Source organism: Pelophylax lessonae (genome assembly GCF_965119305.1).
Source record: "Pelophylax lessonae genome assembly, chromosome: 2".
NCBI lineage: Eukaryota > Metazoa > Chordata > Amphibia > Anura > Ranidae > Pelophylax > Pelophylax lessonae.
In genome coordinates, this window is record NC_138769.1 from 210,483,934 (window position 1) to 211,060,649 (window position 576,716).

Sequence of the window (576,716 nt, forward strand, 5' to 3'; positions counted from 1 at the left end):
GGAAGTGCTTATGCCGCTGTACAGAACACTGGTGAGACCTCACTTGGAGTATTGTGCGCAGTACTGGAGGCCATATCTCCAGAAGGATATAGATACTCTGGAGAGAGTTCAGAGAAGAGCTACTAAACTAGTACATGGATTACAGGAAAAAACTTACCAGGAAAGGTTAAAGGACCTTAACATGTATAGCTTGGAAGAAAGAAGAGACAGAGGGGATATGATAGAAACCTTTAAATACATAAAGGGAATCAACTCGGTAAAGGAGGAGAGCATATTTAAAAGAAGAAATACTACCACAAGAGGACACCGTTTTAAACTAGAGGGGCAAAGGTTTAAAAGTAATATGAGGAAGTATTACTTTACTGAGAGAGTAGTGGATGCATGGAATAACCTTCCTGCAGAAGTGGTAGCTGCAAATACAGTGAAGGAGTTTAAGCATGCATGGGATAGGCATAAGGCTATCCTTCATATAAGATAGGGCCAAGGACTATTCATAGGATTCAGATATATTGGGCAGACTAGATGGGCCAAATGGTTCTTATCTGCCGACACATTCTATGTTTCTATGTTTCTATGACTCCTGGGATGTATTACATCATTTACCTAGGCAGGAAACCAGGAAGTAACTGAAGAAATGTAAAAAAAAAAAGTTTAAAACAAGTAAATATGATATACTTTACAATTAATTTACTAACGCTAGCAGCATGAGGATTAAAAATAACCACTGTTGATTGGGAGAGTGAAGTTCCACTTTAAGGAAAATTCGGTATAAATGATCACTTACTGGAGACATAGCTTACACAGGGCTATAGATTCCTAGCAACTAAACTTTCAATTCTCTCATCAGCTCATCGCTCACATGTATTACATTTGTACCACTTGCCCTTCCCTGTTAGATTGTAAGCTCTCGGGAGCAGGACCCTCCTAACCCTCCCATATTGTAACTGTATTGTCCCATTTATAATGTAAAGGGATGCGTAACCTGTTGGCGCTGTATAAATCCTATATGATAATAATAACAATTTAGTGACGGTTTACATTGTCTCTGTGTTCTCACATACAGTGAGTCCATACCTAGCAGTACCTGTCATTTTCTTCAGATGCTGACACTGAACAGGGCTGTGAGGGAATAACTGAAATATAAGAATTTGCTGGGGATTGAAAAAAAGCCAAAGCAGATTTGCTTGTTTCTGAGGTTGTTCTTCATCTATAACATGAAAAAGTGACTTCACATGAGACAGAATTTGCAGAATTTGCAAGTTGTTAGTCCAACATTTTAAAATAGAGCTCACAATGTCCTCTTCGAATTTTGTATGGATACAATATCTGCCGCAACAAACCATACAACCTAAAATTAAGCAAAAGCAGAAAGCATTAAAACAATCAGCAACTAAATATCATCTTACCACTAAGAAAACCTGAATTATTTAATCTTTATAGTTTTCCAATCTATGCTGAGAACTGTACAGGCATTTTTTTGTCTATCTAAAATTCTGTAATAGTGCCTCAGAATGGAAATTATAATATAAAACATCAACTATTCAAAGTTAAACTGTTAGAGCTGCTATCTCTAATTCTTTCTTACAATTATAGATACAATTACAATTATAGATACAATTATAGTTAAACTGAAGAAATTCTCTGCATGGCCATTTTTTTTTAGGTTTCTCTACAACCTGAGAAGACTTCCCTACTATACTGTGTTAGTGGTCTCTCCCTGCTCATGAAATGCTGCCATTTATATGGGAGACCACCTACCACCCAGACAAACATATGAAAAACCAAACAAATGCAAACAGCAGTGCTGTATGGAGCAAACATCTTTAGCTGGGCACTAGTGATGGACGAACATCTGATGGGACAGTTCGCGAACGCGCAAACTCGCTCAAATGTTTGTGAACCGCAGGTTCACGGCGGGTCCCATTCATTTTAATGGCAGGCGACCATGAAAAACCTCCAGGTCATATTTGCAGCCACAAAATACTTACTAGCTGTGTACACATAGTCCCACAACATGGACACTGACATACCAGAAGTATTAAGTGAATCTGCGATCGACAAGCATTCTTTTTTTATCTGCGAAATTTAGTCAATTCAGGAGCGCATGAAGGCCATGGAGGAGAGGCAACGCCAGGCTATGAAGGGGGTGCAGGAGATGATCCTGCTATTGGAAAAGCCATAATTTTTTTTTTTTTGATAAGTTATATAAATCGTTTTATACAGTTATAATGTGTATTTTGTTTTTTGTAATATTGCTCGGTTTTAGTGTAATAGCTCGGACTAAATCAGCCAGAACTGACAGCAGCCTGTAAATACATATCAAATACATATAGGGTCCATTCACACGTCTGTAAAATGGGTCCACAACCATTCCACAATTTAGCGGAACGTTTACAGACCCATTGATTTTCAATTTCAGTCTGAAAAATGAGGCATTCACAGGATAAAGAAGTAAGTGTCGGCCAGTACAGGCCCCAAAAATTAGCCAACAGGCGTTCACTTGACAGCAAAGAACTTTGTATTCTGTGGCTGGAGGTACATTAGGCATTCACAGGATAAAAAAGTGTCGGCCATTACAGGCTCCAAAAATTAGGCATTCAAAGGACACTGGACGTGGGGCAAGCCAACAGTTCCATTGCAAATTGTGCAAGTTCTGGCCAGAGGTCAAGCCTGCCTACCCAGTAGTCCAGGGGTTCATCACTTCTCAGAGCGTCCACATCGGCCGTTAACCCGTTGTAGTCGGACACCTGTTGGTCTAGGCGTTCCCTGATGCTGGATCCGGAGGACAGCTGTTGTTGGGTCAGCTGAAAGAATGATCTCATATCAGAAGTGATCAACACATCTTCAAACCACCCTCTTCTTGCAGGCGCTGTTGGATTGGTACCCGCACCTGTTTCTCTGTGAGTGGAAATTCCTCTGCCAGCGCACGCAAAAGCAGAATGCAGCATTTCTCAAAGCAAGGCCTGGAAGTGCTGCATTCTGACAGCCCTCTGAGATGTTGGTAACATTTCTGCCATTTTTTGTTTGTACCTGGGGTCTAAGTACGTTGCCATCCAGTACTGGTCCTTGCCCTTTATGCTTTTTATACGGGGGTCCCTCTTAAAACACTGGAGCATGAAAGCCCCCATTTGCTCTAAACTGGAAGTGGTGCAGTGGCCTGGCTCCTGCTCATCATCCAGGAGCAGCCACTGGCACGGTAAAAAAAACCAAGCTCCCCAGAACCTGTCCTGCCGCAGAGTTCGTACAGGTAGTCATTAACTGCATGTTTCTGCTGGAGCAGCCTATCAATCATATACAAGGTTGAGTTCCATTGCGTTGGGGAGTCACAAATAAGACGTCTGATGGGCAGGTTGTGTCGCCGCTGAATGTCAGCAAGGCGAGCCATGGCTGTGTAAGATCTTCTGAAATGGCCCGAGATTTTCCTGGCCTGCCGCAAGACATCCTGGACCCCAGGGTATTTGACAACGAATCGCTGCACGGCCAAGTTCAGGACGTGTGCCATGCATGGCACGTGTGTAATTTTGACTTGTTTCAGCGTGCTCAGCAGATTGGCACCATTGTCGCACACCACTTTACCAACTGTGAAATTGAGTGGTGTTAGCAACTGATCTGCCTGTGAACACAAAGCTGAAAGGAGTGCAGTACCAGTGTGGCTCTTGGCTTCCAGGCACAACAGACACAGCACAGCATGGCAGCGTCTCACCTGGCACGTGGAATAGGTTCTGGGGATCTTGGGTGGCGCAGCGGAAGAGACGGTAGCAGCGAAAAATGGAGAAGTCAGCCGAGGAGGAGAGGGAGGATGGAGTAGGAAGAGGAGAAGAAGAGGCGGGCCTGCATGCAATCCGTGGCGGTAAAACCAAATCTACACGGGTGCCACGGGTTACATGCTTGACGGCCGTCAGAAGGTTCACCCAGAGGGCAGTAAAAGTTATATACCTTCCCTGCCAGACCACGTGTTTGCCAGACCACGTGTCTGTGGTCAGATGTATCTTGGCATCGACACTGTGTGCCAGAGGTACATTCATTTGCCGCTGAACATGGCCATATAGCTCTGGGATGCCCTTCTGCGAGAAATATTTCTTTCCTGGGACCTTCCATTGTGGTGTTCCAATGGGCACAAATTTTCGAAAGGCCTCCGAGTCCACCAGTTTATATGGCAGTAGTTGGCAGGCTATCAGTTCCAACAAGCCAGCAGTCAACCGTTGGGCAAGAGGGTTATCCGGCGTCATAATTTTTTTACAATCGAACATTTGGGCCACGGAAGCCTGCCTTTTTCCAGAAAAACGTGAGGACGGCATGATGGGAGGTGGAGGGGAGGACAATTGTGAGGAGAGAGGAGAAGGAGAAGAGGCTGGACGGTGAGAGCCGGGAGTGTGGCTTAGTGGGTTCTGATGGCGTTGCTCCCACTGGGCTAGGTGATGGGAGTCCAGGTGCCTTCTTAAGGTGGTCATTCCTAGGTGAGATGGCAACACTATTGTCAGCAGTGGACACGTTAAAAAAAGCCCACACTGCGGAGCCATGTGCCGGCATCCTGGGAGCGACAGATGTGACCGTACATGGTTGATGGCTCACTCGTGATACATTAGCAGTCTGGTTTGTCCCTCCTGTGCAATGTAAATTCGGCCTGCTTCTCCTCCCTATCTGCTGGTCCATCTCTCCCTCTGAACTCCCCTCCTCTTCCTCTCTTGTGGGCACCCACGTGACGTCCATAGACACGTCTTCATCAACGTCACCTTCCCCACCACTAACATAAGAGATCTCGGAGTAGGCAACAACAGCGGTGACCAACCTCCTTGAGCTGATCTGGGTACTGTCATCAGACTGCTGAGTGGCGGCTGTTGCTACCTCCTCTTCCTGATCCGATGCCAAGAATGGCTGTGCATCGCAAATGTCTTGTGATGGATCGGAAAATAATTCCTGTGACTCAAGCGGAGGGTATATGGTGGTGGTGGTGTCTTTGGGGGTGCACACAGCAGAGAGTGAAGAGGGTGCAGATAGAGATGATGAGGAGGGTGCAGAAGAGGAAGGCTGAGTGAGCCACTCAACCAAGTCTGGTGCGTCCTTTGACGTAATCAAATGCACCTTCTGCAACTTCCCACTTTTGCTTAACGCAGTTAACGCAGCGAAGAGGCAAAGTTTATGCGGTACCCAAATACACTATATTGTTATATAACACCCCGCTTCAATTTGTTATTTTGGGGGGCCACTGGTCTATCACACCAGTTATAAAAAAATGTTTCCAGTAACTTTTGTCACTGTGTGTAGCAGAGTTAACGCAGCGAAAGAGGCAACATTTCTGCAGTACCCAAATACACTATTATGAAAGTATATTGTTATATAACACCCCGCTTCAATCTGTCGTTTTGGGGGGCCACTGGTCTATCACACCAGTTATAAAAGAACATTTCCAGTAACTTTTGTCACTGTGTGTAGCAGAGGTAACGCAGCGAAAGAGGCAAAATTTCTGCAGTACCCAAATACACTATTATGAAAGTATATTGTTATATAACACCTTGCTTCAATCTGTTGTTTTTTTCGGGGGCCACTGGTCTATCACACCAGTTATAAAAAAAAATTTCCAGTAACTTTTGTCACTGTGTGCAGCAGAGGTAACGCAGCGAAAGAGGCAACATTTATGCAGTACCCAAATACACTATTTTGAAAGTATATTGTTATATAACACTCAGCTTGAATCTGTAATCTTGGGGGGCCACTGGTCTATGACACCAGTTATTAAAAAAAAATTCCAGTAACTTTTGTCACTGTGTGTAGCAGAGTTAACGCAGCGAAAGAGGCAACATTTCTGCAGTACCCAAATACACTATTATGAAAGTATATTGTTATATAACACCCTGCTTCAATCTGTCATTTTGGGGGGCCACTGGTCTATCACACCAGTTATAAAAGAACATTTCCAGTAACTTTTGTCACTGTGTGTAGCAGAGTTAATAACACTCAGCTTGAATCTGTAATCTTGGGGGGCCACTGGTCTATGACACCAGTTATTAAAAAAAAATTCCAGTAACTTTTGTCACTGTGTGTAGCAGAGTTAACGCAGCGAAAGAGGCAACATTTCTGCAGTACCCAAATACACTATTATGAAAGTATATTGTTATATAACACCCTGCTTCAATCTGTCATTTTGGGGGGCCACTGGTCTATCACACCAGTTATAAAAGAACATTTCCAGTAACTTTTGTCACTGTGTGTAGCAGAGTTAACGCAGCGAAAGAGATAAAATTTCTGCAGTACCCAAATACACTATTATGAAAGTATATTGTTATATAACAACTTGCTTCAATCTGTTGTTTTGGGGGGCCACTGGTCTATCACACCAGTTATAAAAAATATTTTCCAGTAACTTTTGTCACTGTGTGTAGCAGAGTTAATGCAGCGAAAGAGGCAAAATTGCTGCAATACCCAAATACACTATTATGAAAGTATATATAACACCCCGCTTCAATCTGTCATTTTTGGGGGGCAACTGCCTATCACACCAGTTATAATACTTTTTTCTAATTGCGTTTGTCACTCTTTGTAGTTGTAGTATCGCTGCAGAACCGCGCACCAGTCACAATGCTGCACAATACAAATCCACTATAATATGCTTTCTATATTAGAAAGTATATTATAAGTGTATTACACCCCTATATACTGCCCAGCAAACTATAGTACACCTATACCAGTCCTTAAAAGGACTTTTGTGGATCTAATAGCAATAGCGATTTCTGTCACAAACAGTCTGTCCCTTCTCCACACAGCAACCTCTCCCTACACTGACAAAAGACAAAATGTAAAATGGCAGCCAGATTAGGTCTATTTATAAGGTAGAGGGTATGTCCATGTGCTGAAATGTTTCAATTGGCTGTCCTGTACCACCTGATGGATGTGTCATGGGTCAAAGTTGTTCACAATGTAAAATAATATGGCGATCGCGAATATCGCCATATGTTCGTATGTTCGGTGAACAACGAACGAGCAAAGTCCGCTGCGAACCGACCGCTGGGTGAACCGCAAGGCCATCTCTACTGGGCACCCTCTTTAACCACTTAAATACCAGACATTTTCACCCCCTTCCTGCCCAGACCAATTTTCAGCTGTCCGTGCTGTCACACTTTGAATGGCAGTTAGTCATGCAACACTATGCTAATAAAAAAATAATTAAAAACTGTGCTCCATGCTCCAAATAATAATACCAACAGCTGCACCCAAAAACACTACATACAAATGTGCAGCAAACCAAAATTACTAAATATTGTTGTGCTGTGTATAGAAATATAGTGCTATCCCTTTAAACAAACAACATGACTTGTACTATATATGTGAGGTACCTATTCATAATATTAGGAACTGTCATTTATCTATACTATTCCAAAAAAATGACATGATTTTTTTAAACATATGCCCTCAATAAATGTGCTATACTTTTAGATAATCATCAAACTATAATCATCTTCAAGGTTTGCATTAATACACAATGTGCATGTATTAGACATAACAGTGCTCCACTATAAAGTGAAAATAAACCAAAAATGTCTGTAGTTGATAAGTAGTATCCAACTTTTTTTGGTGAATTCTACTACCATACATAGCCTCGCTAACTTTCATGAAAAAATTAGCTGGTGATAAAAATATACTGTATATGTCCTTGTTTGGGCACTTAGGTGTTATCGGATAATAACGCTATGCCCCTGCCTCTCAAAGTCATCTGCCTGTCACATGCCTTCTAAAGAAAACTTAAAGCTTCTGATGCACATTTCCCAGGCATATTCTACTGTTGTCACCATTTAAAAAAAGGCCTGTTAAAAAAAAAAAACAAAACATTGCAGTCAGCAACAATTAGGAAATATGCCCTATAGAAAAACAAAAAACACATACAGCCCATCATCATTATAGTGCAGGTTGACAGTAACAGACTGTAAATAGGTCACCGGACATCAGTAGCTTTAAAGCATTCTTTTACTTAAAAATGTAAAAAATGTCAGCAGCTACAAATCCTATAGCTGCTGACTTTTAATAAAAGGACACTTACCTGTCCAGAGATCCAGCGCTGTCCTCACCTGGGCTAGTTCTTCACTTGCCTTCGGGTTCCCGATGCTGGCATCCTAACTTTGGGTTGCCAGCTATGCTGCTTTCGGCTTCAAAGACGGCTGCCCACTGTGCATGCGCGAGTCATGCTGAGCTTTGTGAATGGTCATGCAATCTTCTGGGACCTATGGAACATTCCAGAAGACAGAGGAGGGAGAGGGGGAGAAGAACTGGGAAGTGGGTACCTGCCAAACTCGGTACACACTCCTCACCCAAAAAATGATATGCCAAACATGGTGGGGGTACTTAAAGTGGAACTTCCACTTTTGGGTGAAATTCTGTTTTAAGGTGTAGCAAAATATGAAAAAGTTACAAAAACCTTTCCCTCCTCCTACCCTCCTAATTCTCCAAGATACACAGGGGTTGATTTACTAAAACTGAAGAGCGCAAAATCTGGTGGAGCTCTGCATAGAAACCAATCAGCTTCCAGTTTTTTTTTTTGTCAAATCTTAATTGAACAAGCTGAAGTTAGAAGCTCATCTCATTGGCTAGCTTGCACAGCTGCACCAGATTTTGCACTCTCTAGTTTTAGTAAATCAACCCCACAGTATTGTTCCACCTACAATATATTCAGTAAGGGTCTACATCTACTGTAAAAGACCAGCCAGTGACACAAGCCCTACTTTATTTCTCCCTATGCACTTTATCATTATAAACAACACTTTCTATCCTTTCACAGCTAAAGCACATTGTCAATATGACTGCTTGGAATCCACCCTTTTATAACGAGTTGGCTGTCTTATCCAAAAGCCAAAATATAATATTGTGAGGTGTTAAAGCACAAATGATAAATCCCCCAAAAATAAAACAAAATGGATACAAACTCCAGATTTTTTCCGTTTACTGTTACTGGTTGTTTATACTCCTAAATTTACTGATATATAGTCTATTTATCTCCATCAGTAGGAAGTTGCATCTTTAACAAAGATACTATAGTGTTGTTGCCTGCCTGTTCAGTATTTGAATTACCAGCTTTTTTCCACTTAATCTACAAATTTTCTACATTTTCCATATGTTTCATTTGTCTCTGCTAAGCTGACTTCTTAAAGCAATATAGTAGTGCTAATAGAACTAGGTTCATTGTTTGGAGTTTAGAAAACACAAGAATATTGAGAATCATTGTAACAGCTGCACGGTTCCAAGTGTGGGTACTCTCAAAAAACCTTCCAAAATATAGAGAAAAACAATGGCAGTGTGAAACAGCTCTTGCCAAAAACGGTTTTCTATTTTTTGCATACACCCATACTTTGTACTCATGTTTAAGATAGCACCACCTAAAACATAAGTACCGTCGTACGCAACCATTCATGTCAGTGGCAGACTGTACTCTGCACCTGGACTACCTTGGCGGAGATAATATGCCAGCAGCTATGTTAAATGGGTTGAGCTCAGTGCTGTATCCTGGCCTAGGCCAACAAGGCCCAGGCCTAGGGCAGCACTTTGCAGGGGGGCAGCAAAAAAATATTTCATTATTTGTATAATGACTATGGACTTCCTATTTATTATACAAATAAGTGAAATAATCCTATAATTACAATTAGTGGCAGCAAACACAAATCCAAATATCTTAAAAGAGTAATCTTACTAAACCGGTGACATAAGGCTGTACTAATGGGCACTGATAAGGCTGCACTGGTGGCCACTGATGAGGCCACACTGATATGCTGCACTGATGGCAGTAAAGAGGCGGCACTGATAAGGCTGCACAGATGAGGCTGAACGTATGGGAACTGATGAAGCTATGCTGATGGGCACTGATAGACTGTGGTTATGGTCTGTGGTTTACAGATGACAGAGTGGGTCATAAACAGGAAGGGGTGGGTCATATTTAAATTAGGGGGTGCACAAGTTTAGTCAGGCCTAGGGCAGCACAAAACCTAAATACACCACTGGTTGAGCTGCCAATGTTAAAGAAACTTTAGGGAGAGCTGAAAATCTGGTGTAAGGAAAGGGATAGTCGGCACAAAGGATGACATCCAAAATAGCATTTATTTATTAGGTAAACAAGTACAAAGCTGTACATGTTTACCTAATAATGTGAAGCCATGACTAAGGACTAACCTTCAAAACGCATAGGCTGTTTTACAGCTTTGTACATGTTTACCTAATAAAAAAATACTATTTTGAATGTCATCCTGGGTGCCGACCATCCCTTTACTTACTCTGGCACTTTGGAAGTGTCAGCAGCCTCAAGGTCTGAGCACAGGGCAGAGCTTTTATGTGGGAAGGTTGTAGCACCTATACACCTGTTTTTCTTAGAGCTGACAATCAGTACAGGGAGCATTTAGGCAGTTTATACATAAGTATAAATAATCTCTTTAGGGAGGATTTCTGATTTAGGTGATATTCTAGAGAAAATGATAACTTTACTAACCTTCATTTATCAGAAGACATATCTACTTTGCAAGACTTTGAACATTTTGTCCTATCAAATACCTGGTTGTGAAACCCTTCATATGCCACTGAAAACTGAACCATCCTGAAACAAGAAAAAATACCAGGTAGTTTTTCCTCAGGAACACCTTAATCTGCTTTAAAAACTGACAATATTCCGATGTCATCAATCAGAATTTTTTTATCATTGACTGTGGGACTAAATAAAAGGAGTCTTACCTTTGGTGTTGAATGTATTTCTGTTTTGGAAACATGCTTTGAGAATGAACCCTTCTGCGCTTGTTATATGAAAGACTTTTTGTGTTGTCAGTATTTGTTAACTTTTTTTCAGGTGATATTTAGTAGGCTCTTGTTATTACAGTTACTTAGAGAAAAAAAAATTAAATCTTGCCTTCTTTCCTTGCTTTTCATTTATTATAGGTCTCCCATTGCCCATTACCATAGATAATTAAATGTGTAGTGCATACTCTATTTCCCTTGGAATTTTAGAATGTTTTTTTTTTAAATTAGGAAAATGTTTATTGTATAAAACAGGTAACATAGTAGTCTAACACAATACAGTAAAAGAAAAAGTGCTTCTGTTTACACATTTAAAGGTGTTGATAACAACTCTATATATCCATGCCCTCACAATTATTTGAAAGAATATACTAGCACAGTTCAACTATGCCACCGACCCACCAGAAATACAGTTATTTATGAACAGCTGGTTGAAGTAACCCTTAAATTTTTATGGTCTATTTGGGCTCATAAACAATCTTTGGTATACACATTCCCAGGGGCTGAGTTCAACCACAAGCTCCACAATTTACCAGGGCAGGGAAACCAGGTCTTGTAAAGATAGGGTGTTCCAGGAGTAACACATTTCCCACGGCTGACACCCAGGACTTAAGTATGTTTTTTAATAGTTAAACTTATTATTAAGATATTGCAGTGCTCAAGCTTATGAACTAATCTGTTACCTTGTCATACTATGGAAATGCTACATGCATGCTAGTAAACCAGGGACATATTGGGTGGCAGGTCTGGGAGAGGAGACAGCTGCATGGAAAATACACATTAGGTACTCATTATATTATCATACATCGGCAGTTCACTGATTAGTAATACAATCAAATGTATGCAAGCACCTTGTGTGTTTCAGAAACTCATGTGACTAGGAATTATCAGGGTGCTTGCTTTCACTTGTATTAGATTACTGTAGTATGAGGTCTGAGTGAAGAAGCATATTAGAAGACCTCACAAATACAGCAAATGGTTCAAACACCCATCATTGTTCAGGAAAGGATACCTACTCGTAAGTATAGGGACCATCAGGCCACAGAAGTGTCTGAGTTCTCAGAAGAGGAGCAAATTAGAAGATTTCAGAAGCCTTGAACCACTTACAGATAAAGTGCACATGTTCTTATACCTAACATATATAATTATTGCCCTCTCTTCTGGTATTATGTTTTCAGCTTTCATCCGTGAGCAACATAGCTGTTATCTATTTGCATGATTGCAATTTTTGTCAAGTATGTTAAAATTATTTTTAATTGCATTAGCAAGAAGTATTTGTCATAATAATTGTAGAGCACATATGCAGATAATTTATTTCAGAACACTTGTACAATAAATCAATTGTAAAATGTTTTTGCAATGCGCGTTCATAAATAGTATCGATGAGCAGACTGAATCATCTCTAAATGGCTCTGTATTTGAAACTAAAATAATACAATTTAAAAATGCCCTATTTATAACTATAAAATAAACTGTTAGACAGGCACAAAGATGTTCTACATGCCAAGGGAACACAGTTACAAGAAATATTTGTCTCCAGGATCCTACTGCCATAAAAACAATGCAATGTTAGGAAATATGGTAAATTCAGGCAAAGTACAGTAAGAAAGGGAATGTCTTTTATCAACAAATCTAGATAGATAATGGCAAAAAGGCTACACCGATTGCCGTGCACCACCAGAAAGACCTCTTTATTTTCCATTTTCAAGCTGCGCTTGTCTGTGATAACGCCCCCAGCCGTGCTAAATACATGTTCAGATAATACACTGGCTGCAGGGCAGACCAGAACCTCCAAGGCGTAAAGGGCAAGCTCAGGTCATGTGCCCAATTTGGAGACCCAGAAGTTGAAGGGGGCAGACCCATCATTCAGTACGCGTATAGTACGCAAGGAACACCTGCCTCTAGGGCCGGGCCTTTTGGTTAGTAGTTGTGTTTTTTATTGTGGCGGTACACTTTATTTTGCACAGCGGGATTAGTAGGGTGTAGGTCCTTGGGCCTGTCCCTGAAAGTCTTCGGAGGGGGTGGATATGGTCTTCTGGCTTGGTTCGCCCTCTCTCATGGTGTCTCTTTTCGGGAGAGCCCCACCTAGTACTTAGGGTGGTCTGTTTCAGCAGACCTCCTAAAGAACTGGGCTGCCTGGTTTCGGCCAGGTTAGCCAGTGTAAGTACACCAGTCTCTGTCAGGAGCCTTGCGCCCCAGAGGATCAGGGTCAGGGACCATGTGTACACCCTGTGCACTTTTTTATGCACCCACCGGGTGATAGTCTGAGTATGTTCACACACCACGGGCTTAAAAAAAAAAACTGCTGGTAGTCCTGGTTGTTGTGAAGTGCCGACAAAGCTTTTCCACATTTCATACATGCTAACCCTGCCTTCTGAGGTGCTGGCGGTGCCCTGGCTGCGTTGGCGACCTCCTCCTCCTGTGCCTTCGCCTTGTGCTTCCACTGTGCCCCCGCTGTCAGGTGGGAATGCAACCAGCATCGCTTCTCGACCTTTTGGCTAAGATCAAGTGTAGTATCTTTTGCTATTAGTTAAATCAGTAATCAGTAAAACTGCCTGCTGTCGTTTACCCCTGGCTGTGCTGAAGTTGGTGGTGAAGGTCAGGTGTTACGCTGACTGGATGCGGAGGCGGTAGAGGATGAGGAAGCGGAGTAGGAGGAGTTAGCAACAGGAGGCAAACTGAAGCACCCAGCAATCCTCGATGGTGGAAGGAGATGCGCCAAACAAATTTAAAGGGTGTATCTCACAGTAACATAATCAGCAAATGCTACAAAATTATTAATTTTCCCCTAAATGTGTGTTTATTGAATAGCAGAATAGAAAAACAGTATGTAAAGGGTGTATCTCATACGTACACATAAAGACTAGGCCGCAATTTAATATTTTTTCCCTAAATGGGTGTTTATTGAATAGCGGAATAGAACAACAGTATACAAAGGATGTATCTCACAGTAACATATGCAGACTAGGCCGCAATTTCATTTTTTTTCCCTAAATGGGTGTTTATTGAATAGCGGAATAGAACAACAGTATCCAAATGGTGTATCTCACAGTAATGTATGAATGAAAATTTCTTATTTTTCCCTTTAATTGGTGATTTTTGAAGAGCAGATTAGAACACAGCAGTGTCTAAAGGCTTTATCTCACAGTAACATATAAAGGAAAAAAAAAAATGTTCCCTTTAAATTGGTGATTTTTGAATAGCAGATTAGAACACAGCAGTGTCTAACGGCTTTATCTCACAGTAACATATTAAGGAAAAGCTAAAAAAAATCCCTTTAAATTGGTGATTTTTGAATAGCAGATTAGAACAGCACTGTGTGTAAAGACTGCATGTCACAGTAACGTATGAATGAAAAACTGAAAAATAATTATTTTTCCCTTAAATTGATGATTTTTGAATAGCAGATTAGAACACAGCAGTGTCTAAACACTGTATGTCACAGTAAAGTATGAATAAAAAACTGAAAAATAATTATTTTTCCCTTAAATTGGTGATTTTTGAATAGCACATTAGAACAGCACTGTGTGTAAACACTGTATGTCACAGTAAAGTATGAATAAAAAACTGAAAAATAATAATTTTTCCCTTAAATTGGTGATTTTTGAATAGCAGATTAGAACAGCAGTATCTAAATGCTGTATGTCACAGTAAAATAGGAAGGAAAAAAACTTTTTTTTTTAAATCCAGATTAAGCAGACACATATGCACTGAGCTTGCATTATATGGCCGCTGCAAGCTGCACGCTGCCCACCTAACAAACTGATAAAAGTTTTTTTTTTCTCCCTCTCCCTCCTCCTCACTGGGCTCAGGTCAGGGCAAAAAGATTGTGCACTGCACCACCACACAATAAAATCAATGTAGATCGCTGTCTGATTAAAGAAGATTCTTCTGTCCTGTGTCCTATTCTTTCCCTGAAAGCAATCTCCAGCCTGTCTCTAAAAAAATCTCCTATCTATCCCTCAAATCAGTAGCAGCAGGAACTTGTCCCTACAGTAGTTAGAGCAGAGTGACGTGTGGCGCTACATGACTCCAGCTTATATAGAGGCTGGGTCACATGCTGCACTGACCAATCACAGCCATGCCATTAGTAGGCATGGCTGTGATGGCTTCTAAGGGCACACTAGTTAAACGCTTGTTGATTGGCTGCCCTGCAGCTGTTGAAACCGCGCCATTAAAGCCGTGCCAAAACTACCGAACAACGGACTGTATCCCGAATATACAGTAAAATGTTCGGGTCCATGTCCGGGTACCGAAAACCCAAAAGTCCGGTACGATCCCGAACAATACAGTCTGTGTTCGCTCAACCCTAGTAGGGACAGGTTCCTGCTGCTGCTGATTTGAGGGAGAGATAGGAGATTATTGTAGGGACAGGCTGGAAATTGCTTTCAGGGAAAGAATAGGACACAGGACAGAAGAATCTTCTTTAATGGGGTTTGGCATGGGGTTTGCCTTGCGGCCAATCAGAAAGCGGGTATCAGACCCGCTTCCTGATTGGCCAGGAGGAGGATCCGTGTGACAATAGCGAATTTTCATTTGCTATTGTCACACAATGGGTGGGCTCGGGGCGTCCACCCTTTGCTAAAGCCTAGGACCAGCCGCCACTGTAAATGAATCAATTAGCTAGCGCTCTGCGGGCAAAAAAATGAAATTGTGGCCTAGTCTGCATATGTTACTGTGAGATACACCCTTTGTATACTGTTGTTCTATTCTGTTATTCAATAAACACCCATTTGGGGGAAAAAAGATATTAAACTGCGGCCTAGTCTGTATCTGTACGCGTGAGATACACCCTTTGGATACTGTTGTTCTATTCTGCTATTCAATGAACACCTATTTAGGGGAAAAAAATTAATTTGCTTCCTAGTCTGCATATGTTACTGTGAGATACACCCTTTGTATACTGTTGTTCTATTCCGCTATTCAATAATCACCCATTTAGGGAAAAAATATTAAATTGCAGCCTAGTCTGCATGTGTACGTGTGAGATACACCCTTTACATACTGTTGTTCTATTCTGCTATTCAATAAACACCCATTTAGGGGAAAATTAATAATTTTTCAGCATTTGCTGATTATGTTACTGTGAGATACACCCTTTAAATTTGTTTGGCGCATCTCCTTTAACCACAGAGGATTACAGAGCGCTTCAGTTTGTCTCCTGTTGCTAACTCCTCCTACTCCGCTTCCCCATCCTCATCCTCTACCGCCTCCACATCCGGTCAGCGTAACACCTTCACCACCAACTTCAGCACAGCCAGGGGTAAATGACAGCAGGCAGCTTTACTGATTACTGATTTAACTGATAACAACAGATACTACACTTGATCTTAGACAAAAGGTTGAGAAGAGATGCTGGTTGCATTCCCACCTGACAGCGGGGGCACAGTGGAAGCACAAGGCGAAGGCAGAGGAGGAGGAGGTCGCCAACGCAGCCAGGGCACCCCCAGCACCTCAGAAGGCAGGGTTAGCATGTATGAAATGTGGAAAAGCTTTGTCGGTACGCCAAAACAACCAGGACAACCAGCTTTTTTTTTTTTTATGTCCGTGTTGTGTGAACACACTCAGACTATCATCCGGTGGGTGCATTAAAAAGCGCACACCAAAAAAGTGAAACACAAAAAGTGCACAGGGTGTACACATGGTCCTTGACCCTGATCCCCCGGGGCACAAGGCTCCTGACAGGGACTGGGGTACTTACACTGGCTAACCTGACCGAAACCAGGCAGCCCTGTTCTTTAGGAGGTCTGCTGAAACAGACCACCCCAAGTACTAGGGGGGGCTCTCCCGAAGAGAGACCCCATGAGAGAGGGTGAACAAAGCCAGAAGGCCATATCCACCCCCTCCCAAGACTTTCAGGGACAGGCCCAAGGACCTACACCCTACTAATCACACTTTGCAAAATAAAGTGTACCGCCACAATAAAAAACACAAAACGTGAGACACAACACATAAGAGTGGAGAAAGGGATAGTGGAGAAGTGTAAGGTTAGTGCCACGTTGCAATACTATGGGAGGCCCTTCGGCCAGGAATAAAAAATTCCTCTGGTCCTGACTCCTGACCAAAAGGCCTGGCCCTAGAGAAAAACGTGTGTAGGAAGTGCAGTGTCCTTGGTGCCATACTCATAGTGTTGCCATCCACCGTGAATTATGGCACCCCTGGACTGCCACTCCAGGGGAACATACACCACAGGCTTTTCAAAATCCCGGTCCCTGACAAGACCAGTGCAGCCTCGTCCCTACCAGAAGGCCTCAGAACTTAGACAGCTTTGGGAGAGCCCGGCCCACAACCAGGGGCACATACCTTTTCCAAGGCCAGACTCAACCCAGAAGCCCCCCCCCCAATGCCATTACCGTTCCTTACCATTAGGGATGATCAAACTTTTGAAAAGTTCGGTTCAACCAGAACACCCGAACTTCCCGAAAGTTTGGCCCGGATTTCAGAACCCCATTGAAATCAATGGGACCCGAACTTCGGTAATCAAAAAACACCATTTTGAAGCCCTAAAACCCAATAAATGCCCCTAAAAGGTGCCTAGGGTTCTGGGTCATGCCCCAGTTCTTAAAAATTGTAATTTTTGATAGAGAGCCAATTTTTGAAAAAATTATTGGATTTAGTGTCTGGGGGGTCTAAAATGTGTACCTGTGTACCTGTGAAGTTTCAGCTCTGTAGCATGTCCAGAACCAGAAAAAAAAAGATTGTTTATATTAGAATTGCAGTAGAGCAGGATAGTGGCTCCGCTATTTTCACACCCGGCCGTTTTTGTTGCAGGCGTTTATTGGGCCTTTTTGTGGATGTCTTTGGAGGCAGGCATGACATCTGAACTTCTGTGTAGGGGTATATATATAAACACACATGTATGTATATATACACATACACATATATAGGTGTGAAAGTAGCAGAACCCTGTGCCTGCGCTAATGAAATTATTTGCAGGCATAGGGCTTCGCTCCTATCACACCTATATGTGTGTATGTGTATAAATACATATATGTGTGTGTGTATATATACTCCTATACAGAAGTTCAGATGTTATGCCTGCCTCCAAAGACACCCAAAAAATCCCCAAAAAAACGCCTGCAACAAAAACGCCCAGGTGTGTTGTTGCAGGTGTTTTTTTTGGGCATTGTTTGGGTGTCTTTGGAGGCAGGCATAACATCTGAACTTCTGTATAGGGGTATATATACACACACACATATATGTATTTATACACATACACACATATAGGTGTGATAGGAGCGAAGCCCTATGCCTGCAAATAATTTCATTAGCGCAGGCATAGGGTTCTGCTACTTTCACACCTATATACTCTATGTGTATGTGTATATATACATACATGTGTGTGTGCATATATACCCCTACACAGAAGTTCAGATGTCATGCCTGCCTCCAAAGACGTCGACAAAAAAGCCCAATAAACGCCTGCAACAAAAACGCCCAAGTGTGAAAGTAGCAAAGCCACTATCCTGCTCTACTGCAATTCTAATACAAACAATCTTTTTTCTATGGCGGTCACCCTGAAATGGAAGGGTTTGGTCACCCTGCCATAGCAGTCAGAGTCAGTTAACCCTACACTACACTACAGTCACCCTGACACTTAACACTTTCCCTACAGAAACTAGATTATTAAATCTAACTATAGTGTAAAATAGTACCCTAACTACACTAGATATCCCTTTCCTCACACTAATAATTGCTAAATGACACTTTTGAAGCAGGAGTAACAGAACTGCTTCCACTCTCTTCCACATCCCTGTATTACAATGCTAGAGATTTGGCGGGGCTATCTTATATACTGGGGGGGCGTATTCACTACTGATTGGCCTCTGGACCCCCTAGTCACTGCAATCACATTCCTAGCATCCTTCTGCCCCCTCAATTGGCTTTTACTGATGGTTCTGGTCCAATCACAGGCTTTTAAAGCCCAGTTCCTGTCCCATTGCATTTTGGTCGGTTCTGGTTGCCGAATTCCGAACTTTTTCATCAAAAAGTTCGGAATTCGGCCGAATTTCAAACAGTCAATGTTCGGGACGAACCGATGGTCGACCCGAACCATTCGATCATCCCTACTTACCATACACCATATACAGTTCCTTACCATTCCTTACGTACTATACATGTACTGAATGACGGGTCTGCCCCCTTCTGGGTCTCCAAATTGGGCACATGGCCTGAGCTTGCCCTTTACGCCTTGGAGGTACTGGCCTGCCCTGCAGCCAGTGTATTATCTAAACGTGTATTTAGCACGGCTGGGGGCGTTATCACAGACAAGTGCAGCCGCCTGTCCGGAGCCAATGTTGACAAGCTCACGTTCATTAAAATGAACCAGGCATGGATCCCACAGGACTTGTCTGTACCTTGTGCAGAATAGACATGTATACCGGCCTTAACCAGCCATTGTTGTATTTCTGATCTTTCTCACTCTTTTGGGGTGTACCCTAATTTAAATAGAAATAAAATTAAAAACAAAAACCAGTGTTGGCTACCTCGTCCTCCTCCACCGCCGCTTCCACCTACACCGCCACCTCAACCTCCTACTCCATATGGGCCTCGTCCTAGATCAAGATGATTATTTTTTATGTTTATGTTTTTTATGTTATTTTAAGTTATTTCCCTATCCACATTTGTTTGCAGAGCACTTGCCATGCTCTTAACAAGATTTTGCTGCCATTTGCAGCCCTCTAGCCCTTTCCATGTTTTTTTAGAGCCATTTTATTGCTCAAAAGTTCGGGTCACCATTGACTTTAATGGGGTTCGGGATCGGGATCAAGTTCGGGGTTAAGTCCGGGTCACGAACCCGGATTTTTTTTTTCAAGTTCGGCAGGACCCGCCGAACCCGGACATCCAGGTGTCCGCTCAACTCTATCCAGTACTATAATGAATGTGCTCAGGTTGGATGGAAGTATTGAATTCCCTGGAAACAGAATGGTGTGTAGTAAGGTGTCATTGATTGAACACCAGTGAAAATGACACTACCTCCCCCCCTTGCAGGGGAGGGACCGCCTCCTTACCTTAGGAGGCAGATGTCCTGCCCATGATTACTCCCTGTGATCTCCCCTCCTCCTCCCTCCCCTGTGTGAGCCTGCTAGTGCTGGATGGCTGAGCTGCTGCAGGGGAGCTGTCCCTGGAGACAGTGGTGGCTGGTGGGCCGGTCTGTGCTTCCAGTGCTTCTCCTCTGTCCGTGCATCCCCTCCCTCCTCCTCTTTGGCCAATAAGATCGCTTCCCCTTTCAGCTAAATGGGAAAGGGGTCTCACGACCCGCTCTTGACAGCGCCCTGAGTCCACCCTTTTTTCAAGCCTATTAGAGCCTCTGGCTCTGAGCACGTGCTTTAAAAAAAAATCCTTTGGAATCCATGCATCCGGCATCCTGCATGTAGGTTAGGGGGCTGGACGCATGGATGGGGGGCTGCCACTGGATGTCAATATACAGTGGGTACGGAAAGTATTCAGACCCCCTTAAATTTTCCACTCTTTGTTATATTGCAGCCATTTGCTAAAATCATTTAGGTTCATTCTTCTTCCTCATGAATGTACACATAGCACCCCATACTGACAGAAAAACACAGAATTGTTGACGTTGTTGCAGATTTATTAAAAAAGAAAAACTGAAATATCACATGGTCCTAAGTATTCAGACCCTTTGCTGTGACACTCATATATTTAACTCAGGTGCTTTCCATTTCTTCTGATCATCCTTGAGATGGTTCTACACCTTCATTTGAGTCCAGCTGTGTTTGATTATACTGATTGGACTTGATTAGGAAAGCCACACACCTGTCTATATAAGACCTTCCAGATCACAATGCATGTCAGAGCAAATGAGAATCATGAGGTCAAAGGAACTGCCTGAATAGCTCAGAGACAGAATTGTGGGAAGGCACAGATCTGGCCAAGGTTACAAAAAGATTTCTGCTGCACTTAAGGTTCCTAAGAGCACAGTGGCCTCCATAATCCTCAAATGGAAGACGTTTGGGACGACCAGAACCCTTCCTAGAGCTGGCCGTCCGGCCAAACTGAGCTATCGGGGGAGAAGAGCCTTGGTGAGAGAGGTAAAGAAGAACCCAAAGATCACTGTGGCTGAGCTCCAGAGATGCATTCAGGAGATGGGAGAAAGTTGTAGAAAGTCAACTATCACTGCAGCCCTCCACCAGTCGGGGCTTTATGGCAGAGTGGCCCGACGGAAGCTTCTCCTCAGTGTAAGACACATGAAAGCCCGCATGGAGTTTGCTAAAAAAACACCTGAAGGACTCCAAGATGGTGATAAATAAGATTCTCTGGTCTGATGAGACCAAAATAGAACTTTTTGGCCTTAATTCCAAGCGGTATGTGTGGAGAAAACCAGGCACTGCTCATCACCTGTCCAATACAGTCCCAACAGTGAAGCATGGTGGTGGCAGCATCATGCTGTGGGGGTGTTTTTTAGCTGCAGGGACAGGACGACTGGTTGCAATCGAGGGAAAGATGAATGCGGCCAAGTACAGGGGTATCCTGGACAAAAACCTTCTCCAGAGTGCTCTGGACCTCAGACTGGGCCGAAGGTTTACCTTCCAACAAGACAATGACCCTAAGCACACAGCTAAAATAACGAAGGAGTGGCTTCACAACAACTCCGTGACTGTTCTTGAATGGCCCAGCCAGAGCCCTGACTTAAACCCAATTGAGCATCTCTGGAGAGACCTAAAAATGGCTGTCCACCAACGTTTACCATCCAACCTGACAGAACTGGAGAGGATCTGCAAGGAGGAATGGCAGAGGATCCCCAAATCCAGGTGTGAAAGACTTGTTGCATCTTTCCCAAAAAGACTCCTGGCTGTATTAGATCAAAAGGGGGCTTCTACTAAATACTGAGCAAAGGGTCTGAATACTTAGGACCATGTGATATTTCAGTTTTTCTTTTTTAATAAATCTGCAACAATGTCAACAATTCTGTGTTTTTCTGTCAGTATGGGGTGCTATGTGTACATTCATGAGGAAGAAGAATGAACTTAAATGATTTTAGCAAATGGCTGCAATATAACAAAGAGTGAAAAATTTAAGGGGGTCTGAATACTTTCCGTACCCACTGTAGTTTAATAGGTCTCTCTACTTCCCTCCCATGCCCATAACTGGCCGCCAAAAAATCCATGACTGACGGGAAAGACATCTCCCATATAAAGTGAAAATGTCCCAGGAGCATAGAGCATCAAATTATTAAAGTAATTATTAGATGCAGCAGGGAGATATTCCCATGGGAGTCATGTATTAAATATCATGGAGTCATTGATTCCTTTGAAAGAAATTTCAAAATAGCCAGTATACTTATCGCTAGCAAAGGATCATCTAGGCTGAGAATGGTGGAGGAAAAAATGCCATCCTGACCAGTTTCACCAGCTCTCCTGGCTGCCTTGAATCACAGCTGTACCTCTGAGGCAGCCGGGAGATCCAGCAAAACTGGTCAGGATGGCGTTTTTTTCTCCACCATTCTCAGTCTAGAATGATCCTTTGGGCGGATGCTTGGCAGCAATAAGAATACTGGCTATTTTGACATTTCCCTCAATGGAACCAATGACTTATGCGTAGTGTTGAGCGAACACGGACTGTATTATTCGGGTTCGTACCGGATAATTGGATTTTTGTTACCCGGACACGGACCCAAAAACTTTACTGTATGTTCGGGTTTAAAATCCGTGTTCGGTAATTTTATTTCCTGTTTTGTATGTAATGGCGCGCTTTTAATGGCGGGCTTTCAACAGCCAATCAACAAGCGTTTAACTGGTGTGCCATAGAAGCCATCACAGCCATGCCTACTAATGGCATGGCTGTGATTGGCCAGCTGAAGCATGTGACCCAGGTCTTTATAAGCTTGAGACAAAGCGCGCTGGGCGTCAGTCTGCTGTAGTGTAGGGAGAGAGCACACATAACAGTGCTGGCTGCTGCTGATTAGGGACAGACAGGGAAAAATAACATTGTGCCCGAAAAGAATGCAGGGACAGGTCGGAGTGTAGGCAGGGAAAGATATTTGAGCATTTTAGGGACAGGCTGGAGAGAGTAGGCAGGGAGAGATTAGGAAACACAGGACAGAACAATCGTCCATTAGCGATCTACATCGATTTTGCTGTGTGGGGGGTGGTGCACTGAATGATCTTTTTGCCCTCACTTGAGCCCACTGAGGAGGAGGAGGAGGAGGGAGAAAAAAAATATTTTTATTTGTGTGCAGCGTTCAGCTATATTTTACTACAGAGTGCTGTTCTAATCTGCTATTAAAAAATTACAAAGTTAAAGGGGAATTTTTTTTTTTCCCTTCATAGCCTGCTGCTGACCATGACATAAAACATAAGACACTGCTGTGTTCACATGTGCTATTGAAAAATCACCAATTTTATATACTTTTTTCTATTCCGCGATTCAATATACACCCTTTTGGGGTAAAAAAAAATAAATTGCGGCATAGTCTGTATCGGTACGTGTGAGATACACCTTTCAAATTTTTTTGGCGCATCTTCCACCGCCGGGGATTGCAGGGCGCTTCAGTTTGCCTCATGTTCCGAACTCCTCCTACTCCTCTTCCTCATCCTCATCCTGCCTTTAGGGTACAAAAATTTGTAATCGGGGCCTAGTCTGTGTTTGTACGTGTGAGATACACCATTTTATAAAAAATGTTCTATTCCGCTATTCAATATACACCCTTTTGGGGTAAAAAAAATTAAATTGTGGCATAGTCTGTATCGGTACGTGTGAGATACACCTTTCACATTTTTTTGGCGCATCTTACACCGCCGAGGATTGCAGGGCGCTTCCGTTTGCCTCCTGTTCCGAACTCCTCCTACTCCTCTTCCTCATCCTCATCCTGCCTTTAGGGTACAAAAAATTGTAATCGGGGCCTAGTCTGTGTTTGTGCGTGTGAGATACACAGTTTTATAAAAAATTTTCTATTCCGCTATTCAATATACACCATTTTGGGGTAAAAAAAATTAAAATGCGTCATAGTCTGTATCGGTACGTGTGAGATACACCTTTCAAAATTTTGGCGCATCTTCCACTGCCGAGGATTGCAGGGCGCTTCAGTTTGCCTCCTGTTCCAAACTCCTCCTACTCCTCTTCCTCATCCTGCCTTTAGGGTAAAAAAATTGTAATCGGGGCCTAGTCTGTAATTGTACGCGTGAGATACACCATTTTATAAAATGTTTTCTATTCCGCTATTCAATATACACCCTTTTGGGGTAAAAAAAATTAAATTGCGGCATAGTCTGTATCGGTACGTGTGAGATACACCTTTCAAATTTTTTTGGCGCATCTTCCACCGCTGAGGATTGCAGGGTGCTTCAGATTGCCTCCTGTTCCGAACTCCTCCTACTCCTCATCCTCATCCTGCCTTTAGGGTACAAAAAATTGTAATCGGGGCCTAGTCTGTGTTTGTACGTGTGAGATACACCGTTTTATAAAAAATTTTCTATTCCGTTATTCAATATACACCCTTTTGGGGTAAAAAAAATAAAATTGCGGCATAGTCTGTATCGGTACGTGTGAGATACACCTTTCAAATTTTTTTGGCGCATCTTCCACCGCCGAGGATTGCAGGGCGCTTCAGTTTGCCTCCTGTTCCGAACTCCTCCTAATCCTGCCTTTAGGGTACAAAAAATTGTAATCGGGGCCTAGTCTGTGTTTGTATGTGTGAGATACACCGTTTTATAAAAAAAATTATTTTCCGCTATTCAATATACACCCTTTTGGGGTAAAAAAAATTAAATTGCGGCATAGTCTGTAACGGTAAGTGTGAGATACACCTTTCAAATTATTTTGGCGCATCTTCCACCGCCGAGGATTGAAGGGCGCTTCAGTTTGCCTCCTGTTCCGAACTCCTCCTACTCCTCTTCCTCATCCTCATCCTACCTTTAGGGTACAAAAAATTGTAATCGGGGCCTAGTCTATGTGTGAGATACACCTTTTTTATATACTTTTTTCTATTCCGCCATTCAATATACACCCTTCTGGGGTGCAAAAAATTAAATTACGGCATAGTCTGTGTTTGTACGTGTGAGATACACAGTTTTATATACTTTTTTCTATTCCGCTATTCAATATACACCCTTTTGGGGTAAAAAAAATAAAATTGCGGCATAGTCTGTATCGGTACGTGTGAGATACACCGTTTTATATACTTTTTTCTATTCCACTATTCAATATACACCCTTTTGGGGTGCAAAAAATTAAATTACGGCATAGTCTGTATCGGTACGTGTGAGATACACCTTTTAAATTTGTTTGGCGCATCTCCTTCCACCGCCGAGGATTGCAGGTCGCTTCAGTTTGCCTCCTGTTCCGAACTCCTCCTACTCCTCTTCCTCATCCTCCCTTTAGGGTACAAAAAATTGTAATCGGGGCCTAGTCTGTGTTTGTACATGTGAGATACACCCTTTTATATACTTTTTTCTATTCCGCTATTCAATATACACCCTTTTGGGGTGAAAAAAATTAAATTGCGGCATACTTTGCATATTTGACTGTGAGATACACACGTTGTACTTGTATACTGTTTTTCTATTCCGCTATTTAATAAACACCCTTTTGGGGTAAACAAAATTAAATTGCAGCATAGTTTGCATATTTGACTGTGAGATACACCCGTGCGATATTGTTGTTGTTTTGTTCAATAAACACCTTTCTAGGGCAAGATCATAAATTACAGAAATATGAGGAGAACGTCAAATAAGGGCCGTGGCCTGTGTCGTGGTGCTGCTGGTAGAGCTCCTGTTGCAAGGAGAGGACGTGATCGATCTGTGCCAGCTACACGCACAAGTGAAACACCTTCCTCAAGTGTGAGTAGGCGACAGAGCAGTATTTGGTAGGGCATCATGTGCCTCTACAAGTGTTGAGGCAAGAACAAGTACAGGCGATAGTAGATTGGGTTGCTGACAGTGCCTCCAGTTTCTTCACATTGTCTCCAACCCAGTCTACTGCAGAATGGTCAGAGTTGGCACCTGCAGCTGATGTCCAACCGTCTTTCACCTCACCCCCTTGCAAATCAGGCAAGCAGTCTGAGCCCCAAGTCATGCAGCAGTCTCTTCTTCTTTTTGATGACTCTGTCAGCAGGGTTTCCCAGGGCCATCCACCTAGCCCTGCCCCAGAAGTGGAAGAGATTGAGTGCAGCGATGCCCAACCACTTATTTCTCAAGATGAGTACATGGAAGGACCATCGCAGCACGTCTCCGATGATGACGAAACGCAGGTGCCAACTGCTGCGGCACTCAGAATTGTGGAGACCGACAAGGAGGGCAGGGGTGAAGACTGGGTGGAAGATGATGTGGAGGACGATGAGGTCCTCGACCCCACATGGAATGAAGGTCATGCAGGTGACCTGAGTAGTTTGGAGGAAGAGGCGGTGGTCGCACAGAGCCACCAGCATAGCAGAAGAGGGAGCAGGGTGCAGAAGCGGAGCGCCCGTGCCCTAGAGACTACGCCTGCTACTGCCCAACGCAGCAAGGGACCGAGCGCACCAAAGCCAGCTCAAAGGAGTTCTCTAGCGTGGAAGTTCTTCAGACAATGTGCTGATGACAGGACACGAGTGGTTTGCAACCTGTGCAATCAGAGCCTGAAGCGAGGCATAAACCTTCTCAACCTGAGCACAACCTGCATGATCAGGCATCTAAGTGCAAAGCACAAGCTGCAGTGGAGTAGACACCTTCAAAACCAAGAAAGGTCTCTGGCTCCTCCTGCTTCCTCTTCTGCTGCAGTCTCGGCCTCTTCATCCAGCTCTGTAGTGATACCGGCACCTGCCACCCCGCAAACAGACGATCTGTCAGCAACACCACCACCTGGGTCACCAACCATCTCCACAATGTCCCATGGAAGCGTTCAGCTTTCCATCTCCCAAACACTTGAGAGGAAGAGGAAGTACCCCCCTACCCACCCGCGATCCCTGGCCCTGAATGCCAGCATTTCAAAATTCTTGGCCTTTGAAATGCTATCATTCCGTCTGGTGGAGAAGCACAGTTTTAAAAGCCTTATGTCGGTGGCTGTCCCACAGTACGTCGTGCCCAGCCGCCACTACTTTTCCAGGCAAGCCACCCCTTCCCTGCACAACCAAGTGGGGGAAAAAATCAGGTGTGCGCTGCGCAACACCATCTGTGGCAAGGTCCACCTAACTACCGATACGTGGACCAGTAAGCACGGTCAGGGGCGTTATATCTCCCTAACAGGACACTGGGTAAATGCAGTGGCGGCTGGGCCTGAGGCAGATAGCAATTTGGCGCATGTCCTTCCACCACCGAGGATTGCAGGGCGCTTCAGTTTGCCTCCTGTTCCTAACTCCTCCTACTCCGCTTCCTCATCCTCTACCGCCTCCTCATCCGGTCAGCGTAACACCTTCACCACCAACTTCAGCACAGCCAGGGGTAAACGACAACAGGCAGTTTTAAAACTTGCATGTTTGGGAGAAAAACCACACACCGCGCAGGAGTTGTGGAGGAGCATGGAACAGCAGACAAATGAGTGGTTGCTGCCAGCGAGCCTCAAGCCCGGCCTGGTGGTGTGCGATAACGGGTGAAATCTCATAGCAGCTCTGGGCCTAGCCGGTTTGACGCACATCCCTTGCCTGGCGCATGTGCTGAATTTGGTAGTGCAGAGGTTCCTTAAAATTTACCCCTATATGTCAGAGCTGCTGCAGAAAGTGCGGGCCGTCTGTGCGCACTTTCGGCGTTCTCACCCTGCTGCTGCTCGCCTGTCAGCGCTGCAGCGTAACTTCGGCCTTCCCACTCACCGCCTCATATGTGACGTGCCCACAAGGTGGAACTCCACTTTGCACATGCTGGAAAGACTGGAGTTTCAGCTGCAGCACGCACGCGTGAGTCGCTCTGCGGAACAGAACCACTTCACCACCAATAACTGGGCCTCCATGCGAGACCTGTGTGCCTTGTTGCGCTGTTTTGAGTATTCCACCAACATGGCCAGTGGCGATGACGCCATTGTCAGCTTAACTATCCCACTTCTATGCCTCCTTCAAAAAACGATTTGGGCGATGATGGAAGAGGATGTGGCACAGGAGGAGGAGGAGGAGGAAGAGGGATCATTTCCAAGGCTTTCATGGCAGTCATTCACAAGTGGCTCCGAGGGTGGGTTCCTGCACCCACAAACGCCAGGTACACAATTGTCTATCAGGGGCACAGTTCTGGAGGATGAGGAGGATGAGGAGGAGGAGATGGAGGAGGAGATGGAACCATGTTCACAACAGGGTGGCACCCAGGCCAGCTCATGGCCATCACTGGTGCGTGGCTGGGGGGATACAGAGGACACAGACGATACACCTCCCACAGAGGACAGCCTTTCGTTGCCTCTGGGCAGCCTGGCACACATGAGCGATTACATGCTGCAGTGTCTCCACAACGACCGCCGAGTTGCCCACATTCTAACTTGTGCTGATTACTGAGTGGCCACGCTGCTGGATCCCCGTTACAAGGACAACGTACCGTCCTTAATTCACTCACTGGATCGTGATCGTAAGATGCGCGAGTACAAGCGCACGCTGGTAGACGCGATGTTGCTGGCATTCCCACCTGACAGCGGGGCCACAGTGGAAGCACAAGGCCAAGGCAGGGGAGGAGGAGGAAGAGGTCGCCAACGCAACCAGGGCACCGCCAGCACCTCAGAAGGCAGGGTTAGCATGGTCGAAATTTGGAAAAGCTTTGTCAGCACGCCACTCATATGGAACGTCTTAGCAGGAGGCAGCATTTCACCAACATGGTGGAGTAGTATGTGTGCACACGCCTACATGTAGTGAATGACGGGTCTGCCCCCTTCAACTTCTGGGTCTCCAAATTGGGCACATGGCCTGAGCTTGCCCTTTACGCCTTGGAGGTGCTGGCGTGCCCTGCAGCCAGTGTATTATCTGAACGTGTATTTAGCACGGCTGGGGGCGTTATCACAGACAAGCGCAGCCGTCTGTCCAGAGACAATGTGGACAAGCTCACATTCATTAAAATGAACCAGGCATGGATCCCTCAAGACTTTTCTGTACCTTGTGCAGAATAGAGATGGATACTGATCTTCCCAGCCATTGTTATATTTTTGATCTTTTTCACTCTTTTGGGGTGTACCCTAATTTAAAATGACTAAAAAAAAGCAGTGTTGGCTACCTCATCCCTCTCCACCGCCGCTTCCACCTAAACTGCCACATCAAACCGCCACCTCAACCTCCCTCCTACTCCATATGGGCCTTCACAGATGAAGAAAATAGTTTTATTTTTATTTATTTTTTTGTTGTTTTAAGTAATTTCCCTATCCACATTTGTTTGCAGAGCACTTGCCATGCTCTTAATTACATTTTGCTGCCATTTGCAGCACTCTAGCCCTTTCCATTGGTTTTTTAGAGCCATTTTAGTGCCTGAAAGTTCGGGTCCCCATTGACTTCAATGGGGTTCGGTGTCCGGGTAAAATTCGGAAAAAGTCCGGGTCACGGACCCGGACTTTTTTTTCAAGTTCGGCCGAACCCGCCGAACACGGACATCCAGGTGTCCGCTCAACTCTACTTATGACGACTGTATATCAGAGGTCTATATTGTGAGATAACAGCCAATACACCCTACTTTTATAATATAGAAAGTAAAATAAAATAAAAACATATATATAATTTTTTTTTATTTCAATTTTTTCTTTATTGAGTTTTATTACAGAGAAAAATGGAAAGAAACAAACCAGATGTAACTTAACAGAGGTTCATTCATGTAGTATTAATAATTACAAGTCTTAGAGTGATCAAAGGCACATATATATATTTTCTGTACTCTTAAGATATTACTCCAGGCGGGAGGGGGAAGGGTGAGGGGAATTGGAAACGGAGGAATAAGGAGAGTGAGGAGAGGGACACCAGTGCAACCAATGTAGTAATGTCATACAAGATGCATATCAAATAAAAAAATATTTTAAACAACATGAACCTTGGCTGACAGTTCAGCAAATATTCACAGATGTGAAGACCAGAGTGTTATTTGGGTCTGATCTGGGTCAATTGGATCAGTAATGTCAACTCTACATGGAACACAAATGGTTTAGGACTGAAAATAAAATGAATAAAAAAAAGAGATATTCTATATATACCAATATCTTACCATGAATATTAAACATGGGGCCAACCTTCATCTAAGGAACCATTATATCAATAAAGGTATTTTATGATATGCATACGTTTTTTTTAGGCTGCATAAAAATTGTGCACTATGCAAAAAGCAGTATGTTGTAATCTGCTAATCAGTCTTTGCGTGAATAAGCCTATCAAAGCAATCTTACTGCTCCAAAAGCTTACATTCTAGTCTTTCTAGGTAATCATTAAAGTGGTGTGAAAATGTTTACTGATAAATATTTGTTAAACTTTTGTGAGATCCGTTTATAAATAATATGTCCATTCATAAATCTTTTAATCGAGCCCAGATCTTGTAGAAAGATAACATTTCAGAATGTAGAGCCTGCTGTTTGTTTTGTTATTGTATGACATTTATTTCTTATGTAACCTGCAAGCATGCAACTATGATGAATCAACCACTAACTGTAATTACAGAAAAGTTGGCCTGAGCTCAGGCAATTAGTTAAAGGGTAATTTAAATCAGCAGATTTTTGAAACCCCAGTATACTGTATCCATTAACTACAATTATTCACTTTAAAAGTATAAATCTCTGTAAATTAATTGCAGTGAACGGACTGCAAGTAACTGTTGTGTAGCTTAGGCTACAACTGGTAACTATATGAACTAACATGTAGAACAATCCTGATAAAAGCATAGAGAGAGAAATTACTGATTGGGTTATTCTGGTGTTCCGGTAGCTAAATCGTATAGTATAGTCACAAAAAAGTGCATTTAAATTATAATGCATAAATATATATCTGACAGTGTAAAAATGAGTCCATCTTTTCTTTTAAATATATATATATATATACAGTAAATCAATAAATGATTCAATGTCTGTGAAAAAAGGTTGCAGTCCCATACACCAGTAATTGCCTCTGATCACCACAGTGCCCTTCACCCCACCTATGGGTGTCTTCTCACCTGCTTGAATGGACCTCGCTAATTAAAGGAGGCCTATATGCACTTTCCAGTGTTATAAGTGGCACCACTCCCACTGGATGTACGCTCCAAATCTGTGGCTCTCAGCGTGGTGTCAATCATATAGGAGACAAGAGGAAAGAACCATAGTGCAAATCGCTAATAAAAATTATTTATTTCCATATAAAAAAACACTCACATTTTGGAAGTAAAAAATTTGCATTTTACAATGCAATCCTCTGCATACACAGCTCCACCTAGTCCAAGCATGATTATGTCACCGCCCACCTCATGCGTAGTGCTTCAAAGGAACCGTTGAGAAAGCCCATTGGGCACTATGCATGAGGTGGGCGGTGACGTAATCACGCTGGGACTAGGTGGAGCTGTGTATGCAGAGGAGCTTCTATGATCCAAACAAAAATAAAAAAAAGCTGCTCAACACCTATCACACTCCCCTAGTGCTTATTATTAACAGTAATGTCCCCTATAAATATGTGCAGCAATATAAAATAACAAATTAAAACACAAAAAATGCTATATAAAATTTAATTAAAATAAAATAAAGTCTCTAATTCAAATCCATCCATCTTGCTTGGTTTTAATTTTCACTTGTGATAAGTTCAATAGATTTTCTTTACAGCAGAAGTGCTTACACCATCTTATCATTGAGTTTCATGAACACAGGGGCACCTGAGGAAATGACGGAATGCGTAGGGTGGGCCTAACTGGATGACATTATTACATCTGGGAAATGCAGGAAATGCCAGTATCTGTGTATTGAAACTGATGACCCATACTTTTGATTGTTTCTTGAATACACAGGCAATCAGAGATGTATAGTATCTAAGTAGAACTACTTCACTACTGTACTTAAGTACCGAAAGGCGGTATCTTTACTTTCCTAGAGTAGAATTTTTTTCTCCTACTTCCACTTTTACTTCACTACATTTTTTCAATGATTTCAATACTTCTACTCCAATATTTTTTTTTTGTGCTGCATAGTTACTCGTTACTATTATAAAAATTACCACTGCCAGAACAGTAGATGGCAAGTTTCATAAAGCTCAAAACATGTGTATTATCAGCGCATACGAAAATAAAAGCTACTGTATGTATAAATAACAGCTGCATTTGAAATAATAAAAAACAATATGATGTTCAAACTTTTTACTTCTTTCGACTTCTTTCTTTAATAACTACATAACACAGTACTTGTACTTTTACTTTCAGTACTTGAGTAGCAATTTTTTTTTCTAAATTACTGGTACTTTTACTTTCAGTACTTGAGTAGCAACATTTTTTATAAAACTACTTGCAATACTTAAGTACAAAAAATGTTGAATACTTTAGTACTTCTACTCAAGTCACTTTTTAATCGAGCACTTCCACTTCTACTTAAGTCACTTTTTGATCGAGCACTTGTACTTTTACTCAAGTATGGGTTTCGAGTACTTTATACAACTCTGCAGGCAATGAAACCTGATGCTTATAAGGCACCTTAACAATGTGAGTGCAATTTCTATGTGGATAGGATTGAATAAAGCATATTCAAGGATAAAGCACTATTTAGTCTGTTTCCTTTATATGTGGCTGAGTAGAGGAGAAGAGGAGACAGAGAGCTCGAGGAATTGTCTTAAAGGAGAAGTTTCTAAATTAAAAAAATAAGGAAGACTCTTGTTTGTAGCTGGGTGTGGAAGGAGGTATAAAACCCATGAAGACCACCAGAGGAACACTGAAGTGCAAGAGGCAAGAGCCTATTTTGTCCCTACATAACATGTAAGATCAATGATCCTAGGTGAGAGCATAGCTGGTGATGGTGTGAGCGCTTTTACTGTAAAGGACTTTTTTAAAGTTATTACGGGGGAAAATTAAAAGCAAGCAAGACAGATGAATTTGAATTAGAGACCTTATTTCATTTTAAATGAATGTTATATATATATATATATATATATATATATATATATATATATATTTATTTTTGTGTATTTTTTGTTTTATATTGATACACATATTTAAAGAGGAAGTAAACCCTCCTCTACAACTTGTACCTATAGGTAAGCCTATGATAAGGCTTACCTATAGGTACTGTAAATATCTCCTAAACATGTACCGTTTAGGAGATATTTACCTTAGATGCATCCAGTGACGTCACTGGCGCATGCGCTATGAAGGAACGGCCGCTCGTGCCGTTCCTTCAGAGCCCCGTGCCGTGACTGTCGGCTCTCGCGCGCGTGCGCGGGAGTGACGTCACCGCGGCTCCGGCCAATCAGATGGCCGGATGCCGCAATCCCGGAAGACGGGCGACTGAACATGTCGCCCGTCATACAGGTAAGCGGACGGCACGGCGGGGGCTCGTTCTAAGGTAAGTATTGCATAATGAGCTAGTATGCGATGCATACTAGCTCATTATGTCTTTCTCTTGCAGGGTGACAGAAAAAAAAAAAAAGGGGGGTTTACAACCTCTTTAACCACTTAAGCCCTGGAAGATTTTACCCCCTTCCTGACCAGGGCCTATTTTGCGATTCGGCACTGCATGACTTTAACGGACAATTGCGCGGTCGTGCGACTCTGTACCTAAACAAATTTGACGTCCTTTTTTCCCCACAAACAGAGCTTTCTTTTGGTGGTATTTGATCACCTGTGCGATTTTTTGATCATGCGCTATAAACAAAAAAAAGCGTCAATTTTGCAAAAATAACAATATTTTTCACATTTTTTTATATGAAATTCCCCAAGAAAAATGTAAAAATCAAAATTTTTTAACATTTTAGGTCAATTTGTTTTATGCTACACATATTTTAAAAAAGAATAGCGCACACATGCAAAAGAAATGACTATCAAATATGGAGACAAACATATGCTACATATGTTTGGTAAAAAAAAAATTGCAAAAAGCGTATTTTGATTGGTTTGCGCAAAAGTTATTGCGTTTACTAACTAAGGGAAAGATTTTTGTCATTTTTGTTGTTTTTTTTTTAACGAGTAATGGCGGCGATCTGCGATTTTTTTTGCGGGACTGCGACATTGCGACGGACAGATCGGACCCTTGACTGACATTTTTGACACTTTTGGGGTTACCAGTGACATTACTGCAGTAATCAGTGCTATACATATGCACTGTTACTGTAAAAATGACACTGGCAGTGAAGGAGTTAACTTTATTGGAGAGGGAGGGGTTAAGTGTGTCCCTAGGGGCGTGTTTCTAACTGTGATTGGCTGTGGCTACTAGTGTAAGAACAGAGATCAATTGTCCTACATAGCAGAACCGTTTGATCTCCATTCTTACACAGGGAAGAATAACAGTCGGCTTTGTTTACATTAGCCGCCTGCCTTTCTTCCGGTGTAACGGAGGATCGCGAGTGCCCGGCACACGCGCGGGGGGTCCGTGACCACGCGGAAGCGGGAGCGTGCCTCCGGCGGCGCGCGCTCGCTCCCTAGAGCCTCACAGGCTAGCGATGTAGACCTATGTCGCTTTGCCTGTGAGGGGCTGACTGCCGACGTAAATTGACGTGCGGCGGTCGGCAAGCGGTTAAAAGGGACATTAGAGTTAGAGTCCCTTTAGAATTAACACTATACGCCATACTGTGAATAATGTTTATGCATGGTGTGGAACACTGAACATTGTGATGGAAAATTTTACAATTAAATATTGCTTACTTGAAAAGATTTTCTCTCTGAGTGGACTAAATAGTACTGTTGTCAGGACCTGGTTTATCTGTTGGTGGTGCTGTGGTTCTCAGGGCTGATAGCTTCAGTTCCATTGTCCACCAGCAGGTGTCTCCTAAAAGCCAGCAGGTTTCAGCTGCTAGGTGGCTATATAAGGCTGCTCCCACTAGCACACGGTACGTCAGTGTTTTGGTTGTTCCTGCCTTGTAACCTGTTTGTCGTGCTGCTGCCTGATTATGTTGCCATCTTGATCTTGCTCCTTCCCTGTACCCAGTATCCTGCTGCCTTGTTGTTCCTTTCCCCATTTTGTTTCCCCCTTCCCATCCGCTGCTCCAGTTTTTTCCCCTGCCTTGCACATTTCACTTTATATATATTTGTACTGTATATTTAGTTGTGTAGGTTGTTGCATTTTGTCTTTCAGTTAGATTTTTTTGCACTCTCATGTTTATTGCTTGCTGGTGTGTAATTATTTTTCTTTCACTGTAAATAAATCTCACCTAAAAGATATATACGGTACATATGGTATGGCCCCATTTTCATTGTGTAGCTACATACAGTATATGGTCATCTCCTGTCCTGCCTGCTGACAACTGTTATCATTTAGTTATTGTATGTATTGATGTATATATAAAAAATCTAATTTATGATTTTTGATTGTGATTCACATTAATCATATATTTACATTTAGCTTTTTAGGTGGCAGTGCAGGGGTATATCTCTAGTTTATACAAAGAATTAAAAAAAATTACATGGTATCCAATAAAACAAAATTAGCTCATTTTCACAAAACATGAAATCCATTGCTTCAATAAGAAAAACACCCCTATTATTTGACAATTACAGTATACTTCTCTGTTTCCTCTCACTTTGTCACATCTTCTTTTATACCAAAAAAACTATTTTGATGTGAACACGATTATATACTGTATGCCATTCTATAATTGTTATCAATCTGTTTTACCCACAGGTACCACTTCCCTTTGACCCTTCACCTCCTAGGACTTTGCTGCAGTGAAAAAATGCATGGTAATTTATGGCAGTGTAGAGAGCTGTGGCACATTGCCATGAATAAAGTGTACATTCTGTACACTTAAAATAAAGTTTGCACAAAAAAACAAAACAAAAAAACAGGGAGCCATGTAATGCATTCAAATGCGCACCACACTGCTTCCTAACGCAGCCGGCAACGAAGAGCTCCCGAAGTTTTATTCATTCTATTTTAGTGTGAATTCACCCTTGAACTTATATCCAGAATTACTGAGATTATTTTATTTGTTATGCTATTTTGAAATATGTAATATATTTTATAATCCTTTAATCATATGCAGATGTCTACCGAATTTAGGAAAAACAAAATTGACATTAAAAAAAAAAAAAAAGTACATAATATAATAGCTATACTTTTAGAAAAACAGTAATCCTTTTTGCCTAAACCCCCCTGCAAAATAATCCTCCCTTCTCAGACACATACTTAACTGAATCCCATCACATCTTTGAAAAGTATATACTTTTTAAAGATGTCACTTAATAGTGCCCAGTGCAATCAATTGCACAGAATGGCCAATGATTACAGGTTGATATTGTCTGATATTCTCCCATCTCTATCTAATCTTCTCCATATTGTTCCATTGCACATGATGATATCACTTTAGGTTATAATGGCATGCTTGTAATTTGCTTATTTCCCCACACCCTTAATTGGGAAAGGAGCATTGTTTTAAATGTTATTATGTACCTTTTCACTTATTTTATACATGTTTTTGTTTTACTAAATATGTAAAACAGATACTATTTAACTACCTCAATACTGGGCACTTTTATTCCCTTCCTGCCCTGACCAATTTTGAGTTTTCAGCGCTCTCACATTTTGAAAGACAATTACTCAGTCATGCTACACTGCACCCAAACAACATTTTTATCATCCCCCCCCCCACACACACACAGAGCTTTCTTCTGGTAGTATTTAATCATCAATGGGTTCTTTTATTTTTTGTGATAAAAGCGAAAAAAGAGCAAATATTTTGAAAAAAATACTTTTTTCATATATTTAGGCAAAAATTTATACTGCTAAATATCTTGGGTAAAAAGAACCCAAATCAGTGTGCATGATATAGTCTATGTGAAAGTTATACAGGTCCACAAGCTATGCTATGTTTCATTAAAAATTGATCAATCCTAATGTGCTGACTGCCTTTCTCATTTCTCGAGGCCCTAAAACATCAGGACAGTACAAATTACCCCTTTTTTTGGAAAGTAGACAGTACAAGGTATTTAGTAAGAGCCATGGTGAGTTTTTTTTTAAGTTGTAATTTTTACCTATCACATTTTTGAAGGCCTTGGAGCACCAGGGCAATGGAATTACCCGCAAAATGACCACATTTTGGAAAGCAAATACCCCAACACAAAAAGGTGTATGTTATCACGCTACCTATTTGAATACTTAAGTGTATATTCTGAAAAATAGGGGAGTTGGTTGAAAGCAATTATAATTGTGTTCCCACAATCACAAAAGTGAATAATGCAGATAAGTATTGCTGTGCCTCCCCCCTAGAAGTACGTACATATACAAAGTCAATTCTTCCGGTGAAAAATGAATATCAATATAAAATTCATATTACTGAGGACATACAGTGATAAACTCATATATAAAGTGCTTTAAGTACATTCACAGTTCAACTGTGCTTTTTTTTTTTGACATATAAAATCATATGAATGTGTCTAATAAAAGTGATCAATAATATAGTGAAACACCAAAGGACAAATGTTGATTAAAGATATCGCAGATATAACATATAAATGAATCTTAAAGTGATCAATAATGTAGTAAACATCAAAGGACAAATGTGAAAAGAGGTATCACAGATATTGCAGGCAATTAAATCGCAAATGATGTGAAAGATAATAATTAGTGGGATCCCCAGTAGAAGTCATCTGTGACGAGCGCGTAGGGTCCGTCGTGCTGACGTCGCCACGCCGCTACCTATAAGGACAGGCTTACTTTGAGCCGGCAGGCTGTTTGTTTCATGCGTATTTTCTCCTTTTCATGTGAGTGGAACTTTTAATTTTTTAAATAAATATATATTGTGATTTTACACTATGGAGCACATTGTTTCCTTTTATGACATCATCGGAGGCAACCTCAGGAAATAACAGTGTAATACACCACCGCCCGTGTACTACTTACTGTTGGTGGACGTGCCGAGGACACATTCACTAAGAGGAGTGGGGACATGAGCATTGGTTGTGTATAGGCTCCATTATTATGCAGTTCTGGTAAGCGCATATGCATGCTTATCTATTGAGCACCGTGGTGGAAGTTATCAGTGACAATCAACTTTACTTTTACTAATCACCATCTCGGGACTCATTTTTTGTGGCTCTTACTATTATTATTTTTTTGGGACTTTCTTAATTTCAAGAGAGGCACTAATTATTATCTTTCACATCATTTGCGATTTAATTGCCTGCAATATCTGTGATACCTCTTTTCACATTTGTCCTTTGATGTTTACTACATTATTGATCTATTTATGATTCATTTATCTGTTATATCTGCGATATCTTTAATCGACATTTGTTCTTTGGTGTTTCACTATATTATTGATCACTTTTATTAGACATTCATAATTTAGATATTTAATGTCTTTTTTAGCGCAGCTTTTTTCTCTTTTATATTTATGTTTGGCGTATCTCACTTTAAAGCTGCAGCTGTTGACTATTTGGATCCAATAGCGCGGTTATACACTGGTTACAAATATAAAATCATATATCTTAAGTGCAAAACATACAAAGAGCCAAAAAAAGTTTTTTCAGATGTTCTTTTTGAAAATGCAGTGTCACAGTTCATGTATTAATCCACTCCATGTGCCACAATAAGGGTGATCAGTGTCTACCACCATCATTTAAGATTGCGCTCACCTCCAGGTTAGACCTGTATCTCCCAGGTCAAACCGCACTTTCCCCACCCTGGGGCATATAAATCAGACTCCACTTTACTCCACCTCCATTCAGATTTATGGGGTCCACTGGTCACTCCTTAGCCGCAATGCCTGGCTCTTTAAGACCCTGATCCCGCCACTGCAGGTAAGCTCATACAAGACAAGGGGACGTCATAGTGTAGTAGGTTAAAACCCCGAAAGTTTATTAAAACAATTTCCATTAAACAGGATACTGACTTCAGAGAAACTAGCTTCGCCACTGCCAGCATTTTTGGCTGCAGGCGTTGCTAGTGCTTTTTTGAGCACATGTTTGGAGTCAGAAATGACATCTGAACATGTGTATAGGGGGTATATATACACACCAATGTATGTATATATACACCTGCACATATACAGGTGTGAAAGGGGCAGAAAAAACTACTTGCGCTAATGAAATAATTAACACCAATATATTTCTGCTCCTATCACACCTATATATGTCTAGGTGTGTATATACATATAAGTATGTGTGTATGTACACCACTATACACAAGTTCAGATGTTTTGCCTGCCTCCAAAGAACCCAAAAAAATGCCCAAAAAACGCTAGCGTTAAAAAAAAAACGCCCAGGTGTGTTGTTGCAGGCATTTTTTGGGGGTTTTTGGAGGCAGGCAAAACATCTGAACTTGTGTATAGTGTACCTGTGAAGTTTCAGCTCTGTAGCATGAAAAGAAATTTGTGTATAATCGCGCCTAGGTGCTAAAAAATATAATATAATACGGTGTCTGTGGGAAGCAGCAAAGTATCAAGTGCACTAAAATTAGTGATCTGGGAAAAAGTGAAAGGGAAAAATACTGCGCTACCCTGTGTAAGTAGGATGAACAGCTCAAAACAACGGATGATTGAACAATGTAAATATGTAAAACAATATAGGTAAGTAAAAATAAGTGAGTGTGGATCACTCCAATACCTCAAATATAAAATGGCACTGTGAACTTATAAATATAGTGCAGAAATAATAATAATAAACATTATGATGATAAATAATATATAACACTGGTGATGATGGTGACAGTCCATAAAAAACGTGACTAAAGTGCAAAAAAGTGCTGCATTGAAAGTCTCTTTAGTGCAATAACATTCAGTGGTGACTCCTGTGGCCCTCTGCTTCACCCTTCAGTGCTCAAAGGTAAGGTAGCCCACTTACCAGATGTAGTTGATTCTTATGGCGTACGCCAAAAAGAATCAAAAATCGCTTGTGTGTTATTCCTGGTGTCAGATGACCCGGTTCCGTGTTGAGCCCATATGCACTCGGGATAAACAAGAAAAGAAAGAGCTCCTCATAGTGTGAAAAAGTAACGTCCTTTATTTTTCACTCGAACACATGGTATACACACTCTTCATCTTAAAAGTCATCCAATAAAAAGTCCATAAAACACTGTGGTAAACTCCAAACGTGATAATAAAAACTAGTGCAAACTCGCAAGTATAAAACGGTGAGGGGTCACAGCAAAAATGGTGGGTACCCGCTGAGGGGTCTCCTAGTAGATAGGTTACCGCTGCTGAGCTCCTGTGGTGCCTCGCGGCACGATACAACAGGACGCTGGTGAAGCTCCGCTGTTGGCGCCTTACCCGGAAGTGGTGTAATCGGCGTGCGGTCCAGCAATGGCTCAGAACGAGGCAGCGTGCGTACCAACTTGACGCGTTTCGTCAGAGATGTGACGTCTTCGGAAGTGGTACGTGCGCTGCGTGTCAACTTGGTTTTATGCGGAAGGATTCTATTGAGCCCGCCTTTCCTCCCGCCTTGGTATTGTCATTGATTAATACAAACCGGAAGTAATAGATGATGTCCGTGATCGTATCTCTATATGCATAAATAATTCCCATGTTTTAATACTATTACTAAGGGCTTTATGCAAATACCCCATTTTTTTGAACCAACCATTATGTATGATCTCCTGAAAACCATTGTTTTGACAGTACTCTTTCCCATTAATGATAAACTATGGTATAGATAGGATGTGGAACTCAATCAATTACTTCCGTGCGGAACATAACCGATTTTTTTTCTTATGATAAATAAATATTTTCCCTTTATACACGTCGATGTTGACAAATAAATATTCATCATTATTGTACATACATACTATATACCGAGACCCTTATAAATAACCGTTAATAATAATGCTTATATTTATCGGTACTTAGTTCATTCAGTCAAATGTGATAACAGATATCTGAATTATATTAAAAAAATATATTAAAATATTATATAAATATAAATATGAAATCCCCTTTTATAATAATTAGTTAAACATTACATACCCCTAATCATATTTTAAAAATTGGTTAAAAAACAATTTATATCTAAATCTTTATTCATTCCACCGGGTTGTAAAGTGCCTAATTCACATATCCAAAAGGTTTCGTTCTTAGATATGGCAATTTTTCTGTCTCCTCCTCTCCAATGTGGATCCACCATATCTATACCACAAAACTGTAGTAGTGAAGGGTCCCTGTTGTGGTGGGTCCTAAAATGCATGGAGAGGCTATGTTTTTTGTATCCTCTCCTAATGTTGCCAAGGTGCTCCCCTATCCTTATACTCAATTTTCTGGTGGTGCGGCCTACATATTGTAGGCCGCATGGACATGTAGCCAGGTATGTGACGTGGGTACTTGCACATGTAATTAATTTTTTGATTTCATATTCTTTAGAAGTAACATGGGATACAAAGGAAGTTTGTTTTCTAGCTTTTGTTCTCACTGTGTTACATGCCTTGCATTTTCTGCATGCATAAAAACCTTTAAAATCCAAAAAAGTGGATACCATCCGCTTTGGTGGGTCAGGAATGTTATGAGCTAATTTATCTTTCAAATTAGGCACTCTACGATATATAAATTGTGGCTTGGGTGGTAATATACTTTTTAAGGTATTATCTCTCATGAGTATGTGCCAATGTTGTTTGAACACTTTTTCTACCTGTTTGTAATTTCTGTGGTATTGCGTAATGAAGGCTACGTTAAAGTGGCTGGTGCTTAGATCATTATTCTTGTGTTTATCTTGCAATAAGATTTTTCTATCCTTATTTTTTACTTGATCTCGCAATGAAATTAGTTTTTGTGTGTTATATCCCTTATCTGAAAATCTTGCTATAAGGATACTAGTCTGCTCTATGTAATCCCTATCGTCTCTACAGTTTCTTCTCATTCGCAACATCTGACCCTTAGGAATTCCCTCAATCCATCTGGGGTGATGGCAACTGTGGGTTGGTATATATCCATTGCGGTCCGTACTCTTAAAAAAAGTTTTAGTGTAAAATTTACCCTCTCTTATATAAATAGTCAAGTCTAAAAAATTAATTTCCTTTTTGTCGTATGTTCCAGTAAAACTTATCTTATAGTTGTTAATATTCATATTTTCCATAAAAACTTTCAAAGACTCCTCGGTTCCAGACCACACAATAAAAATATCGTCAATATATCTTTTATAGATTAAAAGGTTCTGGTTAGTTGTGTGGAATACTTCTTCATGTTCCCACTTACTTAAGAATATATTGGCAACACTAGGGGCATACTTTGCCCCCATTGCAACGCCTCTGTGTTGTCTATAGTATTGCCCTTCATGCCAAAAATAGTTACCTCCCATGGCTAAGTCTAACATTTCTCCCATTAAGGATTGTTGTTCCGTTTTTAAGTCTGTTTTTTCTTTTAAGGCCCACATTATTGCTCGTAATGCATCTGTCTGATCTATATTTGTGTACAGTGACTCGACGTCAACTGTGGCCATAATTAAATTGGGAGTGCACTGTGTTTGGTCTAATATATTGATCAGCTGTTTACTATCCCTAAGGTAGGCCGGATAGGACTGTACCAAAGGCTGTAAATAAAAATCTAAATATTCTCCTATTCTGGAGAAGATGGAATTTATTCCGCTAATAATGGGCCTTCCCGGTGGGGCTGTTGTGCTTTTGTGTATTTTGGGAACTTGATATATGACTGGTAGTCTTGGGTGGTCCGGAATTAGGTATCTATATTCTTTTTTATTTAAGATGCCTCTTTTGTGTGCTTTTTTCAGTAGAAGTTTCACTTTGCTGTGTTTCACTCTGTTGTCATTGTGGATAGAAGAAAGAATTTATATGTCTCATTTGTCCCTCCACTTCATAGCCAATACTTCTTCATTCTGCAAGTTCACTGACTCCCCTCTTTTTAGTTTTGTATTTACCAGTCTTTGAGGGAAACCCTTCCTATTAGCTTTCACTGTGCCACACGCTAATATTTTCTTCTGCTAAAGATCGCAGAAAAGGGGTAATCTGGTATAATATTTATCAAAGTAGAGATGATAACCCTTGACAAAGAGTGGGAATACAAGGCCCCAAATGATTTTTCCACTTGTTCCAATATAATCTGGGCAGTTAGGGGGATAAGAAGGAGAGAGGGAAGAGCAGCGCCATCTAAGTGCAGTAACAAAACAACTTTATTTCAAAATATGAGTGTCGCAAATTACAATGTGTCAGATTCAACAGTGCATGTAGCTATTAGTGATTCATCCGCTCCAGAGGGAAAGACATGGGGCAGGGGGACCGATGTGCAGCTGCTGCTCTCGGCCACACTGGCGTCCTGCTCTTCCTGGATCTTTGGCACGCTCCGGGGAAGCCGCTGATGTAACATTCAAGTTCTAGCTGGAGCGGGGGGGGGGGGGGGGGGCGACGGGCATGTGTTTGGAGCATCCGCATGCTCCTTCATCAGACGATCAGTGGAGCAATCTTGAAGGTAGTATAAATATCGGGCTGGGGCCAATGGGAGTGTCAGGACAGCACCATGGCAACAGCTCAGCAAGATGAGAACTCCTACTAAATGTTTCAAAAAGGGCTGGAGTACTGAACAAGTGGATACTATACTGGACAATGACAAACTAGTGGTAATGATAAAAATCATGACCAATGTCGCACATACTGTAGGTAATGGAAATGACCATACATAAAACACCAGTATGACAATAAAATAACAAGCAGAATAAGATACAATAAAATGATACATGATAATGATGGGCACCTCTGTACTTGATCTAGTTGTAACATTAGGGGTAAAAGGTGTACTTAATATTGATGAGTATCAATAGATAGAGACCATAAGGGTCCTTTACCTGAAGCAATGAATGAACAGGGTATTAAACAATAATAAATGATAAGCATACATGAACTATATTTCTTTTCAATAAAAGATGACTAATATTAACCAGATGCCGCCCGCCCGCCGTCATATGATGGCGGAGCGGTGCGACCATTGTTCTGGGCCGCCGTCATATGACGGCGGCACTTTAAGCAGGGCAGGCGCGCGATCGCGTGCGCGCCGCCCTGTATTGCCGGTGTCGGGGTGTCCCCGGGACACCCCCCGTCGCCGGCAGGGGGGAAACAGCCAATGGGCGTGGCTGTTTCCCACGTGATCGGCTGTGTTCCAATGACACAGCCGATCACAATGGAGGCACCCACAAGATGACCGCACATGCGTGATCGGGAGCGCGCAGCGCGGTCATGTCGGTGGCACTGTGTTCCGTAGGAACACAGCTGTCACCGGCGGTAGTAAACAGTCACTGACAGTGACTGTTTACTATGTGATCGGCTGTGAATCCATTCACAGCCGATCACAAAATGTAAACAAAGAGCAGTAACTAACTGTTACTAGCTCTTCTCCCCTCATACAGTTTCCAGTGTGAGGAGAGCAGAGCAGAGCCAGAAACAGTGAGTTACTGCTCTGTACACCTGTCAAAAGTAAAATCACACTAAAATCACACTAATAAAGGTCCCCACACAGTCCTCAGCCCCCCCAAATGCACCTGTCACCCAACAGTCACCTCATCAGTGCCCAGAAATTGACACCCATAAGGCTACGTTCACATGTGAGCGTAGCGATCGCAGGCAGAATCACAGCGATTCTGCCCACGATCTGGAAATCATTGCAAATCGCGGGACGCCTGTGCGTTGCCCGTGATTTGCAATAGCACCCCAAACGCTTTGTGATGTTGCCGCCATTTCCGCCTGCCGAATCGCAGGTAACATCGCGCAAACATCGCATGACGCCCAAAAAAGGTACAAGAGTTTCTTTGGGGCGTCATGCGTTGTTTGCGTGATGTTACCGCGATTCGGCAGGCGGAAATCGCAGCAACATCGCACAGCGTTTGGGGTGCTATTGCAAATCACAGGCAACACACAGGCGTCCCGCGATTTGCAATGATTTCTGGATCGCGGGCAGAATCGCAGTGATTCTGCCCGCGATCGCTACGCTCACATGTGAACGTAGCCTAAAGTTCACCGGTCACCAGAGCCTGCCATCAGTACCGCCGTGCACCAGCGCCCGTCACCTGTCACCCATCGGTGACCATCGCCCGTCACCTGTCACCCCATCAATCACCGTCACCTAAAAGAAGTATGATAGGGTAATTGGCACTGCCAATAGTATTAAAAAATGTGTATATATGTATATATGTACAAGGGAGTGGTATATCTGACAAATGCAAAAACGATGTAAAAAAATGTGATAACAATGGTGTAACTAAAGGTCCTTATATATACCCAATGGTTTCAATGTAATCTCACAGTATGTATTCTAATCAGCAAAGGATATAATTATATCATTAATAAATATTAATCATAAACCAGTAAAATGAAACAACATAAATAAATAAAATATGTGCAGTGCCAACAAGCAATAAATATATTTCAACCAGTGGAAAATAAGTGAATCTAAAGGTAAATAAATAATTGTCGTGACTGGTGTAATAAATAATTTAAACACTAGGTGGCAGTATTGATAAAAAATGTAAAGTGTGGATATCCAAGTAAAAAACAGTTGTAAGGTGATAAAATGTTCCAAGTGGTATGTTAATATCAGAAGAAAAAGTCAATACTAAAAAAGTGAAATAATGGATATCCAGGTGAAAAATTAATAAATAAAATAAATACTAAAAATTAAATATCGTGCCAAGTAGGGTTGAGCGGACACCTAGATGTCCGTGTTCGACGGGTTCGGCCGAACTTTAAAAAAAAGTCCGGGTCCGTGTCCCGGACTTTTACCGAACTTTTCCCGGACACCGAACCCCATTGAAGTCAATGGGGACCCGAACTTTAAGGCACTAAAATGGCTCTAAAACACCAAAGGAAAGGGCTAGAGTGCTGCAAATGGCAGCAAAACGTAATTAAGAGCATGGCAAGTGCTCTGCAAACAAATGTGGATAGGGAAATAACTTAAAACAACAAAAAAAAAACAGAAAATTAAAACAATGTTCTTCTTCATCTCTGAAGGACGAGGCCCATATGGAGTAGGAGGGAGGTTGAGGTGGTGGTGGATGTGGCGGTGACATAGGCGTGCGCACAGGGTGTGCTGGGTGTGCCTGGGCACACCCTAATCACCTAGGGCACATAGCATTGCCAGTGAGGAGATGGGAAAGATCTCCCTGGGACCTGCTCTGCTCTATTTCTCCTTGCCTACAGGTACATGGCCCCGATACATTACTCTCCCTGCTGGCAAACACATGCATGTGTATTTCAACTTTGGGGTGCACACCTTAATGCAATAGGCTGCGCACACCTATGGGCGGTGTAGGTGGAAGCGGCGGTGGAGGAGGACCAGGGCCGGATTAACAGCATCATGGGCTTGGTGCTGAGGATTTTGAAGGGCCTTAAGGGCCGTGCCTTGCCATGCACCCAGAGGAGGAAGGGTGCAGCCATGCATGCCTAATTCAACATGGGATGCTGTCTCTGAAGCCCATAAACACATCCATGCATCGCCAACTGTCCCTCCTTGTCCGGCCTTCACGCTGTGTGGGGAGGTTCTGAGGGTGCTGCCTGGGGAAGCGAGCATAGAAGCCAGACTTCTGTGTTTACAAGTGACAGAAGAGCGGTAACAGTGAATATGGCCAACCCGGGGCCTATATAAAAGGTAGGGGCCTGGAGCTGCAGCTCCAATAGCCCCTACATTAATCTGGCCCTGAGGAGGAGGACGAGGTAGCCAACACTGCTTCTTTTCAAAAATTTTAAATGAGGGTACACCCCAAAAGAGTGAGAAAGAGCAAAAATGGAACAATGGGTGGGTAAGGTCGGTATCCATTGCTATTCTGCATAAGGTACGGAAAAGTCCCGTGGGATCCATGCCTGGTTCATTTTAATGAACGTGAGCTTGTCCACATTGTCTCTGGACAGGCGGCTGCGCTTGTCTGTTATAACGCCCCCAGCCGTGCTAAATACCCGTTCAGATAATACACTGGCTGCAGGGCACGCCAGCACCTCCAAGGCGTAAAGGGCAAGCTCAGGCCATGTGCCCAATTTGGAGACCCAGAAGTTGAAGGGGGCAGACCCGTCATTCACTACATGTAGGCGTGTGCACACATACTGCTCCACCATGTTGGTAAAATGCTGCCTCCTGCTAAGACGTTCCATCTGAGCTGCTGGTGCTGCTGTTTGTTGTGGCGTGCTGACAAAGCTTTTCCACATTTCGGCCATGCTAACCCTGCCTTCTGAGGTGCTGGCGGTGCCCTGGTTGCGTTGGCGACCTCCTCCTCCTCCTCCTCTGCCTTGTGCTTCCACTGTGGCCCCGCTGTCAGATGGGAATGCCAGCAGCATGGCGTCTACCAGCGTGCGCTTGTACTCGCGCATCTTGCGATCGCGCTCCAGTGAGTGAATTAAGGACGGTACGTTGTCCTTGTAACGGGGATCCAGCAGCGTGGCCACCCAGTAATCAGCACAAGTTAGAATGTGGGCAACTCGGCGGTCGTTGTGGAGACACTGCAGCATGTAATCGCTCATGTGTGCCAGGCTGCCCAGAGGCAACGAAAGGCTGTCCTCTGTGGGAGGTGTATCGTCCGTGTCCTCTGTATCCCCCCAGCCACGCACCAGTGATGGCCATGAGCTGGCCTGGGTGCCACCCTGCTGTGAACATGGTTCCATCTCCTCCTCCAGCTCCTCCTCCTCCTCATCCTCCTCATCCTCCAGAACTGTGCCCCTGCTGGACAATTGCGTCCCTGGCGTTTGCGTGTGCAGGAACCCACCCTCGGAGCCCCTTGCGAATGACTGCCCTGAAAGCCTTGGAAATGTTACCTCTTCATCCTCCTCCTCCTCCTCATCCTGTGCCACATCCTCTTCCATCATCGCCCGAATTGTTTTTTCAAGGAGGCATAGAAGTGGGATAGTTAAGCTGAGAACGGCGTCATTGCCACTGGCCATGTTGGTGGAGTACTCAAAACAGCGCAACAAGGCACACAGGTCTCGCATGGAGGCCCAGTTATTGGTGGTGAAGTGGTGCTGTTCCGCAGAGCGACTCACGCGTGCGTGCTGCAGCTGAAACTCCACTATGGCCTGCTGCTGCTCGCACAGTCTTTCCAGCATGTGCAAGGTGGAGTTCCACCTTGTGGGCACGTCACATATGAGGCGGTGAGCGGGAAGGCCGAAGTTACGCTGCAGCGCTGCCAGGCGAGCAGCAGCAGGGTGAGAACGCCGAAAGTGCGCACAAACGGCCCGCACTTTCTGCAGCAGCTCTGACATATCGGGGTAGTTTTTAAGGAACCTCTGCACCACCAAATTCAGCACATGCGCCAGGCAAGGGATGTGCGTCAAACCGGCTAGGCCCAGAGCTGCTATGAGATTTCGCCCGTTATCGCACACCACCAGGCCGGGCTTGAGGCTCGCTGGCAGCAACCACTCATTTGTCTGCTGTTCCATGCTCCTCCACAACTCCTGCGCGGTGTGTGGTTTGTCCCCCAAACAGGCAAGTTGTAAAACTGCCTGCTGTCGTTTACCCCTGGCCGTGCTGAAGTTGGTGGTGAAGGTGTTACGCTGTCCGGATGAGGAGGCGGTAGAGGATGAGGAAGCGGAGTAGGAGGAGTTAGGAACAGGAGGCAAACTGAAGCGCCCTGCAATCCTCGGTGGTGGAAGGACATGCGCCAAATTGCTATCCGCCTCAGGCCCATCCGCCACTGCATTTACCCAGTGTGCCGTTAGGGAGATATAACGCCCCTGACCGTGCTTACTGGTCCACGTATCCGTAGTTAGGTGGACCTTGGCACAGATGGCGTTGCGCAGTGCACACCTGATATTTTCCCCCACTTGGTTGTGCAGGGAAGGGATGGCTTGCCTGGAAAAGTAGTGGCGGCTGGGCACGACGTACTGTGGGACAGCCACCGACATAAGGTTTTTAAAACTGTGCGTCTCCACCAGACGGAATGACAGCATTTCAAAGGCCAATAATTTTGAAATGCTGGCATTCAGGGCCAGGGATCGCGGGTGGGTAGGGGGGTACTTCCTCTTCCTCTCAAGTGTTTGGGAGATGGAAAGCTGAACGCTTCCACGGGACATTGTGGAGATGGTTGTTGGTGACCCAGGTGGTGGTGTTGCTGACAGATCGTCTGTTTGCGGGGTGGCAGGTGCCGGTATCACTACAGATGTGGCTGGAGCGGCCGAGACTGCAGCAGAAGAGGAAGCAGGATGAGCCAGAGACGTTTCTTGGTTTTGAAGGTGTGTACTCCACTGCAGCTCGTGCTTTGCACTTAGATGCCTGATCATGCAGGTTGTGCTCAGGTTGAGAAGCTTTATGCCTCGCTTCAAGCTCTGATTGCACAGGGTGCAAACCACTCGTGTCCTGTCATCAGCACATTTTCTAAAGAACTTCCACGCTAGAGAACTCCTTTGAGCTGACTTTGGTGCGCTCGTTCCCTTGCTGCGTTGGGCAGTAGCGGGCGTAGTGTCTAGGGCACGGCCGCTCCGCTTCTGCACCCTGCTCCCTCTTCTGCTGTGCTGGTGGCTCTGTGCGACCACCGCCTCTTCCTCCAAACTACTCAGGTCACCTGCATGACGTTCATTCCATGTGGGGTCGAGGACCTCATCGTCCTCCACATCATCTTCCACCCAGTCTTCACCCCTGCCCTCCTTGTCGGTCTCCACAATGCTGAACGCCGCAGCAGTTGGCACCTGCGTTTCGTCATCATCGGAGACGTGCTGCGATGATCCTTGCATGTACTCATCTTGAGAAATAAGTGGTTGGGCATCGCTGCACTCAATCTCTTCCACTTCTGGGGCAGGGCTAGGTGGATGGCCCTGGGAAACCCTGCTGACAGAGTCCTCAAAAAGAATAAGAGACTGCTGTATGGCTTGGGGCTCAGACTGCTGGCCTGATTTGCAAGGGGGTGAGGTGAAAGACGGTTGGACATTGGCTGCAGGTGCCAACTCTGACCTTTCTGCAGTAGACTGGGTGGGAGACAATGTGAAGGAACTGGAGGCACTGTCAGCAGCAAACCAATCTACTATCGCCTCAACTTGTTCTGGCCTCATCACTTCTAGGGGCGTTTGATGCCCTACCAAATACTGATGCAGGTTCTGTCGCCTACTCACACTTGAGGAAGGTGTTTCACTTGTGCGTGTAGCTGGCACAGATCGACCACGTCCTCTCCTTGCAACAGGAGCTCTACCAGCAGCACCACGACCCAGGCCACGGCCCTTATTTGACGGTCTCCTCATATTTCTGTAATTTAAGATCTTGCCCTAGAAAGGTTTTTATTGAATAGCGGAATAGGAAATATGATCCAAAAAAGTGTATGTATCTCGCACGTACAAAACCACACTAGGCCCCAATTACTATTGTTTCTACCCCTAAAAGGATGGATGAGGAGTAGGAGGAGTATGGAACAGACAGCACCCTCAAATCTTCAGAAGTATGAGATGAACCCCAAAAACTTGGAAAGGTGGATCTCACACGTACCGACACAGACTATCCCGCAATTCAATTGATCCTCAAAGGTTTTTATTGAATAGCGGAATAGGAAATATGATCAAAAAAAGTGTATGTATCTCGCACGTACACAACCACACTAGGCCCCAATTACTATTGTTTGTACCCCTAAAAGGATGGATGAGGAGTAGGAGGAGGAGTATGGAACAGGCAGCACCCTCAAATCTTCAGAAGTATGAGATGAACCCCAAAAACTTGGAAAGGTGGATCTCACGCGTACCGACACAGACTATCCCGCAATTCAATTGATCCTCAAAGGTTTTTATTGAATAGCGGAATAGGAAATATGATCAAAAAAAGTGTATGTATCTCGCACGTACACAACCACACTAGGCCCCAATTACTATTGTTTGTACCCCTAAAAGGATGGATGAGGAGTAGGAGGAGGAGTATGGAACAGGCAGCACCCTCAAATCTTCAGAAGTATGAGATGAACCCCAAAAACTTGGAAAGGTGGATCTCACACGTACCGACACAGACTATCCCGCAATTCAATTGATCCTCAAAGGTTTTTATTGAATAGCGGAATAGGAAATATGATCAAAAAAAGTGTATGTATCTCGCACGTACACAACCACACTAGGCCCCAATTACTATTGTTTGTACCCCTAAAAGGATGGTTGAGCAGTAGGAGCAGGAGTATGGAACAGGCAGCACCCTCAAATCTTCAGAAGTATGAGATGAACCCCAACAACTTGGAAAGGTGGATCTCACACGTACCGACACAGACTATCTCGCAATTGAATTGATCCCCAAAGGTTTTAATTGAATAGCGGAATAGAAAATATGATCAAAAAGAAAGTGTATGTATCTCGCACGTACACCACCACACTAGGCCCCAACTACTATTGTTTGTACCCCTAAAAGGATGGTTGAGCAGTAGGAGGAGGAGTATGGAACAGGCAGCACCCTCAAATCTTCAGTAGTATGAGATGAACCCCAAAAACTTGGAAAGGTGGATCTCTCTCACACGTACCAACACAGACTATCCCCCAATTTAACTGATCCCCAAAGGTTTTTGATTAAATAGCGGAATAGAAAATATGATCCAAAAAAAGTGTATGTATATCACACGTACACAACCACACTAGGCCCCAATTACTATTGTTTGTACCCCTAAAAGGCTAGATGAGGAGTAGGGGGAGTATGGAACAGGCAGCACCCTCAAACCTTCAGAAGTATGAGATGAACCCCAACAACTTGGAAAGGTGGATCTCTCTCACACGTACCAACACAGACTATCCCCCAATTTAACTGATCCCCAAAGGTTTTTGATTAAATAGCGGAATAGAAAATATGATCCAAAAAAAGTGTATGTATATCACACGTACACAACCACACTAGGCCCCAATTACTATTGTTTGTACCCCTAAAAGGCTAGATGAGGAGTAGGGGGGGTATGGAACAGGCAGCACCCTCAAACCTTCAGAAGTATGAGATGAACCCCAACAACTTGGAAAGGTGGATCTCTCTCACACGTACCAACACAGACTATCCCCCAATTTAACTGATCCCCAAAGGTTTTTGATTAAATAGCGGAATAGAAAATATGATCCAAAAAAAGTGTATGTATATCACACGTACACAACCACACTAGGCCCCAATGACTATTGTTTGTACCCCTAAAAGGCTAGATGAGGAGTAGGGGGGGTATGGAACAGGCAGCACCCTCAAACCTTCAGAAGTATGAGATGAACCCCAACAACTTGGAAAGGTGGATCTCTCTCACACGTACCAACACAGACTATCCCCCAATTTAACTGATCCCCAAAGGTTTTTGATTAAATAGCGGAATAGAAAATATGATCCAAAAAAAGTGTATGTATATCACACGTACACAACCACACTAGGCCCCAATTACTATTGTTTGTACCCCTAAAAGGCTAGATGAGGAGTAGGGGGGGTATGGAACAGGCAGCACCCTCAAACCTTCAGAAGTATGAGATGAACCCCAACAACTTGGAAAGGTGGATCTCTCTCACACGTACCAACACAGACTATCCCCCAATTTAACTGATCCCCAAAGGTTTTTGATTAAATAGCGGAATAGAAAATATGATCCAAAAAAAGTGTATGTATATCACACGTACACAACCACACTAGGCCCCAATTACTATTGTTTGTACCCCTAAAAGGCTAGATGAGGAGTAGGGGGGGTATGGAACAGGCAGCACCCTCAAACCTTCAGAAGTATGAGATGAACCCCAACAACTTGGAAAGGTGGATCTCTCTCACACGTACCAACACAGACTATCCCCCAATTTAACTGATCCCCAAAGGTTTTTGATTAAATAGCGGAATAGAAAATATGATCCAAAAAAAGTGTATGTATATCACACGTACACAACCACACTAGGCCCCAATTACTATTGTTTGTACCCCTAAAAGGCTAGATGAGGAGTAGGGGGAGTATGGAACAGGCAGCACCCTCAAACCTTCAGAAGTATGAGATGAACCCCAACAACTTGGAAAGGTGGATCTCTCTCACACGTACCAACACAGACTATCCCCCAATTTAACTGATCCCCAAAGGTTTTTGATTAAATAGCGGAATAGAAAATATGATCCAAAAAAAGTGTATGTATATCACACGTACACAACCACACTAGGCCCCAATTACTATTGTTTGTACCCCTAAAAGGCTAGATGAGGAGTAGGGGGAGTATGGAACAGGCAGCACCCTCAAACCTTCAGAAGTATGAGATGAACCCCAACAACTTGGAAAGGTGGATCTCTCTCACACGTACCAACACAGACTATCCCCCAATTTAACTGATCCCCAAAGGTTTTTGATTAAATAGCGGAATAGAAAATATGATCCAAAAAAAGTGTATGTATATCACACGTACACAACCACACTAGGCCCCAATTACTATTGTTTGTACCCCTAAAAGGCTAGATGAGGAGTAGGGGGGGTATGGAACAGGCAGCACCCTCAAACCTTCAGAAGTATGAGATGAACCCCAACAACTTGGAAAGGTGGATCTCTCTCACACGTACCAACACAGACTATCCCCCAATTTAACTGATCCCCAAAGGTTTTTGATTAAATAGCGGAATAGAAAATATGATCCAAAAAAAGTGTATGTATATCACACGTACACAACCACACTAGGCCCCAATTACTATTGTTTGTACCCCTAAAAGGCTAGATGAGGAGTAGGGGGGGTATGGAACAGGCAGCACCCTCAAACCTTCAGAAGTATGAGATGAACCCCAACAACTTGGAAAGGTGGATCTCTCTCACACGTACCAACACAGACTATCCCCCAATTTAACTGATCCCCAAAGGTTTTTGATTAAATAGCGGAATAGAAAATATGATCCAAAAAAAGTGTATGTATATCACACGTACACAACCACACTAGGCCCCAATGACTATTGTTTGTACCCCTAAAAGGCTAGATGAGGAGTAGGGGGGGTATGGAACAGGCAGCACCCTCAAACCTTCAGAAGTATGAGATGAACCCCAACAACTTGGAAAGGTGGATCTCTCTCACACGTACCAACACAGACTATCCCCCAATTTAACTGATCCCCAAAGGTTTTTGATTAAATAGCGGAATAGAAAATATGATCCAAAAAAAGTGTATGTATATCACACGTACACAACCACACTAGGCCCCAATTACTATTGTTTGTACCCCTAAAAGGCTAGATGAGGAGTAGGGGGGGTATGGAACAGGCAGCACCCTCAAACCTTCAGAAGTATGAGATGAACCCCAACAACTTGGAAAGGTGGATCTCTCTCACACGTACCAACACAGACTATCCCCCAATTTAACTGATCCCCAAAGGTTTTTGATTAAATAGCGGAATAGAAAATATGATCCAAAAAAAGTGTATGTATATCACACGTACACAACCACACTAGGCCCCAATGACTATTGTTTGTACCCCTAAAAGGCTAGATGAGGAGTAGGGGGGGTATGGAACAGGCAGCACCCTCAAACCTTCAGAAGTATGAGATGAACCCCAACAACTTGGAAAGGTGGATCTCTCTCACACGTACCAACACAGACTATCCCCCAATTTAACTGATCCCCAAAGGTTTTTGATTAAATAGCGGAATAGAAAATATGATCCAAAAAAAGTGTATGTATATCACACGTACACAACCACACTAGGCCCCAATTACTATTGTTTGTACCCCTAAAAGGCTAGATGAGGAGTAGGGGGGGTATGGAACAGGCAGCACCCTCAAACCTTCAGAAGTATGAGATGAACCCCAACAACTTGGAAAGGTGGATCTCTCTCACACGTACCAACACAGATTATCCCCCAATTTAACTGATCCCCAAAGGTTTTTGATTAAATAGCGGAATAGAAAATATGATCCAAAAAAAGTGTATGTATATCACACGTACACAACCACACTAGGCCCCAATTACTATTGTTTGTACCCCTAAAAGGCTAGATGAGGAGTAGGGGGGGTATGGAACAGGCAGCACCCTCAAACCTTCAGAAGTATGAGATGAACCCCAACAACTTGGAAAGGTGGATCTCTCTCACACGTACCAACACAGACTATCCCCCAATTTAACTGATCCCCAAAGGTTTTTGATTAAATAGCGGAATAGAAAATATGATCCAAAAAAAGTGTATGTATATCACACGTACACAACCACACTAGGCCCCAATTACTATTGTTTGTACCCCTAAAAGGCTAGATGAGGAGTAGGGGGAGTATGGAACAGGCAGCACCCTCAAACCTTCAGAAGTATGAGATGAACCCCAACAACTTGGAAAGGTGGATCTCTCTCACACGTACCAACACAGACTATCCCCCAATTTAACTGATCCCCAAAGGTTTTTGATTAAATAGCGGAATAGAAAATATGATCCAAAAAAAGTGTATGTATATCACACGTACACAACCACACTAGGCCCCAATGACTATTGTTTGTACCCCTAAAAGGCTAGATGAGGAGTAGGGGGAGTATGGAACAGGCAGCACCCTCAAACCTTCAGAAGTATGAGATGAACCCCAACAACTTGGAAAGGTGGATCTCTCTCACACGTACCAACACAGACTATCCCCCAATTTAACTGATCCCCAAAGGTTTTTGATTAAATAGCGGAATAGAAAATATGATCCAAAAAAAGTGTATGTATATCACACGTACACAACCACACTAGGCCCCAATTACTATTGTTTGTACCCCTAAAAGGCTAGATGAGGAGTAGGGGGGGTATGGAACAGGCAGCACCCTCAAACCTTCAGAAGTATGAGATGAACCCCAACAACTTGGAAAGGTGGATCTCTCTCACACGTACCAACACAGACTATCCCCCAATTTAACTGATCCCCAAAGGTTTTTGATTAAATAGCGGAATAGAAAATATGATCCAAAAAAAGTGTATGTATATCACACGTACACAACCACACTAGGCCCCAATGACTATTGTTTGTACCCCTAAAAGGCTAGATGAGGAGTAGGGGGGGTATGGAACAGGCAGCACCCTCAAACCTTCAGAAGTATGAGATGAACCCCAACAACTTGGAAAGGTGGATCTCTCTCACACGTACCAACACAGACTATCCCCCAATTTAACTGATCCCCAAAGGTTTTTGATTAAATAGCGGAATAGAAAATATGATCCAAAAAAAGTGTATGTATATCACACGTACACAACCACACTAGGCCCCAATTACTATTGTTTGTACCCCTAAAAGGCTAGATGAGGAGTAGGGGGGGTATGGAACAGGCAGCACCCTCAAACCTTCAGAAGTATGAGATGAACCCCAACAACTTGGAAAGGTGGATCTCTCTCACACGTACCAACACAGACTATCCCCCAATTTAACTGATCCCCAAAGGTTTTTGATTAAATAGCGGAATAGAAAATATGATCCAAAAAAAGTGTATGTATATCACACGTACACAACCACACTAGGCCCCAATTACTATTGTTTGTACCCCTAAAAGGCTAGATGAGGAGTAGGGGGAGTATGGAACAGGCAGCACCCTCAAACCTTCAGAAGTATGAGATGAACCCCAACAACTTGGAAAGGTGGATCTCTCTCACACGTACCAACACAGACTATCCCCCAATTTAACTGATCCCCAAAGGTTTTTGATTAAATAGCGGAATAGAAAATATGATCCAAAAAAAGTGTATGTATATCACACGTACACAACCACACTGGGCCCCAATTACTATTGTTTGTACCCCTAAAAGGCTAGATGAGGAGTAGGGGGAGTATGGAACAGGCAGCACCCTCAAACCTTCAGAAGTATGAGATGAACCCCAACAACTTGGAAAGGTGGATCTCTCTCACACGTACCAACACAGACTATCCCCCAATTTAACTGATCCCCAAAGGTTTTTGATTAAATAGCGGAATAGAAAATATGATCCAAAAAAAGTGTATGTATATCACACGTACACAACCACACTGGGCCCCAATTACTATTGTTTGTACCCCTAAAAGGCTAGATGAGGAGTAGGGGGAGTATGGAACAGGCAGCACCCTCAAACCTTCAGAAGTATGAGATGAACCCCAACAACTTGGAAAGGTGGATCTCTCTCACACGTACCAACACAGACTATCCCCCAATTTAACTGATCCCCAAAGGTTTTTGATTAAATAGCGGAATAGAAAATATGATCCAAAAAAAGTGTATGTATATCACACGTACACAACCACACTAGGCCCCAATGACTATTGTTTGTACCCCTAAAAGGCTAGATGAGGAGTAGGGGGGGTATGGAACAGGCAGCACCCTCAAACCTTCAGAAGTATGAGATGAACCCCAACAACTTGGAAAGGTGGATCTCTCTCACACGTACCAACACAGACTATCCCCCAATTTAACTGATCCCCAAAGGTTTTTGATTAAATAGCGGAATAGAAAATATGATCCAAAAAAAGTGTATGTATATCACACGTACACAACCACACTAGGCCCCAATTACTATTGTTTGTACCCCTAAAAGGCTAGATGAGGAGTAGGGGGGGTATGGAACAGGCAGCACCCTCAAACCTTCAGAAGTATGAGATGAACCCCAACAACTTGGAAAGGTGGATCTCTCTCACACGTACCAACACAGACTATCCCCCAATTTAACTGATCCCCAAAGGTTTTTGATTAAATAGCGGAATAGAAAATATGATCCAAAAAAAGTGTATGTATATCACACGTACACAACCACACTAGGCCCCAATTACTATTGTTTGTACCCCTAAAAGGCTAGATGAGGAGTAGGGGGAGTATGGAACAGGCAGCACCCTCAAACCTTCAGAAGTATGAGATGAACCCCAACAACTTGGAAAGGTGGATCTCTCTCACACGTACCAACACAGACTATCCCCCAATTTAACTGATCCCCAAAGGTTTTTGATTAAATAGCGGAATAGAAAATATGATCCAAAAAAAGTGTATGTATATCACACGTACACAACCACACTGGGCCCCAATTACTATTGTTTGTACCCCTAAAAGGCTAGATGAGGAGTAGGGGGAGTATGGAACAGGCAGCACCCTCAAACCTTCAGAAGTATGAGATGAACCCCAACAACTTGGAAAGGTGGATCTCTCTCACACGTACCAACACAGACTATCCCCCAATTTAACTGATCCCCAAAGGTTTTTGATTAAATAGCGGAATAGAAAATATGATCCAAAAAAAGTGTATGTATATCACACGTACACAACCACACTAGGCCCCAATGACTATTGTTTGTACCCCTAAAAGGCTAGATGAGGAGTAGGGGGGGTATGGAACAGGCAGCACCCTCAAACCTTCAGAAGTATGAGATGAACCCCAACAACTTGGAAAGGTGGATCTCTCTCACACGTACCAACACAGACTATCCCCCAATTTAACTGATCCCCAAAGGTTTTTGATTAAATAGCGGAATAGAAAATATGATCCAAAAAAAGTGTATGTATATCACACGTACACAACCACACTAGGCCCCAATTACTATTGTTTGTACCCCTAAAAGGCTAGATGAGGAGTAGGGGGAGTATGGAACAGGCAGCACCCTCAAACCTTCAGAAGTATGAGATGAACCCCAACAACTTGGAAAGGTGGATCTCTCTCACACGTACCAACACAGACTATCCCCCAATTTAACTGATCCCCAAAGGTTTTTGATTAAATAGCGGAATAGAAAATATGATCCAAAAAAAGTGTATGTATATCACACGTACACAACCACACTGGGCCCCAATTACTATTGTTTGTACCCCTAAAAGGCTAGATGAGGAGTAGGGGGAGTATGGAACAGGCAGCACCCTCAAACCTTCAGAAGTATGAGATGAACCCCAACAACTTGGAAAGGTGGATCTCTCTCACACGTACCAACACAGACTATCCCCCAATTTAACTGATCCCCAAAGGTTTTTGATTAAATAGCGGAATAGAAAATATGATCCAAAAAAAGTGTATGTATATCACACGTACACAACCACACTGGGCCCCAATTACTATTGTTTGTACCCCTAAAAGGCTAGATGAGGAGTAGGGGGAGTATGGAACAGGCAGCACCCTCAAACCTTCAGAAGTATGAGATGAACCCCAACAACTTGGAAAGGTGGATCTCTCTCACACGTACCAACACAGACTATCCCCCAATTTAACTGATCCCCAAAGGTTTTTGATTAAATAGCGGAATAGAAAATATGATCCAAAAAAAGTGTATGTATATCACACGTACACAACCACACTAGGCCCCAATTACTATTGTTTGTACCCCTAAAAGGCTAGATGAGGAGTAGGGGGAGTATGGAACAGGCAGCACCCTCAAACCTTCAGAAGTATGAGATGAACCCCAACAACTTGGAAAGGTGGATCTCTCTCACACGTACCAACACAGACTATCCCCCAATTTAACTGATCCCCAAAGGTTTTTGATTAAATAGCGGAATAGAAAATATGATCCAAAAAAAGTGTATGTATATCACACGTACACAACCACACTAGGCCCCAATTACTATTGTTTGTACCCCTAAAAGGCTAGATGAGGAGTAGGGGGGGTATGGAACAGGCAGCACCCTCAAACCTTCAGAAGTATGAGATGAACCCCAACAACTTGGAAAGGTGGATCTCTCTCACACGTACCAACACAGACTATCCCCCAATTTAACTGATCCCCAAAGGTTTTTGATTAAATAGCGGAATAGAAAATATGATCCAAAAAAGTGTATGTATATCACACGTACACAACCACACTAGGCCCCAATGACTATTGTTTGTACCCCTAAAAGGCTAGATGAGGAGTAGGGGGGGTATGGAACAGGCAGCACCCTCAAACCTTCAGAAGTATGAGATGAACCCCAACAACTTGGAAAGGTGGATCTCTCTCACACGTACCAACACAGACTATCCCCCAATTTAACTGATCCCCAAAGGTTTTTGATTAAATAGCGGAATAGAAAATATGATCCAAAAAAAGTGTATGTATATCACACGTACACAACCACACTAGGCCCCAATGACTATTGTTTGTACCCCTAAAAGGCTAGATGAGGAGTAGGGGGGGTATGGAACAGGCAGCACCCTCAAACCTTCAGAAGTATGAGATGAACCCCAACAACTTGGAAAGGTGGATCTCTCTCACACGTACCAACACAGACTATCCCCCAATTTAACTGATCCCCAAAGGTTTTTGATTAAATAGCGGAATAGAAAATATGATCCAAAAAAAGTGTATGTATATCACACGTACACAACCACACTAGGCCCCAATTACTATTGTTTGTACCCCTAAAAGGCTAGATGAGGAGTAGGGGGGGTATGGAACAGGCAGCACCCTCAAACCTTCAGAAGTATGAGATGAACCCCAACAACTTGGAAAGGTGGATCTCTCTCACACGTACCAACACAGACTATCCCCCAATTTAACTGATCCCCAAAGGTTTTTGATTAAATAGCGGAATAGAAAATATGATCCAAAAAAAGTGTATGTATATCACACGTACACAACCACACTAGGCCCCAATTACTATTGTTTGTACCCCTAAAAGGCTAGATGAGGAGTAGGGGGGGTATGGAACAGGCAGCACCCTCAAACCTTCAGAAGTATGAGATGAACCCCAACAACTTGGAAAGGTGGATCTCTCTCACACGTACCAACACAGACTATCCCCCAATTTAACTGATCCCCAAAGGTTTTTGATTAAATAGCGGAATAGAAAATATGATCCAAAAAAAGTGTATGTATATCACACGTACACAACCACACTAGGCCCCAATTACTATTGTTTGTACCCCTAAAAGGCTAGATGAGGAGTAGGGGGAGTATGGAACAGGCAGCACCCTCAAATCTTCAGAAGTATGAGATTGTGTTCACTGTACCCCACAAAGATTGAGTTCACTGCACCCCACAATGATTGTGTTCACTGCACCCCACAAAGATTGTGTTCACTGCACCTCACAAAGATTGTGTTCACTGTACCCCCCAAAGATTGTGTTCACTGCACCCCACAAAGATTCTGTTCACTGTACCCCACAAAGATTGTGTTCACTGCACCCTAAAAGGATGTTGTTCACTGCACCCCACAAAGATTGTGTTCACTGCACCCTAAAAGGATGTTGTTCACTGCACCCCAAAAAGATTGTGTTCACTGTACCCCCCCAAAGATTGTGTTCACTGCACCCCACAAAGATTGTGTTCACTGCACCCCAAAAAGATTGTGTTCACTGTACCCCCCAAAGATTGTGTTCACTGCACCCCAAAAAGATTGTGTTCACTGTACCCCCCAAAGATTGTGTTCACTGCACCCCACAAAGATTCTGTTCACTGTACCCCACAAAGATTGTGTTCACTGCACCCCAAAAAGATTGTGTTCACTGTACCCCCCCAAAGATTGTGTTCACTGCACCCCACAAAGATTCTGTTCACTGCACCCCACAAAGGATTTTGTTCACTGCACCCCAAAAAGATTGTGTTCACTGCACCCCAAAAAGGATTTTGATCACTGCACCCCAAAAAGGATGTTGTTCACTGCACCCCAAAAATGATTTTGTTCTTTCCACCCCAAAAAGATTGTGTTCACTGCACCCCACAAAGATTGTGTTCACTGCACCCCAAAAAGATTGTGTTCACTGTACCCCCCAAAGATTGTGTTCACTGCACCCCACAAAGATTCTGTTCACTGTACCCCACAAAGATTGTGTTCACTGCACCCCAAAAAGATTGTGTTCACTGCACCCCAAAAAGGATGTTGTTCACTCCACCCCAAAAAGATTGTGTTCACTGCACCCCACAAAGATTGTGTTCACTGCACCCCAAAAAGATTGTGTTCACTGCACCCCAAAAATGATTTTGTTCACTGCACCCCAAAAAGGATTTTGTTCACTGCACCCCAAAAAGGATGTTGTTCACTCCACCCCAAAAAGATTGTGTTCACTGCACCCCAAAAAGATTGTGTTCACTGCACCCCACAAAGGATTTTGTTCACTGCACCCCAAAAAGATTGTGTTCACTGCACCCCAAAAAGGATGTTGTTCACTGCACCCCAAAAAGGATGTTGTTCACTGCACCCCAAAAAGGATTTTGTTCACTGCACCCCAAAAAGATTGTGTTCACTGCACCCCACAAAGGATTTTGTTCACTGCACCCCACAAAGATTGTGTTCACTGCACACCAAAAAGGATTGTGTTCACTGCACCCCAAAAAGATTTTGTTCACTGCACCCCAAAAAGATTGTGTTCACTGCAGCCCAAAAAGATTGTGTTCACTGCAGCCCAAAAAGATTGTGTTCACTGCAGCCCAAAAAGATTGTGTTCACTGCAGCTCACACACAGAAAAATGGATGTGGATCACTGACACCTGCCTATCTCCAATCCCACACCACACAGCAATATCGATTGTAGTTTGTAGAACACAGTTTCCCTAAAATTCAGCAGACTCTGTCCCTAACAGGATTGAGAAGAGATCGTAGATCAGGATTGAGTGCAGATTCACCCCACCCCCCACACAGCAATATCGATTGTAGTTTGTAGAAGACACTGACCCTATAATTCAGCAGACTCTATCCCTAAAATGCCTACAACTCGCCCTGCCTAAACACTCCGACCTGTCCCTCAATTCTATCCGGACACAAATGGTTTTTTCCTGCCTATCTTTCCCTAATCAGCAGCCAGCACATTGATGTGTGCTCTGTCCCTTAGCTAAGCAGCAGAATGACGCTGCTGCGGCGGCTGCCTCGAACTTATAAAGACTTGGTCACATGCTTCAGACGGCCAATCACAGCTACTAAGACATTTGCAGGCATGGCTGGGATGGCTTAAGGCACACCAGTTAAACGATTGTTGATTGGCTGTTGAAAGCCCGCCATGAAAAGAGCGCCAAAGCATGCAAAACCCGGAAATAAAACGACCGAACACGGATTTTTACCCGAACATACAGTAAAGTGTCCGTGTCCGTGTTCGGGTAAAAAAAATCCAATTATTCGGTACGAACACGAATAATACAGTCCGTGTTCGCTCAACACTAGTGCCAAGTTAAATAGTTTGAAATTTATAAAAACACTTATAGAAATTCCGAGAATAAATATACACAAATAATTAGATAGTCAAAAAAAGTGAAAGAAGTCCACAAATATTGATCAATATAATGATCTTCCAAAATGGTGCAATGATAATGTGCTATAAAGTGCCAGCGAAGGTTTTCATGGATGGAGGGGGTGCTTCCCAGTGATGGATCAGGTTGTGGGTGTCGGGTGAGGGAATTTCCGTGCTCCCCTTCCTATATAGCCCACACTCACCAGAGAGCGGCACCCCTACAGGGGTAACCAGCGTTGGATTAATGGGGTGTTCCCCGAAAAACTGCGGTGAGCCTCTCCACTCCTTCTAGGATCAAATGCACTTCCTCCTTCCAGTAATAAGGTAATTAGGCAAGCGATGTAGTATGGGATCTTGGGCAGCACTCCAGAGTATTATCAATGATGTCCGAGATTATATGGATAGAAAACACTAATATAGTGATGTACTGCAAAATGTGTCTGTTTATTAAGCATATAACATGAAGTACTCACATTTAAAATAACGATACAGTGTCCGTAAGCAGGTAGGGACCGCGAACCCCTCGTATAGCGGTACTTCCGGACGCCGTGCGTATCAGCAACCGGATATGCGTTTCAAAGGGCGGAACTGACGTGCCTACGCTCTACGAGCTCAATGAGAAATGTAGAGAGTCGCGAAGAAGGAACACCAAGAGCCAGAGATAACTATGAACCTCCCAGGACACCCCGTGGAAATCAACCAAGGGGACCATTCACTCAGAGATATGAATCACCAAGATACCAACATTCACAGAGGTATGAATCTCCAAGATAACAATACCCCCAGAATTATGAATCTCCTAGATATCAGATTCCCACTTCAAATAGGTTCTCCCCATTTATGGAAAGGGGACCCTATCCGTCTCGAGGTTTCAGGAGAAATGAAGGACCTTACGACCAAGGAAATTTTTTTCAAGGTGGCAACAGGGGGAGACCCCCCAGACAAGGAGGATGGTACAACCAGGCACGAGGACAAAATTGGAGAGGACCCCCAAGACCCACAGATCACAACAGACCAACAGGGAATACGTACCACCAAGGAACATCGTACCAGAGGGGGTGGAGGAGCCCCAACTTCTTTCAACAGAATATTGGGAGGCCGAATACCTGGAACAACCGTTGGGACGGAGGAAACGGACCAGAGGGAAACGTGGGGGGAGAAAGAAAACGAAGAAGAGAATATTAGGAGAAGGAATTTTTAATCTTAGCAAAACTGTTTTTACCACGGAGGAATTAGAAATTTTAGACTTAGGATTGAAATACGCCCCCAATAAGAATTTAGACAAATTTGAAGCATACATAGACGTACAGAGATTTTTAAGAAAATTAAATATAAAGAAATTTTTTAAAATTAACGGAACCCAGAGGACTACAGATACTAACTTTTTAATCCCAAAAGTCCCAAATAATGAATGCATGCAGGCATTCAAGAAAATGGTAGAATACGACATTAAGAACCTTAAGACATACAACAACAAGGAAAATAAAATTTGGGATACCATAGCAGAAATTGAAAAAAATAAAGATGTAATAATACGCCCAGCCGATAAAGGAGGTGGTCTTGTGATTATCAACAAACAAGATTACGAACATGAAATGAAAAATCTCCTGAGTATCCCTGGCACATACAAACAATTATCCAAAAATCCAAAGAAGGAATACAAGAAAAAATTAGAGGCTTACATCAAGAAAGGAACTAAATTGGGAATACTAACAGAAAAGGAAGCCAAGTACCTACTTCCAAAAGCAGCAAAAACACCAGTCATCTACTATCTCCCAAAGCTGCACAAAAGGCTGGATAAACCGCCAGGGAGACCAATAGTTAGTGGGATAGAATCACTCTTCTCCAGACTTGGTGAATATTTGGACACTTTCCTTCAGCCGCTAGTCAGCAATGGAACATCATATTTAAAGGACAGCACCCAACTGATCAAAGAACTACAACAATTTACAACAAAGGAAACACAGTTCCTGGTAACAATTGATGCAAATTCACTCTACACCAGCATTGAACAGAAGGATGGGATAGAAAGCGTCAGAAAAGCTTTATCGGAGGAAACTGACCGAAAACAAGCACAGATTAACTACATTGTAGAAGGGTTACAACTCGCAATGGAAAAGAACTATTTCTGGTATAACAAAGTATTTTACCTACAAACAAAAGGCGTGGCCATGGGGGCACGATATGCCCCCAGTGTAGCCAACATCTTTATGAACATGCTTGAGGAGAAAATGATCTACGAGAAAAATATACCACAACTACAGTTTTACCGTCGTTACATTGACGATATATTTTTAGTATGGGAAGGAGCACAAGACACTTTAACTAATTTTATTCAGCAACTCAATAATAACCCTTATGGTATAAAATTTACAGCTAATTATGATAAACAACAAATTGACTTCTTGGACCTACAGATTTTCAAGAATATTGATAGAATAGAGACCAAAACCTTTTTTAAGCCTACAGATAAGAACGGGTATATCCCGACATCCAGCTGCCACCATCCAAAATGGAAGCAAAACATACCTAAAGGACAATATATGAGGGTCAGAAGAAACTGTACCAATATTGAAGATTTTGAAATACAAGCTGCAAAACTAACTCAACGATTCGAGGAGAAAGGATATGATAAGGCGATTTTAGAGAGAACAAAAGACAGTATCAAAAATATATCAAGAGAGGAACTACTAAAAACGAAGACTCGAAACAATGATAATAATTTTGAATATGCTTTTATAACGGGATTCAACAAACAATACAAGTCAGTAGAAAACATTTTTAAAAAGTACTGGCCTATTTTAAAATCAGATAAGACCTTTTCTAAAATTTTACCAAGTAGACCAAGATTTATTTATCGGAAGGCACCTACACTGAGGAATAGACTTGTTCACAATGTAGTAAACCCTCCAAAAGAAGTGAAACTTTTTCCAGATATGAAAGGCTTCATCCGATGTCGTAATTGCCTAGCCTGCAGGAACAATCCAGCACAGAAAAAGAAAACAACACAATTTAAATCCAATGTGAATAAAAAGATTTTCAAAATAAAAAACCTGATTACCTGCCACAGTACCCACGTGACATACATTGTGGAATGTCCTTGCAAACTACAGTACATAGGCAGAACTACCAGACCTCTAATGGTACGTATCAGGGAACACATTGGAAACATTAAGAGAGGATTTCATAAACACAGTCTATCCAGACATTTTAGAGATGTACATAATCGGAACCCCAAAGGGTTAATATTTTATGGAATAGACAGTGTTAAGGAACACTGGAGAGGTGAAAACAAAACCAGAAAAGTCTCACAAAACGAAACTAAGTGGATATATCTGTTAGAATCCTTACAACCTGGAGGACTCAATCTTGACATAGATTTGAATTGTTTTATATCTGATTTTTAAATATATTTTTTAACCTTTTAATAAATAGCTTGACATTACTGACAATTATTAACAATCTGACACCAAGTTCCCATGGATGCAATATATCAACTCTGAATAAGCCAGGTTATTTCTATGTACAGTTTCTTCTACATCCAAATATGGAAAGTTACCCATACATTCTCCTCTGACTAGAATATTTATTATGACTATCATATAATTACATGGCCTTCTCTTTATTTATAGACATACTATGGCTGGTCACTCGATGCAGATACCTATATATACTAGGAATGATTACTTTGAATTTGACACACGCTTCCAATTTATTTGGTGATTATTTATGTTTTGGTCCTTATAGTATACCATATGGATTTACAAGGTTATATATAGGATTACATATGGGATGCTTATTGATATATGTTTTTTATTAGAGATTTGCTAAATAATATATATCCTGTATATGTATATACCAACCAGTGGGTTGCCCGTCCACAGGAAATTAATGCCTTTCCTTTCCCATAAGTACAAAATAATGAGGAAGATATAATATTATCTATACATATAAATCCTCACATTTCTATATATACATCATTTAATAGACATTTTTTATTTCAAATAATATATAGATAATTTTTTACAATTTTTTACAATAATTTAATCTACATATCAGTCCCATAAATATAATATAGACTTGACTGGAATTATTTTTAATAATTTGTTCCGGGCTGTTTTGCCAGAATCCTCTTATACTCGTAACAGGTTTTCTAATAATAATTTTAAAAATATATTTTTTATTTTTTGAGAGTGCACATGTTTTTTATATTAATTTTATCTAAATACATTTTTATTTAATCTACTCTTGAGGAATATGGTCTATGATGCTAATTTAAATATTTTTACATATGATTATATTTAATTATTTAATCATATTCGTCGTGTATTTAATTATTTTTACATTTGGGATTACAGAATCTTCAAAATATAGAATAATTAGCTTGGGCGCTCTTTTATATCCCTTTGTTACTAATTTAAATTTAGTTTATCATCCGTGATTATAGTATTAACTAATCCATTTTAAACATAGTTTTATCATCCGTGGTTATAGTACTAACTAATCCATTTAAACACATTTCCCTAGCAACTGCTGACTCTGGCTCCCGAATAAAATTCATTGGCCATCACTAATCCTTCGGGGAGTTCCACACTTCTTTTAAGTTTAGACTATTAAATACTGCCCAACAACTTATGACGCGCCAGTATGAATTCTCCGATTGGGTGCTCGTTCCGGTTGCTGGGCAACCTACTAGGATTTATACAAGCGGGACTCACGTAGCCTCACGCTGCTCCTGATGACGTCAGCTTGATGACGAAACGCGTAGAGCGTAGGCACGTCAGTTCCGCCCTTTGAAACGCATATCCGGTTGCTGATACGCACGGCGTCCGGAAGTACCGCTATACGAGGGGTTCGCGGTCCCTACCTGCTTACGGACACTGTATCGTTATTTTAAATGTGAGTACTTCATGTTATATGCTTAATAAACAGACACATTTTGCAGTACATCACTATATTAGTGTTTTCTATCCATATAATCTCGGACATCATTGATAATACTCTGGAGTGCTGCCCAAGATCCCATACTACATTGCTTGCCTAATTACCTTATTACTGGAAGGAGGAAGTGCATTTGATCCCAGAAGGAGTGGAGAGGCTCACCGCAGTTTTTCGGGGAACACCCCATTAATCCAACGCTGGTTACCCCTGTGGGGGTGCCGCTCTCTGGTGAGTGTGGGCTATATAGGAAGGGGAGCACGGAAATTCCCTCACCCGACACCCACAACCTGATCCATCACTGGGAAGCACCCCCTCCATCCATGAAAACCTTCGCTGGCACTTTATAGCACATTATCATTGCACCATTTTGGAAGATCATTATATTGATCAATATTTGTGGACTTCTTTCACTTTTTTTGACTATCTAATTATTTGTGTATATTTATTCTCGGAATTTCTATAAGTGTTTTTATAAATTTCAAACTATTTCACTTGGCACGATATTTAATTTTTAGTATTTATTTTATTTATTAATTTTTCACCTGGATATCCATTATTTCACTTTTTTAGTATTGACTTTTTCTTCTGATATTAACATACCACTTGGCACATTTTATCACTTTACAACTGTTTTTTACTTGGATATCCACACTTTACATTTTTATCAATACTGCCACCTAGTGTTTAAATTATTTATTACACCAGTCACAACAATTATTTATTTACCTTTAGATTCACTTATTTTCCACTGGTTGAAATATATTTATTGCTTGTTGGCACTGCACATATTTTATTTATTTATGTTGTTTCATTTTACTGGTTTATGATTAATATTTATTAATGATATAATTATATCCTTTGCTGATTAGAATACATACTATGAGATTACATTGAAACCATTGGGTATATATAAGGACCTTTAGTTACACCATTGTTATCACATTTTTTTACATCGTTTTTGCATTTGTCAGATATACCACTCCCTTGTATATATATACATATATACACATTTTTTAATACTATTGGCAGCGCCAATTACCCTATCATACTTCTTTTATTTTTTGATATAGTTTTGTACTATATTTTTGGGGTAGGCTGCAGCCATTCCAATAATCAGATCCATTTGCGCGGAATTTTTTCTTTCAATCACCGTCACCTGTCACCCCATCAGTTATCGTCACCTGTCACCCCATCAGTCATCGTCATCTGTCACCCTATCAATCATCGTCACTTGTCACCCCATCAGTGATCGTCACTTGTCACCCCATCAATCATCGTCACTTGTCACCTCATCAATCATCGTCATCTGTCACCTTATCAATCATCGTCACCTGTCACCCCATCAGTCATTGTCACCTGTCACCCCATCAGTCATCGTCACCTGTCACCCCATCAGTCATCGTCACCTGTCACCCCATCAGTCACCTGTCACCCCATCAGTCATCGTCACCTGTTTGCCATATACATGCAACCACTTACCGACCGCCTAACGACTATATGCGTCGGCCATTAAAAGCTAAATACTGGGGTTATGGCAGCAGATAGCTGCCATAACCCCGGTATTTTTTTAAACGGCGGGCGGTCGGCTTTCAGATAAGGGTGGTCCCAGTGGCGGATTCGCCACGGAATTACCCTTACGGTGCAGGGGAAGAGGTGCCCCCCCCTCCCGCTGCGTCCCAGACGTTTTCCCAGCTTACCGGACCCGCCGGCAGCGGGGAAAACTATCCGGTCCCGGACCCTCAGAGACAGGAAGTCGAGTGAGGGCAAGATGGCCCTCACTTGACTCTATGGTCTTGGAGGACCGGAGCTACGTCAAAAGTCGTTGCCTAGCAACCGGTTTAAAGGGCCGTTTTTTTTTTCTTTCCTTTTTCAACAATTTTTTTTTTCTTTTTTAGTGAAGTTGTGAGGTGTGAGGTCTTTTTGACCCCAGATCTCACAATAAAGAGGACCTGTCATGCCTATTTCTATTACAAGGGATGTTTACATTCCTTGTAATAGGAATAAAAATGATCAAAACATTTTTTTTTAAACTGTGTAAAAATAAAAAAATAATAAATAAAATAAATAGGAAAAAAAATAAAAAATTAAAGCGCCCTGTCCCCGTTAGCTCTCGCGCAGAAGCAAATGCATAAGCAAGTCCCGCTCACATATGTAAACGGTGTTCAAACCATACATGTGAGGTATCTCCGCGATCGTTAGAGCGAGAGCAATAATTTGAGCCCTAGACCTCCTCTGTAACTCTAAGCTGGTAACCTGCAGAAATTTTTAAAATGTTGCCTATGGGGATTTTTAAGTACCAATGTTTGGCGCCATTCTGTGAGCATGCGCAATTTTGAAGCATGACATGTTGGGTATCTAATTACTTGGCGTAACATTATCTTTCACATTATGGAAAAAAATTGGGCTAAATTTACTGTTTTCTTATATTTTAGTTAAAAAAAGTGAATTTGTTTAAAAAAAATTGCATTTGGAAGACTGCTGCGCAAATATGGTGTGATAAAAAATATTGCAACGATCTCCATTTTATTCTCTAGGGTCTCTGCTAAAAAAAAAAATATAATGTTTGGGGGTTCTAAGTAGTTTTCTAGCAAAAAAAAATTATTTTAGCTTGTAAACACCAAGTGTCAAAAATAGGCCCAGTCTTAAAGTGGATAAATGGACAACTTTGTGAAAAGCGCTACTTGGATGTTAGGCGTCTGTATGTGGCTAGGCTGTGTAAAAGTCTTACACATGTGGTATCGCCATACTCAGGAGGAATAGCAGAATGTATTTTGGGGTGCAATTTTTGCTATGTACATGCTATGTGTTAGAAATATTGCATAAATGGACAGCTTTGTGTAAAACAAATGTGTTTTCATTTTCTTTCCACAGTTTCCAAAAGCTTGTGGAAAAAAATGACAAGTTCAAAAGACTCATTATGTCTCAAAAATTATACGTTGGGCTGTTTGCTTTCCAAAATGTGGTCATTTTATGGGGGTTTCCATTGTCCTGGTGCTCCAGGGCTTTCAAAAGTGCGATAGGTTGTCAGGAAATTATATGTGTAATTTGTGCTCCTAGAATGCCGGACGGTGCTACTTGGATGTTAGGCCTCTGTATGTGGCCAGGCTGTGAAAAAGTCTCACACATGTGGTATCGCCATACTCAGGAGGAGTAGTAGAATGTGTTTTGGGGTGTAGTTGCAAGTATACATATGCTGTGTGAGAGAAATAACCTGTTAATACGTCAATTTGTAAAAAAAAAAAAAAAATCTTCATTTTGCAAAGAGTTGTGGGAAAAAATTACAACTTCAAAAAACTCACCATGCCCCTTATTAAATACCTTGGAATGTCTACTTTCCAAAAAGGGGTCATTTGGGGGGGTATTGACTTTTTAGTGTCTCAAGAAATGAGATAGGCCTTCAGTACATCAGGTGTGATCAAGTGTGATCAATTTTCAATGAATAGCACCATAGCTTGTGGACTCTATAACTTTAACAAAGACCAAATAATATACACTTATTTGGGTTATTTTTACCAAAGATAAGTAGCAGTATAAATTTTGGCCAAAATTTGTGAAGAAAAATTACTCATTTGCTAAATTTTATGACAGAAACAAAGAAAAATGCGTTTTTTCACAATATTTTCAGTCTTTTTTTATTTATAGCACAAAAAATAAAAAACCCAGTAGTGATTAAATACCATCAAAAGAAAGCTCTATTTGTGTGAAAAAAAGGACACAAATTTTTTATGGGTACAGTGTTGCATGACTGAGTAATTGTCATTCAAAGTGTGAGAGCGCTGAAAGCTGAAAATCAGTCTGGGCAGGAAGGGGGTGAAAGTGCACTGTAGGCAAGTGGCTAAATAAATCAAACACTCTAATAGGACATAAAGTGCAATAATTACTGTGATACAGCTATTTATAAATGGGTATCCGGAATAATATACTCATATTAATACAGTAATTGGAGGGAAAGCAAGATAATGGAAAAAGAGACAAGTGGGATAGGAGTGCACTGCAGGTGTGGAATCAAATGGCATGGGGGTGATTAAAGCAGGGGGCGAACCTCTAAGTCTTCGTTCAAACCCCCAGGAGCCAGGTTATCGAGTTGATAGATTCAGTAGGATTCTCAAGAACCAAGGCGTTTAAACCTTTCGGCTGCATGAACATTTTTGGGGATAGCTTCAGTCACCCAAACCCTGAGTTGCTGGAAAGACTGGTGTCGGCAAAGCTATGCTTGTCAGACTCGACTTCTACAAAGCGCCTATGTTCGCCAAACCTTTATTTACAGCGTGTGAATAGTGTCACCTACATACAGTAGGCCACAAGGGCAGGACATGCAGTAGACAACAAACTCATATAAACATGTGTAGAAGTCGGTGTAGCTTTTGCCTTGGCACCAAAATTTATTTTGCCCATGGGAAACATGCTTACAAGTGAGGGATAATGGCTTTTGGCATTGGTACGTGCCTTTAATATTGAAGAAGGTAAAGGGAGCACTGGCTGTGGTGGAATGAGGCTTGATTTTGCTAGGTGCAATCTGGCTTTTTAGGTTTCGTGCTCATCTGTAGGAGACGAGAGATCGATCATTGATGGTGGGTTTAAGGTGCGGGTCCTCCTGTAAAATAGACCAATGTTTTTGAAAAATATGCTCCATTTTTTTGACTTGGGTTTGAAAGATGGTGGTGAACCTTAATGGTTGTGGATTCTGAGTGGTCTGGTGGTTTCTCTGAACTGTAGCATAAAGTGTTTGTAAAAGGTGAAAGCCTCATCTACAAGGGTAGAGGGGTGGTCTTTATTGGGAAATTTTGTTTAGAAGCTGGCCATGGGTGACAAAGTCTTCATCTCTTGTGAAATTGTGTTTGAGACAACAGTATTGACTCTTGGGGATGTTGCCAACCCAACAGGGATGGTGGCAACTCTTGTAGTAAGTAGGAGTCGCCTGCCATAGGTTTATTATAGTTATGTGCATGAATGATCTGATTCTCATGGCAGAGTAGCAAGTCGAGGAAAGCCAATGTATTCTCGTCGCAAACAGATGTGAATTCAAGGCCCATATCATTGGCATTACAGTGTTCCACAAATTGCCGAACCAGGGAAGCAGGACCATCCCAAATTATAACCACATCATCAATATATCACCCATAAAATACTAGATGCGAGGAGAATAAGTTGTTGTTCCAGATATAGTGGTTTTCCTATAGACCCATAGTGAGGTTGGCATAGCTATGCCGTGGGTTTATATATATATATATATATATATATATATATAGAAACCTCCATTAAACTCAAAGTAGTTGAGTGTTAAACAGTATGTTGTGGCTTCTAAAATTAAGTGGGCTTGGCGTGAATTCAAGTTTACATCTTCATCAAGGAATTCTTGGATAGCTTTCAAACCGACATTGTGGGGTATGGATGTATATAATGAGGATACAACAAGGGAGAGCCATAATGATTCCCTAGATTATTCCTTAAGCATTTGTAGCAGGTGTATGCTGTCTTTACCATAAGAGGGGAGGTTTTGAGCTAACGGCTGCAAAAAATAGTCAATGTAAATAGAGAAGCAGCTGGTGATACTCTCTGTGGCCGCTACAATTGGTCTCCCCGGTGGGTGTGAGGGATCCTTGTGAATTTTTGGTAAATGGTAGAAGTATGGCCTATGATAGAAATCGTGCTTAAGAAATGATGTTTCCATTTTATCTATAATGCCCTCTGATTAGGCCCTATCTATCATGTCATGTGCTTCTTTAAGGAAGAGGGTCATGGGTACATTTGGTATATGTGCTGGTGTCAGATAGTAAGTGGAGGGACTCTTGGAGATAATCAGACTTATTCTGGACAACAATACTGCCGCCCTTGTTGGTGGACCTGATGAGATCTGAATTGTTGGTAAGATTACGGAGAGCTGTGTGTTATGGGATAGGGAGGTTGGAGGAGGATGAGATGAGTTTGAGGGTATACTAATAAAGGCGAAAGAATGTCTGCATATACTACTTGATAAAAGGTGTGATGGAAGCGACCCAGATTTTGCTTGAGTGCTTCTGTCAGTATACCACTACCTCCAGTCTTGAACATAGATATCAGATATTATAGCCACATAACATACAAGACTAGCTGGCAAATAGCTTGTATGAGATCTGGAACTATTTATTGAACAAACTCACACAGAATATATACCCCACAGGAGGACATCCCCCTCGTGATCATATTACCCTAACAACACAAACTGTAACAAGAAACATAATTAACGTGCTAATTAACTACTCACTTAACCCAGCCTGGATGACTAGGCTATTCGGCCCCTACAACAGTGAATACAAAGGACACGTTATTATAGGTATAAACACATCCCACAAAGGTTTGCTAGCAGAGACAATAGGTGTTCCAATTAACAACTAACCATGGCATCCACATCTAAGCAATGCTTTGATTAATCAGGAATTGCAGACGGCATGGCAACGGTCTACAACTGGGTCAATGGCAGAGCTCATACAATGTCCCATTTGAAGTAATCCAAACCACATTCTCAGTGTCCATTAAATAGCGGTTCATCATTTTCTCAGTCACCCTGTGCTCCTAATAGACACAGGGTGACTTAAACATAAGAGGGGCATGTGGAACTGAAACAAGGGTTTCCCAACCTCTCCAAGGGAAGCTGGGTTCCACCGACCCCCACCTAAAGTGACCCCCTCACATCTCTCCCCTTTAAGCAGGAGACTAACACAGGAGGAGACCCCAGATGGGTTGACTTTGAAGTTAGCCTGTAGTTTCATTCCCCCAAAGCCCATACCCACACAGTACCCCAAACAAATTGTCTCAAACAGATCATTACTCACCCAGCCAACCTCTGCATCTTTCATAGAACATACCCGCCACTGGGGTGATGTGCGGATGGGCCCTTCTCCCTGGAGTCCTGCCAGCCTCTAGAAAGAAGACAGGGTGGCTGAGCTCACTCTGTCATGCTGTTGGGGATCTAGGATGACTGCCCATCATCCTTTGGATATACAGGTGGGGACTGTAGTCCGATCCACTCCCTCAGGAATCCATCCTTTGTTATTTGAGGGCAGCACTCTGCTCTGTCGCCAGCTCTACTGCTCCGGTTAACTGTTGGGGGGAGGGGGGGGAAGGGGTCAGTCTCCTATCCCTTCTTCCCCTGGATCCTGATCTGCTGCTGGGGAGTGACCACCACCTTCTCACCCAGGGCCTCTGGAACTGCCGCAGCTGTAGGGCAGAGGTCTTGGACCCTCTGTCCAGTTGTCAGAGCTTCAGCTGGAGAAGTTTCTTGTAACTGGCAGGAAATCCCATGTCCCTTTCAGTGGTGTAGGAGAAAGGTTGTCTGCCTCTTCTCTCAGAAGGGCTGAACCTGCTGTTGGTGTTGGGCAGAGCTCAGTGATGTTTGGTTCTGATGCCACCTCTTCTGCTGTATGCTCACCAGGTTGTTGTTCCCCTTCAGAAAAGTCTAATAAATCCCCAGTTTTTGCAATTGCTGAAAGACCAGGGCACGGGCTGGTGGCACTTGGGCCCAATGCCAACCCTTTGGTGGTTCATTCATCATCCATAACACCCTCTGATGAAAAATCAATTAAATCCCTGTTTTCTGTAATCTGTGGCTGGGGAATGAGGACGGCTTCCTCTTCTCCCGAGCCCTTGAACTGCAGCGGGGAAGATGAGCCGGCTGATCTATCCATAAGAGCTCTACTTCCATAGCTGTGGGTGCAGGTGAGCAAAGCACACTGTTACTGTGCCACATTGCTGACTCTTTAGCCAGAATATCCAGACTGTCGGCTGGTACTTCTGAATAGTCCCAGGCAAAGGGAGTCCAGCCCTGGCTCTGAGCAGAGACAAGCAGCTGTCTGTAGGCGATCTCTAGCTCCCATTCCTGAATGGCCAGAAACTCCATATCTTCCAGTGCCCAGAGCACTTCCAAGATGTTCAGGATCTCTTCTCTGTAATCCATAATTTCCTCCAACTGCCACTCCAGATTGCTCCCAAAGTTAGGGTCCTCTGACAGCTTCCCATACAACGTCCCATTTGAAGTAATCCAAACCACATTCTCAGTATCCATTAGGTAGCTGTCCATCATTTTCACTGTCACCCTGTGCCCCTAATAGACACATGGTGACATACACAAAAGAGGGGCATGGGGAGCTGAAAAAAGGGTTTCCCAATCTCTCCAAGAGAAGCTGGATTCCACAGGCCCCCCACCCAAAGTGGCTCCTGTCACAAAAGGTTTGTATATATGATCCTTTGGCAAAAGTAGGGTTAAACACTGTTTTTGGATGAAAGGAGGTGTGTTGTATGGAAGGAGAGGTTGGCATGTGTTGGGCAAGAAGGTCAAAGTATAGATCCTCATCTTCAGTATATAGTTGTTCCAGATGAGCTAGAGCTGTCAAGTCTGAGGGGGTGTAATCCGGAACTATATCACCAGTGAGATCTAATTCGGTTTCATCCTCTGTGTGTTTGTCAGATTTGGGGGTTTTCATGTTAAAATAATGTTTGACTGTAAAGTTTCTGATGAGCCTATTTAGATCCACAAATAGTTAGAAGGGATTGGGGGTGGAAGACTGAGCGAAGGTAACACCTCAATTAAGTTGGGAGATCTCTGACGATGAAAGGTTTAACCCCCTGATCACCTCCAGTTAATCCCTTCATTGCCCTGTCACAGTGGCACCATTACAGTGTACATATCTTTTTTCTGATAACTGTATTAGTGTCACAGGTGACATCAGTTAGTTAGCATCAATTCAGGCAGCGTTAGATTGCCTGCCATATATTTAGTAATAAATTGTAACCCTTTGATTGCGAGTGACACACACACATACACACACACACTAAACACCTCCATTACTAGTATAGTGTCTGAACGGTTCAATATCTCTGATCTGATCAGAACTATACTAGCGTCCCTAATAGTTTAGCAGGATCAGCCCCGACACCTGCCAGCACCTGCATTTAGCCCCTCCGCCCCCCCCCCCTCCAAGAAGTGCAGAATCAACAGATTACTGTCACTTCCAATACACAGCACACTAAATCGCAGCGTAAGCAGAGTTAGGCCTGATCTCTGCTAGCACTAGCAGTTACATTTTTTGGTAGTGGTTCAAACAGTCCTTGACAACCAGGTGCTTTTTTACCTGTAAGTCACACTAGGTACCTATAAATGTATTGGCCAAAATATCCAAACAGAGGTACACTAGTGAAGAGGCCTACACGATGCTGATCATGATAGATGAGAGTGATGGGGAAGCCTCACTGTCAGAATCAGGCTCAGTATTCAAATTTGTAGACAGCAGTGGCACCCTGACAGATAGCTCTGATGACGGAGTAGTGGTCCCTGCTAAGGTCAGATGTACTCTACCTCGTTCTTCTGTTGCTCTGGTGCAATAACCACAGGGCTCTCTATTGTAAGATTCTGGTACCTTTGGTACCCTTATTGCCCATTTTCCTTTTCATATTGCGTCCCACCTTTTTAGTTAGGTGGAACGCATATACCTTTAAGCCGTATGACATCATCACTGAGCGCCGCTCTGAGCGGCTATTTCAATCGCCGGCTTTCTCTCTCAGGTTGTTCGTTCAAGCCGCCAGTATACAGCTATGCCTGACGCTACCTGGACTTGTATCTCACTACCTGTCCTTGTGCTTCACTTCCTGATCTTGTATCTCGCTACCTGATCTCACCGCATGCTTACAAGCCTTGTCTTATGCTGCCGGAGCCTCCAGCTATTCTCTTTACCTGGAACAGACCGGAACCTCGATACTGATCCCGCATCTCGTTACTGGATCACTCCCTCACTACCGGACCCCTCTACTTACTAGCCTTACTAGTGATAAGTACCCCACAGGGGATTCCTCCATAACAAACTTACACTATCTTCTTCTGCACATTAAGGACTGTTACTATCTATGCATTACTAATTCTATCATCTGCACTGTTACATAGATTGCTAGCTCTTGAGTCTACTACCATCTATCCTTGCACTGGGTTAGTCTCTCCTGTATATCATCTGCTGTCCTTCCCACCTGTTACTATACATGATTACTAACCTATCTGCATCCTACCTATTACCGTCTACTACTCTCCTGAACATTACTATCAAGTGCTTATCTTTGCTATCACTGCTCACCCCTGTCCCTTCAGCACATCACCTCTATACTGTCATATACATCCTATCACTCCAGGAACATCTTATTGAGTGTGTGTATATCCGGAACTATATCACCAGTGAGATCTAATTCGGTTTCATCCTCTGTGTGTTTGTCAGATTTGGGGGTTTTCATGTTAAAATAATGTTTGACTGTAAAGTTTCTGATGAGCCTATTTAGATCCACAAATAGTTAGAAGGGATTGGGGGTGGAAGACGGAGCGAAGGTAAGACCTCAATTAAGTTGGGAGATCTCTGACGATGAAAGGTTGTGGTCAGAAAAATGTATGATTTTTATAATTTGCAAATGTTTATTTTTGTGTCTATTGTGTCGTCCTCTGCTGCCTCATCTGTGAGTTTTCTTTTTGGGGAAGACGGCAGGGTTGACATAAAGAAAAAAAATTGTCAGATATAGTGAAGACAAGTGCATTAAGCATGACCTGTGCACCAGAATTGTGAGATAGTGTCACCATGGGACAGTGGGGAGACTTGTCAAGCAAAATGGGAGAGGAGATTGGTATGTGGGAAGAAGTTTCTAAGCCAGGCTGTGGTTCTAACCCAATTGGGGCATGCTGAGAACTGTGAGAGAGAGATGTAACCCTATTTTTTGATACTGATGGGCTGTAGGTATAAACTGGGTCCATGTTACGGGAAGGTTGAGGTTTGGCTGCAATTACTGAGCATATGTTGTGGTGTGGGACCTTCGGAGGCAGAGGGGTGGAGGGCCCTGGTTTTCTAAGATGCTGATTTTGTTTGTTGTCATTGGAGACCTGAAATTTTTCATAAACAAGTGTGTGGGATCTTTGAGGAAGAGAATGACCTTGTGGGGAAACAGGGGTAATTTGAGAAATAGGGGCAGTCATGAGAGGTGGGGGCGGGGAGGTGTTCTTTTCCAATTGAAAATGCGATTGGTGTCATAATCATCAAAGTTCCAGACTATTCCATTTACACCAACCTTATTTATTGACTGTGCCCTGCTTCCATCCTGCTCCCTGTGCACTGGTAATTGTTTTTATGTTTGCAGCTAGGGGGATGCAGCTGGGTGTTCTTTTCTTTGTACATGTGGAAGGCATACATGTACCCTGTGGCTCTGTTGTATAACTTGTAAAGTTTCATCCCATTCTGGGCCCTTTTATTGGGGATGAACTGCTTGATGCCCAACCTGGCAGTGAAGTAGATAAGTGACTCATCCACACAGATATTTTTGTCCAGGATATATAATTGGGAGAATTTCCCTGAGAAAAAAATTAAGAAATGGCCAAATTTTATAAAGTTTATCAAATGCAGGGTCATTTCAAGGAGGGCACTGGGTGTTATCATTGAAATGGAGGAACCGCATGATCATAAAATAAAGTGTCCTTGGCATAACTGATGAATAAATGGGCATGTGATGAATGGGGTACATGGACCAGTAAGAGCGTAACTCATTTTTTCTGTAAGTCCCATATTAAATATGAGGCCCAAAAAGATCTTGAACTCCTCCACTGTTAACTGTTCCATTTAGAGGGATGGGCAAAATATGAAGTTGTGTTGTTGGCTATAAATTGTTGGGTGTAAGTGTTGCAGTGGTCCACAATTGAATGTAATAAATCATTGGTGAAAACTAAATTTAAAAAATCAATAAGTGCAAAATTTCTGTGTTGATCTGGAAACCGGGCTGTGCAGTAAAATGGGGGATATTAGCTGCTCCCGAGGAAAGCCATACATGGTTTTCAGAGGCATATGGAAGACTGGCACAGGCTCTAACCCTTTGGGGTTGATGTGACACCCCACAGGTACCTAGCCTTTTTATGCAGAGGTACTCCATTTCTGGCTGGTGGTTGCCACTGCGCTACTAGTAATTGCCTGCTTTTCGCCGACCTGACTGAGCAGTCCCATAAAAGAATATACTTTTTGTTAAAGAGACTATAGTCTCTTTACAAGTTTAAAGTTTAAATTCAGGGTACCCACTCAGGTATGAACAATTCTACAAGATTGTGCATGCATCATTTAGCAAATATCTTAAGTCTGTTTCTGTTTGATTAGTTTGTTTTACAATGAACAAATGTTAAAATAATTATTGAACAGAAAATGCAGATGCTTTTTGCTATTGTTTAGGAAAACAGATCAAACGTTTATTCACTAGCACTTTTAGGCATTACACAAACAGCATATATACGGCATGTATATATATATATACATGCTGCTCCAAAAAATTAAAGGAACACTTTTTTTCAGAGTATAGCATCAACTCCTGGCATATTGATCTGGTCAGAAAAATGCGAGGTGCGCTTGATAGGTATTAAAAGATCACTATGTGAGTTATACAAAGTCTAAGTGAAAATGTGGTTAGTGTCTACAAAGGTATACACAAATATGACACAGCAAAATACAACATAACTGATGACATAAGAGATGATGAAACAATCTCTAAACAAAAGAGTGACAAATGTAAAAGTCCCAATAAAAATCCAAAAACTTGTGCAGATGAATGTTCTTGATGCAAATGAACAAAGGTGCAGATAATAAGTACACAAATCCCTCACAGCACCACGCGTGGAAGAGAAAAAGGTACCCTTACCAACTGGCAATTATAGCATGCACATATGATGATGTAAAAAACCCATTAGGTACAGCAAAGAATCTTCCCACTGACCAGTCCTTCACCCCGTGTAGAAGTATGGATGGACTCTTACCGGATGACAAATGGTCAAAGATCAGATAAAGGATTAGGGATGGGTATCTGGATTCCCCCGCTGTCCAAGAGTAGATGTTCCTTAGATTATCCTGCCCTGTCTCCTTTGTGGTAGTAATAAGCACTTCCTCCCTAGGGTTGCTTACACAGGATATCAGCAGTATAGCTCCCCAATGTATCTTATGCCTGGGTCTCTCCAGGGATTGTCTGCTGACTTAGCCATCCGCTGCTTGAACCGCTGATAGTCACTCACATCTCCACTCAAGGCTTTAGATGCTGCTATTGGAACTTCACCATAGGTCCACCATCCGTGAGGGGTTCTTAGTGGATCAACACTGGCGTTTGGGGATGTCAACGCGTTTCGCTATCTGAATAGCATAGCTTTGCCTGGACGATGGTAAGCTGGCAGCTGATCCCTTTTATGCAAGTCTCCTCAGCTGAACGGGCAACAGGTATATCTTTTTAGTTGGCCTAGGTCATCATATGTGCATGCTGTGAGGGATTTGTGTACTTATTATCTGCACCTTGGTTCCTTTGCATCAAGAACATTCATCTGCACAAGTTTTTGGATTTTTATTGGGACTTTTGCATTTGTCACTCTTTTGTTTAGAGATTGTTTCATCATCTCTTATGTCATCAGTTATATTGCATTTTGCTGTGTCATATTTGTAGACAATAACCACATTTTCACTTAGAGTTTGAATAACTCACATAGTGATCTTTTAATACCTATCAAGCGCACCTCACATTTTTCTTTCCATTCACATCACTCCATCCAGGTTGGAGTTTCGGTAGCAGCCGATAGCTCCATCATTTGTTTGTGCACCTCTTTTTCTCTTTATCATCTATATTGATCTGGTCAGTTAGGTAACAGAGGAGGTTGTTAATCAGTTTCAGCTGCTTCAGTGTTAATGAAATTAACCACTTGCTGACCGCCCGCTGCAGATATAGTGTGGCTGGCAGGCTCGGCTGTGTGAATCGCCGTACATGTATGGCGATCGCGCACAGGGCTGGGGGGGGGAGGGGGGCACACGCGCTGTCCCCACAATGTTCTGATTCAGTTTAACCCCCTGATCACCCCCTAATTAACCCTTTCACTCCCTGTCACAATGCACACTATATACAGTATAGATAAAATTTACTGATCACTGTATTAATGTCACTTGTGACTTCAGATAGTGTGAGAGGCAGTTAGTGGTACTCCCAAATTGTTTCAGGGTCTCCGCCATATATGCTTCAATAAAGATTTAACCCCCTGATCACCCCCATTAACCCTTTCACTCCCTGTCACAGTGTACACTAATTACAGCATACAGAAAATGTACTGATCACTGTATTAGTGTCACTTGTGACTTCAGTTAGTTTGAGAGGCAGTTAGTGGTAGTTAGAGGCAGTCCCAGATAGGTTTAGGGTCCCCGCCATATATCCCCTAATAAAGATTTAACCCCCTGATCACCTCCAGTTAATCCCTTCATTGCCCTGTCACAGTGGCACCATTACAGTGTACATATCTTTATTCTGATAACTGTATTAGTGTCACAGGTGACATCAGTTAGTTAGCATCAATTCAGGCAGCGTTAGATTGCCTACCATATATTTAGTAATAAATTGTAACCCTTTGATTGCGAGTGACACACACACATACACACACACACTAAACACCTCCATTACTAGTATAGTGTCTGAACGGTTCAATATCTCTGATCTGATCAGAACTATACTAGCGTCCCTAATAGTTTAGTGTTCTCAAAATGCAGTGTTGGCAGGATCAGCCCCGACACCTGCCAGCACCTGCATTTAGCCCCTCCGCCCCCCCCCCCTCCAAGAAGTGCAGAATCAACAGATTACTGTCACTTCCAATACACAGCACACTAAATCGCAGCGTAAGCAGAGTTAGGCCTGATCTCTGCTAGCACTAGCAGTTACATTTTTTGGTAGTGGTTCAAACAGTCCTTGACAACCAGGTGCTTTTTTACCTGTAAGTCACACTAGGTACCTATAAATGTATTGGCCAAAATATCCAAACAGAGGTACACTAGTGAAGAGGCCTACACGATGCTGATCATGATAGATGAGAGTGATGGGGAAGCCTCACTGTCAGAATCAGGCTCAGTATTCAAATTTGTAGACAGCAGTGGCACCCTGACAGATAGCTCTGATGACGGAGTAGTGGTCCCTGCTAAGGTCAGATGTACTCTACCTCGTTCTTCTGTTGCTCTGGTGCAATAACCACAGGGCTCTCTATTGTAAGATTCTGGTACCTTTGGTACCCTTATTGCCCATTTTCCTTTTCATATTGCGTCCCACCTTTTTAGTTAGGTGGAACGCATATACCTTTAAGCCGTATGACATCATCACTGAGCGCCGCTCTGAGCGGCTATTTCAATCGCCGGCTTTCTCTCTCAGGTTGTTCGTTCAAGCCGCCAGTATACAGCTATGCCTGACGCTACCTGGACTTGTATCTCGCTACCTGTCCTTGTGCTTCACTTCCTGATCTTGTATCTCGCTACCTGATCTCACCGCATGCTTACAAGCCTTGTCTTATGCTGCCGGAGCCTCCAGCTATTCTCTTTACCTGGAACAGACCGGAACCTCGATACTGATCCCGTATCTCGCTACTGGATCACTCCCTCACTACCGGACCCCTCTACTTACTAACCTTACTAGTGATAAGTACCCCACAGGGGATTCCTCCATAACAAACTTACACTATCTTCTTCTGCACATTAAGGACTGTTACTATCTATGCATTACTAATTCTATCATCTGCACTGTTACATAGATTGCTAGCTCTTGAGTCTACTACCATCTATCCTTGCACTGGGTTAGTCTCTCCTGTATATCATCTGCTGTCCTTACCACCTGTTACTATACATGATTACTAACCTATCTGCATCCTACCTATTACCGTCTACTACTCTCCTGAACATTACTATCAAGTGCTTATCTTTGCTATCACTGCTCACCCCTGTCCCTTCAGCACATCACCTCTATACTGTCATATACATCCTATCACTCCAGGAACATCTTATTGAGTGTGTGTATATCTGTATGCTGAAGCAGGCGGGTCCACAGTGATGAGTCTGGAGAGTTGGATCTGGTAATTCAACACATCTCTACATGACTACTGAGTGGAGATTCTGCAGCTGTAAATCCAGCTTACTATAAAAATGCAGGAGCGTTACATCTATGCAGCAGAGTGTCGGTACTAGTGGCAATCAACCTTCTGGTGAACTGGCTGGCACCAGCAGCCTAGTACATCCTGGTCATAGTCAAACCAGCACTGCAGTAACACTTGGTGATGTGGCGTGTGCAGTTCAAGTTGGTGCAGTGGCTAGCACAAGTAGTGTCCCGCAGCCACCAATAATTCGAAGACAGTTCCATAGATCCCATAGTGTCTTTCCTGATGCGCTTGCAAATCCTGAATGGGAGTCCACCACTTCTACTTCCCCCATTCACTGGCCAACCCACAATTCCGGTGGAAACAGCCAATTTTACTTCCCTTGATTTCTATGAGCTGTTTTTCACAGAAGATCTTTACAGATATAGTGTGGACCAAAGCACTTTATATGCTGATAAAATCATTGACGCAAAGAGAATTTGCATCTAAACGTATCACGGTTTTAAAACAATGAGTTACAGTCATATTGGTCCACTGACCCAATTCACCATACGCCCGTGTTCTCTGCTGCCATGGCCAGGACTAGATACGAGCCAACCTTGTGGTTCAAGCACTTCAGTGACAATGAACTCTGTCATCCTTGGAGTGACCCTGGATTTTACCAGCTCCACAAAATTCGGCCCCTGGTAAACCACTTTAACCAGAAGTTTGCAAACTTTTATACGCCACAACAAGCTGTCTGTACAGGCTATACATGTAGTTTCCGGGTTTAAGAGGGAAAAGATAGCAATGTGGAGCCCCCCAACTGCCCAGACTACATGGAGAGCAGTGGTAAGATTGTTTGGGACTTGGTATCGCCCTTATTCAGAAAGGGGTACCATTTATACGTGGACAACTTCTATACAAGCGTGCCACTTTTTAGATACCTTTTTGATTTTGGAATTGGCACATGTGGCACTGTGCGACCTAATCACTGGGGTTTCCCCCAATGGCTTGTAGATTCCGAGGGGAGAGACAGGGGGAGAGAGCCTGCTTGAAGTCCGATAAATTGCTTGCAGTGAAGTGGAGGAACACAGAAAATGTTTTTGTTTGTTCTGTCCTCTATTCATGCAGATACGACAGTCCAAATTGCAACAGAGACTGGTGTTGTTGAGAAGCCCCTCTGTTTCAATGAATACAACCTTAACATGGGAGGGGTGGATTTAATTCAACAACCAGATGATGGCTCCTTACTTAGTTGGCCGTAAGGCCAGACTCTGGTACAAAAAAGTGTCTGTATACTTTTTTCAATTGGCTCTGCTGAACGCTTATGTGCTATACAAAGCATCAGGAAGAAGTGGATCCTTCCTAAAATTCCAGGAAGAGATCATCACAGTCCTCTATGCAGAAGGTGCTGTGGCCCAAATTCACTATCCAGATGCAGTGAGTCGGCTGCATGAGAGGCATTTTCTGGATGTCCTCCCTCGTACCCCTACCCAAAGAACACACCAAAGAAGATGTTGTGTCTGTAGGAAACACGGATTTGGGCGTGACACCCATTATTTTTGTCCCTCCTGTCCTGGCCAACCTGGTCTCTGCATCGGGGACTGTTTCCATCGCTACCACACACTAGTAGAGTATTAGTATAGGGTTCAGCACAGCACACTTTTTAACACAGGGTCTCGAAAGATGTTGACTATCGCACTTTCAGAGACCCTAGTCTGGAAGGTTTTTTTTACAGCTACAAAAAAGTGTAAAAAAAAAGTTACAAAAAAAAAAACATTTAAAAAAATTAAAAATATAAAAAGTATATTTATAAGTACAGACACTGAAAAAGCTTTTGATAGAGTAAGTTGGAGGTTCATGATGGCAGTAATGAGACATGTGGGCATGGGTGAGACTGTGTTGAACTGGATAATGCAGATCTATTCGGCACCTTCGGCAAAGGTGAGGGTGAACAGCATGTTGTCGGAAGATATTACGATTCAGAATGGGACTAGACAGGGGTGCCCTCTTTCACCCCTGCTCTTTATCCTGATGTTAGAACCTTTTCTATGTAAAATAAGATTAAATCCAGACATTACAGGCATTAAAATTGGCCAAACACAACACAAGATATCGGCCTTTGCGGACGACATGCTGTTCACTCTCACCAACCCGATTATCTCACTACCGAATCTTTTAAGGGAATTTGCAGAGTATGGAGAATTGTTCAATCTCAAAATAAACCTAGAAAAATCAGAAGCTATGGGGGTAGGTCTAGGACAGGAATTACAGCAACAGCTAAGCTTAAATTTTAGATTAAAGTGGACAAGTCGTGCACTGAAATACTTGGGTATACAAATAACACCGAAATTTTCCCAGTTATATGAGGAAAACTATCCGACACTGTTGAAATCTATACGAAGCCTCCTGGATAAATGGAGTAAGGGACTGTTATCATGGTGGGCCAGATGTAACATTGTAAAAATGTCCATTCTACCAAAATTTTTATATTTTTTCCAAACCTTACCAATAGCTATACCACAGAATTATTTTAAACAAATAGACAGTATACTGAAGGAATTGATGAGAGTGATGTCACTACGAAAAGAGTAAGGAGGATTGTCAGTACCAGATATGAGGAGGTATTACCAGACCGTACATCTGAGTAGATTTGTGGACTGGTGTCGACATAGAAATACGAAATTATGGCCAAATATGGAACAGGCACAATTTGAAATTTCACTGGAAAGAGCTCCGTTCTGTAGTCGCTCCCTGCCAGTTTCCATGAAAATGCATCCACTTATAGGCCATACAATTAAGACTTGTGCAAAAATTATTAAACAATATAAATTGACAAGAAAATACTCTGCCATATTTCCGGTCTTGAGTAACCCTAGATTTACCCCGGGTCTCCAGGATAAAAAGTTTAGGGAATTAAGGGAAAAAGGATTATATCAGGTAGATCACTTCATGAAACAGGCGAGATGGATAACGGAGAAGGAAATGATAGACCCCCTAGGAGAGTTCCGGCTGGATCGCTGGAGAGCGATGCAGCTTAGACACTTCCTGGGGACTCTACCAATACTTAAAGAGGAGGACCTACAATATACAAAATTTGAAGAGATGTGTGCACAAAAAGGGACATTATTACACCCCATATCTAATCTGTATTCACTGCTATGTGATAGCGGGGACAATAATCAATTAACATATATAAAGGAATGGGAGAAAGAATTAGACAAGCCCTTTTCAGAGGAAGAGGCAGATATATCAGATGACACATTCAACATCTATTAATACTAAAATACAAGAAACAAATATTAAAATATTGTCGAGATGGTATCAAACCCCAGTAAAAATACATAAAATATCATCAGTAAATACGGATAGATGTTGGAGGTGTGGAGAAGGTGAGGGAACACTACTTCATATTTTTTGGTCGTGTCCCAAAATGGAAACATTTTGGAAACAGATCTATGAAATTACACAAAATTTGACAGAACATCATTTGACAATGGACCCGGCACTCTTCCTTCTCCATAAAACTAATATACCAAGAAATCAATATAAAAACTCACTTAATGCAGCTAAAATGTGCATTCCCTTAAGGTGGAAAAAGGAGGAACCACCAGATTTGAATATGTGGATCAATAAGGTGGAAGAGGTTAACAAATTAGAAAATTTAGTATTAAATGCCAATCATAAACTAGACAAATATAAATTAATATGGAATAGATGGAATGAATATGCCGTCTCGAGAAGGTAGAATCCTGTAGGAAAGACTAGGGGATGAAGGAAATTCTATGCCCAGAAGAAGTCCCCAAGCCAGTCAGACCCCCTCCCCTTTTTTTTCCCCGTTTTTTTTTTTTTTTCTCCCCCCCTTTCTCTCTTTTATCTGTTTTTCCCATCTTCCTATGATGGGGTGTTTTTTGTTTAATGTCATATTATGGGTTGCGATATCACAGAGGTCAGAGAAAAAAGGGCCTATGTAAACCTGATACTTGGGGAATATTTAGGCTATGAATATAGTACAATGATGATGTAACCAATCCCCAATAGGGGGAAAGAGATTGAAGTCAACAAAATGTAACCTCTGCTACATTGTAAATAATAACTGATAACATGAATGTATGTAAAAGTTTAATGGAAAAATTTAAAAATAAATACAATTTAGTAAAAAAAAAAAAAAGCCAAAAACAGTTGTCATTTTAAGTTAATTTTCTGTTCTTACTCTACTTATCTACTCATTCTACTTTTACGGTACTTCATAAAGTACTGTTATACTGTAATGGTTATTGTTACTGTGTTTTATTGTTGACCATTGTTTGCTTTGCAGGTGTGCCCATCAGCTGCAGCACTGCTTTTGTTTATTCTGACAGCAACAGCGCTTGCTCTCACCATATACGTAATCAGTGATTATAGCGCTGTAGGAGGTGATTTCACCACCGCAGTTAAAAAGAGCATATATGGCGAAGCATAGGGTATGGGGTGGACACAGAGGGAAGATCTCCCCTATGCTTAGCCATATTTTTTTTAACACTTTTCTTGGCAGAGATTTCTTCATCCACATCGATCAATGCTATTGGAGGAATCTGCTATGTTCTTTTCCTTTAGCCCATGGGCTGAACGAAAAAAAGTACATTGCCTGTATGCCCATCATTAGAAGTGGGTGGATGCTGGGAGGTCCAATGGTGGCTTTAACACATCTTCTGGTATAGTTTTTTACAGCTAGCGGTCAGCTTTCATGTAAAAGCAATCCTAGCAGATAATTAGCCGCTAGACTGCTTTTACAAGCAGTGGAAAGGGACTCCCTCCCTCCTGCCACCTTCTACGGTTTTCTCAGGTTCTCCTGTTCCACCGGGTAACCCGAGACTGCAGACGGTTGTTCCGTCAGCTGACCATAGAGCTGGTTTGAGACCAGAATGGCTCAAATCATCTCTATGGCCTAAGATACTGGAAGTTACGAGCATTTCATGACCTCGGTTTTGCCAGATATAAACAGCGCCATTGGGAAATTGAGAAAGCATCTTATCACACCAATCTGGGTGAAGTCAGATGTTTCAAGGGCAAAGGAGAGATCTAGAGTCCAAAAGACCCCAATCATAGGGGATATTTAAATTCCCTGTGTTAACAATAAAAATGATATAAAAAAAATGAAAAGGACAGTGTCAAAATAAAGTAAAAAAGCAAAATATATACAGTTTCTCACAAAAGTGAGTACACCCCTCACATTTTTGTAAATATTTTATTATACCTTTTCATGTGACAACACTGAAGAAATGACATTTTGCTACAATGTAAAGTAGTGAGTGTACAGCTGGTATAACAGTGTCAATTTGCTGTCCCCTCAAAATAACTCAACTCACAGCCATTAATGTCTAAACCGCAGGGAACAAAAGTGAGTACACCCCTAAGTTATGGGTTAATGTCTAAATTGAGCCCAAAGTGTCAATATTTTGTGTGACCATGATTATTTTTCAGCACTGCCTCAACCCTCTTGGGCATGGAGTTCACAGGTTGTCACTGGAGTCCTTTTCCACTCCTCCATTACGACATCACAGAGCTGGTGGATGTTAAAGACCTTGCGCTCCTCCACCTTCCATTTGAGGATGCCCCACAGATGCTCAATAGCTTTTAGGTCTAGAGATATGCTTCGCCAGTTCATCACCGTTACCCTCAGCTTCCTTAGCAAGGCAGTGGTCGTCTTGGAGGTGTGTTTGGGGTTGTTATCATGTTGGAATACTGCCCTGCAGCTCAGTCTCCATAGGGAGGGGATCATGCTCTGCTTCAGTATGTCACAGTACATGTTGGCATTCTTGGTTCCCTCAATGAACTGTAGCTCCCCAGTGCCAGCAGCACTCATGCAGCCCCAGGCCATGGCACTCCAACCACCATGCTTGACTGTAGGCAAGGCACACTTGTCTTTGTACTCCTCACCTGGTTGCCACCACACACGCTTGACACCATCTGAACCAAATACATTTATCTTGCTCTCATTAGACCACAGGACATGGTTCCAGTAATTCATGCCCTTAGTCTGCTTGTCTTCAGAAAACTGTTTGCGGCTTTCTTGTGCATCATCTTTGGAAGAGGCTTCTTTCTGGGATAAAAGCCATGCAGACAAATTTGATGCAGTGTGCGGCATATGGTCTGAGCACTGACAGACTGACCCACCACCCCTTTAACCTCTACAGCAATGCTGGCAGTACTCATAGTTTTTTTCCCCTGGATATTATGCTGAGCACGGGCACTCAACGTCTTTGGTCGACCATGGCGAGGCCTGTTCTGAGTGGAACCTGTCCTGTTAAACTGCTGTATGGTCTTGGCCACCATGCTGCAGCTCAGTTTCAGGGTCCTGGTAATCTTCTGATAGCCTAGGCCATCTTTAAGTAGAGCAACAATTTGTTATTTCAGATCCTCAGAGAGTTCTTTGCCATGAGGTGCCATGTTGAACTTCCAGTAAATAGTATGAGAGAGTGAGAGTGATAACACCAAATTTAACACACCTGCTCCCCATTGACACCTGAGACCTTGTAACACTAACGAGTCACATGACACCAGGGAGGGAAAATGGCTAACTGGGCCCTTTTTGGACATTTTCACTTAGGGGTGTACTCACTTTTGTTGCCAGCGGTTTAGACATTAATGGCTGTGTGTTGAGTTATTTTGAGGGGACAGCAAATTGACACTGTTATACCAGCTGTACACTCACTACTTAACTTTGTGACAAAGAGTAATTTATTCAGTTTTGTCACATTAAAAGATATAATAAAAACATTTTTAAAAAAATATGAGGGGTGTACTCACTTTTGTGAGATACTGTAATAATAATAAAGAAAAAAAAATTCAAGCACCCCTGTCCCCCTGCGAACGCAAGCATCGGTCTTGTGTCATATGTAAACAGCATTTGCACCATGCATGTGAGGTATCACTGCGAACTTCAGATCAAGGGCAGTAATTCTTGCAGTCGACCACCTTTGTAAATCTAAATTGGTAACATGTAAAGGCTTTTAAAGGCTTTCTAAAACGTATGTAATTTGTTGCTGCTGCACGGGCGTGCGCAATTTTAAAGCATCTCATGTTTGGTATCTACAGTATGTACTTGGTTTAAGATTATCTTTTTATATGTCATGTTGGAATACTGCCCTGTGGCCCAGTCTCGGAAGGGAGGGGCTCATGCTCTGCTTCAGTATGTCACAGGACATGTTGGCATTCATGGTTCCCTCAATGAACTGTAGCTCCCCAGTGTTGGCAGCATTCATGCAGTCCCAGACCATGGTACTCCCACCACCATGATTTGAGCAACCCTCCCCACCCCCCCACACACACCTGTACTCAATCAGTGTCCACCATCAAGTGGATAAAGGAGGAGTCCCCTGTAGTGCATTTGCACATCCTTCCCAGCAAGGAGTATTATCTCCAAGGGTTAGAAAGGCTGGATTCATCTCTTTTTCATGGATAGTGTAGGACCCACTGATAATGGGGTACTTTGACGCAGTAGTGGGCTTGAGCACGATATGGCCATATGGTGGGACCAAACCCCCATTTTTATTTATGGATTGTCTTCAGATTTGGTAGTTATTTCCTTTGCATTTGCGCGCTATTCTTTTTTAATATACATGTCTTTTGGTTCATAGCTGCAGCAGCTTTAGAAATACATGGGTATGCTCCCCCAAATTTTTTGCCTGTTTATTATTTATTCGGTCTGACCAGACTATCGAGGTTGAGCAACCCTCCCCACCCCCCCACACACACCTGTACTCAATCAGTGTCCACCATCAAGTGGATAAAGGAGGAGTCCCCTGTAGTGCATTTGCACATCCTTCCCAGCAAGGAGTATTATCTCCAAGGGTTAGAAAGGCTGGATTCATCTCTTTTTCATGGATAGTGTAGGACCCACTGATAATGGGGTACTTTGACGCAGTAGTGGGCTTGAGCACGATATGGCCATATGGTGGGACCAAACCCCCATTTTTATTTATGGATTGTCTTCAGATTTGGTAGTTATTTCCTTTGCATTTGCGCGCTATTCTTTTTTAATATACATGTCTTTTGGTTCATAGCTGCAGCAGCTTTAGAAATACATGGGTATGCTCCCCCAAATTTTTTGCCTGTTTATTATGTATTCGGTCTGACCAGACTATCGAGGTTGAGCAACCCTCCCCACCCCCCCACACACACCTGTACTCAATCAGTGTCCACCATCAAGTGGATAAAGGAGGAGTCCCCTGTAGTGCATTTGCACATCCTTCCCAGCAAGGAGTATTATCTCCAAGGGTTAGAAAGGCTGGATTCATCTCTTTTTCATGGATAGTGTAGGACCCACTGATAATGGGGTACTTTGACGCAGTAGTGGGCTTGAGCACGATATGGCCATATGGTGGGACCAAACCCCCATTTTTATTTATGGATTGTCTTCAGATTTGGTAGTTATTTCCTTTGCATTTGCGCGCTATTCTTTTTTAATATACATGTTGGAATACTGCCCTGTGGCCCAGTCTCGGAAGGGAGGGGCTCATGCTCTGCTTCAGTATGTCACAGGACATGTTGGCATTCATGGTTCCCTCAATGAACTGTAGCTCCCCAGTGTTGGCAGCATTCATGCAGTCCCAGACCATGGTACTCCCACCACCATGATTGACTGTAGGCAAGACACACTTGTTTTTATACTCCTCACCTGGTTGCTGCCACACACGCTTGACACCATCTGAACCAAATAAGTTTATCTTGGTCTCACCAGACCACAGGACATGGTTCCAGTTATCCATGTCCTTAGTCTGCTTGTCTTCAGCAAACTGTTTGCTGGCTTTCTTGTGCATCATCTTTGGAAGAGGCTTCATTCTGGGATGACAGCCATGCTCACCAATTTGATGCAGTGTTCGGCATATGGTCTGAGCACTGACAGGCTGATCCCCCACCCCTTCAACCTTTGCAGCAATGCTGGCAGCACTTATACCTCTATTTCCCAAAGACAACCTCTGGATATGATGCTGAGCACGTGCACTCAGCTTCTTTGGTCGACCTTGGCGAGGCCTGTTCTGAGTGGAACCTGTCCTGTTAAACTGTTGTATGGGCGTCGTACCAATTCGGGCAGTGCAATTGCCAGCAATTGGCTACAATTTACATGTGATTTGACCTGCCAATGTGGGCTAAGAGATTGCTCCTAATCTCTGCTCATTACCTGTATAGAAGACACATGGGAGCCAGAAATCCTGCTGATTGATAGGGGATCAACTACTTATTTCACTCATTAAAAGGCAAATCAATGTATAACTTTTTTGAAATGTGTTTTTCTGGATTTTTTTGTTGTTATTCTGACTCTCACTGGTAAAATAAGTCTACCATTAAAATTATAGACTGATCACTTCTTTGTCAAACATACAAAATCAACAGGGGATCAAATTATTTTCCTCACTGTATATATATATATATATATATATATATATATATATATGCTGTACATACACATATACACACAGTATATATGCTGTATTTGCAATACTTAAATGTGCTAGCGAATAAACAATTGATCTGTTTTCCTAAACAATGGCAAAAAAGCATCTGCATTTTCTGTTGAATAATTATTTTACATTTATTCATTGTAAAACAAACTAAGCAAACAGAACCAGACTTAAGATATTTGCTAAATGATGCGTGCACAATCTTGTAGAATCGTTCATACCTGAGTAACTTTATTATATTTTGCTACATTAATATTGCAATGGCAAATGCTTAATAGTGAAAATGTAATTCTATATTCTTTTCATCATTGTAAAAAAAAGGTGGCAGAGTGTTTGTATTTAAAATAAAAAATTAATTGAAAGACTGTTTCTGCATTTTTAAAAAGGGTATAACTTTTCCATTTTAGAAATGTGCGGTCCTGACCCAACCAAATACATATCCATTCCTCCCTGGGAACCTCTTCTTTTATAATGGTAAATCAGATGTGAGAATTTTCAGTGCCCCAGTATCAGTGGCTTTTACAGATGTCAGACTTAGAGGAAACTGACTTTTTTTTACTTTTTTTAGATACTGACCTAAATGTGATTTTGTTTAATGTAAATATTCTTTTCAACAAATGCAAATGTTTTAACAGCCTTGTTTCTGTGTATGGTTTTTCAATACCTAAGAACATTGGGACAGCCCTCTCTGGTCACTTTCATTTGCTTCTTTACTCTTCAAAGCTTAATGGTTTTCAATTTTGTTTTATAGGGACTGTATAGTGGTGGCGAAAATATTTTATGTATTATGATCAGGACTAAAAAGAAAATTGTCCTAGTTAGGTAATAGATGGAGTTTTAAGCTTCCCATACATTAATAGAGTTTCAATTAAAAATGTTTTTGATTCAAAATATTTGTTTGATTTTCTAATCTTTACAGTAGATTAGATCAACATTCTAATCAACATTCGTGTTGTTTGGAAATTTAAAGGATCGGGATCTGGAATTAATGAATTTTTAACATTGAATATGGTTTTAATTCAGTGAAGTTAATTCACTCCAAATTTGAATGTTAAAAGCAAAACAGATTTTGAAATACTTTCAAATGACATTCATCAAGTGATTGAATGTAATGACAATAATTTTCTTATAAATGTTCTTACCAACATTCGTTCAAAAATCTACTAATTTAAGGCCAGCTTTAGACTCCTATTTATGTGTTTTCCAGTTACTTCTTGCTAGACAAAGTTGAGTTTGAAGTTTCAGTTAGAGATTAGGGGGGAATTAACAAAGAGTGGTGCAGGCAGAAAACCTGCAGTACTCTTCTAAACTTAGACATGTGCAATTTGTTTCAGTCTGAATCAAAATTTGAAAAATGTGGGGGGCGTGGCTTCTGCATGGTGGTGGGCAGACGTGCTTGAACTGAGCTCCGGCGGCATCTCGGCAACATAACCCCTAGCAATGCCTTCTAAGGCCCCCACCTTACGCTCCATGTCGGGCAAACGGTCCGGGAAGGGATCGTTATCCAAACCTTCCAATTCCGGATCCATTAAACGGTTCCTATCAGCGGGGAGCTCGGGCTCCCATGCACGAGGGAGCAGGGCCGAAGCCTCGGGGTCGGGTAAGGCATCCTACGCCCACTCCGCATCGCCGCGCGCACACTCCCCGGCTTCCTCCTATTTTTCGGACCACCTGGATGAGCCGCACTCACCTGCTGCCTCCAACATGTCTTCCCTTCTCCACGGCTTGAAGCAAGAAATTGGCGGTATGTTTCGCAACTTGGAGCGCTCGCTAAAAAAAGAGATTACAGCAGTTCGCGCTGACATGTCTTACTTACTTACCAGAGTGGAGGACACGGAGCGGCGGCAGGATGCACAGGAGGTTCCATCAGGGAACTACAGGACAAAGTCATGCAACTGGCGGTCTCCCACCATGCTGCACTGTATAAGATGGAAGACCTTGAAAACCACAACCGGCGGAATAACATACGTATCCGTGGTCTTCCGGAGGCTACCAGAGATGAGGACCTTGAGGCTACGATGAGGGGCATCTTTAACTCTTTGCTGGGTAAGGCCCCTACTGATCCCCTGCGCTTTCACCGCACGCATAGAGCCCTCAGGCCCCGCAATTTATCCACTGACCTGCCTAGGGATGTTCTCTGCCGCCTGCATTACTATGAAGACAAGAATGCCATCATGTCTAAACTACGTGGCACTCAGGCCATAGACTTTGATGGAGCCTTTCTCAACCTCTTCCCTGATCTCTCCAAGGAAACTCTGGAGCACCGGTGGGCACTGAAACCCCTCTTGGAACAACTCAAGGCAGATGGCTTTACCTATAGTTGGGGGTTCCCAGTCTGCCTCATCGCCACTAAAAATGGGCGCTCCACTACTCTACGCTTCCCCGAGGATCTTCCGGTCTTCCTTCAGGACACAGGACCCCCCCCCCTAGACCTACCGGGATGGCATGATTGCATCCCCATCTTCACCTTTAACCCGGAGGCTTCATGGCGCAGAACACCCTCCAAGAAGATGCGCACTTCTGGGCCATCCTCTGCCCGCAAATCTGGCACCACTTCTTTGTAAATTCAACCGCTTGCCTAATTGCGGTCCACACCTCTGCATATCTCCTTTAATATAGTGCCTCCTTGTCATCACATGCCCCCTATGTTTCTGCGGGGGCCCACATTCATTCACTCAGTTGCCTGTTTATTTACCTGCATACAACCTTCTTCATCTGTGGTCAGGTAATCTCCCCTTTGCCAGGGGGAGGGTTTACATAGTTTCCTTTAAGTTATATTTTGTTTACTGTTTTTGATGCCTCAGTTTGCCGTGATGCCGCCACTGGCTCCCCTTTTGAGCGATTTGCGGGATGTTACTCCATCCGCTTGCCATGCTCCCCTTTCTCCTTCAGGGTATGGGGGTCTCGGGGGGCGTGGCTCTGCCGCGCGGGGGGCTCTCCCTTGTGCGGCGCCCTATCTCTCGCTTCCCCTTTCCCCTCTAGGACCACTGCAGTTTGCTGCGTGACTTTGAAGTAAGTCTCCTTGGACATTTTCTTTGTGTCTCTTCTTTGTCTTTTATCTTTTCTCTGTTGTCTCTCTCTGCCTCCCCTTTCTCTCTCTCTCTCCTGTCCCCTTTTCTTCTCCTTCCGTTCCCTCTCCATGTAGGCCCGGGCATGTGTTTTTTGGGTGCAGGCGTTCTCTGATATCCAATGGTGACCATAAAAGTCTTGTCTTATAATGTTCGGGGTCTGAACACACTTATAAGTGACACCAATTGTATCGGGAGCTCCAGCGTGAGTCATGCTCAGTTGCCTTTTTACAGGAAACGTATCTTTCTCATTCTTCACATATCAAATTATTCTCCCCGCATCACCCCACTTGGTTTTATGGTCTCTCCCCCTCTAACAAGACGAAAGGAGTCGCCATTGGGTTCCACAAGAACACCCCTTTCCAACTTGATAAGATGCATACTGATGCTAATGGTCGTTATCTTTTCCTAAAGGGGTCCATAGGTAATACCCGCTGCACATTGGCTAACATTTATGCACCAAATCAGGCTCAGTCTACTTTTTTACGCAACACATTTAGAGCTGGCGGAGTTTGCCGAAGGCTTGCTTATTGTGGCAGGTGATTTTAATATGGTCTTGGACCCGATCTTTGACACCTCTAGAGGAAGATCTAATATCCCCTTCAAACAAATAGCGCGGCTTAAAAAACAATTACATGCCCTTCAATTGGTTGTTGTATGGCACATTCTACATCCTAAGGTCGCTGAATTTTCCCATTTTTCTTAAACCCACGGCTGTTATTCTAGGATTGACAATATATTTCTAGATCATTTTCACCTGCCACTTTTGGAATCTGCGTCCATCGACTGCTCCACTATATTGGTTCATGCACCAGTCATGGCTACTCTGCTCCTTCCTTCTCTGCCCACCCGCTCTACCAAATGGAAGATGAACGACTCTCTTCTTGCGAACCCTTCAGATGCAGCTCTCCTATCATCTGCCCTTACGCAATACTTTGTTGATAATAATACTGCAGAAGCGCATAAAGCTACCATGCTGGGCAAACTAATGGAGCTGGGGGCTCGGAAGAAGAGGGAGCAGAGTCAACTGATCACGGAGCAGCTTTCACTGGTCGCATTTCTGGAAAGGTCCCTCAAACTATCCCTACATATCTCCCACCTGCAGGCTTTGACTGAGGCTAGGGAGACTTTGCGTTCTTTGCTCGACAAGGCTACCAAGCGCAAGTTTCACCTCATCACTCACAAGCGATATGAGTGAGGAGACAAACCGGGTGGGTTGCTAGCCAGGTCTCTTAGAGAGCAAAAAACAGCTGCCTTTATACAGAAAGTGAAGCCTTCTAATGGCCCTATGGTCCATTCCTCCCCTGCCGTAGCCCAGGCCTTCAGGGAGTTTTACAGTAAACTCTACCACGTTGAGGACGACCTTAGCCACCTTCCACCTCCTGAAAAACGCAAATGCATTTGGGCGTATCTCAAGCAAGCTAACCTCCCGAAATTATCCAAGCGCTCTTTGAAGAAATTAGAGGATGACTTCTCTGAAGAAGAATTCCAGCTGGCACCGAAAAATTCACCCGTGGGCAAAGCCCCGGGCCCCGATGGGTACACGGTGGCCTACTACAAAAAGTTTGCAGACATATTACAGCCCACTTGACCTCCTATGCCAACTCCATTTCCAAATCCACGGGGTTTCCGCCCAGAATCGCTTGCTGCCCACATTTCGGTCCTACCTAAACCTGGTAAGGACCCCACGGACTGCAGTAGCTACCGCCCAATATCCCTCTTAAACATGGACCTTAAATTGTACTCCAAAGTGTTAGCCAACAGACTCCTGCCCCTCATCCCCTCCTGGATCTCCACAGATCAAACAGGCTTTATCCCTGGGAGGGAGGCTTGGGATAACTCCCTCTGTGCCCTCTCACTGATTCACTTTGTACGCAACCGGTCCGCGTTAACGGCCTCTTGAGTGCTCCCTTTACTTTACATAATGGCACAGGGGCAGGGGTGCCCGTTGTCCCCCCTGCTGTTTGCCATTTCCCTCTAACCCTTCCTAGCCACTGTCAGGCATTCTAATGATATTCACGGTGTCACTGTTGGTCGCAAGACCCACAAATATGCCGCTTACGCGGATGACATTCTTTTTTTAATTCAGCAACCCCGTGTTTCGCTATCGGTTCTGATGCGAGCCTTTGCCGACTTCCACCAGCTCTCCAATTTTAAAATTGACATGACCAAGTCTGAAATCCTAAATATTAACCTCCCCCGCAAGTTGGTAGCTTCAATTTCCCCACACTTTCCTTTCCAGTGGTGCCCGGTTAAATTGAAGTATTTGGGCATCTACCTGACTCCTCACTTACATTCCCTATTTCAACACAACTATCTTCCCCTATTGAACATTATTAAGTCTGATCTTAGGAGATGGTCATCCTTACTCCATTCATGGTTGGGCAGGACCAATATTGTGAAAATGAATGTTTTGCCTCATATTCTTTTTATTTTTCAAATGCTGCCGCTGGGTATCCCTATTGGCCTTTTTACCTTGCTACAATCTCTGATTGCAAAATACATTTGGCAGGGTAGGCGCCCCAGGATTGCATTCCCGAGCATTCGCGATTACTTCCATGCGATTTCACTCACCCGTGTGGCCGACTGGAAGTTTTCCTCTACTTCTAAATTATGGGTACAGTTAGAATATGCCCTATGTGGGGTAGACCTGTCTGTAGTTCCCTGGATCCCTGGGTCTGCTCGGGCACTTTCCCCAAATACCTCTCCTCTGACCTCATCTACCTTGTCCGTATGGGACAAACTCCATAAAAAGTTTTCTTGGGACTACAATTCTCCTCTCAGGCCTTTGCTGAACCACGACTACTTCACCCCTGGCTCACTGGACGCTGGTTTCAAACACTGGTCCCAAAAGACTACCCTTCTGTTACATCATGTGGTTCATTCCAACGCTTTGAAGCCTCTACACCTCATCCTGGGTCCCAGACCTGCCACGATCATGGACTGCTGGAGACACAGGCGACTGGGTACATTTCTCAGTTTCCTGCCACATCCCCTGCAGGATTCCAGGGACCTCAACCCTATAGAGGCCATTTTATATCCAAGAGATGCCCCGCTACACACCATATCGCAGTTTTACAAAGCACTGATTTCCCTGCAGGGTATACCCTATCCAAACTTTATTCACCCATGGGAACTAGACCTTGGCTCTCAGATTTTAGATGCTAGAAAGGACAAAGTTCTCACCCTGGCGCACGTTTCTTCTATTTCGACCAGAGTTGCTGAGTCCAATTACAAGGTGCTCTGCAGGTGGTACTATACTCCACGGAAATTACACTGTATTTCTCCGGCCATCTCCCCGTTGTGTTGGAGGAGCTGAGGAGAAGTTGCTACACATGCCCACATCTGGTGGCATTGCCCAATAATACTGCCCTTCTGGTCGGAAGTTCTTAAACTTATACGAGTCATTACTGAAGAAACTGTTCCAGCTGACCCATGGGTGGTCCTGCTGCATGGAACCACCACGCCACTTTCTCGATATAAACGTTCAGTTATACCCCATATGCTTAACGCTGCAAAAGCTCTGATACCCACCACTTGGGGAACACCCACAATCCCCACCGTATGGCAATGGTTACTAAAAGTGGATATGACATATCAACTGGAAGAACTTACCTTCATAGCCCGGGACAAGTTGGACCGCTTCAATTCCACCTGGTACCCATGGTCAACCTTTAAAGCCACATCGGCTTATGTTTCCTTCCTCATGAATAGCGCTCCCACTGGTACCTCCCTTGGCTAGTATAAATCTGTTTATTCTGTGATTTAAGTGACATGCTCGTTGCCCGCGGCCTACCTCCTCCATTTCCTTTTCCTTTCTGTACTTTTCTATACCACCCTTTCTTTTTTCTCTTTTCCTGTTCTCTCTTCCTAGTTTCTATTTTGCTGCCTGTGGTTGTTGTAGACATGTCTTTCCTTACATATTAGAGCCGTGCAGGATAAGCTCGTAAATACTTGAGATTTGTGGTTATCTATGGCACTGCACGGCCTATGCTGGTCATTTGCATTTTTATTGTCATGCCTCCACTGTATTATTATTTTTATATTATGTCGGACTTTGTTGTCAATGTTCTGTTTTCTTGCTCTTGCAAAACTTTTTCAATAAAAAGAAATTAAACAAAAAAAAATTGTGAAAAATGTTTAATTATTTAGAGATTCAAATGTCTCCTAATCTCTGAATGACAATAGTAAAGAATTTTGTTGAAATTCATTACGTTTTGGTTTGTTTTCGAATGAATTCCAAATTTTCAGAACGATTAGAGTTCGGAACGGTCAAAAAATGATCGACCGATCCGAATATTGTGTGAAAAATAGCTAGTTGTTAGGGAGCAGACCGGGAAGCTGTCCTTCACGTCCTTAACAACCGATGACTCATCAACTGACAGCTGAAATGTCAACAAAAGAATGCCTGCAATGAAAAATGCAGAAAAAACCCAGTGTGGGGTACCCCCCCCTCCCCAAATCCATACTAGGCCCTTTGGGTATGGTATGGTATGGATTTTAAGAGAAACCCCACACCAACATTCTTTTTTTAAATGGCGTGGGTTTCTCCCAAAATTGATACCAGGCCTTTATTTGACCATGCAGCCCAGCAGTCCAGGAACGAGGGAGGATGAGTGAGCAACCCCCCCCCCTCCTCCTCCTCCTCCTGCTGAACCATACCAGGCCACATACACTATATATAGGGGGGGTACATTGGGGAAGGGGCATTTGTTTTGTTTACTTTCTGCTGTCAGCGAGGAATCCCGCTGACAGCAGATGAGTCATGGTTGTTAAGGATGCCAGCAGCCACCCTCTTCTTAACAACCAGCTATTCTGATTTTTGTACATACAAAAGGAATGCCGAAGATATGAAACAAATATCGAAGTTCCGAAAATGATTTGGTCCAATATTTAGTCAATGGACCCATTCTTTTTTGTAATTTCAGAATTAATTTAGTAGTTTTAGCATTAATATTTAAAAGAGCATTAACATTTTTTTTTAAAAAAGCAGCGTGGGGTCCCCCCAATCCATACCAAGCCTTTTGAACCTGAAATGGATTTTAGGGGAACCCCGATGCAAAAATAAAAAAATTATGAGGTTCCCAGCAAAATACATGCCAGACCCTTAGGTCTGGTATGGATTTTAAGGCAAACCCCACGCCAAAAAAACGTGTGGTTCTCTCCTTATAATCCATATCAGACCCTTATGCAAGCATGCAGCCTAGCAGGCCAGGAAAGGGGGGGGGGGATGAGTGAGCGCCCTCCACGAACCATACCAGGCCACATGCCTCTACATGGGGGCACTCGCTGAACAAGACTGTTCCTGTCTGGGGACATAGCCGAATGACAGATAAACATGGGGGCAGGGTTACCCGGATATGTCACCGGGTAACCCCTGCTCCTATGTTTACCTGTCATTTGGCTGTGTCCTCGAAGGGTTTGGATTGAAAGGGGAACCCCCACACTGTTTTTTTTTCTGCATTTTTCATTTCCGACATTTTTTTGAACCCCCACACAAAAGCCATTTAGACCCTGTGGTTTAATCATTGCACTTTAACCACTTCAGCTCTGAAAGATTAATGACCAGGCCATTTTTTACGATACAGCACTGTGTTACTTTACCTGACAATTGCGCGGTCGTGCAACTCTGTACCACAATAACATTTATGTCTCACAAATAGAGCTTTCTTTGAGTGGTATTTAAACACCTCTGCATTTTTTTTTCTTTTTTTGCGCTAGAAACAAAAAAAGACCAACAAATAAAAAAACAAAACAATATTTTTTTACTTTCTGCTGTAAAACATATCCAATAAAAAAATATAAAAAATGTAATTCCTTCATCAGTTTAGGCCAATATGTATTCTTTTACATATTTTTGGTAAAAAAAATCCCAATTAGCGTATATTGATTGGTTTACGCAAAAGTTATAGCATCTACAAACTATGGGATGTATTTATGGAATTTTTTATTTTTTTACTAATAATCTCAGTGATCAGCGACTTATAGCGGGACTACGGCATTGCAGCAGGCAAATCAGACACATAGTGACACTTTTGACACTTTTTTGGGAACCAGTGACACTAATACAGTGATCAGTGCTAAAATGATGCTCTGTCTGTGCTAATGACACTGTCTGGGAAGGGTTTAACATCAGGGGCGATCAAAGGGTTAACTGTGTGCCTAGCCAGTGCTTGGCTACTGTGTGGGAGGTGCTTGTACTAGAGGGAAGGCATTTATCCATGTTTCTGCTTTGCAGAATCAAAGAATGAATGCCTTCCCTAGTGACAGAAAGGCAATCTGCCTTGTTTACATAGGCAGACTGCCATTCTGTTTGTGTCCCAAACTATCGGCGAGTCCTGGTAGACACCAACTCCATGGGAACTGCTGATTAGCTTCCGCTGTGTCTAATCACAGCAGGAGCGGGTCGCCAGTGGCACATGTGCACACCCTAGACCCAGAAGTGCACTAGGCTCGTGATCCGGATCAGGAGAGCCACCTTGCCGCCATATATATATATACAGTATACGGTCAGCAAGCACTTAATTTGGTATTCCATTTTTTCACTTAGTTAAACAGAGATAGCAATATTTATATTAGTGGATTTTTAGAAAATTTATGGAAAAATGCCATAAAAGAAATCTGCAGGCTGCTATTACTGACCTCTTGTAAATGTAGGTTGCCTAGCTGTCATGCGGATCCTTTGGCTTTAGTACTTTCTTCTGAGTCATTGACCTTGCATAAGCATGCTGGTGAGGAATCTTTAATTCACTCTGATCTCAGTAGTTCCATTCTTTTCAGTCAGTAAGTCAAAATATAAAAGCTAAAGGTTTAACATAACAACTAAATAACTAGCAGCCTCAGAAGGCCAGCAACAATAGCCTACATGTTTACTTATGACATACTTTCTTTAAGCAAATGTAAGAGATAATTTAACTTTATAGTCACTAGATATTAAGAAAAAAGAAATCTGGAATATTTTTTCAAACAAACAATCTCAATATGATGTTAACAGAATGTGAACGTCTTTTTAATATAAAAAAAATAAAATAAGAACGGAATCATTGATGTTACAAATAATTATACACAATGATCCTCTGAGGTCCTATTCACACCTGAGTGTTTTCTAGCTCAAAGCAATTAATAATCAATAATCGATAGCAGGAACCAACCGAGATTCAAACCAATAATGGGCAGACTGAGTATACCAAGTTGATCAATCAATCAAATTGGGTACAACCAGCCTGTCAGATTCTCTTGCGATTATCGGAAGTAGCTGCTGTAGCCCACATCAAGACTGTCTGTGTTGATGAAGGGGAATCAAGCAAAATTTGCTCCGTGTATGGCCAGCATTATTCTCTATGGTGGTGGTTTACATCTCCTCTCCAAAACACCTGAAGCCAAATGCTTTAAGCTCAAAAAAGTTTTGGGGCTACTTTTATAGCTCAATTCGGGCAGGCTGGTGCATTTTTAAAGCAGCTGAAAGCAGAGATACATGGGGGATTATTTTCTAAAATCGGAGCGTGCAAAATCTGGTGCAAGTCTGCATAGACACCAATAAGATTCCAGGTTTTATTGTCAAAGCCTAATTGAATAAGATGAAGTTAGAAGCTGATTGGCTACCGTGCACAGCTGCACCAGATTCTGAGTGCTCCAGTTTTAGTAAATCTCCCCCATAGCATCAAATGATGTAACGGATGATAGTTTTCTCTATTGGCTAATACAAAAATGAGAGAGCACCAAAATGGCTGGATAATGTTGTACTAAAACACAAAAAAATGCGAATACAAACACAAAACAAAATGTCAGAAAAAACTTGCAAAAATGCAAACTCAGGCGTGAATGCAGCCTGAAACTTGGCTCATTCCATTCATGATAACATTGCCCCTGCAAATGTCATATATAAATATTACAATGGCTATAGATTCCTATTAAAATATTGTAGAAGAGAAATTAAGTACTCCAACCTGAAGTGGAAACAAAGTCAACTTTTTAACTTGTAAGTTGTAACTGCAGATAAGCCTTACTTGTAGTTACAGTGAATATCTCCTAAACTTGTACTGTTGAGGAGATATTTACACGGGATTCAGCCGGTGACATCAACGGCACATGTGCGCTGAAGGGATGGAATACCCGTGCAGTACCGTCAGAGTTCAGTGCTTGGGCCACTGAAGCGACGTCATTGTGGCCCTGACCATTCATACAGCCAGGGGCCATGAACCCGGGTGAAGATGGAGGTGCCAGGGAGCCGTGAAAGCGCTGCGCTGGAGAGCTCCATGTGCAGGTAAGTCTGTCAAAATGTGCTAGTATGTGGTGCATATTAGTACATTATGACTTAAAGTAGAACTATTGGCAAAATATTTTTTTTCGTTTTTGATAGAGTAAGGAAGGGTTATAATCCCTGTCAAATTTTTTTCCCCCTCTGTGTCCCATTGGGTAGATTTCCCTTCACTCACTGTCCCATAGCCAAACAGGAAGTAAGAGGAAATCGCTGCAAATTAACAGAAACTCTTTGTGGACTCCCAGGTCACCAGAACTAGTGTCCCATTGGAAGCTTACCCCTGTATTACTTTTCTGGGGACAACCCAAAATATGGGATTTTCTTTTACTTTCACTTTTAATGGTAGAGGTAAACAGGACAATTAGAGAGGATGAATCTACTTAACCACTTGCCAACCACCCGCTGCAGATTTACTGCGGCAAGGTGGCTCAGCTGCGGGAATCGACAAACCTGTATATTGCTTGTGCCCACCGACCTGGCGGTGATCGGATTCGCCCCAGAACTGATCACTCGTCAGGTCCAGGCCACTAATTTATGGCCTGGACCTGCTGATAGGTTCTGGTGAATCACAGAACGTCTTGTGCCTGTGTAATGTAAACACAGCCACAGGAGATGATGCAATCTTCCCTCCTGGAGCCCTTTTTGGTTGTAGCGTGAAAGGAGAGAGCATCAGACTGTGAGTACAAATAGGCACATTTTCATCCCCTGATCACCCCCAGTTAACAATTTCACCCCCTGTCACATGGTCACTATATACTATGCACAGATAATTTAGTTATCACTGTAATAGTGTCACTGAAGATGCCAGTTAGTGTGAGCGGCAGTTAGTGGTAGTCAGCGGCAGTCCCATATAGGTTTAGGGTACCCGCCATATATATTCCCTAATAAATAATTAAAGAGATAACCTGATGGGGAAGCCTCACTGTCAGCATTGGCACCCTAACAGATAGCTCTGATGACGGATGTGGTCCCTGCTAAGGTCAGGTGTACCCGACCCCTTTCTTCTGTTGCTGAGGTGCAACAATCGCATGGTTCTCGTATGCAGCAGAGTGTTGGTACTAATGCCGCCCAACCTTCTGGTGAACTGGCAAGCATCAGCAGCCTAGTACATCCTGGTCATAGACAAACTATCACTGCAGTAACACTTGATGATGTGGCGAGTCTCATAAGTGCAGTTCAAGCTGGTGCGGTGGCTAGCACAACTAGTGTCCCGCAGCCACCAAGAATTCAATGACAGGCCCGTAGAGCCCATAGGTCCTACATGATGTGCTTGCAAATCCTGATTGGAAGCCCACCACTTCTGCAGTGACCATAATTCCCCATTTACTGGCCAACCCAGAATTCAGATGGAAACAGCCAATTTTACTCCAATTAGTTTGTATTAGCTGTTTTTTCACAGAAGATCTGCACAGATGTGGACCAAAGCAATTTATATGCCGATCAATTTATCACTAGGGTTGAGCGAACACCTAGATGTCCGTGTTCGACGGGTTCGGCCGAACTTTAAAAAAAAGTCCGGGTCCGTGTCCCGGACTTTTACCGAACTTTTCCCGGACACCGAACCCCATTGAAGTCAATGGGGACCCGAACTTTAAGGCACTAAAATGGCTCTAAAACACCAAAGGAAAGGGCTAGAGTGCTGCAAATGGCAGCAAAACGTAATTAAGAGCATGGCAAGTGCTCTGCAAACAAATGTGGATAGGGAAATAACTTAAAACAACAAAAAAAAACAGAAAAATAAAACAATGTTCTTCTTCATCTCTGAAGGACGAGGCCCATATGGAGTAGGAGGGAGGTTAAGGTGGTGGTGGATGTGGCGGTGACATAGGCGTGCGCACAGGGTGTGCTGGGTGTGCCTGGGCACACCCTAATCACCTAGGGCACATAGCATTGCCAGTGAGGAGATGGGAAAGATCTCCCTGGGACCTGCTCTGCTCTATTTCTCCTTGCCTACAGGTACATGGCCCCGATACATTACTCTCCCTGCTGGCAAACACATGCATGTGTATTTCAACTTTGGGGTGCACACCTTAATGCAATAGGCTGCGCACACCTATGGGCGGTGTAGGTGGAAGCGGCGGTGGAGGAGGACCAGGGCCGGATTAACAGCATCATGGGCTTGGTGCTGAGGATTTTGAAGGGCCTTAGGGCCGTGCCTTGCCATGCACCCAGAGGAGGAAGGGTGCAGCCATGCATGCCTAATTCAACATGGGATGCTGTCTCTGAAGCCCATAAACACATCCATGCATCGCCAACTGTCCCTCCTTGTCCGGCCTTCACGCTGTGTGGGGAGGTTCTGAGGGTGCTGCCTGGGGAAGCGAGCATAGAAGCCAGACTTCTGTGTTTACAAGTGACAGAAGAGCGGTAACAGTGAATATGGCCAACCCGGGGCCTATATAAAAGGTAGGGGCCTGGAGCTGCAGCTCCAATAGCCCCTACATTAATCTGGCCCTGAGGAGGAGGACGAGGTAGCCAACACTGCTTCTTTTCACAAATTTTAAATGAGGGTACACCCCAAAAGAGTGAGAAAGAGCAAAAATGGAACAATGGGTGGGTAAGGTCGGTATCCATTGCTATTCTGCATAAGGTACGGAAAAGTCCCGTGGGATCCATGCCTGGTTCATTTTAATGAACGTGAGCTTGTCCACATTGTCTCTGGACAGGCGGCTGCGCTTGTCTGTTATAACGCCCCCAGCCGTGCTAAATACCCGTTCAGATAATACACTGGCTGCAGGGCACGCCAGCACCTCCAAGGCGTAAAGGGCAAGCTCAGGCCATGTGCCCAATTTGGAGACCCAGAAGTTGAAGGGGGCAGACCCGTCATTCACTACATGTAGGCGTGTGCACACATACTGCTCCACCATGTTGGTAAAATGCTGCCTCCTGCTAAGACGTTCCATCTGAGCTGCTGGTGCTGCTGTTTGTTGTGGCGTGCTGACAAAGCTTTTCCACATTTCGGCCATGCTAACCCTGCCTTCTGAGGTGCTGGCGGTGCCCTGGTTGCGTTGGCGACCTCCTCCTCCTCCTCCTCTGCCTTGTGCTTCCACTGTGGCCCCGCTGTCAGATGGGAATGCCAGCAGCATGGCGTCTACCAGCGTGCGCTTGTACTCGCGCATCTTGCGATCGCGCTCCAGTGAGTGAATTAAGGACGGTACGTTGTCCTTGTAACGGGGATCCAGCAGCGTGGCCACCCAGTAATCAGCACAAGTTAGAATGTGGGCAACTCGGCGGTCGTTGTGGAGACACTGCAGCATGTAATCGCTCATGTGTGCCAGGCTGCCCAGAGGCAACGAAAGGCTGTCCTCTGTGGGAGGTGTATGGTCCGTGTCCTCTGTATCCCCCCAGCCACGCACCAGTGATGGCCATGAGCTGGCCTGGGTGCCACCCTGCTGTGAACATGGTTCCATCTCCTCCTCCAGCTCCTCCTCCTCCTCATCCTCCTCATCCTCCAGAACTGTGCCCCTGCTGGACAATTGCGTCCCTGGCGTTTGCGTGTGCAGGAACCCACCCTCGGAGCCCCTTGCGAATGACTGCCCTGAAAGCCTTGGAAATGTTACCTCTTCATCCTCCTCCTCCTCCTCATCCTGTGCCACATCCTCTTCCATCATCGCCCGAATTGTTTTTTCAAGGAGGCATAGAAGTGGGATAGTTAAGCTGAGAACGGCGTCATTGCCACTGGCCATGTTGGTGGAGTACTCAAAACAGCGCAACAAGGCACACAGGTCTCGCATGGAGGCCCAGTTAAATTAAATAGCGGAATAGAAAATATGATCCAAAAAAAGTGTATGTATATCACACGTACACAACCACACTAGGCCCCAATTACTATTGTTTGTACCCCTAAAAGGCTAGATGAGGAGTAGGGGGAGTATGGAACAGGCAGCACCCTCAAACCTTCAGAAGTATGAGATGAACCCCAACAACTTGGAAAGGTGGATCTCTCTCACACGTACCGACACAGACTATCCCGCAATTCAATTGATCCTCAAAGGTTTTTATTGAATAGCGGAATAGGAAATATGATCAAAAAAAGTGTATGTATCTCGCACGTACACAACCACACTAGGCCCCAATTACTATTGTTTGTACCCCTAAAAGGCTAGGAGTAGGGGGAGTATGGAACAGGCAGCACCCTCAAACCTTCAGAAGTATGAGATGAACCCCAACAACTTGGAAAGGTGGATCTCTCTCACACGTACCAACACAGACTATCCCCCAATTTAACTGATCCCCAAAGGTTTTTGATTAAATAGCGGAATAGAAAATATGATCCCAAAAAAGTGTATGTATATCACACGTACACAACCACACTAGGCCCCAATTACTATTGTTTGTACCCCTAAAAGGCTAGGAGTAGGGGGAGTATGGAACAGGCAGCACCCTCAAACCTTCAGAAGTATGAGATGAACCCCAACAACTTGGAAAGGTGGATCTCTCTCACACGTACCAACACAGACTATCCCCCAATTTAACTGATCCCCAAAGGTTTTTGATTAAATAGCGGAATAGAAAATATGATCCCAAAAAAGTGTATGTATATCACACGTACACAACCACACTAGGCCCCAATTACTATTGTTTGTACCCCTAAAAGGCTAGGAGTAGGGGGAGTATGGAACAGGCAGCACCCTCAAACATTCAGAAGTATGAGATGAACCCCAACAACTTGGAAAGGTGGATCTCTCTCACACGTACCAACACAGACTATCCCCCAATTTAACTGATCCCCAAAGGTTTTTGATTAAATAGCGGAATAGAAAATATGATCCCAAAAAAGTGTATGTATATCACACGTACACAACCACACTAGGCCCCAATTACTATTGTTTGTACCCCTAAAAGGCTAGGAGTAGGGGGAGTATGGAACAGGCAGCACCCTCAAACCTTCAGAAGTATGAGATGAACCCCAACAACTTGGAAAGGTGGATCTCTCTCACACGTACCAACACAGACTATCCCCCAATTTAACTGATCCCCAAAGGTTTTTGATTAAATAGCGGAATAGAAAATATGATCCCAAAAAAGTGTATGTATATCACACGTACACAACCACACTAGGCCCCAATTACTATTGTTTGTACCCCTAAAAGGCTAGGAGTAGGGGGAGTATGGAACAGGCAGCACCCTCAAACCTTCAGAAGTATGAGATGAACCTCAACAACTTGGAAAGGTGGATCTCTCTCACACGTACCAACACAGACTATCCCCCAATTTAACTGATCCCCAAAGGTTTTTGATTAAATAGCGGAATAGAAAATATGATCCCAAAAAAGTGTATGTATATCACACGTACACAACCACACTAGGCCCCAATTACTATTGTTTGTACCCCTAAAAGGCTAGGAGTAGGGGGAGTATGGAACAGGCAGCACCCTCAAACCTTCAGAAGTATGAGATGAACCCCAACAACTTGGAAAAGTGGATCTCTCTCACACGTACCAACACAGACTATCCCCCAATTTAACTGATCCCCAGAGGTTTTTGATTAAATAGCGGAATAGAAAATATGATCCCAAAAAAGTGTATGTATATCACACGTACACAACCACACTAGGCCCCAATTACTATTGTTTGTACCCCTAAAAGGCTAGGAGTAGGGGGAGTATGGAACAGGCAGCACCCTCAAACCTTCAGAAGTATGAGATGAACCTCAACAACTTGGAAAGGTGGATCTCTCTCACACGTACCAACACAGACTATCCCCCAATTTAACTGATCCCCAAAGGTTTTTGATTAAATAGCGGAATAGAAAATATGATCCCAAAAAAGTGTATGTATATCACACGTACACAACCACACTAGGCCCCAATTACTATTGTTTGTACCCCTAAAAGGCTAGGAGTAGGGGGAGTATGGAACAGGCAGCACCCTCAAACCTTCAGAAGTATGAGATGAACCCCAACAACTTGGAAAGGTGGATCTCTCTCACACGTACCAACACAGACTATCCCCCAATTTAACTGATCCCCAGAGGTTTTTGATTAAATAGCGGAATAGAAAATATGATCCCAAAAAAGTGTATGTATATCACACGTACACAACCACACTAGGCCCCAATTACTATTGTTTGTACCCCTAAAAGGCTAGGAGTAGGGGGAGTATGGAACAGGCAGCACCCTCAAACCTTCAGAAGTATGAGATGAACCCCAACAACTTGGAAAGGTGGATCTCTCTCACACGTACCAACACAGACTATCCCCCAATTTAACTGATCCCCAGAGGTTTTTGATTAAATAGCGGAATAGAAAATATGATCCCAAAAAAGTGTATGTATATCACACGTACACAACCACACTAGGCCCCAATTACTATTGTTTGTACCCCTAAAAGGCTAGGAGTAGGGGGAGTATGGAACAGGCAGCACCCTCAAACCTTCAGAAGTATGAGATGAACCCCAACAACTTGGAAAGGTGGATCTCTCTCACACGTACCAACACAGACTATCCCCCAATTTAACTGATCCCCAAAGGTTTTTGATTAAATAGCGGAATAGAAAATATGATCCCAAAAAAGTGTATGTATATCACACGTACACAACCACACTAGGCCCCAATTACTATTGTTTGTACCCCTAAAAGGCTAGATGAGGAGTAGGGGGAGTATGGAACAGGCAGCACCCTCAAACCTTCAGTATGAGATTGTGTTCACTGTACCCCACAAAGATTGAGTTCACTGCACCCCACAATGATTGTGTTCACTGCACCCCACAAAGATTGTGTTCACTGCACCTCACAAAGATTGTGTTCACTGTACCCCCCAAAGATTGTGTTCACTGCACCCCACAAAGATTCTGTTCACTGTACCCCACAAAGATTGTGTTCACTGCACCCCAAAAAGATTGTGTTCACTGCACCCCAAAAAGGATGTTGTTCACTGCACCCCAAAAAGGATGTTGTTCACTCCACCCCAAAAAGATTGTGTTCACTGCACCCCACAAAGATTGTGTTCACTGCACCCCAAAAAGATTGTGTTCACTGCACCCCAAAAATGATTTTGTTCACTGCACCCCAAAAAGGATTTTGTTCACTGCACCCCAAAAAGGATGTTGTTCACTCCACCCCAAAAAGATTGTGTTCACTGCACCCCAAAAAGATTGTGTTCACTGCACCCCACAAAGGATTTTGTTCACTGCACCCCAAAAAGATTGTGTTCACTGCACCCCAAAAAGGATGTTGTTCACTGCACCCCAAAAAGGATTTTGTTCACTGCACCCCAAAAAGATTGTGTTCACTGCACCCCACAAAGGATTTTGTTCACTGCACCCCACAAAGATTGTGTTCACTGCACACCAAAAAGGATTGTGTTCACTGCACCCCAAAAAGATTTTGTTCACTGCACCCCAAAAAGATTGTGTTCACTGCAGCCCAAAAAGATTGTGTTCACTGCAGCCCAAAAAGATTGTGTTCACTGCAGCCCAAAAAGATTGTGTTCACTGCAGCCCAAAAAGATTGTGTTCACTGCAGCTCACACACAGAAAAATGGATGTGGATCACTGACACCTGCCTATCTCCAATCCCACACCACACAGCAATATCGATTGTAGTTTGTAGAACACAGTTTCCCTAAAATTCAGCAGACTCTGTCCCTAACAGGATTGAGAAGAGATCGTAGATCAGGATTGAGTGCAGACCCCACCCCCCACACAGCAATATCGATTGTAGTTTGTAGAAGACACTGACCCTATATAATTCAGCAGACTCTATCCCTAAAATGCCTACAACTCGCCCTGCCTAAACACTCCGACCTGTCCCTCAATTCTATCCGGACACAAATGGTTTTTTCCTGCCTATCTTTCCCTAATCAGCAGCCAGCACGTTGATGTGTGCTCTGTCCCTGAATCTAAGCAGCATAATGACGCCGCTGCGGCTGCCTCGAACTTATAAAGACTTGGTCACATGCTTCAGACGGCCAATCACAGCTACTGAGACATTTGCAGGCATGGCTGGGATGGCTTAAGGCACACCAGTTAAACGATTGTTGATTGGCTGTTGAAAGCCCGCCATGAAAAGAGCGCCAAAGCATGCAAAACCCGGAAATAAAACGACCGAACACGGATTTTTACCCGAACATACAGTAAAGTGTCCGTGTCCGTGTTCGGGTACAAAAAATCCAATTATTCGGTACGAACACGAATAATACAGTCCGTGTTCGCTCAACACTATTTATCACTGCATACTCAAATTTGACCCTTGCCAGAGAATTTGCATGTAAATGTATCACTGTTTCCGAATTTAAAACCTTTCTGGGTCTATCCCTCATCATGGGCATTACTAAAAAGAGTGAGTTCCGGTCATATTGGTCCACTGACCGAATTCATTATATTTTTCTCCGCTGCCCTGGCCAGGATTAGATACAAGCAAATCTTGTGGTTCATGCATTTAAATGACAATGAATTTCCTCATCCTCGTGGTGACCCTGGAGACCGGCTTTACAAAATTGGGCCTATCGCAAATTACTTCAACCAAAAATTTGCAGTCTTGTATACGCCCCAACAAGCTATCTGTGTTGATGAATCCCTGATTACATTTCTTGGCCGCCTTGTCTTCAAACAATTTCTCCCCAGAAAGCGTGCCAGATATGGGGTTAAGATGTATAAGCTTTGTGACAGGGCAACAGGCTATACATGTAGTTTCTGCATTTACAAGGGAAAGGATAGCAGTGTGGAGCCCTCCGACTGCCCAGACTACATAAGTAGCGGTGGCAAGATTGTTTGGGACTTGGTGTCACCCTTTTTCAGAAAAGGGTACCATTTATAAGTGGACAATTGTTACACAAGCGTGACACTTTTTAGTTACATTTTTGATTCTGGAATGTGGCACTGTGTGACCTAATCGCCGGGGCTTCCGCCAACGGCTTGTAGATTCCCAGCTTAGACATGGGGGGAGACCCTGCTTGAAGTGTAATAAATTGCTTGCAGTGAAGTGGAGAGACACATGGAATGTTTTCGTTCTGTCTTCCATTCACGCAGATACGACTGTCCAAATTATGACAACTAGTGTTGTTGAGAAGCCCCTCTGTGTCCACAACTACAACCTTAACATGGGAGGGGTGGACATCAACGACCAGATGATGGCGCCGTATTTAATTGCAGGAAACTGGTACAAAAAACGTGTCTGTATACCTATGTAGCACTACTCTCTTGTGAGCTGCTGGTTATGGGTTCCCCTGGGTTACCATTAGCAATAACATGACTGTTAGGAATGCTCCCTGAGCACATTGATGTTCTGTCATGAGTCTTCCATGCAAAGGGTTAACCCAGTGTAGGCTTAATTGCAATAATTGGCAACAGGCTGCCTTATTTAAACTCCTCAGCAGCTCTGTTTCTTTGCTGTCTTGTCTTCAGCTCCTGCAGTTTTTCCTGAACCTGTGACCTGTTTCCTGCTGATTTCCTGTTGACCTTTTGGCTTGTTCCTGACTCCGCTTGTCTGCTGCCCGTCCTGACCCCAGCTTGTTTGACCATTCTCTCGGATCTCCCTTGTCTGTTTACCTGCCTTCGGACCTTGATCGGTTCTCCCTTGGTGGGGCGACCCTGAGGACCGCGACCTGGTATCCACACGCAGCAAAGTCCATCCTCACCACCAGAGGCTCTGGTGAAAACCGGTGGATACTTAGACTCCGCACCTCGGGCTAGCCTGTGTCACTTACCTTGGGGGTTCCCGTCCAAGCTCCGCCCTCTAGCAGACATCAGGGCCTATCTACCACCAGAACCCTAACAGTACAAGACAGCCATGTCGGAACCTGCAAGAGAGGCTTCACCATTAGAGGAGATCTGCCAACACCTAGCAGCCCTGTCTCAAGCCGTGAGGACGCTTCAGGATGGCTATACACAGTTAGAGGGACGATTGCGCTCTGTAACCCTCCCGGCAGATTCCACTGCGCCATCTGCTCCCTCCTCCACTGCCGCAGCCGCAGCACCAGCCTCCAGCCCCACAGTAGTGATGCTGCCACCGGAACCTCGGGTCCCTACCCCTGAAAAATATTCCGGAGATTGGGGTAAATTCTGAGCGTTTCCCAATGCCTGCCAGCTATACTTCTCCTTGCAACCCCGGACCTTCTCCCTGGAGGCCACCAAGGTGGGGTTTGTTATTTCATTTTACTATGCGGACCCCAGTCCTGGGCCCATTGGCTCCTTGAAGAGGGTAGCCCCCATTTGAACTCTCTATTGTCATTTTTTGAGGCTATGGCCCAACTCTATGATGATCCACAGCGATCTTCCACCGCAGAAACTGCGCTACACTTTCTCCAGCAGGGGCGCAGACCCGTAGAAGACTATGTCACGGACTTCCGTCGCCTGAGTTCCGACACTTCCTGGAACGAGTCTGCACTCCGGTACCAGTTCCGTCTTGGCTTGTCCGAAGCATTGAAGGATGAATTGGCCCGGGTGGGCTTCCCCGACGCACTAGAGGATTTGATCTCCCAGGCTATTCAAATCGACCGTCGGCTCCGAGAACGCCGGGCAGAACGATCAACGCAGCAGTTTCGGCCAGCCTGGATGTTGCCACGAGTAGCACCTCCTGTACACTTCCCTTCGGCTGGGGCAGTCTCTCCGAGCCCTGCTCCCGCCGGAGCCATGCCTGATGCTCCTGAACCCATGCAACTTGGGGTCATGTGGCTTGTCTTGTCTCCGGAGGAGAGACGGCGCCGCCAGCTGGGTAATCTTTGCCTGTATTGTGGAGAAGCTGGCCATTATGTGCGCTCACCATAAGTTTTTGCCAGTCTCGCCCTCCAGTTGTGTGGCATCAGTTACCTCTACCTCCCATTTAGCCTTTCCGGTGTCTTTGCAGCTCCCAGAAGGACCCGTCCAGGTTACAGCAATCACTGACTTGGGAGCCTGCAGTTGTTTCATTGACCGTTCCTTTTCGGGGCAGCAAGGCATACCTCTCCAGACCAAGACCCAGGACCTCGCTATCTTCCTGGCCGATGGCTCCCACATCAAGTCTAAGACCTGTGACCCAAGAAACCCTTCCTCTTCCAATGGTTTCTCCATCTGGCCATAAGGAATTGATACAATTGGATGTCATTGCATCTCCCTTATTTCCCATTATCCTGGGATTGCCATGGTTGCAGGCACACAACCCGCAAATCAACTGGATCACAGGAGCTGTCCAGTTCCCGTCTCCTTACTGCAGCAACTCCTGTCTACCCGCTCCATCCAAGTCCGCCCAAACCCTGTTCTGTCTCGAATCTGAGCCTGATTTACGTTCTGTTGTACCCAAGGCCTATCACGACTTCCTGGATGTTTTCAGTAAGCGGGGAGCTGAGACCTTACCTCCTCACCGTTCATATGATTGCCCCATAGACTTGCTCCCGGGAGCTGAGATCCCATTTGGCCGAATTTACCCACTATCTGAACGTGAGCTGGACGTTTTAAAGGACTATGTGGACGAAAGTCTGAAGAAGGGGTTTATCCGTCCTTCCACTTCTCCGGCAGGGGCAGGTATCTTTTTTGTTGAAAAGAAGGATCACTCCCTTCGACCTTGTATCAATTACAGAGACTTGAATAAAGTTACCATTAAAAACTGCTACCCTCTCCCTCTGGTTCCCGAGCTCTTTCAGCGGCTCAGATCTGCTGTTCTGTTCACTAAGTTGGATCTTCGCGGGGCCTACAACTTAGTCCGTATCCGAGAAGGCGATGAGTGGAAGACAGCTTTTCGTACCAGGTTCGGGCATTTAAAATATCTTGCGAGGCCTTTTGGCCTCTGCAATGCTCCAGCTACGTTCCAACACTTTGTGAACGATATTTTCCGGGATTGGCTGGATATCTTTGTCATCGTTTACCTAGATGACATCCTAATCTTCTCTACATCCCTGGAGCAACATCGGGAAGCATGTTTGAAATGTCCTTCGTCAGTATGGTCTCTATGTTAAGGCCGAGAAGTGCGAATTCGAGCGGGGCAGCATCCCGTTTCTGGGGTTAATAATTTCTACAGAAGGTATAAAGATGGATCCCCAGAAGGTCTCTGCCATCCTGGATTGGCCACCTCCATCTGACAAAAAGGGAGTGCAACGATTCGTTGGCTTCGCCAACTTCTATAGAAAGTTCATTAAGGGTTTCTCTCATATCATCACTCCCATTACTCAGTTCACAAAGAAGAGTGTTCTCTTTCAATGGACCCCTGAAGCCCAGTCTGCCTTCTTGGTCCTTAAGAAGCTCTTCACGTCAGCCCCGGTGTTGAGTCACCCGGATCCCACCTTACCCTACCTCCTCGAGGTTGACGCTTCTGAAGTTGCTGTCGGGGCAGTCATCTCCCAAAGACAGAGAACCAAGGACTTGTTACACCCGATAGCCTTCTTTTCCTGGAAACTCTCCTCTGCAGAGAGGATTTATGATGTTGGGGACCGGGAACTTCTGGCGATCAAAGCCGCACTTGAAGAGTGGCGGTATTTGCTTGAGGGGGCTGTACACCCTATTCTTATTTTTACGGATCACAAAAACCTTGAGTATCTGAGATCTGCAAAATGTTTGAGACCCCGTCAGGCACGGTGGGCACTTTTTTTTTCAAGGTTTTCATTTCATATCACCTATCGGCCTGGGTCCAAAAATGTTAAACCGGATGCCCTGTCCCGGATGTTTGATAGCCTGAAGGAAACTTCAGTACCTGACACCATCCTATCCGAAAAGAACTTCCTACTTTTATTCACAAATCTGAAAACCCGTCTTGAGCAAGCCTCTGCCCACATTCCTAGTCCACCCGGAATACCCCTGGTGCACAAGAATGGCTTGTTATGGGTTAAAGACAAGATCTTCGTCCCGGAAGAGGTCAGAACAGCAATTCTGGCTGCCTGCCATGATCACCCTCTGGCCGGTCATTTTGGTGTCCATAGAACCCTTGACCTCCTGCAGCGCTCTTTTTGGTGGCCTGACATGGAAGAGAGCTGCAGGAGTTATGTACTCTCCTGTACCACCTGTTCCCGGTGTAAAACCACCAGAAGTAAGGCGTGGGGCCTTCTCAGACCTCTTCCCATCCCTGATCGGCCCTGGCAAACAATTGCCATGGATTTCATCGTGGAACTTCCACCTTCTGCGGGGTGCTCTGCCATTTTTGTGGTGGTAGATTGACTCTCTAAAATGGCCCATTTTTTGCCCCTCAAGGGTACTCCCTCTGCAAGGGAAACCGCAGAGATCTTCATTAGGGAGATCATAAGACTCCATGGGGTTCCCAGGAACATCATCTCTGACAGAGGGGTACAATTTACGTCCCACTTCTGGAAGGCCTTATGTAAACTGTTAAAGATCGAGTTGTCTATGTCCTCAGCCTACCACCCACAGACCAACGGACAAACTGAGAGAACGAACCAAACCCTGGAGCAGTACATGCGGTGCTTTACTACCTTTGTCCCTGACGACTGGGTAACCCTGTTACCATTTGCAGAATTCTCCTACAACAATTCCAAGCACTCTGTTACTGGCCAATCTCCCTTCTTCGCTAATTACGGATTTCATCCCTCCTTCTTACCAGATATTCCATGTGAATCCGGAGTCCCTTCAGTCCAAAACACGGTCAACTTCTTTTCCCGAAATAATAACCTTTTGTGGGAGACCTTAGCCAAGGCCCAAACTGCGTCCAAAAGAATCTTCGACAGGAGAAAGAAGAAAGAGCTGATTCTTCAACCTGACGACCGGGTTTGGCTATCCACGGCTAATCTCCGCCTGGTCTGCCCATCCAAGAAGCTGGCTCCCAGATTTATTGGTCCATTCCCAGTTAAAAGGAAACTCAATGATGTGTCCTTTGAACTATCCCTACCTGATACCCTTCGGATCCATACCGTATTTCATATTTCCTTACTGAAGCCCGTGGTCCCCGATAACTTCCCCGGTAGAAGTTCCGGAACTCCAGAACCTGTGATTGTGGATGGAGATGCGGAGTATGAAGTTGAGGCTGTGGTGGACTGTCGAAAGAAAGGCAACCAGCTACAGTTTCTCATGAAATGGAAGGGTTATGGTCCAGAAGAGAACTCCTGGGAGCCTGAACGGAATGTCCATGCTGCGGACCTAATCCAAGCATTTTTTCATGCTCATCCACAAAAAAGGAGCTTGTTGGGCACCCGGAGGTTGCCCTTAAGGGGGGGGGCAATGTTAGGAATGCTCCCTGAGCACATTGATGTGCTGTCATGAGTCTGCCATCCAAAGGGTTAACCCAGTGTAGGCTTAATTGAAATAATTGGCAACAGGCTGCCTTATTTAAACTCCTCAGCAGCTCTGTGTCTTTGCTGTCTTGTCTTCATTTCCTGCCGTTGTTCCTGAACCTGTGACCTGTTTCCTGCTGATTTCCTGTTGACCTTTTGGCTTGTTCCTGACTCCGCTTGTCTGCTGCCTGTCCTGACCCCGGCTTGTTTGACCATTCTCTCGGATCTCCCATGTCTGTTTACCTGCCTTCGGACCTTGATCGGTTCTCCCTTGGTGGGGCGACCCTGAGGACCGCGACCTGGTATCCACACGCAGCGAAGTCCATCCTCACCACCAGAGGCTCTGGTGAAAACTGGTGGATACTTAGACTCCGCACCTCGGGCTAGCCTATGTCACTTACCTTGGGGGTTCCTGTCCAAGCTCCGCCCTCTAGCAGACATCAGGGCCTATCTCTGCCATCAGGTTACCACCAGCACCCTAACAATGACAGTTTGACATTTTTCCCAAGTATTTTAGCTCAGTCAGGAAACAATCAGGTAGCTCTGATTTTTGTGTTTTTATTTGGAACTTGGCTAGGAGAAGGGAATGAGGGGGATACTCCAACTTTATACACTATGCACAATAGGCTGGGACGACTTGAAAATGCTGATTAACGCTGAGTAGCACTGAGAAACGCTAGTCACGGCTAGGCCGTTGCTTCAGTTTGTCACAAGCTGTGACGCAGGGCTGAATAAACTTTCTGAGGTAAACTGTATCCTGAGGTAAACTGGACTGTACTGCAGAACAACTTAAGGACCCTTCCTGGCACACCCTTTTGCTCATAATCTTCAGGGTTAACTACGTGGCACCCCCTTTACTGATACATTCCTTGTGTGAGCTAGCTCCTTGATCCCCTGACTTCTCTGGAGTGATCCCCTCTCCTAGGCAGACCCTTAGGCAGATCTCCTGGTACTCACGATACTGTTTTTCCCAAGATGATTCTGCCAGCAGCTCCACTTGTCAGCACTCTGGATCCTCTGCAGCTCAGCTCCACATTTGGTTCACTAGGTCGACCGCCTGAACCACCTTCCTCACACCTGCAGGAGGAGAGACAGCCGTCCATCTCCACCTGGGACTTTGCTCCCACCAAAAGACGCCCTGTCACATGCTCCCTCCATATTTATGGGCAATCTCAGGATGCATTGCAGCAATGACCTTCCACTGGGACTGCCATAAAACACGATATGTCACTGGCTAGGTTTTCTCCACTGTCCAACAAGCTCCCTTATTGGACATGGTGGGGACACTCCCTCAGACCCAGTGAATCACACCTAGAAACACATGACAGGCAAACTAACAGATCAGACTCCCCTGATAAGCAGAAGGAGCCACTTGATGCTTTTACCTAGCACCTACCTAGGAGGGTGTTACACCTATTCCAGTTGGCTCTGCTGAATGCTTATGTGCTATACAAAGCATCAGAAAGACTTCCTAAAATTCCAGGAAGAGATCATCACAGCCCTTCTGTATCCAGGTGCTGTGGCTCAAATTCACAATCCAGATGCAGTGAACCGGATGCATGAGAGGCTTTTTCCGGAATGTCCTCTCTGGTACCTCTACCCAAAGAGCACCCAAAAGAAGATGTTGTGTCTGTAGAAAATGCGGATATAGACGTGACACCTGCTAGATGGCTATTACCTTTTGAGAGACCCTAGCCTGGAACATTTAAAGTTTTTTTAGTTACAAAAAAAGTGTAAAAAAAAAAAGGTAAAAAAAGCCAAAAATAGTAGTTTTATTGAATTAATTGTCTGTTCTTACTGTTTTATTGTACTTTATAATATACTACTATACTGTAATGTTTTATTGTTACTGTTTTTCATTGTTATCCATAGTTTGCTTTGCAGATAAGGCCATTCTACTGTTTTACTGTACTGTATAAGTGCCCATTCACACTAGGGCGACTCACGAGGCGACTTGTGTCACCCCAGGTCGCCCCAGGTCGCTTGACATTAACAAAGCAATGTAATTCAATCAGTGCCGTCTTAATTGCCACTACTGAAGTTGCTCCGACTTCAGAAAAGGGTCCGGTACTACTTTGAGGTGACCAGTGATCCGACCTGTCCCATATACTTCAATGGGAGTCGCCTCCTTATCTTAATTGAAGCGACTTGTGATCCGACTTGTCATCCGACTTTCCAAAAAAATGGTATTGAACAAGAAAAGAGCATAATTTTTATTAAAACATGAATATGTCTTCTGTCAACCTGGGCGTTTTTCTTGCAGGCATTTATCGGGCATTTTTTTAGTCAGGCATGTATTTTTTTGTATTTAGTGTCTGGGGGGTCTAAAAAATTTACCTGTCAAGTTTCAGCTCTGTAGCATGTCCAGAACCCCCCAAAAAATAGCATTTTTCTTATAATTTCAGTAATGCAGCTTCTCTCCGGCTGGCTTTTTTTCTTGCAGGCATTTATTGGGCATTTTTTTTAGTCAGGCATGTCTTTTTTTGTATTTAGTGTCGGGGGGGGGGGTCTAAAAAGTGTACCTGTCAAGTTTCAGCTCTGTAGCATGTCCAGAACCCCCCAAAAAATAGCATTTTTCTTATAATTTCAGTAATGCGGCTTCTCTCCGGCTGGCTTTTTTTCTTGCAGGCATTTATCGGGCATTTTTTGGGCGTCTTTGGAGGCATGTGCTTCTTAAAAATTATATGAAAAAAGCTCTTTTTTTTTTTTTTTACGTTTCTGGACAGACAGACAAAAGATGTTTTTTAACACTGCACACATGGGAAAAAGGAAATATGTAAAAAAAAAACCAGGAAAAGGAAATTAGGTCACAACATATCATATTGTGATTGGCCAAATAAAAAGTCGCCTCGCACTGAAGTCGCGCCAAAGTTGCGCTAAGTCGCGCCAAAGTCGTGCAAAAGTCGCTCTGGAAGCGACGCGACTTTAGTGGTCGCGGCAGTGTGAACCGGCACTAACAGTTATTATATTGTTTTATTGTTTCTGTGTATTATTGTTAACCATTTATCACTTCAGTTTCACTTTATAAACTCCTCACTACCCATTAAAATTTCAGAGGCCATATAATGCCAAGATACCACAAAACTCCCCCAAATTACCCCATTTTGGAAAGTAGACACCCCAAGGTATTTGCTAAGAAGCATGGTGAGTATTTTGCAGCTCTCATTTGTTTTGGAAAATGAAGAAAGAAAAGGAAAATGTATTATTTTTTCAATTTTCAAAACTTTGTGACCAAAAAGCAAGATCTGCAAAATACTCAACATGATTCTCAGCATTTTCCTGAAACTTGTTGCAAAATGTAAAATATTCCAAGGGCTCAACATGTATCTCAACAAATAGCTTAGGGTGTCTACTTTCTGAAATTGGGTCATGGGGGGGGGGGGTTTGCTATCTTGGCATTTCATGGCCTACAAAACTGTCATAGGTAGTGAGGAATGAAATCAACAATTTACGCCCTTAGAAAGCCTATAGGCATTGATTGATTTTCAGGGTCCTGTACGTGGCTAGACTGCCAAAAAGTCTCATATATGGAGTATCCCCATACTCAGGAGAAGCAGCAGAATGTATTTTGGGGTGTAATACCACGCATACCCATGGCATGTGTGAGCATTATATAATTTAATTGACAACATTCTATAAAATAAAAAATGTTGTAATTTTCCAAAAAAACATGTGGCAAAATATAAACTATTCCATGGACTCACCATGCCTCTCAGCAAATAGCTTAGGGTGTCTACTTTTGGAAAAGGGGTAATTTTGGGGTGTTTTGTGCTATCTTGGCATTTCATGGCCTCTGAAACTGTGACAGATAGTGAGGAGTGAAATCAACAATTTACGACGTTAGAAAGCCTGAAGGCGGTGATTGGTTTTCGGGCTAGACTGCCAAAAAGTCTCACACATCTGGTATCCCCGTACTCAGAAAAAGCAGCTAAATGTATTTTGGAGTGTAATTCCACACATATCCATGACATGAGTGAGCAATATATCATTTCAATGACAACTTTGTGTAGAACTTTTTTTTTCCTGTCATTTTTCAAACACCTACCATAAAAAAAATTAAATATTCAATGGGCTCAACATGCCTCTCAGCAAATTCTTTGGGGTGTTTACTTTTAAAATAGGGGTAATTTGGGGGGGGGGGATTTATACTTCCCTGCCATTTTAGCACTTCAAGAAATTAGATAGACAGTCAGTAAGTAAAAGCTGCGTAAATTCTAGTATATACACCATAGTTTGTAGACTCTATAACTTTTGCGCAAACCAATAAATTTATGCTTATTGAGATTTTCTTTTTTTATCAAAGTCATGTAACTTAATACATTCTGGCCTAAATGTATGACAAAAATGTAGTTTATTGTATATTTTTTATAAGAAAAAGTAGAAAAAAAAATTTTTCTTAAAATTTTCGGTCTGTTTTCGTTTATATTGTAAAAAATAAAAATCCCGGTAGTGATCAAATACCACCAAAAGAAAGCTCTATTTGTGGGGGGGAAAAAGGAAATATATTTTGTTTGGGTACAGCATTACATGATTGCGCAATTACCAGGTAAATTCACGCAGTGCCAAATTGCAAAAGAAAGGTCTGGTCATTAAGGGGGTAAAACCTTTCAGTCCTTAAGTGGTTAATGGGGACAGCAATAAAAACTGACAGGTGTTCTAATCCCTCTCCACTCTGTCCAAAACTAAAAAAAAATTGTGCCTTTACGTAATTATACTTTAAACCTGTAGGGACCCAGTTTTTTTTTTTTTTTTTTTTAATTTTGTGGCAGTTTACTACTACTTTTTTAAAAAAAACAGTGACAATGTACAAATAAAGAAAGATTCTGTAGATACATACATGTACTGGCACTTAAAAGTAGCTTACAGACCCATCATTTAACCACTTTGCCACTGAGTACCGTAGTACTACTGCGGCAAAGTGGCTCGTTATCGTCTGACGACGTAGACCTACGTCGTCAGACACTCCCCCTTGTGGGCGGCGCTCGCGCAGCCGGAGGCTCGCTCCCGCTGTATTCAGTCACAGCGGGAGTCGGGCCAGGGGAGGAGCAGCGGCGATCGCAGCTGCTCTGCCCCGATCGTCGGGGATCTAGTGTGGAGATCCGCCCGCCTGTGTAAACACAAGCGGGCGGATCTCCCAAGTGACAGGGGGTGACAGATCGGAGTGTTCAGCATAGCTGAACACTCCGATCTGTCCCTGGCTCACACAGTCACCTCCCCCCCCACACGTCAGTAAGCACCAGGCATACATTAACCCCTCCCTCTCCAATAAAATTAACCCCTTCCCTGCCAGTGTCATTTTTACAGTAACAGTGCATATATATAGCACTGATTACTGCAGTAATGTCACTGGTACCCCCAAAAGTGTCAAAAATGTCAGTCAAGGGTCCGATCTGTCCGCCGCAATGTCGCAGTCCCGCAAAAAAAATCGCAGATTGCCGCCATTACGCGTTAAAAAAAAAACACCAAAAATGACAGAAATCTTTCCCTTTGTTAGTAAACGCAATAACTTTTGCGCAAACCAATCAAAATACGCTTATTGTGAATTTTTTTACCAAACATAGGTAGCAGAAAACAAATTGGCCAAAAATGTAAAAAAATTTTGATTTTTACATTTTTTTGGGGGGAATTTCATATAAAAAAATGTGAAAAATATTGTTATTTTTTCAAAATGTACGCTCTTTTTTTGTTTATAGCGCAAAAAGTAAAAATCGCACAGGTGATCAAATACCACCAAAAGAAAGCTCTGTTTGTGGGGAAAAAAGAACGTAAATTTCGTTTGGGTATGGCGTCGCACGACCACGCAATTGTCAGTTAAAGTCGCACAGCGCCGAATCGCAAAAAGTGGCCCAGACGTAAGACAGCAAAATGCTCTAGTGGTAAAGTGGTTAAAGTTGGTTTGAAGCCTGCTCAATTCTTCATTCATTTTAAATTAAAGTTTTTTATTTCTAGCACTGCCAATGTTTGTTCCCTCTTTGATTTCTTGGCATGAGAGCAAACTTGGCAATGCAGAATTAAAACTAAAACTGAATTAACCTGAGATGTGATTCTGGCACTGTTTATAAATGTATCACAGATATGTTGATGTAGATATTCATCTTGAGTCTTAAGAAAGGGTTCGCCTTTGTGAAAAAACTTTTCAGATCAGCATATTGCAGCGCTAACTTATTATATTTATAGTCCAATACTTCCTTGGAAGTAGCATTTACTGGCACATGAATAGTTAATAGTAGCCAGCAGTTCCATTGTTTTGTGCTTATTTCTTACTCTTCCCTGCAGCTGAATAGAAGCTGGTAACATGTACATCAGGAGAGTACAAGATATGTTTTTTTTTTTTTTAATATAACTCTCTATGCATTGCCCTACACTTAAAGGCAACTTTATAAGCTGGGAAATGTGAACAACATAAAATCATTGTCCTCCAGGACAAAGAGAATGTGAAAACATATTTCAAAAGTTTCTTGATTTGCCTAGAGTTATTAAAAAATAGTTCTAAACAAAAACTTGCTCTAATTGTTCATATAGGTATTTGTACAAATATATCTGATCAGCCGTATCCGACTCTTGGTGATTCTATAGGCCAGCTCTCTGGGCACCATATCTGATACATTTGAAGGCCTTTTCCATTTCTTGGCAAATTTATTATGATTTAGTTTGCTAGGTCTTTCCTCAACTCTCCTCACTTGGGGCTGACATGCAGATATTGATAGCACATGTGCATGGATAAGTTGTACACACATACAAAAACCCTATTAGACAGTAGCCAATTAACCTACAAGCATGACTTTGGAATGTGGGCGAAAAATCACATGAACTTAACACAGACATGTAAACGCTATGTACTGTAGATATTGCAATGAGATTCAAACCAAGGTCCTCTGTGCTGCAAGGCATGTGTTAACCACTAAATCACTATGCCACAACATATCCTAATTAAGATTTATCTCAGTTTCTGAGAAAGTGGAGACAGTGGAGTGGTAATGGGAAAATTATCTTTTTATGTCTGTGCTTACTGTCCTTGAAAATGGGTGCCCGCATCAGTGGTTTGGTTTGGGTTGCCAGAGCCCAGGACAAGGCAAGCACAGATCCTCCTACCGACCCCCTTCCCTATCACTCCTACCAGCATAAATACATTCCAAGCACAAATCTTTATTACTGCCCCAACATCTCCAGGTCATATGCCCCCTAAGCAATTTTCCCTCCCTGAAACCATGTAACAAAGGGTTCATTTTCATGTTACATATATTCATTTATTGACAGGTTCAATATATTTACCCTTTCACATATGTTGATGAAGCACAATAATTAAGAACATATACAAGTAGTAAAAGAAATAAAAAGATTTACTTAGCTTAGATTAAAGATTGAATACAGATGATAATACAGATAATTTCAGTTTCAATCCATGGAACCCCTCAACTTCTGAAGTCAATCAAAGGTTTTGTAAACCGACAGTCTTTGCTATGTCCAGGCACATATTCACTGGTATGTCCTGGAAGAAGTTCTGATAAATCTCTTGTGTGTATAGTATATATAATTGAAAAAGACGGCAATGAGTTGGTTTTATTAAGTTCTAACAAAAGTATAGCCAACGGTTCCTGAGACAATATGACCATCTGTGAGGTCAGAAAAGGTCAATGTATGCAGGAATGAGAAAGCTATTCAGTAGTGAAAGCCTTTTCCCCTTTCCCTCCCCCCTTTTTTTTTTTGCTTTTTCCCCTCCCCCCCCCTTTTTCGTTATCTCTGGCCCACTAATTACCCGATTTGTTGACATCATTTTCAGATATGTACAATTGTACGCATCGCATCTGCTCCTGACGAGTGAACATATTCATGAAACGCGTAGAGCTATTATAGATCCCATGCTATCTTATTATACATTTATTCTACCATATTTTCATTATCTATTTATTTATTTTTTTATGCTGCTACTTTCCCAGGTAGACACGAAGGTCCATATTGACTAATACATGTGCAATCGTGTTATGTTATGTACCATGTGCGTTTATTTATGTATTACATGTAAGGAACTGTAACTTGTATATAATATTACTTCATTGTATATTTCATTTACCCATGAATTAAATGCAATATTTTATACTTTATTATCTGTATATTCTGGTTTGTTATCAACTTAATGTAATACTCTCTGAAAATATTTTTGTTGTGCTATGACCTTGCACATGGACACACCAACCATACTTATGATTAGAGCGTACTATACCCCCGAATTTTTGCACAAAATAGGTACACTACCTTCTCCACTCTGCTTCAAATGTACTGTTGCCGATGGCTCCTTTTTCCATATGTTCTGGGAGTGTCCCCCTATCCGTGCCTTTTGGTCGGAGGTCTGTAAGATTCTGGTACCTCCGGTACCCTTAATCACCACTTTCTCTGTAATGCGTCCCACCTTTCTCTTCAGGTGGTACGCATATACCTTTAAGAACGATGATGTCACTGCTGAGCGCCGCAGAGCGGCTATTTCAACCGCCGGCGGTCTCACTCACATTGTTCGTTCAACCTGCCTTGTTATCCACATGCTTTCAAGCCTGTCTCTCGATCGGAACCTCCAGCTATTCCCTTTACCTGGAGCAGACCGGAACCTCGCTACTGATCCCTGTATCTCGCTACCGGATCATTCCTTATCTACTGGACCTCTCTAAACTACTAACATTACAAGTGATAAGTACCCCGCAGGGGAACCCTCCATAACCTTATTGCACTATCTACCTATGCGCATTAAGGACTGTTACTACCTATCCATACTATCCTATCATCTGCACTGTTACATAGATTGCTAGCTCTTGAGCCTACTACCATCTATCATCTGCACTGCTGCATAGATTGCTAGCTCTCCTATCTACTACTATCTATCCTTGCACTGGGTTAGTCTATCCTGTATTTGTCATCTGCTGTCCTCACCACCTGTTAGCATACTCGATACTAACCTATCTGCATTCCTAAATACCATCTTGAACTCTCCTATACAAACCTATCAAGTGATTACCATCCTTGTCACTGTTCACACCTGTCCCTTCAGCACATCACCTTCATACTATCATATACATCCTATCACTCCAGGAACATCTCATTGAGTGTGTATATATCTGTATGTTGAAGCTGACAGGCCCACGGTGATGAGTCCTGGAGAGTTGGATCTGGTATTCAACACATCTCTACATGACTACTGAGTGGAGATTTTGCAGCTGCAAATCCAGCCTATACTAAAAACGCAGGAGCGTTACAGATTGAACGAACCTTAAAAATGGATTCAGCAGAATTACCCACTCAAGTGACACAATTAACACAACAAGTAAAAGCGTTAATACTTGCTCTGACTGACGTACAAGAAAAGAATCAGACTCTGACACAGCAGGTAACCCAGCTCTCACGGCTTACTGCTGTTTAGCCTCCTGAACCTAAAATAAACCCTCCTCTAGTGTTTACAGGTGATCGGAAAAAATTTCGTGAATTTAAAAACGCAGGTCAATTGCTTTTTTTGTTAAAACCTCGTACATATCCCACTGATCAAATAAAAGTCTGTACCGTTATTTCATACTTGACGGGTGATCCACGGGCCTGTGCAGACTCTCTCTTTGAGAATAATGATCAGATTCTCAACACCTATTCCTTATTCCTAGCGGAACTCGCTAGTTTATACGATGACCCCAATAGGCAGAGTACTGCTGATATTCAGTTGAGGGCCTTAAAACAAGGAAGGAGACCTGTAGAAGACTTTGTATCTGAGTTCAAAAGATGGACCCTTGATTCAGGGTGGAATGACACATCTTTGCGCACTCAATTCAGACTCGGGTTATCAGAAGCTGTTAAAGACGAGCTCGCCCGAACGGATTTACCTGGCACCTTGGAGGCCTTGATACAACTTAGTATCAACATCAACAGACGACTGCGAGAAAGAAGGGCTGAAAAGATGGGAATGCCAATGTCTAGTCCTTCTCAGATTTCGGCCGTTGACCCTACTCCCATGGATGTAGGAACCATACGCCCACCTTTAACGACTACTGAACGAGCTAGAAGAACATCCAGAAATCTCTGCATGTACTGCGCATCCTCGGATCATTTAATAAGCACCTGTCCCCTTGTCTGCAAAAAAGAGGGTGAGTGTTCACATGTCTTGCTAGGAGGATTAACGACTTCCTTTTCTAACCCCTATCTTTTTGTTCATTTAATATTACAGTGGGACCAAACTAGGATCACCACCAAGGCTATGGTCGACACTGGATCTTGTGGAAACTATATTGATACACGCTTTGTTACCTTAAATAAAATACCTATTATTTCAAAATCTAAGCCTGTTTCTGTTAGTTTCATTAATGGTATTCCACTGTCTTCTGGTCCAATCACCAACCAGACACAGGCACTCCTTGCCACTACCAACGAATCACATGTGGAGACCATCACCTTGGACATACTATCCTCACCCCATTTTCCTATTATTTTGGGACTTCCCTGGTTACACACACACCAACCAATCAAAGATTGGAAAAAACGGACTTTGGTTTTCCCTTCTCACTATTGTGAGAATACGTGTAACCTCCCATCTTATGGGAAGATTCTGTCTGTGGTGTCAGATGAAATTGCACCACTATGCTATCAGGATCTGTCCGAAGTGTTCCTTGAGAAAAATGCTCAAGTGTTGCCTCCCCATAGGGATTACGATTGCACTATCGATCTACTCCCTAACAGCAAATTGCCTTTCGGTCATGTTTATCCCCTTTCACAGGATGAACTTTCTCATCTCAAGGAATACTTGGATGAGAATTTGACAAAAGGGTTCATTAGACCCTCTACTTCTTCCACTGCTGCAGGACTTTTCTTTGTCCGCAATAAGGATTCCAGTCTTAGGCCTATTATCGATTATAGGCAATTAAACACGATTACGATAAAGGATCGCTATCCTTTGCCGCTCATCCCTGAACTTATTTAACAGGTGCGTGGGGCTACTTATTTCACCAAATTAGACCTGAAAGGGGCATACAACCTAATCCGAATCCGTGACGGAGATGAGTGGAAAACAGCATTCAGAACCAGATACGGACTATTCGAATACCTTGTGATGCCATTCGGGCTATGTAATGCTCCCGCAGCTTTCCAAAGATTCATAAACGACATCTTTAGAGACTTACTTGATGTCTGTGTTGTAGTATACCTAGACGATATACTTATTTATTCTCGATCTATGCCTGAACACATAAAACATGTAAGACTTGTGTTGTCCAGACTGCTCTCACACAGACTATATGTGAAATTAAAAAAATGTCTATTTCATAAAGAAGAAATATTATTTCTAGGATACTTCATATCCAAAACTGGAATTAAGATGGATATGAGTAAGATATCCTGTATTCTAGACTGGCCTATACCAACAACTCGTAAGGCCCTACAGCGATTCCTTGGATTCTCGAACTTCTATAGGAAGTTCATCAAGAACTTTTCCGCTATTGTGAGACCTCTAACACAACTGACAAGTATAAAAAAAAAAACCATTCAAATGGTCAGAAGAAGCAAATAAAGCTTTCTGCTTGTTAAAATCAAGCTTTACTTCTGCTCCCATACTACGCCATCCAGACCCATCCCTCCAATATATTCTAGAGGTAGATGCATCAAATATGGCAGTAGGAGCAGTTCTCTCCCAACGACCAACAAACACTTCATCACTCCACCCAGTTGCTTTCTTTTCAAAATCACTAAGCAGCCCAGAGGTGAATTACCCAGTGGGTGAAAAGGAGTTGCTTGCCATAAAACTGGCACTGGAGAATTGGCGACATCTGCTCGAAGGTACCCAGTTACCAATACTCATATATACAGATCATAAAAACCTTCAATACCTCCAGACTAACAAGACTCTCTCCCACCGGCAGGTACGATGGTCATTATTCTTTTTAAGATTTAATTTCCTAGTGACCTACACGCCTGCAGACAAAAATAAAAAAGCGGATGCGCTATCACGATTAACCGAAGATAACTGCGCCGAAATCCCTTCCATTCCCATAATACCCTATGAACGCATTATTGGTGTTGTCCGTTCCTTGAAGGAAGAGATTTTGCACAGTATAAGAATGGATTCACCTCCACCACAACTAAGTACTGATGCAGAAGGCTTCCTCTATTACAATGACAAACTCTACATACCCCCTACTATGCGCACCAAGATCTTGGAGTTATCGCATGATGTGCCCATGGCACGACATATGGGTATAACGTAAACCTTTAATTTGCTCACCAGGCAGTTTTGGTGGCCTGATATGAAGACGTCTGTACAAAAATTTGTTTCTTCATGTGACATCTGTACAAGGTCCAAAATTGACACTACAAAACCATCTGGACTACTTTGTAGTCTACCAATACCCCAGGTTCCATGGGAAGTTGTGTCCTTGGATTTCATAGTAGAACTACCACCCTCTAAAGGATTTAATACCATCCTAGTGTCAGTGGACCACTTGACAAAGATGGCACATTTCATTGCTATCCGTAGACTACCTTCATCTAAACAAACAGCGGAACTACTGATGAAACATGTGTTTAAGTTGCATGGAATTCCAAAAACTCTTTTGTCCGACCGTGGTTCACAATTCATCTCTAAATTTTGGCAAGCACTTTGTCAAATTTTACGCATTGAGCGAAAGCTCACTTCTCCCTACCATCCTCAGACCAACAGACAGACTGAAAGAGTCAACCAGTGCATTGAGCAATATCTACGTTGCTACACATCATACTTGCAGGATGATTGGGTGGATCTCCTTCCTCTAGCAGAATTTGCTTACAACAACGCAACCCACAGTACTACGAAGCAAAGTCCGTTCTACTTGAACTATGGGTTTCATCCCACTCTTCTTCCACCACGCATCCTGCCATCAAGTAACCCAGTAGCCTCGGATTACCTTACCCAAATAAAAGACTCTTTGGGTTTACTCAATACCACTATATCACACGCTCACAGTCAACAAAAAAAGTACTACGACCTTCGTAGAAGACCTTCTCCTCAGTATGCTATTGGGGACCTTGTTTGGCTATCAACAAAGAACTTAAGAATAAAAATCCCTAGCAAGAAGCTTGGACCTTTATTTTTGGGACCCTTCCCAATTAAAAAACTTATCGGAAAAGCTGCAGTACAGCTCACCCTACCAGCAGATCTCAAGATCCATCCCATCTTCCATGTGTCGCTACTGAAGCCCCATGTTCCTAACCAAGGAATAAGGCCTACCATCTTGCCTCCACCTCCAATACAAGTTGAAGGCGGAGAAGAGTATGAGATCAAGGAAATTTTGGATTCTCGCATCCATAGAGGAAGACTCCAGTATCTCATAAGATGGAAGAACTATGGACCCCAAGACGACACCTGGCTAGATACCTCTGATATTCATGCGCCTAGACTTATACGGAACTTTCACTCGAAACACCCAGAGAAACCTGTCCTATAGGCCTTCCGGAGCCGGCCTTAAGGGGGGGGGGGGTACTGTAAGATTCTGGTACCTCCGGTACCCTTAATCACCACTTTCTCTGTAATGCGTCCCACCTTTCTCTTCAGGTGGTACGCATATACCTTTAAGAACGATGATGTCACTGCTGAGCGCCGCAGAGCGGCTATTTCAACCGCCGGCGGTCTCACTCACATTGTTCGTTCAACCTGCCTTGTTATCCACATGCTTTCAAGCCTGTCTCTCGATCGGAACCTCCAGCTATTCCCTTTACCTGGAGCAGACCGGAACCTCGCTACTGATCCCTGTATCTCGCTACCGGATCATTCCTTATCTACTGGACCTCTCTAAACTACTAATATTACAAGTGATAAGTACCCCGCAGGGGAACCCTCCATAACCTTATTGCACTATCTACCTATGCACATTAAGGACTGTTACTACCTATCCATACTATCCTATCATCTGCACTGTTACATAGATTGCTAGCTCTTGAGCCTACTACCATCTATCATCTGCACTGCTGCATAGATTGCTAGCTCTCCTATTTACTACTATCTATCCTTGCACTGGGTTAGTCTATCCTGTATTTGTCATCTGTTGTCCTCACCACCTGTTAGCATACTCGATACTAACCTATCTGCATTCCTAAATACCATCTTGAACTCTCCTATACAAACCTATCAAGTGATTACCATCCTTGCCACTGTTCACACCTGTCCCTTCAGCACATCACCTTCATACTATCATATACATCCTATCACTCCAGGAACATCTCATTGAGTGTGTATATATCTGTATGTTGAAGCTGACAGGCCCACGGTGATGAGTCCTGGAGAGTTGGATCTGGTATTCAACACATATCTACATGACTACTGAGTGGAGATTTTGCAGCTGCAAATCCAGCCTATACTAAAAACGCAGGAGCGTTACAAGGTCACGGCCTTTATTGCTGATATTTCTCAGTTATCCAATATTTGTAGCCCCCTTCGTTGTCTGTTGGGATATGTGGATGACGAGGACGCCCCTGCTCGTACTAAATTGTTTCTCCGCTTGGCCTTCTTCTATGCTAGGAAGGCTATAGCTACTATATGGAAATCTTCTGCTCCCCCTGACGTTCCATTCTGGATTGCACTTATTAACCAGGCATTGCCTCTGTATAAAATGACTTATGAGGCCAGAGGCTGTCCCAAGAAGTTCCGGAAAATTGGGTCTTTTTGGGTGGACTCTGACCGGACTACCTCTTTGATTTCTGATTCCACATAGACGATATCCATTACAGCCTCAGTTATTTTGTGTTTGGTAATATGCTCTCTCTTTTGCTGTCTTTCCCTCCCTTCCCCCCCCCCCCCTTTTACCCTCTGGGAGATTTTCTTTTTGCTGGATTTCTTACTGATGTTACAGCTGGAGGTTCTGTATACTACTTATGTCATGGCATTTGATGTGAGATGGAGTCTTGTATGTCTTTTTGACTCCTCCATTGGCATGTTTCATTTTATTTCTTTGTTATGTACTGTTCTGTTTGTTCAATAAAATACCTTTAAAAAAAACCATACTTATGATATTATTTATTTATTTTACCAACTTCCCCTGATTGCACCTGCGGTTTCATTTAAAGTCCCAACCCCCTTTTTGTTTTTAATCAATTGATAGGGATGGAGGTATTATGACCCTACCATGTCATGTCCTCATTTAAAGTCCCAAATCCCCCCCCCCTTTTTAATAAATCAGTAGTGAAAGCTATTCAGTAGAGAAATGTGTGTGTGCGTGCATATATATATATATATATATATATATACACATACAAACACACACACAAGTGATGACCTTATCAACTATTATAGTTAATAACAACTCATACCAAGTTCTTTGTAAATCAATTATGAATATTATAGACCCATACTACATTCCACCCCTTGATTCACAAGGAACTTAGGTCATAGACGTAATCTTCAGACTTACGTATAGGTAAAGCCTCAATAGTAGATGTTGTACATTTACTAATACAGACAAAAATAATAATTAGAGATAGAATGAAGTTTAATAACAGCTTTTAGAGCCTCTGTTAATTCTGATTCAATGTTTTCACTACTATCTGAAATATAGGCGCAACACTCATCCCCAATTAATGCACATACCCCTCCTTTGGCAGCAAGAATAAAATCTAGAGTAGCTCTGTTTTGTAGTACCACCAATCTCATTTGCCTAACCTCTTCTGTAAGAGCATCAATACTATCAAATATTTTGTTGAATGCATATTCAAGGATTTTAGACATTCTCTTCATCATTTGTGCTGCCCTAGCCACTCCATACTGAGGAAGAATAATCATAACCAATCTATCTTCTTCAGTGACATCCCACCCCTTAGGTATATCTTGTATTTCTGAGGAATGTATGCTCCTTTTCCAATTCCTTACCCTCCCAGGTGGATTATTTAAAACTATATGGACTTTTGGTACTATATGTCCAATATAGCAGCTCCCTGACCAATTTGGTGGTAGCCATTTATAAGCATTCAAACCACATATAAAATAGAGTTGATAAGGCAATGGAGTACAAGTAGTTTGGTGAATCCAGTACTGCCAAAACATATCTGCTCGTGTTTGATTTTTAGACACATTTACACAGCTAATAAGGGCAATATCTTTGGCCACACACACGTGTGTGTCATTTTTAAATGCAGATCCTCCTATGCGGTACCCATCTACTTTGAAGTTAAATACTTCTCCTCTCCCCATCACTTGCACCATAGAGATATTATTCTAGTGATCTGTTCCTACATAATCACAGCTACTATTTCCCATATCTATGGAATATAAGTCATTGGGTGTTTGTACACACAATACACCAGTGTAAGATTCTGGTACCTCTGGTACCCTTATTTTCCATTTTCTTTTCAAATATGCGTCCCACCTTTCTAATTAGGTGGTACGCATACACCTTTAAGACGGATGACGTCATCGCCGAGCGCCGCAGAGCGGCTATTTCAACCGCCGGCGTTCTCTCTCACATTGTTCGTTCGTTCTAGCCGCATGGTTAGTTCGTTCAAGTCATCTGCAGATCAGCCATACTTGATGTCACTCGCTCCTGTATCTCGCTACCTGAACTAGTTTCATTACTGATCCCGTATCTCGCTATCGGATCACTCTTGGCTTACTGCTTTCACTCTCTATCCCTGTGCCTACCTGCCGTGTGTCCACATGCTTACAAGCTTGCCTTGCTACCGGAACCTTCAGCTATTCTCTTCTACTTGGAAACAGACCGGAACCTCGCTACTGATCCCTGTATCTCGCTACTGGATCACTCCCTCACTACTGGACCCTTCTACTACTAACCTTACTAGTGATAAGTACCCCACAGGGGAATCCTCCATAACCTTACTTACACTATCTACCTCTGCACATTAAGGACTGTTACTATCTATGCATACTAATTCTATCATCTGCACTGTTACATAGATTGCTAGCTCTTGAGTCTACTACCATCTATCCTTGCACTGGGTTAGTCTATCCTGTATTTGTCATCTGCTGTCCTTACCACCTGTTACCATACTCGATTACTAACCTATCTGCATTCTACCTGATACCATCTAATACTCTCCTGAACATTTCTATCAAGTGCTTGCCATCTCTGTCACTGTTCACTCCTGTCCCTTCAGCACATCATCTTCATACTATCATATACATCCTATCACTCCAGGAACATCTTATTGAGTGTGTATATCTGTATGCTGAAGCTGACAGGCCCACAGTGATGAGTCTGGAGAGTTGGATCTGGTTATTCAACACATCTCTACATGACTACTGAGTGGAGATTCTGCAGCTGCAAATCCAGCCTACTACAAAAACGCAGGAGCGTTACAGATTGAACGAACCTAAAAAATGGATTCAGCAGAATTACCCACTCAAGTGACACAATTAACACAACAAGTAAATGCATTAATGCTTGCTCTTACTGAAGTAAAATAAGAAAATCAGACTCTGATACAGCAGGTAACCCGTCTTTCACGGCTCACTGCTGCTCAACCCCCTGAACCTAAAATAAACCCTCCCCTAGTGTTTACAGGTGATCGGAAAAAATTTAGTGAATTCAAAAACGCATGTCAATTGCTTTTTTTGTTAAAACCTCGTACATACCCTACTGATCAAATTAAAGTCTGTACCGTTATCTCATACTTAACGGGTGATCCACGGGCCTGGGCAGACTCTCTCTTTGAGAAAAATGATCAGCTTCTCAACTCCTATTCTTTATTCCTAGCGGAACTCGCTAGTTTATATGATGACCCCAACAGGCAGAGTACTGCTGATATTCAATTGAGGGCTTTAAAACAAGGAAGGAGACCTGTAGAAGACTTTGTAGCTGAGTTCAAAAGATGGACCCTTGATTCAGGGTGGAATGACACATCTCTGCGAACTCAATTCAGACTCGGGTTGTCAGAAGCTGTTAAAGACGAGCTCGCCCGAGCGGATTTACCTGGCACCTTGGATGCCTTAATACAACTTAGTATCAACATCGACAGGCGACTGCGTGAAAGAAGGGCTGAAAAAATGGGAATGCCATTGTCTAGTCCTTCTCGGATTTCGGCCGTTGATCCTACTCCCATGGAGGTAGGAACCATACGCCCACCTTTATCAACTACTGAACGAGCCAGAAGAAGATCCAGAAACCTCTGCATGTACTGCGCATCCCCGGATCATTTGATAAACGTCTGTCCCCTTGTCCGCAAAAAAGAGGGTGAGTGTTCACATGTCTTGCTAGGAGGATTAACGACTTCCTTTTCTAACCCCTACCTTTTTGTTCATTTGACATTGCAGTGGGACCAGACTAGGATTACCACCAAGGCTATGATCGACACCGGATCTTGTGGAAACTATATTGATACATGTTTTGTTACCTTAAATAAAATACCTATTATTTCAAAACCTAAACCTGTTTCTGTTAGTTTCATTAACGGTATTCCACTATCTTCTGGTCCAATCACCAACCAGACACAAGCACTCCTTGTCACTACTAACGAGTCTCATATGGAGACCACCACTTTTGATATACTATCTTCACCCCATTTTTCTATTATTTTGGGACTCCCCTGGTTACACACACATCAACCAATCATAGATTGGAAAAGACGGACTTTGTCTTTCCCTTCTCACTATTGCGAGATTACGTGTAACCTCCCATCTTTTGGAAAGATCCTGTCTGTGGTGTCAGATGAGATTGCACCACTATGCTATCAGGACCTGTCCGAAGTATTCCTTGAAAAAAATGCTCAAGTGTTGCCTCCCCATAGGGATTATGATTGCACTATCGATCTACTCCCTAACAGCAAATTGCCTTTCGGTCATGTTTATCCTCTTTCTCAGGATGAACTTTCTCATCTCAAGGAATACTTGGATGAGAATTTGACAAAAGGTTTCATCAGACCCTCTACTTCTTCCACAGCTGCAGGACTTTTCTTTGTCCGCAATAAGGATTCAAGTCTTAGGCCTATTATCGATTATAGGCAATTAAATACGATTACAATAAAGGATCGCTATCCTTTACCGCTCATCCCTGAACTCATTGAACAAGTGCGTGGGGCTACTTACTTCTCTAAATTAGACCTGAAAGGGGCATACAACCTAATCCGAATCTGTGACGGAGATGAGTGGAAAACAGCATTCAGAACCAGATACGGATTATTCTAATATCTTGTGATGCCATTCGGGTTGTGTAATGCTCCCGCAGCTTTCCAAAGGTTCATAAACGACATCTTTAGAGACTTACTTGATGTCTGTGTTGTAGCATATCTGGACAATATACTTATCTATTCTCGATCTCTCTCTGAACATATAAAACATGTAAGACTTGTGTTATCCAGATTACTTGCACACAATCTATACGTGAAATTAAAAAAATGCCTATTTCATAAAGAAGAAATATTATTTCTAGGATACATCATATCCAAAACCGGAATTAAGATGGATATGAGCAAGATATCCTGTATTCTGGACTGGCCTATACCAACAACTCGTAAGGCATTACAGCGATTCCTTGGATTTTCAAACTTCTATAGGAAGTTCATCAAGAACTTTTCTGCCATTGTGAGACCTCTCACACAACTGACAAGTATAAAGAAACCATTCAAATGGTCAGAAGAAACAAATCGAGCTTTCTGCTTGTTAAAATCAAGCTTTACTTCTGCTCCCACACTACGCCATCCAGACCCATCCCTCCAATATATTCTGGAGGTAGATGCGTCAAATATGGCAGTAGGAGCAGTTCTCTCCCAACGACCAACAAATACTTCACCACTCCACCCAGTTGCTTTCTTTTCAAAATCATTAAGCAGCCCAGAGGTGAATTACCCAGTGGGTGAAAAGGAGTTGCTTGCCATAAAACTGGCACTGGAGAATTGGTGACATCTACTTGAGGGTACCCGGTTACCAATACTCATATATACAGATCATAAAAACCTTCAATACCTCCAGACTAACAAAACTCTCTCCCACCGGCAGGTACGATGGTCATTATTCTTCCTAAGATTCAACTTCTTAGTGACCTACACGCCTGCAGACAAAAATAAAAAAGCGGATGCGCTATCACGATTAACCGAAGATAACTGCGCTGAAATCCCTTCAAATCCTATAATACCCTATTAACGTATTATTGGGGTTGTTCGTTCCCTGAAGGAAGAGATTTTGCACAGTATAGGATTGGATTCACCTCCACCACAACTAAATACTGATGCAGAAGGCTTCCTCTACTACAACGACAAACTTTACATACCCCCTACTATGCGCACCAAGATCCTGGAGTTATCACATGATGTGCCCATGGCAGGATATATGGGTATGACGAAAACCCTTAATTTGCTTACTAGGCAGTTTTGGTGGCCTGATATGAAGACGTCTGTACAAAAATTTGTATCTTCATGTGACATCTGTGCAAGGTCCAAAATTGACACTACAAAACCATCTGGTCTACTCTGCAGTCTACCAATACCCCAGGTTCCATGGGAGGTTGTATCCTTAGACTTTATAGTAGAACTACCACCTTCTAAAGGATTTAATACCATTCTAGTGTCAGTGGACCACCTGACAAAGATGGCGCATTTCATCGCTATCCGTAGACTACCTTCATCCAAACAAACAGCGGAACTACTGATGAAACGTGTTCAAGTTACACGGAATACCAAAGACTCTTTTATCAGACCGTGGTTCACAGTTCATCTCCAAATTTTGGCAAGCTCTTTGTCAAATATTACGGATTGAGCGAAAGCTCACTTCTCCCTACCACCCTCAGACCAACGGACAGACTGAAAGAGTCAACCAGTGTATAGAACAATATCTGCGTTGCTACACATCATACCTACAGGATGATTGGGTGGACCTTCTCCCTCTGGCGGAATTTGCTTATAACAACGCAACCCACAGTACTACTAAGCAAAGTCCGTTCTACTTGAACTATGGGTTTCATCCCACACTTCTTCCACCACGCATTCTACCATCAAGTAACCCAGTAGCCTCAGACTATCTTACACAAATAAAGGACTCTCTGGGTTTACTTAATACCACTATCTCACACGCCCACAGCCAACAAAAAAGGTACTACGACCTACGTAGAAGACCTTCTCCTCAGTATGCTATTGGGGACCTCGTTTGGCTATCGACAAGAAATTTAAGATTAAAGATCCCTAGCAAAAAGCTTGGACCTTTATTTCTGGGACCCTTCCCAATTAAGAAACTTATTGGAAAAGCTGCAGTACAGCTCACCTTACCAGCAGATCTCAAGATCCATCCCATCTTCCATGTGTCGCTACTGAAGCCCCATGTTCCTAATCAAGGAATAAGGCCTACCATCTTGCCTCCACCTCCAGTACAAGTTGAAGGCGGAGAAGAATATGAGATTAAGGAGATTTTGGATTCTCGTATCCACAGAGGAAGACTCCAGTATCTCATAAGATGGAAGAACTATGGACCCCAAGATGACACCTGGTTGGATACCACTGATGTTCACGCACCTAGACTTATACGAAGATTTCACTCGAAATACCCGGAAAAACCAGTGCTATAGGCCTTCCGGAGCCGGCCTTAAGGGGGGAGTACTGTAAGATTCTGGTACCTCTGGTACCCTTATTTTCCATTTTCTTTTCAAATATGCGTCCCACCTTTCTAATTAGGTGGTACGCATACACCTTTAAGACGGATGACGTCATCGCCGAGCGCCGCAGAGCGGCTATTTCAACCGCCGGCGTTCTCTCTCACATTGTTCGTTCGTTCTAGCTGCATGGTTAGTTCGTTCAAGTCATCTGCAGATCAGCCATACTTGATGTCACTCGCTCCTGTATCTCGCTACCTGAACTAGTTTCATTACTGATCCCGTATCTCGCTACCGGATCACTCTTGGCTTACTGCTTTCACTCTCTATCCCTGTGCCTACCTGCCGTGTGTCCACATGCTTACAAGCTTGCCTTGCTACCGGAACCTCCAGCTATTCTCTTCTACTTGGAAACAGACCGGAACCTCGCTACTGATCCCTGTATCTCGCTATTGGATCACTCCCTCACTACTGGACCCTTCTACTACTAACCTTACTAGTGATAAGTACCCCACAGGCGAATCCTCCATAACCTTACTTACACTATCTACCTCTGCACATTAAGGACCGTTACTATCTATGCATACTAATTCTATCATCTGCACTGTTACATAGATTGCTAGCTCTTGAGTCTACTACCATCTATCCTTGCACTGGGTTAGTCTATCCTGTATTTGTCATCTGCTGTCCTTACCACCTGTTACCATACTCGATTACTAACCTATCTGCATTCTACCTGATACCATCTAATACTCTCCTGAACATTTCTATCAAGTGCTTGCCATCTCTGTCACTGTTCACTCCTGTCCCTTCAGCACATCATCTTCATACTATCATATACATCCTATCACTCCAGGAACATCTTATTGAGTGTGTATATCTGTATGCTGAAGCTGACAGGCCCACAGTGATGAGTCTGGAGAGTTGGATCTGGTTATTCAACACATCTCTACATGACTACTGAGTGGAGATTCTGCAGCTGCAAATCCAGCCTACTACAAAAACGCAGGAGCGTTACAACCAGTGGCTTTATGGGATAGTTTTATAGAATATTACTCTGGGCCAAAAATAGATGGTATGTTTTTACATGATGGATTAGTCAAGCTGTCCATAGCCCTATTCACTATTGATATTCTCCATGGATCGTCCAAAGGCAACCAGCTAATATTAACTGGTAGTCCATATAATGGTATGCCCTCAGGTGCGGCACGCGGTGTTTGTCCACACACCCAACAGTTTATAACATTAAAAACATGAGCTGTTGCTTTCAAAGCCTCGTGGAAAAAGTTCTTCTTTGCTGTTCCACTGAAAACAAGGCTGGTCATCATCTGAAGCCAAAGTAATGTCCTCATGGCAACGGCAACAATCTGTGAATAGGAACAGGTTGGTCTTTCAGTTCAATTAAAACTAAAGCTGTGGACCTGGGTCCCAAGGCCACAATTTCTCCCTTCGTTCCTTTAACTCTTCCCCTCTCAGCTACACTTGGGGCTACCCACACCTTGGTCCCTAATTTGGCAGAATACATTTTTCCTTGTACCTGCAGACATTTTGGTATTATTATTATCTGTCCTATTTGTAGTCCTTTTTTCAGATATCCTATTTCTAAAGGTACTATGGTAACACAATATTCTCCCAGTGCATCTTTTTTCACTTCTGTATCCCACTCACACCATTCAGTCAACTGAGAGTCTGGAATGAACTGCAAATCACATGTGGGATCTAACTGTAAAATGCCAGTGGGTAGTACTGATATGTGAGAATCAGGGCTAGGATTTAATTTCTCCCTCACCTCCTCCTACTTCCACATCTTGGAGCATTGTAACTGGTATGGGTTGAGTAACGGGAATTGTTGGACCTTTAGTAGTTACAGTCACTACCCATTCTCCTGCACTTTCAACACCACTTCCCAGTTCCCAACATTCGCTGCATATGAGTAGAGATGTACCGAACGGTTCGCCGGCGAACTTCGAACGTTCGCGTTCGCCGCTGCGGGCGAACATATGAGATGTTCGGTCCGCCTCCTATACATCATCATTGAGGCAAACTTTGACCCTGAACATCACAGTCAGCAGACACATTCCAGGTCAATCAGCATACCTCCCTCCCACACCCTCCCACCTCCTATAAATAAGCAAGGGCAGCATCCATCTTAGATCATTTCTGTGTTACTGAGAGCAGGGAAAGTGCTGGTGCTGCTGCTGCTGTTATAGCTGGGGACAGTTCCCGGTCTTGTTAGCCAGTGTTCTTGGTACACTCCTGCTGTAAGGACAGCACCCCAAAAAGCCCTTCCTAGGGCTGGTATTTGAGGTTTTTTTTGGATATATATATATATATATATATATATATATATATATCTATTGTCCCCAAAAGCCCTTTTGAGGGCTGGTATTTGTGTAATTTTTTTTGTTCTGTGATATATATATATATATATATATATATATATCTATATCTATATCTATTGTCCCCAAAAGCCCTTTTGAGGGCTGGTATTTGTGTAATTTTTTTGTTCTGTGATATATATATATATATATATATATATATATATATATATATGTATATTGTCCCCAAAAGCCCCTTTGAGGGCTGGTATTTGAGTATTTTTTTTAATATATATATATATGTAGCATGTCCAGAACAAGAAAAAAAAGATCATATAGGTGTAAAAGGGGTTCCCACCATCCCTGCTCTACTGAAAAATTATCTTTTTTTTCTGGTTCTGGACATGCTACAGAGCTGAAACTTCACAGATACACTTTTTAGACCCCCTAGACACGAAATCACACAAAAAAAGTTCTTAAAAATTGTCATTTTTGATAGAGAGCCAATTATTGGAAAACTTAAAAAAAAAAAAAAAAACTTAACAAAAAAAAATTTCTTTGGATTTATTGTTTGGGGGGTCTAAAAGGTGTACCTGTGAAGTTTCAGCTCTGCAGCATGTCCAGAACCAGGAAAAAAAGATCATATAGGTGTAAAAGGGATTCCCACCATCCCTGCTCTACTGAAAAATTATCTTTTTTTCTGGTTCTGGACATGCTACAGAGCTGAAACTTCACAAGTACACTTTTTAGACCCCCTAGACACTAAATCACACAAAACAAGTTCTTAAAAAATTGTCATTTTTGATAGAGAGCCAATTATTGGAAAACTTAAAAAAAAAAAAAAAAACTTAACAAAAAAAAATTTCTTTGGATTTATTGTTTGGGGGGTCTAAAAGGTGTACCTGTGAAGTTTCAGCTCTGCAGCATGTCCAGAACCAGGAAAAAAAGATCATATAGGTGTAAAAGGGGTTCCCACCATCCCTGCTCTACTGAAAAATTATCTTTTTTTCTGGTTCTGGACATGCTACAGAGCTGAAACTTCACAAGTACACTTTTTAGACCCCCTAGACACTAAATCACACAAAAAAAGTTCTTAAAAATTGTCATTTTTGATAGAGAGCCAATTATTGGAAAACTTAAAAAAAAAAAAAAAAAAACTTAAAAAAAAAATTTCTTTGGATTTATTGTCTGGGGGGTAAAAAAGTGTACCTGTGAAGTTTCAGCTCTGTAGCATGTCCAGAACCAGAAAAAAAATAGAATCAGGGTTAGGGCTAGGGTTAGGGTTAGGGTTAGGGCTAGGGTTAGGGTCAGGGCTAAGGTTAGGGTTATTTTTAGTGCTTAGGGTTAGAGTTAGAGGGGTAGGGGTAGGGCTACTAACTCTAACCCTAAGTATCTCACCGTAACCCTAACCCTAGCCCCTAACACTAAACCTAACCCTAACCCTCTAACCATAACCCTAACCCTCTAACCTTAACCCTAACTCTCTAAGCCTAGCCATAAAAATAACCCTAAAGCTAAACCTAACCCTAACCCTAACCCTAGCCCTAACCCTAGCCCTAACCCTAGCCCTAACCCTAATTCGTAATTTTTTCTGGTTCCGGACATGCTACAGAGCTGAAACTTCACAGCTACACTTTTTAGACCCCCCAGATGCTAAATCCAAAGAAATTTTTTATTTTTATTTTTTTTTAATTTTTCCAATAATTGGCTCTCTATCAAAAAATTGCAATTTTTAAGAACTTTTTTTTGTGTGATCCCTCTCCGGCATGCCACAGTCCAGGTGTTTGTCCCCTTGAAACAACTTTTCCATTACTATTGTGGCCAGAAAGAGTCCCTGTGGGTTTTAAAATTCGCCTGCCTATTAAAGTCTATGGAGGTTCGCAATGTTCGCCGGTTCGCGAACATTCGCCGATGTTCGCGTTCGCGGTTCGCGAACAGCGAATTTTATGTTCGCGACATCACTATCCATCAGTCCCCTCACGCATTACTAACTTACTAACAGACATATCTGTCTGGATGTCACACCACTTCCTCAAACTTAACTTGTTCAAAACTGAGCCCATGAGATTTCCTCCCCCACCTGCCTCTTCCCCTGACTTTTCTATCAAGAGAAATGGCACAACCATCCACCCATCCCCATTTGCCAGGGTGCCAGGTGCTATCCTGGACTCTGAACTCTCCTTTCGGCCCCACATCCAATCACTTTCCAAAGCTTGCCGCCTCAAACTCTGCAACATCGCCAAAATACGTCCCTTGCTAACCACTGAAACCACAAAGCTCCTGATTCACTCCCTGGTTATCTCTCGCCTAGACTACTGTCTGCAACTCCCTTCTCATTGACTTACCTTTAAATAGGTTATCCCCCTTCAGTTCATCATGAATGCTGCTGCCAGACTGATCAACCTTACAAACCGATCAGCGTCTACTACCCCTTCCTGCCAATCCCTCTAATGACTGCCACTCACCCAATGATTTAAATTCAAAATAATAGCAATAGCTTACAAAGCCTTCCACAACGCAGCCCCTTTTTAAGGGGTTAAATAAGACAAAACCCGTTTGATATCAGTGAATGTAAGGAGGTAGAAATGAGTTGATCTTCTGTGCGGGAATAGCATAAGGCCATTATAACCATCATACAATCAAGTGTAAAAACGTTGTGCAATATAAAAATTATGTATGCAAATAAATTAAAAATGTATAAACAACCCAGAAATGTTCAGAAAAAAAGTTATTTTGTGCAAAAATGTGTGTTAACAAGACCAATGCTCCCGAACTGAATGAAGAGGGATCCTTCACACCCAGAAAGTGCACACACTCCTCACAAGCCGCTTACCAGCTGTTAAGATGCCAAGATGGAAGTTCGGCTGCGCCTTATCTGAATATCCCTATGAGATGGATGGATACAAGGAGTCGAGGGTTCCAAAATAGTTTGTAGGTGTGTTCCCGCTGTGTTCCTAAATGTGAGTGCCACATCCCGGTATGAAAAGCTTGTTTTTGGAAAAATCCCCTATGGGGTGGGACTTTTTAGGTCACTCAAGACAAATAATTTGAAAAAAGTACTTAAATGATAATTTTATTTGTATTAACAAAAGAGAATAGAAAATTGACATACAACAATGATATCATTAAAATTGGACAAAACTGGTGTGAATAAAAAGATGTACATATGCATTCAACCAACTATTTCATGTGTGGTCCGACGGTGAAGACCTCTTCTTCAAGGACTGTACTAGAAATAGTATTATCTGTAAGTATTAGAGAGATATTGTAACAAATAATTTTTGATACATGGAAGCAGCAAACAGAGTATGGTAATGCGTTTTAAATACATATACATATTTGTTATATTAAATAACGTTTAAACACATATACATATTTGTTATACTCAATATCATTTTGAAGATGGATACAAGATTGAACTTACATGGTTGAAGAAAATATGAACACCAATATTGTTTTGTCCTTTAAGTAAAAGCATGGATTTTTGACCGCACCCACAGAGGCTGATAGTAGTTTGTTCTATGGCAAGGAAGTTTGATGCAAGCAGCAAGCCAGAGTAGTATAAATGGACATATCGCAGAAATGAAATGTGTACCTAGGGGGCCCAATGCCACAACTGGAGTCCAAAAAGTAGCCTGAACAGACGGGCAGAGGCCAATCAACATGTGCTGTGAATAACAAATACGTGTGGTTACTAAGTATATGTAAAAAAGAGAAAGATTGTTCTGTGAACATATCATGCAAATATATGCAGTAATGCAACAGGGCGCATATAAAATATGAAATCCCAGAAAGGGGAAATATAGCCTCAAACATATTTGATCATGTCATAAGGAAATTTTCTCTTTAAAAAGAGTGACTATGTTTATTGGATTGGTTTATTTAAACATAACATATTTTTCTATATATATAGGACCAAAAATGCAGTCCTGTTTTCTCCAATACACGATCAAATGATCGGTGGAGATCAAGTCATGGTCAAGGGTAGATATATGATGCAGGTGAAATGAAAATAAAACATCACTGGGTGTTGCCCAAATGACATAAAATAGATACCAAGTTTTTGAGGAATATGAAGCATGTAAAATTACACAGCGAATATGAAGGTAAGTACTGACCTTGGACAGATATCCCACGGTAAACCTCCTCCCAGCAATGGATGCGCAGAGTGATCCACGCCGGGAGTGGTGCCTAATAAAGGGACACTGCCAGGTCAGAACAATCACTCTGATTGCCTCTCAGCCCGCTGGCAGCCATGGGCTCCCCGGGAGGTGCTCGCCAGGCCCGCCCTCAGGACCGGCCCCGATGCGCACAGAATGTGCATCATCGGGGGGGCGGGAGCGCAGTCGGCGGAGCGTCTCCCACCAGCACGGGATGTGACGTCGCTACCGCGTGATCACGCAGGTAGCAGCGTGTCCCGGAAGCTGGGTGGACATCAAAGAGATGTCAGCAGTGGAGGTACCCAGCTGCAGGAAAGACATAGGACCTAGAGATAGGTCCCGGACCCCGTGCTGGGTTGGGCAAAGGGCTCACGAGGAAAATGTGAAATTAAAAGATATATGCATATGTTATATAATGGAATGGAAAATATATATTAAAGAAATAAAATTAGCTGTTTTAGGGCTTAAATGGGTATTGTAATTATTGAAGGAAAATATTTGATATAAATGTGCATACTATAGGTATTGGCTTGCAATAAAAGAAAAGAAAATGATAACTAATATAAAAATCACCAAAAATACTTGTGTATTATCATATACATATAAACGTCCACAATTATCAGCGGATGTGGGTGGTGCCAATGCCATGCCTTTTTAACAAATTTTAAACTTAAATATGCACAGACATCAACCTCAAAAATGGAACATGATGACATATGATGGGCAGATATAGGTCCAAATGTAAAAAGAATAAAAAAAGAGAAATACATCAAAATGCTGTACATCAAATGGGATAATGAGAGACAGATGTTATATTTATTTTTCAATGCCCCCAGATGCGAAACCTTCTAAGAAGGGCCTAAAGGACACCATGTCATTGAGGCCCGGGGGTTCCGTTGCTTTCAAGGTGTGGATCCATCTCAGCTCCAATTGGAGGAGGCGCTTATTCCAGTCGCCTCCTCTGGAACTGGGATGGACCCGATCCAAAGCTAGAAATTTTATTTTGGGAAACTTTCCACCATGTATAGTAGATACATGGCGGCCCAAGGGTAAATCAGGATCGCATTTCCGCATGCTCCTAATGTGTTTGTACATGCGTCTCCACAATTCTAACTTAGTTTTGCCAACATAAAAGCATTTACATTCGCAGATTAAAAGATATACAATTCCGATAGTTCTACAATTAACAAAATGTTTGGCCTTGAACTTTTGGCCGTTGGGGAGGATGGGGTCCCGTGTAGTGTGCATAAAATTGCAATAGTGGCATGCCCCACATGTGAAAGTACCTTTGTACTTACATGGGTCGACGTTGGACTGGCTTTTCAGTTCACTGCGAACTAATTTGTCCCTAAGGGCCGGTGCCCGTCTCTGGGGTAGATGTCGGCTTAAAGTTGGATCCAAAGCTAGGATATGCCAATATTTAGTGATTATGTTTCTTAAATCTTGGTGTTGTTGGGAGTAACTGGTGATAATTCTCAATGCATTGTCATTTTTTCGGACCTTGGGAACCAAGAGTACATCTCTATCACTGGCCAGTGCTTTCTTATATGCAGACTTTAACAGTTTATGGAAATATCCTCTTGCCAGTAGTCTATCTCTCAGGCCAGTAGCTGCTGTTTTGAAAATGTCTACGTCGGAGCAATTCTGAAGCAGACGCAGGTACTGGCCTGTTGGAATTGAGCGAATAAGAGGCTGGGGATGAAAACTTGTGGCATGGAGGATGGTGTTCCCAGCAGTGGGCTTGCGATAGAGCCCACTGCGGAGAACACCATCCCCATCGCAAGACACCTGAACATCCAAAAAAGTTATCTTAGTGGCATCAGCTTGCATTGTGAATTTCAAATTAAAATCATTTCGATTTAGTCTTTCGATACATTTGTCCAGAAGTTCTCTGGAGCCATCCCAAATTACAAATACGTCATCAATATATCTCATCCATGTGCATATACAGTCTGTATACATCGTGAAATCTTCATCTGCCAAAAAGGTTTTTTCCCATTCCCCCAGGTACAAATTGGCGTAGGATGGGGCACAACATGTCCCCATCGCTACGCCTTGCACCTGGAGGAAATGGGATCCTTGAAAACAAAACACATTATGTGTCAAAATAAACTCCAACAGGGACAACATGAACTCCCCATATGCGTCAAGGCCGGAACTGGTGGCGATCGTGTGGCGTACAGCTGCGACCCCCCTGGAATGGGGGATCGAGCTGTACAATGCCTCAACATCGATCGCCACCAGAAGACACCCAGGAGGTAGGGTGAGATCACTGATTTTTTGTAAAAAATGTATTGTGTCGCGTATGTAAGATGGAAGTTTCGCAACAAAAGGCTTCAAAAATTTATCGAGGACTTTGCTTGCACTGTCCGTGATTGATCCACACCCAGAAATTATGGGTCTACCTGGGGGATCCCTGGGGTCCTTGTGGACCTTTGGGAGGGCATACAGAGTTGGAACTACCGGAAAGGCTGGGCGAATGTATTCCCAGGTGTCTTTGGAAATGATGTTATGCAGATAGGCTGCATCTACCAACTCATAAAAATCCTTGTTATATTTATTAATGATATCATTTGTGATGGGTCTATACCATTCACGATTTTGGAGAATTTTGTGACACATATGGATATACTGTGTATCGTCCATCAGGACGATATTGCCCCCCTTGTCTGCCGGTTTAATAACTAATGATTGGTTATTGGCAAGGGAGTTCACAGCCTGTCTCTGCTGGGGTGTGATGTTGGGTGCAAGCGAAGACTTAGTTTTCAATTTGTCTACATCATTAGAGACCATTTTGAGAAAGGCGTTTATATTGGAGTTCTGTATGGGAGGACATTTATCGGATTTTTTCTTTACAATAGGATGAAGGCATGGAGGTTCATTGGGTGCCGAATCGACACTCGCTAAAAGCGATGGAAGATCGACACGGTCAATGAGATCCTCGTTTTCTTCTAAAAGAGATATTAGGGTTTCAAGAGCACGAGTGGGGAGTATCAAGAGATGTTCCTTTGGACTCTTTATTGAATAGAACTTTAAGGTTCAGCTTACGAGCAAATAAATGCAGGTCCTTGACAAAATCAAATTTGTCAAGGCCTGCATTTGGACAAAAGCTTAGTCCCTTCTGGAGGGCAATAGATTCATCCTCCGTTAAGATGTGATGTGACAAATTAATAATGGAGGGTTCCAAAATAGATACACCAAGCAACGAATATGATCTACTACACCATCAACTGCTGGGTTTCCAAGAGGGAGGTATGGCTGTACCTTATCCTGATATCCAAAAAGCAGGAGTAAACTCGCATAGTAAATAATCATACACATGCAGTAGCCTGGTGGGCATGATGATGTCACCGCTGTAGCTCCTCCTGATGTGTTTCATTTAAAATAACGTTATCAAGGGATAAAGGAGCACTCCATATATTAATAGCGCAACACAATTTTTGTTTTAATATTTTTTTTATTGCAAATGTGGATATATCGTGAGTGCAGCTATCACTGATATTTTTTATTGTTAGGTGGTGACACTTTTACGCAACTTATTTTCATGTTCGTAATTCCCACAATTGCTAGGAATTTTTCCTGGCTTTGGGATAACATGGATATACATTGCATTTTCATGGATGGGTAAGAGAAGACCTTTTCCAATACCATTAAAAAATTTACATAAGTGGGGCACTAATATCTCCTTTGTCTTTGTTTCATAGTTAACTTTGCTTTACCCTAGATGCTATTTGTATCTGTTTGCCTCTGATAGCATCTTTATGAGCGACCCGATTTGTTGTGGGGGAAGTGTCCTCCGGTATGTTAATGCAAAAGAAGTTGCAAATATCTGCTCCTTGTTCTTTATGCTGAAGATAGTCCCTAATGACATTGGCTGTATGTTTGGGGTTGTTGTCCTGCTGCAGAATACATTTGGGGCCAATCACATGCCTCCCTGATGGTATGGCATCTGTCTGTATTTCTCAGCATTCAGGACTGTAAGAGGATTGCATATTTGACCTGGAACTACTAAGCTCTGTAAACAATGAGTTCCTTTTAACAAAGCAGCAAAAGTCAGCCTAGTAAACTTTTTAAAGAAGTCAAGAGCACTTTCTACTCAAAATGTAAATACTAATTATTCATATGCAGTAGTTCATGTTTAAAAAAAATGAAAGCATTTTGTTAAATACATATTGTAATGCCAAACATTGTATAATAAAATAATAATAAATAAATACTAAATAATAATTATTAATAACTAATAATAACTAAAAATAAAACTTAACACTTAGCCTGACCCTAATGCTGGCCATACACTAGCTGAAAAATCGTTCGAAAATCTGTCATTTGGTCCGTTCGTTCATTTTTCGTCCAGTTAATGGGCACAAATAGAAAATCGGCTTTAACTTTTCAGAGCTGAAAAATCAAAGAAACAGTTTGGAAAATTCTGTTGAACTGTTTGCACTGGGTATATGTGACAAAAACTGATTAATTTATGTCCATTGAACGATTTATCGATCATTACAACATGGCAAGATCGTCTGCTCTCACGGCCGAGTGTTAGTTTTTTAAACAAGGTTTGAACGATTTTTCGTATAGTGTATGGCCAACATAAGACTTACCTCTTTACCTAGTTCTAAAAATGAACCCTAATGCTTTGCTTTTACCCAAAAACTTTACCTAACACTCATAGCTGTGAATTTCGGCATTAGATCCCCAGGACCCAACCCTCATTAACCCTCAAACTTAATCAACCCTGAATATTAAGCCCTGACCCAAACCACAACTCCAGCTTATCTTTTTTTATTGAAAAAATTTTGCAGGTACAACAACAATGCAACAAAATAAAAGATATAGAGATTCACAAAATAGGGTTACATACAACTTCCAAAATGTCGTATTATATACACTTAGCTTGTACAAATTAGGGAGATGAATGGTGCGGCATCCTACATGTGCACATATGAGAATAGAGTTTAGAAAGGAGACAGGTGGGGAATGGGGGGGGTGGAGAGGGTGGAGAAGGAGAGGAGGAGGAGGAGGGAACAGATGGAAAGAAATGGAAAGAGGAAAGAAAGAAAGAAAGAAAGAAAGAAAGAAAGAAAGAAAGAAAGAAAGAAAGAAAGAAAGAAAGAAAGAAAGAAAGAAAGAAAGAAAGAAAGAAAGAAAGAAAGAAAGAAAGAAAGAGGGAGGAGAAGGAGGAAGTGGGAAAAAGAGAGAGAGGAAGAGGAGGGGAGAGAGGAGAAGGAGTATATGGGGGGAAGACACAACTCCAGTTTATCCATTAACACTAATTCATTATTTCTAATGTGTAATTACATTGTATATTTTCCTGGCTAAAAGTGTCACTTCATCTTGTGCAGAATTACAAATTAAACCACCTGATTGCCAACCAACTGATTCAGAATGCAACTATATTTTTTTTTCTAGGGCAGCTGAGAAAATGTAAAGGGATATATTCCTTTTCAGTATTTTTCAGCATAAGCATATTGTTCCTATAAAACTGGGGTTAGTTTATGTTCAGTGTAGTGGAAAAAAAATGCTGTGCATTACATGATGAGGTTAGATGTTGTTATTGTAATAAAAGGTGACACTATGGCTTGACAGTGTCTATTCAAATGTATGATGCTTTTTGCTGAAAAACCAAATAATGTGTCACCTCAGTCCATTTAGACAATCAAGCTTCTTCTAGTTACAATATGTTGGCTTGGAGAGGCTTTTAACATTTGGATTCTAAAAATAGCCAAAGACTCCAGGCAGAAGTATTATCTGTTTCTTATTGTGCAAGTAAAACCTCAGTGATTAATATTTATACAGCAACCCCGGATTACAGTAGGAAGTCTGTGTACCCTAGTTGGCATCATTAACTGGAGATTTTTTTTTTTTTCTTGCTATCAGAGAAGATGCTTGAAGCTTGCAAAATAATTGGTTGTAGCTTTGTACATTGCATGTTTAGATGTGTAGGAGATTTATAGATATACGTAAAGAAAAAAAGCAGGAACAAAATTCTTAGACGTGAACTGATGTTATCAGATTTCCTAAACTTGCAATACATTTTAATAGAAATGAAAACTATGTATAGAAAACAAGAAAAAATATAGTGTTATTTGTAAACAAAAAATCATCTAAATTCTTAAATGAAAAGCCAAAAAACAATTCACTGTGCTGACGTTAGACCAAGTACAAGAAGATTACTGACAGGTTGGTATAGGTTACTGAGCATACAAAAATACAGTATTAACCACTTCAGCCCCGAAAGATTTTACCCCCTTCCTGACCAGGTCCTATTCTGCGATTCGGCACTGCGTTACTTTTTCATGTACCCAAACAAAATTTACGTCCTTTTTTTTCCCCACAAATAAAGCTTTCTTTTGGTGGTATTTGATCACCCAATGCGATTTTTATTTTTTTGTGCTATAAACAAGAAAAAAGAGCAACAATTTTGAAAAAAAAACCTATATTTTTCACATTCTGCTATATGACATTCCAGAAAAAAAAATTAAAAATCAAAATTTTTTAACATTTTAGGCCAATTTGTTTTCTGCTACATATTTTTGGTAACAAAAATTGCAATATGCGTATTTTGATTGGCTTGCGCAAAAGATATTGCGTCTACTAACAATGGGAAAGATTTATGTCATTTTTATTGTTTTTTCTTTTTTTACTAGTATAGACGGCGATCTGCAATTTTTCTGCGGTACTGCGACATTATGGCAGACAGATCAGACCCTTGACTGACATTTTTGACACTTTTGGGGGTACCAGTGACATTACTACAGTAATCAGTGCTAAAAATATGCACTGTTACTGTAATAATGACACTGGCAGGGAAGGGGTTAACCCTATGGGTGATCAATTTCAGTTTGCAAAATTGCTGGTTTTGCCGCTCCTGCCTTTCCAGCTACTAGAGTTATCTAGATTATGTGAATTTGTGGCCTGTTCTAAATGGCCTTGGCAGATTCCTTGATGCCCACTGGGTGCATCTGCTGGCAGCCAGAAAAAATGCAGGACAGGGCACATGGTTGAAGCTGGATGTGTCACCCCTTATCCCTACAGTTTTTCATGGTGAAATCCCACTCACCTACATTTATTTTCTTCAATTCCCTCTTTGGATGAGTCATTTTACTGAGCCACTAGTCCCCTGTAATTATTTAGGGGACTATGCAATTGTTTAGGCAAAACAATTCCACAATGTGTTGCAGCTGGTATGCCTAGGATACAGGAGCAACACTAGGGAAGAGATTCTGTCAGCTCTACAGGGGCAGGCCCAAAGGTGGATAATCCAATGCCATCATGTACCAGTAGAGGTCATGTGTTAAACTGGCACCCAGCTGCTGTCTTCCCTTTAGAAGGGAAACTTTACACATTTGCCCTGGCTGGAACACATCTTCAACCTTGTGGAACAGTGGATCCTAGTTTACAGGACCTTCAGAAACAAGCCGGATGAGTTTGAAGAGAGGAACAGAGTGTGGCTGGGTGAAACTAAGTGGGAACTATATCTGCCTGTACAGCAACTAATATGTGACTTGCCTACCTAGTGGAACTCTACATGGCAATGCTTCATCAGCTGCATATTATTTATATCCATCAGCAGACCAATAATGAGTATCTGTGGAGCTGGGAGTTCTTCCCCACTTTGGTGGCTCTTCATAAAGGACACATGCATCTTATTGTCACTGTCTGAGCAGGCAACCAGAATGTTGAGCTGTGACATTGCAGGCATCAGTGTGACTATTCCTGTGGCCTTCCTGCTGGAGCAGAAACTGAGGCAATATAGATAGGGAACTGGAGGCACAGCAGTATGAGGAAGAGGAGGACTTCCTTGTATTTCATGGCCCCCTATATGCAGACACTGTCCCCGTAAGGCTTCAGCAGGTACAGGAGGATCATGAGGAGGAGGAATATTGTTGTGGCAGCAGAGTTGAACACAGCTAATGGGTTTCTTGATGCCCCAGAACCTGTGAAAGGACCCTAGGTTTTGCGGAATTAAAGCAATATTAAACCCAAAACCAAAAATGTAATATATTTCAGCTTACCAATCACTAGAATTGATGGCCGTATTCGTTTTCGTTTTTTTTTTTTTTTTTTTCCTTTTTAAAGGATTTTTTCCCTGTTTACCAGTATGTTTTTAAGGAACTTGATACACTTGAGAATTGAAACCAAGCTCCTGCTCACACTTTATAGGCAGTTAAAGCAAACATTTTTTTTTGGAATAAAGGTTTTACATAAAGAAATAAAATCTGACAATTGTGAGCACCTCTTTCAGTGTTAAATGGTTTGTCTCAAAACTCTAACTGCTACATCTGAAGGACAGTTTGTTCTGTTGAAAAACAACAGATTTACTTACCAGACCATTAGGTGAAAATAGAGAAAGAAAGTCTAAAAAAGAAAACCAATGCAGCCATCACATTTAAGAACTGGTAAGCAGCAACATATTAAATGATTGCTTGTGTATAATACCACTTTAAGGAAAGGGACTATGACTGGGTGGCAATCCTCCAGAGTCAATATTAAAAAGGAAAAGTTTCAGAGCTCATTCTGGTCTTGTAAAGGGTGCAAAAGTTAAGACAGCTGAAATATGTGCTGCGAAAAGGCCTATTAACTTTTTTTCCAGGCTTTGGCAGCATACTGTCTCATGAACAGTGGGGCTTGGAGCCTGCAGTCATTAAAAGCAGGAGCAACAGTGGGGGTGGATAACTAAACAAGGTTTTCAAAATATTTTTCTGTACCCAACACCCAGGGTTGTCCACTGCCAGCAGCTATGGGTAGCAGCTGCATCATATGGTAGGGGAGTACATGGGGTCAGGGGTGGATGCTGACTCCCTTCCAACAGTCAACCCCCTTTGGTCATTGGATGATAAGGATAAACCACTGGACATAGCTTTCCCAGTATGCCTGGCAGCTAGCCTCCGATTTGAACTTACTGTAGCACAGACTTTAGACTGGGCTGGCTGTGATCCCAGATTACATTCCGTGATGGGCGCATGGCAGCCAGACCAGTTCACAGTCACTAAAGTCATAAAATAGGCCAGGCATGTCTGAATGAGCTTTGGGATACTCCGGAATTAGAAGAAATGCAATAGAGGACACTTGTACCTACTCTGCTTCTTCAGGGTGTAACCCCCCTCTTAAATTCAACATTTAAGAGAACTACCCCTTGGCAGTGGTATAGCCTGAGTCAAAGAAAACTGTAGTGAGCTCTTTCAAAGGTTGCAAGAACAGTGTCTAGGATCCTTCAGGCTAGTACTTACTGTGTCCTGATTACTGTAATGCTTCCTGTAGTAGCAGCCAGCCTCTATACTGGATGCCTCCTGGCCTGGATTCTCTGTAATACTTCCTGCACTGCTTCAGGGTACTCTGAAGGAGTATAACTGCAGCTGGGACCCTAAAAATAATTCCTTCTGCTGTGTAGATGACAGCCCAGGGGTGCCTCAGCCCTCAGGCTGGGTGTTACTCCCCCAGGAACAAGACACTACTGTTCTAAATCTCAGCCCGTTTACACTCCTCTCAGCCCCCTGCTTATCACTCTCCCGACCAGGTATTGGTTGAGACTGTAGGATTATCCAGGCTAGGGTTTCACTGTCCCACCCACTATATCCTAGAACTCCTAGTGGGATGCAGGGAGAAGTATTTGAATGTGTACCGACAGAACCCAGAACAACCAAATTACTATTTGGAAGCCTTAACACCTTATCCCCATGTTGATGAGGACAAGGGCCTCTTCCCCCACAACCATGCTGATGAGGATAACGGTCTCTTCCCTTTAACCATGGATGGTGGTATGAGGGTCTGCAGGCAGTAGCCGTTTCATAATCTGGAAGCCCCTTCAAAAATAAGAGACCCCCCAGATGCTGGGTCCTTCCTATATGCATGAGTAAGGGTTACATAGTAGCCCTACTCATTCACAGAAAAATGTAACCTAGAAATAAAGAGACCCAAACAGTGGACAAGCCTAGTACTAAAGAATACACAAAAAACATCCCTCATTGTACATCCATCATCAGCCATAATGCCAGCTGCTGATATTAAAACCTAATGGAGGAGACAGTACTGTTCGAAGAATGACAGCTCCCAATGCTGTTTTCAGCTATATAAAGAAAGAGGTGGGGATACTAGAACACCATTGAACTAATATGGCCATGGCAGTGATGTCACTGCTATTCCCACCCCTTTGCTTATGTGGCAGGGGATTCCTGGCCATTTAAGGCAATGTGCCAGACACACTGGTGGTCACTAGGGATGCAGAGGTTTCTTAGAAACTATTGACATTGGTAAGCTGTCATATATAGACGGGGTAGAAATATCACTTCCTCATAAGATGCTTGGCTCAGCAACATAACCCCATTTTTTTCAATGTTGCTGACTGTCATACCATGTGCTTGCTTATCTCTTGTGTGAAAAAAGCATTACAAGTGATTGTATTGTACCCCTGGGAAAAAATATTCCATAAAAATTACTTTTAAATAAGTAAAAAAAAACATTCACCCAAACTGTTCTTTTTGCCCCTTCCAAAACTTCTGGCTCTCTCATCACCTCCTCCCATGCTTACCTCCTGGATTTCTCCAGAGCCTCCTAAGGAACTCCCTACCCAAATCTGTCTGGCTATCTCCTACATTGTCCACACTACTGCAATGTGACTTTTCTGCAATTTTCACTGTGATTATGTAATGTGACTTTGATGGGATTTTGATGAACCTTAGCTGCATATATGCATATTCTATGAAGCCAAGTAACACTGTAAATTACATCAGTAGCATAGAAACCTTTTTCAAAATCACATTGCATGAGAACAGGCACCATTTCCCTTATGTGATGCTGTGTGACTCAAGTCACATCAGAAATCACACTATTGTGAACCAGCACTAAGTATGCCTGAAAACTCACCTCTTCAGGGAGGATCTCCCACCTCTACCTAATAAACTATAGATTTATTTTCTCCATCAGCTTGTCCCTCACAGATAAAACCTTTTGTATCACTTGATCCTCCCTTTTAGATTATACAGTAAACTCTCATGAGCAGGGCCCCCTGAACCCCCTTGTATTAAAATGTATCAAAACTGTTAAAGTGATGCATAAACTGCTATATAAATCCGAGTTAGTAAATATGATACTTCTCAGGTAGGAATGTTAAAATAACTTCTTTTTGGTAAAGGAGAATCTGTTCTATCTCATAGATATACATATCAGGCATCTGGGCAGCTCTAAAGCAAGTTCAGTTACATGTTTTTAATTCTAAGGAAATGTTTAGCCACTCACAGGTGACTGTGGCCACCAAGGACAAATGCAAGCATTTTGCATTCGGAATAGACAGAACTATATTGACAACCTAGATGTCATGACCTTGAAAGGGATAATAACTTGTGCTATATATTTGCAACAATATCCCAAAGTAGGGATAAGGGTTCAAGATTCACAGTCCTAGCAGGTTTATGTGCCGATTCCCCTGGGAGAATTTTTTAGAATGCTAATGTACTACATGAGCAGGTCTTTGAACTATAGCCAGCAGGCTTAGAAGGACCAAAAAGGGGGCTTTTGGTTAAGCCAAATCCACTCATTATAAAAAATGAGGCAAAGAGCAGTTATAGTGTCAGTTTATTGGAGTCAACTGTAAGAAGATAATAGGCAAAGCTAACAAAATGCTAAACTGCTTAATGCAGATTGCTATGTCTTTGGGCCATTTAACCACTTTCTTGCCTTTTTTTGTTCTTGTTATTAGTGCCTTTTTGTCTTTAAATGTATTTTTTAGTTGATTTGATGCTGAGGTCACTTTTAGCTGTAGTACCATCCATAGCGAAAATTTGATTAAAAAAATGGACAACATATTGAAGGCCGAGGTACAGGGATGTAGGCATAGCTCAGTCCCTCACAAATGAGAACTCTCATATTTATAGAATGCCCATAAGACTTTTGTAAGAGCTATGCCAAAAGTTACCAAACTAATCCAATATAAAAAAAATCCAACATTTTATTTACATACAGTGGTATAAAGCAAATTATAATTTCAAAAAGTATACCCAAGAGTGATTCATTGATGTACATGTCATATACAAGAAATTTGATGTGATAACAAATTTACATATAAAAATAAATAATTGACATCCTAAATCTCAGCACATTTCGTGAAGCAAAGTTCATTTTTAAGGAGACAATAATATTCATAAGGATATCTGCAGAGAGACCATATCATTAATATTTTGCAATGAACAGCATACACCTAACAAGGATATGTACAAGAAAGAAGTACTCCTCAAACAAAAGATTAATCATTGATGGGTGAAAAGGTTGTACTTACACATCAACCAATCAATATAAGTAACACCACGTCTTGCCCGGGATTTGTGGAGGAGGGGGGGGGGGGGGTAAGCCATCAAGTGAGGAACGTGCCCCTTGAATTAAAGGGTGGAACCCACTTAAGCAGTGGAAAGCTAAAAAAGCGTATCACAGAGGCAAATAAAACAGCCATTTACAGTATATATTTATTATGAAAAATAGAACAGTGCAACACCAGAAAACTGATGAAGCCGGGCCAGATGAAATAATGAAATAAAACCTATGTGTATAAAAGATAATAAAAATAAGATTGTTGGCATTGAATGGCAATGTGTATATATTAAAGATTATAGGGACTTTAATCTTTTATATACAGTATACACATCTTCTTACTATTCATGTTCTTATTTTTCTGGTGTTGATATTGATATTTAGGACATCAATTGTTTATTTTTTTATGTATGTAGCAAGATTTCCAGGCCTGTGGCCTGATGTGGGTCTGCCATTAGTACCGGTACTCCCTTCAGCCCATGTGATCTGTGACCCTGGGTGTGACAACTGAAGCAGCGTCAACTCCGGCATCTTTGTTTGTGGTTCTTATTTGATTTAAAGGGGATGGGAGAAGGGAATGAGTGGGATACTCCTTGTGGCTTGAACTAATTACATATGGGACTTTACTCCTGAAAAATGCCCGTTGGCGCTTCCTTGACGCCAGCCGGCACTAGCCAACACTCTCTAACACTGTAAATATCTTGTAGAACACAGAAATGCTGAATCCTCGACTATTAGTCCAGAAGATCCAGGACTGAGAACTTTAGAACTCCTGATACTGTTGTGCTGTGGAAGTCACTGAACACTGTCCCCCTGCTTTGACTAGCTTGAGGTAGTATGAGGTAGAGCTCTGTATAGCTGTACTTGCAACTGACACACTCTGTACAATTCAGGGCCCAACTGCAGGTGCCCCCTTTACCCAGAAATCTTCAGGGTCCACTGACTATGTACCCCCTCTGTAGCTTCAGGGTCCTCAACCTAGGTACCCCCTTTACAACTAGCTGGCACTGGATCCCAGAACCTCTTCCAGAGTGGTCCCCTCTAACTTCAGGTAGACCCCCAGGGGCAATCCTCAGTACTCACGACCTGTGTAGGCTTTCCTGGGACTGGACCCCTCTCTCTCTCCGCAGGCTCTCGGCACACCGGATCCCTTCAGCTCACTCAGCATGCTCTGGACACTCAGGTGACACGCCGCGACATCCACCTTCCTCAGACAGGAGGAGAGACAGCCGCACTCTCCTTCCTGGGACTCTGCTCCCGCCAAAGACATTGTGTCATGTGCCACCCCCAAACTTATACCCACTCCCAGAATCCTTTGCAACACAATCTGCCTCCTGGGGTAGTTACAAGCCTGGATATGTCCCCTGATTGGGTCTCCTTAACCCCCAATGAGAAGCCTCCCACAGGGCCAATGAAGAGACTCCCCTCTTAGCAGACACACTTGGTAGCCATGACAACCTACCTGCACAAAAGAAAACATGGCTCTGCTGTTAGGCAGACAAAGCCCACTATATTTTACCTAGCACCTACCTGTAGGGTGCTACATGTACAATTGTTATTACATCAAATTTCTTTTACAGGCGGTCCCCGGGTTACGAACACAATAGGGACTGTAGGTTTGTTATTAAGTCGAATTTGTTTGTAAGTCGGAACATGTACTTTTTTAAGTGTAACTCCAGCCCAAAAAATTCATAAGGATACAGACAGCGGTACAAACCTCATTGTGGCTCTAACCCCTCACCATACAGTACTGTACTAGCCAAAACTAAAAGGCTAAAAGAGACCCAGAAGGATAGTTACATTCAACATAGCTAGAAGTACAAGTACAATACAGTGGTCCTGCTCCCAATACAGAGTAATGTAATCTCACCAGTTTCCAGACAGTTCCACCAGCTTCTGCCTGTGCAGTGGGATGCTTCTGGGCAGTGCGGGGCAATCAGTACATGTAGTACATGCAGCGTGCATTGTGGCCGGCACTAAGATGGATGCTATCCAGCACAGGAGCGAGAAGAAGCCGGAAGAAGCCAGCAGTGACGTCACGCGGGCGCCGCCATCGTTCGTAAGTAGGAGTCGTTCGTCACGGGGCCCCGTTCGTAAGTAGGAGTCGTTCGCAACTCGGATGTTCGTAAGTCGGGGACTGCCTGTATATGAAACCTACTTCAATGAATCACTCATGGGTATACTTTTTGCAATTTTTATTGCAATTTTTTGTATTAACATTGTATGTATATTAAAATTTTGACTTTTTTTATATTGGATACGTTTGGTTTCTTTTGGTGTAGCTCTTAAAAAAGTCCCATGGGCATTCTACGAGGGGTCTTCAAAGAGTTTCCGCACTTTTATTTTTATAATGTAGGTAAAAAAAAGTGTAGGAACTTTTTGAAGAATCCTCGAATATATTTAAAAGTTGCTTAGCAAATTTAGATACACTAACAGATTGAAGCCAAACTTCAGCTGTGCAAATACTGTGTGGCTAAAATATTGCAACAATTACCATTTTATTCTCTAGTGTCCCTGCTAAAAAAACAATATATTGGAAAAAGGGGGGAGAAAAGTTGGGACTTTAAATGAGGATATGACAAGGTAGGGTCATATACCTCCATCCCTAAGGCAAGTAAAATTAAAAACAAGGGAAAGTTTTCATTGATACATGTCCCCTTTTGCAGTGCCCTGCGCCCCATGCCATTTTTACAGTAGTTTGCTTTTTAGCAATACATTTTGCCAGATCTTACTATCTCTATCTTACTACCTCATATAGACTTAGGTGAGATTCACTGCTAAGTTCGGGTTCACAGAGTCTTAAAAGTGATTAATCAAATTATTTGCAAATCGGACCCAGGGATATTTGCTCATCCCTATCCAATAGTCTGAAGTAAGATCAAGGCAGATGAAGCCAGGGTGATTGTTATGGTACCTTGTTAGCTGGTTAGTACTTGGTTGGTGCAGCTTTTTCAGGTAGTGAAAGTCAGATGCTTGTTATGACCAAGCCTGGTATACCAGATGGGACTCCAACCTCAGGAAGTTCAAGATAACTGCCTGACTACAGACTAATAAACATACTAGCTCAATGGCTAATGGACAGAATGGTTGACTATTATTCCAGGGAACTTCTCACTTCTTTTCCACCTGCTTTTAAAAATTATGTTCCCACTGCCCTCTAGCAAAGTGCAGGCCACAGCTGACTTCCTGAAATACCATTAAGAACCACTGTCCACTTTTTGTCTTTTTTTTTCCAACAAAATACATTTCTTAACTACCTCAATACTGGGCACCTTTACCCCCTTCCTGCCCAGACCAGTTTTCAGCTTTTAGTGCTCTCACACTTTGAATGACAATTACTTAGTCATGCAACACTGTACCCATATAAGTTTCTGTTATAACATTTTGCAAATAGGAAATTTTTCTTCATAAATTTTGACCTTATTTAATACTGCTACATTTTGTTGGTAAAAATAACCCAAATCAGTGTATATTATTTGGATTGTGTGAAAGATATAGAGTCTACAAGCAATGGTATGTACCATTAAAATTGATCACACCTGATGTACTGACTGCCTATCTCATTTTTTGAGGCTCTAACATTGCCAGGACAGTACAAATACCCCCAAATGACCCACTTTTTGGAAACTAGACAGTCCGAGGTATTTAGTAAGAGGTGAGTGAGTTTTTTAAAGTTGTAATTTTTTGTCATAATGTTTTGGAAAATTAAGAAATGAAAGAAAATTAGTTTTTTTTTCACAAAGTTGTTATTTTAATAAGTTATCTCACACACAGCATAGGCATACTTACAATTACACCCCAAAAAACTTTCTCCTGTATCTCCTGAGTATAGGGATACCAACATGTTTGAGACTTTTTCACAACATAGATGCATAGAGGGACCCAACATCCAAGGAGCACCTTCAGACTTTCCAGGGGCATAAATTTTGCAACTCATTTCCTGACTACCTATCACATTTTTGGAGGCCCTGGAGCAGCAGGACAGGGGAAACACCCAAATATTAACCTCATTTTGGAAATCAAACACTCCTAGGTATTTTCTGAAAGGCATAGTGGGTCATTGTTTACCAAACATTTTTGGAAATTGCATGAAAGAAAATGAAAATGTATTTATTTATTTATTTAAACTTTCAATTAATAAGATATTTCTAACACACAGCATGTACATACCAAGAATTACCCCCAAAATACATTCTGCTACTCCTCCCAAGTATGGAGATACCCCGTGTGAGACTTTTTCCTTGTCTGGGATGATTTTAACCACTCTAGCTCCAGGCCTATTCTGCACTTTATGTTTTGTTTTAAAATCAATATTTTTTGCTAGAAAATTACTTAGAACCCCCCACCATTTAATATTTAGCAGAGGCCCTAGAGAATAAATTGGTGGGTGTTGCAATTTTTTATGTTACACGGTATTTATGTAGCGGTTTTTCAAACACAATTTTTGTGGAAAAAATACAGTTTTGGAATTTTATTGCAAAAAAACACAATACATCACCCAATTTTTTTTTATAAAATATAAAATATGATGTTATGCCAAATAAATAGATACAAAACATGCCACGCTTTAAAATTGGGCATGCCCATGCAATGGCAACAAACAACGTACATTTTACTATCCATAGGCAACACTTTAAAAGCCTTTACAGGTTACCATTTTAGATTTACACAGGAAGTAGTGATGAGTCGAACACCCCCCTGTTCGGTTCACACCAGAACATCTTGAACAGGGGAAATGTTCTAGCAAACATACGAACACGAACATGAAAAATCCTCATTTTAAGGCTTAAATTTAAGTGACTATTAATCACCCGCTGGGCCAAGGATTCAAACTCACAGCCTCTCAGCCTCTCACTTGCTAGCCTGTTATTCTAACAGCTATACCACCACTTTTATTGCTGTCACAAAAAAGTAAACATCACTTGTGACAGCATTAAGCATATGACAGGTACTCTTTATGTCCTTAAAAGCATTTGATCACGGCAAGATCACTGTGATCAAATGCTTTTGATATTTAAAAATAGTGCTGTGCACGTCTCGGTAAACCAGGTCATCGGTTACTATATCAAAGAGCTGAATAAAGCTGATCCGATCTTTGTTTAGCTCTGTGATCAGCTAGTGAAAGCACAGGCTGGTTGCTCGGGTCTCCTGGTGAGACAGGAGAGCCTGAGACAGCCACAGAAAGCAGCAGGAGCGGGGGACAATGATTGGTGGAGCGGTTCTGTACCATGTCACCATAGTCTAAGTCCCCTTTCACATAAGATGGACTATGCCTTGCAGCTTGGGGATCCATCTGCTGATCCACACTGAGCAGGCAGTTGACAGGTCCGTGTCTGCTCCACTAATGTGCTTATGTTACACAGACACAGCTCCCTCCCCTCTATGGGCGGCTGTATGTAAATGAACAACCTGTCTATTTACATCTGACTGCCATCCGATCCAATCTGCCCAGGCAAAGGGGAACTAATCCCCATCCTACTGTTTTTAGTGGATCAGAAATCCTTTTTGGTTTTATTTTTTTTTTTTACAATTTTTTTTAATTACATCCTGTAATCAGAGCAGTGCAGTGTTACCATACCATAGGAACTTACCATAGGTACACTGCACTACTTTAGGAAAGTGATTGGTATTTTGTTTTTGCACTATGATTGCTTATACAGTCATGATGGCTGTATAAACAATTATTTCTGACAGTTCTCAACTAGATTCCTGCTGCATCAATGGCAGTCATTTTTACTGCTGGCTAGGTGACCACTGTGAATGGTCACAGCGATCACATGGTACCAAGGTGAAGCACTGCCAATCGGTACACAAATCAGTGGTATGTTATGTCCAGTCAAAACAGCAATCACACGATCGTGCTGATGCACGCAACTGGGGGTGCGCATCGGCGCAGTTCTGAAAGATCATATGGGTACGTCCCCTCAGAAAAGTGCTTGTCCCACCCAGGCATTTACTGTATGTACAGTGGATGGGTGGAAATAAGTTAAAACCTCTGCAAATATGTAGCTTTGAAGCTTAGAAGCACTCTTGATTTAACTTAATGGAAAAACTTGTTTTTAACTTCTACCATCACTACTGAAAGATTTGGGGAAAGCCAAGCCCTGCCTTATCTTCATATCTTGCCAAGAAAAAGACCCAATATTTGCCTAAAGTGTAGGACACCACAGTTACAAGGATGTGTAGCATGTCATGGGCAGTGAACGATGAGCATATTGAATCCAAGGAACCATACTGCAAGGAATTTCTTTGAGTGTCCAGGAGGATGCTAGTAAGTTTTTTGTTAATGAAGAAGGTGTCAGTGTAGAGACAATGCAGACACAGACTTCTGTAAAAAAAAGTATTTTTTCAATCATATTTTTTCAGTGCGAGAGGTCCTGTAGAGAAAAAAAAAGGACTACCCCGGATGTACCTTGTTCTCTCAGTATCATTGAACTATTGTAGAGAAAGAAATATGTTTATCTAGTAAACTGGGTCCAGCACAGACCTCAAATAAGGCTATGCATTTATTTATCATTGCTTCTTGTTCAACATTATTAGGCTTGCATGTATGAATTCAAATTATTCATATAATTACTTTGAGTGACAGATATAAAGTATCAAAATGTAATATATTGCAGATTACCAAACCTAAGATGTGGTGGCTGCATTAACTTATTCTTCAGGCCGTTTCCCTCCTGTCTTAAGGTAACAATGCTCACTATCTGTACAGGACTTATGGAGTAACACCATTGTCCCTCTAACTTAGGAAGTATTTGAAGACTACCAAACACCCCTTACAGGGGGTTGTTTTGGTGCCTCAAGCCAAGGGGGATAGGACTTTATGGGCAAGTGATCATATACAAAAATATATAATAAAATAAAATGTATTGAAAGAAATACATTTAAACATAAATTCAAAAAGCACGTATATATAGTTGTGTTGGATTATAGACCCAAAAGTGAGTAGGTGAAGAGAAAGTTTTTTCGGAAAATTCTGTGACAAGTGTGAATATGGTGACTTTATAGGGATGTTTCGGCTATCTTATAGCCTTTTTCAAGGATTTTTATCAGGTCTGCAAGAGTAGCAAATAATTGTCTAAATGTTATCCCCACTCTCTTGTACAAAGAAAAATAAATCATATCCCCAAAGAAAAATTGTGGGTTAATCGGCTTTCTGATTTGTATTTACCATCATACTCCCATTATAGTACCTTGGGAAAAGAAGGGAACCCCAGAAGCTCCCGTTCATTTGGAGCATCATCGTGACTGCTGTTTGGCAGCACAAACCTGTGAGTTCCCCTTAAACATTCTCTGTATATATTTATAACTGATGAAGCTGTTATAAAAGAATTTATATATAACGCATATATACCATTACAGGCTACACCCGTAGGTTCCTGTTGCAACTAAGGGACAAAAGGAATCACACATGAACAGGCAAATGTATGTATATAAATATGATCATAAAATAAAGGTGCATGATAGTGACAATCAAATCAGAAGTACTAAAACACACTAGCAGCGCTAAAATTCATATATAATAAATGAAGTGCAGTCCATTGGGATAATGTCCATATGTTCATATAATCATGCAATGTGCCCAGAAACCGTGAATGGATATATTGCACTGGACCCTCCACCGCACCAACGTGCTCCCCCTAATGAGAGACACTCACCAGAAATCTGGTCATACAGGGACTTGTAATGCTAGCCTATCTCAGGCTCAGAAAACGATATCCACAGGAATTTCCCAGGACAAACGGCCCTCGATCAGTCTCAATCGGATCAATTCTTGTGGCCGACCCACAGGAGATTCCAATTACATCAGGGGTAGTACATGTGAAAATAATAGCTCACATAGGGCAATATTGCATGGCTAAAATCAGACTTTATTACCCACAACAGGATCCCCAATAGCTGATGCACTTACAACACATAAAACAAAGCAAGCTTGTCATATAAAGGATGAGGCATAAACCTGCGTGTAGAGGCCGATCCCCGTGGTGTCAGTTCGCCGCCGGTACCAGGCTGTAGCGAGCATCGGTTTCAGCGTCAGACGCCAGGTCCTACCTCGTGACCGCGTGACCACGCCCTGACGCGTTTCGTTAGCAAGTAACTTCAACTGAGGGCGTGGTCACGCGTGTACGGTCACCGCTATTTGACTATACCGACAGGGCGGGGGCACCAATCAGCCGGATGACGCAGGACCATCCCGCTCGTCATCACTTCCGCCCTTACCGGAAGTCATATCATGTAACATTGGCTTCCGCCCACACAGCGAATCACTGCCATCTCCGATCAAGACTATCCATTTTCCACAGCGCCTCTAAGGACAAAAAGGGAACTGGCACTCGTCGGATCACAGGCAGATCATATAGCCTATATATACATAATCAATATGTTACAATAAATAGCGACTTATTACAACAAGAATATCGAAATAAAAAGGTGATTACCATTCAATAAACATAACGATAATCACTTACATATTGTAAAAATTGTAAAAATTAGATAAAATTATCATTAAGACAATACATAAAAAACATCATTCTATATTTAAAATTAACCATATTAAAACAGGAAACAAAGGTTTAAAGGTTTAAACGACTAAATCCAAGAGGACAAAAGCATCACATGAGACAGGGGAAATTAAAAAAGTTAATAATCACTGATAAAACAGTTGATGTCTAAATCAACGTTTAGCCCTTTGGGGTGTAGAGAGTTGGTCAGAAAAATCCAATACGTTTCACGCTTGGAAAGCTCTCTTACTCTGTTTGAACCCCTCCAGACCTGTTTGACATTTTCAATTCCCCAAAATTTCAACTCACTCGGATCTTGATTGTGATACTTTTTAAAATGTAAAGAGACATTATGGTCCTTATAACCATTTCGAATATTTGCAATGTGCTCTGAAACACGTATTGCAATAGTTCTCTTCGTTCTTCCAATGTAAATTAAGCCACAAGGGCACTCCAAGCCATATACCACATGAGTGGTATGGCAAGTGATGAGATCCTTAATGTCAAAGGTCTCACCATTCGCGGAAGAACTAAAAGAGGAAAATCCTCGCAAATGGGTCCGCACCTGTCTGCATGTTTTGCAACGACGACAGGCATAAAAACCCGTCCTGTCGTCCCAAAACATGGAGGGCTTGGTGGGGGGGTCAAGGACCTTGCACACCAATTGATCCCCAAAAGTGCGCGCTTTTTTATATACAAAGGAGGGTGTAGATGGAATAAGGCTCCCCAAAATCCTATCCACACTCAATACACCCCAATGTTTTCTAATAATGTCCTCTACATCTCTATATTGGGAGTTGTATTGTGTGAGAAAACTCCACTCCTGTTTGTTATCAGTTGGTCTAACAGTATCCATCAGGCATTCCTGCTGAGAAATGCCTAGGACTTCCGTGATGGTACTATCAAGCTTCCGTTCATCATAACCCTTCTCACAGAAACGATGTCGGAGAACCTGAGCCTGTGTCAGAAAGTCCGTATCTGAGGAGCAGTTCCTCCTCACCCGGAGGAACTGCCCCTTAGGGATATTTTGTAACCAACGTGGGTGGTGACCACTATAAATGGGTAAATACCCATTACGGTCAGTGGGTTTAAAGTACACACGAGTCTCCAGTGTGTGATTTTTTACCATCACTTCTACATCCAAAAAATGGATGGACTCCTGACTCCAACTAAACTCCAATTTAACACCGTTATTATTGGAGTTGAGTGAGTCAGCAAATTCTCGCAGGGTACTTTCTGAACCTTCCCATATGAAAAACAGGTCATCGATGTACCTTCTGTAGATCTTCAGCTCGTTCTTAGCAAGCGCATAAATATACCGATCCTCCCACTCCCCCATAAAGAGATTGGCGAGGCTGGGAGCAAATTTAGCTCCCATTGCTACGCCACGTTTCTGGTTATAGAATGTTCCATTAAACCAGAAATAGTTGTGCGCTAAGCAGAACTCCAGTGCGCATTTCAAGAATCTCTTTTGGGGGTCCGGGAGGTCGGTACGACTACAGAAGGCCCAATTCAGAGCTAGTAATGCATCCTCATGCTGAATTATAGTATATAGCGAGGACACATCCGCTGTTACTAGAAAAACTTCTTTATCTGGGGATATCTGGACTTCCTTCAAGGCCCGGAGGAAATCTTTGGTGTCCTTAAGGTACGACCTCAGATTTACCACACTGGCCTGTAAGAAGAAGTCCAGGTATTCACCCAGTCTAGCGGTAACTGAGTTGATCCCATTGACGATGGGTCTGGCTGGAGGATTATGTGCGTCCTTATGTATTTTAGGCAGAGTATATATCGTTGGTACTCTGTTAAAACTGGGCATAAGGTATCTCTGCTCTTTATCCGAAAGAACCCGATGATAATAGCCCGACTGTATCAGGTCTTTCAAGATCCTCCTATACTCTAGGGTTGGATCCCTTCTCAGCTCCTCATAGGTCTCTGTATCTGAAAGCATACTGCTGAGTTGGTTCAGATAGAAATCTTTCTTTAGGATCACTACCCCTCCCCCCTTATCAGCAGGTCTAATTATGACATTTTTTCTTTCCTCCAAGGCCTCCAAACCCTGTTGGATGTGTCTAGGGTTCACCCCTTTTCTGGGCTGCAGAGCTGCCACATCCTGCAGCACCAGATTTTTAAACACATCCACACAGTGGTTGGAGGACTGTGGAGGATTAAACAGGGAGCGGTTTTTTAAACCACTATCCACCCCCACAGTGGTATCCACACTGTAAGATCGACTGTTGTTACTAACTCGATTTGGATTAAGAAAATGTCTCTTTAAATTAATTTTTCTCACATACTTATGCACATCTACGTACACATCAAATTTGTTGAGGGGTCTATGCTTAGCACATTTCAAACCAGCATTTAAAATGTTAGTCTCTTTTTGCGTGAGAACAATGCCAGCCAAATTGTACACACCCGTTAATCCACTAGCCTTCTTTTTTTGTTGTTGGTACTTCCTCCCTGCTCGACATCCTCGCCTACGTGTTGTGCTTGGATAGGATATTGGGAGGATGGGCCGGCCCTCGGTGGATAACTCGGGGGACCCCATTCCATGGGTCTCCCCCTCCAGGGTCTGCCACCCCGTCTCCCTCCCCTGCCCCGACCGCCCCTCCATAAAAAAGGGCGAGGTGGGGGTACAGGCGTGGATGGCGCATTCGCGTCACCCAATGAATCATACCTGTTAGAGGTTGGGAGAGGTTTAGGTGAATTAAGACCTCCTCTATATATAGATCCATCTTGCCCACTATTCCTAAAAGGAACATGTTGCCATTGATCGTGGTTGGATGGATAGTTATTGTCATTGGATTTAGTCTTTCCCTTTTTCTTTCCCTTTTTATTTGGCATCGGTGTTGCCGAATTGACATAGTAATTAGCACCCATACCACTAGAGGTGGATGGGAGCGGGGTATTGGGAACCGACTCCATGGGCCGTGCAATAGACTGTCCCGGCGGATTTTGCCAAGCATATATATTGCTGGTCCTGAAGTCTAACGTGTCCCTCTTATATTTCTTAATTTTCTTTTTATGTGTGTCCTTATCTATCTTATCTAATTTCTTCTTTACATCTGTATTAAACTTAATAACCTGAGCTAGATCTTTATCCGGCTCCAGGATTAATTGTAATTCAGCAATCCTCTTTTCAAGAAGAGCCATTTTACGTTTTTTCCTTTTCAGTACTAATTGTTGTAAGTCAGTACCTGCTTTGTTGAAAAAATCCAACCATTCCTTAGTAGATACCTCATCATCGAGGGCATCCTGGGGACTAACGTCCCACCTCAAACTCCTCATTATAATGCCCTCTTTGATATATTGATTAAAGGTACAGATATCCCACCATGTTCTCACTTGTTTCTCAAGTAGGTTGCCTAACAAGGTGAGATTTAAGGTTAGATCATGTGATGGTTCCTCTATAAACTCAGCAGAAAAAATAGTTTCCTCAATGAGGTTCCTATTCTTCAAAAAGGATATGACATCCATAGCAGCCAGGTTTTAAAACACAAAAATATCCAAAAGGAGCAAGTGAAACGGACACAAGTGGGGACTACAATTACTTACTCAACCGGCGCTATTACCAGGTACCTATAAGTATATAGAGTGATATATAAAATGCTAAAACAAATGATATATCTAAAAGCTGCTGCTATAAATATAACCGCATAAAATAAAGGTGCATGATAGTGACAATCAAATCAGAAGTACTAAAACACACTAGCAGCGCTAAAATTCATATATAATAAATGAAGTGCAGTCCATTGGGATAATGTCCATATGTTCATATAATCATGCAATGTGCCCAGAAACCGTGAATGGATATATTGCACTGGACCCTCCACCGCACCAACGTGCTCCCCCTAATGAGAGACACTCACCAGAAATCTGGTCATACAGGGACTTGTAATGCTAGCCTATCTCAGGCTCAGAAAACGATATCCACAGGAATTTCCCAGGACAAACGGCCCTCGATCAGTCTCAATCGGATCAATTCTTGTGGCCGACCCACAGGAGATTCCAATTACATCAGGGGTAGTACATGTGAAAATAATAGCTCACATAGGGCAATATTGCATGGCTAAAATCAGACTTTATTACCCACAACAGGATCCCCAATAGCTGATGCACTTACAACACATAAAACAAAGCAAGCTTGTCATATAAAGGATGAGGCATAAACCTGCGTGTAGAGGCCGATCCCCGTGGTGTCAGTTCGCCGCCGGTACCAGGCTGTAGCGAGCATCGGTTTCAGCGTCAGACGCCAGGTCCTACCTCGTGACCGCGTGACCACGCCCTGACGCGTTTCGTTAGCAAGTAACTTCAACTGAGGGCGTGGTCACGCGTGTACGGTCACCGCTATTTGACTATACCGACAGGGCGGGGGCACCAATCAGCCGGATGACGCAGGACCATCCCGCTCGTCATCACTTCCGCCCTTACCGGAAGTCATATCATGTAACATTGGCTTCCGCCCACACAGCGAATCACTGCCATCTCCGATCAAGACTATCCATTTTCCACAGCGCCTCTAAGGACAAAAAGGGAACTGGCACTCGTCGGATCACAGGCAGATCATATAGCCTATATATACATAATCAATATGTTACAATAAATAGCGACTTATTACAACAAGAATATCGAAATAAAAAGGTGATTACCATTCAATAAACATAACGATAATCACTTACATATTGTAAAAATTGTAAAAATTAGATAAAATTATCATTAAGACAATACATAAAAAACATCATTCTATATTTAAAATTAACCATATTAAAACAGGAAACAAAGGTTTAAAGGTTTAAACGACTAAATCCAAGAGGACAAAAGCATCACATGAGACAGGGGAAATTAAAAAAGTTAATAATCACTGATAAAACAGTTGATGTCTAAATCAACGTTTAGCCCTTTGGGGTGTAGAGAGTTGGTCAGAAAAATCCAATACGTTTCACGCTTGGAAAGCTCTCTTACTCTGTTTGAACCCCTCCAGACCTGTTTGACATTTTCAATTCCCCAAAATTTCAACTCACTCGGATCTTGATTGTGATACTTTTTAAAATGTAAAGAGACATTATGGTCCTTATAACCATTTCGAATATTTGCAATGTGCTCTGAAACACGTATTGCAATAGTTCTCTTCGTTTTTCCAATGTAAATTAAGCCACAAGGGCACTCCAAGCCATATACCACATGAGTGGTATGGCAAGTGATGAGATCCTTAATGTCAAAGGTCTCACCATTCGCGGAAGAACTAAAAGAGGAAAATCCTCGCAAATGGGTCCGCACCTGTCTGCATGTTTTGCAACGACGACAGGCATAAAAACCCGTCCTGTCGTCCCAAAACATGGAGGGCTTGGTGGGGGGGTCAAGGACCTTGCACACCAATTGATCCCCAAAAGTGCGCGCTTTTTTATATACAAAGGAGGGTGTAGATGGAATAAGGCTCCCCAAAATCCTATCCACACTCAATACACCCCAATGTTTTCTAATAATGTCCTCTACATCTCTATATTGGGAGTTGTATTGTGTGAGAAAACTCCACTCCTGTTTGTTATCAGTTGGTCTAACAGTATCCATCAGGCATTCCTGCTGAGAAATGCCTAGGACTTCCGTGATGGTACTATCAAGCTTCCGTTCATCATAACCCTTCTCACAGAAACGATGTCGGAGAACCTGAGCCTGTGTCAGAAAGTCCGTATCTGAGGAGCAGTTCCTCCTCACCCGGAGGAACTGCCCCTTAGGGATATTTTGTAACCAACGTGGGTGGTGACCACTATAAATGGGTAAATACCCATTACGGTCAGTGGGTTTAAAGTACACACGAGTCTCCAGTGTGTGATTTTTTACCATCACTTCTACATCCAAAAAATGGATGGACTCCTGACTCCAACTAAACTCCAATTTAACACCGTTATTATTGGAGTTGAGTGAGTCAGCAAATTCTTGCAGGGTACTTTCTGAACCTTCCCATATGAAAAACAGGTCATCGATGTACCTTCTGTAGATCTTCAGCTCGTTCTTAGCAAGCGCATAAATATACCGATCCTCCCACTCCCCCATAAAGAGATTGGCGAGGCTGGGAGCAAATTTAGCTCCCATTGCTACGCCACGTTTCTGGTTATAGAATGTTCCATTAAACCAGAAATAGTTGTGCGCTAAGCAGAACTCCAGTGCGCATTTCAAGAATCTCTTTTGGGGGTCCGGGAGGTCGGTACGACTACAGAAGGCCCAATTCAGAGCTAGTAATGCATCCTCATGCTGAATTATAGTATATAGCGAGGACACATCCGCTGTTACTAGAAAAACTTCTTTATCTGGGGATATCTGGACTTCCTTCAAGGCCCGGAGGAAATCTTTGGTGTCCTTAAGGTACGACCTCAGATTTACCACACTGGCCTGTAAGAAGAAGTCCAGGTATTCACCCAGTCTAGCGGTAACTGAGTTGATCCCATTGACGATGGGTCTGGCTGGAGGATTATGTGCGTCCTTATGTATTTTAGGCAGAGTATATATCGTTGGTACTCTGTTAAAACTGGGCATAAGGTATCTCTGCTCTTTATCCGAAAGAACCCGATGATAATAGCCCGACTGTATCAGGTCTTTCAAGATCCTCCTATACTCTAGGGTTGGATCCCTTCTCAGCTCCTCATAGGTCTCTGTATCTGAAAGCATACTGCTGAGTTGGTTCAGATAGAAATCTTTCTTTAGGATCACTACCCCTCCCCCCTTATCAGCAGGTCTAATTATGACATTTTTTCTTTCCTCCAAGGCCTCCAAACCCTGTTGGATGTGTCTAGGGTTCACCCCTTTTCTGGGCTGCAGAGCTGCCACATCCTGCAGCACCAGATTTTTAAACACATCCACACAGTGGTTGGAGGACTGTGGAGGATTAAACAGGGAGCGGTTTTTTAAACCACTATCCACCCCCACAGTGGTATCCACACTGTAAGATCGACTGTTGTTACTAACTCGATTTGGATTAAGAAAATGTCTCTTTAAATTAATTTTTCTCACATACTTATGCACATCTACGTACACATCAAATTTGTTGAGGGGTCTATGCTTAGCACATTTCAAACCAGCATTTAAAATGTTAGTCTCTTTTTGCGTGAGAACAATGCCAGCCAAATTGTACACACCCGTTAATCCACTAGCCTTCTTTTTTTGTTGTTGGTACTTCCTCCCTGCTCGACATCCTCGCCTACGTGTTGTGCTTGGATAGGATATTGGGAGGATGGGCCGGCCCTCGGTGGATAACTCGGGGGACCCCATTCCATGGGTCTCCCCCTCCAGGGTCTGCCACCCCGTCTCCCTCCCCTGCCCCGACCGCCCCTCCATAAAAAAGGGCGAGGTGGGGGTACAGGCGTGGATGGCGCATTCGCGTCACCCAATGAATCATACCTGTTAGAGGTTGGGAGAGGTTTAGGTGAATTAAGACCTCCTCTATATATAGATCCATCTTGCCCACTATTCCTAAAAGGAACATGTTGCCATTGATCGTGGTTGGATGGATAGTTATTGTCATTGGATTTAGTCTTTCCCTTTTTCTTTCCCTTTTTATTTGGCATCGGTGTTGCCGAATTGACATAGTAATTAGCACCCATACCACTAGAGGTGGATGGGAGCGGGGTATTGGGAACCGACTCCATGGGCCGTGCAATAGACTGTCCCGGCGGATTTTGCCAAGCATATATATTGCTGGTCCTGAAGTCTAACGTGTCCCTCTTATATTTCTTAATTTTCTTTTTATGTGTGTCCTTATCTATCTTATCTAATTTCTTCTTTACATCTGTATTAAACTTAATAACCTGAGCTAGATCTTTATCCGGCTCCAGGATTAATTGTAATTCAGCAATCCTCTTTTCAAGAAGAGCCATTTTACGTTTTTTCCTTTTCAGTACTAATTGTTGTAAGTCAGTACCTGCTTTGTTGAAAAAATCCAACCATTCCTTAGTAGATACCTCATCATCGAGGGCATCCTGGGGACTAACGTCCCACCTCAAACTCCTCATTATAATGCCCTCTTTGATATATTGATTAAAGGTACAGATATCCCACCATGTTCTCACTTGTTTCTCAAGTAGGTTGCCTAACAAGGTGAGATTTAAGGTTAGATCATGTGATGGTTCCTCTATAAACTCAGCAGAAAAAATAGTTTCCTCAATGAGGTTCCTATTCTTCAAAAAGGATATGACATCCATAGCAGCCAGGTTTTAAAACACAAAAATATCCAAAAGGAGCAAGTGAAACGGACACAAGTGGGGACTACAATTACTTACTCAACCGGCGCTATTACCAGGTACCTATAAGTATATAGAGTGATATATAAAATGCTAAAACAAATGATATATCTAAAAGCTGCTGCTATAAATATAACCGCATAAAATAAAGGTGCATGATAGTGACAATCAAATCAGAAGTACTAAAACACACTAGCAGCGCTAAAATTCATATATAATAAATGAAGTGCAGTCCATTGGGATAATGTCCATATGTTCATATAATCATGCAATGTGCCCAGAAACCGTGAATGGATATATTGCACTGGACCCTCCACCGCACCAACGTGCTCCCCCTAATGAGAGACACTCACCAGAAATCTGGTCATACAGGGACTTGTAATGCTAGCCTATCTCAGGCTCAGAAAACGATATCCACAGGAATTTCCCAGGACAAACGGCCCTCGATCAGTCTCAATCGGATCAATTCTTGTGGCCGACCCACAGGAGATTCCAATTACATCAGGGGTAGTACATGTGAAAATAATAGCTCACATAGGGCAATATTGCATGGCTAAAATCAGACTTTATTACCCACAACAGGATCCCCAATAGCTGATGCACTTACAACACATAAAACAAAGCAAGCTTGTCATATAAAGGATGAGGCATAAACCTGCGTGTAGAGGCCGATCCCCGTGGTGTCAGTTCGCCGCCGGTACCAGGCTGTAGCGAGCATCGGTTTCAGCGTCAGACGCCAGGTCCTACCTCGTGACCGCGTGACCACGCCCTGACGCGTTTCGTTAGCAAGTAACTTCAACTGAGGGCGTGGTCACGCGTGTACGGTCACCGCTATTTGACTATACCGACAGGGCGGGGGCACCAATCAGCCGGATGACGCAGGACCATCCCGCTCGTCATCACTTCCGCCCTTACCGGAAGTCATATCATGTAACATTGGCTTCCGCCCACCCAGCGAATCACTGCCATCTCCGATCAAGACTATCCATTTTCCACAGCGCCTCTAAGGACAAAAAGGGAACTGGCACAACTATTTCTGGTTTAATGGAACATTCTATAACCAGAAACGTGGCGTAGCAATGGGAGCTAAATTTGCTCCCAGCCTCGCCAATCTCTTTATGGGGGAGTGGGAGGATCGGTATATTTATGCGCTTGCTAAGAACGAGCTGAAGATCTACAGAAGGTACATCGATGACCTGTTTTTCATATGGGAAGGTTCAGAAAGTACCCTGCGAGAATTTGCTGACTCACTCAACTCCAATAATAACGGTGTTAAATTGGAGTTTAGTTGGAGTCAGGAGTCCATCCATTTTTTGGATGTAGAAGTGATGGTAAAAAATCACACACTGGAGACTCGTGTGTACTTTAAACCCACTGACCGTAATGGGTATTTACCCATTTATAGTGGTCACCACCCACGTTGGTTACAAAATATCCCTAAGGGGCAGTTCCTCCGGGTGAGGAGGAACTGCTCCTCAGATACGGACTTTCTGACACAGGCTCAGGTTCTCCGACATCGTTTCTGTGAGAAGGGTTATGATGAACGGAAGCTTGATAGTACCATCACGGAAGTCCTAGGCATTTCTCAGCAGGAATGCCTGATGGATACTGTTAGACCAACTGATAACAAACAGGAGTGGAGTTTTCTCACACAATACAACTCCCAATATAGAGATGTAGAGGACATTATTAGAAAACATTGGGGTGTATTGAGTGTGGATAGGATTTTGGGGAGCCTTATTCCATCTACACCCTCCTTTGTATATAAAAAAGCGCGCACTTTTGGGGATCAATTGGTGTGCAAGGTCCTTGACCCCCCCACCAAGCCCTCCATGTTTTGGGACGACAGGACGGGTTTTTATGCCTGTCGTCGTTGCAAAACATGCAGACAGGTGCGGACCCATTTGCGAGGATTTTCCTCTTTTAGTTCTTCCGCGAATGGTGAGACCTTTGACATTAAGGATCTCATCACTTGCCATACCACTCATGTGGTATATGGCTTGGAGTGCCCTTGTGGCTTAATTTACATTGGAAGAACGAAGAGAACTATTGCAATACGTGTTTCAGAGCACATTGCAAATATTCGAAATGGTTATAAGGACCATAATGTCTCTTTACATTTTAAAAAGTATCACAATCAAGATCCGAGTGAGTTGAAATTTTGGGGAATTGAAAATGTCAAACAGGTCTGGAGGGGTTCAAACAGAGTAAGAGAGCTTTCCAAGCGTGAAACGTATTGGATTTTTCTGACCAACTCTCTACACCCCAAAGGGCTAAACGTTGATTTAGACATCAACTGTTTTATCAGTGATTATTAACTTTTTTAATTTCCCCTGTCTCATGTGATGCTTTTGTCCTCTTGGATTTAGTCGTTTAAACCTTTAAACCTTTGTTTCCTGTTTTAATATGGTTAATTTTAAATATAGAATGATGTTTTTTATGTATTGTCTTAATGATAATTTTATCTAATTTTTACAATTTTTACAATATGTAAGTGATTATCGTTATGTTTATTGAATGGTAATCACCTTTTTATTTCGATATTCTTGTTGTAATAAGTCGCTATTTATTGTAACATATTGATTATGTATATATAGGCTATATGATCTGCCTGTGATCCGACGAGTGCCAGTTCCCTTTTTGTCCTTAGAGGCGCTGTGGAAAATGGATAGTCTTGATCGGAGATGGCAGTGATTCGCTGTGTGGGCGGAAGCCAATGTTACATGATATGACTTCCGGTAAGGGCGGAAGTGATGACGAGCGGGATGGTCCTGCGTCATCCGGCTGATTGGTGCCCCCGCCCTGTCGGTATAGTCAAATAGCGGTGACCGTACACGCGTGACCACGCCCTCAGTTGAAGTTACTTGCTAACGAAACGCGTCAGGGCGTGGTCACGCGGTCACGAGGTAGGACCTGGCGTCTGACGCTGAAACCGATGCTCGCAACAGCCTGGTACCGGCGGCGAACTGACACCACGGGGATCGGCCTCTACACGCAGGTTTATGCCTCATCCTTTATATGACAAGCTTGCTTTGTTTTATGTGTTGTAAGTGCATCAGCTATTGGGGATCCTGTTGTGGGTAATAAAGTCTGATTTTAGCCATGCAATATTGCCCTATGTGAGCTATTATTTTCACATGTACTACCCCTGATGTAATTGGAATCTCCTGTGGGTCGGCCACAAGAATTGATCCGATTGAGACTGATCGAGGGCCGTTTGTCCTGGGAAATTCCTGTGGATATCGTTTTCTGAGCCTGAGATAGGCTAGCATTACAAGTCCCTGTATGACCAGATTTCTGGTGAGTGTCTCTCATTAGGGGGAGCACGTTGGTGCGGTGGAGGGTCCAGTGCAATATATCCATTCACGGTTTCTGGGCACATTGCATGATTATATGAACATATGGACATTATCCCAATGGACTGCACTTCATTTATTATATATGAATTTTAGCGCTGCTAGTGTGTTTTAGTACTTCTGATTTGATTGTCACTATCATGCACCTTTATTTTATGCGGTTATATTTATAGCAGCAGCTTTTAGATATATCATTTGTTTTAGCATTTTATATATCACTCTATATACTTATAGGTACCTGGTAATAGCGCCGGTTGAGTAAGTAATTGTAGTTCCCACTTGTGTCCGTTTCACTTGCTCCTTTTGGATATTTTTGTGTTTTAAAACCTGGCTGCTATGGATGTCATATCCTTTTTGAAGAATAGGAACCTCATTGAGGAAACTATTTTTTCTGCTGAGTTTATAGAGGAACCATCACATGATCTAACCTTAAATCTCACCTTGTTAGGCAACCTACTTGAGAAACAAGTGAGAACATGGTGGGATATCTGTACCTTTAATCAATATATCAAAGAGGGCATTATAATGAGGAGTTTGAGGTGGGACGTTAGTCCCCAGGATGCCCTCGATGATGAGGTATCTACTAAGGAATGGTTGGATTTTTTCAACAAAGCAGGTACTGACTTACAACAATTAGTACTGAAAAGGAAAAAACGTAAAATGGCTCTTCTTGAAAAGAGGATTGCTGAATTACAATTAATCCTGGAGCCGGATAAAGATCTAGCTCAGGTTATTAAGTTTAATACAGATGTAAAGAAGAAATTAGATAAGATAGATAAGGACACACATAAAAAGAAAATTAAGAAATATAAGAGGGACACGTTAGACTTCAGGACCAGCAATATATATGCTTGGCAAAATCCGCCGGGACAGTCTATTGCACGGCCCATGGAGTCGGTTCCCAATACCCCGCTCCCATCCACCTCTAGTGGTATGGGTGCTAATTACTATGTCAATTCGGCAACACCGATGCCAAATAAAAAGGGAAAGAAAAAGGGAAAGACTAAATCCAATGACAATAACTATCCATCCAACCACGATCAATGGCAACATGTTCCTTTTAGGAATAGTGGGCAAGATGGATCTATATATAGAGGAGGTCTTAATTCACCTAAACCTCTCCCAACCTCTAACAGGTATGATTCATTGGGTGACGCGAATGCGCCATCCACGCCTGTACCCCCCCCTCGCCCTTTTTTATGGAGGGGCGGTCGGGGCAGGGGAGGGAGACGGGGTGGCAGACCCTGGAGGGGGAGACCCATGGAATGGGGTCCCCCGAGTTATCCACCGAGGGCCGGCCCATCCTCCCAATATCCTATCCAAGCACAACACGTAGGCGAGGATGTCGAGCAGGGAGGAAGTACCAACAACAAAAAAAGAAGGCTAGTGGATTAACGGGTGTGTACAATTTGGCTGGCATTGTTCTCACGCAAAAAGAGACTAACATTTTAAATGCTGGTTTGAAATGTGCTAAGCATAGACCCCTCAACAAATTTGATGTGTACGTAGATGTGCATAAGTATGTGAGAAAAATTAATTTAAAGAGACATTTTCTTAATCCAAATCGAGTTAGTAACAACAGTCGATCTTACAGTGTGGATACCACTGTGGGGGTGGATAGTGGTTTAAAAAACCGCTCCCTGTTTAATCCTCCACAGTCCTCCAACCACTGTGTGGATGTGTTTAAAAATCTGGTGCTGCAGGATGTGGCAGCTCTGCAGCCCAGAAAAGGGGTGAACCCTAGACACATCCAACAGGGTTTGGAGGCCTTGGAGGAAAGAAAAAATGTCATAATTAGACCTGCTGATAAGGGGGGAGGGGTAGTGATCCTAAAGAAAGATTTCTATCTGAACCAACTCAGCAGTATGCTTTCAGATACAGAGACCTATGAGGAGCTGAGAAGGGATCCAACCCTAGAGTATAGGAGGATCTTGAAAGACCTGATACAGTCGGGCTATTATCATCGGGTTCTTTCGGATAAAGAGCAGAGATACCTTATGCCCAGTTTTAACAGAGTACCAACGATATATACTCTGCCTAAAATACATAAGGACGCACATAATCCTCCAGCCAGACCCATCGTCAATGGGATCAACTCAGTTACCGCTAGACTGGGTGAATACCTGGACTTCTTCTTACAGGCCAGTGTGGTAAATCTGAGGTCGTACCTTAAGGACACCAAAGATTTCCTCCGGGCCTTGAAGGAAGTCCAGATATCCCCAGATAAAGAAGTTTTTCTAGTAACAGCGGATGTGTCCTCGCTATATACTATAATTCAGCATGAGGATGCATTACTAGCTCTGAATTGGGCCTTCTGTAGTCGTACCGACCTCCCGGACCCCCAAAAGAGATTCTTGAAATGCGCACTGGAGTTCTGCTTAGCGCACAACTATTTCTGGTTTAATGGAACATTCTATAACCAGAAACGTGGCGTAGCAATGGGAGCTAAATTTGCTCCCAGCCTCGCCAATCTCTTTATGGGGGAGTGGGAGGATCGGTATATTTATGCGCTTGCTAAGAACGAGCTGAAGATCTACAGAAGGTACATCGATGACCTGTTTTTCATATGGGAAGGTTCAGAAAGTACCCTGCGAGAATTTGCTGACTCACTCAACTCCAATAATAACGGTGTTAAATTGGAGTTTAGTTGGAGTCAGGAGTCCATCCATTTTTTGGATGTAGAAGTGATGGTAAAAAATCACACACTGGAGACTCGTGTGTACTTTAAACCCACTGACCGTAATGGGTATTTACCCATTTATAGTGGTCACCACCCACGTTGGTTACAAAATATCCCTAAGGGGCAGTTCCTCCGGGTGAGGAGGAACTGCTCCTCAGATACGGACTTTCTGACACAGGCTCAGGTTCTCCGACATCGTTTCTGTGAGAAGGGTTATGATGAACGGAAGCTTGATAGTACCATCACGGAAGTCCTAGGCATTTCTCAGCAGGAATGCCTGATGGATACTGTTAGACCAACTGATAACAAACAGGAGTGGAGTTTTCTCACACAATACAACTCCCAATATAGAGATGTAGAGGACATTATTAGAAAACATTGGGGTGTATTGAGTGTGGATAGGATTTTGGGGAGCCTTATTCCATCTACACCCTCCTTTGTATATAAAAAAGCGCGCACTTTTGGGGATCAATTGGTGTGCAAGGTCCTTGACCCCCCCACCAAGCCCTCCATGTTTTGGGACGACAGGACGGGTTTTTATGCCTGTCGTCGTTGCAAAACATGCAGACAGGTGCGGACCCATTTGCGAGGATTTTCCTCTTTTAGTTCTTCCGCGAATGGTGAGACCTTTGACATTAAGGATCTCATCACTTGCCATACCACTCATGTGGTATATGGCTTGGAGTGCCCTTGTGGCTTAATTTACATTGGAAGAACGAAGAGAACTATTGCAATACGTGTTTCAGAGCACATTGCAAATATTCGAAATGGTTATAAGGACCATAATGTCTCTTTACATTTTAAAAAGTATCACAATCAAGATCCGAGTGAGTTGAAATTTTGGGGAATTGAAAATGTCAAACAGGTCTGGAGGGGTTCAAACAGAGTAAGAGAGCTTTCCAAGCGTGAAACGTATTGGATTTTTCTGACCAACTCTCTACACCCCAAAGGGCTAAACGTTGATTTAGACATCAACTGTTTTATCAGTGATTATTAACTTTTTTAATTTCCCCTGTCTCATGTGATGCTTTTGTCCTCTTGGATTTAGTCGTTTAAACCTTTAAACCTTTGTTTCCTGTTTTAATATGGTTAATTTTAAATATAGAATGATGTTTTTTATGTATTGTCTTAATGATAATTTTATCTAATTTTTACAATTTTTACAATATGTAAGTGATTATCGTTATGTTTATTGAATGGTAATCACCTTTTTATTTCGATATTCTTGTTGTAATAAGTCGCTATTTATTGTAACATATTGATTATGTATATATAGGCTATATGATCTGCCTGTGATCCGACGAGTGCCAGTTCCCTTTTTGTCCTTAGAGGCGCTGTGGAAAATGGATAGTCTTGATCGGAGATGGCAGTGATTCGCTGTGTGGGCGGAAGCCAATGTTACATGATATGACTTCCGGTAAGGGCGGAAGTGATGACGAGCGGGATGGTCCTGCGTCATCCGGCTGATTGGTGCCCCCGCCCTGTCGGTATAGTCAAATAGCGGTGACCGTACACGCGTGACCACGCCCTCAGTTGAAGTTACTTGCTAACGAAACGCGTCAGGGCGTGGTCACGCGGTCACGAGGTAGGACCTGGCGTCTGACGCTGAAACCGATGCTCGCTACAGCCTGGTACCGGCAGCGAACTGACACCACGGGGATCGGCCTCTACACGCAGGTTTATGCCTCATCCTTTATATGACAAGCTTGCTTTGTTTTATGTGTTGTAAGTGCATCAGCTATTGGGGATCCTGTTGTGGGTAATAAAGTCTGATTTTAGCCATGCAATATTGCCCTATGTGAGCTATTATTTTCACATGTACTACCCCTGATGTAATTGGAATCTCCTGTGGGTCGGCCACAAGAATTGATCCGATTGAGACTGATCGAGGGCCGTTTGTCCTGGGAAATTCCTGTGGATATCGTTTTCTGAGCCTGAGATAGGCTAGCATTACAAGTCCCTGTATGACCAGATTTCTGGTGAGTGTCTCTCATTAGGGGGAGCACGTTGGTGCGGTGGAGGGTCCAGTGCAATATATCCATTCACGGTTTCTGGGCACATTGCATGATTATATGAACATATGGACATTATCCCAATGGACTGCACTTCATTTATTATATATGAATTTTAGCGCTGCTAGTGTGTTTTAGTACTTCTGATTTGATTGTCACTATCATGCACCTTTATTTTATGCGGTTATATTTATAGCAGCAGCTTTTAGATATATCATTTGTTTTAGCATTTTATATATCACTCTATATACTTATAGGTACCTGGTAATAGCGCCGGTTGAGTAAGTAATTGTAGTCCCCACTTGTGTCCGTTTCACTTGCTCCTTTTGGATATATAAATATGATCACTTAAATACCAACAGCACATTGTTAAATGACCGTGGTAACCACAGCAATAATTCATCAAAGATTGCACAGACAGAGTGACCCCAACAAAATCCAAACTTCAAAACACTTGTGCAAAAACATTTTACATATGTATGGATATCAATCGAAATGAATATCCTTAGTGGTAAGTGCTAAGTGCTACCACTAAGGATATTCATTTCGATTGATATCCATACATATGTAAAATGTTTTTGCACAAGTGTTTTGAAGTTTGGATTTTGTTGGGGTCACTCTGTCTGTGCAATCTAGCTGTAGATTCCCAACAGCTGACTAAAGGGAGGAACAACTAGCTTGATGACTCCAATTGTTGCCAGCTGTATGTATGGGGTGTATATATGGCCGATGTACATCCAGAGTGAACTTGGTGATGAATAAGCGACACATCCAGTCGTGAAACGCGTCCACCGATTGTCCTGCACTCACAGTGTGTATCTGTATTTACCAATTCAATTGATGTGGAATAAAGACACTCCTTTTTTGAAATTTATCGGAAGTGCGGTCATTCCTTTTGTTGTTTGAAGCTATCCTGGATTGCGGATCCGACCAGCACCTGATTCCAGTCTCACCTAGAGCGGTCTTCCCTGTTTGGAGGCAGCTTGTTTACACAAGCTGCCTGACTTTCTCCCTCTCCCCCGACGATCGCCCAGTGACCGGCGGACATCGGGTCCGCCAGTCACACGCGGGGGGGGGTCCGTGACGCGCTCGCTCCCCAGACCCTCCCAGGCTAGTGACGTTAATTAACGTCACTCTGCCTGGCCGGGGCTGACCGCCGCAGTAAATCTACTTGCGGTGGTCGGCAAGCGGTTAAAAAACACATAAAAATATAAACTAAAATGATAAATCACTGCATCATATCAACTATATATTATGAAAACTATAAAATAAAGTCAAACAAAATAAACAAAAAAGTAATAGTCCATGTGTACGTCTCACTTATTGATTATCCTCAGCTTCCCAATCTTTATTTCTTTATATTTAAACACCATGTGCTGAACTCACCACCACTTGTAAGGAAAGGCTTGCAAATAGACGAGATAACTCATCTGGACAGACTTCCAACACTTTCTGCACAGGCTAATACATGTTCCTTCTTGTGGTCGCAGGAATTGGGCTACTCGCCCTTGCGCATTCTCGTGTGCGCCGATGCTTGCGTGCACCTGTGACAGATACTGGCACCAAATGGACTATTTATACTCAGCCAATATTTAGGGTCAGTGCTGTTGGGTCTTTAGCCTCCTGTGTATCCTGTGACCCTGACCACTCCTGAAGACGTCACTCTGACGAAATGCGTAGAGCGTCATCGCGTCACATCCGCCTGGTGGAACGCACATCCGGTCTGTGGAACGCACGGCGTCCCGGAAGTGCGCGACCGCAACAGTTGTATACCTGCCGATTGACTCTTTATGTTTGTGAGTACCTTTCTTTTATACTAATAAAGCCTTGTTAAACGGTACTACCCTATGTGAGCCTTATTTCCCACATACCCGAGGATACCCCAGTTTCCAAGGACAGTGCGATGGAGGACTCGGGCAGGTCAGGACCATACCCCTATCTATAAGACCACCCAGGGAGAACAGAGGGGATACAGTGGCAATATACCCAAGACCTGATACCCCTGCAGGGGTGACTACCTCTGGTGAGTGTGGTCCTAAGGGTGCAGGGAGCACAGAGTGGTCACTGAAATCCAGGCACCCTCAAAGCAGCATTTAAATGCACCTGCACTGAAGTCACTTTGTTTGCACTTAATATCTATGGACTCACTACCTATCTTTTTTTAAATATTTATGGACTAATTTGTTCTTATATTACTCTGATTAATGCTGCTATCATTTATGGTTGTTTCTATATACCTGCTGCCAAGTTTTTTTATATACAGTTGTCCGTGGTTTTATGTCATTCCTCCTACAGATTTATATAGGTGTCTATTTATATATTTATAGGTGTTCATATATTTTTTTCATTATATTTTTTTCACTATTTTTATCACCAGTTTTATATCACATCCACTTTATCATCAGTATATCACTATTTATATATTTATATTTCAAGTTGTGTTGGCATATGGTTACCACTAGAGTGGATTGATATTGTGGTATTCATTTCTTAGTATTATTTACCCAAAAGGGTCACTTATCACAGATTCATTGAATCATTTATAATACACACAGCACAGGATTATTGCACTCAGCACTTTACGAGTTTTAACACTATTCATATTTATTATATTTGAGATTGTTTATTTTGCACTTTGACACCTTTGGAGACGTGTATAGAAGATCAAGTGTACAGAAGATATAGTACATTGGCAGCGCCACACACCTGCTTTGATTTTCCATCCTGTGACCCTGTGACTCTGTATCTTGTTTCCAGTTGATGACCCAGCTTGTCTTGACCATTCTCTGAACTCAACCTGCACCAACCTTGGCTTGTCCCCTGACCCATGCTTCTATCTGCTCTATTGGCTCCTGCTTTGCTGATTGGTTCCAGACCTGGCTTGTTTCCTGACCATGCTCCTGCCTGTTCCCTGTACCCAATCCATCCTGTTTTTGTATAACCCAGCCTGCCTAACTCTGCTACTCTGCCTGCTGTCACCAGTAACAGCTGCTCACCTGCTTGTCTGCTTACTGGAGCCATCTGACGACTTCTCCTGCCCAGCATAGACACCTGCCTTGCTGCTAGCAAGACTTACAGGAGCTTGTGCCACTCTGTACTCCTGTGCCTCTGGTCTACACAATCAGGAGCCCCCAGTCAGAGGTTTAAGAGAGACCTTCCTCATCATATCAGGCTCTTCTACCAGGTATGTGATACAGCTATTAGCAGCTCACCTCTATTTTTGACCTATGTTCATTTGGTCATGTGCGCATGTCCCTTTAAGGGATGTAACTAGCTGTACCAGAACAGTTAAATTCTCCTCTTGGTCCAGTCAGATTAGATGTATGTTCCCCAAAATATCCAGAGACAACGTTCAAAATTAAAGCAAAAAGCAATCATAGTGCTTTTCATAAGAATACACTAATTTATTAAAAAAAATCAAAGATGAAAATACACTCACAATAAAAATTGCACAGCAACTTGTGCACCACAGGTTACTTGCATGAGATATCATTCAGACCACCACAGGGGGGGGGGGGGCATCATAGATAGAGGCTACAGCTTATGGATCACTTGCCATACACCATTAGCATGTTTTCAATACTGTCCGCTTAAGTGCTGATTTCTGCTCACATTACACCTCGACCGAAAAATGGGTGGAACCTGTTCCAAAGAGGAAATTATCCTTTAACCTCTTATTGTTTGGGTAGTTGGCGCACATATGTTTTTCACATTATTTATTTGTGTATTGTGAGAAAATTACAATTTTTTTTTTAGGCATGTTTATATTGCAGATTATCATTAGATTGAGTGCATCACAATTTTTTGCACTGTTTATTTGTGGATGGGTAATCAGTCTCTTTAACGTTTTACAAAAAGTTGTATAGCGAGCAACAAAAAATAAATGTTTCACCAAATCAAACCTAGGAGATGTATGAATATATTAGTTGTAGATTATATCAGTCTTCTCAGTGGCGTAACTAAAACCTTCAGAGCCCCGATGCAAGGAACCATAAAGGGCCCCCCGAACGGGGCCCTTCCCTCCCAGCCTGGTGGCGGAACGCCAGGGCCGTTCGCAAGTGCAATGTTTGTGTGGTAGTTCTGCCATTGGTGTCAGTAGTTTTTTTTTAATTACATTTTTCTACCATTTGCTTTATTCATTGTTTTTTTTACAATATTATTATTTTTTTAATATTTTTTAAAAATTTTTAGGAGCCCAATTGGGGCGCTTTGGTGAAATATCAGGAGTCTAAACAGACCCCTGATATTCCACCTTTGAGACACAGCTTTCCATCTCCTTCTCTGAAGCCTCACAGAAGCTACACAGAATAAATGGATAGGAATAGCTCTGTACAGAGCTTCCTATTCATTCACATACTGAAGCATTGTAAATACAGTTTACTATGTTTCAGTTATGAATAGACAGATCACTGACTCTCCATTCAGAAAATGAATCATCCTGACAGATCCCCTGAAGCAGCCAGTGGGAGAGGGGAAGAGGGAACCTTGCAGAGCTGTAGGGACGAGGGGGGGGGGGTTAGCAGAAAGAAGCTGTATAGGAGGAGCTGTGGCGGTAGCTGCATATAAAGGAACCAATCTCTTAATTTCCCCCCGCTTCGCCTCCTCTCCCTCCCCCAGGCATTCAGTGGCTGCAGGAGGAAAATGGAGAGACGGGTTCCTCTATGCCGGTGTTTCTCCATCTTTTTCCAGTCAGAGCATCTTGAAAGTATTTTCAGTCTGGAGGCCCCCCAGTCTAAGCCTTGGTTCACATTACTCCGTGTCACAGAATACACGCAAAATTGCATGTGTTTCTGACACGCAGACAAACATGCAGGTGTGTCATTCATTCTTAAAGGTACTCCTACACATTGGCAAACATGTTGCATTTTTGCTGCAGCACAATAAAAAAAAAAGGGAATTTTTTCCCTGCGTTCCTGTGGGGCGGCCCACTGAAATTAATTTGCTGCCCTATACACAGCACACAGCTGCATAGATGTGAACCAAGGGCCTGTTCACATGTGAGGTTGAGGGGTGGTAAAACCACATGCTTTAACTGTGTTTTTACCAACCTCAGCTGTTCACCCTGTAGCTGCAGAGACAGAAGCTGGGGGTGGACACATGCTGTGGCTGGTATACCCCCTGGTAAATGGGGCTGCACTACAACCACCCCACAATTGTGTGCATTGTACACAGTTACAGCAAAGTGATGATGCATTAGGGCAGGGATGGGGAACTTTTTTCTGCCAAGGGCCATTTGGATTTTTGTAACATCATTCGGGGGCCGTACAAAATGTATGCATAAATGTAATAGGCATTGCTTTGCGGCAAAAAACGCTGTAAAAAATTGCGTGACTTTAAGGTCACAAAAGTGTGAAAGGGGCCTTCAGTAATCAAGGTATAGTGTGCCCCCTTTCAATGCAGACTGACCACAGCTTGCCCCCTTTCAATGCAGAGAGACCACAGCCTGCCCCCTTTCAATGCAGACTGACCACAGCGTGCCCCCTTTCAATGCAGAGTGACCGCAGCGTGCCCTCTTTCAATGCAGAGTGACCACAGCGTGCCCCCTTTCAATGCAGAGTGACCACAGCATGCCCCCTTTCAATGCAGAGTGACCACAGTGTGCCCCCTTTCAATGCAGACTGACCACAGCGTGCCCCCTTTCAATGCAGACTGACCACAGCGTGCCCCCTTTCAATGCAGAGTGACCACAGCGTGCCCCCTTTCAATGCAGACTGACCACAGTGTGCCCCCTTTCAATGCAGAGTGACCACAGCGTGCCCCCTTTCAATACAGAGTGACCACAGCGTGCCCCCTTTCAATGCAGACTGACCACAGCGTGCCCCCTTTCAATGCAGACTGACCAAAGCGTGCCCCCTTTCAATGCAGACTGACCACTGCGTGCCCCCTTTCAATGCAGACTGACCACTGCATGTCCCCTTTCAATGCAGACTGACCACTGCGTGCCCCCTTTCAATGCAGGCTGACCACAGCGTGGCCCCCATAAATACAGACTGACCACAGAGTGCTCCCTTTCAATGCAGACTGACCACAGTGTGCCCCCTTTCAATGCAGAAAGCCAGTGCACTTACCTGCAGCGGCGGCTTCTCCTCGAGTCCTCCCACCTCCTCCTTGACCAATGGCAAGTGTTCGCCTTTCGGCCAATCAGGAAGGGGGTCTAGGACCTGCTTCCTGATTGGCTAGGAGGAGGATCCGTGTGACAATAGTGAATTTTCATTCGCTATTGTCACACAAATGGGTGGGCTCGGGGCGCACTGCTCTGCACCCTGGGTCCACCCTTTTCTGAAGCTTTTCTGTGACTCACACTGTCAGGACAGAGCCATCGGCTCCTTCTGACAGCTCCGCTGGCATACACAGGTTCAGCGGCACGGGGGGGGGGGGGGGGGGGGTTCCAGACGCAATGATTGTGCGGGCCCCAGGTTCCCCATCCCTGCATTAGGGGGTTAAAACAGGCGGTGAGGAGGCAACATATTGCCTTTTAACCGCCTGTCAAATGCCTCTGAAAAGCGATATGAGCATGGATCACTTTTCAGAGGAATAGCATTTTCTTGCTGGTACTATGAACAAGCTGTAAAAAAAAAAAAAAATTACTTCTGATTGTACACATATATGGGGTCAGGATTAAAAGTAATGTGCACACACACACACATAAACACACATGTACACACATACACACACATATACATACTCATATATAAGCACATATACACATACGTACATATATATATATATATATATATATATATATACATACACACGTACATATATCCACACACATATAAACACACACACATACATACATCCACACACATACATATATAGATGCACATATGCACACACATATATATACACATATAAACACACACATACACACACATACAGTACACACACATATAAACACACACATACATACACACACACACAGATGCACATATGCACACACATATAAACACACACATACATACATACACACAGATACAGTACACACACATACATACATACATAAATGCACATACATACAGAAAGCCTTTTTACAGTAAAAACGGCAGAGAGAGGACTATACCTTCCTGCAAGGTATTGCACTGTAGGGGGAGGCAGAGAGCACAGGACACACTCTGCTGTCACCTTCCTATGTGAGACCAGCTTCCTCGGTGCCAATGTACAGTTTGGCTGAGGAACGGGGACCTCCGGTCTCAGCTGCTCATCCCTATACATACAGGGGACCCGCTCAGGCCCCCTGCAGCATGGGGCCCGGTCGCCATGGCGACCCCTGCGACCCCTGTACGTCCGCCCCTGAGTCTTCTGCTGATTGCTGGAAAATCTGACGAAAATGAACAATGATTCTTGAGATGAAATTAAAACAGTCTGGAACTGTTTGAGTTGTGAGGCGATATGAAGACCTTATCTCAAGCAGCATCTTCAATCTGCCTCTAGTGATAGAGTTTCAACCTCAGCCCTAGTCACATCCAACTTCCACTAAAAAATGTCTAGAGATGAAGCTAGAACCTTTCTTTGGAGCTCAGTCTTGAGTGTTGTGTGATATCCCAGTTGCTATGAAACTGGAGTAATATCATCATGTCAGTTATTCTTCCTCCAGTGATCATTCATCCTGAAGGCAGCTAATCTCATGGGTTTTAAACTCTGGGGTACTGGAGCTTTGGGTTAATTAACAACCTGATCTACCATTTATACAGCAGGACCAATATATTTGTTCTTTTATACATGGTCATAAATATTGATGAAACAAAGGTTTATATTATAGGAAGAAAAATATCAGAACATTTTTTCCTTCTATTCCCTAGTTATAAATCAGTTTTACTTTTCTTTTTTGATCTTTAATAATACCTAAGATGTCTTTTCTGTCTTTAGGCAGTGTTGTCATTATTACTTTTATTATTGAATAGTGTTGTTTACTCTTCACCCCCTCCTTCTTTCAGTTCAACATCATATTTTCGATTTTTCTTCCTTGACTGTGCCTTACACTTCACACTGATTGCTCATAATGACCTTCTAAAGTTATACAGCTTGTCGTAGCTTAACCAAGAAAGCTAAGGTTATTTAAAAGCTTTATTTTTGTGTGTTATTTGTTCTTCTGCCTATCACAGTAAAAATATTTACTGGGAAATGTTTGAACTGCAAATTATTGTCTAATGACATAGCAATATATGCATTTACACACCATGCACTATAATATTCAAAAATAGTGTCTCTGCCCTTAGCTCCTCTCTAAGGCCTGGTTCACACCTATGCAGGTTGCAGTTTGCATATTACAGGTGCATTTTGCGTTTTTCGATACACGTTTTTGATTCATTGAAGTCTATGAAATCAAAAACCAGAAATAAGTCCCTGGCTCTTTTCATAAAATGCACAGATGTGAAAGTGACCCATAGGAAACCATCTTGAATGGACAGTAGAGTGTTTCTGCAAAACGGAAAACAAACTAAAAAAATGCACAGGTGTGAACCAGGCCTAACTGCTGAACTCTCCAAGATCAATGTGCTGAGTCCTGTTGGTAACCCTTAAAGCTCATTATGGATTATAGAACATGTGCCTTCTGCTTTTCAATAAGTACAAAAACCTATTGATCCTGCCAAAAATATTGTCAATTGATAACTTCACATACTGTCTAATAAATGTAATCCTGCAGAGAAAGACAGAAAAGGAAAACACCACTAATTTTGGCAGATGTACTAAAAGAACCGAATCCTCTGGATGCACCCATAAAAACAAATGTATTCAATATTTAGAGAGCGCTCACATAAAAGCAAGGATTGGCCATGTATGCCTATTCTGCAGGCAAACACGTTTCACCCCAATTTGTACAGATTTATTACTTCTGCAACATGGTATGGATTAGGCCTGGTTCACACATCACCGTGACTTCGAAGTTGCGTGACTTTCATGCAACTTTGAAACCAACACCCCAGCGCAACTTCGGCACGACTTGCATATGACTTCTTTAACAGAAGTCAATGCAAGTTCTGCCGAAGTCGCACCAAAAGTAGTGCAGGAACCCTTTTCTAAGTCGGAATGACTCAAGACGCTCCTATTAGAACAGTTCCATTACACTTAACCTGCCTAGCGGTATCCCCGAGCATGACTCGGGGTGGATTTTCCATGCTGTTATTGGTATCCCTGAGTCACGTTCGGGGTGGATGGGCAGAGCGCGCAGCAGTGTCTTACCTTCTCCTGGCGATCCAGCGATGATCTCCCATTGCTGAGATCGCCAGCCGTCTGAGATCCCCGCCGCTCGTCCATCCTCCGTCGGTGTGATGACTTCCTAGTTCCGTTCCCTGCAGCAGCAATGCTGCATGGGAGCGGAACTAGGGAAGGAAATTCAAACGTTGAACGTTGCACAAAACACACATAACATTTATATTATATATATATATATATATGTATATATGTATATATACATATATACACACACACACACACACACACACACATACCATACATATACATGTATGTATATATATATATATATATATATATATATATATATATATATATATACACACACGTATGTATATATATATATATATATATATATATATATATATATATATATATATATATATATATATATATATATATGTGTGTATATATATATACACATATATATATATACACACACACACACATACATATATATATATATATATATATATATATATATATATATATATATATAAAATATAACGCATGAATTATAATCTAATCAATAATATAATTTTATTATATAATATATATATAATATATAATATATATATAAAATTATATTATTGATTAGATTATAATTCATGCATTTGTGTTTCAAATTTATCACATCTGGGATGTCTACTAGAGTCTTGTTTTGGTCAGGTTTAAGTCAGTAATTACTAAGAATTGTAGGCCTATAATACATAACGCCAAATTTCCATGAAAAAAATTGTACCGCTTTTGGTACAGAATTCCTGACATAATCATACCGCCAGGGTGGTTAATGGGCGCAACTTGTCAATCTCTCAAATTCAGAGCGCATGTTGCACCAGTGTGAACTGGGCCCTAATCAGCACAAAAGTATCAAGTTACTTTCCAGAGATCAAATGCCAAATCTGAGTCCTACTGAAGTCAGCAGGAGCTCAATGTTAAAAAAAAAAGTAATAGTAATTTTCTAGACTAATAGGCAATGGATTGTCAAACAAATGACGTGGGGGCTGGGGACTCCTCCATTTAGCAGGGAGATGTGATTTTAACAATGTTTTATGTGAAACAAAAGAATTGCAAAACTTGTTTAAATAACATGCCTCAAAGATGTGAAGTAGTGCAGCTTTAAGATGTTTACTACCCACTATAGAAAAACTGCCAAAAAAATGCAGTTTGATTTGCCAGCAAAAGACAGCTCCTGGCCTTTTACTTCTGATTGTTAACAAAGCGGCTAGGGATTTCCTTCCTCTATATCAGACCATTATCCCAGATGTGAGGCCCATAACAAAATGCCCATCGCGCCCCCTCACCCGATTTGAAACACTCTGTTCACAAGACACACCTCAAAGGCATTTAATCTCAACCATCCATGAAATGTTCTTTGAGGAAACGTCTCCGAAGTCTGGTAAGGCAATCCCTTCTTGGGAGCGTGAACTCAATCTTGACCTTACAGACAACGATTGGGAACGAATTCTCACTATTATCCACAAAGGGTCGGTAAATGTCACCACACAAGAGAATAACTTTAAATTAGTAACCCGGTGGTATAGGACCCCGGAACTTCTGAATCGCTTCTATCTGGCCCTTCCAAATAGATGCTGGAGGTGCTCGCATTACTCAGGTTCCCTGATCCATATCTGGTGGGAATGCCCACGCATCCAAGCTTTCTGGTCAGATAATAGAGGTTGTCTCAACCTCCACTTCAACCCTGCTCAATTCCTCCTTCATCATTCCGACATTCCCTACACCTCCTACCGCAAGACTTTACCTATGCATCTTATTAACTCAGCTAAACTGTGCCTCCCCCTGCATTGGGGTTCCCCACAAGTACCCTCCATGAAAGAATGGATCAGGAAAGTTTACAAAATAGCAGTAATAGAAGAACTTATTCACATAGAAAAAGACACACCTACGAAATTCTCTCTTACCTGGGCATGTTGGAAACATTTTAAAACAACGGAGAAATATTCGGAACTGGTGACGGCTGGGAATTAACACAATTCCTTTAAATATACCCATATCTTCTTTTTTTTACATGATACCATGATATTTAGATGGTTTGCTCAAATACACTATTTGTCTCGGGATCACCCCCCCCCCTAAAAAAGGGATGTTCGTGGATTCCCCTATAAGTAAATGTTATCTCCACGTACAACTTACTCTCCTTTTAATTTAAATCTTATTACATAATTCTTCACTCTGAAGTCTGTAAATATAGCATATCCCAACATACCTTAAGATACCTTTGATTAGCACAACTGCCATCGACACATATGAATATCACCTAGCTCAGGTTCCTATTCTCAATTCTTTTGAATGAACACACCTCTTCTTTACTCTTGCTATTCCCCTGCCTATCTAATCTAGGAGGTAAAAATGCGTCAAAACAAACCGCTTTGTCCCCCTATCCTTATATACTGCCTACCCTCTCCCTACCCCCCCCTTCCGTTCCTTCCCCTTGGTCTCTCATATGTTTGCTACATGCATGTTATGTTAGCTATTGTTTATATGATGAATCGGGTTGTAAAGGATTGCACTTGAAGCTCTGCTAAAGTTTGTATGCCAATTGGTGATTAATAGATGTATACCATTTCTGTACTTTGTTACATCTGTTTGTACCTTAATAAAATAAAGTTTATGGATAAAAAAAAATAATAATTTTGCAAATAAATAACCTTTCTTCATAAAAAAATAACAAAAGAAACAAAAAACAAAAAAAATGCCATGGTGTTTTCTCTAAACATACATACCAGACCTTTATCCTTGATAAGAGTCTGGTATAGATGTCAAGGGGGGCTCCACAAAAAAAATGGCATTTCCCAAATTCCATACCGACACTTAAATAAGCATGTCCCCCAGTCCCCCTCCCCAAACCATATCAGGCCGCATGCCCTCAAAATAAAAAGGTAACTTTCCCAGTACCCATGACAAAAGCTCCTTTCCCACCACCCTCCCTGGCCTAATGGTTGTGGGGGTTTGTGGAGGGGGATTATCATAATGTGAAAGCCCCCCAGATACTGGACCCTCTATGTGAATGAGCTAGAGGTACATTGTGCCCCTACTCATTAACAAAAAAAGTAAACAGTAAATAAACACACTTTTTGGCAAAAAAGTCCCAGAATGTAAATCCATCTTCAATACAGGTCACTTCCTGGTTCTGTCACCAAAGGTAGGATAAAGAAATAGATGTTCACTGAGCTTTCTCTGCTTTACGCAGTGGCACCTGCCATACCAATCTCAGGACTGCAGGTAGGACAGTGGAGTTTGGGATACATAGTAAGGGCAGTTAATTCTGGAGCCTGTGCAGGTGTTGGAGCAGTTTTACAGTCCAGGAGAAAGCCAGCAGTAGGCTGAGAAAGTACACAATTGACGTAAGCGTTACGCAGATGGCAGTGGAAGGGTTAGGTCCAGGAGAGGCAATTTTGTTAGGTTCAAAAATCAATTTTATTGACATCTCAAAATCTTGTTAATAAAAATGGTCCACCAGGTCCTGTTTTATAATGTCTGCTCAACTTAAAAACAAGTACCTTTTTAATGTATTTTGTGAAAATCTTTAATATGCCTAGGGAGTGGATGCTTGTCATTCTCTTGGAAAATTTTACAGAACTGTTCCCTAATTTTATTCCTAAATCCACTATTGCTCTGCCAGCATATGCTGTAGTTTATTATATGTGCATTGTATTATATTTTGCACTTTTTGTTGTGCAGCTTGTGAATTATTGAATCACATACATATGTTGTGTCCATGGGGAAATTCATTCTTTACCTTTCTTCCTTCTTGAAATATTCACTGCGCAGGGAAAATAACAATTGAGTGACAACAAGACCGGCTAAAAGTGATACTCACTCTAGGCTAAAACACTATTTGCAGCACCTCTATTCTTAAAAGTTGGGGCAATCTCTAGCCCCAAGTTCTTTGCTATTATATTTATAAATGTAGGCTTTTTTATTATTTACATTTAGATGCTAGGATTTCTCTGTATTTTTGTATAATTTTCCTAATTACATCATGTGTTATATTTAACGTGTTATTAAACCCACAACAGTAAAATCAGTCTGTATATGCAGAATTGCATGCTTGTTAAACTCACTGTTGAACCTAAGGGGTTAATCCTCTGCATTGTGTAAAAAGGCTGTTTGATCCTGTCTCCTCTGATCATCTCCTTCTTTCACTGTCTCCAATATATCTCCTGATATTTACAGAGCTAGGGGACAAGCTGAACATGCTCAGTTGCTGTGTATTGCTAGTGAGTTTTTTTTTCTTGGGAGAGTGCATGTGATCAGCACAGGGCCAATCAGCATTGTCCCGACAGGAGGTCAGGGGTCCTGCATTCTCATAGGAAATTAGTGGGGCAATGAAAACTCCTACAAGTTTTAACCAGACACTAATAGAAGTCACAAGACTTCCATATACTGATAAAGAGAAAAGGTATTCAGCAGGCTATATTTACTAAAATAATTGCATTTCCATGTTCTGTGTACCGTGGGAGACTAAAAAGGTTCTCAATAATTTGTCCCTAGATAGGCTTCCTACTTGATGAACTTCCCTTTCCACACTTTCTTTTTTTTAATAATCCTGCCACCTTCCTGTAATCCTCCATTCTATAATCATGAAAAAACTTTGCGCACTATCCCTGTGTATAAACCACCTATTACTCAACTCTATATACTATAGGAAGCAGCTAGCACCGCTAATGCAATAAAAATAACTATGTAATACTTTAAAGGTAGCGATGTGAACACCAAAATGGGGGTTACTAATATTCCAATGAAATGCAAGAATAGTCCATAAAGTTCAAGAAAAAATGCAGTTGTAAAAAATCAAAGAGTCCATAAACATAAACACCCAGTGTTAATCTGCGTGGGAAAAATTGGTGAAGGCTCTTTTAAAATGTAGTGATATCCGTCTTATTCCAGGGGCTAGATTCAAACCACCAAATCAGGTGCAAGTGATCCTGCTCCCAATGGATAACAAACTCACCAGCTAATGTGACCTTCCATTCGCATAGTTGGCATAATTGCTTGTTAATTGATTGGACTATTTCAAGATATAGATCAAATCCTTTGCTCAAAAATCATGTAAAACAAAAAAGGGAAACCTCCAATGGCATTGTACAAAATCAATCAAATTGTATTAAAAATGCTTATAAAAGAGCTGCTCACATTTAACACAAGTAAAACGGCATTTGGGCAGTATAAATCATGATGTGGTATAAATACCAAGTCCTAATCTCACCCCTGATGGATAACAGCTGCACATCCCAGTGTCTGTGTCGACATTTAACTACGCCCAGAGATTAACACTGGGTGTTTATGTGATGCCTTTTTGCCAACGGTCTATTCTAAAGAAAAATACTTTTGCAATTCTTTTCTTTCAAATTGAGAAATATTTTGATGCCTTATATTAGCTACCTTGATTCATAGAAGTACTTTTGGTAACCTGAGCAAAGTTTTAAAAGGACCTGAAAGTCTTGTTTATCGCGGTAACAGGCGAGACAACAACGCAGATGGCGTATTTTTCTTTTCACATCTTCTAAAAATTGATTGGTCTGGCAAGTTTCCTTTGGTTCCGAAAGCATGGTTTGTCAGTGAGGATAATTTTCTCTATGTCATTCCAATATATAAAGCCCCAGCATCTTTCCTAGGGTTCCATGAGCATTGTTTCCATTTTGCATTTCTTCCAAGTGCAGGAGCAAAAAGAAAAACATTGGCAGCGACTGCCTCTCGTACCGCCAATAATCTTCCCACAAGCAACAGTTGTCTCTTTTTTTTTCATTCCATCTAGCAATTAGGAAAAAATAGCATAGTTTACAAATTAGGAAATAAAAACATGCTTTAAAACTCAGCTGCTTTTCAAACAAAAGAAGACTAAACACTCAAACAACCACTCTGAATGAGCTCTCTCTTGCCATCTTCCCATCTAGAAAGATAACCAAGTTATCAAATGGTGGCAGCACCTGCATGGAGCAGGAACACCAACAGAATTCCTTATGCGACAAGAGCCCTAAAATTCATCATTGTGGAGAGTGAATTTGGACACTTTCAAGCACATTTCTCCATTTGAATCCTACAGAAATGATCCCTGAAAGTATAGTCCTACCTTAACTTATGAAAGATTTCAGCAACATCTTAATCACTGTTCCTTCAACAAATGGTGAACATGTTTGTCAACCTCCAATGTAAACTACTTGTCGATATCAAGTAGTAATTCTTAAGATGCCTATTTGCCAACGGTCTATTCTAAAGAAAAATACTTTTGCAATTCTTTTCTCTCAAATTGAGAAATATTTTGATGCCTTATATTAGCTACCTTGATTCATAGAAGAACTTTTGGTAACCTGAGCAAAGTTTTAAAAGGACCTGAAAGTCTTGTTTATCGCGGTAACAGGCGAGACAACAACGCAGATGGCGTATATTTCTTTTCACATCTTCTAAAAATTGATTGGTCTGGCAAGTATCCTTTGGTTCCGAAAGCATGGTTTGTCAGTGAGGATAATTTTCTCTTGGTCTTTCCATCATACAAAAGCCCCAGCATCTTTCCTTGGGTTTCATGAGCATTGTTTCCTTTTTGCATTACTTCCAAGTGCAGGAGCAAAAAGAAAAACATTGGCAGCGACTGCCTCTCGCACCGCCAATAATCTTCCCACAAGCAACAGTTGTCTCTTTTTTTTCATTCCATCTAGCAATTAGGAAAAAATAGCATAGTTTACAAATTAGGAAATAAAAACATGCTTTAAAACTCAGCTGCTTTTCAAACAAAAGAAGACTAAACACTCAAACAACCACTCTGAATGAGCTCTCTCTTGCCATCTTCCCATCTAGAAAGATAACCAAGTCATCAAATGGTGGCAGCAACTGCATGGAACAGGAACACCAACAGAATTCCTTATGCGACAAGAGCCCTAAAATTCATCATTGTGGAGAGTGAGTTTGGACACTTTCGAGCACATTTCTCCATTTGAATCCTACAGAAATGATCCCTGGAAGTATAGTCCTACCTTAACTTATCAAAGATTTCAGCAACATCTTAATCACTGTTCCTTCAACAAATGGTGCACATGTTTGTCAACCTCCAATGTAAACTACTTGTCGATATCAAGTAGTAATTCTTAAGATGCCTGTTTGCCAACGGTCTATTCTAAAGAAAAATACTTTTGCAATTCTTTTCTCTCAAATTGTAAAAATGTTTTGATGCCTTATATTAGCTACCTTGATTCATAGAAGTACTTTTGGTAACCTGAGAAAAGTTTTAAAAGGACCTGAAAGTCTTGTTTATCGCGGTAACAGGCGAGACAACAACGCAGATGGCGTATTTTTGTTTTCACATCTTCTAAAAATTGATTGGTCTGGCAAGTTTCCTTTGGTTCCGAAAGCATGGTTTGTCAGTGAGGATAATTTTCTCTTGGTCTTTCCAATATATAAAGCCCCAGCATCTTTCCTTGGGTTCCATGAGCATTGTTTCCATTTTGCATTTCTTCCAAGTGCAGGAGCAAAAAGAAAACATTGGCAGCGACTGCCTCTCGCACCACCAATAATCTTCCCACAAGCAACAGCTGTCTCTTTTTTTTTCATTCCATCTAGCAATTAGGAAAAAATAGCATAGTTTACAAATTAGGAAATAAAAACATGCTTTAAAACACAGCTGCTTTTCAAACAAAAGAAGACTAAACACTTAAACAACCACTCTGAATGAGCTCTCTCTTGCCATCTTCCCATCTAGAAAGATAACCAAGTCATCAAATGGTGGCAGCACCTGCATGGAGCAGGAACACCAACAGAATTCCCTATGCAACAAGAGCCCTAAAATTCATCATTGTGGAGAGTGAGTTTGGACACTTTCAAGCACATTTCTCCATTTAAATCCTACAGAAATGATCCCTGAAAGTATAGTCCTACCTTAACTTATCAAAGATTTCAGCAACATCTTAATCACTGTTCCTTCAACAAATGGTGAACATGTTTGTCAACCTCCAATGTAAACTACTTGTCGATATCAAGTAGTAATTCTTAAGATGCCTATTTGCCAACGGTCTATTCTAAAGAAAAATACTTTTGCAATTCTTTTCTCTCAAATTGAGAAATATTTTGATGCCTTATATTAGCTACCTTGATTCATAGAAGAACTTTTGGTAACCTGAGCAAAGTTTTAAAAGGACCTGAAAGTCTTGTTTATCGCGGTAACAGGCGAGACAACAACGCAAGATGGCGTATATTTCTTTTCACATCTTCTAAAAATTGATTGGTCTGGCAAGTATCCTTTGGTTCCGAAAGCATGGTTTGTCAGTGAGGATAATTTTCTCTTGGTCTTTCCATCATACAAAAGCCCCAGCATCTTTCCTTGGGTTTCATGAGCATTGTTTCCTTTTTGCATTACTTCCAAGTGCAGGAGCAAAAAGAAAAACATTGGCAGCGACTGCCTCTCGCACCGCCAATAATCTTCCCACAAGCAACAGTTGTCTCTTTTTTTTCATTCCATCTAGCAATTAGGAAAAAATAGCATAGTTTACAAATTAGGAAATAAAAACATGCTTTAAAACTCAGCTGCTTTTCAAACAAAAGAAGACTAAACACTCAAACAACCACTCTGAATGAGCTCTCTCTTGCCATCTTCCCATCTAGAAAGATAACCAAGTCATCAAATGGTGGCAGCAACTGCATGGAACAGGAACACCAACAGAATTCCTTATGCGACAAGAGCCCTAAAATTCATCATTGTGGAGAGTGAGTTTGGACACTTTCGAGCACATTTCTCCATTTGAATCCTACAGAAATGATCCCTGGAAGTATAGTCCTACCTTAACTTATCAAAGATTTCAGCAACATCTTAATCACTGTTCCTTCAACAAATGGTGCACATGTTTGTCAACCTCCAATGTAAACTACTTGTCGATATCAAGTAGTAATTCTTAAGATGCCTGTTTGCCAACGGTCTATTCTAAAGAAAAATACTTTTGCAATTCTTTTCTCTCAAATTGTAAAAATGTTTTGATGCCTTATATTAGCTACCTTGATTCATAGAAGTACTTTTGGTAACCTGAGAAAAGTTTTAAAAGGACCTGAAAGTCTTGTTTATCGCGGTAACAGGCGAGACAACAACGCAGATGGCGTATTTTTGTTTTCACATCTTCTAAAAATTGATTGGTCTGGCAAGTTTCCTTTGGTTCCGAAAGCATGGTTTGTCAGTGAGGATAATTTTCTCTTGGTCTTTCCAATATATAAAGCCCCAGCATCTTTCCTTGGGTTCCATGAGCATTGTTTCCATTTTGCATTTCTTCCAAGTGCAGGAGCAAAAAGAAAACATTGGCAGCGACTGCCTCTCGCACCACCAATAATCTTCCCACAAGCAACAGCTGTGTCTTTTTTTTTCATTCCATCTAGCAATTAGGAAAAAATAGCATAGTTTACAAATTAGGAAATAAAAACATGCTTTAAAACACAGCTGCTTTTCAAACAAAAGAAGACTAAACACTTAAACAACCACTCTGAATGAGCTCTCTCTTGCCATCTTCCCATCTAGAAAGATAACCAAGTCATCAAATGGTGGCAGCACCTGCATGGAGCAGGAACACCAACAGAATTCCCTATGCAACAAGAGCCCTAAAATTCATCATTGTGGAGAGTGAGTTTGGACACTTTCGAGCACATTTCTCCATTTGAATACTACAGAAATGATCCCTGAAAGTATAGTCCTGCCTTAACTTTTCAAAGATTTCAGCAACATCTTAATCACTGTTCCTTCAACAAATGGTGAACATGTTTGTCAACCTCCAATGTAAACTACTTGTCGATATCAAGTAGTAATTCTTAAGATGCCTGTTTGCCAATGGTCTATTCTAAAGAAAAATACTTTTGCAATTCTTTTCTCTCAAATTGTAAAATTTTTTGATGCCTTATATTAGCTACCTTGATTCATAGAAGTCCTTTTGGTAACCTGAGCAAAGTTTTAAAAGGACCTGAAAGTCTTGTTTATCGAGGTAACAGGCGAGACAACAACGCAAATAGCGTATTTTTATTTTCACATCTTCTAAAAATTGATTGGTCTGGCAAGTTTCCTTTGGTTCCGAAAGCATGGTTTGTCAGTGAGGATAATTTTCTCTTGGTCTTTCCAACATACAAAAGCCCCAGCATCTTTCCTTGGATTCCATGAGCATTGTTTCCATTTTGCATTTCTTCCAAGTGCAGGAGCAAAAAGAAAAACATTGGCAGCGACTGCCTCTCGCACCGCCAATAATCTTCCCACAAGCAACAGTTGTCTCTTATTTTTTCATTCCATCTAGCAATTAGGAAAAAATAGCATGGTTTACAAATCAGGAAATAAAAACATGCTTTAAAACTCAGCTGCTTTTCAAACAAAAGAAGACTAAACACTCAAACAACCACTCTGAATGAGCTCTCTCTTGCCATCTTCCCATCTAGAAAGATAACCAAGTCATCAAATGGTGGCAGCACCTGCATGGAACAGGAACACCAACAGAATTCCTTATGTGACAAGAGCCCTAAAATTCATCATTGTGGAGAGTGAGTTTGGACACTTTCGAGCACATTTCTCCATTTGAATCCTACAGACATGATCGCTGAAAGAATAGTCCTACCTTAACTTATCAAAGATTTCAGCAACATCTTAATCACTGTTCCTTCAACAAATGGTGAACATGTTTGTCAACCTCCAATGTAAACTACTTGTCGATATCAAGTAGTAATTCTTAAGATGCCTGTTTGCCAACGGTCTATTCTAAAGAAAAATACTTTTGCAATTCTTTTCTCTCAAATTGTAAAATGTTTTGATGCCTTATATTAGCTACCTTGATTCATAGAAGTACTTTTGGTAACCTGAGCAAAGTTTTAAAAGGACCTGAAAGTCTTGTTTATCGTGGTAACAGGCGAGACAACAACGCAGATGGCGTATTTTTCTTTTCACATCTTCTAAAAATTGATTGGTCTGGCAAGTTTCCTTTGGTTCCGAAAGCATGGTTTGTCAGTGAGGATAATTTTCTCTTGGTCTTTCCAATATATAAAGACCCAGCATCTTTCCTTGGGTTTCATGAGCATTGTTTCCATTTTGCATTTCTTCCAAGTGCAGGAGCAAAAAGAAAAACATTGGCAGCAACTGCCTCTCGCACTACCAATAATCTTCCCACAAGCAACAGTTGTCTCTTTTTTTTTTCATTCCATCTAGCAATTAGGAAAAAATAGCATAGTTTATAAATTAGGAAATAAAAACATGCTTTAAAACCCAGCTGCTTTTCAAACAAAAGAAGACTAAACACTCAAACAACCACTCTGAATGAGATCTCTCTTGCCATCTTCCCATCTAGAAAGATAACCAAGTCATCAAATGGTGGCAGCACCTGCATGGAGCAGGAACACCAACAGAATTCCTTATGCGACAAGAGCCCTAAAATTCATCATTGTGGAGAGTGAGTTTGGACACTTTCGAGCACATTTCTCCATTTGAATCCTACAGAAATGATCCCTGAAAGAATAGTCCTGCCTTAACTTATCAAAGATTTCAGCAACATCTTAATCACTGTTCCTTCAACAAATGGTGAACATGTTTGTCAACCTCCAATGTAAACTACTTGTCGATATCAAGTAGTAATTCTTAAGATGCCTATTTGCCAATGGTCTATTCTAAAGAAAAATACTTTTGCAATTCTTTTCTCTCAAATTGAGAAACATTTTGATGCCTTATATTAGCTACCTTGATTCATAGAAGAACTTTTGGTAACCTGAGCAAAGTTTTAAAAGGACCTGAAAGTCTTGTTTATCGCGGTAACAGGCGAGACAACAACGCAGATGGCGTATTTTTCTTTTCACATCTTCTAAAAATTGATTGGTCTGGCAAGTTTCCTTTGGTTCCGAAAGCATGGTTTGTCAGTGAGGATAATTTTCTCTTGGTCTTTCCATCATACAAAAGCCCCAGCATCTTTCCTTGGGTTCCATGAGCATTGTTTCCATTTTGCATTTCTTCCAAGTGCAGGAGCAAAAAGAAAAACATTGGCAGCGACTGCCTCTCGCACCGCCAATAATCTTCCCACAACCAACAGTTGTCTCTTTTTTTTTCATTCCATCTAGCAATTAGGAAAAAATAGCATAGTTTACAAATTAGGAAAAAACACATGCTTTTAAACTCAGCTGCTTTTCAAACAAAAGAAGACTAAACACTCAAACAACCACTCTGAATGAGCTCTCTCTTGTCATCTTCCCATCTAGAAAGATAACCAAGTCATCAAATGGTGGCAGCACCTGCATGGAGCAGGAACACCAACAGAATTCCTTATGCGACAAGAGCCCTAAAATTCATCATTGTGGAAAGTGAGTTTGGACACTTTCGAGCACATTTCTCCATTTGAATCCTACAGAAATGATCCCTGAAAGTATAGTCCTGCCTTAACTCATCAAAGATTTCAGCAACATCTTAATCACTGTTCCTTCAACAAATGGTGAACATGTTTGTCAACCTCCAATGTAAACTACTTGTCGATATCAAGTAGTAATTCTTAAGATGCCTGTTTGCCAACGGTCTATTCTAAAGAAAAATACTTTTGCAATTCTTTTCTCTCAAATTGAGAAATATTTTGATGCCTTATATTAGCTACCTTGATTCATAGAAGAACTTTTGGTAACCTGAGCAAAGTTTTAAAAGGACCTGAAAGTCTTGTTTATCGCGGTAACAGGCGAGACAACAACGCAGATGGCGTATTTTTCTTTTCACATCTTCTAAAAATTGATTGGTTTGGCAAGTTTCCTTTGGTTCCGAAAGCCTGGTTTGTCAGTGAGGATAATTTTCTCTTGGTCTTTCCAATATATAAAGCCCCAGCTTCTTTCCTTGGGTTTCATGAGCATTGTTTCCATTTTGCATTTCTTCCAAGTGCAGGAGCAAAACGAAAAACATTGGCAGCGACTGCCTCTCGCACCACCAATAATCTTCCCACAACCAACAGTTGTCTCTTTTTTTTTCATTCCATCTAGCAATTAGGAAAAAATAGCATAGTTTACAAATTAGGAAATAAAAACATGCTTTAAAACTCATCTGCTTTTCAAACAAAAGAAGACTAAACACTCAAACAACCACTCTGAATGAGCTCTCTCTTGCCATCTTCCCATATAGAAAGATAACCAAGTCATCAAATGGTGGCAGCATCTGCATGGAGCAGGAACACCAACAGAATTCCTTAAGCGACAAGAGCCCTAAAATTCATCATTGTGGAAAGTGAGTTTGGACACTTTCAAGCACATTTCTCCATTTGAATCCTACAGAAATGATCCCTAAAAGTATAGTCCTGCCTTAACTTATCAAAGATTTCAGCAACATCTTAATCACTGTTCCTTCAACAAATGGTGAACATGTTTGTCAACCTCCAATGTAAACTACTTGTCGATATCAAGTAGTAATTCTTAAGATGACTGTTTGCCAACGGTCTATTCTAAAGAAAAATACTTTTGCAATTCTTTTCTCTCAAATTGTAAAATGTTTTGATGCCTTATATTAGCTACACTGATTCATAGAAGTACTTTTGGTAACCTGAGCAAAGTTTTAAAAGGACCTGAAAGTCTTGTTTATCGCGGTAACAGACGAGACAACAACGCAGATGGCGTATTTTTCTTTTCACATCTTCTAAAAATTGATTGGTCTGGCAAGCTTCCTTTGGTTCTGAAAGCATGGTTTGTCAGTGAGGATAATTTTCTCTTGGTCTTTCCAATATACAAAGCCCCAGCATCTTTCCTTGGGTTCCATGAGCATTGTTTCCATTTTGCATTTCTTCCAAGTGCAGGAGCAAAAAGAAAAACATTGGCAGCGACTGCCTCTCGCACCACCAATAATCTTCCCACAAGCATCAGTTGTCTCTTTTTTTTCATTCCATCTAGCAATTAGGAAAAAATAGCATAGTTTACAAATTAGGAAATAAAAACATGCTTTAAAACTCATCTGCTTTTCAAACAAAAGAAGACTAAACACTCAAACAACCACTCTGAATGAGCTCTCTCTTGCCATCTTCCCATATAGAAAGATAACCAAGTCATCAAATGGTGGCAGCACCTGCATGGAACAGGAACACCAACAGAATTCCTTATGTGACAAGAGCCCTAAAATTCATCATTGTGGAGAGTGAGTTTGGACACTTTCGAGCACATTTCTCCATTTGAATCCTACAGACATGATCGCTGAAAGAATAGTCCTACCTTAACTTATCAAAGATTTCAGCAACATCTTAATCACTGTTCCTTCAACAAATGGTGAACATGTTTGTCAACCTCCAATGTAAACTACTTGTCGATATCAAGTAGTAATTCTTAAGATGCCTGTTTGCCAACGGTCTATTCTAAAGAAAAATACTTTTGCAATTCTTTTCTCTCAAATTGTAAAATGTTTTGATGCCTTATATTAGCTACCTTGATTCATAGAAGTACTTTTGGTAACCTGAGCAAAGTTTTAAAAGGACCTGAAAGTCTTGTTTATCGTGGTAACAGGCGAGACAACAACGCAGATGGCGTATTTTTCTTTTCACATCTTCTAAAAATTGATTGGTCTGGCAAGTTTCCTTTGGTTCCGAAAGCATGGTTTGTCAGTGAGGATAATTTTCTCTTGGTCTTTCCAATATATAAAGACCCAGCATCTTTCCTTGGGTTTCATGAGCATTGTTTCCATTTTGCATTTCTTCCAAGTGCAGGAGCAAAAAGAAAAACATTGGCAGCAACTGCCTCTCGCACTACCAATAATCTTCCCACAAGCAACAGTTGTCTCTTTTTTTTTTCATTCCATCTAGCAATTAGGAAAAAATAGCATAGTTTATAAATTAGGAAATAAAAACATGCTTTAAAACCCAGCTGCTTTTCAAACAAAAGAAGACTAAACACTCAAACAACCACTCTGAATGAGATCTCTCTTGCCATCTTCCCATCTAGAAAGATAACCAAGTCATCAAATGGTGGCAGCACCTGCATGGAGCAGGAACACCAACAGAATTCCTTATGCGACAAGAGCCCTAAAATTCATCATTGTGGAGAGTGAGTTTGGACACTTTCGAGCACATTTCTCCATTTGAATCCTACAGAAATGATCCCTGAAAGAATAGTCCTGCCTTAACTTATCAAAGATTTCAGCAACATCTTAATCACTGTTCCTTCAACAAATGGTGAACATGTTTGTCAACCTCCAATGTAAACTACTTGTCGATATCAAGTAGTAATTCTTAAGATGCCTATTTGCCAATGGTCTATTCTAAAGAAAAATACTTTTGCAATTCTTTTCTCTCAAATTGAGAAACATTTTGATGCCTTATATTAGCTACCTTGATTCATAGAAGAACTTTTGGTAACCTGAGCAAAGTTTTAAAAGGACCTGAAAGTCTTGTTTATCGCGGTAACAGGCGAGACAACAACGCAGATGGCGTATTTTTCTTTTCACATCTTCTAAAAATTGATTGGTCTGGCAAGTTTCCTTTGGTTCCGAAAGCATGGTTTGTCAGTGAGGATAATTTTCTCTTGGTCTTTCCATCATACAAAAGCCCCAGCATCTTTCCTTGGGTTCCATGAGCATTGTTTCCATTTTGCATTTCTTCCAAGTGCAGGAGCAAAAAGAAAAACATTGGCAGCGACTGCCTCTCGCACCGCCAATAATCTTCCCACAACCAACAGTTGTCTCTTTTTTTTTCATTCCATCTAGCAATTAGGAAAAAATAGCATAGTTTACAAATTAGGAAAAAACACATGCTTTTAAACTCAGCTGCTTTTCAAACAAAAGAAGACTAAACACTCAAACAACCACTCTGAATGAGCTCTCTCTTGTCATCTTCCCATCTAGAAAGATAACCAAGTCATCAAATGGTGGCAGCACCTGCATGGAGCAGGAACACCAACAGAATTCCTTATGCGACAAGAGCCCTAAAATTCATCATTGTGGAAAGTGAGTTTGGACACTTTCGAGCACATTTCTCCATTTGAATCCTACAGAAATGATCCGTGAAAGTATAGTCCTGCCTTAACTCATCAAAGATTTCAGCAACATCTTAATCACTGTTCCTTCAACAAATGGTGAACATGTTTGTCAACCTCCAATGTAAACTACTTGTCGATATCAAGTAGTAATTCTTAAGATGCCTGTTTGCCAACGGTCTATTCTAAAGAAAAATACTTTTGCAATTCTTTTCTCTCAAATTGAGAAATATTTTGATGCCTTATATTAGCTACCTTGATTCATAGAAGAACTTTTGGTAACCTGAGCAAAGTTTTAAAAGGACCTGAAAGTCTTGTTTATCGCGGTAACAGGCGAGACAACAACGCAGATGGCGTATTTTTCTTTTCACATCTTCTAAAAATTGATTGGTTTGGCAAGTTTCCTTTGGTTCCGAAAGCCTGGTTTGTCAGTGAGGATAATTTTCTCTTGGTCTTTCCAATATATAAAGCCCCAGCTTCTTTCCTTGGGTTTCATGAGCATTGTTTCCATTTTGCATTTCTTCCAAGTGCAGGAGCAAAACGAAAAACATTGGCAGCGACTGCCTCTCGCACCACCAATAATCTTCCCACAACCAACAGTTGTCTCTTTTTTTTTCATTCCATCTAGCAATTAGGAAAAAATAGCATAGTTTACAAATTAGGAAATAAAAACATGCTTTAAAACTCATCTGCTTTTCAAACAAAAGAAGACTAAACACTCAAACAACCACTCTGAATGAGCTCTCTCTTGCCATCTTCCCATATAGAAAGATAACCAAGTCATCAAATGGTGGCAGCATCTGCATGGAGCAGGAACACCAACAGAATTCCTTAAGCGACAAGAGCCCTAAAATTCATCATTGTGGAAAGTGAGTTTGGACACTTTCAAGCACATTTCTCCATTTGAATCCTACAGAAATGATCCCTAAAAGTATAGTCCTGCCTTAACTTATCAAAGATTTCAGCAACATCTTAATCACTGTTCCTTCAACAAATGGTGAACATGTTTGTCAACCTCCAATGTAAACTACTTGTCGATATCAAGTAGTAATTCTTAAGATGACTGTTTGCCAACGGTCTATTCTAAAGAAAAATACTTTTGCAATTCTTTTCTCTCAAATTGTAAAATGTTTTGATGCCTTATATTAGCTACACTGATTCATAGAAGTACTTTTGGTAACCTGAGCAAAGTTTTAAAAGGACCTGAAAGTCTTGTTTATCGCGGTAACAGACGAGACAACAACGCAGATGGCGTATTTTTCTTTTCACATCTTCTAAAAATTGATTGGTCTGGCAAGCTTCCTTTGGTTCTGAAAGCATGGTTTGTCAGTGAGGATAATTTTCTCTTGGTCTTTCCAATATACAAAGCCCCAGCATCTTTCCTTGGGTTCCATGAGCATTGTTTCCATTTTGCATTTCTTCCAAGTGCAGGAGCAAAAAGAAAAACATTGGCAGCGACTGCCTCTCGCACCACCAATAATCTTCCCACAAGCATCAGTTGTCTCTTTTTTTTCATTCCATCTAGCAATTAGGAAAAAATAGCATAGTTTACAAATTAGGAAATAAAAACATGCTTTAAAACTCATCTGCTTTTCAAACAAAAGAAGACTAAACACTCAAACAACCACTCTGAATGAGCTCTCTCTTGCCATCTTCCCATATAGAAAGATAACCAAGTCATCAAATGGTGGCAGCATCTGCATGGAGCAGGAACACCAACAGAATTCCTTAAGCGACAAGAGCCCTAAAATTCATCATTGTGGAAAGTGAGTTTGGACACTTTCAAGCACATTTCTCCATTTGAATCCTACAGAAATGATCCCTAAAAGTATAGTCCTGCCTTAACTTATCAAAGATTTCAGCAACATCTTAATCACTGTTCCTTCAACAAATGGTGAACATGTTTGTCAACTTCCAATGTAAACTACTTGTCGATATCAAGTAGTAATTCTTAAGATGCCTGTTTGCCAACGGTCTATTCTAAAGAAAAATACTTTTGCAATTCTTTTCTCTCAAATCGTAAAATGTTTTGATGCCTTATATTAGTGACCTTGATTCATTGAAGTCCTTTTGGTAACCTGAGCAAAGTTTTAAAATGACCTGAAAGTCTTGTTTATCGCGGTAACAGGCGAGACAACAACGAAGATGGCGTATTTTTCTTTTCACATCTTCTAAAAATTGATTGGTCTGGCAAGCTTCCTTTGGTTCTGAAAGCATGGTTTGTCAGTGAGGATAATTTTCTCTTGGTCTTTCCTTGGGTTCCATGAGCATTGTTTCCATTTTGCATTTCTTCCAAGTGCAGGAGCAAAAAGAAAAACATTGGCAGCGACTGCCTCTCGCACCACCAATAATCTTCCCACAAGCATCAGTTGTCTCTTTTTTTTCATTCCATCTAGCAATTAGGAAAAAATAGCATAGTTTACAAATTAGGAAATAAAAACATGCTTTAAAACTCAGCTGCTTTTCAAACAAAAGAAGACTAAACACTCAAACAACCACTCTGAATGAGCTCTCTCATGCCATCTTCCCATATAGAAAGATAACCAAGTCATCAAATGGTGGCAGCATCTGCATGGAGCAGGAACACCAACAGAATTCCTTATGCAACAAGAGCCCTAAAATACATCATTGTGTAAAGTGAGTTTGGACACTTTCGAGCACATTTCTCCATTTGAATCCTACAGAAATGATCCCTGAAAGTATAGCCCTGCTTTAACTTATCAAAGATTTCAGCAACATCTTAATCACTGTTCCTTCAACAAATGGTGAACATGTTTGTCAACCTCCAATGTAAACTACTTGTCGATATCAAGTAGTAATTCTTAAGATGCCTGTTTGCCAACGGTCTATTCTAAAGAAAAATACTTTAGCAATTCTTTTCTCTCAAATTGTAAAATGTTTTTTTTTTTTTTAACTTTATTTTTATTTGCATATAAAATCTCAATATACAGAGTTCCACCAATTTGGTTTAGATTCGCAAGTTACATAATTAAATTATGCATCAAAAAGGCACACAAAAGAAATACATATACATTTTTCCCTTCCCACCCACCCCCTACCTCCCAGAATTCCTCCCCTTCTTGCCAGCCGTTTCGCTCTAGGATGCCTCCCCATAGTAGATATGCTAATTGTTTATTTCAATATATTTAGTTGATTTTTTAAATTCTTTCCATTTCCCCCATTTTCTTATCATATTTCTTGGAATCTCCTCTTGTGTATTACATAGGTTTTCCATATTATAGTTATTATTTATCTTTTTACACCATTCCTTTATTTTCGGGCTCTCCTTTTCTCTCCACTTTTTTGGTATGGTTCCTTTTGTTGTATTCAGCATTGTTGGGACCAGAGTCTATTTATATTTTTTTAAGGGTATTGTTGTTTTGTGAAATAGGCATGCCCATGGATCGTCCGGCACTTTTATTTCGGTGATGTCTTCAATCAGTTGTCTTACCTCTAGCCAAAAATCTCTTATTTTGGGACAGTCCCAAAATAAATGATAAATTGTACCTATGTTGCCGCAGTCCCGCCAGCATTTATATGTCTTGCCTGGTTGGTATTTATTTATCACTTCTGGGGTGATGTACCACCTATATAGACATTTATAGTTTAATTCTGTAGTACTGACATCTATGGCTGTGGATCCCGCCATCCCCAGTACAGTCCCTAGCTCCTGTCCTTGCAAATGTGTTCCTATTTCTTTCTCCCATTTTCCTATATATGGAGGTTTCTCCATACTGTGCCATTCCGTCAGCATTTTGTAAATCTGAGACACTCCATGCCTTTGCATGGGAGAGTAGCTCAGTTTCTCGATATTGTTGAGATTTTTTTCCGACCTAATCGGCTGTGGTAATGAGCTGACAAAATGTTTCAGCTGGAGATATCTCCAATTGTCTATTTTTATATTGTTATTTTCTTGTTTTAATTTCTGAAGTGTTTTTATGTGCCCTTTGTGTAAAATATCTTTTAATTGAGTGTTCCCTATCCAGTTTCCCCCCTGTTCTTCCTCCCCGGGTGGGAAATATTTAGTGCCATTTAATGCTATCATTGGTGAGTAATATTCCCATTTCAGTTGCTTATTTATTCCATCCCATATTTTATAAACTACTTTTGTCAATTCATGTGCTCCCTGCGTTTCCCTATATTTTGGTGGAATCCAAATTGTTTTGTGTAACTGATTATTATTTTGTGTACATTCTATCTCTACCCATCTTTTTTCTCTCCTTTCTATTTTTGTCCAGTCCACCATTCGTGTAATAATTACCGCCTTATAGTACCTCTCTATGTCTGGGGTGGCTAATCCTCCCTGTGCTTTGCTTCTTGTCAGGATCTTGTACTGTACTCTGGGTTTTTTCCACTGCCATATATACTTTGTCAGTAGGTTTCTAATTACCCTAAAAAAATTTGCGGGGATGTTTATTGGCAATAGAGAGAAGGTATATAAGATTTTTGGCAAGATAAACATCTTAACAACATTGTTTCTTCCAATCCATGAGATTTGACCATTTGATTTCTTTCTTATTTCTGTTTTTATTTCGTTCAGTAACGGTATATAATTAGCTTGATATAATTTTTCAGTTTGAGGAGTTAAATATATCCCTAGGTATTTTAATTTTTCTTTTGTCCACGTATATGGGAAGTGTGTTTTTATACTTTGTTCTTCCTGAGTATTTAACCTTATGTTGAGAATCTCTGATTTTATTGGATTTATTTTAAAGTTTGACAACTTTCCATAATCTTTTAGCTCCTTTTGAATATTTGGGAGAGTGATCCTTGGATTTGTGACAATGAAAAGCAAGTCGTCAGCGTATGCTGCGACTTTGTGTTCTTCTTGATTTACCTTCACTCCTTTTATGTCTACATTTTGTCTAATTTTTGCCAGTAATGGTTCCAGGGTTAACACGAACAATAGGGGTGACAGGGGGCACCCCTGTCTTGTCCCATTACTCATTCCAAATTTCTCTGATAAGCTTCCGTTTATTTTTATTTTTGCTGTGGGGTTGTTATATAATGCTTCTATCCATTGCCTCATTCTTAGCCCAATCCCTAAACTTTTTATGGTTTCTTTCATGAAGTCCCAGTCAACCCTATCAAAAGCCTTTTCGGCATCAATTGATAATAGGATGGAGGGGACTTCATGTTTTGTTGTTTTTTGTAAAAGTAGCAAGATGCGTATAACATTATCCTTACCTTCTCGACCTGGAACGAATCCAGTCTGGTCCGGATGGATCCACATTTTTAATAAATCTTTTAATCTCGTTGCCAAAATTTTCGCAAATAATTTTGTATCTGTATTTAACAACGCGATTGGCCTATAACTAGAGCATAGGGTTTGATCTTTCCCTTCTTTCGGTATGACCGTTATATATGCCATTAGAGATTCTTCTCTTAGTTCTTCCTTCCCTATTTTATTCAGATATTCTAGCATTTTTGGTATTAATATTTCTTTAAATCTTTTATAATACTTTATTGTGTATCCATCTGGACCTGGACTCCTTCCATTTTGAGTGGTTTTTAATGCTTCTCTTATTTCACTTTCAGTAATTGGCGCTTCAAGAAGTTCCAATTTATCTTCTGGGATCTTGGGCAGGTTTGCTTCCTCAATATATTTTTGGATATTAATTATTCTTTCCTGCCTTGTTTTTGAGGTTTCTTTCTTCCGGACGTTATATAGCGTACTATAGAAGGCATGGAACGCTTTAGCTATTTCTGTAGTTGAATTTACTGTTTCATTTTTACTGTTTTTGATTTTTTCTATATAATTTTTTGATTTTTTCTTTCTCAGTAATCTTGCTAGGGATTTCCCTGGTTTATTTCCAAAGTTGTATCTGTATCTAGCTATCTTATTGAAGTGATTTCTAGATTCTTCTTCCAATAGATCTTTTAAATCATCTCTTTTAATTATAAGGTTTTCCTCTATTTCTTTTTTAAATTCTTTTTTATGTTTTTGTTCTAGATCATATATTTCTCTTATGAGTGTATTGATTTGATTGGACCTCTCTTTCTTTTTTTTTGAGGCACTGGCTATTAATATCCCTCGGATATACGCTTTGTGTGCTTCCCAGAGTGTAGCGGATGATATTTCTGGCGTATCATTCTTTTGAAAGTATAGCTCTAGTTCTTTTTCTAGTCTGTTTCCTATATCTTCATCTAGAATTAGTTCTTCATTTAACCTCCATGTTCCCATACTTTTGTGGTGTGTCGGTGTCTTGATTGTTAGGGTTAGGGGGGCATGGTCTGACAGTGTGATTGTACCTATTTCTGTAGTTTCTACAAATTCTAACAGGCGGTGGTCAATAAAAAAGTAATCCAGTCTTGAGTACATCGAGTGTATTGAGGAGTAGTAAGTATAGTCTCTTTTTTTTGGATGTTGAACCCTCCATGCATCTACTAATTGGCTCTGGTGTAACTTTACCCTTATTTTCCTCAGTTTTTTGTCTCCTAACGTCCTTACTCCCGATGTACTATCGACGTTTGGATCTAAACAAAAATTTATATCTCCTGCCATTATCAGGTAGCCTTTTTTAAAGCTCTCTAGGTCATACAGGATTCTCCCCAGATATTCACTTGGTTTTTTGTTTGGGTTATAGATATTGGCCAATGTCAGCTACATCCCCCTTATTTGTCCCTTAAGGAAAATGTATCGACCATTTGGGTCTGTTTTCATTTCTTCTAAGGAGAATTCTGTATTTCCAGCTATTCCTATTGCTACTCCTCTTGCACGTTCTATTGGTGAGTCTCCGTAATACCATTTAGGAAAGTGTTTAGAGAAAAGTTTTAAATTCGAGTGAAGAGAGATGTGCGTTTCCTGTAGAAAAGCAATATTTGCTGCTTCTCTCCTCAGCTCTTCCAATATCTTATACCTTTTTGTATGGGAGTTTAATCCTCTTACATTGTACGTTATTATTTTTAGTTGTTCATTTTTCATTTTTTTTTCCTTCTACTTGATCCAGTTCCTCCTCGAACAGGGGGGCACCGGATCGATTTAAATTCCACTAACAGCATACTACCAATGTTGTTAGTCTGGCAGGCTTTTAAAATTTCTTTTCTTTTTTGGCAATGGAGAGTTTCCCTAATCCTACCCTTCCCCCCCTCTCTCACCCTCCCCTCCCTCCCGCCTCCGTCCCCTTCCGTCTCATGTTGATATTTTTCTGATCAATTTTTGATCTTAGGGTATTTAGTTGTTTTTTTGGGTCATTCTCCCTGATACCCATTCCTTTGGGGTGGTGCTCTAGTGGATTAGCACGATATACCTCCCTCCTCAATTGGAAGGACGTTCCGGCTTTGGGGGGGGGCTATCCTGCTTCCTTTGTATAGCTTACCTCCCTTCCCCTCCCTCTCCCTTCCTCCTCCCCCCACTCCCCCGACCCCCCCTCCCCCAGTCCCCCCACACAGTTCGCATCTGTAAGAGAGGCCACTCCCCGCAAAGCAGGAGAGGGGAGAAAAAAAAAAAAAAAAAAACCTCCCGATTTGCATTATTTGGGCAGTGTTCCGCGTATTTTATCTTTTGTTTTTTCTAGCTAATGTCCATTGCTGTTCTTCCGTCTGTGAGTTTCTTCCTGGTTCATCTTCCCTGTCACCTTCATACCATCCAGGCAGGTTTGGTTCCTGTATATCCAGTTTTTTGCAAAATTCTTGAGTTTCCTCTGGAAAAGTGAGTTTTGCTGATCGCCCATCTCTTTTTCCTATTAAACTGGCTGGAAACCCCCAATTATATCTGATTCCTTGTTTTTGCATCTCTTCTGTCAAGGGTTTTAAAATTCTTCTCCTCCTCAGTGTTTCCGGTGCCAGATCTGTAAATATCTGTATCTTGTCATTTTCTGTATTTACTGCATTTAATAATGATTTATTCTTCTTTAGGTTTTCCCATATTTGTGCTTTATCTGTGTAATTTTGAAACCTGATTATCACATCTCTAGGTGATTCTGCTGGGGCTCCTGTCAGTTTTCTTATGCGATGTGCTCTGTCAATCAGCAATTGGTCTTCATCCCTTCTACCTAATACTGGGTTTAGGATTTTTTGAAGTTTTTCTTCTAAATTTTCTTCCTGTGTTGTATCTCTTAAGCCTCGGATCCTTAAACTTTTTCGTCTAGCTCTATTCTCTTGATCCTCTAGTTTGTAAGCTAGGTCTCTGGCTTTTTTCTTGGTCTCATTTATTTCCTTTCTCATTCCCTGTATTATTTTTCTTTGGTCCTCTTGTTTTTTTTCTAGTTCTTCTACTCGTCCCAGGGCGTGTCCCAGGTCCATCTGGACCCGCCCTAGGTCGGTTTGGATTTTAACCAATTCGATTTTTAAAGATTTTTCCAATCCTGCGAACATTTCTCGCATTTCACCTTTTGTGGGGGCATGCTCTTTTATTTCTCCCCGCTCTTCCTCCTCTCCCTTGTCGTTTTCAATCCTTATGCTTAATTCTGAATTTGCTGGGCTGATTGGTGATTTAGCTACTTCAGCTTTTGGATTTTTCTCTACTTTCTTCTTGTCTGTTCCTTGTTGTTTTCCCTGGGATGATTTTTCTAAGGCATTTTCTTGTGTCATAAATTTCCTTATTGTGTTAGGGCTTGAGGATACCCTTGGTGATTTTGCGATGGCTCCTCCTCTTGTGGATTTACCTCTCATTGTGTAGAGAGTTGTTCCGCGGTTCTTATATAGAGTCTCAAAACCTCCTATGATGGTGCTCCAAAATTAGGTATACCGTATTGATGATCAGAGAAAGATTTTGTCTACCTTCAAGCCAGAGGAAGACACAGACCAGCCGGGTAGCCTCTATTTTGAATCAATGTTCACAGGCGGCTATAGGAGGTATGAGGCATGGGGCACTTCCAGCCTCCCACCTCCCTGCTCAAGTTCTTGTACAGGCTAGGGTGAATCCCGACCTTAAGTGTTTGAGAAGTGGAAGAGAGAGAGAGAACAATAGAGCAGGGGAGAAACTCAGGCTGTATGTCATAGCAAGGTGTTTGAGTAATGTCAGGTATTATTTCACAGAGAAAGTGTTAATCATTTTAAATATTTTATATATAGCCCCAAGGTCTTTATTTATACCTGTGATCTTCCTATGAGTCCATGTGTACGGTTGTTGAGGGACCGTATAGAATAAAACACAAGCTGGTTTGGGGTATTGAAAGACTGTTGTGGCTATTAATCCAATAAGAAACACTTTATGAGAGGTTGCTGGTTTAAACAGGGAGCAGCTGAATCAGTCTCAGGTGTACTGACATTGACATTTTACCATACTGCTTTGTTGTATGTCTCTAGGGAGTCTTTATAAGACCTTCAAATAAACAGTAAAATGACAGTAGGTATGATATAGAAAGAGGGATTACTCCTCTGTGACTCACGGTTTTGTAGACTGTCCCTTTTTTTAAAAGTTTTTTTCCTTTTTCCCGTTCGTCTTTAGACTGTGTACTCTCTTGTCTCCTTAGCTTCCAGCCCTCAGGCATCAGGACATCAGCGTCTCCAGATGGATTGGCTCAGATGGACCTGGCAGCTCTCTTGGGGTCCACTCCCTCGGGACCTGTTCGCCTGGTAGCGTGTACTGACCGTGTCCGGCCCCCCGCACTGGCGGTTAGCAAGGAGGTCTCTCCTGTCGCCGCTATGGCTGCTCACCTGCGTTCCTGTGCAGGAGACAGGGCTCTCCAACGCCGACTCCGTGTGCTGTAAGCGTGCGGGGTTCCTCCGGGTGTTGATGCTGCATTAGGTCGTCGCTACAAACTGTGGAGGGAGACATCAGGGAGGGTGGGGGGGGTCAGCAGGGTTCACCGCTCGCAGCGCCAGCGCTCATCCCCGGGAGCTTAGGCGTCCAGAGTCTGGCCGGAGGTGGGTCGGGAGCGGTCAGGTTCCCTGATGCCTCCATTCAGCAGGAGATAGCCCTCTCCCCCTCCGTCCTACGTGCGTGCCGATAGGCTCCTCCCCCTCATGACGGAGGAATTGTAAAATGTTTTGATGCCTTATATTAGCTACCTTGATTCACAGAAGTACTTTTGGTAACCTGAGCAAAGTTTTAAAAGGACCTGAAAGTCTTGTTTATCGCGGTAACAGGCGAGACAACAACGAAGATGGCGTATTTTTCTTTTCACATCTTCTAAAAATTGATTGGTCTGGCAAGCTTCCTTTGGTTCTGAAAGCATGGTTTGTCAGTGAGGATAATTTTCTCTTGGTCTTTCCTTGGGTTCCATGAGCATTGTTTCCATTTTGCATTTCTTCCAAGTGCAGGAGCAAAAAGAAAAACATTGGCAGCGACTGCCTCTCGCACCACCAATAATCTTCCCACAAGCATCAGTTGTCTCTTTTTTTTCATTCCATCTAGCAATTAGGAAAAAATAGCATAGTTTACAAATTAGGAAATAAAAACATGCTTTAAAACTCAGCTGCTTTTCAAACAAAAGAAGACTAAACACTCAAACAACCACTCTGAATGAGCTCTCTCATGCCATCTTCCCATATAGAAAGATAACCAAGTCATCAAATGGTGGCAGCATCTGCATGGAGCAGGAACACCAACAGAATTCCTTATGCAACAAGAGCCCTAAAATACATCATTGTGTAAAGTGAGTTTGGACACTTTCGAGCACATTTCTCCATTTGAATCCTACAGAAATGATCCCTGAAAGTATAGCCCTGCCTTAACTTATCAAAGATTTCAGCAACATCTTAATCACTGTTCCTTCAACAAATGGTGAACATGTTTGTCAACCTCCAATGTAAACTACTTGTCGATATCAAGTAGTAATTCTTAAGATGACTGTTTGCCAAGGGTCTATTCTAAAGAAAAATACTTTTGCAATTCTTTTCTCTCAAATTGTAAAATGTTTTGATGCCTTATATTAGCTACCTTGATTCATAGATGTACTTTTGGTAACCTGAGCAAAGTTTAAAAAGGACCTGAAAGTCTTGTTTATCGCAGTAACAGGCGAGACAACAACGAAGATGGCGTATTTTTCTTTTCACATCTTCTAAAAATGTATTGGTCTGGCAAGTTTCCTTTGGTTCCGAAAGCATGGTTTGTCAGTGAGGATAATTTTCTCTTGGTCTTTCCAATATATAAAGCCCCAGCATCTTTCCTTGGGTTCCATGAGCATTGTTTCCATTTTGCATTTCTTCCAAGTGCAGGAGCAAAAAGAAAAACATTGGCAACGACTGCCTCTCGCATCACCAATAATCTTCCCACAAGCATCAGTTGTATCTTTTTTTTTTCATTCCATCTAGCAATTAGGAAAAAATAGCATAGTTTACAAATTAGGAAATAAAAACATGCTTTAAAACTCAGCTGCTTTTCAAACAAAAGAAGACTAAACACTCAAACAACCACTCTGAATGAGCTCTCTCTTGCCATCTTCCCATCTAGAAAGATAACCAAGTCATCAAATGGTGGCAGCACCTGCATGGAGCAGGAACACCAACAGAATTGCTTATGCAACAAGAGCCCTAAAATTCATCATTGTGGAGAGTGAGTTTGGACACTTTCGAGCACATTTCTCCATTTGAATCCTACAGAAATGATCCCTGAAAGTATAGTCCTGCCTTAACTCATCAAAGCTTTCAGCAACATCTTAATCACTGTTCCTTCAACAAATGGTGAACATGTTTGTCAACCTCCAATGTAAACTACTTGTCGATATCAAGTAGTAATTCTTAAGATGCCTGTTTGCCAACGGTCTATTCTAAAGAAAAATACTTTAGCAATTCTTTTCTCTCAAATTGTAAAATGTTTTGATGCCTTATATTAGCTACCTTGATTCACAGAAGTACTTTTGGTAACCTGAGCAAAGTTTTAAAAGGACCTGAAAGTCTTGTTTATCGCGGTAACAGGCGAGACAACAACGCAGATGGCGTATTTTTGTTTTCACATCTTCTAAAAATTGATTGGTCTGGCAAGTTTCCTTTGGTTCCGAAAGCCTGGTTTGTCAGTGAGGATAATTTTCTCTTGGTCTTTCCAATATATAAAGCCCCAGCATCTTTCCTTGGGTTCCATGAGCATTGTTTCCATTTTGCATTCCTTCCAAGTGCAGGAGCAAAAAGAAAAACATTGGAAGCGACTGCCTCTCGCACCGCCAATAATCTTCCCACAACCAACAGTTGTCTCTTTTTTTTTCATTCCATCTAGCAATTAGGCAAAAATAGCATAGTTTACAAATTAGGAAATAAAAACATGCTTTAAAACTCAGCTGCTTTTAAAACAAAAGAAGACTGAACACTCAAACAATCACTCAGAATGCGCTCTCTCTTGCCATCTTCCCATCTAGAAAGATAACCAAGTCATCAAATGGTGGCAGCACCTGCATGGAGCAGGAACACCAACAGAATTCCTTATGCGACAAGAGCCCTAAAATTCATCATTGTGGAAAGTGAGTTTGGACACTTTCGAGCACATTTCTCCATTTGAATCCTACAGAAATGATCCCTGAAAGTATAGTCCTGCCTTAACTCATCAAAGATTTCAGCAACATCTTAATCACTGTTCCTTCAACAAATGGTGAACATGTTTGTCAACCTCCAATGTAAACTACTTGTCGATATCAAGTAGTAATTCTTAAGATGACTGTTTGCCAAGGGTCTATTCTAAAGAAAAATACTTTTGCAATTCTTTTCTCTCAAATTGTAAAATGTTTTGATGCCTTATATTAGCTACCTTGATTCATAGATGTACTTTTGGTAACCTGAGCAAAGTTTAAAAAGGACCTGAAAGTCTTGTTTATCGCAGTAACAGGCGAGACAACAACGAAGATGGCGTATTTTTCTTTTCACATCTTCTAAAAATGTATTGGTCTGGCAAGTTTCCTTTGGTTCCGAAAGCATGGTTTGTCAGTGAGGATAATTTTCTCTTGGTCTTTCCAATATATAAAGCCCCAGCATCTTTCCTTGGGTTCCATGAGCATTGTTTCCATTTTGCATTTCTTCCAAGTGCAGGAGCAAAAAGAAAAACATTGGCAACGACTGCCTCTCGCATCACCAATAATCTTCCCACAAGCATCAGTTGTATCTTTTTTTTTCATTCCATCTAGCAATTAGGAAAAAATAGCATAGTTTACAAATTAGGAAATAAAAACATGCTTTAAAACTCAGCTGCTTTTCAAACAAAAGAAGACTAAACACTCAAACAACCACTCTGAATAAACTCTCTCATGCCATCTTCCCATCTAGAAAGATAACCAAGTCATCAAATGGTGGCAGCACCTGCATGGAGCAGGAACACCAACAGAATTCCTTATGCGACAAGAGCCCTAAAATTCTTCATTGTGGAAAGTGAGTTTGGACACTTTCAAGCACATTTCTCCATTAGAATCCTACAGAAATGATCCCTGAAAGTATAGTCCTGCCTTAACTTATCAAAGATTTAAGCAACATCTTAATCACTGTTCCTTTAACAAATGGTGAACATGTTTGTCAACCTCCAATGTAAACTACTTGTCGATATCAAGTAGTAATTCTTAAGATGACTGTTTGCCAACGGTCTATTCTAAAGAAAAATACTTTTGCAATTCTTTTCTCTCAAATTGTAAAATGTTTTGATGCCTTATATTAGCTACCTTGATTCATAGAAGTACTTTTGGTAACCTGAGCAAAGTTTTAAAAGGACCTGAAAGTCTTGTTTATCGCGGTAACAGGCGAGACAACAACGCAGATGGCGTATTTTTGTTTTCACATCTTCTAAAAATTAATTGGTCTGGCAAGTTTCCTTTGGTTCCGAAAGCATGGTTTGTCAGTGAGGATAATTTTCTCTTGGTCTTTCCAATATATAAAGCCCCAGCTTCTTTCCTTGGGTTTCATGAGCATTGTTTCCATTTTGCATTTCTTCCAAGTGCAGGAGCAAAAAGAAAAACATTGGCAGCAACTGCCTCTCGCACCACCAATAATCTTCCCACAAGCAACAGTTGTCTCTTTTTTTTTCATTCCATCTAGCAATTAGGAAAAAATAGCATAGTTTACAAATTAGGAAATAAAAACATGCTTTAAAACTCATCTGCTTTTCAAACAAAAGAAGACTAAACACTCAAACAACCACTCTGAATGAGCTCTCTCTTGCCATCTTCCCATCTAGAAAGATAACCAAGTCATCAAATGGTGGCAGCACCTGCATGGAGCAGGAACACCAACAGAATTCCTTATGCGACAAGAGCCCTGAAATTCATCATTGTGGAAAGTGAGTTTGGACACTTTCCGAGCACATTTCTCCATTAGAATCCTACAGAAATAATCCCTGAAAGTATAGTCCTGCCTTAACTTATCAAAGATTTCAGCAACATCTTAATCACTGTTCCTTCAACAAATGGTGAACATGTTTGTCAACCTCCAATGTAAACTACTTGTCGATATCAAGTAGTAATTCTTAAGATGCCTGTTTGCCAACGGTCTATTCTAAAGAAAAATACTTTTGCAATTCTTTTCTCTCAAATTGTAAAATGTTTTCATGCCTTATATTAGCTACCTTGATTCATAGAAGTACTTTTGGTAACCTGAGCAAAGTTTCAAAAGGACCTGAAAGTCTTGTTTATCGCGGTAACAGGCGAGACAACAACGCAGATGGCGTATTTTTCTTTTCACATCTTCTAAAAATTGATTGGTCTGGCAAGTTTCCTTTGGTTCCGAAAGCCTGGTTTGTCAGTGAGGATAATTTTCTCTTGGTCTTTCCAATATATAAAGCCCCAGCATCTTTCCTTGGGTTCCATGAGCATTGTTTCCATTTTGCATTTCTTCCAAGTGCTGGAGCAAAAAGAAAAACATTGGCAGCGACTGCCTCTCGCACCGCCAATAATCTTCCCACAAGCAACAGTTGTCTCTTTTTTTTTCATTCCATCTAGCAATTAGGAAAAAATAGCATAGTTTACAAATTAGGAAATAAAAACATGCTTTAAAACTCAGCTGCTTTTCAAACAAAAGAAGACTAAACACTCAAACAACCACTCTGAATGAGCTCTCTCTTGCCATCTTCCCATCTAGAAAGATAACCAAGTCATCAAATGGTGGCAGCACCTGCATGGAGCAGGAACACCAACAGAATTCCTTATGCGACAAGAGCCCTAAAATTCATCATTGTGGAAAGTGAGTTTGGACACTTTCAAGCACATTTCTCCATTTGAATCCTACAGAAATGACCCCTGAAAGTATAGTCCTGCCTTAACTTATCAAAGATTTCAGCAACATCTTAATCACTGTTCCTTCAACAAATGGTGAACATGTTTGTCAACCTCCAATGTAAACTACTTGTCGATATCAAGTAGTAATTCTTAAGATGACTGTTTGCCAACGGTCTATTCTAAAGAAAAATACTTTTGCAATTCTTTTCTCTCAAATTGTAAAATGTTTTGATGCCTTATATTAGCTACCTTGATTCATAGAAGTACTTTTGGTAACCTGAGCAAAGTTTTAAAAGGACCTAAAAGTCTTGTTTATCGTGGTAACAGGCGAGACAACAACGCAGATGGGGTATTTTGGTTTTCCCTTCTTCTAAAAATTGATTGGTCTGGAAAGTTTCTATTGGTTCCGAAAGCATGGTTTGTCAGTGAGGATAATTTTCTCTTGGTCTTTCCAACATACAAAAGCCCCAGCATCTTTCCTTGGGTTCCATGAGCATTGTTTCCATTTTGCATTTCTTCAAAGTGCAGGAGCAAAAAGAAAAACATTGTTGCGACTGCCTCTCGCACCACCAATAATCTTCCCACAAGCAACAGTTGTCTCTTTTTTTTTCATTCCATCTAGCAATTAGGAAAAAATAGCATAGTTTACAAATTAGGAAATAAAAACATGCTTTAAAACTCATCTGCTTTTCAAACAAAAGAAGACTAAACACTCAAACAACCACTCTGAATGAGCTCTCTCTTGCCATCTTCCCATCTAGAAAGATAACCAAGTCATCAAATGGTGGCAGCACCTGCATGGAGCAGGAACACCAACAGAATTCCTTATGCGACAAGAGCCCTAAAATTCAACATTGTGGAGAGTGAGTTTGGACACTTTCAAGCACATTTCTCCATTTGAATCCTACAGAAATGATCCCTGAAAGTATAGTCCTGCCTTAACTAATCAAAGATTTCAGCAACATCTTAATCACTGTTCCTTCAACAAATGGTGAACATGTTTGTCAACCTCCAATGTAAACTACTTGTCGATATCAAGTAGTAATTCTTAAGATGCCTGTTTGCCAACGGTCTATTGTAAAGAAAAATACTTTTGCAATTCTTTTCTCTCAAATCTTAAAATGTTTTGATGCCTTATATTAGCTACCTTTATTCAAAGAAGTCATTTTGGTAACCTGAGCAAAGTTTTAAAATGACCTGAAAGTCTTGTTTATCGCGGTAACAGGCGGGACAACAACGCAGATGGCTTATTTTTCTTTTCACATCTTCTAAAAATTGATTGGTCTGGCAAGTTTCCTTTGGTTCCGAAAGCATGGTTTGTCAGTGAGGATAATTTTCTCTTGGTCTTTCCAATATATAAAGCCCCAGCATCTTTCCTTGGGTTCCATGAGCATTGTTTCCATTTTGCATTTCTTCCAAGTGCAGGAGCAAAAAGAAAAACATTGGCAGCAACTGCCTCTCGCACCGCCAATAATCTTCCCACAAGCAACAGTTGTCTCTTTTTTTTTCATTCCATCTAGCAATTAGGAAAAAATAGCATAGTTTACAAATTAGGAAATAAAAACATGCTTTAAAACTCAGCTGCTTTTCAAACAAAAGAAGACTAAACACTCAAACAACCACTCTGAATGAGCTCTCTCTTGCCATCTTCCCATCTAGAAAGATAACCAAGTCATCAAATGGTGGCAGCACCTGCATGGAGCAAGAACACCAACAGAATTCCTTATGCGACAAGAGCCCTAAAATTCATCATTGTGGAAAGTGAGTTTGGACAATTTCAAGCACATTTCTCCATTTGAATCCTACAGAAATGACCCCTGAAAGTATAGTCCTGCCTTAACTTATCAAAGATTTCAGCAACATCTTAATCACTGTTCCTTCAACAAATGGTGAACATGTTTGTCAACCTCCAATGTAAACTACTTGTCGATATCAAGTAGTAATTCTTAAGATGACTGTTTGCCAACGGTCTATTCTAAAGAAAAATACTTTTGCAATTCTTTTCTCTCAAATTGTAAAATGTTTTGATGCCTTATATTAGCTACCTTGATTCATAGAAGTACTTTTGGTAACCTGAGCAAAGTTTTAAAAGGACCTGAAAGTCTTGTTTATCGCGGTAACAGGCGGGACAACAACGCAGATGGCTTATTTTTCTTTTCACATCTTCTAAAAATTGATTGGTCTGGCAAGTTTCCTTTGGTTCCGAAAGCCTGGTTTGTCAGTGAGGATAATTTTCTCTTGGTCTTTCCAATATATAAAGCCCCAGCATCTTTCCTTGGGTTCCATGAGCATTTCTTCCAAGTGCAGGAGCAAAAAGAAAAACATTGGCAGCGACTGCCTCTCGCACCGCCAATAATCTTCCCACAAGCAACAGTTGTCTCTTTTTTTTTCATTCCATCTAGCAATTAGGAAAAAATAGCATAGTTTACAAATTAGGAAATAAAAACATGCTTTAAAACTCATCTGCTTTTCAAACAAAAGAAGACTAAACACTCAAACAACCACTCTGAATGAGCTCTCTCTTGCTATCTTCCCATCTAGAAAGATAACCAAGTCATCAAATGGTGGCAGCACCTGCATGGAGCAGGAACACCAACAGAATTCCTTATGCGACAAGAGCCCTAAAATTCATCATTGTGGAGAGTGAGTTTGGACACTTTCAAGCACATTTCTCCATTTGAATCCTACAGAAATGATCCCTGAAAGTATAGTCCTGCCTTAACTTATCAAAGATTTCAGCAACATCTTAATCACTGTTTCTTCAACAAATGGTGAACATGTTTGTCAACCTCCAATGTAAACTACTTGTCGATATCAAGTAGTAATTCTTAAGATGCCTGTTTGCCAACGGTCTATTCTAAAGAAAAATACTTTAGCAATTCTTTTCTCTCAAATTGTAAAATGTTTTGATGCCTTATATTAGCTACCTTGATTCACAGAAGTACTTTTGGTAACCTGAGCAAAGTTTTAAAAGGACCTGAAAGTCTTGTTTATCGCGGTAACAGGCGAGACAACAACGCAGATGGCGTATTTTTCTTTTCATATCTTCTAAAAATTGAATGGTCTGGCAAGTTTCCTTTGGTTCCGAAAGCATGGTTTGTCAGTGAGGATAATTTTCTCTTGGTCTTTCCAATATATAAAGCCCCAGCATCTTTCCTTGGGTTTCATGAGCATTGTTTCCATTTTGCATTTCTTCCAAGTGCAGGAGCAAAAAGAAAAACATTGGCAGCGACTGCCTCTCGCACCGCCAATAATCTTCCCACAAGCAACAGTTGTCTCTTTTTTTTTCATTCCATCTAGCAAATAGGAAAAAATAGCATAGTTTACAAATTAGGAAATAAAAACATGCTTTAAAACTCAGCTGCTTTTCAAACAAATGAAGACTAAACACTCAAACAACCACTCTGAATGAGCTCTCTCTTGCCATCTTCCCATCTAGAAAGATAACCAAGTCATCAAATGGTGGCAGCACCTACATGGAGCAGGAACACCAACAGAATTCCTTATGCGACAAGAGCCCTAAAATTCGTCATTGTGGAAAGTGAGTTTGGACACTTTCGAGCACATTTCTCCATTTGAATCCTACAAAAATGATCCCTGAAAGTATAGTCCTGCCATAACTTATCAAAGATTTCAGCAACATCTTAATCACTGTTCCTTCAACAAATGGTGAACATGTTTGTCAACCTCCAATGTAAACTACTTGTCGATATCAAGTAGTAATTCTTAAGATGCCTGTTTGCCAACGGTCTATTCTAAAGAAAAATACTTTTGCAATTCTTTTCTCTCAAATTGTAAAATGTTTTCATGCCTTATATTAACTACCTTGATTCATAGATGTACTTTTGGTAACCTGAGCAAAGTTTAAAAAGGACCTGAAAGTCTTGTTTATCGCGGTAACAGACAAGACAACAACTCAGATGGCGTATTTTTGTTTTCACATCTTCTAAAAATTGATTGGTCTGGCAAGTTTCCTTTGGTTCCGAAAGCCTGGTTTGTCAGTGAGGATAATTTTCTCTTGGTCTTTCCAATATATAAAGCCCCAGCATCTTTCCTTGGGTTTCATGAGCATTGTTTCCATTTTGCATTTCTTCCAAGTGCAGGAGCAAAAAGAAAAACATTGGCAGCAACTGCCTCTCGCACCGCCAATAATCTTCCCACAAGCAACAGTTGTCTCTTTTTTTTTCATTCCATCTAGCAATTAGGAAAAAATAGCATAGTTTACAAATTAGGAAATAAAAACATGCTTTAAAACTCATCTGCTTTTCAAACAAAAGAAGACTAAACACTCAAACAACCACTCTGAATGAGCTCTCTCTTGCCATCTTCCCATCTAGAAAGATAGCCAAGTCATCAAATGGTGGCAGCACCTGCATGGAGCAGGAACAACAACAGAATTCCTTATGCGACAAAAGCCCTAAAATTCATCATTGTGGAGAATGAGTTTGGACACTTTCGAGCACATTTCACCATTTGAATGCTACAGAAATGATCCCTGAAAGTATAGTCCTGTCTTAACTTATCAAAGATTTCAGCAACATCTTAATGACTGTTCCTTCAACAAATGGTGAACATGTTTGTAAACCTCCAATGTAAACTACTTGTCGATATCAAGTAGTAATTCTTAAGATGCCTGTTTGCCAACGGTCTATTCTAAAGAAAAATACTTTTGCAATTCTTTTCTCTCAAATTGTAAAATGTTTTCATGCCTTATATTAGCTACATTGATTCATAGAAGTACTTTTGGTAACCTGAGCAAAGTTTTAAAAGGACCTGAAAGTCTTGTTTATCGCGGTAACAGGCGAGACAACAACGCAGATGGCGTATTTTTGTTTTCACATCTTCTAAAAATTGATTGGTCTGACAAGTTTCCTTTGGTTCCGAAAGCATGGTTTGTCAGTGAGGATAATTTTCTCTTGGTCTTTCCAATATATAAAGCCCCAGCATCTTTCCTTGGGTTCCATGAGCATTGTTTCCATTTTGCATTTCTTCCAAGTGCAGGAGCAAAAAGAAAAACATTGGCAGCGACTGCCTCTCGCACCGCCAATAATCTTCCCACAAGCAACAGTTGTCTCTTTTTTTTTCATTCCATCTAGCAAATAGGAAAAAATAGCATAGTTTACAAATTAGGAAATAAAAACATGCTTTAAAACTCAGCTGCTTTTCAAACAAATGAAGACTAAACACTCAAACAACCACTCTGAATGAGCTCTCTCTTGCCATCTTCCCATCTAGAAAGATAACCAAGTCATCAAATGGTGGCAGCACCTACATGGAGCAGGAACACCAACAGAATTCCTTATGCGACAAGAGCCCTAAAATTCGTCATTGTGGAAAGTGAGTTTGGACACTTTCGAGCACATTTCTCCATTTGAATCCTACAAAAATGATCCCTGAAAGTATAGTCCTGCCTTAACTTATCAAAGATTTCAGCAACATCTTAATCACTGTTCCTTCAACAAATGGTGAACATGTTTGTCAACCTCCAATGTAAACTACTTGTCGATATCAAGTAGTAATTCTTAAGATGCCTGTTTGCCAACGGTCTATTCTAAAGAAAAATACTTTTGCAATTCTTTTCTCTCAAATTGTAAAATGTTTTCATGCCTTATATTAGCTACCTTGATTCATAGATGTACTTTTGGTAACCTGAGCAAAGTTTTAAAAGGACCTGAAAGTCTTGTTTATCGCGGTAACAGACGAGACAACAACGCAGATGGCGTATTTTTGTTTTCACATCTTCTAAAAATTGATTGGTCTGACAAGTTTCCTTTGGTTCCGAAAGCATGGTTTGTCAGTGAGGATAATTTTCTCTTGGTCTTTCCAATATATAAAGCCCCAGCATCTTTCCTTGGGTTCCATGAGCATTGTTTCCATTTTGCATTTCTTCCAAGTGCAGGAGCAAAAAGAAAAACATTGGCAGTGACTGCCTCTCGCACCGCCAATAATCTTCCCACAAGCAACAGTTGTCTCTTTTTTTTTTATTCCATCTAGCAATTAGGAAAAAATAGCATAGTTTACAAATTAGGAAATAAAAACATGCTTTAAAACTCATCTGCTTTTCAAACAAAAGAAGACTAAACACTCAAACAACCACTCTGAATGAGCTCTCTCTTGCCATCTTCCCATTTAGAAAGATAGCCAAGTCATCAAATGGTGGCAGCACCTGCATGGAGCAGGAACAACAACAGAATTCCTTATGCGACAAGAGCCCTAAAATTCATCATTGTGGAAAGTGAGTTTGGACACTTTCGAGCACATTTCTCCATTTGAATCCTACAGAAATGATCCCTAAAAGTATAGTCCTGCCTTAATTTATCAAAGATTTCAGCAACATCTTAATCACTGTTCCTTCAACAAATGGTGAACATGTTTGTCAACCTCCAATGTAAACTACTTGTCGATATCAAGTAGTAATTCTTAAGATGACTGTTTGCCAACGGTCTATTCTAAAGAAAAATACTTTTGCAATTCTTTTCTCTCAAATTGTAAAATGTTTTGATGCCTTATATTAGCTACATTGATTCATAGAAGTACTTTTGGTAACCTGAGCAAAGTTTTAAAAGGACCTGAAAGTCTTGTTTATCGCGGTAACAGGCGAGACAACAACGCAGATGGCGTATTTTTGTTTTCACATCTTCTAAAAATTGATTGGTCTGACAAGTTTCCTTTGGTTCCGAAAGCATGGTTTGTCAGTGAGGATAATTTTCTCTTGGTCTTTCCAATATATAAAGCCCCAGCATCTTTCCTTGGGTTTCATGAGCATTGTTTCCATTTTGCATTTCTTCCAAGTGCAGGAGCAAAAAGAAAAACATTGGCAGCGACTGCCTCTCTCACCGCCAATAATCTTCCCACAAGCAACAGTTGTCTCTTTTTTTTTCATTCCATCTAGCAATTAGGAAAAAATAGCATAGTTTACAAATTAGGAAATAAAAACATGCTTTAAAACTCAGCTGCTTTTCAAACAAAAGAAGACTAAACACTCAAACAACCACTCTGAATGAGCTCTCTCTTGCCATCTTCCCATCTAGAAAGATAACCAAGTCATCAAATGGTGGCAGCACCTGCATGGAGCAGGAACACCAACAGAATTCCTTATGCGACAAGAACCCTAAAATTCATCATTGTGGAGAGTGAGTTTGGACACTTTCGAGCACATTTCTCCATTTGAATCCTACAGAAATGATCTCTGAAAGTATAGTTCTGCCTTAACTTATCAAAGATTTCAGCAACATCTTAATCACTGTTCCTTCAACAAATGGTGAACATGTTTGTCAACCTCCAATGTAAACTACTTGTCGATATCAAGTAGTAATTCTTAAGATGCCTGTTTGCCAACGGTCTATTCTATAGAAAAATACTTTTGCAATTCTTTTCTCTCAAATCGTAAAATGTTTTGATGCCTTATATTAGTGACCTTGATTCATAGAAGTCCTTTTGGTAACCTGAGCAAAGTTTTAAAATGACCTGAAAGTCTTGTTTATCGCGGTAACAGGCAAGACAACAACGAAGATGGCGTATTTTTCTTTTCACATCTTCTAAAAATTGATTGGTCTGGCAAGCTTCCTTTGGTTCTGAAAGCATGGTTTGTCAGTGAGGATAATTTTCTCTTGGTCTTTCCAATATACAAAGCCCCAGCATCTTTCCTTGGGTTCCATGAGCATTGTTTCCATTTTGCATTTCTTCCAAGTGCAGGAGCAAAAAGAAAAACATTGGCAGCGACTGCCTCTCGCACCACCAATAATCTTCCCACAAGCATCAGTTGTCTCTTTTTTTTCATTCCATCTAGCAATTAGGAAAAAATAGCATAGTTTACAAATTAGGAAATAAAAACATGCTTTAAAACTCAGCTGCTTTTCAAACAAAAGAAGACTAAACACTCAAACAACCACTCTGAATGAGCTCTCTCTTGCCATCTTCCCATATAGAAAGATAACCAAGTCATCAAATGGTGGCAGCATCTGCATGGAGCAGGAACACCAACAGAATTCCTTAAGCGACAAGAGCCCTAAAATTCATCATTGTGGAAAGTGAGTTTGGACACTTTCAAGCACATTTCTCCATTTGAATCCTACAGAAATAATCCCTGAAAGTATAGTCCTGCCTTAACTTATCAAAGATTTCAGCAACATCTTAATCACTGTTCCTTCAACAAATGGTGAACATGTTTGTCAACCTCCAATGTAAACTACTTGTCGATATCAAGTAGTAATTCTTAAGATGACTGTTTGCCAACGGTCTATTCTAAAGAAAAATACTTTTGCAATTCTTTTCTCTCAAATTGTAAAATGTTTTGATGCCTTATATTAGCTACACTGATTCATAGAAGTACTTTTGGTAACCTGAGCAAAGTTTTAAAAGGACCTGAAAGTCTTGTTTATCGCGGTAACAGACGAGACAACAACGCAGATGGCGTATTTTTGTTTTCACATCTTCTAAAAATTGATTGGTCTGACAAGTTTCCTTTGGTTCCGAAAGCATGGTTTGTCAGTGAGGATAATTTTCTCTTGGTCTTTCCAATATATAAAGCCCCAGCATCTTTCCTTGGGTTCCATGAGCATTGTTTCCATTTTGCATTTCTTCCAAGTGCAGGAGCAAAAAGAAAAACATTGGCAGCGACTGCCTCTCGCACCGCCAATAATCTTCCCACAAGCAACAGTTGTCTCTTTTTTTTTCATTCCATCTAGCAATTAGGAAAAAAATAGCATAGTTTACAAATTAGGAAATAAAAACATGCTTTAAAACTCATCTGCTTTTCAAACAAAAGAAGACTAAACACTCAAACAACCACTCTGAATGAGCTCTCTCTTGCCTTCTTCCCATCTAGAAAGATAGCCAAGACATCAAATGGTGGCAGCACCTGCATGGAGCAGGAACAACAACAGAATTCCTTATGCGACAAGAGCCCTAAAATTCATCATTGTGGAGAGTGAGTTTGGACACTTTCGAGCACACTTCTCCATTTGATTCCTACAGAAATGATCCCTGAAAGTATAGTCCTGCCTTAACTTATCAAAGATTTCAGCAACATCTTAATCACTGTTCCTTCAACAAATGGTGAACATGTTTGTCAACCTCCAATGTAAACTACTTGTCGATATCAAGTAGTAATTCTTAAGATGCCTGTTTGCCAACGGTCTATTCTAAAGAAAAATACTTTTGCAATTCTTTTCTCTCAAATTGTAAAATGATTTGATGCTTTATATTAGCTACCTTGATTCATAGAAGTACTTTTGGTAACCTGAGCAAAGTTTTAAAAGGACCTGAAAGTCTTGTTTATCGCGGAAACAGGCGAGACAACAACGCAGATGGCGTATTTTTGTTTTCACATCTTCTAAAAATTGATGGTCTGACAAGTTTCCTTTGGTTCCGAAAGCATAGTTTGTCAGTGAGGATAATTTTCTCTTGGTCTTTCCAATATATAAAACCCCAGCATCTTTCCTTGGGTTCCATGAGCATTGTTTCCATTTTGCATTTCTTCCAAGTGCAGGAGCAAAAAGAAAAACATTGGCAGCGACTGCCTCTCGCACCGCCAATAATCTTCCCACAAGCAACAGTTGTCTCTTTTTTTTTCATTCCATCTAGCAATTTGGAAAAAATAGCATAGTTTACAAATTAGGAAATAAAAACATGCTTTAAAACTCATCTGCTTTTCAAACAAAAGAAGACTAAACACTCAAACAACCACTCTGAATGAGCTCTCTCTTGCCATCTTCCCATCTAGAAAAATAACCAAGTCATCAAATGGTGGCAGCACCTGCATGGAGCAGGAACACCAACAGAATTCCTTATGCGACAAGAGCCCTAAAATTCATCATCGTGGAAAGTGAGTTTGGACACATTCGAGCACATTTCTCCATTTGAATCCTACAGAAATGATCCCTGAAAGTATAGTCCTGCCTTAACTTATCAAGGATTTCAGCAACATCTTAATCACTGTTCCTTCAACAAATGGTGAACATGTTTGTCAACCTCCAATGTAAACTACTTGTCGATATCAAGTAGTAATTCTTAAGATGACTGTTTGCCAACGGTCTATTCTAAAGAAAAATACTTTTACAATTCTTTTCTCTCAAATTGTAAAATGTTTTGATGCCTTATATTAGCTACCTTGATTCATAGAAGTACTTTTGGTAACCTGAGCAAAGTTTTAAAAGGACCTGAAAGTCTTGTTTATCGCGGTAACAGACGAGACAACAACGCAGATGGCGTATTTTTGTTTTCACATCTTCTAAAAATTGATTGGTCTGACAAGTTTCCTTTGGTTCCGAAAGCATTGTTTGTCAGTGAGGATAATTTTCTCTTGGTCTTTCCAATATATAAAGCCCCAGCATCTTTCCTTGGGTTCCATGAGCATTGTTTCCATTTTGCATTTCTTCCAAGTGCAGGAGCAAAAAGAAAAACATTGGCAGCGACTGCCTCTCGCACCGCCAATAATCTTCCCACAAGCAACAGTTGTCTCTTTTTTTTTCATTCCATCTAGCAATTAGGAAAAAATAGCATAGTTTACAAGTTAGGAAATAAAAACATGCTTTAAAACTCATCTGATTTTCAAACAAAAGAAGTCTAAACACTCAAACAACCACTCTGAATGAGCTCTCTCTTGCCATCTTCCCATCTAGAAAGATAACCAAGTCATCAAATGGTGGCAGCACCTGCATGGAGCAGGAACAACAACAGAATTCCTTATGCGACAAGAGCCCTAAAATTCATCATTGTGGAGAGTGAGTTTGGACACTTTCGAGCACATTTCTCCATTTGAATCCTACAGAAATGATCCCTGAAAGTATAGTCCTGCCTTAACTTATCAAAGATTTCAGCAACATCTTAATCACTGTTCCTTCAACAAATGGTGAACATGTTTGTCAACCTCCAATGTAAACTACTTGTCGATATCAAGTAGTAATTCTTAAGATGCCTGTTTGCCAACGGTCTATTCTAAAGAAAAATACTTTTGCAATTCTTTTCTCTCAAATTGTAAAATGTTTTGATGCTTTATATTAGCTACCTTGATTCATAGAAGTACTTTTGGTAACCTGAGCAAAGTTTTAAAAGGACCTGAAAGTCTTGTTTATCGCGGAAACAGGCGAGACAACAACGCAGATGGCGTATTATTGTTTTCACATCTTCTAAAAATTGATTGGTCTGACAAGTTTCCTTTGGTTCCGAAAGCTTAGTTTTTCAGTGAGGATAATTTTCTCTTGGTCTTTCCAATATATAAAGCCCCAGCATCTTTCCTTGGGTTTCATGAGCATTGTTTCCATTTTGCATTTCTTCCAAGTGCAGGAGCAAAAAGAAAAACATTGGCAGCGACTGCCTCTCGCACCGCCAATAATCTTCCCACAAGCAACAGTTGTCTCTTTTTTTTTCATTCCATCTAGCAATTAGGAAAAAATAGCATAGTTTACAAGTTAGGAAATAAAAACATGCTTTAAAACTCATCTGATTTTCAAACAAAAGAAGTCTAAACACTCAAACAACCACTCTGAATGAGCTCTCTCTTGCCATCTTCCCATCTAGAAAGATAACCAAGTCATCAAATGGTGGCAGCACCTGCATGGAGCAGGAACAACAACAGAATTCCTTATGCGACAAGAGCCCTAAAATTCATCATTGTGGCGAGTGAGTTTGGACACTTTCGAGCACATTTCTCCATTTGAATCCTACAGAAATGATCCCTGAAAGTATAGTCCTGCCTTAACTTATCAAAGATTTCAGCAACATCTTAATCACTGTTCCTTCAACAAATGGTGAACATGTTTGTCAACCTCCAATGTAAAATACTTGTCGATATCAAGTAGTAATTCTTAAGATGCCTGTTTGCCAACGGTCTATTCTAAAGAAAAATACTTTTGCAATTCTTTTCTCTCAAATTGTAAAATGTTTTGATGCTTTATATTAGCTACCTTGATTCATAGAAGTACTTTTGGTAACCTGAGCAAAGTTTTAAAAGGACCTGAAAGTCTTGTTTATCGCGGAAACAGGCGAGACAACAACGCAGATGGCGTATTATTGTTTTCACATCTTCTAAAAATTGATTGGTCTGACAAGTTTCCTTTGGTTCCGAAAGCTTAGTTTTTCAGTGAGGATAATTTTCTCTTGGTCTTTCCAATATATAAAGCCCCAGCATCTTTCCTTGGGTTTCATGAGCATTGTTTCCATTTTGCATTTCTACCAAGTGCAGGAGCAAAAAGAAAAACATTGGCAGCGACTGCCTCTCGCACCGCCAATAATCTTCCCACAAGCATCAGTTGTCTCTTTTTTTTTCATTCCATCTAGCAATTAGGAAAAAATAGCATAGTTTACAAATTAGGAAATAAAAACATGCTTTAAAACTCAGCTGCTTTTCAAACAAAAGAAGACTAAACACTCAAACAACCACTCTGAATGAGCTCTCTCTTGCCATCTTCTCATATAGAAAGATAACCAAGTCATCAAATGGTGGCAGCACCTGCATGGAGCAGGAACACCAACAGAATTCCTTATTCGACAAGAGCTCTAAAATTCGTCATTGTGGAAAGTGAGTTTGGACACTTTCGAGCACATTTCTCCATTTGAATCCTACAGAAATGATCCCTGAAAGTATAGTCCTGTCTTAACTTATCAAAGATTTCAGCAACATCTTAATCACTGTTCCTTCAACAAATGTTGAACATGTTTGTCAACCTCCAATGTAAACTACTTGTCGATATCAAGTAGTAATTCTTAAGATGACTGTTTGCCAATGGTCTATTCTAAAGAAAAATACTTTTGCAATTCTTTTCTCTCAAATTGTAAAATGTTTTGATGCCTTATATTAGCTACATTGATTCATAGAAGTACTTTTGGTAAACTGAGCAAAGTTTTAAAAGGACCTGAAAGTCTTGTTTATCGCGGTAACAGACGAGACAACAACGCAGATGGCGTATTTTTGTTTTCACATCTTCTAAAAATTGATTGGTCTGACAAGTTTCCTTTGGTTCCGAAAGCATGGTTTGTCAGTGAGGATAATTTTCTCTTGGTCTTTCCAATATATAAAGCCCCAGCATCTTTCCTTGGGTTCCATGAGCATTGTTTCCATTTTGCATTTCTTCCAAGTGCAGGAGCAAAAAGAAAAACATTGGCAGCGACTGCCTCTCGCACCGCCAATAATCTTCCCACAAGCAACAGTTGTCTCTTTTTTTTTCATTCCATCTAGCAATTAGGAAAAAATAGCATAGTTTACAAATTAGGAAATAAAAACATGCTTTAAAACTCATCTGCTTTTCAAACAAAAGAAGACTAAACACTCAAACAACCACTCTGAATGAGCTCTCTCTTGCCATCTTCCCATCTAGAAAGATAACCAAGTCATCAAATGGTGGCAGCACCTGCATGGAGCAGGAACACCAACAGAATTCCTTATGCGACAAGAGCCCTAAAATTCATCATTGTGGAAAGTGAGTTTGGACACTTTCAAGCACATTTCTCCATTTGAATCCTACAGAAATGATCCCTGAAAGTATAGTCCTGCCTTAACTTATCAAAGATTTCAGCAACATCTTAATCACTGTTCCTTCAACAAATGGTGAACATGTTTGTCAACCTCCAATGTAAACTACTTGTCGATATCAAGTAGTAATTCTTAAGATTCCAGTTTGCCAACGGTCTATTCTAAGGAAAAATACTTTTGCAATTCTTTTCTCTCAAATTGTAAAATGTTTTGATGCCTTATATTAGCTACCTTGATTCATAGAAGTACTTTTGGTAACCTGAGCAAAGTTTTAAAAGGACCTGAAAGTCTTGTTTATCGCGGAAACAGGCGAGACAACAACGCAGATGGCGTATTTTTGTTTTCACATCTTCTAAAAATTGATTGGTCTGACAAGTTTCCTTTGGTTCCGAAAGCATAGTTTGTCAGTGAGGATAATTTTCTCTTGGTCTTTCCAATATATAAAACCCCAGCATCTTTCCTTGGGTTCCATGAGCATTGTTTCCATTTTGCATTTCTTCCAAGTGCAGGAGCAAAAAGAAAAACATTGGCAGCGACTGCCTCTCGCACCGCCAATAATCTTCCCACAAGCAACAGTTGTCTCTTTTTCTTTCATTCCATCTAGCAATTAGGAAAAAATATCATAGTTTACAAATTAGGAAATAAAAACATGCTTTAAAACTCATCTGCTTTTCAAACAAAAGAAGACTAAACACTCAAACAACCACTCTGAATGAGCTCTCTTGCCATCTTCCCATCTAGAAAGATAACCAAGTCATCAAATGGTGGCAGCACCTGCATGGAGCAGGAACACCAACAGAGTTCCTTATGCGGCAAGAACCCTAAAACTCATCATCGTGGAAAGTGAGTTTGGACACTTTCAAGCACATTTCTTCATTTGAATCCTACAGAAATGATCCCTGAAAGTATAGTCCTGCCTTAACTTATCAAAGATTTCAGCAACATCTTAATCACTGTTCCTTCAACAAATGGTGAACAAGTTTGTCAACCTCCAATGTAAACTACTTGTCGATATCAAGTAGTAATTCTTAAGATGCCTGTTTGCCAACGGTCTATTCTAAAGAAAAATACTTTTGCAATTCTTTTCTCTCAAATTGTAAAATGTTTTGATGCCTTATATTAGCTACATTGATTCATAGAAGTACTTTTGGTAAACTGAGCAAAGTTTTAAAAGGACCTTAAAGTCTTGTTTATCGCGGTAACAGGCGAGACAACAACGCAGATGGCGTATTTTTGTTTTCACATCTTCTAAAAATTGATTGGTCTGACAAGTTTCCTTTGGTTTCGAAAGCATAGTTTGTCAGTGAGGATAATTTTCTCTTGGTCTTTCCAATATATAAAGCCCAAGCATCTTTCCTTGGGTTCCATGAGCATTGTTTCCATTTTGCCTTTCTTCCAAGTGCAGGAGCAAAAAGAAAAACATTGGCAGCGACTGCCTCTCGCACCGCCAATAATCTTCCCACAAGCAACAGTTGTCTCTTTTTTTTCATTCCATCTAGCAATTAGGAAAAAATAGCATAGTTTACAAATTAGGAAATAAAAACATGCTTTAAAACTCAGCTGCTTTTCAAACAAAAGAAGACTAAACACTCAAACAACCACTCTGCATGAGCTCTATCTTGCCATCTTCCCATCTAGAAAGATAACCAAGTCATCAAATGGTGGCAGCAACTGCATGGAGCAGGAACAACAACAGAATTCCTTATGCGACAAGAGCCCTAAAATTCATCATTGTGGAGAGTGAGTTTGGACACTTTCGAGCACATTTCTCCATTTGAATCCTACAGAAATGATCCCTGAAAGTATAGTCCTGCCTTAACTTATCAAAGATTTCAGCAACATCTTAATCACTGTTCCTTCAACAAATGGTGAACATGTTTGTCAACCTCCGATGTAAACTACTTGTCGATATCAAGTAGTAATTCTTAAGATGCCTGTTTGCCAACGGTCTATTCTAAAGAAAAATACTTTTGCAATTCTTTTCTCTCAAATTGTAAAATGTTTTGATGCCTTATATTAGCTACCTTGATTCATAGAAGTACTTTTGGTAACCTGAGCAAAGTTTTAAAAGGACCTGAAAGTCTTGTTTATCGCGGTAACAGGCGAGACAACAACGCAGATGGCGTATTTTTCTTTTCATATCTTCTAAAAATTGATTGGTCTGGCAAGTTTCCTTTGGTTCCGAAAGCATGGTTTGTCAGTGAGGATAATTTTCTCTTGGTCTTTCCAATATATAAAGCCCCAGCATCTTTCCTTGGGTTTCATGAGCATTGTTTCCATTTTGCATTTCTTCCAAGTGCAGGAGCAAAAAGAAAAACATTGGCAGCTACTGCCTCTCGCACCGCCAATAATCTTCCCACAAGCAACAGTTGTCTCTTTTTTTTTCATTCCATCTAGCAATTAGGAAACAATAGCATAGTTTACAAATTAGGAAATAAAAACATGCTTTAAATCTCAGCTGCTTTTCAAACAAAAGAAGACTAAACACTCAAACAACCACTCTGAATGAGCTCTCTCTTGCCATCTTCTCATCTAGAAAGATAACCAAGTCATCAAATGGTGGCAGCACCTGCATGGAGGAGGAACACCAACAGAATTCCTTATTCGACAAGAGCTCTAAAATTCGTCATTGTGGAAAGTGAGTTTGGACACTTTCAAGCACATTTCTGCATTTGAATCCTACAGAAATGATCCCTGAAAGTATAGTCCTGTCTTAACTTATCAAAGATTTCAGCAACATCTTAATCACTGTTCCTTCAACAAATGTTGAACATGTTTGTCAACCTCCAATGTAAACTACTTGTCGATATCAAGTAGTAATTCTTAAGATGCCTGTTTGCCAACGGTCTATTCTAAAGAAAAATACTTTTGCAATTCTTTTCTCTCAAACTTGTAAAATGTTTTGATGCCTTATATTAGCTACATTGATTCATAGAAGTACTTTTGGTAAACTGAGCAAAGTTTTAAAAGGACCTGAAAGTCTTGTTTATCGCGGTAACAGGCGAGACAACAACGCAGATGGCGTATTTTTCTTTTCACATCTTCTAAAAATTGATTGGTCTGGCAAGTTTCCTTTGGTTCCGAAAGCATGGTTTGTCAGTGAGGATAATTTTCTCTTGGTCTTTCCAATATATAAAGCCCCAGCATCTTTCCTTGGGTTTCATGAGCATTGTTTCCATTTTGCATTTCTTCCAAGTGCAGGAGCAAAAAGAAAAACATTGGCAGCGACTGCCTCTCGCACCGCCAATAATCTTCCCACAAGCAACAGTTGTCTCTTTTTTTTTCATTCCATCTAGCAATTAGGAAAAAATAGCATAGTTTACAAATTAGGAAATAAAAACATGCTTTAAAACTCATCTGCTTTTCAAACAAAAGAAGACTAAACACTCAAACAACCACTCTGAATGAGCTCTCTCTTGCCATCTTCCCATCTAGAAAGATAACCAAGTCATCAAATCGTGGCAGCACCTGCATGGAGCAGGAACACCAACAGAATTCCTTATTCGACAAGAGCTCTAAAATTCGTCATTGTGGAAAGTGAGTTTGGACACTTTCGAGCACATTTCTCCATTTGAATCCTACAGAAATGATCCCTGAAAATATAGTCCTGTCTTAACTTATCAAAGATTTCAGCAACATCTTAATCACTGTTCCTTCAACAAATGTTGAACATGTTTGTCAACCTCCAATGTAAACTACTTGTCGATATCAAGTAGTAATTCTTAAGATGACTGTTTGCCAATGGTCTATTCTAAAGAAAAATACTTTTGCAATTCTTTTCTCTCAAATTGTAAAATGTTTTGATGCCTTATATTAGCTACATTGATTCATAGAAGTACTTTTGGTAAACTGAGCAAAGTTTTAAAAGGACCTGAAAGTCTTGTTTATCGCGGTAACAGACGAGACAACAACGCAGATGGCGTATTTTTGTTTTCACATCTTCTAAAAATTGATTGGTCTGACAAGTTTCCTTTGGTTCCGAAAGCATGGTTTGTCAGTGAGGATAATTTTCTCTTGGTCTTTCCAATATATAAAGCCCCAGCATCTTTCCTTGGGTTCCATGAGCATTGTTTCCATTTTGCATTTCTTCCAAGTGCAGGAGCAAAAAGAAAAACATTGGCAGCGACTGCCTCTCGCACCGCCAATAATCTTCCCACAAGCAACAGTTGTCTCTTTTTTTTTCATTCCATCTAGCAATTAGGAAAAAATAGCATAGTTTACAAATTAGGAAACAAAAAACATGCTTTAAAACTCATCTGCTTTTCAAACAAAAGAAGACTAAACACTCAAACAACCACTCTGAATGAGCTCTCTCTTGCCATCTTCCCATCTAGAAAGATAACCAAGTCATCAAATGGTGGCAGCACCTGCATGGAGCAGGAACACCAACAGAGTTCCTTATGCGGCAAGAGCCCTAAAACTCATCATCGTGGAAAGTGAGTTTGGACACATTCGAGCACATTTCTCCATTTGAATCCTACAGAAATGATCCCTGAAAGTATAGTCCTGCCTTAACTTATCAAGGATTTCAGCAACATCTTAATCACTGTTCCTTCAACAAATGGTGAACAAGTTTGTCAACCTCCAATGTAAACTACTTGTCGATATCAAGTAGTAATTCTTAAGATGCCTGTTTGCCAACGGTCTATTCTAAAGAAAAATACTTTTGCAATTCTTTTCTCTCAAATTGTAAAATGTTTTGATACCTTATATTAGCTACCTTGATTCATAGAAGTACTTTTGGTAACCTGAGCAAAGTTTTAAAAGGACCTGAAAGTCTTGTTTATCGCGGTAACAGACGAGACAACAACGCAGATGGCGTATTTTTGTTTTCACATCTTCTAAAAATTGATTGGTCTGACAAGTTTCCTTTGGTTCCGAAAGCATGGTTTGTCAGTGAGGATAATTTTCTCTTGGTCTTTCCAATATATAAAGCCCCAGCATCTTTCCTTGGGTTCCATGAGCATTGTTTCCATTTTGCATTTCTTCCAAGTGCAGGAGCAAAAAGAAAAACATTGGCAGCGACTGCCTCTCGCACCGCCAATAATCTTCCCACAAGCAACAGTTGTCTCTTTTTTTTTCATTCCATCTAGCAATTAGGAAAAAATAGCATTGTTTACAAGTTAGGAAATAAAAACATGCTTTAAAACTCATCTGCTTTTCAAACAAAAGAAGACTAAACACTCAAACAACCACTCTGAATGAGCTCTCTCTTGCCATCTTCCCATCTAGAAAGATAACCAAGTCATCAAATGGTGGCAGCACCTGCATGGAGCAGGAACAACAACAGAATTCCTTATGCGACAAGAGCCCTAAAATTCATCATTGTGGAGAGTGAGTTTGGACACTTTTGAGCACATTTCCCCATTTGAATCCTACAGAAATGATCCCTGAAAGTATAGTCCTGCTTTAACTTATCAAAGATTTCAGCAACATCTTAATCACTGTTCCTTCAACAAATGGTGAACAAGTTTGTCAACCTCCAATGTAAACTACTTGTCGATATCAAGTAGTAATTCTTAAGATGCCTGTTTGCCAACGGTCTATTCTAAAGAAAAATACTTTTGCAATTCTTTTCTCTCAAATTGTAAAATGTTTTGATGCCTTATATTGGCTACATTGATTCATAGAAGTACTTTTGGTAAACTGAGCAAAGTTTTAAAAGTACCTTAAAGTCTTGTTTATCGCGGTAACAGGCGAGACAACAACGCAGATGGCGTATTTTTGTTTTCACATCTTCTAAAAATTGATTGGTCTGACAAGTTTCCTTTGGTTTCGAAAGCATAGTTTGTCAGTGAGGATAATTTTCTCTTGGTCTTTCCAATATATAAAGCCCCAGCATCTTTCCTTGGGTTCCATGAGCATTGTTTCCATTTTGCCTTTCTTCCAAGTGCAGGAGCAAAAAGAAAAACATTGGCACCGACTGCCTCTCGCACCGCCAATAATCTTCCCACAAGCAACAGTTGTCTCTTTTTTTTTCATTCCATCTAGCAATTAGGAAAAAATAGCATAGTTTACAAATTAGGAAATAAAAACATGCTTTAAAACTCAGCTGCTTTTCAAACAAAAGAAGACTAAACACTCAAACAACCACTCTGAATGAGCTCTCTCTTGCCATCTTCCCATCTAGAAAGATAACCAAGTCATCAAATGGTGGCAGCACCTGCATGGAGCAGGAACACCAACAGAATTCCTTATGCGACAAGAGCCCTAAAATTCATCATCGTGGAAAGTGAGTTTGGACACATTCGAGCACATTTCTCCATTTGAATCCTACAGAAATGATCCCTGAAAGTATAGTCCTGCCTTAACTTATCAAGGATTTCAGCAACATCTTAATCACTGTTCCTTCAACAAATGGTGAACATGTTTGTCAACCTCCAATGTAAACTACTTGTCGATATCAAGTAGTAATTCTTAAGATGACTGTTTGCCAACAGTCTATTCTAAAGAAAAATACTTTTGCAATTCTTTTCTCTCAAATTGTAAAATGTTTTGATGCCTTATATTAGCTACCTTGATTCATAGAAGTACTTTTGGTAACCTGAGCAAAGTTTTAAAAGGACCTGAAAGTCTTGTTTATCGCGGTAACAGACGAGACAACAACGCAGATGGCGTATTTTTGTTTTCACATCTTCTAAAAATTGATTGGTCTGACAAGTTTCCTTTGGTTCCGAAAGCATGGTTTGTCAGTGAGGATAATTTTCTCTTGGTCTTTCCAATATATAAAGCCCCAGCATCTTTCCTTGGGTTCCATGAGCATTGTTTCCATTTTGCATTTCTTCCAAGTGCAGGAGCAAAAAGAAAAACATTGGCAGCGACTGCCTCTCGCACCGCCAATAATCTTCCCACAAGCAACAGTTGTCTCTTTTTTTTTCATTCCATCTAGCAATTAGGAAAAAATAGCATTGTTTACAAGTTAGGAAATAAAAACATGCTTTAAAACTCATCTGCTTTTCAAACAAAAGAAGACTAAACACTCAAACAACCACTCTGAATGAGCTCTCTCTTGCCATCTTCCCATCTAGAAAGATAACCAAGTCATCAAATGGTGGCAGCACCTGCATGGAGCAGGAACAACAACAGAATTCCTTATGCGACAAGAGCCCTAAAATTCATCATTGTGGAGAGTGAGTTTGGACACTTTCGAGCACATTTCCCCATTTGAATCCTACAGAAATGATCCCTGAAAGTATAGTCCTGCCTTAACTTATCAAAGATTTCAGCAACATCTTAATCACTGTTCCTTCAACAAATGGTGAACAAGTTTGTCAACCTCCAATGTAAACTACTTGTCGATATCAAGTAGTAATTCTTAAGATGCCTGTTTGCCAACGGTCTATTCTAAAGAAAAATACTTTTGCAATTCTTTTCTCTCAAATTGTAAAATGTTTTGATGCCTTATATTGGCTACATTGATTCATAGAAGTACTTTTGGTAAACTGAGCAAAGTTTTAAAAGTACCTTAAAGTCTTGTTTATCGCGGTAACAGGCGAGACAACAACGCAGATGGCGTATTTTTGTTTTCACATCTTCTAAAAATTGATTGGTCTGACAAGTTTCCTTTGGTTTCGAAAGCATAGTTTGTCAGTGAGGATAATTTTCTCTTGGTCTTTCCAATATATAAAGCCCCAGCATCTTTCCTTGGGTTCCATGAGCATTGTTTCCATTTTGCCTTTCTTCCAAGTGCAGGAGCAAAAAGAAAAACATTGGCACCGACTGCCTCTCGCACCGCCAATAATCTTCCCACAAGCAACAGTTGTCTCTTTTTTTTTCATTCCATCTAGCAATTAGGAAAAAATAGCATAGTTTACAAATTAGGAAATAAAAACATGCTTTAAAACTCAGCTGCTTTTCAAACAAAAGAAGACTAAACACTCAAACAACCACTCTGAATGAGCTCTCTCTTGCCATCTTCCCATCTAGAAAGATAACCAAGTCATCAAATGGTGGCAGCACCTGCATGGAGCAGGAACACCAACAGAATTCCTTATGCGACAAGAGCCCTAAAATTCATCATCGTGGAAAGTGAGTTTGGACACATTCGAGCACATTTCTCCATTTGAATCCTACAGAAATGATCCCTGAAAGTATAGTCCTGCCTTAACTTATCAAGGATTTCAGCAACATCTTAATCACTGTTCCTTCAACAAATGGTGAACATGTTTGTCAACCTCCAATGTAAACTACTTGTCGATATCAAGTAGTAATTCTTAAGATGCCTGTTTGCCAACGGTCTATTCTAAAGAAAAATACTTTTGCAATTCTTTTCTCTCAAATTGTAAAATGTTTTGATGCTTTATATTAGCTACCTTGATTCATAGAAGTACTTTTGGTAACCTGAGCAAAGTTTTAAAAGGACCTGAAAGTCTTGTTTATCGCGGAAACAGGCGAGACAACAACGCAGATGGCGTATTATTGTTTTCACATCTTCTAAAAATTGATTGGTCTGACAAGTTTCCTTTGGTTCCGAAAGCATAGTTTGTCAGTGAGGATAATTTTCTCTTGGTCTTTCCAATATATAAAACCCCAGCATCTTTCCTTGGGTTCCATGAGCATTGTTTCCATTTTGCATTTCTTCCAAGTGCAGGAGCAAAAAGAAAAACATTGGCAGCGACTGCCTCTCGCACCGCCAATAATCTTCCCACAAGCAACAGTTGTCTCTTTTTTTTTTCATTCCATCTAGCAATTAGGAAAAAATAGCATAGTTTACAAATTAGGAAATAAAAACATGCTTTAAAACTCATCTGCTTTTCAAACAAAAGAAGACTAAACACTCAAACAACCACTCTGAATGAGCTCTCTCTTGCCATCCTCCCATCTAGAAAGATAACCAAGTCATCAAATGGTGGCAGCACCTGCATGGAGCAGAAACACCAACAGAATTCCTTATGCGACAAGAGCCCTAAAATTCATCATCGTGGAGAGTGAGTTTGGACACTTTTGAGCACATTTCTCCATTTGAATCCTACAGAAATGATCCCTGAAAGTATAGTCCTGCCTTAACTTATCAAAGATTTCAGCAACATCTTAATCACTGTTCCTTCAACAAATGGTGAACATGTTTGTCAACCTCCAATGTGAACTACTTGTCGATATCAAGTAGTAATTCTTAAGATGACTGTTTGCCAACGGTCTATTCTAAAGAAAAATACTTTTGCAATTCTTTTCTCTCAAATTGTAAAATGTTTTGATGCCTTATATTAGCTACCTTGATTCATAGAAGTACTTTTGGTAACCTGAGCAAAGTTTTAAAAGGACCTGAAAGTCTTGTTTATCGCGGTAACAGACGAGACAACAACGCAGATGGCGTATTTTTGTTTTCACATCTTCTAAAAATTGATTGGTCTGACAAGTTTCCTTTGGTTCCGAAAGCATGGTTTGTCAGTGAGGATAATTTTCTCTTGGTCTTTCCAATATATAAAGCCCCAGCATCTTTCCTTGGGTTCCATGAGCATTGTTTCCATTTTGCATTTCTTCCAAGTGCAGGAGCAAAAAGAAAAACATTGGCAGCGACTGCCTCTCGTACCGCCAATAATCTTCCCACAAGCAACAGTTGTCTCTTTTTTTTTCATTCCATCTAGCAATTTGGAAAAAATAGCATAGTTTACAAGTTAGGAAATAAAAACATGCTTTAAAACTCATCTGCTTTTCAAACAAAAGAAGACTAAACACTCAAACAACCACTCTGAATGAGCTCTCTCTTGCCATCTTCCCATCTAGAAAGATAACCAAGTCATCAAATGGTGGCAGCACCTGCATGGAGCAGGAACAACAACAGAATTCCTTATGCGACAAGAGCCCTAAAATTCATCATTGTGGAGAGTGAGTTTGGACACTTTCAAGCACATTTCTCCATTTGAATCCTACAGAAATGATCCCTGAAAGTATAGTCCTGCCTTAACTTATCAAAGATTTCAGCAACATCTTAATCACTGTTCCTTCAACAAATGGTGAACATGTTTGTCAACCTCCAATGTAAACTACTTGTCGATATCAAGTAGTAATTCTTAAGATGCCTGTTTGCCAACGGTCTATTCTAAAGAAAAATACTTTTGCAATTCTTTTCTCTCAAATTGTAAAATGTTTTGATGCCTTATATTAGCTACCTTGATTCATAGACGTACTTTTGGTAACCTGAGCAAAGTTTTAAAAGGACCTGAAAGTCTTGTTTATCGCGGTAACAGGCGAGACAACAACGCAGATGGCATATTTTTGTTTTCACATCTTCTAAAAATTGATTGGTCTGACAAGTTTCCTTTGGTTCCGAAAGCAATGTTTGTCAGTGAGGATAATTTTCTCTTGGTCTTTCCAATATATAAAGCCCCAGCATCTTCCCTTGGGTTCCATGAGCATTGTTTCCATTTTGCATTTCTCCCAAGTGCAGGAGCAAAAAGAAAAACATTGGCAGCGACTGCCTCTCGCACCGCCAATAATCTTCCCACAAGCAACAGTTGTCTCTTTTTTTTTCATTCCATCTAGCAATTAGGAAAAAATAGCATAGTTTACAAATTAGAAAATAAAAACATGCTTTAAAACTCATCTGCTTTTCAAACAAAAGAAGACTAAACACTCAAACAACCACTCTGAATGAGCTCTCTCTTGCCATCTTCCCATCTAGAAAGATAACCAAGTCATCAAATGGTGGCAGCACCTGCATGGAGTAGGAACACCAACAGAATTCCTTATGCAACAAAAGCCCTAAAATTCATCATTGTGGAGAGTGAGTTTGGACACTTTCGAGCACATTTCTCCATTTGAATCCTACAGAAATGATCCCTGAAAGTATAGTCCTGCCTTTACTTATCAAAGATTTCAGCAACATCTTAATCACTGTTCCTTCAACAAATGGTGAACATGTTTGTCATCCTCCAATGTAAACTACTTGTCGATATCAAGTAGTAATTCTTAAGATGCCTGTTTGCCAACGGTCTATTCTAAAGAAAAATACTTTAGCAATTCTTTTCTCTCAAATTGTAAAATGTTTTGATGCCTTATATTAGCTACCTTGATACATAGAAGTACTTTTGGTAACCTGAGCAAAGTTTTAAAAGGACCTGAAAGTCTTGTTTATCGCGGTAACAGGCGAGACAACATCACAGATGGCGTATTTTTCTTTTCATATCTTCTAAAAATTGATTGGTCTGGCAAGTTTCCTTTGGTTCCGAAAGCATGGTTTGTCAGTGAGGATAATTTTCTCTTGGTCTTTCCAATATATAAAGCCCCAGCATCTTTCCTTGGGTTCCATGAGCATTATTTCCATTTTGCATTTCTTCCAAGTGCAGGAGCAAAAAGAAAAACATTGGCAGCGACTGCCTCTCGCACCACCAATAATCTTCCCACAAGCAACAGTTGTCTCTTTTTTTTTTCATTCCATCTAGCAATTAGGAAAAAATAGCATAGTTTACAAATTAGGAAATAAAAACATGCTTTAAAACTCATCTGCTTTTCAAACAAAAGAAGACTAAACACTCAAACAACCACTCTGAATGAGCTCTCTCTTGCCATCTTCCCATCTAGAAAGATAGCCAAGTCATCAAATGGTGGCAGCACCTGCATGGAGCAGGAACACAAAACAGAATTCCTTATGCGACAAGAGCCCTAAAATTCATCATTGTGGAGAGTGAGTTTGGACACTTTCAAGCACATTTCTCCATTTGAATCCTACAGAAATGATCCCTGAAAGTATAGTCCTGGCTTAACTTATCAAAGATTTCAGCAACATCTTAATCACTGTTCCTACAACAAATGGTGAACAAGTTTGTCAACCTCCAATGTAAACTACTTGTCGATATCAAGTAGTAATTCTTAAGATGCCTGTTTGCCAACGGTCTATTCTAAAGAAAAATACTTTTGCAATTCTTTTCTCTCAAATTGTAAAATGTTTTGATGCCTTATATTAGCTACCTTGATTCATAGATGTACTTTTGGTAACCTGAGCAAAGTTTTAAAAGGACCTTAAAGTCTTGTTTATCGCGGTAACAGGCGAGACAACAACGCAGATGGCGTATTTTTGTTTTCACATCTTCTAAAAATTGATTGGTCTGACAAGTTTCCTTTGGTTTCGAAAGCATAGTTTGTCAGTGAGGATAATTTTCTCTTGGTCTTTCCAATATATAAAGCCCCAGCATCTTTCCTTGGGTTCCATGAGCATTGTTTCCATTTTGCATTTCTTCCAAGTGCAGGAGCAAAAAGAAAAACATTGGCAGCGACTGCCTCTCGCACCGCCAATAATCTTACCACAAGCAACAGTTGTCTCTTTTTTTTTCATTCCATCTAGCAATTAGGAAAAAATAGCATAGTTTACAAATTAGGAAATAAAAACATGCTTTAAAACTCATCTGCTTTTCAAACAAAAGAAGACTAAACACTCAAACAACCACTCTGAATGAGCTCTCTCTTGCCATCTTCCCATCTAGAAAGATAACCAAGTCATCAAATGATGGCAGCACCTGCATGGAGCAGGAACACCAACAGAATTCCTTATGCGACAAGAGCCCTAAAATTCATCATCGTGGAAAGTGAGTTTGGACACATTTGAGCACATTTCTCCATTTGAATCCTACAGAAATGATCCCTGAAAGTATAGTCCTGCCTTAACTTATCAAAGATTTAAGCAACATCTTAATCACTGTTCCTTCAACAAATGGTGAACATGTTTGTCAACCTCCAATGTAAACTACTTGTCGATATCAAGTAGTAATTCTTAAGATGACTGTTTGCCAACGGTCTATTCTAAAGAAAAATACTTTTGCAATTCTTTTCTCTCAAATTGTAAAATGTTTTGATGCCTTATATTAGCTACCTTGATTCATAGAAGTACTTTTGGTAACCTGAGCAAAGTTTTAAAAGGACCTGAAAGTCTTGTTTATCGCGGTAACAGACGAGACAACAACGCAGATGGCGTATTTTTGTTTTCACATCTTCTAAAAATTGATTGGTCTGACAAGTTTCCTTTGGTTCCGAAAGCATGGTTTGTCAGTGAGGATAATTTTCTCTTGGTCTTTCCAATATATAAAACCCCAGCATCTTTCCTTGGGTTCCATGAGCATTGTTTCCATTTTGCATTTCTTCCAAGTGCAGGAGCAAAAAGAAAAACATTGGCAGCGACTGCCTCTCGCACCGCCAATAATCTTCCCACAAGCAACAGTTGTCTCTTTTTTTTTCATTCCATCTAGCAATTAGGAAAAAATAGCATAGTTTACAAGTTAGGAAATAAAAACATGCTTTAAAACTCATCTGCTTTTCAAACAAAAGAAGACTAAACACTCAAACAACCACTCTGAATGAGCTCTCTCTTGCCATCTTCCCATCTAGAAAGATAGCCAAGTCATCAAATGGTGGCAGCACCTGCATGGAGCAGGAACAACAACAGAATTCCTTATGCGACAAGAGCCCTAAAATTCATCATTGTGGAGAGTGAGTTTGGACACTTTGAGCACATTTCTCCATTTGAATCCTACAGAAATGATCCCTGAAAGTATAGTCCTGCCTTAACTTATCAAAGATTTCAGCAACATCTTAATCACTGTTCCTACAACAAATGGTGAACAAGTTTGTCAACCTCCAATGTAAACTACTTGTCGATATCAAGTAGTAATTCTTAAGATGCCTGTTTGCCAACGGTCTATTCTAAAGAAAAATACATTTGCAATTCTTTTCTCTCAAATTGTAAAATGTTTTGATGCCTTATATTAGCTACCTTGATTCATAGATGTACTTTTGGTAACCTGAGCAAAGTTTTAAAAGGACCTTAAAGTCTTGTTTATCGCGGTAACAGGCGAGACAACAACGCAGATGGCGTATTTTTGTTTTCACATCTTCTAAAAATTGATTGGTCTGACAAGTTTCCTTTGGTTTCGAAAGCATAGTTTGTCAGTGAGGATAATTTTCTCTTGGTCTTTCCAATATATAAAGCCCCAGCATCTTTCCTTGGGTTCCATGAGCATTGTTTCCATTTTGCATTTCTTCCAAGTGCAGGAGCAAAAAGAAAAACATTGGCAGCGACTGCCTCTCGCACCGCCAATAATCTTACCACAAGCAACAGTTGTCTCTTTTTTTTTCATTCCATCTAGCAATTAGGAAAAAATAGCATAGTTTACAAATTAGGAAATAAAAACATGCTTTAAAACTCATCTGCTTTTCAAACAAAAGAAGACTAAACACTCAAACAACCACTCTGAATGAGCTCTCTCTTGCCATCTTCCCATCTAGAAAGATAACCAAGTCATCAAATGATGGCAGCACCTGCATGGAGCAGGAACACCAACAGAATTTCTTATGCGACAAGAGCCCTAAAATTCATCATCGTGGAAAGTGAGTTTGGACACATTGGAGCACATTTCTCCATTTGAATCCTACAGAAATGATCCCTGAAAGTATAGTCCTGCCTTAACTTATCAAAGATTTAAGCAACATCTTAATCACTGTTCCTTCAACAAATGGTGAACATGTTTGTCAACCTCCAATGTAAACTACTTGTCGATATCAAGTAGTAATTCTTAAGATGACTGTTTGCCAACGGTCTATTCTAAAGAAAAATACTTTTGCAATTCTTTTCTCTCAAATTGTAAAATGTTTTGATGCCTTATATTAGCTACCTTGATTCATAGAAGTACTTTTGGTAACCTGAGCAAAGTTTTAAAAGGACCTGAAAGTCTTGTTTATCGCGGTAACAGACGAGACAACAACGCAGATGGCGTATTTTTGTTTTCACATCTTCTAAAAATTGATTGGTCTGACAAGTTTCCTTTGGTTCCGAAAGCATGGTTTGTCATTGAGGATAATTTTCTCTTGGTCTTTCCAATATATAAAACCCCAGCATCTTTCCTTGGGTTCCATGAGCATTGTTTCCATTTTGCATTTCTTCCAAGTGCAGGAGCAAAAAGAAAAACATTGGCAGCGACTTCTTCTCGCACCGCCAATAATCTTCCCACAAGCAACAGTTGTCTCTTTTTTTTTCATTCCATCTAGCAATTAGGAAAAAATAGCATAGTTTACAAATTAGGAAATAAAAACATGCTTTAAAACTCATCTGCTTTTCAAACAAAAGAAGACTAAACACTCAAACAACCACTCTGAATGAGCTCTCTCTTGCCATCTTCCCATCTAGAAAGATAACCAAGTCATCAAATGATGGCAGCACCTGCATGGAGTAGGAACACCAACAGAATTCCTTATGCAACAAGACCCTTAAAATTCATCATTGTGGAGAGTGAGTTTGGACACTTTCGAGCACATTTCTACATTTGAATCCTACAGAAATGATCCCTGAAAGTATAGTCCTGCCTTTACTTATCAAAGATTTCAGCAACATCTTAATCACTGTTCCTTCAACAAATGGTGAACATGTTTGTCAACCTCCAATGTAAACTACTTGTCGATATCAAGTAGTAATTCTTAAGATGCCTGTTTGCCAAGGGTCTATTCTAAAGAAAAATACTTTTGCAATTCTTTTCTCTCAAATTGTAAAATGTTTTGATGCCTTATATTAGCTACCTTGATTCATAGACGTACTTTTGGTAACCTGAGCAAAGTTTTAAAAGGACCTGAAAGTCTTGTTTATCGCGGTAACAGGCGAGACAACAACACAGATGGCGTATTTTTCTTTTCATATCTTCTAAAAATTGATTGGTCTGACAAGTTTCCTTTGGTTTCGAAAGCATAGTTTGTCAGTGAGGATAATTTTCTCTTGGTCTTTCCAATATATAAAGCCCCAGCATCTTTCCTTGGGTTCCATGAGCATTGTTTCCATTTTGCATTTCTTCCAAGTGCAGGAGCAAAAAGAAAAACATTGGCAGCGACTGCCTCTCGCACCGCCAATAATCTTCCCACAAGCAACAGTTGTCTCTTTTTTTTTCATTCCATCTAGCAATTAGGAAAAAATAGCATAGTTTACAAATTAGGAAATAAAAACATGCTTTAAAACTCATCTGCTTTTCAAACAAAAGAAGACTAAACACTCAAACAACCACTCTGAATGAGCTCTCTCTTGCCATCTTCCCATCTAGAAAGATAACCAAGTCATCAAATGGTGGCAGCACCTGCATGGAGAAGGAACACCAACAGAATTCCTTATGCGACAAGAGCCCTAAAATTCATCATCGTGGAAAGTGAGTTTGGACACATTCGAGCACATTTCTCCATTTGAATCCTACAGAAATGATCCCTGAAAGTATCATCCTGCCTTAACTTATCAAAGATTTCAGCAACATCTTAATCACTGTTCCTTCAACAAATGGTGAACATGTTTGTCATCCTCCAATGTAAACTACTTGTCGATATCAAGTAGTAATTCTTAAGATGACTGTTTGCCAACGGTCTATTCTAAAGAAAAATACTTTTGCAATTCTTTTCTCTCAAATTGTAAAATGTTTTGATGCCTTATATTAGCTACCTTGATTCATAGAAGTACTTTTGGTAACCTGAGCAAAGTTTTAAAAGGACCTGAAAGTCTTGTTTATCGCGGTAACAGACGAGACAACAACGCAGATGGCGTATTTTTGTTTTCACATCTTCTAAAAATTGATTGGTCTGACAAGTTTCCTTTGGTTCCGAAAGCATGGTTTGTCAGTGAGGATAATTTTCTCTTGGTCTTTCCAATATATAAAACCCCAGCATCTTTCCTTGGGTTCCATGAGCATTGTTTCCATTTTGCATTTCTTCCAAGTGCAGGAGCAAAAAGAAAAACATTGGCAGCGACTGCCTCTCGCACCGCCAATAATCTTCCCACAAGCAACAGTTGTCTCTTTTTTTTTCATTCCATCTAGCAATTAGGAAAAAATAGCATAGTTTACAAATTAGGAAATAAAAACATGCTTTAAAACTCATCTGCTTTTCAGACAAAAGAAGACTAAACACTCAAACAACCACTCTGAATGAGCTCTCTCTTGCCATCTTCCCATCTAGAAAGATAACCAAGTCATCAAACGGTGGCAGCACCTGCATGGAGCAGGAACACCAACAGAATTCCTTATGCAACAAGAGCCCTAAAATTCATCATCGTGGAAAGTGAGTGTGGACACTTTCGAGCACATTTCTCCATTTGAATCCTACAGAAATGATCCCTGAAAGTATAGTCCTGCCTTAACTTATCAAAGATTTCAGCAACATCTTAATCACTGTTCCTTCAACAAATGGTGAACATGTTTGTCAACCTCCAATGTAAACTACTTGTCGATATCAAGTAGTAATTCTTAAGATGCCTGTTTGCCAACGGTCTATTCTAAGGAAAAATACTTTTGCAATTCTTTTCTCTCAAATTGTAAAATGTTTTGATGCCTTATATTAGCTACCTTGATTCATAGACGTACTTTTGGTAACCTGAGCAAAGTTTTAAAAGGACCTTAAAGTCTTGTTTATCGCGGTAACAGGCGAGACAACAACGCAGATGGCGTATTTTTGTTTTCACATCTTCTAAAAATTGATTGGTCTGACAAGTTTCCTTTGGTTTCGAAAGCATAGTTTGTCAGTGAGGATAATTTTCTCTTGGTCTTTCCAATATATAAAGCCCCAGCATCTTTCCTTGGGTTCCATGAGCATTGTTTCCATTTTGCATTTCTTCCAAGTGCAGGAGCAAAAAGAAAAACATTGGCAGCGACTACCTCTCGCACCGCCAATAATCTTCCCACAAGCAACAGTTGTCTCTTTTTTTTTTAATCCATCTAGCAATTAGGAAAAAATAGCATAGTTTACAAATTAGGAAATAAAAACATGCTTTAAAACTCAGCTGCTTTTCAAACAAAAGAAGAGTAAACACTCAAACAACCACTCTGAATGAGCTCTCTCTTGCCATCTTCCCATCTAGAAAGATAACTAAGTCATCAAATGGTGGCAACACCTGCATGGAGCAGGAACACCAACAGAATTCCTTATGCAACAAGAGCCCTAAAATTCATCATCGTAGAAAGTGAGTTTGGACACATTCGAGCACATTTCTCCATTTGAATCCTACAGAAATGATCCCTGAAAGTATAGTCCTGCCTCAACTTATCAAAGATTTCAGCAACATCTTAATCACTGTTCCTTCAACAAATGGTGAACATGTTTGTCAACCTCCAATGTAAACTACTTGTCGATATCAAGTAGTAATTCTTAAGATGACTGTTTGCCAACGGTCTATTCTAAAGAAAAATACTTTTGCAATTCTTTTCTCTCAAATTGTAAAATGTTTTGATGCCTTATTTTAGCTACCTTGATTCATAGAAGTACTTTTGGTAACCTGAGCAAAGTTTTAAAAGGACCTGAAAGTCTTGTTTATCGCGGTAACAGACGAGACAACAACGCAGATGGCGTATTTTTGTTTTCACATCTTCTAAAAATTGATTGGTCTGACAAGTTTCCTTTGGTTCCGAAAGCATGGTTTGTCAGTGAGGATAATTTTCTCTTGGTCTTTCCAATATATAAAGCCCCAGCATCTTTCCTTGGGTTCCATGAGCATTGTTTCCATTTTGCATTTCTTCCAAGTGCAGGAGCAAAAAGAAAAACATTGGCAGCGACTGCCTCTCGTACCGCCAATAATCTTCCCACAAGCAACAGTTGTCTCTTTTTTTTTCATTCCATCTAGCAATTAGGAAAAAATAGCATAGTTTACAAGTTTGGAAATAAAAACATGCTTTAAAACTCATCTGCTTTTCAAACAAAAGAAGACTAAACACTCAAACAACCACTCTGAATGAGCTCTCTCTTGCCATCTTCCCATCTAGAAAGATAACCAAGTCATCAAATGGTGGCAGCACCTGCATGGAGCAGGAACAACAACAGAATTCCTTATGCGACAAGAGCCCTAAAATTCATCATTGTGGAGAGTGAGTTTGGACACTTTCAAGCACATTTCTCCATTTGAATCCTACAGAAATGATCCCTGAAAGTATAGTCCTGCCTTAACTTATCAAAGATTTCAGCAACATCTTAATCACTGTTCCTTCAACAAATGGTGAACATGTTTGTCAACCTCCAATGTAAACTACTTGTCGATATCAAGTAGTAATTCTTAAGATGCCTGTTTGCCAAGGGTCTATTCTAAAGAAAAATACTTTTGCAATTCTTTTCTCTCAAATTGTAAAATGTTTTGATGCCTTATATTAGCTACCTTGATTCATAGACGTACTTTTGGTAACCTGAGCAAAGTTTTAAAAGGACCTGAAAGTCTTGTTTATCGCTGGAAACAGGCGAGACAACAACGCAGATGGCATATTTTTGTTTTCACATCTTCTAAAAATTGATTGGTCTGACAAGTTTCCTTTGGTTCCAAAAGCATAGTTTGTCAGTGAGGATAATTTTCTCTTGGTCTTTCCAATATATAAAGCCCCAGCATCTTTCCTTGGGTTCCATGAGCATTGTTTCCATTTTGCATTTCTTCCAAGTGCAGGAGCAAAAAGAAAAACATTGGCAGCGACTGCCTCTCGCACCGCCAATAATCTTCCCACAAGCAACAGTTGTCTCTTTTTTTTTCATTCCATCTAGCAATTAGGAAAAAATAGCATAGTTTACAAATTAGGAAATAAAAACATGCTTTAAAACTCATCTGCTTTTCAAACAAAAGAAGACTAAACACTCAAACAACCACTCTGAATGAGCTCTCTCTTGCCATCTTCCCATCTAGAAAGATAACCAAGTCATCAAATGGTGGCAGCACCTGCATGGAGTAGGAACACCAACAGAATTCCTTATGCAACAAGAGCTCTAAAATTCATCATTGTGGAGAGTGAGTTTGGACACTTTCGCGCACATTTCTCCATTTGAATCCTACAGAAATGATCCCTAAAAGTATAGTCCTGCCTTAACTTATCAAAGATTTTAGCAACATCTTAATCACTGTTCCTTCAACAAATGGTGAACATGTTTGTCAACCTCCAATGTAAACTACTTGTCGATATCAAGTAGTAATTCTTAAGATGACTGTTTGCCAACGGTCTATTCTAAAGAAAAATACTTTTGCAATTCTTTTCTCTCAAATTGTAAAATGTTTTGATGCCTTATATTAGCTACATTGATTCATAGAAGTACTTTTGGTAACCTGAGCAAAGTTTTAAAAGGACCTGAAAGTCTTGTTTATCGCGGTAACAGACGAGACAACAATGCAGATGGCGTATTTTTGTTTTCACATCTTCTAAAAATTGATTGGTCTGACAAGTTTCCTTTGGTTCCGAAAGCATGGTTTGTCAGTGAGGATAATTTTCTCTTGGTCTTTCCAATATATAAAGCCCCAGCATCTTTCCTTGGGTTCCATGAGCATTGTTTCCATTTTGCATTTCTTCCAAGTGCAGGAGCAAAAAGAAAAACATTGGCAGCGACTGCCTCTCGCACCGCCAATAATCTTCCCACAAGCAACAGTTGTCTCTTTTTTTTTCATTCCATCTAGCAATTAGAAAAAAATAGCATAGTTTACAAATTAGGAAATAAAAACATGCTTTAAAACTCATCTGCTTTTCAAACAAAAGAAGACTAAACACTCAAACAACCACTCTGAATGAGCTCTCTCTTGCCATCTTCCCATCTAGAAAGACAGCCAAGTCATCAAATGGTGGCTGCACCTGCATGAAGCAGGAACAACAACAGAATTCCTTATGCAACAAGAGCCCTAAAATTCATCATTGTGGAGAGTGAGTTTGGACACTTTCGAGCACATTTCTCCATTTGAATCCTACAGAAATGATCCCTGAAAGTATAGTGCTGCCTTAACTTATCAAAGATTTCAGCAACATCTTAATCACTGTTCCTTCAACAAATGGTGAACATGTTTGTCAACCTCCAATGTAAACTACTTGTCGATATCAAGTAGTAATTCTTAAGATGCCTGTTTGCCAACGGTCTATTCTAAAGAAAAATACTTTTGCAATTCTTTTCTCTCAAATTGTAAAATGTTTTGATGCCTTATATTAGCTACCTTGATTCATAGACGTACTTTTGGTAACCTGAGCAAAGTTTTAAAAGGACCTTAAAGTCTTGTTTATCGCGGTAACAGGCGAGACAACAACGCAGATGGCGTATTTTTGTTTTCACATCTTCTAAAAATTGATTGGTCTGACAAGTTTCCTTTGGTTTCGAAAGCATAGTTTGTCAGTGAGGATAATTTTCTCTTGGTCTTTCCAATATATAAAGCCCCAGCATCTTTCCTTGGGTTCCATGAGCATTGTTTCCATTTTGCATTTCTTCCAAGTGCAGGAGCAAAAAGAAAAACATTGGCAGCGACTGCCTCTCGCACCGCCAATAATCTTCCCACAAGCAACAGTTGTCTCTTTTTTTTTCATTCCATCTAGCAATTAGGAAAAAATAGCATAGTTTAAAAATTAGGAAATAAAAACATGCTTTAAAACTCATCTGCTTTTCAAACAAAAGAAGACTAAACACTCAAACAACCACTCTGAATGAGCTCTCTCTTGCCATCTTCCCATCTAGAAAGATAACCAATTCATCAAATGGTGGCAGTACCTGCATGGAGCAGGAACACCAACAGAATTCCTTATGCAACAAGAGCCCTAAAATTCATCATCGTGGAAAGTGAGTTTGGACACATTCGAGCACATTTCTCCATTTGAATCCTACAGAAATGATCCCTGAAAGTATAGTCCTGCCTTAACTTATCAAAGATTTCAGCAACATCTTAATCACTGTTCCTTCAACAAATGGTGAACATGTTTGTCAACCTCCAATGTAAACTACTTGTCGATATCAAGTAATAATTCTTAAGATGCCTGTTTGCCAACGGTCTATTCTAAAGAAAAATACTTTTGCAATTCTTTTCTCTCAAATTGTAAAATGTTTTGATGCCTTATATTAGCTACCTTGATTCATAGACGTACTTTTGGTAACCTGAGCAAAGTTTTAAAAGGACCTGAAAGTCTTGTTTATCGCGGTAACAGGCGAGACAACAACGCAGATGGTGTATTTTTGTTTTCACATCTTCTAAAAATTGATTGGTCTGACAAGTTTCCTTTGGTTTCGAAAGCATAGTTTGTCAGTGAGGATAATTTTCTCTTGGTCTTTCCAATATATAAAGCCCCAGCATCTTTCCTTGGGTTCCATGAGCATTGTTTCCATTTTGCATTTCTTCCAAGTGCAGGAGCAAAAAGAAAAACATTGTTAGCGACTGCCTCTCGCACCGCCAATAATCTTCCCACAAGCAACAGTTGTCTCTTTTTTTTTCATTCCATCTAGCAATAAGGAAAAAATAGCATAGTTTACAAATTAGGAAATAAAAACATGCTTTAAAACTCAGCTGCTTTTCAAACAAAAAAAGACTAAACACTCAAACAACCACTCTGAATGAGCTCTCTCTTGCCATCTTCCCATCTAGAAAGATAACCAAGTCATCAAATGGTGGCAGCACCTGCATGGAGCAGGAACACCAACAGAATTCCTTATGCGACAAGAGCCCTAAAATTCATCATTGTGGAAAGTGAGTTTGGACACTTTCGAGCACATTTCTCCATTTGAATTCAACAGAAATCATCCCTGAAAGTATAGTCCTGCCTTAACTTATCAAAGATTTCAGCAACATCTTAATCACTGTTCCTTCAACAAATGGTGAACATGTTTGTCAACCTCCAATGTGAACTACTTGTCGATATCAAGTAGTAATTCTTAAGATGACTGTTTGCCAACGGTCTATTCTAAAGAAAAATACTTTTGCAATTCTTTTCTCTCAAATTGTAAAATGTTTTGATGCCTTATATTAGCTACCTTGATTCATAGAAGTACTTTTGGTAACCTGAGCAAAGTTTTAAAAGGACCTGAAAGTCTTGTTTATCGCGGTAACAGACGAGACAACAACGCAGATGGCGTATTTTTGTTTTCACATCTTCTAAAAATTGATTGGTCTGACAAGTTTCCTTTGGTTCCGAAAGCATGGTTTGTCAGTGAGGATAATTTTCTCTTGGTCTTTCCAATATATAAAGCCCCAGCATCTTTCCTTGGGTTCCATGAGCATTGTTTCCATTTTGCATTTCTTCCAAGTGCAGGAGCAAAAAGAAAAACATTGGCAGCGACTGCCTCTCGCACCGCCAATAATCTTCCCACAAGCAACAGTTGTCTCTTTTTTTTTCATTCCATCTAGCAATTAGGAAAAAATAGCATAGTTTACAAATTAGGAAAAAAAAACATGCTTTAAAACTCATCTGCTTTTCAAACAAAAGAAGACTAAACACTCAAACAACCACTCTGAATGAGCTCTCTCTTGCCATCTTCCCATCTAGAAAGATAACCAAGTCATCAAATGGTGGCAGCACCTGCATGGAGTAGGAACACCAACAGAATTCCTTATGCAACAAGAGCCCTAAAATTCATCATTGTGGAGAGTGAGTTTGGACACTTTCGAGCACATTTCTCCATTTGAATCCTACAGAAATGATCCCTAAAAGTATAGTCCTGCCTTAACTTATCAAAGATTTTAGCAACATCTTAATCACTGTTCCTTCAACAAATGGTGAACATGTTTGTCAACCTCCAATGTAAACTACTTGTCGATATCAAGTAGTAATTCTTAAGATGACTGTTTGCCAACGGTCTATTCTAAAGAAAAATACTTTTGCAATTCTTTTCTCTCAAATTGTAAAATGTTTTGATGCCTTATATTAGCTACATTGATTCATAGAAGTACTTTTGGTAACCTGAGCAAAGTTTTAAAAGGACCTGAAAGTCTTGTTTATCGCGGTAACAGACGAGACAACAATGCAGATGGCGTATTTTTGTTTTCACATCTTCTAAAAATGGATTGGTCTGACAAGTTTCCTTTGGTTCCGAAAGCATGGTTTGTCAGTGAGGATAATTTTCTCTTGGTCTTTCCAATATATAAAGCCCCAGCATCTTTCCTTGGGTTCCATGAGCATTGTTTTCATTTTGCATTTCTTCCAAGTGCAGGAGCAAAAAGAAAAACATTGGCAGCGACTGCCTCTCGCACCGCCAATAATCTTCCCACAAGCAACAGTTGTCTCTTTTTTTTTCATTCCATCTAGCAATTAGAAAAAAATAGCATAGTTTACAAATTAGGAAATAAAAACATGCTTTAAAACTCATCTGCTTTTCAAACAAAAGAAGACTAAACACTCAAACAACCACTCTGAATGAGCTCTCTCTTTCCATCTTCCCATCTAGAAAGACAGCCAAGTCATCAAATGGTGGCTGCACCTGCATGAAGCAGGAACAACAACAGAATTCCTTATGCAACAAGAGCCCTAAAATTCATCATTGTGGAGAGTGAGTTTGGACACTTTCGAGCACATTTCTCCATTTGAATCCTACAGAAATGATCCCTGAAAGTATAGTGCTGCCTTAACTTATCAAAGATTTCAGCAACATCTTAATCACTGTTCCTTCAACAAATGGTGAACATGTTTGTCAACCTCCAATGTAAACTACTTGTCGATATCAAGTAGTAATTCTTAAGATGCCTGTTTGCCAACGGTCTATTCTAAAGAAAAATACTTTTGCAATTCTTTTCTCTCAAATTGTAAAATGTTTTGATGCCTTATATTAGCTACCTTGATTCATAGACGTACTTTTGGTAACCTGAGCAAAGTTTTAAAAGGACCTTAAAGTCTTGTTTATCGCGGTAACAGGCGAGACAACAACGCAGATGGCGTATTTTTGTTTTCACATCTTCTGAAAATTGATTGCTCTGACAAGTTTCCTTTGGTTTCGAAAGCATAGTTTGTCAGTGAGGATAATTTTCTCTTGGTCTTTCCAATATATAAAGCCCCAGCATCTTTCCTTGGGTTCCATGAGCATTGTTTCCATTTTGCATTTCTTCCAAGTGCAGGAGCAAAAAGAAAAACATTGGCAGCGACTGCCTCTCGCACCGCCAATAATCTTCCCACAAGCAACAGTTGTCTCTTTTTTTTTCATTCCATCTAGCAATTAGGAAAAAATAGCATAGTTTAAAAATTAGGAAATAAAAACATGCTTTAAAACTCATCTGCTTTTCAAACAAAAGAAGACTAAACACTCAAACAACCACTCTGAATGAGCTCTCTCTTGCCATCTTCCCATCTAGAAAGATAACCAATTCATCAAATGGTGGCAGTACCTGCATGGAGCAGGAACACCAACAGAATTCCTTATGCGACAAGAGCCCTAAAATTCATCATCGTGGAAAGTGAGTTTGGACACATCCGAGCACATTTCTCCATTTGAATCCTACAGAAATGATCCCTGAAAGTATAGTCCTGCCTTAACTTATCAAAGATTTCAGCAACATCTTAATCACTGTTCCTTCAACAAATGGTGAACATGTTTGTCAACCTCCAATGTAAACTACTTGTCGATATCAAGTAATAATTCTTAAGATGCCTGTTTGCCAACGGTCTATTCTAAAGAAAAATACTTTTGCAATTCTTTTCTCTCAAATTGTAAAATGTTTTGATGCCTTATATTAGCTACCTTGATTCATAGACGTACTTTTGGTAACCTGAGCAAAGTTTTAAAAGGACCTGAAAGTCTTGTTTATCGCGGTAACAGACGAGACAACAACGCAGATGGCGTATTTTTGTTTTCACATCTTCTAAAAATTGATTGGTCTGACAAGTTTCCTTTGGTTCCGAAAGCATGGTTTGTCAGTGAGGATAATTTTCTCTTGGTCTTTCCAATATATAAAGCCCCAGCATCTTTCCTTGGGTTACATGAGCATTGTTTCCATTTTGCATTTCTTCCAAGTGCAGGAGCAAAAAGAAAAACATTGGCAGCGACTGCCTCTCGTACCGCCAATAATCTTCCCACAAGCAACAGTTGTCTCTTTTTTTTTCATTCCATCTAGCAATTAGGAAAAAATAGCATAGTTTACAAGTTAGGAAATAAAAACATGCTTTAAAACTCATCTGCTTTTCAAACAAAAGAAGACTAAACACTCAAACAACCACTCTGAATGAGCTCTCTCTTGCCATCTTCCCATCTAGAAAGATAACCAAGTCATCAAATGGTGGCAGCACCTGCATGGAGCAGGAACAACAACAGAATTCCTTATGCGACAAGAGACCTAAATTTCATCATTGTGGAGAGTGAGTTTGGACACTTTCGAGCACATTTCTCCATTTGAATCCTACAGAAATGATGCCTGAAAGTATAGTCCTGCCTTAACTTATCAAAGATTTCAGCAACATCTTAATCACTGTTCCTTCAACAAATGGTGAACATGTTTGTCAACCTCCAATGTAAACTACTTGTCGATATCAAGTAGTAATTCTTAAGATGCCTGTTTGCCAACGGTCTATTCTAAAGAAAAATACTTTTGCAATTCTTTTCTCTCAAATTGTAAAATGTTTTGATGCCTTATATTAGCTACCTTGATTCATAGACGTACTTTTGGTAACCTGAGCAAAGTTTTAAAAGAACCTGAAAGTCTTGTTTATCGCGGTAACAGGCGAGACAACAACGCAGATGGCGTATTTTTGTTTTCACATCTTCTGAAAATTGATTGCTCTGACAAGTTTCCTTTGGTTTCGAAAGCATAGTTTGTCAGTGAGGATAATTTTCTCTTGGTCTTTCCAATATATAAAGCCCCAGCATCTTTCCTTGGGTTCCATGAGCATTGTTTCCATTTTGCATTTCTTCCAAGTGCAGGAGCAAAAAGAAAAACATTGGCAGCGACTGCCTCTCGCACCGCCAATAATCTTCCCACAAGCAACAGTTGTCTCTTTTTTTTTCATTCCATCTAGCAATTAGAAAAAAATAGCATAGTTTACAAATTAGGAAATAAAAACATGCTTTAAAACTCATCTGCTTTTCAAACAAAAGAAGACTAAACACTCAAACAACCACTCTGAATGAGCTCTCTCTTGCCATTTTCCCATCTAGAAAGATAGCCAAGTCATCAAATGGTGGCTGCACCTGCATGAAGCAGGAACAACAACAGAATTCCTTATGCAACAAGAGCCCTAAAATTCATCATCGTAGAAAGTGAGTTTGGACACATTCGAGCACATTTCTCCATTTGAATCTTACAGAAATGATCCCTGAAAGTATAGTCCTGCCTCAACTTATCAAAGATTTCAGCAACATCTTAATCACTGTTCCTTCAACAAATGGTGAACATGTTTGTCAACCTCCAATGTAAACTACTTGTCGATATCAAGTAGTAATTCTTAAGATGCCTGTTTGCCAAGGGTCTATTCTAAAGAAAAATACTTTTGCAATTCTTTTCTCTCAAATTGTAAAATGTTTTGATGCCTTATATTAGCTACCTTGATTCATAGACGTACTTTTGGTAACCTGAGCAAAGTTTTAAAAGGACCTGAAAGTCTTGTTTATCGCGGTAACAGGCGAGACAACAACGCAGATGGCATATTTTTGTTTTCACATCTTCTAAAAATTGATTGGTCTGACAAGTTTCCTTTGGTTCCAAAAGCATAGTTTGTCAGTGAGGATAATTTTCTCTTGGTCTTTCCAATATATAAAGCCCCAGCATCTTTCCTTGGGTTCCATGAGCATTGTTTCCATTTTGCATTTCTTCCAAGTGCAGGAGCAAAAAGAAAAACATTGGCAGCGACTGCCTCTCGCACCGCCAATAATCTTCCCACAAGCAACAGTTGTCTCTTTTTTTTTCATTCCATCTAGCAATTAGGAAAAAATAGCATAGTTTACAAATTAGGAAATAAAAACATGCTTTAAAACTCATCTGCTTTTCAAACAAAAGAAGACTAAACACTCAAACAACCACTCTGAATGAGCTCTCTTTTGCCATCTTCCCATCTAGAAAGATAACCAAGTCATCAAATGGTGGCAGCACCTGCATGGAGTAGGAACACCAACAGAATTCCTTATGCAACAAGAGCCCTAAAATTCATCATTGTGGAGAGCGAGTTTGGACACTTTCAAGCACATTTCTCCATTTGAATCCTACAGAAATGATCCCTGAAAGTATAGTCCTGCCTTTACTTATCAAAGATTTCAGCAACATCTTAATCACTGTTCCTTCAACAAATGGTGAACATGTTTGTCAACCTCCAATGTAAACTACTTGTCGATATCAAGTAGAAATTCTTAAGATGCCTGTTTGCCAACGGTCTATTCTAAAGAAAAATACTTTTGCAATTCTTTTCTCTCAAATTGTAAAATGTTTTGATGCCTTATATTAGCTACCTTGATTCATAGACGTACTTTTGGTAACCTGAGCAAAGTTTTAAAAGAACCTGAAAGTCTTGTTTATCGCGGTAACAGGCGAGACAACAACGCAGATGGCGTATTTTTGTTTTCACATCTTCTGAAAATTGATTGCTCTGACAAGTTTCCTTTGGTTTCGAAAGCATAGTTTGTCAGTGAGGATAATTTTCTCTTGGTCTTTCCAATATATAAAGCCCCAGCATCTTTCCTTGGGTTCCATGAGCATTGTTTCCATTTTGCATTTCTTCCAAGTGCAGGAGCAAAAAGAAAAACATTGGCAGCGACTGCCTCTCGCACCGCCAATAATCTTCCCACAAGCAACAGTTGTCTCTTTTTTTTTTATTCCATCTAGCAATTAGGAAAAAATAGCATAGTTTACAAATTAGGAAATAAAAACATGCTTTAAAACTCATCTGCTTTTCAAACAAAAGAAGACTAAACACTCAAACAACCACTCTGAATGAGCTCTCTCTTGCCATCTTCCCATCTAGAAAGATAGCCAAGTCATCAAATGGTGCCAGCACCTGCATGGAGCAGGAACAACAACAGAATTCCTTATGCGACAAGAGCCCTAAAATTCATCATTGTGGAGAGTGAGTTTGGACACTTTGGAGCACATTTCTCCATTTGAATCCTACAGAAATGATCACTGAAAGTATAGTCCTGCCTTAACTTATCAAAGATTTCAGCAACATCTTAATCACTGTTCCTTCAACAAATGGTGAACAAGTTTGTCAACCTCCAATGTAAACTACTTGTCGATATCATGTAGTAATTCTTAAGATGCCTGTTTGCTAACGGTCTATTCTAAAGAAAAATACTTTTGCAATTCTTTTCTCTCAAATTGTAAAATGTTTTGATGCCTTATATTAGCTACCTTGATTCATAGACGTACTTTTGGTAACCTGAGCAAAGTTTTAAAAGGACCTTAAAGTCTTGTTTATCGCGGTAACAGGCGAGACAACAACGTAGATGGCGTATTTTTGTTTTCACATCCTCTAAAAATTGATTGGTCTGACAAGTTTCCTTTGGTTTCGAAAGCATAGTTTGTCAGTGAGGATAATTTTCTCTTGGTCTTTCCAATATATAAAGCCCCAGCATCTTTCCTTGGGTTCCATGAGCATTGTTTCCATTTTGCATTTCTTCCAAGTGCAGGAGCAAAAAGAAAAACATTGGCAGCGACTGCCTCTCGCACCGCCAATAATCTTCCCACAAGCAACAGTTGTCTCTTTTTTTTTCATTCCATCTAGCAATTAGGAAAAAATAGCATAGTTTAAAAATTAGGAAATAAAAACATGCTTTAAAACTCATCTGCTTTTCAAACAAAAGAAGACTAAACACTCAAACAACCACTCTGAATGAGCTCTCTCTTGCCATCTTCCCATCTAGAAAGATAACCAAGTCATCAAATGGTGGCAGCACCTGCATGGAGCAGGAACACCAACAGAATTCCTTATGCGACAAGAGCCCTAAAATTCATCATCGTGGAAAGTGAGTTTGGACACATTCAAGCACATTTCTCCATTTGAATTCTACAGAAATGATCCCTGAAAGTATAGTCCTGCCTTAACTTATCAAATATTTCAGCAACATCTTAATCACTGTTCCTTCAACAAATGGTGAACATGTTTGTCAACCTCCAATGTAAACTACTTGTCGATATCAAGTAGTAATTCTTAAGATGACTGTTTGCCAACGGTCTATTCTAAAGAAAAATACTTTTGCAATTCTTTTCTCTCAAATTGTAAAATGTTTTGATGCCTTATATTAGCTACCTTGATTCATAGAAGTACTTTTGGTAACCTGAGCAAAGTTTTAAAAGGACCTGAAAGTCTTGTTTATCGCGGTAACAGACGAGACAACAACGCAGATGGCGTATTTTTGTTTTCACATCTTCTAAAAATTGATTGGTCTGACAAGTTTCCTTTGGTTCCGAAAGCATGGTTTGTCAGTGAGGATAATTTTCTCTTGGTCTTTCCAATATATAAAGCCCCAGCATCTTTCCTTGGGTTCCATGAGCATTGTTTCCATTTTGCATTTCTTCCAAGTGCAGGAGCAAAAAGAAAAACATTGGCAGCGACTGCCTCTCGTACCGCCAATAATCTTCCCACAAGCAACAGTTGTCTCTTTTTTTTTTCATTCCATCTAGCAATTAGGAAAAAATAGCATAGTTTACAAGTTAGGAAATAAAAACATGCTTTAAAACTCATCTGCTTTTCAAACAAAAGAAGACTAAACACTCAAACAACCACTCTGAATGAGCTCTCTCTTGCATCTTCCCATCTAGAAAGATAACCAAGTCATCAAATGGTGGCAGCACCTGCATGGAGTATGAACACCAACAGAATTCCTTATGCAACAAGAGCCCTAAAATTCATCATTGTGGAGAGTGAGTTTGGACACTTTCGAGCACATTTCTCCATTTGAATCCTACAGAAATGATCCCTGAAAGTATAATCCTGCCTTTACTTATCAAAGATTTCAGCAACATCTTAATCACTGTTCCTTCAACAAATGGTGAACATGTTTGTCAACCTCCAATGTAAACTACTTGTCGATATCAAGTAGTAATTCTTAAGATGCCTGTTTGCCAACGGTCTATTCTAAAGAAAAATACTTTAGCAATTCTTTTCTCTCAAATTGTAAAATGTTTTGATGCCTTATATTAGCTACCTTGATTCATAGAAGTACTTTTGGTAACCTGAGCAAAGTTTTAAAAGGACCTGAAAGTCTTGTTTATCGCGGTAACAGGCGAGACAACAACGCAGATGGCGTATTTTTCTTTTCATATCTTCTAAAAATTGATTGGTCTGGCAAGTTTCCTTTGGTTCCGAAAGCATGGTTTGTCAGTGAGGATAATTTTCTCTTGGTCTTTCCAATATATAAAGCCCCAGCATCTTTCCTTGGGTTCCATGAGCATTATTTCCATTTTGCATTTCTTCCAAGTGCAGGAGCAAAAAGAAAAACATTGGCAGCGACTGCCTCTCGCACCACCAATAATCTTCCCACAAGCAACAGTTGTCTCTTTTTTTTTCATTCCATCTAGCAATTAGGAAAAAATAGCATAGTTTACAAATTAGGAAATAAAAACATGCTTTAAAACTCATCTGCTTTTCAAACAAAAGAAGACTAAACACTCAAACAAACACTCTGAATGAGCTCTCTCTTGCCATCTTCCCATCTAGAAAGATAGCCAAGTCATCAAATGGTGGCAGCACCTGCATGGAGCAGGAACAACAACAGAATTCCTTATGCGACAAGAGCCCTAAAATTCATCATTGTGGAGAGTGAGTTTGGACACTTTCGAGCACATTTCTCCATTTGAATCCTACAGAAATGATCCCTGAAAGTATAGTCCTGCCTTAACTTATCAAAGATTTCAGCAACATCTTAATCACTGTTCCTTCAACAAATGGTGAACAAGTTTGTCAACCTCCAATGTAAACTACTTGTCGATATCAAGTAGTAAATCTTAAGATGCCTGTTTGCCAACGGTCTATTCTAAAGAAAAATACTTTAGCAATTCTTTTCTCTCAAATTGTAAAATGTTTTGATGCCTTATATTAGCTACCTTGATTCATAGACGTACTTTTGGTAACCTGAGCAAAGTTTTAAAAGGACCTTAAAGTCTTGTTTATCGCGGTAACAGGCGAGACAACAACGTAGATGGCGTATTTTTGTTTTCACATCTTCTAAAAATTGATTGGTCTGACAAGTTTCCTTTGGTTTCGAAAGCATAGTTTGTCAGTGAGGATAATTTTCTCTTGGTCTTTCCAATATATAAAGCCCCAGCATCTTTCCTTGGGTTCCATGAGCATTGTTTACATTTTGCATTTCTTCCAAGTGCAGGAGCAAAAAGAAAAACATTGGCAGCGACTGCCTCTCGCACCGCCAATAATCTTCCCACAAGCAACAGTTGTCTCTTTTTTTCTCATTCCATCTAGCAATTAGGAAAAAATAGCATAGTTTACAAATTAGGAAATAAAAACATGCTTTAAAACTCATCTGCTTTTCAAACAAAAGAAGACTAAACACTCAAACAACCACTCTGAATGAGCTCTCTCTTGCCATCTTCCCATCTAGAAAGATAACCAAGTCATCAAATGGTGGCAGCACCTGCATGGAGTAGGAACACCAACAGAATTCCTTATGCAACAAGAGCCCTAAAATTCATCATTGTGGAGAGTGAGTTTGGACACTTTCGAGCACATTTCTCCATTTGAATCCTACAGAAATGATCCCTGAAAGTATAGTCCTGCATTAACTTATCAAAGATTTCAGCAACATCTTAATCACTGTTCCTTCAACAAATGGTGAACATGTTTGTCAACCTCCAATGTAAACTACTTGTCGATATCAAGTAGTAATTCTTAAGATGCCTGTTTGCCAACGGTCTATTCTAAAGAAAAATACTTTAGCAATTCTTTTCTCTCAAATTGTAAAATGTTTTGATGCCTTATATTAGCTACCTTGATTCATAGAAGTACTTTTGGTAACCTGAGCAAAGTTTTAAAAGGACCTGAAAGTCTTGTTTATCGCGGTAACAGGCGAGACAACAACGCAGATGGCGTATTTTTCTTTTCATATCTTCTAAAAATTGATTGGTCTGGCAAGCTTCCTTTGGTTCCGAAAGCATGGTTTGTCAGTGAGGATAATTTTCTCTTGGTCTTTCCAATATATAAAGCCCCAGCATCTTTCCTTGGGTTCCATGAGCATTATTTCCATTTTGCATTTCTTCCAAGTGCAGGAGCAAAAAGAAAAACATTGGCAGCGACTGCCTCTCGCACCACCAATAATCTTCCCACAAGCAACAGTTGTCTCTTTTTTTTTCATTCCATCTAGCAATTAGGAAAAAATAGCATAGTTTACAAATTAGGAAATAAAAACATGCTTTAAAACTCATCTGCTTTTCAAACAAAAGAAGACTAAACACTCAAACAAACACTCTGAATGAGCTCTCTCTTGCCATCTTCCCATCTAGAAAGATAGCCAAGTCATCAAATGGTGGCAGCACCTGCATGGAGCAGGAACAACAACAGAATTCCTTATGCGACAAGAGCCCTAAAATTCATCATTGTGGAGAGTGAGTTTGGACACTTTCGAGCACATTTCTCCATTTGAATCCTACAGAAATGATCCCTGAAAGTATAGTCCTGCCTTAACTTATCAAAGATTTCAGCAACATCTTAATCACTGTTCCTACAACAAATGGTGAACAAGTTTGTCAACCTCCAATGTAAACTACTTGTCGATATCAAGTAGTAAATCTTAAGATGCCTGTTTGCCAACGGTCTATTCTAAAGAAAAATACTTTAGCAATTCTTTTCTCTCAAATTGTAAAATGTTTTGATGCCTTATATTAGCTACCTTGATTCATAGACGTACTTTTGGTAACCTGAGCAAAGTTTTAAAAGGACCTTAAAGTCTTGTTTATCGCGGTAACAGGCGAGACAACAACGTAGATGGCGTATTTTTGTTTTCACATCTTCTAAAAATTGATTGGTCTGACAAGTTTCCTTTGGTTTCGAAAGCATAGTTTGTCAGTGAGGATAATTTTCTCTTGGTCTTTCCAATATATAAAGCCCCAGCATCTTTCCTTGGGTTCCATGAGCATTGTTTCCATTTTGCATTTCTTCCAAGTGCAGGAGCAAAAAGAAAAACATTGGCAGCGACTGCCTCTCGCACCGCCAATAATCTTCCCACAAGCAACAGTTGTCTCTTTTTTTCTCATTCCATCTAGCAATTAGGAAAAAATAGCATAGTTTACAAATTAGGAAATAAAAACATGCTTTAAAACTCATCTGCTTTTCAAACAAAAGAAGACTAAACACTCAAACAACCACTCTGAATGAGCTCTCTCTTGCCATCTTCCCATCTAGAAAGATAACCAAGTCATCAAATGGTGGCAGCACCTGCATGGAGTAGGAACACCAACAGAATTCCTTATGCAACAAGAGCCCTAAAATTCATCATTGTGGAGAGTGAGTTTGGACACTTTCGAGCACATTTCTCCATTTGAATCCTACAGAAATGATCCCTGAAAGTATAGTCCTGCATTAACTTATCAAAGATTTCAGCAACATCTTAATCACTGTTCCTTCAACAAATGGTGAACATGTTTGTCAACCTCCAATGTAAACTACTTGTCGATATCAAGTAGTAATTCTTAAGATGCCTGTTTGCCAACGGTCTATTCTAAAGAAAAATACTTTAGCAATTCTTTTCTCTCAAATTGTAAAATGTTTTGATGCCTTATATTAGCTACCTTGATTCATAGACGTACTTTTGGTAACCTGAGCAAAGTTTTAAAAGGACCTTAAAGTCTTGTTTATCGCGGTAACAGGCGAGACAACAACGTAGATGGCGTATTTTTGTTTTCACATCTTCTAAAAATTGATTGGTCTGACAAGTTTCCTTTGGTTTCGAAAGCATAGTTTGTCAGTGAGGATAATTTTCTCTTGGTCTTTCCAATATATAAAGCCCCAGCATCTTTCCTTGGGTTCCATGAGCATTGTTTCCATTTTGCATTTCTTCCAAGTGCAGGAGCAAAAAGAAAAACATTGGCAGCGACTGCCTCTCGCACCGCCAATAATCTTCCCACAAGCAACAGTTGTCTCTTTTTTTCTCATTCCATCTAGCAATTAGGAAAAAATAGCATAGTTTACAAATTAGGAAATAAAAACATGCTTTAAAACTCATCTGCTTTTCAAACAAAAGAAGACTAAACACTCAAACAACCACTCTGAATGAGCTCTCTCTTGCCATCTTCCCATCTAGAAAGATAACCAAGTCATCAAATGGTGGCAGCACCTGCATGGAGTAGGAACACCAACAGAATTCCTTATGCAACAAGAGCCCTAAAATTCATCATTGTGGAGAGTGAGTTTGGACACTTTCGAGCACATTTCTCCATTTGAATCCTACAGAAATGATCCCTGAAAGTATAGTCCTGCATTAACTTATCAAAGATTTCAGCAACATCTTAATCACTGTTCCTTCAACAAATGGTGAACATGTTTGTCAACCTCCAATGTAAACTACTTGTCGATATCAAGTAGTAATTCTTAAGATGCCTGTTTGCCAACGGTCTATTCTAAAGAAAAATACTTTAGCAATTCTTTTCTCTCAAATTGTAAAATGTTTTGATGCCTTATATTAGCTACCTTGATTCATAGAAGTACTTTTGGTAACCTGAGCAAAGTTTTAAAAGGACCTGAAAGTCTTGTTTATCGCGGTAACAGGCGAGACAACAACGCAGATGGCGTATTTTTCTTTTCATATCTTCTAAAAATTGATTGGTCTGGCAAGTTTCCTTTGGTTCCGAAAGCATGGTTTGTCAGTGAGGATAATTTTCTCTTGGTCTTTCCAATATATAAAGCCCCAGCATCTTTCCTTGGGTTCCATGAGCATTATTTCCATTTTGCATTTCTTCCAAGTGCAGGAGCAAAAAGAAAAACATTGGCAGCGACTGCCTCTCGCACCACCAATAATCTTCCTACAAGCAACAGTTGTCTCTTTTTTTTTCATTCCATCTAGCAATTAGGAAAAAATAGCATAGTTTACAAATTAGGAAATAAAAACATGCTTTAAAACTCATCTGCTTTTCAAACAAAAGAAGACTAAACACTCAAACAACCACTCTGAATGAGCTCTCTCTTGCCATCTTCCCATCTAGAAAGATAGCCAAGTCATCAAATGGTGGCAGCACCTGCATGGAGCAGGAACACCAACAGAATTCCTTATGCAACAAGAGCCCTAAAATTCATCATTGTGGAAAGTGAGTTTGGACACTTTCGAGCACATTTCTCCATTTGAATCCTACAGAAATGATCCCTAAAAGTATAGTCCTGCCTTAACTTATCAAAGATTTTAGCAACATCTTAATCACTGTTCCTTCAACAAATGGTGAACATGTTTGTCAACCTCCAATGTAAACTACTTGTCGATATCAAGTAGTAATTCTTAAGATGACTGTTTGCCAACGGTCTATTCTAAAGAAAAATACTTTTGCAATTCTTTTCTCTCAAATTGTAAAATGTTTTGATGCCTTATATTAGCTACATTGATTCATAGAAGTACTTTTGGTAACCTGAGCAAAGTTTTAAAAGGACCTGAAAGTCTTGTTTATCGCGGTAACAGACGAGACAACAATGCAGATGGCGTATTTTTGTTTTCACATCTTCTAAAAATTGATTGGTCTGACAAGTTTCCTTTGGTTCCGAAAGCATGGTTTGTCAGTGAGGATAATTTTCTCTTGGTCTTTCCAATATATAAAGCCCCAGCATCTTTCCTTGGGTTCCATGAGCATTGTTTCCATTTTGCATTTCTTCCAAGTGCAGGAGCAAAAAGAAAAACATTGGCAGCGACTGCCTCTCGCACCGCCAATAATCTTCCCACAAGCAACAGTTGTCTCTTTTTTTTTCATTCCATCTAGCAATTAGGAAAAAATAGCATAGTTTACAAATTAGGAAATAAAAATATGCTTTAAAACTCATCTGCTCTTCAAACAAAAGAAGACTAAACACTCAAACAACCACTCTGAATGAGCTCTCTCTTGCCATCTTCCCATCTAGAAAGACAGCCAAGTCATCAAATGGTGGCAGCACCTGCATGAAGCAGGAACAACAACAGAATTCCTTATGCGACAAGAGCCCTAAAATTCATCATTGTGGAGAGTGAGTTTGGACACTTTCGAGCACATTTCTCCATTTGAATCCTACAGAAATGATCCCTGAAAGTATAGTCCTGCCTTAACTTATCAAAGATTTCAGCAACATCTTAATCACTGTTCCTTCAACAAATGGTGAACATGTTTGTCAACCTCCAATGTAAACTACTTGTCGATATCAAGTAGTAATTCTTAAGATGCCTGTTTGCCAACGGTCTATTCTAAAGAAAAATACTTTTGCAATTCTTTTCTCTCAAATTGTAAAATGTTTTCATGCCTTATATTAACTTCCTTGATTCATAGATGTACTTTTGGTAACCTGAGCAAAGTTTAAAAAGGACCTGAAAGTCTTGTTTATCGCGGTAACAGACGAGACAACAACGCAGATGGCGTATTTTTGTTTTCACATCTTCTAAAAATTGATTGGTCTGGCAAGTTTCCTTTGGTTCCGAAAGCCTGGTTTGTCAGTGAGGATAATTTTCTCTTGGTCTTTCCAATATATAAAGCCCCAGCATCTTTCCTTGGGTTCCATGAGCATTGTTTCCATTTTGCATTTCTTCCAAGTGCAGGAGCAAAAAGAAAAACATTGGCAGCGACTGCCTCTCGCACCGCCAATAATCTTCCCACAAGCAACAGTTGTCTCTTTTTTTTTCATTCCATCTAGCAATTAGGAAAAAATAGCATAGTTTACAAATTAGGAAATAAAAACATGCTTTAAAACTCATCTGCTTTTCAAACAAAAGAAGACTAAACACTCAAACAACCACTCTGAATGAGCTCTCTCTTGCCATCTTCCCATCTAGAAAGATAACCAAGTCATCAAATGGTGGCAGCACCTGCATGGAGCAGGAACACCAACAGAATTCCTTATGCGACAAGAGCCCTAAAATTCATCATCGTGGAAAGTGAGTTTGGACACATTCAAGCACATTTCTCCATTTGAATCCTACAGAAATGATCCCTGAAAGTATAGTCCTGCCTTAACTTATCAAAGATTTCAGCAACATCTTAATCACTGTTCCTTCAACAAATGGTGAACATGTTTGTCAACCTCCAATGTAAACTACTTGTCGATATCAAGTAGTAATTCTTAAGATGACTGTTTGCCAACGGTCTATTCTAAAGAAAAATACTTTTGCAATTCTTTTCTCTCAAATTGTAAAATGTTTTGATGCCTTATATTAGCTACCTTGATTCATAGAAGTACTTTTGGTAACCTGAGCAAAGTTTTAAAAGGACCTGAAAGTCTTGTTTATCGCGGTAACAGACGAGACAACAACGCAGATGGCGTATTTTTGTTTTCACATCTTCTAAAAATTGATTGGTCTGACAAGTTTCCTTTGGTTCCGAAAGCATGGTTTGTCAGTGAGGATAATTTTCTCTTGGTCTTTCCAATATATAAAACCCCAGCATCTTTCCTTGGGTTCCATGAGCATTGTTTCCATTTTGCATTTCTTCCAAGTGCAGGAGCAAAAAGAAAAACATTGGCAGCGACTGCCTCTCGCACCGCCAATAATCTTCACACAAGCAACAGTTGTCTCTTTTTTTTTCATTCCATCTAGCAATTAGGAAAAAATAGCATAGTTTACAAATTAGGAAATAAAAACATGCTTTAAAACTCATCTGCTTTTCAAACAAAAGAAGACTAAACACTCAAACAACCACTCTGAATGAGCTCTCTCTTGCCATCTTCCCATCTAGAAAGATAACCAAGTCATCAAATGGTGGCAGCACCTGCATGGAGCAGGAACACCAACAGAATTCCTTATGCAACAAGAGCCCTAAAATTCATCATCGTGGAAAGTGAGTTTGGACACTTTGGAGCACATTTCTCCATTTGAATCCTACAGAAATGATCCCTGAAAGTATAGTCCTGCCTTAACTTATCAAAGATTTCAGCAACATCTTAATCACTGTTCCTTCAACAAATGGTGAACATGTTTGTCAACCTCCAATGTAAACTACTTGTCGATATCAAGTAGTAATTCTTAAGATGCCTGTTTGCCAAGGGTCTATTCTAAAGAAAAATACTTTTGCAATTCTTTTCTCTCAAATTGTAAAATGTTTTGATGCCTTATATTAGCTACCTTGATTCATAGACGTACTTTTGGTAACCTGAGCAAAGTTTTAAAAGGACCTTAAAGTCTTGTTTATCGCGGTAACAGGCGAGACAACAACACAGATGGCGTATTTTTGTTTTCACATCTTCTAAAAATTGATTGGTCTGACAAGTTTCCTTTGGTTTCGAAAGCATAGTTTGTCAGTGAGGATAATTTTCTCTTGGTCTTTCCAATATATAAAGCCCCAGCATCTTTCCTTGGGTTCCATGAGCATTGTTTCCATTTTGTATTTCTTCCAAGTGCAGGAGCAAAAAGAAAAACATTGGCAGCGACTACCTCTCGCACCGCCAATAATCTTCCCACAAGCAACAGTTGTCTCTTTTTTTTTCATTCCATCTAGCAATTAGGAAAAAATAGCATAGTTTACAAATTAGGAAATAAAAACATGCTTTAAAACTCAGCTGCTTTTCAAACAAAAGAAGACTAAACACTCAAACAACCACTCTGAATGAGCTCTCTCTTGCCATCTTCCCATCTAGAAAGATAACTAAGTCATCAAATGGTGGCAACACCTGCATGGAGCAGGAACACCAACAGAATTCCTTATGCAACAAGAGCCCTAAAATTCATCATCGTGGAAAGTGAGTTTGGACACATTCGAGCACATTTCTACATTTGAATCCTACAGAAATGATCCCTGAAAGTATAGTCCTGCCTCAACTTATCAAAGATTTCAGCAACATCTTAATCACTGTTCCTTCAACAAATGGTGAACATGTTTGTCAACCTCCAATGTAAACTACTTGTCGATATCAAGTAGTAATTCTTAAGATGACTGTTTGCCAACGGTCTATTCTAAAGAAAAATACTTTTGCAATTCTTTTCTCTCAAATTGTAAAATGTTTTGATGCCTTATATTAGCTACCTTGATTCATAGAAGTACTTTTGGTAACCTGAGCAAAGTTTTAAAAGGACCTGAAAGTCTTGTTTATCGCGGTAACAGACGAGACAACAACGCAGATGGCGTATTTTTGTTTTCACATCTTCTAAAAATTGATTGGTCTGACAAGTTTCCTTTGGTTCCGAAAGCATGGTTTGTCAGTGAGGATAATTTTCTCTTGGTCTTTCCAATATATAAAGCCCCAGCATCTTTCCTTGGGTTCCATGAGCATTGTTTCCATTTTGCATTTCTTCCAAGTGCAGGAGCAAAAAGAAAAACATTGGCAGCGACTGCCTCTCATACCGCCAATAATCTTCCCACAAGCAACAGTTGTCTCTTTTTTTTTCATTCCATCTAGCAATTAGGAAAAAATAGCATAGTTTACAAGTTTGGAAATAAAAACATGCTTTAAAACTCATCTGCTTTTCAAACAAAAGAACACTAAACACTCAAACAACCACTCTGAATGAGCTCTCTCTTGCCATCTTCCCATCTAGAAAGATAACCAAGTCATCAAATGGTGGCAGCACCTGCATGGAGCAGGAACAACAACAGAATTCCTTATGCGACAAGAGCCCTAAAATTCATCATTGTGGAGAGTGAGTTTGGACACTTTCGAGCACATTTCTCCATTTGAATCCTACAGAAATGATCCCTGAAAGTATAGTCCTGCCTTAACTTATCAAAGATTTCAGCAGCATCTTAATCACTGTTCCTTCAACAAATGGTGAACATGTTTGTCAACCTCCAATGTAAACTACTTGTCGATATCAAGTAGTAATTCTTAAGATGCCTGTTTGCCAAGGGTCTATTCTAAAGAAAAATACTTTTGCAATTCTTTTCTCTCAAATTGTAAAATGTTTTGATGCCTTATATTAGCTACCTTGATTCATAGACGTACTTTTGGTAACCTGAGCAAAGTTTTAAAAGGACCTGAAAGTCTTGTTTATCGCGGTAACAGGCGAGACAACAACGCAGATGGCATATTTTTGTTTTCACATCTTCTAAAAATTGATTGGTCTGACAAGTTTCCTTTGGTTCCAAAAGCATAGTTTGTCAGTGAGGATAATTTTCTCTTGGTCTTTCCAATATATAAAGCCCCAGCATCTTTCCTTGGGTTCCATGAGCATTGTTTCCATTTTGCATTTCTTCCAAGTGCAGGAGCAAAAAGAAAAACATTGGCAGCGACTGCCTCTCGCACCGCCAATAATCTTCCCACAAGCAACAGTTGTCTCTTTTTTTTTCATTCCATCTAGCAATTAGGAAAAAATAGCATAGTTTACAAATTAGGAAATAAAAACATGCTTTAAAACTCATCTGCTTTTCAAACAAAAGAAGACTAAACACTCAAACAACCACTCTGAATGAGCTCTCTCTTGCCATCTTCCCATCTAGAAAGATAACCAAGTCATCAAATGGTGGCAGCACCTGCATGGAGTAGGAACACCAACAGAATTCCTTATGCAACAAGAGCCCTAAAATTCATCATTGTGGAGAGCGAGTTTGGACACTTTCGAGCACATTTCTCCATTTGAATCCTACAGAAATGATCCCTGAAAGTATAGTCCTGCCTTTACTTATCAAAGATTTCAGCAACATCTTAATCACTGTTCCTTCAACAAATGGTGAACATGTTTGTCAACCTCCAATGTAAACTACTTGTCGATATCAAGTAGTAATTCTTAAGATGCCTGTTTGCCAACGGTCTATTCTAAAGAAAAATACTTTAGCAATTCTTTTCTCTCAAATTGTAAAATGTTTTGATGCCTTATATTAGCTACCTTGATTCATAGAAGTACTTTTGGTAACCTGAGCAAAGTTTTAAAAGGACCTGAAAGTCTTGTTTATCGCGGTAACAGGCGAGACAACAACGCAGATGGCGTATTTTTCTTTTCATATCTTCTAAAAATTGATTGGTCTGGCAAGTTTCCTTTGGTTCCGAAAGCATGGTTTGTCAGTGAGGATAATTTTCTCTTGGTCTTTCCAATATATAAAGCCCCAGCATCTTTCCTTGGGTTCCATGAGCATTATTTCCATTTTGCATTTCTTCCAAGTGCAGGAGCAAAAAGAAAAACATTGGCAGCGACTGCCTCTCGCACCACCAATAATCTTCCCACAAGCAACAGTTGTCTCTTTTTTTTTCATTCCATCTAGCAATTAGGAAAAAATAGCATAGTTTACAAATTAGGAAATAAAAACATGCTTTAAAACTCATCTGCTTTTCAAACAAAAGAAGACTAAACACTCAAACAACCACTCTGAATGAGCTCTCTCTTGCCATCTTCCCATCTAGAAAAATAGCCAAGTCATCAAATGGTGGCAGCACCTGCATGGAGCAGGAACAACAACAGAATTCCTTATGCGACAAGAGCCCTAAAATTCATCATTGTGGAGAGTGAGTTTGGACACTTTCGAGCACATTTCTCCATTTGAATCCTACAGAAATGATCACTGAAAGTATAGTCCTGCCTTAACTTATCAAAGATTTCAGCAACATCTTAATCACTGTTCCTTCAACAAATGGTGAACAAGTTTGTCAACCTCCAATGTAAACTACTTGTCGATATCATGTAGTAATTCTTAAGATGCCTGTTTGCTAACGGTCTATTCTAAAGAAAAATACTTTTGCAATTCTTTTCTCTCAAATTGTAAAATGTTTTGATGCCTTATATTAGCTACCTTGATTCATAGACGTACTTTTGGTAACCTGAGCAAAGTTTTAAAAGGACCTTAAAGTCTTGTTTATCGCGGTAACAGGCGAGACAACAACGTAGATGGCGTATTTTTGTTTTCACATCCTCTAAAAATTGATTGGTCTGACAAGTTTCCTTTGGTTTCGAAAGCATAGTTTGTCAGTGAGGATAATTTTCTCTTGGTCTTTCCAATATATAAAGCCCCAGCATCTTTCCTTGGGTTCCATGAGCATTATTTCCATTTTGCATTTCTTCCAAGTGCAGGAGCAAAAAGAAAAACATTGGCAGCGACTGCCTCTCGCACCACCAATAATCTTCCCACAAGCAACAGTTGTCTCTTTTTTTTTCATTCCATCTAGCAATTAGGAAAAAATAGCATAGTTTACAAATTAGGAAATAAAAACATGCTTTAAAACTCATCTGCTTTTCAAACAAAAGAAGACTAAACACTCAAACAACCACTCTGAATGAGCTCTCTCTTGCCATCTTCCCATCTAGAAAAATAGCCAAGTCATCAAATGGTGGCAGCACCTGCATGGAGCAGGAACAACAACAGAATTCCTTATGCGACAAGAGCCCTAAAATTCATCATTGTGGAGAGTGAGTTTGGACACTTTCGAGCACATTTCTCCATTTGAATCCTACAGAAATGATCACTGAAAGTATAGTCCTGCCTTAACTTATCAAAGATTTCAGCAACATCTTAATCACTGTTCCTTCAACAAATGGTGAACAAGTTTGTCAACCTCCAATGTAAACTACTTGTCGATATCATGTAGTAATTCTTAAGATGCCTGTTTGCTAACGGTCTATTCTAAAGAAAAATACTTTTGCAATTCTTTTCTCTCAAATTGTAAAATGTTTTGATGCCTTATATTAGCTACCTTGATTCATAGACGTACTTTTGGTAACCTGAGCAAAGTTTTAAAAGGACCTTAAAGTCTTGTTTATCGCGGTAACAGGCGAGACAACAACGTAGATGGCGTATTTTTGTTTTCACATCCTCTAAAAATTGATTGGTCTGACAAGTTTCCTTTGGTTTCGAAAGCATAGTTTGTCAGTGAGGATAATTTTCTCTTGGTCTTTCCAATATATAAAGCCCCAGCATCTTTCCTTGGGTTCCATGAGCATTGTTTCCATTTTGCATTTCTTCCAAGTGCAGGAGCAAAAAGAAAAACATTGGCAGCGACTGCCTCTCGCACCGCCAATAATCTTCCCACAAGCAACAGTTGTCTCTTTTTTTTTCATTCCATCTAGCAATTAGGAAAAAATAGCATAGTTTAAAAATTAGGAAATAAAAACATGCTTTAAAACTCATCTGCTTTTCAAACAAAAGAAGACTAAACACTCAAACAACCACTCTGAATGAGCTCTCTCTTGCCATCTTCCCATCTAGAAAGATAACCAAGTCATCAAATGGTGGCAGCACCTGCATGGAGCAGGAACACCAACAGAATTCCTTATGCGACAAGAGCCCTAAAATTCATCATCGTGGAAAGTGAGTTTGGACACATTCGAGCACATTTCTCCATTTGAATTCTACAGAAATGATCCCTGAAAGTATAGTCCTGCCTTAACTTATCAAATATTTCAGCAACATCTTAATCACTGTTCCTTCAACAAATGGTGAACATGTTTGTCAACCTCCAATGTAAACTACTTGTCGATATCAAGTAGTAATTCTTAAGATGACTGTTTGCCAACGGTCTATTCTAAAGAAAAATACTTTAGCAATTCTTTTCTCTCAAATTGTAAAATGTTTTGATGCCTTATATTAGCTACCTTGATTCATAGAAGTACTTTTTGTAACCTGAGCAAAGTTTTAAAAGGACCTGAAAGTCTTGTTTATCGCGGTAACAGGCGAGACAACAACGCAGATGGCGTATTTTTCTTTTCATATCTTCTAAAAATTGATTGGTCTGGCAAGTTTCCTTTGGTTCCGAAAGCATGGTTTGTCAGTGAGGATAATTTTCTCTTGGTCTTTCCAATATATAAAGCCCCAGCATCTTTCCTTGGGTTCCATGAGCATTATTTCCATTTTGCATTTCTTCCAAGTGCAGGAGCAAAAAGAAAAACATTGGCAGCGACTGCCTCTCGCACCACCAATAATCTTCCCACAAGCAACAGTTGTCTCTTTTTTTTTCATTCCATCTAGCAATTAGGAAAAAATAGCATAGTTTACAAATTAGAAAATAAAAACATGCTTTAAAACTCATCTGCTTTTCAAACAAAAGAAGACTAAACACTCAAACAAACACTCTGAATGAGCTCTCTCTTGCCATCTTCCCATCTAGAAAGATAGCCAAGTCATCAAATGGTGGCAGCACCTGCATGGAGCAGGAACAACAACAGAATTCCTTATGCGACAAGAGCCCTAAAATTCATCATTGTGGAGAGTGAGTTTGGACACTTTCGAGCACATTTCTCCATTTGAATCCTACAGAAATGATCCCTGAAAGTATAGTCCTGCCTTAACTTATCAAAGATTTCAGCAACATCTTAATCACTGTTCCTTCAACAAATGGTGAACAAGTTTGTCAACCTCCAATGTAAACTACTTGTCGATATCAAGTAGTAAATCTTAAGATGCCTGTTTGCCAACGGTCTATTCTAAAGAAAAATACTTTAGCAATTCTTTTCTCTCAAATTGTAAAATGTTTTGATGCCTTATATTAGCTACCTTGATTCATAGACGTACTTTTGGTAACCTGAGCAAAGTTTTAAAAGGACCTTAAAGTCTTGTTTATCGCGGTAACAGGCGAGACAACAACGTAGATGGCGTATTTTTGTTTTCACATCTTCTAAAAATTGATTGGTCTGACAAGTTTCCTTTGGTTTCGAAAGCATAGTTTGTCAGTGAGGATAATTTTCTCTTGGTCTTTCCAATATATAAAGCCCCAGCATCTTTCCTTGGGTTCCATGAGCATTGTTTCCATTTTGCATTTCTTCCAAGTGCAGGAGCAAAAAGAAAAACATTGGCAGCGACTGCCTCTCGCACCGCCAATAATCTTCCCACAAGCAACAGTTGTCTCTTTTTTTCTCATTCCATCTAGCAATTAGGAAAAAATAGCATAGTTTACAAATTAGGAAATAAAAACATGCTTTAAAACTCATCTGCTTTTCAAACAAAAGAAGACTAAACACTCAAACAACCACTCTGAATGAGCTCTCTCTTGCCATCTTCCCATCTAGAAAGATAACCAAGTCATCAAATGGTGGCAGCACCTGCATGGAGTAGGAACACCAACAGAATTCCTTATGCAACAAGAGCCCTAAAATTCATCATTGTGGAGAGTGAGTTTGGACACTTTCAAACACATTTCTCCATTTGAATCCTACAGAAATGATCCCTGAAAGTATAGTCCTGCCTTAACTTATCAAAGATTTCAGCAACATCTTAATCACTGTTCCTTCAACAAATGGTGAACATGTTTGTCAACCTCCAATGTAAACTACTTGTCGATATCAAGTAGTAATTCTTAAGATGCCTGTTTGCCAACGGTCTATTCTAAAGAAAAATACTTTAGCAATTCTTTTCTCTCAAATTGTAAAATGTTTTGATGCCTTATATTAGCTACCTTGATTCATAGAAGTACTTTTGGTAACCTGAGCAAAGTTTTAAAAGGACCTTAAAGTCTTGTTTATCGCGGTAACAGGCGAGACAACAACGCAGATGGCGTATTTTTGTTTTCACATCTTCTAAAAATTGATAGGTCTGACAAGTTTTCTTTGGTTTCGAAAGCATAGTTTGTCAGTGAGGATAATTTTCTCTTGGTCTTTCCAATATATAAAGCCCCAGCATCTTTCCTTGGGTTCCATGAGCATTGTTTCCATTTTGCATTTCTTCCAAGTGCAGGAGCAAAAAGAAAAACATTGGCAGCGACTGCCTCTCGCACCGCCAATAATCTTCCCACAAGCAACAGTTGTCTCTTTTTTTTTCATTCCATCTAGCAATTAGGAAAAAATAGCATAGTTTACAAATTAGGAAATAAAAACATGCTTTAAAACTCATCTGCTTTTCAAACAAAAGAAGACTAAACACTCAAACAACCACTCTGAATGAGCTCTCTCTTGCCATCTTCCCATCTAGAAAGATAACCAAGTCATCAAATGGTGGCAGCACCTGCATGGAGCAGGAACACCAACAGAATTCCTTATGCAACAAGAGCCCTAAAATTCATCATTGTGGAAAGTGAGTTTGGACACTTTCGAGCACATTTCTCCATTTGAATCCTACAGAAATGATCCCTAAAAGTATAGTGCTGCCTTAACTTATCAAAGATTTTAGCAACATCTTAATCACTGTTCCTTCAACAAATGGTGAACATGTTTGTCAACCTCCAATGTAAACTACTTGTCGATATCAAGTAGTAATTCTTAAGATGACTGTTTGCCAACGGTCTATTCTAAAGAAAAATACTTTTGCAATTCTTTTCTCTCAAATTGTAAAATGTTTTGATGCCTTATATTAGCTACATTGATTCATAGAAGTACTTTTGGTAACCTGAGCAAAGTTTTAAAAGGACCTGAAAGTCTTGTTTATCGCGGTAACAGACGAGACAACAATGCAGATGGCGTATTTTTGTTTTCACATCTTCTAAAAATTGATTGGTCTGACAAGTTTCCTTTGGTTCCGAAAGCATGGTTTGTCAGTGAGGATAATTTTCTCTTGGTCTTTCCAATATATAAAGCCCCAGCATCTTTCCTTGGGTTCCATGAGCATTGTTTCCATTTTGCATTTCTTCCAAGTGCAGGAGCAAAAAGAAAAACATTGGCAGCGACTGCCTCTCGCACCGCCAATAATCTTCCCACAAGCAACAGTTGTCTCTTTTTTTTTCATTCCATCTAGCAATTAGGAAAAAATAGCATAGTTTACAAATTAGGAAATAAAAATATGCTTTAAAACTCATCTGCTCTTCAAACAAAAGAAGACTAAACACTCAAACAACCACTCTGAATGAGCTCTCTCTTGCCATCTTCCCATCTAGAAAGACAGCCAAGTCATCAAATGGTGGCAGCACCTGCATGAAGCAGGAACAACAACAGAATTCCTTATGCGACAAGAGCCCTAAAATTCATCATTGTGGAGAGTGAGTTTGGACACTTTCGAGCACATTTCTCCATTTGAATCCTACAGAAATGATCCCTGAAAGTATAGTGCTGCCTTAACTTATCAAAGATTTCAGCAACATCTTAATCACTGTTCCTTCAACAAATGGTGAACATGTTTGTCAACCTCCAATGTAAACTACTTGTCGATATCAAGTAGTAATTCTTAAGATGCCTGTTTGCCAACGGTCTATTCTAAAGAAAAATACTTTTGCAATTCTTTTCTCTCAAATTGTAAAATGTTTTCATGCCTTATATTAACTACCTTGATTCATAGATGTACTTTTGGTAACCTGAGCAAAGTTTAAAAAGGACCTGAAAGTCTTGTTTATCGCGGTAACAGACGAGACAACAACGCAGATGGCGTATTTTTGTTTTCACATCTTCTAAAAATTGATTGGTCTGGCAAGTTTCCTTTGGTTCCGAAAGCCTGGTTTGTCAGTGAGGATAATTTTCTCTTGGTCTTTCCAATATATAAAGCCCCAGCATCTTTCCTTGGGTTCCATGAGCATTGTTTCCATTTTGCATTTCTTCCAAGTGCAGGAGCAAAAAGAAAAACATTGGCAGCGACTGCCTCTCGCACCGCCAATAATCTTCCCACAAGCAACAGTTGTCTCTTTTTTTTTCATTCCATCTAGCAATTAGGAAAAAATAGCATAGTTTACAAATTAGGAAATAAAAACATGCTTTAAAACTCATCTGCTTTTCAAACAAAAGAAGACTAAACACTCAAACAACCACTCTGAATGAGCTCTCTCTTGCCATCTTCCCATCTAGAAAGATAACCAAGTCATCAAATGGTGGCAGCACCTGCATGGAGCAGGAACACCAACAGAATTCCTTATGCGACAAGAGCCCTAAAATTCATCATCGTGGAAAGTGAGTTTGGACACATTCGAGCACATTTCTCCATTTGAATCCTACAGAAATGATCCCTGAAAGTATAGTCCTGCCTTAACTTATCAAAGATTTCAGCAACATCTTAATCACTGTTCCTTCAACAAATGGTGAACATGTTTGTCAACCTCCAATGTAAACTACTTGTCGATATCAAGTAGTAATTCTTAAGATGACTGTTTGCCAACGGTCTATTCTAAAGAAAAATACTTTTGCAATTCTTTTCTCTCAAATTGTAAAATGTTTTGATGCCTTATATTAGCTACCTTGATTCATAGAAGTACTTTTGGTAACCTGAGCAAAGTTTTAAAAGGACCTGAAAGTCTTGTTTATCGCGGTAACAGACGAGACAACAACGCAGATGGCGTATTTTTGTTTTCACATCTTCTAAAAATTGATTGGTCTGACAAGTTTCCTTTGGTTCCGAAAGCATGGTTTGTCAGTGAGGATAATTTTCTCTTGGTCTTTCCAATATATAAAACCCAAGCATCTTTCCTTGGGTTCCATGAGCATTGTTTCCATTTTGCATTTCTTCCAAGTGCAGGAGCAAAAAGAAAAACATTGGCAGCGACTGCCTCTCGCACCGCCAATAATCTTCCCACAAGCAACAGTTGTCTCTTTTTTTTTCATTCCATCTAGCAATTAGGAAAAAATAGCATAGTTTACAAATTAGGAAATAAAAACATGCTTTAAAACTCATCTGCTTTTCAAACAAAAGAAGACTAAACACTCAAACAACCACTCTGAATGAGCTCTCTCTTGCCATCTTCCCATCTAGAAAGATAACCAAGTCATCAAATGGTGGCAGCACCTGCATGGAGCAGGAACACCAACAGAATTCCTTATGCAACAAGAGCCCTAAAATTCATCATCGTGGAAAGTGAGTTTGGACACTTTCGAGCACATTTCTCCATTTGAATCCTACAGAAATGATCCCTGAAAGTATAGTCCTGCCTTAACTTATCAAAGATTTCAGCAACATCTTAATCACTGTTCCTTCAACAAATGGTGAACATGTTTGTCAACCTCCAATGTAAACTACTTGTCGATATCAAGTAGTAATTCTTAAGATGCCTGTTTGCCAAGGGTCTATTCTAAAGAAAAATACTTTTGCAATTCTTTTCTCTCAAATTGTAAAATGTTTTGATGCCTTATATTAGCTACCTTGATTCATAGACGTACTTTTGGTAACCTGAGCAAAGTTTTAAAAGGACCTTAAAGTCTTGTTTATCGCGGTAACAGGCGAGACAACAACGCAGATGGCGTATTTTTGTTTTCACATCTTCTAAAAATTGATTGGTCTGACAAGTTTCCTTTGGTTTCGAAAGCATAGTTTGTCAGTGAGGATAATTTTCTCTTGGTCTTTCCAATATATAAAGCCCCAGCATCTTTCCTTGGGTTCCATGAGCATTGTTTCCATTTTGTATTTCTTCCAAGTGCAGGAGCAAAAAGAAAAACATTGGCAGCGACTACCTCTCGCACCGCCAATAATCTTCCCACAAGCAACAGTTGTCTCTTTTTTTTTCATTCCATCTAGCAATTAGGAAAAAATAGCATAGTTTACAAATTAGGAAATAAAAACATGCTTTAAAACTCAGCTGCTTTTCAAACAAAAGAAGAGTAAACACTCAAACAACCACTCTGAATGAGCTCTCTCTTGCCATCTTCCCATCTAGAAAGATAACTAAGTCATCAAATGGTGGCAACACCTGCATGGAGCAGGAACACCAACAGAATTCCTTATGCAACAAGAGCCCTAAAATTCATCATCGTGGAAAGTGAGTTTGGACACATTCGAGCACATTTCTCCATTTGAATCCTACAGAAATGATCCCTGAAAGTATAGTCCTGCCTCAACTTATCAAAGATTTCAGCAACATCTTAATCACTGTTCCTTCAACAAATGGTGAACATGTTTGTCAACCTCCAATGTAAACTACTTGTCGATATCAAGTAGTAATTCTTAAGATGACTGTTTGCCAACGGTCTATTCTTAAGAAAAATACTTTTGCAATTCTTTTCTCTCAAATTGTAAAATGTTTTGATGCCTTATATTAGCTACCTTGATTCATAGAAGTACTTTTGGTAACCTGAGCAAAGTTTTAAAAGGACCTGAAAGTCTTGTTTATCGCGGTAACAGACGAGACAACAACGCAGATGGCGTATTTTTGTTTTCACATCTTCTGAAAATTGATTGCTCTGACAAGTTTCCTTTGGTTTCGAAAGCATAGTTTGTCAGTGAGGATAATTTTCTCTTGGTCTTTCCAATATATAAAGCCCCAGCATCTTTCCTTGGGTTCCATGAGCATTGTTTCCATTTTGCATTTCTTCCAAGTGCAGGAGCAAAAAGAAAAACATTGGCAGCGACTGCCTCTCGCACCGCCAATAATCTTCCCACAAGCAACAGTTGTCTCTTTTTTTTTCATTCCATCTAGCAATTAGGAAAAAATAGCATAGTTTAAAAATTAGGAAATAAAAACATGCTTTAAAACTCATCTGCTTTTCAAACAAAAGAAGACTAAACACTCAAACAACCACTCTGAATGAGCTCTCTCTTGCCATCTTCCCATCTAGAAAGATAACCAAGTCATCAAATGGTGGCAGCACCTGCATGGAGCAGGAACACCAACAGAATTCCTTATGCAACAATAGCCCTAAAATTCATCATCGTGGAAAGTGAGTTTGGACACTTTCGAGCACATTTCTCCATTTGAATCCTACAGAAATGATCTATGAAAGTATAGTCCTGCCTTAACTTATCAAAGATTTCAGCAACATCTTAATCACTGTTCCTTCAACAAATGGTGAACATGTTTGTCAACCTCCAATGTAAACTACTTGTCGATATCAAGTAGTAATTCTTAAGATGCCTGTTTGCCAAGGGTCTATTCTAAAGAAAAATACTTTTGCAATTCTTTTCTCTCAAATTGTAAAATGTTTTGATGCCTTATATTAGCTACCTTGATTCATAGACGTACTTTTGGTAACCTGAGCAAAGTTTTAAAAGGACCTTAAAGTCTTGTTTATCGCGGTAAAAGGCGAGACAACAACGTAGATGGCGTATTTTTGTTTTCACATCCTCTAAAAATTGATTGGTCTGACAAGTTTCCTTTGGTTTCGAAAGCATAGTTTGTCAGTGAGGATAATTTTCTCTTGGTCTTTCCAATATATAAAGCCCCAGCATCTTTCCTTGGGTTCCATGAGCATTGTTTCCATTTTGCATTTCTTCCAAGTGCAGGAGCAAAAAGAAAAACATTGGCAGCGACTGCCTCTCGCACCGCCAATAATCTTCCCACAAGCAACAGTTGTCTCTTTTTTTTTCATTCCATCTAGCAATTAGTAAAAAATAGCATAGTTTAAAAATTAGGAAATAAAAACATGCTTTAAAACTCAGCTGCTTTTCAAACAAAAGAAGAGTAAACACTCAAACAACCACTCTGAATGAGCTCTCTCTTGCCATCTTCCCATCTAGAAAGATAACTAAGTCATCAAATGGTGGCAACACCTGCATGGAGCAGGAACACCAACAGAATTCCTTATGCAACAAGAGCCCTAAAATTCATCATCGTGGAAAGTGAGTTTGGACACATTCGAGCACATTTCTCCATTTGAATCCTACAGAAATGATCCCTGAAAGTATAGTCCTGCCTCAACTTATCAAAGATTTCAGCAACATCTTAATCACTGTTCCTTCAACAAATGGTGAACATGTTTGTCAACCTCCAATGTAAACTACTTGTCGATATCAAGTAGTAATTCTTAAGATGACTGTTTGCCAACGGTCTATTCTAAAGAAAAATACTTTTGCAATTCTTTTCTCTCAAATTGTAAAATGTTTTGATGCCTTATATTAGCTACCTTGATTCATAGAAGTACTTTTGGTAACCTGAGCAAAGTTTTAAAAGGACCTGAAAGTCTTGTTTATCGCGGTAACAGACGAGACAACAACGCAGATGGCGTATTTTTGTTTTCACATCTTCTGAAAATTGATTGCTCTGACAAGTTTCCTTTGGTTTCGAAAGCATAGTTTGTCAGTGAGGATAATTTTCTCTTGGTCTTTCCAATATATAAAGCCCCAGCATCTTTCCTTGGGTTCCATGAGCATTGTTTCCATTTTGCATTTCTTCCAAGTGCAGGAGCAAAAAGAAAAACATTGGCAGCGACTGCCTCTCGCACCGCCAATAATCTTCCCACAAGCAACAGTTGTCTCTTTTTTTTTCATTCCATCTAGCAATTAGGAAAAAATAGCATAGTTTACAAATTAGGAAATAAAAACATGCTTTAAAACTCATCTGCTTTTCAAACAAAAGAAGACTAAACACTCAAACAACCACTCTGAATGAGCTCTCTCTTGCCATCTTCCCATCTAGAAAGATAGCCAAGTCATCAAATGGTGGCAGCACCTGCATGGAGCAGGAACAACAACAGAATTCCTTATGCGACAAGAGCCCTAAAATTCATCATTGTGGAGAGTGAGTTTGGACACTTTCGAGCACATTTCTCCATTTGAATCCTACAGAAATGATCACTGAAAGTATAGTCCTGCCTTAACTTATCAAAGATTTCAGCAACATCTTAATCACTGTTCCTTCAACAAATGGTGAACAAGTTTGTCAACCTCCAATGTAAACTACTTGTCGATATCATGTAGTAATTCTTAAGATGCCTGTTTGCTAACGGTCTATTCTAAAGAAAAATACTTTTGCAATTCTTTTCTCTCAAATTGTAAAATGTTTTGATGCCTTATATTAGCTACCTTGATTCATAGACGTACTTTTGGTAACCTGAGCAAAGTTTTAAAAGGACCTTAAAGTCTTGTTTATCGCGGTAACAGGCGAGACAACAACGTAGATGGCGTATTTTTGTTTTCACATCCTCTAAAAATTGATTGGTCTGACAAGTTTCCTTTGGTTTCGAAAGCATAGTTTGTCAGTGAGGATAATTTTCTCTTGGTCTTTCCAATATATAAAGCCCCAGCATCTTTCCTTGGGTTCCATGAGCATTGTTTCCATTTTGCGTTTCTTCCAAGTGCAGGAGCAAAAAGAAAAACATTGGCAGCGACTGCCTCTCGCACCGCCAATAATCTTCCCACAAGCAACAGTTGTCTCTTTTTTTTTCATTCCATCTAGCAATTAGGAAAAAATAGCATAGTTTAAAAATTAGGAAATAAAAACATGCTTTAAAACTCATCTGCTTTTCAAACAAAAGAAGACTAAACACTCAAACAACCACTCTGAATGAGCTCTCTCTTGCCATCTTCCCATCTAGAAAGATAACCAAGTCATCAAATGGTGGCAGCACCTGCATGGAGCAGGAACACCAACAGAATTTCTTATGCGACAAGAGCCCTAAAATTCATCATCGTGGAAAGTGAGTTTGGACACATCCGAGCACATTTCTCCATTTGAATTCTACAGAAATGATCCCTGAAAGTATAGTCCTGCCTTAACTTATCAAATATTTCAGCAACATCTTAATCACTGTTCCTTCAACAAATGGTGAACAAGTTTGTCAACCTCCAATGTAAACTACTTGTCGATATCAAGTAGTAAATCTTAAGATGCCTGTTTGCCAACGGTCTATTCTAAAGAAAAATACTTTAGCAATTCTTTTCTCTCAAATTGTAAAATGTTTTGATGCCTTATATTAGCTACCTTGATTCATAGAAGTACTTTTGGTAACCTGAGCAAAGTTTTAAAAGGACCTGAAAGTCTTGTTTATCGCGGTAACAGGCGAGACAACAACGCAGATGGCGTATTTTTCTTTTCATATCTTCTAAAAATTGATTGGTCTGGCAAGTTTCCTTTGGTTCCGAAAGCATGGTTTGTCAGTGAGGATAATTTTCTCTTGGTCTTTCCAATATATAAAGCCCCAGCATCTTTCCTTGGGTTCCATGAGCATTATTTCCATTTTGCATTTCTTCCAAGTGCAGGAGCAAAAAGAAAAACATTGGCAGCGACTGCCTCTCGCACCACCAATAATCTTCCCACAAGCAACAGTTGTCTCTTTTTTTTTCATTCCATCTAGCAATTAGGAAAAAATAGCATAGTTTACAAATTAGGAAATAAAAACATGCTTTAAAACTCATCTGCTTTTCAAACAACGAAGACTAAACACTCAAACAAACACTCTGAATGAGCTCTCTCTTGCCATCTTCCCATCTAGAAAGATAGCCAAGTCATCAAATGGTGGCAGCACCTGCATGGAGCAGGAACAACAACAGAATTCCTTATGCGACAAGAGCCCTAAAATTCATCATTGTGGAGAGTGAGTTTGGACACTTTCGAGCACATTTCTCCATTTGAATCCTACAGAAATGATCCCTGAAAGTAAAGTCCTGCCTTAACTTATCAAAGATTTCAGCAACATCTTAATCACTGTTCCTTCAACAAATGGTGAACAAGTTTGTCAACCTCCAATGTAAACTACTTGTCGATATCAAGTAGTAAATCTTAAGATGCCTGTTTGCCAACGGTCTATTCTAAAGAAAAATACTTTAGCAATTCTTTTCTCTCAAATTGTAAAATGTTTTGATGCCTTATATTAGCTACCTTGATTCATAGACGTACTTTTGGTAACCTGAGCAAAGTTTTAAAAGGACCTTAAAGTCTTGTTTATCGCGGTAACAGGCGAGACAACAACGTAGATGGCGTATTTTTCTTTTCATATCTTCTAAAAATTGATTGGTCTGGCAAGTTTCCTTTGGTTCCGAAAGCATGGTTTGTCAGTGAGGATAATTTTCTCTTGGTCTTTCCAATATATAAAGCCCCAGCATCTTTCCTTGGGTTCCATGAGCATTATTTCCATTTTGCATTTCTTCCAAGTGCAGGAGCAAAAAGAAAAACATTGGCAGTGACTGCTTCTCGCACCACCAATAATCTTCCCACAAGCAACAGTTGTCTCTTTTTTTTTCATTCCATCTAGCAATTAGGAAAAAATAGCATAGTTTACAAATTAGGAAATAAAAACATGCTTTAAAACTCATCTGCTTTTCAAACAAAAGAAGACTAAACACTCAAACAACCACTCTGAATGAGCTCTCTCTTGCCATCTTCCCATCTAGAAAGATAGCCAAGTCATCAAATGGTGGCAGCACCTGCATGGAGCAGGAACAACAACAGAATTCCTTATGCGACAAGAGCCCTAAAATTCATCACTGTGGAGAGTGAGTTTGGACACTTTCGAGCACATTTCTCCATTTGAATCCTACAGAAATGATCCCTGAAAGTATAGTCCTGCCTTAACTTATCAAAGATTTCAGCAACATCTTAATCACTGTTCCTTCAACAAATGGTGAACAAGTTTGTCAACCTCCAATGTAAACTACTTGTCGATATCAAGTAGTAATTCTTAAGATGCCTGTTTGCCAACGGTCTATTCTAAAGAAAAATACTTTTGCAATTCTTTTCTCTCAAATTGTAAAATGTTTTGATGCCTTATATTAGCTACCTTGATTCATAGACGTACTTTTGGTAACCTGAGCAAAGTTTTAAAAGGACCTTAAAGTCTTGTTTATCGCGGTAACAGGCGAGACAACAACGCAGATGGCGTATTTTTGTTTTCACATCTTCTAAAAATTGATAGGTCTGACAAGTTTCCTTTGGTTTCGAAAGCATAGTTTGTCAGTGAGGATAATTTTCTCTTGGTCTTTCCAATATATAAAGCCCCAGCATCTTTCCTTGGGTTCCATGAGCATTGTTTCCATTTTGCATTTCTTCCAAGTGCAGGAGCAAAAAGAAAAACATTGGCAGCGACTGCCTCTCGCACCGCCAATAATCTTCCCACAAGCAACAGTTGTCTCTTTTTTTTTCATTCCATCTAGCAATTAGGAAAAAATAGCATAGTTTACAAATTAGGAAATAAAAACATGCTTTAAAACTCATCTGCTTTTCAAACAAAAGAAGACTAAACACTCAAACAACCACTCTGAATGAGCTCTCTCTTGCCATCTTCCCATCTAGAAAGATAACCAAGTCATCAAATGGTGGCAGCACCTGCATGGAGCAGGAACACCAACAGAATTCCTTATGCAACAAGAGCCCTAAAATTCATCATTGTGGAAAGTGAGTTTGGACACTTTCGAGCACATTTCTCCATTTGAATCCTACAGAAATGATCCCTAAAAGTATAGTCCTGCCTTAACTTATCAAAGATTTTAGCAACATCTTAATCACTGTTCCTTCAACAAATGGTGAACATGTTTGTCAACCTCCAATGTAAACTACTTGTCGATATCAAGTAGTAATTCTTAAGATGACTGTTTGCCAACGGTCTATTCTAAAGAAAAATACTTTTGCAATTCTTTTCTCTCAAATTGTAAAATGTTTTGATGCCTTATATTAGCTACCTTGATTCATAGACGTACTTTTGGTAACCTGAGCAAAGTTTTAAAAGGACCTTAAAGTCTTGTTTATCGCGGTAACAGGCGAGACAACAACGCAGATGGCGTATTTTTGTTTTCACATCTTCTAAAAATTGATTGGTCTGACAAGTTTCCTTTGGTTTCGAAAGCATAGTTTGTCAGTGAGGATAATTTTCTCTTGGTCTTTCCAATATATAAAGCCCCAGCATCTTTCCTTGGGTTCCATGAGCATTGTTTCCATTTTGTATTTCTTCCAAGTGCAGGAGCAAAAAGAAAAACATTGGCAGCGACTACCTCTCGCACCGCCAATAATCTTCCCACAAGCAACAGTTGTCTCTTTTTTTTTCATTCCATCTAGCAATTAGGAAAAAATAGCATAGTTTACAAATTAGGAAATAAAAACATGCTTTAAAACTCAGCTACTTTTCAAACAAAAGAAGAGTAAACACTCAAACAACCACTCTGAATGAGCTCTCTCTTGCCATCTTCCCATCTAGAAAGATAACTAAGTCATCAAATGGTGGCAACACCTGCATGGAGCAGGAACACCAACAGAATTCCTTATGCAACAAGAGCCCTAAAATTCATCATCGTGGAAAGTGAGTTTGGACACATTCGAGCACATTTCTCCATTTGAATCCTACAGAAATGATCCCTGAAAGTATAGTCCTGCCTCAACTTATCAAAGATTTCAGCAACATCTTAATCACTGTTCCTTCAACAAATGGTGAACATGTTTGTCAACCTCCAATGTAAACTACTTGTCGATATCAAGTAGTAATTCTTAAGATGACTGTTTGCCAACGGTCTATTCTAAAGAAAAATACTTTTGCAATTCTTTTCTCTCAAATTGTAAAATGTTTTGATGCCTTATATTAGCTACCTTGATTCATAGAAGTACTTTTGGTAACCTGAGCAAAGTTTTAAAAGGACCTGAAAGTCTTGTTTATCGCGGTAACAGACGAGACAACAACGCAGATGGCGTATTTTTGTTTTCACATCTTCTGAAAATTGATTGCTCTGACAAGTTTCCTTTGGTTTCGAAAGCATAGTTTGTCAGTGAGGATAATTTTCTCTTGGTCTTTCCAATATATAAAGCCCCAGCATCTTTCCTTGGGTTCCATGAGCATTGTTTCCATTTTGCATTTCTTCCAAGTGCAGGAGCAAAAAGAAAAACATTGGCAGCGACTGCCTCTCGCACCGCCAATAATCTTCCCACAAGCAACAGTTGTCTCTTTTTTTTTCATTCCATCTAGCAATTAGGAAAAATTAGCATAGTTTACAAATTAGAAAATAAAAACATGCTTTAAAACTCATCTGCTTTTCAAACAAAAGAAGACTAAACACTCAAACAACCACTCTGAATGAGCTCTCTCTTGCCATCTTCCCATCTAGAAAGATAGCCAAGTCATCAAATGGTGGCAGCACCTGCATGGAGCAGGAACAACAACAGAATTCCTTATGCGACAAGAGCCCTAAAATTCATCATTGTGGAGAGTGAGTTTGGACACTTTCGAGCACATTTCTCCATTTGAATCCTACAGAAATGATCACTGAAAGTATAGTCCTGCCTTAACTTATCAAAGATTTCAGCAACATCTTAATCACTGTTCCTTCAACAAATGGTGAACAAGTTTGTCAACCTCCAATGTAAACTACTTGTCGATATCATGTAGTAATTCTTAAGATGCCTGTTTGCTAACGGTCTATTCTAAAGAAAAATACTTTTGCAATTCTTTTCTCTCAAATTGTAAAATGTTTTGATGCCTTATATTAGCTACCTTGATTCATAGAAGTACTTTTGGTAACCTGAGCAAAGTTTTAAAAGGACCTGAAAGTCTTGTTTATCGCGGTAACAGACGAGACAACAACGCAGATGGCGTATTTTTGTTTTCACATCTTCTAAAAATTGATTGGTCTGACAAGTTTCCTTTGGTTCCGAAAGCATGGTTTGTCAGTGAGGATAATTTTCTCTTGGTCTTTCCAATATATAAAGCCCCAGCATCTTTCCTTGGGTTCCATGAGCATTGTTTCCATTTTGCATTTCTTCCAAGTGCAGGAGCAAAAAGAAAAACATTGGCAGCGACTGCCTCTCGTACCGCCAATAATCTTCCCACAAGCAACAGTTGTCTCTTTTTTTTTCATTCCATCTAGCAATTAGGAAAAAATAGCATAGTTTACAAGTTAGGAAATAAAAACATGCTTTAAAACTCATCTGCTTTTCAAACAAAAGAAGACTAAACACTCAAACAACCACTCTGAATGAGCTCTCTCTTGCATCTTCCCATCTAGAAAGATAACCAAGTCATCAAATGGTGGCAGCACCTGCATGGAGTAGGAACACCAACAGAATTCCTTATGCAACAAGAGCCCTAAAATTCATCATTGTGGAGAGTGAGTTTGGACACTTTCGAGCACATTTCTCCATTTGAATCCTACAGAAATGATCCCTGAAAGTATAGTCCTGCCTTTACTTATCAAAGATTTCAGCAACATCTTAATCACTGTTCCTTCAACAAATGGTGAACATGTTTGTCAACCTCCAATGTAAACTACTTGTCGATATCAAGTAGTAATTCTTAAGATGCCTGTTTGCCAACGGTCTATTCTAAAGAAAAATACTTTAGCAATTCTTTTCTCTCAAATTGTAAAATGTTTTGATGCCTTATATTAGCTACCTTGATTCATAGAAGTACTTTTGGTAACCTGAGCAAAGTTTTAAAAGGACCTTAAAGTCTTGTTTATCGCGGTAACAGGCGAGACAACAACGTAGATGGCGTATTTTTGTTTTCACATCTTCTAAAAATTGATTGGTCTGACAAGTTTCCTTTGGTTTCGAAAGCATAGTTTGTCAGTGAGGATAATTTTCTCTTGGTCTTTCCAATATATAAAGCCCCAGCATCTTTCCTTGGGTTCCATGAGCATTGTTTCCATTTTGCATTTCTTCCAAGTGCAGGAGCAAAAAGAAAAACATTGGCAGCGACTGCCTCTCGCACCGCCAATAATCTTCCCACAAGCAACAGTTGTCTCTTTTTTTCTCATTCCATCTAGCAATTAGGAAAAAATAGCATAGTTTACAAATTAGGAAATAAAAACATGCTTTAAAACTCATCTGCTTTTCAAACAAAAGAAGACTAAACACTCAAACAACCACTCTGAATGAGCTCTCTCTTGCCATCTTCCCATCTAGAAAGATAGCCAAGTCATCAAATGGTGGCAGCACCTGCATGGAGCAGGAACAACAACAGAATTCCTTATGCGACAAGAGCCCTAAAACTCATCACTGTGGAGAGTGAGTTTGGACACTTTCGAGCACATTTCTCCATTTGAATCCTACAGAAATGATCCCTGAAAGTATAGTCCTGCCTTTACTTATCAAAGATTTCAGCAACATCTTAATCACTGTTCCTTCAACAAATGGTGAACATGTTTGTCAACCTCCAATGTAAACTACTTGTCGATATCAAGTAGTAATTCTTAAGATGCCTGTTTGCCAACGGTCTATTCTAAAGAAAAATACTTTAGCAATTCTTTTCTCTCAAATTGTAAAATGTTTTGATGCCTTATATTAGCTACCTTGATTCATAGAAGTACTTTTGGTAACCTGAGCAAAGTTTTAAAAGGACCTGAAAGTCTTGTTTATCGCGGTAACAGGCGAGACAACAACGCAGATGGCGTATTTTTCTTTTCATATCTTCTAAAAATTGATTGGTCTGGCAAGTTTCCTTTGGTTCCGAAAGCATGGTTTGTCAGTGAGGATAATTTTCTCTTGGTCTTTCCAATATATAAAGCCCCAGCATCTTTCCTTGGGTTCCATGAGCATTATTTCCATTTTGCATTTCTTCCAAGTGCAGGAGCAAAAAGAAAAACATTGGCAGCGACTGCCTCTCGCACCACCAATAATCTTCCCACAAGCAACAGTTGTCTCTTTTTTTTTCATTCCATCTAGCAATTAGGAAAAAATAGCATAGTTTACAAATTAGGAAATAAAAACATGCTTTAAAACTCATCTGCTTTTCAAACAAAAGAAGACTAAACACTCAAACAAACACTCTGAATGAGCTCTCTCTTGCCATCTTCCCATCTAGAAAGATAGCAAAGTCATCAAATGGTGGCAGCACCTGCATGGAGCAGGAACAACAACAGAATTCCTTATGCGACAAGAGCCCTAAAATTCATCATTGTGGAGAGTGAGTTTGGACACTTTCGAGCACATTTCTCCATTTGAATCCTACAGAAATGATCCCTGAAAGTATAGTCCTGCCTTAACTTATCAAAGATTTCAGCAACATCTTAATCACTGTTCCTTCAACAAATGGTGAACAAGTTTGTCAACCTCCAATGTAAACTACTTGTCGATATCAAGTAGTAAATCTTAAGATGCCTGTTTGCCAACGGTCTATTCTAAAGAAAAATACTTTAGCAATTCTTTTCTCTCAAATTGTAAAATGTTTTGATGCCTTATATTAGCTACCTTGATTCATAGACGTACTTTTGGTAACCTGAGCAAAGTTTTAAAAGGACCTTAAAGTCTTGTTTATCGCGGTAACAGGCGAGACAACAACGTAGATGGCGTATTTTTGTTTTCACATCTTCTAAAAATTGATTGGTCTGACAAGTTTCCTTTGGTTTCGAAAGCATAGTTTGTCAGTGAGGATAATTTTCTCTTGGTCTTTCCAATATATAAAGCCCCAGCATCTTTCCTTGGGTTCCATGAGCATTGTTTCCATTTTGCATTTCTTCCAAGTGCAGGAGCAAAAAGAAAAACATTGGCAGCGACTGCCTCTCGCACCGCCAATAATCTTCCCACAAGCAACAGTTGTCTCTTTTTTTCTCATTCCATCTAGCAATTAGGAAAAAATAGCATAGTTTACAAATTAGGAAATAAAAACATGCTTTAAAACTCATCTGCTTTTCAAACAAAAGAAGACTAAACACTCAAACAACCACTCTGAATGAGCTCTCTCTTGCCATCTTCCCATCTAGAAAGATAACCAAGTCATCAAATGGTGGCAGCACCTGCATGGAGTAGGAACACCAACAGAATTCCTTATGCAACAAGAGCCCTAAAATTCATCATTGTGGAAAGTGAGTTTGGACACTTTCGAGCACATTTCTCCATTTGAATCCTACAGAAATGATCCCTAAAAGTATAGTCCTGCCTTAACTTATCAAAGATTTTAGCAACATCTTAATCACTGTTCCTTCAACAAATGGTGAACATGTTTGTCAACCTCCAATGTAAACTACTTGTCGATATCAAGTAGTAATTCTTAAGATGCCTGTTTGCCAACGGTCTATTCTAAAGAAAAATACTTTTGCAATTCTTTTCTCTCAAATTGTAAAATGTTTTCATGCCTTATATTAACTACCTTGATTCATAGATGTACTTTTGGTAACCTGAGCAAAGTTTAAAAAGGACCTGAAAGTCTTGTTTATCGCGGTAACAGACGAGACAACAACGCAGATGGCGTATTTTTGTTTTCACATCTTCTAAAAATTGATTGGTCTGGCAAGTTTCCTTTGGTTCCGAAAGCCTGGTTTGTCAGTGAGGATAATTTTCTCTTGGTCTTTCCAATATATAAAGCCCCAGCATCTTTCCTTGGGTTCCATGAGCATTGTTTCCATTTTGCATTTCTTCCAAGTGCAGGAGCAAAAAGAAAAACATTGGCAGCGACTGCCTCTCGCACCGCCAATAATCTTCCCACAAGCAACAGTTGTCTCTTTTTTTTTCATTCCATCTAGCAATTAGGAAAAAATAGCATAGTTTACAAATTAGGAAATAAAAACATGCTTTAAAACTCAGCTGCTTTTCAAACAAAAGAAGACTAAACACTCAAACAACCACTCTGAATGAGCTCTCTCTTAACATCTTCCCATCTAGAAAGATAACCAAGTCATCAAATGGTGGCAGCACCTGCATGGAGCAGGAACACCAACAGAATTCCTTATGCGACAAGAGCCCTAAAACTCATCATTGTGGAAAGTGAGTTTGGACACTTTCGAGCACATTTCTCCATTTGAATTCTACAGAAATGATCCCTGAAAGTATAGTCCTGCATTAACTTATCAAAGATTTCAGCAACATCTTAATCACTGTTCCTTCAACAAATGGTGAACAAGTTTGTCAACCTCCAATGTAAACTACTTGTCGATATCAAGTAGTAATTCTTAAGATGCCTGTTTGCCAACGGTCTATTCTAAAGAAAAATACTTTTGCAATTCTTTTCTCTCAAATTGTAAAATGTTTTGATGCCTTATATTAGCTACCTTGATTCATAGATGTACTTTTGGTAACCTGAGCAAAGTTTTAAAAGGACCTTAAAGTCTTGTTTATCGCGGTAACAGGCGAGACAACAACGCAGATGGCGTATTTTTGTTTTCACATCTTCTAAAAATTGATTGGTCTGACAAGTTTCCTTTGGTTTCGAAAGCATAGTTTGTCAGTGAGGATAATTTTCTCTTGGTCTTTCCAATATATAAAGCCCCAGCATCTTTCCTTGGGTTCCATGAGCATTGTTTCCATTTTGCATTTCTTCCAAGTGCAGGAGCAAAAAGAAAAACATTGGCAGTGACTGCCTCTCGCACCGCCAATAATCTTCCCACAAGCAACAGTTGTCTCTTTTTTTTTCATTCCATCTAGCAATTAGGAAAAAATAGCATAGTTTACAAATTAGGAAATAAAAACATGCTTTAAAACTCATCTGCTCTTCAAACAAAAGAAGACTAAACACTCAAACAACCACTCTGAATGAGCTCTCTCTTGCCATCTTCCCATCTAGAAAGACAGCCAAGTCATCAAATGGTGGCAGCACCTGCATGAAGCAGGAACAACAACAGAATTCCTTATGCGACAAGAGCCCTAAAATTCATCATTGTGGAGAGTGAGTTTGGACACTTTCGAGCACATTTCTCCATTTGAATCCTACAGAAATGATCCCTGAAAGTATAGTGCTGCCTTAACTTATCAAAGATTTCAGCAACATCTTAATCACTGTTCCTTCAACAAATGGTGAACATGTTTGTCAACCTCCAATGTAAACTACTTGTCGATATCAAGTAGTAATTCTTAAGATGCCTGTTTGCCAACGGTCTATTCTAAAGAAAAATACTTTTGCAATTCTTTTCTCTCAAATTGTAAAATGTTTTCATGCCTTATATTAACTACCTTGATTCATAGATGTACTTTTGGTAACCTGAGCAAAGTTTAAAAAGGACCTGAAAGTCTTGTTTATCGCGGTAACAGACGAGACAACAACGCAGATGGCGTATTTTTGTTTTCACATCTTCTAAAAATTGATTGGTCTGGCAAGTTTCCTTTGGTTCCGAAAGCCTGGTTTGTCAGTGAGGATAATTTTCTCTTGGTCTTTCCAATATATAAAGCCCCAGCATCTTTCCTTGGGTTCCATGAGCATTGTTTCCATTTTGCATTTCTTCCAAGTGCAGGAGCAAAAAGAAAAACATTGGCAGCGACTGCCTCTCGCACCGCCAATAATCTTCCCACAAGCAACAGTTGTCTCTTTTTTTTTCATTCCATCTAGCAATTAGGAAAAAATAGCATAGTTTACAAATTAGGAAATAAAAACATGCTTTAAAACTAAGCTGCTTTTCAAACAAAAGAAGACTAAACACTTAAACAACCACTCTGAATGAGCTCTCTTCTAACATCTTCCCATCTAGAAAGATAACCAAGTCATCAAATGGTGGCAGCACCTGCATGGAGCAGGAACACCAACAGAATTCCTTATGCGACAAGAGCCCTAAAACTCATCATTGTGGAAAGTGAGTTTGGACACTTTCGAGCACATTTCTCCATTTGAATTCTACAGAAATGATCCCTGAAAGTATAGTCCTGCATTAACTTATCAAAGATTTCAGCAACATCTTAATCACTGTTCCTTCAACAAATGGTGAACAAGTTTGTCAACCTCCAATGTAAACTACATGTCGATATCAAGTAATAATTCTTAAGATGCCTGTTTGCCAACGGTCTATTCTAAAGAAAAATACTTTTGCAATTCTTTTCTCTCAAATTGTAAAATGTTTTGATGCCTTATATTAGCTACCTTGATTCATAGATGTACTTTTGGTAACCTGAGCAAAGTTTTAAAAGGACCTTAAAGTCTTGTTTATCGCGGTAACAGGCGAGACAACAACGCAGATGGCGTATTTTTGTTTTCACATCTTCTAAAAATTGATTGGTCTGACAAGTTTCCTTTGGTTTCGAAAGCATAGTTTGTCAGTGAGGATAATTTTCTCTTGGTCTTTCCAATATATAAAGCCCCAGCATCTTTCCTTGGGTTCCATGAGCATTGTTTCCATTTTGCATTTCTTCCAAGTGCAGGAGCAAAAAGAAAAACATTGGCAGCGACTGCCTCTCGCACCGCCAATAATCTTCCCACAAGCAACAGTTGTCTCTTTTTTTTTCATTCCATCTAGCAATTAGGAAAAAATAGCATAGTTTACAAATTAGGAAATAAAAACATGCTTTAAAACTCATCTGCTTTTCAAACAAAAGAAGACTAAACACTCAAACAACCACTCTGAATGAGCTCTCTCTTGCCATCTTCCCATCTAGAAAGATAACCAAGTCATCAAATGGCGGCAGCACCTGCATGGAGCAGGAACACCAACAGAATTCCTTATGCAACAAGAGCCCTAAAATTCATCATTGTGGAAAGTGAGTTTGGACACTTTCGAGCACATTTCTCCATTTGAATCCTACAGAAATGATCCCTAAAAGTATAGTCCTGCCTTAACTTATCAAAGATTTTAGCAACATCTTAATCACTGTTCCTTCAACAAATGGTGAACATGTTTGTCAACCTCCAATGTAAACTACTTGTCGATATCAAGTAGTAATTCTTAAGATGACTGTTTGCCAACGGTCTATTCTAAAGAAAAATACTTTTGCAATTCTTTTCTCTCAAATTGTAAAATGTTTTGATGCCTTATATTAGCTACATTGATTCATAGAAGTACTTTTGGTAACCTGAGCAAAGTTTTAAAAGGACCTGAAAGTCTTGTTTATCGCGGTAACAGACGAGACAACAATGCAGATGGCGTATTTTTGTTTTCACATCTTCTAAAAATTGATTGGTCTGACAAGTTTCCATTGGTTCCGAAAGCATGGTTTGTCAGTGAGGATAATTTTCTCTTGGTCTTTCCAATATATAAAGCCCCAGCATCTTTCCTTGGGTTCCATGAGCATTGTTTCCATTTTGCATTTCTTCCAAGTGCAGGAGCAAAAAGAAAAACATTGGCAGCGACTGCCTCTCGCACCGCCAATAATCTTCCCACAAGCAACAGTTGTCTCTTTTTTTTTCATTCCATCTAGCAATTAGGAAAAAATAGCATAGTTTACAAATTAGGAAATAAAAACATGCTTTAAAACTCATCTGCTTTTCAAACAAAAGAAGACTAAACACTCAAACAACCACTCTGAATGAGCTCTCTCTTGCCATCTTCCCATCTAGAAAGATAGCCAAGTCATCAAATGGTGGCAGCACCTGCATGGAGCAGGAACAACAACAGAATTCCTTATGCGACAAGAGCCCTAAAATTCATCACTGTGGAGAGTGAGTTTGGACACTTTCGAGCACATTTCTCCATTTGAATCCTACAGAAATGATCCCTGAAAGTATAGTCCTGCCTTAACTTATCAAAGATTTCAGCAACATCTTAATCACTGTTCCTTCAACAAATGGTGAACAAGTTTGTCAACCTCCAATGTAAACTACTTGTCGATATCAAGTAGTAATTCTTAAGATGCCTGTTTGCCAACGGTCTATTCTAAAGAAAAATACTTTTGCAATTCTTTTCTCTCAAATTGTAAAATGTTTTGATGCCTTATATTAGCTACCTTGATTCATAGACGTACTTTTGGTAACCTGAGCAAAGTTTTAAAAGGACCTTAAAGTCTTGTTTATCGCGGTAACAGGCGAGACAACAACGCAGATGGCGTATTTTTGTTTTCACATCTTCTAAAAATTGATAGGTCTGACAAGTTTCCTTTGGTTTCGAAAGCATAGTTTGTCAGTGAGGATAATTTTCTCTTGGTCTTTCCAATATATAAAGCCCCAGCATCTTTCCTTGGGTTCCATGAGCATTGTTTCCATTTTGCATTTCTTCCAAGTGCAGGAGCAAAAAGAAAAACATTGGCAGCGACTGCCTCTCGCACCGCCAATAATCTTCCCACAAGCAACAGTTGTCTCTTTTTTTTTCATTCCATCTAGCAATTAGGAAAAAATAGCATAGTTTACAAATTAGGAAATAAAAACATGCTTTAAAACTCATCTGCTTTTCAAACAAAAGAAGACTAAACACTCAAACAACCACTCTGAATGAGCTCTCTCTTGCCATCTTCCCATCTTGAAAGATAACCAAGTCATCAAATGGTGGCAGCACCTGCATGGAGCAGGAACACCAACAGAATTCCTTATGCGACAAGAGCCCTAAAACTCATCATTGTGGAAAGTGAGTTTGGACACTTTCGAGCACATTTCTCCATTTGAATTCTACAGAAATGATCCCTGAAAGTATAGTCCTGCATTAACTTATCAAAGATTTCAGCAACATCTTAATCACTGTTCCTTCAACAAATGGTGAACAAGTTTGTCAACCTCCAATGTAAACTACTTGTCGATATCAAGTAGTAATTCTTAAGATGCCTGTTTGCCAACGGTCTATTCTAAAGAAAAATACTTTTGCAATTCTTTTCTCTCAAATTGTAAAATGTTTTGATGCCTTATATTAGCTACCTTGATTCATAGATGTACTTTTGGTAACCTGAGCAAAGTTTTAAAAGGACCTTAAAGTCTTGTTTATCGCGGTAACAGGCGAGACAACAACGCAGATGGCGTATTTTTGTTTTCACATCTTCTAAAAATTGATTGGTCTGACAAGTTTCCTTTGGTTTCGAAAGCATAGTTTGTCAGTGAGGATAATTTTCTCTTGGTCTTTCCAATATATAAAGCCCCAGCATCTTTCCTTGGGTTCCATGAGCATTGTTTCCATTTTGCATTTCTTCCAAGTGCAGGAGCAAAAAGAAAAACATTGGCAGTGACTGCCTCTCGCACCGCCAATAATCTTCCCACAAGCAACAGTTGTCTCTTTTTTTTTCATTCCATCTAGCAATTAGGAAAAAATAGCATAGTTTACAAATTAGGAAATAAAAACATGCTTTAAAACTCATCTGCTCTTCAAACAAAAGAAGACTAAACACTCAAACAACCACTCTGAATGAGCTCTCTCTTGCCATCTTCCCATCTAGAAAGACAGCCAAGTCATCAAATGGTGGCAGCACCTGCATGAAGCAGGAACAACAACAGAATTCCTTATGCGACAAGAGCCCTAAAATTCATCACTGTGGAGAGTGAGTTTGGACACTTTCGAGCACATTTCTCCATTTGAATCCTACAGAAATGATCCCTGAAAGTATAGTGCTGCCTTAACTTATCAAAGATTTCAGCAACATCTTAATCACTGTTCCTTCAACAAATGGTGAACATGTTTGTCAACCTCCAATGTAAACTACTTGTCGATATCAAGTAGTAATTCTTAAGATGCCTGTTTGCCAACGGTCTATTCTAAAGAAAAATACTTTTGCAATTCTTTTCTCTCAAATTGTAAAATGTTTTCATGCCTTATATTAACTACCTTGATTCATAGATGTACTTTTGGTAACCTGAGCAAAGTTTAAAAAGGACCTGAAAGTCTTGTTTATCGCGGTAACAGACGAGACAACAACGCAGATGGCGTATTTTTGTTTTCACATCTTCTAAAAATTGATTGGTCTGGCAAGTTTCCTTTGGTTCCGAAAGCCTGGTTTGTCAGTGAGGATAATTTTCTCTTGGTCTTTCCAATATATAAAGCCCCAGCATCTTTCCTTGGGTTCCATGAGCATTGTTTCCATTTTGCATTTCTTCCAAGTGCAGGAGCAAAAAGAAAAACATTGGCAGCGACTGCCTCTCGCACCGCCAATAATCTTCCCACAAGCAACAGTTGTCTCTTTTTTTTTCATTCCATCTAGCAATTAGGAAAAAATAGCATAGTTTACAAATTAGGAAATAAAAACATGCTTTAAAACTCAGCCGCTTTTCAAACAAAAGAAGACTAAACACTTAAACAACCACTCTGAATGAGCTCTCTCTTAACATCTTCCCATCTAGAAAGATAACCAAGTCATCAAATGGTGGCAGCACCTGCATGGAGCAGGAACACCAACAGAATTCCTTATGCGACAAGAGCCCTAAAACTCATCATTGTGGAAAGTGAGTTTGGACACTTTCGAGCACATTTCTCCATTTGAATTCTACAGAAATGATCCCTGAAAGTATAGACCTGCATTAACTTATCAAAGATTTCAGCAACATCTTAATCACTGTTCCTTCAACAAATGGTGAACAAGTTTGTCAACCTCCAATGTAAACTACTTGTCGATATCAAGTAGTAATTCTTAAGATGCCTGTTTGCCAACGGTCTATTCTAAAGAAAAATACTTTTGCAATTCTTTTCTCTCAAATTGTAAAATGTTTTGATGCCTTATATTAGCTACCTTGATTCATAGATGTACTTTTGGTAACCTGAGCAAAGTTTTAAAAGGACCTTAAAGTCTTGTTTATCGCGGTAACAGGCGAGACAACAACGCAGATGGCGTATTTTTGTTTTCACATCTTCTAAAAATTGATTGGTCTGACAAGTTTCCTTTGGTTTCGAAAGCATAGTTTGTCAGTGAGGATAATTTTCTCTTGGTCTTTCCAATATATAAAGCCCCAGCATCTTTCCTTGGGTTCCATGAGCATTGTTTCCATTTTGCATTTCTTCCAAGTGCAGGAGCAAAAAGAAAAACATTGGCAGCGACTGCCTCTCGCACCGCCAATAATCTTCCCACAAGCAACAGTTGTCTCTTTTTTTTTCATTCCATCTAGCAATTAGGAAAAAATAGCATAGTTTACAAATTAGTAAAAAAAAACATGCTTAAAAACTCAGCTGCTTTTCAAACAAAAGAAGACTAAACACTCAAACAACCACTCTGAATGAGCTCTCTCTTGCCATCTTCCCATCTAGAAAGATAGCCAAGTCATCAAATGGTGGCAGCACCTGCATGGAGCAGGAACAACAACAGAATTCCTTATGCGACAAGAGCCCTAAAATTCATCATTGTGGAGAGCGAGTTTGGACACTTTCGAGCACATTTCTCCATTTGAATCCTACAGAAATGATCCCTGAAAGTATAGTCCAGCCTTAACTTATCAAAGATTTCAGCAACATCTTAATCACTGTTCCTTCAACAAATGGTGAACATGTTTGTCAACCTCCAATGTAAACTACTTGTCGATATCAAGTAGTAATTCTTAAGATGCCTGTTTGCCAAGGGTCTATTCTAAAGAAAAATACTTTTGCAATTCTTTTCTCTCAAATTGTAAAATGTTTTGATGCCTTATATTAGCTACCTTGATTCATAGAAGTACTTTTGGTAACCTGAGCAAAGTTTTAAAAGGACCTGAAAGTCTTGTTTATCGCGGTAACAGGCGAGACAACAACGCAGATGGCGTATTTTTGTTTTCACATCTTCTAAAAATTGATTGGTCTGGCAAGTTTCCTTTGGTTCCGAAAGCATGGTTTGTCAGTGAGGATAATTTTCTCTTGGTCTTTCCAATATATAAAGCCCCAGCATCTTTCCTTGGGTTTCATGAGCATTGTTTCCATTTTGCATTTCTTCCAAGTGCAGGAGCAAAAAGAAAAACATTGGCAGTGACTGCCTCTCGCATCGCCAATAATCTTCCCACAAGCAACAGTTGTCTCCTTTTTTTTTCATACCATCTAGCAATTAGGAAAAAATAGCATAGTTTACAAATTAGGAAATAAAAACATGCTTTAAAACTCAGCTGCTTTTCAAACAAAAGAAGACTAAACACTCAAACAACCACTCTGAATGAGCTCTCTCTTGCCATCTTCCCATCTAGAAAGATAACCAAGTCATCAAATGATGGCAGCACCTGCATGGAGGAGGAACACCAACAAAATTCCTTATGCGACAAGAGCCCTAAAATTCATCATTGTGGAGAGTGAGTTTGGACACTTTCGAGCACATTTCTCCATTTGAATCCTACAGAAATGATCCCTGAAAGTATAGTCCTGCCTTAACTTATCAAAGATTTCAGCAACATCTTAATCACTGTTCCTTCAACAAAAGGTGAACATGTTTGTCAACCTCCAATGTAAACTACTTGTCGATATCAAGTAGTAATTCTTAAGATGCCTGTTTGCCAACGGTCTATTCTAAAGAAAAATACTTTTGCAATTCTTTTCTCTCAAATTGTAAAATGTTTTGATGCCTTATATTAGCTACCTTGATTCATAGAAGTACTTTGGTAACCTGAGCAAAGTTTTAATATGACCTGAAAGTCTTGTTTATCGCGGTAACAGGCGGGCCAACAACGCAGATGGCTTATTTTTCTTTTCACATCTTCTAAAAATTGATTGGTCTGGCAAGTTTCCTTTGGTTCCGAAAGCATGGTTTGTCAGTGAGGATAATTTTCTCTTGGTCTTTCCAATATATAAAGCTCCAGCATCTTTCCTTGTGTTCCATGAGCATTGTTTCCATTTTGCATTTCTTCCAAGTGCAGGAGCAAAAAGAAAAACATTGGCAGTGACTGCCTCTCGCACCGCCAATAATCTTCCCACAAGCAACAGTTGTCTCCTTTTTTTTTCATACCATCTAGCAATTAGGAAAAAATAGCATAGTTTACAAATTAGGAAATAAAAACATGCTTTAAAACTCAGCTGCTTTTCAAACAAAAGAAGACTAAACACTCAAACAACCACTCTGAATGAGCTCTCTCTTGCCATCTTCCCATCTAGAAAGATAACCAAGTCATCAAATGATGGCAGCACCTGCATGGAGCAGCAACACCAACAAAATTCCTTATGCGACAAGAGCCCTAAATTTCATCATTGTGGAGAGTGAGTTTGGACACTTTCGAGCACATTTCACCATTTGAATCCTACAGAAATGATCCCTGAAAGTATAGTCCTACCTTAACTTATCAAAGATTTCAGCAACATCTTAATCACTGTTCCTTCAACAAATGGTGAACATGTTTGTCAACCTCCAATGTAAACTACTTGTCGATATCAAGTAGTAATTCTTAAGATGCCTGTTTGCCAACGGTCTATTCTAAAGAAAAATACTTTTGCAATTCTTTTCTCTCAAATTGTAAAATGTTTTGATGCCTTATATTAGCTACCTTGATTCATAGAAGTACTTTGGTAACCTGAGCAAAGTTTTAATATGACCTGAAAGTCTTGTTTATCGCTGTAACAGGCGGGACAACAACGCAGATGGCTTATTTTTCTTTTCACATCTTCTAAAAATTGATTGGTCTGGCAAGTTTCCTTTGGTTCCGAAAGCATGGTTTGTCAGTGAGGATAATTTTCTCTTGGTCTTTCCAATATATAAAGCTCCAGCATCTTTCCTTGTGTTTCATGAGCATTGTTTCCATTTTGCATTTCTTCCAAGTGCAGGAGAAAAAAGAAAAACATTGGCAGTGACTGCCTCTCGCATCGCCAATAATCTTCCCACAAGCAACAGTTGTCTCCTTTTTTTTCATACCATCTAGCAATTAGGAAAAAATAGCATAGTTTACAAATTAGGAAATAAAAACATGCTTTAAAACTCAGCTGCTTTTCAAACAAAAGAAGACTAAACACTCAAACAACCACTCTGAATGAGCTCTCTCTTGCCATCTTCCCATCTAGAAAGATAACCAAGTCATTAAATGATGGCAGCACCTGCATGGAGCAGGAACACCAACAAAATTCCTTATGCGACAAGAGCCCTAAAATTCATCATTGTGGAGAGTGAGTTTGGACACTTTCGAGCACATTTCTCCATTTGAATCCTACAGAAATGATCCCTGAAAGTATAGTCCTGCCTTAACTTATCAAAGATTTCAGCAACATCTTAATCACTGTTCCTTCAACAAATGGTGAACATGTTTGTCAACCTCCAATGTAAACTACTTGTCGATATCAAGTAGTAATTCTTAAGATGCCTGTTTGCCAACGGTCTATTCTAAAGAAAAATACTTTTGCAATTCTTTTCTCTCAAATTGTAAAATGTTTTGATGCCTTATATTAGCTACCTTGATTCATAGAAGTACTTTGGTAACCTGAGCAAAGTTTTAATATGACCTGAAAGTCTTGTTTATCGCGGTAACAGGCGGGACAACAACGCAGATGGCTTATTTTTCTTTTCACATCTTCTAAAAATTGATTGGTCTGGCAAGTTTCCTTTGGTTCCGAAAGCATGGTTTGTCAGTGAGGATAATTTTCTCTTGGTCTTTCCAATATATAAAGCTCCAGCATCTTTCCTTGTGTTCCATGAGCATTGTTTCCATTTTGCATTTCTTCCAAGTGCAGGAGCAAAAAGAAAAACATTGGCAGTGACTGCCTCTCGCACCGCCAATAATCTTCCCACAAGCAACAGTTGTCTCCTTTTTTTTTCATACCATCTAGCAATTAGGAAAAAATAGCATAGTTTACAAATTAGGAAATAAAAACATGCTTTAAAACTCAGCTGCTTTTCAAACAAAAGAAGACTAAACACTCAAACAACCACTCTGAATGAGCTCTTTCTTGCCATCTTCCCATCTAGAAAGATAATCAAGTCATCAAAAGTTGGCAGCACCTGCATAGAGCAGGAACACCAACAGAATTCCTTATGCGACAAAAGCCCTAAAATTCATCATTGTGGAGAGTGAGTTTGGACACTTTGGAGCACATTTCACCATTTGAATCCTACGGAAATGATCCCTGAAAGTATAATCCAACCTTAACTTATCAAAGATTTCAGCAACATCTTAATCACTGTTCCTTCAACAAATGGTGAACATGTTTGTCAACCTCCAATGTAAACTACTAGTCGATATCAAGTAGTAATTCTTAAGATGCCTGTTTGCCAACGGTCTATTCTAAAGAAAAATACTTTTGCAATTCTTTTCTCTCAAATTGTAAAATGTTTTGATGCCTTATATTAGCTACCTTGATTCATAGAAGTACTTTTGGTAACCTGAGCAAAGTTTTAAAAGGACCTGAAAGTCTTGTTTATCGCGGTAACAGGCGGGACAACAACACAGATGGCGTATTTTTGTTTTCACATCTTCTAAAAATTGATTGGTCTGACAAGTTTCCTTTGGTTCCGAAAGCATTGTTTGTCAGTGAGGATAATTTTCTCTTGGTCTTTCCAATATATAAAGCCCCAGCATCTTTCCTTGGGTTCCATGAGCATTGTTTCCATTTTGCATTTCTTCCAAGTGCAGGAGCAAAAAGAAAAACATTAGCAGCGACTGCCTCTCGCACCACCAATAATCTTCCCACAAGCAACAGTTGTCTCTTTTTTTTTCATTCCATCTAGCAATTAGGAAAAAATAGCATAGTTTACAAATTAGGAAATAAAAACATGCTTTAAAACTCATCTGCTTTTCAAACAAAAGAAGACTAAACACTCAAACAACCACTCTGAATGAGCTCTCTCTTGCCATCTTCCCATCTAGAAAGATAACCAAGTCATCAAATGGTGGCAGCACCTGCATGGAGCAGGAACACCAACAGAATTCCTTATGCGACAAAAGCCCTAAAATTCATCATTGTGGAGAGTGAGTTTGGACACTTTCGAGCAAATTTCACCATTTGAATCCTACGGAAATGATCCCTGAAAGTATAATCCAACCTTAACTTATCAAAGATTTCAGCAACATCTTAATCACTGTTCCTTCAACAAATGGTGAACATGTTTGTCAACCTCCAATGTAAACTACTTGTCGATATCAAGTAGTAATTCTTAAGATGCCTGTTTGCCAATGGTCTATTCTAAAGAAAAATACTTTTGCAATTCTTTTCTCTCAAATTGTAAAATGTTTTGATGCCTTATATTAGCTACCTTGATTCATAGAAGTACTTTGGTAACCTGAGCAAAGTTTTAATATGACCTGAAAGTCTTGTTTATCGCGGTAACAGGCGGGACAACAACACAGATGGCGTATTTTTGTTTTCACATCTTCATTAAATTGATTGGTCCGACAAGTTTCCTTTGGTTCCGAAAGCATGGTTTGTCAGTGAGGATAATTTTCTCTTGGTCTTTCCAATATATAAAGCCCCAGCATCTTTCCTTGGGTTCCATGAGCATTGTTTCCATTTTGCATTTCTTCCAAGTGCAGGAGCAAAAACAAAAACATTGGCAGTGACTGCCTCTCCCACCGCCAATAATCTTCCTACAAGCAACAGTTGTCTCTGTTTTTTTTCATTCCATTGAGTAATTAGGAAAAAATAGCATAGTTTACAAATTAGTAAAAAAAAACATGCTTAAAAACTCAGCTGCTTTTCAAACAAAAGAAGACTAAACACTCAAACAACCACTCTGAATGAGCTCTCTCTTGCCATCTTCCCATCTAGAAAGATAACCAAGTCATCAAATGATGGCAGCACCTGCATGGAGCAGGAACACCAACAAAATTCCTTATGCAACAAGAGCCCTAAAATTCATCATTGTGGAGAGTGAGTTTGGACACTTTCGAGCACATTTCACCATTTGAATCCTACAGAAATGATCCCTGAAAGTATAGTCCTGCCTTAACTTATCAAAGATTTCAGCAACATCTTAATCACTGTTCCTTCAACAAATGGTGAACATGTTTGTCAACCTCCAATGTAAACTACTTGTCGATATCAAGTAGTAATTCTTAAGATGCCTGTTTGCCAACGGTCTATTCTAAAGAAAAATACTTTTGCAATTCTTTTCTCTCAAATTGTAAAATGTTTTGATGCCTTATATTAGCTACCTTGATTCATAGAAGTACTTTGGTAACCTGAGCAAAGTTTGAATATGACCTGAAAGTCTTGTTTATCGCGGTAAAAGGCGGGACAACAACGCAGATGGCTTATTTTTCTTTTCACATCTTCTAAAAATTGATTGGTCTGGCAAGTTTCCTTTGGTTCCGAAAGCATGGTTTGTCAGTGAGAATAATTTTCTCTTGGTCTTTCCAATATATAAAGCTCCAGCATCTTTCCTTGTGTTCAATGAGCATTGTTTCCATTTTGCATTTCTTCCAAGTGCAGGAGCAAAAAGAAAAACATTGGCAGTGACTGCCTCTCGCATCGCCAATAATCTTCCCACAAGCAACAGTTGTCTCCTTTTTTTTTCATACCATGTAGCAATTAGGAAAAAATAGCATAGTTTACAAATTAGGAAATAAAAACATGCTTTAAAACTCAGCTGCTTTTCAAACAAAAGAAGACTAAACACTCAAACAACCACTCTGAATGAGCTCTTTCTTGCCATCTTCCCATCTAGAAAGATAATCAAGTCATCAAAAGTTGGCAGCACCTGCATGGAGCAGGAACACCAACAGAATTCCTTATGCGACAAGAGCCCTAAAATTCATCATTGTGGAGAGTGAGTTTGGACACTTTCAAGCACATTTCTCCATTTGAATCCTACAGAAATGATCCCTGAAAGTATAGTCCTGCCTTAACTTATCAAAGATTTCAGCAACATCTTAATCACTGTTCCTTCAACAAATGGTGAACATGTTTGTCAACCTCCAATGTAAACTACTTGTCGATATCAAGTAGTAATTCTTAAGATGCCTGTTTGCCAACGGTCTATTCTAAAGAAAAATACTTTTGCAATTCTTTTCTCTCAAATTGTAAAATGTTTTGATGCCTTATATTAGCTACCTTGATTCATAGAAGTACTTTGGTAACCTGAGCATAGTTTTAAAAGGACCTGAAAGTCTTGTTTATCACGGTAACAGGCGAGACAACAACGCAGATGGCGTATTTTTCTTTTCACATCTTCTAAAAATTGATTGGTCTGGCAAGTTTCCTTTGGTTCCGAAAGCATGGTTTGTAAGTGAGGATAATTTTCTCTTGGTCTTTCCTATATATAAAGCCACAGCATCTTTCCTTGGGTTTCATGAGCATTGTTTCCATTTTGCATTTCTTCCAAGTGCAGGAGCAAAAAGAAAAACATTGGCAGCGACTGCCTCTCGCATCGCCAATAATCTTCCCACAAGCAACAGTTGTCTCTTTTTTTTTTTCATTCCCTCTAGCAATTAGGAAAAAATAGCATAGTTTACAAATTAGGAAATAAAAACATGCTTTAAAACTCAGCTGCTTTTCAAACAAAAGAAGACTAAACACTCAAACAACCACTCTGAATGAGCTCTCTCTTGCCATCTTCCCATCTAGAAAGATAACCAAGTCATCAAATGATGGCAGCACCTGCATGGAGCAGGAACAACAACAGAATTCCTTATGCGACAAGAGCCCTAAAATTCATCATCGTGGAAAGTGAGTTTGGACACTTTCAAGCACATTTCTCCATTTGAATCCTACAGAAATGATCCCTGAAAGTATAGTCCAGCCTTAACTTATTAAAGATTTCAGCAACATCTTAATCACTGTTCCTTCAACAAATGGTGAACATGTTTGTCAACCTCCAATGTAAACTACTTGTCGATATCAAGTAGTAATTCTTAAGATGCCTGTTTTCCAACGGTCTATTCTAAAGAAAAATACTTTTGCAATTCTTTTCTCTCAAATTGTAAAATGTTTTGATGCCTTATATTAGCTACCTTGATTCATAGACGTACTTTTGGTAACCTGAGCAAAGTTTTAAAAAGACCTTAAAGTCTTGTTTATCGCGGTAACAGGCGAGACAACAACGCAGATGGCGTATTTTTGTTTTCACATCTTCTAAAAATTGATTGGTCTGACAAGTTTCCTTTGGTTTCGAAAGCATAGTTTGTCAGTGAGGATAATTTTCTCTTGGTCTTTCCAATATATAAAGCCCCAGCATCTTTCCTTGGGTTCCATGAGCATTGTTTCCATTTTGCATTTCTTCCAAGTGCAGGAGCAAAAAGAAAAACATTGGCAGCGACTGCCTCTCGCACCGCCAATAATCTTCCCACAAGCAACAGTTGTCTCTTTTTTTTTCATTCCATCTAGCAATTAGGAAAAAATAGCATAGTTTACAAATTAGGAAATAAAAACATGCTTTAAAACTCAGCTGCTTTTCAAACAAAAGAAGACTAAACACTCAAACAACCACTCTGAATGAGCTCTCTCTTGCCATCTTCCCATCTAGAAAGATAACCAAGTCATCAAATGGTGGCAGCACCTGCATGGAGAAGGAACAACAACAGAAATCCTTATGCGACAAGAGCCCTAAAATTCATCATTGTGGAGAGTGAGTTTGGACACATTCTAGCACATTTTTCCATTTGAATCCTACAGAAATGATCCCTGAAAGTATAATCCTGCCTTAAACTTATCAAAGATTTCAGCAACATCTTAATCACTGTTCCTTCAACAAATGGTGAACATGTTTGTCAACCTCCAATGTAAACTACTTGTCGATATCAAGTAGTAATTCTTAAGATGCCTGTTTGCCAACGGTCTATTCTAAAGAAAAATACTTTTGCAATTCTTTTCTCTCAAATTGTAAAATGTTTTGATGCCTTATATTAGCTACCTTGATTCATAGAAGTACTTTTGGTAACCTGAGCAAAGTTTTAAAAGGACCTGAAAGTCTTGTTTATCGCGGTAACAGGCGAGACAACAACGCAGATGGCGTATTTTTGTTTTCACATCTTCTAAAAATTGATTGGTCTGACAAGTTTCCTTTGGTTCCGAAAGCATAGTTTGTCAGTGAGGATAATTTTCTCTTGGTCTTTCCAATATATAAAGCCCCAGCATATTTCCTTGGGTTCCATGAGCATTGTTTCCATTTTGCATTTCTTCCAAGTGCAGGAGCAAAAAGAAAAACATTGCTAGCGACTGCCTCTCGCACCACCAATAATCTTCCCACAAGCAACAGTTGTCTCTTTTTTTTTCATTCCATCTAGCAATTAGGAAAAAATAGCATAGTTTACAAATTAGGAAATAAAAACATGCTTTAAAACTCATCTGCATTTCAAACAAAAGAAGACTAAACACTCAAACAACCACTCTGAATGAGCTCTCTCTTGCCATCTTCCCATCTAGAAAGATAACCAAGTCATCAAATGGTGGCAGCACCTGCATGGAGCAGGAACACCAACAGAATTCCTTTTGCGACAAGAGCCCTAAAATTCATCATTGTGGAAAGTGAGTTTGGACACTTTCGAGCACATTTCTCCATTTGAATTCTACAGAAATCATCCCTGAAAGTATAGTCCTGCCTTAACTTATCAAAGATTTCAGCAACATCTTAATCACTGTTCCTTCAAAAAATGATGAACATGTTTGTCAACCTCCAATGTAAACTACTTGTCGATATCAAGTAGTAATTCTTAAGATGCCTGTTTGCCAACGGTCTATTCTAAAGAAAAATACTTTAGCAATTATTTTCTCTCAAATTGTAAAATGTTTTGATGCCTTATATTAGCTACCTTGATTCATAGAAGTACTTTTGGTAACCTGAGCAAAGTTTTAAAAGGACCTGAAAGTCTTGTTTATCGCGGTAACACTCGAGACAACAACGCAGATGGCGTATTTTTCTTTTCATATCTTCTAAAAATTGATTGGTCTGGCAAGTTTCCTTTGGTTCCGAAAGCATGGTTTGTCAGTGAGGATAATTTTCTCTTGGTCTTTCCAATATATAAAGCCCCAGCATCTTTCCTTGGGTTCCATGAGCATTGTTTCCATTTTGCATTTCTTCCAAGTGCAGGAGCAAAAAGAAAAACATTGGCAGCGACTGCCTCTCACACCACCAATAATCTTCCCACAAGCAACAGTTGTCTCTTTTTTTTCATTCCATCTAGCAATTAGGAAAAAATAGCATAGTTTACAAATTAGGAAATAAAAACATGCTTTAAAACTCATCTGCTTTTCAAACAGAAGAAGACTAAACACTCAAACAACCACTCTGAATGAGCTCTCTCTTGCCATCTTCCCATCTAGAAAGATAACCAAGTCATCAAATGGTGGCAGCACCTGCATGGAGCAGGAACACCAACAGAATTCCTTATGCAACAAGAGCCCTAAAATTCATCAACGTGGAAAGTGAGTTTGGACACTTTCGAGCACATTTCTCCATTTGAATCCTACAGAAATGATCCCTGAAAATATAGTCCTGCCTTAACTTATCAAAGATTTCAGCAACATCTTAATCACTGTTCCTTCAACAAATGGTGAACATGTTCGTCAACCTCCAATGTAAACTACTTGTCTATATCAAGTAGTAATTCTTAAGATGCCTGTTTGCCAACGGTCTATTCTAAAGAAAAATACTTTTGCAATTCTTTTCTCTCAAATTGTAAAATGTTTTGATGCCTTATATTAGCTACCTTGATTCATAGAAGTACTTTTGGTAACCTGAGCAAAGTTTTAAAAGGACCTGAAAGTCTTGTTTATCGCGGTAACAGGCGAGACAACAACGCAGATGGCGTATTTTTGTTTTCACATCTTCTAAAAATTGATTGGTCTTACAAGTTTCCTTTGGTTCCGAAAGCATAGTTTGTCAGTGAGGATAATTTTCTCTTGGTCTTTCCAATATATAAAGCCCCAGCATCTTTCCTTGGGTTCCATGAGCATTGTTTCCATTTTGCATTTCTTCCAAGTGCAGGAGCAAAAAGAAAAACATTGGCAGCGACTGCCTCTCGCACCGCCAATAATCTTCCCACAAGCAACAGTTGTCTCTTTTTTTTTCATTCCATCTAGCAATTAGGAAAAAATAGCATAGTGTACAAATTAGGAAATAAAAACATGCTTTAAAACTCATCTGCTTTTCAAACAAAAGAAGACTAAACACTCAAACAACCACTCTGAATGAGCTCTCTCTTGCCATCTTCCCATCTAGAAAAATAACCAAGTCATCAAATGGTGACAGCACCTGCATGGAGCAGGAACACCAACAGAATTCCTTATGCAACAAGAACCCTAAAATTCATCATTGTGGAGAGTGAGTTTGGACACTTTTGAGCACATTTCTCCATTTGAATCCTACAGAAATGATCCCTGAAAGTATACTCCTGCCTTAATTTATCAAAGATTTCAGCAACATCTTAATCACTGTTCCTTCAACAAATGGTGAACATGTTTGTCAACCTCCAATGTAAACTACTTGTCGATATCAAGTAATAATTCTTAAGATGCCTGTTTGCCAACGGTCTATTCTAAAGAAAAATACTTTTGCAATTCTTTTCTCTCAAATTGTAAAATGTTTTGATGCCTTATATTAGCTACCTTGAATCATAGACGTACTTTTGGTAACCTGAGCAAAGTTTTAAAAGGACCTGAAATTCTTGTTTATCGCGGTAACAGGCGAGACAACAACGCAGATGGTGTATTTTTGTTTTCACATCTTCTAAAAATTGATTGGTCTGACAAGTTTCCTTTGGTTTCGAAAGCATAGTTTGTCAGTGAGGATAATTTTCTCTTGGTCTTTCCAATATATAAAGCCCCAGCATCTTTCCTTGGGTTCCATGAGCATTGTTTCCATTTTGCATTTCTTCCAAGTGCAGGAGCAAAAAGAAAAACATTGTTAGCGACTGCCTCTCGCACCGCCAATAATCTTCCCACAAGCAACAGTTGTCTCTTATTGAAGAAAGAATTCCGCGCTAATGGATCTAATTGTGTGGTTGGCTGCAGCCTACCCCAAAAATATAGTAAAACTATATCTGAAAATGGAGAAGATATTAGGGTAACTGGCGCTGCCAAATGCTAAATTGAAATGTACAGGTGTGTCTCATAGATCTAGGTACATTAAAATGTTCCGAAAAGGTTATTACTGTGGGTGGTGGTCCCTATAATATAACTAATGGTCTTGATGGTAAGTCACAATAAATATTTAAAGATGTCAATAAATTAATAATAAAAAATTAACCATTCATCAATAAATATCACAAATAAATACTTGATAGCAATACACTAATAAGGTAACCCAATCAATAAAAGCAGTTCAGTATCTCAAAAGTTCAAAAAGTGGTGACTCTTAAAACAATTGTTGTGAACACTAGGTGGCAGTGTTGATCAAAATTAAGTAGAGATGTCTGAGTGACTAGAAAGTGCCAGGTGCTATAATTAAGTCAAATATCTAAGTGAAGTGCACAAAAAATGGGTATCTAAGCAAAATCAAATAAATATAGAAACAAGCCAAGTAGTATAAAAATGCATAAGATGTGCCAAGTGGATGATAAAAAACAAATAAATAGGTGAATTTCTGGTGGTTAAATAAATATGAATATAGATAATAATAAATTAGTCCATATTAAAAGTGGGAAAAAGTCCAAAGCAAAATATATGCTCGATATAATAGTCCAAAAACGTGCAATATGGTGATAGGACGTGCCAAAGAAAATCGCATGGATAGAGGGGGTGTCTCCTGGTGTGGATCAGGATGTGGGTGCTGGGTGAGGGAATTCCGTGCTCCCCTTCCTAAAAAGCCCGCACTCACCAGAGAGCGGCACCCCTACAGGGGTAACCAGCGTTGGATAATTGGGGTAAAAACCCGGATGAACCTCGGTAAGCCTCTCCCTTCCTGGTGGGACCAGTGGTATTTCCTCCCTCAAATGGTGGTTAATGGGGATGAGCGATGTGCAAATAGGGTAATGAGCAGCGCTCCAGCAAGGATGATGTCCGGGATTATATGGGTAAAGAAACACTCATATAGTGAAGTACCGTAATGTATGTTCTTTTATTAAACAGATAAAATCAAGTACTCACATTTAAAAACCGGATAAAGCTTCTGTAAGAAAGTAGGGACCGCGAACCCCTCGTATAGCGGTATATCCGGACGCCGTGCGCCTCAACGGCCGGATGTGCGTCTCAAGGTGCGGAACTGACGTGCCTACGCTCTACGCGTTTCGTCATAAGACTGACGTCATCAGGAGCAGCGTGAGGCTACGTGAGTCCCGCTAGTATAAATCCTAAAACGTTGCCCAGCAACCGGAACAAGCGCCCAATCAGAAAAAGTATACTAGCGCGTCATCAGTTGGTGGGCAGATGTGGTTAATGCAAAACTGCATAGAACTTGAAGCTCCACCCGATTTGGATTTTTCGACCAATGGGTTTTTAAATAGAGCCATAGTCAGCAGTTGCTATGTAAAAGAGGGAAACCTGTTTATTTATTTAACGATAATTTAAATAGGTGACAGAGGAATATGTCGGGACCGTCCGAATTAGTGGTTGAGTATTAAGTGATAAATATAAGGATTTGAGATAAAAGAACCATTAAAAAATAAAAAATATATGATCGGGAAGATAAAAACTTATTCATATGTATTTTGAATCTAATTAAAACCTATGATACAAATGATAAATATTAAGGAAGAAGTTGTATAATTTATATATATATATGTTATAAAACTAAGTATACGGCAAAAGTGGGTATATAAAAAAGGAATAAAATGTAAAATTGATATAATCTTGTGGCTTAAAATATTATAATATGATTATGATATAGTTCCAATGGCCTAATTAGTCTGGTGGTGACACTAATGACAAGGGGAATATTACAACTATTCTAATTCTCTAAAGCCAAATTAAGTAAGTGTATATAATATTATGATGCAGTATATAGGCGGGAATAGATATGTTAAATAATGTTTGTTATAAAAGGGATAATATATGCCTCTAGCTATGTTTAAACGACTAATAGTAACATATTAAATGACCCAAATGATGTTTAAAATTGGTAATAGTGTTAGAAATACAAGGGATCTTGTATATGCATCGGGATACCATAAGTATCACGGGGTAATGTATATTATTAATAATGAAATATTGGAAGGCAATTGTGTTCCTGTGGACAGGCAACTGTGATACATACTATATAGAATCAATAGCAGAAAACATGATAACAGGATATCATATAAGTATGCATAAAGGCCTACATATCATAATTAAATATCTCATGTGCTAATAATTAGGTGACATGTGGTATACCATAAAGACCAGACCATAAACAACAATTAAATTGGTTCAAAGGGTGTGTCAAAAAATAAAAGTAATAAGTTGTAGTGTGTTGCACTATTTAGTGTTAATCTCTATTTTATCTAAATGTGCTCAATGTTGAGACCAAGATAAAGTGGATAATTGACAAGTATATTGGTGAATGATTCTATAGTGATGGAGATATCTAGATTTAGGTATTAGTATGTGAAAGGAGTCATATATAAAAAATATGTATACGTGTTGCCATATAGTGATGTTAGTCCAATTGGGGCTAAAGACCACTGATATTGGTAGATTAAAAACGATAGAAAAACTTTACTAAAAAGACTAAAGACGTGTAGCTGCACTAAAAATCAGAGATAAAGCAATTCAAGTCAATATCAAGGTTAAGTCCTCCGGGTTGAAGAGATTCAAGCAAGTAAATCCACTTAGTTTCATTTTGTGAGATCTTTCTAGTTTTATTCTCACCTCTCCAATGTTCCTTTATACTGTCTATTCCGTAGAAAATCAGCCCTCTAGGGTTCCGATTGTGAACCTCCTTAAAGTGTCTTGATAAACTGTGTTTGGGAAAACCTCTCTTTATATTTCCAATGTGTTCTCTGATACGAACCATTAAAGGCCTAGTGGTCCTCCCTATATATTGAAGTTTACAAGGACATTCGACAATATAAGTTACATGGGTACTATGGCATGTGATCAGATTTTTTATTTTAAAAGTTTTCTTGTTTACATTGGACTTAAATTGTGTGATCTTCTTCTTCTGTGCTGTGTTATTTCTGCAGGCTAAACAATTACGACAGCGAACGAATCCTTTCATATCTGGAAAGAGTTTCACTTCCTTTGGGGGATTAATGACATTATGAACAAGTCTGTTTCTCAGTGTAGGTGCCCTACGATATATAAATTTCGGCCTACTTGGTAATATTTTGGAGAAGACTTTGTCCGATTTTAAAATAGGCCAGTACTTTTTAAAAATCTTTTCTAGTGACTTATATTGTTTATTAAAACCAGTTATGAAAGCATATTCCAAGTTGTTATCATTGTTTCGAATTTTCGTTTTTAATAGTTCGTCTCTCGGCATATTTTTAATGTTATCTTTTGTTTTCTCTAAAATCAATCTGTCGTATCCTTTTTCCTCAAATCGTTTAGTTAGTTTTTCTGCTTGTATCTCGAAATCCTCAATATTAGTGCAATTTCTTCTGATCCTCATGTATTGTCCCTTGGGTATGTTTTGTTTCCATTTTGGATGGTGGCAGCTGGAGGTCGGGATATACCCATTTTTATCCGTGGGCTTAAAAAAGGTTCTGGTCTGTATTCTGTCTTCCTTTTTAAAAATCTGTAAATCTAAGAAATCGATTTGTTGTTGGTCATAGTGGGCTGTAAATTTAATCCCATAGGGGTTATTATTAAGTTGTTCAATAAAATTGTCTAAAGTGTCTTGTGCTCCTTCCCATACTAAAAAAATGTCATCTATGTATCTACGGTAAAACTGTAATTGTGAAATATTTTTTCCGTAGACCATCCTCTCCTCTAGCATATTCATAAAAATGTTGGCCACGCTGGGGGCATAACGTGCCCCCATGGCCACACCTTTTGTTTGTAGATAAAATGTCTTGTTATACCAGAAATAGTTTTTCTCCATGGCAAGTTGTAGTCCTTCTAAAATGTAGTTGATCTGTACTTGTCTTAGGTCTGTTTCCTCCGATAAAGCCTTTCTGACACTCTCAATTCCATCCTTCTGGTCTATGCTGGTGTAAAGTGAATTTGCGTCAATAGTCACCAGGATCTGTGTTTCTGTTGTTGTAAATCCTTGCAATTCTTTGATCAGTTGGGTGCTATCTTTTAAATATGATGTTCCGTTACTAACTAGTGGTTGGAGAAATGTATCCAAATATTCACCAAGTCGTGAAAAAAGTGACTCGATCCCACTAACTATTGGCCTCCCTGGTGGTTTGTCCAACCTTTTGTGAAGTTTGGGGAGATAGTAGATGACGGGTGTCTTTGCTGCTTTTGGGAGTAGGTATGTGGCTTCCTTTTCTGTTAGTATTCCCAATCTAGTGCCTTTCTTGATGTAGGCTTCTAATTTTTTCTTGTATTCCTTCTTTGGGTTCTTAGATAATTGTTTATATGTACCAGGAACACTCAAGAGATTATGCATCTCATTTTCATAATCCTATTTTCTAATAATCACAAGACCCCCTCCCTTGTCGGCTGGGCGTATAATCACATTTTTCTTCTTTTCAATTTCTGCTATGGTATTCCAGATTTTATTTTCTTTATTGTTATATGTTTTTAAGTTCTTAATATCATGTTCTACCATCTTCTTGAATGCCTGCATGCATTCATTATTTGGAACTTTGGGATTGAAAGTGGAGCGGTTCCTTAATTTGGTGTGTTTAAAAGAGTTGTTGTTGTCGGTGGCCCTCTGGGTTCCATTCATGTTAATGAACTTTTTAATATTTAATTTCCTTAAAAATCTCTGTACATCAATATATGCTTCAAATTTGTCTAAATTCTTGTTAGGGGCATATTTTAATCCTAAGTCTAAAATTTCCAATTCCTCTTGTGTAAAAACAGTGTCAGTGAGATTAAAAATTCCTTCTCCTAATATTCTCTTCTTCGTTTTCTTTCTCCCCCCACGTTTCCCTCTGGTCCGTTTCCTCCTTCCCATCGGTTGTTCCAAGTATTCGGCCTCCCAATATTCTGTTGGAAGGAGTTGGGATTCCTCCAACCTCTCTGGTATGGTATTCCTTGGTGGTAGGTGTTGCCTATTGGTCTGTTGTAATCCATGGGCCTTGGGGGTCCTCTCCAGTTTTGTACTCGTGGTTGGTTGTACCAACCTCCCTGTCTGGGGGGTCTCCCTCTGTTTCTTCCTTGAAAAAAATTCCCTTGTTCATAGGGTCCTTCATTCCTCCTGAATCCTCGGGATGGGTAGGATCCTCTCTCCATCAAGGGAGAGAATCTATTTGAAGTGGGAATCTGATATCTTGGAGACTCATAATTTAGGGGATGTTGATATCTTGGAGATTCATATCTTTGGGGGTATTGGTATCTTGGAGATTCGTATCTCTGGTTGAACGGTCTCCTTGGTTGGTTTCCACGGGGTGTTCTAGGGGCTTCATAATTTTCCCTGGTTCTCGGTGTTTCCTCTACACGGCTCTCTACGTCTCTCATTGGTCTGAAGGAAAATTCTCTCGGAGTTCTGGGAGTAGGTGCTTCAGATTCGTCCTCTTCTTCGTCTTCATCGGGTGTGGTTTCTCTAGATCCGGTAGGTGGTAAGGTGTTTTCTGTAACTTCCATATTCTCATCCACTATGGAGCTTTGCCATTTATAGACTTTGTTATTTTTGTAGTCCAGAATATCTCTATTGAATTTCTTCTGTTTTTTCGCTTGTAAGTCTTTATCATACTTGGCTATAATTGTGGATAGTTCTTTCTCTTTTTCTTTATATTCATTTTGTGTCGCAAAAGGCGTGAGGAGGGTCTTTAGTCTGGTGATGTTGGTTTCTACTTCCTTTAATTTAAATTTTCTTCTTCCAATGATTTGTGTCAATAATTCTGACTCACATCTGTTAAAAACTTGGAACCATTCTTCCATTAGACCTGGATCAGAAAGGCCATCATTGGGATGTAATTCCCATCTTAATTTGCGTGGGGCCATTCTTTCTTTAATATACATCTCTAAAGTTGAGATGTCCCACCAGACTCTTAATTGTTTCTCTAGGTCATGCCTCAATTGTCTAAAAAGACCATTGAGATCATGGTTGTTAGTGGCTTTCTGTTGATTAAAAACCTCCTCGATTTTTATTTCCCTGTTTCCGATATAATTGAATATATCCATTGCAGCAGAAGAAAACACTAATTAAAGTGTCAGAGGATATTGAAGAAAGAATTCCGCGCTAATGGATCTAATTGTGTGGTTGGCTGCAGCCTACCCCAAAAATATAGTAAAACTATATCTGAAAATGGAGAAGATATTAGGTTAACTGGCGCTGCCAAATGCTAAATTGAAATGTACAGGTGTGTCTCATAGATCTAGGTACATTAAAATGTTCCGAAAAGGTTATTACTGTGGGTGGTGGTCCCTATAATATAACTAATGGTCTTGATGGTAAGTCACAATAAATATTTAAAGATGTCAATAAATTAATAATAAAAAATTAACCATTCATCAATAAATATCACAAATAAATACTTGATAGCAATACACTAATAAGGTAACCCAATCAATAAAAGCAGTTCAGTATCTCAAAAGTTCAAAAAGTGGTGACTCTTAAAACAATTGTTGTGAACACTAGGTGGCAGTGTTGATCAAAATTAAGTAGAGATGTCTGAGTGACTAGAAAGTGCCAGGTGCTATAATTAAGTCAAATATCTAAGTGAAGTGCACAAAAAATGGGTATCTAAGCAAAATCAAATAAATATAGAAACAAGCCAAGTAGTATAAAAATGCATAAGATGTGCCAAGTGGATGATAAAAAACAAATAAATAGGTGAATTTCTGGTGGTTAAATAAATATGAATATAGATAATAATAAATTAGTCCATATTAAAAGTGGGAAAAAGTCCAAAGCAAAATATATGCTCGATATAATAGTCCAAAAACGTGCAATATGGTGATAGGACGTGCCAAAGAAAATCGCATGGATAGAGGGGGTGTCTCCTGGTGTGGATCAGGATGTGGGTGCTGGGTGAGGGAATTCCGTGCTCCCCTTCCTAAAAAGCCCGCACTCACCAGAGAGCGGCACCCCTACAGGGGTAACCAGCGTTGGATAATTGGGGTAAAAACCCGGATGAACCTCGGTAAGCCTCTCCCTTCCTGGTGGGACCAGTGGTATTTCCTCCCTCAAATGGTGGTTAATGGGGATGAGCGATGTGCAAATAGGGTAATGAGCAGCGCTCCAGCAAGGATGATGTCCGGGATTATATGGGTAAAGAAACACTCATATAGTGAAGTACCGTAATGTATGTTCTTTTATTAAACAGATAAAATCAAGTACTCACATTTAAAAACCGGATAAAGCTTCTGTAAGAAAGTAGGGACCGCGAACCCCTCGTATAGCGGTATATCCGGACGCCGTGCGCCTCAACGGCCGGATGTGCGTCTCAAGGTGCGGAACTGACGTGCCTACGCTCTACGCGTTTCGTCATAAGACTGACGTCATCAGGAGCAGCGTGAGGCTACGTGAGTCCCGCTAGTATAAATCCTAAAACGTTGCCCAGCAACCGGAACAAGCGCCCAATCAGAAAAAGTATACTAGCGCGTCATCAGTTGGTGGGCAGATGTGGTTAATGCAAAACTGCATAGAACTTGAAGCTCCACCCGATTTGGATTTTTCGACCAATGGGTTTTTAAATAGAGCCATAGTCAGCAGTTGCTATGTAAAAGAGGGAAACCTGTTTATTTATTTAACGATAATTTAAATAGGTGACAGAGGAATATGTCGGGACCGTCCGAATTAGTGGTTGAGTATTAAGTGATAAATATAAGGATTTGAGATAAAAGAACCATTAAAAAATAAAAAATATATGATCGGGAAGATAAAAACTTATTCATATGTATTTTGAATCTAATTAAAACCTATGATACAAATGATAAATATTAAGGAAGAAGTTGTATAATTTATATATATATATGTTATAAAACTAAGTATACGGCAAAAGTGGGTATATAAAAAAGGAATAAAATGTAAAATTGATATAATCTTGTGGCTTAAAATATTATAATATGATTATGATATAGTTCCAATGGCCTAATTAGTCTGGTGGTGACACTAATGACAAGGGGAATATTACAACTATTCTAATTCTCTAAAGCCAAATTAAGTAAGTGTATATAATATTATGATGCAGTATATAGGCGGGAATAGATATGTTAAATAATGTTTGTTATAAAAGGGATAATATATGCCTCTAGCTATGTTTAAACGACTAATAGTAACATATTAAATGACCCAAATGATGTTTAAAATTGGTAATAGTGTTAGAAATACAAGGGATCTTGTATATGCATCGGGATACCATAAGTATCACGGGGTAATGTATATTATTAATAATGAAATATTGGAAGGCAATTGTGTTCCTGTGGACAGGCAACTGTGATACATACTATATAGAATCAATAGCAGAAAACATGATAACAGGATATCATATAAGTATGCATAAAGGCCTACATATCATAATTAAATATATCATGTGCTAATAATTAGGTGACATGTGGTATACCATAAAGACCAGACCATAAACAACAATTAAATTGGTTCAAAGGGTGTGTCAAAAAATAAAAGTAATAAGTTGTAGTGTGTTGCACTATTTAGTGTTAATCTCTATTTTATCTAAATGTGCTCAATGTTGAGACCAAGATAAAGTGGATAATTGACAAGTATATTGGTGAATGATTCTATAGTGATGGAGATATCTAGATTTAGGTATTAGTATGTGAAAGGAGTCATATATAAAAAATATGTATACGTGTTGCCATATAGTGATGTTAGTCCAATTGGGGCTAAAGACCACTGATATTGGTAGATTAAAAACGATAGAAAAACTTTATTAAAAAGACTAAAGACGTGTAGCTGCACTAAAAATCAGAGATAAAGCAATTCAAGTCAATATCAAGGTTAAGTCCTCCGGGTTGAAGAGATTCGAACAAGTAAATCCACTTAGTTTCATTTTGTGAGATCTTTCTAGTTTTATTCTCACCTCTCCAATGTTCCTTTATACTGTCTATTCCGTAGAAAATCAGCCCTCTAGGGTTCCGATTGTGAACCTCCTTAAAGTGTCTTGATAAACTGTGTTTGGGAAAACCTCTCTTTATATTTCCAATGTGTTCTCTGATACGAACCATTAAAGGCCTAGTGGTCCTCCCTATATATTGAAGTTTACAAGGACATTCGACAATATAAGTTACATGGGTACTATGGCATGTGATCAGATTTTTTATTTTAAAAGTTTTCTTGTTTACATTGGACTTAAATTGTGTGATCTTCTTCTTCTGTGCTGTGTTATTTCTGCAGGCTAAACAATTACGACAGCGAATGAATCCTTTCATATCTGGAAAGAGTTTCACTTCCTTTGGGGGATTAATGACATTATGAACAAGTCTGTTTCTCAGTGTAGGTGCCCTACGATATATAAATTTCGGCCTACTTGGTAATATTTTGGAGAAGACTTTGTCCGATTTTAAAATAGGCCAGTACTTTTTAAAAATCTTTTCTAGTGACTTATATTGTTTATTAAAACCAGTTATGAAAGCATATTCCAAGTTGTTATCATTGTTTCGAATTTTCGTTTTTAATAGTTCGTCTCTCGGCATATTTTTAATGTTATCTTTTGTTTTCTCTAAAATCAATCTGTCGTATCCTTTTTCCTCAAATCGTTTAGTTAGTTTTTCTGCTTGTATCTCGAAATCCTCAATATTAGTGCAATTTCTTCTGATCCTCATGTATTGTCCTTTGGGTATGTTTTGTTTCCATTTTGGATGGTGGCAGCTGGAGGTCGGGATATACCCATTTTTATCCGTGGGCTTAAAAAAGGTTCTGGTCTGTATTCGGTCTTCCTTTTTAAAAATCTGTAAATCTAAGAAATCGATTTGTTGTTGGTCATAGTGGGCTGTAAATTAAATCCCATAGGGGTTATTATTAAGTTGTTCAATAAAATTGTCTAAAGTGTCTTGTGCTCCTTCCCATACTAAAAAAATGTCATCTATGTATCTACGGTAAAACTGTAATTGTGAAATATTTTTTCCGTAGACCATCCTCTCCTCTAGCATATTCATAAAAATGTTGGCCACGCTGGGGGCATAACGTGCCCCCATGGCCACACCTTTTGTTTGTAGATAAAATGTCTTGTTATACCAGAAATAGTTTTTCTCCATGGCAAGTTGTAGTCCTTCTAAAATGTAGTTGATCTGTACTTGTCTTAGGTCTGTTTCCTCCGATAAAGCCTTTCTGACACTCTCAATTCCATCCTTCTGGTCTATGCTGGTGTAAAGTGAATTTGCGTCAATAGTCACCAGGATCTGTGTTTCTGTTGTTGTAAATCCTTGCAATTCTTTGATCAGTTGGGTGCTATCTTTTAAATATGATGTTCCGTTACTAACTAGTGGTTGGAGAAATGTATCCAAATATTCACCAAGTCGTGAAAAAAGTGACTCGATCCCACTAACTATTGGCCTCCCTGGTGGTTTGTCCAACCTTTTGTGAAGTTTGGGGAGATAGTAGATGACGGGTGTCTTTGCTGCTTTTGGGAGTAGGTATGTGGCTTCCTTTTCTGTTAGTATTCCCAATCTAGTGCCTTTCTTGATGTAGGCTTCTAATTTTTTCTTGTATTCCTTCTTTGGGTTCTTAGATAATTGTTTATATGTACCAGGAACACTCAAGAGATTATGCATCTCATTTTCATAATCCTGTTTTCTAATAATCACAAGACCCCCTCCCTTGTCGGCTGGGCGTATAATCACATTTTTCTTCTTTTCAATTTCTGCTATGGTATTCCAGATTTTATTTTCTTTATTGTTATATGTTTTTAAGTTCTTAATATCATGTTCTACCATCTTCTTGAATGCCTGCATGCATTCATTATTTGGAACTTTGGGATTGAAAGTGGAGCGGTTCCTTAATTTGGTGTGTTTAAAAGAGTTGTTGTTGTCGGTGGCCCTCTGGGTTCCATTCATGTTAATGAACTTTTTAATATTTAATTTCCTTAAAAATCTCTGTACATCAATATATGCTTCAAATTTGTCTAAATTCTTGTTAGGGGCATATTTTAATCCTAAGTCTAAAATTTCCAATTCCTCTTGTGTAAAAACAGTGTCAGTGAGATTAAAAATTCCTTCTCCTAATATTCTCTTCTTCGTTTTCTTTCTCCCCCCACGTTTCCCTCTGGTCCGTTTCCTCCTTCCCATCGGTTGTTCCAAGTATTCGGCCTCCCAATATTCTGTTGGAAGGAGTTGGGATTCCTCCAACCTCTCTGGTATGGTATTCCTTGGTGGTAGGTGTTGCCTATTGGTCTGTTGTAATCCATGGGCCTTGGGGGTCCTCTCCAGTTTTGTACTCGTGGTTGGTTGTACCAACCTCCCTGTCTGGGGGGTCTCCCTCTGTTTCTTCCTTGAAAAAAATTCCCTTGTTCATAGGGTCCTTCATTCCTCCTGAATCCTCGGGATGGGTAGGATCCTCTCTCCATCAAGGGAGAGAATCTATTTGAAGTGGGAATCTGATATCTTGGAGACTCATAATTTAGGGGATGTTGATATCTTGGAGATTCATATCTTTGGGGGTATTGGTATCTTGGAGATTCGTATCTCTGGTTGAACGGTCTCCTTGGTTGGTTTCCACGGGGTGTTCTAGGGGCTTCATAATTTTCCCTGGTTCTCGGTGTTTCCTCTACACGGCTCTCTACGTCTCTCATTGGTCTGAAGGAAAATTCTCTCGGAGTTCTGGGAGTAGGTGCTTCAGATTCGTCCTCTTCTTCGTCTTCATCGGGTGTGGTTTCTCTAGATCCGGTAGGTGGTAAGGTGTTTTCTGTAACTTCCATATTCTCATCCACTATGGAGCTTTGCCATTTATAGACTTTGTTATTTTTGTAGTCCAGAATATCTCTATTGAATTTCTTCTGTTTTTTCGCTTGTAAGTCTTTATCATACTTGGCTATAATTGTGGATAGTTCTTTCTCTTTTTCTTTATATTCATTTTGTGTCGCAAAAGGCGTGAGGAGGGTCTTTAGTCTGGTGATGTTGGTTTCTACTTCCTTTAATTTAAATTTTCTTCTTCCAATGATTTGTGTCAATAATTCTGACTCACATCTGTTAAAAACTTGGAACCATTCTTCCATTAGACCTGGATCAGAAAGGCCATCATTGGGATGTAATTCCCATCTTAATTTGCGTGGGGCCATTCTTTCTTTAATATACATCTCTAAAGTTGAGATGTCCCACCAGACTCTTAATTGTTTCTCTAGGTCATGCCTCAATTGTCTAAAAAGACCATTGAGATCATGGTTGTTAGTGGCTTTCTGTTGATTAAAAACCTCCTCGATTTTTATTTCCCTGTTTCCGATATAATTGAATATATCCATTGCAGCAGAAGAAAACACTAATTAAAGTGTCAGAGGATATTGAAGAAAGAATTCCGCGCTAATGGATCTAATTGTGTGGTTGGCTGCAGCCTACCCCAAAAATATAGTAAAACTATATCTGAAAATGGAGAAGATATTAGGGTAACTGGCGCTGCCAAATGCTAAATTGAAATGTACAGGTGTGTCTCATAGATTTAGGTACATTAAAATGTTCCGAAAAGGTTATTACTGTGGGTGGTGGTCCCTATAATATAACTAATGGTCTTGATGGTAAGTCACAATAAATATTTAATATGTCAATAAATTAATAATAAAAAATTAACCATTCATCAATAAATATCACAAATAAATACTTGATAGCAATCCCTACTTTCTTACAGAAGCTTTATCCGGTTTTTAAATGTGAGTACTTGATTTTATCTGTTTAATAAAAGAACATACATTACGGTACTTCACTATATGAGTGTTTCTTTACCCATATAATCCCGGACATCATCCTTGCTGGAGCGCTGCTCATTACCCTATTTGCACATCGCTCATCCCCATTAACCACCATTTGAGGGAGGAAATACCACTGGTCCCACCAGGAAGGGAGAGGCTTACCGAGGTTCATCCGGGTTTTTACCCCAATTATCCAACGCTGGTTACCCCTGTAGGGGTGCCGCTCTCTGGTGAGTGCGGGCTTTTTAGGAAGGGGAGCACGGAATTCCCTCACCCAGCACCCACATCCTGATCCACACCAGGAGACACCCCCTCTATCCATGCGATTTTCTTTGGCACGTCCTATCACCATATTGCACGTTTTTGGACTATTATATCGAGCATATATTTTGCTTTGGACTTTTTCCCACTTTTAATATGGACTAATTTATTATTATCTATATTCATATTTATTTAACCACCAGAAATTCACCTATTTATTTGTTTTTTATCATCCACTTGGCACATCTTATGCATTTTTATACTACTTGGCTTGTTTCTATATTTATTTGATTTTGCTTAGATACCCATTTTTTGTGCACTTCACTTAGATATTTGACTTAATTATAGCACCTGGCACTTTCTAGTCACTCAGACATCTCTACTTAATTTTGATCAACACTGCCACCTAGTGTTCACAACAATTGTTTTAAGAGTCACCACTTTTTGAACTTTTGAGATACTGAACTGCTTTTATTGATTGGGTTACCTTATTAGTGTATTGCTATCAAGTATTTATTTGTGATATTTATTGATGAATGGTTAATTTTTTATTATTAATTTATTGACATCTTTAAATATTTATTGTGACTTACCATCAAGACCATTAGTTATATTATAGGGACCACCACCCACAGTAATAACCTTTTCGGAACATTTTAATGTACCTAGATCTATGAGACACACCTGTACATTTCAATTTAGCATTTGGCAGCGCCAGTTACCCTAATATCTTCTCCATTTTCAGATATAGTTTTACTATATTTTTGGGGTAGGCTGCAGCCAACCACACAATTAGATCCATTAGCGCGGAATTCTTTCTTCAATATCCTCTGACACTTTAATTAGTGTTTTCTTCTGCTGCAATGGATATATTCAATTATATCGGAAACAGGGAAATAAAAATCGAGGAGGTTTTTAATCAACAGAAAGCCACTAACAACCATGATCTCAATGGTCTTTTTAGACAATTGAGGCATGACCTAGAGAAACAATTAAGAGTCTGGTGGGACATCTCAACTTTAGAGATGTATATTAAAGAAAGAATGGCCCCACGCAAATTAAGATGGGAATTACATCCCAATGATGGCCTTTCTGATCCAGGTCTAATGGAAGAATGGTTCCAAGTTTTTAACAGATGTGAGTCAGAATTATTGACACAAATCATTGGAAGAAGAAAATTTAAATTAAAGGAAGTAGAAACCAACATCACCAGACTAAAGACCCTCCTCACGCCTTTTGCGACACAAAATGAATATAAAGAAAAAGAGAAAGAACTATCCACAATTATAGCCAAGTATGATAAAGACTTACAAGCGAAAAAACAGAAGAAATTCAATAGAGATATTCTGGACTACAAAAATAACAAAGTCTATAAATGGCAAAGCTCCATAGTGGATGAGAATATGGAAGTTACAGAAAACACCTTACCACCTACCGGATCTAGAGAAACCACACCCGATGAAGACGAAGAAGAGGACGAATCTGAAGCACCTACTCCCAGAACTCCGAGAGAATTTTCCTTCAGACCAATGAGAGACGTAGAGAGCCGTGTAGAGGAAACACCGAGAACCAGGGAAAATTATGAAGCCCCTAGAACACCCCGTGGAAACCAACCAAGGAGACCGTTCAACCAGAGATACGAATCTCCAAGATACCAATACCCCCAAAGATATGAATCTCCAAGATATCAACATCCCCTAAATTATGAGTCTCCAAGATATCAGATTCCCACTTCAAATAGATTCTCTCCCTTGATGGAGAGAGGATCCTACCCATCCCGAGGATTCAGGAGGAATGAAGGACCCTATGAACAAGGGAATTTTTTTCAAGGAAGAAACAGAGGGAGACCCCCCAGACAGGGAGGTTGGTACAACCAACCACGAGTACAAAACTGGAGAGGACCCCCAAGGCCCATGGATTACAACAGACCAATAGGCAACACCTACCACCAAGGAATACCATACCAGAGAGGTTGGAGGAATCCCAACTCCTTCCAACAGAATATTGGGAGGCCGAATACTTGGAACAACCGATGGGAAGGAGGAAACGGACCAGAGGGAAACGTGGGGGGAGAAAGAAAACGAAGAAGAGAATATTAGGAGAAGGAATTTTTAATCTCACTGACACTGTTTTTACACAAGAGGAATTGGAAATTTTAGACTTAGGATTAAAATATGCCCCTAACAAGAATTTAGACAAATTTGAAGCATATATTGATGTACAGAGATTTTTAAGGAAATTAAATATTAAAAAGTTCATTAACATGAATGGAACCCAGAGGGCCACCGACAACAACAACTCTTTTAAACACACCAAATTAAGGAACCGCTCCACTTTCAATCCCAAAGTTCCAAATAATGAATGCATGCAGGCATTCAAGAAGATGGTAGAACATGATATTAAGAACTTAAAAACATATAACAATAAAGAAAATAAAATCTGGAATACCATAGCAGAAATTGAAAAGAAGAAAAATGTGATTATACGCCCAGCCGACAAGGGAGGGGGTCTTGTGATTATTAGAAAACAGGATTATGAAAATGAGATGCATAATCTCTTGAGTGTTCCTGGTACATATAAACAATTATCTAAGAACCCAAAGAAGGAATACAAGAAAAAATTAGAAGCCTACATCAAGAAAGGCACTAGATTGGGAATACTAACAGAAAAGGAAGCCACATACCTACTCCCAAAAGCAGCAAAGACACCCGTCATCTACTATCTCCCCAAACTTCACAAAAGGTTGGACAAACCACCAGGGAGGCCAATAGTTAGTGGGATCGAGTCACTTTTTTCACGACTTGGTGAATATTTGGATACATTTCTCCAACCACTAGTTAGTAACGGAACATCATATTTAAAAGATAGCACCCAACTGATCAAAGAATTGCAAGGATTTACAACAACAGAAACACAGATCCTGGTGACTATTGACGCAAATTCACTTTACACCAGCATAGACCAGAAGGATGGAATTGAGAGTGTCAGAAAGGCTTTATCGGAGGAAACAGACCTAAGACAAGTACAGATCAACTACATTTTAGAAGGACTACAACTTGCCATGGAGAAAAACTATTTCTGGTATAACAAGACATTTTATCTACAAACAAAAGGTGTGGCCATGGGGGCACGTTATGCCCCCAGCGTGGCCAACATTTTTATGAATATGCTAGAGGAGAGGATGGTCTACGGAAAAAATATTTCACAATTACAGTTTTACCGTAGATACATAGATGACATTTTTTTAGTATGGGAAGGAGCACAAGACACTTTAGACAATTTTATTGAACAACTTAATAATAACCCCTATGGGATTAAATTTACAGCCCACTATGACCAACAACAAATCGATTTCTTAGATTTACAGATTTTTAAAAAGGAAGACAGAATACAGACCAGAACCTTTTTTAAGCCCACGGATAAAAATGGGTATATCCCGACCTCCAGCTGCCACCATCCAAAATGGAAACAAAACATACCCAAAGGACAATACATGAGGATCAGAAGAAATTGCACTAATATTGAGGATTTCGAGATACAAGCAGAAAAACTAACTAAACGATTTGAGGAAAAAGGATACGACAGATTGATTTTAGAGAAAACAAAAGATAACATTAAAAATATGCCGAGAGACGAACTATTAAAAACGAAAATTCGAAACAATGATAACAACTTGGAATATGCTTTCATAACTGGTTTTAATAAACAATATAAGTCACTAGAAAAGATTTTTAAAAAGTACTGGCCTATTTTAAAATCGGACAAAGTCTTCTCCAAAATATTACCAAGTAGGCCGAAATTTATATATCGTAGGGCACCTACACTGAGAAACAGACTTGTTCATAATGTCATTAATCCCCCAAAGGAAGTGAAACTCTTTCCAGATATGAAAGGATTCGTTCGCTGTCGTAATTGTTTAGCCTGCAGAAATAACACAGCACAGAAGAAGAAGATCACACAATTTAAGTCCAATGTAAACAAGAAAACTTTTAAAATAAAAAATCTGATCACATGCCATAGTACCCATGTAACTTATATTGTCGAATGTCCTTGTAAACTTCAATATATAGGGAGGACCACTAGGCCTTTAATGGTTCGTATCAGAGAACACATTGGAAATATAAAGAGAGGTTTTCCCAAACACAGTTTATCAAGACACTTTAAGGAGGTTCACAATCGGAACCCTAGAGGGCTGATTTTCTACGGAATAGACAGTATAAAGGAACATTGGAGAGGTGAGAATAAAACTAGAAAGATCTCACAAAATGAAACTAAGTGGATTTACTTGCTTGAATCTCTTCAACCCGGAGGACTTAACCTTGATATTGACTTGAATTGCTTTATCTCTGATTTTTAGTGCAGCTACACGTCTTTAGTCTTTTTAATAAAGTTTTTCTATCGTTTTTAATCTACCAATATCAGTGGTCTTTAGCCCCAATTGGACTAACATCACTATATGGCAACACGTATACATATTTTTTATATATGACTCCTTTCACATACTAATACCTAAATCTAGATATCTCCATCACTATAGAATCATTCACCAATATACTTGTCAATTATCCACTTTATCTTGGTCTCAACATTGAGCACATTTAGATAAAATAGAGATTAACACTAAATAGTGCAACACACTACAACTTATTACTTTTATTTTTTGACACACCCTTTGAACCAATTTAATTGTTGTTTATGGTCTGGTCTTTATGGTATACCACATGTCACCTAATTATTAGCACATGAGATATTTAATTATGATATGTAGGCCTTTATGCATACTTATATGATATCCTGTTATCATGTTTTCTGCTATTGATTCTATATAGTATGTATCACAGTTGCCTGTCCACAGGAACACAATTGCCTTCCAATATTTCATTATTAATAATATACATTACCCCGTGATACTTATGGTATCCCGATGCATATACAAGATCCCTTGTATTTCTAACACTATTACCAATTTTAAACATCATTTGGGTCATTTAATATGTTACTATTAGTCGTTTAAACATAGCTAGAGGCATATATTATCCCTTTTATAACAAACATTATTTAACATATCTACTCCCGCCTATATACTGCATCATAATATTATATACACTTACTTAATTTGGCTTTAGAGAATTAGAATAGTTGTAATATTCCCCTTGTCATTAGTGTCACCACCAGACTAATTAGGCCATTGGAACTATATCATAATCATATTATAATATTTTAAGCCACAAGATTATATCAATTTTACATTTTATTCCTTTTTTATATACCCACTTTTGCCGTATACTTAGTTTTATAACATATATATATATAAATTATACAACTTCTTCCTTAATATTTATCATTTGTATCATAGGTTTTAATTAGATTCAAAATACATATGAATAAGTTTTTATCTTCCCGATCATATATTTTTTATTTTTTAATGGTTCTTTTATCTCAAATCCTTATATTTATCACTTAATACTCAACCACTAATTCGGACGGTCCCGACATATTCCTCTGTCACCTATTTAAATTATCGTTAAATAAATAAACAGGTTTCCCTCTTTTACATAGCAACTGCTGACTATGGCTCTATTTAAAAACCCATTGGTCGAAAAATCCAAATCGGGTGGAGCTTCAAGTTCTATGCAGTTTTGCATTAACCACATCTGCCCACCAACTGATGACGCGCTAGTATACTTTTTCTGATTGGGCGCTTGTTCCGGTTGCTGGGCAACGTTTTAGGATTTATACTAGCGGGACTCACGTAGCCTCACGCTGCTCCTGATGACGTCAGTCTTATGACGAAACGCGTAGAGCGTAGGCACGTCAGTTCCGCACCTTGAGACGCACATCCGGCCGTTGAGGCGCACGGCGTCCGGATATACCGCTATACGAGGGGTTCGCGGTCCCTACTTTCTTACAGAAGCTTTATCCGGTTTTTAAATGTGAGTACTTGATTTTATCTGTTTAATAAAAGAACATACATTACGGTACTTCACTATATGAGTGTTTCTTTACCCATATAATCCCGGACATCATCCTTGCTGGAGCGCTGCTCATTACCCTATTTGCACATCGCTCATCCCCATTAACCACCATTTGAGGGAGGAAATACCACTGGTCCCACCAGGAAGGGAGAGGCTTACCGAGGTTCATCCGGGTTTTTACCCCAATTATCCAACGCTGGTTACCCCTGTAGGGGTGCCGCTCTCTGGTGAGTGCGGGCTTTTTAGGAAGGGGAGCACGGAATTCCCTCACCCAGCACCCACATCCTGATCCACACCAGGAGACACCCCCTCTATCCATGCGATTTTCTTTGGCACGTCCTATCACCATATTGCACGTTTTTGGACTATTATATCGAGCATATATTTTGCTTTGGACTTTTTCCCACTTTTAATATGGACTAATTTATTATTATCTATATTCATATTTATTTAACCACCAGAAATTCACCTATTTATTTGTTTTTTATCATCCACTTGGCACATCTTATGCATTTTTATACTACTTGGCTTGTTTCTATATTTATTTGATTTTGCTTAGATACCCATTTTTTGTGCACTTCACTTAGATATTTGACTTAATTATAGCACCTGGCACTTTCTAGTCACTCAGACATCTCTACTTAATTTTGATCAACACTGCCACCTAGTGTTCACAACAATTGTTTTAAGAGTCACCACTTTTTAAACTTTTGAGATACTGAACTGCTTTTATTGATTGGGTTACCTTATTAGTGTATTGCTATCAAGTATTTATTTGTGATATTTATTGATGAATGGTTAATTTTTTATTATTAATTTATTGACATCTTTAAATATTTATTGTGACTTACCATCAAGACCATTAGTTATATTATAGGGACCACCACCCACAGTAATAACCTTTTCGGAACATTTTAATGTACCTAGATCTATGAGACACACCTGTACATTTCAATTTAGCATTTGGCAGCGCCAGTTACCCTAATATCTTCTCCAACAGTTGTCTCTTTTTTTTCATTCCATCTAGCAATAAGGAAAAAATAGCATAGTTTACAAATTAGGAAATAAAAACATGCTTTAAAACTCAGCTGCTTTTCAAACAAAAGAAGACTAAACACTCAAACAACCACTCTGAATGAGCTCTCTCTTGCCATCTTCCCATCTAGAAAGATAGCCAAGTCATCAAATGGTGGCAGCACCTGCATGGAGCAGGAACAACAACAGAATTCCTTATGCGACAAGAGCCCTAAAATTAATCATTGTGGAAAGTGAGTTTGGACACTTTCGAGCACATTTCTCCATTTGAATCCTACAGAAATGATCCCTGAAAGTATAGTCCTGCCTTAACTTATCAAAGATTTCAGCAACATCTTAATCACTGTTCCTTCAACAAATGGTGAACATGTTTGTCAACTTCCAATGTAAACTACTTGTCGATATCAAGTAGTAATTCTTAAGATGCCTGTTTGCCAACGGTCTATTCTAAAGAAAAATACTTTAGCAATTCTTTTCTCTCAAATTGTAAAATGTTTTGATGCCTTATATTAGCTACCTTGATTCATAGAAGTACTTTTGGTAACCTGAGCAAAGTTTTAAAAGGACCTGAAAGTCTTGTTTATCGCGGTAACAGGCGAGACAACAACGCAGATGGCGTATTTTTGTTTTCACATCTTCTAAAAATTGATTGGTCTGGCAAGTTTCCTTTGGTTCCGAAAGCATGGTTTGTCAGTGAGGGTAATTTTCTCTTGGTCTTTCCAACATACAAAAGCCCCAGCATCTTTCCTTGGGTTCCATGAGCATTGTTTCCATTTTGCATTTCTTCCAAGTGCAGGAGCAAAAAGAAAAACATTGGCAGCGACTGCCTCTCGCACCACCAATAATCTTCCCACAAGCAACAGTTGTCTCTTTTTTTTCATTCCATCTAGCAATTAGGAAAAAATAGCATAGTTTACAAATTAGGAAATAAAAACATGCTTTAAAACTCATCTGCTTTTCAAACAAAAGAAGACTAAACACTCAAACAACCACTCTGAATGAGCTCTCTCTTGCTATCTTCCCATCTAGAATGATAACCAAGTCATCAAATGGTGGCAGCATCTGCATGGAGCAGGAACACCAACAGAATTCCTTATGCGACAACAGCCCTAAAATTAATCATTGTGGAAAGTGAGTTTGGACACTTTCGAGCACATTTCTCCATTTGAATCCTACAGAAATGATCCCTGAAAGTATAGTCCTGCCTTAACTTATCAAAGATTTCAGCAACATCTTAATCACTGTTCCTTCAACAAATGGTGAACATGTTTGTCAACTTCCAATGTAAACTACTTGTCGATATCAAGTAGTAATTCTTAAGATGCCTGTTTGCCAACGGTCTATTCTAAAGAAAAATACTTTAGCAATTCTTTTCTCTCAAATTGTAAAATGTTTTGATGCCTTATATTAGCTACCTTGATTCATAGAAGTACTTTTGGTAACCTGAGCAAAGTTTTAAAAGGACCTGAAAGTCTTGTTTATCGCGGTAACAGGCGAGACAACAACGCAGATGGCGTATTTTTGTTTTCACATCTTCTAAAAATTGATTGGTCTGGCAAGTTTCCTTTGGTTCCGAAAGCATGGTTTGTCAGTGAGGGTAATTTTCTCTTGGTCTTTCCAACATACAAAAGCCCCAGCATCTTTCCTTGGGTTCCATGAGCATTGTTTCCATTTTGCATTTCTTCCAAGTGCAGGAGCAAAAAGAAAAACATTGGCAGCGACTGCCTCTCGCACCACCAATAATCTTCCCACAAGCAACAGTTGTCTCTTTTTTTTCATTCCATCTAGCAATTAGGAAAAAATAGCATAGTTTACAAATTAGGAAATAAAAACATGCTTTAAAACTCATCTGCTTTTCAAACAAAAGAAGACTAAACACTCAAACAACCACTCTGAATGAGCTCTCTCTTGCTATCTTCCCATCTAGAATGATAACCAAGTCATCAAATGGTGGCAGCATCTGCATGGAGCAGGAACACCAACAGAATTCCTTATGCGACAACAGCCCTAAAATTAATCATTGTGGAAAGTGAGTTTGGACACTTTCGAGCACATTTCTCCATTTGAATCCTACAGAAATGATTCCCTAGAAGTATAGTCCTGCCTTAACTTATCAAAGATTTCAGCAACATCTTAATCACTGTTCCTTCAACAAATGGTGAACATGTTTGTCAACCTCCAATGTAAACTACTTGTCGATATCAAGTAGTAATTCTTAAGATGACTGTTTGCCAACGGTCTATTCTAAAGAAAAATACTTTTGCAATTCTTTTCTCTCAAATTGTAAAATGTTTTGATGCCTTATATTAGCTACATTAATTCATAGAAGTACTTTTGGTAACCTGAGCAAAGTTTTAAAAGGACCTGAAAGTCTTGTTTATCGCGGTAACAGACGAGACAACAACGCAGATGGTGTATTTTTGTTTTCACATCTTCTAAAAATTGATTGGTCTGACAAGTTTCCTTTGGTTCCGAAAGCATGGTTTGTCAGTGAGGATAATTTTCTCTTGGTCTTTCCAATATATAAAGCCCCAGCATCTTTCCTTGGGTTCCATGAGCATTGTTTCCATTTTGCATTTCTTCCAAGTGCAGGAGCAAAAAGAAAAACATTGGCAGCGACTGCCTCTCACACCACCAATAATCTTCCCACAAGCAACAGTTGTCTCTTTTTTTTCATTCCATCTAGCAATTAGGAAAAAATAGCATAGTTTACAAATTAGGAAATAAAAACATGCTTTAAAACTCATCTGCTTTTCAAACAGAAGAAGACTAAACACTCAAACAACCACTCTGAATGAGCTCTCTCTTGCCATCTTCCCATCTAGAAAGATAACCAAGTCATCAAATGGTGGCAGCACCTGCATGGAGCAGGAACACCAACAGAATTCCTTATGCGACAAGAGCCCTAAAATTCATCATCGTGGAAAGTGAGTTTGGACACTTTCGAGCACATTTCTCCATTTGAATCCTACAGAAATGATCCCTGAAAATATAGCCCTGCCTTAACTTATCAAAGATTTCAGCAACATCTTAATCACTGTTCCTTCAACAAATGGTGAACATGTTCGTCAACCTCCAATGTAAACTACTTGTCGATATCAAGTAGTAATTCTTAAGATGCCTGTTTGCCAACGGTCTATTCTAAAGAAAAATACTTTTGCAATTCTTTTCTCTCAAATTGTAAAATGTTTTGATGCCTTATATTAGCTACCTTGAATCATAGACGTACTTTTGGTAACCTGAGCAAAGTTTTAAAAGGACCTGAAAGTCTTGTTTATCGCGGTAACAGGCGAGACAACAACGCAGATGGTGTATTTTTGTTTTCACATCTTCTAAAAATTAATTGGTCTGACAAGTTTCCTTTGGTTTTGAAAGCATAGTTTGTCAGTGAGGATAATTTTCTCTTGGTCTTTCCAATATATAAAGCCCCAGCATCTTTCCTTGGGTTCCATGAGCATTGTTTCCATTTTGCATTTCTTCCAAGTGCAGGAGCAAAAAGAAAAACATTGTTAGCGACTGCCTCTCGCACCGCCAATAATCTTCCCACAAGCAACAGTTGTCTCTTTTTTTTTCATTCCATCTAGCAATAAGGAAAAAATAGCATAGTTTACAAATTAGGAAATAAAAACATGCTTTAAAACTCAGCTGCTTTTCAAACAAAAGAAGACTAAACACTCAAACAACCACTCTGAATGAGCTCTCTCTTGCCATCTTCCCATATAAAAAGATAACCAAGTCATCAAATGGTGGCAGCATCTGCATGGAGCAGGAACACCAACAGAATTCCTTATGCGACAAGAGCCCTAAAATTCATCATTGTGGAAAGTGAGTTTGGACACTTTTGAGCACATTTCTCCATTTGAATCCTACAGAAATGATCCCTAAAAGTATAGTTCTGCCTTAACTTATCAAAGATTTCAGCAACATCTTAATCACTGTTCCTTCAACAAATGGTGAACATGTTTGTCAACCTCCAATGTAAACTACTTGTCGATATCAAGTAGTAATTCTTAAGATGACTGTTTGCCAACGGTCTATTCTAAAGAAAAATACTTTTGCAATTCTTTTCTCTCAAATTGTAAAATGTTTTGATGCCTTATATTAGCTACATTGATTCATAGAAGTACTTTTGGTAACCTGAGCAAAGTTTTAAAAGGACCTGAAAGTCTTGTTTATCGCGGTAACAGGTGAGACAACAACGCAGATGGTGTATTTTTGTTTTCACATCTTCTAAAAATTGATTGGTCTGACAAGTTTCCTTTGGTTTCGAAAGCATAGTTTGTCAGTGAGGATAATTTTCTCTTGGTCTTTCCAATATATAAAGCCCCAGCATCTTTCCTTGGGTTCCATGAGCATTGTTTCCATTTTGCATTTCTTCCACGTGCAGGAGCAAAAAGAAAAACATTGTTAGCGACTGCCTCTCACACCGCCAATAATCTTCCCACAAGCAACAGTTGTCTCTTTTTTTTTCATTCCATCTAGCAATAAGGAAAAAATAGCATAGTTTACAAATTAGGAAATAAAAACATGCTTTAAAACTCAGCTGCTTTTCAAACAAAAGAAGACTAAACACTCAAACAACCACTCTGAATGAGCTCTCTCTTGCCATCTTCCCATCTAGAAAGATAACCAAGTCATCAAATGGTGGCAGCACCTGCATGGAGCAGGAACACCAACAGAATTCCTTATGCGACAAGAGCCCTAAAATTCATCATTGTGGAAAGTGAGTTTGGACACTTTCGAGCACATTTCTCCATTTGAATTCTACAGAAATCATCCCTGAAAGTATATTCCTGCCTTAACTTACCAAAGATTTCAGCAACATCTTAATCACTGTTCCTTCAACAAATGGTGAACATGTTTGTCAACTTCCAATGTAAACTACTTGTCGATATCAAGTAGTAATTCTTAAGATGACTGTTTGCCAACGGTCTATTCTAAAGAAAAATACTTTTGCAATTCTTTTCTCTCAAATCGTAAAATGTTTTGATGCCTTATATTAGTTACCTTGATTCATAGAAGTCCTTTTGGTAACCTGAGCAAAGTTTTAAAATGACCTGAAAGTCTTGTTTATCGCGGTAACAGGCGAGACAACAACGCAGATGGCGTATTTTTGTTTTCACATCTTCTAAAAATTGATTGGTCTGGCAAGTTTCCTTTGGTTCTGAAAGCATGGTTTGTCAGTGAGGATAATTTTCTCTTGGTATTTCCAATATATAAAGCCCCAGCATCTTTCCTTGAGTTCCATGAGCATTGTTTCCATTTTGCATTTCTTCCAAGTGCAGGAGCAAAAAGAAAAACATTGGCAGCGACTGCCTCTCGCACCACCAATAATCTTCCCACAAGCAACAGTTGTCTCTTTTTTTTCATTCCATCTAGCAATTAGGAAAAAATAGCATAGTTTACAAATTAGGAAATAAAAACATGCTTTAAAACTCATCTGCTTTTCAAACAAAAGAAGACTAAACACTCAAACAACCACTCTGAATGAGCTCTCTCTTGCCATCTTCCCATCTAGAAAGATAACCAAGTCATCAAATGGTGGCAGCATCTGCATGGAGCAGAAACACCAACAGAATTCCTTATGCGACAAGAGCCCTAAAATTCTTCATTGTGGAAAGTGAGTTTGGACACTTTCGAGCACATTTCTCCATTTGAATCCTACAGAAATGATCCCTGAAAGTATAGTCCTGCCTTAACTTATCAAAGATTTCAGCAACATCTTAATCACTGTTCCTTCAAAAAATGATGAAATTGTTTGTCAACCTCCAATGTAAACTACTTGTCGATATCAAGTAGTAATTCTTAAGATGCCTGTTTGCCAACGGTCTATTCTAAAGAAAAATACTTTAGCAATTCTTTTCTCTCAAATTGTAAAATGTTTTGATGCCTTATATTAGCTACCTTGATTCATAGAATTACTTTTGGTAACCTGAGCAAAGTTTTAAAAGGACCTGAAAGTCTTGTTTATCGCGGTAACACTCGAGACAACAACGCAGATGGCGTATTTTTCTTTTCATATCTTCTAAAAATTGATTGGTCTGGCAAGTTTCCTTTGGTTCCAAAAGCATGGTTTGTCAGTGAGGATAATTTTCTCTTGGTCTTTCCAATATATAAAGCCCCAGCATCTTTCCTTGGGTTCCATGAGCATTGTTTCCATTTTGCATTTCTTCCAAGTGCAGGAGCAAAAAGAAAAACATTGGCAGCGACTGCCTCTCACACCACCAATAATCTTCCCACAAGCAACAGTTGTCTCTTTTTTTTCATTCCATCTAGCAATTAGGAAAAAATAGCATAGTTTACAAATTAGGAAATAAAAACATGCTTTAAAACTCATCTGCTTTTCAAACAGAAGAAGACTAAACACTCAAACAACCACTCTGAATGAGCTCTCTCTTGCCATCTTCCCATCTAGAAAGATAACCAAGTCATCAAATGGTGACAGCACCTGCATGGAGCAGGAACACCAACAGAATTCCTTATGCGACAAGAATCCTAAAATTCATCATTGTGGAGAGTGAGTTTGGACACTTTCGAGCACATTTCTCCATTTGAATCCTACAGAAATGATCCCTGAAAGTATAGTCCTGCCTTAACTTATCAAAGATTTCAGCAACATCTTAATCACTGTTCCTTCAACAAATGGTGAACATGTTTGTCAACCTCCAATGTAAACTACTTGTCGATATCAAGTAATAATTCTTAAGATGCCTGTTTGCCAACGGTCTATTCTAAAGAAAAATCTCTTTTGCAATTCTTTTCTCTCAAATTGTAAAATGTTTTGATGCCTTATATTAGCTACCTTGATTCATAGACGTACTTTTGGTAACCTGAGCAAAGTTTTAAAAGGACCTGAAAGTCTTGTTTATCGCGGTAACAGGCGAGACAACAACGCAGATGGTGTATTTTTATTTTCACATCTTCTAAAAATTGATTGGTCTGACAAGTTTCCTTTGGTTTCGAAAGCATAGTTTGTCAGTGAGGATAATTTTCTCTTGGTCTTTTCAATATATAAAGCCCCAGCATCTTTCCTTGGGTTCCATGAGCATTGTTTCCATTTTGCATTTCTTCCAAGTGCAGGAGCAAAAAGAAAAACATTGTTAGCGACTGCCTCTCGCACCGCCAATAATCTTCCCACAAGCAACAGTTGTCTCTTTTTTTTTCATTCCATCTAGCAATAAGGAAAAAATAGCATAGTTTACAAATTACGAAATAAAAACATGCTTTAAAACTCAGCTGCTTTTCAAACAAAAGAAGACTAAACACTCAAACAACCACTCTGAATGAGCTCTCTCTTGCCATCTTCCCATCTAGAAAGATAGCCAAGTCATCAAATGGTGGCAGCACCTGCATGGAGCAGGAACAACAACAGAATTCCTTATGCGACAAGAGCCCTAAAATTCATCATTGTGGATAGTGAGTTTGGACACTTTCAAGCACATTTCTCCATTTGAATCCTACAGAAATGATCCCTGAAAGTATAGTCCTGCCTTAACTTATCAAAGATTTCAGCAACATCTTAATCACTGTTCCTTCAACAAATGGTGAACATGTTTGTCAACCTCCAATGTAAACTACTTGTCGATATCAAGTAGTAATTCTTAAGATGCCTGTTTGCCAACGGTCTATTCTAAAGAAAAATACTTTTGCAATTCTTTTCTCTCAAATTGTAAAATGTTTTGATGCCTTATATTAGCTACCTTGATTCATAGAAGTACTTTTGGTAACCTGAGCAAAGTTTTAAAAGGACCTGAAAGTCTTGTTTATCGCGGTAACAGGCGAGACAACAACGCAGATGGCGTATTTTTGTTTTCACATCTTCTAAAAATTGATTGGTCTGGCAAGTTTCCTTTGGTTCCGAAAGCATGGTTTGTCAGTGAGGATAATTTTCTCTTGGTCTTTCCAACATACAAAAGCCCCAGCATCTTTCCTTGGGTTCCATGAGCATTGTTTCCATTTTGCATTTCTTCCAAGTGCAGGAGCAAAAAGAAAAACATTGGCAGCGACTGCCTCTCGCACCACCAATAATCTTCCCACAAGCAACAGTTGTCTCTTTTTTTTCATTCCATCTAGCAATTAGGAAAAAATAGCATAGTTTACAAATTAGGAAATAAAAACATGCTTTAAAACTCATCTGCTTTTCAAACAAAAGAAGACTAAACACTCAAACAACCACTCTGAATGAGCTCTCTCTTGCTATCTTCCCATCTAGAATGATAACCAAGTCATCAAATGGTGGCAGCATCTGAATGGAGCAGGAACACCAACAGAATTCCTTATGCGACAAGAGCCCTAAAATTCATCATTGTGGAAAGTGAGTTTGGACACTTTCGAGCATATTTCTCCATTTGAATCCTACAGAAATGATCCCTAAAAGTATAGTCCTGCCTTAACTTATCAAAGATTTCAGCAACATCTTAATCACTGTTCCTTCAACAAATGGTGAACATGTTTGTCAACCTCCAATGTAAACTACTTGTCGATATCAAGTAGTAATTCTTAAGATGCCTGTTTGCCAACGGTCTATTCTAAAGAAAAATACTTTTGCAATTCTTTTCTCTCAAATTGTAAAATGTTTTGATGCCTTATATTAGCTACATTGATTCATAGAAGTACTTTTGGTAACCTGAGCAAAGTTTTAAAAGGACCTGAAAGTCTTGTTTATCGCGGTAACAGACGAGACAACAACGCAGATGGCGTATTTTTGTTTTCACATCTTCTAAAAATTGATTGGTCTGACAAGTTTCCTTTGGTTCCGAAAGCATGGTTTGTCAGTGAGGATAATTTTCTCTTGGTCTTTCCAATATATAAAGCCCCAGCATCTTTCCTTGGGTTCCATGAGCATTGTTTCCATTTTGCATTTCTTCCAAGTGCAGGAGCAAAAAGAAAAACATTGGCAGCGACTGCCTCTCGCACCGCCGATAATCTTCCCACAAGCAACAGTTGTCTCTTTTTTTTTCATTCCATCTAGCAATAAGGAAAAAATAGCATAGTTTACAAATTAGGAAATAAAAACATGCTTTAAAACTCAGCTGCTTTTCAAACAAAAGAAGACTAAACACTCAAACAACCACTCTGAATGAGCTCTCTCTTGCCTTCTTCCCATCTAGAAAGATAACCAAGTCATCAAATGGTGGCAGCACCTGCATGGAGCAGGAACACCAACAGAATTCCTTATGCGACAAGAGCCCTAAAATTCATCATTGTGGAGAATGAGTTTGGACACTTTCAAGCACATTTCTCCATTTGAATCCTACAGAAATGATCCCTGAAAGTATAGTCCTGCCTTAACTTATCAAAGATTTCAGCAACATCTTAATCACTGTTCCTTCAACAAATGGTGAACATGTTTGTCAACTTCCAATGTAAACTACTTGTCGATATCAAGTAGTAATTCTTAAGATGACTGTTTGCCAACGGTCTATTCTAAAGAAAAATACTTTTGCAATTCTTTTCTCTCAAATCGTAAAATGTTTTGATGCCTTATATTAGTTACCTTGATTCATAGAAGTCCTTTTGGTAACCTGAGCAAAGTTTTAAAATGACCTGAAAGTCTTGTTTATCACGGTAACAGGCGAGACAACAACGAAGATGGCGTATTTTTCTTTTCACATCTTCTAAAAATTGATTGGTCTGGCAAGTTTCCTTTGGTTCTGAAAGCATGGTTTGTCAGTGAGGATAATTTTCTCTTGGTCTTTCCAATATACAAAGCCCCAGCATCTTTCCTTGGGTTCCATGAGCATTGTTTACATTTTGCATTTCTTCCAAGTGCAGGAGCAAAAAGAAAAACATTGGCAGCGACTGCCTCTCGCACCACCAATAATCTTCCCACAAGCATCAGTTGTCTCTTTTTTTTCATTCCATCTAACAATTAGGAAAAAATAGCATAGTTTACAAATTAGGAAATAAAAACATGCTTTAAAACTCAGCTGCTTTTCAAACAAAAGAAGACTAAACACTCAAACAACCACTCTGAATGAGCTCTCTCTTGCCATCTTCCCATATAAAAAGATAACCAAGTCATCAAATGGTGGCAGCATCTGCATGGAGCAGGAACACCAACAGAATTCCTTATGCGACAAGAGCCCTAAAATTCATCATTGTGGAAAGTGAGTTTGGACACTTTCGAGCACATTTCTCCATTTGAATCCTACAGAAATGATCCCTAATAGTATAGTCCTGCCTTAACTTATCAAAGATTTCAGCAACATCTTAATCACTGTTCCTTCAACAAATGGTGAACATGTTTGTCAACCTCCAATGTAAACTACTTGTCGATATCAAGTAGTAATTCTTAAGATGACTGTTTGCCAACGGTCTATTCTAAAGAAAAATACTTTTGCAATTCTTTTCTCTCAAATTGTAAAATGTTTTGATGCCTTATATTAGCTACATTGATTCATAGAAGTACTTTTGGTAACCTGAGCAAAGTTTTAAAAGGACCTGAAAGTCTTGTTTATCGCGGTAACAGACGAGACAACAACGCAGATGGCGTATTTTTGTTTTCACATCTTCTAAAAATTGATTGGTCTGACAAGTTTCCTTTGGTTCCGAAAGCATGGTTTGTCAGTGAGGATAATTTTCTCTTGGTCTTTCCAATATATAAAGCCCCAGCATCTTTCCTTGGGTTCCATGAGCATTGTTTCCATTTTGCATTTCTTCCAAGTGCAGGAGCAAAAAGAAAAACATTGGCAGCGACTGCCTCTCGCACCACCAATAATCTTCCCACAAGCAACAGTTGTCTCTTTTTTTTCATTCCATCTAGCAATTAGGAAAAAATAGCATAGTTTACAAATTAGGAAATAAAAACATGCTTTAAAACTCAGCTGCTTTTCAAACAAAAGAAGACTAAACACTCAAACAACCACTCTGAATGAGCTCTCTCTTGCCATCTTCCCATCTAGAAAGATAGCCAAGTCATCAAATGGTGGCAGCACCTGCATGGAGCAGGAACAACAACAGAATTCCTTATGCGACAAGAGCCCTAAAATTCATCATTGTGGAGAGTGAGTTTGGACACTTTCAAGCACATTTCTCCATTTGAATCCTACAGAAATGATCCCTGAAAGTATAGTCCTGCCTTAACTTATCAAAGATTTCAGCAACATCTTAATCACTGTTCCTTCAACAAATGGTGAACATGTTTGTCAACCTCCAATGTAAACTACTTGTCGATATCAAGTAGTAATTCTTAAGATGCCTGTTTGCCAACGGTCTATTCTAAAGAAAAATACTTTTGCAATTCTTTTCTCTCAAATTGTAAAATGTTTTGATGCCTTATATTAGCTACCTTGATTCATAGAAGTACTTTTGGTAACCTGAGCAAAGTTTTAAAAGGACCTGAAAGTCTTGTTTATCGCGGTAACAGGCGAGACAACAACGCAGATGGCGTATTTTTGTTTTCACATCTTCTAAAAATTGATTGGTCTGGCAAGTTTCCTTTGGTTCTGAAAGCATGGTTTGTCAGTGAGGATAATTTTCTCTTGGTCTTTCCAACATACAAAAGCCCCAGCATCTTTCCTTGGGTTCCATGAGCATTGTTTCCATTTTGCATTTCTTCCAAGTGCAGGAGCAAAAAGAAAAACATTGGCAGCGACTGCCTCTCGCACCACCAATAATCTTCCCACAAGCAACAGTTGTCTCTTTTTTTTCATTCCATCTAGCAATTAGGAAAAAAAAGCATAGTTTACAAATTAGGAAATAAAAACATGCTTTAAAACTCATCTGCTTTTCAAACAAAAGAAGACTAAACACTCAAACAACCATTTTGAATGAGCTCTCTCTTGCCATCTTCCCATCTAGAAAAATAACCAAGTCATCAAATGGTGGCAGCACCTGCATGGAGCAGGAACACCAACAGAATTCCTTATGCGACAAGAACCCTAAAATTCATCATTGTGGAGAGTGAGTTTGGACACTTTCGAGCACATTTCTCCATTTGAATCCTACAGAAATGATCCCTGAAAGTATAGTCCTGCCTTAACTTATCAAAGATTTCAGCAACATCTTAATCACTGTTCCTTCAACAAATGGTGAACATGTTTGTCAACCTCCAATGTAAACTACTTGTCGATATCAAGTAATAATTCTTAAGATGCCTGTTTGCCAACGGTCTATTCTAAAGAAAAATACTTTTGCAATTCTTTTCTCTCAAATTGTAAAATGTTTTGATGCCTTATATTAGCTACCTTGATTCATAGACGTACTTTTGGTAACCTGAGCAAAGTTTTAAAAGGACCTGAAAGTCTTGTTTATCGCGGTAACAGGCGAGACAACAACGCAGATGGTGTATTTTTGTTTTCACATCTTCTAAAAATTGATTGGTCTGACAAGTTTCCTTTGGTTTCGAAAGCATAGTTTGTCAGTGAGGATAATTTTCTCTTGGTCTTTTCAATATATAAAGCCCCAGCATCTTTCCTTGGGTTCCATGAGCATTGTTTCCATTTTGCATTTCTTCCAAGTGCAGGAGCAAAAAGAAAAACATTGGCAGCGACTGCCTCTCGCACCACCAATAATCTTCCCACAAGCATCAGTTGTCTCTTTTTTTTCATTCCATCTAACAATTAGGAAAAAATAGCATAGTTTACAAATTAGGAAATAAAAACATGCTTTAAAACTCAGCTGCTTTTCAAACAAAAGAAGACTAAACACTCAAACAACCACTCTGAATGAGCTCTCTCTTGCCATCTTCCCATATAAAAAGATAACCAAGTCATCAAATGGTGGCAGCATCTGCATGGAGCAGGAACACCAACAGAATTCCTTATGCGACAAGAGCCCTAAAATTCATCATTGTGGAAAGTGAGTTTGGACACTTTCGAGCACATTTCTCCATTTGAATCCTACAGAAATGATCCCTAAAAGTATAGTCCTGCCTTAACTTATCAAAGATTTCAGCAACATCTTAATCACTGTTCCTTCAACAAATGGTGAACATGTTTGTCAACCTCCAATGTAAACTACTTGTCGATATCAAGTAGTAATTCTTAAGATGACTGTTTGCCAACGGTCTATTCTAAAGAAAAATACTTTTGCAATTCTTTTCTCTCAAATTGTAAAATGTTTTGATGCCTTATATTAGCTACATTGATTCATAGAAGTACTTTTGGTAACCTGAGCAAAGTTTTAAAAGGACCTGAAAGTCTTGTTTATCGCGGTAACAGACGAGACAACAACGCAGATGGCGTATTTTTGTTTTCACATCTTCTAAAAATTGATTGGTCTGACAAGTTTCCTTTGGTTCCGAAAGCATGGTTTGTCAGTGAGGATAATTTTCTCTTGGTCTTTCCAATATATAAAGCCCCAGCATCTTTCCTTGGGTTCCATGAGCATTGTTTCCACTTTGCATTTCTTCCAAGTGCAGGAGCAAAAAGAAAAACATTGGCAGCGACTGCCTCTCGCACCGCCAATAATCTTCCCACAAGCAACAGTTGTCTCTTTTTTTTTCATGCCATCTAGCAATAAGGAAAAAATAGCATAGTTTACAAATTAGGAAATAAAAAACATGCTTTAAAACCCAGCTGCTTTTCAAACAAAAGAAGACTAAACACTCAAACAACCACTCTGAATGAGCTCTCTCTTGCCATCTTCCCATCTAGAAAGATAACCAAGTCATCAAATGGTGGCAGCACCTGCATGGAGCAGGAACAACAACAGAATTCCTTATGCGACAAGAGCCCTAAAATTCATCATTGTGGAGAGTGAGTTTGGACACTTTCGAGCACATTTCTCCATTTGACTCCTACAGAAATGATCCCTGAAAGTATAGTCCTGCCTTAACTTATCAAAGATTTCAGCAACATCTTAATCACTGTTCCTTCAACAAATGGTGAACATGTTTGTCAACCTCCAATGTAAACTACTTGTCGATATCAAGTAGTAATTCTTAAGATGCCTGTTTGCCAACGGTCTATTCTAAAGAAAAATACTTTTGCAATTCTTTTCTCTCAAATTGTAAAATGTTTTGATGCCTTATATTAGCTACCTTGATTCATAGAAGTACTTTTGGTAACCTGAGCAAAGTTTTAAAAGGACCTGAAAGTCTTGTTTATCGCGGTAACAGGCGAGACAACAACGCAGATGGCGTATTTTTGTTTTCACATCTTCTAAAAATTGATTGGTCTGGCAGATTTCCTTTGGTTCTGAAAGCATGGTTTGTCAGTGAGGATAATTTTCTCTTGGTCTTTCCAATATATAAAGCCCCAGCATCTTTCCTTGAGTTCAATGAGCATTGTTTCCATTTTGCATTTCTTCCAAGTGCAGGAGCAAAAAGAAAAACATTGGCAGCGACTGCCTCTCGCACCGCCAATAATCTTCCCACAAGCAACAGTAGTCTCTTTTTTTTTCATTCCATCTAGCAATTAGGAAAAAATAGCATAGTTTACAAATTAGGAAATAAAAACATGCTTTAAAACTCATCTGCTTTTCAAACAAAAGAAGACTAAACACTCAAACAACCACTCTGAATGAGCTTTCTCTTGCCATCTTCCCATCTAGAAAGATAGCCAAGACATCAAATGGTGGCAGCACCTGCATGGAGCAGGAACAACAACAGAATTCCTTATGCGACAAGAGCCCTAAAATTCATCATTGTGGAGAGTGAGTTTGGACACTTTCAAGCACATTTCTCCATTTGAATGCTACAGAAATGATCCCTGAAAGTATAGTCCTGGTTTAACTTATCAAAGATTTCAGCAACATCTTAATCACTGTTCCTTCAACAAATGGTGAACATGTTTGTCAACATCCAATGTAAACTACTTGTCGATATCAAGTAGTAATTCTTAAGATGCCTGTTTGCCAACGGTCTATTCTAAAGAAAAATACTTTTGCAATTCTTTTCTCTCAAATTGTAAAATGTTTTCATGCCTTATATTAACTACCTTGATTCATAGATGTACTTTTGGTAACCTGAGCAAAGTTTAAAAAGGACCTGAAAGTCTTGTTTATTGCGGTAACAGACGAGACAACAACGCAGATGGCGTATTTTTGTTTTCACATCTTCTAAAAATTGATTGGTCTGGCAAGTTTCCTTTGGTTCCGAAAGCCTGGTTTGTCAGTGAGGATAATTTTCTCTTGGTCTTTCCAATATATAAAGCCCCAGCATCTTTCCTTGGGTTCCATGAGCATTGTTTCCATTTTGCATTTCTTCCAAGTGCAGGAGCAAAAAGAAAAACATTGGCAGCGACTGCCTCTCGCACCGCCAATAATCTTCCCACAAGCAACAGTTGTCTCTTTTTTTTTCATTCCATCTAGCAATTAGGAAAAAATAGCATAGTTTACAAATTAGGAAATAAAAACATGCTTTAAAACTCAGCTGCTTTTCAAACAAAAGAAGACTAAACACTCAAACAACCACTCTGAATGAGCTCTCTCTTGCCATCTTCCCATCTAGAAAGATAACCAAGTCATCAAATGGTGGCAGCACCTGCATGGAGCAGGAACACCAACAGAATTCCTTATGCGACAAGAGCCCTAAAATTCATCATCGTGGAAAGTGAGTTTGGACACTTTCAAGCACATTTCTCCATTTGAATGCTACAGAAATGATCCCTGAAAGTATAGTCCTGGTTTAACTTATCAAAGATTTCAGCAACATCTTAATCACTGTTCCTTCAACAAATGGTGAACATGTTTGTCAACCTCCAATGTAAACTACTTGTCGATATCAAGTAGTAATTCTTAAGATGCCTGTTTGCCAACGGTCTATTCTAAAGAAAAATACTTTTGCAATTCTTTTCTCTCAAATTGTAAAATGTTTTGATGCCTTATATTAGCTACCTTGATTCATAGACGTACTTTTGGTAACCTGAGCAAAGTTTTAAAAGGACCTTAAAGTCTTGTTTATCGCGGTAACAGGCGAGACAACAACGCAGATGGCGTATTTTTGTTTTCACATCTTCTAAAAATTGATTGGTCTGACAAGTTTCCTTTGGTTTCGAAAGCATAGTTTGTCAGTGAGGATAATTTTCTCTTGGTCTTTCCAATATATAAAGCCCCAGCATCTTTCCTTGGGTTCCATGAGCATTGTTTCCATTTTGCATTTCTTCCAAGTGCAGGAGCAAAAATAAAAACATTGGCAGCGACTACCTCTCGCACCGCCAATAAACTTCCCACAAGCAACAATTGTCTCTTTTTTTTCATTCCATCTAGCAATTAGGAAAAAATAGCATAGTTTACAAATTAGGAAATAAAAACATGCTTTAAAACTCATCTGCTTTTCAAACAAAAGAAGACTAAACACTCAAACAACCATTTTGAATGAGCTCTCTCTTGCCATCTTCCCATCTAGAAAAATAACCAAGTCATCAAATGGTGACAGCACCTGCATGGAGCAGGAACACCAACAGAATTCCTTATGCGACAAGAACACTAAAATTCATCATTGTGGAGAGTGAGTTTGGACACTTTCGAGCACATTTCTCCATTTGAATCCTACAGAAATGATCCCTGAAAGTATAGTCCTGCCTTAACTTATCAAAGATTTCAGCAACATCTTAATCACTGTTCCTTCAACAAATGGTGAACATGTTTGTCAACCTCCAATGGAAACTACTTGTCGATATCAAGTAATAATTCTTAAGATGCCTGTTTGCCAACGGTCTATTCTAAAGAAAAATACTTTTGCAATTCTTTTCTCTCAAATTGTAAAATGTTTTGATGCCTTATATTAGCTACCTTGATTCATAGACGTACTTTTGGTAACCTGAGCAAAGTTTTAAAAGGACCTGAAAGTCTTGTTTATCGCGGTAACAGGCGAGACAACAACGCAGATGGTGTATTTTTGTTTTCACATCTTCTAAAAATTGATTGGTCTGACAAGTTTCCTTTGGTTTCGAAAGCATAGTTTGTCAGTGAGGATAATTTTCTCTTGGTCTTTTCAATATATAAAGCCCCAGCATCTTTCCTTGGGTTCCATGAGCATTGTTTCCATTTTGCATTTCTTCCAAGTGCAGGAGCAAAAAGAAAAACATTGTTAGCGACTGCCTCTCGCACCGCCAATAATCTTCCCACAAGCAACAGTTGTCTCTTTTTTTTTCATTCCATCTAGCAATAAGGAAAAAATAGCATAGTTTACAAATTAGGTAATAAAAACATGCTTTAAAACTCAGCTGCTTTTCAAACAAAAGAAGACTAAACACTCAAACAACCACTCTGAATGAGCTCTCTCTTGCCATCTTCCCATCTAGAAAAATAACCAAGTCATCAAATGGTGACAGCACCTGCATGGAGCAGGAACACCAACAGAATTCCTTATGCGACAAGAACACTAAAATTCTTCATTGTGGAGAGTGAGTTTGGACATTTTCGAGCACATTTCTCCATTTGAATCCTACAGAAATGATCCTTGAAAGTATAGTCCTGCCTTAACTTATCAAAGATTTCAGCAACATCTTAATCACTGTTCCTTCAACAAATGGTGAACATGTTTGTCAACCTCCAATGGAAACTACTTGTCGATATCAAGTAATAATTCTTAAGATGCCTGTTTGCCAACGGTCTATTCTAAAGAAAAATACTTTTGCAATTCTTTTCTCTCAAATTGTAAAATGTTTTGATGCCTTATATTAGCTACCTTGATTCATAGACGTACTTTTGGTAACCTGAGCAAAGTTTTAAAAGGACCTGAAAGTCTTGCTTATCGCGGTAACAGGCGAGACAACAACGCAGATGGTGTATTTTTGTTTTCACATCTTCTAAAAATTGATTGGTCTGACAAGTTTCCTTTGGTTTCGAAAGCATAGTTTGTCAGTGAGGATAATTTTCTCTTGGTCTTTTCAATATATAAAGCCCCAGCATCTTTTCTTGAGTTCCATGAGCATTGCTTCCATTTTGCATTTCTTCCAAGTGCAGGAGCAAAAAGAAAAACATTGGCAGCGACTGCCTCTCGCACCACCAATAATCTTCCCACAAGCAACAGTTGTCTCTTTTTTTTCATTCCATCTAGCAATTAGGAAAAAATAGCATAGTTTACAAATTAGGAAATAAAAACATGCTTTAAAACTCAGCTGCTTTTCAAACAAAAGAAGACTAAACACTCAAACAACCACTCTGAATGAGCTCTCTCTTGCTATCTTCCCATCTAGAATGATAACCAAGTCATCAAATGGTGGCAGCATCTACATGGAGCAGGAACACCAACAGAATTCCTTATGCAACAAGAGCCCTAAAATTAATCATTGTGGAAAGTGAGTTTGGACACTTTCGAGCACATTTCTCCATTTGAATCCTACAGAAATGATCCCTAAAAGTATAGTCCTGCCTTAACTTATCAAAGATTTCAGCAACATCTTAATCACTGTTCCTTCAACAAATGGTGAACATGTTTGTCAACCTCCAATGTAAACTACTTGTCGATATCAAGTAGTAATTCTTAAGATGACTGTTTGCCAGCGGTCTATTCTAAAGAAAAATACTTTTGCAATTCTTTTCTCTCAAATTGTAAAATGTTTTGATGCCTTATATTAGCTACATTGATTCATAGAAGTACTTTTGGTAACCTGAGCAAAGTTTTAAAAGGACCTGAAAGTCTTGTTTATCGCGGTAACAGACGAGACAACAACGCAGATGGCGTATTTTTGTTTTCACATCTTCTAAAAATTGATTGGTCTGACAAGTTTCCTTTGGTTCCGAAAGCATGGTTTGTCAGTGAGGATAATTTTCTCTTGGTCTTTCCAATATATAAAGCCCCAGCATCTTTCCTTGGGTTCCATGAGCATTGTTTCCATTTTGCATTTCTTCCAAGTGCAGGAGCAAAAAGAAAAACATTGGCAGCGACTGCCTCTCGCACCGCCGATAATCTTCCCACAAGCAACAGTTGTCTCTTTTTTTTTCATTCCATCTAGCAATAAGGAAAAAATAGCATAGTTTACAAATTAGGAAATAAAAACATGCTTTAAAACTCAGCTGCTTTTCAAACAAAAGAAGACTAAACACTCAAACAACCACTCTGAATGAGCTCTCTCTTGCCATCTTCCCATCTAGAAAGATAACCAAGTCATCAAATGGTGGCAGCACCTGCATGGAGCAGGAACACCAACAGAATTCCTTATGCGACAAGAGCCCTAAAATTCATCATTGTGGAGAGTGAGTTTGGACACTTTCAAGCACATTTCTCCATTTGAATCCTACAGAAATGATCCCTGAAAGTATAGTCCTGCCTTAACTTATCAAAGATTTCAGCAACATCTTAATCACTGTTCCTTCAACAAATGGTGAACATGTTTGTCAACTTCCAATGTAAACTACTTGTCGATATCAAGTAGTAATTCTTAAGATGCCTGTTTGCCAACGGTCTATTCTAAAGAAAAATACTTTTGCAATTCTTTTCTCTCAAATCGTAAAATGTTTTGATGCCTTATATTAGTTACCTTGATTCATAGAAGTCCTTTTGGTAACCTGAGCAAAGTTTTAAAATGACCTGAAAGTCTTGTTTATCGCGGTAACAGGCGAGACAACAACGAAGATGGCGTATTTTTCTTTTCACATCTTCTAAAAATTGATTGGTCTGGCAAGTTTCCTTTGGTTCTGAAAGCATGGTTTGTCAGTGAGGATAATTTTCTCTTGGTCTTTCCAATATACAAAGCCCCAGCATCTTTCCTTGGGTTCCATGAGCATTGTTTACATTTTGCATTTCTTCCAAGTGCAGGAGCAAAAAGAAAAACATTGGCAGCGACTGCCTCTCGCACCACCAATAATCTTCCCACAAGCATCAGTTGTCTCTTTTTTTTCATTCCATCTAACAATTAGGAAAAAATAGCATAGTTTACAAATTAGGAAATAAAAACATGCTTTAAAACTCAGCTGCTTTTCAAACAAAAGAAGACTAAACACTCAAACAACCACTCTGAATGAGCTCTCTTTTGCCATCTTCCCATATAAAAAGATAACCAAGTCATCAAATGGTGGCAGCATCTGCATGGAGCAGGAACACCAACAGAATTCCTTATGCGACAAGAGCCCTAAAATTCATCATTGTGTAAAGTGAGTTTGGACACTTTCGAGCACATTTCTCCATTTGAATCCTACAGAAATGATCCCTAAAAGCATAGTCCTGCCTTAACTTATCAAAGATTTCAGCAACATCTTAATCACTGTTCCTTCAACAAATGGTGAACATGTTTGTCAACCTCCAATGTAAACTACTTGTCGATATCAAGTAGTAATTCTTAAGATGACTGTTTGCCAACGGTCTATTCTAAAGAAAAATACTTTTGCAATTCTTTTCTCTCAAATTGTAAAATGTTTTGATGCCTTATATTAGCTACATTGATTCATAGAAGTACTTTTGGTAACCTGAGCAAAGTTTTAAAAGGACCTGAAAGTCTTGTTTATCGCGGTAACAGACGAGACAACAACGCAGATGGCGTATTTTTGTTTTCACATCTTCTAAAAATTGATTGGTCTGACAAGTTTCCTTTGGTTCTGAAAGCATGGTTTGTCAGTGAGGATAATTTTCTCTTGGTCTTTCCAATATATAAAGCCCCAGCATCTTTCCTTGGGTTCCATGAGCATTGTTTCCATTTTGCATTTCTTCCAAGTGCAGGAGCAAAAAGAAAAACATTGGCAGCGACTGCCTCTCGCACCGCCAATAATCTTCCCACAAGCAACAGTTGTCTCTTTTTTTTTTCATTCCATCTAGCAATAAGGAAAAAATAGCATAGTTTACAAATTAGGAAATAAAAACATGCTTTAAAGCTCAGCTGCTTTTCAAACAAAAGAAGACTAAACACTCAAACAACCACTCTGAATGAGCTCTCTCTTGCCATCTTCCCATCTAGAAAGATAACCAAGTCATCAAATGGTGGCAGCACCTGCATGGAGCAGGAACAACAACAGAATTCCTTATGCGACAAGAGCCCTAAAATTCATCATTGTGGAGAGTGAGTTTGGACACTTTCGAGCACATTTCTCCATTTGAATCCTACAAAAATGATCCCTGAAAGTATAGTCCTGCCTTAACTTATCAAGGATTTCAGCAACATCTTAATCACTGTTCCTTCAACAAATGGTGAACATTTTTGTCAACCTCCAATGTAAACTACTTGTCGATATCAAGTAGTAATTCTTAAGATGCCTGTTTGCCAACGGTCTATTCTAAAGAAAAATACTTTTGCAATTCTTTTCTCTCAAATTGTAAAATGTTTTGATGCCTTATATTAGCTACCTTGATTCATAGAAGTACTTTTGGTAACCTGAGCAAAGTTTTAAAAGGACCTGAAAGTCTTGTTTATCGCGGTAACAGGCGAGACAACAACGCAGATGGCGTATTTTTGTTTTCACATCTTCTAAAAATTGATTGGTCTGGCAAGTTTCCTTTGGTTCCGAAAGCATGGTTTGTCAGTGAGGATAATTTTCTCTTGGTCTTTCCAACATACAAAAGCCCCAGCATCTTTCCTTGGGTTCCATGAGCATTGTTTCCATTTTGCATTTCTTCCAAGTGCAGGAGCAAAAAGAAAAACATTGGCAGCGACTGCCTCTCGCACCACCAATAATCTTCCCACAAGCAACAGTTGTCTCTTTTTTTTTCATTCCATCTAGCAATTAGGAAAAAATAGCATAGTTTACAAATTAGGAAATAAAAACATGCTTTAAAACTCATCTGCTTTTCAAACAAAAGAAGACTAAACACTCAAACAACCACTCTGAATGAGCTCTCTCTTGCCATCTTCCCATATAAAAAGATAGCCAAGTCATCAAATGGTGGCAGCACCTGCATGGAGCAGGAACAACAACAGAATTCCTTATGCAACAAGAGCCCTAAAATTCATCATTGTGGAGAGTGAGTTTGGACACTTTCGAGCACATTTCTCCATTTGAATCCTACAGAAATGATCCCTGAAAGTATAGTCCTGCCTTAACTTATCAAAGATTTCAGCAACATCTTAATCACTGTTCCTTCAACAAATGGTGAACATGTTTGTCAACCTCCAATGTAAACTACTTGTCGATATCAAGTAGTAATTCTTAAGATGCCTGTTTGCCAACGGTCTATTCTAAAGAAAAATACTTTTGCAATTCTTTTCTCTCAAATTGTAAAATGTTTTCATGCCTTATATTAACTAACTTGATTCATAGATGTACTTTTGGTAACCTGAGCAAAGTTTAAAAGGGACCTGAAAGTCTTGTTTATCGCGGTAACAGACGAGACAACAACGCAGATGGCGTATTTTTGTTTTCACATCTTCTAAAAATTGATTGGTCTGGCAAGTTTCCTTTGGTTCCGAAAGCCTGGTTTGTCAGTGAGGATAATTTTCTCTTGGTCTTTCCAATATATAAAGCCCCAGCATCTTTCCTTGGGTTCCATGAGCATTGTTTCCATTTTGCATTTCTTCCAAGTGCAGGAGCAAAAAGAAAAACATTGGCAGCAACTGCCTCTCGCACCGCCAATAATCTTCCCACAAGCAACAGTTGTCTCTTTTTTTTTCATTCCATCTAGCAATAAGGAAAAAATAGCATAGTTTACAAATTAGGAAATAAAAACATGCTTTAAAACTCAGCTGCTTTTCAAACAAAAGAAGACTAAACACTCAAACAACCACTTTGAATGAGCTCTCTCTTGCCATCTTCCCATCTAGAAAGATAACCAAGTCATCAAATGGTGGCAGCACCTGCATGGAGCAGGAACAACAACAGAATTCCTTATGTGACAAGAGCCCTAAAATTCATCATTGTGGAGAGTGAGTTTGGACACTTTCGAGCACATTTCTCCATTTGAATCCTACAGAAATGATCCCTGAAAGTATAGTCCTGCCTTAACTTATCAAAGATTTCAGCAACATCTTAATCACTGTTCCTAACCACAAATGGTGAACATGTTTGTCAACCTCCAATGTAAACTACTTGTCGATATCAAGTAGTAATTCTTAAGATGCCTGTTTGCCAAGGGTCTATTCTAAAGAAAAATACTTTTGCAATTCTTTTCTCTCAAATTGTAAAATGTTTTGATGCCTTATATTAGCTACCTTGATTCATAGACGTACTTTTGGTAACCTGAGCAAAGTTTTAAAAGGACCTGAAAGTCTTGTTTATCGCGGTAACAGGCGAGACAACAACGCAGATGGCATATTTTTGTTTTCACATCTTCTAAAAATTGATTGGTCTGGCAAGTTTCCTTTGGTTCTGAAAGCATGGTTTGTCAGTGAGGATAATTTTCTCTTGGTCTTTCCAATATATAAAGCCCCAGCATCTTTCCTTGAGTTCCATGAGCATTGTTTCCATTTTGCATTTCTTCCAAGTGCAGGAGCAAAAAGAAAAACATTGGCAGCGACTGCCTCTCGCACCACCAATAATCTTCCCACAAGCAACAGTTGTCTCGTTTTTTTCATTCCATCTAGCAATTAGGAAAAAATAGCATAGTTTACAAATTAGGAAATAAAAACATGCTTTAAAACTCAGCTGCTTTTCAAACAAAAGAAGACTAAACACTCAAACAACCACTCTGAATGAGCTCTCTCTTGCCATCTTCCCATATAGAAAGATAACCAAGTCATCAAATGGTGGCAGCAACTGCATGGAGCAGGAACACCAACAGAATTCCTTATGCGACAAGAGCCCTAAAATTCATCATTGTGGAAAGTGAGTTTTTAACACTTTCGAGCACATTTCTCTATTTGAATCCTACAGAAATGATCCCTGAAAGTATAATCCTGCCTTAACTTATCAAAGATTTCAGCAACATCTTAATCACTGTTCCTTCAACAAATGGTGAACATGTTTGTCAACCTCCAATGTAAACTACTTGTCGATATCAAGTAGTAATTCTTAAGATGCCTGTTTGCCAACGGTCTATTCTAAAGAAAAATACTTTTGCAATTCTTTTCTCTCAAATTGTAAAATGTTTTCATGCCTTATATTAACTACCTTGATTCATAGATGTACTTTTGGTAACCTGAGCAAAGTTTAAAAAGGACCTGAAAGTCTTGTTTATCGCGGTAACAGACGAGACAACAACGCAGATGGCGTATTTTTGTTTTCACATCTTCTAAAAATTGATTGGTCTGGCAAGTTTCCTTTGGTTCCGAAAGCCTGGTTTGTCAGTGAGGATAATTTTCTCTTGGTCTTTCCAATATATAAAGCCCCAGCATCTTTCCTTGGGTTCCATGAGCATTGTTTCCATTTTGCATTTCTTCCAAGTGCAGGAGCAAAAAGAAAAACATTGGCAGCGACTGCCTCTCGCACCGCCAATAATCTTCCCACAAGCAACAGTTGTCTCTTTTTTTTTCATTCCATCTAGCAATTAGGAAAAAATAGCATAGTTTACAAATTAGGAAATAAAAACATGCTTTAAAACTCAGCTGCTTTTCAAACAAAAGAAGACTAAACACTCAAACAACCACTCTGAATGAGCTCTCTCTTGCCATCTTCCCATCTAGAAAGATAACCAAGTCATCAAATGGTGGCAGCACCTGCATGGAGCAGGAACAACCAACAGAATTCCGTATGCGACAAGAGCTCTAAAATTCGTCATTGTGGAAAGCGAGTTTGGACACTTTCGAGCACATTTCTCCATTTGAATACTACAGAAATGATCCCTGAAAGTATAGTCCTGCCTTAACTTATCAAAGATTTCAGCAACATCTTAATCACTGTTCCTTCAACAAATGGTGAACATGTTTGTCAACCTCCAATGTAAACTACTTGTCGATATCAAGTTGTAATTCTTAAGATGCCTGTTTGCCAACGGTCTATTCTAAAGAAAAATACTTTAGCAATTCTTTTCTCTCAAATTGTAAAATGTTTTGATGCCTTATATTAGCTACCTTGATTCATAGAAGTACTTTTGGTAACCTGAGCAAAGTTTTAAAAGGACCTGAAAGTCTTGTTTATCGCGGTAACAGGCGAGACAACAACGCAGATGGCGTATTTTTCTTTTCATATCTTCTAAAATTTGATTGGTCTGGCAAGTTTCCTTTGGTTCCGAAAGCATGGTTTGTCAGTGAGGATAATTTTCTCTTGGTCTTTCCAATATATAAAGCCCCAGCATCTTTCCTTGGGTTTCATGAGCATTGTTTCCATTTTGCATTTCTTCCAAGTGCAGGAGCAAAAAGAAAAACATTGGCAGCGACTGCCTCTCGCACCGCCAATAATCTTCCCACAAGCAACAGTTGTCTCTTTTTTTTTCATTCCATCTAGCAATTAGGAAAAAATAGCATAGTTTACAAATTAGGAAATAAAAACATGCTTTAAAACTCAGCTGCTTTTCAAACAAAAGAAGACTAAACACTCAAACAACCACTCTGAATGAGCTCTCTCTTGCCATCTTCCCATCTAGAAAGATAACCAAGTCATCAAATGGTGGCAGCACCTGCATGGAGCAGGAACACCAACAGAATTCCTTATGCGACAAGAGCTCTAAAATTCGTCATTGTGGAAAATGAGTTTGGACACTTTCGAGCACATTTCTCCATTTGAATCCTACAGAAATGATCACTGAAAGTATAGTCCTGCCTTAATTTATCAAAGATTTCAGCAACATCTTAATCACTGTTCCTTCAACAAATGGTGAACATGTTTGTCAACCTCCAATGTAAACTACTTGTCGATATCAAGTAGTAATTCTTAAGATGACTGTTTGCCAATGGTCTATTCTAAAGAAAAATACTTTTGCAATTCTTTTCTCTCAAATTGTAAAATGTTTTGATGCCTTATATTAGCTACATTGATTCATAGAAGTACTTTTGGTAAACTGAGCAAAGTTTTAAAAGGACCTGAAAGTCTTGTTTATCGCGGTAACAGACAAGACAATAAACGCAGATGGCGTATTTTTGTTTTCACATCTTCTAAAAATTGATTGGTCTGACAAGTTTCCTTTGGTTCCGAAAGCCTGGTTTGTCAGTGAGGATAATTTTCTCATGGTCTTTCCAATATATAAAGCCCCAGCATCTTTCCTTGGGTTCCATGAGCATTGTTTCCATTTTGCATTTCTTCCAAGTGCAGGAGCAAAAAGAAAAACATTGGCAGCGACTGCCTCTCGCACCGCCAATAATCTTCCCACAAGCAACAGTTGTCTCTCTTTTTTTTCATTCCATCTAGCAATTAGGAAAAAATAGCATAGTTTACAAATTAGGAAATAAAAACATGCTTTAAAACTCAGCTGCTTTTCAAACAAAAGAAGACTAAACACTCAAACAACCACTCTGAATGAGCTCTCTCTTGCCATCTTCCCATCTAGAAAGATAACCAAGTCATCAAATGGTGGCAGCACCTGCATGGAGCAGGAACAACCAACAGAATTCCGTATGCGACAAGAGCTCTAAAATTTGTCATTGTGGAAAGCGAGTTTGGACACTTTCGAGCACATTTCTCCATTTGAATCCTACAGAAATGATCCCTGAAAGTATTGTCCTGCCTTAACTTATCAAAGATTTCAGCAACATCTTAATCACTGTTCCTTCAACAAATGGTGAACATGTTTGTCAACCTCCAATGTAAACTACTTGTCGATATCAAGTAGTAATTCTTAAGATGCCTGTTTGCCAACGGTCTATTCTAAAGAAAAATACTTTAGCAATTCTTTTCTCTCAAATTGTAAAATGTTTTGATGCCTTATATTAGCTACCTTGATTCATAGAAGTACTTTTGGTAACCTGAGCAAAGTTTTAAAAGGACCTGAAAGTCTTGTTTATCGCGGTAACAGGCGAGACAACAACGCAGATGGCGTATTTTTCTTTTCACATCTTCTAAAAATTGATTGGTCTGGCAAGTTTCCTTTGGTTCCGAAAGCATGGTTTGTCAGTGAGGATAATTTTTTCTTGGTCTTTCCAATATATAAAGCCCCAGCATCTTTCCTTGGGTTTCATGAGCATTGTTTCCATTTTGCATTTCTTCCAAGTGCAGGAGCAAAAAGAAAAACATTGGCAGCGACTGCCTCTCGCACCGCCAATAATCTTCCCACAAGCAACAGTTGTCTCTTTTTTTTTCATTCCATCTAGCAATTAGGAAAAAATAGCATAGTTTACAAATTAGGAAATAAAAACATGCTTTAAAACTCAGCTGCTTTTCAAACAAAAGAAGACTAAACACTCAAACAACCACTCTGAATGAGCTCTCTCTTGCCATCTTCCCATCTAGAAAGATAACCAAGTCATCAAATGGTGGCAGCACCTGCATGGAGCAGGAACAACAACAGAATTCCTTATGCGACAAGAGCTCTAAAATTCGTCATTGTGGAAAATGAGTTTGGACACTTTCAAGCACATTTCTCCATTTGAATCCTACAGAAATGATCACTGAAAGTATAGTCCTGCCTTAACTTATCAAAGATTTCAGCAACATCTTAATCACTGTTCCTTCAACAAATGGTGAACATGTTTGTCAACCTCCAATGTAAACTACTTGTCGATATCAAGTAGTAATTCTTAAGATGACTGTTTGCCAATGGTCTATTCTAAAGAAAAATACTTTTGCAATTCTTTTCTCTCAAATTGTAAAATGTTTTGATGCCTTATATTAGCTACATTGATTCATAGAAGTACTTTTGGTAAACTGAGCAAAGTTTTAAAAGGACCTGAAAGTCTTGTTTATCGCGGTAACAGACAAGACAACAACGCAGATGGCGTATTTTTGTTTTCACATCTTCTAAAAATTGATTGGTCTGACAAGTTTCCTTTGGTTCCGAAAGCATGGTTTGTCAGTGAGGATAATTTTCTCTTGGTCTTTCCAATATATAAAGCCCCAGCATCTTTCCTTGGGTTCCATGAGCATTGTTTCCATTTTGCATTTCTTCCAAGTGCAGGAGCAAAAAGAAAAACATTGGCAGCAACTGCCTCTCGCACCGCCAATAATCTTCCCACAAGCAACAGTAGTCTCTTTTTTTTTCATTCCATCTAGCAATTAGGAAAAAATAGCATAGTTTACAAATTAGGAAATAAAAACATGCTTTAAAACTCATCTGCTTTTCAAACAAAAGAAGACTAAACACTCAAACAACCACTCTGAATGAGCTCTCTCTTGCCATCTTCCCATCTAGAAAGATAGCCAAGACATCAAATGGTGGCAGCACCTGCATGGAGCAGGAACAACAACAGAATTCCTTATGCGACAAGAGCCCTAAAATTCATCATTGTGGAGAGTGAGTTTGGACACTTTCGAGCACATTTCTCCATTTGAATCCTACAGAAATGATCCCTGAAAGTATAGTTCTGGCTTAACTTATCAAAGATTTCAGCAACATCTTAATCACTGTTCCTTCAACAAATGGTGAACATGTTTGTCAACCTCCAATGTAAACTACTTGTCGATATCAAGTAGTAATTCTTAAGATGCCTGTTTGCCAACGGTCTATTCTAAAGAAAAATACTTTTGCAATTCTTTTCTCTCAAATTGTAAAATGTTTTCATGCCTTATATTAACTACCTTGATTCATAGATGTACTTTTGGTAACCTGAGCAAAGTTTAAAAAGGACCTGAAAGTCTTGTTTATCGCGGTAACAGACGAGACAACAACGCAGATGGCGTATTTTTGTTTTCACATCTTCTAAAAATTGATTGGTCTGGCAAGTTTCCTTTGGTTCCGAAAGCCTGGTTTGTCAGTGAGGATAATTTTCTCTTGGTCTTTCCAATATATAAAGCCCCAGCATCTTTCCTTGGGTTCCATGAGCATTGTTTCCATTTTGCATTTCTTCCAAGTGCAGGAGCAAAAAGAAAAACATTGGCAGCGACTGCCTCTCGCACCGCCAATAATCTTCCCACAAGCAACAGTTGTCTCTTTTTTTTTCATTCCATCTAGCAATTAGGAAAAAATAGCATAGTTTACAAATTAGGAAATAAAAACATGCTTTAAAACTCAGCTGCTTTTCAAACAAAAGAAGACTAAACACTCAAACAACCACTCTGAATGAGCTCTATCTTGCCATCTTCCCATCTAGAAAGATAACCAAGTCATCAAATGGTGGCAGCACCTGCATGGAGCAGGAACAACCAACAGAATTCCGTATGCGACAAGAGCTCTAAAATTCGTCATTGTGGAAAGCGAGTTTGGACACTTTCGAGCACATTTCTCCATTTGTATCCTACAGAAATGATCCCTGAAAGTATTGTCCTGCCTTAACTTATCAAAGATTTCAGCAACATCTTAATCACTGTTCCTTCAACAAATGGTGAACATGTTTGTCAACCTCCAATGTAAACTACTTGTCGATATCAAGTAGTAATTCTTAAGGTGCCTGTTTGCCAACGGTCTATTCTAAAGAAAAATACTTTAGCAATTCTTTTCTCTTTAAAATTGTAAAATGTTTTGATGCCTTATATTAGCTACCTTGATTCATAGAAGTACTTTTGGTAACCTGAGCAAAGTTTTAAAAGGACCTGAAAGTCTTGTTTATCGCGGTAACAGGCGAGACAACAACGCAGATGGCGTATTTTTCTTTTCACATCTTCTAAAAATTGATTGGTCTGGCAAGTTTCCTTTGGTTCCGAAAGCATGGTTTGTCAGTGAGGATAATTTTCTCTTGGTCTTTCCAATATATAAAGCCCCAGCATCTTTCCTTGGGTTTCATGAGCATTGTTTCCATTTTGCATTTCTTCCAAGTGCAGGAGCAAAAAGAAAAACATTGGCAGCGACTGCCTCTCGCACCGCCAATAATCTTCCCACAAGCAACAGTTGTCTCTTTTTTTTTCATTCCATCTAGCAATTAGGAAAAAATAGCATAGTTTACAAATTAGGAAATAAAAACATGCTTTAAAACTCATCTGCTTTTCAAACAAAAGAAGACTAAACACTCAAACAACCACTCTGAATGAGCTCTCTCTTGCCATCTTCCCATCTAGAAAGATAACCAAGTCATCAAATGGTGGCAGCACCTGCATGGAGCAGGAACAACAACAGAATTCCTTATGCGACAAGAGCCCTAAAATTCATCATTGTGGAGAGTGAGTTTGGACACTTTCAAGCACATTTCTCCATTTGAATCCTACAGAAATGATCCCTGAAAGTATAGTCCTGCCTTAACTTATCAAAGATTTCAGCAACATCTTAATCACTGTTCCTTCAACAAATGGTGAACATGTTTGTCAACCTCCAATGTAAACTACTTGTCGATATCAAGTAGTAATTCTTAAGATGCCTGTTTGCCAATGGTCTATTCTAAAGAAAAATACTTTTGCAATTCTTTTCTCTCAAATTGTAAAATAATTTGATGCTTTATATTAGCTTCCTTGATTCATAGAAGTACTTTTGGTAACCTGAGCAAAGTTTTAAAAGGACCTGAAAGTCTTGTTTATCGCGGAAACAGGCGAGACAACAACGCAGATGGCGTATTTTTGTTTTCACATCTTCTAAAAATTGATTGGTCTGACAAGTTTCCTTTGGTTCCGAAAGCATAGTTTGTCAGTGAGGATAATTTTCTCTTGGTCTTTCCAATATATAAAACCCCAGCATCTTTCCTTGGGTTCCATGAGCATTGTTTCCATTTTGCATTTCTTCCAAGTGCAGGAGCAAAAAGAAAAACATTGCTAGCGACTGCCTCTCGCACCACCAATAATCTTCCCACAAGCAACAGTTGTCTCTTTTTTTTTCATTCCATCTAGCAATTAGGAAAAAATAGCATAGTTTACAAATTAGGAAATAAAAACATGCTTTAAAACTCATCTGCTTGTCAAACAAAAGAAGACTAAACACTCAAACAACCACTCTGAATGAGCTCTCTCTTGCCATCTTCCCATCTAGAAAGATAGCCAAGTCATCAAATGGTGGCAGCACCTGCATGGAGCAGGAACAACAACAGAATTCCTTATGCGACAAGAGCCCTAAAATTAATCATTGTGGAAAGTGAGTTTGAACACTTTCGAGCACATTTCTCCATTTGAATCCTACAGAAATGATCCCTAAAAGTATAGTCCTGCCTTAACTTATCAAAGATTTCAGCAACATCTTAATCACTGTTCCTTCAACAAATGGTGAACATGTTTGTCAACCTCCAATGTAAACTACTTGTCGATATCAAGTAGTAATTCTTAAGATGACTGTTTGCCAACGGTCTATTCTAAAGAAAAATACTTTTGCAATTCTTTTCTCTCAAATTGTAAAATGTTTTGATGCCTTATATTAGCTACATTGATTCATAGAAGTACTTTTGGTAACCTGAGCAAAGTTTTAAAAGGACCTGAAAGTCTTGTTTATCGCGGTAACAGACGAGACAACAACGCAGATGGCGTATTTTTGTTTTCACATCTTCTAAAAATTGATTGGTCTGACAAGTTTCCTTTGGTTCCGAAAGCATGGTTTGTCAGTGAGGATAATTTTCTCTTGGTCTTTCCAATATATAAAGCCCCAGCATCTTTCCTTGGGTTCCATGAGCATTGTTTCCATTTTGCATTTCTTCCAAGTGCAGGAGCAAAAAGAAAAACATTGGCAGCGACTGCCTCTCGCACCACCGATAATCTTCCCACAAGCAACAGTTGTCTCTTTTTTTTTCATTCCATCTAGCAATAAGGAAAAAATAGCATAGTTTACAAATTAGGAAATAAAAACATGCTTTAAAACTCAGCTGCTTTTCAAACAAAAGAAGACTAAACACTCAAACAACCACTCTGAATGAGCTCTCTCTTGCCATCTTCCCATCTAGAAAGATAACCAAGTCATCAAATGGTGGCAGCACCTGCATGGAGCAGGAACACCAACAGAATTCCTTATGCGACAAGAGCCCTAAATTTCATCATTGTGGAGAGTGAGTTTGGACACTTTCAAGCACATTTCTCCATTTGAATCCTACAGAAATGATCCCTGAAAGTATAGTCCTGCCTTAACTTATCAAAGATTTCAGCAACATCTTAATCACTGTTCCTTCAACAAATGGTGAACATGTTTGTCAACTTCCAATGTAAACTACTTGTCGATATCAAGTAGTAATTCTTAAGATGCCTGTTTGCCAACGGTCTATTCTAAAGAAAAATACTTTTGCAATTCTTTTCTCTCAAATCGTAAAATGTTTTGATGCCTTATATTAGTTACCTTGATTCATAGAAGTCCTTTTGGTAACCTGAGCAAAGTTTTAAATTGACCTGAAAGTCTTGTTTATCGCGGTAACAGGCGAGACAACAACGAAGATGGCGTATTTTTCTTTTCACATCTTCTAAAAATTGATTGGTCTGGCAAGTTTCCTTTGGTTCTGAAAGCATGGTTTGTCAGTGAGGATAATTTTCTCTTGGTCTTTCCAATATACAAAGCCCCAGCATCTTTCCTTGGGTTCCATGAGCATTGTTTACATTTTGCATTTCTTCCAAGTGCAGGAGCAAAAAGAAAAACATTGGCAGCGACTGCCTCTCGCACCACCAATAATCTTCCCACAAGCAACAGTTGTCTCTTTTTTTTCATTCCATCTAGCAATTAGGAAAAAATAGCATAGTTTACAAATTAGGAAATAAAAACATGCTTTAAAACTCAGCTGCTTTTCAAACAAAAGAAGACTAAACACTCAAACAACCACTCTGAATGAGCTCTTTCTTGCCATCTTCCCATCTAGAAAGATAGCCAAGTCATCAAATGGTGGCAGCACCTGCATGGAGCAGGAACACCAACAGAATTCCTTATGCGACAAGAGCCCTAAAATTCATCATTGTGGAGAGTGAGTTTGGACACTTTCGAGCACATTTCTCCATTTGAATCCTACAGAAATGATCCCTGAAAGTATAGACCTGCCTTAACTTATCAAAGATTTCAGCAACATCTTAATCACTGTTCCTTCAACAAATGGTGAACATGTTTGTCAACCTCCAATGTAAACTACTTGTCGATATCAAGTAGTAATTCTTAAAATGCCTGTTTGCCAACGGTCTATTCTAAAGAAAAATACTTTTGCAATTCTTTTCTCTCAAATTGTAAAATGTTTTGATGCCTTATATTAGCTACCTTGATTCATAGAAGTACTTTTGGTAACCTGAGCAAAGTTTTAAAAGGACCTGAAAGTCTTGTTTATCGCGGTAACAGGCGAGACAACAACGCAGATGGCATATTTTTGTTTTCACATCTTCTAAAAATTGATTGGTCTGACAAGTTTCCTTTGGTTTCGAAAGCATAGTTTGTCAGTGAGGATAATTTTCTCTTGGGTCTTTTACAATATATAAAGCCCCAGCATCTTTCCTTGGGTTCCATGAGCATTGTTTCCATTTTGCATTTCTTCCAAGTGCAGGAGCAAAAAGAAAAACATTGGCAGCGACTGCCTCTCGCACCGCCAATAATCTTCCCACAAGCAACAGTTGTCTCTTTTTTTTTCATTCCATCTAGCAATTAGGAAAAAATAGCATAGTTTACAAATTAGGAAATAAAAACATGCTTTAAAACTCCTCTGCTTTTCAAACAAAAGAAGACTAAACACTCAAACAACCACTCTGAATGAGCTCTCTCTTGCCATCTTCCCATCTAGAAAGATAACCAAGTCATCAAATGGTGGCAGCAACTGCATGGAGCAGGAACACCAACAGAGTTCCTTATGCGAAAAGAGCCCTAAAATTCATCATCGTGGAAAGTGAGTTTGGACACTTTCGAGCACATTTCTCCATTTGAATCCTACAGAAATGATCCCTGAAAGTATAGTCCTGCCTTAACTTATCAAAGATTTCAGCAACATCTTAATCACTGTTCCTTCAACAAATGGTGAACATGTTCGTCAACCTCCAATGTAAACTACTTGTCGATATCAAGTAGTAATTCTTAAGATGCCTGTTTGCCAACGGTCTATTCTAAAGAAAAATACTTTTGCAATTCTTTTCTCTCAAATTGTAAAATGTTTTGATGCCTTATATTAGCTACCTTGATTCATAGAAGTACTTTTGGTAACCTGAGCAAAGTTTTAAAAGGACCTGAAAGTCTTGTTTATCGCGGTAACAGGGAAGACAACAACGCAGATGGCGTATTTTTGTTTTCACATCTTCTAAAAATTGATTGGTCTGACAAGTTTCCTTTGGTTCCGAAAGCATAGTTTGTCAGTGAGGATAATTTTCTCTTGGTCTTTCCAATATATAAAGCCCCAGCATCTTTCCTTGGGTTCCATGAGCATTGTTTCCATTTTGCATTTCTTCCAAGTGCAGGAGCAAAAAGAAAAACATTGGCAGCGACTGCCTCTCGCACCGCCAATAATCTTCCCACAAGCAACAGTTGTCTCTTTTTTTTTCATTCCATCTAGCAATTAGGAAAAAATAGCATAGTTTACAAATTAGGAAATAAAAACATGCTTTAAAACTCAGCTGCTTTTCAAACAAAAGAAGACTAAACACTCAAACAACCACTCTGAATGAGCTCTCTCTTGCCATCTTCCCATCTAGAAAGATAACCAAGTCATCAAATGGTGGCAGCACCTGCATGGAGCAGGAACAACAACAGAAATCCTTATGCGACAAGAGCCCAAAAATTCATCATTGTGGAGAGTGAGTTTGGACACATTCGAGCACATTTCTCCATTTGAATCCTACAGAAATGATCCATGAAAGTAAAATCCTGCCTTAACTTATCAAAGATTTCAGCAACATCTTAATCACTGTTCCTTCAACAAATGGTGAACATGTTTGTCAACCTCCAATATAAACTACTTGTCGATATCAAGTAGTAATTCTTAAGATGCCTGTTTGCCAACGGTCTATTCTAAAGAAAAATACTTTTGCAATTCTTTTCTCTCAAATTGTAAAATGTTTTGATGCCTTATATTAGCTACTTTGATTCATAGACGTACTTTTGGTAACCTGAGCAAAGTTTTAAAAGGACCTGAAAGTCTTGTTTATCGCGGTAACAGGCGAGACAACAACGCAGATGGCGTATTTTTGTTTTCACATCTTCTAAAAATTGATTGGTCTGACAAGTTTCCTTTGGTTTCGAAAGCATAGTTTGTCAGTGAGGATAATTTTCTCTTGGTCTTTCCAATATATAAAACCCCAGCATCTTTCCTTGGGTTCCATAAGCATTGTTTCCATTTTGCATTTCTTCCAAGTGCAGGAGCAAAAAGAAAAACATTGGCAGCGACTGCCTCTCGCACCACCAATAATCTTCCCACAAGCAACAGTTGTCTCTTTTTTTTCATTCCATCTAGCAATTAGGAAAAAATAGCATAGTTTACAAATTAGGAAATAAAAACATGCTTTAAAACTCAGCTGCTTTTCAAACAAAAGAAGACTAAACACTCAAACAACCACTCTGAATGAGCTCTTTCTTGCCATCTTCCCATCTAGAAAGATAGCCAAGTCATCAAATGGTGGCAGCACCTGCATGGAGCAGGAACACCAACAGAATTCCTTATGCGACAAGAGCCCTAAAATTCATCATTGTGGAGAGTGAGTTTGGACACTTTCGAGCACATTTCTCCATTTGAATCCTACAGAAATGATCCCTGAAAGTATAGACCTGCCTTAACTTATCAAAGATTTCAGCAACATCTTAATCACTGTTCCTTCAACAAATGGTGAACATGTTTGTCAACCTCCAATGTAAACTACTTGTCGATATCAAGTAGTAATTCTTAAAATGCCTGTTTGCCAACGGTCTATTCTAAAGAAAAATACTTTTGCAATTCTTTTCTCTCAAATTGTAAAATGTTTTGATGCCTTATATTAGCTACCTTGATTCATAGAAGTACTTTTGGTAACCTGAGCAAAGTTTTAAAAGGACCTGAAAGTCTTGTTTATCGCGGTAACAGGCGAGACAACAACGCAGATGGCATATTTTTGTTTTCACATCTTCTAAAAATTGATTGGTCTGACAAGTTTCCTTTGGTTTCGAAAGCATAGTTTGTCAGTGAGGATAATTTTCTCTTGGGTCTTTTACAATATATAAAGCCCCAGCATCTTTCCTTGGGTTCCATGAGCATTGTTTCCATTTTGCATTTCTTCCAAGTGCAGGAGCAAAAAGAAAAACATTGGCAGCGACTGCCTCTCGCACCGCCAATAATCTTCCCACAAGCAACAGTTGTCTCTTTTTTTTTCATTCCATCTAGCAATTAGGAAAAAATAGCATAGTTTACAAATTAGGAAATAAAAACATGCTTTAAAACTCCTCTGCTTTTCAAACAAAAGAAGACTAAACACTCAAACAACCACTCTGAATGAGCTCTCTCTTGCCATCTTCCCATCTAGAAAGATAACCAAGTCATCAAATGGTGGCAGCACCTGCATGGAGCAGGAACAACAACAGAAATCCTTATGCGACAAGAGCCCAAAAATTCATCATTGTGGAGAGTGAGTTTGGACACATTCGAGCACATTTCTCCATTTGAATCCTACAGAAATGATCCATGAAAGTAAAATCCTGCCTTAACTTATCAAAGATTTCAGCAACATCTTAATCACTGTTCCTTCAACAAATGGTGAACATGTTTGTCAACCTCCAATATAAACTACTTGTCGATATCAAGTAGTAATTCTTAAGATGCCTGTTTGCCAACGGTCTATTCTAAAGAAAAATACTTTTGCAATTCTTTTCTCTCAAATTGTAAAATGTTTTGATGCCTTATATTAGCTACTTTGATTCATAGACGTACTTTTGGTAACCTGAGCAAAGTTTTAAAAGGACCTGAAAGTCTTGTTTATCGCGGTAACAGGCGAGACAACAACGCAGATGGCGTATTTTTGTTTTCACATCTTCTAAAAATTGATTGGTCTGACAAGTTTCCTTTGGTTTCGAAAGCATAGTTTGTCAGTGAGGATAATTTTCTCTTGGTCTTTCCAATATATAAAACCCCAGCATCTTTCCTTGGGTTCCATAAGCATTGTTTCCATTTTGCATTTCTTCCAAGTGCAGGAGCAAAAAGAAAAACATTGGCAGCGACTGCCTCTCGCACCGCCAATAATCTTCCCACAAGCAACAGTTGTCTCTTTTTTTTTCATTCCATCTAGCAATTAGGAAAAAATAGCATAGTTTACAAATTAGGAAATAAAAACATGCTTTAAAACTCCTCTGCTTTTCAAACAAAAGAAGACTAAACACTCAAACAACCACTCTGAATGAGCTCTCTCTTGCCATCTTCCCATCTAGAAAGATAACCAAGTCATCAAATGGTGGCAGCAACTGCATGGAGCAGGAACACCAACAGAGTTCCTTATGCGAAAAGAGCCCTAAAATTCATCATCGTGGAAAGTGAGTTTGGACACTATCGAGCACATTTCTCCATTTGAATCCTACAGAAATGATCCCTGAAAGTATAGTCCTGCCTTAACTTATCAAAGATTTCAGCAACATCTTAATCACTGTTCCTTCAACAAATGGTGAACATGTTCGTCAACCTCCAATGTAAACTACTTGTCGATATCAAGTAGTAATTCTTAAGATGCCTGTTTGCCAACGGTCTATTCTAAAGAAAAATACTTTTGCAATTCTTTTCTCTCAAATTGTAAAATGTTTTGATGCCTTATATTAGCTACCTTGATTCATAGAAGTACTTTTGGTAACCTGAGCAAAGTTTTAAAAGGACCTGAAAGTCTTGTTTATCGCGGTAACAGGGAAGACAACAACGCAGATGGCGTATTTTTGTTTTCACATCTTCTAAAAATTGATTGGTCTGACAAGTTTCCTTTGGTTCCGAAAGCATAGTTTGTCAGTGAGGATAATTTTCTCTTGGTCTTTCCAATATATAAAGCCCCAGCATCTTTCCTTGGGTTCCATGAGCATTGTTTCCATTTTGCATTTCTTCCAAGTGCAGGAGCAAAAAGAAAAACATTGGCAGCGACTGCCTCTCGCACCGCCAATAATCTTCCCACAAGCAACAGTTGTCTCTTTTTTTTTCATTCCATCTAGCAATTAGGAAAAAATAGCATAGTTTACAAATTAGGAAATAAAAACATGCTTTAAAACTCAGCTGCTTTTCAAACAAAAGAAGACTAAACACTCAAACAACCACTCTGAATGAGCTCTCTCTTGCCATCTTCCCATCTAGAAAGATAACCAAGTCATCAAATGGTGGCAGCACCTGCATGGAGCAGGAACAACAACAGAATTCCTTATGCGACAAGAGCCCTAAAATTCATCATTGTGGAGAGTGAGTTTGGACACATTCGAGCACATTTCTCCATTTGAATCCTACAGAAATGATCCATGAAAGTATAATCCTGCCTTAACTTATCAAAGATTTCAGCAACATCTTAATCACTGTTCCTTCAACAAATGGTGAACATGTTTGTCAACCTCCAATGTAAACTACTTGTCGATATCAAGTAGTAATTCTTAAGATGCCTGTTTGCCAACGGTCTATTCTAAAGAAAAATACTTTTGCAATTCTTTTCTCTCAAATTGTAAAATGTTTTGATGCCTTATATTAGCTACCTTGATTCATAGAAGTACTTTTGGTAACCTGAGCAAAGTTTTAAAAGGACCTGAAAGTCTTGTTTATCGCGGTAACAGGCGAGACAACAACGCAGATGGCGTATTTTTGTTTTCACATCTTCTAAAAATTGATTGGTCTGACAAGTTTCCTTTGGTTCCGAAAGCATAGTTTGTCAGTGAGGATAATTTTCTCTTGGTCTTTCCAATATATAAAGCCCCAGCATATTTCCTTGGGTTCCATGAGCATTGTTTCCATTTTGCATTTCTTCCAAGTGCAGGAGCAAAAAGAAAAACATTGGCAGCGACTGCCTCTCACACCGCCAATAATCTTCCCACAAGCAACAGTTGTCCCTTTTTTTTTCATTCCATCTAGCAATTAGGAAAAAATAGCATAGTTTACAAATTAGGAAATAAAAACATGCTTTAAAACTCATCTGCTTGTCAAACAAAAGAAGACTAAACACTCAAACAACCACTCTGAATGAGCTCTCTCTTGCCATCTTCCCATCTAGAAAGATAACCAAGTCATCAAATGGTGACAGCACCTGCATGGAGCAGGAACACCAACAGAATTCCTTATGCGACAAGAACCCTAAAATTCATCATTGTGGAGAGTGAGTTTGGACACTTTCGAGCACATTTCTCCATTTGAATCCTACAGAAATGATCCCTGAAAGTATAGTCCTGCCTTAACTTATCAAAGATTTCAGCAAAATCTTAATCACTGTTCCTTCAACAAATGGTGAACATGTTTGTCAACCTCCAATGTAAACTACTTGTCGATATCAAGTAGTAATTCTTAAGATGCCTGTTTGCCAACGGTCTATTCTAAAGAAAAATACTTTAGCAATTCTTTTCTCTCAAATTGTAAAATGTTTTGATGCCTTATATTAGCTACCTTGATTAATAGAAGTACTTTTGGTAACCTGAGCAAAGTTTTAAAAGGACCTGAAAGTCTTGTTTATCGCGGTAACAGGCAAGACAACAACGCAGATGGCGTATTTTTGTTTTCATATCTTCTAAAAATTGATTGGTCTGGCAAGTTTCCTTTGGTTCCGAAAGCATGGTTTGTCAGTGAGGATAATTTTCTCTTGGTCTTTCCAATATATAAAGCCCAAGCATCTTTCCTTGGGTTCCATGAGCATTGTTTCCATTTTGCATTTCTTCCAAGTGCAGGAGCAAAAAGAAAAACATTGGCAGCGACTGCCTCTGGCACCGCCAATAATCTTCCCACAAGCAACAGTTGTCTCTTTTTTTTTCATTCCATCTAGCAATTAGGAAAAAATAGCATAGTTTACAAATTAGGAAATAAAAACATGCTTTAAAACTCATCTGCTTTTCAAACAAAAGAAGACTAAACACTCAAACAACCACTCTGAATGAGCTCTCTTTTGCCATCTTCCCATGTAGAAAGATAACCAAGTCATCAAATGGTGGCAGCACATGCATGGAGCAGGAACAACAACAGAATTCCTTATGCGACAAGAGCCCTAAAATTCATCATTGTGGAGAGTGAGTTTGGACACTTTCGAACACATTTCTCCATTTGAATCCTACAGAAATGATCCCTGAAAGTATAGTCCTGCCTTAACTTATCAAAGATTTCAGCAACATCTTAATCACTGTTCCTTCAACAAATGGTGAACATGTTTGTCAACCTCCAATGTAAACTACTTGTCGATATCAAGTAGTAATTCTTAAGATGCCTGTTTGCCAATGGTCTATTCTAAAGAAAAATACTTTTGCAATTCTTTTCTCTCAAATTGTAAAATGATTTGATGCTTTATATTAGCTACCTTGATTCATAGAAGTACTTTTGGGAACCTGAGCAAAGTTTTAAAAGGACCTGAAAGTCTTGTTTATCGCGGAAACAGGCGAGACAACAACGCAGATGGCGTATTTTTGTTTTCACATCTTCTAAAAATTGATTGGTCTGACAAGTTTCCTTTGGTTCCGAAAGCATAGTTTGTCAGTGAGGATAATTTTCTCTTGGTCTTTCCAATATATAAAACCCCAGCATCTTTCCTTGGGTTCCATGAGCATTGTTTCCATTTTGCATTTCTTCCAAGTGCAGGAGCAAAAAGAAAAACATTGCTAGCGACTGCCTCTCGCACCACCAATAATCTTCCCACAAGCAACAGTTGTCTCTTTTTTTTTCATTCCATCTAGCAATTAGGAAAAAATAGCATAGTTTACAAATTAGGAAATAAAAACATGCTTTAAAACTCATCTGCTTTTCAAACAAAAGAAGACTAAACACTCAAACAACCACTCTGAATGAGCTCTCTCTTGCCATCTTCCCATCTAGAAAGATAACCAAGTCATCAAATGGTGGCAGCACCTGCATGGAGCAGGAACACCAACAGAATTCCTTATGCGACAAGAGCCCTAAAATTCATCATCGTGGAAAGAAAGTTTGGACACTTTCGAGCACATTTCTCCATTTGAATCCAACAGAAATGATCCCTGAAAGTATAATCCTGCCTTAACTTATCAAAGATTTCAGCAACATCTTAATCACTGTTCCTTCAACAAATGGTGAACATGTTCGTCAACCTCCAATGTAAACTACTTGTCGATATCAAGTAGTAATTCTTAAGATGCCTGTTTGCCAACGGTCTATTCTAAAGAAAAATACTTTTGCAATTTTTTTCTCTCAAATTGTAAAATGTTTTGATGCCTTATATTAGCTACCTTGATTCATAGAAGTACTTTTGGTAACCTGAGCAAAGTTTTAAAAGGACCTGAAAGTCTTGTTTATCGCGGTAACAGGCGAGACAACAACGCAGATGGCGTATTTTTGTTTTCACATCTTCTAAAAATTGATTGGTCTGACAAGTTTCCTTTGGTTCCGAAAGCATAGTTTGTCAGTGAGGATAATTTTCTCTTGGTCTTTCCAATATATAAAGCCCCAGCATCTTTCCTTGGGTTCCATGAGCATTGTTTCCATTTTGCATTTCTTCCAAGTGCAGGAGCAAAAAGAAAAACATTGGCAGCGACTGCCTCTCGCACCACCAATAATCTTCCCACAAGCAACAGTTGTCTCTTTTTTTTCATTCCATCTAGCAATTAGGAAAAAATAGCATAGTTTACAAATTAGGAAATAAAAACATGCTTTAAAACTCAGCTGCTTTTCAAAAAAAAGAAGACTAAACACTCAAACAACCACTCTGAATGAGCTCTCTCTTGCCATCTTCCCATATAGAAAGATAACCAAGTCATCAAATGGTGGCAGCATCTGCATGGAGCAGGAACACCAACAGAATTCCTTATGCGACAAGAGCCCTAAAATTCATCATTGTGGAAAGTGAGTTTGGACACTTTCGAGCACATTTCTCCATTTGAATCCTACAGAAATGATCCCTGAAAGTATAGTCCTGCCTTAACTTATCAAAGATTTCAGCAACATCTTAATCACTGTTCCTTCAACAAATGATGAACATGTTTGTCAACCTCCAATGTAAACTACTTGTCGATATCAAGTAGTAATTCTTAAGATGCCTGTTTGCCAACGGTCTATTCTAAAGAAAAATACTTTAGCAATTCTTTTCTCTCAAATTGTAAAATGTTTTGATGCCTTATATTAGCTACCTTGATTCATAGAAGTACTTTTGGTAACCTGAGCAAAGTTTTAAAAGGACCTGAAAGTCTTGTTTATCGCGGTAACACTCGAGACAACAACGCAGATGGCGTATTTTTCTTTTCATATCTTCTAAAAATTGATTGGTCTGGCAAGTTTCCTTTGGTTCCGAAAGCATGGTTTGTCAGTGAGGATAATTTTCTCTTGGTCTTTCCAATATATAAAGCCCCAGCATCTTTCCTTGGGTTCCATGAGCATTGTTTCCATTTTGCATTTCTTCCAAGTGCAGGAGCAAAAAGAAAAACATTGGCAGCGACTGCCTCTCACACCACCAATAATCTTCCCACAAGCAACAGTTGTCTCTTTTTTTTCATTCCATCTAGCAATTAGGAAAAAATAGCATAGTTTACAAATTAGGAAATAAAAACATGCTTTAAAACTCATCTGCTTTTCAAACAGAAGAAGACTAAACACTCAAACAACCACTCTGAATGAGCTCTCTCTTGCCATCTTCCCATCTAGAAAGATAACCAAGTCATCAAATGGTGGCAGCACCTGCATGGAGCAGGAACACCAACAGAATTCCTTATGCGACAAGAGCCCTAAAATTCATCATCATGGAAAGTGAGTTTGGACACTTTCGAGCACATTTCTCCATTTGAATCCTACAGAAATGATCCCTGAAAGTATCGTTCTGCCTTAACTTATCAAAGATTTCAGCAACATCTTAATCACTGTTCCTTCAACAAATGGTGAACATGTTCGTCAACCTCCAATGTAAACTACTTGTCGATATCAAGTAGTAATTCTTAAGATGCCTGTTTGCCAACGGTCTATTCTAAAGAAAAATACTTTTGCAATTCTTTTCTCTCAAATTGTAAAATGTTTGGATGCCTTATATTAGCTACCTTGATTCATAGAAGTACTTTTGGTAACCTGAGCAAAGTTTTAAAAGGACCTGAAAGTCTTGTTTATCGCGGTAACAGGCGAGACAACAACGCAGATGGCGTATTTTTGTTTTCACATCTTCTAAAAATTGATTGGTCTGACAAGTTTCCTTTGGTTCCGAAAGCATAGTTTGTCAGTGAGGATAATTTTCTCTTGGTCTTTCCAATATATAAAGCCCCAGCATCTTTCCTTGGGTTCCATGAGCATTGTTTCCATTTTGCATTTCTTCCAAGTGCAGGAGCAAAAAGAAAAACATTGTTAGCGACTGCCTCTCGCACCGCCAATAATCTTCCCACAAACAACAGTTGTCTCTTTTTTTTTCATTCCATCTAGCAATAAGAAAAAAATAGCATAGTTTACAAATTAGGAAATAAAAACATGCTTTAAAACTCAGCTGCTTTTCAAACAAAAGAAGACTAAACACTCAAACAACCACTCTGAATGAGCTCTCTCTTGCCATCTTCCCATCTAGAAAGATAACCAAGTCATCAAATGGTGGCAGCACCTGCATGGAGCAGGAACACCAACAGAATTCCTTATGCGACAAGAGCCCTAAAATTAATCATTGTGGAGAGTGAGTTTGGACACTTTCGAGCACATTTCTCCATTTGAATCCTACAGAAATGATCCCTGAAAGTATAGTCCTGCCTTAACTTATCAAAGATTTCAGCAACATCTTAATCACTGTTCCTTCAACAAATGGTGAACATGTTTGTCAACCTCCAATGTAAACTACTTGTCGATATCAAGTAGTAATTCTTAAGATGCCTGTTTGCCAACGGTCTATTCTAAAGAAAAATACTTTTGCAATTCTTTTCTCTCAAATTGTAAAATGTTTTGATGCCTTATATTAGCTACCTTGATTCATAGAAGTACTTTTGGTAACCTGAGCAAAGTTTTAAAAGGACCTGAAAGTCTTGTTTATCGCGGTAACAGGCGAGACAACAACGCAGATGGCGTATTTTTGTTTTCACATCTTCTAAAAATTGATTGGTCTGGCAAGTTTCCTTTGGTTCCGAAAGCATGGTTTGTCAGTGAGGATAATTTTCTCTTGGTCTTTCCAACATACAAAAGCCCCAGCATCTTTCCTTGGGTTCCATGAGCATTGTTTCCATTTTGCATTTCTTCCAAGTGCAGGAGCAAAAAGAAAAACATTGGCAGCGACTGCTTCTCGCACCGCCGATAATCTTCCCACAAGCAACAGTTGTCTCTTTTTTTTTCATTCCATCTAGCAATAAGGAAAAAATAGCATAGTTTACAAATTAGGAAATAAAAACATGCTTTAAAACTCAGCTGCTTTTCAAACAAAAGAAGACTAAACACTCAAACAACCACTCTGAATGAGCTCTCTCTTGCCATCTTCCCATCTAGAAAGATAACCAAGTCATCAAATGGTGGCAGCACCTGCATGGAGCAGGAACACCAACAGAATTCCTTATGCGACAAGAGCCCTAAAATTCATCATTGTGGAGAGTGAGTTTGGACACTTTCAAGCACATTTCTCCATTTGAATCCTACAGAAATGATCCCTAAAAGTATAGTCCTGCCTTAACTTATCAAAGATTTCAGCAACATCTTAATCACTGTTCCTTCAACAAATGGTGAACATGTTTGTCAACCTCCAATGTAAACTAATTGTCGATATCAAGTAGTAATTCTTAAGATGACTGTTTGCCAACGGTCTATTCTAAAGAAAAATACTTTTGCAATTCTTTTCTCTCAAATTGTAAAATGTTTTGATGCCTTATATTAGCTACATTGATTCATAGAAGTACTTTTGGTAACCTGAGCAAAGTTTTAAAAGGACCTGAAAGTCTTGTTTATCGCGGTAACAGACGAGACAACAACGCAGATGGCGTATTTTTGTTTACACATCTTCTAAAAATTGATTGGTCTGACAAGTTTCCTTTGGTTCCGAAAGCATGGTTTGTCAGTGAGGATAATTTTCTCTTGGTCTTTCCAATATATAAAGCCCCAGCATCTTTCCTTGGGTTCCATGAGCATTGTTTCCATTTTGCATTTCTTCCAAGTGCAGGAGCAAAAAGAAAAACATTGGCAGCGACTGCCTCTCGCACCGCCGATAATCTTCCCACAAGCAACAGTTGTCTCTTTTTTTTTCATTCCATCTAGCAATAAGGAAAAAATAGCATAGTTTACAAATTAGGAAATAAAAACATGCTTTAAAACTCAGCTGCTTTTCAAACAAAAGAAGACTAAACACTCAAACAACCACTCTGAATGAGCTCTCTCTTGCCATCTTCCCATCTAGAAAGATAACCAAGTCATCAAATGGTGGCAGCACCTGCATGGAGCAGGAACACCAACAGAATTCCTTATGCGACAAGAGCCCTAAAATTCATCATTGTGGAGAGTGAGTTTGGACACTTTCAAGCACATTTCTCCATTTGAATCCTACAGAAATGATCCCTGAAAGTATAGTCCTGCCTTAACATATCAAAGATTTCAGCAACATCTTAATCACTGTTCCTTCAACAAATGGTGAACATGTTTGTCAACTTCCAATGTAAACTACTTGTCGATATCAAGTAGTAATTCTTAAGATGCCTGTTTGCCAACGGTCTATTCTAAAGAAAAATACTTTTGCAATTCTTTTCTCTCAAATTGTAAAATGTTTTGATGCCTTATATTAGCTACCTTGATTCATAGAAGTCCTTTTGGTAACCTGAGCAAAGTTTTAAAAGGACCTGAAAGTCTTGTTTATCGCGGTAACAGGCGAGACAACAACGAAGATGGCGTATTTTTCTTTTCACATCTTCTAAAAATTGATTGGTCTGGCAAGTTTCCTTTGGTTCTGAAAGCATGGTTTGTCAGTGAGGATAATTTTCTCTTGGTCTTTCCAATATACAAAGCCCCAGCATCTTTCCTTGGGTTCCATGAGCATTGTTTCCATTTTGCATTTCTTCCAAGTGCAGGAGCAAAAAGAAAAACATTGGCAGCGACTGCCTCTCGCACCACCAATAATCTTCCCACAAGCATCAGTTGTCTCTTTTTTTCATTCCATCTAACAATTAGGAAAAAATAGCATAGTTTACAAATTAGGAAATAAAAACATGCTTTAAAACTCAGCTGCTTTTCAAACAAAAGAAGACTAAACACTCAAACAACCACTCTGAATGAGCTCTCTCTTGCCATCTTCCCATCTAGAAAGATAACCAAGTCATCAAATGGTGGCAGCACTTGCATGGAGCAGGAACACCAACAGAATTCCTTATGCGACAAGAGCCCTAAAATTCATCATTGTGGAAAGTGAGTTTGGAAACTTTCGAGCACATTTCTCCATTTGAAACCTACAGAAATGATCCCTGAATGTATAGTCCTGCCTTAACTTATCAAAGATTTCAGCAACATCTTAATCACTGTTCCTTCAACAAATGGTGAACATGTTTGTCAACCTCCAATGTAAACTACTTGTCGATATCAAGTAGTAATTCTTAAGATGACTGTTTGCCAACGGTCTATTCTAAAGAAAAATACTTTTGCAATTCTTTTCTCTCAAATTGTAAAATGTTTTGATGCCTTATATTAGCTACCTTGATTCATAGAAGTACTTTTGGTAACCTGAGCAAAGTTTTAAAAGGACCTGAAAGTCTTGTTTATCGCGGTAACAGACGAGACAACAACGCAGATGGCGTATTTTTGTTTTCACATCTTCTAAAAATTGATTGGTCTGACAAGTTTCCTTTGGTTCCGAAAGCATGGTTTGTCAGTGAGGATAATTTTCTCTTGGTCTTTCCAATATATAAAGCCCCAGCATCTTTCCTTGGGTTCCATGAGCATTGTTTCCATTTTGCATTTCTTCCAAGTGCAGGAGCAAAAAGAAAAACATTGGCAGCGACTGCCTCTCGCACCGCCAATAATCTTCCCACAAGCAACAGTTGTCTCTTTTTTTTTTTATTCCATCTAGCAATTAGGAAAAAATAGCATAGCTTACAAGTTAGAAAATAAAAACATGCTTTAAAACTCATCTGCTTTTCAAACAAAAGAAGACTAAACACTCAAACAAACACTCTGAATGAGCTCTCTCTTGCCATCTTCCCATCTAGAAAGATAACCAAGTCATCAAATGGTAGCAGCACCTGCATGGAGCAGGAACACCAACAGTATTCCTTATGCGACAAGAGCCCTAAAATTCATCATTGTGGAGAGTGAGTTTGGACACTTTCAAGCACATTTCTCCATTTGAATCCTACAGAAATGATCACTGAAAGTATAGTCCTGCCTTAACTTATCAAAGATTTCAGCAACATCTTAATCACTGTTCCTTCAACAAATGGTGAACATGTTTGTCAACTTCCAATGTAAACTACTTGTCGATATCAAGTAGTAATTCTTAAGATGCCTGTTTGCCAACGGTCTATTCTAAAGAAAAATACTTTTGCAATTCTTTTCTCTCAAATCGTAAAATGTTTTGATGCCTTATATTAGTTACCTTGATTCATAGAAGTCCTTTTGGTAACCTGAGCAAAGTTTTAAAATGACCTGAAAGTCTTGTTTATCGCGGTAACAGGCGAGACAACAACGAAGATGGCGTATTTTTCTTTTCACATCTTCTAAAAATTGATTGGTCTGGCAAGTTTCCTTTGGTTCTGATAGCATGGTTTGTCAGTGAGGATAATTTTCTCTTGGTCTTTCCAATATACAAAGCCCCAGCATCTTTCCTTGGGTTCCATGAGCATTGTTTCCATTTTGCATTTCTTCCAAGTGCAGGAGCAAAAAGAAAAACATTGGCAGCGACTGCCTCTCGCACCACCAATAATCTTCCCACAAGCATCAGTTGTCTCTTTTTTTTCATTCCATCTAACAATTAGGAAAAAATAGCATAGTTTACAAATTAGGAAATAAAAACATGCTTTAAAACTCAGCTGCTTTTCAAACAAAAGAAGACTAAACACTCAAACAACCACTCTGAATGAGCTCTCTCTTGCCATCTTCCCATCTAGAAAGATAACCAAGTCATCAAATGGTGGCAGCACCTGCATGGAGCAGGAACACCAACAGAATTCCTTATGCGACAAGAGCCCTAAAATTCATCATTGTGGAAAGTGAGTTTGGAAACTTTCGAGCACATTTCTCCATTTGAAACCTACAGAAATGATCCCTGAATGTATAGTCCTGCCTTAACTTATCAAAGATTTCAGCAACATCTTAATCACTGTTCCTTCAACAAATGGTGAACATGTTTGTCAACCTCCAATGTAAACTACTTGTCGATATCAAGTAGTAATTCTTAAGATGACTGTTTGCCAACGGTCTATTCTAAAGAAAAATACTTTTGCAATTCTTTTCTCTCAAATTGTAAAATGTTTTGATGCCTTATATTAGCTACCTTGATTCATAGAAGTACTTTTGGTAACCTGAGCAAAGTTTTAAAAGGACCTGAAAGTCTTGTTTATCGCGGTAACAGACGAGACAACAACGCAGATGGCGTATTTTTGTTTTCACATCTTCTAAAAATTGATTGGTCTGACAAGTTTCCTTTGGTTCCGAAAGCATGGTTTGTCAGTGAGGATAATTTTCTCTTGGTCTTTCCAATATATAAAGCCCCAGCATCTTTCCTTGGGTTCCATGAGCATTGTTTCCATTTTGCATTTCTTCCAAGTGCAGGAGCAAAAAGAAAAACATTGGCAGCGACTGCCTCTCGCACCGCCAATAATCTTCCCACAAGCAACAGTTGTCTCTTTTCTTTTCATTCCATCTAGCAATTAGGAAAAAATAGCATAGCTTACAAGTTAGGAAATAAAAACATGCTTTAAAACTCATCTGCTTTTCAAACAAAAGAAGACTAAACACTCAAACAACCACTCTGAATGAGCTCTCTCTTGCCATCTTCCCATCTAGAAAGATAACCAAGTCATCAAATGGTAGCAGCACCTGCATGGAGCAGGAACAACAACAGAATTCCTTATGCGACAAGAGCCCTAAAATTCATCATTGTGGAGAGTGAGTTTGGACACTTTCGTGCACATTTCTCCATTTGAATCCTACAGAAATGATCGCTGAAAGTATAGTCTTACCTTAACTTATCAAAGATTTCAGCAACATCTTAATCACTGCTCCTTCAACAAATGGTAAACATGTTTGTCAACCTCCAATGTAAACTACTTGTCGATATCAAGTAGTAATTCTTAAGATGCCTGTTTGCCAACGGTCTATTCTAAAGAAAAATACTTTTGCAATTCTTTTCTCTCAAATTGTAAAATGTTTTGATGCCTTATATTAGCTACCTTGATTCATAGACGTACTTTTGGTAACCTGAGCAAAGTTTTAAAAGGACCTTAAAGTCTTGTTTATCGCGGTAACAGGCGAGACAACAACGCAGATGGCGTATTTTTGTTTTCACATCTTCTAAAAATTGATTGGTCTGACAAGTTTCCTTTGGTTTCGAAAGCATAGTTTGTCAGTGAAGATAATTTTCTCTTGGTCTTTCCAATATATAAAGCGCCCAGCATCTTTCCTTGGGTTTCATGAGCATTGTTTCCATTTTGCATTTCTTCCAAGTGCAGGAGCAAAAAGAAAAACATTGGCAGCGACTGCCTCTCGCACCGCCAATAATCTTCCCACAAGCAACAGTTGTCTCTTTTTTTTTCATTCCATCTAGCAATTAGGAAAAAATAGCATAGTTTACAAATTAGGAAATAAAAACATGCTTTAAAACTCAGCTGCTTTTCAAACAAAAGAAGACTAAACACTCAAACAACCACTCTGAATGAGCTCTCTCTTGCCATCTTCCCATCTAGAAAGATAACCAAGTCATCAAATGGTGGCAGCACCTGCATGGAGCAGGAACAACAACAGAATTACTTATGCGACAAGAGCCCTAAAATTCATCATTGTGGAGAGTGAGTTTGGACACTTTCGAGCACATTTCTCCATTTGAATCCTACAGAAATGATCCCTGAAAGTATAGTCCTGCCTTAACTTATCAAAGATTTCAGCAACATCTTAATCACTGTTCCTTCAACAAATGGTGAACATGTTTGTCAACCTCCAATGTAAACTACTTGTCGATATCAAGTAGTAATTCTTAAGATGCCTGTTTGCCAACGGTCTATTCTAAAGAAAAATACTTTTGCAATTCTTTTCTCTCAAATTGTAAAATGTTTTGATGCCTTATATTAGCTACCTTGATTCATAGAAGTACTTTTGGTAACCTGAGCAAAGTTTTAAAAGGACCTGAAAGTCTTGTTTATCGCGGTAACAGGCGAGACAACAACGCAGATGCCGTATTTTTGTTTTCACATCTTCTAAAAATTGATTGGTCTGACAAGTTTCCTTTGGTTCCAAAAGCATAGATTGTCAGTGAGGATAATTTTCTCTTGGTCTTTCCAATATATAAAGCCCCAGCATCTTTCCTTGGGTTCCATGAGCATTGTTTCAATTTTGCATTTCTTCCAAGTGCAGGAGCAAAAAGAAAAACATTGGCAGCGACTGCCTCTCGCACCGCCAATAATCTTCCCACAAGCAACAGTTGTCTCTTTTTTTTTCATTCCATCTAGCAATTAGGAAAAAATAGCATAGTTTACAAATTAGGAAATAAAAACATGCTTTAAAACTCAGCTGCTTTTCAAACAAAAGAAGACTAAACACTCAAACAACAACTCTGAATGAGCTCTCTCTTGCCATCTTCCCATCTAGAAAGATAGCCAAGTCATCAAATGGTGGCAGCACCTGCATGGAGCAGTAACAACAACAGAATTCCTTATGCAACAAGAGCCCTAAAATTCATTATTGTGGAGAGTGAGTTTGGACACTTTCGTGCACATTTCTCCATTTGAATCCTACAGAAATGATCCCTGAAAGTATAGTCCTACCTTAACTTATCAAAGATTTCAGCAACATCTTAATCACTGTTCCTTCAACAAATGGTGAACATGTTTGTCAACCTCCAATGTAAACTACTTGTCGATATCAAGTAGTAATTCTTAAGATGCCTGTTTGCCAACGGTCTATTCTAAAGAAAAATACTTTTGCAATTCTTTTCTCTCAAATTGTAAAATGTTTTGATGCCTTATATTAGCTACCTTGATTCATAGACGTACTTTTGGTAACCTGAGCAAAGTTTTAAAAGGACCTTAAAGTCTTGTTTATCGCGGTAACAGGCGAGACAACAACGCAGATGGCGTATTTTTGTTTTCACATCTTCTAAAAATTGATTGGTCTGACAAGTTTCCTTTGGTTTCGAAAGCATAGTTTGTCAGTGAGGATAATTTTCTCTTGGTCTTTCCAATATATAAAGCCCCAGCATCTTTCCTTGGGTTCCATGAGAATTGTTTCCATTTTGCATTTCTTCCAAGTGCAGGAGCAAAAAGAAAAACATTGGCAGCGACTGCCTCTCGCACCGCCAATAATCTTCCCACAAGCAACAGTTGTCTCTTTTTTTTTCATTCCATCTAGCAATTAGGAAAAAATAGCATAGTTTACAAATTAGGAAATAAAAACATGCTTTAAAACTCAGCTGCTTTTCAAACAAAAGAAGACTAAACACTCAAACAACCACTCTGAATGAGCTCTCTCTTGCCATCTTCCCATCTAGAAAGATAACCAAGTCATCAAATGGTGGCAGCACCTGCATGGAGCAGGAACAATAACAGAATTCCTTATGCGACAAGAGCCCTAAAATTCATCATTGTGGAGAGTGAGTTTGGACACTTTCGAGCACATTTCTCCATTTGAATCCTACAGAAATGATCCCTGAAAGTATAGTCCTGCCTTAACTTATCAAAGATTTCAGCAACATCTTAATCACTGTTCCTTCAACAAATGGTGAACATGTTTGTCAACCTCCAATGTAAACTACTTGTCGATATCAAGTAGTAATTCTTAAGATGCCTGTTTGCCAATGGTCTATTCTAAAGAAAAATCTCTTTTGCAAATCTTTTCTCTCAAATTGTAAAATGTTTTGATGCCTTATATTAGCTACCTTGATTCATAGAAGTACTTTTGGTAACCTGAGCAAAGTTTTAAAAGGACCTGAAAGTCTTGTTTATCGCGGTAACAGGCGAGACAACAACGCAGATGCCGTATTTTTGTTTTCACATCTTCTAAAAATTGATTGGTCTGACAAGTTTCCTTTGGTTCCGAAAGCATAGATTGTCAGTGAGGATAATTTTCTCTTGGTCTTTCCAATATATAAAGCCCCAGCATCTTTCCTTGGGTTCCATGAGCATTGTTTCCATTTTGCATTTCTTCCAAGTGCAGGAGCAAAAAGAAAAACATTGGCAGCGACTGCCTCTCGCACCGCCAATAATCTTCCCACAAGCAACAGTTGTCTCTTTTTTTTTCATTCCATCTAGCAATTAGGAAAAAATAGCATAGTTTACAAATTAGGAAATAAAAACATGCTTTAAAACTCAGCTGCTTTTCAAACAAAAGAAGACTAAACACTAAAACAACCACTCTGAATGAGCTCTCTCTTGCCATCTTCCCATCTAGAAAGATAACCAAGTCATCAAATGGTGGCAGCACCTGCATGGAGCAGGAACAATAACAGAATTCCTTATGCGACAAGAGCCCTAAAATTCATCATTGTGGAGAGTGAGTTTGGACACTTTCGAGCACATTTCTCCATTTGAATCCTACAGAAATGATCCCTGAAAGTATAGTCCTGCCTTAACTTATCAAAGATTTCAGCAACATCTTAATCACTGTTCCTTCAACAAATGGTGAACATGTTTGTCAACCTCCAATGTAAACTACTTGTCGATATCAAGTAGTAATTCTTAAGATGCCTGTTTGCCAATGGTCTATTCTAAAGAAAAATACTTTTGCAAATCTTTTCTCTCAAATTGTAAAATGTTTTGATGCCTTATATTAGCTACCTTGATTCATAGAAGTACTTTTGGTAACCTGAGCAAAGTTTTAAAAGGACCTGAAAGTCTTGTTTATCGCGGTAACAGGCGAGACAACAACGCAGATGCCGTATTTTTGTTTTCACATCTTCTAAAAATTGATTGGTCTGACAAGTTTCCTTTGGTTCCGAAAGCATAGATTGTCAGTGAGGATAATTTTCTCTTGGTCTTTCCAATATATAAAGCCCCAGCATCTTTCCTTGGGTTCCATGAGCATTTCTTCCAAGTGCAGGAGCAAAAAGAAAAACATTGGCAGCGACTGCCTCTCGCACCGCCAATAATCTTCCCACAAGCAACAGTTGTCTCTTTTTTTTTCATTCCATCTAGCAATTAGGAAAAAATAGCATAGTTTACAAATTAGGAAATAAAAACATGCTTTAAAACTCAGCTGCTTTTCAAACAAAAAAAGACTAAACACTCAAACAACCACTCTGAATGAGCTCTCTCTTGCCATCTTCCCATCTAGAAAGATAACCAAATCATAAAAAGGTGGCAGCACCTGCATGGAGCAGGAACACCAACAGAATTTCTTATGCAACAAGAACCCTAAAGTTCATCATTGTGGAGAGTGAATTTGGACACTTTCGAGCACATTTCTCCATTTAAATCCAACAGAAATGATCCCTGAAAGTATAATCCTACCTTAACTTATCAAAGCTTTCAGCAACATCTTAATCACTGTTCCTTCAACAAATGGTGAACATGTTTGTCAACCTCCAATGTAAACTACTTGTCGATATCAAGTAGTAATTCTTAAGATGCCTGTTTGCCAACGGTCTATTCTAAAGAAAAATACTTTTGCAATTCTTTTCTCTCAAATTGTAAAATGTTTTGATGCCTTATATTAGCTACCTTGATTCATAGAAGTACTTTTGGTAACCTGAGCAAAGTTTTAAAAGGACCTGAAAGTCTTGTTTATCGCGGTAACAGGCGAGACAACAACGCAGATGGCGTATTTTTGTTTTCCCTTCTTCTAAAAATTGATTGGTCTGGCAAGTTTCCTTTGGTTCCGAAAGCATGGTTTGTCAGTGAGGATAATTTTCTCTTGGTCTTTCCAACATACAAAAGCCCCAGCATCTTTCCTTGGGTTCCATAAGCATTGTTTCCATTTTGCATTTCTTCCAAGTGCAGGAGCAAAAAGAAAAACATTGGCAGCGACTGCCTCTCGCACCACCAATAATCTTCCCACAAGCAACAGTTGTCTCTTTTTTTTTCATTCCATCTAGCAATTAGGAAAAAATAGCATAGTTTACAAATTAGGAAATAAAAACATGCTTTAAAACTCAGCTGCTTTTCAAACAAAAGAAGACTAAACACTCAAACAACCACTCTGAATGAGCTCTCTCTTGCCATCTTCCCATCTAGAAAGATAACCAAGTCATCAAATGGTGGCAGCACCTGCATTTAGCAGAGACACCAACAGAATTCCTTATGCAACAAGAGCCCTAAAATTCATCATTGTGGAGAGTGAGTTTGGACACTCTCGAGCACATTTCTCCATTTGAATCCTACAGAAATGATCCCTGAAAGTATAGTCCTACCTTAACTTATCAAAGATTTTAGCAACATCTTAATCACTGCTCCTTCAACAAATGGTAAACATGTTTGTCAACCTCCAATGTAAACTACTTGTCGATATCAAGTAGTAATTCTTAAGATGCCTGTTTGCCAACGGTCTATTCTAAAGAAAAATAATTTTGCAATTCTTTTCTCTCAAATTGTAAAATGTTTTGATGCCTTCTATTAGCTACCTTGATTCATAGAAGTACTTTTGGTAACCTGAGCAAAGTTTTAAAAGGACCTGAAAGTCTTGTTTATCGCAGTAACAGGCGAGACAACAACGCAGATGGCGTATTTTTCTTTTCATATCTTCTAAAAATTGATTGGTCTGGCAAGTTTCCTTTGGTTCTGAAAGCATGGTTTGTCAGTGAGGATAATTTTCTCTTGGTCTTTCCAATATATAAAGCCCCAGCATCTTTCCTTGGGTTTCATGAGCATTGTTTCCATTTTGCATTTCTTCCAAGTGCAGGAGCAAAAAGAAAAACATTGGCAGCGACTGCCTCTCGCACCGCCAGTAATATTCCCACAAGCAACAGTTGTCTCTTTTTTTTTCATTCCATCTAGCAATTAGGAAAAAATAGCATTGTTTACAAATTAGGAAATAAAAACATGCTTTAAAACTCAGCTGCTTTTCATACAAAAGAAGACTAAACACTCAAACAACCACTCAGAATGAGCTCTCTCTTGCCATCTTCCCATCTAGAAAGATAACCAAGTCATCAAATGGTGGCAGCACCTGCATGGAGCAGGAACACCAACAGAATTCCTTATGCGACAAGAGCCCTAAAATTCATCATTGTGGAGAGTGAGCTTGGACATTTTCAAGCACATTTCGCCATTTGAAACCTACAGAAATGATCCCTGAAAGTATAATCCTACCTTAACTTATCAAAGATTTCAGCAACATCTTAATCACTGTTCCTTCAACAAATGGTGAACATGTTTGTCAACCTCCAATGTAAACTACTTGTCAATATCAAGTAGTAATTCTTAAGATGCCTGTTTGCCAACGGTCTATTCTAAAGAAAAATACTTTTGCAATTCTTTTCTCTCAAATTGTAAAATGTTTTGATGCCTTATATTAGCTACCTTGATTCATAGAAGTACTTTTGGTAACCTGAGCAAAGTTTTAAAATGACCTGAAAGTCTTGTTTATCGCGGTAACAGGCGAGACAACAACGCAGATGGCGTATTTTTGTTTTCCCTTCTTCTAAAAATTGATTGGTCTGGCAAGTTTCCTTTGGTTCCGAAAGCATGGTTTGTCAGTGAGGATAATTTTCTCTTGGTCTTTCCAACATACAAAAGCCCCAGCATCTTTCCTTGGGTTCCATAAGCATTGTTTCCATTTTGCATTTCTTCCAAGTGCAGGAGCAAAAAGAAAAACATTGGCAGCGACTGCCTCTCGCACCACCAATAATCTTCCCACAAGCAACAGTTGTCTCTTTTTTTTTCATTCCATCTAGCAATTAGGAAATAAAAACATGCTTTAATACTCAGCTGCTTTTCAAACAAAAGAAGACTAAACACTCAAACAACCACTCTGAATGAGCTCTCTCTTGCCATCTTCCCATCTAGAAAGATAACCAAGTCATCAAATGGTGGCAGCACCTGCATGGAGCAGGAACACCAACAGAATTCCTTATGCGACAAGAGCCCTAAAATTCATCATTGTGGAGAGTGAGTTTGGACACTTTTGAGCACATTTCACCATTTGAAACCTACAGAAATGATCCCTGAAAGTATAGTCCTACCTTAACTTATCAAAGATTTCAGCAACATCTTAATCACTGTTCCTTCAACAAATGGTGAACATGTTTGTCAACCTCCAATGTAAACTACTTGTCGATATCAAGTAGTAATTCTTAAGATGCCTGTTTGCCAACGGTCTATTCTAAAGAAAAATACTTTTGCAATTCTTTTCTCTCAAATTGTAAAATGTTTTGATGCCTTATATTTGCTACCTTGATTCATAGAAGTACTTTTGGTAACCTGAGCAAAGTTTTAAAAGGACCTGAAAGTCTTGTTTATCGCGGTAACAGGCGAGACAACAACGCAGATGGCGTATTTTTCTTTTCACATCTTCTAAAAATTGATTGGTCTGGCAAGTTTCCTTTGGTTCCGAAAGCATGGTTTGTCAGTGAGGATAATTTTCTCTTGGTCTTTCCAATATATAAAGCCCCAGCATCTTTCCTTGGGCTTCATGAGCATTGTTTCCATTTTGCATTTCTTCCAAGTGCAGGAGCAAAAAGAAAAACATTGGCAGCGACTGCCTCTCGCACCGCCAATAATCTTCCCACAAGCAACAGTTGTCTCTTTTTTTTTCATTCCATCTAGCAATTAGGAAAAAATAGCATAGTTTACAAATTAGGAAATAAAAACATGCTTTAAAACTCAGCTGCTTTTCAAACAAAAGAAGACTAAACACTCAAACAACCACTCTGAATGAGCTCTCTCTTGCCATCTTCCCATCTAGAAAGATAACCAAGTCATCAAATGGTGGCAGCACCTGCATTTAGCAGAGACACCAACAGAATTCCTTATGCAACAAGAGCCCTAAAATTCATCATTGTGGAGAGTGAGTTTGGACACTCTCGAGCACATTTCTCCATTTGAATCCTACAGAAATGATCCCTGAAAGTATAGTCCTACCTTAACTTATCAAAGATTTTAGCAACATCTTAATCACTGCTCCTTCAACAAATGGTAAACATGTTTGTCAACCTCCAATGTAAACTACTTGTCGATATCAAGTAGTAATTCTTAAGATGCCTGTTTGCCAACGGTCTATTCTAAAGAAAAATAATTTTGCAATTCTTTTCTCTCAAATTGTAAAATGTTTTGATGCCTTCTATTAGCTACCTTGATTCATAGAAGTACTTTTGGTAACCTGAGCAAAGTTTTAAAAGGACCTGAAAGTCTTGTTTATCGCAGTAACAGGCGAGACAACAACGCAGATGGCGTATTTTTCTTTTCATATCTTCTAAAAATTGATTGGTCTGGCAAGTTTCCTTTGGTTCTGAAAGCATGGTTTGTCAGTGAGGATAATTTTCTCTTGGTCTTTCCAATATATAAAGCCCCAGCATCTTTCCTTGGGTTTCATGAGCATTGTTTCCATTTTGCATTTCTTCCAAGTGCAGGAGCAAAAAGAAAAACATTGGCAGCGACTGCCTCTCGCACCGCCAGTAATATTCCCACAAGCAACAGTTGTCTCTTTTTTTTTCATTCCATCTAGCAATTAGGAAAAAATAGCATTGTTTACAAATTAGGAAATAAAAACATGCTTTAAAACTCAGCTGCTTTTCATACAAAAGAAGACTAAACACTCAAACAACCACTCAGAATGAGCTCTCTCTTGCCATCTTCCCATCTAGAAAGATAACCAAGTCATCAAATGGTGGCAGCACCTGCATGGAGCAGGAACACCAACAGAATTCCTTATGCGACAAGAGCCCTAAAATTCATCATTGTGGAGAGTGAGCTTGGACATTTTCAAGCACATTTCGCCATTTGAAACCTACAGAAATGATCCCTGAAAGTATAATCCTACCTTAACTTATCAAAGATTTCAGCAACATCTTAATCACTGTTCCTTCAACAAATGGTGAACATGTTTGTCAACCTCCAATGTAAACTACTTGTCAATATCAAGTAGTAATTCTTAAGATGCCTGTTTGCCAACGGTCTATTCTAAAGAAAAATACTTTTGCAATTCTTTTCTCTCAAATTGTAAAATGTTTTGATGCCTTATATTAGCTACCTTGATTCATAGAAGTACTTTTGGTAACCTGAGCAAAGTTTTAAAATGACCTGAAAGTCTTGTTTATCGCGGTAACAGGCGAGACAACAACGCAGATGGAGTATTTTTGTTTTCACATCTTCTAAAAATTGATTGGTCTGGCAAGTTTCCTTTGGTTCCGAAAGCATGGTTTGTCAGTGAGGATAATTTTCTCTTGGTCTTTCCAACATACAAAAGCCCCAGCATCTTTCCTTGGGTTCCATGAGCATTTTTTCCATTTTGCATTTCTTCCAAGTGCAGGAGCAAAAAGAAAAACATTGGCAGCGACTGCCTCTCGCACCACTAATAATCTTCCCACAAGCAACAGTTTTCTCTATTTTTTTCTTTCCATCTAGCAATTTGGAAAAAATAGCATAGTTTACAAATTAGGAAATAAAAACATGCTTTAAAACTCAGCTGCTTTTCAAACAAAAAAAGACTAAACACTCAAACAACCACTCTGAATGAGCTCTCTCTTGCCATCTTCCCATCTAGAAAGATAACCAAGTCATAAAAAGGTGGCAGCACCTTCATGGAGCAGGAACACCAACAGAATTCCTTATGCGACAAGAGCCCTAAATTTCTTCATTGTGGAGAGTGAGCTTGGACATTTTCAAGCACATTTCGCCATTTGAAACCTACAGAAATGATCCCTGAAAGTATAGTCCTACCTTAACTTATCAAAGATTTCAGCAACATCTTAATCACTGTTCCTTCAACAAATGGTGAACATGTTTGTCAACCTCCAATGTAAACTACTTGTCGATATCAAGTAGTAATTCTTAAGATGCCTGTTTGCCAACGGTCTATTCTAAAGAAAAATACTTTTGCAATTCTTTTCTCTCAAATTGTAAAATGTTTTGATGCCTTATATTTGCTACCTTGATTCATAGAAGTACTTTTGGTAACCTGAGCAAAGTTTTAAAAGGACCTGAAAGTCTTGTTTATCGCGGTAACAGGCGAGACAACAACGCAGATGGCGTATTTTTCTTTTCACATCTTCTAAAAATTGATTGGTCTGGCAAGTTTCCTTTGGTTCCGAAAGCATGGTTTGTCAGTGAGGATAATTTTCTCTTGGTCTTTCCAATATATAAAGCCCCAGCATCTTTCCTTGGGCTTCATGAGCATTGTTTCCATTTTGCATTTCTTCCAAGTGCAGGAGCAAAAAGAAAAACATTGGCAGCGACTGCCTCTCGCACCGCCAATAATCTTCCCACAAGCAACAGTTGTCTCTTTTTTTTTCATTCCATCTAGCAATTAGGAAAAAATAGCATAGTTTACAAATTAGGAAATAAAAACATGCTTTAAAACTCAGCTGCTTTTCAAATAAAAGAAGACTAAACACTCAAACAACCACTCTGAATGAGCTCTCTCTTGCCATCTTCCCATCTAGAAAGATAACCAAGTCATCAAATGGTGGCAGCACCTGCATTTAGCAGAGACACCAACAGAATTCCTTATGCGACAAGAGCCCTAAAATTCATCATTGTGGAGAGTGAGTTTGGACACTCTCGAGCACATTTCTCCATTTTAATCCTACAGAAATGATCCCTGAAAGTATAGTCCTACCTTAACTTATCAAAGATTTTAGCAACATCTTAATCACTGCTCCTTCAACAAATGGTAAACATGTTTGTCAACCTCCAATGTAAACTACTTGTCGATATCAAGTAGTAATTCTTAAGATGCCTGTTTGCCAACGGTCTATTCTAAAGAAAAATAATTTTGCAATTCTTTTCTCTCAAATTGTAAAATGTTTTGATGCCTTATATTAGCTACCTTGATTCATAGAAGTACTTTTGGTAACCTGAGCAAAGTTTTAAAAGGACCTGAAAGTCTTGTTTATCGCAGTAACAGGCGAGACAACAACGCAGATGGCGTATTTTTCTTTTCATATCTTCTAAAAATTGATTGGTCTGGCAAGTTTCCTTTGGTTCTGAAAGCATGGTTTGTCAGTGAGGATAATTTTCTCTTGGTCTTTCCAATATATAAAGCCCCAGCATCTTTCCTTGGGTTTCATGAGCATTGTTTCCATTTTGCATTTCTTCCAAGTGCAGGAGCAAAAAGAAAAACATTGGCAGCGACTGCCTCTCGCACCGCCAGTAATATTCCCACAAGCAACAGTTGTCTCTTTTTTTTTCATTCCATCTAGCAATTAGGAAAAAATAGCATTGTTTACAAATTAGGAAATAAAAACATGCTTTAAAACTCAGCTGCTTTTCATACAAAAGAAGACTAAACACTCAAACAACCACTCAGAATGAGCTCTCTCTTGCCATCTTCCCATCTAGAAAGATAACCAAGTCATCAAATGGTGGCAGCACCTGCATGGAGCAGGAACACCAACAGAATTCCTTATGCAACAAGAGCCCTAAAATTCATCATTGTGGAGAGTGAGCTTGGACATTTTCAAGCACATTTCGCCATTTGAAACCTACAGAAATGATCCCTGAAAGTATAATCCTACATTAACTTATCAAAGATTTCAGCAACATCTTAATCACTGTTCCTTCAACAAATGGTGAACATGTTTGTCAACCTCCAATGTAAACTACTTGTCAATATCAAGTAGTAATTCTTAAGATGCCTGTTTGCCAACGGTCTATTCTAAAGAAAAATACTTTTGCAATTCTTTTCTCTCAAATTGTAAAATGTTTTGATGCCTTATATTAGCTACCTTGATTCATAGAAGTACTTTTGGTAACCTGAGCAAAGTTTTAAAATGACCTGAAAGTCTTGTTTATCGCGGTAACAGGCGAGACAACAACGCAGATGGAGTATTTTTGTTTTCACATCTTCTAAAAATTGATTGGTCTGGCAAGTTTCCTTTGGTTCCGAAAGCATGGTTTGTCAGTGAGGATAATTTTCTCTTGGTCTTTCCAACATACAAAAGCCCCAGCATCTTTCCTTGGGTTCCATGAGCATTGTTTCCATTTTGCATTTCTTCCAAGTGCAGGAGCAAAAAGAAAAACATTGGCAGCGACTGCCTCTCGCACCACTAATAATCTTCCCACAAGCAACAGTTTTCTCTATTTTTTTCTTTCCATCTAGCAATTTGGAAAAAATAGCATAGTTTACAAATTAGGAAATAAAAACATGCTTTAAAACTCAGCTGCTTTTCAAACAAAAAAAGACTAAACACTCAAACAACCACTCTGAATGAGCTCTCTCTTGCCATCTTCCCATCTAGAAAGATAACCAAGTCATAAAAAGGTGGCAGCACCTGCATGGAGCAGGAACACCAACAGAATTCCTTATGCGACAAGAGCCCTAAAATTCATCATTGTGGAGAGTGAGCTTGGACATTTTCAAGCACATTTCGCCATTTGAAACCTACAGAAATGAACCCTGAAAGTATAATCCAACCTTAACTTATCAAAGATTTCAGCAACATCTTAATCACTGTTCCTTCAACAAATGGTGAACATGTTTGTCAACCTCCAATGTAAACTACTTGTCGATATCAAGTAGTAATTCTTAAGATGTCTGTTTGCTAACGGTCTATTCTAAAGAAAAATACTTTTGCAATTCTTTTCTCTCAAATTGTAAAATGTTTTGATGCCTTATATTAGCTACCTTGATTCATAGAAGTACTTTTGGTAACCTGAGCAAAGTTTTACAAGGACCTGAAAGTCTTGTTTATCGCGGTAACAGGCGAGACAACAACGCAGATGGCGTATTTTTGTTTTCACATCTTCTAAAAATTGATTGGTCTGGCAAGTTTCCTTTGGTTCCGAAAGCATGGTTTGTCAGTGAGGATAATTTTCTCTTGGTCTTTCCAATATATAAAGCCCCAGCATCTTTCCTTGGGTTTCATGAGCATTGTTTCCATTTTGCATTTCTTCCAAGTGCAGGAGCAAAAAGAAAAACATTGGCAGCGACTGCCTCTCACACCACTAATAATCTTCCCACAAGCAACAGTTGTCTCTATTTTTTTCTTTCCATCTAGCAATTAGGAAAAAATAGCATAGTTTACAAATTAAGAAATAAAAACATGCTTTAAAACTCAGCTGCTTTTCAAACAAAAGAAGGCTAAACACTCAAACAACCAGTCTGAATGAGCTCTCTCTTGCCATCTTCCCATCTAGAAAGATAACCAAGTCATCAAATGGTGGCAGCACCTGCATGGAGCAGGAACACCAACAGAATTCCTTATGCGACAAGAGCCCTAAAATTCATCATTGTGGAGAGTGATTTTGGACACTTTCAAGCACATTTCTCCATTTGAATCCTACAGAAATGATCCCTGAAAGTATAGTCCAAAATTAACTTATCAAAGATTTCAGCAACATCTTAATCACTGTTCCTTCAACAAATGGTGAACATGTTTGTCAACCTCCAATGTAAACTACTTGTCGATATCAAGTAGTAATTCTTAAGATGCCTGTTTGCCAACGGTCTATTCTAAAGAAAAATACTTTTGCAATTCTTCTCTCTCAAATTGTAAAATGTTTTGATGCCTTATATTAGCTACCTTGATTCATAGAAGTACTTTTGGTAACCTGAGCAAAGTTTTAAAAGGACCTGAAAGTCTTGTTTATCGCGGTAACAGGCGAGACAACAACGCAGATGGCGTATTTTTGTTTTCACATCTTCTAAAAAATTAATTGGTCTGACAAGTTTCCTTTGGTTCCGAAAGCATGGTTTGTCAGTGAGGATAATTTTCTCTTGGTCTTTCCAATATATAAAGCCCCAGCATCTTTCCTTGGGTTTCATGAGCATTGTTTCCATTTTGCATTTCTTCCAAGTGCAGGAGCAAAAAGAAAAACATTGGCAGCGACTGCCTCTCACACCACTAATAATCTTCCCACAAGCAACAGTTGTCTCTATTTTTTTCTTTCCATCTAGCAATTAGGAAAAAATAGCATAGTTTACAAATTAGGAAATAAAAACATGCATTAAAACTCAGCTGCTTTTCAAACAAAAGAAGGCTAAACACTCAAACAACCAGTCTGAATGAGCTCTCTCTTGCCATCTTCCCATCTAGAAAGATAACCAAGTCATCAAATGGTGGCAGCACCTGCATGGAGCAGGAACACCAACAGAATTCCTTATGCGACAAGAGCCCTAAAATTCATCATTGTGGAGAGTGAGTTTGGACACTTTCGAGCACATTTCACCATTTGACTCCTACAGAAATAATCCCTGAAAGTATAGTCCAACCTTAACTTATCAAAGATTTCAGCAACATCTTAATCACTGTTCCTTCAACAAATGGTGAACATGTTTGTCAACCTCCAATGTAAACTACTTGTCGATATCAAGTAGTAATTCTTAAGATGCCTGTTTGCCAACGGTCTATTCTAAAGAAAAATACTTTTGCAATTCTTTTCTCTCAAATTGTAAAATGTTTTGATGCCTTATATTAGCTACCTTGATTCATAGAAGTACTTTTGGTAACCTGAGCAAAGTTTTAAAAGGACCTGAAAGTCTTGTTTATCGCGGTAACAGGCGAGACAATAACGCAGATGGCGTATTTTTGTTTTCACATCTTCTAAAAATTGATTGGTCTGGCAAGTTTCCTTTGGTTCCGAAAGCATGGTTTGTCAGTGAGGATAATTTTCTCTTGGTCTTTCCAATATATAAAGCCCCAGCATCTTTCCTTGGGTTTCATGAGCATTGTTTCCATTTTGCATTTCTTCCAAGTGCAGGAGCAAAAAGAAAAACATTGGCAGCGACTGCCTCTCGCACCGCCAGTAATCTTCCCACAAGCAACAGTTGTCTCTTTTTTTTTCTTTTTTTTTCCAATAAAGTGCTTTATTGAAGTCAAATGAAAAAGTACAAAAATAACAGTAAAATTACATATCAAGTAAAGCGCCATAAACATTAGTGAAATTATATACATCCAATGAACGTGGTACAGAAATAGTGTACATAAAAGTGCAACTTGTATAAACCTAGATGTACATCAAAGCAATCTTAAAATACATTTGGGGTATAGACCAAGGGGCCCACACCAGGGGCCTAAGCCCAAGATAAAGAGAGATAGAATAGAAAAGAGAGGAGAAGGAGAAAAAAAAGGAGAGAGTAAGAAAAAAGGGGGGGGGGAGTATGAGGGGAATTGGGGGGGAGTACACAAAGGAAATGAGTGAGCTCAAATCTTGTCAGTGGGTGGGGTATAACCGCAGATCAATCGACTAACGAGTAGTAAGCTTTGTATAGTCGGCGGATAGCGTAAATGCTATCCATGGTCTCCAAATTTCATGAAAAGCTGTGCAGTTTTCCTTTTTGATAGCAACAATTTCTTCCATTTCAAGTATCAGTTTAACTTTGTCTGCCCATTCCTTAATTGAAGGAGTGGATTGAGAGTTCCAATAAAGAGGAATAATGGCCTTAGCTGCGTTCAGCAGGTGTCTGACCAGAGAATGTTTGTACATCTTGTATGAAAGGGTGTTCACATGTAATAAACAAGTCGCTGCATCCAGCAGCATAGAAGTGTTTGTTATAGTTTTAATCAGGTGAATGATCTGTTTCCAGTATGTTTGGATTTTAGTGCATGACCACCAGATATGGGCAAAGGTCCCTTTTTCCTTTAGGAACCTCCAACACCTATCAGAGCTCTGCGGGGAACCACGATTTTAATTTCACAGGTGTCAAATACCACTGAGTCATTATTTTGAACGAAGTTTATTGAATCTTGGTGCTAAGGGAACACCTGTGCCTAAATACACACGCTTTCTCCCAAATCTTTTCAGTGAAAGAGCGGTTTAAGTCTCTCTCCCAGAGTTTGTTGTAGCCCTCCAGATCCGAGTCAGGGGCATGAGCGATCCATTTATAAGCTTGAGACGTGGTTTTATAGCAAAGTCTTTTTTCCCCGCAGATTTTCTCAAAAGCAGTTGCCGGCTTTGAAAAAAGGGACCTGCGCCTGTTATTCTGAATAAAATTGTGTAGTTGTATGTAGTTCCAGTGTGAAATTGTGTAACCCTTAGGTTTGATCTCATTGAACTCCTGCAGGGATAGCAATCTCGAGTTTGTCATACAATCTTTCACCCTTAATGGGGTGCTGATCTGTTGTGTATTTGTTAAATGTGCTTTAAACTCCAGACCAGGGGGAAAATCTGGGTTTCCGGTGATTGGTGTCATAGGGCCAGGGTTGGTAACCAATTGGTGTCCCGGAGCTATTTTATTGAAAATTGACAAGGTGGTGGAGACTAGGGGATGTTTCTTGATATCAGATGGATAGTTTGAGGGATCTGTCCATATTAATTGGTGGGCTGGGTACCTCGATAGGCCTATTTCTAGATCTACCCAATCTTTGTGATGGGAATGGCAGTGCCAATCAACCACCCTAGTTATGTGGGATGCTTGGTGATATTTGATGAAGTCGGGTAGGCCTATTCCACCCTTGATCTTAGGTAGCTGTAAGAATTTCAGCTTGATTCTGGGTTTTCTAAGGGCCCAGATAAATTGTCTCTGTATGGAGAGAAGGTTGCGGAAGAAAGCGTTCGGAATTTTAATCGGAAGAGCGTGAAACAGATAAAGTAACCTTGGTAAAATAGCCATTTTCAAGATGGCCGCTCTTCCGAACCAGGAGAAATTCTTAGTGTTCCAGCTACGTAGATCTTTCTTTATGTTTCTTAAGAGTGGAATAAAATTTGCTTCAAAGAGGGATTCTATTTTAGGGGTGAGCTGGATGCCTAGGTAAGTGAGGGACTTAGTCTCCCATTTATAGGGGCAATTGCGTTGGGTTAGTGATTTCAGATCTGTGGGCAATGATACATCTAGGGCCTCTGATTTAGAGTGATTTATTTTAAAATTAGATAAAAATCTGAATGTTTGAAATTTCAAATTAAGGTTTGGTATCGAAATGTGTGGCTGTGTAATGTAGAAAAGTAAGTCGTCTGCGTATGCAGAAACTTTATAATCTCTGGACCCAATCTGGAAGCCATGAATTGCCGGTTCTGCGTTGACATGTCTTATTAGGGGTTCTAAGGCCAAAATAAAAAGTATTGGTGATAGGGGGCACCCTTGTCTTGTTCCATTTTTCAAATGTAAGGGCGTGGAGAAAGTGTTATTAACCTTCACTTTGGCAATGGGGTCTGCATAGAGTGCTCCTATCCAGCCCATCATGTTGGAGCCAAGGCCTAAGTGGCGACAGGTGGCCTGGAGATAATCCCAGGCCACTCTGTCAAAAGCCTTTTCGGCATCCGTTGACAAAAGTAGCCCTTCTAAATTGTTTTTGCGTGCTTCATGAATCAGATTCAGTGTTTTTATGATGTTGTCTCTGGCTTCCCGGCCCGGCATAAAGCCCACCTGTTCTGGCCCAATGATGAGGTGTAACAGGGGTCTAAGTCTGTTTGCTAATATTTTTGCCAGCAGCTTAACATCCAGATTGAGAAGAGAGATGGGCCTATAGTTGGCACATAAAGTTGGGTCCTTATCCTTTTTGGGGATCACTGTTATATGTGCTGTTAGGAATTCAGGGGATGGTTTACCGTTTTTGGCGAGGACGTTCAAAGCTTTCGTTAAGGGGGTAGTTAAGGCAGATTCAAACGTTTTAAAGTATTGGGAAGTCAGTCTATCAGGCCCAGGGCTTTTGCCACTTTTCATGGAACTGATAGCTTGTTGTACCTTGTCAGTAGAGATGTCTTTTTCAAGATTAGCAATATCCGACTCGGGTAAGTTAGGGAGACCGCTCTGTTGGATATATTGGTAAATGAGAGAGGATCTCGAACCTTTAAGATCTGCTGGGCGTGTTTGCTGTGGTAAATTATATAAATTCTCGTAAAAGGAGCGGAAGGATTCTGCAATGAACCTGGAATCATGAATCTTATTATTTTGTTTGTCTCTCAGGCAGGAGATGGTAGAGGCAGATTGGAGATCCTTGAGGGCTCTAGCAAGATATTTGCCACCCTTATCCCCATGCTCATAGTAAATTGCCCTATTGAAGTATAGGGCTCTTTTAGTTTTATTGTTGAGAATATTTGCCAACTCTTTTCTAGCATCCGTCAGCTCCCGCCTGAGAGATTCAGCAAGTGAGAGTTTGTGTTGGGTCTCTAGCCGTGTGATTTTGGCAATAAGGTCATTTATTTGTTTTTCCTTCTCTCTTTTTTTCCTTGCTCCATATTTGATAAACTCTCCCCTTATTACGGTTTTATGGGCTTCCCAGGTAATTATTGGGGAAACGTCCGCTGTGGAGTTTTCATTGAAATAATTTATTATGGAGTCCGAGATTTTCTCTTTGACTGTAGGATCAGTTAACAGGGAGGGGTTTAATCTCCAGTTAAATATTGGTTTACTGACTTTATCTGTAGCAATTGTTATTGAAACAGGAGCATGATCAGATAACGCCGCTACACCAATCTCGGGTTCTGTTAGTTCTGGTATATCTCTTTGAGATATAAAAAGAAGATCAATCCTGGCGTATTTGTTGTGTGGTGCGGAAAAGTGTGTAAAATCTCTGTCTGTAGGATGTAGCGAGCGCCAAGTGTCTACTAGGGTCAATGATCTCAGTAAGGTCCTAATTTTTTTGATCTTTTTGAATGTCACACTGGATTTACCAGTGGAAGAGTCCTGAAGTGGGTCCAATGGTATATTGAAATCTCCCCCCAGCACTATGCATCCCACTGCAAAAATCCTCAATGAGCTTAGTGCAGAAAGACACATGGGCCTTATTTGGGAAATAGGCGTTAGCTAAAGTTATCGGACGTCCTTTTAGGGTCCCTGCCAAGAAGATATATCTACCCTCAGGATCCGCGTAATGCTTATCTATAGTAAAGGGGGCAGTTTTACTAATTAAAATGGCGACTCCTTTTGTTTTTGCAAGTGGATTTGACGCGGTGTAAATCGTGGGGAAATGTTTGTCCGTTAATTTTGGTGTTTTGTTCCCATGAAAGTGGGTTTCCTGCACGAAAACAAACTGAGCTCTACTTTTTCTAAGTTCGTTTAGTAACTTCCTCCTTTTTTCGGGGATGTTGAGTCCATTTGCGTTATATGAGATTATCGTGGGTTGTTTCCCCAAGTGTGAGAAAGCCATTTTCACCAGAGTATTTTGTGTACAACAATGGGGAGAGGTAAGACAGAAAGCAGAAAGGTAAGGTAAAGAGAATGGGAAAGAAGAAAGACACAAGTCAAGACCGGTTGACTAGAGAAACTCCCTGTCAACTATAACAATAGGCTTTATATTCAGATAAGATATTATAAATATCAACTGTGACAGTAGCCTTTCGGGTAGTGTGGAAGGAGCGAAGGTGAATGTCACCGACAGTATCTGAGATCCTATGAATCAAGATACATGTCCCGAACCGTGGGGAAGACGGCTCCTTATATAATAGCTGAATCAACTCTATTAATTGTGTTCTGCGGCAGTGGAAAATAGAAAATAAAAAAATATAAACCAAAGCAATTATAGTCCGTGGTCACCAAAAAATTAAAACCTTGAAGGGGAGGTCCCAAGCACACAAAAAGGGGAAGGAAAACATAGGCAGCAGTCTTTGAACGTCAGGGACATTCAGTAATAGACCATGTTATTGACATATGAGCTTATGCTTTAGTGATACTCGTGGTGGTAGTTCACAATAGAGTGTCTTGCACGTAAATCTACCAGAGTCTCTACAACATGGGCAAGGTAGACTAACATGTCTACTCTAGCAACTGTAGAATAACAGACAGTACCTTGAGGTGGTCATTGCTGGTGAGGTAACTGAGATCTTCCTTTAACGACATGTCCATTTCCTGCTTACCTCTCCTGGATTGTCCAAACATACTATATTTCTGAGGGAGGGCTCTGCAAGTGTACCTCTTGAGTATCAGAAACAACAAAACAAAAAGAAGAGAAAAAAAAACGACAAATGCTTGTTAGAGATGTAAGAGTACATGATAACTTCGCAAATCGCCTCTTCGAGGTTGTGGAAGTGCATGGAAACAAGGAGTTAGCAAGCAGCAAGATTCCGTCCCTCAGGTGACCGTGTCTATGCACCAAAGGAACAAGCATATGTTCTAATACCCAACCATAACCAAGCTACAAGTTTCATTCCCATCAGTGACCCTCAGGGAAGTTCCAATATCATGGGCAGTGAGGGTGGTGATAGACAGTGTTAGTAAATCTGGGTCAAACCGTGAGCCATCGGATTTGTGTAGTTGTTTGCCAGAAGTGATCCAGCAGCAGTTTCCCTGTGGTAATTTATCAGCCAAGGATCTATTAAACAAGAGAACTATAGGTAAACATGAACATCCTCTGATCATTGACTAGAGAATATGCTAAATAACTGGTAGTTGTTGCAGGAAAGCATCTTCAGTAAGATACATGTATTAAAGAGGTCCAAGACTGCCATCTACTGGGGAAAGTCAAAAGGTGTCCTGGGAAAAAAGTCCCACAGTCAAAGTTAAAATTAATAGGGTGACAATATTCCTGGTTAAAGCACATCTACGTTTTATTTGTAGTTCCTGGATCTCGGGGTTTTAGGAGGCGATGAAGACTGAATGTGAGGACTTTTGATTTTGGTCTTTCTCCCTTCTTTAGTGGAGGGTGATCTGTAGCTAGATGACGGTCCCTCTCGAGCCAAGTGGTTGTTTGGTGAGGCTGGCAACAAGAATTCTGCATAGCAGTCTGGGAGGTCAATGGGGTCCAGCTGAAGATTGGTACAAAAAGAGGGAAGATCCTCTGGGGTACGCAGATAAAATTGTTTGCCGCGGAAAGTAGCTTGAACAGCGAAGGGGTATTTCCACCTATATGGAATATGTTTGTCTTTCAGTGCTTCAAGAATTGGTCTCACTGCCCTCCTGTTCTTCAAAGTGATTGGTGACAAATCTTGAAATAATAAAACTTGTGCCTCATTGAACAGGATTTGATCACTTTGTCTAGATTTTGTGAGTATTTCTTCCTTCAACATGTGACTTGTTAAGCAGCAGATCACATCCCTGGGTGGCATAGAGTCGGAAGGTTTCTGTCTTAGGGCTCTGTGGGCTCTGTCCATCTCTATTGGGGATTCCTGCGGTCTCTCCAATAAATTATTGAATATGGAGGTTAGGGCAGAACGTATGTTATTTCCATCTACAGACTCTGGAAGACCTCTCACCCTGATGTTATTCCTTCTACCACGATTATCAAGGTCTTCCAGATGTCTATTCATCTCAATCAAATGGTTGGAATGGGTGCTCGTGATGGCCTCCAGTCTGTCTATAGCCTTGTCCCTTTGTCTGCCCGCCTTCTCCACCCCTGCCATCTGTTCTTTGAGACTGACTATGTCTGCCTTAAGATCGGTGATCGCAGCAGCAAACGATCCCTTTATGTCAGCGGCTATAGCAGTCATGTCATTAAATGTCAATTGTCTATCAGCAGATGGTGGCTCACTTACTGTGTCCTCCGAAGCTGCCAGTGATTCAGTTTCAAAGTCCTCCTCCATCTCTTGTGACAGTCTCCTCGCCATCTTGGATCCTGTAATGTGCTTTTTCAGCTGTGCCTGTGTCCTGAAGATTTCGGCAATCACCTTGCCGTTTGAGGTCCTGGAATTCCTCAAAATCTTGCCCTGGGAGTTTGGTTTATTGATTCTGCCCATATTCGGCAAGAATCGATGCTCGTGAGGCCGCAGAATGTGCAGAAGGAGCCGCTTCAGGTCCGGAGCTCCGCTCTCAGGCAGCCATCCACGCTGCGCGCCAAGCCACGCCCCCCTTTTTTTTTTCATTCCATCTAGCAATTAGGAAAAAATAGCATAGTTTACAAATTAGGAAATAAAAACATGCTTTAAAACTCATCTGCTTTTCAAACAAAAGAAGACTAAACACTCAAACAACCACTCTGAATGAGCTCTCTCTTGCTATCTTCCCATCTAGAAAGTCATCAAATGGTGGCAGCACCTGCATGGAGCAGGAACACCAACAGAATTCCTTATGCAACAAGAGCCCTAAAATTCATCTTTGTGGAGAGTGAGTTTGGACACTTTTGAGCACATTTCTCCATTTGAATCCTCCAGAAATGATCCCTGAAAGTATAGTCCTGCCTTAACTTATCAAAGATTTCAGCAACATCTTAATCACTGTTCCTTCAACAAATGGTGAACATGTTTGTCAACCTCCAATGTAAACTACTTGTCGATATCAAGTAGTAATTCTTAAGATGCCTGTTTGCCAACGGTCTATTCTAAAGAAAAATACTTTTGCAATTATTTTCTCTCAAATTGTAAAATGTTTTGATGCCTTATATTAGCTACCTTGATTCATAGAAGTACTTTTGGTAACCTGAGCAAAGTTTTAAAAGGACCTGAAAGTCTTGTTTATCCCGGTAACAGGCGAGACAACAACGCAGATGGCGTATGTTTGTTTTCACATCTTCTAAAAATTGATTGGTCTGGCAAGTTTCCTTTGGTTCCGAAAGCATGGTTTGTCAGTGAGGATAATTTTCTCTTGGTCTTTCCAATATATAAAGCCCCAGCATCTTTCCTTGGGTTTCATGAGCATTGTTTCCATTTTGCATTTCTTCCAAGTGCAGGAGCAAAAAGAAAAACATTGGCAGCGACTGCCTCTCGCACCGCCAATAATCTTCCCACAAGCAACAGTTGTCTCTTTTTTTTTTTTATTCCATCTAGCAATTAGGAAAAAATAGCATAGTTTACAAACTAGGAAATAAAAACATGCTTTAAAACTCATCTGCTTTTCAAACAAAAGAAGACTAAACACTCAAACAACCACTCTGAATGAGCTCTCTCTTGCTATCTTCCCATCTAGAAAGATAACCAAGTCATCAAATGGTGGCAGCACCTGCATGGAGCAGGAACACCAACAGAATTCCTTATGCGACAAGAGCCCTAAAATTCATCATTGTGGAGAGTGAGTTTGGACACTTTCGAGCCCATTTCTCCATTTTAATCCTACAGAAATGATCCCTGAAAGTTTAGTCCAACCTTAACTTATCAAAGATTTCAGCAACATCTTAATCACTGTTCCTTCAACAAATGGTGAACATGTTTGTCAACCTCCAATGTAAACTACTTGTCGATATCAAGTAGTAATTCTTAAGATGCCTGTTTGCCAACGGTCTATTCTAAAGAGAAATACTTTTGCAATTCTTTTCTCTCAAATTGTAAAATGTTTTGATGCCTTATATTAGCTACCTTGATTCATAGAAGTACTTTTGGTAACCTGAGCAAAGTTTTAAAAGGACCTGAAAGTCTTGTTTATCGGGGTAACAGGCGAGACAACAACGCAGATGGCGTATTTTTGTTTTCACATCTTCTAAAAATTGATTGGTCTGACAAGTTTTCTTTGGTTCCGAAAGCATGGTTTGTCAGTGAGGATAATTTTCTCTTGGTCTTTCCAATATATAAAGCCCCAGCATCTTTCCTTGGGTTCCATGAGCATTGTTTCCATTTTGCATTTCTTCCAAGTGCAGGAGCAAAAAGAAAAACATTGGCAGCGACTGCCTCTCGCACCGCCAATAATCTTCCCACAAGCAACAGTTGTCTCTTTTTTTTTTTATTCCATCTAGCAATTAGGAAAAAGTAGCATAGTTTACAAACTAGAAAATAAAAACATGCTTTAAAACTCATCTGCTTTTCAAACAAAAGAAGACTAAACACTCAAACAACCACTCTGAATGAGCTCTCTCTTACTATCTTCCCATCTAGAAAGATAACCAAGTCATCAAATGGTGGCAGCACCTGCATGGAGCAGGAACACCAGCAGAATTCCTTATGCGACAAGAGCCCTAAAATTCATCATTGTGGAGAGTGAGTTTGGACACTTTCGAGCACATTTCTCCATTTGAATCCTACAGAAATGATCCCTGAAAGTATAGTACTACCTTAACTTATCAAAGATTTCAGCAACATCTTAATCACTGTTCCTTCAACAAATGGTGAACATGTTTGTCAACCTCCAATGTAAACTACTTGTCGATATCAAGTAGTAATTCTTAAGATGCCTGTTTGCCAACGGTCTATTCTAAAGAAAAATACTTTTGCAATTCTTTTCTCTCAAATTGTAAAATGTTTTGATGCCTTATATTAGCTACCTTGATTCATAGAAGTACTTTTGGTAACCTGAGAAAAGTTTTAAAAGGACCTGAAAGTCTTGTTTATCGCGGTAACAGACGAGACAACAACGCAGATGGCGTATTTTTGTTTTCACATCTTCTAAAAATTGATTGGTCTGGCAAGTTTCCTTTGGTTCCGAAAGCATGGTTTGTCAGTGAGGTTAATTTTCTCTTGGTCTTTCCAATATATAAAGCCCCAGCATCTTTCCTTGGGTTTCATGAGCATTGTTTCCATTTTGCATTTCTTCCAAGTGCAGGAGCAAAAAGAAAAACATTGGCAGCGACTGCCTCTCACACCACTAAAAATCTTCCCACAAGCAACAGTTGTCTCTTTTTTATCATTCCATCTAGCAATTAGGAAAAAATAGCATAGTTTACAAATTAGGAAATAAAAACATGCTTTAAGGCTGGGTTTCCACTAGTGCGACTTCAACGTCGCCCGTCTTCAATAGCGACTTTGTACTTTGATAAACGCGCGACTTGTGTACGAATTTACAACGACTTGTTGCGACTTTGATGTATGCGACTTGCACATAAAAGATTCCTTTTCCTGCTAGTGATGTAATTCCTTTTCCTGCAAGTGATGTAATTTCCTGTTTTGGAATAGTAGTGTATGTTGCAGGAAACATGTTGGCTATGCAGTATGTTGGAGCAGCAGTAATTATGGCTGCTGTAGCAGCTGTTATTGATGAGGAAGAAGAGGACCGGAGAAGGAGAAGGCATCGCTTCTGGATCCATCCTGTCATCTCCCAAAGGGAAGAGAGAGGCCAGTTCAGGATCCTTTATCATGACCTCCGTGCTCATGAAGACAAATTCTTTAATTACACACGGATGTCAATTAAAAGCTCAGAACATATGTTCATGTCAACTCTTTAACAAATATGTCTCTATGTATGTTATTTTTTACATGGATAATGTTGATAAATGCCATATATGTTTTTTTTTTTACAGTTTTGATGAATTGTTGGCTCTGCTCTCTACACATCTAGAGAGACAAAACACTAGATTCAGAAGGAGTATTCCGCCCATAGAAAGACTGATTATCACATTGAGGTAAATTTTCCAACCTACTTACCTCCTAAGGCATTTGGAGAGACACATTATCATGTAATTATCATGTAACATATATGTAGTAGTGGTTGTGATTATGTTTGCCATGTTTTTTTCAACAGTGTCTTTCTCCTGCCTATCTTCTTCCTTCATTTCCTCAGGTACCTTCGTCCAAGCCAGTTTATGCATCATTCTAACATTATTTTTTTATTTTTAGGTACCTGGCAACTGGACATACCTTTACAAGTTTACATTATGAGTTCTTGGTTGGCAAAACTACTGCCAGCTATATTATCCATGATAGCTGCAGAGCCATCTGGAATGTTCTTAAGGATTTGGTCCTGAAGAAACCCACTACAGAAGACTGGTGCAAGATAGCAGAATATTTCTGGGACCACTGCATTTTTCCAAATTGTGTTGGTGCAATTGACGGAAAACATATTAGAATATTGAAGCCCATTGGCAGTGGAAGTAAATTCTTCAACTACAAAAAATACTTTTCTTTTGTCTTACTAGCAGTGGCTGATGCCAAAAACTGTTTTAGCTATGTAGACATAGGTTCGTATGGAAGCAGCTCAGACTCGAGCATATTTGCGAGATCCACATTCGGAAGAATGTTGAGGGAAGATGGACTTCAGCTGCCACCGGACTGTCCACTACCAGGGACAAACGGACCACCACAGCCATTTGTTTTTGTTGGAGATGAGGCTTTCGCTCTCAGTCATCATCTCTTAAGGCCCTATTCAAATCGGTCTCTGACTGTGGAAAAAAGAGTTTTCAACTACCGCTTAACCAGGGCAAGACGAGTTGTTGAATGCGCCTTTGGAATTTTAGCTAACAAGTGGAGGTTCCTGCACACATCTATCAATTTAAAAATGGATAATGCAATATGTGCAGTCAAAGCAGCATGTGTTCTTCACAACTATGTTGCACTTCGTGATGGGTACAATCATGAAGATTGTGGCATGAATGACATGGAGGGTGCAAGTTTGAGTGCCAGTAGGGGCACAAGCAATGGTGCTACTGTGCGTGAGGGATTCACATCCTTTTTCATGTCTGCTGCTGGTTCTGTCCCCTGGCAGCTGGACGCTATTTCATAATGTATCACACGTTCCAACACAGTCCAATTTTGAATAAAATTCTGTTATGTTTTCCTTATATTTCTGTGCAATTATAACCAAAGTCTGCATATTGTTCCAGTTCTAGCTATAATAAAAATACATTGCTTAACCTTCTGTTTTGCTGTTTTCTACTGTAGATATAATTATATAGCATACACACATTATTGACAGTACTATAGAAGCAAAAATAATCCAAACAAAAACCACAGAGTAGAGTAACAAGGTAATTTTTTTTTTTTTTTCCAAAATTTAGAAAAAAATAAACTTTTTATAACAACATCACCAATGTTTTGGAGATACCAGCACCAAAACAATGAAAAAATAAATTAACAGGTAAAATGTTAACAACACCAAAAACAAAAAAAATTACAATTCCTGGTATATAATTGGAGATTCAGTGGACCCAGAATGAGAAATATTTGATGGGCCAGATGGGCTTGGGTAATCACTTGCAGATCCCTGACGGTATTGCCTTTCTGGGAAAGGCGTAACCTGCATGGGAGCAGGTTGGTAAGGTCTTGGTGTGCCAAGGGTGGAGGTAATAGGGGGCGGTATTGGGTGCAACATGCGGGGCCTGGAGATATTCGGCATGTTGCCATACTCATCGTAGTATGGGCGATTAACTTGGTGCCCATACTGTGAACTTGGTGGTGGTGGTGGGTACTGGTAATTGGGGGGATATGTGTGGTGGGGGGGGGGGGGTTTCCATACATGCTGTAGAGCTTGCCTCCCCAACCACAAAAGATTGGGCGGTTGACATGAGAGCCATCCTTAGTGCATACTTTTTCTCAGGGGGGACCTGCTTTCCTTCATGTGTGCGTTCATTTCCTTCACCACCTTCAGAACCTCCTCCATGGGTTTACCACCCCTAGGATTCGCCCTTGATGAAGACCTTGAGGAAGATCTTCGTGAAGGCCTTTGTTCTGTACTAGGCCCTGGTTCAGCCTCCACCGCAGCAGGAGAATCAATAATGGACAATGGTCTTGACATTACTCCCTCTGATTCCTCACCATCAGGGTCAGGGTCACCAGGGTCTTGGCATCCCTCCTCCTCCTCCTCCTCCTCCGCTGCCGCCTCCTGTGACCCCTCCTGCTGTTCAGAACCAAGTGAGGAGTCTTGCCAGCTTGCTTGGGTTCTGAAATATAATGAATACATTTCAAATTTTAGGAATATTAATATATTTTATATGTCAACTACAGTATCTAAAAAAATGCTGACAACTTACTCTCGCATCTCCAACACCGGCCTTAAAAATTCCAGCTCCTGGGCATGCGCATAAGGGACAATTCTGGAGGACCCAGAACCACTCCTTGCTTCTCGTAATTTTCTGAGATAGCGGTTATAGCAGTCCTTTATGCTTCTCCATCTGGTTTGTAAGGAGTGCACTGAAAAAAAGAAAATAACGGTACTGTACTGTACATATGGGGGCAAGCAGCAATGTGATAAATTGCATATATGAAACACTTTCATTTTTCAGTCCGTTCTGTACTTGTAAGACAGTCCCAATTTTCAAAATAGATCCTTGCAATCTCCAGCCATGCTCTCTCCTTCCTCACATGGTCCTTATATAAGGGGTCTCGGGTGTCGTATATTGAGGGGCGAGCTCTGACCAGACGAATGATCTCCTCATTATCATGAGAAGTTCTTTTATTCTTCCTGGATCTTGGCATGCTTGCTGTATATAACACTCTCCTTTCCTCTGCTAACTATGGGAAGTGATGTTCTTGGGAGGTGCAGAGATCATGTGATTTGGGGCGGAACATAACAATAAAAAAAATTTACTGTAAACTTCCGTGCAAATCGCAACGAAGTCGAGACGAAGTCGCGTTCAAAACCGTGTACTGCGACTTCGTTGCGACTTACATTACCTTCTATGAGGGACATATCGCACTAAAGTCGGCCCAAAGTAGTGCAAAAAGCAATTTTGAAGACGCTGCGTCTTGAGTCGCAGCAGTGGAAACGGTCCATATTGAAAACAATGGGTTTTGACTTGTCATGCGACTTGACATGTGTCAAGTCGCACTATTGGAAACCGAGCCTAAAACTCATCTGCTTTTCAAACAAAAGAAGACTAAACACTCAAACAACCACTCTGAATGAGCTCTCTCTTGCCATCTTCCCATCTAGAAAGATAACCAAGTCATCAAATGGTGGCAGCACCTGCATGGAGCAGAGACACCAACAGAATTCCTTATGCGACAAGAGCCCTAAAATTCATCATTGTGGAGAGTGAGTTTGGACACTCTCGAGCACATTTCTCCATTTGAATCCTACAGAAATGATCCCTGAAAGTATAGTCCAACCTTAACTTATCAAAGATTTCAGCAACATCTTAATCACTGTTCCTTCAACAAATGGTGAACATGTTTGTCAACCTCCAATGTAAACTACTTGTCGATATCAAGTAGTAATTCTTAAGATGCCTGTTTGCCAACGGTCTATTCTAAAGAAAAATACTTTTGCAATTCTTTTCTCTCAAATTGTAAAATGTTTTGATGCCTTATATTAGCTACCTTGATTCATAGAAGTACTTTTGGTAACCTGAGCAAAGTTTTAAAAGGACCTGAAAGTCTTGTTTATCGCGGTAACAGGCGAGACAACAACGCAGATGGCGTATTTTTGTTTTCACATCTTCTAAAAATTGATTGGTCTGACAAGTTTCCTTTGGTTCCGAAAGCATGGTTTGTCAGTGAGGTTAATTTTCTCTTGGTCTTTCCAATATATAAAGCCCCAGCATCTTTCCTTGGGTTCCATGAGCATTGTTTCCATTTTGCATTTCTTCCAAGTGCAGGAGCAAAAAGAAAAACATTGGCAGTGACTGCCTCTCGCACCGCCAATAATCTTCCCACAAGCAACAGTTGTCTCTTTTTTTTTTCATTCCATCTAGCAATTAGGAAAAAATAGCATAGTTTACAAATTAGGAAATAAAAACATGCTTTAAAACTCATCTACTTTTCAAACAATAGAAGACTAAACACTCAAACAACCACTAAGAATGAGCTCTCTCTTGCTATCTTCCCATCTAGAAAGATAACCAAGTCATCAAATGGTGGCAGCACCTGCATGGAGCAGGAACACCAACAGAATTCCTTATGCGACAAGAGCCCTAAAATTCATCATTGTGGAGAGTGAGTTTGGACACTTTCGAGCACATTTCACCATTTGAATCCTAAAGAAATGATCCCTGAAAGTATAGTCCAACCTTAACTTATCAAAGATTTCAGCAACATCTTAATCACTGTTCCTTCAACAAATGGTGAACATGTTTGTCAACCTCCAATGTAAACTACTTGTCGATATCAAGTAGTAATTCATAAGATGCCTGTTTGCCAACGGTCTATTCTAAAGAAAAATACTTTTGCAATTCTTTTCTCTCAAATTGTAAAATGTTTTGATGCCTTATATTAGCTACCTTGATTCATAGAAGTACTTTTGGTAACCTGAGCAAAGTTTTAAAAGGACCTGAAAGTCTTGTTTATCGCGGTAACAGGCGAGACAACAACGCAGATGGCGTATTTTTGTTTTCACATCTTCTAAAAATTGATTGGTCTGACAAGTTTCCTTTGGTTCCGAAAGCATGGATTGTCAGTGAGGATAATTTTCTCTTGGTCTTTCCAATATATAAAGCTCCAGCATCTTTCCTTGGGTTCCATGAGCATTGTTGCCATTTTGCATTTCTTCCAAGTGCAGGAGCAAAAAGAAAAACATTGGCAGCGACTGCCTCTCGCACCGCCAATAATCTTCCCACTAGCAACAGTTGTCTCTTTTTTTTTTCATTCCATCTAGCAATTAGGAAAAAATAGCATAGTTTACAAATTAGGAAATAAAAACATGCTTTAAAACTCATCTGCTTTTCAAACAAAAGAAGACTAAACACTCAAACAACCACTCTGAATGAGCTCTCTCTTGCTATCTTTCCATCTAGAAAGATAACCAAGTCATCAAATGGTGACAGCACCTGCATGGAGCAGGAACACCAACAGAATTCCTTATGCGACAAGAGCCCTAAAATTCATCATTGTGGAGAGTGAGTTTGGACACTTTCGAGCACATTTCTCCATTTGAATCCTACAGAAATGATCCCTGAAAGTACAGTCCTGCCTTAACTTATCAAAGATTTCAGCAACATCTTAATCACTGTTCCTTCAACAAATGGTGAACATGTTTGTCAACCTCCAATGTAAACTACTTGTCGATATCAAGTAGTAATTCTTAAGATGCCTGTTTGCCAACGGTCTATTCTAAAGAAAAATACTTTTGCAATTCTTTTCTCTCAAATTGTAAAATGTTTTGATGCCTTATATTAGCTACCTTGATTCATAGAAGTACTTTTGGTAACCTGAGCAAAGTTTTAAAAGGACCTGAAAGTCTTGTTTATCGCGGTAACAGGCGAGACAACAACGCAGATGGTGTATTTTTGTTTTCACATCTTCTAAAAATTGATTGGTCTGACAAGTTTCCTTTGGTTCCGAAAGCATGGTTTGTCAGTGAGGATAATTTTCTCTTGGTCTTTCCAATATATAAAGCCCCAGCATCTTTCCTTGGGTTCCATGAGCATTGTTTCCATTTTGCATTTCTTCCAAGTGCAGGAGCAAAAAGAAAACATTGGCAGCGACTGCCTCTCGCACTGCCAATAATCTTCCCACAAACAACAGTTGTCTCTTTTTTTTTTCATTCCATCTAGCAATTAGGAAAAAATAGCATAGTTTACAAATTAGGAAATAAAAACATGCTTTAAAAATCATCTGCTTTTCAAACAAAAGAAGACTAAACACTCAAACAACCACTCTGAATGAGCTCTCTCTTGCTATCTTCCCATCTAGAAAGATAACCAAGTCATCAAATGGTGACAGCACCTGCATGGAGCAGGAACACCAACAGAATTCCTTATGCGACAAGAACCCTAAAATTCATCATTGTGGAGAGTGAGTTTGGACACTTTCAAGCACATTTCTCCATTTGAATCCTACAGAAATGATCCCTGAAAGTATAGTCCTGCCTTAACTTATCAAAGATTTCAGCAACATCTTAATCACTGTTCCTTCAACAAATGGTGAACATGTTTGTCAACCTCCAATGTAAACTACTTGTCGATATCAAGTAGTAATTCTTAAGATGCGTGTTTGCCAACGGTCTATTCTAAAGAAAAATACTTTAGCAATTCTTTTCTCTCAAATTGTAAAATGTTTTGATGCCTTATATTAGCTACCTTGATTCATAGAAGTACTTTTGGTAACCTGAGCAAAGTTTTAAAAGGACCTGAAAGTCTTGTTTATCGCGGTAACAGGCGAGACAACAACGCAGATGGCGTATTTTTCTTTTCATATCTTCTAAAAATTGATTGGTCTGGCAGGTTTCCTTTGGTTCCGAAAGCATGGTTTGTCAGTGAGGATAATTTTCTCTTGGTCTTTCCAATATATAAAGCCCCAGCATCTTTCCTTGGGTTCCATGAGCATTATTTCCATTTTGCATTTCTTCCAAGTGCAGGAGCAAAAAGAAAAACATTGGCAGCGACTGCCTCTCGCACCGCCAATAATCTTCCCACAAGCAACAGTTGTCTCTTTTTTTTTCATTCCATCTAGCAATTAGGAAAAAATAGCATAGTTTACAAATTAGGAAATAAAAACATGCTTTAAAACTCATCTGCTTTTCAAACAAAAGAAGACTAAACACTCAAACAACCACTCTGAATGAGCTCTCTCTTGCCATCTTCCCATCTAGAAAGATAACCAAGTCATCAAATGGTGGCAGCACCTGCATGGAGTAGGAACACCAACAGAATTCCTTATGCAACAAGAGCCCTAAAATTCATCATTGTGGAGAGTGAGTTTGGACACTTTCGAGCACATTTCTCCATTTGAATCCTACAGAAATGATCCCTGAAAGTATAGTCCTGCCTTAACTTATCAAAGATTTCAGCAACATCTTAATCACTGTTCCTTCAACAAATGGTGAACATGTTTGTCAACCTCCAATGTAAACTACTTGTCGATATCAAGTAGTAATTCTTAAGATGCGTGTTTGCCAACGGTCTATTCTAAAGAAAAATACTTTAGCAATTCTTTTCTCTCAAATTGTAAAATGTTTTGATGCCTTATATTAGCTACCTTGATTCATAGAAGTACTTTTGGTAACCTGAGCAAAGTTTTAAAAGGACCTGAAAGTCTTGTTTATCGCGGTAACAGGCGAGACAACAACGCAGATGGCGTATTTTTCTTTTCATATCTTCTAAAAATTGATTGGTCTGGCAAGTTTCCTTTGGTTCCGAAAGCATGGTTTGTCAGTGAGGATAATTTTCTCTTGGTCTTTCCAATATATAAAGCCCCAGCATCTTTCCTTGGGTTCCATGAGCATTATTTCCATTTTGCATTTCTTCCAAGTGCAGGAGCAAAAAGAAAAACATTGGCAGCGACTGCCTCTCGCACCACCAATAATCTTCCCACAAGCAACAGTTGTCTCTTTTTTTTTCATTCCATCTAGCAATTAGGAAAAAATAGCATAGTTTACAAATTAGGAAGTAAAAACATGCTTTAAAACTCATCTGCTTTTCAAACAAAAGAAGACTAAACACTCAAACAACCACTCTGAATGAGCTCTCTCTTGCCATCTTCCCATCTAGAAAGATAACCAAGTCATCAAATGGTGGCAGCACCTGCATGGAGCAGGAACACCAACAGAGTTCCTTATGCAACAAGAGCCCTAAAATTCATCATTGTGGAAAGTGAGTTTGGACACTTTCAAGCACATTTCTCCATTTGAATCCTACAGAAATGATCCCTAAAAGTATAGTCCTGCCTTAACTTATCAAAGATTTTAGCAACATCTTAATCACTGTTCCTTCAACAAATGGTGAACATGTTTGTCAACCTCCAATGTAAACTACTTGTCGATATCAAGTAGTAATTCTTAAGATGACTGTTTGCCAACGGTCTATTCTAAAGAAAAATACTTTTGCAATTCTTTTCTCTCAAATTGTAAAATGTTTTGATGCCTTATATTAGCTACATTGATTCATAGAAGTACTTTTGGTAACCTTAGCAAAGTTTTAAAAGGACCTGAAAGTCTTGTTTATCGCGGTAACAGACGAGACAACAATGCAGATGGCGTATTTTTGTTTTCACATCTTCTAAAAATTGATTGGTCTGACAAGTTTCCTTTGGTTCCGAAAGCATGGTTTGTCAGTGAGGATAATTTTCTCTTGGTCTTTCCAATATATAAAGCCCCAGCATCTTTCCTTGGGTTCCATGAGCATTGTTTCCATTTTGCATTTCTTCCAAGTGCAGGAGCAAAAAGAAAAACATTGGCAGCGACTGCCTCTCGCACCACCAATAATCTTCCCACAAGCAACAGTTGTCTCTTTTTTTTTCATTCCAACTAGCAATTAGGAAAAAATAGCATAGTTTACAAATTAGGAAATAAAAACATGCTTTAAAACTCATCTGCTTTTCAAACAAAAGAAGACTAAACACTCAAACAACCACTCTGAATGAGCTCTCTCTTGCCATCTTCCCATCTAGAAAGACAGCCAAGTCATCAAATGGTGGCAGCACCTGCATGAAGCAGGAACAACAACAGAATTCCTTATGCGACAAGAGCCCTAAAATTCATCATTGTGGAGAGTGAGTTTGGACACTTTCGAGCACATTTCTCCATTTGAATCCTACAGAAATGATCCCTGAAAGTATAATCCTGCCTTAACTTATCAAAGATTTCAGCAACATCTTAATCACTGTTCCTTCAACAAATGGTGAACATGTTTGTCAACCTCCAATGTAAACTACTTGTCGATATCAAGTAGTAATTCATAAGATGCCTGTTTGCCAACGGTCTATTCTAAAGAAAAATACTTTTGCAATTCTTTTCTCTCAAATTGTAAAATGTTTTGATGCCTTATATTAGCTACCTTGATTCATAGAAGTACTTTTGGTAACCTGAGCAAAGTTTTAAAAGGACCTGAAAGTCTTGTTTATCGCGGTAACAGGCGAGACAACAACGCAGATGGCGTATTTTTGTTTTCACATCTTCTAAAAATTGATTGGTCTGACAAGTTTCCTTTGGTTCCGAAAGCATGGATTGTCAGTGAGGATAATTTTCTCTTGGTCTTTCCAATATATAAAGCTCCAGCATCTTTCCTTGGGTTCCATGAGCATTGTTGCCATTTTGCATTTCTTCCAAGTGCAGGAGCAAAAAGAAAAACATTGGCAGCGACTGCCTCTCGCACCGCCAATAATCTTCCCACTAGCAACAGTTGTCTCTTTTTTTTTTCATTCCATCTAGCAATTAGGAAAAAATAGCATAGTTTACAAATTAGGAAATAAAAACATGCTTTAAAACTCATCTGCTTTTCAAACAAAAGAAGACTAAACACTCAAACAACCACTCTGAATGAGCTCTCTCTTGCTATCTTTCCATCTAGAAAGATAACCAAGTCATCAAATGGTGACAGCACCTGCATGGAGTAGGAACACCAACAGAATTCCTTATGCGACAAGAGCCCTAAAATTCATCATTGTGGAGAGTGAGTTTGGACACTTTCGAGCACATTTCTCCATTTGAATCCTACAGAAATGATCCCTGAAAGTACAGTCCTGCCTTAACTTATCAAAGATTTCAGCAACATCTTAATCACTGTTCCTTCAACAAATGGTGAACATGTTTGTCAACCTCCAATGTAAACTACTTGTCGATATCAAGTAGTAATTCTTAAGATGCGTGTTTGCCAACGGTCTATTCTAAAGAAAAATACTTTAGCAATTCTTTTCTCTCAAATTGTAAAATGTTTTGATGCCTTATATTAGCTACCTTGATTCATAGAAGTACTTTTGGTAACCTGAGCAAAGTTTTAAAAGGACCTGAAAGTCTTGTTTATCGCGGTAACAGGCGAGACAACAACGCAGATGGCGTATTTTTCTTTTCATATCTTCTAAAAATTGATTGGTCTGGCAAGTTTCCTTTGGTTCCGAAAGCATGGTTTGTCAGTGAGGATAATTTTCTCTTGGTCTTTCCAATATATAAAGCCCCAGCATCTTTCCTTGGGTTCCATGAGCATTATTTCCATTTTGCATTTCTTCCAAGTGCAGGAGCAAAAAGAAAAACATTGGCAGCGACTGCCTCTCGCACCGCCAATAATCTTCCCACAAGCAACAGTTGTCTCTTTTTTTTTTCATTCCATCTAGCAATTAGGAAAAAATAGCATAGTTTACAAATTAGGAAATAAAAACATGCTTTAAAACTCATCTGCTTTTCAAACAAAAGAAGACTAAACACTCAAACAACCACTCTGAATGAGCTCTCTCTTGCCATCTTCCCATCTAGAAAGATAACCAAGTCATCAAATGGTGGCAGCACCTGCATGGAGTAGGAACACCAACAGAATTCCTTATGCAACAAGAGCCCTAAAATTCATCATTGTGGAGAGTGAGTTTGGACACTTTCGAGCACATTTCTCCATTTGAATCCTACAGAAATGATCCCTGAAAGTATAGTCCTGCCTTAACTTATCAAAGATTTCAGCAACATCTTAATCACTGTTCCTTCAACAAATGGTGAACATGTTTGTCAACCTCCAATGTAAACTACTTGTCGATATCAAGTAGTAATTCTTAAGATGACTGTTTGCCAACGGTCTATTCTAAAGAAAAATACTTTTGCAATTCTTTTCTCTCAAATTGTAAAATGTTTTGATGCCTTATATTAGCTACATTGATTCATAGAAGTACTTTTGGTAACCTTAGCAAAGTTTTAAAAGGACCTGAAAGTCTTGTTTATCGCGGTAACAGACGAGACAACAATGCAGATGGCGTATTTTTGTTTTCACATCTTCTAAAAATTGATTGGTCTGACAAGTTTCCTTTGGTTCCGAAAGCATGGTTTGTCAGTGAGGATAATTTTCTCTTGGTCTTTCCAATATATAAAGCCCCAGCATCTTTCCTTGGGTTCCATGAGCATTGTTTCCATTTTGCATTTCTTCCAAGTGCAGGAGCAAAAAGAAAAACATTGGCAGCGACTGCCTCTCGCACCGCCAATAATCTTCCCACAAGCAACAGTTGTCTCTTTTTTTTTCATTCCAACTAGCAATTAGGAAAAAATAGCATAGTTTACAAATTAGGAAATAAAAACATGCTTTAAAACTCATCTGCTTTTCAAACAAAAGAAGACTAAACACTCAAACAACCACTCTGAATGAGCTCTCTCTTGCCATCTTCCCATCTAGAAAGACAGCCAAGTCATCAAATGGTGGCAGCACCTGCATGAAGCAGGAACAACAACAGAATTCCTTATGCGACAAGAGCCCTAAAATTCATCATTGTGGAGAGTGAGTTTGGACACTTTCGAGCACATTTCTCCATTTGAATCCTACAGAAATGATCCCTGAAAGTATAGTCCTGCCTTAACTTATCAAAGATTTCAGCAACATCTTAATCACTGTTCCTTCAACAAATGGTGAACATGTTTGTCAACCTCCAATGTAAACTACTTGTCGATATCAAGTAGTAATTCTTAAGATGCCTGTTTGCCAACGGTCTATTCTAAAGAAAAATACTTTTGCAATTCTTTTCTCTCAAATTGTAAAATGTTTTGATGCCTTATATTAGCTACCTTGATTCATAGAAGTACTTTTGGTAACCTGAGCAAAGTTTTAAAAGGACCTGAAAGTCTTGTTTATCGCGGTAACAGGCGAGACAACAACGCAGATGGCGTATTTTTGTTTTCACATCTTCTAAAAATTGATTGGTCTGACAAGTTTCCTTTGGTTCCGAAAGCATGGTTTGTCAGTGAGGTTAATTTTCTCTTGGTCTTTCCAATATATAAAGCCCCAGCATCTTTCCTTGGGTTCCATGAGCATTGTTTCCATTTTGCATTTCTTCCAAGTGCAGGAGCAAAAAGAAAAACATTGGCAGTGACTGCCTCTCGCACCGCCAATAATATTCCCACAAGCAACAGTTGTCTCTTTTTTTTTTCATTCCATCTAGCAATTAGGAAAAAATAGCATAGTTTACAAATTAGGAAATAAAAACATGCTTTAAAACTCATCTACTTTTCAAACAATAGAAGACTAAACACTCAAACAACCACTAAGAATGAGCTCTCTCTTGCTATCTTCCCATCTAGAAAGATAACCAAGTCATCAAATGGTGGCAGCACCTGCATGGAGCAGGAACACCAACAGAATTCCTTATGCGACAAGAGCCCTAAAATTCATCATTGTGGAGAGTGAGTTTGGACACTTTCGAGCACATTTCACCATTTGAATCCTACAGAAATGATCCCTGAAAGTATAGTCCAACCTTAACTTATCAAAGATTTCAGCAACATCTTAATCACTGTTCCTTTAACAAATGGTGAACATGTTTGTCAACCTCCAATGTAAACTACTTGTCGATATCAAGTAGTAATTCATAAGATGCCTGTTTGCCAACGGTCTATTCTAAAGAAAAATACTTTTGCAATTCTTTTCTCTCAAATTGTAAAATGTTTTGATGCCTTATATTAGCTACCTTGATTCATAGAAGTACTTTTGGTAACCTGAGCAAAGTTTTAAAAGGACCTGAAAGTCTTGTTTATCGCGGTAACAGGCGAGACAACAACGCAGATGGCGTATTTTTGTTTTCACATCTTCTAAAAATTGATTGGTCTGACAAGTTTCCTTTGGTTCCGAAAGCATGGATTGTCAGTGAGGATAATTTTCTCTTGGTCTTTCCAATATATAAAGCTCCAGCATCTTTCCTTGGGTTCCATGAGCATTGTTGCCATTTTGCATTTCTTCCAAGTGCAGGAGCAAAAAGAAAAACATTGGCAGCGACTGCCTCTCGCACCGCCAATAATCTTCCCACTAGCAACAGTTGTCTCTTTTTTTTTTCATTCCATCTAGCAATTAGGAAAAAATAGCATAGTTTACAAATTAGGAAATAAAAACATGCTTTAAAACTCATCTGCTTTTCAAACAAAAGAAGACTAAACACTCAAACAACCACTCTGAATGAGCTCTCTCTTGCTATCTTTCCATCTAGAAAGATAACCAAGTCATCAAATGGTGACAGCACCTGCATGGAGTAGGAACACCAACAGAATTCCTTATGCGACAAGAGCCCTAAAATTCATCATTGTGGAGAGTGAGTTTGGACACTTTCGAGCACATTTCTCCATTTGAATCCTACAGAAATGATCCCTGAAAGTACAGTCCTGCCTTAACTTATCAAAGATTTCAGCAACATCTTAATCACTGTTCCTTCAACAAATGGTGAACATGTTTGTCAACCTCCAATGTAAACTACTTGTCGATATCAAGTAGTAATTCTTAAGATGCCTGTTTGCCAACGGTCTATTCTAAAGAAAAATACTTTTGCAATTCTTTTCTCTCAAATTGTAAAATGTTTTGATGCCTTATATTAGCTACCTTGATTCATAGAAGTACTTTTGGTAACCTGAGCAAAGTTTTAAAAGGACCTGAAAGTCTTGTTTATCGCGGTAACAGGCGAGACAACAACGCAGATGGTGTATTTTTGTTTTCACATCTTCTAAAAATTGATTGGTCTGACAAGTTTCCTTTGGTTCCGAAAGCATGGTTTGTCAGTGAGGATAATTTTCTCTTGGTCTTTCCAATATATAAAGCCCCAGCATCTTTCCTTGGGTTCCATGAGCATTGTTTCCATTTTGCATTTCTTCCAAGTGCAGGAGCAAAAAGAAAACATTGGCAGCGACTGCCTCTCGCACTGCCAATAATCTTCCCACAAACAACAGTTGTCTCTTTTTTTTTTCATTCCATCTAGCAATTAGGAAAAAATAGCATAGTTTACAAATTAGGAAATAAAAACATGCTTTAAAACTCATCTGCTTTTCAAACAAAAGAAGACTAAACACTCAAACAACCACTCTGAATGAGCTCTCTCTTGCTATCTTCCCATCTAGAAAGATAACCAAGTCATCAAATGGTGACAGCACCTGCATGGAGCAGGAACACCAACAGAATTCCTTATGCGACAAGAACCCTAAAATTCATCATTGTGGAGAGTGACTTTGGACACTTTCAAGCACATTTCTCCATTTGAATCCTACAGAAATGATCCCTGAAAGTATAGTCCTGCCTTAACTTATCAAAGATTTCAGCAACATCTTAATCACTGTTCCTTCAACAAATGGTGAACATGTTTGTCAACCTCCAATGTAAACTACTTGTCGATATCAAGTAGTAATTCTTAAGATGCGTGTTTGCCAACGGTCTATTCTAAAGAAAAATACTTTAGCAATTCTTTTCTCTCAAATTGTAAAATGTTTTGATGCCTTATATTAGCTACCTTGATTCATAGAAGTACTTTTGGTAACCTGAGCAAAGTTTTAAAAGGACCTGAAAGTCTTGTTTATCGCGGTAACAGGCGAGACAACAACGCAGATGGCGTATTTTTCTTTTCATATCTTCTAAAAATTGATTGGTCTGGCAAGTTTCCTTTGGTTCCGAAAGCATGGTTTGTCAGTGAGGATAATTTTCTCTTGGTCTTTCCAATATATAAAGCCCCAGCATCTTTCCTTGGGTTCCATGAGCATTATTTCCATTTTGCATTTCTTCCAAGTGCAGGAGCAAAAAGAAAAACATTGGCAGCGACTGCCTCTCGCACCGCCAATAATCTTCCCACAAGCAACAGTTGTCTCTTTTTTTTTCATTCCATCTAGCAATTAGGAAAAAATAGCATAGTTTACAAATTAGGAAATAAAAACATGCTTTAAAACTCATCTGCTTTTCAAACAAAAGAAGACTAAACACTCAAACAACCACTCCGAATGAGCTCTCTCTTGCCATCTTCCCATCTAGAAAGATAACCAAGTCATCAAATGGTGGCAGCACCTGCATGGAGTAGGAACACCAACAGAATTCCTTATGCAACAAGAGCCCTAAAATTCATCATTGTGGAGAGTGAGTTTGGACACTTTCGAGCACATTTCTCCATTTGAATCCTACAGAAATGATCCCTGAAAGTATAGTCCTGCCTTAACTTATCAAAGATTTCAGCAACATCTTAATCACTGTTCCTTCAACAAATGGTGAACATGTTTGTCAACCTCCAATGTAAACTACTTGTCGATATCAAGTAGTAATTCTTAAGATGCGTGTTTGCCAACGGTCTATTCTAAAGAAAAATACTTTAGCAATTCTTTTCTCTCAAATTGTAAAATGTTTTGATGCCTTATATTAGCTACCTTGATTCATAGAAGTACTTTTGGTAACCTGAGCAAAGTTTTAAAAGGACCTGAAAGTCTTGTTTATCGCGGTAACAGGCGAGACAACAACGCAGATGGCGTATTTTTCTTTTCATATCTTCTAAAAATTGATTGGTCTGGCAAGTTTCCTTTGGTTCCGAAAGCATGGTTTGTCAGTGAGGATAATTTTCTCTTGGTCTTTCCAATATATAAAGCCCCAGCATCTTTCCTTGGGTTCCATGAGCATTATTTCCATTTTGCATTTCTTCCAAGTGCAGGAGCAAAAAGAAAAACATTGGCAGCGACTGCCTCTCGCACCACCAATAATCTTCCCACAAGCAACAGTTGTCTCTTTTTTTTTCATTCCATCTAGCAATTAGGAAAAAATAGCATAGTTTACAAATTAGGAAGTAAAAACATGCTTTAAAACTCATCTGCTTTTCAAACAAAAGAAGACTAAACACTCAAACAACCACTCTGAATGAGCTCTCTCTTGCCATCTTCCCATCTAGAAAGATAACCAAGTCATCAAATGGTGGCAGCACCTGCATGGAGCAGGAACACCAACAGAGTTCCTTATGCAACAAGAGCCCTAAAATTCATCATTGTGGAAAGTGAGTTTGGACACTTTCGAGCACATTTCTCCATTTGAATCCTACAGAAATGATCCCTAAAAGTATAGTCCTGCCTTAACTTATCAAAGATTTTAGCAACATCTTAATCACTGTTCCTTCAACAAATGGTGAACATGTTTGTCAACCTCCAATGTAAACTACTTGTCGATATCAAGTAGTAATTCTTAAGATGACTGTTTGCCAACGGTCTATTCTAAAGAAAAATACTTTTGCAATTCTTTTCTCTCAAATTGTAAAATGTTTTGATGCCTTATATTAGCTACATTGATTCATAGACGTACTTTTGGTAACCTGAGCAAAGTTTTAAAAGGACCTGAAAGTCTTGTTTATCGCGGTAACAGACGAGACAACAATGCAGATGGCGTATTTTTGTTTTCACATCTTCTAAAAATTGATTGGTCTGACAAGTTTCCTTTGGTTCCGAAAGCATGGTTTGTCAGTGAGGATAATTTTCTCTTGGTCTTTCCAATATATAAAGCCCCAGCATCTTTCCTTGGGTTCCATGAGCATTGTTTCCATTTTGCATTTCTTCCAAGTGCAGGAGCAAAAAGAAAAACATTGGCAGCGACTGCCTCTCGCACCGCCAATAATCTTCCCACAAGCAACAGTTGTCTCTTTTTTTTTCATTCCAACTAGCAATTAGGAAAAAATAGCATAGTTTACAAATTAGGAAATAAAAACATGCTTTAAAACTCATCTGCTTTTCAAACAAAAGAAGACTAAACACTCAAACAACCACTCTGAATGAGCTCTCTCTTGCCATCTTCCCATCTAGAAAGACAGCCAAGTCATCAAATGGTGGCAGCACGTGCATGAAGCAGGAACAACAACAGAATTCCTTATGCGACAAGAGCCCTAAAATTCATCATTGTGGAGAGTGAGTTTGGACACTTTCGAGCACATTTCTCCATTTGAATCCTACAGAAATGATCCCTGAAAGTATAGTCCAACCTTAACTTATCAAAGATTTCAGCAACATCTTAATCACTGTTCCTTCAACAAATGGTGAACATGTTTGTCAACCTCCAATGTAAACTACTTGTCGATATCAAGTAGTAATTCATAAGATGCCTGTTTGCCAACGGTCTATTCTAAAGAAAAATACTTTTGCAATTCTTTTCTCTCAAATTGTAAAATGTTTTGATGCCTTATATTAGCTACCTTGATTCATAGAAGTACTTTTGGTAACCTGAGCAAAGTTTTAAAAGGACCTGAAAGTCTTGTTTATCGCGGTAACAGGCGAGACAACAACGCAGATGGCGTATTTTTGTTTTCACATCTTCTAAAAATTGATTGGTCTGACAAGTTTCCTTTGGTTCCGAAAGCATGGATTGTCAGTGAGGATAATTTTCTCTTGGTCTTTCCAATATATAAAGCTCCAGCATCTTTCCTTGGGTTCCATGAGCATTGTTGCCATTTTGCATTTCTTCCAAGTGCAGGAGCAAAAAGAAAAACATTGGCAGCGACTGCCTCTCGCACCGCCAATAATCTTCCCACTAGCAACAGTTGTCTCTTTTTTTTTTCATTCCATCTAGCAATTAGGAAAAAATAGCATAGTTTACAAATTAGGAAATAAAAACATGCTTTAAAACTCATCTGCTTTTCAAACAAAAGAAGACTAAACACTCAAACAACCACTCTGAATGAGCTCTCTCTTGCTATCTTTCCATCTAGAAAGATAACCAAGTCATCAAATGGTGACAGCACCTGCATGGAGCAGGAACACCAACAGAATTCCTTATGCGACAAGAGCCCTAAAATTCATCATTGTGGAGAGTGAGTTTGGACACTTTCGAGCACATTTCTCCATTTGAATCCTACAGAAATGATCCCTGAAAGTACAGTCCTGCCTTAACTTATCAAAGATTTCAGCAACATCTTAATCACTGTTCCTTCAACAAATGGTGAACATGTTTGTCAACCTCCAATGTAAACTACTTGTCGATATCAAGTAGTAATTCTTAAGATGCCTGTTTGCCAACGGTCTATTCTAAAGAAAAATACTTTTGCAATTCTTTTCTCTCAAATTGTAAAATGTTTTGATGCCTTATATTAGCTACCTTGATTCATAGAAGTACTTTTGGTAACCTGAGCAAAGTTTTAAAAGGACCTGAAAGTCTTGTTTATCGCGGTAACAGGCGAGACAACAACGCAGATGGCGTATTTTTGTTTTCACATCTTCTAAAAATTGATTGGTCTGACAAGTTTCCTTTGGTTCCGAAAGCATGGTTTGTCAGTGAGGATAATTTTCTCTTGGTCTTTCCAATATATAAAGCCCCAGCATCTTTCCTTGGGTTCCATGAGCATTGTTTCCATTTTGCATTTCTTCCAAGTGCAGGAGCAAAAAGAAAACATTGGCAGCGACTGCCTCTCGCACTGCCAATAATCTTCCCACAAACAACAGTTGTCTCTTTTTTTTTTCATTCCATCTAGCAATTAGGAAAAAATAGCATAGTTTACAAATTAGGAAATAAAAACATGCTTTAAAACTCATCTGCTTTTCAAACAAAAGAAGACTAAACACTCAAACAACCACTCTGAATGAGCTCTCTCTTGCTATCTTCCCATCTAGAAAGATAACCAAGTCATCAAATGGTGACAGCACCTGCATGGAGCAGGAACACCAACAGAATTCCTTATGCGACAAGAACCCTAAAATTCATCATTGTGGAGAGTGAGTTTGGACACTTTCAAGCACATTTCTCCATTTGAATCCTACAGAAATGATCCCTGAAAGTATAGTCCTGCCTTAACTTATCAAAGATTTCAGCAACATCTTAATCACTGTTCCTTCAACAAATGGTGAACATGTTTGTCAACCTCCAATGTAAACTACTTGTCGATATCAAGTAGTAATTCTTAAGATGCGTGTTTGCCAACGGTCTATTCTAAAGAAAAATACTTTAGCAATTCTTTTCTCTCAAATTGTAAAATGTTTTGATGCCTTATATTAGCTACCTTGATTCATAGAAGTACTTTTGGTAACCTGAGCAAAGTTTTAAAAGGACCTGAAAGTCTTGTTTATCGCGGTAACAGGCGAGACAACAACGCAGATGGCGTATTTTTCTTTTCATATCTTCTAAAAATTGATTGGTCTGGCAAGTTTCCTTTGGTTCCGAAAGCATGGTTTGTCAGTGAGGATAATTTTCTCTTGGTCTTTCCAATATATAAAGCCCCAGCATCTTTCCTTGGGTTCCATGAGCATTATTTCCATTTTGCATTTCTTCCAAGTGCAGGAGCAAAAAGAAAAACATTGGCAGCGACTGCCTCTCGCACCGCCAATAATCTTCCCACAAGCAACAGTTGTCTCTTTTTTTTTCATTCCATCTAGCAATTAGGAAAAAATAGCATAGTTTACAAATTAGGAAATAAAAACATGCTTTAAAACTCATCTGCTTTTCAAACAAAAGAAGACTAAACACTCAAACAACCACTCTGAATGAGCTCTCTCTTGCCATCTTCCCATCTAGAAAGATAACCAAGTCATCAAATGGTGGCAGCACCTGCATGGAGTAGGAACACCAACAGAATTCCTTATGCAACAAGAGCCCTAAAATTCATCATTGTGGAGAGTGAGTTTGGACACTTTCGAGCACATTTCTCCATTTGAATCCTACAGAAATGATCCCTGAAAGTATAGTCCTGCCTTAACTTATCAAAGATTTCAGCAACATCTTAATCACTGTTCCTTCAACAAATGGTGAACATGTTTGTCAACCTCCAATGTAAACTACTTGTCGATATCAAGTAGTAATTCTTAAGATGCGTGTTTGCCAACGGTCTATTCTAAAGAAAAATACTTTAGCAATTCTTTTCTCTCAAATTGTAAAATGTTTTGATGCCTTATATTAGCTACCTTGATTCATAGAAGTACTTTTGGTAACCTGGGCAAAGTTTTAAAAGGACCTGAAAGTCTTGTTTATCGCGGTAACAGGCGAGACAACAACGCAGATGGCGTATTTTTCTTTTCATATCTTCTAAAAATTGATTGGTCTGGCAAGTTTCCTTTGGTTCCGAAAGCATGGTTTGTCAGTGAGGATAATTTTCTCTTGGTCTTTCCAATATATAAAGCCCCAGCATCTTTCCTTGGGTTCCATGAGCATTATTTCCATTTTGCATTTCTTCCAAGTGCAGGAGCAAAAAGAAAAACATTGGCAGCGACTGCCTCTCGCACCACCAATAATCTTCCCACAAGCAACAGTTGTCTCTTTTTTTTTCATTCCATCTAGCAATTAGGAAAAAATAGCATAGTTTACAAATTAGGAAGTAAAAACATGCTTTAAAACTCATCTGCTTTTCAAACAAAAGAAGACTAAACACTCAAACAACCACTCTGAATGAGCTCTCTCTTAACATCTTCCCATCTAGAAAGATAACCAAGTCATCAAATGGTGGCAGCACCTGCATGGAGCAGGAACACCAACAGAATTCCTTATGCGACAAGAGCCCTAAAACTCATCATTGTGGAAAGTGAGTTTGGACACTTTCGAGCACATTTCTCCATTTGAATTCTACAGAAATGATTCCTGAAAGTATAGTCCTGCATTAACTTATCAAAGATTTCAGCAACATCTTAATCACTTTTCCTTCAACAAATGGTGAACATGTTTGTCAACTTCCAATGTAAACTACTTGTCGATATCAAGTAGTAATTCTTAAGATGCCTGTTTGACAACGGTCTATTCTAAAGAAAAATACTTTTGCAATTCTTTCCTCTCAAATCGTAAAATGTTTTGATGCCTTATATTAGTTACCTTGATTCATAGAAGTCCTTTTGGTAACCTGAGCAAAGTTTTAAAATGACCTGAAAGTCTTGTTTATCGCGGTAACAGGCGAGACAACAACGCAGATGGCGTATTTTTCTTTTCACATCTTCTAAAAATTGATTGGTCTGGCAAGTTTCCTTTGGTTCTGAAAGCATGGTTTGTCAGTGAGGATAATTTTCTCTTGGTGTTTCCAATATATAAAGCCCCATTATCTTTCCTTGAGTTCCATGAGCATTGTTTCCATTTTGCATTTCTTCCAAGTGCAGGAGCAAAAAGAAAAACATTGGCAGCGACTGCCTCTCGCACCACCAATAATCTTCCCACAAGCAACAGTTGTCTCTTTTTTTTCATTCCATCTAGCAATTAGGAAAAAATAGCATAGTTTACAAATTAGGAAATAAAAACATGCTTTAAAACTCAGCTGCTTTTCAAACAAAAGAAGACTAAACACTCAAACAACCACTCTGAATGAGCTCTCTCTTGCCATCTTCCCATATAGAAAGATAACCAAGTCATTAAATGGTGGCAGCATCTGCATGGAGCAGGAACACCAACAGAATTCCTTATGTGACAAGAGCCCTAAAATTCATCATTGTGGAAAGTGAGTTTGGACACTTTCAAGCACATTTCTCCATTTGAATCCTACAGAAATGATCCCTAAAAGTATAGTCCTGCCTTAAATTATCAAAGATTTCAGCAACATCTTAATCACTGTTCCTTCAACAAATGGTGAACATGTTTGTCAACCTCCAATGTAAACTACTTGTCGATATCAAGTAGTAATTCTTAAGATGCCTGTTTGCCAACGGTCTATTCTAAAGAAAAATACTTTTGCAATTCTTTTCTCTCAAATTGTAAAATGTTTTGATGCCTTATATTAGCTACTTTGATTCATAGACGTACTTTTGGTAACCTGAGCAAACTTTTAAAAGGACCTGAAAGTCTTGTTTATCGCGGTAACAGGCGAGACAACAACGCAGATGGCGTATTTTTGTTTTCACCTCTTCTAAAAATTGATTGGTCTGACAAGTTTCCTTTGGTTCCGAAAGCATAGTTTGTCAGTGAGGATAATTTTCTCTTGGTCTTTCCTTGGGTTCCATGAGCATTGTTTCCATTTTGCATTTCTTCCAAGTGCAGGAGCAAAAAGAAAAACATTGGCAGCGACTGCCTCTCGCACTGCCAATAATCTTCCCACAAACAACAGTTGTCTCTTTTTTTTTTCATTCCATCTAGCAATTAGGAAAAAATAGCATAGTTTACAAATTAGGAAATAAAAACATGCTTTAAAACTCATCTGCTTTTCAAACAAAAGAAGACTAAACACTCAAACAACCACTCTGAATGAGCTCTCTCTTGCTATCTTCCCATCTAGAAAGATAACCAAGTCATCAAATGGTGACAGCACCTGCATGGAGCAGGAACACCAACAGAATTCCTTATGCGACAAGAACCCTAAAATTCATCATTGTGGAGAGTGACTTTGGACACTTTCAAGCACATTTCTCCATTTGAATCCTACAGAAATGATCCCTGAAAGTATAGTCCTGCCTTAACTTATCAAAGATTTCAGCAACATCTTAATCACTGTTCCTTCAACAAATGGTGAACATGTTTGTCAACCCCCAATGTAAACTACTTGTCGATATCAAGTAGTAATTCTTAAGATGCGTGTTTGCCAACGGTCTATTCTAAAGAAAAATACTTTAGCAATTCTTTTCTCTCAAATTGTAAAATGTTTTGATGCCTTATATTAGCTACCTTGATTCATAGAAGTACTTTTGGTAACCTGAGCAAAGTTTTAAAAGGACCTGAAAGTCTTGTTTATCGCGGTAACAGGCGAGACAACAACGCAGATGGCGTATTTTTCTTTTCATATCTTCTAAAAATTGATTGGTCTGGCAAGTTTCCTTTGGTTCCGAAAGCATGGTTTGTCAGTGAGGATAATTTTCTCTTGGTCTTTCCAATATATAAAGCCCCAGCATCTTTCCTTGGGTTCCATGAGCATTATTTCCATTTTGCATTTCTTCCAAGTGCAGGAGCAAAAAGAAAAACATTGGCAGCGACTGCCTCTCGCACCGCCAATAATCTTCCCACAAGCAACAGTTGTCTCTTTTTTTTTCATTCCATCTAGCAATTAGGAAAAAATAGCATAGTTTACAAATTAGGAAATAAAAACATGCTTTAAAACTCATCTGCTTTTCAAACAAAAGAAGACTAAACACTCAAACAACCACTCTGAATGAGCTCTCTCTTGCCATCTTCCCATCTAGAAAGATAACCAAGTCATCAAATGGTGGCAGCACCTGCATGGAGTAGGAACACCAACAGAATTCCTTATGCAACAAGAGCCCTAAAATTCATCATTGTGGAGAGTGAGTTTGGACACTTTCGAGCACATTTCTCCATTTGAATCCTACAGAAATGATCCCTGAAAGTATAGTCCTGCCTTAACTTATCAAAGATTTCAGCAACATCTTAATCACTGTTCCTTCAACAAATGGTGAACATGTTTGTCAACCTCCAATGTAAACTACTTGTCGATATCAAGTAGTAATTCTTAAGATGCCTGTTTGCCAACGGTCTATTCTAAAGAAAAATACTTTAGCAATTCTTTTCTCTCAAATTGTAAAATGTTTTGATGCCTTATATTAGCTACCTTGATTCATAGAAGTACTTTTGGTAACCTGAGCAAAGTTTTAAAAGGACCTGAAAGTCTTGTTTATCGCGGTAACAGGCGAGACAACAACGCAGATGGCGTATTTTTCTTTTCATATCTTCTAAAAATTGATTGGTCTGGCAAGTTTCCTTTGGTTCCGAAAGCATGGTTTGTCAGTGAGGATAATTTTCTCTTGGTCTTTCCAATATATAAAGCCCCAGCATCTTTCCTTGGGTTCCATGAGCATTATTTCCATTTTGCATTTCTTCCAAGTGCAGGAGCAAAAAGAAAAACATTGGCAGCGACTGCCTCTCGCACCACCAATAATCTTCCCACAAGCAACAGTTGTCTCTTTTTTTTTCATTCCATCTAGCAATTAGGAAAAAATAGCATAGTTTACAAATTAGGAAGTAAAAACATGCTTTAAAACTCATCTGCTTTTCAAACAAAAGAAGACTAAACACTCAAACAACCACTCTGAATGAGCTCTCTCTTGCCATCTTCCCATCTAGAAAGATAACCAAGTCATCAAATGGTGGCAGCACCTGCATGGAGCAGGAACACCAACAGAGTTCCTTATGCAACAAGAGCCCTAAAATTCATCATTGTGGAAAGTGAGTTTGGACACTTTCGAGCACATTTCTCCATTTGAATCCTACAGAAATGATCCCTAAAAGTATAGTCCTGCCTTAACTTATCAAAGATTTTAGCAACATCTTAATCACTGTTCCTTCAACAAATGGTGAACATGTTTGTCAACCTCCAATGTAAACTACTTGTCGATATCAAGTAGTAATTCTTAAGATGACTGTTTGCCAACGGTCTATTCTAAAGAAAAATACTTTTGCAATTCTTTTCTCTCAAATTGTAAAATGTTTTGATGCCTTATATTAGCTACATTGATTCATAGACGTACTTTTGGTAACCTGAGCAAAGTTTTAAAAGGACCTGAAAGTCTTGTTTATCGCGGTAACAGACGAGACAACAATGCAGATGGCGTATTTTTGTTTTCACATCTTCTAAAAATTGATTGGTCTGACAAGTTTCCTTTGGTTCCGAAAGCATGGTTTGTCAGTGAGGATAATTTTCTCTTGGTCTTTCCAATATATAAAGCCCCAGCATCTTTCCTTGGGTTCCATGAGCATTGTTTCCATTTTGCATTTCTTCCAAGTGCAGGAGCAAAAAGAAAAACATTGGCAGCGACTGCCTCTCGCACCGCCAATAATCTTCCCACAAGCAACAGTTGTCTCTTTTTTTTTCATTCCAACTAGCAATTAGGAAAAAATAGCATAGTTTACAAATTAGGAAATAAAAACATGCTTTAAAACTCATCTGCTTTTCAAACAAAAGAAGACTAAACACTCAAACAACCACTCTGAATGAGCTCTCTCTTGCCATCTTCCCATCTAGAAAGACAGCCAAGTCATCAAATGGTGGCAGCACCTGCATGAAGCAGGAACAACAACAGAATTCCTTATGCGACAAGAGCCCTAAAATTCATCATTGTGGAGAGTGAGTTTGGACACTTTCGAGCACATTTCTCCATTTGAATCCTACAGAAATGATCCCTGAAAGTATAGTCCAACCTTAACTTATCAAAGATTTCAGCAACATCTTAATCACTGTTCCTTCAACAAATGGTGAACATGTTTGTCAACCTCCAATGTAAACTACTTGTCGATATCAAGTAGTAATTCTTAAGATGCCTGTTTGCCAACGGTCTATTCTTAAGAAAAATACTTTTGCAATTCTTTTCTCTCAAATTGTAAAATGTTTTGATGCCTTATATTAGCTACCTTGATTCATAGAAGTACTTTTGGTAACCTGAGCAAAGTTTTAAAAGGACCTGAAAGTCTTGTTTATCGCGGTAACAGGCGAGACAACAACGCAGATGGTGTATTTTTGTTTTCACATCTTCTAAAAATTGATTGGTCTGACAAGTTTCCTTTGGTTCCGAAAGCATGGTTTGTCAGTGAGGATAATTTTCTCTTGGTCTTTCCAATATATAAAGCCCCAGCATCTTTCCTTGGGTTCCATGAGCATTGTTTCCATTTTGCATTTCTTCCAAGTGCAGGAGCAAAAAGAAAACATTGGCAGCGACTGCCTCTCGCACTGCCAATAATCTTCCCACAAACAACAGTTGTCTCTTTTTTTTTTCATTCCATCTAGCAATTAGGAAAAAATAGCATAGTTTACAAATTAGGAAATAAAAACATGCTTTAAAACTCATCTGCTTTTCAAACAAAAGAAGACTAAACACTCAAACAACCACTCTGAATGAGCTCTCTCTTGCTATCTTCCCATCTAGAAAGATAACCAAGTCATCAAATGGTGACAGCACCTGCATGGAGCAGGAACACCAACAGAATTCCTTATGCGACAAGAACCCTAAAATTCATCATTGTGGAGAGTGAGTTTGGACACTTTCAAGCACATTTCTCCATTTGAATCCTACAGAAATGATCCCTGAAAGTATAGTCCTGCCTTAACTTATCAAAGATTTCAGCAACATCTTAATCACTGTTCCTTCAACAAATGGTGAACATGTTTGTCAACCTCCAATGTAAACTACTTGTCGATATCAAGTAGTAATTCTTAAGATGCGTGTTTGCCAACGGTCTATTCTAAAGAAAAATACTTTAGCAATTCTTTTCTCTCAAATTGTAAAATGTTTTGATGCCTTATATTAGCTACCTTGATTCATAGAAGTACTTTTGGTAACCTGAGCAAAGTTTTAAAAGGACCTGAAAGTCTTGTTTATCGCGGTAACAGGCGAGACAACAACGCAGATGGCGTATTTTTCTTTTCATATCTTCTAAAAATTGATTGGTCTGGCAAGTTTCCTTTGGTTCCGAAAGCATGGTTTGTCAGTGAGGATAATTTTCTCTTGGTCTTTCCAATATATAAAGCCCCAGCATCTTTCCTTGGGTTCCATGAGCATTATTTCCATTTTGCATTTCTTCCAAGTGCAGGAGCAAAAAGAAAAACATTGGCAGCGACTGCCTCTCGCACCGCCAATAATCTTCCCACAAGCAACAGTTGTCTCTTTTTTTTTCATTCCATCTAGCAATTAGGAAAAAATAGCATAGTTTACAAATTAGGAAATAAAAACATGCTTTAAAACTCATCTGCTTTTCAAACAAAAGAAGACTAAACACTCAAACAACCACTCTGAATGAGCTCTCTCTTGCCATCTTCCCATCTAGAAAGATAACCAAGTCATCAAATGGTGGCAGCACCTGCATGGAGCAGGAACACCAACAGAGTTCCTTATGCAACAAGAGCCCTAAAATTCATCATTGTGGAAAGTGAGTTTGGACACTTTCGAGCACATTTCTCCATTTGAATCCTACAGAAATGATCCCTAAAAGTATAGTCCTGCCTTAACTTATCAAAGATTTCAGCAACATCTTAATCACTGTTCCTTCAACAAATGGTGAACATGTTTGTCAACCTCCAATGTAAACTACTTGTCGATATCAAGTAGTAATTCTTAAGATGCCTGTTTGCCAACGGTCTATTCTAAAGAAAAATACTTTTGCAATTATTTTCTCTCAAATTGTAAAATGTTTTCATGCCTTATATTAACTACCTTGATTCATAGATGTACTTTTGGTAACCTGAGCAAAGTTTAAAAAGGACCTGAAAGTCTTGTTTATCGCGGTAACAGACGAGACAACAACGCAGATGGCGTATTTTTGTTTTCACATCTTCTAAAAATTGATTGGTCTGGCAAGTTTCCTTTGGTTCCGAAAGCCTGGTTTGTCAGTGAGGATAATTTTCTCTTGGTCTTTCCAATATATAAAGCCCCAGCATCTTTCCTTGGGTTCCATGAGCATTGTTTCCATTTTGCATTTCTTCCAAGTGCAGGAGCAAAAAGAAAAACATTGGCAGCGACTGCCTCTCGCACCGCCAATAATCTTTCCACAAGCAACAGTTGTCTCTTTTTTTTTCATTCCATCTAGCAATTAGGAAAAAATAGCATAGTTTACAAATTAGGAAATAAAAACATACTTTAAAACTCAGCTGCTTTTCAAACAAAAGAAGACTAAACACTCAAACAACCACTCTGAATGAGCTCTCTCTTGCCATCTTCCCATCTAGAAAGATAACCAAGTCATCAAATGGTGGCAGCACCTGCATGGAGTAGGAACACCAACAGAATTCCTTATGCAACAAGAGCCCTAAAATTCATCATTGTGGAGAGTGAGTTTGGACACTTTCGAGCACATTTCTCCATTTGAATCCTACAGAAATGATCCCTGAAAGTATAGTCCTGCCTTAACTTATCAAAGATTTCAGCAACATCTTAATCACTGTTCCTTCAACAAATGGTGAACATGTTTGTCAACCTCCAATGTAAACTACTTGTCGATATCAAGTAGTAATTCTTAAGATGCCTGTTTGCCAACGGTCTATTCTAAAGAAAAATACTTTAGCAATTCTTTTCTCTCAAATTGTAAAATGTTTTGATGCCTTATATTAGCTACCTTGATTCATAGAAGTACTTTTGGTAACCTGAGCAAAGTTTTAAAAGGACCTGAAAGTCTTGTTTATCGCGGTAACAGGCGAGACAACAACGCAGATGGCGTATTTTTCTTTTCATATCTTCTAAAAATTGATTGGTCTGGCAAGTTTCCTTTGGTTCCGAAAGCATGGTTTGTCAGTGAGGATAATTTTCTCTTGGTCTTTCCAATATATAAAGCCCCAGCATCTTTCCTTGGGTTCCATGAGCATTATTTCCATTTTGCATTTCTTCCAAGTGCAGGAGCAAAAAGAAAAACATTGGCAGCGACTGCCTCTCGCACCACCAATAATCTTCCCACAAGCAACAGTTGTCTCTTTTTTTTTCATTCCATCTAGCAATTAGGAAAAAATAGCATAGTTTACAAATTAGGAAGTAAAAACATGCTTTAAAACTCATCTGCTTTTCAAACAAAAGAAGACTAAACACTCAAACAACCACTCTGAATGAGCTCTCTCTTGCCATCTTCCCATCTAGAAAGATAACCAAGTCATCAAATGGTGGCAGCACCTGCATGGAGCAGGAACACCAACAGAGTTCCTTATGCAACAAGAGCCCTAAAATTCATCATTGTGGAAAGTGAGTTTGGACACTTTCGAGCACATTTCTCCATTTGAATCCTACAGAAATGATCCCTAAAAGTATAGTCCTGCCTTAACTTATCAAAGATTTTAGCAACATCTTAATCACTGTTCCTTCAACAAATGGTGAACATGTTTGTCAACCTCCAATGTAAACTACTTGTCGATATCAAGTAGTAATTCTTAAGATGACTGTTTGCCAACGGTCTATTCTAAAGAAAAATACTTTTGCAATTCTTTTCTCTCAAATTGTAAAATGTTTTGATGCCTTATATTAGCTACATTGATTCATAGACGTACTTTTGGTAACCTGAGCAAAGTTTTAAAAGGACCTGAAAGTCTTGTTTATCGCGGTAACAGACGAGACAACAATGCAGATGGCGTATTTTTGTTTTCACATCTTCTAAAAATTGATTGGTCTGACAAGTTTCCTTTGGTTCCGAAAGCATGGTTTGTCAGTGAGGATAATTTTCTCTTGGTCTTTCCAATATATAAAGCCCCAGCATCTTTCCTTGGGTTCCATGAGCATTGTTTCCATTTTGCATTTCTTCCAAGTGCAGGAGCAAAAAGAAAAACATTGGCAGCGACTGCCTCTCGCACCGCCAATAATCTTCCCACAAGCAACAGTTGTCTCTTTTTTTTTCATTCCAACTAGCAATTAGGAAAAAATAGCATAGTTTACAAATTAGGAAATAAAAACATGCTTTAAAACTCATCTGCTTTTCAAACAAAAGAAGACTAAACACTCAAACAACCACTCTGAATGAGCTCTCTCTTGCCATCTTCCCATCTAGAAAGACAGCCAAGTCATCAAATGGTGGCAGCACCTGCATGAAGCAGGAACAACAACAGAATTCCTTATGCGACAAGAGCCCTAAAATTCATCATTGTGGAGAGTGAGTTTGGACACTTTCGAGCACATTTCTCCATTTGAATCCTACAGAAATGATCCCTGAAAGTATAGTCCAACCTTAACTTATCAAAGATTTCAGCAACATCTTAATCACTGTTCCTTCAACAAATGGTGAACATGTTTGTCAACCTCCAATGTAAACTACTTGTCGATATCAAGTAGTAATTCATAAGATGCCTGTTTGCCAACGGTCTATTCTAAAGAAAAATACTTTTGCAATTCTTTTCTCTCAAATTGTAAAATGTTTTGATGCCTTATATTAGCTACCTTGATTCATAGAAGTACTTTTGGTAACCTGAGCAAAGTTTTAAAAGGACCTGAAAGTCTTGTTTATCGCGGTAACAGGCGAGACAACAACGCAGATGGCGTATTTTTGTTTTCACATCTTCTAAAAATTGATTGGTCTGACAAGTTTCCTTTGGTTCCGAAAGCATGGATTGTCAGTGAGGATAATTTTCTCTTGGTCTTTCCAATATATAAAGCTCCAGCATCTTTCCTTGGGTTCCATGAGCATTGTTGCCATTTTGCATTTCTTCCAAGTGCAGGAGCAAAAAGAAAAACATTGGCAGCGACTGCCTCTCGCACCGCCAATAATCTTCCCACAAGCAACAGTTGTCTCTTTTTTTTTCATTCCATCTAGCAATTAGGAAAAAATAGCATAGTTTACAAATTAGGAAATAAAAACATGCTTTAAAACTCATCTGCTTTTCAAACAAAAGAAGACTAAACACTCAAACAACCACTCTGAATGAGCTCTCTCTTGCCATCTTCCCATCTAGAAAGATAACCAAGTCATCAAATGGTGGCAGCACCTGCATGGAGCAGGAACACCAACAGAGTTCCTTATGCAACAAGAGCCCTAAAATTCATCATTGTGGAAAGTGAGTTTGGACACTTTCGAGCACATTTCTCCATTTGAATCCTACAGAAATGATCCCTAAAAGTATAGTCCTGCCTTAACTTATCAAAGATTTCAGCAACATCTTAATCACTGTTCCTTCAACAAATGGTGAACATGTTTGTCAACCTCCAATGTAAACTACTTGTCGATATCAAGTAGTAATTCTTAAGATGCCTGTTTGCCAACGGTCTATTCTAAAGAAAAATACTTTTGCAATTCTTTTCTCTCAAATTGTAAAATGTTTTCATGCCTTATATTAACTACCTTGATTCATAGATGTACTTTTGGTAACCTGAGCAAAGTTTAAAAAGGACCTGAAAGTCTTGTTTATCGCGGTAACAGACGAGACAACAACGCAGATGGCGTATTTTTGTTTTCACATCTTCTAAAAATTGATTGGTCTGGCAAGTTTCCTTTGGTTCCGAAAGCCTGGTTTGTCAGTGAGGATAATTTTCTCTTGGTCTTTCCAATATATAAAGCCCCAGCATCTTTCCTTGGGTTCCATGAGCATTGTTTCCATTTTGCATTTCTTCCAAGTGCAGGAGCAAAAAGAAAAACATTGGCAGCGACTGCCTCTCGCACCGCCAATAATCTTTCCACAAGCAACAGTTGTCTCTTTTTTTTTCATTCCATCTAGCAATTAGGAAAAAATAGCATAGTTTACAAATTAGGAAATAAAAACATACTTTAAAACTCAGCTGCTTTTCAAACAAAAGAAGACTAAACACTCAAACAACCACTCTGAATGAGCTCTCTCTTGCCATCTTCCCATCTAGAAAGATAACCAAGTCATCAAATGGTGGCAGCACCTGCATGGAGTAGGAACACCAACAGAATTCCTTATGCAACAAGAGCCCTAAAATTCATCATTGTGGAGAGTGAGTTTGGACACTTTCGAGCACATTTCTCCATTTGAATCCTACAGAAATGATCCCTGAAAGTATAGTCCTGCCTTAACTTATCAAAGATTTCAGCAACATCTTAATCACTGTTCCTTCAACAAATGGTGAACATGTTTGTCAACCTCCAATGTAAACTACTTGTCGATATCAAGTAGTAATTCTTAAGATGCCTGTTTGCCAACGGTCTATTCTAAAGAAAAATACTTTAGCAATTCTTTTCTCTCAAATTGTAAAATGTTTTGATGCCTTATATTAGCTACCTTGATTCATAGAAGTACTTTTGGTAACCTGAGCAAAGTTTTAAAAGGACCTGAAAGTCTTGTTTATCGCGGTAACAGGCGAGACAACAACGCAGATGGCGTATTTTTCTTTTCATATCTTCTAAAAATTGATTGGTCTGGCAAGTTTCCTTTGGTTCCGAAAGCATGGTTTGTCAGTGAGGATAATTTTCTCTTGGTCTTTCCAATATATAAAGCCCCAGCATCTTTCCTTGGGTTCCATGAGCATTATTTCCATTTTGCATTTCTTCCAAGTGCAGGAGCAAAAAGAAAAACATTGGCAGCGACTGCCTCTCGCACCACCAATAATCTTCCCACAAGCAACAGTTGTCTCTTTTTTTTTCATTCCATCTAGCAATTAGGAAAAAATAGCATAGTTTACAAATTAGGAAGTAAAAACATGCTTTAAAACTCATCTGCTTTTCAAACAAAAGAAGACTAAACACTCAAACAACCACTCTGAATGAGCTCTCTCTTGCCATCTTCCCATCTAGAAAGATAACCAAGTCATCAAATGGTGGCAGCACCTGCATGGAGCAGGAACACCAACAGAGTTCCTTATGCAACAAGAGCCCTAAAATTCATCATTGTGGAAAGTGAGTTTGGACACTTTCGAGCACATTTCTCCATTTGAATCCTACAGAAATGATCCCTAAAAGTATAGTCCTGCCTTAACTTATCAAAGATTTTAGCAACATCTTAATCACTGTTCCTTCAACAAATGGTGAACATGTTTGTCAACCTCCAATGTAAACTACTTGTCGATATCAAGTAGTAATTCTTAAGATGACTGTTTGCCAACGGTCTATTCTAAAGAAAAATACTTTTGCAATTCTTTTCTCTCAAATTGTAAAATGTTTTGATGCCTTATATTAGCTACATTGATTCATAGACGTACTTTTGGTAACCTGAGCAAAGTTTTAAAAGGACCTGAAAGTCTTGTTTATCGCGGTAACAGACGAGACAACAATGCAGATGGCGTATTTTTGTTTTCACATCTTCTAAAAATTGATTGGTCTGACAAGTTTCCTTTGGTTCCGAAAGCATGGTTTGTCAGTGAGGATAATTTTCTCTTGGTCTTTCCAATATATAAAGCCCCAGCATCTTTCCTTGGGTTCCATGAGCATTGTTTCCATTTTGCATTTCTTCCAAGTGCAGGAGCAAAAAGAAAAACATTGGCAGCGACTGCCTCTCGCACCGCCAATAATCTTCCCACAAGCAACAGTTGTCTCTTTTTTTTTCATTCCAACTAGCAATTAGGAAAAAATAGCATAGTTTACAAATTAGGAAATAAAAACATGCTTTAAAACTCATCTGCTTTTCAAACAAAAGAAGACTAAACACTCAAACAACCACTCTGAATGAGCTCTCTCTTGCCATCTTCCCATCTAGAAAGACAGCCAAGTCATCAAATGGTGGCAGCACCTGCATGAAGCAGGAACAACAACAGAATTCCTTATGCGACAAGAGCCCTAAAATTCATCATTGTGGAGAGTGAGTTTGGACACTTTCGAGCACATTTCTCCATTTGAATCCTACAGAAATGATCCCTGAAAGTATAGTCCAACCTTAACTTATCAAAGATTTCAGCAACATCTTAATCACTGTTCCTTCAACAAATGGTGAACATGTTTGTCAACCTCCAATGTAAACTACTTGTCGATATCAAGTAGTAATTCATAAGATGCCTGTTTGCCAACGGTCTATTCTAAAGAAAAATACTTTTGCAATTCTTTTCTCTCAAATTGTAAAATGTTTTGATGCCTTATATTAGCTACCTTGATTCATAGAAGTACTTTTGGTAACCTGAGCAAAGTTTTAAAAGGACCTGAAAGTCTTGTTTATCGCGGTAACAGGCGAGACAACAACGCAGATGGTGTATTTTTGTTTTCACATCTTCTAAAAATTGATTGGTCTGACAAGTTTCCTTTGGTTCCGAAAGCATGGTTTGTCAGTGAGGATAATTTTCTCTTGGTCTTTCCAATATATAAAGCCCCAGCATCTTTCCTTGGGTTCCATGAGCATTGTTTCCATTTTGCATTTCTTCCAAGTGCAGGAGCAAAAAGAAAACATTGGCAGCGACTGCCTCTCGCACTGCCAATAATCTTCCCACAAACAACAGTTGTCTCTTTTTTTTTTCATTCCATCTAGCAATTAGGAAAAAATAGCATAGTTTACAAATTAGGAAATAAAAACATGCTTTAAAACTCATCTGCTTTTCAAACAAAAGAAGACTAAACACTCAAACAACCACTCTGAATGAGCTCTCTCTTGCTATCTTCCCATCTAGAAAGATAACCAAGTCATCAAATGGTGACAGCACCTGCATGGAGCAGGAACACCAACAGAATTCCTTATGCGACAAGAACCCTAAAATTCATCATTGTGGAGAGTGAGTTTGGACACTTTCAAGCACATTTCTCCATTTGAATCCTACAGAAATGATCCCTGAAAGTATAGTCCTGCCTTAACTTATCAAAGATTTCAGCAACATCTTAATCACTGTTCCTTCAACAAATGGTGAACATGTTTGTCAACCTCCAATGTAAACTACTTGTCGATATCAAGTAGTAATTCTTAAGATGCGTGTTTGCCAACGGTCTATTCTAAAGAAAAATACTTTAGCAATTCTTTTCTCTCAAATTGTAAAATGTTTTGATGCCTTATATTAGCTACCTTGATTCATAGAAGTACTTTTGGTAACCTGAGCAAAGTTTTAAAAGGACCTGAAAGTCTTGTTTATCGCGGTAACAGGCGAGACAACAACGCAGATGGCGTATTTTTCTTTTCATATCTTCTAAAAATTGATTGGTCTGGCAAGTTTCCTTTGGTTCCGAAAGCATGGTTTGTCAGTGAGGATAATTTTCTCTTGGTCTTTCCAATATATAAAGCCCCAGCATCTTTCCTTGGGTTCCATGAGCATTATTTCCATTTTGCATTTCTTCCAAGTGCAGGAGCAAAAAGAAAAACATTGGCAGCGACTGCCTCTCGCACCGCCAATAATCTTCCCACAAGCAACAGTTGTCTCTTTTTTTTTCATTCCATCTAGCAATTAGGAAAAAATAGCATAGTTTACAAATTAGGAAATAAAAACATGCTTTAAAACTCATCTGCTTTTCAAACAAAAGAAGACTAAACACTCAAACAACCACTCTGAATGAGCTCTCTCTTGCCATCTTCCCATCTAGAAAGATAACCAAGTCATCAAATGGTGGCAGCACCTGCATGGAGCAGGAACACCAACAGAGTTCCTTATGCAACAAGAGCCCTAAAATTCATCATTGTGGAAAGTGAGTTTGGACACTTTCGAGCACATTTCTCCATTTGAATCCTACAGAAATGATCCCTAAAAGTATAGTCCTGCCTTAACTTATCAAAGATTTCAGCAACATCTTAATCACTGTTCCTTCAACAAATGGTGAACATGTTTGTCAACCTCCAATGTAAACTACTTGTCGATATCAAGTAGTAATTCTTAAGATGCCTGTTTGCCAACGGTCTATTCTAAAGAAAAATACTTTTGCAATTCTTTTCTCTCAAATTGTAAAATGTTTTCATGCCTTATATTAACTACCTTGATTCATAGATGTACTTTTGGTAACCTGAGCAAAGTTTAAAAAGGACCTGAAAGTCTTGTTTATCGCGGTAACAGACGAGACAACAACGCAGATGGCGTATTTTTGTTTTCACATCTTCTAAAAATTGATTGGTCTGGCAAGTTTCCTTTGGTTCCGAAAGCCTGGTTTGTCAGTGAGGATAATTTTCTCTTGGTCTTTCCAATATATAAAGCCCCAGCATCTTTCCTTGGGTTCCATGAGCATTGTTTCCATTTTGCATTTCTTCCAAGTGCAGGAGCAAAAAGAAAAACATTGGCAGCGACTGCCTCTCGCACCGCCAATAATCTTTCCACAAGCAACAGTTGTCTCTTTTTTTTTCATTCCATCTAGCAATTAGGAAAAAATAGCATAGTTTACAAATTAGGAAATAAAAACATACTTTAAAACTCAGCTGCTTTTCAAACAAAAGAAGACTAAACACTCAAACAACCACTCTGAATGAACTCTCTCTTAACATCTTCCCATCTAGAAAGATAACCAAGTCATCAAATGGTGGCAGCACCTGCATGGAGCAGGAACACCAACAGAATTCCTTATGCGACAAGAGCCCTAAAACTCATCATTGTGGAAAGTGAGTTTGGACACTTTCGAGCACATTTCTCCATTTGAATTCTACAGAAATGATTCCTGAAAGTATAGTCCTGCATTAACTTATCAAAGATTTCAGCAACATCTTAATCACTTTTCCTTCAACAAATGGTGAACATGTTTGTCAACTTCCAATGTAAACTACTTGTCGATATCAAGTAGTAATTCTTAAGATGCCTGTTTGACAACGGTCTATTCTAAAGAAAAATACTTTTGCAATTCTTTCCTCTCAAATCGTAAAATGTTTTGATGCCTTATATTAGTTACCTTGATTCATAGAAGTCCTTTTGGTAACCTGAGCAAAGTTTTAAAATGACCTGAAAGTCTTGTTTATCGCGGTAACAGGCGAGACAACAACGCAGATGGCGTATTTTTCTTTTCACATCTTCTAAAAATTGATTGGTCTGGCAAGTTTCCTTTGGTTCTGAAAGCATGGTTTGTCAGTGAGGATAATTTTCTCTTGGTGTTTCCAATATATAAAGCCCCATTATCTTTCCTTGAGTTCCATTAGCATTGTTTCCATTTTGCATTTCTTCCAAGTGCAGGAGCAAAAAGAAAAACATTGGCAGCGACTGCCTCTCGCACCACCAATAATCTTCCCACAAGCAACAGTTGTCTCTTTTTTTTCATTCCATCTAGCAATTAGGAAAAAATAGCATAGTTTACAAATTAGGAAATAAAAACATGCTTTAAAACTCAGCTGCTTTTCAAACAAAAGAAGACTAAACACTCAAACAACCACTCTGAATGAGCTCTCTCTTGCCATCTTCCCATATAGAAAGATAACCAAGTCATTAAATGGTGGCAGCATCTGCATGGAGCAGGAACACCAACAGAATTCCTTATGTGACAAGAGCCCTAAAATTCATCATTGTGGAAAGTGAGTTTGGACACTTTCAAGCACATTTCTCCATTTGAATCCTACAGAAATGATCCCTAAAAGTATAGTCCTGCCTTAACTTATCAAAGATTTCAGCAACATCTTAATCACTGTTCCTTCAACAAATGGTGAACATGTTTGTCAACCTCCAATGTAAACTACTTGTCGATATCAAGTAGTAATTCTTAAGATGCCTGTTTGCCAACGGTCTATTCTAAAGAAAAATACTTTTGCAATTCTTTTCTCTCAAATTGTAAAATGTTTTGATGCCTTATATTAGCTACATTGATTCATAGAAATACTTTTGGCAACCTGAGCAAAGTTTTAAAAGGACCTGAAAGTCTTGTTTATCGCGGTAACAGACGAGACAACAACGCAGATGGCGTATTTTTGTTTTCACATCTTCTAAAAATTGATTGGTCTGACAAGTTTCCTTTGGTTCCGAAAGCATGGTTTGTCAGTGAGGATAATTTTCTCTTGGTCTTTCCAATATATAAAGCCCCAGCATCTTTCCTTGGGTTCCATGAGCATTGTTTCCATTTTGCATTTCTTCCAAGTGCAGGAGCAAAAAGAAAAACATTGGCAGCGACTGCCTCTCGCACCGCCAATAATCTTCCCACAAGCAACAGTTGTCTCTTTTTTTTTCATTCCATGTAGCAATTAGGAAAAAATAGCATAGTTTACAAATTAGGAAATAAATACATGCTTTAAAACTCATCTGCTTTTCAAACAAAAGAAGACTAAACACTCAAACAACCACTCTGAATGAGCTCTCTCTTGCCATCTTCCCATCTAGAAAGATAACCAAGTCATCAAATGGTGGCAGCACCTGCATGGAGCAGGAACAACAACAGAATTCCTTATGCGACAAGAGCCCTAAAATTCATCATTGTGGAGAGTGAGTTTGGACACTTTCGAGCACATTTCTCCATTTGAATCCTACAGAAATGATCCCTGAAAGTATAGTCCTGCCTTAACTTATCAAAGATTTCAGCAACATCTTAATCACTGTTCCTTCAACAAATGGTGAACATGTTTGTCAACCTCCAATGTAAACTACTTGTCGATATCAAGTAGTAATTCTTAAGATGCCTGTTTGCCAACGGTCTATTCTAAAGAAAAATACTTTTGCAATTCTTTTCTCTCAAATTGTAAAATGTTTTGATGCCTTATATTAGCTACTTTGATTCATAGACGTACTTTTGGTAACCTGAGCAAACTTTTAAAAGGACCTGAAAGTCTTGTTTATCGCGGTAACAGGCGAGACAACAACGCAGATGGCGTATTTTTGTTTTCACCTCTTCTAAAAATTGATTGGTCTGACAAGTTTCCTTTGGTTCCGAAAGCATAGTTTGTCAGTGAGGATAATTTTCTCTTGGTCTTTCCAATATATAAAACCCCAGCATCTTTCCTTGGGTTCCATGAGCATTGTTTCCATTTTGCATTTCTTCCAAGTGCAGGAGCAAAAAGAAAAACATTGGCAGCGACTGCCTCTCACACCGCCAATAATCTTCCCACAAGCAACAGTTGTCTCTTTTTTTTTCATTCCATCTAGCAATTAGGAAAAAATAGCATAGTTTACAAATTAGGAAATAAAAACATGCTTTAAAACTCATCTGCTTTTCAAACAAAAGAAGACTAAACACTCAAACAACCACTCTGAATGAGCTCTCTCTTTCCATCTTCCCATCTAGAAAGATAACCAAGTCATCAAATGGTGGCAGCACCTGCATGGAGCTGGAACACCAACAGAGTTCCTTATGCGACAAGAGCCCTAAAATTCATCATCGTGGAAAGTGAGTTTGGACACTTTCGAGCACATTTCTCCATTTGAATCCTACAGAAATGATCCCTGAAAGTATAGTCCTTCCTTAACTTATCAAAGATTTCAGCAACATCTTAATCACTGTTCCTTCAACAAATGGTGAACATGTTCGTCAACCTCCAATGTAAACTACTTGTCGATATCAAGTAGTAATTCTTAAGATGCCTGTTTGCCAACGGTCTATTCTAAAGAAAAATACTTTTGCAATTCTTTTCTCTCAAATTGTAAAATGTTTTGATGCCTTATATTAGCTACCTTAATTCATAGAAGTACTTTTGGTAACCTGAGCAAAGTTTTAAAAGGACCTGAAAGTCTTGTTTATCGCGGTAACAGGCGAGACAACAACGCAGATGGCGTATTTTTGTTTTCACATCTTCTAAAAATTGATTGGTCTGACAAGTTTCCTTTGGTTCCGAAAGCATAGTTTGTCAGTGAGGATAATTTTCTCTTGGTCTTTCCTTGGGTTCCATGAGCATTGTTTCCATTTTGCATTTCTTCCAAGTGCAGGAGCAAAAAGAAAAACATTGGCAGCGACTGCCTCTCGCACCGCCAATAATCTTCCCACAAGCAACAGTTGTCTCTTTTTTTTTCATTCCATCTAGCAATTAGGAAAAAATAGCATAGTTTACAAATTAGGAAATAAAAACATGCTTTAAAACTCATCTGCTTTTTAAACAAAAGAAGACTAAACACTCAAACAACCACTCTGAATGAGCTCTCTCTTTCTATCTTCCCATCTAGAAAGATAACCAAGTCATCAAATGGTGGCAGCACGTGCATGGAGCAGGAACACCAACAGAATTCCTTATGCGACAAGAGCCCTAAAATTCATCATTGTGAAGAGTGAGTTTGGACACTTTCGAGCACATTTCTCCATTTGAATCCTACAAAAATGATCCCTGAAAGTATAGTCCTGCCTCAACTTATCAAAGATTTCAGCAACATCTTAATCACTGTTCCTTCAACAAATGGTGAACATGTTTGTCAACCTCCAATGTAAACTACTTGTTGATATCAAGTAGTAATTCTTAAGATGCCTGTTTGCCAACGGTCTATTCTAAAGAAAAATACTTTTGCAATTCTTTTCTCTCAAATTGTAAAATGTTTTGATGGCTTATATTAGCTACCTTGATTCATAGACGTACTTTTGGTAACCTGAGCAAAGTTTTAAAAGGACCTTAAAGTCTTGTTTATCGCGGTAACAGGCGAGACAACAACGCAGATGGCATATTCTTGTTTTCACATCTTCTAAAAATTGATTGGTCTGACAAGTTTCCTTTGGTTTCGAAAGCATAGTTTGTCAGTGAGGATAATTTTCTCTTGGTCTTTTACAATATATAAAGCCCCAGCATCTTTCCTTGGGTTCCATGAGCATTGTTTCCATTTTGCATTTCTTCCAAGTGCAGGAGCAAAAAGAAAAACATTGGCAGCGACTGCCTCTCGCACCGCCAATAATCTTCCCACAAGCAACAGTTGTCTTTTTTTTTCATTCCATCTAGCAATTAGGAAAAAATAGCATAGTTTACAAATTAGGAAATAAAAACATGCTTAAAAACTCCTCTGCTTTTCAAACAAAAGAAGACTAAACACTCAAACAACCACTCTGAATGAGCTCTCTCTTGCCATTTTCCCATCTAGAAAGATAACCAAGTCATCAAATGGTGGCAGCAACTGCATGGAGCAGGAACACCAACAGAGTTCCTTATGCGAAAAGAGCCCTAAAATTCATCATCGTGGAAAGTGAGTTTGGACACTTTCGAGCACATTTCTCCATTTGAATCCTACAGAAATGATCCCTGAAAGTATAGTCCTGCCTTAACTTATCAAAGATTTCAGCAACATCTTAATCACTGTTCCTTCAACAAATGGTGAACATGTTCGTCAACCTCCAATGTAAACTACTTGTCGATATCAAGTAGTAATTCTTAAGATGCCTGTTTGCCAACGGTCTATTCTAAAGAAAAATACTTTTGCAATTCTTTTCTCTCAAATTGTAAAATGTTTTGATGGCTTATATTAGCTACCTTGATTCATAGACGTACTTTTGGTAACCTGAGCAAAGTTTTAAAAGGACCTTAAAGTCTTGTTTATCGCGGTAACAGGCGAGACAACAACGCAGATGGCATATTTTTGTTTTCACATCTTCTAAAAATTGATTGGTCTGACAAGTTTCCTTTGGTTTCGAAAGCATAGTTTGTCAGTGAGGATAATTTTCTCTTGGTCTTTTACAATATATAAAGCCCCAGCATCTTTCCTTGGGTTCCATGAGCATTGTTTCCATTTAGCATTTCTTCCAAGTGCAGGAGCAAAAAGAAAAACATTTGCAGCGACTGCCTCTCGCACCGCCAATAATCTTCCCACAAGCAACAGTTGTCTTTTTTTTTCATTCCATCTAGCAATTAGGAAAAAATAGCATAGTTTACAAATTAGGAAATAAAAACATGCTTTAAAACTCCTCTGCTTTTCAAACAAAAGAAGACTAAACACTCAAACAACCACTCTGAATGAGCTCTCTCTTGCCATCTTCCCATCTAGAAAGATAACCAAGTCATCAAATGGTGGCAGCAACTGCATGGAGCAGGAACACCAACAGAGTTCCTTATGCGAAAAGAGCCCTAAAATTCATCATCGTGGAAAGTGAGTTTGGACACTTTCGAGCACATTTCTCCATTTGAATCCTACAGAAATGATCCCTGAAAGTATAGTCCTGCCTTAACTTATCAAAGATTAAAGCAACATCTTAATCACTGTTCCTTCAACAAATGGTGAACATGTTCGTCAACCTCCAATGTAAACTACTTGTCGATATCAAGTAGTAATTCTTAAGATGCCTGTTTGCCAACGGTCTATTCTAAAGAAAAATACTTTTGCAATTCTTTTCTCTCAAATTGTAAAATGTTTTGATGCCTTATATTAGCTACTTTGATTCATAGACGTACTTTTGGTAACCTGAGCAAAGTTTTAAAAGGACCTGAAAGTCTTGTTTATCGCGGTAACAGGCGAGAGAACAACGCAGATGGCGTATTTTTGTTTTCACATCTTCTAAAAATTGATTGGTCTGACAAGTTTCCTTTGGTTCCGAAAGCATAGTTTGTCAGTGAAGATAATTTTCTCTTGGTCTTTCCAATATATAAAACCCCAGCATCTTTCCTTGGGTTCCATGAGCATTGTTTCCATTTTGCATTTCTTCCAAGTGCAGGAGCAAAAAGAAAAACATTGGCAGTGACTGCCTCTCGCACCGCCAATAATCTTCCCACAAGCAACAGTTGTCTCTTTTTTTTTTCATTCCATCTAGCAATTAGGAAAAAATAGCATAGTTTACAAATTAGGAAATAAAAACATGCTTTAAAACTCATCTGCTTTTCAAACAATAGAAGACTAAACACTCAAACAACCACTCAGAATGAGCTCTCTCTTGCTATCTTCCCATCTAGAAAGATAACCAAGTCATCAAATGGTGGCAGCACCTGCATGGAGCAGGAACACCAACAGAATTCCTTATGCGACAAGAGCCCTAAAATTCATCATTGTGGAGAGTGAGTTTGGACACTCTCGAGCACATTTCACCATTTGAATCCTACAGAAATGATCCCTGAAAGTATAGTCCAAACTTAACTTGTCAAAGATTTCAGCAACATCTTAATCACTGTTCCTTCAACAAATGGTGAACATGTTTGTCAACCTCCAATGTAAACTACTTGTCGATATCAAGTAGTAATTCTTAAGATGCCTGTTTGCCAACGGTCTATTCTAAAGAAAAATACTTTTGCAATTCTTTTCTCTCAAATTGTAAAATGTTTTGATGCCTTATATTAGCTACCTTGATTCATAGAAGTACTTTTGGTAACCTGAGCAAAGTTTTAAAAGGACCTGAAAGTCTTGTTTATCGCGGTAACAGGCGAGACAACAACGCAGATGGCGTATTTTTGTTTTCACATCTTCTAAAAATTGATTGGTCTGACAAGTTTCCTTTGGTTCCGAAAGCATGGTTTGTCAGTGAGGATAATTTTCTCTTGGTCTTTCCAATATATAAAGCCCCAGCATCTTTCCTTGGGTTCCATGAGCATTGTTGCCATTTTGCATTTCTTCCAAGTGCAGGAGCAAAAAGAAAAACATTGGCAGCGACTGCCTCTCACACCACCAATAATCTTCCCACAAGCAACAGTTGTCTCTTTTTTTTTTCATTCCATCTAGCAATTAGGAAAAAATAGCATAGTTTACAAATTAGGAAATAAAAACATGCTTTAAAACTCATCTGCTTTTCAAACAAAAGAAGACTAAACACTCAAACAACCACTCTGAATGAGCTCTCTCTTGCTATCTTTCCATCTAGAAAGATAACCAAGTCATCAAATGGTGGCAGCACCTGCATCGAGCAGGAACACCAACAGAATTCCTTATGCGACAAGAGCCCTAAAATTCATCATTGTGGAGAGTGAGTTTGGACACTTTCGAGCACATTTCTCCATTTGAATCCTACAGAAATGATCCCTGAAAGTATAGTCCTGCCTTAACTTATCAAAGATTTCAGCAACATCTTAATCACTGTTCCTTCAACAAATGGTGAACATGTTTGTCAACCTCCAATGTAAACTACTTGTCGATATCAAGTAGTAATTCTTAAGATGCCTGTTTGCCAACGGTCTATTCTAAAGAAAAATACTTTTGCAATTCTTTTCTCTCAAATTGTAAAATGTTTTGATGCCTTATATTAGCTACCTTGATTCATAGAAGTACTTTTGGTAACCTGAGCAAAGTTTTAAAAGGACCTGAAAGTCTTGTTTATCGCGGTAACAGGCGAGACAACAACGCAGATGGCGTATTTTTGTTTTCACATCTTCATTAAATTGATTGGTCTGACAAGTTTCCTTTGGTTCCGAAAGCATGGTTTGTCAGTGAGGATAATTTTCTCTTGGTCTTTCCAATATATAAAGCCCCAGCATCTTTCCTTGGGTTCCATGAGCATTGTTTCCATTTTGCATTTCTTCCAAGTGCAGGAGCAAAAAGAAAAACATTGGCAGCGACTGCCTCTCGCACCGCCAATAATCTTCCCAAAACCAACAGTTGTCTCTTTTTTTTTCATTCCATCTAGCAATTAGGAAAAAATAGCATAGTTTACAAATTTGGAAATAAAACATGCTTTAAAACTCAGCTGCTTTTCAAACAAAAGAAGACTAAACACTCAAACAACCACTCAGAATGAGCTCTCTCTTGCCATCTTCCCATCTAGAAAGATAACCAAGTCATCAAATGGTGGCAGCACCTGCATGGAGCAGGAACACCAACAGAATTCCTTATGCGAAAAGAGCCCTAAAATTCATCATCGTGGAAAGTGAGTTTGGACACTTTCGAGCACATTTCTCCATTTGAATCCTACAGAAATGATCCCTGAAAGTATAGTCCTGCCTTAACTTATCAAAGATTTCAGCAACATCTTAATCACTGTTCCTTCAACAAATGGTGAACATGTTCGTCAACCTCCAATGTAAACTACTTGTCGATATCAAGTAGTAATTCTTAAGATGCCTGTTTGCCAACGGTCTATTCTAAAGAAAAATACTTTTGCAATTCTTTTCTCTCAAATTGTAAAATGTTTTGATGGCTTATATTAGCTACCTTGATTCATAGACGTACTTTTGGTAACCTGAGCAAAGTTTTAAAAGGACCTTAAAGTCTTGTTTATCGCGGTAACAGGCGAGACAACAACGCAGATGGCATATTTTTGTTTTCACATCTTCTAAAAATTGATTGGTCTGACAAGTTTCCTTTGGTTTCGAAAGCATAGTTTGTCAGTGAGGATAATTTTCTCTTGGTCTTTTACAATATATAAAGCCCCAGCATCTTTCCTTGGGTTCCATGAGCATTGTTTCCATTTAGCATTTCTTCCAAGTGCAGGAGCAAAAAGAAAAACATTTGCAGCGACTGCCTCTCGCACCGCCAATAATCTTCCCACAAGCAACAGTTGTCTTTTTTTTTCATTCCATCTAGCAATTAGGAAAAAATAGCATAGTTTACAAATTAGGAAATAAAAACATGCTTTAAAACTCCTCTGCTTTTCAAACAAAAGAAGACTAAACACTCAAACAACCACTCTGAATGAGCTCTCTCTTGCCATCTTCCCATCTAGAAAGATAACCAAGTCATCAAATGGTGGCAGCAACTGCATGGAGCAGGAACACCAACAGAGTTCCTTATGCGAAAAGAGCCCTAAAATTCATCATCGTGGAAAGTGAGTTTGGACACTTTCGAGCACATTTCTCCATTTGAATCCTACAGAAATGATCCCTGAAAGTATAGTCCTGCCTTAACTTATCAAAGATTAAAGCAACATCTTAATCACTGTTCCTTCAACAAATGGTGAACATGTTCGTCAACCTCCAATGTAAACTACTTGTCGATATCAAGTAGTAATTCTTAAGATGCCTGTTTGCCAACGGTCTATTCTAAAGAAAAATACTTTTGCAATTCTTTTCTCTCAAATTGTAAAATGTTTTGATGCCTTATATTAGCTACTTTGATTCATAGACGTACTTTTGGTAACCTGAGCAAAGTTTTAAAAGGACCTGAAAGTCTTGTTTATCGCGGTAACAGGCGAGAGAACAACGCAGATGGCGTATTTTTGTTTTCACATCTTCTAAAAATTGATTGGTCTGACAAGTTTCCTTTGGTTCCGAAAGCATAGTTTGTCAGTGAAGATAATTTTCTCTTGGTCTTTCCAATATATAAAACCCCAGCATCTTTCCTTGGGTTCCATGAGCATTGTTTCCATTTTGCATTTCTTCCAAGTGCAGGAGCAAAAAGAAAAACATTGGCAGTGACTGCCTCTCGCACCGCCAATAATCTTCCCACAAGCAACAGTTGTCTCTTTTTTTTTTCATTCCATCTAGCAATTAGGAAAAAATAGCATAGTTTACAAATTAGGAAATAAAAACATGCTTTAAAACTCATCTGCTTTTCAAACAATAGAAGACTAAACACTCAAACAACCACTCAGAATGAGCTCTCTCTTGCTATCTTCCCATCTAGAAAGATAACCAAGTCATCAAATGGTGGCAGCACCTGCATGGAGCAGGAACACCAACAGAATTCCTTATGCGACAAGAGCCCTAAAATTCATCATTGTGGAGAGTGAGTTTGGACACTCTCGAGCACATTTCACCATTTGAATCCTACAGAAATGATCCCTGAAAGTATAGTCCAAACTTAACTTGTCAAAGATTTCAGCAACATCTTAATCACTGTTCCTTCAACAAATGGTGAACATGTTTGTCAACCTCCAATGTAAACTACTTGTCGATATCAAGTAGTAATTCTTAAGATGCCTGTTTGCCAACGGTCTATTCTAAAGAAAAATACTTTTGCAATTCTTTTCTCTCAAATTGTAAAATGTTTTGATGCCTTATATTAGCTACCTTGATTCATAGAAGTACTTTTGGTAACCTGAGCAAAGTTTTAAAAGGACCTGAAAGTCTTGTTTATCGCGGTAACAGGCGAGACAACAACGCAGATGGCGTATTTTTGTTTTCACATCTTCTAAAAATTGATTGGTCTGACAAGTTTCCTTTGGTTCCGAAAGCATGGTTTGTCAGTGAGGATAATTTTCTCTTGGTCTTTCCAATATATAAAGCCCCAGCATCTTTCCTTGGGTTCCATGAGCATTGTTGCCATTTTGCATTTCTTCCAAGTGCAGGAGCAAAAAGAAAAACATTGGCAGCGACTGCCTCTCACACCACCAATAATCTTCCCACAAGCAACAGTTGTCTCTTTTTTTTTTCATTCCATCTAGCAATTAGGAAAAAATAGCATAGTTTACAAATTAGGAAATAAAAACATGCTTTAAAACTCATCTGCTTTTCAAACAAAAGAAGACTAAACACTCAAACAACCACTCTGAATGAGCTCTCTCTTGCTATCTTTCCATCTAGAAAGATAACCAAGTCATCAAATGGTGGCAGCACCTGCATCGAGCAGGAACACCAACAGAATTCCTTATGCAACAAGAGCCCTAAAATTCATCATTGTGGAGAGTGAGTTTGGACACTTTCGAGCACATTTCTCCATTTGAATCCTACAGAAATGATCCCTGAAAGTATAGTCCTGCCTTAACTTATCAAAGATTTCAGCAACATCTTAATCACTGTTCCTTCAACAAATGGTGAACATGTTTGTCAACCTCCAATGTAAACTACTTGTCGATATCAAGTAGTAATTCTTAAGATGCCTGTTTGCCAACGGTCTATTCTAAAGAAAAATACTTTTGCAATTCTTTTCTCTCAAATTGTAAAATGTTTTGATGCCTTATATTAGCTACCTTGATTCATAGAAGTACTTTTGGTAACCTGAGCAAAGTTTTAAAAGGACCTGAAAGTCTTGTTTATCGCGGTAACAGGCGAGACAACAACGCAGATGGCGTATTTTTGTTTTCACATCTTCATTAAATTGATTGGTCTGACAAGTTTCCTTTGGTTCCGAAAGCATGGTTTGTCAGTGAGGATAATTTTCTCTTGGTCTTTCCAATATATAAAGCCCCAGCATCTTTCCTTGGGTTCCATGAGCATTGTTTCCATTTTGCATTTCTTCCAAGTGCAGGAGCAAAAAGAAAAACATTGGCAGCGACTGCCTCTCGCACCGCCAATAATCTTCCCAAAACCAACAGTTGTCTCTTTTTTTTTCATTCCATCTAGCAATTAGGAAAAAATAGCATAGTTTACAAATTTGGAAATAAAACATGCTTTAAAACTCAGCTGCTTTTCAAACAAAAGAAGACTAAACACTCAAACAACCACTCAGAATGAGCTCTCTCTTGCCATCTTCCCATCTAGAAAGATAACCAAGTCATCAAATGGTGGCAGCACCTGCATGGAGCAGGAACACCAACAGAATTCCTTATGCGACAAGAGCCCTAAAATTCATCATTATGGAGATTGAGTTTGGACACTTTCAAGCACATTTCTCCATTTGAATCCTACAGAAATGATCCCTGAAAGTATAGTCCTGCCTTAACTTATCAAAGATTTCAGCAACATCTTAATCACTGTTCCTTCAACAAATGGTGAACATGTTTGTCAACCTCCAATGTAAACTACTTGTCGATATCAAGTAGTAATTCTTAAGATGCCTGTTTGCCAACGGTCTATTCTAAAGAAAAATACTTTTGCAATTCTTTTCTCTCAAATTGTAAAATGTTTTGATGCCTTATATTAGCTACCTTGATTCATAGAAGTACTTTTGGTAACCTGAGCAAAGTTTTAAAAGGACCTGAAAGTCTTGTTTATCGCGGTAACAGGCGAGACAACAACGCAGATGGCGTATTTTTGTTTTCACATCTTCATTAAATTGATTGGTCTGACAAGTTTCCTTTGGTTCCGAAAGCATGGTTTGTCAGTGAGGATAATTTTCTCTTGGTCTTTCCAATATATAAAGCCCCAGCATCTTTCCTTGGGTTCCATGAGCATTGTTTCCATTTTGCATTTCTTCCAAGTGCAGGAGCAAAAAGAAAAACATTGGCAGCGACTGCCTCTCGCACCGCCAATAATCTTCCCAAAACCAACAGTTGTCTCTTTTTTTTTCATTCCATCTAGCAATTAGGAAAAAATAGCATAGTTTACAAGTTAGGAAATAAAACATGCTTTAAAACTCAGCTGCTTTTCAAACAAAAGAAGACTAAACACTCAAACAACCACTCAGAATGAGCTCTCTCTTGCCATCTTCCCATCTAGAAAGATAACCAAGTCATCAAATGGTGGCAGCACCTGCATGGAGCAGGAACACCAACAGAATTCCTTATGCGACAAGAGCCCTAAAATTCATCATTGTGGAGAGTGAGTTTGGACACTTTCAAGCACATTTCCACATTTGAATCCAACAGAAATAATCCCTGAAAGTATAGTCCTTCCTTAACTTATCAAAGATTTCAGCAACATCTTAATCACTGTTCCTTCAACAAATGGTGAACATGTTTGTCAACCTCCAATGTAAACTACTTGTCGATATCAAGTAGTAATTCTTAAGATGCCTGTTTGCCAACGGTCTATTCTAAAGAAAAATACTTTTGCGATTCTTTTCTCTCAAATTGTAAAATGTTTTGATGCCTTATATTAGCTACCTTGATTCATAGAAGTACTTTTGGTAACCTGAGCAAAGTTTTAAAAGGACCTGAAAGTCTTGTTTATCGCGGTAACAGGCGAGACAACAACGCAGATGGCGTATTTTTGTTTTCCCTTCTTCTAAAAATTGATTGGTCTGGCAAGTTTCCTTTGGTTCCGAAAGCATGGTTTGTCAGTGAGGATAATTTTCTCTTGGTCTTTCCAACATACAAAAGCCCCAGCATCTTTCCTTGGGTTCCATGAGCATTGTTTCCATTTTGCATTTCTTCCAAGTGGAGGAGCAAAAAGAAAAACATTGGCAGCGACTGCCTCTCGCACCACCAATAATCTTCCCACAAGCAACAGTTGTCTCTTTTTTTTTCATTCCATCTAGCAATTAGGAAAAAATAGCATAGTTTACAAATTAGGAAATAAAAACATGCTTTAAAACTCAGCTGCTTTTCAAACAAAAGAAGACTAAACACTCAAACAACCACTCTGAATGAGCTTTCTCTTGCCATCTTCCCATCTAGAAAGATAACCAAGTCATCAAATGGTGGCAGCACCTGCATGGAGCAGGAACACCAACAGAATTCCTTATGCAACAAGAGCCCTAAAATTCATCATTGTGGAGAGTGAGTTTGGACACTTTCAAGCACATTTCACCATTTGAATCCTACAGAAATGATCCCTGAAAGTATAATCCAACCTTAACTTATCAAAGATTTCAGCAACATCTTAATCACTGTTCCTTCAACAAATGGTGAACATGTTTGTCAACCTCCAATGTAAACTACTTGTCGATATCAAGTAGTAATTTTTAAGATGCCTGTTTGCCAACGGTCTATTCTAAAGAAAAATACTTTTGCAATTCTTTTCTCTCAAATTGTAAAATGTTTTGATGCCTTATATTAGCTACCTTGATTCATAGAAGTACTTTTGGTAACCTGAGCAAAGTTTTAAAAGGACCTGAAAGTCTTGTTTATCGCGGTAACAGGCGAGACAACAACGCAGATGGCGTATTTTTGTTTTCACATCTTCTAAAAATTGATTGGTCTGACAAGTTTCCTTTGGTTCCGAAAGCATGGTTTGTCAGTGAGGATAATTTTCTCTTGGTCTTTCCAATATATAAAGCCCAAGCATCTTTCCTTGGGTTCCATGAGCATTGTTTCCATTTTGCAATTCTTCCAAGTGCAAGAGCAAAAAGAAAAACATTGGCAGCGACTGCCTCTCGCACAGCCAATAATCTTCCCACAAGCAACAGTTGTCTCTTTTTTTTTTTGATTCCATCTAGCAATTAGGAAAAAATAGCATAGTTTACAAGTTAGGAAATAAAACATGCTTTAAAACTCAGCTGCTTTTCAAACAAAAGAAGACTAAACACTCAAACAACCACTCAGAATGAGCTCTCTCTTGCCATCTTCCCATCTAGAAAGATAACCAAGTCATCAAATGGTGGCAGCACCTGCATGGAGCAGGAACACCAACAAAATTCCTTAAGCGACAAGAGCCCTAAAATTCATCATTGTGGAGAGTGAGTTTGGATACTTTCGAGCACATTTCTCAATTTGAATCCAACAAAAATGATCCCTGAAAGTATAGTCCTACCTTAACTTATCAAAGATTTCAGCAACATCTTAATCACTGTTCCTTCAACAAATGGTGAACATGTTTGTCAACCTCCAATGTAAACTACTTGTCGATATTAAGTAGTAATTCTTAAGATGCCTGTTTGCCAACGGTCTATTCTAAAGAAAAATACTTTTGCAATTCTTTTCTCTCAAATTGTAAAATGTTTTGATGCCTTATATTAGCTACCTTGATTCATAGAAGTACTTCTGGTAACCTGAGCAAAGTTTTAAAAGGACCTGAAAGTCTTGTTTATCGCGGTAACAGGCGAGACAACAACGCAGATGGCGTATTTTTGTTTTCACATCTTCTAAAAATTGATTGGTCTGACAAGTTTCCTTTGGTTCCGAAAGCATGGTTTGTCAGTGAGGATAATTTTCACTTGGTCTTTCCAATATATAAAGCCCCAGCATCTTTCCTTGGGTTCCATGAGCATTGTTTCCATTTTGCATTTCTTCCAAGTGCAGGAGCAAAAAGAAAAACATTGGCAGCGACTGCCTCTCGCACCGCCAATAATCTTCCCACAAGCAACAGTTGTCTCTTTTTTTTTCATTCCATCTAGCAATTAGGAAAAAATAGCATAGTTTACAAATTAGAAAATAAAAACATGCTTTAAAACTCATCTGCTTTTCAAACAAAAGAAGACTAAACACTCAAACAACCACTCTGAATGAGCTCTCTCTTGCTATCTTCCCATCTAGAAAGATAACCAAGTCATCAAATGGTGGCAGCACCTGCATGGAGCAGGAACACCAACAAAATTCCTTATGCGACAAAAGCCCTAAAATTCATCATTGTGGAGAGTGAGTTCGGAAACTTTCGAGCACATTTCTCAAATTGAATCCTACAAAAAAGATCCCTGAAAGTATAGTCCTACCTTAACTTAGGAAAGATTTCAGCAACATCTTAATCACTGTTCCTTCAACAAATGGTGAACATGTTTGTCAACCTCCAATGTAAACTACTTGTCGATATCAAGTAGTAATTCTTAAGATGCCTGTTTGCCAACGGTCTATTCTAAAGAAAAATACTTTTGCAATTCTTTTCTCTCAAATCGTAAAATTTTTTAATGCCTTATATTAGCTACCTTGATTCATAGAAGTACTTTTGGTAACCTGAGCAAAGTTTTAAAATGACCTGAAAGTCTTGTTTATCGCGGTAACAGGCGGGACAACAACACAGATGGCTTATTTTTCTTTTCACATCTTCTAAAAATTGATTGGTCTGGCAAGTTTCCTTTGGTTCCGAAAGCATGGTTTGTCAGTGAGGATAATTTTCTCTTGGTCTTTCCAATATATAAAGCCCCAGCATCTTTCCTTGTGTTTAATGAGCATTGTTTCCATTTTGCATTTCTTCCAAGTGCAGGAGCAAAAAGAAAAACATTGGCAGCGACTGCCTCTCGCACCACCAATAATCTTCCCAAAACCAACAGTTGTCTCTTTTTTTTTCATTCCATCTAGCAATTATGAAAAAATAGCATAGTTTACAAATTAGGAAATAAAACATGCTTTAAAACTCAGCTGCTTTTCAAACAAAAGAAGACTAAACACTCAAACAACCACTCTGAATGAGCTCTCTCTTGCCATCTTCCCATCTAGAAAGATAGCCAAGTCATCAAATGGTGGCAGCACCTGCATGGAGCAGGAACACCAACAGAATTCCTTATGCGACAAGAGCCCTAAAATTCATCATTGTGGAGAGTGAGTTCAGAAACTTTCGAGCACATTTCTCAAATTGAATCCTACAAAAATGATCCCTGAAAGTATAGTCCTACCTTAACTTATCAAAGATTTCAGCAACATCTTAATCACTGTTCCTTCAACAAATGGTGAACATGTTTGTCAACCTCCAATGTAAACTACTTGTCGATATCAAGTAGTAATTCTTAAGATGCCTGTTTGCCAACGGTCTATTCTAAAGAAAAATACTTTTGCGATTCTTTTCTCTCAAATTGCAAAATGTTTTGATGCCTTATATTAGCTACCTTGATTCATAGAAGTACTTTTGGTAACCTGAGCAAAGTTTTAAAAGGACCTGAAAGTCTTGTTTATCGCGGTAACAGGCGAGACAACAACGCAGATGGCGTATTTTTGTTTTCACATCTTCTAAAAATTGATTGGTCTGACAAGTTTCCTTTGGTTCCGAAAGCCTGGTTTGTCAGTGAGGATAATTTTCTCTTGGTCTTTCCAATATATAAAGCCCCAGCATCTTTCCTTGGGTTCCATGAGCATTGTTTCCATTTTGCAATTCTTCCAAGTGCAAGAGCAAAAAGAAAAACATTGGCAGCGACTGCCTCTCGCACCGCCAATAATCTTCCCACAAGCAACAGTTGTCTCTTTTTTTTTTGATTCCATCTAGCAATTAGGAAAAAATAGCATAGTTTACAAATTAGGAAATAAAAACATGCTTTAAAACTCAGCTGCTTTTCAAACAAAAGAAGACTAAACACTCAAACAACCACTCAGAATGAGCTCTCTCTTGCCATCTTCCCATCTAGAAAGATAACCAAGTCATCAAATGATGGCAGCACCGGCATGGAGCAGGAACACCAACAGAATTCCTTATGCGACAATAGCCCTAAAATTCATCATTGTGGAGAGTGAGTTTGGATACTTTTAAGCACATTTCTCAATTTGAATCCTACAAAAATGATCCCTGAAAGTATAGTCCTACCTTAACTTATCAAAGATTTCAGCAACATCTTAATCACTGTTCCTTCAACAAATGGTGAACATGTTTGTCAACCTCCAATGTAAACTACTTGTCGATATTAAGTAGTAATTCTTAAGATGCCTGTTTGCCAACGGTCTATTCTAAAGAAAAATACTTTTGCAATTCTTTTCTCTCAAATTGTAAAATGTTTTGATGCCTTATATTAGCTACCTTGATTCATAGAAGTACTTTTGGTAACCTGAGCAAAGTTTTAAAAGGACCTGAAAGTCTTGTTTATCGCGGTAACAGGCGAGACAACAACGCAGATGGCGTATTTTTGTTTTCACATCTTCATTAAATTGATTGGTCTGACAAGTTTCCTTTGGTTCCGAAAGCATGGTTTGTCAGTGAGGATAATTTTCTCTTGGTCTTTCCAATATATAAAGCCCCAGCATCTTTCCTTGGGTTCCATGAGCATTGTTTCCATTTTGCATTTCTTCCAAGTGCAGGAGCAAAAAGAAAAACATTGGCAGCGACTGCCTCTCGCACCGCCAATAATCTTCCCACAAGCAACAGTTGTCTCTTTTTTTTTCATTCCATCTAGCAATTAGGAAAAAATAGCATAGTTTACAAATTAGGAAATAAAAACATGCTTTAAAACTCATCTGCTTTATATATAAAGCCCCAGCATCTTTCCTTGGGTTCCATGAGCATTGTTGCCATTTTGCATTTCTTCCAAGTGCAGGAGCAAAAAGAAAAACATTGGCAGTGACTGCCTCTCGCACCGCCAATAATCTTCCCAAAACCAACAGTTGTCTCTTTTTTTTTCATTCCATCTAGCAATTATGAAAAAATAGCATAGTTTACAAATTAGGAAATAAAACATGCTTTAAAACTCAGCTGCTTTTCAAACAAAAGAAGACTAAACACTCAAACAACCACTCTGAATGAGCTCTCTCTTGCCATCTTCCCATCTAGAAAGATAACCAAGTCATCAAATGATGGCAGCACCTGCATGGAGCAGGAACACCAACAGAATTCCTTATGCGACAAGAGCCCTAAAATTCATCATTGTGTAGAGTGAGTTTGGACACTTTCGAGCACATTTCACCATTTGAATCCTACAGAAATGATCCCTGAAAGTATAGTCCTGCCTTAACTTATCAAAGATTTCAGCAACATCTTAATCACTGTTCCTTCAACAAATGGTGAACATGTTTGTCAACCTCCAATGTAAACTACTTGTCGATATCAAGTAGTAATTCTTAAGATGCCTGTTTGCCAACGGTCTATTCTAAAGAAAAATACTTTTGCAATTCTTTTCTCTCAAATCGTAAAATTTTTTAATGCCTTATATTAGCTACCTTGATTCATAGAAGTAATTTTGGTAACCTGAGCAAAGTTTTAAAATGACCTGAAAGTCTTGTTTATTGCGGTAACAGGCGGGACAACAACACAGATGGCTTATTTTTCTTTTCACATCTTCTAAAAATTGATTGGTCTGGCAAGTTTCCTTTGGTTCCGAAAGCATGGTTTGTCAGTGAGGATAATTTTCTCTTGGTCTTTCCAATATATAAAGCCCCAGCATCTTTCCTTGGGTTTAATGAGCATTGTTTCCATTTTGCATTTCTTCCAAGTGCAGGAGCAAAAAGAAAAACATTGGCAGTGACTGCCTCTCGCACCGCCAATAATCTTCCCAAAACCAACAGTTGTCTCTTTTTTTTTCATTCCATCTAGCAATTATGAAAAAATAGCATAGTTTACAAATTAGGAAATAAAACATGCTTTAAAACTCAGCTGCTTTTCAAACAAAAGAAGACTAAACACTCAAACAACCACTCTGAATGAGCTCTCTCTTGCCATCTTCCCATCTAGAAAGATAACCAAGTCATCAAATGGTGGCAGCACCTGCATGGAGCAGGAACACCAACAGAATTCCTTATGCGACAAGAGCCCTAAAATTCATCATTGTGGAGAGTGAGTTTGGACACTTTCAAGCACATTTCACCATTTGAATCCTACAGAAATGATCCCTGAAAGTATAGTCCTTCCTTAACTTATCAAAGATTTCAGCAACATCTTAATCACTGTTCCTTCAACAAATGGTGAACATGTTTGTCAACCTCCAATGTAAACTACTTGTTGATATCAAGTAGTAATTCTTAAGATGCCTGTTTGCCAACGGTCTATTCTAAAGAAAAATACTTTTGCAATTCTTTTCTCTCAAATTTTAAAATGTTTTGATGCCTTATATTAGCTACCTTGATTCATAGAAGTACTTTTGGTAACCTGAGCAAAGTTTTAAAAGGACCTGAATGTCTTGTTTATCGCGGTAACAGGCGAGACAACAACGCAGATGGCGTATTTTTGTTTTCACATCTCCTAAAAATTGATTGGTCTGGCAAGTTTCCTTTGGTTCCGAAAGCATGGTTTGTCAGTGAGGATAATTTTCTGTTGGTCTTTCCAATATATAAAGCCCCAGCATCTTTCCTTGGGTTTCATGAGCATTGTTTCCATTTTGCATTTCTTCCAAGTGCAGGAGCAAAAAGAAAAACATTGGCAGCGACTGCCTCACGCACCGCCAATAATCTTCCCACAAGCAACAGTTGTCTCTTTTTTTTTCATTCCATCTAGCAATTAGGAAAAAATAGCATAGTTTACAAATTAGGAAATAAAAACATGCTTTAAAACTCATCTGCTTTATATATAAAGCCCCAGCATCTTTCCTTGGGTTCCATGAGCATTGTTGCCATTTTGCATTTCTTCCAAGTGCAGGAGCAAAAAGAAAAACATTGGCAGTGACTGCCTCTCGCACCGCCAATAATCTTCCCAAAACCAACAGTTGTCTCTTTTTTTTTCATTCCATCTAGCAATTATGAAAAAATAGCATAGTTTACAAATTAGGAAATAAAACATGCTTTAAAACTCAGCTGCTTTTCAAACAAAAGAAGACTAAACACTCAAACAACCACTCTGAATGAGCTCTCTCTTGCCATCTTCCCATCTAGAAAGATAACCAAGTCATCAAATGGTGGCAGCACCTGCATGGAGCAGGAACACCAACAGAATTCCTTATACGACAAGAGCCCTAAAATTCATCATTGTGGAGAGTGAGTTTGGACACTTTCAAGCACATTTCACCATTTGAATCCAACAGAAATAATCCCTGAAAGTATAGTCCTTCCTTAACTTATCAAAGATTTCAGCAACATCTTAATCACTGTTCCTTCAACAAATGGTGAACATGTTTGTCAACCTCCAATGTAAACTACTTGTTGATATCAAGTAGTAATTCTTAAGATGCCTGTTTGCCAACGGTCTATTCTAAAGAAAAATACTTTTGCAATTCTTTTCTCTCAAATTTTAAAATGTTTTGATGCCTTATATTAGCTACCTTGATTCATAGAAGTACTTTTGGTAACCTGAGCAAAGTTTTAAAAGGACCTGAAAGTCTTGTTTATCGCGGTAACAGGCGAGAGAACAACGCAGATGGCTTATTTTTCTTTTCACATCTTCTAAAAATTGATTGGTCTGGCAAGTTTCCTTTGGTTCCGAAATCATGGTTTGTCAGTGAGGATAATTTTCTCTTGGTCTTTCCAATATATAAAGCCCCAGCATCTTTCCTTGGGTTCCATGAGCATTGTTGCCATTTTGCATTTCTTCCAAGTGCAGGAGCAAAAAGAAAAACATTGGCAGCGACTGCCTCTCGCACCGCCAATAATCTTCCCACAAGCAACAGTTGTCTCTTTTTTTTTTCATTCCATCTAGCAATTAGGAAAAAATAGCATAGTTTACAAATTAGGAAATAAAAACATGCTTTTAAACTCATCTGCTTTTCAAACAAAAGAAGACTAAACACTCAAACAACCACTCTGAATGAGCTCTCTCTTGCTATCTTTCCATCTAGAAAGATAACCAAGTCATCAAATGGTGGCAGCACCTGCATGGAGCAGGAACACCAACAGAATTCCTTATGCGACAAGAGCCCTAAAATTCAACATTGTGGAGAGTGAGTTTGGACACTTTCGAGCACATTTCTCCATATGAATCCTACAGAAATGATCCCTGAAAGTATAGTCCTGCCTTAACTTATCAAAGTTTTCAGCAACATCTTAATCACTGTTCCTTCAACAAATGGTGAACATGTTTGTCAACCTCCAATGTAAACTACTTGTCGATATCAAGTAGTAATTCTTAAGATGCCTGTTTGCCAACGGTCTATTCTAAAGAAAAATACTTTTGCAATTCTTTTCTCTCAAATTTTAAAATGTTTTGATGCCTTATATTAGCTACCTTGATTCATAGAAGTACTTTTGGTAACCTGAGCAAAGTTTTAAAAGGACCTGAAAGTCTTGTTTATCGCGGTAACAGGCGAGACAACAACGCAGATGGCGTATTTTTGTTTTCACATCTCCTAAAAATTGATTGGTCTGGCAAGTTTCCTTTGGTTCCGAAAGCATGGTTTGTCAGTGAGGATAATTTTCTGTTGGTCTTTCCAATATATAAAGCCCCAGCATCTTTCCTTGGGTTTCATGAGCATTGTTTCCATTTTGCATTTCTTCCAAGTGCAGGAGCAAAAAGAAGAACATTGGCAGCGACTGCCTCACGCACCGCCAATAATCTTCCCACAAGCAACAGTTGTCTCTTTTTTTTTCATTCCATCTAGCAATTAGGAAAAAATAGCATAGTTTACAAATTAGGAAATAAAAACATGCTTTAAAACTCATCTGCTTTATATATAAAGCCCCAGCATCTTTCCTTGGGTTCCATGAGCATTGTTGCCATTTTGCATTTCTTCCAAGTGCAGGAGCAAAAAGAAAAACATTGGCAGTGACTGCCTCTCGCACCGCCAATAATCTTCCCAAAACCAACAGTTGTCTCTTTTTTTTTCATTCCATCTAGCAATTATGAAAAAATAGCATAGTTTACAAATTAGGAAATAAAACATGCTTTAAAACTCAGCTGCTTTTCAAACAAAAGAAGACTAAACACTCAAACAACCACTCTGAATGAGCTCTCTCTTGCCATCTTCCCATCTAGAAAGATAACCAAGTCATCAAATGGTGGCAGCACCTGCATGGAGCAGGAACACCAACAGAATTCCTTATACGACAAGAGCCCTAAAATTCATCATTGTGGAGAGTGAGTTTGGACACTTTCAAGCACATTTCACCATTTGAATCCAACAGAAATAATCCCTGAAAGTATAGTCCTTCCTTAACTTATCAAAGATTTCAGCAACATCTTAATCACTGTTCCTTCAACAAATGGTGAACATGTTTGTCAACCTCCAATGTAAACTACTTGTCGATATCAAGTAGTAATTCTTAAGATGCCTGTTTGCCAACGGTCTATTCTAAAGAAAAATACTTTTGCGATTCTTTTCTCTCAAATTGCAAAATGTTTTGATGCCTTATATTAGCTACCTTGATTCATAGAAGTACTTTTGGTAACCTGAGCAAAGTTTTAAAAGGACCTGAAAGTCTTGTTTATCGCGGTAACAGGCGAGACAACAACGCAGATGGCGTATTTTTGTTTTCACATCTTCTAAAAATTGATTGGTCTGACAAGTTTCCTTTGGTTCCGAAAGCATGGTTTGTCAGTGAGGATAATTTTCTCTTGGTCTTTCCGATATATAAAGCCCCAGCATCTTTCCTTGGGTTCCATGAGCATTGTTTCCATTTTGCAATTCTTCCAAGTGCAGGAGCAAAAAGAAAAACATTGGCAGTGACTGCCTCTCGCACCGCAAATAATCTTCCCAAAACCAACAGTTGTCTCTTTTTTTTTCATTCCATCTAGCAATTAGATTAGATTTGTTCCTTCAACAAATGGTGAACATGTTTGTCAACCTCCAATGTAAACTACTTGTCGATATCAAGTAGTAATTCTTAAGATGCCTGTTTGCCAACGGACTATTCTAAAGAAAAATACTTTTGCAATTCTTTTCTCTCAAATCGTAAAATTTTTTAATGCCTTATATTAGCTACCTTGATTCATAGAAGTACTTTTGGTAACCTGAGCAAAGTTTTAAAATGACCTGAAAGTCTTGTTTATCGCGGTAACAGGCGGGACAACAACACAGATGGCTTATTTTTCTTTTCACATCTTCTAAAAATTGATTGGTCTGGCAAGTTTCCTTTGGTTCCGAAAGCATGGTTTGTCAGTGAGGATAATTTTCTCTTGGTCTTTCCAATATATAAAGCCCCAGCATCTTTCCTTGGGTTTAATGAGCATTGTTTCCATTTTGCATTTCTTCCAAGTGCAGGAGCAAAAAGAAAAACATTGGCAGTGACTGCCTCTCGCACCGCCAATAATCTTCCCAAAACCAACAGTTGTCTCTTTTTTTTTCATTCCATCTAGCAATTATGAAAAAATAGCATAGTTTACAAATTAGGAAATAAAACATGCTTTAAAACTCAGCTGCTTTTCAAACAAAAGAAGACTAAACACTCAAACAACCACTCTGAATGAGCTCTCTCTTGCCATCTTCCCATCTAGAAAGATAACCAAGTCATCAAATGGTGGCAGCACCTGCATGGAGCAGGAACACCAACAGAATTCCTTATACGACAAGAGCCCTAAAATTCATCATTGTGGAGAGTGAGTTTGGACACTTTCAAGCACATTTCACCATTTGAATCCAACAGAAATAATCCCTGAAAGTATAGTCCTTCCTTAACTTATCAAAGATTTCAGCAACATCTTAATCACTGTTCCTTCAACAAATGGTGAACATGTTTGTCAACCTCCAATGTAAACTACTTGTCGATATCAAGTAGTAATTCTTAAGATGCCTGTTTGCCAACGGTCTATTCTAAAGAAAAATACTTTTGCAATTCTTTTCTCTCAAATTTTAAAATGTTTTGATGCCTTATATTAGCTACCTTGATTCATAGAAGTACTTTTGGTAACCTGAGCAAAGTTTTAAAAGGACCTGAATGTCTTGTTTATCGCGGTAACAGGCGAGACAACAACGCAGATGGCGTATTTTTGTTTTCACATCTCCTAAAAATTGATTGGTCTGGCAAGTTTCCTTTGGTTCCGAAAGCATGGTTTGTCAGTGAGGATAATTTTCTGTTGGTCTTTCCAATATATAAAGCCCCAGCATCTTTCCTTGGGTTTCATGAGCATTGTTTCCATTTTGCATTTCTTCCAAGTGCAGGAGCAAAAAGAAAAACATTGGCAGCGACTGCCTCACGCACCGCCAATAATCTTCCCACAAGCAACAGTTGTCTCTTTTTTTTTCATTCCATCTAGCAATTAGGAAAAAATAGCATAGTTTACAAATTAGGAAATAAAAACATGCTTTAAAACTCAGCTGCTTTTCAAACAAAAGAAGACTAAACACTCAAACAACAACTCTGAATGAGCTCTTTCTTGGCATTTTCCCATCTAGAAAGATAACCAAGTCATCAAATGGTGGCAGCACCTGCATGGAGCAGGAACACCAACAGAATTCCTTATGCGACAAGAGCCCTAAAATTCATCATTGTGGAGGGTGAGTTTGGACACTTTCGAGCACATTTCTCCATTTGAAACCTACAGAAATGATCCCTGAAAGTATAGTCCTGCCTTAACTTATCAAAGATTTCAGCAACATCTTAATCACTGTTCCTTCAACAAATGGTGAACATGTTTGTCAACCTCCAATGTAAACTACTTGTTGATATCAAGTAGTAATTCTTAAGATGCCTGTTTGCCAACGGTCTATTCTAAAGAAAAATACTTTTGCAATTCTTTTCTCTCAAATTTTAAAATGTTTTGATGCCTTATATTAGCTACCTTGATTCATAGAAGTACTTTTGGTAACCTGAGCAAAGTTTTAAAAGGACCTGAAAGTCTTGTTTATCGCGGTAACAGGCGGGACAACAACGCAGATTGCTTATTTTTCTTTTCACATCTTCTAAAAATTGATTGGTCTGGCAAGTTTCCTTTGGTTCCGAAATCATGGTTTGTCAGTGAGGATAATTTTCTCTTGGTCTTTCCAATATATAAAGCCCCAGCATCTTTCCTTGGGTTCCATGAGCATTGTTGCCATTTTGCATTTCTTCCAAGTGCAGGAGCAAAAAGAAAAACATTGGCAGCGACTGCCTCTCGCACCGCCAATAATCTTCCCACAAGCAACAGTTGTCTCTTTTTTTTTTCATTCCATCTAGCAATTATGAAAAAATAGCATAGTTTACAAATTAGGAAATAAAAACATGCTTTTAAACTCATCTGCTTTTCAAACAAAAGAAGACTAAACACTCAAACAACCACTCTGAATGAGCTCTCTCTTGCTATCTTTCCATCTAGAAAGATAACCAAGTCATCAAATGGTGGCAGCACCTGCATGGAGCAGGAACACCAACAGAATTCCTTATGCGACAAGAGCCCTAAAATTCATCATTGTGGAGAGTGAGTTTGGACACTTTCGAGCACATTTCTCCATTTGAAACCTACAGAAATGATCCCTTAAAGTATAGTCCTGCCTTAACTTATCAAAGTTTTCAGCAACATCTTAATCACTGTTCCTTCAACAAATGGTGAACATGTTTGTCAACCTCCAATGTAAACTACTTGTCGATATCAAGTAGTAATTCTTAAGATGCCTGTTTGCCAACGGTCTATTCTAAAGAAAAATACTTTTGCAATTCTTTTCTCTCAAATTGTAAAATGTTTTGATGCCTTATATTAGCTACCTTGATTCATAGAAGTACTTTTGGTAACCTGAGCAAAGTTTTAAAAGGACCTGAAAGTCTTGTTTATCGCGGTAACAGGCGAGACAACAACGCAGATGGCGTATTTTTGTTTTCACATCTTCATTAAATTGATTGGTCTGACAAGTTTCCTTTGGTTCCGAAAGCATGGTTTGTCAGTGAGGATAATTTTCTCTTGGTCTTTCCAATATATAAAGCCCCAGCATCTTTCCTTGGGTTCCATGAGCATTGTTTCCATTTTGCATTTCTTCCAAGTGCAGGAGCAAAAAGAAAAACATTGGCAGCGACTGCCTCTCGCACCGCCAATAATCTTCCCACAAGCAACAGTTGTCTCTTTTTTTTTCATTCCATCTAGCAATTAGGAAAAAAGAGCATAGTTTACAAATTAGGAAATAAAAACATGCTTTAAAACTCATCTGCTTTTCAAACAAAAGAAGACTAAACACTCAAACAACCACTCTGAATGAGCTCTCTCTTGCTATCTTCCCATCTAGAAAGATAACCAAGTCATCAAATGGTGGCAGCACCTGCATGGAGCAGGAACACCAACAAAATTCTTTATGCGACAAAAGCCCTAAAATTCATCATTGTGGAGAGTGAGTTCGGAAACTTTCGAGCACATTTCTCAAATTGAATCCTACAAAAATGATCCCTGAAAGTATAGTCCTACCTTAACTTATCAAAGATTTCAGCAACATCTTAATCACTGTTCCTTCAACAAATGGTGAACATGTTTGTCAACCTCCAATGTAAACTACTTGTCGATATCAAGTAGTAATTCTTAAGATGCCTGTTTGCCAACGGTCTATTCTAAAGAAAAATACTTTTGCAATTCTTTTCTCTCAAATCGTAAAATTTTTTAATGCCTTATATTAGCTACCTTGATTCATAGAAGTACTTTTGGTAACCTGAGCAAAGTTTTAAAATGACCTGAAAGTCTTGTTTATCGCGGTAACAGGCGGGACAACAACACAGATGGCTTATTTTTCTTTTCACATCTTCTAAAAATTGATTGGTCTGGCAAGTTTCCTTTGGTTCCGAAAGCATGGTTTGTCAGTGAGGATAATTTTCTCTTGGTCTTTCCAATATATAAAGCCCCAGCATCTTTCCTTGGGTTTAATGAGCATTGTTTCCATTTTGCATTTCTTCCAAGTGCAGGAGCAAAAAGAAAAACATTGGCAGTGACTGCCTCTCGCACCGCCAATAATCTTCCCAAAACCAACAGTTGTCTCTTTTTTTTTCATTCCATCTAGCAATTATGAAAAAATAGCATAGTTTACAAATTAGGAAATAAAACATGCTTTAAAACTCAGCTGCTTTTCAAACAAAAGAAGACTAAACACTCAAACAACCACTCTGAATGAGCTCTCTCTTGCCATCTTCCCATCTAGAAAGATAACCAAGTCATCAAATGGTGGCAGCACCTGCATGGAGCAGGAACACCAACAGAATTCCTTATGCGACAAGAGCCCTAAAATTCATCATTGTGGAGAGTGAGTTTGGACACTTTCAAGCACATTTCACCATTTGAATCCAACAGAAATAATCCCTGAAAGTATAGTCCTTCCTTAACTTATCAAAGATTTCAGCAACATCTTAATCACTGTTCCTTCAACAAATGGTGAACATGTTTGTCAACCTCCAATGTAAACTACTTGTCGATATCAAGTAGTAATTCTTAAGATGCCTGTTTGCCAACGGTCTATTCTAAAGAAAAATACTTTTGCGATTCTTTTCTCTCAAATTGCAAAATGTTTTGATGCCTTATATTAGCTACCTTGATTCATAGAAGTACTTTTGGTAACCTGAGCAAAGTTTTAAAAGGACCTGAAAGTCTTGTTTATCGCGGTAACAGGCGAGACAACAACGCAGATGGCGTATTTTTGTTTTCACATCTTCTAAAAATTGATTGGTCTGACAAGTTTCCTTTGGTTCCGAAAGCATGGTTTGTCAGTGAGGATAATTTTATCTTGGTCTTTCCAATATATAAAGCCCCAGCATCTTTCCTTGGGTTCCATGAGCATTGTTTCCATTTTGCAATTCTTCCAAGTGCAAGAGCAAAAAGAAAAACATGTGGCTGGCAAGGAGAGGACGAGATGTGAGGACGTGTGAGAAGGAGCTCCCGCTAACCCCTCTCCCGGACCTATCCGACACGGCACAGCTTTAGCGGCATGCTAACGACTAACACGGCCAGGAATCGCCCAGTGACTCGCTCGACTAGCGAACGACCAGTGGCGGACAGGCGCCAGCCACAGAGGAAGTCGGACGGCGGTATCCAGCGATACTTTCAAAATTATCTTCCCGGAGCACCTGTAACAAAGATGGTGGCGGCGCGTGGGGGTGCACAGTCCAAACAGAGCGTGCAGCAGCGAGCAGAGAAAGGAGAAAAGCTGCCGGATGAGAGCCCAGCAAACCTTGTGGAGATGGGGAGAGAAGCCGAAGCAGTCCTCGGTAACCAGCAGGAGAGTAATAACCCAGAAATTAAGGACTTACTGAAAGCTCTGCCGACAAAAACAGAGATTGAAGCTCTGATCTTGAGGATTGAGGAAACACACCAGCGAGACATACAGGAGCTCCGCAAGGATATGACCCAACTGACCGACAAAGTTACCTCAAATGAAGCGGAAACCATACGTGTAAAAGATCAAGTGGCTGATGTAAAGAGAACCACAGAGACACTTTTAGAGCTCACTATAAATATGCAGCTTCGTATTGAGGACTCAGAAGATCGGAGCCGCAGAGGGAATTTAAAGCTGAGAGGTGTACCAGAAGTGGAAGGGGAAAACCTGCAGGAGAAGGTGAGAGACATTTTTTTAAAAGTGCTTGCCCCTACCTCCCACCCTGCGGCCCCCTTGGAAATAGACAGGGTCCACAGAGTAGCAGGGTACAGACATATAGACCCTAGCAGACCTCGTGATATTGTATGCAAGATCCATCATTATACACAAAAAGAGGAGATCCTTCGCAAAGCCTGGGATATAGGCATAATCGAAATCGCAGGGACTAAAATAAAAATACTCCCGGACCTGTCTAAAAATACTTTATATCGCAGATCACTACTACGGCCAGTACTGGATAGAGCCAAGCAGCTGGGCTTTAGATATAGATGGGGTTACCCGTTGGCGGTAACCTTTTTCAAAGAAAGAGACATGTTTGTTCTGCGCACCCCGACAGATCTACCCAGTTTATTTGAATTTCTTGGTACTGAACCTGTCCGGGTGGAGGACTGGTGTGCAATTGACCCTAGGAAAATGGGGTATTTAAACTGGAAACCCCTCAAGGGGGGGATGAATGGAAACAGAAATAGAAAAGCACGGACCCAAGAGGCTCGAGAGACTGGAGGATCAAACTGAAGGAAAGAGCGGAAATGAAAAATGATGTAGGAATGTCACCACAGGGACTCTTTTTTTTCTTTTTTTTTTTTTTTTTTTTTTTTTTGGGTTCTTTTCTTTTTTCTTTTTCTTCCCTTTTTCCTTTTTTTTTTCTTTTTTTATTCTTTATATATATTTTTCAATATAAACCCCTTCCCACGATAGGGACCAAGAGACATTCGCCCCTTCACACCCTCGTATAAAATTTATTCCCAGTGAATTTGATACATATTTTTTTTTTTTAAAAACATTTGAAAAAGAGGGTTTTTTTTTTTGTGTGTTGTTTTTTTTTTTTTTTTTTTGTACTTACTTTAATAGAGCACAAGAGTCACGAATCACGAGTGTGGAGAGTGTAGGGGGCCCTTATGGGATATGAAGGGTCTGTGTTTTAGTTTGTTGTATAACATTTTTTTTTTTTTTGGTTTAGGTTGTGTGAAGCTACATACTAATTTTTTTTTTTTTTTTTTTTGGAGCACACAATTAGTAGATGATCTTCTAATTGAAGTAGGTGGGGTAAGACAGCAGGGAGCTGCCTGCACATTTATTATATTGCAAATTGTTGTAAAATTGATTCACGAATAGCATCACGGGTTTTCTTTTGGAATACATATGGAACACATATGCCTAAAGGACCATTTTTTCTGGGTCCCTAAGAAGGGTGAAGATCACGGAGAGAGAAGGAAGGTCACCTCTCTTTTTTTTTTTTTATGCCCCTGGGATAGTAGTATATTACAGATATTTTTCAGAAAGTGTGAAGGGTGTTGAAAGAATCAATTAACTACCGGTAGGTTTGAAGATCTTGTAGAGGGGGAGAGGGGGTGACAGTTGTAGCATAGTGAGAGTGGAGGTGGGGTGGGGAGGAGGGGGGGGAGAGGGGACAGAGGAGTTCACCCCCTCTCCTTCCCTTCTCCTTCCCCCTTTCTGTTTTTTGTTTTTTTCTTTTTGTTTGTTTTTGTGACCAGCATGTTAATAAACCAGTAAAGGGCGTGACAGGCACTGGAAACAGTGCCTGGAGTTAGGGGATATTGTATTAGGGAAGAGGGGATCGGAATAGACTGGGGGTAAGATACAGACCTCTATCATTTACAAATTAAATTTATTTGGCTCCTTTTTCTCTTTCTTTTGACTATCGAGGGCTCTGTCTCCTTTTCCCCCCCCCTTTTTTTTTTTTTTTTTTTTTGTGTGGATCGTAGGCGAACGGCCATTAAATTGCTTAAGTCAAGATTTGATTGACTGAATGATTTTTAAGAGGGGATAGAAATGGGACTCCCTTCCCCTGGTTTTTTCTTTTTTTTTTTTTTTCTTATTTTTCCTCGAGACCAGTATGTTGATAAGCCAATAGAGGGCATGGTAGGTACCGGAAACAGTATATGGAATGAAGGGGACATTATAGTAGGGAAGAGGGGAACGGAGCAGATTGGGGGTAATACATAGACCCCTTTCATTTTCATATTAAACTTAGTAGCCCCCACTTCTCTCTCTTTTTACTATCAAGGGCTTTGTTTTCCTCTTTTTTTTTTTTTTGTCCCCGGGGGCATAGGCGCAACGTAACGCTTATTTCCAATTTCCCCCCTCCTCCTTTTGCTGGGATACAGAGGGAGGTCGGGAGAAAAACAGGCCGGGAGAAGTAGATAGAAAAAAAAGGAACGAACTTAGACATGCCGAAGATTATGGAAATGATCAGTGTCGGTGTTTGGGAGAGGGAAGGGAGAGTGGTATTCTCTAATCCAATCCAACCATAACTAGTGTTGAGCGAACACGGACTGTATTATTCGTGTTCGTACCGAATAATTGGATTTTTTTTACCCGAACACGGACACGGACACTTTACTGTATGTTCGGGTAAAAATCCGTGTTCGGTCGTTTTATTTCCGGGTTTTGCATGCTTTGGCGCTCTTTTCATGGCGGGCTTTCAACAGCCAATCAACAATCGTTTAACTGGTGTGCCTTAAGCCATCCCAGCCATGCCTGCAAATGTCTTAGTAGCTGTGATTGGCCGTCTGAAGCATGTGACCAAGTCTTTATAAGTTCGAGGCAGCCGCCGCAGCAGCGTCATTCTGCTGCTTAGCTAAGGGACAGAGCACACATCAATGTGCTGGCTGCTGATTAGGGAAAGATAGGCAGGAAAAAACCATTTGTGTCCGGATAGAATTGAGGGACAGGTCGGAGTGTTTAGGCAGGGCGAGTTGTAGGCATTTTAGGGATAGAGTCTGCTGAATTATAGGGTCAGTGTCTTCTACAAACTACAATCGATATTGCTGTGTGGGGGGTGGGGTGAATCTGCACTCAATCCTGATCTACGATCTCTTCTCAATCCTGTTAGGGACAGAGTCTGCTGAATTTTAGGGAAACTGTGTTCTACAAACTACAATCGATATTGCTGTGTGGTGTGGGATTGGAGATAGGCAGGTGTCAGTGATCCACATCCATTTTTCTGTGTGTGAGCTGCAGTGAACACAATCTTTTTGGGCTGCAGTGAACACAATCTTTTTGGGCTGCAGTGAACACAATCTTTTTGGGCTGCAGTGAACACAATCTTTTTGGGCTGCAGTGAACACAATCTTTTTGGGGTGCAGTGAACAAAATCTTTTTGGGGTGCAGTGAACACAATCCTTTTTGGTGTGCAGTGAACACAATCTTTGTGGGGTGCAGTGAACAAAATCCTTTGTGGGGTGCAGTGAACACAATCTTTTTGGGGTGCAGTGAACAAAATCCTTTTTGGGGTGCAGTGAACAACATCATTTTTGGGGTGCAGTGAACACAATCTTTTTGGGGTGCAGTGAACAAAATCCTTTGTGGGGTGCAGTGAACACAATCTTTTTGGGGTGCAGTGAACACAATCTTTTTGGAGTGGAGTGAACAACATCCTTTTTGGGGTGCAGTGAACAAAATCCTTTTTGGGGTGCAGTGAACAAAATCATTTTTGGGGTGCAGTGAACACAATCTTTTTGGGGTGCAGTGAACACAATCTTTGTGGGGTGCAGTGAACACAATCTTTTTGGGGTGGAGTGAACAACATCCTTTTTGGGGTGCAGTGAACAACATCCTTTTTGGGGTGCAGTGAACACAATCTTTTTGGGGTGCAGTGAACACAATCTTTGTGGGGTACAGTGAACAGAATCTTTGTGGGGTGCAGTGAACACAATCTTTGAGGGGTACAGTGAACACAATCTTTTTGGGGTGCAGTGAACACAATCTTTGTGGGGTGCAGTGAACACAATCTTTTTGGGGTGGAGTGAACAAAATCATTTTTGGGGTGCAGTGAACAACATCCTTTTTGGGGTGCAGTGATCAAAATCCTTTTTGGGGTGCAGTGAACACAATCTTTTTGGGGTGCAGTGAACAAAATCCTTTGTGGGGTGCAGTGAACAGAATCTTTGTGGGGTGCAGTGAACACAATCTTTGGGGGGGTATAGTGAACACAATCTTTTTGGGGTGCAGTGAACACAATCTTTGTGGGGTACAGTGAACAGAATCTTTGTGGGGTGCAGTGAACACAATCTTTGGGGGGTACAGTGAACACAATCTTTTTGGGGTGCAGTGAACACAATCTTTGGGGGGTACAGTGAACACAATCTTTTTGGGGTGCAGTGAACACAATCTTTGTGGGGTGCAGTGAACACAATCTTTGGGGGGGTACAGTGAACACAATCTTTTTGGGGTGCAGTGAACAACATCCTTTTAGGGTGCAGTGAACACAATCTTTGTGGGGTGCAGTGAACAACATCCTTTTAGGGTGCAGTGAACACAATCTTTGTGGGGTACAGTGAACAGAATCTTTGTGGGGTGCAGTGAACACAATCTTTGGGGGGTACAGTGAACACAATCTTTGTGAGGTGCAGTGAACACAATCTTTGTGGGGTGCAGTGAACACAATCATTGTGGGGTGCAGTGAACTCAATCTTTGTGGGGTACAGTGAACACAATCTCATACTTCTGAAGATTTGAGGGTGCTGCCTGTTCCATACTCCCCCTACTCCTCATCTAGCCTTTTAGGGGTACAAACAATAGTAATTGGGGCCTAGTGTGGTTGTGTACGTGTGATATACATACACTTTTTTTGGATCATATTTTCTATTCCGCTATTTAATCAAAAACCTTTGGGGATCAGTTAAATTGGGGGATAGTCTGTGTTGGTACGTGTGAGAGAGATCCACCTTTCCAAGTTGTTGGGGTTCATCTCATACTTCTGAAGGTTTGAGGGTGCTGCCTGTTCCATACTCCCCCTACTCCTAGCCTTTTAGGGGTACAAACAATAGTAATTGGGGCCTAGTGTGGTTGTGTACGTGTGATATACATACACTTTTTTTGGATCATATTTTCTATTCCGCTATTTAATCAAAAACCTTTGGGGATCAGTTAAATTGGGGGATAGTCTGTGTTGGTACGTGTGAGAGAGATCCACCTTTCCAAGTTGTTGGGGTTCATCTCATACTTCTGAAGGTTTGAGGGTGCTGCCTGTTCCATACCCCCCCTACTCCTCATCTAGCCTTTTAGGGGTACAAACAATAGTAATTGGGGCCTAGTGTGGTTGTGTACGTGTGATATACATACACTTTTTTTGGATCATATTTTCTATTCCGCTATTTAATCAAAAACCTTTGGGGATCAGTTAAATTGGGGGATAGTCTGTGTTGGTACGTGTGAGAGAGATCCACCTTTCCAAGTTGTTGGGGTTCATCTCATACTTCTGAAGGTTTGAGGGTGCTGCCTGTTCCATACTCCCCCTACTCCTCATCTAGCCTTTTAGGGGTACAAACAATAGTAATTGGGGCCCAGTGTGGTTGTGTACGTGTGATATACATACACTTTTTTTGGATCATATTTTCTATTCCGCTATTTAATCAAAAACCTTTGGGGATCAGTTAAATTGGGGGATAGTCTGTGTTGGTACGTGTGAGAGAGATCCACCTTTCCAAGTTGTTGGGGTTCATCTCATACTTCTGAAGGTTTGAGGGTGCTGCCTGTTCCATACTCCCCCTACTCCTCATCTAGCCTTTTAGGGGTACAAACAATAGTAATTGGGGCCTAGTGTGGTTGTGTACGTGTGATATACATACACTTTTTTTGGATCATATTTTCTATTCCGCTATTTAATCAAAAACCTTTGGGGATCAGTTAAATTGGGGGATAGTCTGTGTTGGTACGTGTGAGAGAGATCCACCTTTCCAAGTTGTTGGGGTTCATCTCATACTTCTGAAGGTTTGAGGGTGCTGCCTGTTCCATACCCCCCCTACTCCTCATCTAGCCTTTTAGGGGTACAAACAATAGTAATTGGGGCCTAGTGTGGTTGTGTACGTGTGATATACATACACTTTTTTTGGATCATATTTTCTATTCCGCTATTTAATCAAAAACCTTTGGGGATCAGTTAAATTGGGGGATAGTCTGTGTTGGTACGTGTGAGAGAGATCCACCTTTCCAAGTTGTTGGGGTTCATCTCATACTTCTGAAGGTTTGAGGGTGCTGCCTGTTCCATACCCCCCCTACTCCTCATCTAGCCTTTTAGGGGTACAAACAATAGTAATTGGGGCCTAGTGTGGTTGTGTACGTGTGATATACATACACTTTTTTTGGATCATATTTTCTATTCCGCTATTTAATCAAAAACCTTTGGGGATCAGTTAAATTAGGGGATAGTCTGTGTTGGTACGTGTGAGAGAGATCCACCTTTCCAAGTTGTTGGGGTTCATCTCATACTTCTGAAGGTTTGAGGGTGCTGCCTGTTCCATACCCCCCCCTACTCCTCATCTAGCCTTTTAGGGGTACAAACAATAGTAATTGGGGCCTAGTGTGGTTGTGTACGTGTGATATACATACACTTTTTTTGGATCATATTTTCTATTCCGCTATTTAATCAAAAACCTTTGGGGATCAGTTAAATTGGGGGATAGTCTGTGTTGGTACGTGTGAGAGAGATCCACCTTTCCAAGTTGTTGGGGTTCATCTCATACTTCTGAAGGTTTGAGGGTGCTGCCTGTTCCATACTCCCCCTACTCCTCATCTAGCCTTTTAGGGGTACAAACAATAGTAATTGGGGCCTAGTGTGGTTGTGTACGTGTGATATACATACACTTTTTTTGGATCATATTTTCTATTCCGCTATTTAATCAAAAACCTTTGGGGATCAGTTAAATTGGGGGATAGTCTGTGTTGGTACGTTTGAGAGAGATCCACCTTTCCAAGTTGTTGGGGTTCATCTCATACTTCTGAAGGTTTGAGGGTGCTGCCTGTTCCATACTCCCCCTACTCCTAGCCTTTTAGGGGTACAAACAATAGTAATTGGGGCCTAGTGTGGTTGTGTACGTGTGATATACATACACTTTTTTTGGATCATATTTTCTATTCCGCTATTTAATCAAAAACCTTTGGGGATCAGTTAAATTGGGGGATAGTCTGTGTTGGTACGTGTGAGAGAGATCCACCTTTCCAAGTTGTTGGGGTTCATCTCATACTTCTGAAGGTTTGAGGGTGCTGCCTGTTCCATACCCCCCCTACTCCTCATCTAGCCTTTTAGGGGTACAAACAATAGTAATTGGGGCCTAGTGTGGTTGTGTACGTGTGATATACATACACTTTTTTTGGATCATATTTTCTATTCCGCTATTTAATCAAAAACCTTTGGGGATCAGTTAAATTGGGGGATAGTCTGTGTTGGTACGTGTGAGAGAGATCCACCTTTCCAAGTTGTTGGGGTTCATCTCATACTTCTGAAGGTTTGAGGGTGCTGCCTGTTCCATACTCCCCCTACTCCTCATCTAGCCTTTTAGGGGTACAAACAATAGTAATTGGGGCCCAGTGTGGTTGTGTACGTGTGATATACATACACTTTTTTTGGATCATATTTTCTATTCCGCTATTTAATCAAAAACCTTTGGGGATCAGTTAAATTGGGGGATAGTCTGTGTTGGTACGTGTGAGAGAGATCCACCTTTCCAAGTTGTTGGGGTTCATCTCATACTTCTGAAGGTTTGAGGGTGCTGCCTGTTCCATACTCCCCCTACTCCTCATCTAGCCTTTTAGGGGTACAAACAATAGTAATTGGGGCCTAGTGTGGTTGTGTACGTGTGATATACATACACTTTTTTTGGATCATATTTTCTATTCCGCTATTTAATCAAAAACCTTTGGGGATCAGTTAAATTGGGGGATAGTCTGTGTTGGTACGTGTGAGAGAGATCCACCTTTCCAAGTTGTTGGGGTTCATCTCATACTTCTGAAGGTTTGAGGGTGCTGCCTGTTCCATACCCCCCCTACTCCTCATCTAGCCTTTTAGGGGTACAAACAATAGTAATTGGGGCCTAGTGTGGTTGTGTACGTGTGATATACATACACTTTTTTTGGATCATATTTTCTATTCCGCTATTTAATCAAAAACCTTTGGGGATCAGTTAAATTGGGGGATAGTCTGTGTTGGTACGTGTGAGAGAGATCCACCTTTCCAAGTTGTTGGGGTTCATCTCATACTTCTGAAGGTTTGAGGGTGCTGCCTGTTCCATACCCCCCCTACTCCTCATCTAGCCTTTTAGGGGTACAAACAATAGTAATTGGGGCCTAGTGTGGTTGTGTACGTGTGATATACATACACTTTTTTTGGATCATATTTTCTATTCCGCTATTTAATCAAAAACCTTTGGGGATCAGTTAAATTGGGGGATAGTCTGTGTTGGTACGTGTGAGAGAGATCCACCTTTCCAAGTTGTTGGGGTTCATCTCATACTTCTGAAGGTTTGAGGGTGCTGCCTGTTCCATACCCCCCCTACTCCTCATCTAGCCTTTTAGGGGTACAAACAATAGTAATTGGGGCCTAGTGTGGTTGTGTACGTGTGATATACATACACTTTTTTTGGATCATATTTTCTATTCCGCTATTTAATCAAAAACCTTTGGGGATCAGTTAAATTGGGGGATAGTCTGTGTTGGTACGTGTGAGAGAGATCCACCTTTCCAAGTTGTTGGGGTTCATCTCATACTTCTGAAGGTTTGAGGGTGCTGCCTGTTCCATACTCCCCCTACTCCTCATCTAGCCTTTTAGGGGTACAAACAATAGTAATTGGGGCCTAGTGTGGTTGTGTACGTGTGATATACATACACTTTTTTTGGATCATATTTTCTATTCCGCTATTTAATCAAAAACCTTTGGGGATCAGTTAAATTGGGGGATAGTCTGTGTTGGTACGTTTGAGAGAGATCCACCTTTCCAAGTTGTTGGGGTTCATCTCATACTTCTGAAGGTTTGAGGGTGCTGCCTGTTCCATACTCCCCCTACTCCTAGCCTTTTAGGGGTACAAACAATAGTAATTGGGGCCTAGTGTGGTTGTGTACGTGTGATATACATACACTTTTTTTGGATCATATTTTCTATTCCGCTATTTAATCAAAAACCTTTGGGGATCAGTTAAATTGGGGGATAGTCTGTGTTGGTACGTGTGAGAGAGATCCACCTTTCCAAGTTGTTGGGGTTCATCTCATACTTCTGAAGGTTTGAGGGTGCTGCCTGTTCCATACCCCCCCCTACTCCTCATCTAGCCTTTTAGGGGTACAAACAATAGTAATTGGGGCCTAGTGTGGTTGTGTACGTGTGATATACATACACTTTTTTTGGATCATATTTTCTATTCCGCTATTTAATCAAAAACCTTTGGGGATCAGTTAAATTGGGGGATAGTCTGTGTTGGTACGTGTGAGAGAGATCCACCTTTCCAAGTTGTTGGGGTTCATCTCATACTTCTGAAGGTTTGAGGGTGCTGCCTGTTCCATACTCCCCCTACTCCTAGCCTTTTAGGGGTACAAACAATAGTAATTGGGGCCTAGTGTGGTTGTGTACGTGTGATATACATACACTTTTTTTGGATCATATTTTCTATTCCGCTATTTAATCAAAAACCTTTGGGGATCAGTTAAATTGGGGGATAGTCTGTGTTGGTACGTGTGAGAGAGATCCACCTTTCCAAGTTGTTGGGGTTCATCTCATACTTCTGAAGGTTTGAGGGTGCTGCCTGTTCCATACTCCCCCTACTCCTCATCTAGCCTTTTAGGGGTACAAACAATAGTAATTGGGGCCCAGTGTGGTTGTGTACGTGTGATATACATACACTTTTTTTGGATCATATTTTCTATTCCGCTATTTAATCAAAAACCTTTGGGGATCAGTTAAATTGGGGGATAGTCTGTGTTGGTACGTGTGAGAGAGATCCACCTTTCCAAGTTGTTGGGGTTCATCTCATACTTCTGAAGGTTTGAGGGTGCTGCCTGTTCCATACTCCCCCTACTCCTCATCTAGCCTTTTAGGGGTACAAACAATAGTAATTGGGGCCTAGTGTGGTTGTGTACGTGTGATATACATACACTTTTTTTGGATCATATTTTCTATTCCGCTATTTAATCAAAAACCTTTGGGGATCAGTTAAATTGGGGGATAGTCTGTGTTGGTACGTGTGAGAGAGATCCACCTTTCCAAGTTGTTGGGGTTCATCTCATACTTCTGAAGGTTTGAGGGTGCTGCCTGTTCCATACCCCCCCTACTCCTCATCTAGCCTTTTAGGGGTACAAACAATAGTAATTGGGGCCTAGTGTGGTTGTGTACGTGTGATATACATACACTTTTTTTGGATCATATTTTCTATTCCGCTATTTAATCAAAAACCTTTGGGGATCAGTTAAATTGGGGGATAGTCTGTGTTGGTACGTGTGAGAGAGATCCACCTTTCCAAGTTGTTGGGGTTCATCTCATACTTCTGAAGGTTTGAGGGTGCTGCCTGTTCCATACCCCCCCTACTCCTCATCTAGCCTTTTAGGGGTACAAACAATAGTAATTGGGGCCTAGTGTGGTTGTGTACGTGTGATATACATACACTTTTTTTGGATCATATTTTCTATTCCGCTATTTAATCAAAAACCTTTGGGGATCAGTTAAATTGGGGGATAGTCTGTGTTGGTACGTGTGAGAGAGATCCACCTTTCCAAGTTGTTGGGGTTCATCTCATACTTCTGAAGGTTTGAGGGTGCTGCCTGTTCCATACCCCCCCTACTCCTCATCTAGCCTTTTAGGGGTACAAACAATAGTAATTGGGGCCTAGTGTGGTTGTGTACGTGTGATATACATACACTTTTTTTGGATCATATTTTCTATTCCGCTATTTAATCAAAAACCTTTGGGGATCAGTTAAATTGGGGGATAGTCTGTGTTGGTACGTGTGAGAGAGATCCACCTTTCCAAGTTGTTGGGGTTCATCTCATACTTCTGAAGGTTTGAGGGTGCTGCCTGTTCCATACTCCCCCTACTCCTCATCTAGCCTTTTAGGGGTACAAACAATAGTAATTGGGGCCTAGTGTGGTTGTGTACGTGTGATATACATACACTTTTTTTGGATCATATTTTCTATTCCGCTATTTAATCAAAAACCTTTGGGGATCAGTTAAATTGGGGGATAGTCTGTGTTGGTACGTTTGAGAGAGATCCACCTTTCCAAGTTGTTGGGGTTCATCTCATACTTCTGAAGGTTTGAGGGTGCTGCCTGTTCCATACTCCCCCTACTCCTAGCCTTTTAGGGGTACAAACAATAGTAATTGGGGCCTAGTGTGGTTGTGTACGTGTGATATACATACACTTTTTTTGGATCATATTTTCTATTCCGCTATTTAATCAAAAACCTTTGGGGATCAGTTAAATTGGGGGATAGTCTGTGTTGGTACGTGTGAGAGAGATCCACCTTTCCAAGTTGTTGGGGTTCATCTCATACTTCTGAAGGTTTGAGGGTGCTGCCTGTTCCATACCCCCCCTACTCCTCATCTAGCCTTTTAGGGGTACAAACAATAGTAATTGGGGCCTAGTGTGGTTGTGTACGTGTGATATACATACACTTTTTTTGGATCATATTTTCTATTCCGCTATTTAATCAAAAACCTTTGGGGATCAGTTAAATTGGGGGATAGTCTGTGTTGGTACGTGTGAGAGAGATCCACCTTTCCAAGTTGTTGGGGTTCATCTCATACTTCTGAAGGTTTGAGGGTGCTGCCTGTTCCATACTCCCCCTACTCCTAGCCTTTTAGGGGTACAAACAATAGTAATTGGGGCCTAGTGTGGTTGTGTACGTGTGATATACATACACTTTTTTTGGATCATATTTTCTATTCCGCTATTTAATCAAAAACCTTTGGGGATCAGTTAAATTGGGGGATAGTCTGTGTTGGTACGTGTGAGAGAGATCCACCTTTCCAAGTTGTTGGGGTTCATCTCATACTTCTGAAGGTTTGAGGGTGCTGCCTGTTCCATACTCCCCCTACTCCTCATCTAGCCTTTTAGGGGTACAAACAATAGTAATTGGGGCCCAGTGTGGTTGTGTACGTGTGATATACATACACTTTTTTTGGATCATATTTTCTATTCCGCTATTTAATCAAAAACCTTTGGGGATCAGTTAAATTGGGGGATAGTCTGTGTTGGTACGTGTGAGAGAGATCCACCTTTCCAAGTTGTTGGGGTTCATCTCATACTTCTGAAGGTTTGAGGGTGCTGCCTGTTCCATACCCCCCCTACTCCTCATCTAGCCTTTTAGGGGTACAAACAATAGTAATTGGGGCCTAGTGTGGTTGTGTACGTGTGATATACATACACTTTTTTTGGATCATATTTTCTATTCCGCTATTTAATCAAAAACCTTTGGGGATCAGTTAAATTGGGGGATAGTCTGTGTTGGTACGTGTGAGAGAGATCCACCTTTCCAAGTTGTTGGGGTTCATCTCATACTTCTGAAGGTTTGAGGGTGCTGCCTGTTCCATACCCCCCCTACTCCTCATCTAGCCTTTTAGGGGTACAAACAATAGTAATTGGGGCCTAGTGTGGTTGTGTACGTGTGATATACATACACTTTTTTTGGATCATATTTTCTATTCCGCTATTTAATCAAAAACCTTTGGGGATCAGTTAAATTGGGGGATAGTCTGTGTTGGTACGTGTGAGAGAGATCCACCTTTCCAAGTTGTTGGGGTTCATCTCATACTTCTGAAGGTTTGAGGGTGCTGCCTGTTCCATACCCCCCCTACTCCTCATCTAGCCTTTTAGGGGTACAAACAATAGTAATTGGGGCCTAGTGTGGTTGTGTACGTGTGATATACATACACTTTTTTTGGATCATATTTTCTATTCCGCTATTTAATCAAAAACCTTTGGGGATCAGTTAAATTGGGGGATAGTCTGTGTTGGTACGTGTGAGAGAGATCCACCTTTCCAAGTTGTTGGGGTTCATCTCATACTTCTGAAGGTTTGAGGGTGCTGCCTGTTCCATACTCCCCCTACTCCTCATCTAGCCTTTTAGGGGTACAAACAATAGTAATTGGGGCCTAGTGTGGTTGTGTACGTGTGATATACATACACTTTTTTTGGATCATATTTTCTATTCCGCTATTTAATCAAAAACCTTTGGGGATCAGTTAAATTGGGGGATAGTCTGTGTTGGTACGTGTGAGAGAGATCCACCTTTCCAAGTTGTTGGGGTTCATCTCATACTTCTGAAGGTTTGAGGGTGCTGCCTGTTCCATACTCCCCCTACTCCTCATCTAGCCTTTTAGGGGTACAAACAATAGTAATTGGGGCCCAGTGTGGTTGTGTACGTGTGATATACATACACTTTTTTTGGATCATATTTTCTATTCCGCTATTTAATCAAAAACCTTTGGGGATCAGTTAAATTGGGGGATAGTCTGTGTTGGTACGTGTGAGAGAGATCCACCTTTCCAAGTTGTTGGGGTTCATCTCATACTTCTGAAGGTTTGAGGGTGCTGCCTGTTCCATACTCCCCCTACTCCTCATCTAGCCTTTTAGGGGTACAAACAATAGTAATTGGGGCCTAGTGTGGTTGTGTACGTGTGATATACATACACTTTTTTTGGATCATATTTTCTATTCCGCTATTTAATCAAAAACCTTTGGGGATCAGTTAAATTGGGGGATAGTCTGTGTTGGTACGTGTGAGAGAGATCCACCTTTCCAAGTTGTTGGGGTTCATCTCATACTTCTGAAGGTTTGAGGGTGCTGCCTGTTCCATACTCCCCCTACTCCTCATCTAGCCTTTTAGGGGTACAAACAATAGTAATTGGGGCCCAGTGTGGTTGTGTACGTGTGATATACATACACTTTTTTTGGATCATATTTTCTATTCCGCTATTTAATCAAAAACCTTTGGGGATCAGTTAAATTGGGGGATAGTCTGTGTTGGTACGTGTGAGAGAGATCCACCTTTCCAAGTTGTTGGGGTTCATCTCATACTTCTGAAGGTTTGAGGGTGCTGCCTGTTCCATACCCCCCCTACTCCTCATCTAGCCTTTTAGGGGTACAAACAATAGTAATTGGGGCCTAGTGTGGTTGTGTACGTGTGATATACATACACTTTTTTTGGATCATATTTTCTATTCCGCTATTTAATCAAAAACCTTTGGGGATCAGTTAAATTGGGGGATAGTCTGTGTTGGTACGTGTGAGAGAGATCCACCTTTCCAAGTTGTTGGGGTTCATCTCATACTTCTGAAGGTTTGAGGGTGCTGCCTGTTCCATACCCCCCCTACTCCTCATCTAGCCTTTTAGGGGTACAAACAATAGTAATTGGGGCCTAGTGTGGTTGTGTACGTGTGATATACATACACTTTTTTTGGATCATATTTTCTATTCCGCTATTTAATCAAAAACCTTTGGGGATCAGTTAAATTGGGGGATAGTCTGTGTTGGTACGTGTGAGAGAGATCCACCTTTCCAAGTTGTTGGGGTTCATCTCATACTTCTGAAGGTTTGAGGGTGCTGCCTGTTCCATACTCCCCCTACTCCTCATCTAGCCTTTTAGGGGTACAAACAATAGTAATTGGGGCCTAGTGTGGTTGTGTACGTGTGATATACATACACTTTTTTTGGATCATATTTTCTATTCCGCTATTTAATCAAAAACCTTTGGGGATCAGTTAAATTGGGGGATAGTCTGTGTTGGTACGTGTGAGAGAGATCCACCTTTCCAAGTTGTTGGGGTTCATCTCATACTTCTGAAGGTTTGAGGGTGCTGCCTGTTCCATACTCCCCCTACTCCTAGCCTTTTAGGGGTACAAACAATAGTAATTGGGGCCTAGTGTGGTTGTGTACGTGTGATATACATACACTTTTTTTGGATCATATTTTCTATTCCGCTATTTAATCAAAAACCTTTGGGGATCAGTTAAATTGGGGGATAGTCTGTGTTGGTACGTGTGAGAGAGATCCACCTTTCCAAGTTGTTGGGGTTCATCTCATACTTCTGAAGGTTTGAGGGTGCTGCCTGTTCCATACTCCCCCTACTCCTCATCTAGCCTTTTAGGGGTACAAACAATAGTAATTGGGGCCCAGTGTGGTTGTGTACGTGTGATATACATACACTTTTTTTGGATCATATTTTCTATTCCGCTATTTAATCAAAAACCTTTGGGGATCAGTTAAATTGGGGGATAGTCTGTGTTGGTACGTGTGAGAGAGATCCACCTTTCCAAGTTGTTGGGGTTCATCTCATACTTCTGAAGGTTTGAGGGTGCTGCCTGTTCCATACTCCCCCTACTCCTCATCTAGCCTTTTAGGGGTACAAACAATAGTAATTGGGGCCCAGTGTGGTTGTGTACGTGTGATATACATACACTTTTTTTGGATCATATTTTCTATTCCGCTATTTAATCAAAAACCTTTGGGGATCAGTTAAATTGGGGGATAGTCTGTGTTGGTACGTGTGAGAGAGATCCACCTTTCCAAGTTGTTGGGGTTCATCTCATACTTCTGAAGGTTTGAGGGTGCTGCCTGTTCCATACTCCCCCTACTCCTCATCTAGCCTTTTAGGGGTACAAACAATAGTAATTGTGGCCTAGTGTGGTTGTGTACGTGTGATATACATACACTTTTTTTGGATCATATTTTCTATTCCGCTATTTAATCAAAAACCTTTGGGGATCAGTTAAATTGGGGGATAGTCTGTGTTGGTACGTGTGAGAGAGATCCACCTTTCCAAGTTGTTGGGGTTCATCTCATACTTCTGAAGGTTTGAGGGTGCTGCCTGTTCCATACCCCCCCTACTCCTCATCTAGCCTTTTAGGGGTACAAACAATAGTAATTGGGGCCTAGTGTGGTTGTGTACGTGTGATATACATACACTTTTTTTGGATCATATTTTCTATTCCGCTATTTAATCAAAAACCTTTGGGGATCAGTTAAATTGGGGGATAGTCTGTGTTGGTACGTGTGAGAGAGATCCACCTTTCCAAGTTGTTGGGGTTCATCTCATACTTCTGAAGGTTTGAGGGTGCTGCCTGTTCCATACCCCCCCTACTCCTCATCTAGCCTTTTAGGGGTACAAACAATAGTAATTGGGGCCTAGTGTGGTTGTGTACGTGTGATATACATACACTTTTTTTGGATCATATTTTCTATTCCGCTATTTAATCAAAAACCTTTGGGGATCAGTTAAATTGGGGGATAGTCTGTGTTGGTACGTGTGAGAGAGATCCACCTTTCCAAGTTGTTGGGGTTCATCTCATACTTCTGAAGGTTTGAGGGTGCTGCCTGTTCCATACCCCCCCTACTCCTCATCTAGCCTTTTAGGGGTACAAACAATAGTAATTGGGGCCTAGTGTGGTTGTGTACGTGTGATATACATACACTTTTTTTGGATCATATTTTCTATTCCGCTATTTAATCAAAAACCTTTGGGGATCAGTTAAATTGGGGGATAGTCTGTGTTGGTACGTGTGAGAGAGATCCACCTTTCCAAGTTGTTGGGGTTCATCTCATACTTCTGAAGGTTTGAGGGTGCTGCCTGTTCCATACTCCCCCTACTCCTCATCTAGCCTTTTAGGGGTACAAACAATAGTAATTGGGGCCTAGTGTGGTTGTGTACGTGTGATATACATACACTTTTTTTGGATCATATTTTCTATTCCGCTATTTAATCAAAAACCTTTGGGGATCAGTTAAATTGGGGGATAGTCTGTGTTGGTACGTGTGAGAGAGATCCACCTTTCCAAGTTGTTGGGGTTCATCTCATACTTCTGAAGGTTTGAGGGTGCTGCCTGTTCCATACTCCCCCTACTCCTAGCCTTTTAGGGGTACAAACAATAGTAATTGGGGCCTAGTGTGGTTGTGTACGTGTGATATACATACACTTTTTTTGGATCATATTTTCTATTCCGCTATTTAATCAAAAACCTTTGGGGATCAGTTAAATTGGGGGATAGTCTGTGTTGGTACGTGTGAGAGAGATCCACCTTTCCAAGTTGTTGGGGTTCATCTCATACTTCTGGAGGTTTGAGGGTGCTGCCTGTTGCATACCCCCCCTACTCCTCATCTAGCCTTTTAGGGGTACAAACAATAGTAATTGGGGCCTAGTGTGGTTGTGTACGTGTGATATACATACACTTTTTTTGGATCATATTTTCTATTCCGCTATTTAATCAAAAACCTTTGGGGATCAGTTAAATTGGGGGATAGTCTGTGTTGGTACGTGTGAGAGAGATCCACCTTTCCAAGTTGTTGGGGTTCATCTCATACTTCTGAAGGTTTGAGGGTGCTGCCTGTTCCATACTCCCCCTACTCCTAGCCTTTTAGGGGTACAAACAATAGTAATTGGGGCCTAGTGTGGTTGTGTACGTGTGATATACATACACTTTTTTTGGATCATATTTTCTATTCCGCTATTTAATCAAAAACCTTTGGGGATCAGTTAAATTGGGGGATAGTCTGTGTTGGTACGTGTGAGAGAGATCCACCTTTCCAAGTTGTTGGGGTTCATCTCATACTTCTGAAGGTTTGAGGGTGCTGCCTGTTCCATACTCCCCCTACTCCTCATCTAGCCTTTTAGGGGTACAAACAATAGTAATTGGGGCCCAGTGTGGTTGTGTACGTGTGATATACATACACTTTTTTTGGATCATATTTTCTATTCCGCTATTTAATCAAAAACCTTTGGGGATCAGTTAAATTGGGGGATAGTCTGTGTTGGTACGTGTGAGAGAGATCCACCTTTCCAAGTTGTTGGGGTTCATCTCATACTTCTGAAGGTTTGAGGGTGCTGCCTGTTCCATACCCCCCCTACTCCTCATCTAGCCTTTTAGGGGTACAAACAATAGTAATTGGGGCCTAGTGTGGTTGTGTACGTGTGATATACATACACTTTTTTTGGATCATATTTTCTATTCCGCTATTTAATCAAAAACCTTTGGGGATCAGTTAAATTGGGGGATAGTCTGTGTTGGTACGTGTGAGAGAGATCCACCTTTCCAAGTTGTTGGGGTTCATCTCATACTTCTGAAGGTTTGAGGGTGCTGCCTGTTCCATACCCCCCCTACTCCTCATCTAGCCTTTTAGGGGTACAAACAATAGTAATTGGGGCCTAGTGTGGTTGTGTACGTGTGATATACATACACTTTTTTTGGATCATATTTTCTATTCCGCTATTTAATCAAAAACCTTTGGGGATCAGTTAAATTGGGGGATAGTCTGTGTTGGTACGTGTGAGAGAGATCCACCTTTCCAAGTTGTTGGGGTTCATCTCATACTTCTGAAGGTTTGAGGGTGCTGCCTGTTCCATACCCCCCCTACTCCTCATCTAGCCTTTTAGGGGTACAAACAATAGTAATTGGGGCCTAGTGTGGTTGTGTACGTGTGATATACATACACTTTTTTTGGATCATATTTTCTATTCCGCTATTTAATCAAAAACCTTTGGGGATCAGTTAAATTGGGGGATAGTCTGTGTTGGTACGTGTGAGAGAGATCCACCTTTCCAAGTTGTTGGGGTTCATCTCATACTTCTGAAGGTTTGAGGGTGCTGCCTGTTCCATACTCCCCCTACTCCTCATCTAGCCTTTTAGGGGTACAAACAATAGTAATTGGGGCCTAGTGTGGTTGTGTACGTGTGATATACATACACTTTTTTTGGATCATATTTTCTATTCCGCTATTTAATCAAAAACCTTTGGGGATCAGTTAAATTGGGGGATAGTCTGTGTTGGTACGTGTGAGAGAGATCCACCTTTCCAAGTTGTTGGGGTTCATCTCATACTTCTGAAGGTTTGAGGGTGCTGCCTGTTCCATACTCCCCCTACTCCTCATCTAGCCTTTTAGGGGTACAAACAATAGTAATTGGGGCCCAGTGTGGTTGTGTACGTGTGATATACATACACTTTTTTTGGATCATATTTTCTATTCCGCTATTTAATCAAAAACCTTTGGGGATCAGTTAAATTGGGGGATAGTCTGTGTTGGTACGTGTGAGAGAGATCCACCTTTCCAAGTTGTTGGGGTTCATCTCATACTTCTGAAGGTTTGAGGGTGCTGCCTGTTTCATACTCCCCCTACTCCTCATCTAGCCTTTTAGGGGTACAAACAATAGTAATTGGGGCCTAGTGTGGTTGTGTACGTGTGATATACATACACTTTTTTTGGATCATATTTTCTATTCCGCTATTTAATCAAAAACCTTTGGGGATCAGTTAAATTGGGGGATAGTCTGTGTTGGTACGTGTGAGAGAGATCCACCTTTCCAAGTTGTTGGGGTTCGTCTCATACTTCTGAAGGTTTGAGGGTGCTGCCTGTTCCATACTCCCCCTACTCCTCATCTAGCCTTTTAGGGGTACAAACAATAGTAATTGGGGCCCAGTGTGGTTGTGTACGTGTGATATACATACACTTTTTTTGGATCATATTTTCTATTCCGCTATTTAATCAAAAACCTTTGGGGATCAGTTAAATTGGGGGATAGTCTGTGTTGGTACGTGTGAGAGAGATCCACCTTTCCAAGTTGTTGGGGTTCATCTCATACTTCTGAAGGTTTGAGGGTGCTGCCTGTTCCATACCCCCCCTACTCCTCATCTAGCCTTTTAGGGGTACAAACAATAGTAATTGGGGCCTAGTGTGGTTGTGTACGTGTGATATACATACACTTTTTTTGGATCATATTTTCTATTCCGCTATTTAATCAAAAACCTTTGGGGATCAGTTAAATTGGGGGATAGTCTGTGTTGGTACGTGTGAGAGAGATCCACCTTTCCAAGTTGTTGGGGTTCATCTCATACTTCTGAAGGTTTGAGGGTGCTGCCTGTTCCATACCCCCCCTACTCCTCATCTAGCCTTTTAGGGGTACAAACAATAGTAATTGGGGCCTAGTGTGGTTGTGTACGTGTGATATACATACACTTTTTTTGGATCATATTTTCTATTCCGCTATTTAATCAAAAACCTTTGGGGATCAGTTAAATTGGGGGATAGTCTGTGTTGGTACGTGTGAGAGAGATCCACCTTTCCAAGTTGTTGGGGTTCATCTCATACTTCTGAAGGTTTGAGGGTGCTGCCTGTTCCATACTCCCCCTACTCCTCATCTAGCCTTTTAGGGGTACAAACAATAGTAATTGGGGCCTAGTGTGGTTGTGTACGTGTGATATACATACACTTTTTTTGGATCATATTTTCTATTCCGCTATTTAATCAAAAACCTTTGGGGATCAGTTAAATTGGGGGATAGTCTGTGTTGGTACGTGTGAGAGAGATCCACCTTTCCAAGTTGTTGGGGTTCATCTCATACTTCTGAAGGTTTGAGGGTGCTGCCTGTTCCATACTCCCCCTACTCCTAGCCTTTTAGGGGTACAAACAATAGTAATTGGGGCCTAGTGTGGTTGTGTACGTGTGATATACATACACTTTTTTTGGATCATATTTTCTATTCCGCTATTTAATCAAAAACCTTTGGGGATCAGTTAAATTGGGGGATAGTCTGTGTTGGTACGTGTGAGAGAGATCCACCTTTCCAAGTTGTTGGGGTTCATCTCATACTTCTGAAGGTTTGAGGGTGCTGCCTGTTCCATACTCCCCCTACTCCTAGCCTTTTAGGGGTACAAACAATAGTAATTGGGGCCTAGTGTGGTTGTGTACGTGTGATATACATACACTTTTTGTGGATCATATTTTCTATTCCGCTATTTAATCAAAAACCTTTGGGGATCAGTTAAATTGGGGGATAGTCTGTGTTGGTACGTGTGAGAGAGATCCACCTTTCCAAGTTGTTGGGGTTCATCTCATACTTCTGAAGGTTTGAGGGTGCTGCCTGTTCCATACTCCCCCTACTCCTCATCTAGCCTTTTAGGGGTACAAACAATAGTAATTGGGGCCCAGTGTGGTTGTGTACGTGTGATATACATACACTTTTTTGGATCATATTTTCTATTCCGCTATTTAATCAAAAACCTTTGGGGATCAGTTAAATTGGGGGATAGTCTGTGTTGGTACGTGTGAGAGAGATCCACCTTTCCAAGTTGTTGGGGTTCATCTCATACTTCTGAAGGTTTGAGGGTGCTGCCTGTTCCATACCCCCCCTACTCCTCATCTAGCCTTTTAGGGGTACAAACAATAGTAATTGGGGCCTAGTGTGGTTGTGTACGTGTGATATACATACACTTTTTTTGGATCATATTTTCTATTCCGCTATTTAATCAAAAACCTTTGGGGATCAGTTAAATTGGGGGATAGTCTGTGTTGGTACGTGTGAGAGAGATCCACCTTTCCAAGTTGTTGGGGTTCATCTCATACTTCTGAAGGTTTGAGGGTGCTGCCTGTTCCATACCCCCCCTACTCCTCATCTAGCCTTTTAGGGGTACAAACAATAGTAATTGGGGCCTAGTGTGGTTGTGTACGTGTGATATACATACACTTTTTTTGGATCATATTTTCTATTCCGCTATTTAATCAAAAACCTTTGGGGATCAGTTAAATTGGGGGATAGTCTGTGTTGGTACGTGTGAGAGAGATCCACCTTTCCAAGTTGTTGGGGTTCATCTCATACTTCTGAAGGTTTGAGGGTGCTGCCTGTTCCATACCCCCCCTACTCCTCATCTAGCCTTTTAGGGGTACAAACAATAGTAATTGGGGCCTAGTGTGGTTGTGTACGTGTGATATACATACACTTTTTTTGGATCATATTTTCTATTCCGCTATTTAATCAAAAACCTTTGGGGATCAGTTAAATTGGGGGATAGTCTGTGTTGGTACGTGTGAGAGAGATCCACCTTTCCAAGTTGTTGGGGTTCATCTCATACTTCTGAAGGTTTGAGGGTGCTGCCTGTTCCATACCCCCCCTACTCCTCATCTAGCCTTTTAGGGGTACAAACAATAGTCATTGGGGCCTAGTGTGGTTGTGTACGTGTGATATACATACACTTTTTTTGGATCATATTTTCTATTCCGCTATTTAATCAAAAACCTTTGGGGATCAGTTAAATTGGGGGATAGTCTGTGTTGGTACGTGTGAGAGAGATCCACCTTTCCAAGTTGTTGGGGTTCATCTCATACTTCTGAAGGTTTGAGGGTGCTGCCTGTTCCATACCCCCCCTACTCCTCATCTAGCCTTTTAGGGGTACAAACAATAGTAATTGGGGCCTAGTGTGGTTGTGTACGTGTGATATACATACACTTTTTTTGGATCATATTTTCTATTCCGCTATTTAATCAAAAACCTTTGGGGATCAGTTAAATTGGGGGATAGTCTGTGTTGGTACGTGTGAGAGAGATCCACCTTTCCAAGTTGTTGGGGTTCATCTCATACTTCTGAAGGTTTGAGGGTGCTGCCTGTTCCATACTCCCCCTACTCCTCATCTAGCCTTTTAGGGGTACAAACAATAGTAATTGGGGCCTAGTGTGGTTGTGTACGTGTGATATACATACACTTTTTTTGGATCATATTTTCTATTCCGCTATTTAATCAAAAACCTTTGGGGATCAGTTAAATTGGGGGATAGTCTGTGTTGGTACGTGTGAGAGAGATCCACCTTTCCAAGTTTTTGGGGTTCATCTCATACTACTGAAGATTTGAGGGTGCTGCCTGTTCCATACTCCTCCTCCTACTGCTCAACCATCCTTTTAGGGGTACAAACAATAGTAGTTGGGGCCTAGTGTGGTGGTGTACGTGCGAGATACATACACTTTCTTTTTGATCATATTTTCTATTCCGCTATTCAATTAAAACCTTTGGGGATCAATTCAATTGCGAGATAGTCTGTGTCGGTACGTGTGAGATCCACCTTTCCAAGTTGTTGGGGTTCATCTCATACTTCTGAAGATTTGAGGGTGCTGCCTGTTCCATACTCCTGCTCCTACTGCTCAACCATCCTTTTAGGGGTACAAACAATAGTAATTGGGGCCTAGTGTGGTTGTGTACGTGCGAGATACATACACTTTTTTTGATCATATTTCCTATTCCGCTATTCAATAAAAACCTTTGAGGATCAATTGAATTGCGGGATAGTCTGTGTCGGTACGTGTGAGATCCACCTTTCCAAGTTTTTGGGGTTCATCTCATACTTCTGAAGATTTGAGGGTGCTGCCTGTTCCATACTCCTCCTCCTACTCCTCATCCATCCTTTTAGGGGTACAAACAATAGTAATTGGGGCCTAGTGTGGTTGTGTACGTGCGAGATACATACACTTTTTTTGATCATATTTCCTATTCCGCTATTCAATAAAAACCTTTGAGGATCAATTGAATTGCGGGATAGTCTGTGTCGGTACGTGTGAGATCCACCTTTCCAAGTTTTTGGGGTTCATCTCATACTTCTGAAGATTTGAGGGTGCTGCCTGTTCCATACTCCTCCTCCTACTCCTCATCCATCCTTTTAGGGGTACAAACAATAGTAATTGGGGCCTAGTGTGGTTGTGTACGTGCGAGATACATACACTTTTTTTGATCATATTTCCTATTCCGCTATTCAATAAAAACCTTTGAGGATCAATTGAATTGCGGGATAGTCTGTGTCGGTACGTGTGAGATCCACCTTTCCAAGTTTTTGGGGTTCATCTCATACTTCTGAAGATTTGAGGGTGCTGTCTGTTCCATACTCCTCCTACTCCTCATCCATCCTTTTAGGGGTAGAAACAATAGTAATTGGGGCCTAGTGTGGTTTTGTACGTGCGAGATACATACACTTTTTTGGATCATATTTCCTATTCCGCTATTCAATAAAAACCTTTCTAGGGCAAGATCTTAAATTACAGAAATATGAGGAGACTGTCAAATAAGGGCCGTGGCCTGGGTCGTGGTGCTGCTGGTAGAGCTCCTGTTGCAAGGAGAGGACGTGGTCGATCTGTGCCAGCTACACGCACAAGTGAAACACCTTCCTCAAGTGTGAGTAGGCGACAGAACCTGCATCAGTATTTGGTAGGGCATCAAACGCCCCTAGAAGTGATGAGGCCAGAACAAGTTGAGGCGATAGTAGATTGGTTTGCTGCTGACAGTGCCTCCAGTTCCTTCACATTGTCTCCCACCCAGTCTACTGCAGAAAGGTCAGAGTTGGCACCTGCAGCCAATGTCCAACCGTCTTTCACCTCACCCCCTTGCAAATCAGGCCAGCAGTCTGAGCCCCAAGCCATACAGCAGTCTCTTATTCTTTTTGAGGACTCTGTCAGCAGGGTTTCCCAGGGCCATCCACCTAGCCCTGCCCCAGAAGTGGAAGAGATTGAGTGCAGCGATGCCCAACCACTTATTTCTCAAGATGAGTACATGCAAGGATCATCGCAGCACGTCTCCGATGATGACGAAACGCAGGTGCCAACTGCTGCGGCGTTCAGCATTGTGGAGACCGACAAGGAGGGCAGGGGTGAAGACTGGGTGGAAGATGATGTGGAGGACGATGAGGTCCTCGACCCCACATGGAATGAACGTCATGCAGGTGACCTGAGTAGTTTGGAGGAAGAGGCGGTGGTCGCACAGAGCCACCAGCACAGCAGAAGAGGGAGCAGGGTGCAGAAGCGGAGCGGCCGTGCCCTAGACACTACGCCCGCTACTGCCCAACGCAGCAAGGGAACGAGCGCACCAAAGTCAGCTCAAAGGAGTTCTCTAGCGTGGAAGTTCTTTAGAAAATGTGCTGATGACAGGACACGAGTGGTTTGCACCCTGTGCAATCAGAGCTTGAAGCGAGGCATAAACCTTCTCAACCTGAGCACAACCTGCATGATCAGGCATCTAAGTGCAAAGCACGAGCTGCAGTGGAGTACACACCTTCAAAACCAAGAAACGTCTCTGGCTCATCCTGCTTCCTCTTCTGCTGCAGTCTCGGCCGCTCCAGCCACATCTGTAGTGATACCGGCACCTGCCACCCCGCAAACAGACGATCTGTCAGCAACACCACCACCTGGGTCACCAACAACCATCTCCACAATGTCCCGTGGAAGCGTTCAGCTTTCCATCTCCCAAACACTTGAGAGGAAGAGGAAGTACCCCCCTACCCACCCGCGATCCCTGGCCCTGAATGCCAGCATTTCAAAATTATTGGCCTTTGAAATGCTGTCATTCCGTCTGGTGGAGACGCACAGTTTTAAAAACCTTATGTCGGTGGCTGTCCCACAGTACGTCGTGCCCAGCCGCCACTACTTTTCCAGGCAAGCCATCCCTTCCCTGCACAACCAAGTGGGGGAAAATATCAGGTGTGCACTGCGCAACGCCATCTGTGCCAAGGTCCACCTAACTACGGATACGTGGACCAGTAAGCACGGTCAGGGGCGTTATATCTCCCTAACGGCACACTGGGTAAATGCAGTGGCGGATGGGCCTGAGGCGGATAGCAATTTGGCGCATGTCCTTCCACCACCGAGGATTGCAGGGCGCTTCAGTTTGCCTCCTGTTCCTAACTCCTCCTACTCCGCTTCCTCATCCTCTACCGCCTCCTCATCCGGACAGCGTAACACCTTCACCGCCAACTTCAGCACGGCCAGGGGTAAACGACAGCAGGCAGTTTTACAACTTGCCTGTTTGGGGGACAAACCACACACCGCGCAGGAGTTGTGGAGGAGCATGGAACAGCAGACAAATGAGTGGTTGCTGCCAGCGAGCCTCAAGCCCGGCCTGGTGGTGTGCGATAACGGGCGAAATCTCATAGCAGCTCTGGGCCTAGCCGGTTTGACGCACATCCCTTGCCTGGCGCATGTGCTGAATTTGGTGGTGCAGAGGTTCCTTAAAAACTACCCCGATATGTCAGAGCTGCTGCAGAAAGTGCGGGCCGTTTGTGCGCACTTTCGGCGTTCTCACCCTGCTGCTGCTCGCCTGGCAGCGCTGCAGCGTAACTTCGGCCTTCCCGCTCACCGCCTCATATGTGACGTGCCCACAAGGTGGAACTCCACCTTGCACATGCTGGAAAGACTGTGCGAGCAGCAGCAGGCCATAGTGGAGTTTCAGCTGCAGCACGCACGCGTGAGTCGCTCTGCGGAACAGCACCACTTCACCACCAATAACTGGGCCTCCATGCGAGACCTGTGTGCCTTGTTGCGCTGTTTTGAGTACTCCACCAACATGGCCAGTGGCAATGACGCCGTTCTCAGCTTAACTATCCCACTTCTATGCCTCCTTGAAAAAACAATTCGGGCGATGATGGAAGAGGATGTGGCACAGGATGAGGAGGAGGAGGAGGATGAAGAGGTAACATTTCCAAGGCTTTCAGGGCAGTCATTCGCAAGGGGCTCCGAGGGTGGGTTCCTGCACACGCAAACGCCAGGGACGCAATTGTCCAGCAGGGGCACAGTTCTGGAGGATGAGGAGGATGAGGAGGAGGAGGAGCTGGAGGAGGAGATGGAACCATGTTCACAGCAGGGTGGCACCCAGGCCAGCTCATGGCCATCACTGGTGCGTGGCTGGGGGGATACAGAGGACACGGACCATACACCTCCCACAGAGGACAGCCTTTCGTTGCCTCTGGGCAGCCTGGCACACATGAGCGATTACATGCTGCAGTGTCTCCACAACGACCGCCGAGTTGCCCACATTCTAACTTGTGCTGATTACTGGGTGGCCACGCTGCTGGATCCCCGTTACAAGGACAACGTACCGTCCTTAATTCACTCACTGGAGCGCGATCGCAAGATGCGCGAGTACAAGCGCACGCTGGTAGACGCCATGCTGCTGGCATTCCCATCTGACAGCGGGGCCACAGTGGAAGCACAAGGCAGAGGAGGAGGAGGAGGAGGTCGCCAACGCAACCAGGGCACCGCCAGCACCTCAGAAGGCAGGGTTAGCATGGCCGAAATGTGGAAAAGCTTTGTCAGCACGCCACAACAAACAGCAGCACCAGCAGCTCAGATGGAACGTCTTAGCAGGAGGCAGCATTTTACCAACATGGTGGAGCAGTATGTGTGCACACGCCTACATGTAGTGAATGACGGGTCTGCCCCCTTCAACTTCTGGGTCTCCAAATTGGGCACATGGCCTGAGCTTGCCCTTTACGCCTTGGAGGTGCTGGCGTGCCCTGCAGCCAGTGTATTATCTGAACGGGTATTTAGCACGGCTGGGGGCGTTATAACAGACAAGCGCAGCCGCCTGTCCAGAGACAATGTGGACAAGCTCACGTTCATTAAAATGAACCAGGCATGGATCCCACGGGACTTTTCCGTACCTTATGCAGAATAGCAATGGATACCGACCTTACCCACCCATTGTTCCATTTTTGCTCTTTCTCACTCTTTTGGGGTGTACCCTCATTTAAAATTTTTGAAAAGAAGCAGTGTTGGCTACCTCGTCCTCCTCCTCAGGGCCAGATTAATGTAGGGGCTATTGGAGCTGCAGCTCCAGGCCCCTACCTTTTATATAGGCCCCGGGTTGGCCATATTCACTGTTACCGCTCTTCTGTCACTTGTAAACACAGAAGTCTGGCTTCTATGCTCGCTTCCCCAGGCAGCAACCTCAGAACCTCCCCACACAGCGTGAAGGCCGGACAAGGAGGGACAGTTGGCGATGCATGGATGTGTTTATGGGCTTCAGAGACAGCATCCCATGTTGAATTAGGCATGCATGGCTGCACCCTTCCTCCTCTGGGTGCATGGCAAGGCACGGCCCTTAAGGCCCTTCAAAATCCTCAGCACCAAGCCCATGATGCTGTTAATCCGGCCCTGGTCCTCCTCCACCGCCGCTTCCACCTACACCGCCCATAGGTGTGCGCAGCCTATTGCATTAAGGTGTGCACCCCAAAGTTGAAATACACATGCATGTGTTTGCCAGCAGGGAGAGTAATGTATCGGGGCCATGTACCTGTAGGCAAGGAGAAATAGAGCAGAGCAGGTCCCAGGGAGATCTTTCCCATCTCCTCACTGGCAATGCTATGTGCCCTAGGTGATTAGGGTGTGCCCAGGCACACCCAGCACACCCTGTGCGCACGCCTATGTCACCGCCACATCCACCACCACCTCAACCTCCCTCCTACTCCATATGGGCCTCGTCCTTCAGAGATGAAGAAGAACATTGTTTTATTTTTCTGTTTTTTTTTGTTGTTTTAAGTTATTTCCCTATCCACATTTGTTTGCAGAGCACTTGCCATGCTCTTAATTACGTTTTGCTGCCATTTGCAGCACTCTAGCCCTTTCCTTTGGTGTTTTAGAGCCATTTTAGTGCCTTAAAGTTCGGGTCCCCATTGACTTCAATGGGGTTCGGTGTCCGGGAAAAGTTCGGTAAAAGTCCGGGACACGGACCCGGACTTTTTTTTAAAGTTCGGCCGAACCCGTCGAACACGGACATCTAGGTGTCCGCTCAACCCTAACCATAACCCCATTTAGGAAATAGCTCATAGAACCAACATAGTTTGGATGAGCTACCCAGCGTAAAGCTATTTAGCGACCTCTCTAAAGTTGAGAGGCCAAGAGGGTACCTCCCCTTCTCCCCCCCTGCCCTCCTTAAATTTAATCCCTTTTTTTTTTTTCTTCTCCCCTCTCTCTCTTCCACTCCTCGCCTTTTGAGCGATGGAAAACATAAGAATTTTATCCATTAATGCAAAAGGCCTGAACACTCCAGAGAAAAGGAGAATCTTGCTGGACGAGCTGAATAGATCTAGGGTAGATATTGCAATGGTGCAGGAGACACACTTCAGAGAGGATAAATGTCCAAAGCTTGGTAATAACTCCTTCCCCATAGTATACCACTCTACCAACTGGGAGGCAAAGTCAAAGGGCGTATCCATCCTTCTATCACGGAACATACCTTGGAAATGTACCCAAATTATGAGCGACCCAAATGGACGCTATCTGTTTGTGAAAGGGACTATAAGAGAGACCATAGTTACACTAGCTAACATGTATGTCCCAAATGTAAAACAGGATTGCTTCTTGAGGAGGAGCATGGATACACTTAATGACTTCAGAGAGGGCCATTTAATAATAGGGGGGGATATGAATATACCCTTGATCCCTTCAGAAGACACATCAAGGGGCATATCATCAATTCCGCCTAGAGTAAGAAAGCAGTTCGCTAAGACACTACAAGAGGGACAATTAATAGACGCATGGCGTATAATGCACCCAAGAGAAAGAGATTACTCATTCTATTCCTCTTTACATCAACAATATTCCCGCATAGATTACTTCTTAATCCCACACAATCAATTACATGCAATAAAAGACATAGTGATGGGCTCAGCAACTTGGTCAGACCATGCCCCAATTACAATAACTTACGATTTACCAGACAAAAGAGAAAGGAGAGAAACAACGTGGAGATTAAATGAAAACCTTCTACAAGACCAGGTGACAATGACAGAAGTTGAATCAGAAATGGATTTTTTTTTTTTAACCAATACTATTGTAGATTCAGACCCAGGGATAATATGGGAAGCGCATAAAGCAGTTATAAGAGGTATTTTCATTAAGCACGGGGCTAGGATTAAAAAACAACGAACTAAACAACTAGAACAGTTACTCCAACTGCTAAATAAAGTAGAAGCGAAACATAAACATGCACCGTCAGAGGAGGGAAAGGCAGAACTTCTGAAGATAAGAAGGGACATCAACGAACTTCTAGCCTTTAGAGTTAAAGCAGCAATTCAAAAAACCAAAAGGATCACATATGAATCAGGGGATAAATGTGGGAAGTTATTAGCAAAATCACTTAGAGATCAAAACTTGACAACTTATATTCCACATTTAGTAACGGATGCAGGACAGAAACTCACATACCCTAAACAGATAACTCAGGAATTCAAAAAATATTATGAAACATTATATAATTTAAAAACCCCCATAACCCCACAATCTCAAATGGAGGAGTACGTACAAACCTCACAAATGCCCCAGCTGTCTGAAGAGGAGAGTAAGATACTTGAGTCACCAATTACATTAACAGAGATAATGGAGACTATAAAAAATACGAAAGTTGGGAAGGCGCCGGGACCTGACGGGTTTACGATTCATTATTATAAGAAACTAATTCCATACCTGAAAGAATTCATGAAAGACATGTTTAACGCGTGGGGGGCAGGGAAAACAATCCCCAAGGAAACTATACATGCGCATATTTCGGTAATCCCCAAGGAGGGTAAAGACCCCACCTCGTGTAAAAGTTACAGACCAATTTCCCTGTTGAACACGGATTTTAAAATTTTCACAAAGATCTTAGCAGTTAGACTACAGAAATATTTGACGAAATTGATCCATCTGGATCAGGTGGGATTTGTCCCAAGCCGTGAGGCGAGGGACAATACGACCAAGTTGCTGAGTCTACTACATATAACCCACCAAAATAAAATACCAACCGTTCTACTTAATACCGACGCAGAGAAAGCGTTTGATAGGGTACGGTGGGAGTACATGTTTGTAGTCCTTCGTTACATAGGAATAGGGGAAAAAATGTTAAGATGGATAAAACAGAGTTACTCAACCCCCTCAGCAAAAGTAAAAGTAAATGGAATTCTTTCTACAGAGTTTTTAATTACAAACGGAACGAGACAGGGATGTCCCCTGTCCCCGCTCCTGTTCGTATTATCATTAGAACCGTTCCTGTGTAGAATCCGAATGAACCCAGACATTTCGGGTATCAAAGTGGGGAAGGACCAATATAAATTATCAGCGTACGCCGACGACGTTCTATTTTCGATTACAAAGCCAGTCATATCACTTCCTAATTTATTGACCGAACTAGGGAAGTACGGAACTCAATCTAATATGAAGATAAATTTTATCAAATCCGAAACAATGGGAATAGAATTAGCAGGGACACTTCAACAACAATTAAGGGCAAATTTTAAGTTGAATTGGACAAAGACGGCTTTAAAATATCTAGGGACGTTAATTACTTCAAAAATCTCACAATTGTTTAAGATGAATTTCATTCCCCTATCAAAATCCATAAATGCATTATTACAAAAGTGGAAAGGAGGAATGCATTCATGGATGGGAAGGTGCAATATAATTAAAATGAGTGTTTTACCAAAACTTCTGTATATTTTCCAGGCACTTCCCATCCACATTCCACCTCGATACTTGTCCCAGATTGAAACCATGATAATGGATTTTATTTGGAAATCAAAACGCCCCAGGGTGGGGAAGAAATATTTATTTAAATTCAAAACAGATGGGGGGCTGGCGATTCCGAATATGAAGAGATATTATCATGCCGTTCAATTAGGCAGAATGATTGATTGGTGTCGCCATAGAGAATATAAGTTATGGCCGAACATTGAGCAGGCACAATGTGAGGTATCACTGAAAAGAGCCCCCTGGTGTCATAAGAACTTGCCAACAGCTATTAAGAATCACCCTGTTATAGGAAACACGATTAAAATATGCGCAAAAATATTTAAACAAGACAATCTTATACGGGAGAATTCCTTACTATACCCGGTCCTGGGGAACCCCCTCTTTGAGCCAGGGTGTCAAGACAGGAAGTTTAAGGCTTTAGCAGAAAGGGGAATCTTTCAGATTCTTGATTTCCGCTCAGACACAGGATGGGTGACCACAGATGAGTTAACAGATGGGTCAGGCCATTTTGGCCTAGACTCATGGAGGGCTTTTCAGTTACGCCACTTTCTGGGAACATTGAAAGCCCCACCTCAGGGAGATAAAGAGGTAACACCCTATGAAAAAATATGTACCCAAAATGGAATACTGGAACATACTATATCCAAAATGTACTCCTTGTTAATGACATCAGTGGTACAGCATAAATTCCCTTTCTTGAGGGAGTGGGAAAGGGAAATGGGTATTACTTTCTCACCAGAACAAGAAAAACAAATAATTAAGTCAGTATTTGCTACCTCAATGTGTGCTAGAATTCAAGAAATGAATTATAAAATTTTTTCCAGGTGGTATTATACTCCGGTTAAAATGAATAAAATTTCTATAGCAAACACAGACCGATGCTGGAGATGTGGGACAGAGAGAGGCAAAATGCTTCATATATTCTGGGCATGCCCTAAATTAGAAATGTACTGGGAACAGATTTTGAAGATAATACAGAAAATTACGAAAAGTTATATCCCCAAAGAACCGGCTTTGTTTCTGCTCCACGTCTCTAGCATACCGATACAAAATTATAATAAATCTATTATACCACATTTAATAAATGCAGCCAGGACATGTATTCCTCTCAGGTGGAAAGAGACTGAGCCACCTAACATAATTACGTGGTTCAGGAAGGTGGAGGAAATAAATAACTTGGAAAGCTTGGTCTTTTCCGCCCGCCAACAAACTGATAAATATGAGAAGAAATGGAAACAATGGATAGATTACGTAAACTCAGGAGAAGGACAACTTTAAAATACAGAGAAAGAATTAGATATAATGGATAAATAAGTATAAGGAGAGGGTTCGGGAGATGAGGAGAGAGGGGAGGGGAAATTTAAGGGAGGGGGAGAGGGAAGAGGAAGAGAGAAGGAAGAGAAAAGAGAAAAAAATTTTTTTTTTTTTTTTTTTTTTTTTGGAGGTGGGGAGGAGGGGAGAGAGGAAAAAGGATTGAAATGGGAGATTTGGGTTTGGTTATAGAATGCCTAAAGAAGACTATGGTCACTTTTGAGTCGAACCGAATATTTTGAAATTTGTAATCGTGAAAGTTGAAATGTTCGGCTATAGAATGTTTAAGGAAGGCTATGGCTCTTTTTGAGTTGAACTGAATATTGTATAATTTGTAACTGTGAAAGTTGGAATGTATTGAATACAGTGTATATGTAACTGAACTTAAAGAAATAAAGAAATAATTTGAAAAAAAAAAAAAAAAAAGAAAAACATTGGCAGCGACTGCCTCTCGCACAGCCAATAATCTTCCCACAAGCAACAGTTGTCTCTTTTTTTTTTGATTCCATTTAGCAATTAGGAAAAAATAGCATAGTTTACAAATTAGGAAATAAAAACATGCTTTAAAACTCAGCTGCTTTTCAAACAAAAGAAGACTAAACACTCAAACAACCACTCAGAATGAGCTCTCTCTTGCCATCTTCCCATCTAGAAAGATAACCAAGTCATCAAATGGTGGCAGCACCTGCATGGAGCAGGAACACCAACAGAATTCCTTAAGCGACAAGAGCCCTAAAATTCATCATTGTGGAGAGTGAGTTTGGATACTTTCGAGCACATTTCTCAATTTGAATCCTACAAAAATGATCCCTGAAAGTATAGTCCTACCTTAAATTATCAAAGATTTCAGCAACATCTTAATCACTGTTCCTTCAACAAATGGTGAACATGTTTGTCAACCTCCAATGTAAACTACTTGTCGATATTAAGTAGTAATTCTTAAGATGCCTGTTTGCCAACGGTCTATTCTAAAGAAAAATACTTTTGCAATTCTTTTCTCTCAAATTGTAAAATGTTTTGATGCCTTATATTAGTTACCTTGATTCATAGAAGAACTTCTGGTAACCTGAGCAAAGTTTTAAAAGGACCTGAAAGTCTTGTTTATCGCGGTAACAGGCGAGACAACAACGCAGATGGCGTATTTTTGTTTTCACATCTTCTAAAAATTGATTGGTCTGACAAGTTTCCTTTGGTTCCGAAAGCATGGTTTGTCAGTGAGGATAATTTTCTCTTGGTCTTTCCAATATATAAAGCCCCAGCACCTTTCCTTGGGTTCCATGAGCATTGTTGCCATTTTGCATTTCTTCCAAGTGCAGGAGCAAAAAGAAAAACATTGGCAGCGACTGCCTCTCGCACCGCCAATAATCTTCCCACAAGCAACAGTTGTCTCTTTTTTTTTCATTCCATCTAGCAATTAGGAAAAAATAGCATAGTTTACAAATTAGGAAATAAAAACATGCTTTAAAACTCATCTGCTTTTCAAACAAAAGAAGACTAAACACTCAAACAACCACTCTGAATGAGCTCTCTCTTGCTATCTTCCCATCTAGAAAGATAACCAAGTCATCAAATGGTGGCAGCACCTGCATGGAGTAGGAACACCAAAAAAATTCCTTATGCGACAAAAGCCCTAAAATTCATCATTGTGGAGAGTGAGTTCGGAAACTTTCAAGCACATTTCTCAAATTGAATCCTACAAAAATGATCCCTGAAAGTATAGTCCTACCTTAACTTATCAAATATTTCAGCAACATCTTAATCACTGTTCCTTCAACAAATGGTGAACATGTTTGTCAACCTCCAATGTAAACTACTTGTCGATATCAAGTAGTAATTCTTAAGATGCCTGTTTGCCAACGGTCTATTCTAAAGAAAAATACTTTTGCAATTCTTTTCTCTCAAATCATAACATTTTTTAATGCCTTATATTAGCTACCTTGATTCATAGAAGTACTTTTGGTAACCTGAGCAAAGTTTTAAAATGACCTGAAAGTCTTGTTTATCGCGGTAACAGGCGGGACAACAACACAGATGACTTATTTTTCTTTTCACATCTTCTAAAAATTGATTGGTCTGGCAAGTTTCCTTTGGTTCCGAAAGCATGGTTTGTCAGTGAGGATAATTTTCTCTTGGTCTTTCCAATATATAAAGCTCCAGCATCTTTCCTTGTGTTCCATGAGCATTGTTTCCATTTTGCATTTCTTCCAAGTGCAGGAGCAAAAAGAAAAACATTGGCAGTGACTGCCTCTCGCACCGCCAATAATCTTCCCACAAGCAACAGTTGTCTCCTTTTTTTTTCATACCATCTAGCAATTAGGAAAAAATAGCATAGTTTAAAAATTAGGAAATAAAAACATGCTTTAAAAGTCAGCTGCTTTTCAAACAAAAGAAGACTAAACACTCAAACAACCACTCTGAATGAGCTCTCTCTTGCCATCTTCCCATCTAGAAAGATAACCAAGTCATCAAATGATGGCAGCACCTGCATGGAGCAGGAACACCAACAAAATTACTTATGCGACAAGAGCCCTAAAATTCATCATTGTGGAGAGTGAGTTTGGACACTTTCGAGCACATTTCACCATTTGAATCCTACGGAAATGATCCCTGAAAGTATAGTCCTACCTTAACTTATCAAAGATTTCAGCAACATCTTAATCACTGTTCCTTCAACAAATGGTGAACATGTTTGTCAACCTCCAATGTAAACTACTTGTCGATATCAAGTAGTAATTCTTAATATGCCTGTTTGCCAACGGTCTATTCTAAAGAAAAATACTTTTGCAATTCTTTTCTCTCAAATTTTAAAATGTTTTGATGCCTTATATTAGCTTCCTTGATTCATAGAAGTACTTTTGGTAACCTGAGCAAAGTTTTAAAAGGACCTGAAAGTCTTGTTTATCGCGGTAACAGGCGAGACAACAACGCAGATGGCGTATTTTTGTTTTCACATCTTCTAAAAATTGATTGGTCTGGCAAGTTTCCTTTGGTTCCGAAAGCATGGTTTGTCAGTGAGGATAATTTTCTCTTGGTCTTTCCAATATATAAAGCCACAGCATCTTTCCTTGGGTTTCATGAGCATTGTTTCCATTTTGCATTTCTTCCAAGTGCAGGAGCAAAAAGAAAAACATTGGCAGCGACTGCCTCACGCACCGCCAATAATCTTCCCACAAGCAACAGTTGTCTCTTTTTTTTTCATTCCATCTAGCAATTAGGAAAAAATAGCATAGTTTACAAATTAGGAAATAAAAACATGCTTTAAAACTCATTTGCTTTTCAAACAAAAGAAGACTAAACACTCAAACAACCACTCTGAATGAGCTCTCTCTAGCCATCTTCCCATCTAGAAAGATAACCAAGTCATCAAATGGTGGCAGCACCTGCATGGAGCAGGAACACCAACAGAATTCCTTATGCGACAAAAGCCCTAAAATTCATCATTGTGGAGAGTGAGTTTGGACACTTTCAAGCACATTTCACAATTTGAATCCTACGGAAATGATCCCTGAAAGTATAATCCAACCTTAACTTATCAAAGATTTCAGCAACATCTTAATCACTGTTCCTTCAACAAATGGTGAACATGTTTGTCAACCTCCAATGTAAACTACTTGTCGATATCAAGTAGAAATTCTTAAGATGCCTGTTTGCCAACGGTCTATTCTAAAGAAAAATACTTTTGCAATTCTTTTCTCTCAAATTGTAAAATGTTTTGATGCCTTATATTAGCTACCTTGATTCATAGAAGTACTTTGGTAACCTGAGCAAAGTTTTAATATGACCTGAAAGTCTTGTTTATCGCGGTAACAGGCGGGACAACAACGCAGATGGCTTATTTTTCTTTTCACATCTTCTAAAAATTGATTGGTCTGGCAAGTTTCCTTTGGTTCCGAAAGCATGGTTTGTCAGTGAGGATAATTTTCTCTTGGTCTTTCCAATATATAAAGCTCCAGCATCTTTCCTTGTGTTCCATGAGCATTGTTTCCATTTTGCATTTCTTCCAAGTGCAGGAGCAAAAAGAAAAACATTGGCAGTGACTGCCTCTCGCACCGCCAATAATCTTCCCACAAGCAACAGTTGTCTCCTTTTTTTTTCATACCATCTAGCAATTAGGAAAAAATAGCATAGTTTACAAATTAGGAAATAAAAACATCCTTTAAAACTCAGCTGCTTTTCAAACAAAAGAAGACTAAACACTCAAACAACCACTCTGAATGAGCTCTCTCTTGCCATCTTCCCATCTAGAAAGATAACCAAGTCATCAAATGATGGCAGCACCTGCATGGAGCAGGAACACCAACAAAATTCCTTATGCGACAAGAGCCCTAAAATTCATCATTGTGGAGAGTGAGTTTGGACACTTTTGAGCACATTTCACCATTTGAATCCTACAGAAATGATCCCTGAAAGTATAGTCCTACCTTAGCTTATCAAAGATTTCAGCAACATCTTAATCACTGTTCCTTCAACAAATGGTGAACATGTTTGTCAACCTCCAATGTAAACTACTTGTCGATATCAAGTAGTAATTCTTAATATGCCTGTTTGCCAACGGTCTATTCTAAAGAAAAATACTTTTGCAATTCTTTTCTCTCAAATTTTAAAATGTTTTGATGCCTTATATTAGCTACCTTAATTCATAGAAGTACTTTTGGTAACCTGAGCAAAGTTTTAAAAGGACCTGAAAGTCTTGTTTATCGCGGTAACAGGCGAGACAACAACGCAGATGGCGTATTTTTGTTTTCACATCTTCTAAAAATTGATTGGTCTGGCAAGTTTCCTTTGGTTCCGAAAGCATGGTTTGTCAGTGAGGATAATTTTCTCTTGGTCTTTCCAATATATAAAGCCCCAGCATCTTTCCTTGGGTTTCATGAGCATTGTTTCCATTTTGCATTTCTTCCAAGTGCAGGAGCAAAAAGAAAAACATTGGCAGCGACTGCCTCACGCACCGCCAATAATCTTCCCACAAGCAACAGTTGTCTCTTTTTTTTTCATTCCATCTAGCAATTAGGAAAAAATAGCATAGTTTACAAATTAGGAAATAAAAACATGCTTTAAAACTCATCTGCTTTTCAAACAAAAGAAGACTAAACACTCAAACAACCACTCTGAATGAGCTCTCTCTTGCCATCTTCCCATCTAGAAAGATAACCAAGTCATCAAATGGTGGCAGCACCTGCATGGAGCAGGAACACCAACAGAATTCCTTAAGCGACAAAAGCCCTAAAATTCATCATTGTGGAGAGTGAGTTTGGACACTTTCGAGCACATTTCACAATTTGAATCCTACGGAAATGATCCCTGAAAGTATAATCCAACCTTAACTTATCAAAGATTTCAGCAACATCTTAATCACTGTTCCTTCAACAAATGGTGAACATGTTTGTCAACCTCCAATGTAAACTACTTGTCGATATCAAGTAGTAATTCTTAAGATGCCTGTTTGCCAACGGTCTATTCTAAAGAAAAATACTTTTGCAATTCTTTTCTCTCAAATTGTAAAATGTTTTGATGCCTTATATTAGCTACCTTGATTCATAGAAGTACTTTTGGTAACCTGAGCAAAGTTTTAAAAGGACCTGAAAGTCTTGTTTATCGCGGTAACAGGCGAGACAACAACGCAGATGGCGTATTTTTGTTTTCACATCTTCTAAAAATTAATTGGTCTGACAAGTTTCCTTTGGTTCCGAAAGCATTGTTTGTCAGTGAGGATAATTTTCTCTTGGTCTTTCCAATATATAAAGCCCCAGCATCTTTCCTTGGGTTCCATGAGCATTGTTTCCATTTTGCATTTCTTCCAAGTGCAGGAGCAAAAAGAAAAACATTAGCAGCGACTGCCTCTCGCACCGCCAATAATCTTCCCACAAGCAACAGTTGTCTCTTTTTTTTTCATTCCATCTAGCAATTAGGAAAAAATAGCATAGTTTACAAATTAGGAAATAAAAACATGCTTTAAAACTCATCTGCTTTTCAAACAAAAGAAGACTAAACACTCAAACAACCACTCTGAATGAGCTCTCTCTTGCCTTCTTCCCATCTAGAAAGATAACCAAGTCATCAAATGGTGGCAGCACCTGCATGGAGCAGGAACACCAACAGAATTCCTTATGCGACAAGAGCCCTAAAATTCATCATTGTGGAGAGCGAGTTTGGACACTTTCGAGCACATTTCTCCATTTGAATCCTACAGAAATGATCCCTGAAAGTATAGTCCTGCCTTAACTTATCAAAGATTTCAGCAACATCTTAATCACTGTTCCTTCAACAAATGGTGAACATGTTTGTCAACCTCCAATGTAAACTACTTGTCGATATCAAGTAGTAATTCTTAAGATGCCTGTTTGCCAACGGTCTATTCTAAAGAAAAATACTTTTGCAATTCTTTTCTCTCAAATTTTAAAATGTTTTGATGCCTTATATTAGCTACCTTGATTCATAGAAGTACTTTTGGTAACCTGAGCAAAGTTTTAAAAGGACCTGAAAGTCTTGTTTATCGCGGTAACAGGCGAGACAACAACGCAGATGGCGTATTTTTGTTTTCACATCTTCTAAAAATTGATTGGTCTGGCAAGTTTCCTTTGGTTCCGAAAGCATGGTTTGTCAGTGAGGATAATTTTCTCTTGGTCTTTCCAATATATAAAGCTCCAGCATCTTTCCTTGTGTTCCATGAGCATTGTTTCCATTTTGCATTTCTTCCAAGTGCAGGAGCAAAAAGAAAAACATTGGCAGTGACTGCCTCTCGCACCGCCAATAATCTTCCCACAAGCAACAGTTGTCTCCTTTTTTTTTCATACCATCTAGCAATTAGGAAAAAATAGCATAGTTTACAAATTAGGAAATAAAAACATGCTTTAAAACTCAGCTGCTTTTCAAACAAAAGAAGACTAAACACTCAAACAACCACTCTGAATGAGCTCTCTCTTGCCATCTTCCCATCTAGAAAGATAACCAAGTCATCAAATGATGGCAGCACCTGCATGGAGCAGCAACACCAACAAAATTCCTTATGCGACAAGAGCCCTAAAATTCATCATTGTGGAGAGTGAGTTTGGACACTTTCGAGCACATTTCACCATTTGAATCCTACAGAAATGATCCCTGAAAGTATAGTCCTACCTTAACTTATCAAAGATTTCAGCAACATCTTAATCACTGTTCCTTCAACAAATGGTGAACATGTTTGTCAACCTCCAATGTAAACTACTTGTCGATATCAAGTAGTAATTCTTAAGATGCCTGTTTGCCAACGGTCTATTCTAAAGAAAAATACTTTTGCAATTCTTTTCTCTCAAATTGTAAAATGTTTTGATGCCTTATATTAGCTACCTTGATTCATAGAAGTACTTTGGTAACCTGAGCAAAGTTTTAATATGACCTGAAAGTCTTGTTTATCGCGGTAACAGGCGGGACAACAACGCAGATGGCTTATTTTTCTTTTCACATCTTCTAAAAATTGATTGGTCTGGCAAGTTTCCTTTGGTTCCGAAAGCATGGTTTGTCAGTGAGGATAATTTTCTCTTGGTCTTTCCAATATATAAAGCTCCAGCATCTTTCCTTGTGTTTCATGAGCATTGTTTCCATTTTGCATTTCTTCCAAGTGCAGGAGCAAAAAGAAAAACATTGGCAGTGACTGCCTCTCGCATCGCCAATAATCTTCCCACAAGCAACAGTTGTCTCCTTTTTTTTCATACCATCTAGCAATTAGGAAAAAATAGCATAGTTTACAAATTAGGAAATAAAAACATGCTTTAAAACTCAGCTGCTTTTCAAACAAAAGAAGACTAAACACTCAAACAACCACTCTGAATGAGCTCTCTCTTGCCATCTTCCCATCTAGAAAGATAACCAAGTCATCAAATGATGGCAGCACCTGCATGGAGCAGGAACACCAACAAAATTCCTTATGCGACAAGAGCCCTAAAATTCATCATTGTGGAGAGTGAGTTTGGACACTTTCGAGCACATTTCTCCATTTGAATCCTACAGAAATGATCCCTGAAAGTATAGTCCTGCCTTAACTTATCAAAGATTTCAGCAACATCTTAATCACTGTTCCTTCAACAAATGGTGAACATGTTTGTCAACCTCCAATGTAAACTACTTGTCGATATCAAGTAGTAATTCTTAAGATGCCTGTTTGCCAACGGTCTATTCTAAAGAAAAATACTTTTGCAATTCTTTTCTCTCAAATTGTAAAATGTTTTGATGCCTTATATTAGCTACCTTGATTCATAGAAGTACTTTGGTAACCTGAGCAAAGTTTTAATATGACCTGAAAGTCTTGTTTATCGCGGTAACAGGCGGGACAACAACGCAGATGGCTTATTTTTCTTTTCACATCTTCTAAAAATTGATTGGTCTGGCAAGTTTCCTTTGGTTCCGAAAGCATGGTTTGTCAGTGAGGATAATTTTCTCTTGGTCTTTCCAATATATAAAGCTCCAGCATCTTTCCTTGTGTTCCATGAGCATTGTTTCCATTTTGCATTTCTTCCAAGTGCAGGAGCAAAAAGAAAAACATTGGCAGTGACTGCCTCTCGCACCGCCAATAATCTTCCCACAAGCAACAGTTGTCTCCTTTTTTTTTCATACCATCTAGCAATTAGGAAAAAATAGCATAGTTTACAAATTAGGAAATAAAAACATGCTTTAAAACTCAGCTGCTTTTCAAACAAAAGAAGACTAAACACTCAAACAACCACTCTGAATGAGCTCTTTCTTGCCATCTTCCCATCTAGAAAGATAATCAAGTCATCAAAAGTTGGCAGCACCTGCATAGAGCAGGAACACCAACAGAATTCCTTATGCGACAAAAGCCCTAAAATTCATCATTGTGGAGAGTGAGTTTGGACACTTTGGAGCACATTTCACCATTTGAATCCTACGGAAATGATCCCTGAAAGTATAATCCAACCTTAACTTATCAAAGATTTCAGCAACATCTTAATCACTGTTCCTTCAACAAATGGTGAACATGTTTGTCAACCTCCAATGTAAACTACTAGTCGATATCAAGTAGTAATTCTTAAGATGCCTGTTTGCCAACGGTCTATTCTAAAGAAAAATACTTTTGCAATTCTTTTCTCTCAAATTGTAAAATGTTTTGATGCCTTATATTAGCTACCTTGATTCATAGAAGTACTTTTGGTAACCTGAGCAAAGTTTTAAAAGGACCTGAAAGTCTTGTTTATCGCGGTAACAGGCGGGACAACAACACAGATGGCGTATTTTTGTTTTCACATCTTCTAAAAATTGATTGGTCTGACAAGTTTCCTTTGGTTCCGAAAGCATTGTTTGTCAGTGAGGATAATTTTCTCTTGGTCTTTCCAATATATAAAGCCCCAGCATCTTTCCTTGGGTTCCATGAGCATTGTTTCCATTTTGCATTTCTTCCAAGTGCAGGAGCAAAAAGAAAAACATTAGCAGCGACTGCCTCTCGCACCACCAATAATCTTCCCACAAGCAACAGTTGTCTCTTTTTTTTTCATTCCATCTAGCAATTAGGAAAAAATAGCATAGTTTACAAATTAGGAAATAAAAACATGCTTTAAAACTCATCTGCTTTTCAAACAAAAGAAGACTAAACACTCAAACAACCACTCTGAATGAGCTCTCTCTTGCCATCTTCCCATCTAGAAAGATAACCAAGTCATCAAATGGTGGCAGCACCTGCATGGAGCAGGAACACCAACAGAATTCCTTATGCGACAAAAGCCCTAAAATTCATCATTGTGGAGAGTGAGTTTGGACACTTTCGAGCAAATTTCACCATTTGAATCCTACGGAAATGATCCCTGAAAGTATAATCCAACCTTAACTTATCAAAGATTTCAGCAACATCTTAATCACTGTTCCTTCAACAAATGGTGAACATGTTTGTCAACCTCCAATGTAAACTACTTGTCGATATCAAGTAGTAATTCTTAAGATGCCTGTTTGCCAATGGTCTATTCTAAAGAAAAATACTTTTGCAATTCTTTTCTCTCAAATTGTAAAATGTTTTGATGCCTTATATTAGCTACCTTGATTCATAGAAGTACTTTGGTAACCTGAGCAAAGTTTTAATATGACCTGAAAGTCTTGTTTATCGCGGTAACAGGCGGGACAACAACGCAGATGGCGTATTTTTGTTTTCACATCTTCATTAAATTGATTGGTCCGACAAGTTTCCTTTGGTTCCGAAAGCATGGTTTGTCAGTGAGGATAATTTTCTCTTGGTCTTTCCAATATATAAAGCCCCAGCATCTTTCCTTGTGTTCCATGAGCATTGTTTCCATTTTGCATTTCTTCCAAGTGCAGGAGCAAAAAGAAAAACATTGGCAGTGACTGCCTCTCGCATCGCCAATAATCTTCCCACAAGCAACAGTTGTCTCCTTTTTTTTTCATACCATGTAGCAATTAGGAAAAAATAGCATAGTTTACAAATTAGGAAATAAAAACATGCTTTAAAACTCAGCTGCTTTTCAAACAAAAGAAGACTAAACACTCAAACAACCACTCTGAATGAGCTCTTTCTTGCCATCTTCCCATCTAGAAAGATAATCAAGTCATCAAAAGTTGGCAGCACCTGCATGGAGCAGGAACACCAACAGAATTCCTTATGCGACAAGAGCCCTAAAATTCATCATTGTGGAGAGTGAGTTTGGACACTTTCAAGCACATTTCTCCATTTGAATCCTACAGAAATGATCCCTGAAAGTATAGTCCTGCCTTAACTTATCAAAGATTTCAGCAACATCTTAATCACTGTTCCTTCAACAAATGGTGAACATGTTTGTCAACCTCCAATGTAAACTACTTGTCGATATCAAGTAGTAATTCTTAAGATGCCTGTTTGCCAACGGTCTATTCTAAAGAAAAATACTTTTGCAATTCTTTTCTCTCAAATTGTAAAATGTTTTGATTAGGGTTGAGCGGACACCTAGATGTCCGTGTTCGACGGGTTCGGCCGAACTTTAAAAAAAAGTCCGGGTCCGTGTCCCGGACTTTTACCGAACTTTTCCCGGACACCGAACCCCATTGAAGTCAATGGGGACCCGAACTTTAAGGCACTAAAATGGCTCTAAAACACCAAAGGAAAGGGCTAGAGTGCTGCAAATGGCAGCAAAACGTAATTAAGAGCATGGCAAGTGCTCTGCAAACAAATGTGGATAGGGAAATAACTTAAAACAACAAAAAAAAACAGAAAAATAAAACAATGTTCTTCTTCATCTCTGAAGGACGAGGCCCATATGGAGTAGGAGGGAGGTTGAGGTGGTGGTGGATGTGGCGGTGACATAGGCGTGCGCACAGGGTGTGCTGGGTGTGCCTGGGCACACCCTAATCACCTAGGGCACATAGCATTGCCAGTGAGGAGATGGGAAAGATCTCCCTGGGACCTGCTCTGCTCTATTTCTCCTTGCCTACAGGTACATGGCCCCGATACATTACTCTCCCTGCTGGCAAACACATGCATGTGTATTTCAACTTTGGGGTGCACACCTTAATGCAATAGGCTGCGCACACCTATGGGCGGTGTAGGTGGAAGCGGCGGTGGAGGAGGACCAGGGCCGGATTAACAGCATCATGGGCTTGGTGCTGAGGATTTTGAAGGGCCTTAGGGCCGTGCCTTGCCATGCACCCAGAGGAGGAAGGGTGCAGCCATGCATGCCTAATTCAACATGGGATGCTGTCTCTGAAGCCCATAAACACATCCATGCATCGCCAACTGTCCCTCCTTGTCCGGCCTTCACGCTGTGTGGGGAGGTTCTGAGGGTGCTGCCTGGGGAAGCGAGCATAGAAGCCAGACTTCTGTGTTTACAAGTGACAGAAGAGCGGTAACAGTGAATATGGCCAACCCGGGGCCTATATAAAAGGTAGGGGCCTGGAGCTGCAGCTCCAATAGCCCCTACATTAATCTGGCCCTGAGGAGGAGGACGAGGTAGCCAACACTGCTTCTTTTCACAAATTTTAAATGAGGGTACACCCCAAAAGAGTGAGAAAGAGCAAAAATGGAACAATGGGTGGGTAAGGTCGGTATCCATTGCTATTCTGCACAAGGTACGGAAAAGTCCCGTGGGATCCATGCCTGGTTCATTTTAATGAACGTGAGCTTGTCCACATTGTCTCTGGACAGGCGGCTGCGCTTGTCTGTTATAACGCCCCCAGCCGTGCTAAATACCCGTTCAGATAATACACTGGCTGCAGGGCACGCCAGCACCTCCAAGGCGTAAAGGGCAAGCTCAGGCCATGTGCCCAATTTGGAGACCCAGAAGTTGAAGGGGGCAGACCCGTCATTCACTACATGTAGGCGTGTGCACACATACTGCTCCACCATGTTGGTAAAATGCTGCCTCCTGCTAAGACGTTCCATCTGAGCTGCTGGTGCTGCTGTTTGTTGTGGCGTGCTGACAAAGCTTTTCCACATTTCGGCCATGCTAACCCTGCCTTCTGAGGTGCTGGCGGTGCCCTGGTTGCGTTGGCGACCTCCTCCTCCTCCTCCTCTGCCTTGTGCTTCCACTGTGGCCCCGCTGTCAGATGGGAATGCCAGCAGCATGGCGTCTACCAGCGTGCGCTTGTACTCGCGCATCTTGCGATCGCGCTCCAGTGAGTGAATTAAGGACGGTACGTTGTCCTTGTAACGGGGATCCAGCAGCGTGGCCACCCAGTAATCAGCACAAGTTAGAATGTGGGCAACTCGGCGGTCGTTGTGGAGACACTGCAGCATGTAATCGCTCATGTGTGCCAGGCTGCCCAGAGGCAACGAAAGGCTGTCCTCTGTGGGAGGTGTATGGTCCGTGTCCTCTGTATCCCCCCAGCCACGCACCAGTGATGGCCATGAGCTGGCCTGGGTGCCACCCTGCTGTGAACATGGTTCCATCTCCTCCTCCAGCTCCTCCTCCTCCTCCTCATCCTCCTCATCCTCCAGAACTGTGCCCCTGCTGGACAATTGCGTCCCTGGCGTTTGCGTGTGCAGGAACCCACCCTCGGAGCCCCTTGCGAATGACTGCCCTGAAAGCCTTGGAAATGTTACCTCTTCATCCTCCTCCTCCTCCTCATCCTGTGCCACATCCTCTTCCATCATCGCCCGAATTGTTTTTTCAAGGAGGCATAGAAGTGGGATAGTTAAGCTGAGAACGGCGTCATTGCCACTGGCCATGTTGGTGGAGTACTCAAAACAGCGCAACAAGGCACACAGGTCTCGCATGGAGGCCCAGTTATTGGTGGTGAAGTGGTGCTGTTCCGCAGAGCGACTCACGCGTGCGTGCTGCAGCTGAAACTCCACTATGGCCTGCTGCTGCTCGCACAGTCTTTCCAGCATGTGCAAGGTGGAGTTCCACCTTGTGGGCACGTCACATATGAGGCGGTGAGCGGGAAGGCCGAAGTTACGCTGCAGCGCTGCCAGGCGAGCAGCAGCAGGGTGAGAACGCCGAAAGTGCGCACAAACGGCCCGCACTTTCTGCAGCAGCTCTGACATATCGGGGTAGTTTTTAAGGAACCTCTGCACCACCAAATTCAGCACATGCGCCAGGCAAGGGATGTGCGTCAAACCGGCTAGGCCCAGAGCTGCTATGAGATTTCGCCCGTTATCGCACACCACCAGGCCGGGCTTGAGGCTCGCTGGCAGCAACCACTCATTTGTCTGCTGTTCCATGCTCCTCCACAACTCCTGCGCGGTGTGTGGTTTGTCCCCCAAACAGGCAAGTTGTAAAACTGCCTGCTGTCGTTTACCCCTGGCCGTGCTGAAGTTGGTGGTGAAGGTGTTACGCTGTCCGGATGAGGAGGCGGTAGAGGATGAGGAAGCGGAGTAGGAGGAGTTAGGAACAGGAGGCAAACTGAAGCGCCCTGCAATCCTCGGTGGTGGAAGGACATGCGCCAAATTGCTATCCGCCTCAGGCCCATCCGCCACTGCATTTACCCAGTGTGCCGTTAGGGAGATATAACGCCCCTGACCGTGCTTACTGGTCCACGTATCCGTAGTTAGGTGGACCTTGGCACAGATGGCGTTGCGCAGTGCACACCTGATTTTTTCCCCCACTTGGTTGTGCAGGGAAGGGATGGCTTGCCTGGAAAAGTAGTGGCGGCTGGGCACGACGTACTGTGGGACAGCCACCGACATAAGGTTTTTAAAACTGTGCGTCTCCACCAGACGGAATGACAGCATTTCAAAGGCCAATAATTTTGAAATGCTGGCATTCAGGGCCAGGGATCGCGGGTGGGTAGGGGGGTACTTCCTCTTCCTCTCAAGTGTTTGGGAGATGGAAAGCTGAACGCTTCCACGGGACATTGTGGAGATGGTTGTTGGTGACCCAGGTGGTGGTGTTGCTGACAGATCGTCTGTTTGCGGGGTGGCAGGTGCCGGTATCACTACAGATGTGGCTGGAGCGGCCGAGACTGCAGCAGAAGAGGAAGCAGGATGAGCCAGAGACGTTTCTTGGTTTTGAAGGTGTGTACTCCACTGCAGCTCGTGCTTTGCACTTAGATGCCTGATCATGCAGGTTGTGCTCAGGTTGAGAAGGTTCATGCCTCGCTTCAAGCTCTGATTGCACAGGGTGCAAACCACTCGTGTCCTGTCATCAGCACATTTTCTAAAGAACTTCCACGCTAGAGAACTCCTTTGAGCTGACTTTGGTGCGCTCGTTCCCTTGCTGCGTTGGGCAGTAGCGGGCGTAGTGTCTAGGGCACGGCCGCTCCGCTTCTGCACCCTGCTCCCTCTTCTGCTGTGCTGGTGGCTCTGTGCGACCACCGCCTCTTCCTCCAAACTACTCAGTTCACCTGCATGACGTTCATTCCATGTGGGGTCGAGGACCTCATCGTCCTCCACATCATCTTCCACCCAGTCTTCACCCCTGCCCTCCTTGTCGGTCTCCACAATGCTGAACGCCGCAGCAGTTGGCACCTGCGTTTCGTCATCATCGGAGACGTGCTGCGATGATCCTTGCATGTACTCATCTTGAGAAATAAGTGGTTGGGCATCGCTGCACTCAATCTCTTCCACTTCTGGGGCAGGGCTAGGTGGATGGCCCTGGGAAACCCTGCTGACAGAGTCCTCAAAAAGAATAAGAGACTGCTGTATGGCTTGGGGCTCAGACTGCTGGCCTGATTTGCAAGGGGGTGAGGTGAAAGACGGTTGGACATTGGCTGCAGGTGCCAACTCTGACCTTTCTGCAGTAGACTGGGTGGGAGACAATGTGAAGGAACTGGAGGCACTGTCAGCAGCAAACCAATCTACTATCGCCTCAACTTGTTCTGGCCTCATCACTTCTAGGGGCGTTTGATGCCCTACCAAATACTGATGCAGGTTCTGTCGCCTACTCACACTTGAGGAAGGTGTTTCACTTGTGCGTGTAGCTGGCACAGATCGACCATGTCCTCTCCTTGCAACAGGAGCTCTACCAGCAGCACCACGACCCAGGCCACGGCCCTTATTTGACGGTCTCCTCATATTTCTGTAATTTAAGATCTTGCCCTAGAAAGGTTTTTATTGAATAGCGGAATAGAAAATATGATCCAAAAAAAGTGTATGTATATCACACGTACACAACCACACTAGGCCCCAATTACTATTGTTTGTACCCCTAAAAGGCTAGATGAGGAGTAGGGGGAGTATGGAACAGGCAGCACCCTCAAACCTTCAGAAGTATGAGATGAACCCCAACAACTTGGAAAGGTGGATCTCTCTCACACGTACCGACACAGACTATCCCGCAATTCAATTGATCCTCAAAGGTTTTTATTGAATAGCGGAATAGGAAATATGATCAAAAAAAGTGTATGTATCTCGCACGTACACAACCACACTAGGCCCCAATTACTATTGTTTGTACCCCTAAAAGGCTAGATGAGGAGTAGGGGGGGTATGGAACAGGCAGCACCCTCAAACCTTCAGAAGTATGAGATGAACCCCAACAACTTGGAAAGGTGGATCTCTCTCACACGTACCGACACAGACTATCCCGCAATTCAATTGATCCTCAAAGGTTTTTATTGAATAGCGGAATAGGAAATATGATCAAAAAAAGTGTATGTATCTCGCACGTACACAACCACACTAGGCCCCAATTACTATTGTTTGTACCCCTAAAAGGCTAGATGAGGAGTAGGGGGGGTATGGAACAGGCAGCACCCTCAAACCTTCAGAAGTATGAGATGAACCCCAACAACTTGGAAAGGTGGATCTCTCTCACACGTACCGACACAGACTATCCCGCAATTCAATTGATCCTCAAAGGTTTTTATTGAATAGCGGAATAGGAAATATGATCAAAAAAAGTGTATGTATCTCGCACGTACACAACCACACTAGGCCCCAATTACTATTGTTTGTACCCCTAAAAGGCTAGATGAGGAGTAGGGGGGGTATGGAACAGGCAGCACCCTCAAACCTTCAGAAGTATGAGATGAACCCCAACAACTTGGAAAGGTGGATCTCTCTCACACGTACCGACACAGACTATCCCGCAATTCAATTGATCCTCAAAGGTTTTTATTGAATAGCGGAATAGGAAATATGATCAAAAAAAGTGTATGTATCTCGCACGTACACAACCACACTAGGCCCCAATTACTATTGTTTGTACCCCTAAAAGGCTAGATGAGGAGTAGGGGGGGTATGGAACAGGCAGCACCCTCAAACCTTCAGAAGTATGAGATGAACCCCAACAACTTGGAAAGGTGGATCTCTCTCACACGTACCGACACAGACTATCCCGCAATTCAATTGATCCTCAAAGGTTTTTATTGAATAGCGGAATAGGAAATATGATCAAAAAAAGTGTATGTATCTCGCACGTACACAACCACACTAGGCCCCAATTACTATTGTTTGTACCCCTAAAAGGCTAGATGAGGAGTAGGGGGGGTATGGAACAGGCAGCACCCTCAAACCTTCAGAAGTATGAGATGAACCCCAACAACTTGGAAAGGTGGATCTCTCTCACACGTACCGACACAGACTATCCCGCAATTCAATTGATCCTCAAAGGTTTTTATTGAATAGCGGAATAGGAAATATGATCAAAAAAAGTGTATGTATCTCGCACGTACACAACCACACTAGGCCCCAATTACTATTGTTTGTACCCCTAAAAGGCTAGGAGTAGGGGGAGTATGGAACAGGCAGCACCCTCAAACCTTCAGAAGTATGAGATGAACCCCAACAACTTGGAAAGGTGGATCTCTCTCACACGTACCAACACAGACTATCCCCCAATTTAACTGATCCCCAAAGGTTTTTGATTAAATAGCGGAATAGAAAATATGATCCCAAAAAAGTGTATGTATATCACACGTACACAACCACACTAGGCCCCAATTACTATTGTTTGTACCCCTAAAAGGCTAGGAGTAGGGGGAGTATGGAACAGGCAGCACCCTCAAACCTTCAGAAGTATGAGATGAACCTCAACAACTTGGAAAGGTGGATCTCTCTCACACGTACCAACACAGACTATCCCCCAATTTAACTGATCCCCAAAGGTTTTTGATTAAATAGCGGAATAGAAAATATGATCCCAAAAAAGTGTATGTATATCACACGTACACAACCACACTAGGCCCCAATTACTATTGTTTGTACCCCTAAAAGGCTAGGAGTAGGGGGAGTATGGAACAGGCAGCACCCTCAAACCTTCAGAAGTATGAGATGAACCCCAACAACTTGGAAAGGTGGATCTCTCTCACACGTACCAACACAGACTATCCCCCAATTTAACTGATCCCCAAAGGTTTTTGATTAAATAGCGGAATAGAAAATATGATCCCAAAAAAGTGTATGTATATCACACGTACACAACCACACTAGGCCCCAATTACTATTGTTTGTACCCCTAAAAGGCTAGGAGTAGGGGGAGTATGGAACAGGCAGCACCCTCAAACCTTCAGAAGTATGAGATGAACCCCAACAACTTGGAAAGGTGGATCTCTCTCACACGTACCAACACAGACTATCCCCCAATTTAACTGATCCCCAAAGGTTTTTGATTAAATAGCGGAATAGAAAATATGATCCCAAAAAAGTGTATGTATATCACACGTACACAACCACACTAGGCCCCAATTACTATTGTTTGTACCCCTAAAAGGCTAGGAGTAGGGGGAGTATGGAACAGGCAGCACCCTCAAACCTTCAGAAGTATGAGATGAACCTCAACAACTTGGAAAGGTGGATCTCTCTCACACGTACCAACACAGACTATCCCCCAATTTAACTGATCCCCAAAGGTTTTTGATTAAATAGCGGAATAGAAAATATGATCCCAAAAAAGTGTATGTATATCACACGTACACAACCACACTAGGCCCCAATTACTATTGTTTGTACCCCTAAAAGGCTAGGAGTAGGGGGAGTATGGAACAGGCAGCACCCTCAAACCTTCAGAAGTATGAGATGAACCCCAACAACTTGGAAAGGTGGATCTCTCTCACACGTACCAACACAGACTATCCCCCAATTTAACTGATCCCCAAAGGTTTTTGATTAAATAGCGGAATAGAAAATATGATCCCAAAAAAGTGTATGTATATCACACGTACACAACCACACTAGGCCCCAATTACTATTGTTTGTACCCCTAAAAGGCTAGGAGTAGGGGGAGTATGGAACAGGCAGCACCCTCAAACCTTCAGAAGTATGAGATGAACCCCAACAACTTGGAAAGGTGGATCTCTCTCACACGTACCAACACAGACTATCCCCCAATTTAACTGATCCCCAAAGGTTTTTGATTAAATAGCGGAATAGAAAATATGATCCCAAAAAAGTGTATGTATATCACACGTACACAACCACACTAGGCCCCAATTACTATTGTTTGTACCCCTAAAAGGCTAGGAGTAGGGGGAGTATGGAACAGGCAGCACCCTCAAACCTTCAGAAGTATGAGATGAACCCCAACAACTTGGAAAGGTGGATCTCTCTCACACGTACCAACACAGACTATCCCCCAATTTAACTGATCCCCAAAGGTTTTTGATTAAATAGCGGAATAGAAAATATGATCCCAAAAAAGTGTATGTATATCACACGTACACAACCACACTAGGCCCCAATTACTATTGTTTGTACCCCTAAAAGGCTAGGAGTAGGGGGAGTATGGAACAGGCAGCACCCTCAAACCTTCAGAAGTATGAGATGAACCCCAACAACTTGGAAAGGTGGATCTCTCTCACACGTACCAACACAGACTATCCCCCAATTTAACTGATCCCCAAAGGTTTTTGATTAAATAGCGGAATAGAAAATATGATCCCAAAAAAGTGTATGTATATCACACGTACACAACCACACTAGGCCCCAATTACTATTGTTTGTACCCCTAAAAGGCTAGGAGTAGGGGGAGTATGGAACAGGCAGCACCCTCAAACCTTCAGAAGTATGAGATGAACCCCAACAACTTGGAAAGGTGGATCTCTCTCACACGTACCAACACAGACTATCCCCCAATTTAACTGATCCCCAAAGGTTTTTGATTAAATAGCGGAATAGAAAATATGATCCCAAAAAAGTGTATGTATATCACACGTACACAACCACACTAGGCCCCAATTACTATTGTTTGTACCCCTAAAAGGCTAGGAGTAGGGGGAGTATGGAACAGGCAGCACCCTCAAACCTTCAGAAGTATGAGATGAACCCCAACAACTTGGAAAGGTGGATCTCTCTCACACGTACCAACACAGACTATCCCCCAATTTAACTGATCCCCAAAGGTTTTTGATTAAATAGCGGAATAGAAAATATGATCCCAAAAAAGTGTATGTATATCACACGTACACAACCACACTAGGCCCCAATTACTATTGTTTGTACCCCTAAAAGGCTAGGAGTAGGGGGAGTATGGAACAGGCAGCACCCTCAAACCTTCAGAAGTATGAGATGAACCCCAACAACTTGGAAAGGTGGATCTCTCTCACACGTACCAACACAGACTATCCCCCAATTTAACTGATCCCCAAAGGTTTTTGATTAAATAGCGGAATAGAAAATATGATCCCAAAAAAGTGTATGTATATCACACGTACACAACCACACTAGGCCCCAATTACTATTGTTTGTACCCCTAAAAGGCTAGGAGTAGGGGGAGTATGGAACAGGCAGCACCCTCAAACCTTCAGAAGTATGAGATGAACCCCAACAACTTGGAAAGGTGGATCTCTCTCACACGTACCAACACAGACTATCCCCCAATTTAACTGATCCCCAAAGGTTTTTGATTAAATAGCGGAATAGAAAATATGATCCCAAAAAAGTGTATGTATATCACACGTACACAACCACACTAGGCCCCAATTACTATTGTTTGTACCCCTAAAAGGCTAGGAGTAGGGGGAGTATGGAACAGGCAGCACCCTCAAACCTTCAGAAGTATGAGATGAACCCCAACAACTTGGAAAGGTGGATCTCTCTCACACGTACCAACACAGACTATCCCCCAATTTAACTGATCCCCAAAGGTTTTTGATTAAATAGCGGAATAGAAAATATGATCCCAAAAAAGTGTATGTATATCACACGTACACAACCACACTAGGCCCCAATTACTATTGTTTGTACCCCTAAAAGGCTAGGAGTAGGGGGAGTATGGAACAGGCAGCACCCTCAAACCTTCAGAAGTATGAGATGAACCCCAACAACTTGGAAAGGTGGATCTCTCTCACACGTACCAACACAGACTATCCCCCAATTTAACTGATCCCCAAAGGTTTTTGATTAAATAGCGGAATAGAAAATATGATCCCAAAAAAGTGTATGTATATCACACGTACACAACCACACTAGGCCCCAATTACTATTGTTTGTACCCCTAAAAGGCTAGGAGTAGGGGGAGTATGGAACAGGCAGCACCCTCAAACCTTCAGAAGTATGAGATGAACCCCAACAACTTGGAAAGGTGGATCTCTCTCACACGTACCAACACAGACTATCCCCCAATTTAACTGATCCCCAAAGGTTTTTGATTAAATAGCGGAATAGAAAATATGATCCCAAAAAAGTGTATGTATATCACACGTACACAACCACACTAGGCCCCAATTACTATTGTTTGTACCCCTAAAAGGCTAGGAGTAGGGGGAGTATGGAACAGGCAGCACCCTCAAACCTTCAGAAGTATGAGATGAACCCCAACAACTTGGAAAGGTGGATCTCTCTCACACGTACCAACACAGACTATCCCCCAATTTAACTGATCCCCAAAGGTTTTTGATTAAATAGCGGAATAGAAAATATGATCCCAAAAAAGTGTATGTATATCACACGTACACAACCACACTAGGCCCCAATTACTATTGTTTGTACCCCTAAAAGGCTAGGAGTAGGGGGAGTATGGAACAGGCAGCACCCTCAAACCTTCAGAAGTATGAGATGAACCCCAACAACTTGGAAAGGTGGATCTCTCTCACACGTACCAACACAGACTATCCCCCAATTTAACTGATCCCCAAAGGTTTTTGATTAAATAGCGGAATAGAAAATATGATCCCAAAAAAGTGTATGTATATCACACGTACACAACCACACTAGGCCCCAATTACTATTGTTTGTACCCCTAAAAGGCTAGGAGTAGGGGGAGTATGGAACAGGCAGCACCCTCAAACCTTCAGAAGTATGAGATGAACCCCAACAACTTGGAAAGGTGGATCTCTCTCACACGTACCAACACAGACTATCCCCCAATTTAACTGATCCCCAAAGGTTTTTGATTAAATAGCGGAATAGAAAATATGATCCCAAAAAAGTGTATGTATATCACACGTACACAACCACACTAGGCCCCAATTACTATTGTTTGTACCCCTAAAAGGCTAGGAGTAGGGGGAGTATGGAACAGGCAGCACCCTCAAACCTTCAGAAGTATGAGATGAACCCCAACAACTTGGAAAGGTGGATCTCTCTCACACGTACCAACACAGACTATCCCCCAATTTAACTGATCCCCAAAGGTTTTTGATTAAATAGCGGAATAGAAAATATGATCCCAAAAAAGTGTATGTATATCACACGTACACAACCACACTAGGCCCCAATTACTATTGTTTGTACCCCTAAAAGGCTAGGAGTAGGGGGAGTATGGAACAGGCAGCACCCTCAAACCTTCAGAAGTATGAGATGAACCCCAACAACTTGGAAAGGTGGATCTCTCTCACACGTACCAACACAGACTATCCCCCAATTTAACTGATCCCCAAAGGTTTTTGATTAAATAGCGGAATAGAAAATATGATCCCAAAAAAGTGTATGTATATCACACGTACACAACCACACTAGGCCCCAATTACTATTGTTTGTACCCCTAAAAGGCTAGGAGTAGGGGGAGTATGGAACAGGCAGCACCCTCAAACCTTCAGAAGTATGAGATGAACCCCAACAACTTGGAAAGGTGGATCTCTCTCACACGTACCAACACAGACTATCCCCCAATTTAACTGATCCCCAAAGGTTTTTGATTAAATAGCGGAATAGAAAATATGATCCCAAAAAAGTGTATGTATATCACACGTACACAACCACACTAGGCCCCAATTACTATTGTTTGTACCCCTAAAAGGCTAGGAGTAGGGGGAGTATGGAACAGGCAGCACCCTCAAACCTTCAGAAGTATGAGATGAACCCCAACAACTTGGAAAGGTGGATCTCTCTCACACGTACCAACACAGACTATCCCCCAATTTAACTGATCCCCAAAGGTTTTTGATTAAATAGCGGAATAGAAAATATGATCCCAAAAAAGTGTATGTATATCACACGTACACAACCACACTAGGCCCCAATTACTATTGTTTGTACCCCTAAAAGGCTAGGAGTAGGGGGAGTATGGAACAGGCAGCACCCTCAAACCTTCAGAAGTATGAGATGAACCCCAACAACTTGGAAAGGTGGATCTCTCTCACACGTACCAACACAGACTATCCCCCAATTTAACTGATCCCCAAAGGTTTTTGATTAAATAGCGGAATAGAAAATATGATCCCAAAAAAGTGTATGTATATCACACGTACACAACCACACTAGGCCCCAATTACTATTGTTTGTACCCCTAAAAGGCTAGGAGTAGGGGGAGTATGGAACAGGCAGCACCCTCAAACCTTCAGAAGTATGAGATGAACCCCAACAACTTGGAAAGGTGGATCTCTCTCACACGTACCAACACAGACTATCCCCCAATTTAACTGATCCCCAAAGGTTTTTGATTAAATAGCGGAATAGAAAATATGATCCCAAAAAAGTGTATGTATATCACACGTACACAACCACACTAGGCCCCAATTACTATTGTTTGTACCCCTAAAAGGCTAGGAGTAGGGGGAGTATGGAACAGGCAGCACCCTCAAACCTTCAGAAGTATGAGATGAACCCCAACAACTTGGAAAGGTGGATCTCTCTCACACGTACCAACACAGACTATCCCCCAATTTAACTGATCCCCAAAGGTTTTTGATTAAATAGCGGAATAGAAAATATGATCCCAAAAAAGTGTATGTATATCACACGTACACAACCACACTAGGCCCCAATTACTATTGTTTGTACCCCTAAAAGGCTAGGAGTAGGGGGAGTATGGAACAGGCAGCACCCTCAAACCTTCAGAAGTATGAGATGAACCCCAACAACTTGGAAAGGTGGATCTCTCTCACACGTACCAACACAGACTATCCCCCAATTTAACTGATCCCCAAAGGTTTTTGATTAAATAGCGGAATAGAAAATATGATCCCAAAAAAGTGTATGTATATCACACGTACACAACCACACTAGGCCCCAATTACTATTGTTTGTACCCCTAAAAGGCTAGATGAGGAGTAGGGGGAGTATGGAACAGGCAGCACCCTCAAACCTTCAGTATGAGATTGTGTTCACTGTACCCCACAAAGATTGAGTTCACTGCACCCCACAATGATTGTGTTCACTGCACCCCACAAAGATTGTGTTCACTGCACCTCACAAAGATTGTGTTCACTGTACCCCCCAAAGATTGTGTTCACTGCACCCCACAAAGATTCTGTTCACTGTACCCCACAAAGATTGTGTTCACTGCACCCCAAAAAGATTGTGTTCACTGCACCCCAAAAAGGATGTTGTTCACTGCACCCCAAAAAGGATGTTGTTCACTCCACCCCAAAAAGATTGTGTTCACTGCACCCCACAAAGATTGTGTTCACTGCACCCCAAAAAGATTGTGTTCACTGCACCCCAAAAATGATTTTGTTCACTGCACCCCAAAAAGGATTTTGTTCACTGCACCCCAAAAAGGATGTTGTTCACTCCACCCCAAAAAGATTGTGTTCACTGCACCCCAAAAAGATTGTGTTCACTGCACCCCACAAAGGATTTTGTTCACTGCACCCCAAAAAGATTGTGTTCACTGCACCCCAAAAAGGATGTTGTTCACTGCACCCCAAAAAGGATTTTGTTCACTGCACCCCAAAAAGATTGTGTTCACTGCACCCCACAAAGGATTTTGTTCACTGCACCCCACAAAGATTGTGTTCACTGCACACCAAAAAGGATTGTGTTCACTGCACCCCAAAAAGATTTTGTTCACTGCACCCCAAAAAGATTGTGTTCACTGCAGCCCAAAAAGATTGTGTTCACTGCAGCTCACACACAGAAAAATGGATGTGGATCACTGACACCTGCCTATCTCCAATCCCACACCACACAGCAATATCGATTGTAGTTTGTAGAACACAGTTTCCCTAAAATTCAGCAGACTCTGTCCCTAACAGGATTGAGAAGAGATCGTAGATCAGGATTGAGTGCAGACCCCACCCCCCACACAGCAATATCGATTGTAGTTTGTAGAAGACACTGACCCTATATAATTCAGCAGACTCTATCCCTAAAATGCCTACAACTCGCCCTGCCTAAACACTCCGACCTGTCCCTCAATTCTATCCGGACACAAATGGTTTTTTCCTGCCTATCTTTCCCTAATCAGCAGCCAGCACGTTGATGTGTGCTCTGTCCCTGAATCTAAGCAGCATAATGACGCCGCTGCGGCTGCCTCGAACTTATAAAGACTTGGTCACATGCTTCAGACGGCCAATCACAGCTACTGAGACATTTGCAGGCATGGCTGGGATGGCTTAAGGCACACCAGTTAAACGATTGTTGATTGGCTGTTGAAAGCCCGCCATGAAAAGAGCGCCAAAGCATGCAAAACCCGGAAATAAAACGACCGAACACGGATTTTTACCCGAACATACAGTAAAGTGTCCGTGTCCGTGTTCGGGTACAAAAAATCCAATTATTCGGTACGAACACGAATAATACAGTCCGTGTTCGCTCAACACTAGTTTTGATGCCTTATATTAGCTACCTTGATTCATAGAAGTACTTTGGTAACCTGAGCATAGTTTTAAAAGGACCTGAAAGTCTTGTTTATCACGGTAACAGGCGAGACAACAACGCAGATGGCGTATTTTTCTTTTCACATCTTCTAAAAATTGATTGGTCTGGCAAGTTTCCTTTGGTTCCGAAAGCATGGTTTGTAAGTGAGGATAATTTTCTCTTGGTCTTTCCTATATATAAAGCCACAGCATCTTTCCTTGGGTTTCATGAGCATTGTTTCCATTTTGCATTTCTTCCAAGTGCAGGAGCAAAAAGAAAAACATTGGCAGCGACTGCCTCTCGCATCGCCAATAATCTTCCCACAAGCAACAGTTGTCTCTTTTTTTTTTTCATTCCCTCTAGCAATTAGGAAAAAATAGCATAGTTTACAAATTAGGAAATAAAAACATGCTTTAAAACTCAGCTGCTTTTCAAACAAAAGAAGACTAAACACTCAAACAACCACTCTGAATGAGCTCTCTCTTGCCATCTTCCCATCTAGAAAGATAACCAAGTCATCAAATGATGGCAGCACCTGCATGGAGCAGGAACACCAACAAAATTCCTTATGCAACAAGAGCCCTAAAATTCATCATTGTGGAGAGTGAGTTTGGACACTTTCGAGCACATTTCTCCATTTGAATCCTACAGAAATGATCCCTGAAAGTATAGTCCTGCCTTAACTTATCAAAGATTTCAGCAACATCTTAATCACTGTTCCTTCAACAAATGGTGAACATGTTTGTCAACCTCCAATGTAAACTACTTGTCGATATCAAGTAGTAATTCTTAAGATGCCTGTTTGCCAACGGTCTATTCTAAAGAAAAATACTTTTGCAATTCTTTTCTCTCAAATTGTAAAATGTTTTGATGCCTTATATTAGCTACCTTGATTCATAGAAGTACTTTGGTAACCTGAGCAAAGTTTTAATATGACCTGAAAGTCTTGTTTATCGCGGTAACAGGCGGGACAACAACGCAGATGGCTTATTTTTCTTTTCACATCTTCTAAAAATTCATTGGTCTGGCAAGTTTCCTTTGGTTCCGAAAGCATGGTTTGTCAGTGAGGATAATTTTCTCTTGGTCTTTCCAATATATAAAGCTCCAGCATCTTTCCTTGTGTTCCATGAGCATTGTTTCCATTTTGCATTTCTTCCAAGTGCAGGAGCAAAAAGAAAAACATTGGCAGTGACTGCCTCTCGCACCGCCAATAATCTTCCCACAAGCAACAGTTGTCTCCTTTTTTTTTTCATACCATCTAGCAATTAGGAAAAAATAGCATAGTTTACAAATTAGGAAATAAAAACATGCTTTAAAACTCAGCTGCTTTTCAAACAAAAGAAGACTAAACACTCAAACAACCACTCTGAATGAGCTCTCTCTTGCCATCTTCCCATCTAGAAAGATAACCAAGTCATCAAATGGTGGCAGCACCTGCATGGAGCAGGAACACCAACAGAATTCCTTATGCGACAAAAGCCCTAAAATTCATCATTGTGGAGAGTGAGTTTGGACACTTTAGAGCACATTTCACCATTTGAATCCTACGGAAATGATCCCTGAAAGTATAATCCAACCTTAACTTATCAAAGATTTCAGCAACATCTTAATCACTGTTCCTTCAACAAATGGTGAACATGTTTGTCAACCTCCAATGTAAACTACTTGTCGATATCAAGTAGTAATTCTTAAGATGCCTGTTTGCCAACGGTCTATTCTAAAGAAAAATACTTTTGCAATTCTTTTCTCTCAAATTGTAAAATGTTTTGATGCCTTATATTAGCTACCTTGATTCATAGACGTACTTTTGGTAACCTGAGCAAAGTTTTAAAAGGACCTGAAAGTCTTGTTTATCGCGGTAACAGGCGAGACAACAACGCAGATGGCGTATTTTTGTTTTCACATCTTCTAAAAATTGATTGGTCTGGCAAGTTTCCTTTGGTTCCGAAAGCATGGTTTGTCAGTGAGGATAATTTTCTCTTGGTCTTTCCAATATATAAAGCTCCAGCATCTTTCCTTGTGTTCCATGAGCATTGTTTCCATTTTGCATTTCTTCCAAGTGCAGGAGCAAAAAGAAAAACATTGGCAGTGACTGCCTCTCGCACCGCCAATAATCTTCCCACAAGCAACAGTTGTCTCCTTTTTTTTTCATACCATCTAGCAATTAGGAAAAAATAGCATAGTTTACAAATTAGGAAATAAAAACATGCTTTAAAACTCAGCTGCTTTTCAAACAAAAGAAGACTAAACACTCAAACAACCACTCTGAATGAGCTCTCTCTTGCCATCTTCCCATCTAGAAAGATAACCAAGTCATCAAATGATGGCAGCACCTGCATGGAGCAGGAACACCAACAAAATTCCTTATGCGACAAGAGCCCTAAAATTCATCATTGTGGAGAATGAGTTTGGACACTTTCGAGCACATTTCTCCATTAAGAATCCTACAGAAATGATCCCTGAAAGTATAGTCCTGCCTTAACTTATCAAAGATTTCAGCAACATCTCAATCACTGTTCCTTCAACAAATGGTGAACATGTTTGTCAACCTCCAATGTAAACTACTTGTCGATATCAAGTAGTAATTCTTAAGATGCCTGTTTGCCAACGGTCTATTCTAAAGAAAAATACTTTTGCAATTCTTTTCTCTCAAATTGTAAAATGTTTTGATGCCTTATATTAGCTACCTTGATTCATAGAAGTACTTTGGTAACCTGAGCAAAGTTTTAATATGACCTGAAAGTCTTGTTTATCGCGGTAACAGGCGGGACAACAACGCAGATGGCTTATTTTTCTTTTCACATCTTCTAAAAATTGATTGGTCTGACAAGTTTCCTTTGGTTCCGAAAGCATGGTTTGTCAGTGAGGATAATTTTCTCTTGGTCTTTCCAATATATAAAGCTCCAGCATCTTTCCTTGTGTTCCATGAGCATTGTTTCCATTTTGCATTTCTTCCAAGTGCAGGAGCAAAAAGAAAAACATTGGCAGTGACTGCCTCTCGCACCGCCAATAATCTTCCCACAAGCAACAGTTGTCTCCTTTTTTTTTCATACCATCTAGCAATTAGGAAAAAATAGCATAGTTTACAAATTAGGAAATAAAAACATGCTTTAAAACTCAGCTGCTTTTCAAACAAAAGAAGACTAAACACTCAAACAACCACTCTGAATGAGCTCTTTCTTGCCATCTTCCCATCTAGAAAGATAATCAAGTCATCAAAAGTTGGCAGCACCTGCATGGAGCAGGAACACCAACAGAATTCCTTATGCGACAAGAGCCCTAAAATTCATCATTGTGGAGAGTGAGTTTGGACACTTTCAAGCACATTTCTCCATTTGAATCCTACAGAAATGATCCCTGAAAGTATAGTCCTGCCTTAACTTATCAAAGATTTCAGCAACATCTTAATCACTGTTCCTTCAACAAATGGTGAACATGTTTGTCAACCTCCAATGTAAACTACTTGTCGATATCAAGTAGTAATTCTTAAGATGCCTGTTTGCCAACGGTCTATTCTAAAGAAAAATACTTTTGCAATTCTTTTCTCTCAAATTGTAAAATGTTTTGATGCCTTATATTAGCTACCTTGATTCATAGAAGTACTTTGGTAACCTGAGCATAGTTTTAAAAGGACCTGAAAGTCTTGTTTATCACGGTAACAGGCGAGACAACAACGCAGATGGCGTATTTTTCTTTTCACATCTTCTAAAAATTGATTGGTCTGGCAAGTTTCCTTTGGTTCCGAAAGCATGGTTTGTCAGTGAGGATAATTTTCTCTTGGTCTTTCCAATATATAAAGCCACAGCATCTTTCCTTGGGTTTCATGAGCATTGTTTCCATTTTGCATTTCTTCCAAGTGCAGGAGCAAAAAGAAAAACATTGGCAGTGACTGCCTCTCGCATCGCCAATAATCTTCCCACAAGCAACAGTTGTCTCCTTTTTTTTTCATACCATCTAGCAATTAGGAAAAAATAGCATAGTTTACAAATTAGGAAATAAAAACATGCTTTAAAACTCAGCTGCTTTTCAAACAAAAGAAGACTAAACACTCAAACAACCACTCTGAATGAGCTCTCTCTTGCCATCTTCCCATCTAGAAAGATAACGAAGTCATCAAATGATGGCAGCACCTGCATGTAGCAGGAACACCAACAAAATTCCTTATGCGACAAGAGCCCTAAAATTCATCATTGTGGAGAGTGAGTTTGGACACTTTCGAGCACATTTCTCCATTTGAATCCTACAGAAATGATCCCTTAAAGTATAGTCCTGCCTTAACTTATCAAAGATTTCAGCAACATCTTAATCACTGTTCCTTCAACAAATGGTGAACATGTTTGTCAACCTCCAATGTAAACTACTTGTCGATATCAAGTAGTAATTCTTAAGATGCCTGTTTGCCAACGGTCTATTCTAAAGAAAAATACTTTTGCAATTCTTTTCTCTCAAATTGTAAAATGTTTTGATGCCTTATATTAGCTACCTTGATTCATAGAAGTACTTTGGTAACCTGAGCAAAGTTTTAATATGACCTGAAAGTCTTGTTTATCGCGGTAACAGGCGGGACAACAACGCAGATGGCTTATTTTTCTTTTCACATCTTCTAAAAATTGATTGGTCTGGCAAGTTTCCTTTGGTTCCGAAAGCATGGTTTGTCAGTGAGGATAATTTTCTCTTGGTCTTTCCAATATATAAAGCTCCAGCATCTTTCCTTGTGTTCCATGAGCATTGTTTCCATTTTGCATTTCTTCCAAGTGCAGGAGCAAAAAGAAAAACATTGGCAGTGACTGCCTCTCGCACCGCCAATAATCTTCCCACAAGCAACAGTTGTCTCCTTTTTTTTTCATACCATCTAGCAATTAGGAAAAAATAGCATAGTTTACAAATTAGGAAATAAAAACATGCTTTAAAACTCAGCTGCTTTTCAAACAAAAGAAGACTAAACACTCAAACAACCACTCTGAATGAGCTCTCTCTTCCCATCTTCCCATCTAGAAAGATAACCAAGTCATCAAATGATGGCAGCACCTGCATGGAGCAGGAACACCAAAAAAATTCCTTATGCGACAAGAGCCCTAAAATTCATCATTGTGGAGAGTGAGTTTGGACACTTTCGAGCACATTTCACCATTTGAATCCTACAGAAATGATCCCTGAAAGTATAGTCCTGCCTTAACTCATCAAAGATTTCAGCAACATCTTAATCACTGTTCCTTCAACAAATGGTGAACATGTTTGTCAACCTCCAATGTAAACTACTTGTCGATATCAAGTAGTAATTCTTAAGATGCCTGTTTGCCAACGGTCTATTCTAAAGAAAAATACTTTTGCAATTCTTTTCTCTCAAATTGTAAAATGTTTTGATGCCTTATATTAGCTACCTTGATTCATAGAAGTACTTTGGTAACCTGAGCAAAGTTTTAATATGACCTGAAAGTCTTGTTTATTGCGGTAACAGGCGGGACAACAACGCAGATGGCTTATTTTTCTTTTCACATCTTCTAAAAATTGATTGGTCTGGCAAGTTTCCTTTGGTTCCGAAAGCATGGTTTGTCAGTGAGGATAATTTTCTCTTGGTCTTTCCAATATATAAAGCTCCAGCATCTTTCCTTGTGTTTCATGAGCATTGTTTCCATTTTGCATTTCTTCCAAGTGCAGGAGCAAAAAGAAAAACATTGGCAGTGACTGCCTCTCGCATCGCCAATAATCTTCCCACAAGCAACAGTTGTCTCCTTTTTTTTTCATACCATCTAGCAATTAGGAAAAAATAGCATAGTTTACAAATTAGGAAATAAAAACATGCTTTAAAAGTCAGCTGCTTTTCAAACAAAAGAAGACTAAACACTCAAACAACCACTCTGAATGAGCTCTCTCTTGCCATCTTCCCATCTAGAAAGATAACCAAGTCATCAAATGATGGCAGCACGTGCATGGAGCAGGAACACCAACAAAATTCCTTATGCGACAAGAGCCCTAAAATTCATCATTGTGGAGAGTGAGTTTGGACACTTTCGAGCACATTTCTCCATTTGAATCCTACAGAAATGATCCCTGAAAGTATAGTCCTGCCTTAACTTATCAAAGATTTCAGCAACATCTTAATCACTGTTCCTTCAACAAATGGTGAACATGTTTGTCAACCTCCAATGTAAACTACTTGTCGATATCAAGTAGTAATTCTTAAGATGCCTGTTTGCCAACGGTCTATTCTAAAGAAAAATACTTTTGCAATTCTTTTCTCTCAAATTGTAAAATGTTTTGATGCCTTATATTAGCTACCTTGATTCATAGAAGTACTTTGGTAACCTGAGCAAAGTTTTAATATGACCTGAAAGTCTTGTTTATCGCGGTAACAGGCGGGACAACAACGCAGATGGCTTATTTTTCTTTTCACATCTTCTAAAAATTGATTGGTCTGGCAAGTTTCCTTTGGTTCCGAAAGCATGGTTTGTCAGTGAGGATAATTTTCTCTTGGTCTTTCCAATATATAAAGCTCCAGCATCTTTCCTTGTGTTCCATGAGCATTGTTTCCATTTTGCATTTCTTCCAAGTGCAGGAGCAAAAAGAAAAACATTGGCAGTGACTGCCTCTCGCACCGCCAATAATCTTCCCACAAGCAACAGTTGTCTCCTTTTTTTTTCATACCATCTAGCAATTAGGAAAAAATAGCATAGTTTACAAATTAGGAAATAAAAACATGCTTTAAAACTCAGCTGCTTTTCAAACAAAAGAAGACTAAACACTCAAACAACCACTCTGAATGAGCTCTCTCTTCCCATCTTCCCATCTAGAAAGATAACCAAGTCATCAAATGATGGCAGCACCTGCATGGAGCAGGAACACCAACAAAATTCCTTATGCGACAAGAGCCCTAAAATTCATCATTGTGGAGAGTGAGTTTGGACACTTTCGAGCACATTTCACCATTTGAATCCTACAGAAATGATCCCTGAAAGTATAGTCCTGCCTTAACTTATCAAAGATTTCAGCAACATCTTAATCACTGTTCCTTCAACAAATGGTGAACATGTTTGTCAACCTCCAATGTAAACTACTTGTCGATATCAAGTAGTAATTCTTAAGATGCCTGTTTGCCAACGGTCTATTCTAAAGAAAAATACTTTTGCAATTCTTTTCTCTCAAATTGTAAAATGTTTTGATGCCTTATATTAGCTACCTTGATTCATAGAAGTACTTTGGTAACCTGAGCAAAGTTTTAATATGACCTGAAAGTCTTGTTTATTGCGGTAACAGGCGGGACAACAACGCAGATGGCTTATTTTTCTTTTCACATCTTCTAAAAATTGATTGGTCTGGCAAGTTTCCTTTGGTTCCGAAAGCATGGTTTGTCAGTGAGGATAATTTTCTCTTGGTCTTTCCAATATATAAAGCTCCAGCATCTTTCCTTGTGTTTCATGAGCATTGTTTCCATTTTGCATTTCTTCCAAGTGCAGGAGCAAAAAGAAAAACATTGGCAGTGACTGCCTCTCGCATCGCCAATAATCTTCCCACAAGCAACAGTTGTCTCCTTTTTTTTTCATACCATCTAGCAATTAGGAAAAAATAGCATAGTTTACAAATTAGGAAATAAAAACATGCTTTAAAAGTCAGCTGCTTTTCAAACAAAAGAAGACTAAACACTCAAACAACCACTCTGAATGAGCTCTCTCTTGCCATCTTCCCATCTAGAAAGATAACCAAGTCATCAAATGATGGCAGCACGTGCATGGAGCAGGAACACCAACAAAATTCCTTATGCGACAAGAGCCCTAAAATTCATCATTGTGGAGAGTGAGTTTGGACACTTTCGAGCACATTTCTCCATTTGAATCCTACAGAAATGATCCCTGAAAGTATAGTCCTGCCTTAACTTATCAAAGATTTCAGCAACATCTTAATCACTGTTCCTTCAACAAATGGTGAACATGTTTGTCAACCTCCAATGTAAACTACTTGTCGATATCAAGTAGTAATTCTTAAGATGCCTGTTTGCCAACGGTCTATTCTAAAGAAAAATACTTTTGCAATTCTTTTCTCTCAAATTGTAAAATGTTTTGATGCCTTATATTAGCTACCTTGATTCATAGAAGTACTTTGGTAACCTGAGCAAAGTTTTAATATGACCTGAAAGTCTTGTTTATCGCGGTAACAGGCGGGACAACAACGCAGATGGCTTATTTTTCTTTTCACATCTTCTAAAAATTGATTGGTCTGGCAAGTTTCCTTTGGTTCCGAAAGCATGGTTTGTCAGTGAGGATAATTTTCTCTTGGTCTTTCCAATATATAAAGCTCCAGCATCTTTCCTTGTGTTCCATGAGCATTGTTTCCATTTTGCATTTCTTCCAAGTGCAGGAGCAAAAAGAAAAACATTGGCAGTGACTGCCTCTCGCACCGCCAATAATCTTCCCACAAGCAACAGTTGTCTCCTTTTTTTTTCATACCATCTAGCAATTAGGAAAAAATAGCATAGTTTACAAATTAGGAAATAAAAACATGCTTTAAAACTCAGCTGCTTTTCAAACAAAAGAAGACTAAACACTCAAACAACCACTCTGAATGAGCTCTCTCTTCCCATCTTCCCATCTAGAAAGATAACCAAGTCATCAAATGATGGCAGCACCTGCATGGAGCAGGAACACCAAAAAAATTCCTTATGCGACAAGAGCCCTAAAATTCATCATTGTGGAGAGTGAGTTTGGACACTTTCGAGCACATTTCACCATTTGAATCCTACAGAAATGATCCCTGAAAGTATAGTCCTGCCTTAACTTATCAAAGATTTCAGCAACATCTTAATCACTGTTCCTTCAACAAATGGTGAACATGTTTGTCAACCTCCAATGTAAACTACTTGTCGATATCAAGTAGTAATTCTTAAGATGCCTGTTTGCCAACGGTCTATTCTAAAGAAAAATACTTTTGCAATTCTTTTCTCTCAAATTGTAAAATGTTTTGATGCCTTATATTAGCTACCTTGATTCATAGAAGTACTTTGGTAACCTGAGCAAAGTTTTAATATGACCTGAAAGTCTTGTTTATTGCGGTAACAGGCGGGACAACAACGCAGATGGCTTATTTTTCTTTTCACATCTTCTAAAAATTGATTGGTCTGGCAAGTTTCCTTTGGTTCCGAAAGCATGGTTTGTCAGTGAGGATAATTTTCTCTTGGTCTTTCCAATATATAAAGCTCCAGCATCTTTCCTTGTGTTTCATGAGCATTGTTTCCATTTTGCATTTCTTCCAAGTGCAGGAGCAAAAAGAAAAACATTGGCAGTGACTGCCTCTCGCATCGCCAATAATCTTCCCACAAGCAACAGTTGTCTCCTTTTTTTTTCATACCATCTAGCAATTAGGAAAAAATAGCATAGTTTACAAATTAGGAAATAAAAACATGCTTTAAAAGTCAGCTGCTTTTCAAACAAAAGAAGACTAAACACTCAAACAACCACTCTGAATGAGCTCTCTCTTGCCATCTTCCCATCTAGAAAGATAACCAAGTCATCAAATGATGGCAGCACGTGCATGGAGCAGGAACACCAACAAAATTCCTTATGCGACAAGAGCCCTAAAATTCATCATTGTGGAGAGTGAGTTTGGACACTTTCGAGCACATTTCTCCATTTGAATCCTACAGAAATGATCCCTGAAAGTATAGTCCTGCCTTAACTTATCAAAGATTTCAGCAACATCTTAATCACTGTTCCTTCAACAAATGGTGAACATGTTTGTCAACCTCCAATGTAAACTACTTGTCGATATCAAGTAGTAATTCTTAAGATGCCTGTTTGCCAACGGTCTATTCTAAAGAAAAATACTTTTGCAATTCTTTTCTCTCAAATTGTAAAATGTTTTGATGCCTTATATTAGCTACCTTGATTCATAGAAGTACTTTGGTAACCTGAGCAAAGTTTTAATATGACCTGAAAGTCTTGTTTATCGCGGTAACAGGCGGGACAACAACGCAGATGGCTTATTTTTCTTTTCACATCTTCTAAAAATTGATTGGTCTGGCAAGTTTCCTTTGGTTCCGAAAGCATGGTTTGTCAGTGAGGATAATTTTCTCTTGGTCTTTCCAATATATAAAGCTCCAGCATCTTTCCTTGTGTTCCATGAGCATTGTTTCCATTTTGCATTTCTTCCAAGTGCAGGAGCAAAAAGAAAAACATTGGCAGTGACTGCCTCTCGCACCGCCAATAATCTTCCCACAAGCAACAGTTGTCTCCTTTTTTTTTCATACCATCTAGCAATTAGGAAAAAATAGCATAGTTTACAAATTAGGAAATAAAAACATGCTTTAAAACTCAGCTGCTTTTCAAACAAAAGAAGACTAAACACTCAAACAACCACTCTGAATGAGCTCTCTCTTCCCATCTTCCCATCTAGAAAGATAACCAAGTCATCAAATGATGGCAGCACCTGCATGGAGCAGGAACACCAACAAAATTCCTTATGCGACAAGAGCCCTAAAATTCATCATTGTGGAGAGTGAGTTTGGACACTTTCGAGCACATTTCACCATTTGAATCCTACAGAAATGATCCCTGAAAGTATAGTCCTGCCTTAACTTATCAAAGATTTCAGCAACATCTTAATCACTGTTCCTTCAACAAATGGTGAACATGTTTGTCAACCTCCAATGTAAACTACTTGTCGATATCAAGTAGTAATTCTTAAGATGCCTGTTTGCCAACGGTCTATTCTAAAGAAAAATACTTTTGCAATTCTTTTCTCTCAAATTGTAAAATGTTTTGATGCCTTATATTAGCTACCTTGATTCATAGAAGTACTTTGGTAACCTGAGCAAAGTTTTAATATGACCTGAAAGTCTTGTTTATTGCGGTAACAGGCGGGACAACAACGCAGATGGCTTATTTTTCTTTTCACATCTTCTAAAAATTGATTGGTCTGGCAAGTTTCCTTTGGTTCCGAAAGCATGGTTTGTCAGTGAGGATAATTTTCTCTTGGTCTTTCCAATATATAAAGCTCCAGCATCTTTCCTTGTGTTTCATGAGCATTGTTTCCATTTTGCATTTCTTCCAAGTGCAGGAGCAAAAAGAAAAACATTGGCAGTGACTGCCTCTCGCATCGCCAATAATCTTCCCACAAGCAACAGTTGTCTCCTTTTTTTTTCATACCATCTAGCAATTAGGAAAAAATAGCATAGTTTACAAATTAGGAAATAAAAACATGCTTTAAAAGTCAGCTGCTTTTCAAACAAAAGAAGACTAAACACTCAAACAACCACTCTGAATGAGCTCTCTCTTGCCATCTTCCCATCTAGAAAGATAACCAAGTCATCAAATGATGGCAGCACGTGCATGGAGCAGGAACACCAACAAAATTCCTTATGCGACAAGAGCCCTAAAATTCATCATTGTGGAGAGTGAGTTTGGACACTTTCGAGCACATTTCTCCATTTGAATCCTACAGAAATGATCCCTGAAAGTATAGTCCTGCCTTAACTTATCAAAGATTTCAGCAACATCTTAATCACTGTTCCTTCAACAAATGGTGAACATGTTTGTCAACCTCCAATGTAAACTACTTGTCGATATCAAGTAGTAATTCTTAAGATGCCTGTTTGCCAACGGTCTATTCTAAAGAAAAATACTTTTGCAATTCTTTTCTCTCAAATTGTAAAATGTTTTGATGCCTTATATTAGCTACCTTGATTCATAGAAGTACTTTGGTAACCTGAGCAAAGTTTTAATATGACCTGAAAGTCTTGTTTATCGCGGTAACAGGCGGGACAACAACGCAGATGGCTTATTTTTCTTTTCACATCTTCTAAAAATTGATTGGTCTGGCAAGTTTCCTTTGGTTCCGAAAGCATGGTTTGTCAGTGAGGATAATTTTCTCTTGGTCTTTCCAATATATAAAGCTCCAGCATCTTTCCTTGTGTTCCATGAGCATTGTTTCCATTTTGCATTTCTTCCAAGTGCAGGAGCAAAAAGAAAAACATTGGCAGTGACTGCCTCTCGCACCGCCAATAATCTTCCCACAAGCAACAGTTGTCTCCTTTTTTTTTTCATACCATCTAGCAATTAGGAAAAAATAGCATAGTTTACAAATTAGGAAATAAAAACATGCTTTAAAACTCAGCTGCTTTTCAAACAAAAGAAGACTAAACACTCAAACAACCACTCTGAATGAGCTCTCTCTTGCCATCTTCCCATCTAGAAAGATAACCAAGTCATCAAATGATGGCAGCACCTGCATGGAGGAGGAACACCAACAAAATTCCTTATGCAACAAGAGCCCTAAAATTCATCATTGTGGAGAGTGAGTTTGGACACTTTCGAGCACATTTCACCATTTGAATCCTACAGAAATGATCCCTGAAAGTATAGTCCTACCTTAACTTATCAAAGATTTCAGCAACATCTTAATCACTGTTCCTTCAACAAATGGTGAACATGTTTGTCAACCTCCAATGTAAACTACTTGTCGATATCAAGTAGTAATTCTTAAGATGCCTGTTTGCCAACGGTCTATTCTAAAGAAAAATACTTTTGCAATTCTTTTCTCTCAAATTGTAAAATGTTTTGATGCCTTATATTAGCTACCTTGATTCATAGACGTACTTTTGGTAACCTGAGCAAAGTTTTAAAAGGACCTGAAAGTCTTGTTTATCGCGGTAACAGGCGAGACAACAACGCAGATGGCGTATTTTTGTTTTCACATCTTCTAAAAATTGATTGGTCTGGCAAGTTTCCTTTGGTTCAGAAAGCATGGTTTGTTAGTGAGGATAATTTTCTCTTGGTCTTTCCAATATATAAAGCCCCAGCATCTTTCCTTGGGTTCCATGAGCATTGTTTCCATTTTGCATTTCTTCCAAGTGCAGGAGCAAAAAGAAAAACATTGGCAGCGACTGCCTCTCCCACCGCCAATAATCTTCCTACAAGCAACAGTTGTCTCTGTTTTTTTTCATTCCATTGAGCAATTAGGAAAAAATAGCATAGTTTACAAATTAGTAAAAAAAAACATGCTTAAAAACTCAGCTGCTTTTCAAACAAAAGAAGACTAAACACTCAAACAACCACTCTGAATGAGCTCTCTCTTGCCATCTTCCCATCTAGAAAGATAACCAAGTCATCAAATGGTGGCAGCACCTGCATGGAGCAGGAACACCAACAGAATTCCTTATGCAACAAGAGCCCTAAAATTCATCATTGTGGAGAGTGAGTTTGGACACCTTCGAGCACATTTCTCCATTTGAATCCTACAAAAATGATCCCTGAAAGTATAATCCTGCTTAAAGGCCCGTACACACGTACCGATCGTCGGCCGACAGAACGTCCTACAAATGTTCGCGGCTGGTGTGTTTGTTGTTTGTCAGTTGAAAAGTGCTCTAAACTTGCCCAGGACATTTGTCTTCCGACAGAAAATGACGTCACTACGTTCCACGCACGTTCGCCGCTACAAAAGAGGAAGTGAGTGTTTGGCCGTGACCCTTCTGGGCATCTCGCGCTGATTTCGGTAGCATTTGTTTGGTTGACGACATTTCGCTATTTTCCGAGACATCGTTCGAGAATTTATTATGGCGACCGTGAATTCGTCCGTTGCTGTCGTTAGTGTTGGAGTTTTGGCTCTGAGACGACGTACGAGCAATAGGAAGAAGAAGCGGACCTCCTGGACGAAAAATTGGTTGCTTAACCGTGATCAATTTTCTCATATGTCCTTGCTGAGGGAGCTCCAGGAAAATAATCCTGATGACTTCAGGAATTATTTGAGGATGACGGATCCCATCTTTTACCGTCTTCTTGCCCTGGTGTCCCCCTATATTCTGAAGCAGGATACTTGTATGCGGCTTGCAATTACTCCTGAGCAAAGGTTAATTGCGACGTTGAGGTATCTTGCAACAGGGAGAAGCCTGCAGGATCTGAAGTTCACCACAGGCATCTCCCCCCAAGCACTTGGTATCATCATCCCTGAGACCTGCTCTGCCATCATCAAGGTCTTGCAGAAGGACTATATCAAGAAATGTTTGATTTTTTACATTACATTACATGTATTACTAGTTTCACCCGAATTATGATGTTTTTGGATGTACAGCAATTGACACAGGCCATTATTTGTAAACTACCCTCTGTCCGCATGCACATAGTAGTAAAGATGTAGATTATCTTTAACCATTTGTAAAATTACCCACTAACCACCCCACCATTCTCTCCTATGTGTCCCTAAACGCATTGCCTGTTAACAGTATTTTGAATTTGGGTCATTTTATTGCTTTCCCTCAAACAATTATTCCTTGGCCAATGTTTTAGTACCTAGTTAATGATTTATCTAAAATACATCAGTCCATCCATTCCCACCTATGATTCTGTATGTTTATGTAATGATGTTAAAACCTTCACTGACCACAAGCCCTTATTGATGTATAAATGCCCAGTTTTACTTACCCATCCCCCACCCACATGCTAAATCTCAAAGTCAGCATATACCAAAGCTCAAGTTCAGAGGTCTTCAAACTATGGCCCACCAGTTGTTCACGAACTTCAATTTCCATCATGCCTAGTCATGTCTGTGAATGTCAGAGAATTACAAGGCCTCATGGGATGTGTAGTTCTGCAACAGCTGGAGGGCCGTAGTTTGTAAATCTCAGCTCTAGCTGGTGAGTATAATGGGCCATACACACTAGAAGATTGTCAGAACAATTTATCCTTCCGATTTACCAAAACCAAATAATATGAGGTCCAACAAACACTTTCAAATCCTATGCAATCTGGTAGGCCCTTGCACTACATAGAAAAGGTAAATCTGCACGAAAAAGTCTTCAGAGAATCTTCTAGTGTGTATGGCCCTTTACAATATAAGAACAATAGGAGGTTGAAAAGAAATGTATGTAGATGTTACATCCCCATATCCAAACCTTTGCCTTCCTGTTGTATATTTTTTTAGCAAGTTGCATAAGCATTTAACAGACAACTGTGTGTGTAATTAATAATGTGATGTGCTCAAGCACTAATTTTATTTTTTTTATTTTTTTTTATTTTTTCCCCACAGTTTCCTTCAAACGCAGAGCAATGGCTGGAGATTTCTGATCAATTTCTGGAGAAGTGGAATTTTCCCAATTGTGGGGGTGCTATTCATGGGAAGCACGTCCGCATTGTCCCCCCTCCGAATTCCGGCACATTTTATTATAATTATAAAGGTTTTTTTAGTATAGTCATGCTAGCCATAGTTAATGCAAACTATGAGTTTATTTTTTTGGATATTGGCAAAAATGGCCGCAATTCGGATGGGGGAGTTATTGATCAGACGGAGTTCGCTCGTCGTCTAAAGAACGGCACTCTGAACCTGCCATCCAGGGAGCAAACTGTTGAGGGTATGAGCTTTGTGTTTATCGCAGATGAGGCTTTTGCGCTTGGGGAGCATCTCATGAAGCCCTACCCTCAGAGGAACCTCACCCCAGACCAAAGGATTTACAACTACCGGTTGTCCAGAGCTCGCAGAGTTGTGGAGAATGCCTTCGGGATAATGGCCAACCGGTTCCGGATATTCCTGACGTCCATAAACCTGGCACTGTACAAAGTGGATAATGTGGTCTTGTGTTGCTGCATTTTGCACAACTTCCTACGCAGGAATGCACAAAATTATGTATTGCAGCAACTGGATACTGACCCTGCTATGCCAGGTACAAGTGGAGAGGCCCAACCTTCTAACCAAGTGGAGTCCATGCCGTCAATGGAAGTTGGACGGTCAGCATTGGCATCACACAGGGCCCGTCAGATCCGCCAGGAATATCTGGAATATTTCGTGGGGAGAGGAGCTGTGTCCTGGCAGCAATCACTGTCACACACCCATTAATCTTGTTAAAGATTGGACACACAAGATAAATGTCAGAGATATATTATTTTTCAACACATTAAACAAAAATTGCAATGATTCTGTATTATGGATTATAATCATTTGGGCACATATGCCAAACACAATTATTTGGGTTAATCATGTGTTATATATGTGTGACTTTGGAAGGGTTAATACATTCATCAGTGTGTTTCTTGACTGTAGTCTCTCACCAGCTGATCCAAAGTGATGATGGCCATGTGTTATTTTTTAGCCAGTGGTGTAAATACAAGGGCCTTCTGCACCCCACAAAATGTACACAAACCCTGTCACATTGAGAACTAGGTCACACCCAAGGTTCATCTAATGTCACCTTACATTGGTGTTCATTGTCCAGAAGTTGCCCATACTATATATTTCATATAATACATTAGGGTATTAACAAAGTACCTACACCTGTTATGTTGTGTTCATTTATGACATCCTTCTCACTGCCCACCAATGTTAGGATATGTCAGTGTTATGTGAAACTTGATCATTGTTCATCTCAAAGTGTTATATATATAGGTAATGGAAAGTGAACTAGAGCAACGAACAAGCAATACACTATAGATTACACTGATCTCCCTACACTGATTGCTACTGGCAATATCAATGCCATATTGAATCCTAGGACTGCTAGTACCTTGAGTGTTGAGTCACACTTATGCGATGCGGGAAGTCTGCGACTTTGCAGCCTTCCAGCATTGCATAAGGGTGACCCGCCACTTACTTTTTGCACAGGATTGTATTCCACAAGTGTTAAGCACTGTGCGATCCAATCCAGATACATCAGAAATAAAGGGTCATGTGCGACTTGTATGCGTGTTCAGTGCGAATGTAGCCATACAAAGTGTATGTCTCAATTCACACTGCACATCTGATGGCATGTAATATCGTAGCGCACTGCTCCTTTATTACATGCGATCAGATGTTCATGCGAAAATCAGCTATACAGTTTGTATGGCTCAATTCGCAATGCACTCGCACAAAAGTCGCACATGATGCATTTATTCAGCCGCATCAGGATAGGATCGCACAGTCGTTCAAACTTGTGTGATCCGATCCTGTGTGAAATGTCAGATCGCACTGTGATATGCGTTAAAACTGGGGGTATCTTTAACATTTCATTGACACCTCCAGCAACTCGCATATGGCAGTGTCCAAAATGCTTTCATTAACATGTAAATATGTGAATAGGACAGCCATCATACATTTAGTGCTTCTTTACACAGCTTTAGACCTCGACCCCCCAACGAAAGTCTAATAAAGAATTGAACACACATTGTTGAATGTAAAAATGTTTTAGTATCAAACATTCACAGGGTTAGGGTTAGGGTTAGGGTTAGGGTTAGGGTTAGGGTTAGGGTTAGGGTTAGGGTTAGGGTGTTGTAAAGTGCTTTTCCCAAACTTGGGTACACTCTTTAACATCTGAGTGTAATTAAAATGCCATAAAACATCATAAAAAATTTGTAACATCAGGAACATCCCAATACAAACATTAAAAACGTAGGAAAATTGTGGCTTAAAATTTGCCAATCATGTCCACAAAATTGCGCATTTTGATTTGTAATGCCGTTGCAGTCTCCTTTATTTGTTCCAGGTCTGCGCAGCATTGGAGAGCCTCACGGGTCAATTTGGCTAATGTGCAACTATGTAAAACATGGTCTGTAAAAAAAAAAAAAAAAAAAAAGTCAATGTGAATCACCTACATGAGGTCATAATAATAGAGAAACATTTGGTGTCCAGGTAATCTTAAATTCCTCTCGAGTTAATACCTACCCTGTTCTTATGCTCTTTTGCCCTAGGCTCTTCTTCTTCCTCCTGACCTCCTCCAATGCTGTTGCTGATGATTCTGCCGGTCTCCTGAGCTTACTATATATTCATTAGGGGTGTGAACGCATGATGACGTCATTGTGAGGGCATGGTTGTAATGTATATATATTAAGATGCAGAGACCAGAGACGGGCAGAATGCACGGCAACAGCATTGGAGGAGGACAGGAGGAAGAAGAAGAGCCTAGGGCAAAAGAGCAGACAACATAAGAGCAGAAGATTGGACAGCAGAAGAGTGGAGAGGAGAAGATCCAAAGAGCAGAGTGGAGAAGACCGGACGAAGATCTTTAAGAACATTTCATAAACGTCTCCTGTCGTTATTCACATACACTTCCATTTATGTGGTTAATGTGTAGGGGTACTATGTACCCCATACCCATTCACATAGTGATTGGGGTCTGGGATCTGGGGGCCACCCTTTGTTAAAGGTTGCTTCCAAAGTCATAGGAACCCCCTGGCCGCATGACCCCCCAAAACCACCAGACAGGGTTGTGGGGATGAGGCTCTTGTCCTCCTCTACATGGGAGTAAGGTGCTTTTGGGTGTGCGGTGCAGAGGCCCCCTGGCCCAAAGCAACAAAACCCCCCCATGTTGAGGGCATGTGTCCTGCTGTGGTCCAGGGGGTGTTTGGTCCGCTTGCTCGTTCTCTTTCCTGGCCTGACAAGCTGCATGCTTGTATAAGGGTCTGGTAGGGGTTTTGGGGGTAACCCACGCTGTCTTTTTGTTGTGGGCATACCCTCAAACTCAATACCACACACAAAAGGCCTGGTTGTGAACTTGGGGGGACACCCACGGTGGGTTCTTCAATTTTTTGGTGTAGTTCCCCCTCAAAAATCTTCACAACGCAAGTGGCCCCGCAAGTCAGAGCATCCTGATCCGACTTACGGTGCGACTTCCATTCAAATAAAGAGGCTCCCATAGGGAACTAGTGTTGTAAATTGGAGGCTAAAAATAACACTGATAAAAATCATTCTGAAAAAACCTACGTGGGCACACAATTGGCTCTTGGACACTTGGTCCTGGTTCCTCCACAGTTTCTGAAGTGGCTTCCATGCTGCTTGGCAAGTTGCCAGGAGATATTGGTTCAGACCTGGCTGGGGATGCCACATCCTGGCATGACGCAACATCTGCAATGTAAATTTGTAAGGGAATACAAGAATATAAGGTTAAACAATCATTGCAAATACACATATTTCTATGATCCCACTACACAAAAATCTGTGACTACCAACCTTCTTGTTGCTCTGGTGTCTGGTCACTTGTAGGCTCCACCAGAATCACCTCAGGCATAATGTCTTCATCTACATAATACAAAACATTGGCCATATCATAAAAGTCACAAGAGGTACATTTGTTAGGACATGGTGCCCTGCTTGATAGCTCTTTTAGTAACAAATATGAAGACATGTACATGGTTATCTACGAAAAATATGGTACATTAATGTTTGACAGTGCATAGGAACCAATTACCTTTAGTGGAATCTGTGCCACCATCTGGGCCCATGTCCTCCTCTTCTTCCACAACTGCCGATGGAGCTGCCAAACCTCTCCTCCTCCTTTCCCATTGTTTGGCACGGAGTTTACGTTTTTCTCCTATTTAAAGGTTTGAATAATAATCTGTGATTAATAGGAATGTTTGCTGAGAAGATTCGTGCAGGAAAGAACGTTCGTTGCAACACAATACATATATTTTTAACTATGGCTTCCTGACTTTTAATGTCATATACTAAAACATCAACAATAGATCGATCAAATCACGACATGACAACTAAAATGAGTAATCTAACTTTTTACATAGACATTATAATCTAGACATGTTAATACAACATACACAAAATTATAAAAAACATATTGCATGATTAAAAAAAAAATAAATAAATAAAACTTACTTTTTTTCAAAATCCGATGGATTTGGGAAAGCTGATCCTGCTCACGGTGTTTGAGGTCGGACCACCGTTTCCGAATCTGATCTTTCGATCGCTCGACACCGAATTTTTTGACCAAACAGGCCACCACCTTGTCCATGATGCCATCTTTCCTGGCATTGGGCCGATCGTAATTTGCCAACTTTCCATCGTAATCCATTTTTTCTAAAATGGAGACCATCTCCACCATTTCTGGCTTTGACATGGGTGTAGCCCTTGATTTTCGGGTGGCCCAATCACTTCGGCCCCCACTAATTGAGCTCCCAGATTGTTGAGACATGGTTCCTAATTAAACAATGATTATTCCACTGCCTCAGGTGTGAGTGCCGCATGTAGGCCTGATCTTCGGCACGTACACACCCCTGCACAAGCCCGCCACTGGAGGAGGAGTTGACGCCTGCGCTGTATTTAAAGGACGCCAGATCGTTCGGCCGACGATTCGCTAGCGGACATATCGAGAGTTGGAGCACGATCGAGCGGCGAATCACGACTTTTCCCCACAAACAAAGGTACGACTCTTTTAATAGAAAGTGTGTGTTTTGGGCCCTATACAGCTTTTATTAGGAATATCTTTATTATGTGCCAAAATACATGCTATTTTAATATGTTTTGTGTTGTTTTGTGTCTTGCAGGCATATACTGTCCTGCAATATGGTGGACAATTTCACCACCCACAACTTTCTCATCAGTTTCATTGATGAATTCAGGCAACTGCCGTGTTTGTGGCAAGTCAAGTCCGCAGATTATAAAAATAGAAAACTCAGAAAACAGGCCATGGAACATTTGGTGGCCTTCTACAAGCCCGTCTGTCCTGGGGCAAATTTTGAGTATATACGCAAAAAAATAAACAGTATTCGCACTGCCTACAGGCGGGAGTTAAAAAAAATTGAAGATTCCACCCAGTCTGGAGCAGGGGCACGGAATGTATATGTACCACGGCTGTGGTACTATGATAACATGCGATTCCTGGCAGACACCATGGAATCCAGGCCGTCAATTTCAACACTGCCTTCTACTTCGGCAGAGGGCTCAGTGTCGGTAGATCCAAGCCAGGATGAGGATTTCCTGGAGGAGAGTTTTACTCAGGTATGGCATTTCACAATATATTGTCTGCTAAAATGTAATCATGTAACAAAATTATAAGCTAAACCATAATTGACCCTTTATGTAAACGGGCATAGCAAGGGGTTGGCATGACAGGCAACCGCCAGGGGCGCAGGCCAAGGGGGGTGGGTCACAAAAACATTGGCATTGTTTTATTGTTTATTTTAACAATCCACTCAGCCTGCACACCCCAGAACCCCCAGTTTGCAGGTGGATTCATGCAGGTGTAAAACATTGAGAGCTGCTTCATGCAGGTGTAAAACATTGAGAGCTGCTTCATGCAGGTGTAAAACATTGAGAGCTGCTTCATGCAGGTGTAAAACATTGAGAGCAGCTGAGCCAAAAGACCAGGAGACTGAGACTGCCTCTCACTGCATCCCCAGCACACCTCCGGTCTTACAAACAGTGCTGCATCCCCAGCACACCTCTGGTCCTAACAAACACTGCTGTAGCCTCAGCATTCCTCTGGCTCAACCTTTTTTAATACAAAACTAACAGCTCCTGCAAATGATCCATCCATCCTTGCTTCCATGTCTCTGGTCTCTCACTCTGGGTCAGCAAGGCAGGTGGCTTCCTTATTCCTGTTTCCCTGCACTGCTTCACCCTCAATGCCCTACATCAAGCCCTCTGCAAGTTCAGGCCCCTCTCTCTCTGCAACCCCCTCCTCTCTCTCTCACACCCCCTCTTTCTCTCCCTCTCTCTAGCTCTCAACCCTCTCTTTCTTTTTCACACCTGAGACAATGATTGCCCACTAGAGAGCTCTACACTGGGCAAACAAGGGGCAAATTAGAAACTTTTAATGCCCTTTCATTTTTTTTTGGGGGGGTGGGTTACAGTTTTACATTGATCTTGGGGGGGGGGGGGTTGTTGCCAAATACAGCTCCTCAACAAGGGCACTGGAGACCCTAGATACGCCACTGTATGTAAAGTCTGCTATTTGTTCACAATAATATAACAAACATGCATTTTTATATACACTATAACATTCTAATCAATTGTTCATTTCATCAACAGGGAAGTGTCACTGAGGAGGAGCCAGGTTGCAGCCAGGAGCCTGGGGAGCCTGCGGAGCCTGAGGAGCCTGAGGAGCCTGCGGAACTCTTTCCACCACCACCTCCTCCTGCCAAACGGAGGCAAAAGAGGAAACACATCGACGACATCACAGATGAATTCATACAGGAGGCCACCATAGCCCTCCGTAGGAAACCGGAGGCAAATGAGTCCTTCGGGAATATGACTGCCAAAATTTTGGATAAGGTGGACCTCAGGCAGTGTCAGTATGCCAGAAAAATTATTCTTGATGTGCTGCAAAAGGCTGAAAACGGCATACTTACTGAGCACAGCCATGCATGCCAGGAGCACCCGTGCCCTCCACCTCCACCTCCATCTCCACAACACCCACCACCTCGCCAAATGCCACATGGCCAGTGGCAATATGGCCAGCATGATCCAAACCTGCCCTCATGGCAACCTGATTACAGTTACCAGCAACTTTAATTTTTGTAACCCCCTATTATTTATTTTACCCCTGTTTGCCAGTTTCTAGTTTAATTTTGTCCAAATGGACCTTTTTTATGTTTAGTTTATTATACGGAAAGTATTGATGTTTGCTTTGGTTTTTTTTGCTGAGATCCAAAAAATAAAGAAATTGAAAATACAAAATGGCCTATCTGAATTTGTTAACATGTTTAATATTGTGCATAACCTGAAAAATATGTTTTAGACATTAATTCATACAAGAATAAAGGGTCATATCAATAGTTAGATCTTTGGTGTGAAAATACAAAAATAATGGTGAAGAGTTCAAATTATTTAATTATAAAATTTGATAGAACAGATAGAATAGACAAACATTATCTTCATCATAACAGAACACATGCCTTTTTATTAGAAAAGTATGGCATTATGAGCAGCATCTTCCTTCTTCTCACATTTATCAAGATGAGCATGTGCTCCGCATTTCACCTATTTCTTGGACTTCCGCGAGCCGAAAGTTCTTTCTGAATAAAATGTTGAGTTTACTAGAGAAAATTCTTCCGGGAACTCATTTGGTTTGATCATGCGTGTTGGGATTTGTAGCTGTGTGTCGGCCGAATTGTGTACTGACAGGCGAACAATCGTCCGTTCTGGTGTCGGCATACAAAAATTTTCATGTTTGCAAGAAAGACTTTTGTCCGCGGATTGTGCGCAGACATCTGTCGGAGGCACCATACTAACACGCGTACAATCGGCAGATCCTTCATCCACCGACGTTTGTATGCCGACGATCGGTACGTGTGTACGGGGCTTAACTTATCAAAGATTTCAGCAACATCTTAATCACTGTTCCTTCAACAAATGGTGAACATGTTTGTCAACCTCTAATGTAAACTACTTGTCAATATCAAGTAGTAATTCTTAAGATGCCTGTTTGCCAACGGTCTATTCTAAAGAAAAATACTTTTGCAATTCTTTTCTCTCAAATCGAGAAATATTTTGATGCCCTATATTAGCTACCTTGATTCATAGAAGTACTTTTGGTAACCTGAGCAAAGTTTTAAAAGGACCTGAAAGTCTTGTTTATCGCGGTAACAGGCGAGACAACAAAGCAGATGGCGTATTTTTGTTTTCACATCTTCTAAAAAATTTTTTTTTAACAGAAAAGTTTTTATTTATGTGCAAAAACAAAGGACATACAGAACAAGGTACATCCAAACATTAACATAACACAAAGTTGGGGATTACAGTATCAAAAAGAATTAGAAGCGAGATACTTAAGCAATCGATTGAATCATAGCAGATAATATAAACAACAATAGTGCATAGAACACATGTCACAGTGCTGAGATTGAGGTAGCTGTGAGAATTTGGAGGGGGGGGGGGAAGAACAAACAATGAGGGGTGACAGTGAGAAAAAAAAAAAAAAAACCCTGAAAGGGACATGGCCAGGGGATCTGGGAAAAAGGAGAAAGGGTAAGAAGCAGAGAAAGAAAAAAAAAAAAAAAAAAAAAGGAGAAAGAGGGGGGGGGAGGGGAAGAGGGGGGGGCCAGAGAAAGAGTGGGGTTAAGGCGCGGAGGCCGAAGCCTCGCCACCGGCAAGCAGTGTGGGAGAGGGCTAGCGACCCAGCCATGGTCCCCATATTTTATCAAACTTAGCGGGGCACTTCCTGGACATATAGGTTAGTCTATACAGGGGAAAAACCGCATCCACCACCTTCCGCCATTGGGACACGGTAGGAGGATCAGACTTCCTCCAGTTGGCAAGCAAAGTCTTCCTGGCGTAAAAGGAAGCGTAAAAAATCAGAAGTTTAGCGTTTTTCCCCGCAGGGAGGCCATCAGCCACACCCAAGAGGAAAAGCTTGGGGTCTAGTGGGACATCTAGGGTCGTTATTGTAGACAACTCCCTCGCAACCACCCTCCAGAAGTCCTGGATCAACGGGCAAGACCAAACCACATGTATAAAGGAGCCCAGGGCGTTTTGACATTTGGGGCAACGGTCAGACCTATCGGGGTAAATCCGGGCCAACTTTTGCGGGGTATAGTAAACTCTATGAAGGAAGCGGAGTTGTGTGTAGCGGTCTCTTGCGGAGATGACCAGCGGAATATAGTTCCCCAGGCCTTCCTCCCAGTCATCCTCCGTCAAGGAAGGGATGTCCCCCCGCCAGGCGTCAAATAGTCTGGTCAGGGCCACAGGGTCATGAGTCGAGATCCTAAGGTAGATGGAGGAAAGCAGTCTATCCGCATTTTTGGTAATGAGGAACCGTTCAACTGTGTGTGGAGCCACCTGGGGCGGAGTGGGAAATTGGCTAGAGTACGCGTGCCTAAGCTGAAGATAACGGAAAAACATAGATGAGGGGAGTGCAAAGGTAGACCTGAGCTCATCAAATGAACGTAGGTCACCCCCTGGCATAATATGTTCCAGTTTCTTGATTCCGTAACCGGCCCAAAGAGCCGGATCAGGAATCGAGTAGAAATGAGGAAGACGAGGGTTCCCCCAGAGAGGGGTATGGGGGGAAACATCCCCAGCAGCCGACACCGCCTCTGAGACCTGCCTCCAGACCAGAACCGTGGTACGCATTGGGACAGTCACGTTGGGGTGTGCCTTAGGGCCTCTGTAGACCAGGTTACTGAGCGCCGCGTACGATCCCAGGATGGCCGCCTCGAGGTTAACCGACGGATTGGAACGAGATTGAGCAAACCACCATCGCACCGTCACCAAGACCGCCGCCCAGTAGTACTGCCGAAACGAGGGCAACGCCAGCCCCCCCCTGTGAAAGCGGGAGTTGTAGCGTACTTCTCGCTATCCGGGGGACAGAACCGGACCAAATAAAGGCTGAGAGGACCGTATCCAATCTACGAAAGAAAGACAGGGGAATGGGGACCGGGGTATTCCGGAAAATATACAGAAATTTAGGGAGAAAGGTCATCTTAATAAGGTTAATTCTACCCACAGGGGAGAGCGGGAGCGTCTTCCAGGCCTGACACCGAAGTACAAGTTGTTGGAGCACAGGGTATAGGTTGTCCGACAAGAAAGAGGAGAGGTCTCTCTGCACCTCAATCCCCAGGTAACGAAACCTCAGAACCCAGGACAGCGGCAGGGAGGGCGGAGAGGGCGGCGGCGTTGGCGACAGTGAGAAAAGCAGGGATTTGTTCCAATTAACCCGGACTCCCGAGAATCTACCAAACCTATCTATAATCTCAAGGGCCGCAGCAAGAGAGTCCAACGCCAAAGCAAACAGGGAGGGGGAGAGTGGGCACCCCTGTCGGGTTCCCCTACTCAACTCAAAGGGGGGCGAAAGAATACCATTCGTCCGCACTTGGGCCATAGGTTTGTTGTATAAGAGCTGAATCCAAGAAATAAACCTGGTACCCACCCCGAAACGCCGGAGCACCTGCCAGAGAAAGCCCCATTCCACGGAATCAAAGGCCTTCTCCGCATCCAAGGAAGCCACAAGACCCGGGGACTCAGAGTCGCCTATATATGCCAAGTTGGTGAAGAGTCGGCGGAGACTGATGTCAGTGCCCTTACCCGGCATGAAGCCCGTTTGATCGCCGTGGACCAGGGACAAAATCACAGAGTTCAGGCGATTAGCAAGGAGTTTAGCAAAGATCTTGGCATCAACGTTAAGCAAAGAGATTGGTCTATAAGACCCACACAATTCAGGATCTTTGCCGGGCTTGGGCACCACCACAATCACCGCCTGGGCCATGGACTGGGGGAGGGCGCCCAATTTAGCCACCTCATTCACCAGGCCATGGAAGTGGGTTAGGAGGACATCTTCATTAGCCTTAAAGAACTCAGATGGGAGCCCGTCGGGGCCGGGAGTCTTACACGTCTGCAGGGAGCCTATCACAGTCTTGACCTCTTTCAAAGTAAAGGGGACCTCCAAGCGTCTTGCCGCCTCTGTAGACAACTCAGGGAAGTCAACTAGGGAAAGAAAGGAGTCTAAGTCAGCATCAGTATAGTCCACTCTGGAGGCGTAAAGTCGGGCATAAAAACTAGCAAAGTGGTCGTTGATTCTAGCAAGGTCTGAGCAGACAGAGCCGTCATTTCCTCTAATACGAGCTATATGGGCAGTGGTCGAACGTTCCCTGGAGAGCCACGCCAGCAACCTGCCCGTTCGCTCCCCTTGTTCAAAAATACGCTGCGTCTGGGAGAGCACCAATTTTTTGCAGGAAACAGTCCGGAGGAGGGTTATTTCCCTATAGGTCATCGTCAGTGCACCATAAACCTCTTTATCACCGGTGGCCACATACTCCGCTTCCTGCCTCTTGGCCCTGGACTCCAGGTCCTCCAGCTCCAGAGAGGATTCTTTACGGGCCGTCCCTATAAGCAGTTGGTACTGGCCCCTAGCATAGGCCTTAAATGCATCCCAGGTCGTGGCCGAGTCTGCGGTGCCCTTGTTGTGAACCCAGAAATCCAGGAGTTCAGACGTCACCCTTGGAGCCACCCTCTCATCCGTGACCCAAAACCGAGACAACCGCCAAAGGCAAAGCCCAGGAGACGTGTCCGTGCCGAGCCTCAGGAGCACAGGAGCATGGTCCGAAATGTCCCTAGAGAGGATGGAGGCCTCAAGGGTGAGTGCTAGGAGGGGATTACTGGCCAGCATGAGATCAATACGGGAGAGTGTAGCATAAGTGGCAGAGTGGCAGGTAAACTGCCGCTCATGGGGGTGCTTCCACCGCCAGACGTCCCAGAGACCAAAAACCTCCGCCCACCGGGAGAGTGGGGAGTCCTCGGCTGGGTCGCCTCTCATCCTGTCCACCGAGGGGATCGGGGGCATATTAAAGTCACCGGCCAACAGAACAAGGGCAGAAGGGTATTGAGCTAGGATCGGGGTCAGCGTGTGGAGGAGAGACATAGCTGCCGGGGGGGATTGTAGATCCCCGCAATAACCATTTCAAGTCTATCACACATAGCATGCAGTACAACATATCTACCCCCTGGGTCAAGGTGGAGATCCAGTAATACAAAATGAAGGGACTTGTGGATAAGAATACTCACACCCCTCGAGTAAGCGGAGTACGTAGAGTGGTAATGGGAGCCCACCCATGGTTTCTTAAGCGCAAGGAGTCTGCTGCCCACCAGGTGGGTTTCCTGGAGGATACAGATATGCGGACGGTATTTCTTCAGGTAATCAAACATAAGTGAACGTTTAAATTTGGAGTTAAGGCCCCGGACATTCCAGGACACTATGACTAGGGGGGCCATAGCAACAGGGAAGGGCAGCACAAGGGGGTCTGGATCTCCACCCATACCCCAGGATCAGTCAGGAAGGAGGAAAGGGTAAGGGACACAGCACCATAGGACAAAAGCATTAGTAAAGGGCAACCCCAAAACAGCAGGAGCAGCCCAGAAGACCATCGTTGCATAAAAGGAACCCACAAAAAAAAGGGGGACGGAACAGTAAACCCCAACAGAAAATACAGGCAAAACAAACCCCCCCCACCCCACGCAACCCCCCGAACATGGGCGCGTTTTAAAGCCCCAAACCAGGATGGCAACTGCCATACAGGGGAGTGAACAGTGGCACCCCGAAGGGTGATGTAAGGCCAAGTTCCAGAGTCCAGGCCCCAACGTGGATCGCCTTGAAGAATGGAGAAATCACGGACTCACGGTCCCTGCAAGATAGCGAATCTCCCGGAAGAGTCCGGGGGCACAAAGCTTGATTGCAGACAACGTCAGAAGGAGTAACAACCATGAAAAGTAAATCCAGTAACACAAGTTCCAAGGCCCCATAGCAGTATATCAAAAGACAGGCTTGGAAGGCATCAGCAAGAGGGCCAACAGGGCAGATATTCATAGTCCGGGAGAAAAAATAAAGGGGTGGAGAAAAATTAAGCTCCAGGGCTCAACCAGACTATCGTAGGTCATCCAAAGAAGTAGAAGGCAGGTGGGCCAGGACAGACGACTCAGGTCCGCGGGAGGGTTTCAATCCAGCGTGAGGCCTCATCTGGCGAAGTAAAGAACCGGACCGATTCCCCATCCTGCACCCGCAGCCGAGCGGGAAAAAGCATACTGTATTTTATCTTCCTGTTACGAAGGTCCAGCCTGACATGGTCAAAGGAGCGGCGGAGCCTTTGCGTGTCCACAGAGTAGTCAGGGAAGATCATTAACTTAGCTGCCTCAAAGTGAAGGGACTCCAACTTCCGAGCTTCCCGCAGGACCAGATCCCTGTCGCGAAAGTTGAGAAGGCGGAAGATAAATGTGCGTGGCGGGGGCCCCCGGGATGCAGGCATTCTGTGTGCCCTCTCCACCACAAAAAATGGGGAGAACTGTGCCTGGGGAAGGAGGGAGCGTAGCAGGAATTCAGTGAAAGATGCAGGGTCGGGACCCTCAGCCCCCTCAGGCAGGCCGACCACCCGGAGATTATTTCTCCTATTCCGATTCTCCGCATCCTCTGCCCTGGATTCTAGAGATTTCACCTTGACTTTCAGAGTGTGGAGAACACCTGTGTGGTCATGGACAATGTCCTCCGCCTCCCCCACCCGGCGCTCAACCTCCGACACGCGGGTGCGGAACTTGTCCATGTCCCTCCGCAGGAGACCGATGTCGGACTGGATCGAGTCTATCTTACCCGTTAGGGTGGCTTGGCAAGTAGTTATAGCCAGCATCAGGGCCGTGAACTGCTCCGAGTCGCGCTGGGTCGGGTCCGCATCATCCGTCTGGGACGCCATGTTGGATTGTCTGGCGGGAAGGGCCCTCGGAACAGCAGCAGCGGAGGATTTACCGGACTTCGGGTGGTGAGAGGAGCGGGAGCTGCGGCGCATCACATCCACCGCCACAGCACGGGTCGGGAGATCAGCTTAGGAAGGTCGGTAAGTGCAGGGACCAGGTAAGCAGCGGCGATCCACACGGAGCTCTCCTACTTAGCGTCCGCTCCGGTGGCCATCTTGGACACGCCCCCACATCTTCTAAAAATTGATTGGTCTGGCAAGTTTCCTTTGGTTCCGAAAGCATGGTTTGTCAGTGAGGATAATTTTCTCTTGGTCTTTCCAATATATAAAGCCCCAGCATCTTTCCTTGGGTTCCATGAGCATTGTTTCCATTTTGCATTTCTTCCAAGTGCAGGAGCAAAAAGAAAAACATTGGCAGCGACTGCCTCTCGCACCGCCAATAATCTTCCCACAAGCAACAGTTGTCTCTTTTTTTTTTATTCCATCTAGCAATTAGGAAAAAATAGCATAGTTTACAAATTAGGAAATAAAAACATGCTTTAAAACTCAGCTGCTTTTCAAACAAAAGAAGACTAAACACTCAAACAACCACTCTGAATGAGCTCTCTCTTGCCATTTTCCCATCTAGAAAAATAACCAAGTTATCAAATGGTGGCAGCACCTGCATGGAGTAGGAACACCAACAGAATTCCTTAAGCGACAAGAGCCCTAAAATTCATCATTGTGGAGAGTGAGTTTGGACACTTTCGAGCACATTTGAATCCTACAGAAATGATCCCTGAAAGTATAGCCCTACCTTAACTTATCAAAGATTTCAGCAACATCGTAATCACTGTTCCTTCAACAAATGGTGAACATGTTTGTCAACCTCCAATGTAAACTACTTGTCGATATCAAGTAGTAATTCTTTAGATGCCTGTTTGCCAACGGTCTATTCTAAAGAAAAATACTTTTGCTATTCTTTTCCCTCAAATTGTAAAATGTTTTCATGCCTTATATTAGCAACCTTGATTCATAGAAGTACTTTTGGTAACCTGAGCAAAGTTTTAAAAGGACCTGAAAGTCTTGTTTATCGCGGTAACAGGCGAGACAACAACGCAGATGGCGTATTTTTGTTTTCACATCTTCTAAGAATTGATTGGTCTGGCAAGTTTCCTTTGGTTCCGAAAGCATGGTTTGTCAGTGTGGATAATTTTCTCTTGGTCTTTCCAATATATAAAGCCCCAGCATCTTTCCTTGGGTTCCATGAGCATTGTTTCCATTTTGCATTTCTTCCAAGTGCAGGAGCAAAAAGAAAAACATTGGCAGCGACTGCCTCTCGCACCGCCAATAATCTTCCCACAAGAAACAGTTGTCTCTTTTTTTTTCATTCCATCTAGCAATTAGGAAAAAATAGCATAGTTTACAAATTAGGAAATAAAAACATGCTTTAAAACTCAGCTGCTTTTCAAACAAAAGAAGACTAAACACTCAAACAACCACTCAGAATGAGCTCTCTCTTGCCATCTTCCCATCTAGAAAGATAACCAAGTCATCAACTGGTGGCAGCACCTGCATGGAGCAGGAACACCAACAGAATTTCTTATGCGACAAGAGCACTAAAATTCATCACTGTGGAGAGTGAGTTTAGACACTTTCAAGCACATTTCTCCATTTGAATCCTACAGAAATGATCCCTGAAAGTATAGTCCTACCTTAGCTTATCAAAGATTTCTGCAACATCTTAATCACTGTTCCTTCAACAAATGGTGAACATGTTTGTCAACCTCCAATGTAAACTACTTGTCGATATCAAGTAGTAATTCTTAAGATGCCTGTTTGCCAACGGTCTATTCTAAAGAAAAATACTTTTGCAATTCTTTTCTCTCAAATTTTTAAATGTTTTCATGCCTTATATTAGCTACCTTGATTCATAGAAATACTTTTGGTAACCTGAGCAAAGTTTTAAAAGGACCTGAAAGTCTTGTTTATCGCGGTAACAGGCGAAACAACAACGCAGATGGCGTATTTTTGTTTTCACATCTTCTAAAAATTGATTGGTCTGGCAAGTTTCCTTTGGTTCCGAAAGCATGGTTTGTCAGTGAGGATAATTTTCTCTTGGTCTTTCCAATATATAAAGCCCCAGCATCTTTCCTTGGGTTTCATGAGCATTGTTTCCATTTTGCATTTCTTCCAAGTGCAGGAGCAAAAAGAAAAACATTGGCAGCGACTGCCTCTCACACAGCCAATAATCTTCCCACAAGCAACAGTTGTCTCTTTTTTTTTCATTCCATCTAGCAATTAGGAAAAAATAGCATAGTTTACAAATTAGAAAATAAAAACATGCTTTAAAACTCAGCTGCTTTTCAAACAAAAGAAGACTAAACACTCAAACAACCACTCTGAATGAGCTCTCTCTTGCCAGCTTCCCATCTAGAAAGATAACCAAGTCATCAAATGGTGGCAGCACCTGCATGGAGCAGGAACACCAACAGAATTCCTTATGCGAAAAGAGCCCTAAAATTCATCATTGTGGAAAGTGAGTTTGGACACTTTCGAGCACATTTCTCCATTTGAATCCTACAGAAATGATCCCTGAAAGTATAGTCCTGCCTTAACTTATCAAAGATTTCAGCAACATCTTAATCACTGTTCCTTCAACAAATGGTGAACATGTTTGTCAACCTCCAATGTAAACTACTTGTCGATATCAAGTAGTAATTCTTAAGATGACTGTTTGCCAACGGTCTATTCTAAAGAAAAATACTTTTGCAATTCTTTTCTCTCAAATTGTAAAATGATTTGATGCCTTATATTAGCTACCTTGATTCATAGAAGTACTTTTGGTAACCTGAGCAAAGTTTTAAAAGGACCTGAAAGTCTTGTTTATCGCGGTAACAGGCGAAACAACAACGCAGATGGCGTATTTTTGTTTTCACATCTTCTAAAAATTGATTGGTCTGGCAAGTTTCCTTTGGTTCCGAAAGCATGGTTTGTCAGTGAGGATAATTTTCTCTTGGTCTTTCCAATATATAAAGCCCCAGCATCTTTCCTTGGGTTTCATGAGCATTGTTTCCATTTTGCATTTCTTCCAAGTGCAGGAGAAAAAAGAAAAACATTGGCAGCGACTGCCTCTCGCACCGCCAATAATCTTCCCACAAGCAACAGTTGTCTCTTTTTTTTTCATTCCATCTAGCAATTAGGAAAAAATAGCATAGTTTACAAATTAGGAAATAAAAACATGCTTTAAAACTCATCTGTTTTTCAAACAAAAGAAGACTAAACACTCAAACAACCACTCTGAATGAGCTCTCTCTTGCCATCTTCCCATCTAGAAAGATAACCAAGTCATCAAATGGTGGCAGCACCTGCATGGAGCAGGAACACCAACAGAATTCCTTATGCGACAAGAGCCCTAAAATTCATCATTGTGGAGAGTGAGTTTGGACACTTTCGAGCACATTTCTCCATTTGAATCCTACAGAAATGATCCCTGAAAGTATAGTCCTGCCTTAACTTATCAAAGATTTCAGCAACATCTTAATCACTGTTCCTTCAACAAATGGTGAACATGTTTGTCAACCTCCAATGTAAACTACTTGTCGATATCAAGTAGTAATTCTTAAGATGCCTGTTTGCCAACGGTCTATTCTAAAGAAAAATACTTTAGCAATTCTTTTCTCTCAAATTGTAAAATGTTTTGATGCCTTATATTAGCTACCTTGATTCATAGAAGTACTTTTGGGAACCTGAGCAAAGTTTTAAAAGGACCTGAAAGTCTTGTTTATCGCGGTAACAGGCGAGACAACAACGCAGATGGCGTATTTTTCTTTTCATATCTTCTAAAAATTGATTGGTCTGGCAAGTTTCCTTTGGTTCCGAAAGCATGGTTTGTCAGTGAGGATAATTTTCTCTTGGTCTTTCCAATATATAAAGCCCCAGCATCTTTCCTTGGGTTTCATGAGCATTGTTTCCATTTTGCATTTCTTCCAAGTGCAGGAGTAAAAAGAAAAACATTGGCAGCGACTGCCTCTCGCACCGCCAATAATCTTCCCACAAGCAACAGTTGTCTCTTTTTTTTTCATTCTATCTAGCAATTAGGAAAAAATAGCATAGTTTACAAATTAGGAAATAAAAACATGCTTTAAAACTCATCTGCTTTTCAAACAAAAGAAGACTAAACACTCAAACAACCACTCTGAATGAGCTCTCTCTTGCCATTTTCCCATCTAGAAAGATAACCAAGTCATCAAATGGTGGCAGCACCTGCATGGAGCAGGAACACCAACAGAATTCCTTATGCATCAAGAGCCCTAAAATTCATCATTGTAGAGAGTGAGTTTGGACACTTTCGAGCACATTTCTCCATTTGAATCCTACAGAAATGATCCCTGAAAGTATAGTCCTACCTTAACTTATCAAAGATTTCAGCAACATCTTAATCACTGTTCCTTCAACAAATGGTGAACATGTTTGTCAACCTCCAATGTAAACTACTTGTCGATATCAAGTAGTAATTCTTAAGATGCCTGTTGCCAACGGTCTATTCTAAAGAAAAATACTTTTGCAATTCTTTTCTCTCAAATTTTTAAATGTTTTCATGCCTTATATTAGCTACCTTGAGTCATAGAAATACTTTTGGTAACCTGAGCAAAGTTTTAAAAGGACCTGAAAGTCTTGTTTATCGCGGTAACAGGCGAAACAACAACGCAGATGGCGTATTTTTGTTTTCACATCTTCTAAAAATTGATTGGTCTGGCAAGTTTCCTTTGGTTCCGAAAGCATGGTTTGTCAGTGAGGATAATTTTCTCTTGGTCTTTCCAATATATAAAGCCCCAGCATCTTTCCTTGGGTTTCATGAGCATTGTTTCCATTTTGCATTTCTTCCAAGTGCAGGAGAAAAAAGAAAAACATTGGCAGCGACTGCCTCTCGCACCGCCAATAATCTTCCCACAAGCAACAGTTGTCTCTTTTTTTTTTCATTCCATCTAGCAATTAGGAAAAAATAGCATAGTTTACAAATTAGGAAATAAAAACATGCTTTAAAACTCATCTGCTTTTCAAACAAAAGAAGACTAAACACTCAAACAACCACTCTGAATGAGCTCTCTCTTGCCATCTTCCCATCTAGAAAGATAACCAAGTCATCAAATGGTGGCAGCACCTGCATGGAGCAGGAACACCAACAGAATTCCTTATGCATCAAGAGCCCTAAAATTCATCATTGTAGAGAGTGAGTTTGGACACTTTTGAGCACATTTCTCCATTTGAATCCTACAGAAATGATCCCTGAAAGTATAGTCCTACCTTAACTTATCAAAGATTTCAGCAACATCTTAATCACTGTTCCTTCAACAAATGGTGAACATGTTTGTCAACCTCCAATGTAAACTACTTGTCGATATCAAGTAGTAATTCTTAAGATGCCTGTTGCCAACGGTCTATTCTAAAGAAAAATACTTTTGCAATTCTTTTCTCTCAAATTTTTAAATGTTTTCATGCCTTATATTAGCTACCTTGAGTCATAGAAATACTTTTGGTAACCTGAGCAAAGTTTTAAAAGGACCTGAAAGTCTTGTTTATCGCGGTAACAGGCGAAACAACAACGCAGATGGCGTATTTTTGTTTTCACATCTTCTAAAAATTGATTGGTCTGGCAAGTTTCCTTTGGTTCCGAAAGCATGGTTTGTCAGTGAGGATAATTTTCTCTTGGTCTTTCCAATATATAAAGCCCCAGCATCTTTCCTTGGGTTTCATGAGCATTGTTTCCATTTTGCATTTCTTCCAAGTGCAGGAGCAAAAAGAAAAACATTGGCAGCGACTGCCTCTCGCACCGCCAATAATCTTCCCACAAGCAACAGTTGTCTCTTTTCTTTTCATTCCATCTAGCAATTAGGAAAAAATAGCATAGTTTACAAATTAGAAAATAAAAACATGCTTTAAAACTCAGCTGCTTTTCAAACAAAAGAAGACTAAACACTCAAACAACCACTCTGAATGAGCTCTCTCTTGCCATCTTCCCATCTAGAAAGATAACTAAGTCATCAAATGGTGGCAGCACCTGCATGGAGCAGGAACACCAACAGAATTCTTTATGTGACAACAGCCCTAAAATTCATCATTGTGGAAAGTGAGTTTGGACACTTTCGAGCACATTTCTCCATTTGAATCCTACAGAAATGATCCCTGAAAGTATAGCCCTACCTTAACTTATCAAAGATTTCAGCAACATCTTAATCACTGTTCCTTCAACAAATGGTGAACATGTTTGTCAACCTCCAATGTAACCTACTTGTCGATATCAAGTAGTAATTCTTAAGATGCCTGTTTGCCAACGGTCTATTCTAAAGAAAAATACTTTAGCAGTTCTTTTCTCTCAAATTGTAAAATGTTTTGATGCCTTATATTAGCTACCTTGATTCATAGAAGTACTTTTGGTAACCTGAGCAAAGTTTTAACAGGACCTGAAAGTCTTGTTTATCGCGGTAACAGGCGAGACAACAACGCAGATGGCGTATTTTTCTTTTCATATCTTCTAAAAATTGATTGGTCTGGCAAGTTTCCTTTGGTTCCGAAAGCATGGTTTGTCAGTGAGGATAATTTTCTCTTGGTCTTTCCAATATATAAAGACCCAGCATCTTTCCTTGGGTTTCATGAGCATTGTTTCCATTTTGCATTTCTTCCAAGTGCAGGAGCAAAAAGAAAAACATTGGCAGCGACTGCCTCTCGCACCGCCAATAATCTTCCCACAAGCAACAGTTGTCTCTTTTTTTTTCATTCCATCTAGCAATTAGGAAAAAATAGCATAGTTTACAAAATAGGAAATAAAAACATGCGTTAAAACTCAGCTGCTTTTCAAACAAAAGAAGACTAAACACTCAAACAACCACTCTGAATGAGCTCTCTCTTGCCATCTTCCCATCTAGAAAGATAACCAAGTCATCAAATGGTGGCAGCACCTGCATGGAGCAGGAACACCAACAGAATTCCTTATGCGACAAGAGCCCTAAAATTCATCATTGTGGAGAGTGAGTTTGGACACTTTCAAGCACATTTCACCATTTGAATCCTACAGAAATGATCCCTGAAAGTATAGTCCAAAATTAACTTATCAAAGATTTCAGCAACATCTTAATCACTGTTCTTTCAACAAATGGTGAACATGTTTGTCAACCTTCAATGTAAACTACTTGTCGATATCAAGTAGTAATTCTTAAGATGCCTGTTTGCCAACGGTCTATTCTAAAGAAAAATACTTTAGCAATTCTTTTCTCTCAAATTGTAAAATGTTTTGATGCCTTATATTAGCTACCTTGATTCATAGAAGTACTTTTGGGAACCTGAGCAAAGTTTTAAAAGGACCTGAAAGTCTTGTTTATCGCGGTAACAGGCGAGACAACAACGCAGATGGCGTATTTTTGTTTTCACATCTTCTAAAAATTGATTGGTCTGACAAGTTTCCTTTGGTTCCGAAAGCACGGTTTGTCAGTGAGGATAATTTTCTCTTGGTCTTTCCAATATATAAAGCCCCAGCATCTTTCCTTGGGTTCCATGAGCATTGTTTCCATTTTGCATTTCTTCCAAGTGCAGGAGCAAAAAGAAAAACATTGGCAGCGACTGCCTCTCGCACCGCCAATAATCTTCCCACAAGCAACAGTTGTCTCTTTTTTTTTATTCCATCTAGCAATTAGGAAAAAATAGCATAGTTTACAAATTAGGAAATAAAAACATGCTTTAAAACTCAGCTGCTTTTCAAACAAAAGAAGACTAAACACTCAAACAACCACTCTGAATGAGCTCTCTCTTGCCATCTTCCCATCTAGAAAGATAACCAAGTCATCAAATGGTGGCAGCACCTGCATGGAGCAGGAACACCAACAGAATTCCTTATGCGACAAGAGCCCTAAAATTCATCATTGTGGAGAGTGAGTTTGGACACTTTCAAGCACATTTCACCATTTGAATCCTACAGAAATGATCCCTGAAAGTATAGTCCAAAACTAACTTATCAAAGATTTCAGCAACATCTTAATCACTGTTCTTTCAACAAATGGTGAACATGTTTGTCAACCTTCAATGTAAACTACTTGTCGATATCAAGTAGTAATTCTTAAGATGCCTGTTTGCCAACGGTCTATTCTAAAGAAAAATACTTTAGCAATTCTTTTCTCTCAAATTGTAAAATGTTTTGATGCCTTATATTAGCTACCTTGATTCATAGAAGTACTTTTGGGAACCTGAGCAAAGTTTTAAAAGGACCTGAAAGTCTTGTTTATCGCGGTAACAGGCGAGACAACAACGCAGATGGCGTATTTTTGTTTTCACATCTTCTAAAAATTGATTGGTCTGACAAGTTTCCTTTGGTTCCGAAAGCACGGTTTGTCAGTGAGGATAATTTTCTCTTGGTCTTTCCAATATATAAAGCCCCAGCATCTTTCCTTGGGTTTCATGAGCATTGTTTCCATTTTGCATTTCTTCCAAGTGCAGGAGCAAAAAGAAAAACATTGGCAGCGACTGCCTCACGCACCGCCAATAATCTTCCCACAAGCAACAGTTGTCTCTTTAGTTTTCATTCCATCTAGCAATTAGGAAAAAATAGCATAGTTTACAAATTAGGAAATAAAAACATGCTTTAAAACTCATCTGCTTTTCAAACAAAAGAAGACTAAACACTCAAACAACCACTCTGAATGAGCTCTCTCTTGCCATCTTCCCATCTAGAAAGATAACCAAGTCATCAAATGGTGGCAGCACCTGCATGGAGCAGGAACACCAACAGAAGTCCTTATGCGACAAGAGCCCTAAAATTCATCATTGTGGAGAGCGAGTTTGGACACTTTCGAGCACATTTCTCCATTTGAATCCTACAGAAATGATCCCTGAAAGTATAGTCCTGCCTTAACTTATCAAAGATTTCAGCAACATCTTAATCACTGTTCCTTCAACAAATGGTGAACATGTTTGTCAACCTCCAATGTAAACTACTTGTCGATATCAAGTAGTAATTCTTAAGATGCCTGTTTGCCAACGGTCTATTCTAAAGAAAAATACTTTTGCAATTCTTTTCTCTCAAATTTTAAAATGTTTTGATGCCTTATATTAGCTACCTTGATTCATAGAAGTACTTTTGGTAACCTGAGCAAAGTTTTAAAAGGACCTGAAAGTCTTGTTTATCGCGGTAACAGGCGAGACAACAACGCAGATGGCGTATTTTTGTTTTCACATCTTCTAAAAATTGATTGGTCTGGCAAGTTTCCTTTGGTTCCGAAAGCATGGTTTGTCAGTGAGGATAATTTTCTCTTGGTCTTTCCAATATATAAAGCCCCAGCATCTTTCCTTGGGTTTCATGAGCATTGTTTCCATTTTGCATTTCTTCCAAGTGCAGGAGCAAAAAGAAAAACATTGGCAGCGACTGCCTCACGCACCGCCAATAATCTTCCCACAAGCAACAGTTGTCTCTTTTTTTTTCATTCCATCTAGCAATTAGGAAAAAATAGCATAGTTTACAAATTAGGAAATAAAAACATGCTTTAAAACTCATCTGCTTTTCAAACAAAAGAAGACTAAACACTCAAACAACCTCTCTGAATGAGCTCTCTCTTGCCATCTTCCCATCTAGAAAGATAACCAAGTCATCAAATGGTGGCAGTACCTGCATGGAGCAGGAACACCAACAAAATTCCTTATGCGACAAGAGCCCTAAAATTCATCATTGTGGAGAGTGAGTTTGGACACTTTCGAGCACATTTCTCCATTTGAATCCTACAGAAATGATCCCTGAAAGTATAGTCCTGCCTTAACTTATCAAAGATTTCAGCAACATCTTAATCACTGTTCCTTCAACAAATGGTGAACATGTTTGTCAACCTCCAATGTAAACTACTTGTCGATATCAAGTAGTAATTCTTAAGATGCCTGTTTGCCAACGGTCTATTCTAAAGAAAAATACTTTTGCAATTCTTTTCTCTCAAATTGTAAAATGTTTTGATGCCTTATATTAGCTACCTTGATTCATAGAAGTACTTTGGTAACCTGAGCAAAGTTTTAATATGACCTGAAAGTCTTGTTTATCGCGGTAACAGGCGGGACAACAACGCAGATGGCTTATTTTTCTTTTCACATCTTCTAAAAATTGATTGGTCTGGCAAGTTTCCTTTGGTTCCGAAAGCATGGTTTGTCAGTGAGGATAATTTTCTCTTGGTCTTTCCAATATATAAAGCTCCAGCATCTTTCCTTGTGTTCCATGAGCATTGTTTCCATTTTGCATTTCTTCCAAGTGCAGGAGCAAAAAGAAAAACATTGGCAGTGACTGCCTCTCGCATCGCCAATAATCTTCCCACAAGCAACAGTTGTCTCCTTTTTTTTTCATACCATCTAGCAATTAGGAAAAAATAGCATAGTTTACAAATTAGGAAATAAAAACATGCTTTAAAACTCAGCTGCTTTTCAAACAAAAGAAGACTAAACACTCAAACAACCACTCTGAATGAGCTCTCTCTTGCCATCTTCCCATCTAGAAAGATAACCAAGTCATCAAATGATGGCAGCACCTGCATGGAGGAGGAACACCAACAAAATTCCTTATGCGACAAGAGCTCTAAAATTCATCATTGTGGAGAGTGAGTTTGGACACTTTCGAGCACATTTCTCCATTTGAATCCTACAGAAATGATCCCTGAAAGTATAGTCCTGCCTTAACTTATCAAAGATTTCAGCAACATCTTAATCACTGTTCCTTCAACAAATGGTGAACATGTTTGTCAACCTCCAATGTAAACTACTTGTCGATATCAAGTAGTAATTCTTAAGATGCCTGTTTGCCAACGGTCTATTCTAAAGAAAAATACTTTTGCAATTCTTTTCTCTCAAATTGTAAAATGTTTTGATGCCTTATATTAGCTACCTTGATTCATAGAAGTACTTTGGTAACCTGAGCAAAGTTTTAATATGACCTGAAAGTCTTGTTTATCGCGGTAACAGGCGGGCCAACAACGCAGATGGCTTATTTTTCTTTTCACATCTTCTAAAAATTGATTGGTCTGGCAAGTTTCCTTTGGTTCCGAAAGCATGGTTTGTCAGTGAGGATAATTTTCTCTTGGTCTTTCCAATATATACAGCTCCAGCATCTTTCCTTGTGTTCCATGAGCATTGTTTCCATTTTGCATTTCTTCCAAGTGCAGGAGCAAAAAGAAAAACATTGGCAGTGACTGCCTCTCGCACCGCCAATAATCTTCCCACAAGCAACAGTTGTCTCCTTTTTTTTTCATACCATCTAGCAATTAGGAAAAAATAGCATAGTTTACAAATTAGGAAATAAAAACATGCTTTAAAACTCAGCTGCTTTTCAAACAAAAGAAGACTAAACACTCAAACAACCACTCTGAATGAGCTCTCTCTTGCCATCTTCCCATCTAGAAAGATAACCAAGTCATCAAATGATGGCAGCACCTGCATGGAGCAACAACACCAACAAAATTCCTTATGCGACAAGAGCCCTAAAATTCATCATTGTGGAGAGTGAGTTTGGACACTTTCGAGCACATTTCACCATTTGAATCCTACAGAAATGATCCCTGAAAGTATAGTCCTACCTTAACTTATCAAAGATTTCAGCAACATCTTAATCACTGTTCCTTCAACAAATGGTGAACATGTTTGTCAACCTCCAATGTAAACTACTTGTCGATATCAAGTAGTAATTCTTAAGATGCCTGTTTGCCAACGGTCTATTCTAAAGAAAAATACTTTTGCAATTCTTTTCTCTCAAATTGTAAAATGTTTTGATGCCTTATATTAGCTACCTTGATTCATAGAAGTACTTTGGTAACCTGAGCAAAGTTTTAATATGACCTGAAAGTCTTGTTTATCGCGGTAACAGGCGGGACAACAACGCAGATGGCTTATTTTTCTTTTCACATCTTCTAAAAATTGATTGGTCTGGCAAGTTTCCTTTGGTTCCGAAAGCATGGTTTGTCAGTGAGGATAATTTTCTCTTGGTCTTTCCAATATATAAAGCTCCAGCATCTTTCCTTGTGTTTCATGAGCATTGTTTCCATTTTGCATTTCTTCCAAGTGCAGGAGCAAAAAGAAAAACATTGGCAGTGACTGCCTCTCGCATCGCCAATAATCTTCCCACAAGCAACAGTTGTCTCCTTTTTTTTCATACCATCTAGCAATTAGGAAAAAATAGCATAGTTTACAAATTAGGAAATAAAAACATGCTTTAAAACTCAGCTGCTTTTCAAACAAAAGAAGACTAAACACTCAAACAACCACTCTGAATGAGCTCTCTCTTGCCATCTTCCCATCTAGAAAGATAACCAAGTCATCAAATGATGGCAGCACCTGCATGGAGCAGGAACACCAACAAAATTCCTTATGCGACAAGAGCCCTAAAATTCATCATTGTGGAGAGTGAGTTTGGACACTTTCAAGCACATTTCTCCATTTGAATCCTACAGAAATGATCCCTGAAAGTATAGTCCTGCCTTAACTTATCAAAGATTTCAGCAACATCTTAATCACTGTTCCTTCAACAAATGGTGAACATGTTTGTCAACCTCCAATGTAAACTACTTGTCGATATCAAGTAGTAATTCTTAAGATGCCTGTTTGCCAACGGTCTATTCTAAAGAAAAATACTTTTGCAATTCTTTTCTCTCAAATTGTAAAATGTTTTGATGCCTTATATTAGCTACCTTGATTCATAGAAGTACTTTGGTAACCTGAGCAAAGTTTTAATATGACCTGAAAGTCTTGTTTATCGCGGTAACAGGCGGGACAACAACGCAGATGGCTTATTTTTCTTTTCACATCTTCTAAAAATTGATTGGTCTGGCAAGTTTCCTTTGGTTCCGAAAGCATGGTTTGTCAGTGAGGATAATTTTCTCTTGGTCTTTCCAATATATAAAGCTCCAGCATCTTTCCTTGTGTTCCATGAGCATTGTTTCCATTTTGCATTTCTTCCAAGTGCAGGAGCAAAAAGAAAAACATTGGCAGTGACTGCCTCTCGCACCGCCAATAATCTTCCCACAAGCAACAGTTGTCACCTTTTTTTTTCATACCATCTAGCAATTAGGAAAAAATAGCATAGTTTACAAATTAGGAAATAAAAACATGCTTTAAAACTCAGCTGCTTTTCAAACAAAAGAAGACTAAACACTCAAACAACCACTCTGAATGAGCTCTCTCTTGCTATCTTCCCATCTAGAAAGATAATCAAGTCATCAAAAGTTGGCAGCACCTGCATAGAGCAGGAACACCAACAGAATTCCTTATGCGACAAAAGCCCTAAAATTCATCATTGTGGAGAGTGAGTTTGGACACTTTGGAGCACATTTCACCATTTGAATCCTACGGAAATGATCCCTGAAAGTATAATCCAACCTTAACTTATCAAAGATTTCAGCAACATCTTAATCACTGTTCCTTCAACAAATGGTGAACATGTTTGTCAACCTCCAATGTAAACTACTAGTCGATATCAAGTAGTAATTCTTAAGATGCCTGTTTGCCAACGGTCTATTCTAAAGAAAAATACT